Consider the following 469,994-nt stretch of genomic DNA (forward strand, 5'->3'; position numbering starts at 1 on the left):
AGTAAAAACACACACTGACGCTCATTGAGTTACTATTCACCGTATCCAAGTTTTAGAAACAGCTCAAATGTCCTACAATGAATGAGATCAAGAAAATGTGGTATGCTAAGGGCAAGTGGTTTAAACCTGTAATCCTAAACTACTCAGGAGGGTGAGATCTGAGGACTGACGTTTAAAGGCAGCCAGAAAGCCTGTAATCCTAAACTACTCAGGAGGGTGAGATCTGTGAGATCTGAGGACTGACGTTCAAAGGCAGCCAGAACTGATAAATGTGTGAGGCTTTAAATCTCCAATTACCCACCAAAAAAGCCAGAAGTGGAATTGTGGTTCAAGTAGAGGAGGGGGCATATGATAACAGATGCATTGAATGTTCCACCATCATGTTTTTTTTTTTTGTCTGTCATAGGGCCTGAACTCTGGGCCTGGGCGCTGTCCCTCAGCTCTTCAGCTCAAGGTGGGTGCTTTACCATTTGAGCCACAGCACCATTTCCGGCTTTTTCCGCTTATGTGGTGCTGAGGAATCGAACCCAGGGCCTTATGCATACAAGGTGAGCACTCTACCACTGAGCCACTTTCCCAGCTCCATCATGGTTATTTGACTCAAATTTGCTTTAGAAGAAATGGTATGTTTAATCATTCTTGCTGTTACTATCAGTTGGGTCCAGAGATATTGAGGTTGGTTGACTAATTAAATTTGGGTCATAGTAATACAAAAGTTTGAATATTTATTTATTTATTGTCATTTGGGGACTTGAATCCTGGCCTGAGTACTTCTGTCCCTGAGCTTTTACATTCAAATCACACTTGCACTTTGAGTCACAGCACTACCTACTTTGGGTTTTTCTGGTGGTTAATTGGAGATAAGAATATCAACAACTGGGGCTGTGAAGGTGGCCCAGTGGTAGAGCGCTTGCTTTGCATGCATGAGGCCCTGGGTTCGATTCCTCAGCACCACATAAGCAAAAAGCCAGAAGTGGCACTGTGGCTCAAGTGGTAGAGCGCTAGCCTTGAGGTGAAGAGCTGAGGGACAGCGCCCAGGCCCAGAGTTCAGGCCCCACGACCGGACCCAAAAAAAAAAAAAAAAAAAAAAAGAATATCAACAACTTTCCTGTCTGGATTGGCTTCCAACCACAGTCTTCAGATCTGTCTTGGGAGTAGCTAGGATTAAAGGCATGAGCCACCAGCATCCACTTGAGCATTCATTTAAACAAAGGAAAGGTTCTGCCAAATGCTGATGCTTTGATATACGCACACTTCCTTGAGATACACATTTTTAATTAAACACCTTTTGTACCCAGAGGGGTCTTTTCTCAAGTGCTTATTTCTAGGATTAAGTGTCTTTCTTTAAGATAACTTTGCTCAGTTCCTGGAGTCACTATTTGGGTAAATGGAAAGAACTGGAAGGAAAGAACTACTCCTTCCTCCCCCCCCCCCCCACCTTTTTAAAAACTAAATATTGAAATTTTAGTGCTATAAAGCTTAAGACTGTGGTTCCTATGTATTTGTAACCAAGGTACTGGTTAGTTACACCTTACCTCAATCCTTGGCTGCCAGATCTAACCTGCCTTATTCTGGTTACGGGAATGACCTCGGACAATATCCATTACTTCCTCGAGCTTTTGTTTTCTCACCTGAAAAATGTCTACTACAGTCAGCAAGAGGTGGTGATGGAGGTGACATTCCTATGGAGGTCACAAAGTAGAGGGCACAGGAGAAGAAGCAATTTTACAGGCTCTTGCATCTCTGCCCATAAAGGAGGAGAAGCAGGGCTTTTTCCTCAAGTGAAGGAGCAGGGAAAGTAGGACAAGACGAAGGCCAGAACTAAGTCAACAGTTAAGTGAGTCTGAGAACATTTTAATAGGTAAGTCCTGTTCCCTATTTTCCAGCTTTTTTTCTATTTTCCTCATACATGAAAAAAAAAAAGACATAACAAAAACCCCCCTTCATTTTGATTATATTATTTACATATAGTAAAAAATTAGGGCAAAAGAATGAAGATGTTGGGGCTGGGAAGTTGGCTCAGTGGTAGAGTGCTTGCCTTGCATGCCTAAGGCCCTGGGTTCGATTCCTCAGCACCACGTAAGCAAAAAGAATAAAAGCCGGAAGTGGTGCTGTGGCTCAAGTGGTAGAGCGCTAGCCTTGAGCTGAAGAGCTGAGGCACAGCGCCCAGGCCCAGAGTTCAGACCCCACAACCGGACCCAAAAAAAAAAAAAAGAATGAAGATGTTTGCCTCTCTCCCACATACATGGAAAAGGAACCACCTTTGATACTTTTTTTTTGTCGTCATGGGGCTTGAACTCTGGGCCTTGGTGCTGTCCCTCAGCTCTTCAGCTCAAGGTGAGTGGCTCTACCACCTGAGCCACAATGCTACTTCTGGTTTTCTGAGTGGTTTATTGGAGATAACAGTCTCTTGGACTTTCCTGCCTGGACTGGCTTTGAACTGCAATCCTCAGATCTCAGCCTCCTGAGTAGCTAAGATTACAGGCAAGAGCCACTGGCGCAGCTTCTTTTAAAATTTGGTTTCCCAGATACTTTGTACCAACCGATATTCTCTCTAGTGAAGAAGAGGGATGTCTGTGCCTCCGCTACCTCACCAACACTGGACATTATTATTTTTGACAGTAGTTGGGACTGGACTCAGGGCTTCCTGCTTGCTAAACTACGCTCTAGCCTTTTCTTATGTTGGTTATATTCAAGGAAGGGTCCAGTTTTTATACCCAAGGCCAGCCTGGGCTGCCATCCTCCTACTTATGCCTTTCTGGGATACTGGGGCCATCAAGCATGCACCCTTGTGTCCGTGTAAAGCCAGCAGGGATTGAAAATGGTTCAGCATTTTGAAAAGTAATGTGGTAGTCTACTGTAAAATTAACCAGACACTGCCATAAAATACAGGTACATATCCAAGAGAAATAAAAACAAAAGTCCATTGAAAAGCTTTGTAGCTGGCACTGGTGGCTCACATCTGTTATCCTGGCTACTTGGAGGCTGAAATCTGAGGATCACAATTCAAAGCCAGCCTGGGTGGGAAAGTCTGTGAGACTCTTGTCTCCAATAAAAAGTAGAACTGGAGCTGTGGCTCAAGTAGAAGGGCATTAGCATTGAGCAAAGCAGCTCAGAAACAGTGCCCAGGACTGGCACACACACACAAAGCTTTGTACATGAATATTCATATTGTTAACGAAAGTCATATTGTTAACGAAATGAGTGCCTTCCTATAGCTTAGTCCATTCCTTCCCTTCTCCATAGCTTAGCAAGCTCCCTTCCTAGGCAGCTCTAGGCCCATGTACTAAAGGCAGTAAATAATCAACTTCCAACTCCCTTTACCTTGGGATGGCACTTCTCTGGGACAGCTACCACCGTATAAGGCAACAAGAGCACCTTACAGTGACCTTCAGGTCTGGGCAGTTGCAAGATCCTTATCTACCATTTGATAGCAGCCATAAATTCTAGTCCAACATGATGAAACCCCTGGCCCGCATGTCCATACCAGGGTCTCCACTTCCTAGCCCCTTCTAGCCCCTCCTAAACCCCCTAGGTTATATAGGTCACCCCAGACAATAGCTGGTGCTTCTTCTCATTCCTCCATTGTGGGAAGGAGTCTTGCCGGCCCCTTTCTGGGCAATAAACCTTTCTTTGTTCTCTGTACCTGGTGGTTCTCTGGCAAAGTCTATTAAACTATTAATCTTAATTTTGCTAACACATATAAATTTTATATCACATGAATGCAAATTCTGATACAATAACAAAATGCAATCTTTTTATAGATACCACTCAAAACTTTGAAGATAATAAGACTTTATGATATATATGAAATTCCATAAAAGGTAAAAATATACAGTGTCAGAAAGCAGACCAGTGTTTCTCTAGGGCCTATGAAGTCATAAAGGAAAAATTTTCTCTATAGAAAAGTTCTCTAGGAGCTGGGCACTGGTAGCTCACAGCTGTAATACTAGCTACTCAGGAGGCTGAGATCTGAGGACTGAGATTCAAAGCCAGCCCAGGCAGGAAAGTCCATGAGACTCTTATCTCCAATAAACCACTAGAAAACTGGAAGTGGTGCTGTGGCTCAAGCAATAAAGCGTTCGTCTTGAGCACAGGGACAGCAGCGTTCAAGCCCCATGACTGATCAAAAAGGAAAAAAAAAAGTTCTCTAGGCTCATCTATCATGATAGTGCCCATTTTATGTTGTATAATTCGTATCTCTACAAGTATAAAGAACTTGCTTGGCCTATTCCCTACAGAGTCCCTGTGGACCCTTTCTCAACTGAGAAGTGAGAGATCTGTCCTCTCTTATGTCTTGTGTAACTGTAACAAAATGCTTGAAGCTTAGTATTTTTTTTTTTTTGTCAGTCGTGGGGCTTGAACTCTGGACCTGGACACTGTCCCTCAGCTCTTCAGCTCAAGGCTAGGGCTCTACCACTTGAGTCATAGCACCACTTCCAGTTTTCTAGTGGTTTATTGGAGATAAGTGTCTCATGGACTTTCCTGCTCAGGCTGGCTTTGAATGGGGATCCTCAGATCTCAGCCTCCTGATTAGTTAGGATTATAGGCATGAGCCACCAGTGCCCAGCTTGAAACTTAGTATTTTTGAAAGAGGTTTGGCTGGCAATCCTGATGCTGCCAATGGCTCAGCTCTGGTGAGGGTATCAGCACAATGGCTGTGAGACAGGAAACCATAGTCTAGGGAGGGGTCAGGGTTTGTTTTTTTTTTTGTGGGTCGTGAGGCTTGAACTCTGGGCTTAGGTACTGTTCCTCGGCTCTTCAGCTCAAGGGGAGTGTTTTACCACTTGAGCCACAGCACACTTTCTGTTTCCTAGTGCTTTATTGGAGATAAGAGTCTCCTGGACTTTCCTGCTCCGGCTGGTTTTGAACAGTGATTCTCAGATCTCAGCCTCCTGAGTAGCTAGGGTTACAGGCCCACTGGTACCGGGCTTCAGGCTTCTTTTATAACAACTGTCTTGTGAGACTAAAGAACTAACTCAGTTAACAACGTGACATTTGAGTCTTGGGTCTGAGAGTTGTTTTGCATTAAAGAAGAAAATCCTCAAAGGGATTTTTTTTTCCTCCCACACTGAAGCGGCTTGTTTGGTTGGTTGTACTTTTCTTTTGCTAAAAACAGAATGACTACATCCCTTACTTTGAGCCCAGTCCTGTCCAGCATCTACAGTAGGTAAGCACTGTAGTTCACAGAGTAACCAGAAGGTAGAGGTGGAGAAGCAGTCTCTATTCTGTTTTTAAAAAATTCTCTGGGGCTGGGGAGGTGGCTCAGTGGTAGAGTGCTTGCCTTGCATGCATGAGGCCCTGAGTTCAATTCCTCAGCACCACATAAGCAGAAAAACCTGGAAGTGGTGCTGTGGCTCAAGTGGTAGAGTGCTAGCCTTGAGCTGAAGAGCTGAGGGACAGGCCCAGGCCCAGAGTTCAGGCCCCACAACCGACCAAAAAAAAAAAAAATTCTCGGAAATCTCTTGTTGCAGGGATGGGGATACTGCAAAGCAGGAAAATATGCTCAGTCTAGTAACAGATAAACCAGTGCCCAGTTTCCTTGAAAGGAATCCATTTCCCACACCTCTTTCCTCTTGGATTTTAGGGGAGGATAGAACTTGCACATATGCAGTTTTTTTTTTATTTGGGATGTTTTCTTTGGGGGGAGGGAAGGGGAGGAACGGGATGGAAATTGGTCCTGGGGCTTAAACTCAGGGTCTGGGCCCTGTCCCTAAGCTTTTTCACTCAAGCCTAGTGCTCTCCAACTTTGCGCCACAGTGCCACTTCTGGTTTTTTTGGTGCTTACGTGGAGATAAAAAGTCTCATGGACTTTCCTGCCCAGGCTGGCTTTGAACCTTGATCCTCAGATCTCAGCCTCTTAAGTAGCTAGGATTACAGGTATGAGCCACCAGTGCCTTGCTCACATGGTTTTTGTCTTTTTCAACAGAATGCAGTTTCAGTTTTTTTTTGTTGATTGTGGGGCCTGAACTCTGGGCCTGGGCACTGTCTCTCATTTTTTCAGCTCAAGACTAGCACTCTACCACTTGAGCTATAGCACCACTTCTGGTTTTTTTTGCTTATGTGGTACTGAGTACTTGAACCCAGGGCCTCATGCATGCAAGGCAAGCATACTACCACTGAGCCACCTTCCCAGCCCCCAGTTTCAGTTTTAATAAGGAAGCAATTGACCAAACTACAAGGTTGTTACCTACTCCTGTGAAACCAATTTTGGTCAAAGTTCAAGCTGATTAGCTGTGAGTGGGTATATGTGGAGTCTGAGGGCAGCTTATATGCAGCCAACACAGCTGGATAGCCTCTCTCCAGTTTGTCCTCCCTGAAGTCTGTAGAAAGAAGCCTTGGGGGGCCAGGACAGTCTCGAGGATGGAAACCCAGCTCCAGAAGGGCTGGGACAGAGAGAAAAAGGAGGGGATTCATGGGAAGGAAGTGTTATCAACTATATAGAGTCTTGTGCTGTCTTCCTGAAGGATCTGACACAGGAACAAGTCACCTTGGCACAAGAACAAGTCCCTTCATTCTATTTGAGAGAGCTAGAAAGTAGGGAGAGAAATCCCAAGCTGTCTCTTTTAAAGTACAGGACAGAGGAATGTAGTTTTGTTTTTGCTGTTTGTTTTTTTGGTCTGTCATGGGGCTTGAACTCTGGGCCTGTGCACTGTCCCTCAGCTTTTCATCTCAAGGCTAGTGCTCTACCACTTGAGCCACAGCACCACTTTCAGTTTTCTGAGTGGTTTATTGGAAATAAGAGTCTCATGGACTTTTCCTGCCCAGGCTGGCTTTGAATGGCGATCCTCAGATCTCAGCCTCCTGAGTAGCTAAGATTACAGGCGTGAGCCACAGGTGCCCGCTCTGTATGGCTTCTATACAGTAGATGGGGATCCAACTCTTGATCTTTGTATCATCATATGTGTAGGTGGAGATTTTTTTTTTCTGTGCTAGTACTGGGGCTTGAACTAAGGGCTTTGTGTTCTTGTTTGGCTTTCACTCAAGGCTAGTACTCTACCATTTGAGCCATACTTCTACTTATGGCTTTTTGCTTGTTAAATGGAGATAAAACTCTCATAGATTTCTGCCCAGGCTAGCTTAAAAAGGTGATTCTCAGATCTCAACCTCCTGAGTAGCTAGGATTACAGTATGAGCCATAGGTGCCTGACTGCACTACTTTTCACCAGGCCATTTCATGATGGGTCTCACTACCATCTTAAATTTCCATCCCAGTGTTCTGTGAATTTCCTACAGATGTTAAAAAATAAAATAAAAAAGACTGCCTCCAAACTGAGAATGTACCAAAGGTCAAAGAATAGACAGGAACAAGTCCAATTTTATGAGTAAAAGAGTGTCTTGGAGAGTACTGGACAAACTATGGTTGGCTACATTCACCATTTCATACCCTATCCCATCTACCAAGTACCTATGTTACAGCACTCCAAGCTGATATGGCAGCTGGACCCAGAGAGGAATTCTGTGTTTGAGTGCATTCCATCTTTGTCCTTATTTGACATTTCAAAGGCCTCAGCGAACACTGTCAGATCATGGGAAAGACAGCTTTGTTTTGCTGTAGCTTGGCACACAGCCTGGGTTGTGTTGGTGTATAGAACAGCTAACTGGCCTGATGCAAAACAGCATTCATATGGATAGGACTCAGAGGACTATTTTTCCCAAACCCCTACCTCTTTTTCTGGCTTTCACATTCTTTCTGCTCCCTCTTCTGTGATGTTTCCAACTCTTAGACCAGGTATTATATAATTAACTCCCTTTTCCAAGTATTGGACACTGGGCTATAAAGCCACAGCATCAGAATAGACCACAGCAAGCTGGTACTGGTGGCTCATGCCTGTAATCCTACCTATTCAGGAGGCTGAGATCTGAGGATCTCAGTTCAAAGCCAGCCTGGGCAGGAAAATCTGTGAGACTTGTATCTCCAATTAACCACCAGAAAACTGGAAGTGGTGCTGTGGCTCAAGTGGTAGGGTGCTCACCTTGATTTGAAGAGCTCAAGGATAGTGCCCAGGCCCAGAGTTCAAGCCCTACAAACAAACAAAAATAGACCACAGCATTGTATGTCACTCTGGAATGATACAAACACCAGATAAAGGTACATGACACCAGCTGGAAGAATAGGCATAATAGACCAATATTACATAATTAAAGAATAGTTGTTAATTTATTTAAATGTAAAAATAATATTCTCTTTATATACAAAAAATAGCTTATTCTTAGGCACTGGCACCTAATACCTATAATACTAGCTACTCAGGAAGCTGAGATCTGGAGAATCACAGTTCAAAGCCAGCATAGGCAGAAAAACACTCAAGACTCCATCTTAAATTAGTGATCAATTAATAAATGTGGCTCAAGTGGTAATATATCAGCTGAATGAACAAGCTGAACAAGTGCAGGGCCTTTGAGTTCAAATCCTGGTACCAGAACAAATAAGAGTATGAGACTTCAATTACCAGGGACAGGAGCCAGCCAATGTGCACAAGCATCACAGACATCTTAATGATTTATATTATCCATATCTCATAAGCAGTTTAGAGCATCTGTTGAAAGGTGAATATAGTAATACATGCCTGTACTCCCAGCAATCCAGAGGCGAAGGCAGGAGGATTGTGAGTTTGAGGTCAGCTTGCTCTGATCCTATTTTACACAGTATGTGGTGGCCAGTGAGGGCACAGGTGTCTTTACGGGCAGCAGCAGCAGCTCATCAAGGGCCATTTAGCTTTGCAATAGTCTCTTCTTCCTTCATGCTATGTTCTATTAACAAGACTTCTCAGGTGTGATTTCATGCCTTGGTGGCAATGCAGGTGAGCCTTTATCTGAACTAACACATCCCTCAGCTGCGTGGTGCACAAGCAGACAGGTAAGGGGTTGAGGGGATCCTCCTACCATGCTAGACCAAAAGAAAATGAGCCTCAGTGCTGGGTAGACATGAGGTTACAGATAGATCTAGGCAAGAAGGCCACCTGAAGCCTTGTTTGTCTAGTTGTTATTGTTGTTTTGTTGTTGTTTTGCTGGTTTTGGGGCTTGAACTCAGGGCCTGGGTGCTGTCCCTGAGCCTCTTTGTACTCAAAGCTAGCACCCTACCACTTAAGCCACAACACCACTTCTTTCTTCCTCCTTCGTCCTTCATCCTCCTCCTCCTCCCCCACCCTCCTCCTCTTCCTCCGCCTCTTCTTCTTCTTTTTTGAGTATTTTATTGGAGATAAGAGTCTCATGGACTTTCCTGCCTGGACTGGCTTTGAATCATGATCCTAAGATCTCAGCCTCCTGAGTAGCTAAGATCACAGGTGTGAGCTACTGGTACCGAGCTTGCTGGTCCAGCTGTAAGGTAAGTACAGTCACAGTGATTTCTTTTTCTTTTTGTCTTTTCTTTGCCTTTTTTTTTGGGATTACAGGTGTGAACCACCAGCACCTGGCTAGCCACAGTGATTTCTGCATAACCACTTGTACCTACTGGAGGGGAGCATGTACCAAGTCTGGAGGAGGCATTTGTATCTTGTTCCCTTCTGCACCCTAGACCTATATGGTACTCACCCAGCACTCTGTGGTAACCATGCCATATGTTGATGAAGAGAGGAGTCATTGTTATTTTGTCTTGCAAGATGTAAGAGACTTCAGTACACACATGCCCATGCTCAGCCACCATGCAGGACATTCCATCTTATACTGTGGTGTGTATGGGTTGGGACTCACCCAGATGTGGATTCTCTCACTGCTGCCAAGGCCTTATCCTGGGACTGACACCACTAGAGTCCATCTTTACTTACTTCCAATTCCTTAAAGCAAGGACCTGTCTCAGCGCCAGGGTCTGAGCAAGTAGTTCTAAACTTGTGGTGGGGGTGTAGGAAGGGAAGCACATTCCAGGGCATACCTCTCTGACTAGATGGGGAAGTTCACATACTCAGCAGTAAGATTTGCTATGTTTGGAGTTGCCACTGTTACTACCCAGTGTAAACAGAGGTTCTCTTCAACTGTGGCTGACACAACCAGAAAGCTATGGGTAAACAACCAGGTGAGTATTCAGACCTATTTAAGGAAACAATGCTAGTGGCATCCCTGATCAGATCTATGACTTTCCAAACCATAAGTTTCCATCCTGGTTTGTAGTGCCTAATTTGGTACCCCCCAGGTCAGATCTGGTTAGAAAGGAATGAGCTGTACCCATATTAATTGCATCACTATGGCACCTGTGGCTGCATCCTGCTGTTATATCATACAAAGTTTGTGGAAGCAAAAACACCACTTGCTGGCTTATGTTAAGCAATGCCAAGTAGCCCAATACCAGTGCCTCATGCCTGTAACCTAGTGACTCGGGGCTGAGACCTGGAGGATCTCAGTTCAAAGTTGGTACAGACAGAGTCATCTAAGTGACTCCATCTCCAACTGACAATGTACAAATATAGAGATGAGGCTTATATGATAAGAGGCCCTCAATTTAAATCCCAGGAATGGCAAAAAAAATTGTAAAATCCAATTATTTTTCCTATTCAGTCCTATCTTATTCAGGCCCACATAAACCAGCAAGCACTTAAGAATTTTCAGATACACTCAAAGGTCTGCATGTAGGAAACCATAAAGTCCTGACACTTGCCCCTGTTTCCCTAAGTATTCTACATATCTTCCTTCAGCTGGGCTCCCACTCCCAGATCCCTCTTCCACAAGGCTTAACTCTCGTCTGCAGTCTCCAACCCTTACAGTTTCAACCTAGGCAAGTAGAGGTTCCTGAAAAAAGGGACCAAAGGACCAAAACTTGTTCTCCCTGCTCCTAAAAAGCAAGCTAGGTGTAGGCTCAAAGCTGTCCTTGTCCTCATCCCCACTATAGCCTGTTACCAACTACTCACCTGAAGCTCTGACTACTGTGCCAGGTAATCCTAGTTTATCCCCACCTGTGTGTAATGTAGGATGGATCTCAGTGAGTTGAGAAAAGAGGTAGAGATGAAGGGGAGGAATCCTGCTCTGGGCCACAGATATATATCACTCAACAACTTCTAGTCCCTGGTACTTGAGGCCTGTAAGTTATTATCTGTAAATTGAAGTGACATAGAATACTGCATTTCTGTTATATTTTTTTCAATAAAAAACGAAGGTGGCACTTTTACATCTTTCCTCAGCAAACCCAGTCCCTACTCACCCACTAGAAGGCCTGTTACCTCTCCATCCTGTTTTTCATGACAATCTCTTCATGTTTGCACTTTGGCTACATGATATGTTTGCCCAACACAGGTCACACTTTTCTTTTTAGTGGGTCTTTGTTGAGGTGCAGGACCTCTGGCATCTGCACTGCTACAGCTGAATCCTTAGAACCCCTGTCTCCTCACAAGTTCCACATTGTACCTGCACTTGCACTTGGCTCATTCCTGAGGGTGAATCCTATTTCTCCTCTGGATACTCTTGAAACCATCTGGGAGGACACTGCCTCTGGCTTCAGGGTCATGAGTGAGTCTGACAGCTTTCCATTTTGAGCTGCAAGTAGATGGATGAGAAAAAATTGGGGCAGGAAGTAAGAGGTAGTAATAATTAAAGTCGAGCAAAATGTGGCCTGGTTGCTCATTAGCTCGATTCTGGTTCTGTGAGGGGTTCTGGAGAAGATGCTATCACTGTTGTTACTAGAGGGGAACAATCTGTTTTTTTGTGAGATGACTCCTCCTGCTCCAGGTTGTTGCCACCCACTAGGTGTCACTGTACCCTGCTTATAACCCCACAATCCAGACAAGACCTTCTCCAAGCCTCAGGCCCCCCCCCCCCCGCCCCCCACCTCCAATTCCAAAGCTCTGCCAGCTTTACATTCTCCAGCCCTCTTATCTGTGGTCCATGTGAGCAACTAAACTTTTCCTTCCCTCTACTTTTACTATAAAAATAATGTACCCCTGCTGCATCTTCCTGTGGCTGCTTCCTGGAAGGTCACTGTGCCAGGCAGAGGGTCACTGTATGTCCCCACAAATGACTTGGAAAATGCCTCTGGAGACTCAACCTCTTGTTGCAGTGGGCACATGAACCTTCTGAGGACAATAGGCAGGATGAGGTGGCAACAGGGTTTGAGACGGCACGTCAACCTGTATGGGCTGGGTGAGGAAGAAACCAAACACCATGTTGGTCAGGCTCAAGTTGAGAGCAGGCAGGTATGCTGCCAAGGTGGGGGAGTCCCCAGGGTGTTCTTGGAGGAGGGAAATTTATGAGTGAAGGAATCCAGGATGTGCCAAGCCCTGTGGAGATGCCTCTCCTCTCCACTGGACAGTTTCCTGCCACTCCATCCCAATGCCCAGCAAGTAGACAGAAAAGACTCAAGGTGGTCAGCCCAATGTTTAGAGATTATGATGTCTCTGGGAGGGTCAGGGTAGAATCTATAACCATAGTGGTGTAGAGTAACTACACACATCTCTCTCAATTTAGCTGCCTTAGCTCCTCTTCCTGGTCCAATTCTTGTCATTATCAGAAAGCACACATGGCTCTCTTGGGATGGTCGGTTGAAACTGGCTACTCCTACCACTGTATACCTGGGTGGTAGGTTGGCCTTTTCATCTGTAAAATGAGTAGGTGAAGACTGGTATGAGGATCAAATAAAGAAATACATTATTACACTGATACAAACATTTCATTATAACAGGAATGGACCCACAGGGCAACTAAAATAACCAGTGAGCAAGCTGTGTATAGGCAACTTTTCTGTAAAAACCCAGATTGCACCTGGCCCTATGGAGTCTTAAGTTTTGGCCATGCATCAAATAAAAGCAAAACAAGTTACTTTTCATCTGAAACAAAATAAGAACATAAGGAACTGCAGTGACAACCACCGGCAGAGTAGGCTCACTGAGCTCTCACCTGGGTCAGGTGCTGCTCATGCTCATCTGCTTCATCAATTCTCCCCCAAATCTGTGAGATCTGAACCCTTTCCCTATTTGATTGCTATGAGAGGTTTAGAAACTTGGACAACACTATCCCATGGCTGTGCCTGGCTGCAATTTGCAGGCTCCCTTGCAAGCACTTCTCTAAAGGCTGCAGGTCTTAAACAAGTGCCTTGAAACATGAAAACGCTTCTAAAAGGAAAGCCAAGCTAAAAGCAGCTGGGAAGATAGGATTAAATTTAAGAGAGAAGTTCTTCATATTGATGAACAGCTTTTAGAAGAGGTTACAGAATTCCCAAGAACTGTGTAAAATTAAACCTCTGCATTGTTGAAATCTTTGTTCTCTGTCATTAGAAACAAGTTATATGTTATATAAATTGTACATCTAAAAATAGCTATTATTGCTGGGCACTAGTAGCTCATGTTTATAATCCTACTCAGGAGGCTGAGATCTGAGGATTGTAGTTTGAAGCCATGCTAGGCAGGAAAGTCCCTGAAATTCTTTTTTTTTTTTTTTTTTGGGTCCGGTCGTGGGGACTGAACTCTGAGCCTGGGCCTTGTTTCTCAGCTCTTCAGCTCAAGGCTAGTGCTCTACCACTTGAGCCACAGCGCCACTTCCGGCTTTTTTTCTTTTTGCTTATGTGGTGCTGAGGAATCGAACCCAGGGCCTCAGGCATGCAAGGCAAGCACTCTACCACTGAGCCACCTTCCCAGCCCAAGTCCATGAAATTCTTAGTTCCAATTCACCACCAAAATATTGGAAGTGGACCTGGAACTCAAATTGCAGAGTGCTTTGAGCCAAAAAGCTCAGGGATAGTTCCCAGGTTGAGTTCAAGCCCTAGTACTAGCATAATTTTTTTTTTTTTAAAAGAAATGATCACAATATTCTTTAGTTTATAAGGTTGTGAATTAATGGAAAATACTAAGTACATATCAGGATAACTACCACTAGAATTATGTATCAAACATATTTAAATTACTAAAATAATTAATTTAAAATGTTCTTACCATTAAGAATTTTTTTTTGTCGGTTGCGGGGCTTGAACTCTGGGTTTGGGCACTGTCCCTGTACTATTCAGCTCAAGGCGAGTGCTCTACGGCTTGAGCCACAGCGCCACTTCCGGTTTTCTAGAGGTTTATTGGAGATAAGAGTCTCATGGACTTTCCTGCCTGTGCTGGCTTTGAACCACAATCCTCAGATCGCAGCCTCCTGAGTAGCTAGGATTACAGGTGTGAGCCACAGGCGCCCGGCTATCATTAAGAAATGTTATGTGCTAGGATTACATGGTGGCTCATGTAATACTAACTACTCAGGAGGCTGACATCTGAAGATGGAGGTAAAAAGCCAGCCTGGACAGATAAATCTTTTGACAACAGTAAAAAGCTGGAAGTGGAGGTGTGGCTCAAGTAGTCGAGCTAGTCTTGGGCAAAAAAGCCAAGCATGAGCGCAAGGTTATAAGTACAAGCCTCAGTACTGGAAAAGGAAAAAGACATACACACACACACACGCACGCACGCACGCACGCACGCACACACACACACACACACACACACACACGAAGGGAGAAAAGAAAGAAGGGAAGGAGGGAGGGAGAGAAGAAGGGGGAGAGAAAGACCTCAATTTTGCTAGGCAAGTGTTCTACTGTTGAGTAATACCTCCAGCCCCCCCCCTTTTTTGTCGGTTGGGGGGCCTGAGCTCTGGGCCTGGGCGTTGTCCCTCAGCTCTTCAGCTCAAGGCTAGTGCTCTACTACTTGAGCCACAGGGCCACTTCCAGCTTTTTCTGTGTATGTGGTACTGAGGAATTGAACCCAGGGCTTCCTGCATGCTAGGCAAGCACCCTACCACTAAGCCACATTCCCAGCCCCCCTTTTATGATATTTTTGAGAGAGGCTTTCTTGGCACTTCATTACCTATTTATGCTAGCTTCCCACTAAGCTAGGATGACAGAAACTCACCACATATCCAGAAGGGATCTCAGAAACTTTTCTTGCCTGGGATGGCTTCAAATCACAATCCTGTCACCAGTGCAAATGCACCTGGTGTGATGCAGATCTGTGAAAGAGGTAACAAAGCTCTTCATGGCACATTGAAACTGGGCTAAGAGTGCACTGATGAATAGGAAAAACCTCCAGATCATTCCACCTATCCATCCTATCAGATAACCTCACTCAGGACTAGGATATGACTGGGGGGAACCAGGGCGGGGGGAGGTGGGCAATGCATCCTTAATAGTGTGGCTATATCTCTGTGCAGTATCTGCTGGGTCCTACAGGACCTCTTAGTTGTCCTGCCAAAGTATGATTGCTGAGAGGCGAAGCCTCTCACAAAAATGCAAAGATTTTTGGCTGGATTGTCAGTTTTCCTGCATGCAATGCTTTCCTAAAGGGATTGTTTCTAATACGGTTTCCTGGGTGAGGTGAGGAAAAAGCTGTTTTGGTTGTCCTCTCAAAGAATATTTTCACAAGAAGGGGATCATTTTCCTGTGTAACCAGAAGTAAATGATCTAAGGTCACCATGAAGTGGGCACAGGTGCTTCTATGATGTCCATATCAGGTATGATTAGACAAGTTCTCTGAGCAGTAGCTGCTCCCTGCCAAGTAATTCTATACTGACAAAGATTTTTTTCCCCCACAACAAACTCAAGACTGTACAGAAAGAAGAGGAGGCAAAATGGGCACAGGTGGCTCATGTCTATAATCCTAGCTACTCAGAAGTCTAAACTTTGTGGAGGATTGTGGTTCAAAACCTGGCCTGACAGAAAAGTCCTCTATCTTCAATTAACTAGCAAACAAAATACGCCTTCACCTACCACCTACCACCAAAACAACAAAAAAAACCCAACCTAAACAAAAAAACTGGTGTAGTTAAGTGGTACAGTGCCAGCTACATTAGAGCTAGCAGCCCTGGGTTCAAGCTCCAGTATTAGTACAAACAAACATACATACTTCTCTGCTATCACCTCAAGGAGTTTTTAGTGTCTTCAGTCTTCATACTTGTTGTCCAACTCAACTTTCACATTATCTTTGGAGACAGAGGGAGCAGGGTTCTAATAATGGCTCTCTCACATTCCTCTGCCTGCCTCTAGGAAAGGCACAGTAGTTCCTCTTGTGTAAACTAGGGGGTGTTTTACCATGGGAAATAAGTCATTTATCAGTCTTCATTGAATGGTTTCTCAACTAAAATGATCAAAGAGATGTCAGCATTTTTAAATACAACATTCCCAGATCAAGAGAGAAGCTACTACACATGGATAATTGAAAGGAGGAAGTCTTTACTCAACAAAGGGTGAGCTGGAGGGAGGGATGTCATCCTCACATCTGAAGCAGCTACACACACAGAACACCCTACCCTCGTGAAGATGGAGGTGTGAGGATTCAGATATGTCAGATGCATCAATCTGGGGAACTCATTCCATGCTCTCATCTCCTCTGTATTCAAGTCAAGTTCCTCATTACTACCTTTGGAGACTCAGGCACCGAGGCCTAACGATAGCCTCCCCCCAAACTCCCGCATCTGATTCCTGCTGGTTTGGTTATAAATTCCCCTCAGAAGAGCTACGAGAAATAACTATGTAGAGAATATACCCTTGAGTACAGTGCAGTAGATAGTTAAAGCAAGTCTTTACAGCAAGAAGAGCCAGTTAGCAAATTCACTGATAATCATTCCCTCTATTTGCATTTGTATGGTCAAAAACTTTCCAGGTTAGCCAGGCACCAGTGGCTCATACCTGTAATCCTAGCTATTTAGGAAGCTGAAGCCTGAGGACTGCAGTTCAAGGCCAGGTGGGGCAGAAAAGGCTGTGAGACTTTTATCTACAATTAACTACCAGAAAACCATATGTGGTACTGTGGCTCAAAGTGACAGAGTGCTAACTTGAGCAAAAAGAGCTCAGGGACAGCACATAGGCCCTGAGTTCAAGGCCCACAACAAAAATAAACAAATATTCCAGGTGTTGATTCATGAAATGAAATAAATACTTGACATGAATAAAGAAATACTCACAGAAACATAAAGCACTTGTTTATTATTGCTATAATCAAGGCAAAAATCTCTTAAAACCATTAGCCTTGATAATGGAAGTATAATCAGAACCCATGAATTTACAGTTTGTTCTCTGCTGCTGAGACTTCATTGTTGCACATGAACCACCTACCACAACACCTTTGTTACACGAGGAAGAAGAATGAATCTGGGATTACAAAAGTGGCTTTACCACTTGCCTAGTTCCTGACTTCAGATCAGTCATACTCTCTTTGAACTCATCTTGCTTAAAAAAAAAAAAAAAAAAAAGAGTGGGAGAGGAGAGGGCAGAATAAACCTACCTGCTTAGAGGAACAACTGAGATAACAAGAATGAAACCACACTGTAAACTCTAAAATATTACACAAAATACAATATTGTTAATGCAAAGAGGGGGAGAAATCATTACCCAACAGTCTAAGTTTGTGAGAGCCTGTTTGACAGTCACTGAGAGCCTTAAATCCCGGATCAGGGAAAAAGGTATTGACCAAGTCTTCAGTCTCACTCACTAAAAAAGTATCTGGCATGACAAGCCATTTAATATGGACCCAACTATAACCTAGAAACACTGTCAGTTTTATTTTACCTTAATATACATTTATACAGGCAATAATAAAAAGGCTATTATACAACGATTCAGTGAGTTTTACCTAGTTTCAAGAATAATGCATGCAGTTACAAATGAGAGGTAGAAACACTGTATTAAAGACCTAAAAATACAAACATCATATAAATAAATGTTCAAATTAACTGCTGAAATTTCATACAGATAAATAAGGTAAAAATTACATTACTTTGTCCAAATAAAGAAAACCATGTTGTTTGTCAGCACACTAAAATCAGAGTAATGCTGAAGAGCTTCTGTGCCACTGTCAAGAATATAGATTATTTTATATGAAAGGATTAAAATAAGACTAAAACTGGTGAATGGTTTATTCAAGTATTCAAGCAGGTAAGTAAAAGAAATCAAATAATATACAAGTAGGAACCATTCTTGGAGGGATGTTAACTGCCTGCATTCTCCATGACTAGCTATTTGGTGAATTGTCAGGATTAACATTAAAAATACATATTAGACTGGAGAAAGCTGCCTGTTTTCCTAAGAGGAAACAAACCTCATTTCTTACTAACTTCATGTAGAAGTTCCACATCACTATCCATCTTTTTATCACCACTTTGGCCCTATTAAAATTCTCAAGAGTATCTCTTGATTCATGATAGGTTTTTTTTTTTAATACTGCCCAAATAAATCTAGCCTTTAATAAACCTAAGGTCACAGGCATCAATGCACATTCTGCATGCACAACAAAAAATGCAAACAGAAAGCAACTCAAATATTACTGAGGAGATCTGTAAGTGTAGATAAACAGGTTAAAAAACACAAAGGTTTACATGAACACAAGTCATGACCATTTAAAAGTTCAATAGAGATTACATGTGAATTCTGGAAAAAAGTTTATGTATATAATCAAGTAAAATATTTTAAACAAGTCCATTGTGCCTCTGTTAGTTTAAATTGCAAAATCGAATACACATTTGTTTTAATAAATTAGTGCAATATGAAAGATTTTGTAAGATTAACAGGTCCATATTAGATCAAATTGAAGATTTCAAAATTTCTTCCAAGAATCACCTTCTGCTGCTTCTTAAACTACTTCTTCATGAGCTGTTTAAGATGCATGTTCAGATTCATACAAACTTATTCCAAATATCAAACCACCTGAATGAGGTGTTGACTCTAGCTTGTTTATACACCTTAGCAAACACACAGAATTTCATACATTGCTCTGTGAATTGAGTGAAATGCCATTCAGTCTGTTTTATGTTTAATTATCCATAAGAATAACTGTACTGATAATTCTAGTTCTAAGGTATATTTATTTACCAATTTCAACTGGGAGCCAAGTGGAATATTCTTGCTTCTATAAAGGAAAAAGGGAAAGGGGAGTGACTTCTCTGATAAGGCAGATTTTCTACAAACATGTAGTTTTTGGATTGTTTTTCCTTTTTAAATCACTGCTTGTTCTTTGGTAGTCACCAGTTAGGAAACTACAGTTTCCTTGGAATGGGAAGCTGTAATTCCAGTCACCTCACATTCCCATAGTGGTCTATAAACAAGCCTCCTGCTCACACAGTTGCAGTGCTACAGCACAGTGCCGACAGTCTTCTTTCAATACTAGATTTATCTAGAAAAAAAATTAAAAGTTAAATTCATAAACAAAACTATTTCTATTTTTTATTATTTATCCATTTTTTGGAAATATTAAGGTTTGAACTCTGGATTTCTTTGCTTGCTAAGGAGGAGGCACTCTACCATATGAGTCACATTTCTAGCCCCCAAAGTATTTGTAGTTTCAAAACCAAGGACAGAAGAACTAATGGGAAAAAAACCTTAACCAGCATCATCATTTCTATCTTCCCCCAGAGTTAACAGAAATGAATATATTTTCTTCTATGTAGTAATAGTTTAGAAACAATTTTGAGTTTAATGCTGCAAAATGCTGCAGTTCAGATAAACACATTACATAGAAAACATTTAGATACTAACAATTAGCTTGCTTCTAAGTACAAATAAATTTAGGACTACCATCCCCTTATCATTATTCAAAGTGTCATATGAACATATGCACTCCAAGGTGTCTACCACAACACCTAAAAAACTAGATTAGTGGGTATATAATGGTAAGTAGCAATATCATCCTGGTATTTACTGCTTTGTTATCTTCTACTAAATCTAAAGAATATAGTATCATTATAGGATTCTTCAGTCACTTAAAACAGCTGCATTTAGTAGCAAGATAATGTCCTCCTACATACTTAGCTACCCAAATAATGCACTACATAAATTTAAAGATTAATAACAAAAGTTATCTGTGCTTTTACATGCATTACCCCATATCCTCAGAATTCTGTGAAGTGGGCATTATTATTCCCATCTTATAGGAAAAGGTACTGAGTTAAGTGATATTCATGCTCAAGTTTAGAAATCCAACATTCAACTCATGCAGTATGATTTTAAACTCTCAGGTCTTTACATATCTATAGAGGATAATTAATCAGTAATACATTGGTCCTTCCTTACCCCAGAAGGATATGTCCCAATACTCTCAGTTGAAAGCACAGATAGTATAAAACTCTACCTACAAACACTGTAATATCAGAACACTAACTAGATCAGATAAATAAGACTGATACTAAGTAGCTAATGGATGGTTAAAATATACAGCATGAACATATTGGACAAAGGGTGGCAGAGAAAGATCACTCAAGATTTCATCATGCTACTCAGAAAAGTACAAAATTTAAAACTGATGGGTTGCTTATTTCTGGAGTTTTCCACTTAACAGTTTGACCTTTTTTTTTTTTTTTTTTTTTTTTTGCCAATTCTGGGGCTTGAACTCAGGGCCTGGGCACTAGCCCTGAGCTGCTTTTGCTCAAGGCTAGCTCTCTACCACTTGAGCCACAGTGCAACTTCTGTCTTTTTCTGTGTATGCCGTACTAAGGAATTGAACCCAGGGCTTTCTGCAAGCACTCTACCACTAAGCCACCTTCCCAGCCTGACCTTGTTTGACATTGAATAACTAAAACTATGGAAAGTGTTTTAACTGTGAAAAAGGGCAGATTATTGTGTAAATCAGCTTACATTTATGTACATTTTCAATATCTGCAGGGTCCTGCAGAATCTTAGTTAGGCCTTCCAAAAGAAGGGCTGCTTTATGGTAGCGATAAACAATATCTTCAGTCTGCTGAAACATTTCATCCAGGGCTGCAGACTGAACCTGGAACCAGTCAACAAAAACAGGAAGATTCTTAATGTCTTCAAGAAAATGCATATGTACTTTTGCAAAGCAATTATAAATAGTGGCTACCTAAAGTGATAATCTTTGAATAAATTAATAGTCTAGTAAACTAGAAGAAAGAATCTATTGAAGTTATGGGGCTATTATTATAAAAAAGGCAAGATTTATATGATTCCTTATGAAAGGACATTTTTCTTTTTTATTTTGTTTTGGTTGGTTGTGGGGCTTGAACTCTAGGCTTGGGCGCTCTCCCTGCGCTCTTCAGCTCAAGGCGAGCGCTCTACCGCTTGAGCCACAGTGCCACTTCCGGTTTTCTAGTGGTTTATTGGAGATAAGAGTCTCCTGGACTTTCCTGCCCGGGCTGGCTTTGAACCTTGATCTTCAGATCTCAGCCTCCTGAGTAACTAGGATTACAGGTGTGAGCCACTGGCGCCCAGTGGACATTTTTCCTAGCACAAAATTCTTCTGAACCTTTAATTCAGCATGGAGTAATACATTCTAAATTATTGTTTGTTGCAACATAATCTATATTATTCAGTTTATATTCCAAAGTCATTTTTATATGACTAATATTTTAGTGGATTTCAAAATAATGCCAACAGTATAAGAACAGTACAAGTAGACAAACGGAAGAGATCTATTATGTTAATATGGTTAAAACAAGATTAGTCAATAAATATATTTCCCCACTTCATCACTTCATTAGTAGTTCCTATATCTGTATATACTTCAGAGCAATAGGAAGAAAACCCAAATAACTTCTGATACTACAGAAAAAAATTGGAGAGCAGTTTTCATTTGATGCCTAAAAGTCAATAAAGGCAAAAAATGGAACCTGAGTACATGAACTATTGTGGATTGGTTAAGAATATATTTTTCTAACAGGTTTATCAAGTCGAATTTTTTTTCAATAGTAGAAAATGGAGAAATAGATCCAGCTACCGTATTTAGATGCAGTCTATAACAAATGAGATTATGGCTAATGCCAGTATACTTTAACAGGAGATTTAACAGTATTTTATCAATATAGTAACTAAATTTATAAATTCCAATGAGTTCATTAAATAAATTACATTAAGAATCACTTCAATTATTGGTTCCACTGTCCCTTTAGTAGGAGTTAACCACAATACTTAAGGCTAGAGTGTAGCATGTAAGACTCTTTTTCTCAAGGACAGATAATGTCAAGTAGGATGTTAAGTAGGTGTTCAGTTCCAAAGACACTCTTATCAGTACTGTAGTGCTAAACAATATTGAACAAAAAAAGGGTTACCATTTCCACAGCACAATTATAGATGAGTTTCTCTGCAGTTACACTGTTGATTTCATCAATAAATCGCTGTTTGTCAGAGAAGAAGCGATTTAGCTTTTCTGTAAGTTTCTTGCACATGGTGATACAGAATTTGTATCGCTCATTCAGACTTTTGACAACTGAAAAAGAATGGAGATGGGAAATAGTTTTAATTTCCCTGCAGAAATAACAAAAATGGGGAAGGTGGCTCAGTGGTAAAGCGCTTGCCTTACGTGCTTGAGGCCCTGGGTTCGATTCCTCAGTACCACATAAGCAGAAAAAAAAAGCCGGAAGTGGTGCTGTGGCTCAAGTGGTAGAGTGCTAGCCTTGAGCTGAAGAGCTGAGGGACAGCACCCAGGCTCAGAGTTCAGGCCCCACGACTGGACCCCCACCTCCCCCAAAAAAGAAATAACAAGAATGGACATACATTTTCACTTGATAGTTCATGATCACTTCAAGGAAGAATATGAAATAGAGTTCCAGGAATTTTTAGTATAAAAACAGAATGAAGTCCTTACGACTTCTTTTTGAGTTGTTGATGAAACCTCAAACTCTAGCAACTTTTCTTCTTGTTAAGAATACTGGGTATTTTGGTGAGATGGAAAGGGACACCCCCAGAGACCTTGGAGCTACATACTGCCACCTTCTCCATACCTTGTTTTACAGCTGTAGATGGGCTCAGTTTCCCAGACTTGATCTGGGCTTTGGCAAGATGCAGGGAAGCTGCAAGTAGCTGTGCTGCTTTCATGTATAACACCAACTGCTCTACTCGCCTGCATAGAAGACAGAAAGAGAACATTACTTGTTAACCAACCATTCAAATGTCCTTTCTAAAGGGATATCTTTCTTATTTATTTAGTTACTTAATTTTCAGATGGATCTTGTATTTCTTTTCCTCCCAAGCGCTTGAAATCAGGACCTGGGTACTATCCCTTAGCATTTCCACTCAAGGCTAGTATTCTATCACTTGAGCCACAGTACTACTTCTGGCTTTTTCTGAGTGGTTTATTGGAGATAAAGAATCTCATGGATTTTCTTTCCCAGGCTGGCTTTGAACCATGATCCTCAGCTCTCACTGTCCTGAGTAGTTAGCATTAGAGGAGTGAGCCACCAGCCCTAGGCTCCTTAATTCTTTTTCTCTTCTTTTATTGAAACCATGTCTCCCTACAAAGTCTAGACTGAACTCAAACTTAGTTCTTCCTTAATTTCTTCCAGCTTGGTATGGAGAAACAATGAAATATGAATTAAAAAACATTCATTTCCATACCATATCTTTATTATAGAGTATCTTCAATGTTATAATTCACAGGAAAAAGGTAATGCTAAGATTATATAACTCTTGGCTCATACAGCAACTTTAAGAGATTCTTTTGCAGATTTTACTAATGAGATACAACTTACAGCGATGAGACTAGATTGATTATGTCTTAGACATAGATTACAAGAAGCATAAAAAAAAGTCTGGAAATGTGTGGCAGTAGAAGTACCTACCCCCAGTCTTTGCTTAGCTGACTGATCTGGTCTACAACCACACTTTCCTGAATCTGGTACAAGGACACAGCAGATGTGCATAGTTCAGGGTTCCCTCCTCGCATGGCTGTCAGGTCTAGCACACACTCAGTGAACATCAGCATCACGTTCAGATGGCGTAAGGTGTCTGTGTGTTCTCGCTGAAGAAAAAATAATATATCTTAGAACATTTGAGATTTAGGATTTCTGTGCACATTTTCTATATAGTGTTATCCCACATTTAAGAATAACAGAATGAGCAGAGACAATTCACCTTAAGTTTCAGAGTGCTGTTGAAAAAACACAAATGAAATAAAAAAGGAGTGTATGTGTTTCTGTGTATATATAAGAGTACCTACACAAGCAACCCCAAAGAAAGTTCTGTTCTTTTTTTTTTTTTGGTCAGTCGTGGAGCCTGAACTTTGGGCCTGGGCACTGTCCCTCAGCTCTCTAGCTCAAGGCTAGCACTCTACCTTTTGAGCCACAGTGTCACTTCTGGCTTTTTCTGCTTATGTGATGCTGAGGAGTTGAACCTAGGGCCTCATACATGCAAGACCAACTGAGCTACCTTCCTAGCCCCAAAGTTCTGTGTTTTTACCAGAAAAAAACAAAAAATCAATATGGAAAGATTAACTCAATATACCTGAGACAAAAACATGACAAACAGACATGGAGACCATAAGGACTTTTTTTTTTTTTTTTTTTTTTTTGCAGTTGTGGGGCTTGAACTCTAGGCCTGAGCACTGTCCCTGAGCTCTTCAGTTCAAGGCAAGTGTTCTACCACTTAAGCCACAGCACTACTTCCGGTTTTCTGGTGATTAATTGGAGATAAGAGTCTCACAGACTTTCCTGCCTGGGCTGAGTAGCTAGGATTACAGCAAGAGTCACCAATGCCAGGCTCACAAGGACATTCTTTATAATAAACATACATTTTTCTCTTTTGAGATGGAGGGTCTCACAGTGGCACCAAGAATGGCCTCAAACCTGTGATCCTCCAGCTATACTGCCTCCCCAAGTGATGGAGATTGTAGGTATGTGCTACCACTTCTGAATCTTAAAACACACTTAATAGTTCAGTAAAGTCTACAAACTTGTAGTCATTTCCAAGATTCTTTAGTTTCTGATGGCTTCTAGTTCACACAGTGATTGCTAAGAACAAAGTTCTCATTTCCTGTAACTAACTTAGTTACTAAGGTAAGCATAGGAATCAAAACAGCATTTTCGAGGATGTCATTTTAAAATGTGTATTCTAAAATTAATTCTCTTTTTGAGATTTGTCTTTTATTATAGGAAAATTTGAAATTCAAACTAAGACAAAAAGAGTTTCTCTTCTTTAATGGTTAAAAGAGGAAAATCGGCTGGGTGTTGGTGGCTCATGCCTGTAGTCCTAGTTACCCAGGAGGTTGAGGTCTGAGGATCACAGTTTGAAGCCAGTCTGGGCAGTAAAGCCCATGAGACTCTTATCTTCAATTTACCATCAGAAAAATGGAAATGGAGCTGTGGCTCAAAGTTATAGAGCACTAGCCTGAGCAAAAAAGGTCAGGGACAATGTCCATGCCCTGAGTAAAAGTCCCACAACTGACAAAATCAGAGTGGAACCATTTTTCTAGAGGTGAGAGAATAAACCACTTAAGTTTTGAAAGTCTCTCTGCTCTGTTATAGAATATTGGACCACATGCTCCAATACAATGGAACACATGCCTGAATATGATTTATTTCATTTCAGGGACTAAGAACTCAGGATTACTGTTTCCAATTTTAGACTGAAGTAGATATATTTGAAAAATTACTGAAATTTCTGCAAAATCACTACTACAATTTACATGTAATATAACTTTTATAACTATGTAAAATATTTAATTTTTATTCATACAAAGTAGAATTTGTTTTTCATCTGGCCAAAGAATTATCAACCTCAGGCATCTGGAGGACTGAGGACACATTACCGTACTGAGTGTTTTGAGTTAGGAGTGAGAGCAATGTGATCCTAAAATGAACTACTGAGCTGAGCAAACTTCAGATAATATGCTTCTGTATCCTATAGAACTGGATCCATAGAAGGGAGGTTCTTATCTACAAATGTCAGCATCCAGTCTGATGGCAATTATATTCTGTATCAATCACTAATCTGGCTTGACTTATTACTAGTTTTTATGAGACATGGTCTCATAGCATTGTATTTTAAACTTATGTTTAAAATTGCAGCATAGTATCTTAAACCTAGTGTGTTATTTTATCTTGTAGAAAAAGCTTCAGGGTAAAACCTTTTTTGAAACAAAATTATGCTTTAAAAATCCCACAATTATGATAGATGTAATGGCTCATGTGTTGGTAATCCTAACTATTCAGGAGGCAGAGATCAGGAAGATTATAGTTCAAGGCCAGTCTATGCAAAAAATTAGCCAGATCTCATCTCAAAAACAAAATGGGTATGGTAATTCTTTCCTGTAATCGGCTACTCAAGAGGCAGAAGTAGGAGTATCTCAGTCCAATCTGTGCAAAAAGTTAACAAGATTCTATCTAAAAAACAAAATAAAGGCTAAGTGTGGAGATGTAACAAGTGCTAGAATGGTTGCTAAGCAAATGTGAGGGCTTATAATCAATCCTAAAGAAAAAAAAACCCTACAATTAGCTGGGTGTGGTAACACATATCTGTAATTCTAGTATTTGGAAAGTAGAGACAGGAGGATCATGAGTTTGAGGCCAGCCAGAGTTACAGAGTGAGAAGTTACTAAAAAAATCAAAAACAATAACAACAGAGTTCAGGCATAAGGGCTGTGCCTGTCATCTCAGCTAATGGGAAGCAGAGATAGAAGGATTGTGGTTCAGGGCCAGTCTGGGGAAACATGTTAATGAAACCCAATCTCCAACAATAAGCCAAATTATATCTGAAATATAACTAAACTAAAAGATCTGGAAAGGCTAGGCATGGTGGTTCACACCTGTCAGTCTAGCTACTTGGGAGGGAGAGATGGGGAGAATCATGGTTTGAGGTCGCCTGGGCAAAGTTAGCAAGATCTCATTTTAACCAATAATCTGGGTGTAGTGATATGTACTTTTCATTCCAGCTATGCAAGAGGTATAAATAGTAAATTCACAGTCAAGCCCAGACCAGGCAAAAACATAAGACCTTATTTGAAAAGTAATTTCTAAAATAAAAGGGCTACAGGTATGGTTCAAGTGGTAGAATGCCTGCCTCGCAAGCACAAGATTCTGAGGTGAAACCCCAGAACTGCCCGCACAACTGCCCTTCCCAACTCTACACAGCAGGGTATGAGTGATGCACATCTTCCCAATATTGGGAAAATGAAGCAAGAGGATCATGAGTTTGAGACTAATCTGAGATATATAGTGAGACATTCTAAAACAACTAAATAAGCCTACAAATAGTAAACTTTGAATAAAAAAGTTAAGAACACATAATCTACATGTGTCATTTCCTTTGAAACAAGGGTTGCTATGGACAGAGCATCATAGTCAACATTATTGTGCAAATATGCCAGCAATGTTTTGGCTTAAAATTTTATTTGGTAGTACTAAGGATTGAGCTCAGATCCTTTTACTTGCCAGGCAGGCATTTTCCGATTGAGCCCTTTTGCCTTAGTTATTTTCTGCTAGGGCTGGCCTAGGCTGTGATCCTCCTATTTTGCTTCTCCATGTCACTCAGGATGCACAGCACTTGTGCCTAGCCATTGTGCTTCAATAGCTGGGATAACAGACATGTGCTATTGTGTCAAGCAAATGGTTGAGATGAAGTCTTGCCAATTTTTATGACCAAACTGGCCTCAAACTAGAATCATCCATCTCTGCCTCCTGAAGTAGCCAGGATTTACAGGTGTGAGCTACTGCACCCAGGTTCCAGGAATGTTTTTCAAACAGAAAATTAAGAGTGAAAAGAACATAACCTCAGAATTATTTGATGTATTTTGCTCTTTGTCATTGCTAGAACATTCCCATCATATCATTACATTACATTAACATTCCATTGTAGTTTCTTTGCTACCTCCATCAGTGTTTCCTCTGGTAGTTCAGGAGCTTCAAAGGTGATGAGCCCCTCCAGGCTGGGTGGTGAAGCACCATAAGGCACATATCTTAGGCTGGGAGCTGCCTCTGCTCCTGGTGGAGAAGAGCCCAAGCCTGGCCCAGGTGGGGAGCCCATACACACTCGGCCACTCGCAGAGCACAGGGAGCCTCCTGAGCTGCTGGATCCAACTACAAGGAATACAGGACACACAGTATATTATTTGGAGTTTGTTCAGAAGGGCATTCACACCCACTCCTTGTATTTATTGAATAGGACTTCCTGAAGTAATAAAAGTTCAAAGAAAAATCCTCAAGCCTTTTTTTCCCCCTGGTTCTGAGGCATGAACTTAGGGCCTGGGCACTGTCCTTGAGCCTTTTTGCCTAAGGTTAGTGCTCTACCAGTTGAGCCACAGCTCCACTTCTGGCTTTTTTCTCAGTTTAGTGGAGATAAGTCTCATGGGCTTTCCTGCCTGGGCTGGCTTTAAACCATGATCCTTAGATCTCAGCCTCTTGAGTAGCTAGGATGACAGGTGTGAACTCTTGGTGCCCAGTTGAAGTTTCTATTTTTGCAAGTTTATTTTTATTTTGCCCATACATATATTTTATAGACATCATAATAGCTAATTTTATATCCTATTTTAAACAAATTTCTATCATAGATATTTCAAATTTCTATCATGGACATTTCTCCTTGTTCTATAGGCTTCATAATTATATATTTTTTTGTAGGTTGTGGGGCGTGAACTGGGCTTGGGCGCTGTCCCTCAGCTCTCCAGCTCAAAGCTAGTGCTCTACCACTTGAGCTACAGCACCACTTCCAGTTTTCTGAGTGGTTTATTGGAGATAAGAGTCTCATGGACTTTCCTACCAGGGCTGGCTTTGTACTGTGATCCTCAGATTTCAGCCTCCTGAATAGCTAGTATTATAGGTGTGAGCCATTGGCACCTGGCCATAATTATAAAATTCTATGCACAGTGATTCACTGACTTTAATATTATTTAGAATCATTCATTACTTTTGAATTTTTGTATTACCAATATCACTGCAATAAACTATAATGTTTCTTTGTGAATTATTTCTATGTGATAAATACTCCAAAGTAGTGTTATAAACAGGAATGGAATTATCAGAGTTCAAATATGACAGACATTTTTAGCGTTCTTCCTAAGAATTATCATGTACTTAATTTTTTTTTACCCGTCCTGGGGCTTGAACTCAGGGCCTGGGCATTGTTCCTGAGCTGTTTTTGCTCAAGGCTAGCACTCTACCACTTGAGCCACAGAGCCACTTCTGGCTTTTTCTGTGTTTGCAGTACTGAGAAATTGAACCCAGGGCTTTATGCATGCTAGGCAAGTACTCTACCACTCAGCAACATTCCCAGCCCTGCATGTATTTTTTAAAGCATCATTAAGCATAGACAGAACTAAACATCAATAATAATGGCCCTTGTACTTCTAAAAAATGTTGGCACATTAAATAGTTGTAAATTGTTATATTTTTGAAGTGGCTATTTTTTATTATTATTGTGAAAATACCATACAGAGGGGTTACAATTACATGGGCAAGATGGTAAGTATATTTCTTTTTTTTTTTTTTTTTTTTGTTGGTCGTGGGGCTTGAACTCTGGGCCTGGGCGCTGTCCCTCAGCTCTTCAGCTCAAGGCGAGTGTTCTACCACTTGAGCTACAGCGCCACTTCCGGTTTTTCTGGTGGTTTATTGGAGACAGGAGTCTCATGGTCTCTCCTGCCCGGGCTGGCTTTGAACCGCAATCCTCAGATCTCAGCCTCCTGAGTAGCTAGGATTACAGGCGTGAGCCATCAGCGCCCGGCATGTACATTTCTTATCAAGCATTGTTGCCTCCTCCTTTGTTTCCCCATAACATCCCTTCCCCTCTCCACCCCCCACCCCACCAAAGTTGTAAAGTTCGTTTTTCGAAATAATGTCTTGTACATCTCATTGTAGTAATGGGTCCACCTGTAACCCTATTTAAATAGCTTGTTTTTTTCCTTCCCCTCCACAAATTATATTAACATCAAATACAGTGAAAGCAGGGCTTATACCCTTGGGAAGGTACATACAAAGCAACAAAGAAATCATCTTATAAATATGTTGGAAACAATCGTAAGAAAGAAAAAAAAAACATTTCAACCTTTATCTTGGGGTTTATTTCACCTAACATCAACTTGTTTCACAGTTTCTGTTTGTCTCAGACATATACTAGTTATTGTAAATAAGGGAAACCATGGGACTTGTATTTCTTTGGGCCTGGCTTACTTCACTTAATATAATTTTTTCCAAGTCTTTCCATTTCCTAACAAGTGGGGAAATGTCATTCTTTCTGAGGGAGGCATAGAATTCCATTATGTATATATACCACACTTTCTTGATCCATCTACTGAGAGGCATCTGGGTTGGTTCCATGTCTTAGCTATGGTAAATAATGCTGCAATAAACATAGTTTTGCTGGTAGCTTTAGTATGGTCTTGTTTGTGATCATTTGGGTAAATGCCCAAAAGTGAGAGGTTATTTATTTTTTAATTAAGATTTAAACCTGGTGTCTATAATCCTAGCTACCTACTCAGGAGGCTGAGATCTGAAGATTGTGGTTCAAAGCTAGTTTATAGGAAAGTCTGTGAGACTCTTATTTTCAGTCTCTCCCTCCCCTCCCTCTCTCCCTCTCTTTCTCTCTCTCCCCTCTCTTTCACACACACACACACACACACACACACACACACACACACACACAGACACACACACAAAGTCAGAAGTGTAGCTCAAGTAGTAGAGTGTTATTCCTGAGCAAAACAGCTTAGGGAGAGCCCAGGCCCTGAGTTCAAGCCCCAGTACCAACACCAAAAGGAAACCCATTTTTTTTTTTAGTTTGGGGGGGGGGGTCGGTCGTGGGGCTTGAACTCTCTGTCTGGGCGCTGTCCCTCAGCTCTTCAGCTCAAGGCCAGTGCTCTATCACTTGAGCCAAAGTGCCACTTCTGGCTTTTTCTGCTTATGTGGTGCTGAGGAATCGAACCCAGGGACTCATGCATGTGAAGCAAGCACTCTACCACTGAGCCACCTTCCCAGGCCCAGGAAAACAGATTAAAAAAAATTTTAACCTAGGCTTTAGATGTACTTCCTATTAACTATTTCTAGACTTTGCTTACTAATCTATTGATATCCCAGTCAATATAATTTAAAATAAAAGGATTAAAGGACACAAGAAACAATACATATGATGATGACATCTACTGATTTTAAGTTCAGTCTGAACACTTTAATTTTTGAGAAAAAAATCTATTAGTCTTATTAACCAGTGTAGACATAAATTAAAACTTAAGTTTCTAAAAAGTAAAGCAAAAAGAATATCTCATTAAAAAAACTTATTGGATATACTAAAATAAACCATGAGTGTCAGAACTTAAGATAACTGTTCCTCACCTGAGGTGGTTCTTGCTCGCAGGACCATATGGGTACAAGTGGGGGCTGTGGCACTGTGTGGAGGAGAACCCACAGTGAAGAGGACAGCCCTGGAACTTGCTGCTGTTCCTGATGGCAGTGTCAGCATAACACCACAGGCTCCTGTAGGAGCTACAAGAAAGTTTGCCAAATCTTGTGTTACTTACTGGACAATGTTATTATTTGTGAGACTACAGGGATACTTTGACTTTTATATTAGTTTTTAAATCAGAAAATGCAATATAATATTAAATTAAATACAATATAATATTAAAGTATTTTAGAGCTGGATTTGGTGGTGAATACCTGAAACACACTTACAATCCTAACTACTCAGGAGCCTGAGATTTGAGAATTGTGATTCCAAGTCAACCCAGGCAGATACTCTTATCTCTAATTAATCAGCAAAAACCTGGAAGTGGAGATGTGGCTCAAGTGGTGGAGCACCAGCTATAAGTCAAAAGCTAAGAACAAAAGGCCCTGAATTCAAGTCCCAGTAGCAAAAAAAAGAATTACATTGAACTTTCCCCTAGAAACTATGCAACAAGCCAAGAATACAGTGAAATATTAACTAGTACAGCTTTTCTTTAGATTAGAAACCATTTCAATCAGTTATTTTGTTGTTCCAGATACTTCCTCCCTTGGGTGTTCAGAAGGAGAGTCAATTACAAAATGACAGTGAAAAAAAATGACAGTGAAAGCATGAAGAATAAGAAGAAAGACAGTCAACTCCCAATTTGAGTGCATATAATAATCACCAGGAGATTCCTAGAATTTATCCCCTGAAAATGTGATTAAACAAGACTGAATTAGGGTCTAAGCTTCCATTTTATTTCTGTGGGGTTTTTTTTGTACAAAAAACACACTTAGACTAATCTAGATACAAGTGGTCTATAAATTTAATGATTTCTGGAACAATTATGAAAGGCTCAGGAACTATGGATCTTTATATCTAGTTGTTATGTAAGAAATACTGTAGAGCTGGGAAGGTGGCTCAGTGGTAGAGCGCTTGCCTTGCATGCATGAGGCCCTGGGTTCGATTCCTCAGCACCATATAAGCAGAAAAAAAAAAAAAAGCTGGAAGTGGCACTGTGGCTCAAGTAGTAGAGCACTAGCCTTGAGCTGAAGAGCTGAGGGACAGCACCCAGGCCCAGAGTTCAGGCCCCACGACCAGACCAAAACAAACAAACAAACAAGAAACACTGTAGAGTACATATGTGTTTAGGCTAATATTGGGCAGTGTGATTCTATTGATAAAAAACAATTTTGGTTAGAAATCCTTCCAATTCATGGGCTTCTAATCTTCAAGATACTGAGCAAGCTTCTGATTTAACAAGTACTTAGAAGATGGGACAACAGAGATAACCTCCAGAACTGTAAGAAAATACATTAGTATTGTTTTAGCTGTTAAGATTTATTAAAATGTGGTAAGAAAGTATATATATGCTAACAAATTACCTGTACCCAAAGAAACTACATTTTTCTTACCTATATCCATTGGTCGTTCTGTGTTTAAACTATCTGTGTTGCCCATGTGTCCACCTAAAGGTGCTTTTAGTTGCTGATCTGATAACTTTCCAGTACTGACAGACCTAAAAAGAGCAGTGATGTTAATAATGGCAAAGCACAGACAGATTAATGAGAAGTCAAAGAACTAAAAAAACAGATGCCAGCAATTCTATAACGCAAATAAAAGAAACAGAAAAGCCACAAAGTTAGGAAGAACTCTGTATTTACACAATTTTAGGAAATATCCGGGGTTTTCAGACACTCTAAATCTAAAGCCTATATTATTACTCATATGGCATAAACCAGCAACTTACATAGTCTGGTGGCCTTTATAATTTCTATTATAAAATGAAATATGGTCATTTTGCTGTTACAGTTTCCATTTTAAGGTTAGAGAGCAATTGATCTTTTACCTGCCAAACATTGCCTTGCTCTGCTGCTCAGATCGATGCCTCTCACTTCCTTGTACTAATAGGCAATGGGAACATTCACGTGGGTCATTCCCATCTTTGAATTGCCCTTCAGCAGGCCCATGACGAGTAACCAAGGCTAATAGGTTGGAAGACGCTTGTGTTTTAGGGATTTTGAAAGGAGCTGTGGTCTAAAGAAATATAAGCTAGTTAATATGATGCAAGAAGGTTCAGAATAGGCAAGATTTATGTTTACTGGTCAGGCGTATACATTTTAGGATTCGAAGTGGGTTTAAATACTGGCTCTTCTATGGACAGCTTTTCTGTCATTGGGCAGTTCATTTATACTTTCTAAGCCTCAGACAGCTTTTCTTAAGATTAATGGGATCAATTAAATAAAACACCAACAAAATAAAGTATTGACATGATGTAAGGCACACAGTAAGTGCTCACTGAAATAACTTCTGTCTCTCATAAATGACTAAGGTCCTGTATATTTGAAAAATATTATGGCTATTTGCTTATCATAAATCTTTTCCCAAACCCATCTATGTTTTAAAAATATACCTTTAGAAAAGGGGAAGAGGGAAAGTGATGTAGGGAGTGAGTCTACTTAAGATATACTGCATGAATATGTGGACATGTCAGACTGCAACTCCCTTGTACAGCCAATTGATGCCAATAAAAATATAAAAAAGAAAAGAAAAAGAAACACACCTTAGTAGGAGAGCCAATAATTGTTGGTAAAGGAGTTTTAAAGAACCAATCAGAACTCCGTGGAGAGGATCCCATATGCTTGGTGGGAGAGGTTCCAAGGCTACCTGGCCGACTGGGCTGAGATGAGTAGCTGTACCCAGCTCCAGCATGGGATGGGCACACAGGGTCTGAGTGCTGTTTTCTGAGCTTCTGCTTGTTCTGATAGATATCAGTGAGGGTAGGGGCGCTCTGCAGTCTAGCACCCAATAAGAGGGACGGTGGTGACTGAGTCTGTGGCACTGGAGAACCTACCAAGAAAATGAATGCAATAGGAACCCACAGTGAAGAAGTGTAGTGTAAAAACAGAAAACAAGACAATTTTTATTTTTGATTTTTTTGCCAGTCCTGTGTCTTGAACTCAGGACCTGGGCACTGTCCCTGACTTCTTTTGCTCAAGGCTAGCACTCTATTACTTGAGCTACAGCCCCACTTCTGGCTTTTTCTGTGTATGGAGAACTGAAGAATCAAACCCAGGGCTTCATGCATGCTAAGCAAGCACTCTACCACTAAGCCACAATCCCAGCCCAAAGCAATTTTTAAAACATAGGAATTCTATTTTTTTAAAATTAATTAATTTTTTTTGTGGGTCATGGGTCTTGAACTCTGGGTCTGAGTGCTGTCCCTCAGCTCTTCAGCTCAAGGCTAGCTCTCTATCACTTGAGCCACAGGGCCATTTCTGAGGAATTCTAACAAATATCTTATTTTTATTTATTTATTTACTCAGTCAGTCATAGGGCTTGGACTGGGCACTGTCCTTGAGCTCTTTCATTTAAGGCTAGTATCCTACCACTTTGAACCATGGCTCTACTGGTTTTCTGGTAGGTAATTGGAGCTAAGAGTCTCACAGATTCCTGCCTAGGCTGGTTTCAAATCATGATCTTCAGCTCTCAGTCTCCTGAGTAGCTAGGATTACAGGCATTTGCTACCAGTGCCCAGCTGAATATTTTATTTTTCATGAGACATTCTAACAATTGTTAGCATGACAAGAGATAATTTTCTGTCATCCTTAAAAACAATGAGAAGAGCCAGGCGCTGGTGGCACATACCTGTAATCCTAGCTACTCAGTAAGCTGAGATCTGAGGATCATGGTTCAAAGACAGCCCGGGCAGTTAAGTCCATGAAACTCTTATCTCCAATAAACCTGAAGTGGCACTGTGGCTCAAGTGGTAGAGCACTCGCCTTGAGCTGAAGAGCTGAGGGCCAGTGCCCAGGCCCAGAGTTAAAGCCCCATGACTGACAAAAAAACAAAACAAAACAAAAAAACCCAACAATGAGAAGTACCTTATTGTTATTCTCAGGAGACAGAATTTAATAGATACATTAGCTGGTTTTGTCAGCAGCTAATAAGCTAGATTAATTCTGTATAAATAATGGTTAAAGTTAATGAAGGCAACAAAGTATTACACTACATAGGACAATTTCTATTTTTATAAGAATACATACTTGGGAAAAAAAGAATATATACTTGGGAACATCACTATAATTATTCTCTTCCATATAATGTTTCAAACTATCCTAGTTAAACCTGTTGTTGGAAAATAAAATCCCAAACTATAAAAGATGTAGGATAAAAGATCATAAACATAGTAGATCTTTCCTAGGTTTTATTTTTAGTTTAAAAAATAAAAGATGTATGGATAATTTATGGGCTGGGGGTATGGCTCAAGTAGTGTAGTGCATTTGCATAGTATGTGGAAGGCCCTAAATTCAATCTCCAATATCACAAAAGATAGAAAGGATCTTTTTTGTGTTCTGTCAGTTTCACTAATGACATATTTAAAACTTCAAGTATTTGCATACTCTACAAAGAAAACACTTGTCTATGGATTTTCTTCACTTTAAGGAGTTACCACATCAAGACCTTGAAATGTTGGGTATCCCTTTTTTCACATAAATCAAGTTGTTTCCCATTGAAAGTCCACCATCTTTGAGCTCCAGTTACATATTTTCTTTAGTTTCTTGTAAGTCAAACTATCATCAATAATAATAAGATCATACAATTATTTGTAGTGACCTAAAACTCTGAAGCTTGGAATGTTGGAATGTGCTAATAATCAGAGAGTTCAAGAGGCTGAGGAAAGAGGATTCTAAGTTCATTCAAGGCTACCCTGGCTACATAGTGAGACCTTAGTCTCAAAAACAAAACAAAACAAAACAAAACAACCACAACAGAAGGGCTGGGAAGGTGGCTCAGTGGTAGAGTGCTTGCCTTGCATGCATGAGGCACTGGGTTCGATTCCTCAGCACCACATAAGCAGCAAAAGTGCCAGAAGTAGCACTGTGGCTCAAGTGGTAGAGCGCTAGCCTTGAACTGAAAAGCTGAGGGACAGCACCTAGGCCCAGAGTTCAGGCTCCACAACCAGGGGAAAAAAAACCAGAAACAGACACTGACAAAAGTTTTATTAACCACTACAGGCTTGACCTCAATCCAAAGCTGACATTTACTTACAGAATAGTGTCCTACCCTTTACAGAAGTAATTTTAATAAATAAGCAAAAAACTGGGTGACGTGGTACATACTCATGATCTCAACAATTTGGGGGGGGTTAACATCAAGAATATGGTTTGAGGCCAGCCTAAGCAAAAAAGCTAGCAAGATTCTGAAGCAGTATGTAGTGGTATGCCTGTGATCCCAGCTATGTGGGAGGCCATAAGAAGAGGGATTGTCTGAGATCTGCTCCAGGCAAAAACACTGAGACTCTACTTGAAAAACAAGTAAATCAAAAGGGGTAGAAGAGTGGCTCAAATGGTAGAACATGTGCTTAATAAGTGCAATATCCTGTGTTCAAATCCTAGAGCCACTAAAAATTCAGATAGATAAAGTCAAATCAGGAAAAGTTATTTAAGCTTCACTTTTTTTTGGTGGGGGGGAAGGGTTCCTGGTGCTTGAACTCAGAGCCTGGGCTCTGTTCTTGAGCTTCTTTGTGCTTAAGGCTAGCGCTCAACCATTTGAGCCACAGCACCACTTCTGGCTTTTTCTGAGTGGTTTATTGGAAATAAGAGTCTCACAGATTTTCATGCCTGGGCTGGCTTTGAATTATGATCCTCAGATCTCAACCTCCTGAGTAGCTAGGATTATTGTACAGGCGAGAGCCACTGGCACCTGGCTTCAGCTTCACTTTTAAGAAAACACAAAATAGAAAAAACTAAATTTAGAAATTTGAGATTTTCAAAGTAATATGAAATTCCTCACATTCCCATACAATAAAATTTGAAATATTAAAGTATTTATAACTGGGCACTGATGGTTCATGCCTGTAATCTTAGCTACTCAGGAGGCTGAGAGCTGAGGATCCTGGTTCAAAACCAGCTTGGACAGTAAAGTCAGACTATCAAAAAAGCTGCAAGTGGCTGGGCACCTTCAGCTCATGCCAGTAATACTGGCTACTCAGGAGGCTGAGACATGAGAATCACAGTTCGAAGCAAGCCTGGGCCAGAAAGTCTGTGAGACTCTTATCTCCAATAAACTACTCAGAAAAGGCCAGAAGTGATGCTGTGGCTCAAGTGGTAGAGTGCTAGCCTTGAGCACAAAGAGGCTCAAGGACAGCATCCAAGCTCTGAGTTCAAGCTCCAGGACCATCATTTAAAAAAAGCTGGAAGTAGAGCTGAGGCTCAAGTGGTAGGGTACTAGCCTTGAGCAAAAGAAGCTCAGGGACAGCACCCAGGCCCTGAGTTCAAGCTCTAGGACTGAGCCCCTCCCACCCCACTCCACCTCCCCTACCCCCCCCCCCCCCCACACACACACACTAAAAAGAATTTACACATATGTGTCCAGGCATATATATTATACAACAAAGCAATAAATTTATGCTTTATTGTAATAATACAATAAAGCAATTCCTTTTTCTTTCTTTTTGTGCTGGTCCTGAGGCTTGAACCTTATCCCTGAGATTTTTTGCTCAAGGCTAGTTCTCTACCACTTGAGCCACAGCTCCACTTGTGGTTCTTTGCTGGTTAACTGGAGATAAGAGTCTCAAAGAATTTCCTGCCTGTGCTACCTGTGATTGAAATTCTCAGATCTCAGCCTCCTGAGTAGCTAGGATTATAGTGGTGAGCCACCAGTGCCAAGCTCAGCAATTTCTTTTTTATCCAGTGCTGACTGGTGGCTCTCACCAAGAAATAGGTTAATCAAGGTAACAAATTTCATTTTCTAAATTAATTTTCTTAATCTGTGTGGCAATGACTAAAACTTACCCAAATTATTTAATTCCTAAGACTTATTTCCATAAGGAAGTCTCATTCTGAAAAGGATACTAAGTAAAAGAATAAAACACATTAGGAGCCAGGTGTTGGTGGCTCATGCCTATAATCCTAGCTATTCAAGAGGCTGAGATGTGAGGATCATGGTTCAAAGCAAGCCTGGACAGGAAAAGTCAGTAGGACTCCTATCTCCAATTAATCACCAAAAACCTAGAAGTGGAGGAATGGCTCAAGTGGTAGAGTACTAGCCTTGAGTGAAAATGTTAAGGGACAATGCCCAGGTCCAGCGTTCAAGCTCTTGTACTAGAACAAAAAATAAATAAATAAAATTAAACACATTAGATCAAAACACTAAAAAGCAGGAGAGGAAATATTCTATATTAATTCTGTTGTTTTGGTAAAACTGGTAAAAAATCAGTATTACAAAATTCAAGTGATTAATATAGCAAATTATTTTTCCTACCTGAGGAGTTTCTACTCCTAGATTCATGGCCCTGAGGATGCCCACAGCAACATTGACTACACTGTTCTGGAATGGTACCAACTATGAAGTGAGATTGTAAAAGAAAAAAAAATTACTACAAACCAAGTAAGTCAACAGGCAATACATGCACAAATTGCTCACTGTACAATCGTTTACACAATTTTAACTGGCAAAGGTTTAGAGTAACTAATATTTATTGAGAAACCAATGTGCTAGACCCTGGGTACAATGAAATTAAAATAATGCAATATAATTAGATTTGAAACAACATAGGGAAGAAGGCCATGTAAACAAATAAATGCAAATAATAGGTATGTGTATAAAGCATTTTACTGGCTGGGTGCTTATGGCTAACATTTGTATTTCTAGCTACTCAGAAGGCTGAGATCTGAAGATTGATGTTTGAAGCCAAGACAAGAAAGTCCTTGGAACTCTCTATCTCCTATTACCCACCAAAATGCCAGAACTGGAGCTATGGCTCAAGTGTTACAGTACTAGCCTTGAGCAAAAACCCTTAGGGACAGTGCCCAGGCCCTGAATTCAAGCCTCAGTACAGGCACACACTCACAAAAAAGCTGAAGTACAAGAATTTGTACTGTGGGCTGGGAAGGTGGCTCAGTGTAGAGCGCTTGCCTTGCATGCATGAGGTCCTGGGTTCAATTCCTCAGCACCACATAAGCAAAAAGAAAAAAGCCGGAAGTGGCACTGTGGCTCAAGTGGTAGAGCGCTAGCCTTGAGCTGAATTGCTGAGGGACAGCGCCCAGGCCCAGAGTTCAGGCCCCACGACCAGACCCCCCCCCCCGCCCCCCCAAAAAAAAAAAAAGAATTTGTAGTACAAAGTGCTTGGCGCTATGGAGCTACAGGGCACAACTGTTGTCTATGTATTCATTTGCTCCCAGGGTCACTCCAAGACAATGACTAATTCAGCACTGTTGAAGTATGTACAAGAATTCCTTTGACAAGCTAGTACTTGGATAGTCTGTAGTCTGGATAAAACTTTCTGAAAACTACTATAGTCTGAGACTCTTCTTATCCAAATTCCCCTTTATGAATTTCTTTCCAAGGTTTCAGACCTGAACCTGGTCTGTAGGCCCTTCTTCTCAACCTTCCCCTTTGGCTTTTACAAATACTTCCTCCCATCAGTCTCTTGCATGATAAGGTCTTTGCAACCATCTCCCTGAGAAATCAAACTGAAACAAGAAGAAGGTTTCAAAGAATTTATACAGACAAGAGACAAGTGAATAACAAGAAAGGGCAAGAGGCAAAGTAGCAGTCTTCTCCTTGACTGCAAGGTTAGGATCTTGCATTTAGTGCCTCAGGTGTTGCTAAGGGAGTAATGAAAGGGCACCATTTTATTTGAAGATTTCTCAGGTAAAAATATCTAAGACCATTTCAATAGGTAATGAGGAAATTTCAATTTTGTAGGTATATTATTATAGGGTCTCCTGTGAGATTCTGACTACAGATAGGCTCCTCTGTTCTTCCCACCACTTTAGTGCCATTTTCATAGATGCTACAGATGCAGTAGCTTTGGCCTCCCTTAGATATACTCTGAATTTCAGCATTTTGTTCCTTTTGTTTCAGGTTCTCCTTATTCCGATGAAAGACTGTGTAGGTGAAGTGGGAAGATGTGTAACAAAGCTACTGCTATATTTCCATTGGAAGGCTTCTGGTAGATGTGACTCAGAGCTATTGTATTTTAATCCTCATACACATAAATGATAGCAGAGTTGGCATTTAATGCACTTTAGCCTAAGACTTCTAACTGATGTTTTGAACCTGTAGACTTAGTGAAGATACTTTTGACACATATGTTATTATATTCTCAAGTTTATACAGAGATTCTCAAGGGGGATTTGGGAGTGGAATACAGTGGGTGGGATAGGACACAAGCCTCCAGTAGGTTCACATGACTGCCATCATAAACCAATCTTTCTATGCAGAGTATGCCACATAAAATTGGTTGCAGTGAAAAAAGGTTGAAAATAACTGCTTTAAACTCTCCTTACCCAAAGGGGAAGGTGAATAAGGTCTGGAAGACCCAGTAGAGAGTCTTCGCCCAACTGTCTGTACTGTGTCTGCAGGTGCTGGGGAGCAGGACCCCAGCCGGAGGAAACCCATGGGGCTGGTGTTAGACCTTCGTACTACTGCAGATCTGAAAAGAAAAAGAGAATTAACTCTTTTTGGAAGAATCTAGATTTACTGCTGTCTGTCTAATTTATTTTCTGGAAACTTCTTCACAATGCGGGGGTTGAGATCTAAGGATTGTGATTCAAAGCCAGCCCGGGCAGAAAAGTCTGTTAGACTCTGATCTCCAATTAACTACCAAAAAGAAAAGAAAAGAAAAGAAAAAGCTAGAAGTGGAGCTGTGTCTCAAGAATAGAGTACTAGCCTTGATCAAAAGAATTCAAGGAGCCAGGCGCCGGTGGCTCACGCCTGTAATCCTAGCTACTTAGGAGGCTGAGATCTGAGGATCTTGGTTCAAAGCCAGCCCAGGCAGGAAATTCCATGAAACTCTTATCTCCAATAAACCACCAGAAAACCCAAAGTGGCACTGTAGCTAAAGTGGTAGAGTGTTAGTCTTGAGCTGAAGAGCTGAGGTACAGTGCTCAGATTGAGTTTAAGCCCCAGGACTGGCACAAAAACAAAAAAAAATTACTTAAGACTTAAGTTTTTGTTCATAAGCTTCATATTTATTACTATATTTGAAATTACACTGAGAAATTTTAAAAATTAATTCATTACAAGTATGTTTATTTAACATAAAATGATGAAATACACATATTTTTAAAACAAAATAAGTGAGGTGATAGAGGATTATGATCCATTCATTTGGTGTAGGCCATCTGGGCTGTTTCTATAATTTGGCTATTGAGAATAGTGCAGCAGTGAACATGGATGTTCAAGCGTCTTTACTGTATCCTTACTTGTAATATCTCGGTAGATGTCCAAGCGTATGGTTGGGTCATAAGTTTAGTTTGATGTTTAGTTTTTTGAAGAACTTCCAAACCTCCTTCCACAGTGGTTGTTGTAGTTTATATTCCCACCAATAGCGCAATAGGGTTCCTTTTTCCTATATCCCTTTCAGCATTTGTTCTTGTCTGAATTTTTGATGGTTGCCAGTCTAACTGGGCAAGATGAAACCTCAAAATTGTTTTAATTGGCATTTCCTTTATAGCCAGGGATGTTGAGCACTTCTTTATGTGTCTACCATTATTGCTTCTTCTGACAAGTGTCTTAAGCTCCTTTGCTCATTTATTGATTGCTTTATTACTTGGGGGGGAGGATGTTAACTTTTAGAGCTTCTTGCATATTTTGGATACACAGCTGGCATGAAGATTTTCTCCCAATTGTTGGCTGTCTTTCTAGTAACTATGTCCTTTGCAGCAAAGGAACTTTTTATTTTGATGTAATCCTATTTATCAATCTCTCTCCTATTTGCTGTGCTCCTGGGACTCAAAAAAATTCCTGGGGCTAGGGATGTGGCTTAGTGGTAGAGTGTTTGCCTAGTATGCATGAAGCTCTGGATTCGATTCCCAAGTACCACATAAACAGAAAAAGCCAGAATTGGCACTGTGGCTCAAGTAGTAGAGTGCTAGCCTTGAGCAAAAGCAGCTCAGGGACAATGCCTACGCCCTGAGTTCAAGCTTTCATTGGCCAAAAATAAAATAAAATAAAATAAAAAATCCTACCTATGCCTATCGGTTCTAACGTTTCTCCTACTCCATCATCTTGCAGTAGTTTCAAAATTTCCAGTCTAATGTTGAGGTCTTAAATCCACTTTGAGTTGATATTGGTGCATGGTGACAAACATGGATCCATTTTAGTTATATCCGTGTGTGTGTGTGTGTGTGTGTGTGTGTGTGTATGGATGTCCAGTTTTCCCAACACCAATTAATTATTCAAGAGGCTATCTTTTTTTTCTGCTACCATATATCTTTGGTTCCTTGTCAAATATCCAATAATTGTAGGTATATGGCTTTATTTTTGGGCCTTCTAGTCTCTTCTATTTATCTTTGGGGCTGTATCTGTGCCAGTTAACAAGCTATTTTTGTTATGATAACTGTTATGATACCACCAGCATTGCTTTTTTTTTTTTTTTTTTTTTTTTGCCTAGAATTGCTTTGGCTATTTGAGGTCTTTTGTTGTTCCATATGAATTTTTAGGTTGTTTTCTCTATCTCGGTGAAGAATGTCATCGGGATTTAGATAGGGATTACATTTGACAATTTTGATAGTAGATTGCCTTTGACACTATGGCCTGTCCATGAACATCCATTTCCTGATATCATCTTTCATTTCTTTCTTCAGATTTTTAGTTTTCACTGTAGAGGATTTTTGCTTCCTTGGTTATGTTTATTCTAACACATATATATATGTATATATATGTATCTTTTTGAGGCTTTGCAAATGGAATTGTTTTGCAGATTTTCCTCTGCTTATACATTGTTGGTATACAGAAAGGCTTCTGATTTTTGTGGCTGATTTTGTATCCTTTAACTTTGCCAAAGTTGTTAATCAGCTCTAGGAGCTTGGCGATGGAGTCCACAAATAGGGATAGTTTGACTTCTTTCCCTATGTGAATTCTTTTTATGTCTTTCTCTTGCCTTATTGCGCTATGTCCTTTGATTGGGGAATTAGCCCATTGATGTTTAACATTACTATGGAGAAATGTCATGTTTCCTGCCATTTTGTTGTCTTCCTATAGCTTCCTTCCTCTTTTTGTGTTTACTAACGTAATCTTGTAGTGATTTTTATTTGAAGTTATGTTTCCTTGACTGTGATTGTCTTCTTCAGATACTGTACTTTCCTTCAGTATTCTTCATAGTGCTGGATAAATGTTCATGAATTCCTTTAATTTTTGTTTTGTTGTAGAAGGTTGTAGTTTTTCCATCAATTATGAGTGATAGCTTTGCTGGGTACACTAATTTAAGTTGGTAAGTGTTGGTTAGAGCTTACATTATACCATTCCAGGCTTTCCTTGCATTCAGAGTTTGTGTAGAGAAATCTGTTCCTAATCTTCTTTTCATTCTTTGATTTTGCTGTATTTAAGTTTAATTCCTCCTTTTCCAAGTCCAGCATTTTTCACTATGATGTATCTAGAAGTATTTCTTCTTGGATCCTCTCTGTTAGGAATTCTGTATGCCTCTGTCAAGTGGGTGAGATTCTCTTTCTTGAAGTTGGGGAAGTTTTCTGTTATTATTTTGTTAAATAGGGTTTTAATGCCTTTAGTTTTGAATTCTTCTCCCTCATCTATCTTGCTTATGTGTAGATTTGATCTTTTGGCCAAATTTCCAGTATGTTCAGAGTGTTTTTATCCATTCCTTTTTTTTGGGGGGGGGGGGAGTGGGGGTCTGGTCATGGGGCCTGAACTGTGGGCCTGGGCGTTGTCCCTCAGCTCTTCAGCTCAAGGCTAGTGCTCTACCACTTGAGCCACAGCACCACTTCTGGCTTTTTTCTTTTTGCTTATGTGGTGCTGAGGAATTGAACCCAGGGTCTCATGCATGCAAGGCAAGCGCCACTTTCCCAGCCCCCATTGCTTTGATTTTCTTTTTGTTCCATTTCTTCTGCTTTATCCTCAACTCCTGATACCCTAGGGTTTTTTTGTTTTGTTTTGTTTTTTGACGGTCCTGGGCTTGAAATCAGGGCTTGGGCACTGTACCTGGGCTTCTTTTTTTGCTTAAGGCTAGCGCTCTACCACTTGAGCTACAGCACCACTTCTAGCTTTTGCTGTGTATGTGGTACTGAGGAATCGAACCCAGGGTTTCATTCATGCTAGATAAACACTTTATCACTAAACCATCTTCCTAGCCTGATACCTTGGTTTTCAGCTTTTTTAATTCTATTGCTTATGCTTTCAACTCTGCTTTGCAATAGGAAATAGAGCCTTTCGTGGTTCCAAGCTCTTTGTTGATGTCAATTCTTATGTGCTTTATTGACATTATGGTGAAATAGTTCTGCATCTGGATGTGGCAGTCTGGCATTCCAGTTCCTGCTTTTCCATTTTGGACCTTTAGTTCTAGAACTGTAGGTGTGTCACTGTCTGCACCAACCGCTGCTGAGGGTAGGGGTGGGATGAGGCACCTTACTGTGGTACCTCTCCAGTTTCTATCCTTGTATGCATGCAGTATAAATTCTTCTTTGTTGGTGTGTATCTCTGTTTATAGTTTTCTTGGTGTCACTCGAGGTGAAGTGCATTCTATGACCCTAGTTCGCTTTGATCGGAGAGAAATTACTCTGCCAATCTTCCTTTCCTTTCACCATCACTTTTAACAGAAATGTCAGAGAAGTCACTAAGAAGTTGTCAACATCATAATGAATATGAATTTTACAAATTTCGAACTTTTTTGAATGGAAAAATTGATATTTATTGTCCCTTGTTTTCAAAGTAGTAAAAAATTAGTTCATTTCTAACAAAAATTGTTGCTAGACTGTAGTTTGTCCATCATTCTTTAAAATAAAAAGGTAATTAATACATACACCCATGTGTGTGCACGAGCACGTGCATGCATGCACACGTACGTGTGCGCGCGTACACACACACACACACACACACACACATATATATACAGACTAGTTCAGCTTTCAACTTAAACAACTGTACAATATTTTTCCTAAGACGGCTGCTCTAACATGCCACAAAACTGCTTCATGGATTTGTGCTTTTCAACAAGAAATAACATTTGATGCCTTGTTAAGGACATGTTTTTGTACTGAAAAAAATATATTGGTGAAGAACACAGACTGTTCAGTTGATATTACCACTTTGATTCATACTAAAGTACCTGCTATTTTATTCATCTCTGCTTTCTGCACCATTATATATCAATGCAGTCAAGAGAGTAAACAACATTATAGATAATTATGAAAAGAATGACCTCACAGGCCCTAGGAAGAGATGCACAGACCATACATTGAGAATCACTGCTGGATATACCATTCATCATTCTACTTTTTTCATTTCATTTCTTTTTTTTTTTTGGTCGGTCATGGGGCTTGAACTCTGGGCTTGGGCGCTTCCCTCAGGTCTTCAGCTCAAGGTGAGCGCTCTACTGCTTGAGCCACAGCGCTGTTTCTGGTTTTCTAGTGCTTTATTGGCGATAAGAGTCTCACGGAGTTTCCTGCCTGGGCTGGCTTTGAACCGTGATCCTCAGATCTCAGCCTCCTGAGTAGCTAGGACTACAGGAGTGAGCCACTGGTGCCCAGCTACTTTTTTCATTTCATATTACACCTTAGAAACTTAACTGATTCTGTACTTAAGAGAGCTTCTTTATTCTTTTGGAATAAAAGCTGCATAGTATTCCATCGTTCTAGATGGAGTATATTAGTCCTTTACTGGTGGGCATTTTAATTTTATCTCATTCTTTACAATTTTTTAAATTGTTATTATAAAGATGCTGTAATAGATACAGTTACGTAAGTCAGGTAAAAAGAACATTTCTTTTTGGACAATGTCACCTCTTCCCTTTCTCATTCTTTTTTTTTTTTTTTTTTTTTTTTTGGTGGTTGTGAACTCTGGGCCTGGGCACTGTCCCTAAGCTCTTCAGCTCAAGGCTAGCATTCTACCACTTGAGTCACAGTGCCACTTTCAGTTTTCTAGTGGCTAATTGGAGATAAGAGTCTCACGGACATTGCTGCCCAGGCCAGCTTTGAACTGCGATCCTCAGATCTCAGCCTCCTGAGGAGGTAGGATTACTGGTGTGAGCCACTGGTGCCGGGCTACTCATTAAAAATTAGTAACTTTGTATACATGCAATCTCATACACAGACTATATAGAGACTGTGAATAGACCATATATATTTACATGTAAAACAAGTAACCAGATATTAAAGTGCTATTTTTTTTCCCTTCATTTTGCTTGGGTTCTCTTGAGACTTAAGCCTCTCTGGGGTTTCTGTGAAGAGCTACTAATTCTATTCTGCCATAATCCCTGATCACACACATACAGTTAACATTTGCCATGCTGAATCAAAAATCTTTCTTCCACTCTCTGTTTTCTAGAAATGAAATGTAATCACCACTGAATAACTAGTCTTATATTTTTACAAGTTAAGTTTTAGTGTTTAAATCTTTATTACCATCTTTTTTTTGGGGGGGGGTCTGGTGGTGGGGCACTCTACCACTTGACCACAGTGCCACTTCCGGCTTTTTTCTTTTTGCTTATGTGGTGCTGAGGAATCGAACCCAGGGCCTCATGCATGCAAGGCAAGCGCTCTACCACTGAGCCACCTTCCCAGCCCTATAACCATCTTTTTGTATGTGCTTATTCATGAACTGGGGTTTAAACTCAGGGCCCCAAGCTCTTGCTTGGCTTTTTCCACTAAAAGCTGATATTGTATCACTGGAGCCTTACCTCTAGTTCAGTATTTTGTTGGCTAACTCATAGGCACTCAGTTTGTTAATTCTTTTTTTTTTAATATATTTTTATTGTGAAAATACTGTACAGAGGGGTTACAATTACGTGGGTAAGATAATGAGCACATTTCTTATCAAGCATTGTAGCCTCCTGCTTTGTTTCCCCTTCCCGTCCCTTCGTATCCTCCCCCCACCCCCGTCTTCCCCCACCAAAGTTGTAAAGTTCATTTTTCGACATAACGACTTGTACATCTCATTGTTGCAATGGGTCCTCTTGTATCCCTGTTTTTACAATTTGTTTTTTCCCTTCCCCTCCATATATACCAACATCATATATAGTGAAAGCAGGGGTTGTACCATGGGGGAGGGACATACAAGGCAACAAAGACATAATCTTATAAATATGTTAGAAACAATCGCATGAAAGGTCTCTCTCTCTCTCTCTCTCTTTTTTTTTTTTGTCAGTCGTGGGGCTTGAGCTCTAGGCCTTGGAGCTGTCCCTGATGTTTGTTAATTCTTTATAGCGAGGTGCTAGTTGTTCATGCCTATAATCCTAGCTACTCAAGAGGCTGAGATCTGAGGAACATGGTTCAAAGCCAGCCTAGACAGGAAAGTCCATGAGACTCTTATCTCCATTTAACCACCAGAAAACCAGAAGTGGTGCTGTGGCTCAAAGTGGTAGAGTGCTAGCCTTTAGCAAAACTCAGGGACAGCACCAAGCCCTTAGAACCATGACCAAAAACAAAAATAATAATTATACTTTATATATAATATTATGTATAATAGCATATTATGTGTATATTACATATAATTATACATATGTGTACATTTTAAATAATATCATTAATAATAAAAATGTTAAGAAAATAAAAAGAATGAAGACATTAACTTACCTTGGAGAACCATGTGGATTTGTGCCAGAGCTGGAAGTAGATGAGAGATTCTGCTCAATGCGCTGATAATTCCTTATTTGAGTAGGAACTGGAATTGGGGCTGTTTCACTGTGAGGTGACACAGTAGGCTGACACTGCCTGTTATCGTTTATTGAAAAAGGAAAGAAATATCTGTAAGACATGAGGAAAAGCTCAACATTCCTGGCCATAAAGGAAATGCAAATGAAACAATTTTGAGATTCCATTTTACCCCAGTAAGATAGACCAGCATTGATAATTTGAATAGTAACAAATATTGGCAGGGATGTGGGGAAAAAAGAACCCTATTACACTGCTAATGGGAATGTAAACTATTACAACCACTATGGATGGTAGTTTGGAGATTGTTGTTGTTGTTGTTGCTGTCAGTTGTGGCGCTTGAACTCTGGGTCTAGGTGCTGTCCCTGAGTTCTTCAGCTCAAGGTGAGTGCTCTACCACTTGAGCCACAGAGCCACTTCCAGTTTTCTGGTGGTTAATTGGAGAGAAGAGTCTCATGGACTTTGCTCCCCGGGCTGGCATTGAACCACAATCCTCACATCTCAGCCTCCTGAGTAGCTAGGATTATAGGCATAAGTACCAGAGCCTGGCTAGTTTGGAGATTTTTAAAAAACTGAATATAGAACTACCCTATGATCCAGCAATACCACTCTTTGGCATCTATCCAGAGCATTCTAAATCAGGATATGGTAAAGACAATTACACTTCCATGTTTATTGCTGTGCTATTTACAATAGGCAAGTTATGGAGCCGGGTGCCGGTGGCTCATGCCCGTAATCCTAGCTACTCAAGAGGCTGAGATCTGAGGATCATGGTTCAAAGCCAGCTCAGGCAGGAAACTCTGTGAGACTCTTATCTCCAATAAACCACTAGAAAACCATTAGTAGCACTGTGGCTCAAGTGGTAGAGCACTCACCTTAAGCTGAAGAGCCGAGGGATAGCACCCAAGCAAAGAGTTCAAGCCCCATGATCCGAAAAAAAAAAAAAAGGCAAGTTATGGAAATGGCCCAAATGCCCTACAATAGATGAGTGAAAATGTGGCTAACACCATGCCTAGATAGTTTTAATCATTACCTGCCACACTACAAACAGTGCTCCAGCTGCAAAGCTTAGTGTTAGAGTAGCAAAAAGAGGTGTGTGAATAGAAGTTATTTGTTGTGTGCATAAATTGAGGACATTTTAAATGAGTATAAACAATACAACTAACCATAAGACTTAAGTCTCAATTTCTCACAGAGTTGCTCACTAGCCAGCCTAGAATGTCATTGAGTTGAGAATATTTGTCCCAAATTCAGTAAAAAAAAAGAAAGAAAGAAAATGTGGTATATATACACAATGGAATTTTATACATCTACTAGAAAGGATAATATGTCATTTGCAGGGAAATGGATGAACCTAGAACAAATCAGGTTAAGTGAAGCAAGCCAGGCTCAGAGAGACAAATGGCACATTTTTTTCTCATCTATGGAGGCTAGATCTAAAATATAACTAGGCACAATAATATATACAGCACTCAATGTATTTACACACAAACAAACTGACTAAAGGATGGTATTCTTAGAGGAAAAATCCTCTGAACAACTAAAATACTGTTTATCAAAACAAATACTAGGAAATGGAAACATGGACCTTTTTGTGGGAGGTCAAAAAGGGACACAGGAATGGAGGAAGGGTGAGCAAATGTAGTCATTGTATTAAATATACATTATGTAAAAATGAACTGCGTAACTTATGGGTAGGGATGAGAGGGAGAAAATGGGGGAGAACAAAGCAAGGGTGACATTGTCCAGGAAGCATTGTACTCACAATCTGACTTTATGGAATTTTAAACCTTTTATAACTACTTAATAATAACAATAAAAATATCAATGACTTTTTCTTTCATCTGAACTGTTAATGATATTTAGAGAAAATTCTAGAAAGAGACAAATGATCACTTCTGGATATAAACAAGAAATAGCCCTGTTGAAATATGTATAAAACAACAATACCAAAAAAATCACACCTGTATCTAAAGAACTACTCTGGAATTCCTCTGTACATTCAAGACTAAAAATTGTACCAATAACCCCCAAAACAGTCCCTCTACAACAACAGGAAAAATCCACAGGCTTGCAGAATTGTTAATCCCACATTCTGTTGTTCATTACTATATGATAGAAAAAAATATTTCTAGAAAAACATGCTGGGTAAAAGAACAAGAAGTTCAAGAGCAAAGATGACTGGAATGTTTACAAAAGTCATGAATGCAGCAAGCATTTCCAAGGAACTTTTCACTACACAAAGACGGAAAACACATTGCGCAATTCTCAAAGCATACAACTGATATGAAGTTCACATTCAAGTGTATTTGTTTTCCTTAACTTATTAGTGTTTTCTCCTTGATTTTAATAAATTCAGAAGTGGTATATATGTCTCTAGGTGACTTCCAGTTCATTTTACAACATATCCTAAAACAATATTGGAGATAATATTGTGCCTTAAGAAAGGTGACATTTCATTCTTGTATAGTTCTAACAATTCCACATTTTCCCTGGTTAAAAAGATAAAAAGAAATCACATATTGACTCATTCAGTAAATAAGAGAAGCTAACCCAGATAGAAAAGTTTGTAAGATTCTATTTCTAATACTAGCAAAATGCTGGGCTGGAAGTGTGGTTCAAGTGGTAGAATGCCAGCCAAGCAAATAAACAGGCCACGTAAGCATGAAGCCCTGAGTTCAAACCCCTGTACTACCAAAAAAGAAAGAAAAAAGGAAAAAGTCCCATTTGTAGAAGATATGTTGTTTTTCAGTAGTTATCCATCCATTATTTCTAATAGAATTAAAAATTTATTGATGGTAGTGATATGACCAGTTAAATTATGACATGTTCCAGATTCCCTTGTAATCGGTTAGCTATATGCCTTTTAGCCAATGAGAGGTAGTGGAAGTCTTCCATTCATTTTCCTTCTTCTTGCCCAGAATATAATTATACTTGTAGGAGCTTTAGCAACTACCCTGCAATTGTGAAGAAAAGGCCAAAAGAATCGGATATATTTAACTTCCTTGAGCTGTAGAAACTAAGGCAACAAGTATTTATTATCTTGGCTTTCCTCCCAACATGAGAAATCTTTTAGTGTTTAATCACCCTATCAGGATCCAGTAGTTGACAGCTAGATAGAGTTCTTAACTAGTCTATGGTTTAATGTGCTTCTATATACTCTCTAGTTTTCATTTAATTCAATCAAGCTTGATCTCAAGACTGGATGGTATAGCTCAAATGGCAGAGGGCCTGCCTACTTCTCTAGGTACTAGAGTTTGAACTCAAATAAGTAACTAAAGTTGAACTCAAAGAAGTAGACAATAGAATATTGGGGCTGGAGACATGGCTCAGGTCATAGAGTGCCTACTGAGGCAAGCAAAAGGTCCATGTAAATAAATAAGTATATAAACACACACACACACACATATATGTATTAGAACAGTGGTTACCACAGCCTGTGAAGAGTGGAGAGGATGATTAATGGGTGCAGGTGACAATAGGACAGGAAGGACATAGTAGAACAATTATAGTTGACAATTGAGTAGTTTTAAATCCCTACTTGGATTTTTGTTGGTGGTGGTGGTTGTGGGGCTTGAACTCAGGGTCTGGGCATTGTCCCTGAGCTTTTTTCACTCAAGGCCATGTCTGGTTTTTTGGTGTTTAATTGGAGAGAGTCTCATGGACTTTCCTGCCCAGGGTTGGCTTTGAACCACAATCTTTAGATATCAACCACCCGAGTAGCTAGGATTACAGGTGTAAGCCACCAATGTTTGTCTCATAGTTGGGTTTTTAAAGATCTTAGTATGAAGAAATGACATAGCTCTGAGGTGGCAGATATGTCAAATGCCCTGATCTGATCATTATACGTGTATGTAATGACATACTGGATCTTGCAAAGATGTAAAGTTACTATTTGTCTGTTTAAAAACCTGTATTTTTTAAAAAAGAAAATCTTCCCTACATCTCCAGCTAGAGTTTTTTCTAGCTTTATATGAACATCAATTTTTTAAATTTTATTTTTGTTATTATAAAGATGATGTACAGAGGGGTTACAGTTACATAAATCAGGTCATGAGTATATTTCTTTTTGGACAATGTCACTCCTTCCTTTGTTCTGTTTTTCCCTCTTTTCCCTCCCCACAAGTTGCATAGTTCATTTCCAATGTAGTGTGTCTAGTGAGTACCACTGCTGCATTGTTCACTCTTTGTCCCTCCATTTCTGGGCCCACCTGTACCCTCCTGAAGACAGATAAATGAACAAACAAGACAAAAAGAAAAGAGCAAAAACAACAACAAAGAAAAAAAACCTCTTGTTTCCTGGAGTTCATTTCAATAAATATTATTTTATATGATCAAAGGTGTAAAAATCTCACAAGTTATCATGAGGTAATACTGGGATATGAAGACATTTTAATATTGCATAGTTAATTTAACACTCTTTTTGTATTTGTTTCTACTTGCATTTAATATATTGTGGTAGAAAGTATTATTAATTTTTACACTAGGAGATCCCCAGTAGCCTATGTTTTAGGAAGGTTAACAAGTTCTCAGGACAGTGGCCACATAACTAGAAAGGACAGAAGAGGGCAGGATCTAGTCCCACAAGAGTTCTAGTGAAGCTTAATCTTCTAGGAGCTCAGTTTCACAGAGCTGTGGTAAGTGATAGAGAGTCGGCTAGAGATAAGATGCTTATTCCTCAAAGATCAAAACAATAGAGAAGGACAGAGCTGGGATATCCATCCATAGTTGTGGATCGACATGGAATGAAGGTGGAAGATCCAGCAAGAAAAAAGTTGTGTCTATGGAAGGAGGCTATCAAAATGGTATACCCTAACCCATCAAAGCCTGGTTCACAGTTGGCTTCTATCAACAATAGGCCACAAAAAGTCTAGGAATTCTAAAATACTTTATGGCTATGTTCATGTGTTGCCTGGAATATATATGTTTCTTACATTTTTTTGAAGATTATCATGTAGGCAATGAAAGAATGTTACTAAGAAGCATTTCTTTAAGTGAAAATGTTCTCACTGGTGAAAGAAAAAAGTATAAAGTATCATATAATGGGAAAACAAAGTGAACAAGAGTCAAAAATAACACAAGAACAAAAAGGGATGGCAATTAAAAATTGAAAATCGTAACTATTTAATTCTCATACTTGAATTTCCATATCCTCAAAGAAAGACAGGCAGCAAACAAATTTAAATTAGATTTGCTTACCTCCAGGGCTCCCAAATTGTGTACTAAGAGACTTCAAGGTGCCATTGCTACCTACACAAGGGATATCCTGGAGTATGTTACTTTTTTTTTTTTTGTCAGTCATGGGGCTTGAACTCTGGGCTTTGACGCTATCCCTGAGCTCTTCAGCTCAAGGAGAGCGCTCTACTGCTTGAGCCACAGAACCACTTCCGGTTTTCGGGTGGTTTACTGGAGATAAGAATCTCACGGGCTTTTCTGCCCGGGCTGGCCTTGAACCGAGTTCCTCAGATCTCAGCCTCCTGAGTAGCTAGGATTACAGGCGTGAGCCACCGGCGCCTGGCAGTATATTACAATTTTTAAGAAGACACACAGATACCTCAAAACTATTGTTTGGACAGAACTACTTAACAAATTGGACTTTTAGGTAGTCAGCCTAGAGGCATCACTAAAAAATTATTGAGACACTAAGGGATAAGGAAATATCTAGCATAACCAATTTTATAATAAACGAATACCCCATAGTTTCAGAATTCTTAGGTCCAATTTGGAGTTTTTTCATATTTTCTTTTCTTTTTCCTATACAAATATTTTGTCACAGTGCTAATTTGCATCAATACTATTTAGAAGCAGTTTAGTAAGATGTAATAACTACCTGTCAGCATTCATGAGCAATCTCAAAGGGTATGAATTATCCAGCTGCATTCAATGGGAAGGTGAGTACACTATTCAAAAATGCCAAGAAAAAGTACATTTCTATATACATTTGAAACAAAAGCCTCAAGACAGAGGAAGATACTAAATCAGGACATTTTACTACCAATATAGAGAAATAAATGAAATGAGGTACACAATTACCCTTCACACTACTAAATGCTTTCTTGAGATGGTAGACAAAATTTGTGCCTATTAACAGTAGAGCACTGTAGGTCAAAATATTTAGGTCTTAATACTCTCTTTAGGTCTTAAAACTTTCATTACATTTTATAAAACATATGTATATTTCCCTTAACATATGTTCCATTCCCTAAATGATGCTAGGAAGCAAAATTCTGTATCCTCAATCACATTTTGCTAACATAATATTGGAACACTGGGAAATTTTTTTCATATTTGTAAGGATTTTAATGAACAAAAGAAATTAAATACAAACTCTTATAAGGAAAATAGAATTCTGTGTAACTGGTAAACTCAGATCCAAATTCTAAGTCTTCTTCCAGATTGCAGTGGTGGCGGAGTGACAGGATAGTAATGAATACAAAACTTACTTTCAGCTTAATATATATTAAAAACAAAAACTTTGAGGAAATATAGCTTTAAGTTGAATAGCATCTTTTGAAATAACCAGCTCAGGATAGCTCTTACAATTCTGAGGTTTCTATTCAACTAGACTTGGGACAAAAATGAAGATTTTGGGCTACAGTAACTTTTGAGTCCAGTTTCAAAAGTGAGCCAGGTTTTTTTCCAGGAAAATTTCTGACTCCTAGACAAAAGTTATTCATTTCAATTGACCGAAGCATTTCAAAGTAATTTCAATGAAAGTGAGTTCTAGGGAAAGAATTTAACCATCATTTCTAAAATTTCAGGGGTTGTCATAGAGGTGATAGATATTGGGATGCAGAAATACAAAAATCTTAAAGCCTCACAAAAAAGTAGTATTTCACTTTACTTTATCATCTTATTCTCCCATACAGAATAACTTTTAACATTCCTGCTGTATTTTTTTTGTCAGTTGTGGAGCTTGAACTCTGGGCCTGGGCACTGCCCCTTAGCTCTTCAGCTCAACACTAACACTCTACCACCTAAGCCACAGCACCACTTCCAGTTTTCTGGTAGTTGGGTAAGAGTCTCATAGATTTTCCTGCCGGGACTGGCTTTGAACTGCAATCCTCAGATCTCAGCCTCCTGAGTAAGTAGGATTATAGGCATGAGCCACCAGTTCCTAGCTTAATCTTTTTTTTTTTGGGGGGTGGGGGGAGAAGGGTCCGGTCGTGGGGCCTGAACTCTGGGCCTGGGTGCTATCCCTCAGCTCTTCAGCTCAAGGCTAGTGCTCTACCACTTGAGCCACAGTGCCACTTCTGGCTTTTTTCTTTTTGCTTATGTGGTGCTGAGGAATCGAACCCAGGGCCTCTGGCATGCAAGGCAAGCGCTCTACCACTGAGCCACCTTCCCAGCCCTCTTTTTTTTTTTTTATAATAATATTTTCAAAGTATTCATAACCTCTCTCTGAACCCATTTCTACACTCTATGAGCATTTCTACACTCTATGAGACATTCCCTGTCTATAAGTCCTGGGAAGCAGGCTAAAGGAGAAGCTTTCAGGGTCATTATGGGGGCTGCTTTCACTCTTATTCTCCTTCTTGTGAGAAAACTATGTCCCAAATAGAAGCTGCTCTTCTATCCTGGAAGCTAGAAAGAAGATATATTAAGAATAACAACAGCTGATCTGTAGCCAATAGTTACAACAGTAAGAAAATAAATGCTTCTTGTAAGCATTGTAAATTTTAGGATTATTTGGGCAAAAGCTGAATAAAACCAGGTGTGGTACTCATATTTAAAGACAGCTACTCCTGGAAAGTGGATACAGTTAGTGCGACTATCTCAAAAACAAAACAAGTTGGGCACATTGCCCCAAGCCTATAATTCTATCTACTTGGGAGGGAGAGACTGTGGGGTTGTAGTTTAAGGGCAGTCTGGGTAGATTCCATCTCAACCAATGGCTGGGTGTAGTAGTGCTTGATCAGGAAGTACACATAGGAAGGATCACAACCCAGGCTGGCTTAGGTAAAAAAAGACACTTTCTTAAAAATAACAAATACAGCAGGGTGCTGGTGGCTCACACCTATAATCATAGCTACTCAGGAGGCTGAGATTTAAGAATCATACTCTGAAGCCAGCTCAGGCAGGAAAATCCATGATACTCTATCTCCAATTAACTACCAAAAAAGCCGGAATAGATCTGTGGTTCAAGTGGTAGAATGTTATTAGCCTTGAGCACAAAAGCTCAGGGACAGCACCAGGCCTTGAGTTCAAGCCTAGGAATGACACAATTTTTTTAAAAGTCAGGTGCAGGTGGCTCATGCTTGTAATCCCAGCTACTTGGGAGGTTGAGATCAGAGGATAGTGGTTTGAAGGCATCCTGGGTAGTAAAGACTCTTATCTCCAATGAATTATAGAAAAAGCCCAAAGTAGATCTGTGGCTCAAGTGGGAGCGTGCTAGCCCTGAGGGGGAAAAAATGCCCAAGATAATGCCCAGGCCCAGATTTCAAGCCTTAGGACTGGCACAAACACACTGTGAAACTCATCTCCAATTAATCACCAGAAAACTGGAAGTGGTGCTGTGGCTCAAGTGGTAGAGTCTTGAGCTGAAGAGCTGAGGGAAAGTGTCCAGACCCAGAGTTCAAGGCCCACAACTGACAAAAAAAAAAAAAAAAAGACAGAAAGATGTAGCTGTATTTTCCAATGCCCAATTTAAACATAAGAATGAGTCTTGCCAGGTGCTGGTGGCTCATGCCTCTAATCCTAGCTACTCAGGAGGCTGAGATCTGAGGATCACGGTTCAAAGCCAGCCCGGCAGGAAAGTCTGTGAGACTCTTATCTCCATCTCCAATAAACCACTCAAAAATCGGAAGTGGTGCTGTGGCTCAAGCAGTAGAGCGCTTGCCTTGAGCTGAAGAGCCCAGGGATAGCGCCAAGCCCAGAGTTCAAGCCCCACAACCGACAAAAAAAAAAAAAAAAAAAGAATGAGTCTTAAAAATAACCAGAAAAATATGATTTGGTAAAGAAACAAAGATCCAGAAACCAACTCTAAAAGAATACATTTATGAGTAAGCAACAAAAAATTTAAAGTAACTGTCATAAAGAACTAAAAGAGAGCATAGACAACTAGTAAAATCAGGAAAATGCTGCATGGAACAAAACAAGAAGATCAACAGAGATAAAAACCATGAAAGAAAAACAAATGAAAATTCTGGAGCTGACAAATGGAGAGACAGTGATCTGACAATGTGATTAGAAAGGTTCAACAACAGATTTGATCAGGCAGAAAAATTACAACAAACTTGAAGACTGACCATTTGAAAGCATGTCAAGGAAAGCAAAAAGAAAGCAGAATCAGGAATAAGAGTGCAATCTGTATGTAGCACAAGACAGAGATTCCCAGTTCAATCCTCAGCATAACCCCAAAAAAACAGAATGAAGAAAAATAAAGTGAGTTTAAGTGGTTTATGGGAAAAATCAAACTAATGTTTATATTATAAGGATATCAGAAGGAGAAGAAAGGAGACAGAATGTGAATTTGAGGAAATAATAGAAAACTCCAAATCTGGGAAAGAAATCGACATATTACCTGAAACTTCAAGCACATCTTTATCTTTAATCACATACAAAAATTACTATGGGTCTAATTACCCCCTTCCTACTTTATTATGCCATAAACTGCAGCTTTATATATATATATATATATATATATATATATATATATATATATATTACACATTCATTAACATTAGAATTATAAATATTTTGTGTGCTTTCATCTTTTATATGCAGCATAAAAAATAAGGTTGGATTTATGCCCCAAACTGCAGTAATACAGAATTGTCTATTTGTTCATATATAGTAGACACACTTTCCTTTGGGTGGAAGGAGCAGTAGCGGAGCTTGAACTCATGGTCTTGCACTTGCTAGGCAGGTGTTCAATGACTTGAGTTATGTTTGAGATTGAATCAGACCATAACTCTCCTACCTATGCTCCCAACATAGTTGGATAGGTATGTGTCATCATACTTAGTGTATTCGTTGAGATGGAGTCTTGCTAACTTTTTGCCTGTACAACTTTAAACCTTGATCATGCTGATTAATTGAGATTACAGATATAAACTACTGTGTCCAATTCTAAAAGTAGGATCTTGAAGGGGTATTTTATACATTCATTCTTATAGCATTATTTACAATAGCCAAGAGGTAGAGCTAACCTAAATATCTATCAATGGATGAATGTGACATGTAATTCAATAAAATATTATTCAGCCTTAAGAAGGGAAAAAAAATCTGTCACATATTTCAACATGAGTAAACCTTAAGGATATAAACAAGGATATAAGCCTCACAGACACACACACACACACACACACACACACACACACACACACACACACAACTACATGATTTCATTTATATGAGGTATTTAAAGTAGTCAAATTCATAAAAGCAGAAAAGTACAGTGGTGTTTAACAGGGGATAGGTAGGGAGATATTGTTATTACAAGTAGGGAATTTTGGTTTTGTAAGATGATAATGTTTTGAAGATGGATTGCACAACAATATGAACATATTTGACATTACCCAACTATAAATTTGAAAGCTGTCAAAGGGTAAACTATGTGCTTGGAATGCATTTTTTCTTATAAAAAGATAATTTTAAAATCATATAAAAAGTTCTCCACTCTCAAAAATAAAATACTAAGTTTTTAGTAAAATGCACATAAACATACCCTCCACACACCAAGAACTCATTTGAAGCACGTCTGCCAGCAGTTCCCATTGGCATATCATCTAAGGAGAAAGAGAAAAATGCAGTCCATATTGTTAACCACATGCTTTTGTTTCAGCATGATAGGAAACAATGAGTACAATATAATCTTACCATGTGTTTATGTTTTAATTTTAGCCACTAGAAATAGGGGAACACAGAAAATCCCACCCAGCTGAGAACCTTCATTGCTTACCCTAAGCAAACCTAGGGTCTTATTGAGGTAAAGTGCTACATTCACTGCCATGTTCACTATTTAGTATTAGTAAACACTATGCTGTTATTTTCTATCAAATTCCTATTTACAGGATACTGACAAATTTTTTTTCAGTGTCATATCCTTACACTATTTTGTCCATGATACTCTGTGATTTTTTTTCCTTTACTAGATTTATAGGGTATTATTTTTGTTCATTTTTTTGCCTATGTAGTCCTTGTTTTTTGTTGTCAAGATGAGGCCTAGCTATATTGTCCATGCAGGTCTCAAACTCAAGCAATTTTCATGCCTCAGGCTTCCCTTCCCTCAAGCAGCTAGGACCATCATGCCAGGCCTGCTCTGTGATTTTTATCTCAGTTTTGCAAAGAACACATATATCACATATCAGTACTGATCGTAAAGAAAGTCTAATGTACAAGTACCCCATTCTCACTCAAATTTTTCACCAGTTGATGAAACAGTAGCACATACCACAGACCATCTTCATCTACCTCTGCCTTTTGTACATGAGCGTAGCACAGCTCAGAACTCAAGAGACCCTCATTCTAACGTTGTTATATACCATATTGCTTTATGCCATTTATGTGATATGAAACAGCAATCTTGGCCAAATAATACCTTAAAACAAAATATGTTGTTCATCTATACTGAAAGGGGATGCAGGAGCCACAATTCCTCTGACTGACTTTATATGGGACATTTATTTGGCTCATCTCAGATCTCGGTTCATATAAAGCTTATGTTCTAGGAGTCAAAGAAACTAATAATGTCAGGTAACGGTAAGAAGCAAGACAAAAATAAACTAGGGTAAGGGAACAAAGAATTCCCTCAAAATAGTCAGGAAGCTATTCTGAAAACACAAAACAATTCCTGTAGCAGAATGGAAGAAATGGAAGAAGAGACAAGCATAGAACTAGGTTTCATCAAGTATACTTTGTTTTGTAGCTTTGAATTTGGAACAATATATAATTATAGAAGACAAAAGTAAATTAAGTCAGGTGCTGGTGGCTCATGTCCATTAATCCTAGCTACTCAGGAGGCTGAGATCTGAAGACTGCAGTTTGAAGTCAGTCTGGACAGCAAAGTCCGTGGACTTTTATATCCAATTAACCACCAAAAAGCCAGAAGTGTAACTGTGACTCAAGTGGTTGAGCTCTAGCCTTGAGCTAAAAATAAAAAAACTCAGGAATCGCATTCAAACCCTGAATTCAAACCCTAGGACCAGCACAAACAAAAAACAAAAACAAAGGGAAAAAATCCCTAGAAACTATAAAAAGAAACAAAAGAGCCTAATATCATTTATCAATTTGGTAGCTTAATTGCCAGAGGAAAAATACTTCAAGAGATTTTAAAACTCTGTAATTTACATTTCTATAACAGATTATCCTAACAACACAAAGATTACAAAAGGATTTTAAATAGCTTTTAATATTTTAAGTAATGTTCATATTATTATTTTGATACCACAGTTATTTTGGACAGTTAAATTATCCTGAAAGCAAAAGGAAAGAAAAGAGCTTAGGGCTGGGAAGGTGGCTCAGTGGTAGAGCGCTTGCCTTGCATGCCAGAGGCCCTGGGTTCGATTCCTCAGCACCGCATAAGCAAAAAGAAAAAAGCCAGAAGTGGCACTGTGGCTCAGATGGTAGAGTGCTAGTCTTGAGCTGAAGAGCTGAGGGACAGCACCCAGGCCCAGAGTTCAGGCCCCACGACTGGACCCCCCCCCCCCCCCCCGCCCAAAAAAAAAAAAAGAGCTTAAACTCAGATAAAAAAGAATATAAAAAGAAAGATAACAGGTGAGTAACTTTGTAATACATTGCAAGTATGTATGAAAACAGCATAAAGAACTTCAGTGAAAATAGTTGATCAATATGGGACTGGGGATCAAGGAAAGAGAAATAGGCTCTTCAGGAAGAAATAGGCTCTAGCAGGACTAATATGGAGGATGAAGGAGATTGAATATGGTCAAAATAGGGTTTTTTGCAACTATGAAAATAGAACAAAGAAATGCTGATATTGTTTTGGGAAGTGAAAAGGGGGAAGTATGATAGAGAGTGAGATGGATTGGAATATTTTGCAAGTGTGCAGAAATGTAACAATAAAATCCCTCCTCTTCCTATGTAACTAATATAAGCTAAAAAAAATAAAAAATAAAACAACCAGAAAAACTTATTGCCACAAAAATCTGGAAGCCAAGACGGATAACACATCTGTAATCCCAGCACTCAGAAGGCTGAGGCAGGATACTGATACTGAATTCCAGGCCAGCCTACAGTGAGATCCTTCCTCAAAAAAGATTAGGTTCTTTCACATCTTCTTAACCCAATAAGAGAATTTATAACCCAGAAGTAAACTAATTTTATGTTACAGAACTTTAAAAGGCTTTAAATAATTAGCAGTACAAGGTACCTTTCAAAGTAATCTTGAAAAGTAGGACTATTAGAAAGTCTATTCAGAAGTTGTAATTTAGTAAACAATAGTGTATTATATTCAGAAGTTTTGTTAAATGACAGGATAGCTACTCATGTCACAGGGAATAACAGGTAACAGTGAGAGGGTAGAAACGTCAATTTGTTGAATGAAGAGAAGAGGAGAGAATGCAGTAAAGAATTCACACATAAGCTAGGTGCCGACGGCTCACACCTTTAATCCTAGTTACTCAGGAGGCTGAGATCTGAGAATTGTGGTTCAAAGCCAGCTCAGGCAGAAAAGTCCATAAGACTCTTATCTCCAATAAACCACCAGAAAACTGGAAGTGGTGCTGTGGCTCAAGTGGTAGAGAGCTGAAGAGCTGAGGGACAGTGCCCAGGCCTAGAGTTCAAACCCCACGACCGACAAAAACAAACAAAAAAAGAATTCACACACAATGTCTATGTACAACTACTTAAGGATAATAATAAAAATTTTAAAAAGTAATGTTTGTTTCATTATAGTAACCATTGTACTAAGTAGGCCTCATATAATGTGTTGTATGTCTTAAATATTCACAACCTATATATATATATATATATATATATATATATATATATTTTTTTTTTTTTTTTTTTTTTTTTTTTTTTTTTTGGTCCGGTCATGGGGCCTGAACTCTGGGCCTGGGCACTGTCCCTCAGCTCTTCAGCTCAAGGCTAGCGCTCTACCACTTGAGCCACAGCGCCACTTCCGGGTTTTTTCTTTTTGCTTATGTGGTGCTGAGGAATCGAACCCAGGGCCTCAGGCATGCAAGGCAAGCGCTCTACCACTGAGCCAACTTCCCAGCCCCTTTCCCTGAATTTTTATGTTCATATCTGGCACTACACCAATACCACTTGATAAGTCACATCTTAACTTCTGACTTTTTTTCATAGACTTTTCTGTCAGGGCTAGCTTCAAACAGGATTCTCCTGAGTAGGTGTGAGCCACTAGTGCCTGACCCCAAACATCTTTTGAATCCTCACTTTTTCCCCTAGTATTAGAGTTTGAATTCAGTGCCTTATGATTGGCTTTGCTTGCTTGCTTAGTTGATGCTCTACCACTTGAGCAATCCTCCAGGCTGGCTTTTGGATGAATATTCTGGAGATGGGAGTCTCTCAGATTTTTTTGCCTAGGCTGGCTTCAAATCTTGATCCTCTGGATCTCAGCCTGTAGTTAGGATTACAGGTATGAGTGACCAACACGAGCCAAACTCTTTATTCTTAATTATGAGGGCACTACAAAACAGAATAGTGCAGATTGAAGAACAATTCAGAGGGGGGAAATGAACTTTTGAAAATTCTAAACATGGTAGCATAAATGAAAACTTCAATAGAAGAGGGTTAAAAATTATAGCCTAGCTGGGTGCCGGTGGCTCACACCTGTAATCCTAGCTACTCAGGAGGCTGAGATCTGAGGATCGTGGTTCAAAGCCAGCCCAGGCAGGAAAGTCTGTGAGACACTTATCTCCAATGAAATCACTCAGAAAACTGGAAGTTGTGCTGTGGCTCAAGTGGTAGAGTGCTATCCTTGAGCTGAAGAGCTAAGGGACAGTGCCCAGGCCCAGAGTTCAAACCCAATGACTGACAAAAAAATAAATAAATAAACAAAAATTTAAAAATTGCAGCCTGTTGGGATCCAGTGGCTCACACCTCTTATCTTAGTTATACAGTAAGCTGAGATATGAGGATCTCAGTTCAAAGCCAGCTCAGGTAGGAAACTCCATGAGACTCATATCCAATTAACTGCCAAAAAAGCTGGAAATAGAACTGTGGCTACAATGGTGAACCACTAGCCTTGACCAAAAAAGCTCACCGAGAGTGTCTACATCCTGAGTTCAAGCCCCAGGAGCAGTGGTACGTGCGGGCACGCACGCACGCATGCACGCACGCACGCGCGCACACACACACACACACAAATTATAGCCATTATTTTGACTAAACTCTTTTTTAGGACTCAACTAAAAATAAGTGGCTCATACTTAGTTCATTATCACCAACCTGAAACTAAGCTTTTTATGTGAAAATCCAAGAAATCAAGCTTAGGAGAGCTAACAGCCAAATTCTCAACCAGCTTAGTTTCAATAGACATGAAGTCCCTTAATATTTTTACAGAAAAGGTAACATGGTCCTTTGCCATTGCTCCATCTCACTTTTCAGAAGGAAAGTAACCTTAAAATGATGAGAAACTTGCTTTGCTTTCCTCTTCTCCTTCCTTTTCATTGGTATTAAGAGTTTGAATTCTGGAGCTGGGAAGGTGGCTCAGTGGTAGAGTGCTTGCCTTACATGCATGAGGCCCTGGGTTCGATTCCTCAGCAACATATAAGCAGAAAAATCTGGAAGTGGCACTGTAGCTCAAATGATAGTGTTCTAGCTTTGAGCTGAAGAGCTGAGGGATAGCGCCCAGGTCCAGAGTTCAGGCCCCATGACAAAAAAAAAAAAAAAAAAAAAGAGTTTGGATTCTGGGCTTCAAATTTGTAAGACAGGCATTTTACCATTGAACCATACCTCCAGCCCTTTTTCACACAGGTTATTTTTGAGGTAGTCTGGCTTTCTTGCCTGGGTCCCCATATAGCCTGTAATTCATCTATTTTAGGTTTCTCATCTTATCTACGATGACAGGGACCTGTCACCATGCCCAATTTCTTCTGTTGAGATAGTCTTGTGTACTTTTTCCCAGGACAACCTGAAACCACAATCTTCCCAATCTCAGCCTCGAACATGGCTGAGATGTCAGGTGTATGTCACCATGTCCGGCTATTAGTTGAGAAGGGATCTTGCGTTTGTTCAGAGTGGCCTAGTACTGCAACCCTCCCTTTCTCAGCCTCTCAAATAACTAAGATCACAGGTATGTGCCACTAGCATGCAGTCCTTTTACTGTCTTGAAACCAAACTCCTTTGTTCAATCCAAAGATATATAGAACAATGTATTACCTAATTCTAGAACAGAAAATGAAGGCAATTGAGACCTTTAAGTTGTAATTTTGTCCTTTGATAAGGGTTAGAAAAAAATCTGGTGTCCTGAATCTTGTATATGCATTTTTCTAATTTGGGAAGGGGAAGGGAAATAACAAAATGCTGAAATAAGGATACAGGATGACTCATTGTAACAAGGAGATATATAAGACACTATGTTGAAAATGAACTTTACAACTTTGGTGGGGGAAGGGAGGAGTTGGGGAGGTGAGGAAAAACAATACTGGATAGGAAATGGACTCATTACCTTGCTCATGTAACTGTAACCCCTCTGTACAGTATCTTTACAATAAAAAAAATACATACTAAAAATTTAAAAAATCATTAAGGAAATTTCCCTAAATGTAAAGCAATAAAAAGACAGAAAATCACCAGGCATCGGTGGCTCACGCTTGTAATCCTAGCTACTCAGGAGAGATCTGAGGATCACAGTTCAAAGCCAGCCTGGGCAGAAAAGTCTGTGAAACTCATCTCCATGAAACCACCAGAAAACTGGAAGTGGTACTGTGGCTCTAGTGGTAGAATGTTCACCTTGAGCTGAAGAGCTGAGGGACAGCGCCCAGGCCCAGAGTTCAAGTCCCACAACTGACAAAAAAAAAAAAAAAAGACAAAAATCAAAGAAGATATAAAGATCAGGAGGTTACTCAGGTTTTGTTGCATACTACCTTTAAACTAGTGTGTGTGTGTGTTGAGTGCTCTAACACTTATACTACAGCACCACTTCTGGGTTTTTTTTTTTTTTTTTGAGTAGTTTATTGGAGGTAAGAGTCTCACAAACTTTCCTGCCAGGGCTGGCTTTGAACCACCATCCTCAGACCTTAGCCTCCTGAGATAGTTACTGAGTAGTCAGGATTATAGGCATAGAGCCACCAGTGCCCAGCTTTTTTTTTTCTTTGCTAACCCTGGGGTTTGAATTCAGGACCTCAGCACTGTCTCTGAGTGTGCAAGGCTAGCATTCTAGCATTCCACTTGAGTCACAGCTCCGATTTCAGCTTTTTTTTTTTTTTTTGTAGTTAAGTGGAGAGTCTCACAGACTTTCTTGCATGGATTGGCTTCGAACCCCAATCCTGAGATCTCAACCTCCTGAGCAGCTAGGATTACAGGTGTGAGCCATCAATTCCCAGTCTGTTCAGATGTTTTAAACATCGCATGTGCATATTTCATAATAACAGATTTTTAATAATTGAAGAAGGATGATATGAAGGTGTGGCTAGAGCACTTGCTTATTAGCAAACATGAGGCCTTGAGTTTAAACCCCCAGAACCACCATGAGAGAAAAGAAAGGAAAAAGGAAAGAGAACAAGCATATAGCCAGGCTATGCAGGAGGTGAAAAATGTCGTTTGGAAGCCAGCATTTGACAAAAGAAAAAAAAAAAAAAGCCCCCATACTACTACAAAGAACATCTCCAAACTAAAAATCTAAAAGGGTTAGGGTGAAGGTATGGCTTAAATGGTAGAGTACCTACCTAGTAAGTGCAAGGACCTGAGTTAAAAGTCGAGTAGTACTAAAATAAAATCAAACAAGAAAACAAACAAAAGAGGTAGAGGCATAGTTCAAGTGACAGCATGGTTGCCTAGCATGAGCAAAGTCAAGGTACTTGGTTCAATCCCAAAAGAAAAAAAAAAAACCCTCAAAAAACGTCCAAGAAAAGTTAACTATGAAAAAAAATCTTAAGAAGTAAATATAAAACATTATATCATTGGGGACAATATGAAAAAGACTATTGGTACAACTCTCGGGCAGTGCTGGGGGTGTGTGAAACTCTGGGACTTACAGATGCATACCACTTCAGCTATGCACTTAACCCTTTTTGCAGTTTTCCCTTTCCCTTTCCCCCTCTTCCTCCCTTCCTTTTTCTCTTTCTCTCTCCTCTCTCTCTCTTCTTTCTCTCTTTTTCTTTCCTTTTCTCTCTCTCTCTCCTTCCCTTCCCCTTCCTTCCTTCCTTTTCTTTTCTTTCCTTGCGTGCCAGTACAAGGGCTTGAATTCAGGGCCTTGCCCTCTCATTCTGATTTTTGTACATGACTGGTGCTTAATCACTTGAGTCACTGTTTCTATTCAGTCTTTTTTGCTGATTGATTGGAGATAGAGGGCTTTTCTGCTCAGGCGGTCTTGAAACTACAATCCTGAAAGTCTCAGCCTCAAGGTAGCTAGGATTACAGACATGTGCCACCATTGCCTAGCTCCTTTTTGCACTGGTTTCCAAATAGGGTCTTGCAGTTGTGCCTTGGCCTGTCGGAACCATGATATTCCCATTTATGCTTCCCATGTAGCTGGAATAAAAGATATACTCCACCTGTCATGCTCAGCTTTTTTAATTTGTTGAGGTGGGATTTTTGAAGCTTTTGGCTGGGGCTGGCCTCGAACTTGACCCTCCCTATGATTATAGATGAGTGCCACTTGACTAGCTTTTTTTTTTTAATTAATTTTTTTTTTTTTGGGTCCGGTCGTGGGGCCTGAACTCTGGGCCTGGGCGCTGTCCCTCAGCTCTTCAGCTCAAGGCTAGCGCTCTACCACTGGAGCCACAGCGCCACTTCTGGCTTTTTTCTTTTTGCTTATGTGGTGCTGAGGAATCAAACCCAGGGCCTCAGGCATGCAAGGCAAGCGCTCTACTACTGAGCCACCTTCCCAGCCCTTGACTAGCTTTTATAGAGGTGAAGCCATACTTCTTTAAGGTATTCACTTAGAAGAGATTCTAATACACGTACACAAGGATGCCTGTTACAATATATTTTAACTGTGTTTAAAAGGCAGAAATAGCTGGGTGCTGGTAGCTATTGCCTGTAATCCTAGCTGCTTAAGAGGCTTAGTATATTTGGCAAAGTATATTTGGCAAACTCTAGATCTCCTGATGCAAAAACTGTCCTGTAGTCGGTACTTAATAGTACTCAATTACTACTAAAGTGATCCAGCTTCTCTGATCCCAATTCTACCATGTTCAAATCATAGTTTGTTTCTTCTGTTTTGTTTTGTTTTGTTTTTTGGTGCCAGTACTGGGGCTTAAACTCAGAGAGCTTTATAATCTTATTTTCTGACACTTTACCACTGAAGCCATACCTCCACTTCTGAGGATTATGGTTTGAAGCCAGTCTGGAGAAGAAAACCCATGAGATTCCTATCTCTAATTAAGTACCAAAAAGCTGGAAGTGGAGCCATGGCACAAGTTCAAGCACCAGGACTGGAATGTGCATGCGTGTGCACCCACATCCACACCTACACACACCAGAAAAAAAGGCAGTATAATCCAGTATAAATCAGTAAGAAGTGGCTCAAATGGTACAGCACCTAAGCCCCTGCCTAAGAAGCATAAGGTCTGGAGTTCAAATACCAGTACCACTAAAATAAATAGATAAGCAAACCCTGAAATTAGTAGGCAAATGGGAAAAACTGGACTTTAGTTTTTAATTACAAAATTGAAATGTTAAATTAACTAGTCGTATTACTAGATATGCAGCCAAATATATACAAAAGGTAACAAAAAGCAAAGAACCAGCTACAGAAATAAACATTCTACGTTACTATTTACTTACAACTGTGAAAAGATAAAAATGCTACGTTATGTATGAATATAGATACATGTTGGATAGATAAAAGAGCTAAGAAACCTCTGGCATTGTTATATCTTTAAAAAAGCTATTTAAACAAATATGGCGGGCTGGGATGTAGCTCAATGGTAGAGTGCTTGCCTAGCATGCATGAAGCCCTGAGTTCGATTCCTCAGTACCACATACACAGGAAAAGCTGGAAGTGGTGCTGTGGCTCAAGTGGTAGAGTGCTAACCTTTAGCAAAAGAAGGTCAGGGACAGTGCCCCAGGCCCTGAGTTCAAGCCCCAGGACTGGCAAAAAAAAAACCCAAAAAGTAAATATGGCTAAATGTTAACAAGTATAAAAACAACATAGAAAGGTGGTTACTCTTAGCATACTGTATTATTTTTGAATTAGTTAATAAGTTAAATGTTTGAATTTTGTTTTTAGTGCCAGGTCTGTGGCTTAAATTCAAGGCCTGAGATTTTTTGCTCAAGGCTAGTGCTCTACCACTTAAGCCACAGCTGCACTTTGAGCTTTTTTTTTTTTTTTTTTGTAGTTAATTGGAATAACGAGGCTCATTGTTGTTTGAGCTGGCTTTGAAGTGTGATCCTCAGACCTCAGCCTCCTGAGTAGCTAGGATTACAGGTATGAGCCCCTGGCACCCATATGAATTAATTTTTATGAAGAAAGAAAACCACTGTACTGGATGATTTTTGAAGGTAACTCCTAGTTTTGTTCAGGCTGGGGATTCTGGCCCTAACAAGTATAAGCATAGCACCTGGCAGAAGCACCAAAGTATATTTGGCAAACTATAGATCTCCTGATGCAAAAATTGTCCTGTAGTCAGTACTTAATAGTACTCAATTACTACCAAAGTGATCCAGCTTCTCTGATCCCAATTCTACCATGTTCAAATCATAGTTTGTTTCTTCTGGTTTTTTTTTTTTTTTTGTGCCAGTACTGGGGCTTAAACTCAGAGAGCTTTATAATCTTATTTTCTGACATTTACCACTGAAGCCATATCTCCACTTCTGGCTTTTTGCTGGTTAACTGGAGATGAGTGTTTGTTTGGGCTGGCTTTGAACTGCAATACTCAGATCTCAAGATGAGCCATAACACCCAGATAACAATTTTGTATCTCATCTATGGGTCTTCTGTTGCCCCTTACTATTCCAAAGAAACATATTTAATTAACCTGGATTCTAGTTTCTTTATAAAAATTTCTTTTTGGACTTGAAACTAACTGAGTTTACACTCAGGGTTCTATGCTTGCTAAATAGGTGCTCCACCATTTAAACCATGTCCGAAGCCCTTTTTACATTTACTATTTATCTGGGTCTTTCATTTTTGCCCATAATCAGACCTGAAATTCCCTCATTTATGTCTCCTATGTGGCTGGGACCACAGTTTGCCCATCATGTCTGGCTTTTTGATTGAGATGAGGTCTTACTAACTTTTTGCCTAGGCTGGCCTTAAATCCAGTCTTCCCAAATTCCATCTCCTAAGTAGCATGAACCACCCACCTAACCTACAAAAATTCTTCCTACATATTTATAGAGTTCATTCCTGAACTTTTTCCTGAATATATTTCCTAAATGAGAGCCAGACTGTTTTTAGGATTCCTCTGTTAATGGGTGTAATAGTCCATATCTGTAATCCCAGCACTAGAGAGGCAGAGGCAAGAAAATCATGGATTTAAGGCCAGACTGGAAGACACACACGTGTGTGTGTACATATACATATATATATATATACACACACACACACACACATATGTATAGTGTGTTCTAAAGGACACACAACAAAGACCCCTTTGACCCTCTGACTCTTAGGGTGTGTGTGTGTGCGCGCGCGTGCGCACTGGTCCTGAGGCTTGAACTCAGGCCTTGGGCACTGTCCCTAAGCTTCTGTGCTCAAGGCTTGTAGAACTCTACCACTTGAGCCACAGCTCCATTTCTTGCTTTTTTTTTTTGTAGTTAATTGGAGATAAGAGTCTTACAAAGTTTCCTTCACAGGCTAGCTCTGAACTGTGATTCTTAGATCTCAGCCTTCTGAGTAGCTAGGATTATAGGCATGAACCACTGATGCCCAGAAACTATTACTTTTTTTTTCCTTTTTTGGTCCTGGGGCTTGAACTCAGGGCCTGGGCACTGTCCCTAAGCTCTTTGTGCTTAAGGATAGCTCTCTACCACTTGAGCTATAGCACCACTTCTGGCTTTTTCTGATTAGTTTATTGGAGATAAGTTTCATGGACTCCCTGCCCCAACTAGCTTTGAACCACAATCCTCAGATCCCCGCCTCCTGAGTAGCTAGGATTACAGGTATAAGACATTGGTGCCTGGTTCCTCTTAGGTTTTTTGACACCAGTTCTTCCTTTACTGTGTTTTTTAAATTTTACTATGTCTGCTTGCTTCTCTGTATCTTCTATTCAAATGTAAATATAATTTGTGATAATTTCTTATAAAGTTTTTATGCATCTTGAGAATACAAAACTATTGTCTTATGGAAGATCACTGAGCAGAAAGCAAGCAATTCTGAGAATTCAAACAATTAAAATACTCATTTGAAAAAGTGCTCTATGCAGGTGTGATATAAAGGCTTTCAAAATGCTAATTTGGTAATTTAAGAAATATAATGTGTACAAGTAGAAAAAAATTCTCACATGAGTGGTCTGAAGAGATGTTGTGTGGAACCAAAACAAAGTCATCCGTGTCACAAGAAGAGTTCTTGCTACTAGTACTGGCAGAATCTTTGGATACTTGTAGATAGTTGGGAGGACCCAATGGTGGGGAGGATAAATTTTCTTCCTGAATATGTTGCATATCTGGAAGGGACTAAAATTGACAACAAAAAATTAAAACTGACCTCATAATCAAATGCAAGTCAGAATAGCCAACCACAAAGGAATTTTTTTCATAAAAGTGGGCATAAAGTTCAATCTAAGATTTCAAAAAGAAATCTCTTGGGAAAATTTTTCTTTTAGGAAAACAGTTTGCATAAAATGTTTGCATAAATGCTTCTAAATCATACCACTTATTACATCTAAGTGTATACCTCCCCTGAAGCTTTTGAGAAAGTGAGTTCTTATCATTAATATCCTTATTATCTTTTGTAGGTATATTTTTCTCTTCTCACCTACCTTTTTGTTGTTTGGACTTAGGGCTTTGTGCTTCCTAAGCAGGCACTCCACCACTTAAGCTACATGCTCTCATTTGCCTCTTAGAAAAAGTAAAAGATGCTAGGCACCTGGGCCTCACATCTGTAATCCTAATTACTCAGGAGGCTGAGATCTGAGGATCAAGATTTGAAACAAGTCCAGGCAGACAAATATGAGAGACTTTATCTCCAATTTACCAGCAAAAAGCTGGAAGTGGAGGTGTGACTCAAGTGGTATAGCACAAGCGTTGCATAAAAGAGCTAAGGAAGAACATCAGGCCCTGAGTTCAAGCCTAAGTACTGGAACAAAGATGGAGCCATCCTGAGTCCTCTAACTTCTCACCTGGTATATTTACTCTAGTGACTGCTCTCTACTCCACCTTCAACTATTAATTTATAGGAAGACATTATTCTCTCCTGCATAGATTTTCTCTGATGAGTCCTAGACACCAGAGTTCACTGACCTAGACAATACAACTCCATATGTATATTCCAAAGCATTGCTCCCATGTTCCTTTCTCCTTAAGTCCCAAATTTAAACAATCTTCAGTATCTTCAAACACTTTACACTGCTGGCTAGCCCCTTCCTCATCTCTTTTTCTACCATGCCTTAAGTTCAGGCCCTCATTCTCAAAATTATAATGATGATGATAATTATAAGAGCCCTCACAGTTTCATGTATAAAAGAAAGAGTACCTCGAGTAGAGACCTCTCACCTCTGTATCTTTTTTGAACCTACTCCTGTATCATGTTTTGGAAAATTCTAGCTAAACTTCTCCATTTAAAATTATTCAAATGATTCACTTCAGCTTTAAACTCCTTTGCCCACTATATAATTCTTGACAAGTTGCAGCTGCTCTCTCTGCCTTATTTTTCTCCTAACCACATTACCAATACATTTATACCCACAGACTGAACTTCTTGAAGTGGCCTTGTCCTTCCTGAATGATGGTCAAGCTATTTAAGATGGCAGCCACTATTTATGGCTACTGATCACTTGATATGTGGCTGGTATGTGATGAAGATTTCACAATGTTACCAGACTATTCTTGAACTCCTGGGATGTAGGTAGCTATAATCCTCCTGCCTCAGCCTGCTTAGTGCTGGCATTACAGTTACATTCCACCACACTGGTATGACTACTATAACTACTTCAGACTTCACTTTTCAAACAAAGTTGAATGCAACTGGCCACAGTCACACTTCTTTAACTTCAAGTGTGGAGATTCTTCTGTTTGCAATACTTTTGTTGTTGTTGTTGTTGTTGGTCGTGGGGCTTGAACTCTGGGCTTGGGTGCTGTCCCTTGGGTGCGCTCTTCAGCTTAAGGAGAGGGCTCTACCGCTTGAGCCACAGCACCACTTCTGGTTTTCTAGTGGTATATTGAAAAGTCTCACGGACTTTCCTGCCCCGGCTGACTTTGAACCGAGATCCTCAGATCTCAGCCTTCTGAGTAGCTAGGATTACAGGCGTGAGCCACCGGCACCTGGCTGCTTGCAATATTTTTTCTTTTTTTAAACTAATTCATTTGCTCTTTTTTCATAACTTGGCTCAAAGAATTCTTTCTTCTAAATAGCCATTTTAAGTATTTGGTGTGATTTTGATGTTGCTTGTCCATGATCCCATAGGCAATAAAAACAGACACATAGATACACACTTTTATTGGTGATTGACTTCCTACCTATTGACTACTTATTGCCCACACAACTAAATTAAAAGCCCCTTAATGTCAGAGATCTGGTAAACTACAACTTTATACAAGCAACCATTCAATAGATGTTATAAAATGAGCACACAGATAACCAAGAATTATCATTTAAATAGCACTAGCACTTAATCTACAGCCAGTATTATATCTAAAAGAGCAAGTTGGGTTTTTGTTGTTGTAATTGTTTTTTCCCTTTGAAAGATTTTCCTAAAACAAAGAAGTAGCTGGATATTTTCATGAGAATATAAATATGAGCATGTTATATTACAGGCTTATGTGTAGTTCCTGCTCTGTTCTAGCCCTTCAATAATCTCTGTTTAACCAAACTCCAACAGATTTTTAACTCTGAAAGTCAATTATTTTATTTATTTGTTTGTCAGATGTGAGGCTTGACCCTGGGCTGGGGTACTGTTCATGAGCTTTTTCACTCAAGGCAAGCACTCTACCACTTGAGCCACAGCTATGGTCTTCTGGCGGTTAAATGGCGGTAAGAGTCTCATGGACTTTCCTGCCTGGGCTAGCTTTGAACCATGTTCCTCAGATCTCAGGCTCCTGAGTAGCTAGGGTTATAGGTGTGAACCACCAGTGCCTAGTTTCAATCTCCTTTGAATGTTACTGTTGTTATAGTCTGTCTTTTTCTCATTCTTTGTTACTCTATCACTTCACAGACTGCTTTATTTTTGCTGTCCCACAATTAAGATTCTTCCAGTTGTTCTTTTTCTCTACTCTAAGCTTTGCTTTTTATATCATGTACCAGATTGGTGTCACAAGTCATTGAGCATTTTACTATGACTAGACCCTTTCCTATACATTCCTGGAAGCAAAGGTTACCAGACCTTTTTCCAGATGAGGACATTCTGGCTCAGCTAACTAACCCACCCCCAGTTACCAGAAATTAAGTCACAGAGTCAGTCTGCTGGCTCCAGATGAAGTTTATATAACTTTTCTATGTCAATCCACATCCTCTGCATTTCTCCTCAGTAAGCTCAAATCCAGTATGGTTAATTTTTTTTAAGTCATATATGAGGAAACAACCTGGGAAAGATGAAGGCATTCATCCCAGTTAATGTGGCAAGGAAAGGAGGTTAAGTTGCTTCAACTGGAGAATCACACACTGCCTCTTTCTTACGGCTCTACCACCTTTCTGCTAGCAGAATTCAAGAAATTCACATCTGCTGGGCTAATATAAAAATACAGAAGCCCTTGCACCTTCAGCTATGAAAAAGCCTCAAGGTTACAAGGCTCCAATAGTAATTTGGGGGAAGGGTTAACCTAATAAAACACAGAGGAGTGCTAGGTGAAACTCTGGGAGAGTAGAATAGGGGGACAAAAGTGATCAGAATAATCAATAGTCCTCGGGGCTGGACTAGAATCATTGCTCAAGTGGTAGAGTACCAGAGCACAAGGTCTTGAATTAATAAACAAAACAAAATAATAAAATAAAACAGAAAACAAGTCCTTAAGAGGAAAAAGTACTTAGGAAATACAACCGTGAAAGAAATAGCTTGGGAACTTCAGAAGACATAAGAAGTTTGAATGGAGCCGGGTGCCGGTGGCTCACACCTGTGATCCTAGCTACTCAGGAGGCTAAGATCTGAGGATCACAGTTCAAAGCCAACCTGGGCAGGAAAGTCTGTGAGACTCATCTCCTATAAACCTCTAGAAAACCGGAAGTGGTGCTGTGGCTATAGCAGTAGAGGGCTGAAGAGCACAGGGACAGCGACCAAGCCCAGAGTTCAAGCCCCACAACTGACCAAAAATAAATAAATAAATAAAATAAAAAATAAAGAAGTTTGAACAGAAATGACCAGGGCCAGTAATTATTTATTAAAAGAATCAAAGCTGGTAAAATCTGGATCCTCCACTACTAAAAATCCTACATAATCATGACACTCAGAGCATCCAGGTAAAATAATTACTTATTGTTTATCCACCTGTAATAGGAGTAGAGAGGTGAAATTTCTTGCTGTTACAAATTTAAGTAAGTGCAAAGGTCCAAAGACAAGCCCAATTTGTCCCAATTCGAATACTCTTTTCTCCTAAAGCTCAGCTGCATTAGTAAATGCTATATATAAAAATTATTCACAGCATATTTTCAAGCTTCATTTGTTTACTAGTGTATTATGCTAACTTTGAAATTACTTTTAATAACATTAGAACTTACTGGTGGAGAGGCAAAGCGACAAGATGGAGAGCTGCTACAGGAGTTTCCAGGGCCAGGGCCAGCATACATGGGCACTGGGACTGGGCAGGCTGGGAAAGAAACACAAAGAGCTACATCATTCTATAGTATACTATAAGACCTGCCAAATAGACAACTTGTCAAAACCACTACATCTTTGTGTTAACCAAAAATATTTGTATTCATCTACTTATTATAGCTTCCATATATGAAACTAAACAGGTGACAGTTGCCAGGAGCTTGTGGCTCACACCTATAATTTTAGCTACTCAGGAGGCTGAGATCTGAGAATCATAGTTCATAGCCAGCCCAGGCAGACAAATCTCTAATACCATTTCCAATTAACCAACTAAAAGCCAGAATGGGAAGCTCAAGTAGTAGTACTAGCAATAAAGGAAAAGCCAACTGAGTTTAAGCCCCAGTACTGGAACCAAACAAAAAAAGCAAGCAGCTTACTAAAACTTTTCAACATGGATATGGAAGGAAAAAAAATAGAACTCTTAGCCAGGCATGATGCTACACATCTATAATCCCAGCTACTGGGTCAGCCTAGGCAAAATTATTGAGATTCAATCTCAAAAACAAAATACAAACAAAATAAATAAAAAGGATGGGGTGTGTGGCTCAAGTCTCAAGTGGTAGAACACTTGCCTAGCATGTACAAGGCCCTGAGTTCAATTCTTATGGTTGGGAAAATCAGAACTGTTATTCAATAAACATAAGTATAGGTATCTACAGAAAGTTCAATGTTATTTTGAGAAACACAGCACTAAATCAATCTTGTGATATAAAATGTAATTTTGCATTTACCTTGCATTCATTCAAAGTAAAAAAGTGAAAAAAAAAGTTACTCACATTTTTTTACTGGAACTTGCTCAAGGAAAGGATGGTTAAAAAATGCTTCTGTAATGAAAACAAAAATGCAGTCTTTAAACATACATTTATCAATGAAACTACAAAGGAGGAAGGAAAGAATGGAATTGTATGGGAGCAACTCCCTCAAATCATGGAATAGAAATTTGAAAAAATGAAGAGAATCAAAATGGTAAATATATAGGTTAATATATGACTCTATAAATATATAGGTTAATATATGACTCTATAAAGACATTTTTATTTGCCCCTTAACTTGTTAAAAGAAATAATATTATATAAAGCAATAGTTTAACATAAATGTAATGTATATGACAACTGCAACATATATTACAGAGGGTTGAACCAGAAAACACAGTTTTTATATGAAGTAGTAAACTAGTATTTATATGAAGTGTACTCAGTAAGCTTCACACTGTAAACTCTGAAGTAACCATTAAAAAATAATTTAAAAAAATCAATAAAGGAGTTTGAACGGTATACCAGGATATAATCTGTTTAATAAATATCATCCACTGCTTACATCTCCCAAATTTATGCCCAGTCTAAACTTCATCTCTGAAATTCAAATGCTTTTGGACATCTGTAATTAGGTATCTAGTGGTTACCTTAAATGTAACATGTCCAGTTAGAATTATTCTTCTGGTCCCTGCAGTTTACTCTATCTAGTCTTTCTTTGTTTCTAAGTGATAACTCCAACCGTTCAGTTATTCAGGCCAAAAGACTTCAGTCATCCTTAAATCTTTGCCTTGTTTCATATACCACTGACAATCATTAGTAAATGCTGCTGTCTCCGTCTCCACAAAGACTGAGCATCTGAAAACTTATTACAATCTCCACTGCTATTACCCGACTCTAGGCTACATTCTCCTCTTGAGTGGATGCACAATAGGCTCTTAGTCTCTCAACTTCTGACTTTTCCTTCTCATACAGTCTACTCTTTAAAAGCAGCCACATCATTCAGACCAATATTCCTTTGCTCAAAATGCTCCAATGGCTCCTAATACACTGAGTGAAAAGCACTTTTATATGACCTCAAGCTTCTGTGCATGCTCCCATCTAAGTGTTATACTGGCTATTCATTCCACTTGAAAAGCTTAGGTAGAAAGATCTACATAGCTTATCCTCATTTTAAGTTAATCAAGTCTTTGTTCAAATGTCACTTTCTCAATAAAGTCTTTGCTAACTGCTTTAATGTTTCTATTCCTTATCTTTTTTTCTTTATATTTCCTACAGTACCTAGCACTAATAAAATATACTATTACAGTTACTAATTCCTTATTATGACCCTCTCCCACTAGAACTTATACTATATAAAGAAAGAAATTTTCTTTATTACTCTGTCTCCTATGCCCAGAATATAATAAGCACTCCACAGATTTTATAAAAATAGTGGAAGAAAATAGGAAGGTGAAACTGACTGAAAGTGGTGGCTTTATCTATAATCTTTTTATAGAGATGGAGAAATGAAGTTCAAGGCCAGCCAGGCAAAAAGTTCTCAAGACTCCCATCTCAACTAATAAAAAAGGTTTGGTGTAGTGATGTACTACTGATATCCCAGCTAAGGAGAAAGCTTAAATAAGAAGATCAAGATCCATACTAGATTTGCCATAAATGTAAGATCCTATATAAAAAATTAACTAAAAGCAAAAGGAAGTCAGGTGCTGGTGGCTCACTGAGCATCTGACAACGTATTATAACCTCCACTGCTATTGCCCTAGTCTGAGCATCCTAGCTATTCAGGAGGCTGGGATCTGAGGATCATGATTCAAAGCCAGCTAGGCAGAAAAAGTCTGGGAGAGACTCTCATCTCCAATAAATTACTCAGAAAATGCCAGAAGTGGCATGGTGGCTCAAGTGGTAGAGTGTTAGCCTTGAGCAAAAGAGGCTCAGGGTCAGTGGTCAGGCCCTGAGTTCAAGCCCGAGGACCAGCAAAAAAAGCAAAAGGACTGGGTGTGTGTTTCAAATAATAAAGTACTTGAGTTTAAACCCCAGTACTGACCTCCCTCCCAAAAAGGTGAAACTGACTTTAATTTTCCTCTGAAATACATACAAACATTTAAAAAATATTTTCAAAATGCATATGTTCTATGGAGGAAGCAATCAGAGGGAGGCACACAAATGGAGGGAGAAAGCTGAACAAATATAGGCATCATAGTTAATGTGCATCAAGTGAAAACTCAACCATGTAACTTGAGAGTAGGGATGGAATGGGATGACAATGATAAAGATACATTATCTCATAACATGACTTTGGGAATTGAAACCTGTTTGTACAACTACTTAATAAAAACAAATATTAAAAAAAATTAGAACACATGCAAAATTTAAAACTATCACTTACCAAAATCCATTCTATCTTTTTGATTTCTCTGCAGCAAACCCAAAAGTAGACTAGACAAATAAGGTGATGTTTCTCTGGGTATACTAGAAGAAAGGGGAAAAAAAACCAATGAATTGGTAGTTTATATACATTACTTTTTCTTTCATTATGGTAAATAATGTATATGTATCTTCACAAATATTATGTTCATAACAGGAGGACCATGATAAAGGCTCATACCTTCAAGTAAGAGAGAAAAAGCATTAAAAAAACCTTTGATAAGTACCACCAACTTGCGATTACTATATTTTTTATTTTTATTTTTTTGTCTGTCATGGGGCTTGAACTCTGAGCCTGGGCGCTGTCCCTCAGCTCTTCAGCTCAAGGCTAGCACTCTACCTCTTGAGCTACACACCACTTCCGGTTTTCTGGTGGTATATTGGAGATGAAAGTTGCACAGACATTCCTGCCCTGGCTGACTTTGACCTGTGATCCTCAGATCTCAGCCTCCAGAGTACCTAGGATTACAGGTGTGAGCCACTGGCGCCTACCCAAGATTACTGTATTGTTTACTACTATTATGTGTTTTAAGTATCTGCAAAAATAAAACACTTTAGGGGCTGGGAAGGTAGCTCAATGGTAGAGCGCTTGCCTTGCATGTATGAGGCCCTGGGTTCGATGCCTCAGCACCACATAAGCAAAAAAAAAAAGCTGGAAGTGGTGCTGTGGCTCAAGTGGTAGAGCGTTAGCCTTGAGCTGAAGAGCTGAGGGACAGTGCCCAGGCTCAGAGTTCAGGACCCACGACCAGACCCCCCCAAAAAAATAAAAAACACTTTAAATACACAGACATCTTGACTTTTAACACAACTTGTACTATTTAAGGGCTGGGAAGGTGGCTCACTGGTAGAGTGCTTGCCTTACATGCATGAGGCCCTGGGTTCGATTCTTCAGTACCACATAAGCAGAAAAAGCCAGAAGTGGTGCTGTGACTCGAGTGGTAGAGTGCTAGCCTTGAGCTAAAGAGCTGAGGGACAGAGCCAAGCCCAGAGTTCAGGTACCACAACACACACACACACACACACACACACACACACACACACACACACACACACACACAAAAACAAAAAAATAAAGTTCTATTTAAAAAAAAAAAAAAGCCATTTCCTCTGTGTGCTAGTGGCTTATACCTGTATTTCTAGCTATTCAGGAGACTAATATATGAGGATTGCAGTTTGAAACTAGCCCAGGCAGGAAACTTTGTGAGACTCTAATTTCCAATTAACCACCAAAAAAGCCAAAATGGACTGTGGCTCAAGTGGTACAGTGTTAGGTTTGAGCAAAAAAGTTCAAAGACAGTGCCCCAGCCCTGAGTTCAAGCCCCAAAACTGGCACATGCATACATATGCATACACATACACACACACACACACACACACACGCACACACACACACACACACGCGCACACACACACACACACACACACACACACACACACACACACACACACGAGCAGCCATCTCCAAAAAAAGAGCAAAGCTTAAACTAGAAATGTAATTTCTTAAATTTAATATGAAAATGACTAAGCAAGTAAAAAATGAGAAACATGAATATAGAAGTTATGGAATAAAAACTATCACAGAATATTTGACAAATAAAGAGCCTACTTCACAAGAATGCACATTAATAGCTAATTGGTCCTTTTCCATTTATGAGACATCAATCTGCTAAATATAACATTCTGCATTGGTAAAAGTGTGAGGAAAGCAGCATTCTTGTGAGCTACTCTATTTTTTTTGAACTACTCTATTAATTGGCATAGCCTATTTGGAAAAGCATACCTTTTAACATAACATTTTCTAGGAGTCTACTCTAAAGAAATATTCAAATATACATTTGAATATTTCTGCTCCTCTTTTCCACAAAGCCTATTTATAGTAACCAAAATATGAAAACATAAATAAAAGGTAGTACACCTAGCTAGTAGACTCTATGTAGCCAGTAAAAAAGAATGAAGTAGCTCTTTCTATACTATTGCTGAATGTCTTATATACATATACAGAGTACAAAATGAATATAAGTCAGGCATGGTGGTGTGCACCAGCACTTGCTAGGTTGAGGCAAAATGATCTCAAGATCAAAGCCAACCTGGGACATCTAGTGAGACTCTGTCTTTAAAAGAAGCAAAACCTTGGGGCTGGGAAGGTGGCTCAGTGGTAGAGTGCTTGCCTTGCATGCCAGAGGCCCTGGGTTCGATTCCTCAGCACCACATAAGCAAAAAAATAAAAATAAAAAAATAAAACATTAAAAAATAAAAAAAAAATTAAAAAAAGAAGCAAAACCTACCAGGTACTGGTGGTTCACATGCTTATAATCCTAGCTGAAATCTGAGGATTGTAGTTCAAAATCAGCCAGGGCAATAAAGTTCATGAGACAAACTCTTATATCCAATTAAATAGCAAAAGCCTGAAGTAGAGCTGTGGCTCAAGTGGTAGAGTGTTAGCCTTGAGCAAAAAGGAACTCAGGGACAAGACATAGGCCCTGAGTTCAAGCCCTAGGACTGGCACAGAAAAGAAAAAAAAAAAAAAAAGCAAACCCCAATGAAATCTAAACACATACCTAGGCATTAAACTCCTGTTTTTTTCATAAAATATCCTTAGGTCTTGAGGACTATTGGCCTGTTTAAAAAAAAAAGTTAAGGTTTAATATCTTAAGCAAAGGGGAACAGACTTCCAAATCATGATTCATACTCTTATTCTTGCTATAGAACATACAATCTGATTAGTCCTAAACCAAGATTCTAGGATCACTAAACTAACCCACACAGAAAGACCTTCTGTCACCACTTACACCCTCCCCCACCAGTTGTTAGCCCTGACCCTAGCTACTTTTCCTTAATCTGAAAAATATACACCAGCCTTAATACCCAGTCCAACCACCATGGGTAAACAGATTAAAGGGGAAAAACAAACAATATTCTGGCTCAACATGGCAGGTTTTGCCTATAGCAAAATTAAAGCTACAAAGGAGACAAAAACTTCAAAAGGATTCCTCATTTTATGAATCAAAGGCAACTGTACAATTAGAATTTCTCAAAACTGAGGGCACAAGAAAAAGTCAACCTACCTGAAAAGGAGGTTTTCCAACTAGACATTGATATATCACTGTTCCTATACTCCACAAATCTGCCTTTGCATCATAATGCTGAGACATAATAACCTCTGGAGCCTGAGTATAAAAATATTCAAGAGATATGTATTATGTTAGTTACATAGAATATTTACCTATCAACATATTGCAGTATTTCTCTAATCAAATAATATTGCAATGAATTTAGAACTACATTATATTGAAACTTACTGGTAAGCCTCAAAAATAATGTTGAATAAAAATAAAAAAACAAATGTTCCACATATTATGATAGATACAAAATACAGTCAGAGTATTGAAATAAATAATAATAAAGAAAAACACCAATTATAGGATAGAGAATCCCTTAGGTGAAGAGTGGGTAATGGGATCAAGGAAGGTATCAAAGGAACTTGGGCTATTTGAAACATTTACTTATTTAATTTAGTGCTAATCCTGGGGCTTGTTCTCTGGGCTTTGGTGCTGTTCCTGGGCTTTTTTGCTCAAGCCTAGCATTCTACCCTTATAAGAAACAGTTCCTCTTCTGGATTTTTTTTTTTCTAATTGGAGATAAGAGTCTCATGAACTTTCCTGCCCAGCAGACTTTGAATCACAATCCTCAGATCTCGCTCTCCTGAGTAGCTGGAATTACAGGTGTGAGCCACTGGCACCAAAAAAAGAAAAAAAAAAGCCTGGTGCCAGTGGCTTATACCTGTAAGCTTAGCTACTCAGGAGGCTGAGATCTGAGGACTACAGTTTAAAGCCAGCCTGGGCTGGAAAGTTCATGAGACTCTTATCTCCAAAACCAGTAAAAAGCTAGAAGTGTGGCTGTGGCTCAAGTGGTAGAGTGTGGCCTTGAGCACAAAAACTCAGGGATAGCACCCAGGTACTGAGTACAAGTCCCAAGACTGCAAGACTGGCACATCTGTACACACACACACACACACACACACACACACACACACACACACACACACACACACACACACACACACACACACACACACACACACACACACACACACACACACACACACACACACACACACACACACACACACACACACACACACACAGCAAAAATGTCCTGGTTAACAGCATCTGATTTACTTTGGGGGGAGCATTTTACATTATATACTTTTCATTTGCACTCTTGCTTGGCTTTGTACTTTATTAGACTGGTGCTCTACCATTTGAGCCACACTTCTTTTTCCAGCTTTTTGCTGATTAACTAGAGATAAAGAGTCTTTGAGATTTGTCTGCTGGTTTTGAATCTCCACAGATTTCAGTTTCTGAGTAGCTAGGATTACAGATATAAGTCACTGGTACCAGATTATAGTTTCATTTTTTATAAAAGTATAAATAACTCTTTTTCTCTGGAGAAAAGAAATGTATTTCTCAGCTGTACAGTAATGCTGAAGATTATTTTCCTGCTTCAAATACTGCTTTTTAAAAATACCATAGGGCCAGGCATCAGTGGCTCACACTTGTAATCCTAGCTGCTCAGGAGGCTGAGATCGGAGGATTGTGGTTCAAAGCCAGCCCAGGCAGGAAAGTCTATGAGACTCTCATCTCCAATAAACTACCAGAAAACTGGAAGTGGCTCTGTGGCTCAAATGGTAGAGCACTAGCCTTGAGCTGAAGAGCTAAGGGACAGTACACAGGCCCAGAGTTCAAGCCTTACAACCATCACCACCAACAAAAATTCCACAGATCAGGTGCCAGGTGCTGGTGGCTCACATCTATAATCCTAGCTACTCAGGGGGCTGAGATCTGAGGATCACAGTTAGAAGCTAGCCTGGGCAGAAAAGTCCCAGTGAGACTCTTATTACCAATACAGAACTCAAAAACAGGAAGTGGTGCTGTGGCTTGAATGGTAGAGGCTAGCCTTGAGCACAAAGAGGCTCAGGGACAGTGCCTAGCCTCAATTCAAGCCCCACAACTGACAAAAAAAGTATCTATTATACCATTATTGGTAAAAAAAATAATTAACATCAGTAATATACTAACAATTCAAACCATATATAAAAAGCACTTCTTGCAAAATAGGCATTATGCTGTGTTTCAAACACACAGGATTAAAAGTCTCAATTAAAAGTCTCACTCACCATGTACATTGGGGATCCACACAATGTTGCAGCCATCATGTTACTATGTAGGTAACGGGCAAAACCAAAATCCGCTATTTTACAAAATGAAAAGTAGAAAAATAAATTATATCTTTGCTCACACTTTATATCATATAATTCTTCAAGACACAAAGGAATTGTGAAAAACAGAAAGCTAATTGAATAGGTCTGTCCACCAAAATGAAAAAAGTATCTCAGTTTCAATTAGCTAATAATCGTAGTAATAATCAACCTTTAAGTCACTTCTAATTTTGTAATTAAGGAACATCAATCTGCAAGTGAAAATGCTTATAATATACCTCTCCTTAAATATCAATAACATGTAGAATTTAAACTGTCCTGACTAATAAGTTCTAAGTTTATATACAAAAGCACTAAAGACTGCACAAGATGATCTTTTGGATTTCTATGTCAAGATCTCATGAGCTAAACAATCAGGATTACTAATTTGCTGCCAGTATCCAAACTTAAATCACGTTTCTTTTCTAAAAAGAAAGAATTTGTTACTGAAAGCCATATTTTGAGCTTGGCCCTTGTAAGACTCAGCATAAACTATGAATAGGAAAAGGAGTCCCATGTCAAAACAGACCTGAAGTCCATAAAGGTTTTATTACAACAATAAAATTCATAATTCAAACAAAGCTGAACAAAAATAATCTGAAAGTACTGAGTCTCAAATCCCCTTCACTATGAAACAAGACATGGCTATTTACCTATTTTGATGCGAATACCACTGACACTTGACTTCCTGCGATTGGCATACGACAACAAAATGTTTTGTGGCTTGAGATCTCTGTGGATTATTCCTTTGCTATGTAGGATTCGCATGGCAGCTGCAATCTGATGAAGAAACACTCTGATAGTATCTTCGCTGAGAGTTCCTTTAGCTGGAAATAGTCACATGAATATTTAAGTACACAACAACAAATACGACCTGCATATTCCACCAAGAGAAGTGAGTTGGGGCTGGGATGGTGGCTCAGTGGTAGAGTGCTTGCCTTGCATGCCTGAGGCCCTGAGTTCGGTTCCTGAGCACCACATAAGCAAAAAGAAAAAAGCTGGAAGTGGCGCTGTGGCTCAAGTGGTAGAGCACTAGCCTTGAGCTGAAGAGCTGAAGGACAGCACCCAGGCCCAGAGTTCAGGGCCCACAACCGGACCCCTCACCCAAAAAAAGAGAAGTGAGTTGTGTGACAGGGCATGGGTGGAGTAAGAAACTGATAATCACTTTTATTCCTTTTTTTTTACATCAATAATTGAAGTCTGCGAAAAAGTATTAAACATCTCAAAACTTGGAACTAAGGCTGGGAAGATGGCTCAATGGTAGAGTGCTTGCCTCACATGCATGAGGCCCTGGGTTCAATTCCTCAGCACCATATACGCAGAAAAAGCTGGAAGTGGTGCTGTGGCTCAAGTAGTAGAGTGCTAGCGTTGAGCAGAAGAGCTGAGGGATAGCGCCCAGGCCCAGAGTTCAGGCCCCACGACTGACCCCTCCCCCCAAAAAAAAATTTAACTAAAGAGAATTGATTTGCATTTTTGTTTTCACTAGTTTTTTTTTTTCTTTTCCCTTTCCATCTTTACTGCTCAAAGTACCAACATGGGTCTGAACACAGAAGTGTTCTATGAATGTGAATCTCCTTTACAAGCCAGGAAATAAATTCCCCTTCATGTTAGTCAAATAGTTAATAATTTTACAAGCACAAATTAAAAATAGGATAAATTCTTATGTGAAAGCCTTGAATCCAAGCCACCCTAGGCAAAGTCCATGAGATTCCACCTCCATTTAACTAGCAAAAAGCTGGGCTGGAGGTATGGATCAAGTATTAGTACCAGCAGTGAGCAAGCAGATCTCTTTGAACACATCTCTGTCTTTACAATTTCCAAAATATGTTCTATATAATCTTTTATGTACATCTTAAAAAGTGAAAATAACATTAAAACCTGGAAGAAGTCAATTAAATAGTTCTAAAATCACTTAAATGACATTCCAAATGATACTTTATGATTTTAAAAATCATTTTACTGACAAGCTGACATATTCAAGTTTAGAAATTCCATGGTTTAAATCAGAATAAAGGGCAATAAAGTATTAGGGATAAAACCAAGGTGGACTGCCTGTCTAGAGCCCTTCCTTACTTGGCTTCTTGTCAGCAGCACACTCTTCTGCAGAAATAAACTTTGCGTTGCCTTCTCCCTCACAAAAAAAAATCCATGGTTTAAAATTACCAAATAATTTTCCTATGCGATTCATATTCTATACTCCCTTTTGTTATTCTTTGGGGTTCTTTTCCTGATGCTCACTGTAAAGGATAAAAAAAAATCAAAATACACTGAAACATACACAGTAAACTCTTCTCTATCATCCTGGGAGACTAACACTTAAAAATCGTGAGCACAATCTTTCAGATCTACTTTCTTATAGATACTAATTTGTATATGAGCGGGTAAGTAATCAATGCTTACAACTTTATTTTGTAATATTTATTTAAAATGATATCATAGCTGTGCACTCATGCCTGTAATCCTAGCTATGACAAGACTGAGATCTGAGGATTGGTGTTTGAAGCCAGCTTGGGCAGGAAAGTCTATGAGACTCTTATCACCACCAGAAAACTGGAAGTAGTGCTATGGTTCAAAAGTGGTAGAGCAGTAGCCTTGAGCAAAAGAGTTCATTCAGAGACAGCACTCAGGCCCCCCAGTTCAGGCCCCCATGACCAACAACAAAAAAATAAATAAAATTATACTGTAAATATATAAATATAATATGAAAATGTTAAATATTAATAAAATAATATATAAACAATAATAAAATAAATAATATAATATAAATAATAATAATAAAATAATATGTGTAAACAAAATTATTTTTAATAGTAAAAATGGATATATTTTCATTTCATTCAGTCTTATATTTTCATTTCAGAGTTTATAATAATTTTCCCACTTTACAATGACTGCAGTTGCTTATACCTTGTTCTTTATCCCATCATGTATTATTACATATACCAGAGATTTAAGTGTTTGTGTATGCACATGCATGCTAGTACCACAGCCTGACATCAGAGATCTTGAGCTCACTCAGCTTTCTTGCACAGAGCTAGCACTCTACCACACACTTTTTGCTGGTTAATTTCAGATGGGAGTCTTACGGGCATTACTGCACAGGCTGGTTTCAAACCCTGATTTTCTAAGTTTCAGCCTCTTAAGTAGCTAGGATACAGATGTGAACCACTGGAGCATGGCCTGAAATTCATTTAATTCAGTGTCTAAATTCTAACACTGTTCTTATGGGGAATAAGAACAACGACTTTGTTTAATCTATTTAAACATAAACTATAGTAAAAGTTCATATGTATCAATGAATATAGTATGTGTTCCTCTCAACCTAATCATAGAAACTAAAATTGGCACACCAAAAACTTAATATTTTAAAGACAATGCCAATATCAAAATTAATTTGAATATATTCCTGAGAAAATTAACATTGAGAGAGTGGGCTTGGATAAGGGCTAATTTAGAATTTTTTCATTGTAAACTTTCCACTAGTAACCTTTTTCTTTTAAAAATTATAAATTGCTGGTTGCTGGTGGGTCACACCTGTAATCTTAGCTACTCAGGAGGCTGAGATTTGAGGATCATGGTTCAAAGTCTCTAAGACTCTCATCTCAAATTAGCCACCAGAAAACTGGAAGTGGCCCTGTTGCTCCAAGTTGTAGAGTACTAGCCTTCAGCAAAAGAGTTCAGGGACAGCACCCAGGTGCCAAGTTCAAGCCCCACAACTGGCAAAAAAAAAAAAAAAAAAGGTATAAATTTTGTTTATCCAAACAAATAAAAGACTAAATGACCAAATTACAAAATGATGATAGTTGACCTTCTAGATATTCCAAACCTTGCAAATGAGTGCTCTCCAACAAAAATATGTGCCACACATGTAACTTTATATCTTTTGTGGATATACTTTTAAGGATGAAAATATTTAACTCAATACATCCAAAATATTATCATTTCAACTTATAATGAGATTTAATCATTCTTTCCTTCTGATGAAATGCTTAAAATTTAGATTACCTACAGTCAAAGACTCCATGTGGTGAGTAGCTACTGTTAGAGCAAATCTAGATAATAATTTAAAGACTGTAATTTTTTCTTCCTTTTTCTTTTTTTTTTTTTTTCCCGGTCCGGTCGTGGAGCCTGAGATCTGGGACTGGGCGCTGTCCCTCAGCTCTTCAGCTCAAGGCTAGCGTTCTACCACTTGAGCCACAGCGCCACTTCCGGCTTTTTTCTTTTTGCTTATGTGGTGCTGAGGAATCAAACCCAGGGCCTCATGCATGCAAGGCAAGCGCTCTACCACTGAGCCACCATCCCAGCCCCCCTTTTTCTCTTTTCTTGAGACAAGGTCTCACTCTCAAGTTTTGGGCTGTTCTAAAACTTGCTTGCTATGAAGTTCAGATTTGTCTTAAATTTGAAATCCTCCTGGGAAGGCACGTAATTTCTTCCATGCATCTTTTTCTATTTTTTTGCCAGTCCTGGGGCTTGAATTCAGGGCCTGGGTGCTGTCCCTGAGCTTTTGTGCTCACGACTAGCACTCTGCCACTTAAGCCACAGTACCACTTCCTCTTTCATCTATCTTTTTAACAGTACTGGGGATAGACCCTATAGACTGAGGCTTGCTAGGCTAGTGTACTACACCTGATCCATGCCACTAGCCCTTATTTATTGTGGTTATTTTTGAGAAAAGGTCTCATGAATTTTTCTATCTGGAATGGCCTCAAACTTTAATCCTTCCATTTTTAGCCTCCCAAGTAGCTACAGGAATGTGCCACTGGCACAAGCACTGACACCCAATTCTTTCATATTATCTTTTAAAAGTGTTTTTATTTAACTATAAGGAATTTTCTCAAGAACTATAATAGAGAATGTTAAAAACAAAAACAAACTAATGCTGAGTGCTGATAGTTCATATCTCTAATTCTAGCTACTCAGGAGGCTGAGATCTGAGGATTGTGGTTCAAAGCCAGCCTGGGCAGGAAAGACTGTGAGGCTCTTATCTCCAGTTAATCACCGGAAAACCAGAAGTGGCACTGTGGCTCAAAGTGTCAGAGGACAGACTTGAACAAAAGAGCTCAGGGTCAGGCCCTGAGTTCAAGTCCCATGACAAAATAACAACAAAAAACCCCATAAAAACAAAAAAATCAAAATCACACAGTAAGAGGCATAAATACTGGAACTAGAACTCTGCTTGTCTGGTTAACTCCAACTCAAGGTTCTTTACTATCTATTCCCTTGTTCTGACAATACTTCTCTTGAAACACCAAACACAGAATTTAACACCATAAATGAAAAATGTTGCTAAAATTAACTTAAAATCTGCTATAATAGGTAAAGTGCTACATGGAGAGTAATACTTGTTTATGAGGGAACCTGCTAGTCTAATGAGAGCTCTAGACTGGTAAATGATGCTGAGTCTGATCCTAGCAGGATACTTGCATTTAGAACACTAGATGTCAAAGAATGCAAGAGTCAGAAATAGAAAAGACAGAATATGGTGCTCCTTAGCTTTAAATCATTTCTTCTGGCCATGAATGAAAGTACCCATTTGGCTCATTGCTTCTGCTTACTCATGACATTTCTGTGTGTGCCAGTACTGGGGCATGAACTCAGGGCCTGGATGCTGTCCCTCTACTTTTCATGCAAAATAATTTAGCTGAGCACCAGTAGCTCATACCTGTAATCCTACTTACTCAGGAGACTGAGATCTGAGGATTATGGTTCAATGTCAACCCAGGCAGGGAAATCTATTAAACTCTTATCTCCAATTAACCAGCAAAAAGCCAGTAGAGCTGTGGTTCAAGTGGTTAAGTAAAAGCTCAGGGACAGTGGCCAGAGTTCAAGCCCCAGGACTGGCACAAAAAAAAAAAATTGATTTCAATGTTACATTTAATCCTTATAGCATTATTGGTGTTGAAAATTTGTAATTATAATAACCTTTTGTTACTATAATTATATTACAATATTATATAATTATATATTATAATATATTATAATAAATTTATAATAAATATAATAGATTTAATATTATATATTATAATTATATATTATAATGTTATTATATTATAAACAAACCTACATCCTTGAATATATTCTTCCATTATGACTTTATTTTGAAAGAAATGAAAGGACTAACATTTCAATGCAACCCAGTCAAGTTTTTTTTTTTGGGGGGGGGGGTGGGTGGCGTACTGAGATTTGAACTCAGGGCTTCTTAACTTGCTAACCAAGCATTCTAGCACTGAGCCACATCCGTAGCCCTTTAATGCACTACTCAGAGATAGAGTCTTGTTTTATGCCCAGACCAGCCTAGAATGAGATTCTTCCAATCTCAGCCTCCTATGAAGCTTGGATGACAAGTATATGCCACAGTATCCAGCAACTGGCTGAGAAGGTGTCTTAAATTTGCCCAGTCTTGCCTCAAATAAAGATACTCTGATCTCAGGCTCCTGATGAACTAGCTGAGAGGCACTAGTGACTGGATCAGTCAACCTTTTAAACAACAGAAATTCTATTTGATTTCTTCTCTCCCAGGGAGAAGGACCCCACCCACCCCAATGTTACAGAGAAACATGAAAAAGATAAGTACTTAACAAAAAATAGATGGTCAGCAAAGTGACTACAAATTAAACAAATAGGAAAGTATTTATTGAGTATTCCTACACAACTACAGGAAACAGAAGCATATTTCAGAAGCATTTCTCAAGATTAAACAGACTATAGTACTATCTTTATTGAACGTTTGACACATACAAACAAAGTTACCTTGCAAATAATCTGCCAGGTCTCCACCATTGCAATACTGATACATAAGAGAAAAAGTAATTAAAATAAGGGCAGTGATTTAAGACTAATTCAATCTATTCTTAGCAAATCTGAATTTCAAAAAAATTACTTGCACACAATATAAATTCTAATCGAAAAATATAACTATATAACCCAAATGTTTGAATTTTATATTCCTTAAAAGCTAAAATTATTAAATTGACTTTATTAATCCAAAAAAAATCTAATAATCTGTTGATTATTAGATAATCACACATAAATCAAAAGGAATTTGAAACAAATTAAATAGGAGCTGGTATAATACCTACCTCCATTACCAGAAAGACAGAGTTGGGTAATTCCTGCAAAGTAAACATAGGTTTCACTTAAAGAAAAACAAAACAAAAAAAAACACTAGGATTGGGAATGTGGCTTAGTGGTAGACTGATTGCCTAGCATGCATGAAGCTCTGGGTTCAACTCCTCAGTACCACATAAACAGAAAAAGCCAGAAATAGTGCTGCGGCTCAAGTGGTAGAGTGCTAGCCTTGAGCTAAAGAAGTTCAAGAGACAGTGCCCAGACTCTGAGTTCGAGCCCCAGGACTAGCGCACACACACACACACACACACCACTAAGTTTAACAATGATAGCGCGCGCACACACACACACACACACACACACACACACACACACACACACACACACACACACCACTAAGTTTAACAATGATAGTTAATAAGTCATCTCCTCTGAAAAGCCAAATCAAGTTTTCCTTTGTTTCTGATGAACACACACACACACACACACACACACACACACACCACTAAGTTTAACAATGATAGTTAATAAGTCATCTCTTCTGAAAAGCCAAATCAAGTTTTCCTTTGTTTCTGATGATTTATTTTGGCAGTAAAGAGGTTTGAACTCAGGGCCTCATGCTTGGTAGGCAGATGCTCTCTTGAGCCACACCTCCAGCCCTCAAATCAAGTGGGTTGTGTGGTTGGTTGGTATGTGTGTATGCGTGCACATGCGTGTGTGCTCACATGTACACGTGCCAGTACTGGGTCTCAAATTCAGGGCCTGGACACTGTTCCTGGGCTTTTTCACTCTGGGCTTGTGTTCTACTACTTGGGCCACAGCTCCATTTCCAACTTTCTGATAGTTAATAGGAGGTAAGAATCTCCGGTTTAGTAGCTAGGATTACAGTCATGAGCCACTAGTGTCTGAGTTCAAATCAAGTTTTGGTGACACTTAAGTAATAGTGACTAAGAAGTTTAATTCTGTTTAAAGGAAGAACTAATAATTCATCTTTTCATTAAAACTTGCCTAAAGCAATATTAAAGATTAAAAAGCATTGGGCTGGGAAGGTGGCTCAGTGGTAGAGCGCTTGCCTTGCATGCCTGAGGCCCTGAGTTCGATTCCTCAGCACCACATAAGCAAAAAGAAAAAAGCCAGAAGTGGCGCTGTGGCTCAAGTGGTAGAGCGCTAGCCTTGAAGAGCTGAGGGACAGCGCCCAGGCCCAGAGTTCAGGCCCCACAACCGGACCCAAAAAAAAAAAAAAAAAAAAGATTAAAAAGCATCATAAATATACTACTTGTGAAAAAAGGGAGGACCACTTGGTCTTTAAGAAAGCATTTCCACTTTGAAAAGTTGGGTAGTAAAATTACTTACAATTCATCCTGGAATACTAAATGCACACTCTAACTTCAAAACACATTATTATAGGATGAGTAGTTTTTTGCTTTTCTGGTTTTATTGTTTATTCAAGGCAATCATGTTATCAGGAAATTTTTTTAAAAGGGAAGATGTTTTATCACGTCATACAAAGATATGTTTAGAGATTTTTAGGAACTTATCGGAATAATTTTAGTCTTCAAAACTACATAGCTTGGATAAGTAACTCCAAGACCAATCATCTGGCTGGGCAATGACTACTTTTATAATATTAGCTAAGTTCTAAATTGTAGTTCCTATAGCTTAACTTAAGCTTAAATGTGATTCAAAAACAAGTGTTTCCAAATAGTACTGGGCTTCAACTCTGATCCTAAATTCAAAGATAAGCACTTTAAGGGAAAACAAGAGTATTAGGGCAAAATGGGGGCACAGTTTAGAACAGTTTTAGTCAGAGTCAGTTCAACTTCAAGGATCAGTGCTAGTCAAGGAGTTATTTCCGTAGGTCCACAATAAAAGATGTACAAACATTAACAGTAAAAATTTGAGAGTATTTAAAACAGTAGTAACTTTGGGCTGAGATTACTTGTTTTGCAGGTATGAGACCTTAGGTTCTAACCCTATTCCTAGTACCATAAAACAAAACAAAACAAAATCCACAAACCCTGGATATCTGTCAGATCTGTTTTATTTCATTTTGACATAAATCCAGTTTAAAAAAGTATCCATTCACCCAATCGGAAATAAAAACTATCCTTCCGGATAGTAAGTATAGTGCAGTGAGGAACACAAGGGGCTGCCATGGAGTTGTTTCACCAGCATCACCATTGCCTGAGGGTAAAATTATATCTGCAAGAAACTGAGGGACTTAGGATGATTTGTCTAACTTATTTCTCAAGAAGACTAAGTAAAAAATGTGAACACAACATACCAATTCTTTTTGGTTGGTCATGGGGCTTGAACTCTGGCCTGGGTGCTATCCCTCAGGCTCTTCAGATCAAGGCAAGCACTCTACCAGTTGAGCCATAGTGCCACTTCTGGTTTTCTGGTGGTTTATTGGAGATAAGAGTCTCTTGGGCTTTCTTGACCAGGCTGGACTTGAACCACAATCCTCAGATCAGTCTCCTGAGTAGCTAGGATTACAGGCATGAACCACCTGCACCCAGCTAACATACCCAATTCTTTAATCTTAGTATTATATGAAAGTTCCATATAAAAAGGTGCTACCTTTTATTCTTTGAAAAGGAAGGAGGAGCCAGCTCCTGCCATGGCAGGATCCCAACCAACACAGAGATGCTAAAACAGATGCCTGGCTTCACTAACAGCAGAGCTTCCCTGACAAATAAGGAAGCAGGTGGAGAACAGCTAGCACTCAGCAGGCTAGAAGAATGAGGCTGGAAGAAAAAAAGCTTCCTTACTGAGAACAGTGGTACAGCTCTGTAATCCCAGCAATTAGGAGGGTAAGGTAGCAAGATTGTGATTTCTAGGCCAATATGGGCTACACAAGAAGACACTATCTTAAAGAAGAAAGAAAAGGAAAGGAAAGGAAAAGAAAAGGAAAGGAAAGGAATGAGGGGCTGGGAAAGTGGTTCAGTGGTAGAGAGCTTGCCTTGCATGCATGAGGCTCTGGGTTCGATTCCTCAGCACTACATAAGCAGAAAAAGCCAGAACTGGTGCTGTGGCACAAGTGGTAGAGTGCTAGCCTTGAGCTGAAGAGCTGAGGGACAGTACCCAAGGCCAGAGTTCAGGCCTCACAACGGACCAAAGTGGAGAGGAGAGGAGGGGAGGGGAGGGGAGGGGAGGGGAGGGGAGGGGAGGGGAGGAGAGGAAAGGAGAGGAGAGGAGGAGAGGAGAGGAGGAGAGGAGAGGAGAAGAGAAGAGAAGAGAAGAGAAGAGGAGAGAAGAGAGGGAGGGAGGGAGGGAAGGAAGGAGAGAGGCAGGCAGGCAGGTTGGCTTGTTCAAGAAGGCTGGCTTGCTTTCTCTTATCAGAAATAAAACAAAAGAAAACAAATACATAGTGTATGTGGATGTGTGCATGTGAACAAAAGAAAAAGAGAGAAAGACAGAGACAGAGTAAAACTATCTCTATTGTGAACCACATAGTTTTTATTTATCACAAACCTGCTCAAATTCCAACTAAAATATCCTTTCTCTAAAATAATGACTCAATAAACCTCAATCTAGAGTAGGTTTTTTTTTCAAGTAAATCAGTATTGTTCAATCATACAACAGCACCACACTCTAAACTACTTTAAAAAAAAAAGTTAATGGGGTTTAAATTGACCTTGCACTTGCCAAACAGGCACTCTACTATCATTTTTCAAATTGGTTCTCTTTTTATGGTCTAGGCCAGCCTAGACTGTGAGCATTCTATTTACACTTTCCACATAGCTAGGATGAGAAGTATGTGCCATTGAGTTCAGCTATTGGTTGAGATGGAGGTCTCAAGAACTTTTTGTCTAGACTGGCTTGGAGCTATGCCTCTTGAAGCCTCAGTATCCTGAGTAGCTAGAATTAGAGGGGTGAGCCATTGTGTCCAGCTTTTCTTTTTACATTTTATATACTGTTAGAGCATTTGAATTATTTTATACTAAGGTACTAGGCCTCTGTAATTTGTCAAAATAATGGATTTTTTTTTAACTTGATAGCATTAGCAGGTAATTTTCTGAGCACACTTCAGGTAATTACAAGTAAAAGTGAAGAAAATGACAATATGATACAAAAGAAAAGCATTAAGTAATAAAGATAAAAAGAAAAATCCCTAATTCCTAACACTCAAATCCTATTTTTCTGCTACTCCCCCACTTACTAGGGGTTATGAATTCAGGACTTCACAATTGTTAGGCATGCATGCTTCCAGCCCTCTGCCCTTTTTTTGTGCTGGTACTCTGGGCCTGGGAGCTATCCCTGGGCTTTTCTGCTCAAGGCTAATGCTCTACCACTTGGACCACAGCTCCACTTCCAGGTTTTCTGGTGGCTAACTGGAGATAAGAGTCTCATGGACCTACCTACCCAGGCTGGCTTTAAACTGCAATCCTCAGTAGGTAGGATTACAAGAATAAACCACTGGCACCAGGCCCTCCAGCCTTTATATTCTGGGCTTTGGTTTTTGGATTTGTTTTTGTGCTGATATCAGGACTTGAATTCATTCTCATTGGGCTTTTTTTTTTTTTTTCTCATGGCTGGTGCTCTACCACTTGAGCTACACTTTCAGTCCAGTATTTTTGCTGATTTAACTACAGATAGCCTGGGCTAGCCTCACACTGCAATCCTTGATCTCAGCCTTCTGAGAAGTTAGGATTACAGGCATGAATCACTGATGTATAGCTTGTTCTGGCTATTTTTTTTTCCTGTGGTTGATTTTTTTTATTACAGTATCAAACTTCAGTCTACATCATGTTCTGTACGTCCTTTCTTCCTTTGTTGCTTTCTTTCTTTCTCTCTCTCATTCTGGCTATTTTTGTGATAGGGTCTTGCTTTTGCCTAGGCTGTCCTGGCTCTAAACATCTTACTTAAACTTCCTGTTCTCACTGATGCATAGCTTGTTCTGGCTATTTTTGAGGTAGGGTGTCACTTTTGCCTGGGCTATCCTGACTCTAAACATCTTAAACTTCCTGTTCTCAGCTGGGATGTCAGACATGCACCACTATAACCAACTACCATACCCAGTTTTTTTCTGTTGAGATTGGATCTAATTTTTCTGCCTAAACTGGCTTCGAACTGTGACTCAATCTCCTAAGTAGCTAATATGACAGGCATGAGCCACTAATGCCCAGCTCTGCTACATTTCTTTATTCTCCAATTATTCTATACTCACAGGGGAAAAATACCCATTCCTATGAACCTTAGATTTATTTCCCTTGAAGTACTGGACAGCCTTATATTATGAGTAAGTATGGTTAAAAGTTACTCTACACGTAAGCCACTCCATCAACTGCTTTATTCATTTATTTTCAAGATAAAAGTCTTGCTTTATGCCCAGACGGGCCTGGACTGTGATCCCATTTTCATTTATGTTCAAAATATAGTCCAATAAATCTCACCCCCTCTAACACTCTTGCTGTCCCCATCTCCAATCTTCCTATTTGTGTTTCCTTTTTTACTCTGGGATGACAGGTATGCACCACAGCACCCAGTCATTCATTGTGCTTCCCCCATAGCTTTGGATGACGGGGTGAACCACTGCACCCAGCCAGTGGTTGAGACGGAATCTCATGAACTTTTACACCCAGGCTGGATTTGAGCTGTGATTCCCCTAACTATGCTTCTTAAGTAACAAGGAATACAGTCTTGAGCCACTGTACCTAGCCGAGAATGTTCAGGATTAATGTTTGAAAAACACACCACTGCATTCTCCTGCTTTTGCACTATCCTTAGAATATCCTTTAGCACTATCTTTAGATCATATTTGGCTCCTGCTAACTTCTCCAACATCATTTGCTTTCTGTACCCTGGTCACACTGCCTTCTCTCAGATCCTCAAACTCAGTGACCTTTAATGTCTGTGTTCTTTACTGAAGGCTTCAATTCTTATGGAAACTGACTTGATCTTTTGCTACTATCCCCTAGCCTAGCCTTCTCCCCCACTTACCAAGTCTGTTGAAACATCATTTCTTCATGGAATCTCCTTAGACTCAATGTAAGAGTAAATATTTAACAATTATTGTACCAGGCTGTACCACTTGGTGCCATTTCTAGAGAATAAAACTACACAAATACATCTGAGAATGGACAGTCCAACTAGAGACTGTGAGATCAGTTTAGTTTTGACTTTAATGTATTTTTAATGCTGATTTGAAAATTTCAAATGAAGGGATCGATTTAAACAAGTAATAAATCACACTGCAGCATTCACATTTTCTGTGTAACAGAACTTAAATTTCAAAATTTTTGGAAAGCAGTCACTGTACAATCAAAAACCTAAAACCATGTATACTATTTGACCTTATCATTCCAAATCTAAAAACCAAAAGTATAAGCAGAAGGTATACATTATTGTTATAGAAAAAAGTTAAAACTATCTTATAACATGGATATAAATATTTTGTGGTATACAGTCACATAAAGAAGTATATTTAGGGAAAAAACAAAAATGTAGATTTAGAACAGTCTATTTTGTCTCACTGAACTAAAATTAAGCACACTGAGGGAAAGGACTTTTGTTTTATTCATTGTTTTCTTTCTAGCAATCAATGCCTGGCACATGATAAACAAAAATTTGAAAATGAAGTTAAATAAAGCAAATGAACACATAAAATATTTTAACCAGAAATGTAACAGAACCGCATAACATGTCCATTTACTTTATTGGAATTTAACTGCCCAGACAAAAGATAAGAAAAAAATGTAAATTGTGCATACTAGACTACCATGGAGAGTAGCAAGAAAACCTGAATCCTCTATTCCCTCACTTGTTTCAGTTCCCATGGCTCTCATATAGTCAAATATAATTCTGGTATATAAAAAAAGGATTTTTAAAAACATGAGTTCCTAAATAATGGCTAACTACTTCATCTGGTACTCTATCCAAACAACAGTAGTTTCCTCCAAAACTAGTCTATTAAAAAGATAAAGAAGCTGGGTGCCAGTGGCTCACTTCTACTCTCCTAGCTACTCAGAAAGCTGAGATTTGAGGATGGTAGTTCAAAGCCAGCCTGGGCAGGAAAGTCTGTGAGACTCATCTTCAATTAACCACCAAAAAGTCAGAAGTAGAACTGTGGTTCAAGTGGTAGAAGTCTAGCTTTGAGGCAAAATAAGTTCAGGGACAGTGTCCAGGGCTCCGAGGTCAAGCCCCAGGATTGGCACCAAAAAAAAGTGCTTCTTTTATCAGTTTATGGAATAGAATAGTTTTGTGTGAGTTTTCTCCTCCAGTCTAACGTGCTAACAAGCTTTTTCACAACAGTCTCTCATCTTTTGTCTTTCCGCATCTTTTCCCCAAAAGTCTCAACTTGAAAGACTTGCATAGTAATGTAATGATAAAGTGCTAGCCTTGAGCAAAAAAAAAAAAGCCCAGGAAAACACACAGGTCTTGAGTTCAAGTCCCAGTACTAATACTAAATAAACAAATATATAAATAAAAAGATAGTTATTCTAACTACAGAAAATTTTGCCTTAGAAGATGACTTTAGGGGCTAGGAAGGTAGTTCAGTGGTAGAGTGCTTTCCTTGCATGCATAAGGAGCTGGGTTTGATTCCTCAGCACCATATAAACAGAAAAAGCTGGAAGTAGCACTGTGGCTCAAGTGGTAGAGCACTAGCCTTGAGCTGAAGAGCCAAGGGACAGCACCCAGGCCTAGAGTTCAAGCCCCATGACCAAAAAAAAAAGATGACTTTAGAACTCAGTTTTCCCATCTCCAAAAGAAATGCAACTCTACTGAATGGCATGCTGATAACCACATACATATATGGGTGATGGATACATACAACATTCTTGCTTCATTTAATTTCCTTATTTATATTCCTCACAAATAATTAATAACATAATAGTAACTTAAAGTAATATTATTTACAAATAAAAATAGATTTTTCTATGAAGAAAAATCTCCATTTTATTAACTTTTAAATAGCCTACAATCATCTTCTCTACATTTATCACAGAAATATTAGATTTGGTGTCAGTATTCCTTTACATAATCTAAAAATACAACCCCTACAATATACCATCAATTGTCAATAAATTTACTCTCATGTAGCACATTAGTTTATTTTAACCTACTACTCTATGCTATTTTAAACAATTACTTAATGAAATTCCAACTGTCTTTTCAACAAGAACTGAAAATTTTCAGTTTCTATTAAGAAATTAATTTGCATTAGAAATTTTTTTGAGGTTCTTTTCAAAAATCCAAAATAAGGTACCTGAACATCATAGAGTGCTACAATATTTTCATGCTGAAGTTCCTGGTAAGGAAAGTAAAAAGTAAAAATATTAATATTTATTTTAGTAATTAAAATATATTTCAGCATGCAAATAATTAAGTACACACAAATATAAATATACTGTATCTACCATATTATACCTTTATTAATAGCCTAAAATTAAATCTATGAAAGAACAAAAAGAAATGTGCTTGATAAAATTTTACTTGAGCATATATAGAAGTTAGATCTAAATTACAAATATCTATAAAAACATATAAAAGATCATATGTGTACATACATACACACACACACATACACACAAACTGACTATAGAGTATAGGATAAGCCAGAGAGGATTCTAATGCTGTAACTTCTTCAAACAATTAATTTACAGTTTAACAAAATGAATACCAGGAAACTGAAACATGTTTTGTCAGGGGTGGAGCTCAGGAGGAAGGAGGCAGACAAATGGAGAGAGGAAGGGTGTGCAATTACAGTCATAATATTCAATGTACATATGTGAAAACTGAACCACGTAACTTCAGGGGACAAGTGGGGTTGGAAGTAATTGGGTAGGATGGAAGTGACATTGATCATGATGCATGGCACACATAAACTGACATGTTGAATTGCAATCCCTTTGTATAAAGATAACTATAAAATTTTCATAAAAACAAAAAAACTTTACTTGGGCCAGGCACTGGTGATTCATGTCTGTAATCCTAGCTACTCAGGAATCTGAGATCTGAGGAAAAAAGGCAGAAGTGGAACTGTGGCACAAGTGGGAGAGTGTCAGCCTTAATTTAAAAAAAAAGCTAAGGAACAGTATTCAGGCCCAAGTTCAAGTCTCAGTACTGGTACAAAAACAAAAAACAAAAAAACCAAACCAGTAACTTGACTTGGGGTCTACTCCCCACCCCCACCCGACCACATTTTTTAGTCTTTTAACCAAATGAAAGCTATGGGCAGTAAGACTACAGACTGTGTACTAGTTTTCAAAAATCAGTATAAATTTCTGATAGCAATAGAGAGATATAACATTCCCCCAAGTGCTTTAAAAAAATAGAATCTGCCTGGAAGAAGAGTAAAGTATAATTTGTAGCTCTCTAATTCATACCAAAGCACTTTTCCACAGGACAGTTCTGAGGGAAGCTGGGGAGTGTTGGCTGAGGGTTTCACGCTGATATCTAGTCTGGGAAACACAGGGTTTAGTCCACTGAAGTTTTCACTCTCTGTAGGGTGCCAAGTGTTTTGTGACTATCCAAATATCCAGTAAACAGGATTTTTCAAATTTATTTGATCATGGAACTTTTTTCCTCAAGGCCTCTAACATGAATAATAGTATAGGCTTTGAGTGTTCTAAAAAGACCACCTCCAAGAAAAAATAACTTACAATTTATAAGAAAAAAATACCTCAAGTACCTCTATGCCTCCTTCACAAAACTGACAACATAAAAGGGAGGCAATATAATAAACAAGGTATCAGATGCATTTGCCTGTTCTTCTCAAACAATAACACAGTAACTATGAGACAAGAAAATTATGAAAAGCTAAAATCAGTTTTCACAGAATTCCTCTAAGGCCCAAAGTCATAAATCTCTATTCTTAAAAGCAGCTTCAAAGTACTCAATGTTTCAAAAACCTGAGCATGCAAAAATGAACCTGGGCCCAACTACCAAAATTATAAAAGATGCCAGCACATAGTCATTTAATTAAGAATAAGTTTTATTAAAAAATTTTTTAACTTTCTATGCAATACTGTATAATGTAACATACCTTTAAGATTTTAATTTCCTTTCCAAGCAGTATTTGTGATTTTGACAAGTTCTTTTTATTAATACTTTTAATTGCTACCTCCCAATCAGTTTTCTGAAAAGGAAAAATATTTTTACTTTGGAAATTGTTAAACAAAAACAACTCAACAGGAAAAAAAAGTCTTTTAGGAACGAAGATGACCTAGCAAATAAAAATGAAGAACCTCAACCTCCTCCAAAAGGAAAATGATTTCATAAATGACAGTGTAACAAGCCCATGTCCTTCAACACAGCCCTAAAAAAAGGTGACTATGAAGACCCATATTCGTGAAAAAGATAGTTCACAACCCAAGAGTTACAGGAGGCCATACGGTTAACTTATCTGGATTATACCACCTTTTCACTTTTTCGGTTTTAAGTTATTGTCATAATAAATGAAAGATAAGCAACAAAGAAAGCCCACTTTTAACATGTCCCTTGTCAACAACCCAAAGCTCTTAGGATTATTTCCACTGCCTGTTCAAATTTAGATTCTAACACCTCCAATGACCCTAATCGTGAAATATGAGGGGTTTTAATTTTTTTGTGTTAAAAGTTTAACCCTCGTTCCTGTTTCTGGTTTTGTTGTTGGGCTTTTGTTGTTGTTGTTTTTGGATTAGCGTCTGAGCTGGCCTAAGCCGTGGGGAAGATGGTCCGGGGCTCATCCGGGTGTAGGGGAACCAATGCTGGGGAAATGATATCTCCCACTTTGAGAAAGGCTACAGCTAACGGGAAACCCGCCCATTTTCCGCTGGGGTTGCAATTATCAACCGCAAAGGTGACAAGCCTCAGCAACCTAGGACGCGGGTGTGTGGAATGGGGCGGGGGGTGGGGAAATGACCCAAAGGTGTATCCAATGCTGGAGCCTCAAAAGGTGCTAAGGACCGTGCAGATTTTGGGGGTCCTGGAGTAGCCTTGGGTAGAGTGCGGTGGTTACCAAGCACACTGACAAGAAGGGGACATCAGTGGCCTGACGCCCGTCGGTAGGTGGAGCGCTGCCTAGAGGCTCCGGCCTCAAAACAATCCTCCAACGACCAAAACAAACCCCGAGACATTGACAGCGCGCACAATGGGAGGCCCGGGGCTGGCAAGCCAACTTGGTGGCAAGCGTCGGCTTCCGAAGCCCGGCTAAGTTTGAAGATTTCCCCCCTCACACCCCACCCGGATTCAGGCTGCGGCCCTGGGGTTCCCGGCCTCGCCCTGGCCGGCTGGGCTCGGGGATGGGGGGCGCTCACCTGGCGGTGCCGCCCCCGGAAGACCACGGCGAAGGCCCCGTGTCCCACGAGGTCCCTCTTGCTGTATTCGAAGTCGCCCACCACCTCCATGGCCGCGCCCCCGGGGCATACAGCGGGCAGGCTGGCAGCGCAGCACGGTGAACCGGGATCAGCACCTCGGGCCACAAGGGCCCGAGCACGCCCGCGGGCGGCGGGACTGGGGCAGCCGCGGCCCCGGGCCCAGGTGGACGCTCATGCCGAGAGGCTGGAGCGGAAATGGAGAGGAGGCCGTCGCGCGAAGCCGGGGTCAGCGAGGCCTGGCCCGGTCCCGGCCGCTCCTCATGGCCCGGCCCGCCACGGGCTCTCTGGCAAAGCGGGCCAGGGGCGCCGTCACTGTCACTGTGCGCCCCAGGAGCTGTACGTGCGCCTCAGAGAGATGAGGGGCCCGGTCCTCCCCATCCCCTACCCCTTAGGCCGCTTCGGCCCTCTCCACCCAGGGCGCTACTGCTGTGGCGGCCGCCGCCCTAAAGACCGCACAGCCGCTCTCTCCCGAGCGCCCGCCCGCCCGCCTGTCTCGAGACGGCACCCAACGCACAGGCGCGCGCCGGCCGCTCCCGTGCCGACTGCCGGCCCTCCGCGACGTCAGCACGTCTTGTAGGACGCAGCGCGCAGCGAAGCACGCTCCCTCCACCGAGAAAAGGAGTGCGCGCCCTGTACTTCGGTGCTCGCTTGCCAAAGCGAGTAGACTAGCGCTCAGGAAGGGGAGGGTTCGGACACATGCGGCCACAGCTAGTTCCCTAGACACCATTTTGCCTGCCGGAGCAGATTCCATCCAGCCACGCCCGCTCTTGAACCCCAGCTGCAGGTGCGATGGGGGTTTCTCTTGAGCAGTGACGTCAAAGGAGCAACTCAGAGCTTGGCCTTTCTCATGTCCCTTCACAGCTGAGGACAGTGTGCAGATTTTCTCTGAGCCTCTCGGAATCTGACTATTCAGGGTCTCCAAAAATAGATAATAGGATATCTGGCAGTGATTCCGCGCCTTTTGGAGGCTCCCTTGACCTCTGTGAGAACGAACCCCCTTTTAAGAAATGCTTATGCACACTAACTCAAAGTTGCATGACTTTCCAAGGTCTCTCCTTGGCCAGCCCAGGCCTGCTGTCAGTTTGACTTCTTTTCTGATTATTAAGATTGTTCAAGTGACAAGGAACTTTGTCAATGTTCCAAGGAAGTTTCTTATGAAACCATTTTATAAACAATATGCTTGAAAATTTCCTAGAAAACTCAGGCCACATACTTCACCTGTATACCTTTTTAGGGATTTGCTTTCAGATTATTTATTATACATTGCTTATCTCTGCAAACAATCTCTGAAGGCCAGCATGGACTTTAAATACTTCTGGCCTTGAGACAGCCCAAAATTCTGGGAGAAACCTTAGTCTGTTGTTTCTAATGACACAATAGCACAAAGTCCATTTTCTATTGATAAATGAAAATTCCTGAGGTTGGATACTTTATAAAGAGGTTTATAAAGCCAAGTGTGGTAGTACACACTTGTAATCCCACCATGTGGGAGGTTTAGGCAGTAGGATCTTGAGTTTGAGGCCTGTCTGGGTGACAGTGACTTCAAATCCAAGCAAGGCTACATAGAGAGATCCTCTCTCAAAAACTCAAAGGGGTGGGAATGTAGCTCAGTGGTAAAGCACAAAGTATTGCTTATGAGAGAGAAGGGTGGGAGAAAAAGAAGAGGGAAAGGGAAAAATACAGGGCTTTGGATTTCTGCTGTCACTACTGTGGGCCCCTACAGAAAGAGGAGAGAGAGGAGGAAAGGACCAATATTCCTCTTTTACAACTCACTCTGGAGAGAATTAATCTAGAAGAACTATATCTCTTCAGAAACAAGTGCCCATCATGACCTCTTGCTTGACTTCACATCTTTCTTTTTTTCTTTTTTGATAGTATTGGGGCTTGAACCCAGTCAGTGCTAGGTACCACTTGGTACCTCATGGCTCCAGTTCTAGGCCCCATTTCTTTAAGTTTGCACTATCTTTATACCAGCACCCTGAGAACCAAGCTTCCCAGCATATGAACCCTCGGTGGAAACACTCAAATTCTGTCCAAACCATAGCAGTAAGTTATAAGGGTTTATTTTGTATCATAATTTTTGGTCCAAGATTGAGGGTATACATCTGGTGGTCACTGTCTTGTTGGCAGTCCTTAGGAAGCACAAGGCATCAAAAGATGAGAAACAATATAGGAGAGAACTAAAAAAGAATATACTGGCCTTTTAAAAAAAAACAAACAGTGCTGGAGAGCATACCTAGGGGTCTTACACATTCTAAGCAGGTACTATACTACTGAATTACATCACCAATCCCAAACATTTATACCAGACCCACTCTCAAGAAAGCTCATCAATCTATTCATATCATGAACGAATCATAAATCAGGAGTTTTAGATGAGATAAACCATAGTATTTGCCTTACTCCTACCCCCAAAATATAGGCCTTTGAGTTTCTGCTTCCAATATTGTAAGCCCTTACATAATTCTATCATTATTTCAAAATATGCCCCAGGTTATTGTGTTAGAAGACCATCAAAGTCTGATTAAAAAGTTGAGAGTTTATTTAGTATCTTTCACATACATACGAAGATTGATTTGGCAAGAATTTCTCGTCTCATTGAAATGATGAGTTTAAGTTTATTTAAATATAAGATGTCAGTCTGTGCACTAGTGGCTCACACCTGTAATCCTAGCTACTCAGGAAGTTGCGATTTGAGGATGGCGGTTCAAAGCCAACCTGGACAGAAAAGTCTGTGAGACTCTTGTCTCCAATTAACCACCAGAAACCTGGAAGTGGCACTGTGGCTCAAAGTGGTAGAGTGCTAGCCTTGAATAAAAAAACTCAGGGACAACCACCAAACCTAGAGTTCAAGACCCATGGTTGAAAAAAAAAAAGACTTCATATGTAAAATGCACTAAATAATAGCTCTTTAGGTATATGTATCTTATATAATATAGGACTCTGAATAAGTTATTTGACTTCCCATGCTTCAATTTTTTTTTTTTTGGTCGGCCGTGGGGCTTGAACTCTGGGCCTGGGCACTGTCCCTCAGCTCTTCAGCTCAAGGCGAGTGCTCTACCACTTGAGCTACAGCGCCACTTCCGGTTTTCTGGTGGTTTATTAGAGATAGGAGTCTCACGGTCTCTCCTGCCTGGGCTGGCTTTGAACCGCGATCCTCAGATCTCAGCCTCCTGAGTAGCTAGGATTACAGGGGTGAGCCACCAGCGCCCGGCCACCCATGCTTCAATTTTCTCATCTGTAAACTGAAGATAAAAACAGTCCCAGCGGTGACCTAATGACAGACCATGTGTTTCCAAAAGTGCGGCAGGGATGGATATGGACACCCCGAGTGGCACCAACAGCGGTGCAGGCAAGAAGTGCTTTGAAGTGACAAAGTGGAATGCAGTAGCCCTGTGGGCCTGAGATATTGTGGTTGATAACTGTGCCATCTGCAGGAACCATATTATGGATCTTTGCATGGAATGTCAGGCTAACCAGGCATCTGTGACTTCCAAAGAGTGTACAGTTGCGTGGGAAGTCTGTAATCAAGCCTTTTACTTCCAATTGCATCTCTCGCTGGCTTAAAACACGGCAGGTTGCCCTTTGGACAACAGAGAATGGGAATTCCAAAAGTATGGCCACTAGAAAAAAAATTCTTCCATCAAGCTTAACTGTTTTGTTATTCATTTAGTGACTAGTCCCTCTTTACTAATCATACATTAGCTAGAACAGTGTCTTTTCTCCTTTGTCTTTTCATTTTGCTGTTCCTGCAGTGATATTGCATTCTGTGTCAAATAAAGTCCAGTTGAATTCTAAAAAAACAAACAACAAACAAAAAATCAAAAAAGCAGTCCCTACCTCATTGGGTTGTTAAGAGGACTTAAATGAACTCTAATTAAATTAATAGGAAGCCTCTCTGGAATGTACAAAGCATGTACTATTTAAGTCTTGGTTAACAGTAGGTAAAGTGATAGCAAAGCTATTTTGATTAGGCAGCACTTTCCCAAACTGAGTCCAGTGCCCTCACAATTAACCCCCTATCTTCTGTCCATTTTAAGGTGAATAGAGCCATTTCCATTTTCTATGCCTATACCTGCCAAAGGTGGTTTATTTAACAGATACCTTGAAACTTTCACTGCTTCTAAACTCAATTGTATAGAATCAGTGAGTATAAAATTTTTGGACAGTAGGGAATCAGAGGAGAGGGGACAACACAGCTGGAGTGGAGCTGGCTGCTGATCCCACAGTGCTTGGCAGCAGCCAACATCACAGAGATCTCATGAAACTGCTCGCTTCAGAGTCTGTTTGCTGAGGTACTCACTCCGATGATGTTGGTACACTCACAGACAAACACCAAACCTGCCTGCTGGTCATCTTGCCCTTCAGATGAAGACAAGTGTAACTTGTTGACTGAGCCAACACCCATTGTGCATACATCTGTATCTCTATGTTTTGTCAGAGATATAATCCATTACCACTCTAAATCCTACTGAAGACCTCAAGACTCCGTGTAAGTGAGCCTGTCATTGCTGAGACACAATACCTGAGATAAACAAAGGAGACGAATTTAGCTTGGATTATGGATTCAGAGGTTATGGTCAGCTGGCTCCATTGTTTCTAGGGTTCCAAGGGAGCCAAGCTGCTCAACTCATGGTAGTCAGAAAGTGGAGAAAACAATGGAAAGGGACTAGGAACAAGATTATCCTTCAAAGGCAATCAAAGGGTGACCAGATTCCATCTCCTAATTTCTACCTCCCAAGGGAGCCATAAAATTTTGAATTCATCAGTGGATTCATTTATTGATTAGGTCAGATTCCTCATAATCTAATCATCTCTCAGTCAGATTACATTATCACTGAGAGGTGATTAGATCTATCAGTTGGGGACCAAGCCTTCCATATTTCCACATATTTTGAAGTATAGTATTTGTAATTAATGTCAAGGGCCAGGAACAATGGCTCAGGTCTATAATTCCAGTTATTCCAGAAGTGTAGATTGAGACGATCTTAGGTAGAAGCCAACCCCAGGATTCCAATAAGCTAAGCCTGAGTTTATATGCCTATGGTTCCAACTACATGGCAGGATGAAGGGAGGAGGATCACAGTCCAGGTCAATCCTGGGCAAAAACACCAGAGCCTATCTAAAAATAATAATCTAAGCAAAAAGAGCAGGAGAGGAGTAGCTCAAAGGAATGAGTACTTGCCTAGCAAGTATAAGGTCCTGAGCTCAACCCTTAGTACTACTTATTTAGATATAAATAATACCACTGAAGTTAGATTGTTTTGTTTTGCCAGTCCTGGGGCTTGAACTCAGGGCCTGGGCACTGTCCTTGAGCTTCTTTGGCTCAAGGCTAGCACTCTACAACTTGAGTCACAATGCCACTTCTGACTTTTTCTGTATATTGGTTCTGAGGAATTGAACCCAAGGCTTCATGCATGCTAGGCAAGCACTCTATCACTAAGCCACATTCCCAGCCCTTTCATCAATTATCATCATCATCATCATCATCATCATCATCATCTTTATTATTATTTGCCAGTCCTAGGGCTTGAACTCAGGGCTTGGCACTATCCCTGAGCTTCTTTTGCTCAAGGCTAGCACTCTACCACTTGAGCCATGGCACCACTTCTGGCCTTTTGTTTATGTGGTACTGAGGAATCATGCATGCTATGCAAGCACTCCACCACTAAACCACTTTCCCAGCTCTAAAATTAGATTCATGACTAGAAAGTTACAAAGGTGTTAAAAAACCACTCTGAACCCTTAATGTGGATATACATCTTATCTTATGCCTGGTATTCACAGTCCAAGAACCTGCAACTTGCAGTTAAGGACTTTTGACCTTGAGGTTCATTACGTCAAAGTAATGGTGGGGGTAGGTGAAGCTTTCCTAAGGGAATGTTTATTTAGGACTATGTGCATAGCAAATAACATCAAATAAGATCAAGTAAAAAGTAAATAATGGAGATAAGGTACAGGTGTGCTTCTCAGAGTTTCCACATAAGGAGTCCAAAGAAACTACCAATAGAACCAAGATCCAAAGAGGACTGCTTCCCATGTGTGTCTGCCTCATTGAAACTCTCTTGCCATGGATCTTCTTCATGGGTGAAATATAAACACTGATAACCAATAGTCTCAAAACTATAAATTCTTAAGGGACTATGATCAGCTCAACCCTGATAAGGTGTTGGGAATGAATACTCATCTACACCCGGGAAAGGCTGGAGGGAGGAGACAATATTGTAGAAAAAAGGACTGAACAGAAACCCTAGAAGTGTTTGACATTTGGCCCTTATTCTGGAGTAGACAAAAAGGAGGCAGTCTAGTCTGCCTCTGATATTGTGAACTACATTCATTTTCATTGTCCTTAGTTTGCTAACTTTATATTGTGTGTGTATAAATAGAAAACAGCCAACTGGTTACTGTAGTGTGAGATAAAAATTAACATTAATTCTAATGTAAACTCATGCATTGCTGAGCCTGATGTGGTAGATATCCTGATGGTAAAGGGCCTCCCGTGAAGTCAGTGTGAGAACTGTTCTGTTTGTCGGGGGAACATGCAGAGATTTAGGAGAATTGTCAGCTTATTATTATCTTCAAATCACATCACTGCTACTGCTACTTTGGTCCTTTTGTTTCTACTCTGTCACATCGCTGATGCTTTGAAATTCCTGGGATTACTTAGGATGCAGTGTTTTGATACCTATTATTGCAAAAATTGCAACAAAATATGAAAAATAAGCACATAAGGGTAAGGGATAACAAAGTTTAGGTTTCTTAAAATGTTTAAGAAATAGAAGCAAAATCCTTGTGAATCATAAAAATAAATCTGAAAAAAATAACAAATTTCAGCCAAGCAACTTCTGATACAATGCAAAACTGGGAACAGCAAGGAGCAGCTTTAATATTGTGCAAGAATCAGCCTAAATTTGTATTTTATAAAATGAACAAATGTTGGATGGTAGAGTGTGTGCTTAGCACGTGCAGGGCCTAGGGAGCAATTCTTAGCACCAAGAACCAAACTAAAATGAACAAAAATTTGGTAATTCTATCTCAAAATATGACTTTTGCTATTGCCCTAACTGTTAGCTCAAACAGTACATATCTTGCTGGATGTTGGTGGCTCATGCCTGTAATCTTATTTAGGAGGCTGAGATCTGAGGGTCATGGTTCGAAGCCAGCTGGAGCAGAAAAGTCTGTCAGACTCTTACCTCTAATTAATCAGCTTAAGACTGGAAGTGGAGTTATGCCTCAAAATGGCAGAGCACTAGTCTTGAGCAAAAAAGCTCAGGGACAGCACTCAGGCCGAGTTCAAGCCCCACAACTGACAAAAAAAAAAAAAAGTACATATTTCTTAAGAGTGGTAATAATGTTCTAACGTGTATTGTTGAAATAAAGAACAACTACAGCCAGGCACCGATGGCTCACATCTGTACTCCTAGCTATTCAGGAGGCTGAGATGATCTGAGGATCATGGCTCAAACCCAGCCCAAGCAAGAAAGTGGGTGAGACTCTTTTTTTTTTTTTTTGTCGGTGTGAGGCCTGAACTCTGGGCCTGGGTGCTGTCCTTCAGCTCTTCAGCTTAAGGCTAGAACTCTAACACTTGAGCCACAGCGCCACTTCCAGCTTTTTCTGCTTATGTGGTGCTGAGGAATCAAACCCAAGGCCTCATGCACACAAGGCAAGCACTCTACCAGTGAGCCACCTTCCCAGCCCATCTGTGAGACTCTTATCACCAATTAACTCCCATAAATCCGCAAATGGAGCTGTGGCTCAAAGTGGTAGAGTGCTAGCCTGAGCAAAAAAACTCAGGAACAAAGCTTAGGTCCTGAGTTTAAGCCCTACCACCAACTAAACAAACAAATAAATAAAATTCAGAATAACTAAATATTTCTGGGATATGTCTCAAAAGTGTTTCCCATAAAACATTTGAAATAACAAAATTCACAAAATATTTTATTCATATGACAATAAAGAAAATGAAAAAAAAATTAATGTTCAAAAAATTAAAGAGAGGGCTGGGAAAGTGGCTCAGTGGTAGAGCGCTTGCCTTGCATGCATGAGTCCCTGGGTTAGATTCCTCAGCACCACATAAGCAGGAAAAAAAAAAGCCGGAAGTGGCGCTGTGGCTCAAGTGGGAGAGTGCTAGCCTTTGAGCTGAAGAGCTTAGGGACAGCGCCCAGGCCCAGAGTTCAGGCCCACAACTGGACCCAAAAAAAAAAAAAAAAAAAAAAAAAAAAAATTAAAGAGAGCCGGGCACTGGTGGCTCACACCTATAATCCTAGCCACTCAGGAGACTGAGATCTGAGGATCACGGTTCAAAGCCAAGCCTGGGCAGGCAAGTCCGTGAGACTCTTATCTCCAATAAACCACTAGAAAACCTGAAGTGGTGCAGTGGCTCAAGTGGTAGAGCACTTGCCTTGAGCTGAAAAGCGTAAGGGCAGTGCCCAAGCCTAGAGTTCAAGCCTCACAACTGACAAAAAAAATTAAATAGAAATCTACTGTATTATTTTAATATAATACAACATACTTATGCATGATGCCTTTATTTGAACTTCAAACAAATAGTAAGACCGATCAATATATATATATCATCAAAATCTAGATTTGTGCTCCCTTTTATAAAGATCTTTTGAAATAGCCAAACAGTTCTCAAGGCTTAATTGTTTGGAAACAGAAAATGACCTGGGTTGGTGATAGGAGAAATGTTAACACTGGTGAAAGAAAGGAGATGGATGCAGGTTTGGATAGAGATAGAAGAATGTAATATATGATACAGGACCTGATATGGTAACCAAGTCTGAGCCTCCATGGCAGAAAGTTTTAGAGCAAAATATTAGAGTTAACCAACATTGAGCCCATGTGCCCTACCTCATTCCTTCTGTCAAGCATGAGGCTACTGTCTACTGTGGAGGTGCTGAAGGATCTGACAGCTTCCTCAACTGGAAAACTTGTAAGTCAGGCTGTAATTTTCCACTATTAACCAATATCTTGACTATTATTTTATATAAACGCTTTTTTTTTTGTCGGTAGTGGGCTTGAACTCTGGGCCTGAGTGCTGTCCCTCAGCTCTTCAGCTCAACGCTAGCGCTCTATCACTTGAGCTACAGCACCACTTCTGGTTTTCTGGTGATTTATTGGAGATAAGAGTTTCACAGACTTTCCTGCCTGGGCTGGCTTTGAACCATGATCCTTAGATCTCAGCCTCCTGAGTAGCTAGGATTACAGGCGTGAGCAACCGGCGCTTGGCTAAACTTTTAATAGCATACTGAAATGCAAATGTTTAGACTGAAGACTGTTTAGTAAGCCTTGTGAAGTATGTGGAACTAATCAGAACACTTGAGAGTATATATTAAAGTTGATTGTCATTACTCAAGAAAAATTGGTTCACTGAGAAACATGCAGGTAAAAAATGCATTGGGATGGGGCTGGGAAGGTGGCTCAGTGGTAAAGCGCTTGCCTTGCATGCCTGAGGCCCTGGGTTTGATTCCTCAGCACCACATAAGCAAAAAGAAAAAAGCTGGAAGTGGCGCTGTGGCTCAAGTGGTAGAGTGCTAGCCTTGAGCTGAAGAGCTGAGGGACAGCGCCCAGGTCCAGAGTTCAGGCCCCATGACCGGACCCAAAAAAAAAAAAATGCATTGGGAGCTAGGAACATAGCTCAGTAGTAGAACAAGCAAGGTCTTGGGGTTGATCCCAGTGCTGAAAGAGTAGATTTATACAGATGGTGCTAGTATGATGCTAGGGGGAAAGCCAAACATTTCAATCAAACATTTTGAGAATTTTTGGATGTTTTAATTTGGCATTTAGCTACTATATTCAACTATTATTGTATGGGGCAACAAAGGTGTAAATCAAGTACATGATTTAAAATATTCCCTTGACAAATTTTAGCACAACTCTGTAGTAAATGCCTGTAATCCCAGGTTCTTGGGAGGCTGATACCAGAGGATCTTGAGTTTGAGGCCAGCCTAAGATACATAGCAAGATCCTGTCTCAACAAACAAGAAAAGTAAAAAAGAGAAAGAAAAGATTCATCCTTGATAAACTTTATATTTACTGGTATATGTCAGATAAACTGAAAGGAAAATTAAATATCTGAGGGTAAGGATTGAAACAAAGACAGGAAACTTAGACCTTGAGGGGTAGTCTGTGGTCCTGGTTTAACAAACCAATTAAAAATACTATCCTGGCAAATGAGGAGAACTTGGTGACATGGTGAACACTTTTTTGTTTGCTTGTTTGTTATTATAAAGACAGCTGAATAATCTTATTTCCAAAACTTCTTTCCTAATGCAGACCCAGTGGCTTTTGTTATATTATTAGAGAAATCTGTAATCATGTGGCTTTATTTATAGTTGTGCAATTGCCAACACAGAGAAACAGATCCCCCCCCCCCCCCCCCCCCCCGCCCTTTTCTCCACCTACCCACTGTAGTTAAGAATTGCTGATCTGGTATCTTCAGCCAACTCAAGAGGAAACGAAGCGAATATTCTCTTGACCACAGGGCCTTCAGCCACCTCCCAAACCTTTAGGGGGATCTGGCCTGGATCCCTGCCTGAAGTCAGCCACAAAATGCACAACAAACATGATGCACTTCTCAGGGAGGAAGCTTGTGGTGTTGGAGGAACTTCCTCAAAATGAAGAAGCAAAAGCCACTGTTAACAAATCTTTTTCCTTTTTTGGGGGGGGGTCTGGTAATGGGGCCTGAACTCTGGGCCTGGGCGCTGTCCCTCAGCTCTTCAGCTCAAGGCTAGTGCTCAACCACTTGAGCCATAGCGCCACTTCCGGCTTTTTTCTTTTTGCTTATGTAGTGATCAGGAATTGAACCCATGCCTCAGCATGCAAGGCAAGCACTCTACCACTGAGCCACCTTCCCAGCCCTCAACAAATCTGAGTCATGTGTGAGGTCTCTGTAGAAATAAGTAGAAAGGGTTGTTCAGTGCGAGAATATATGCCTAGTCTGTATAAGGAACAGGACTCAAACACAGTAAAGAGATCAAACCAACTTGAAGCCTGCTGTGAGATCATCCACAACATGGGGAGATGGTGGCTGCAGAATGACTGGGAGAAGGCAGCAGCTTCACTGGACTAAGGATAACACCTAAGGAAGAGAACCTGCTGTAGAGAATCCACCAGTTTGGGCTTGACCTGTAGAGTTGTGCATAAATGGAATGTATATGCCTATAATCCTAGCACTCCACAAGCTGAACCTGAAGAATCATGAATTTGAGGCTATACTGGGCTACATAGAGAGTGAGATGTGTTTTAACCAACTTTCCTTTCCAAAACCTATTATTAATAGAAAGGCACAGAAAACAAAACAAAAAGGCATATTTAAGAATTTAAAAAAGGTATCAAGATGGATTTCAGTCAACAGAGAAATCACAGATTTGAAAAACAATCCTTGGGGGATGTTTCCTAAGGTTCCAGATAAGGTGGCTGTTTTGACCTAACACCAGCCCCTGGCTGTCTCTGGACCACAGTGCACAGCTTACAGCCTGCCAGGAAGAGGTTAAGACTGCACTGTCACACCCACTGAGTGGATAAAAAGATTGATCTTACCATGTGTGAATGGCAATATAGAACAACAAGAACGCACACACTCAGTGGGAGTGTAAATCAGCACAAACACTTTGGAAAATGCTTTACTAGTATCTATTCATGTTATCAGTATTGTCTATGACCCAGAGATGTACTCACACATTCACTATAGTTCATGTACCAGAGTTCTTAGGCACACTATTAGTAATACACATTAACATAGCACTACTTAAAACAGTTATCAACAGTGCAATGATAAATTATGGACTATGCATATTGCATGATACTGAATAGTCAGGAAAATGACAACTACAAGATGACTATCACATATGTAATGCTGAATGAAACTGCATGCAAACCATACCCAATTAAATGAAGAATTTAAGACAGACTCTTTGGGGGTAGTGACTGCATAGGGACATGAGGGGAAGCTGAGTCTAGCCATGAGTAGTAAATCCAAAAGAAGCTAGTGCTCCCCATCAGCCCTAGCAGTTCAAACCATGATTGGAGATCAGCATTAAGTGTTTTCGTGAGTCAGTGTTGAGTCCTCCAGTCACCCTTGAACCTCCACAGGCATGGACCTACATGGACTGTAAATACCTAAAGAAATTTTTTCTTTCAAGTGACCTAAATTTTACAATATAGCAAAATATTACTGAAGCAATTTTTATGCTTGAGGGGCTGAGGACAGGAACCAAATCTTTGAGATGTTAAAAATACTTAATATTTATTCTATTTTCTCTTAATAACTACAATACTATAAACCTCTTGCCAATACATGTATGACACAGCCCAGGTTATTTACTAATTCATCATTTGTGTTTTAAAGTTGTCAGGTGATTGGTATGGTTCTCACTCATTAAATGGGTGCTTTTTCTGCACAGTGATTTGGTAATAGTACAGTGGTAGAGTGTGTGGGTTTTTTTTTTTTTGGGTCTGGTCATGGGGCCTGAACTCTGGGCCTGGGCACTGTCCCTCAGTTCTTCAGCTCAAGGCTAGCGCTCTACCACTTGAGCCACAGAGTCACTTCCAGCGTTTTTCTTTTTGCTTATGTGGTGCTGAGGAATCGAACCCAGGGCCTCAGAGGCATGCAAGGCAAGCGCTCTACCACTGAGCCACCTTCCCAGCCCCTAGAGTGTGTTTAACATGAGGCTGTAGACTCAATCTCAAGCAACAATTCCTACAAAAATAGGGAACTACATCAAAACTTCTAAGGCTTTCTCCCTCTAATATATATATATATGCATATATATGTACACATATACATACATATTCTCTTAAACATAAATAATGTGCAGTTCTGGACCTTCTCTTAATCATTGTAATACTGTCATATTTCTAAAATACACTCAACATCTATTATTATAAAGTATATTATAGGGCTGGGAAGGTGGCTCAGTGGTAGAGCGCTTGCCTTGCATGCATGAGGCCCTGGGTTCGATTCCTCAGCACCACATAAGCAAAAAGAAAAAAAGCCGGGAAGTGGCGCTGTAGCTCAAGTGGTAGAGTGCTAGCCTTGAGCTGAAGAGCTGAGAGACAGCGCCCAGACCCAGAGTTCAGGCCCCATGACCGGACCCAAAAAAACAAAAAACAAACAAACAAAAAAAGTATATTATAAAGTATTGTAAGTGTAGGGCTGGGAAGGTGGCTCAGTGGTAGAGTGCTTGCCTTGCATGCATGAGACCCTGGGCTCAATTCCTCAGCGCCACATAAGCAAAAGTATGTATTATTGGAATATTTTAATTAGTTGGCATATTTTTTATAAATTTTTGATCATTTGCAATCCAAGGGGTTTCTGAAGTGTCATCTGGACAGAGTTCAGAATTTAATAAAAGGAAGGATTTAAAAGTTTACAATTTTCACTCTTGTCATAAATAACATTTTAATATAATTAGGTTACCTAAGATTCTTAGAATTGATACTTTTTTCTTGTTCTAATAGCTTATCATCTCTCCGTTTTCTTTCATAATTTCTTAGTTTCAATTATTTTTATCATTTGCTGAATCAGTCTTCAAACTTCTTATTTCAAACTTTCTCTCAAGACTTCTGACATGCTTACCATATTACAAAGTATGGAATTTAAAAATATTTTTTAAAAGATACTATAAGTCCACTGTAATTACGTAATATATTGTATAGCAATTTGTATACGAAAATGTGATTTAGTAAGAAAGTGGCATTAGTTTGTTTTTGCAAATTTCTAGCATCTGGCCAACTGGAAGACAGCAGTATTATTGTTTTTGCCTTAAATCTGTTATGAAGTGCTGTTTATGTATTTATGTGTTTGTGCCTAGCATTTTGCTTGTTAATTAGAGACTGAGTCACTTAGACTTTTCTGCCTGGGCTAGCTTTGAACTGACATCCTCCAGGTCTCAGCCTCCTGAGTAAGTAGAATTACATATGTGAGCCATTAGCACCTGACTTTTTTTGTGTGTGTCGGTTGTGAGGCTTAAACTCTGGGCCTGGATGCTGTCCCTGCACTCTTCAGCTCAAGGTGAGCGCTCTACTGCTTGAGCCACAGTGCCACTTGCAGTTTTCTAGTGTTTTATTGGAGTCTCACAGACTTTCCTGCCCTGGCTGGCTTTGAACCGTAATCCTCAATCTCAGTCTCCTAAGTAGCTAGGATTACAGGTGTGAGCCACCAGCGCCTGGCTAGCACCTGGCTTTGATGTGCTGTTTTGGTTGAAGAAAATCTGGTCTCATAAACATATGGTTGGAAAGGGATGAGTAACTGTACAGGACAGTCAGATATTATGGACTGTTTTTGATTGTACAGCAAAATTTGAAAGGTAGCTGCATCTCAATAGTTCCAATATATTGTACTGTATCAATGAACTTTTCATACTCTATCAGAATCTACTGGTGGACCTTGTACTTTGAGTAGGACTTTTACTTACATGTGTTTTTTTACATCATGCATTGGTCATTTGGGAAAGACTAGTTCACTGGGTTATGAAGATCTTCCAAATGTTGACAAATTTTAGTATACAACACTGAAAAATCCTATTTGTTAACCAGAACTCATCAGAACTCTCAGTGGTGAATATTGGTTCTCTAAAATCATAATTTTTGCTGGAAAGCTCAGATTCTGTAATGTCAGCATTGTTTCCCTCAATGTGACAAGCTTTTATTCATTTTCAAGAAAATACTTTTAAATACCAAGTCTGAATAGCTGGTTTGTCAGCTGTTCTTTTAAGTAGATACATTCTGTGAAAATGGTGAAGTCAGGGTGCAAGTGCTCTTCCGCACATGACATGCTTCAGCATGCTTTATGTGCCTTCCCACTGCCACACACTATTAAAAACCATGTACTCAAGGGCTGATTTCACAAAACTAGGCATTGTTACTGCTGCACCAAGGACTTTCTTATGGGAAGATTTTTTTCCCTGATGAACATGGTGAGAAGATGGTAGTTAGCTGCACTGTCTACATTCAGCAATTTCAATCAACTGTCACTTCTGCTTCACTACTGCATAAATTCATATCAGTTTTGGCCTTACAGACCTCTAGAAAGGGTCTCAGGGACAATTGAACAACTCACAAATCAGGTGACTAGCCCAACATAGGGACATCTTAATATTAGCTTCCTTTGAAGAGCAGAAAGAAGACTTGAGTAGTTTAGAACCAGGCAGGGAGCCCAGGAAGGCCATTAGCTGAGCTTTCTTCACTTAAATGATCTTTCCCCCACTAGCATATCCCAGGTTTAAGTTCCCTGAGGTCAAACTCATGTCTTTTCTGGGAAGAGCTTAATCTCATCTAGTAGATCATCTAGGCCCTGAACCAATTCACAATGATCCCAAACTGGACAGTAAGTGAGGACAACGAATGGTGACTTAGCCAAAATGAGCACAGGTAAAGGTTTGGGGAGAAGGAAGAGGAAGTAAAATTTCTTCATAGATGAGAACTTTAGACAGAGGTGTAAAAGGAAGGTCTTTTTTAGACAAATGTTTATGTAGCCTAGGTTGGCCTGAAACTCACCAATATTCTGCCTCAGCCTACTGAATACTAGTGTTACAGGGGTGTACCATAATACTTGGTGATAGGAAGACAGTTTAAATTGTGAACATTGTTTAAGCAAAGTCAGTGGCTCTGAAAACTAAAAACAAGATATGTAGTTCGAGGTCTGTTAGGATCTCTAATGCTAATTAAGAAATTTGGACTATTTAAGAGACAACAGGGAGTTCATTAGACATATGTGTAATCCCATATTTATGGCAAATTCTTATTTTCCAAACTAAAACAATTTTTTTTTGAGTGGTAATGCATGATTGTGGTTCCCACTATTTGGGAGGCTTAGGCTGGAGGAACATTTGAGCCAGGATACAAGGTCAGCTTGGGCAACACTGAGGCACTGTCTCAAAAGGCTAATTTTCACTCAAGAATGCCATGCTATAACTTGATCAACAGATCCACTTCTGGTTTTTTGGTGGTTAACTGGAGAAAAGAGTCTCATGGACTTTCTGCCCAAGCTAGCTTCAAATCATGTTCCTCAGATCTTAGCCTTCTAGGTGTGAGCCACTAGCACCCAACAAAAATAAATTTAAAGTTTCAATCTGAGAATTTAGACTTTCAAAATGTCCATCAAATAGTCAGATATCTACTTATAATATCTAATTTATTTAGTTATACATGCTCATTTTCAAATTACAGTATATATAGTACAGTAATACAAAATATTGCTTTTTCTCATTTCAAGTAACAATTTTATCCAAATTCTCTACAAGCATCTTGCATGTCAATGTCTTCATGATATTTAGTCACTTTCTTGAAATATTACCATCTTTGCTTGCATCTACTTATTACAAAAAAGGCCCCCAAAACAGCACTTCAAAATACATGTCTGACACTCACACAAAATTTGATCCAAGTTGGACTGTTCTCTATATACACTTCCACCCCAATAAAGCAAATGGGTGTATGTTTGTTGTCTTCACAGTAGAACCACATGCTTATTGCTTTTGAAATAGATCTTTGAAAAGCTGGTTTACAAAACCTAACTCTTGTAGTGAGGGAATATCTTCCTGAAATAATGACTAAGTCTTCTTCCCTTCTTTTAACCCATTCCAATAGTAGGAACCTGTAACTATACAAAGTTTGCCTTGTTTGAGTGTGGGCCAAGATGCACGGAGTAGCCAGAGGTAGAACAGCTGCAAGAAATGACAAGTTGGGCTGTGCACTGATGGCTCATGCCTATAATCCTTGCTATTCAGGAGGCTGAGATCTGAGGATCACAGTTTAAAACCAGCTCAGGCAGGAAAGTCTGTAACTCTTACCTCAGAAAACAGGAAATGAAGCTGAGGTTCAAAGTTATAGAGTGCTAACCTTGAGCAAGAGCTCAGGGAGACAGTGCCTAAACCCTGAGTTCAAGCGCTATTATGACCAATCAAAAAAAATTGACAAATTGGTTATGGGGGAGATAAAGGGAGCTCAGAGTTGGGTGCCAGTGGCTCAGGCCTTAATCCTAGCTACTCAGCAGGCTGAGAGCTGAAGATTTCAGCTTGAAGGCAGTCCAGGCAAGGAAAGTCCATGAGACTCTTTATCTCCAATAAATTACCAATAAAGCTGTGGCTCAAGTGGTAGAGCACTAGTCTTGAGCAAAAGCAGCTCAGGAACAATGCCCCTGGCCCTGAGTTCAAGCCTCAGGTCTGACAGACACATACACTGACACACACACACACACACACACACACACACACACACACACACACACACACACACACACACACACATACACACACACACACACACACACACACACACCCTAGGGTTGGAGGCAGAACAAAGCATGAAGAACTTGATGGAAGAGAGCCAGAGCTGAGTAGATTGAAGAAATACGGGACCTTTCCCCAGTGGTAAAGGTTTTTTGTTGTTGTTGTGGGTCCTGAACTCTGGGCCTAGGCACTGTCCCTGAGCAATTCAACTCAAAGCTACTGCTCTACCATTTAAGCCACAGTGCCACTTCCAGCTTTTTCTGCTTATGTGGTGCTGAGGAATTGAATCCAGGGCTTCATGCATGTAAGGTAAGCACTCTACCACTCAGCCACCTTCCCAGCCCCGATGGTGGTTTGAATGAGGTCAGGCAAGGCCGTAGAAGTGGCCCTAGCCAGGGACAGGTGCTCATGGGCAATAGTGATGTGAGTCTCAGTATAGTTAGGGGTTTGGGAGTGGCCACTATTACATATGCCAGGACTGTGAGGAAATTGTGTCTAGAGTTTGGAAAAAGTCCATATAGAATGGATAGGCCCTGGAGAGAGATTGAGACAGTTAGATTGTGAGTCACAAGAGAGGAGGGGAAATATAACTAAATCACTTCCAACAACTTTCCTTACTCAGCATTTATCATACTGAGTTGTCAGCCCTGAGCACCAGTATATTCCTAGCAACTAGGACAAGCATAGAACAGGTTCCTTTGAAATGTGTGCTACTATAAGAATCAGATAGACAAAGATGAAAAGAAGAAGAAAATGTGTGCTACTGTAAGAATCAGATAGACAAAGATGAAAAGAAGAAGAAAAGACTAAGGTACTGGTGTTCTCTGGGAGGGACTCGGAAAGATCAATAAGGAAAGACAGGTCAAGACCTTAGGGGGTAGCTGGCATCAAAGGAGGAAGGAAATAGACAGGATTTGTGCAAAAGATTCCATAGGACCCTGAGTATGGTTTTGACTCTATTGGGACCCAGTGTCTAGCAAGGGGATTGAAACTAGGAAACTGACAATTATAGACTTTGAACTAATCTTAGCTTCTTCTAAGTCTCACTCCAGAAACACTGACCCTCATGGTCTCAGACCTGCCTGGGCTCCCAAAGACAGAAATTTACCTAGTGTTTGGATTTTTTTCAGACCTAATAAACACCTAGTACTAACAAAGAAAGTCTCAAATTACCTTTTGTTGTTTTTTTATTTGTAGCCGGCATTTTCAATAAGTGGGAATGAAAATGTTCATTTCTCAAGTTGCAGGAAAGACTTTAAGGCAAAGTGTGGTCTTTCAAAGCTGCAATGTGTATAGAAATGTTAGGAACATAAATTGTTAGGTTCTATCTCAGACCTACAGAAACTGGAGGTTAGGCTCAGCAATGTGTGTGTGTGTAAACAAGTCTTCCAGTGGATTCAGACAAGGCCAAAGTTTAAGAACTATTTTTTTGTTTTGTTTTGAGACAGGGTTTTGCTATGTAGGATAGACTGGGCTTGAACTCATGATCTTCCTGCCTTAGCCTCCAAGTACTGGCTTTACAACAGGGATACATCACTCTGACTAGTTATGAACTTCTGCTTTAAGGTAATGGATTGAATATTTTCCATTTTAAAGCCACATAACCCAAAGTTTTCCTTAAGTTTTTGACACCTGCTATATTGATGGTAAGATGAAAGAACGAAGAGAAACAACTATTTGTGGCCTGGCATAGTAGTAAGAGTTAACACTCGATGTCTAGGTTTGAGTGATCCTGGGAAAATTCATTTATGACTAAAACCCCAGTCTCATTTATAAAAAGAAAAAAAAAAAAGCACTTGCCTTATACGATTGTCATAGGATGAGATGTGATCAATTATAGTAGCTATTATGCTTAAAGCAGAACTCACAAGAAGATCATCATTCACAGAATTAGCCTAATAACTAAGCTAGGTTTTCCAAGTTCATGATTTAATATCATACACATGCATTTCTACTTTCCAATCATTATTATGTCCCAAAGCTCTGCAGAGCCATGGAACTGAGATTGATCCTTGGAGCACTACTTAGCACTACCCTGTTCAGAGGGACTAGCCTTGATGGTCAGACATAAAGATTCTGACACCCTGCTCAATACCTAAGTGCCCAAACTCCCAGTTTTGGACAATACAGTGATCGGTTCTCATGCAAGAATTATGCCTCATTAGCCACATACCACCCCCCCCCCCCCTCCCCAAGCTGCAATTCTTGTGGTCTTAGTGGAAAGCTGATGATTTCTAGGACTTTGGGAGGGTAAATCATGTGCTCAAAAGGTAATCTTAGCCGGGCGCTGGTGGCTCACACCTGTAATCCTAGCTACTCAGGAGGCTGAGATCTGAGGATCACGGTTCAAAGCCAGCCCGGGCAGGAGAGACCGTGAGACTCCTATCTCCAATAAACCACCAGAAAACTGGAAGTGGCGCTGTAGCTCAAGTGGTAGAGCGTTCACCTTGAGCTGAAGAGCTGAGGGACAGCGCCCAGGCCCAGAGTTCAAGCCCCACGGCCGACAAAAAAAAAAAAAGTAATCTTAAAAAAAAATACCAGCATAAATTTATTTGCTGGTGCTGAGGACTGAATCCATTGCTCTACTACTGACCTATACCCCAGTCAACCCATTTTTAATTATTAGTTTTTGGACAGGATCTCACTATATAGCCCCATCTGGATGGATACTTATCATGATGATCTTACTATGATACTTACTGGATGGTCTCAAATTTATAACTCCCCTGCCTTAAGCCTCTGGAATGTTGGGATAATAGGCATATAGCATCATGCCCAGCTGCTATAGATTCTTTGACAAGTTATATGGCATGTGTGATACTATGACACGGGCAGAGGATAGATTACAATCAATTAGGGATGAGCCTGAAGGCACATCCAGAAATTAGAAATCTGAAGCTGAGGGAAGTGTCACACATATCACAATCCTGATCTCTCTCATTTGTTCCTCGAAAAATTATAGCCCTCTTAGAACTGAACTTTAGCTCACTCTTTTTTCTTTCTTTCTTTTTTGGTGTGGGAGGGTATCAGTTTTGGGCTTAAACTCAGGGCCTGGGCATTGTTCCTAAGCTTTTCACTCAAGGTTAGTGCTCTACCATTTTGAGCCACAGCTCCACTTCCAGTTTTCTGGTTGTTAGTGGGAGATAAGGACTCTCTTGCCTGGGCTGGCTTTGATCTGCAACCTTTAGATTTCAGCCTCCTGAGTAACTAGTATTATAGGTGTGAGACACCAGCACCTGACTGGCCCACTCCTTCTAGCACCTCTTTGGCCAATTACTACAGACTTGCTGACCCCAGAAAACCTTCCTGCCCTGTTACTCACAAATGCTATCTAGGGGAAACCTAAGGTATCTTACTAGAGCCAGTGGGTGGTGGATGCAAGAGGCTTAAATGACTGCAGGTAAGTTCTGGCATCTCAATGTGTGAGGGCAGGTAGTCTGAAAGCAACAAACTGATGAAATATTTGTTTGCATAAAATTACTAGAGCAAGGATATTTACTTTCCTCTGTGCCAGGTAAGCAGATGGGCAAAAGACCTTTTTGAACATGAATACCCTTGGGGCCTTTGCTTACAATGGTCCCCTCTGTGGCCACCCCTACCAGTCCAGAATCCTTAGTACCACTCACCCTATTCTGAGCCATTCCTAACACTCCCAAGCTGAGAGGCTTTCTCAGGGCTCACTTGGAAAGAACGTCAGAATATGATTACAAGCATGGACTTCCAAGCTATAACCACTTACTAACCTTTACTCCCTTTTTTTATGACTTTAGTCAAAGGCCAAAGACTAAGCACAATACATACACGCAGTCAGCTTCAGAGTTTGTTATCCCATTTTAAACTTTTATTAGTTACTCATTAGTCAAATTGCCTTCTATTTCTACGTTTGTTATATTGCTAAAAGTAGGAATCATGTTTACTCTTCAGCAGGGTATAGAAAAACATGAAGGGGTTCTGTTTTAAGACTGGATTCTAATATTGACCATCCCACAACAAGTGGATTGTGAGGGAGCTTTTTGAAGCCTAAATAATTCCTTACTATCTTTTAGTTCCATTAGGTTAGGACTTCACTTTGAGTGAGCACATAAGATGACCAATGAAAGGTTACTAAGAATTCCACTTCTGGGCTGGGAAGGTGGCTCAGTGGTAGAGCGCTTGCCTTGCATGCATGAGGCCCTGAGTTCAATTCCCCAGCACCACATAAGCAAAAAGAAACAAAGCTGGAAGTGGCACTGTGGCTCAAGTGATAGAGCGCTAGCTTTGAGCAAGAGCTGGGGACAGCGCCCAGGCCCAGAGTTCAGGCCCCATGACCGGACCCCCCCCCAAAAAAAAGAATTCCAGTCCACAATGCAGTAGTACTTTGTAGACATAGTGAACAAAGAAGCATTAGGGATTAGGACAGTCTGATAGTACTTTAGTCAAAGTTCTTTCAGTAACATTAGTAAAAATGCACTTCAGGCTGATTTGGAAGAAAAAAAAAAAATCAAGATTTATTTTAAGCATACCTGAGAACTGACTAGAGTCCAAGGCAAGAAGGAAGCAGAAACCAGAGGAGTCATCGGGGTTACCAAGGGCAGCTGCTCTCAGGCTTATCCATGTGGTGCCAGCTCCTGCCTTTTAAGTGCCCCATCTAAGCTACCATCCAAGCCACTGTCACAGAAGGTGACTGTTACCTCTTTTTAACATAAAGGATTTGGTGGATCAGTACTGCTATGTTGGGGGGAAAGGGAGAGAAAAAGTCATAGTGCACAAACATGGCTTTCACACCTGAGCAGTGGGGATTTAGTCAGGCAGGTTTCCAATTGTGTCATTAGAGATACCAGCTGTTGTTTCAGGTACCTAGCTCTCAGTATTTAAACACAACAGTTATAAAGTAGAAAGTTGTAGTATTCTACAACTCAGAATTCTACAATCCAGCACTAACACTCACTTACATTTCATAAAGCTCTACTGAATATTGGAATCCAAGTAGAAAAAAAAGTTACAAAAAATTTCTTATTTTATTGCTCTTCACTGGATTTGTTTGACATCTGATTTATACTTTTATCAAATTTGACAGAAGTGAAAACACATCAAGTTACAAATATTAGTTTTCTCACTAATATTTTTACTTTTTAAATAATACGTGTTGATGTCAATGACTATAAGGATACAGAATGTTCAACTAGTTACTTCAGCCTATAAAACCCTGCCAGGGTATCATATTTTGTGGACACACTGCATAGAGCCTGGAATACAGTAAGTGCTCAATGTTAGGGGAATACAATTCCAATTTTAATGTAAGTACAAGGATCTACTTTAGATCAAATATTAAAAATGGCTAATAATTTCAGGCCACACTGCTTCTATGACTCTTAGCAGGTGAGGCAAAAAGAAATAACTCAATTTCAAGTCTGCTATTTTTCCCCTTACTAGAAGTTTATAATTACTGGGATCTTTAGCTTAGAAACATAAAATGTACACAAAAGACATGACTAGAAATTACCTTAATCAAAAGCACTAGTTAACTCTAAAATCTTACAGAAACTGTTTTTCTAAAACATGCAGAGGCGCAAGAGTTACTCCAAACCACATTTTATTCTCTGACTTTTATATTGCTTTCTTTTTGAAGTGTGAAACAATGTAAAATGGATAGAAATATTTTGTTAAAACAACAAAATGAGCTAATCACAACATACATACCTAATAAAAACCTCAGTCCTATTCCTACATTCTGAACACAAGGCTAAATGGCTCATGTTCCGTGTTTTTGTAAAGCAAGTGTTATTATTAGGAAAGATCGATAAATTTCAACCAAAGAACCACAGATACCCTGAAAGCAAAAAGTTGACACCATCTTAAATAGAATTCATATTTATATATTTAAAATCAAACACAATTAAATAGAATATTGTTTAAGTACATGAATACTTCAACTTTAGAAGAATAACAGAGGTGGTACATAGTACCAAAAACTTATACACAGCCTTTTTGTTTCTTCTGTTGATAAAACGGTGTGCCTGTATACAATCAATATTGCAACGGAATAAATTCTCTATTCATTCAAGACTTTCTCAAGGACAGAAGTGATAATTATATACTTATATATATATATATATATTCATTTTTATTTTTGTAAAGTCTCAGTAAAAGCAGTAACACCTAAGAGAAGATTGGTGGACTGTGCTTGCCAACTAGAAGGCCCTGACCATGGCTGTGCAGTTCTGAAGCAAAGCCAACTAAGCAGAAGGAGAGAAAGTGTCCCACACTGTCATGAAGACAGAAAGGAAAATGACCAACTGCACACTTCCCATTCATAGCAAAGAAGAGGGAGGCCTCTCTCCCTATCTTATTTTTTTTTTGAAGTACAATCTGGAAATAACCATTTTGTTCAAGGAAAAACTGGAGTGATCATTGCATTTCCCGGCAACTGGAGTGCAGAATTCCAGAGGAACAAGTCCTAATGCTCAAACAAATTTTGCCCTTTTTGTTAGCAGGGGAGAGACTGTTTGTAAGGATACTGCATCTCAGAAGCAAGTATGTCAAAATTGCATACTGCCACCAAAGAGAAGGATAACGTCACTGAAGCTTGACTTGTGCCTTGTCAGTTTCCTTCTAAATATGTGCCTCTGTGCAGTACACTACATCAGAATCCTTACCTTTTTCTAAGCTGCTGGCCCCATACTGCCACTTGGAACTGGTTGGCTTTTTGTGGGTAGAACTGAAATGGTTATTTTAGGAGACAAAGCAAGCACCTCTGCCACGTATTTTCTGCTACTGCCAGGAAAGGATTCCTGCTACAAGAATGTGCATCAAATACCAGCTCGGTGGTTATCTACCTCTCACAAGATGTGGTCCCTGTCCCAGTGGGTAACTCTATCCTAAGTGGACTACTGGCCACTGGAAAACTATTAAATTTCTAATAATGTCAACAATACCACTTTGTATTTTTGTGACTCACTGTGTGAATATCATGTGCATCATTTGTATCTATATGTTACTCTGCATTATGGTGGAAATTTAGGATTGTCTCCTATTCTTTCATGGAACCAACAGTGATCTACCAGTGAACTCGAATACAGTGCTCTGTTTTCATTGGCTGTGTTGAAGATTCCAACCAAAGGAGAAAGTTCTCTTGTTTTTCAAAAGCAGATTTCCTTATGTGTTGTCTTGAGTCATAGCTGAAAAAAAAAAAAAAAAAAGAAAAAGGTAAGGTAAATTATCAGTACAGTACTCTTTACAAAGAGTAAAAAATCTCTGATCTGGTAGCTAGTAAGATCAAGCTAAGGACACTGAGTCTTTCTTTCCCTTTACTTAGCACCAGGGAACAAACATAGTATTTGTGAGATGGGACATGCTCCTTAAACAATCCAGTAATGATATTAGGTATCTATTCACACTGTAAGTTCAAGTACACTGTATGGGCGAATTAAATGCTGGAGGTTCAAAGCAGATATTAATATGGGCTAAAGAGATTGAATGATCTTGAATAAGTTTAAGACTGCTCATACTCACAAAATTACTGTATGAGAATTAGAAGGGTTTTTTTTTTTGGTTTTTATGTTCAGTCTCTCTATTTACTAATGAGAAAATAAGGCACTGAAGAAGAAAAGCCACTTGCAGAAAGTCACACATCTTACCTAAAAATGGACTCAAGGACTGGAGGTGTAACTTATCAGAAGAGAACCAGCTTACCATTCAGGAAGCCTTGGTTCAAATCTCAGCATCACTCACTCACTCACTCACTCACTCACTCACTCACTCACTCACTCACTCACTCACTCATTGTGATTCCTAAAGTATAGGCAGGACAGATGCCCTGATAAGCCAAACATAAGCCAAGCAAACTCAAAAAACAAAATATAACTTAAAAATGCAAAGTACCTGGTAAAGAAATCTGAACATACAAGTCAAAACAAAAAGCTTGAATTTTAAATATGTGTTTTCCAAAATGGTTTATAAAGAATATTTTCTTTCATTTTTCTTTTTTGCGGTGGTCTTGGGGCTTGAATCAGGGCCTAGGTGCTATCTCTATGCTTTTTTGCTCAAGGCTAGCATTCTACTACTTGGGTGGCAGCTCCACTTCCGACTTTTTGGTAATTGGAGATAAGAATCTCATGGACTTTTTTGTTCTGATCTTTGGTTCTTAACCTGAGTAGCTAGGATTACAGGCACGAGCCACAAGCACTTGGCTGAACATTTTATTGTCAAAATATTTAGTAATGAAATGAACATGAGGAATCACAAAAATAAATACTTCACACTTTTTTATACACCTTTAGTTTGTTCTTTACTATTTTAGGTTCAACTGAGCCAGAAGATAAATATAGACAAACACAATTACACTTATACAGAAAAGAGGATAGTTTGCAACAGTACACAGAGCTTTTGTATAAATAAGCTTAGTGAAAAATTCAGTTAATACAAAATCTGTAATGATAATTCTCCAAAAAAAGGTGAGACAGCTAGCAGGGAAAGGGTAATACTGGACGTAAGCAACTACAATCTACCCAAAGTTGTATATGGATGTCATCAAACATGGTCTTTGGGTCAAAGTTGAATGGATGTTATCAAACATAGTTTTTGGGTGAGGAGTATGGTTCACATAGCATGATTAGGGACTTGGTTTTGTGCTTCCACACCACAGTTTTTCTTAAAGGATTCATCCGACAAGGAATGTGGCTTAGTGGTAGAGTGTTTGCCTAGCATGCATAAGGCCCTGGGTTCGATTCCTTGGTACCATATAAACATAAAAAATAATTTTTATAAAGAGTCATTATGTAACTATAACTCCTCTGTACAACAACTTTATAATAACAATAAAAAAGTTAAAATAAGGCTAGGAAGGTGGCTCAGTGTAGAGGGCTTGCCTCACATGCATGAGGCCCACATAAGCAGAAAAAGATGGAAGCAGCGCTGTGGTTCAAGTGGTAGAGTGCTACCCTTGAGCAGAAGAGCTTAGGGACAGCACCCAGGCCCAGAGTTCAGGCCTCATGGCTGACAAAAAAAAAAAAGTTAAAATAAAGGATTCATAAGGACATATTTTTCCTGATTCAAACTTTTTGTGTAACGTAAATAACGCAGGAGTAGTTTAAGGATGTAAGCAGAAATTCTCCTATCACATTAAGTCTTTATGAATAAACTAAGAAGAAATAAAACTAGAAGGAACTAAGGACATTTGGCTTGAAGAAGGTGCTTTATGTGGCTCTCAAAGGTAAGATCAGAACTAGTTTGTGAAGCTACAGAGAAACAGAGTATTAGATTTCACAAGGTCAGAATTCCAGTAACAATGATAGATGTCTGACCTCCAAGAAAAGATGGTAGTTTGATCACACACAATTTGTTCCTTCTAAAACCAGTACTTTAAAAACCACCACTATCACCACAACTATCACCTCTATAAATACATGATTAAAAAAGAGGGAAGAAGCTAGGCACTGGTGGCTCACGCCTGTAATCCTAGCTACTCAGGAGACTGAGATCTGAGGATCTCAATTAAAAGCCAGCCTGGGCAGGAAAGTCCATAAGACTCTTGTCTCTAATTAACCACCAGAAAGCTGGAAGTGGCTCTGTGGCTCAAGTGGTAGAGCACTAGCCTTGAAGTGAACAGTACAGGGACAGTGCCCAGATCTAGAGTTCAAGCCCCACAACCACCGCCACCGCCACCACCACCACCACCACCACCACCACCACCACCAACAACAACAAAAAGAACATAAGAGAGAGAAGAGGAGGTAGCATTGATACCTCTGGTAAAGGGAAGGGAAGTAAAAAAGTGAAAACACCACTTGTTAAAAGCTCATTTTAGAAGCAGTTCTCAGTGACTGTTGTACATCTAATCAGCCAGTGACTATCTTTAAAGCTCAACTTCAATAGAAAAATCTGATTGCTTCTCTGAATAAAATAAAACGAAGTGTCTCTGGGCTAAAGAAAACTAGACATGCCTGAAGGCACAATATTGTACTGAAAAGAGGATTCAAGAAGGGGTTTAAAATAATGAAGAATCCCAAGTCCCTTCTAGCCTTGTCACACTGGCTCCTGGATAACTGGTGGCCTAGCTTTAATTTAAAAGACAAGAGACTGGAAAGAGGTTTCTCTGTGGAACATCACCAGCCCATGAAAAAAAGAACTTCAAAACATTTCTGAGCCACGTGCTGGTAGCTTACTCTTTTAATCCTGGCTACTTAGAGGAGGGTGAGACCTTAAAGAATGATGTTTTAAAGCCAGCCCAGGCAGAAAAGTCTGAGATTCTATTTCCAACTAACTGCCAAAATGCTGGACTAGAAGCATAACCCATGTGGGAGAGTGCCAATTGTGAGTAGGAAAGCTGAGAATATGAGGTCCCGAGTTGAAGTCTGGTACTAGCACAAACACAACTGTTTAACATTAAGAAATTGCCAAACTGTTTTATTTCAGTAGTACTGGGGTTCAAATTCAGTGTCTTGCACTTGCTAAAAAGGCATTCTACCACTTGAGCCAGAGTCTCAGCCCTGTTTTCATTATCTTTTGAATAGTCTTGCTTTTTATTGGGAGTGGCCAGGAACTTCTTACCGATACTTTCCAGCAGATGGGTTTTTATTGTTTTTTTTTGGTTGAGAAATGATCTCATGAATGTTTTCCCCTAGGTTGGTACAGAATGGGGATCCTTCTGATCTCTGTCTCCTAGGAGGCTAAGATTACTGGCATAGCACCTGGTCCTGCTAAATTGTTTTTGTTTTTTAAAGGTACTAGGGTTAAACTCAGGGCCTAATCCTTGCTAGACAAGTGGCTTACCGATGAGTCTTGCCTTAAGCTCCCAAAGTGTTTTTTCAAAGTGATATTACTATTTCCATTCCCATCAGTGATCAAATTGTTTCATGTCCTTGACAACACATGGTATTCAGTCTTTTTTTGCTGGTCTTGGGGCTTGAACTCAGGGCCTGGATGCTGTCCCTAAGCCTTTTTGTTCTAAAGGCTAGCACTCTACCACTTGAGCCACAGCCATTTCTGTTTTATTTTTCTGAATAGTTTAATGGATATAAAGAGTCTCACAGACTTTTCTGCCCAGGTTGGCGTCGAACTGAGATTCTCAGATCTTAGCCTCCTGAGTAGCTAAGGATTACAAGAGTGAGCCACTAGTGCCCAGCTTTGTATTCAGTCTTTTAAATTTTAGTGATTCTGGCTGGGAAGGTGGTTCAGTGGTAAGTGCTTGCTTGCATGCATGAGGCCTTGGGTTCCATCCCTCAGCACCACATAAGCAGAAAAAGCTGGAAATGGAGCTGTGACTCAAGTGATAGAGCACTAGCCTTGAACTGAAGAGCTGAAAGACAGCGCCCAGGCCCAGAATTCAGGCTCCAGGACTGACAAAACAAACAAACAAACAAACAAAAATAAAAATGATTCTTTTGAGTATGAAGTCAAATATCTTTGTGACTTTAATTAGCATTTCCTTAATGGCTAATGATGTTGGGGTTCTTGCACATCAGTACTGGCTATTCATTTATCTTCTTTGTGTAGTATTTATTCCTATCTTTTGGCCATTAAAAAAAAAAAATCAGGGGCTGGGAAGGTGGCTCAGTGGTAGAGTGCTTGCCTTGCATGCATGAGGCCCTGGGTTCAATTCCTCAGTACCACATAAGCTGGAAAAAAAAGCCCGAAGTAGAGCTGTGGCTCAAGTGGTAGAGCGCTAGCCTTGAGCTGAAGAGCTGAGGGGCGGTGCCCAGGCCCAGAGTTCAGGCCCCACGACAGCTACCCCCCTCCCCCCACCCCCCCCAAAAAAAAATCAGACTGGAAAGTGGTGCTGTGGCTCAAAGTGGTAGAGACCTAGCCTTATCATAAAAGTTTAGGGACAGGGCCCAAGCCCTAAGTTCAAGCCCCATGACCAACAAAAAACATCAGCCTATAAACTGAAACATGTCCCTCATCACAACCTTTTGAAATTCAGAAAAAAAATAATTTTTAATTAAAAAAAAAAAAGAGTCTTTAGAATTCAAGGCTTATTTACATGTTCTGGATACAACTCTTAGAAAGATGTTTTTCAGCTAGGTGCTGGTGGCTCAGGCCTGTAATCCTAGCTACTTAGGAGGCTGAGATCTGAGGATCACAGTTCAAAGCCAGCCTGGGCAGGAAAGTCCGTGAGACTTTTATCTCCAATAAACCACCAGGAAACCAGAAGTGGCTCTGTGGCTCAAGTGGTAGATGCCTTGAGCTGAAGAGCTGAGGGACAGTGCCAAAGCAAGAGTTCAAGCCCTACAACTGACAGGAAAAAAAAAAAAAAAGATGTTTTTTACTCAGTGTTGGTTACTCACACTTATAATCCTAGCTATTCAGTAGGATGAGATCTGAGGATCACAGCTCAGTCAGCACAGGTAGAAAAGTCTGTGAGACTCTTATCTCCAATAAACTATTCAGAAAAAGCCACAGGTGGTGCTGTGGCTCAAGTGATAGAGCATGCTAGCCTTGAGCACGAAGAGGCTCAGGCCCTGAGTTCAAACCCCAGGACTAGCAAAAAAAAAAAAGTATGTAGTTAAGCCTGATCTCTTATGACTGTCCAATGACAGTGCTTGGGTTTTAAGAATGCACTAACAAAACCCGGCACTGGTGGCTCACACCTGTAATCCTAGCTACTCAGGACCAGAAGGGGCACTGTGGCTCAAGTGGTAGAGTGCTAGCCTTGAGCTGAAGAGCTGAGGAACAGCACCCAGGCCCAGAGTTCAAGTCCCATGACGGAGAAGAAAAAAAAAAACCACTAACAAACCCATATATTACCACACATGGCTAATGCTCCTTGGGACTCAGGGCCATATGGGTTGCGCTTAATCACCTGAGTCAACTACTAGTTTTCATTAGGTGTTATCCTTTCTTTTCTTTTTTTTTGTTCCCCTGGTGGTATTGGAGCCTGAACAAGGGACTTGCAAGGCAGGTGCTCTACCAAACTGAGCCACAGCTCTGGCCCTGTTTTCAATTGCTTAATTTTGAGATAGTTTTGCTTCCTGCCCAGTGTGTGCCTAGACCACAAGTTGCTTTGTTAGTTTCCTGTTATTGCTAAGATGATAGGTATGTGCCACTGTGTCCAGTTTTCTTCTATTGAGATGGAATCTTGTCGAATTTTCTGCCTGAGCTAGTATGAAACTATGACCTTCACAAAGCTGGCTGTGGCTTAGAATTATATGCATGTACCACTGTACCAAGTTATAGTTTGAGAAGGGGCCTTGTGAACTTCTCTGCCTTGGTTTGCCCCAAATTATGATTCTCCCATTTTTAGTTTTCCAAGTAGTCAGGGTTATAGGCATGAATTGCCAATACCCAGATTATCTTTTCTTTGTATTATTGGATCAGTTTTCTCACATTTTGTCAAGGATTTTCCATGGATGTTCATAAGAGAAATTACAGTTTCTCTACTTATAATGTCTTTGATTTTCAGTGTTGGCTGCACAGGATGAGTTAGGAAATACTGTGCTCTCCTAATATTTTTGGAACTTTATATAGAAATGCTATTATTTTTCTTAAAATTATATCTGAGCATGAAGCTCTATGGAATAGTTTTTAACTAGAGATTCAATTTCTTTAATAAATGCAGTGTTTTTCAGGCGCCAGTGGCTCACACCTAGAATCCTTGCTAATCAGGAGGCTGAGATTTGAGAACTGCAGTTCAAAGCCAGTCCAGGCAGGAAACTGTGAGCCTCTTATCTCCAATTAACACCCCCCCAAAAAAAAAAGCCACAAGTGGAACTGTGACTCAAGTGGTAGAGTGCTAGTCTTGAGCAAAAAAGCTCAAGGACAGTGCCCAAGCTCAAAGTTCAAACAAAACAAGCAACCAACCAACTAGGATTATTCAAGTTTTCTATTTCTTTTTGAATGTGCTTTCATGCTTATTAGCATTAAGTTGTTCAAAATGTTTCTCTTTTTTTTTGGTCAGCCATGGGGCTTGTACTCAAGAGCCTAGGTGAACTTTCATGTTCAAGGCTAGCACTCTATCATTTTTTATTTTTTATTTTTTTGCTGGTCATGGGGCCTGAACTCAGGGCCTGAGCGCTGTACCTTAGCTCTTTAGCTCAAGGCTAGCCCTCTATCACTTGAGCCACGGCACCACTTCTGGTTTTTTCTGCTTATGTGGTGCTGAGGAATCGAACCCAGGGCCTCATGCATGCAAGGCAAATACTTTACCGCTGAGCCACCTTCCCAGACCCTAGCACTCTATCACTTGAGCTTGCTTTTTTAATGGTTAACTGGAGATAACAAGAGTCTCCTGGATTTTTCTACCTAAGTTGGCTTTGGACCACAAGCCTCAGTTCTAGACCTCCTAAGTAAGATTACAGGTATGAGCTACCATACCTGATGCCTCTTTCTTTCTCCTCTCTGTCTCTCTCTCCCCTCCTCTCTCTCTCCTTTCTCTTTTCTCTCCCCCTCCCTCTCTTCTCTCCATCCCTCTCTCTCTCCCTCCCTCCCTCCCTCTCCCCCCCCCCTCTCTCATTGCTGGTCTTGAACTCAGGGCCTAGGCCTTTTTGTGCTTAAGGCTAGCACTCTACCACTTGAGCCACAATGCCTCTTCTGGCTTTTTCTGAGTAGGATATTGGAGATAAGAGTCTCACAAACTTTTCTACCTGGGTTGACTTCAAACTGTGATCCTCAGATCTCAGCCTCCTGAGTAGATAGGATTACAGGCATGAGCCACCAGTGCCTTTAATGTAGTTATTTTAATATGATCGAGCTTACATCTGTCATCTTGTCTCACTGGTTCTTTTTCTTCCTTTATATCTTTTTTTTTTTTTTTTTTTTGGGTCCGGTCGTGGGGCCTGAACTCTGGGCCTGGGCGCTGTCCCTCAGCTCTTCAGCTCAAGGCTAGCGCTCTACCACTTGAGCCACAGCGCCACTTCCGGCTTTTTTTTCTTTTTGCTTATGTGGTGCTGAGGAATCGAACCCAGGGCCTTGAGCATGCAAGGCAAGCGCTCTACCACTGAGCCACCTTCCCAGCCCTTCCTTTATATCTTTTGGATTCAGTTTTTGTTGTTTAAATTTGGCAGTACTAGGTTTTGAACTCAGGGCTTTGTACTTACTGGGCAAGTGCTCTACCACTAGAGGTATGCCTCTAGGTCTACTCTTTTCTTTGTTTTAGTTATTTTTTGGATAGGGTCTTGTGTTTTGTCAGGGGCCAGAGTCAGACTATTATCCTCTTACCTATGCCTCCAAGTCGGTGGGGTATTACAGGTGCATGCCATCATACCCAGCTTGTTAGCTCAGATGAGGTTCGGCTAACTTTTTGCCTGAATTAGCCTCAAATCCAGATCCCTTTGATCTCTATATCACATGCCTTAACAAACAAGATTCACTATTATTTTAGGCACTAGTTTTTAATATCTCATTAGTGGTCTACTTACTAGCTTTATCACTTAATGTTTGCTTTTTTTTTTTTTTTTGCTGATCCTGGAGCTTGAACTCAGGGCACTGTCTCTAAACTTCTTTTGCTCAGGGCTAGCACTCTACCACTTGAACCACAGCTCTACTTCTGGCTTTTTCTGTTTATGTGGTACTGAGGAATTGAACTCAGGGCTTCATGCATGCTAGGCAAGCACTCTACCAATAGGCAATATTCCCAGCCCCCACTAGTATTTGCTCTTAAGGTTTATAATGTACACATCATAGTTGAGAGTACCCAGTGAATTTTATTTTAAAAAGAAGGTTGAACTTTGGTTTTTGGTATACATTTATTACTTACAGAGTAATAACTGATCCTTTTAAAACTTGTCTTTTTGTCACTAGGGTCTACCATTCAAACATCTTGTTCTCAAAACTTGCTTTAGGTGCTTTACACTAGTAGTAGTAAGCCATAGTTATTCAGTGCTTTCTGTATTACTCTGGCTAGAGGGAATATGAACTACTCCTAACCCTAGGTTCCAGGTATCATTCACACTAAATTCTGGGGGTTCTTTCCTTGGACATGTACTTTTTTTTTTTTTGGTTGGTCGTGGAGCCTGAACTCTGGGCCTTGGCACTGTCCCTCAGCTCTTCAGCTCAAGGCTCTACCACTTGAGCCACAGTGCCACTTCCAGCTTTTTCTGCTGGAAGTTCGATTCTGAGGAATTGAACCCAGAGCCTCATGCATGCAAGGCAAGCACTCTACCACTGAGCCACCTTCCCAGCCCCAGATATATACATTTTGACCCAACAGATACAGATTAGTACTTGGCCAAGGACTTGAGGGGACCTCTCCAAATATCTTTCCAACTCTTTCTAGGTAACAATCTCTTTTTTGATAACTTGTCCTGTAGCTTCTGGTTATGTTAGAATTTCCAAACTTTACTTTCTTTTTCTTTACTTTTTCTTTTACTTTAGTGTGTGTGTGTGTGTGTGTGTGTGTGTGTGTGTGTGTATGTGTGTGTGTGTGTGTGTGTGTGTGCATGCGCACATGCTTAAACTCAAGGCCTATGTTCTGGCCACTTGAGCCACATCTCTACTGCCAACTTTTTGGTGCTTATGTGTAGATAAAGAGTCTCATAGACTTTTCTGCCTAAGGTATCTTTGAATTACTATCCTCAGATCTCAGTCTCCTCCACAGCTAGTATTAGGTAGGCATAAGCCACCTAAGCCCAGCTAAGCTTTGCTTTCTGACTCCTCAATTCAGCAAATCTGCTGGATTCTATTTGGGTTCTTCCACTGACTTAGAAAATGCTTCTAAACAGTGAACTACATCACTTTAAAGAGAAGGCAATTGCTATATCTGTTAACCCTTCGAAGGCAAATATAGAGTACCTTGTGTTCCTTTTTTATGTTTCAATACCTAAAAGATAAAAGTCTTTTCAGCTTTACACAAGCTAGGTCAAAATATAGTGTTTCTTACCTTTGTAGACTTCTCTAATGGTTGATCATAGTGTGCCTGCTGCATAACATCACTGACTATCATTTTAGCAATCTTCCAAGCTAGCTCTTCTTGGGCCTAAAAGAAGTAATCCAAGCTGTTGATAATGGTTATTCATTAGAAGCATCAAGATACATGTAATTAGTGCTCTAAATACAAGTGTATATACACATCATTTGGGTAAAAAGTATCTTCCCATGTATGAAAGGATTTAGGCACCCCCCTGGCTTTTTTTTTTTTTTTTTGGCCAGTTCTGGGGCTCGAACTCAGGGCCTGGGCACTGTCCCTGAGCGTCTTTTGCTCAAGACTAGTACTTTACCACTTGAGCCACAATGTCACTTGCAGCCTTTTCTGTCTATGTGGTACTGAGGAATGGAACCCAGGGCTTTATGCATACTAGGCAAGCACTCTACCAATAAGCCACATTCCCAGCCCTCAGCTATGACTTATTAACATGTTATTTACTGTGCTACAGAGTCAGCTACTACACAGAAACATGACTCTTTGTTAGATGGTCAAATATAACTTTTTTCTACAACCATCTTTCAATGAACTTATTAAAAAAGCAAAAGTTTTACTTCTAAAAGTAAAACTGTTAGACAGAAAATAAACATTTTGGTTTCTGTTTCTGCACTAATGACAGATGCCTGCTGGTTGATGGAATTTTGAATGCAGGGGAGGAGGGAGAAAGGGAAAATGAGGGAGGGGGTAACAGGTTAGACAAGAAATGTAATCACTACCTTACTTACGTAACTCTAACCCCTCTGTACATCACCTTGACAATACAATTAAAATTAAAAAAAAATTTGACTGTGGGGATATTCTTCCGTGGTCTCTAGCCTGCAGACACCTTCACTGTCACCACAAGGCAAATGTTAGTTGCTAAGAAGGGCCCAGCCTTTTTTGTTACAACCTGAGTAAGAGAGCACTGATGTATCATGCTGCTTAAATGTAGGAACTCAAAATGAGAAAATGTGAAGCTGGACTTAGATAAGGGGAATACTTATAACTCACACTAAAAGTAGAATTTACCTCATCAGTATTTCCTTGTACCCACTTCTTCATAGCTTGTGAGAACATGGAGCCTAGTAAACAAAGCCAAAATTGAATAATGATTTCATGCATAATTTTACATTAAAAAATGCTCTTACTGAAAAGCTGTTACCATTAGCCATTTCTTTTTCTAGAGTGATCACATCAAAAACATTAAGGAACCACTAATAAAAACTGGTTGCATCTCTTCAACGACAGATATTTAATTTGCAAACATCAAGGTTGAAAATGCTTTTAAACAATGATTTCAGAGTTACAGATTTTCTTCCACTCTAACCTGATGAAAGAAACTATCCTATTATCCAATGCTGGATGAGCAGCAAACATTAAAAACAAAACTAAACCCTAAAGAGAATGTCAGTTTTGGGTAAGAATCTACCAACAATCAGGAGAAGTCAGTTCACTCATTATCTTTTCAAACTATCCAGAGAAGCTCCTATACAAAAGTGCTTGCTAATATTTTATGCTGTTATAAGCTAGATGTCTGGTCTATATAAATTATCTGCACAAGAGAAGAGTTTTAAATAGCCACGTTCTATCCCAGCCAAGGAGTACCTCAACTTTCTAACATGTACAAGGACACATTTTCTCAGGACACTAAAGAACTGCCAGACAATTGAGCTAGCCTTTAATCCCACAATATACACAACTTATATATTACAAAAGATCTGAATACACTGGGTGCTGGTAGCTTATGCCTATAATCCTAGCTACTCAGAAGAATGAGATCTGAGGACCGCAGTGTGAAGTCAGGCGAGGCAGGAAAGTCCAGGAGACTCCTATCTCTAATAAACCAGAAAAAAAAGCTGAAAGTGGAGGTGTGGCTGAAGTGATTAAGAGTACCAGCTTTTTTTTTTTTTTTGTCAGTCATGGGGCTTGAACTCTAGGCCTGAGTGCTGTCCCTGAGCTCTTCAGCTCAAGGCAAGTACTCTACCACTTGAGCCACAGCGCCACTTCCAGTTTTCTGGTGGTTTATTGGAGATAAGAGTTTCACAGATTTTCCTGCTGGGCTGGCTTTGAACCATGATTCTCAGACCTCAGCCTCCTGAGTGAGCCATCAGGGCCCGGCTAAGAGGATCAACTTTGAGTGGAAAAAAACAAGCCAAAACACAACACCCTGAGGTTAAGCCCTGGAACTGGCACACAAAAATAGATAAATAGATAGATAGATACACAGGCAGAATAGGCTCATTTCCTAGCTTTTCCTTAAACCAACTTAATGTTAGCAGATTATTTCTTAAGGCATGGTTCTGATTAACTCATTGAGATAATACTATGCATAACATTCATGAAAAAAAGATAACCGAAATCCTTTTCTTTCAGTAACTTTTACTGTAGACAGGGTTTGAATATTGGCTTGCTCTGCCAAACAGAGCTAATAAGGGCCATAATATTAAATGCTCTGCCTAAAATATCAGCTGACTCTTCAACTGCTACATGGCTCTCTGCAAGCTCATCTGCATCTGTAGTCATACTGCTAGCAGCCTTCTATTTGCTCGCATCTCTCCTCTTCTATCAGTCCAGCTAACTTCTAGTTTTCCAGTGGTTTACTAGAGATAAAGAGTCTCTCGGACTTTCCTGCCCATGCTGGCTTTGAACCGTGATCCTCAGATCTCAGCCTCCTGAGTAGCTAGGATTACAGGTGTGAGCCACCAGCACCTGGCTGGCTTGCAATTTTTTGACTTCAGCCTTGTTAGTGTCCTTAATTCCAACCTTCTAATTCCTTGTTACTACTAACTCCAAATCTCTTCTCATTACTATTAATGCTACTGCCTGATGGTTTCCCTAATATCAGTTTCTTCTCCTCTATAATTAATTCTCATTGTGCTGCCAGAAGAATATATCTGGTCAATAATCAGCTTAGAAATCCCTGATGCCTACAATAAGGAGGAGGCAAGTTCCTTAACAGAGAATGCAATGGTTCTTTCAACTAGAGTACTTCGTCTCTACCAGTCCATCCAGGCCCTGGGAGGGATTCCAATGTAGTGACACAAGCCTACATCTTTCATAATTCTTTTTATTAGGATTTTTCCTAAATGATTTTGATGTAGCCACTTATTTCACCTTGTCTTTCCTGAAATCAAAGTTATCATATTCTTAGGAACATCTGAGATTATACCCTATCTATTACTAGGGTTTTAAAACACAAGTTAAAGCTATAGGCTGGCAAACAACAAGCATTCTGTCCAGTTGAACTTAGCAAGGAAGGCAGAGGAAAGCAGTAGAACTGCAATAATTGTGAAAACAGCATTGTGAATTAGAGCCCTGTACCTGCTATCTTGCTATCAATCTGCTATACCACCCCTAACAATTCACAACATCCCTATTCCTATTTCTTCATTTGAGGCTGGGGAAGATAGTATACACAAAGCCATCATCCAAGAACCATATAAGCTTAAAAATACCAATATCCACCATTTTGGGTCTGAGAAGGAAGAATTTTTTTTTTTCTTTTGCCAGTCATGGGGCTTGAACTCTGGGCCTGGGTGCTGTCCCTGCGCTCTTCAGCTCAAGGCAAGCGCTCTACTGCTTAAGCCACAGCGCCACTTCCGGTTTTCTAGTGATTTATTGGAGATAAGAGTCTCACAGATGGGCTGGGAAGACGGCTCAGTGGTAGAGTGCTTGCCTTACATGCCTGAGGCCCTAGGTTCGATTCCTCAGCACCACATAAGCAAAAAGAAAAAAGCCGGAAGTGGCGCTGTGGCTCAAGTGGTAGAGCGCTAGCCTTGAGCTGAAGAGCTGAGGGACAGTGCCCAGGCCCAGAGTTCAGGCCCCACGACTGGACCCAAAAAAAAAAAAAAAAAGAATCTCACAGACTTTCCTGCCTGGGCTGGCTTTGAATGGTGAACCTCAGATCTCAGCCTCCTGAGTAGCTAGGATTACAGGTGTGAGCTACTAGCACCTGGCTAAGAATATTCTTAAGAGCAAGAGGAAAGTGGATTTCAAAAGAAAAAAAATGAAGTCATGTGTTTGTGTCTGATTCCTATAAAATATGAAAGATCAAGCTACTTTATATATATATATACATATATATATATATAAATATAAATAAAATAGTTTATGAGAGCTATCCCAACAAGAGTACCAGTCCAACCAAGTTTTAAAAAATTGGACTTTTAGGGTCTGGGAATGTGGCTTAATGGTAGAGTGCTTGCCTAGCATCCAGAAAGCCTTGGGTTTGACTCTTCAGTACCATATAAACAGAAAAAGCCAGAAGTAGTGCTGTGGCTCAAGTGGTAGAGTGCTAGCCTTGAGCAAAAGAAGCTCAGGGCCATTGTCCAGGCCCCTAGTTCAAGCCCCAGGACTAGCAAAAAACAAACAAACAAACAAAAAACGAAACATTGGACTTTAAAAAACTATTCAGTTAATCTTCCTGAAATTCTTCAGGATCAATTAATGCAAGCAATACATACTCAGTGCCTACCATGTGTGGTAGGTATAATTTTAGAATCACAGAATATACTACCAAGTACAATAAACAATCCCTGTTCTCAGAGATGTAGTATTCTAGCCATAAAAGAGAAACAGACCATAAACAAGTATTCAAATATGAGTAATAAAAGGAGAAGTGGCACTGTGGCTCAAAGTGGGAGAGTGTTAGTCTTGAATACAAGATCTTGCTCAGGAACAGCACCTAGACCCTGAGTTCAAGCCTCATGACCAAAAAAAAAAAAAAAGCTTTAGAAAGTAAGTGAGAGGGGCTGGGAAGGTGGCTCAGTGGTAGAGCGCTTGCCTTGCATGCATGAGGCCCTGGGTTCGATTCCTCAGCACCACATAAGCAAAAAGAAAAAAGCTGGAAGTGGCGCTGTGGCTCAAGTGGTAGAGTGCTAGCCTTGAGCTGAAGAGCTGAGGGACAGTGCCCAGGCCCAAAGTTCAGGCTCCATGAGTGGAACACCCTCCCCCCCCGCCCAAAAAAAAAGAAAATAAGTGAGAAAGTAAAGAAATATTCTTTTGGTGGCTACCTCTGTGAAGAGACAATAGTAAGAAGAAAAAGTCGGTCACTACATGAAAGCCACGGCAGGGGAAAAAGCAATGTTGGAAGGCCTGTAAAAGAAGAAACTGCAACATACAAGATAGTCCAAGCAGAGCTTTGTTTGTGAAAGGTAGTTTATAGATTCCAGAAGGGGACACTTAGTAAAGAATGGATTGGATGAAGCAGTGAAATAAATATACAGAATTTTACGAGTCTACATTTCATAAAGTAGAGGCAAAAGATATAAAGTAAAAGACCCACTCTCTAAAGTAACTACATTTTTGTTCTTATTTTTGTATGTCTTTTCAGGTAACATTTTAATTTATAACTCCAATATTATAGAGAATTTTCTTAAAAACACTATATCCAACAGAACCTATGATCTGTTTTAACAAAAAATGTGTAACTTCCAGTTTATAAAAAATGAAGGGGAAGCTGGGCACCGGTGGCTTACGCCTGCAATCCTAGCTACACAGGAGGCTGAGATCTAAGGATCACGGTTCAAAGCCAGCCAGGGCAAGGAAAGTCCATGAGACTCTTATCTCCAATAAACCACTAGAAAACAGGAAGTGGCGCTGTGGTTCAAGTGGTAGAGTGCTTACATTGAGCTGAAGAGCTGAGGGACAGCGCTCAAGCCCAGAGTTCAAGCCCCACGACCAACCAAAAAACAAAAAAAAAAAATGAAGGGGACAAAGAATACAGTAAACAACACAATAAGGAAAATCCAGAAGGTTGAGCATTCTGAAGATTAATTGAACTGTTATGTTTAACAGGTCAGAGTCTTAAAAAAGGAACCAACTGCTGGACGCAGGTGGCTTACACCTGTAATCCTAGCTACTAAGGAGGCTGAGATCTGAGGATCATGGTTAAAAGCCAGCCCAGGCAGGAAAGTCCGGGAGACTTTTATCTCCAATTAACCACCAGATAAAACCAGAAGTGGTGCTGTTGCTCAAGTGGTAGAGCACTAGCCTTGAGCTGAAGAGCTGAGGGACAGTGCCTAGACCAAGAGTTCAAGCAACATGACAAAAAAAAAAAAAAAAGGAACCAACTGAGAGTAAAACTGATTGGGACTATACCTCTTATTTATAACTCTGGCATCTAGCTTGGTACATGGAACACAAGAACCACTTAAACATCTTATGAGTAAGTGAATTCAATTTCTATGTTCCTACACTACCAAAATATACTTTGCTGAGACATCTGGACAACCAAAGAAAGTACCACCATATGCGGATGTATTTAACTAAACTGCTCAAATTCCTCTCATTATTTTATGTAGATGGGTCTTGGTTACATAAATAACTTGATGGACAGACTTTCTGGTAGAGATAAAATCCTGTTTCCTCAATTATCAAACATCACCCAAAATCTGACTGTTCCTCCACTACCAGCCTAATCTACTGATCCCTGACAAGAATGTTCTGCTTCTCCTTTTAAACTTTATAGTCTATTTCCAAATGACTGCCAGAACAATCCATGTAATGCATCTGTCATATCACATTGCTTCCTATTCCAACCTTCAAGGGTCCCTAATAATTTCCAGTCCTTGCCATGATCTCTCACTCACCTTCTACCATTCATTCCTCTGCTCACTCACTCTAGCTACATTGGTCTTATCTCCTGATATGCCAAGATTTCTAGCTCAATCCTCTATTCATATTTTCCCCCTACCAGTTACCGGGACTTGAACCCAGGGACTTCAGCTTGTTCAGCTTGCTTGCTCACAGCTGGTACTCTATCACTTAAAACATTCTTCTAATCTTGATTTTTTTAATTTTTAGTGTCCCAGTCCACAACAATCTTTTATATTTATTTATTTACTTCACTGTCCTAAGCTTCTTCTGCTCAAGGCCAGGACTCTACCACTTGAGCCACAGTGCCACTTCTGGCTTTTTCTGTTTGTGTGGTACTAATGAACCTACGGCTTCATGCATATGAGGTAAGCATTCTACCATTAAGCTACATTCCCAGCCCCCACCTGACACATTTCTGATAAAATAGCAACTAATATAAGTAAGGTCAATGAGGCCCTTCTTTGTTCTAAATTATTTCAACAACTGTTAGATTTTTTGCTTACTTTGTTAATATATATGTAACCCATAGATTATTTATCAATTTAAAGGGTAAAATTCATTAGCCAACTGATTTTGCATTAAGAAAATAAGTTAATCATAACAGAAATACAGTCCTATTAAATTTTGTAGGAAGATGAACAATGGATCAATCTTAAAGAATAGATCGACACTTTACAAAAATATCCTGTTAACCAAATACTTTGGAACCTAGACTTGGTTACAAAGAATGTACTGTCAGAAAAGATTTCAGTCTAATTCTTAGACTTGACCAAGCTGCTCCTCTGCTGACTGAAAAAAAAGGATATAAATTTAAACTTATTAATATTTTCTACACATACTGTAGCTATTTTAAGAAAATTTAACAAAATAAAGGGTCAAAAAACCCCGAAGGCCAATCCAGATTTGGTATCTTGCCATTAGGAACTGTAAAGATTATTTTATTTATTTATTATTTTTATTTATTTATTTTTGTCAGTCTTGGGGCCTGAACTCTGGGTCTGGGCACTGTCCCTCGGCTCTTCAGCTCAAGGCTAGCACTCTACCACTTGAGCCACATGCCACTTCCGTCTTTTTCTGCTTATGTGGTGCTGAGGAATCAAACCTAGGGCCCTCACGCATGCAAGGCAAGCACTCTACCATTGAGCCACTTTCCCATCCCCTATTTATTTTTGTCAGTCATGGGGCTTGAACTTGGGGCCTGGGTTCTGTCCCTAAGCAATTCTGTTCAAGGGTTTGAACCACTTTGAACCATAGTAATACTTCTCATTTTCTGGTGGTTAACTGGAGATAACAGTCTCACAGATTTTCCTGCCTGGGCTGGCTTCGAACAGTTATCATCAGATCTCAGCCTCCTGAGTAGCTAGAATTACAGGTATGAGCAACCAGTGTCCAGCTGAACAGTATTTTCTTGTGTTGCTGTGCCTTCTATAGTGGGAAAGCAAGTTTAGTAACTTTACATTCAGAGGAAGAGATTTTTTTTTTTTGCCAGTCATGGGGTTTGAACTTTGGGCCTGGGTGCTGTCCCTGAGTTCTTCAGCTCAAGGTGAGCGCTCTACCACTTGAGCCACAGCCCCACTTTCATTTTTCTGGTGGTTTTTTGGAGATAAGAGTCTCATGGACTTCTCCTGCCCAGGCTGGCTTTGAACCATGACCCTCAGATCTCAGCCTCCTGAGTAGCTAGGATTACAGGTATGCACCACTGGTGCCTAGCTGGAAGAAACTTTTATAAATTTGTGACTTATACAAAGCCTTTTCACTTACTGTGACCATAAGCATAAGAAAAGAGACTTGGTGGTATGACCAGCTTAACCTCTAATTGGCAACCAGTGAGTACATTTCAAGAAAAGGTTTAAGATGAAGCATAAAGTTATCATAACCTTTTGATTTCTTTACATCAGGTTCAGGCTCAGATTCTCGGATGAACTGCCCCAAGTCACTGACTCTTCCAAATGTCATCTTCCTATATAAGGATGAAAAGAAGAATATAACTGCTAACAATCAAAATCAACTTTAAGTATCTTATCCAAATCTAGGAAGCTAGAAACACAATTTATAGCTTTTCTGTTATTCTTTTTTTTTTTTTTTTGGTCATGGAGCTTGAACTCTGGGCCTGGGTGCTGCCCCTTAGGTATTCACCCAAGGCTAGTGCTCTACCACGAGCCACAGTGCCACTTCCAGTTTTCTGGTGGTTAATTGGAGATAGGAGTCTCACGGACTTTTCTGCCCAGGCTGGCTTTGAACCACGATCCTCAGATCTCAGCCTCCTGAGTATCTAGGATTACAGGTGTGAGCCAATGGCACATGGCTTGCTTTTCTGTTATTCTAAATGGGTATATTTAAAATAAAACTTTCCTCCACAGAGAGCAAAGTAATCTAATGTAATTGCATTAAAAAATCCTAAGGTTTGGTAAACTTGACAGACTAATAGATAATTCATTATTCTAAAGTGCACACACACACAAAAAGGCACAAGAACAGCCAAGACAACTTTGCAAAAGAAAAAGCCAAGTGTGGCGATACATGCTTGTAATCTAAGAACTAGGGAGGCTAAGGTGAGTAGTAGAGTGCCAGCTAAGCAAGAAAGCTGAGAAGAGCATGGCATTCTGAGTATAAGCCTTGGTACCAAAAAAAAAAAAAAAATTCAAAACAACAAATAGAAATACATTATGTTTGGTATTGAGGATATGGGAAAGTTTAGAGTACTTGGCAAATGTAAGACCCTGACTTCAAGCTCCAATACTAACCCTACAAAAAAGATTAAGTGTTACTTTTTTTTTTTTTTTGGGTCGGTCGGGGGGCTTGAACTCTGGGCCTGGGCGCTGTCCCTCAGCTCTTCAGCTCAAGGCTAGAGCTCTACCACTGGAGCCACAGGGCCACTTACAATTTTCTAGTGGTTTATTGGAGGTAAGAGTCTCATGGACTTTCTTGCCTGGGCTAGCTTTAAGCTGTGATTCTCAGATCTCAGCCTCCTGAGTAGCTAGGATTACAGGTGTGAGTCACCGGAGCCTAGCTAAATCTTACTTCTTTTGGACAGTCCTGGGGATTGAACTCAGGGGCTGGGCACTGTCCCTGAGCTTTTCTGCTCATGGCTAGTGCTTTATCACTTGAACATAGCTCTACTTCTGGCTTTTTGCTGGTTAACTGGAGGTGACAGTCTTATGGACTTCCCTGCCTGGGTTCTCAGCTTCCTGAGTAGCTAGGATTATAGGTGTCAGCCACTGGCACTCAACAACTTTTTGTCTTTATTAGTGTTACCATGTCTCATTGTGGTATTTCCATACACGCACATAATGTACTTTTCCTGAAAAGCTATTTTAACAGGTTTCATTATTCTGTTCTCATACCTACATATAAAATACTTCAGTCATAATTACTTTTTTTTTTCTCTTTTATAAGGGTCATTCTGTGTTGACCAGACTGGGTTGGATCTTACTGTGTAGTCAAGTGAGAGTTCAAGAATTGAACTCAGATCTTTGAGCTCTTGTTTAGCTTTTTCAGTCATGGCTAGTGTTCTACTACTTGGGTCATGTCTCCAGTTCTGCCTTTTGTGCAGGTTAATTACAGATAAGAATGTTTTAGATGTGTCTACAGGGTTGGCTTCAAACCATCATTTTCATATTTCAGCCTTCTGAGTAATTAGGAATATAGGCATGAGCCACCAGTATTTGGCTAAGATGTTAAATTCTTTATGAAAATTGAGACATGAGCTAAGCTTACCCTGCATATGTCCGTTGATATAAAGATTCTGGATCCAAACTTGCAGCATCCACAATTATTGCTTCATCAAAATTTTTCAGAATTTTAATACTGGCTTTTTTCACATTGGACTATAATAGAAATTGTAAAAAATTAGTATATTATTCAAAAATCAAACCAGTTTTGAGTTAGAAATACAGACAAAATTTTTTTCAGTGTTTCAACTATAATTTTTATTCAACTCCTTCACTACTAAGAAGTTTAATGGCAACAGAATGATTCTGATATGTATCCTCCGACTACACCTACAGGAGGAGAACTCACAAGACAAAAATGTGTAACAAGAATTTGTACATCAACTGGGGCTTCAACTCAGGGCCCTGGGTACTGTCCCTGAGCTTTTTTACTCAAGGCTAGTGCTCTATCACTCTGAAATACAGCACTATTCCCAGTTGGAGATAAGAGTCTTACAGACTTTCCTGCTCAGGCTAGCTTTGAACTATGATCCCCAGATCTCAGCCTGAATAGCTAGATTTTAGGCATGAGCCACTAGCACACAGCTACCAAATCTGTTTTCTTAATGACATGTACCCCAATAAATGTGCTATCCTCACAGGAATTATTCTGTTTGAAAAACTCATCCATCCAGGCAATTGTATCATGGCTAAGAAATGCAACACCCTCTTTTTTACAGAATAAATAAGAATGCTTTTGATTATTATGAGACTTGTGACAAATGAGAAATTAAACAATCCTTTCTATAGTGATTCAGTACAATAAGTTCCCCTTCTCCTACTCTTATCATTCCCACAAAAAAAACAAAAGCAAGTCAGAATTGGTATTTTCATGAAACAACTATGAGCTGACCCAAAAATTCCAGTTCTTGAAATACAATTTCAGACAGCCTTACATTTATGCACAACTTACATAGATTATTCATTACAGCATTGTTTAAAATAGCAAAAAGGGAATAACAGCTTAATGTTTATAACCTAAGGGATAGATTAATAAAACAAAATAATTAAATAGATATAAAGAGCATTCCAAAGCAGCACATAATTTAACAAATAGCTGGATACCAATCATGCCTGTAATCCTCACTACTCAGGAGGCTGAGATCTGAGGATCATGGTTCAAAGACAGCCCAGGCAGAAAAGTCCATGAGACTCTTATCTCCAGTAAACTTTTCAAAACAAGCCAGAAGTGGTGCTGAGGCTCAAGTGGTAGAGTGCTTGCCTTGAGCAAAAGAAGCTCAGAGAGCACTCAGGCCCTGAGTTCAAGCCCAGGACTAACCAAAAAAAACCCCAAAAAACAAAAAACCCCACAACAGAAACAAAAAACGAAAAGCACAAAACAAAACAAAAATAGAATAAAAGACTATTGCCCCATCAATTCAATGATATCACTATGTCTTGGGTATCAAAACCAGACATCACTAGAAAACTAAGACCTAGTACCTAAACATGTCTAATAAAAAAAGCTATTCTAGGGCTGGGAAGGTGGCTCAGTGGTAGAGCGCTTGCCTTGCATGCATGAGGCCCTGGGTTCGATTCCTCAGCACCACATAAGCAAAAAGAAAAAAGCCGGAAGTGGCGCTGTGGCTCAAGTGGTAGAGCGCTAGCCTTGAGCTGAAGAGCTGAGGGACAGCGCCCAGGCCCAGAGTTCAGGCCCCACCACTGGACCCAAAAAAAAAAAAAAAAAAAAGCCATTTTAGCTTTTATCAAAAGGCAAAATGGACAAGCTGGGTTATAGAAGTTCAAGCCTGGAATCCTAGCTACCTGGATGTAGTGATGGGAGAGTACAGTTCAAGACCAGCATAAAAATTCCATCTTGAAAAAAGGCTGGTGCAGTTGCATGCACTGGTCATCCCTCATGAAACAAAAACAGTAAGCCTAGGCAGGCTTAGGAAAAATTGAGACCCTACCTCAAAAATATTCAATGTAGCCAGGTTCTGGTGGCTTTACATCTGTAATCCTAACTACCCAGCAGGCTGAGATTGAGAGTTATGGTTCAAAGAAAGCTAGCCCAGAGAGAAAAGTGAGACTTTAATGTCCACCTAAGTAGCAAAGCCAGAAGAGGAAGTATGGTTCAAATGGTAGCACATTAGTCTTGATTGAAAAATCCAAACAAGAGCACAGGGTTCTAACTTCAAGCTCCAGTAACCATTAACCAGTAATAGCATGCACGCACGCGCACACACATGCACGCACACACACACATACGCACGCACACACACACACACACACACAATCTGCAAGCATGGCTCAAATAGTAGGGGAAGGCCCTGAGTCCAATTCTAGGACCAACAAACAAAACAACATAACAATTACACTTAGCTACCTGTCAAGTAACCCTTCTTAAGCCTCTTTTAATCATTAACCTTCCCTGTACCAAGGTAGCACTGTCCTGACTTGATAGCATAGATGAGCATTACTTTTTCTCGTTACTTTATAAATAAAAATTATAGGAGAGGAAAAGTACTCAGATAAGCCTCATTCATGGCAATAAGAACATACTGTATTAAAAAGGGTTTTAATTTGGGCTAGGAAGTTGGCTCAGTGGTAGAGCGCTTGCCTTGCATGCCTGAGGCCCTGGGTTTGATTCCTCAGCACCACATAAGCAAAAAGAAAAAAGCCAGAAGTGGCGCTGTGGCTCAAGTGGTAGAGCACTAGCCTTGAGCTGAAGAGCTGAGGGACAGCGCTCAGGCCCAGAGTTCAGGCCCCACGACTGGACCCAAAAAAAAAATATTTAAAAAAAAAGGGGGGTTTTAATTTATCTAAGGTCAAGAATCAAAAGATTCAAAATGTTGTCTATAAATAGTGACGTAAAAATTATTAATCTGTATTTTTAAGCCATGAGAAAGAACAATAGAGAATTATTTCTGGCTGTACCACTTACTATGTGATTTTAATAAAATCAGTTAACTTTATAATGTCTCCATTTGATTTCCTATCTTGGGAATAGCCCCTTCATTTGATTTAGGGGAGAATTTGATAAGGTGTGATATATGACAACACTCAACAAAAACCACAAAAAGAAATATACAATGAGTTTAAAATAAATACAATTAGTTCAAACTAAAGCTAAAAACTATTGAGTAAAATATAGTATTAAGAAACCAAACAATTACACAAAAGGCTCTTCAGATGCTATAAATATAATTTAATGTATTTAATTAGTAAGCATAAAAGCAACAATGGTAAACAGATTAATGACCTGAATTAAAAAACATGATACTTTACACTATACTATAATGGTTAATCACCACAAGTACTCTGATTAGAATTTATATTAAGTAGATTAATTTTATTTCTTGTAACTATAACAAAAAGTTATAAATAAACATGGTTTGCTACTGGTATGTGAAGGAAAAAAATTGTATGCTTTTCCTCATAATAGATGCAAACCAGATTAATACCTGAGAGGTGGAGCTATCGGAGCCTCCCGAGTGAGACTCATCTGGAAGACCTATAGAGCTATGAGCAGCCAGTGAAACATTCCCTCCAGGAAATTCGTCTCCTCGAACGGAATGGATGAGGTCATTTAAATACTTATAATAAAGATTGCTGGACAAAAAGCCAGGCAAAAAGACCTGAAATAGATGGAAAACATTATTTTAAAGTTGAAAATAAAATGCATCTCTTATATTAAACTTTACTTAAAATTCTACTACAAATATTTGTACTTTTTCCTTGCTATATTCTATTATCCCTTTGCATATACCTTTATGCCATAAAATGACAATGTATTTAATGTTGTTCCCCTGCCAAATATCTGTCATAGAAATTACACACTTCACATTTTAGAAAGCAGAATTAATTTCCATAGATTAGATATCATCTGAAACTAATTTTTTTCTTAGGGGTATGTATGTAATAAATATTTATTTATTTTTTGGGTCCAGTCGTGGGGCCTGAACTCTGGGCCTGGGCACTGTCCCTCAGCTCTTCAGCTCAAGGCTAGCGCTCTACCACTTGAGCCACAGCGCCACTTCCAGCTTTTTTCTTTTTGCTTATGTGGTGCTGAGGAATCGAACCCAGGGCCTCAGGCATGCAAGGCAAGCGCTCTACCACTGAGCCACCTTCCCAGCCCCATGTAATAAATATTTAATTTAAAGTCTTAGCCGCCAGGAGCTGGTAGCTCCTATAATCCTAACTACTCAGGAGGCTGAGATCTGAGGATTGAAGTTTGAAGACAGACTAGACAGGAAAGTCCATGAGACTCTTATCTCCAATTAACCAGCAAAAAGCCGGAAGTAGAAGTATGTTTCAAGTGGTACAGTGTACAGTGCCAATATAAGCAGAAAAGCCAAACTCAAGCGTTTGAGTTCAAGCTTGAGTGCCAACATGCACACAAAAAAAGTGTGCACATATGGATTTGTGCACCTGAACTCATTTTCCTAAGATAAATTATCAGGAGTGTAATTGCTGAGTTAAATTTTAGCTTTGAAATACTGGCCAATGTATCCTTTCAAAGAATGTTATCGATTTGCATCACCAGCAACATAGCAAAGTATCTGTGGATTAAAGATGTGACTCGTTTGCCTTTCAAAGTCAATCCCCCACACTGACAAAAAAAAGAAAGATAAAAGAAACAATAGGATTTGGCTCAGTTCTATATTCTATATTTTGGCTCAAACCTATAATTCTGCCGCCCCCAATCTTCCCCCCCTCTCCCCGCCTTAGCTACTCAGGAACTAAGATTCAGAGGACCTGGGTTCAAATCCAGTCCAGGCAGAAAGTCCATGAAATGCTGTCTCTGAAATAACCAGTAAAAAAAAACTGGGCTGGAGGTATGGCTCATGTGGTAGAGCACTAGCCAAGTGAACAAGCACAAGATACTGAATTCAAACCCTACTAGCAGCAAAAACAGCATCCCACACAGACTTTCCAATGCTTGGGCACTACTTCCCACCCAAAAAATGATTGTTAAATAAATGCCTAATGGTGCATATTGTCTTGTATTCAGTAATTGCTAGTGATGCTAAGTTTCCATGGTTATTAGTTGAACTGTTTAACAACAAAACTTCCAGTGCTTAGTATAACTGTAAATATGTATGTCTGTATTTAACATGTCTCTTTTACAGAATAGTGACTGGGAAGGGAAACATAAGTCACATTTCTTTTGTTTACCAGTATAAAAATACTATAAGCATTTCCCCCCAAGGATTTCTTTATTGAGAATAAGTAACTACATGAATTTCACATTACTGGCATAGTTATACTCAGCTAAAGTCACAAACATATTTTAACCTTCACAATGATAATCATCATCATTCTAATATACAAAGCTTACGAACTCTACGAACTGTAACAATAAAACTGTTTCTTCCAGATTGGGTGATGTGTACATTTCTTTCCTTTTGCTTAGTATCAGCTGTTCTCTTTTCTCTCTCATTTCCTCCCTCTCATCACCACCCTTGTGTTGCTTAGTTTACTTTCATGAAAGCAGTTAAATGAATTATATCCTTTTCCCATTCATATACCAAGGTTATGCTAAGTGTTCTTTAAATTATCATAGCCAGACACAGTCAGAGATACTCAGGAGGCAGAGATTGAGAGGATCATGATTTGAAGCCAGCCTGGGGAAAAACTGAGACCCTCATCTCAATAAATAAATCAGGCATGGTTAATATAAAGCCTGTAATCCCAAGTACCCACAAATCTGTAGATAGGGAGATTCATGGTTGAGGCTAGCTTGAGGAAAAGAGTGAGATTCTATCTTAAAAATAATGGGAGCAAAAAAGGGGTTGAGGTGTGTAATTCAAGGGTCAGAATACTTGCCTAGCATGAATGAGGCTCAGTTCCAAACACTAGCACAGGGGCAAAAAAATTAGAGGCAAGCCAGGTGCAGGTGGCTCACGCCTGTAATCCTAACTACTCAGGAGGCTGAGATCTGAGGATCGTGGTTCAAATCCAGCATAGGCAGGAAAGTCCATGAGATTCTTATCTCCAATTAACCTCCAGAAAACCAGATGTGGTGCTGTGGATCAAGTGGTAGAACGCTCCCACAACCAATACATAAATGAATAAATGAATAAATAAAGGCAAGTGCTGGTGCTCATGTCTGTAATCCTAGCAAATCAGGAAGCTGAGATCTAAACATCATAGTCTGAAGCTATCCCAGGCAGAAAAGTCTTTAAAAGTATTATTTTCAATTAACCAGCAAAAAGCTGGAAGAGATGCGGTTCAAGTGTAGAGCCCGAAGCTTTAGGACACAAGCCAAGCAACATCAAGAGGCTCTGACCTCAAGCCTCAGTACCAGCACACACAATCCCCCCCATAAAACAAACAACAACCCCCCCCAAAAAAAACATTTATGCAAGTTCCTAACCTAAAAACATGTAGTAAGAACCTTTTCTTTTCTTTTTTTTTTAGGTCTGGATCAGGGCTTGAATTTGGTTGGTACCTGATGCTTTTGTTCACTGGTTAAGTGTTCTATCAACTGAGCCATGCCTCCAATCCCACAAGACCATTTTTGCTCCTCCCTTCCCCCTATCATACTGGGAAGTTCTATACTTTATCTCCAGTCCGTTTTTATTTTTATTTTGAGACATGGTCTAAGTGCCCCAAACTGGCCTCACACTTGTAATTCTTCCATTTTCAGCCTTCAAGTAGCCAGGATTAAAGGCACATACAACATATACAAAGTGCTTAGCTGCATTTTGGTTTTCTCTGTATTTTAATTTTACCTCCCAGAAAGTTTACATTCTTTACATGCTATAGGTTATTCTCTGTATTTTTTTTTGTCTTTTCTTTTCTTTCTTTTTTTTTGGTACTGGGGATCGAACCCAAGACATTGCACTTGCTAGGCAAGCACTTTGCCACTGAGCTACATCCCAGCCCTAGGTTATTCTCTAAAACCAGAAAAGTTTTAATTTTAACAATGGAAAAATGATCATCTCTGGGTAATTACTGATACTGTATTATATTACTTCCAGAATTTTAATGATTTCATTTGCTATATATATATTTTAACTTTAGTCTTTTGTGTGCAGTATTATGTATCAGTGCTTAATTTTTTTCTACTTGGATACATATGGCATAAATTAGCAACATAATATGTTAATGGTAATTAACTTAATGATAACATTAACTTACCATGGACTCTGTGCAATTTGTTGCAAAATCTATTTATTTATTTATTTATTGGTATGGGTCCTGGGGTTGAACTCAGGGCCTGGGCACTGTTCTTGAGCTTCTTTGGCTCAAGGCTAGGCTCTACCACTTGAGCCACAGCTCCATTTCTGGACTTTTCTGAGTGGTTTATTGGAGATAAGAGTCTTATGGACTTTCCTGCCCAGGCTGACTTTGAACTGCAATCCTCAGATCTCAGCTTCCTAAATAGCAAGGATTACAGGTGTGAGGCACCAGTGCCCAGCTCGCAAAATTATTCTATTTTAAAAGACTAAGTGGGAGGGGGTGTAGGGGGAAGGATGGGAAGGGATGGGAAGGGGAAACAAAGGAGGGGCTACAATGCTTGATAAGAAATGTACTCATGGGGCTGGGAAGGTGGCTCAGTGGTAGAGCGCTTGCCTTGCATGCCTGAGGTCCTGGGTTCGATTCCTCAGCACCACATAAGCAAAAAGGAAAAAAGCCGGGAGTGGCGCTGTGGCTCAAGTGGTAGAGTGCTAGCCTTGAGCTGAAGAGCTGAGGGACAGCGCCCAGGCCCAGAGTTCAGGCCCCATAACCGGACCCCCCCCCCCCCGAAAAAAAATGTACTCATACAACTTTGGTGGTGGTGGGGAGGGGAAGGGAGGAGAGGGGGAGCGGGGAGGATTGGGGGGGGGGCAGGGGGTGATGGGAAGGGGAAACAAAGGAGGAGGCTACAATGCTTGATAAGAAATGTAGGGCTGGGAAGATGGCTCAGTGGTAGAACGCGTGCCTTGCATGCCTGAGGCCCTGGGTTCGATTCCTCAGCACCACATAAGCAAAAAGAAAAAAGCCGGAAGTGGCGCTGTGGCTCAAGTGGTAGAGCGCTAGCCTTGAGCTGAAGAGCTGAGGGACAGCGCCCAGGCCCAGAGTTCAGGCCCCATGACCGGACCCCCCCCCCCCCAAAAAAAAAAGAAATGTACTCATTATCTTGCCCATGTAATTGTAACCCTTTTGTACAATATTTTCACAATAAAAAAATAAAAGACTAAGTCATTTACAGGTTTTAACACTTCATTATGATCAACCTATTTGTGATACCTTGTAAGTGATCATGACATATAAAAACAGTATTTCACAAGTGACAGAACACAAGTCTAAGGGTAGAGAAATTGTTATAGTAAAGTTTTTGACAACATGGAAAACTACAAGAATTGTATCAAAGTTGGATACAAAAACACTAATTTGACATTTATAAGATGAATATTAATAAAGATACATGTACATAAAAGAAATTAATAGGTGAATGGATTACAGGTATGTAGGGCAATGGAAGAATATAAATGGGTGGGTCTAGGAATTTTCACTGTAAAATTATTTAACTTTGTTAAATGCTTGAAATTTTTCATAAAAACATTTTAGAAAAGTATAAGATATATATCTTTTTTTCTTTTTTGGTGCTGGTATTGGGGGACTTGAACTCAAGAGCCTTGAGCTCTTGCTTGGCCTTTTTAAACTCAAGGCTGGCATTCTAGTATTTGAGCCATACCTCCACTTCCAGCTTTTGCTGATTAATGGGAGATGAGAGTCTCATGAATTTTTCTGCCTGGGCTAGCTTCAAATCATGATCCTTAGATCTCACGATTACAGGCATGAGCCATCAGCACTTGACTTATATATAAAAGATTTACAAAATAAATATAATCTGAAAACAAAAAGTGTTTCAATTTTAATAGCAGAAATTGATAAAATATTTGTATCAATCCTAAGCTAACCTTGCTTATACATATATGTGACTAACAGTAACAATAACTTTTTAAAAATGCTTTTTAATTCTGGCATTTCTTTCTTTCATTATTAAGTAGTTGTATAAAGAAGCTTCAACTTCGTAAGTCAGGGTATGAGTACAATACATCTTGATCAATGTCACCCTTCCCATTGTTTCCCCCAACCTTCAAGTTCTATAGTTCAATTTTCATATAATGTACATTAACACCTTTCCTTTCTCCATTTTTCTTCCTAGCATTCACTTTGTTAAACAGCTCATTAGTTTTTCAGAGGAATTATACCTTTGGACTCCTTCCCTAATTATACCATGGACATTAATAAGCATTTTATACCTCATTTTCATCCTAAAATAACTGGTATTATTTCTTCTCTACAGATGAAAAAAATGGCATGAGTTACCCTATAAAGGTGAAGTTAATACATATCAAGACAGACTCAAAGCCTCTGCTCTTAATCACTAGGCTGTACTGTTTCCATTTTCTACTGTAGGTTATGTTTAGTTTTCCCCATATTTTTCTGGGTTCCACCAATAAAACTTTTAGTTTAATACTTTTTAATATCTTAGTTACCTTCTCCATGGTTGTCCAGGCCTGACGTAATGGTGTTGTGAAGCAGTTAGGGAGTGGCCCACCTTCCCTGCAGATATTGGATTCAATTTCTAATCGTACAACATCATCAAATCCAAGAGGATGTGTGGCTTGGAGGGAGAAGTACCTATGTCAGAAAGATACCCAGAGTAAAACCAAATTCCAAATCTTTAGGTACCTATACCTACCTACATGATTCAAATAGATTTGGGCGATGACAGCCTTGCTATAACCTTTATTTACCTATTCTCATTTTCTTAAAGATACCTCCCTATCTGCTTTTCAATCATCTTCAGTTTCTGACCAACCAACTTTGCTATCGTTTTAACATCTGTGAGAGATCACAAAAGAAGCAAATAAATCAATCAACCACATATATTTAATGGACCTATGTTCCTGTTCAGGGCTTAGTAGTCCAAATTAAGGTTTAAGAGAAAGACGTACTTCCCCTGAAAAGATAACAAAGAAGAACTGTGCACAAGATATAATGAAAATATAAGATCATAATACAAAGCATAAACAATAAATAGGAATAAAAAGGAAAAAGGTGAAATGAATGAATGTGAGATATTTGGAATGAATGCATAGGACTTGCTGATGATTTGTTAAGGAAATGAAATAATGGTAACTTAAAGATTTGTAATTTGATAGGACATAATGCAGCAGATATTTTGGTAAGTTGACTATAAAATGGACACCAAAAAGGCAGAAAAAAAATAAGACTTCCTCCAAGCACTCTAGTGGCTCTCTTTCTCATATAGGACAGAAATACAGCAGGGGCTTGATAATGCCCTTCTTGTATTTTATATATAAGAACAAACAAGTAGGTAGTTGTAAGTCAAATCTTGTACAAGAAACTTAGCAAAATGACGGTGCCAATGGTATGCCTATCATCTTCATTTAAAAATGGCTCCTCAAAAAAAAAAAAAAAAAGCTGGAAGTGGTGCTGTGGCTCAAGTGGTAGAGCGCTAGCCTTGAGCTGAAGAGCTGAGGGACAGTACCCAGGCCCAGAGTTCAGGCCCCACAACCGAACCCAAAAAATAAAAAAAATAAAAAATAAATAAAAATGGCTCCTCAAGTAAAAATGTGATCTAGTGAGAAAACCAGTCTTGCTCTAAACTCTAGCCTTACATCACTGTTCTGTTCCAGAAATTAAAATCAGCATTTTCATAACAAACACTATATCTCCCATGTTGTAAGAAATAAGCAAGTGAATGATTTTAAACTTTCAGGCACTTGAGACTAAATTTCTACATTCAAACTCTTGTCATTTCAGCAGGTATCAATGTTTCTTTTATCTTCCATAAATGTATTATGCTAGACAGAATGCTAAGAATTTCATTCTAGTCTAAGTCTTGCTGCAAACACGCTCTAAGACTTTGAGAGAATCATTTCCTCTTTGGGCTTTAATTTCCACATTTACAAAATGAGGGGGAAGGGCTGGGAATGTGGCTTAGTGGTAGAGTGCTTGCCTCGCATGCATGAGGCCCTGGGTTCGATTCCTCAGCACCACATAAGCAGAAAAAGACGGAAGTACAGTGCTAGCCTTGAGCTGAAGAGCTCAGGGACAGTGGCCAGGCCCAGAGTTCAGGCCTCATGACCGACCAAAAAAAAAAAAAAAAAAAAGAGGGGGAAAAAAAATCAGAGTAGATCTCCATTTTGACTATTTTCTAACACTAAAGATTCCCTGGGTCATCTCTCAAACCTGCTAAATCAGAATGTTTTAGAGAAGACTGGAAGCTTATTTTTAACAAGCTTTTGGTTTTTTTTTGTTTGTTTGTTTTTTGGTTGGTCGTGGGGCTTGAACTCTGGACTTGGGTGTTGTCCCTGTGTTCTTCAGCTCAAGGTGAGTGCTCTACCACTTGAGCTACAGCACCACTTCCGGTTTTCTGGTGGTTTATTGGAGGACTTTCCAGCCCAGGCTGGCTTTGAACCAAGATCCTCAGATGATAGCCTTCTGAGTAGTAGAGGCGTGAGCCACAGGTGCTCAGCTTTAACAAGCTCTTAATAGGCTCATGCCTATAATCCTAGCTACCTAGGAGCCTGAGGGTCTGAGGATAGCAATACAAAGCCAGCCCAGGAAGCAAAGGTCATGAGACCCTATCTCCAGTAAATCAGCAAAAAATAAGGATTAGAACTGTGGTTCAAGTGGTAGAGTATCAACCTTGAGTGAAAAAGCTCAGGGATAGCACTTAGGCCCAGAGTTCAAGCTGGCACAAAAAACAAACATCAAGCTCCCAGGTGACTTTTAGGCAGACAGCTTAATGTGAACCTGCAGTCTACTTGTCTATAAGTTCTTGATTCTCTTCCAACTCTAAAATCCCATGGAGTTCTATCTTCAAGTTACTTACTTAGTGCTTGCTTGTGGATACAAATAGCAAATTTCTTCACAAGTAAAAAAAAAAAAATTCAATGAGAAGGATTATGGAGCTGGCCAGTCTTATCAATTGTTTGAGCAGAGCTTTTCAATGCTAGTCACTGTAACATTTTTTCTAATGTCTCACTTTCAGTGAAAACTGGATGGGAATAACTCTGGGGTAATGAATGTTTACCATGTGTTAGGCCACGGAATTAATCCCTAGCACCAAAAACAAAACTAATTTGTTTAGTAATATGCCTCAGCAGATTTGTACAAGAAAATAAGCCTTCAAGCATACATACATAGCAAGGTCCTTTGCAACCTATTCCATTTTATTTCTTTTTCTTTTTTTGTCAGTCCTGGTGCTTGAACTCTGGGCCTAGATGCTGTCCCTCGGCTCTTCAGCTCAAGCTAGCCCTCTACCACTTGAGCCACAGAGTTACTTCTGGTTTTCTGGTGTTTAATTAGAGATAAGAGTCTCATGGACTTTCCTGCCTGGGCTGGCTTTGAACTATAATCCTCAGATCTCAGCCTTCTGAGTAGCTAGGATTATAGGCATGAGCCATCACTGCTGGGCCTCCATTTGATTTTATACACACACATATGCACATACATTTTCCCCTATAATCCCTTTGACTACCTAAACTCAAGTTTCTTTATTTCTTTTCAATTTTCTTCCTGTTTCTGGTGGTAGAGATTGTGGAATCTAGGCCCTTGGTCATGTTAAGAGCAATCACTAAGCTATCTTTGTCTACCTCTCACTAATCAATTATCTATCTATCTATCTATCTATACATATATATACACACACATACCTATATACACATAGTACACACGTATGAATAGATCAAATATATATATATTCTGTCCCCCAATTCAAGTTTCTTAAAAGTACCAAATTCCTCCAAATTTCAATTACTTTGCTTATGCCAATGCCTGGAATTTTCTTTCCTGCTTTCTCTGCTTGACAATATTCAATTATTCTTTTTCTTTTTTGCCAGTCTGGGGCTTGACTCAGGGGTTGGGCACTGTCCCTGAGCTTCTTTTGTTCAAGGCTAGCACTTTACCACTTGAGCCACAGAGCTACTTCCAGCCTTCTCTATTTATGTGGTACTGAGGAATCAAATCCAGGGCTTCTTGCGTGCTAGACAAGCACTCTACCACTAAGCCATATTCCCAGCCCTCTATTTATTTTTTGCTGGTCATGGGGCTTGAACTCTGGACCTGGGCACTGCCCTGAGCAACTCAGCTCAAGGTGAGCACTCTGTCACTTGAGCCACAGCACCACTTCCTCAATTTATTCTTAAGGATCCAAAGCAAGTCTCCCTAGGAAACCCTCCCAGAACACTTTTGTTGTTCTGTTACAATGTATTAACCCTCCCTTTCCCCAAGAGAAATATTCACTAGAATGTTTGTTGAAACACACACTATATGCAAATCAGCTTTTATGTTCTCTATTAGCTCCTGGACAGGAAAGAATGAGTTTATTCATCTTTATTTTCAATCTATAATGCTCAATAAGTATCTATTAAATGCATCTATTGATCAAACTCACTTGTCATATAAAATCATGGCATCATTCTGTGCCTCCTGTCCATCATACTGGCCCTTTTTGGCAGCAAGCTGAGATTGGAAGTTATCTGCTGCCAACCAGAACTGTAAGATATTCACTGCATCTTCTTTTTCCATATACTAGGAAGGAAAAATATAAAAAGTGTAAAACAAGACTAGAAACATTCCTTTCACCATCTGTAATCTATAAGCCTTAAGTATTAAAATATAGGTAGAAAGCAAGAAGCAAAATAATCTACTTCAATAAGATTTACTTCATTTTGTTTTTGTTTTTTTGTTTGTTTGTTTTGGTCAGTTGTGGGGCTTGAACTCAGGGCCTGGACATTGTTTCTGAGCCTTTTTGTGCTCAGGGCTAGCACTCTACCACGTGAGCCACAGCACCATTTCCAGTTTTTTGTTTTTTTGGTGGGGCTTGAACTCTGGGCCTGGGTGATGTTGCTCAGCTCTTCAGCTCAAGGCTAGCACTCTACCACTTGATCCACAGAACCACTTCTGGTTTCCTTTAGATAAGAGTCTTCCTGCTTTGGCTGGCTTTGAACAGTGATCCTCAGATCTCAGCCTCCTGAGTAGCTAGGATTACAGGAGCCACTGGCACTCAGCAAGATCTACTTCATTCTACTTCACCATTCAACATTGTACAGTAATTTGCGAAAGATGACCTGTAAAATACTTTAGAAGAATAAAAATTGTACTAAATTGGATTAGTAGTTCCACATGTGTAATCAGCTAATGAGAAAATCAAACCACATCATTTACACTTGTTTCCATCACTCCATGAGGACTTATTTACCTGAACAAGTGCTGAAAAAAAGCAAGTCAACTGAATAAATGTATTCTTGTCTAGGTGACTATTTTGAGAGACTAAGAATCCTCTTATTAGCCATTTGCTTTGTAACAAAAGAATTTCACTTTCTGAAGCCTTATATAAATTCTATGTCTCAAAGAAATTAGTATATTTATTGTTGCAAATGCTTCATTGGGCAATGCTATCAAATAGCTCAAGTAAAAATCAAAAGCATAGCAAAAATTTTACTATTCTCTGAAGTCTGATGTGCAATTAATGTGCAATGGAATTGAGTATCAAATTTTATGCTCTTGACAATTCCAAAACTAGCTAGTTGCTCATGCCTATAATCCTAGTTCAAGTGGTAGAGGTTAGCCTTGGGCTTTTTTAAAAAGCTCAGGAATAGCACTCAGGCTCTTCTGAGTTCAAGCTATAGGATCAGTGCGTACACATATACGTACACACGTACGTACATACGTACACACACACACACAAAATTAAAATCACATAATATCTTACAAGCAGTAGTTCGATAAGCTTTTTCAAAATGGAGTTATTTTACATTGAATTTTCATGTTTTCTTAAACCTGATGATATTACATCATCATTAAGTATTCTGGCCACTAGATATAACTTATGACAATAAATCTTTTGGGAATGATATGTATTTTATTTTATTGTTTTGTATAGACAGGACCCCAGAATTTACAGTTTAGAGGCTCTAGTTGAGTGTAAAAGGAAATGCAGAATTACCTCAGAGAAATAAAAGAGGGCTGACTCACAGAAGAGAATGTCAGCCAGGTAAACAGTTCCACTGGTCAGCACTTCAATCTGGTATTTACAGAAATGGTGACTTCGCAGAAACTCACTAAAGTGCCTGCATGTGGACAAAAAAGGAAAACTTGAGGGAATGACTAAGGAAAGAGCTAACTGGGAAAAAAACACTCTTTCCATGACTGTTTCCATTGAATCATAAAGGCCTAGTTCAAGGCCACCTCACTTCTGATGGTGTAATTCCTGATTCTTTTAGTTGTAAGCAATCTCTCCCATCTCTCAATTACTTTGTAACTCTCCTCTAAGTCAACAGAGGCTATGTCACATTACAGTAACCAAAAAACAATGTTTATTTTATTGGGTTATAACTTACTTCAAGTCAGATAGTATACATTTATTTGTGTTCTATACACAGCATTAATAAATGCTGAAAGAATGAAGGGCATCAACAATAATTAATAAATTGTTGGCAGTTTCAACAAAATGATGTGGATTTTGTTATATTCCATATATTGTTAAAAGCATGAGCTAATAAATTAGATACCCACTTAAAGATATGGATTAAGTAAAAAAATTAATTCTAATGGTGATATACTGAAATCTTAACCATCTCTAAATGATTTCAATACTAAAAACAAATTCTTTTAACCTAGGAAATAAGAAACTAGTACTGAAAATTGTCTTGTTTCAAATAGCGGTTACATAATTTATACTGAAAAGAAATTAACCAAGAGTATTAAAAGTCTTACATGACATTATAAATATCCAAGTAACACAAATCTTCTCAAATACTTTGTTTTTAGTTGAATAAAGTATATTCCTAATACTTGACCCAAATTCCAAAGAATACAAAATGTGAAAATATGAAACTAACTTACTCTTGTTCCATTGCACTAAAGACTATGGCCTGTGCCAGAACGAAACAGTTGGGATCTACCTGTCCATCTTCTCCACAAATCTTTGCTGTGAAAGAGACAAATAAATAATTAAATATCTATTAAATTCAATGCAGATCTATTTGTGAAGCAAACTGGAAAAGAAGAGGATATTGATGAGGTTTAAGTTAATTATATTAATTAATTTTTTGTTGTTGTTGTTGGTCATGGGCTTGAAGTATGGGTCTCAACTCTTCAGTTCAAGGCAAGTGCTCTACCGCTTGAGCCACAGCACCACTTCCAGTTTTCTGATGGCTGATTGGAGATAAGAATCTCAAGGACTTTCCTCCCCGGGCTAGCTTTGAACCTGGATCCTCAGATCTCAGCCTCTAGAGTAGCTGGGATTACAAGGCATTATCCACCGGCACCCAGCTCTCTTGAAGTTTTAAATAGAGCTATAAGAAAATATAGGTAATAGCTTAAGGTAGGAAAAGTCTTTTGAAGTACATATGTGAAAGCAGAAATTACAAGATTTAACATACAGTTAGCTTCTATACATTAAAATACTACAAAAACAGAATAAAAAAGTTAGAGGCAGGGCTGGGAAGATTTTAACCAAAAGAATTATAGATTTATGACAAGATTTACAGCTCAAAAAAATTTTTAAAATGTTATTGGCAAAATTTTAAACACAGACACAGAAAAAGGAAAGTACCTAAATAATGTCAGCTATTAAGTTAGCTATTAAAGATGGCTGGAAAAAAACCATACAACCATGATAGCTAGTTTTACTCTGAATCTATGAAACCCTATCAAACACTATAGCTTCCAGATCCATTCACTCACATTCTCCTAGAGAACAGCCATCTATGATAGCATTGTGCATATATATTGTGGTCTTCGTGTAGTTTCCTAGCATACAGCTCTTACAATTCTTCAAATCTTTGGAGTGAAGACTGTCTTTTGTATGCTAATGAGACTACTGGTAGGTGGAATCCCTAGAGAGCAACATCAGTATGAAAGCTGGCCAATATAAAAACCAAGGCACCTTATCCTCCCCATCTCCAGGGAGAAGAAGGTACCAAAGATTGAGTTGTTTACCAATAGCCAATTATTCAATCATACAGAAGGTGCCAATGATTGAGCTGTTTACCAATAGCCAATTATTCAATCATACCGACATAATGAAGCCTTCATTAAAAAACCTACAAGGATAAGCTTCAGGAGCTCCAATTGGAGCTGAACATGAAGAGGTTCCTGGAGGAGTGTTAAGACATAGACTGGATGATGTAATAAATTTTAAATGCTAGTAACTCTCACTTTAAAAACAAAATCAGGGGCTGGGAAGGTGGCTCAGTGGTAGAGCGCTTGCCTTGCATGCCTGAGGCCCTGGGTTCGATTCCTCAGCACCACATAAGCAAAAAGAAAAAAGCCGGAAGTGGCGCTGTGGCTCAAGTGGTAGAGCGCTAGCCTTGAGCTGAAGAGCTGAGGGACAGCGCCCAGGCCCAGAGTTCAGGCCCCACAGCTGGACCAAAAAATAAATAAATAAATAAATAAATAAAAAAAATAAAAACAAAATCAGCCTGGCACCGGTGGCTCATGCCTATAATCCTAGCTACTCAGGAGGCTGAGATCTGAGGATCATGGTTCAAAGCCAGCCCAGGCAGGAAAAGTCCATGAGACTCTTATCTCCAATAAACCACTAGAAAACCAGAAGTAGCGACAGAGCACTCACCTTGAGCTGAAGAGCTGAGGGATAGTGCCCAAGCCCAGAGTTTAAGCCCCAAACAGAAAAAAAAAAAAAAATCACACACTTTTCCCCTTTACTTTATATACCCTTCCACCTCATAACGCTTATAGAGTGCTTGCCTAGCGAGCATAAGGCCCCAAGTTCAAAGCTCTAGCTCCACCACCATAAACCAAAGAATGTCAATACTTGGTATCTCCATTCCTTCGCCTATTTTCTATTAAGATGTATCTAACTAAGTACTTGTCAGCAACAGCTCACTGTTAAGTGACCAGTGTGCATTGCTTCCAAAGCCATCAAATTCTTACTTTTCATCTTACTTTATCAGCATCATTTAACATCTTTGGTTTCTTCTTTACTAAAACAATTTTTTGGGGTGCTGGTACCATGGGTTCAACTGAGGGCCTGGATGTTGTCCCTTAGCTTTTTCACTCAAGGCTAATGCTCTAACACTTGAGCTCCACTTCCAACTTTTTGCTGCTGAATGATGGTAAGAGTCTAATGAACTTTCCTGCCTAACTGGTTTCACATTGCTATCCTCAGATATTAGCCTCCAGAGTAGCTAAGATTACATATGTGAGCCACTGGCACATGGCTGCTTGAAACTTGTTATTTTTTTCTAGTTTGGCTTCCAGAAAAACTACTCTGCATATCTAGTTGATGTAAAAGGGTAGCTTGTTAGTTCTAATTCTCTTCTGCTAGTTCTTTCTTACTGCAGACTTCTAAATGATAGGCATGTTCCGGGGCCTTGTACATGCTAGGCAAGTGATCTACTCCTGAGCCACATTCCCATCCTGTCCTTTTACTTAAATATACTCACTCTTACAATAATATTATCTAGTCTGGAGGGTCTAACTTTTTATTATACTGATGACTTCCAAACAGGCATCTCCAACCTGAACTGCTTACGATTAACTTCCAACATAAGTGTTTAACTGTCTACTTGACATTGACTACTTAGAAATCTAAAATCAAACTTTTCCCAAAAGCTATCCTCCCATGACCTTTCTTATCTTGGAATTGGCAATTTTATTATTCCAGGTATTCAGTGTTTTGTTTTGTTTTTCTTTTCTTTTTTTTTTTTTTGTTGATCGTGGGGCCTGAACTCTGGGCCTGGGCACTGTACCTCAGTTCTTCAGCTCAAGGTTAGTGCTCTACCACTAGAACCACAGCGCCACGTCTGGCTTTTTCTGCTTATGTGGTACTGAGGAATTGAACCCAGGGCCTCATGCATGTGAGGCAAGCACTCTACCACTGAGCCACCTTCCCAGACCCTTGTTTTGTTTTTCTAAAGAGTTATGCTTAACTCCTATTCTCTTACACAGCACTGATCTCCCAAACAGCAAATTCTATGAGCTGTCCTTTCAAAATTGGGTGCTAGTGGCTCATACCTGTAATCGTAGCTACTTAGGAGGCTAAGATCTGAGAATCAAGGTTTGAAGCCAGCTCAGGCAGGAAAGTGACACTCTTATCTCCAATTAACCACAAAAAAAGCTAGAAGTGGAGTTATGTATGACTCAAATGGTAAATTACTAGCCTTGAGAAAAAAAGCTCATGGATAACATCCAGGCCTGAGTTCAAGCTCCAGGACTGACACACACAAAAATTCTAGTACTTCAAAGATGTTAAAGATGGAAGAGAGTATAGAAATATAGTCTTTGGACCATTCTGAATTTGCACATTAAAACAAATTAGACCCCATCACCAAAACCCTATGGTTAACATTTATAACAAAACTAGGCAGGTTGGATAATTAATGTGAAGGATCCTTGAAACAAAATTCAATTGAAATACAGCTATATTAAAATATTTCAAGCCAGGTGCTGGTGGCTCTTGCCTGTAAATTGTAGCTACTCAGGAGGCTGAGGCCTGAGGATCATGGTTGAAAGCCAGACTGGGCAGAAAAGTCCTGTGAGACTCTTATCTCCAATAAACCACTAGAAAACTGGAAGTGGCAGGGTTGCTCAAGTGGTAGAGCGCTCACCTTGAGCTGAAGAGTGCAGGGACACACCCAGGCCTAGAGTCCAAGCCCCACGACTGACAAAAATAAATTAATATTTCGGTTTTAAGAGGAGACAAATAATTAGGGAAAAAAATTCAGAAGAATGAGATTCAACTAGGAAAAGTGACTTGTCTAGCTCCATTTAAGTAATTAACATTCTAAAATGCATAGAGGCATAGTAGACATGAGATAGAAATTTTTTCAGGTCCCTTGATTAGTAAATATGATCCTTAGAAGATTTTTTTCCCCTCAAGTAATTACATCATTAATTTGTTAAGTATTTAATCACTGATTAATTCATTAAGTTTAAGTAAATAAAAAACAGAAGTGCAGTAAAATTCATTTAAAAATGTTTCATTTGGTTTCAAACTTCTTCTTTTATTCTCTCAGTTTAGTTGCTAACAGATACAGACTATCAAAGGAATCAATAGCCAATCAATTCCTCAAATAGCCAAATTCTAATCAGGACAAGCTAGTTGTATTACCAGAAAAAGTTAGATGCCTGGGAGACAGCAGCAACAAATTCACAGCTAAAAAGAGAGTAATTAGAAAGAAAACCCAAAATCTCATGACAGAATTGTCAGTAAAACTGAATGAAACAGTGTCCCACAAACTCCAATAAAATAAAGAAAACACACAACCAGCCTCTAAACCTATATGTAATAGGTGTCTACACAGAAGAAAAAAAGGGACATAGGAGCAGAAGTTGATCAACATCAAAATGGACAACAAATGCTCCATGGGATGTGCGGTAGGCTAACTTCATAATAAGTAAAAGTACCCATAACCAGAACTGGAAGAATCTGTTTGGAGCAGAATATGTACTTTATTTTGTAAATCACAAATACTAAATTGTGTGTGTGTGTGTGTATACATGAGCTGGTACTGGAACTTGAATTCAGGGCCTGTGAACTGTACCTGAGTGTTTTTGTTCAACACTAGCACTTTGCTACTTGAGCCACAGCTCCACTTCCAGATTTTTCCTGGTTACCTGGAGGTAAGAGTCTCATGGACTTTGCTGTCTGGGCTGGCTTCAACCCCTGAACTTTACATTTTGGCCTCCTGAGCAGCTATAATTACAGGCATGAGCCAACCATCACCCAGCTAGAAATACTAAAATTTTAATGAATAAAAATATAAAACTTATACTAGAGCTTATACAATAAACCTTCCTCATTCATGGATTTATTCCATACAATTTTGGCCAGGCATGGTCCAAGTATTGAAGGTATAAACTTAGGGCCTTGCACTTGATAAGTAGGCCCTCCACACGTGTGATACATTCTAGCCTCTAAGTTGTGTTTCAATCATTGTGTGATCTGTTCTCTCCCTGTTATCAATTTTTTCTTTCTTTGTGTGTGTGTGTGTGTGTTTGGTTCATTGATACTAAGGCTTGAACTCAGGGCTAGGTGCTGTCCTTCAGCTTTTTTGCTCAAGGATGGCACTTTTATCACTTGAGTCTCAGCTCTACTTCTAAATTTTGGTGGTTAACTGGAGAGAAGAGTCTCATAAACTTTCCTTCCTGGATTGGCTTTGAACCATGATCCTCAGATCTCAGCCTCCTAAGTAACTAGGATTATAAGCATGAGCTACTGGTACATAAATCTCTGCCCTTAATTTTGTGAAAATATGCATCCCTAAAAGCAAGATAAAAGTCAATGTGTTTAAGTGATTAAGTAAAAATATTTCAAAGATGTATATCTTTACCAGTGTTATGAAAAAATGAATCAAGCATCTGCAATGTAGTACTAAACTCTATCCATCCTGAGCTGTATTTCTCCAATTGTGGTCTCCTTGGAACCACATACCTGGGGATACTAAGTCTACTGTAACAAATATTCATTGAAAGAAAAAATGAACTACTTTCATCTGGGAATATACTTTTCTCTAAGGTATACATGATAAAACACAGTGAAAGCGTTCAAATTTTTTGGGAGGGATAATAACTTACTTTTATTTTGTATAATTTGTCTCATTACTCATAAGGATCTATATGTGGCCCCATGAAAAGTTGCTTTTTTAGCTGTGATGTACAGAGATATATTTGTTGTCTAAGTATTATCTTCATGTACACATATGTATATATGATGGAAACAATTTCCTGAAGTGATACTACTTTGTAATACTACCCTTACTACTCTGTCAACACTTTGATGTTTTTATTCCAATGGGTTTTTTTGGTGTTGTTTTGGGGGACAAGAGTATGAGTGTATAACTATGGAAATTGATAGTATGGAAACACTGCTATGTCTGAGATGTTGATGTTCCTCTGCTTCAGTTTTCTCATTTATAAAATATTATCTGGGGCTGGGAAGGTGGCTCAATGGTAGAGTGCTTGCCTTGCATGCATGAGGCCCTGGGTTTGATTCCTCAGCACCACATAAGCAAAAAGAAAAAAGCCAGAAATGGTGCTGTGGTTCAAGTGGTAGAGCACTAGCCTTTAGCTGAAGAGCTGAGGGACAGCGTCCAGACCCAGAGAGTTCAGGCCCCACAATCGGACCCCCCCCAAAAATATATATTATCTATAATATCAATTATGAATTTATACATGGAAAATCCTTAGAATATTGTACAGAGTTAGTGTTCCATGAATGTTCATTATTCATATAGTTGCTATTATTTAGGTCAAAGTCCAGGAGTCTAGGTTCACAAATAAAACAAAAACTTTATGTGAGCTAAAAATCAGATGCAAAAAAATAGTATGAAAACAGAGTAGGAAGGAAAGTGTTATAGTCCATATTCACTTTTTAAAACATAGTAAATACCAAACACAGGTATTTTTATTTTTGCTATAGCTTCAAGTACTGCTTACCTATAATGTCATTTCTCATTGCTTCTGTAATTGGAATTGGTTTAGCAGCATCTGGAGATATATATTTGGTAAAAGTATTCACTGCATCTTGTTCTATACCTGCAAAGGAATAAGGGAAAATTTTCAAAATCAAACAGTATCTTGGATCACAGCAATGAACTATATTCACAAACAGGAGGACTTTGTTTAGAGAATAAGCTTCCATCAAAAAAGGTGTTTCTTAGACTGGTACTGGTGGCTCATGCCCATAATCATAGCTCTCAGGGGGCTGAGATCTGAGGATCATGATTGAAAGCTAACCCAGGCAGAAAAGTCCGTGAAACTCTTATCATTCACCACTAAAAAGCTGTGATTCAAGTAGCACAGCACTAGCCTTGAGTAAGAATAAAAGCTCAGCTCAGTATCTAAGCCCTGATTGGCACAACAAAACAAAAATGATGCTTCTAAGCTGGGTGCTGGTGGCTCACACCTGTAATCCCAGCTACTCTGGAGACAGAGATCTGAGATTCAGAGTTCAAAGCCAGCCCACACAGAAAAGTCCTCACAAGACTCAGATTGCCAATTATCTACTCAAAAAGTAGAAGTGGAACTCTGGTTCAAAGTGGTAGCTCACTAGCCTTGAGCAAAAGAGCTCAGGGACAGTGCTTAGGTCCTGAGTCCAAGCCCCACAACTAACAAAAAAAAAAAGTGCTTCTTCATTGGTTCATAGACTAGGAAAGTTACATGTAACTTTTTTTCCTTCCAGTCTAATGTGTTAACAAAGCTCCTTCATAACAATCTCATCTTTGCACATTCTCTTTCCATATTTTTTCTCCAAAGTCTCAACTTGAAAGACCTGCACAGTAATCTAATAGTAGGAGCTCAAAAATTTATTAATCTACATTTAAATTATTTTACCAAATTATCCCACAAACATGAATATATTCATTTAACCTTAAACATAGTAGGTTAAATAATGAATCTTATACCTAGTGTATGTGAGATTATATCTCCAGCACTGCAAAGAAACAAAAGCAAAAGCTGATGTCTCTTTTTGGCTACACAGAAGAGATCTGAGGATTGTGGTTTAACTCCAGCCCAGACAGACAAATCCAACAGATTCTTTTAGCAAAAATCTAAAAGTGAAAACATGGTTCAAGTGGTAGAGCAACAACTGTGAGTGTTGAAAATAGAAGCCAAGCTATACTATGAGGTCTGGAGTTCAAGCCCTATTTACAGCTTCATAGCTGGGGAAACAGCTCAAGTTATAAAGTTCCTGCCTAGCAAGTCCAAGGCACTGAGTTCAAAGCCCAATACTATCAAAAAAATCTCATCTATACAAATTAAGAAATTAAAAATAATTTATATATTCAGTTAAAATTAGTAATATTAAATCTTTAGGTGTCCAATATAAACATTTTTGTAAAAAAATAACTTTTTCAAAATGAAAAAAATTGGTGAGAAGGCACTGTTTTACATTCTTGAATCCGTTGGTATTGATAACAAACTATTAGATTTTGGTATTCTACCTTAGCCATGCTTTTTTTTTTTTTTTGGTCATATGGCTTTAACTCTGGGCATGGGTGTTACCCTGAGCTCTTCAGCTCAAGGTGAACACTCTACCACTTAAGCCACAGCACCACTTTTTCTGGAGGTTATTTGGAGATAAGAGTCTCATGGACTTTCCTTTCCTTGTCTAGGCTGGCTTAGATCCATGATCCTCAGATCTCAGCCTCTTGAGTAGCTAGGATTACAAGTGTGAGCCACCAGCGCCCAGCGGCTTTTTCTGAATAGTTTATTGGAGATAAGTCTCATGCACTTTCCTGTCTGGACTGGCTTCAAACCATAATCCTCATATCCAGCTTCCTGGGTAACTAGGATTACAGATATGAGCTACCAGCACTCGGCTTGTCATGCTGTTTTAAGTAGATATTAAGAAATATAGCTGGGAAAACCAGAATTTGAAAGCTTTTTGAGATAACTATAGATATATTCTATTTGATACTACTTCAATATTTGCCAAGTGGTAGTTTTTCTTGCTTGGGCTTTTTGCTCTTGACTGGTACTTTACCACTTGAGCCTGCCTAGGCTAACTTCGAACCTTGGTTCTCGGATCTTAGCCTTCTGAGTAGCTAGAATTATAGGAGTGAGCCACCAAAACCTTGACTGGAAGTTTGGCTTAAGGGCTAGAGCCTCAGCTATGAGCAGGAAAGCTGAGTGACATTAAGAGGCCCTGAAATCAATCACATATACTTGCACATTTAAAAAAAAAGAAATCCAAGAAACCTATAAAGTTAGTAGAAGTACTAATGAGGTTAGAAAAGTCAGACTATGATGTTTACTTCCTAAATTCAATCATATTCTATGTACCAGGCATAAAAAAATTTAAGCAAAATGTTATGCAATAATATTCACAAAAGCTTCAAAAACTGCAACAGGAATTCTAGTTTTCTGGTAGCTGTTCACAAGATTATGCCAAACTTTATATGGGAAAAAATCCTAGAACAGCCAATAAGTTTTGAAAGAAATAAACTTAGTGTTCCCTAAGCCTACTATGACCAAAGTAGAAAGGGAATTCAATGGATTAAGTGTATTTTTCAATAAATGGTGTTGGAAAAACTAGACATTCACTTGCAAAAATAAAAAAACAATACAAAACAAAATCCTTCACCTACCCATCACACACATACAATTTTATTTTATATTTATTTCTTTATTTCTTTATTTTTGGTCATGGGGCCTGAACTCTGGGCCTGGGTGCTGTCCCTCAGCTCTTCAGCTTAAGGATGGCACTCTACCACTTAAGCCACAGTGCCACTTCCAGCTTTTCTGCTTATGTGGTTTTGAAGAATTGAACCCAGGGCCTCATGCATGTAAGGCAAGCACTCAACCACTGAGCCACCTTCCAAACCCACACATACACAATTTTAACTCAGATCACATATCTAAATGTAAAGGGTAAAGTCACAATACTTGTAGGAAAAAAAATCTTCCTGAACTGACTAGACAAAGGGGTTACAGATATGATTCCAAATCTCAAAATATAAAAGGAAAAAGTTGATAAATGAAAAGTTTTTTGCTCTGTGAAAAACAGTTAAAAGTCAAAACTATAGCCTGTACAGTAACATTCTCAAATAATAGAAATAATACAACTCTTAATTAAAATAGAACCAGAACTCTTTTAAAATTCAACATTAACAGCTGGGCACTGGGCACTAGGCACTGGATACTGTAATCCTAGGTACTTAAAAAGGCTGAGATCTGAGAACTACCGTCTGAAACAAGCCTAGACAGAGAAGTCTGTGAGATTCTACATTCCAATAAACCACCAAAAAGCCAGAAGTAGAGGTATGGCTCAAGTGGTAGAGCATTACCATTGAGTGAAAAACAGAGCAAGAGGCCCAGAGCTCAAGCGTCAGTACCAGCACAAACAATCCCAACATTAATAAAACAGTTAAATATACTATGAGGAGGGCTGGGAAGGTGGCTCAGTGGTAGAGTGCTTGCCTTGCATGCATGAGGTCCTAGGTTCAATTTTTCAGACTACCTAAGCAAAAAAGCCAGAAGTAGAGCTGTGGCTCAAGTGGTAGAGTGCTAGCCTCCAGCTGAAGAGCTCAGTGATAGTGCCCAGGCCTAAGAGCTCAGAGACAGTGCCTAGGCCCAGAGTTCAAGCTCCATGACCAACAAAAATTTTATATGTATATATATATATATATATATATATATATATATATATATATATATATATATACACATATAAAATGAGAAAAGATTTGAACAATTCACAAAAGAACATACACAGATAAAAAAAATGAACACATTAAACAACAACAACAACTCTCAAACATCATTTGACCATGGCAAAGCAAACCATAATGAGATGCCATTACATATTTATCTGATGGCTAAAAATCCCCAAATTAGCAACACTAACAGCACCAACTGCTCACAGGAAATGAAACAACTAGAAGTCGAATATACTGTGGCTATGAAAGCAAAATTACACACTCTATATTGTCTTATAGATAACAGCAGCATCTTATATAACTATATACTTAACATGTAATACAGCAAACCCACTATTTACCCTAGAAGTGAAAATTATGTTCACATAATTGTTCTATATGTTCACATAGTTGTTCTAGTTGTAGTCACCAAAAAACAAGAACAATCTAAATAACCCCCAATAGTCAAATGCACAGTACATCCAGACAAGGAATACTATTTAGCAATAAAAATGAGTGAACTATTGATATAATCAACATGGATGGACTTCAAAGCTATCTAACTGAATGGAAAAAAAAAAAAAAAACCAAATCATTCTCAAAGGGTATATAGAGCATAAACCCACTAAACTACTGAATGAAAATAGATTACTGACTGTCAAATATTCAGACAGAGAAGAAACTGGCTATAAAGGTGACAGATCTATTCTTTACCCTGACTGTAGTGACAGTTACAGGAATCTATATATGTGTTAAAATTCATTCAAGTAAAATGAGAAGGGTGGCGGATGCCTATAACCTTCACTTGGAAACCTGAGGCAGGAGAATCAAGAGTTTAAGGCCAGCCCGGGCTTTTCAGCAAGACCCTGTCTCAAAAACAAGCAAGCACACACCTTATGAAAGTATGCGTTTTAAAAAGGTCAAATTTACTATGTATAAAATGAAAAAAGAAAATGAGAACTAGTATTCTCTTAGTAAGTCCATTCTTATATTGATTTTTTTCTTCTTTTTTTTTTTGTATGCTTATAATGAGGCTTGAGCTCAGGGCAATCCTCTTACTGTTGCTTAGCTTTTCACTCAAGTTTGGTGTCCCAATACCTACATAAAATAAATTTTTAAAATATAAAAATAAATTACCCAATGCAAGTTGTGTGACAGTGGCTCCTGCCAATAATTCTAACTACTGAGCTATGAAGATCTCACTTCAAAGCAAGCTTTGGCAGGCAAATCTGAGACTCTTATCTCCAATAAAATAGCAAAATGTTGTTTCAAAATGCATAGTTTAAGTGGTAGAAGCCAGTCATGATTGACAGCACTAGGGCCTGAGTTCAAGTACTGCTACCAGTACAAAAACTAACCAATGGGGCTGGGAAGGTGGCTCAGTGGTAGAGCGCTTGCCTTGCATGCATGAGGCCCTGGGTTCGATTCCTCAGCACCACATAAGGAAAAAGAAAACAGCTGGAAGGGGAGCTGTGGCTCAAGTGGCAGAGCGCTAGCCTTGAGCTGAAGAGCTGAGGGACAGTGCCCAGGCCCAGAGTTCAGGCCCCACACCAGACGAAAGAAAGAAAGACAGACAGACAGGAAGGAAGGAAGAAAGAAAGAAAGACAGGAAGGAAGAAAGGAAGGAAGGAAGAAAGAAAGAAAGACAGGAAGGAAGGAAGGAAGGAAGAAAGGGAGGAAGGGAAGAAGGGAGAGAGGGAGAGAAAGAGAGAGAGAGAAAGAAAAAGAGAGAAAGTAAGAGAGAGAAAGAAAGAAACTAACCAATGTAAAAAAAAAGGCAAATGGGGTAGAGTGACAGCCAATGCATCAGATACAGAGTTTAAGTCTCCATCTCAGACCTACAAAAAAGAAAAAAACAGCAAATAAAAGGGCTCAAGTGGTAGAATGTCTATTTGTTAACTGTGAGCCCATGAACTTATACCAAGAAGAATGAAAAGTTTAGTATGCAAAGTATGGTAACATAGTAATACAATTGACACAGAGAGGAAATAACTATGGGATAATGATTTGATTTCCAAATCTATAAAAGCATGACTCTGATTCAACTCACTTGTCAATTCTAATACACCTCCTACAGGATTAAGTCTCTTAAAAATATCTCTCCTGTTCTTTTTTCATATACTAGCCTGATTTGCCCCCAATCTGCAAGCTTTTAAAGGAGAAAAGATAATATTCCAATCCTTTTATTATTCCTCATCTTAGATGTGAATGAGAAAAGACAGAAAGTCACTTACTTTTCATTAGTTTTCCTGATAAATCTTTCAGTGGAGAAGAGGGAATATTTCTACTGGCTACTGTAAGTTTGGAAGAGGATTCTTGGGTATCCAGGGAAACTTGATGAGCGCCTGCTCTGGCCATTTCAAGGAGAGAATGGGCACTGTCACATTCCTGGGAAAGCAGTAAGTGATTCTGAGTGTTGCTAGTTCTATTATTCAGGTCAAGTCCGTCTGATTGAGTCATAAGCAATTGGGTAGAGTTAGAATCCTTCAACCTCTTATCAAGAGACTCAGTTATAAAAGATGCTGTAGTCTGGTGCTTTTTAGATGGAGAGACAGGCTCAGCCAGTGAACTCTGCTTCACTGTGTTTAGACTGTGTGCTCTTATTCGGGACCAAGTTGTAGAGTGAAAACTTTCAGCCTCTAGCCAAAATTTAACCAAATGCTCCATTCTCCGAAGTTCCATGAATTGAATGAAATATGGGAGGACAACAGTGTCATGTAAGACTTGTTCAAGGGTTTTTGAAAGACTTGATTTGGTCTCTTGAGTCTGATAGTCCAGACAAGATCTGCCTAAAAAATAGAAGCAAAGGAATCAGCAGTTTGGTAACAAATAATTTCTGATCTAAGTATTAGCCAATCACTTTTGGCAACAGTAGTAACCAGATATCTTGAATAAACTTTACTTCCAGCAATTAAAATAAGAATTAGAAGTACAATGGTTCTGGTTTCTAAATATGACAAAAAAGTCTAAAATTTAAATTATTAAAAAGTACTTTGTTACTCAATCCTCATACCTCTTTCAGTAATGAATCTGACTGTAGGCTGTTTTTTATTTTGGTGGCACTGACGATTGACCTCAGATCCTCATCACTTGAGCCACACTCCCAGCCCTTTTTGCTTTTAGTGTTTTTCAAATAGTGTTTTACTATTGCCCATGCTGGCTTCCATCTGCATCCAACTTTGTCTTCAAGTAGCTGAGACCATAGGCATGTGCCATCAAATAAGCTTGTTTTCTAACTTCTGCTTGGGCTAGCATCCACTGTGATCCTCCTATAAGATTATAGGCTTGCATCACTACACTGTAATCCTTAATCATGTAAAATCTTCAAGAAAAAGATGATGGAATACTGGGCACAAGTGGCTCATACCTGTAATCTATCTACTCAGGAGGCTGAGATCTGAGGATCAAGGTTCAAAGCCAGCTCAGGCTTAAAAGTCCCTGTGAGACCCTTATCTCCAATTAACTACCAGAAAACTGGAAGTGGTGCTGTGGCTTAAAGTGGTAGAGCACTAACTAGCCTTGAGCAAAAGAGCTCAGGGACAGCACTCAAGTCCTGAGTTCAAGCACAACTGACAAAAAATAAATTAAATAAAGTAATAATACAATCTAGTACACATGTACACACACACACACACACGCACACACACTTCAAGTCCCAGTACCAGTATTTTAAAATGCTATGCACAATGGAATCATCTGTAATGTGACTTTTGAGAGTAGTTTTTATCTCTCAGCACAATTCTCTTAAGAGTCATTCAAGTGACTATTATCAGTTGTTCTTTTTTATCCCCAAGTATTATTTCATGGTTTAAAAAAACAGTTCATTCACCTGATAAAAGACACTTTTTCACTATTAAGCTCACATGAACATTCATTTGCAGGTTTTTGTTAACAATGTTTTTCAGTTTTCTGAGATAAATGCCAAAGAGTACAATTAGTGGGTCATACGGTAATTACAAATTTTGCTTCCCAAGAAATTGCCAACATATTTTCCAGAGTATCTGTACTAATAAACATTCTCACCAGGAAAATGCATAGTTTTACTATCTGCAATATACTACTGAGTGTGTCCCACAAAAAAATCTTACATCCTTTCTTTGAATATGAAGTAGTTAAGCAGAGCTGTCAATGAGATAATCTTTTATTTTTTTGTTTCAATAGTGGGGCTTGAACTCAGGGCCTTGCACACTTGCTTAGCTGTTTTGCTCAAGGTTGGTGCTCTACCACTTGAGCCATACGTCCACTTTGAAGGGGACCTTATAGCAAGCTAATTCATTTATGAATTTTGCTTAATTTACAAGACCATGATGAAGTGCAGAAATTTGAGTGACTTAGAAAAAAGAATTTAACAAAGATGTGACTGTACATATGTTATGTGTACTGCTTTTTATCACTTTAATATATCTTTGACATTACAGTTTTTCATAAATAACTTTAAAGTGGCTACCTTGTATACCACAGTATAAGGAAACCACAATTTGACTATTTCTTTACAAACAAGTATTTTGTGTTCTTCCTGATTTTTGCTATCGTGAACAATACTATGTGAATTGCCTTATACATACTTATATATACATCTTTGTACATGTTTTAGCATACTTTATACCCAGGTCTTGTCTAAATGGCATGCATATATTACATATGTGTGAACAAATACATACACATACACACATACCTCTAGCATGTGACAGTTACTTACCCAGGTCCCCAAAATGAGCAGCCTCCATATGACTTGGCTGCTTCTTAAGTGTTGCTGTCCTGCTACTTGAAAAGGAGTCCATGTTGGCAGAAATGGCATTGATTGCGACATGACTTGGTCCTGCAGCCTCCAGCAAGGCATGATTTTTAGTGCTTTTTTGTGGGGAATGTACGGATATTGAAGCTACAATTTTTCAAAAAAAAATCATTAAAAGCTAAACACAAGTTGATAACTTAAAACTCTCATAAAAGTTAGATTTTCTAACATTTTACTTAAGCAATACACTCAACCAAAATAATTAAGATAAAAAAAATAATTCAAGTAGGAAAGCGAACAGTCTAAAGTAAGTATTATTTAAAACTTTCAAAATACTGTTATCAAAAATAGAACTTAAGCTGTGTGTCAGTGGCTCACACCTGTAATGCTAGCTACTCTGGAGGCTGAAGTATGAAGATAGAGGTTCAAAATCAGCTCAGACAGGAACGTCCATGAGATTCTTATCTCCAATTAATTTCCAAAAAGCCAAAAGTGGAGCTGTGGCTCAAATGGACAGCACTCAACCCTAGGACTGGCATTGGCACAAACAACTTGAAAGAGACATCTCTCAAACTAATCCTTTAACCTGAGTTCTGATCTTATGTGTCTATTTATTATTGGACATTCCCACTTTGACTCCGCCATAACCTGGGGGCTGGGAAGGTGGCTCAGTGGTAGAGTGCTTGACTTGCATGCATGAGGCCCTGGGTTCAATTCCTCAGCACCACATAAGCAGAAAAAGCCGCAAGTGGGGCTGACACTCAAGTGGTAGAGTGCTAGCCTTTAGCTGAAGAGCTGAGGGACAGCTCCCAGGCCAAGAATTCAAGCCCCACGACCAACCAAAAAAAAAAAAAGACCAACATAACCTAAACTAATTCTTCTAATTATCCTGTCTGTGCTCAGTCCACTAGTCTCTAAAGCCCCAAACTACAGGCCAATTCCTTTCCTGTAGACTGCTTAAATAAGCATTTACTTACCTGTAAATTTTATTTAGTCATTTATTTATTTACTTTATTTAGTATAAGTACTAGAGCTTAAACTGTTATGCTCTTACTTCGTGTTTGCAAGGCTGGTGTTTTTCCACTTGAACCATGTGTCCACTTCGGGCTTTTTGCTGGTTAATTGGAACTAAAAAGTCTTAAGACTTGTTTGCCCAATGGCTTTGAACTGGCATCCCCAGATCTCAGTCTCCCCAGTAGCTAAGATTATAGGTGTTAGCCACCAGCACCCAGCTTACTCGTTTATTTTTAATACCACACCTTAGTATAGATATTTGTGTTACAAAAGAACCTCTAGGGTCTCAGTCCTTTTATAAGTCTTTCAGACTAACATTTAATAAATACCACACAACACAAGTACCCTATTCAAAGGCCTACAGTGGCTCCCCGTCTTCTCTGGCTCAACTTTCTCTTTTTTGGTCTTCATGACTCTATAACCTCATCTCTCTTTCTGTAGTAACTTCCATTTACTTATCTGAAGGCCATTCCGCCCAATATATATTCAGCAAATAAAATAACAGCTAAGCTGGTCAGGAGAAAAGAAACAACTTGTTGTTTCATTCAAGCCCTTCTACTTCTTTAACTTTTTTTTTTTTTTTGCTGGTCCTGGAGCCTGAACTCTGGGCTTGAGTTCCTTTTCGCTCTAGGCTAGTGCTCTACTACTTGAGCCACTGTGCCACTTCAAGTTTTTTCTGGATTAACTAGAGATAAGAATCTCATACTTTCCTGCCCTGGCTGGCTTGAAACTATGATTCTCAGATCTCAGCCTCCTAAGTAGCCAGGAGCTAGGAGCCACTGGTGTCCACTTAATGCTTCAACTTTTATACATCCTTTCTGAACCTCAGAAATCCTTTGCTGATCTCAAATTTGCCTGAACTCCTTATGATACTTTACTTCATTAACTAATTTAACAACTGGGGCCTCCTGTGTTTACACTAGACAAGAATTGCTATCAACTGGGTACTTGCTACATACTAAGGCACTGTTAAGATACTATTGCAATTTTCTATTTACCTTTATTTAATTTTAATTTTTTTGTGTGCCAATCCTGCGGCTTGAACTCAGTGCCTGGGATCCATTCCTAAGCTTTTTTTTTTTTTTTTTTTTAACCACTTGAGCCACATCTCTACTTCTGGCTTTTTGTGTGTGTGTATCAGTCATGGGGCTTGAACTCTGGGCCTGAGCACTGTCCCTCAGCTCTTCAGCTCAAGGCTAGCGCTCCACCACTTGAGCTACAACGCCACTTCCGGTTTTCTGGTGGTTTTTATTGGAGATAAGAGTTTCACGGACTTTCCTGCCTGGGCTGGCTTTGAACCGCGATCCTCAGATCTCAGCCTCCTGAGTGGCTAGGATTTACAGGTGTGAGCCACCAGCGCCTGGCTACTCTGGCTTTTTAACTGGAGATAGGAGCATCATGGACTTTCCTGTCCTAAGGTGGCTTTGAACTGTTATCCTCAAATCTCAGCCTCCTGAATAGCTAGGAATAGCCACTGGTGCCAGGCAATTTTGCTTTTTGTCTCTCCTAATAATCCTCTAGGGATGGTATTTACCCTGTTTTGAAAGTGAAGTAAAATGTGTAAAAAAGTTAGTTTCCTTACATCTATGAACTACACACACACACACACAATAAGTGACTCAAAAGCACTTCCCACTCAACAGCATTCTAAGAGTGAACATATAATCTCCCAGCTTGGCAAGCCAGAGGTAACACCAACCTTAAGTCTCTTTCTCCTTCACTCTTAATGTTTAATCAGTAACCAAATTCTATTCACTTCTTAATTTTTTCTCTTTATTCCAATCACTACCAATCTAATTGCACAAGACACCTGCCAAATTATTTGATTAATGTTCCTTTCCCTTGTCAATGTGTAAATTCAATACAGTCTAGTCCCAAGTCTTTTTTTTTTTTTTTTTGGGTCCGGTTGTGGGGCCTGAACTCTGGGCCTGGGTGCTGTCCCTCAGCTCTTCAGCTCAAAGCTAGTGCTCTACCACTTGAACCATAGCGCCACTTCCAGCTTTTTTCTTTTTGCTTATGTGGTGCTGAGGAATCGAACCCAGGGCCTCATGCATGCAAGGCAAGGGCTCTACCACTGAGCCACCTTCCCAGCCCCGTCCCAAGTCTTTTATACTGTTATAACCACACGATTTGTCTAATGCCTAGAACAGAAAAAGTGTGCTATAAATGGTACTTTATTTGATTTTGTTCTGTGTCTGTTTGTCCTGTTCAAACTACAAACACCTTGAGAAGCTGTTTCCTGTACTGCTTTATTTTCCTAAGGTTAAGTCCATATTGCTTATGTCTTGATGTCATCAAGAGAACTGGAACATGGATTTTAAAAAGGTTTGCAAGTCCATTCAGAAAACAGGAGGTAGTCAATAGTGAATCTGAAGAAAGTTACATAAGTTACTAAGGTCAGATAGCTGGTAGCAGGTATTCTGACTGCTGACAATTCAGTTTCTTCCTTTACTACAATCAACTGCATTCTGCACAGGCTTCTACTTTCTAAATGCTTTCGGCCTTTACTACTGCCAGTCACATATGGCTTAAAGAAGGCAGTCTAAACTAATATGGAATCCAACCAGATTTAACTTATCAAAAGTAAGAAATCAGGAAATGGAAACAAGAGGCTTTTCTTCTTTGTTTTCCTTTCTTTTAACCTTGTTTGTTCCTATTTGTCTTTGGGCAGGTAAGGAGGAGCTCAGAAATGGAGGGGACAAAAAGAAATACAGCAGTGGTACTCACTAGACACTATGTTGAAAATGAACTGTTCAACTTGTAGGTGGGGATGGGAGGGAAAACTGAAAGAGAAGTGACATTGTTCAAAAAGAAATGTATTCTTTACCTGACTTGTATAACAGTAACTCCTCTGCATAGCACCTTCATAATAACAATAAAAACTAAAAAAAAAATTAAGCATACAACAAAGCTGTAAATTGAATATTTGGGGTGGGGGAGATTTACATTGATCAAGATGCCTTGTACCCATAATCTGATTTGTTGAGCTGAATCTTTGTACAACTATTTTAAAAAGCTACTTTTCTCTAATCTTGAAAAATAATCTCTCTGTGGCAAAGTGAAGATATAAATACTCAATACCGGCAACAAATAAACACTGGAAAGAAAAATTTAAGTAGTAGTCTACAGATTCTATGTAAGTTATATTTATAAAATTTATATAGTTAGTATGGAAACAATTGCCATTGTACTGTTCTCATTCTATTCCCAGTACACTAGACATAGTAAAAGGAATAAAAAACAGTAGAGGGCTGGGAAGGTGACTCAGTGGTAGAGTGCTTGCCTTGTATACATGAGGCCCTGGGTTCGATTCCTCAGCACCACATAAGCAGAAAGAAAAAAGGCCGGAAGTGGCGCTGTGGCTCAAGTGGTTGAGCACTCGCCTTGAGTTGAAGAGCTGAGGGACAGTGCCCAGGCCCAGAGTTCAGGCCCCATGACCAGACCCCCCAAAAAAACCAAAAATCAAAAACAAACAAACAAAAAAAGCAGTAGAACCTAAAATCTAAAGAAAGCACACAATAACTTATAAGTAAGGACGGTATATTAATGCCAACAAAGCATTACAAATAAATTCCAAATTTAGGACAATGAAAACTGAAAACTATAATTATCCACATTTCTGAATAAAGAGAAAACCAAGGCTTATATAGGTGAGGGTGCTTTTGCTGTTGTCAGACTGCTCTTTCTAATCACAGAGAACAAACAAATTTATGAAACAAGGGCTCTAGTTTACTGTAATCATGAGATAGCCAATAAAGGCTCGGTAAAAGCCTATAATAAGTTAGTTGTTAAAGCGTATGCAGGTTAAAGAGGGAAATGTCACAATCACAAATAATTATAAACTAAGGCAGAAATGATTAATGCCAAAAGAAGGTAGAAGTTTACAAGAGCTCCTAAATGCAAAACACATTACTTTTTAATACACTGTAATTCAACTGAACTCACCTTTAGAGGACGTGACATCTGAGGTCTTCTCTTGTTCTTTGCCTTTCACTAGAATACAAAAGGACATCATGACCATCATGACTCCTGCAGTCAGATATACATCCTACATAGTGTCAAAAAACAGAGAAGCTTTATTTGGACAGATGAGTATTCAAAGCTCAGAAACAATGGACTATGTGACTTAGAGGGGTAAAGGCAGAGCAGCTGTCAGGAAGATTTCTCTAAGGAAATCTCTGAATAGCATTCAGTCAGAAACTTTGGGAGGAACCAGGTGCCAGCTGGTTTCTAAAATGATCATATAATCTTTTCTCTATTACACAAAACAGTGAAAATTCTATGGCAGATAAGCTAACAATATGTTAGCCAAGAAAGGAAGGTGAATGGCAGCTAAAGATAGGGGTGAACTTTATTCAAGAATCTGAAAGACTTTTTTACTTTTCTTGTGTTTTTTCTAATATTAAACTTTCTTTAAATCCACATGTAAAGCTTCTCAAAATAAGAAATCTCAAAAATGTGACCATCTGTCTACATGAGGTCTGGATATTCAAAACTGAAAGGAAGGAAATAACTCGCTCTCAGAGTGTATTACTTAAGTCAACCTATTTAAGTCAATAACTACTTGGGAGTCTAGCAAGGCTAGTAAAAAGACTGACTCAGAAAAGGTAGTGATTCTGCCTTCAAGAACTCTACTTTCAGCTGGCACCAGTGGGTCACACCTATAATTCTACTCAGGAGGCTGAGATCTGAGTATTGAGGTTCAAAGTAGACAAATCTAAGCAGGACAAAGGTGGAGATGTGACTCAGTGGTAAAGCAAGAAATGTTATACCCTGAGTTCAAGCCTGGGTACCAAAACATACATATGCACAAAAGAAAGAAAGGTATGAAAGTAGGAAAGTAGGAAAGCAGGAAGGAAGGAAGGAAGGGAGGGAGGGGAAGGAAGGAAAAGAGGAGGAAGAGAAAGAAAAGGAAAAGAAACAAAACCTACTTTTGCTGGGCACTAGTGGCTCACACCTGTAATCCAAAGTCTGGGGAGAAAAGTCTGAAAGGCTCTATCTTCAACTAACCAGGAAAAAAACCCTCAGAAGATCAGACTGGAGGTGTGGCACAAGTGGTATGGTGCCATCCATGAGCGAGCAAGCAAGCCAAAGTCCAAGCCCTAAGTTAAAGCCCTAGTACTATCTTCCCCCCCCAAAAAAAATCTATTTCCAAGAAAATGAACACTAACATGAAAAAAAACCCAAAACAATGCCACCTCAATACGGATTGAAGATAAACTATGAAAATGTAGCAGTTTCTGTAGGTCTCTCAGCAGCCTCTACCAAACAACTGTACCTCTCATTTGAAACATTAGCTTATCTTGGCTTCCATGACATTCCATTCTATTTCCTAGATGCTCCTTCTCAGCTTATCCCCTTGCTGACCTCTCTGTCTTGGCCCACTGGAGTGTTCTGAGGAAAAGTAGATTGCTCTCTATTTTGTTCACTACATATATACATTATTTCCTGGCTGACCACTAGGGTTTTTTGGTGTGGTTTTTTTTTTTTTTCACATACAGGGGTTTGAACTCAAGGGTCTGAAGTGTTTTTCTAGGTATGCACTCCAGAACTTGAACCAAGTCACCAGCCCAACATATATATGTATAAATATATATACATAAGTATGCACATATTTTTCAAATATGAATACATTATGTACTTACATTTTGTATTGGGTAGTACTAGGGTTTGAACTCAGGGCCTTGTACTTGCCACAGATAGAGGACCCACTTTTTGCCTGGTTGGGTCGGGACTAAAATCTTCCTATTTATGCTTCCCACATAGTTGCGATGACAGATTTGTATCACTACGTTCAGCTTTTTATTGGCTGGAGTTAAGGTCTTGTTAACTTTTTGCTTGGGCTAACCTTAAAACACAATCTTCCAAATCTTAGTTTCTAAGTAGTAATATAAGCGCAAGCTACCATATGCAGTGTATATGTGTATGTTTATATACAGAAAAATACATACACATATATATATACCATTTAAATTAAGACACATAATCCTGCAACAGCGTAGTTGGCCCCATGTTGGGCTCAAGCAATCCTCCTACTTCAAGTGGCTGGGATAACAGACATGTGCCACAAAGGCTGGATTAGAAATTTTTGTAGTTAGAATATAGTAATTGTACATATTTAATGGAATATAATGTAATATTTCAATACATGTATATGTCATGATCAGATCAGGGTTTCCCGTTCTTAAGGTTTTGACTTAGAGCTGTGACTCCTAAATTTTTTTTTTTTTTGGCAGTATTGGGGTTTGAACTCAAGGCCTTGAGCTAACTCAGTTTACTTCACTGGTGCTCTACCACTTCAAGTCATACCTCCAGGCCTGCTTTTCACTAATTATTGTGGAGACAAACTCTCAGGGATGTTTCTGCCCAGGCTGGCTTTAAACTGTAATGCTACAGTACTAGCCTCCTGAGTAGATGAGGAATAAAGTACTGAATGTCAATTGAACCTGGCAGTCACTCCTAATTTTCTATCTTCATTCTAACTCTTCTTTCATTCTCACATTCATATAGCTAGCTATCTGGGAATGGACCATCTTTTCTCAAACATTAACAGTCTATCTTTTCTCATTAACTGACACTATCAGCCTCCAGATACTAAACCAAAACTCTGGGAATCATCCTTAACAGTGTTTGTCCCTTTTTTTCTACCTCTAAACCACTTCTAAGAACAACTGATTGTACACCAAAATAAATCACCATAGTTCTGCTTTTTTGAGGGCCAATATTGAGTGCCTCTTGCTCTTAATCTGTGCTTTTTTGCTATTGCTTAAGCCATTCCAACTTTTTTGCTAGTTTAACTGGACATAAGTGGTTTTGTCTGCCTGGGATGGTTCCAAACTGTGACTTTTAAATCTGTTTCCTGAGTACCAAGGATTCTAAGTGTAGGCTCCCAGCATCTGGCAATAATTCCACTTTTGCCATACTCAAAAACTTCTCCTATCAGATCTATGTAATACTTCAAACATAAAAGTTCACACACAATCTAGCAAACACTAGCAGTTTGCCTTATTTCCTAACTAAACCCTGATTTTCTTACAGTGTTTTTATTTATTTATTTTTTTTGCCAGTCCTGGGGCTTGAAATCAGGGCCTGAGCACTGTCCCTGAGCTTCTTTTGTTCAAAGCTAGCACTCTACTACCTGAGCCACAGCACTACCTCTGGCTTTTTCTGTTTATATGGTACTGAGGAATCGAACTCAGGGCTTCATGCATGCTAGGCAAGCACTCTACCACCAAGCCATATCCCCCTCACCCCCAGTGGTTCTTTAAGCTTGTTTTTTGAAATAGAGTCTTCCTATATAGCCCAGGCTAGCCTTAAACCAAGTCTTCTTGCCTCAGCTTTCCATTAGGATTACAGCTGTAATCATATTTAGCTACTGAGCTTCTGACCAACTCCACTGCTCTTACTTCCTTTTCAGAAATGAGCTTCTGACCAACTCCACTGCTCTTACTTCCTTTTCAGAAATGAATATTATCCTAAATGCTTTCCTGCTTCTGTGTTTTTAGACAATTGCTATATATAAGTACATTTAAATGGCAAGATTCTGTAGCTCTTTTAAAATGATACAATCAGTATTCTACACTTGACTTGTATTTATTGAATACATACATACCTACACACACATATTTTTTTTTTCGTCAGTTGTGAGGCTTTATCTCAGGGACTGGGCACTGTCCCTGACCTTTTTCACTCAAGTAATGCTTAACCACTTTGAGCCACAGCTCTATTTCCAGTTTTACGGTGGTGGTTGACTGGAGTTAAAGAGTCTCACGGACTTTCCTGCCCAGGCTGGCTTCGAATTGTGATTCTTAGATATTAGCCTCTTGAGTAGATAAGATTACAGATGTAAGCCACCAGTTCCTGGCTTCATTTAATATTTTAATGTCTATTTTGATACACCTATTTCATTTGTGGTTTATTCACTATAGCTAATTAATTCCTTTAAAATATATTTTTGCAACTGGGTATCAGTGGCTCACGTCTGTAATCCTAAATAACTACTCAGGAGGCTGAGATCTGAGGATTACGGTTGAAAGTCAGCCCAGGCAGGAAACTATGTGGGAAATCTTATCTCCAATTATCCACCAGAAAACTGGAAGTGGCACTGTGGCTCAAGAGCACTCCCCTTGAGCTAAAGAGCTCAGGGACAGTGCAGGGGCCAGAGTTCAAGCCCCACAACCACCACCACCAACAAATATATATATATATATATATATATATATATATGCATATGTATATATATATTTACTTATCCATATATCTATTTATTTTTACTTTCAAATGCTGATGCTTGGCAAACTATACATTATGTCTTCTTATCCAAATCTGCAAAAATTCCTCTACAATAAATCACTAGAAACAGAATTGCTAAAGTAACAAACTGAATTTTAAATGAAAGTGGCTGTACCAATTTGCATTCCTAAAGTCATGCTTCATATTCTCATGATTCACATTTTTACTTTTGCTGACTTACTAGTTTTGAAATGCTATTTGATAGGCACAATTATGTACCCAGGCACCAAGATGCTGTTGCCAAAGTACAAGCTATGGCCCAGGCACTTTGTCTGCTACCCTATCAACCCAGTTAAATGCAAAGTATCTCTGGAACCCCACAGTGGCAAGCAGCTGGCCACATGGTCCCTAGATTTTCACTGGACGTGTGCAAGGATAACAAATGTCTAACCCAATTTCAAACCTACTCCCAAGAATTCACTCTTAAGAGCTCTGTTTGGAATTAGGCCCCTCTTCTGTATTATGTTTTCAAAACTGATAGGGAGAGGAAAGAAAATTGGGATGAGTGTTTTAATATCTTACACAAGTATCCTTGCTTACATATATCTTATATTAACTACCAAAAGGTCAGAAGTGGAAGTATGGCCAAGTGGTAGAGTGCCAGCCTTGAAGGGGAAAAAAAAAAAGCTGCCGGGTGCCCAAGGCTCATGCCTGTAATCCTAGCTACTCAGGAGGCTGAGATCTGAGGATCACAGTTCAAAGCCAGCCCAGGCAGGAAAAGTCCATGAGACTCTTCTCCAATAAACCACCAGAAAACCAGAAATGGCACTGTGGCTCAAGTGGTAGATCACTCGCTTTGAGTTTAAGAGCTGAGGGACAGCGACAGCGCTCATAAGGGCCCACAGTTCAAGCCCGACGACCGACCAAAAAAAAAAAAAAAAAAAAAAGCTAAGCAAGAGTATGAGACCCTGAGTTTAAGCTCCAGGACATTCATTGTGAAAAAATATCATAGGAATAAAAAAGGGAAGACAAAAAAACAAATGCAAAGATGTAACATCTACATCTTCACAAAACCATTTCCCTTTTGATATTTAAGGTGAAATTTCAATGGCATCTCAAAGGATTTCCTTAACTCAATCTAATCCCAGACCAGAAATTGTCAGTATTTGGAAATGTTCTGGGATAGACTTAACAGATATGCTGATGGATAAGATGTACAGCAGGAGAAAAAAAAGAAGTTTAAGAATGTACTAAAGTTTTAGCCTGAGCTAAAAAATAAACTCCAAAAACCCGATGAACAGGTTTATGACTAAATCTGGAGCAAAATTTTACATATTGTATTTTAAGTAAACTAGTCAGAGAGATTAAAAAGTAGACCAACAGCTGGGTATACAAGTCTGGATTTAGGAATGAGGAGCCAAGCTCAGGACATACATGTGTGAGTATCATAAACATACAAGTTGTTACTTAAATGGACCTGACTCTGCTTCCTCACGGCACTAAGGTTTCAGCTCCCTTCACCATGTGTTCCTACCACCATGATTTCTGCATCACAAGTCCACTCTACAGGAACAAACAAACCACAGACTAAAACCTCTAAAACACACTAAGAAGATAAAGTGATGTGTGACAGAAGCAATCAATGTAACTGAAAACTGTACTCAAAAAGTCTGTGCTGGCATTGCCCCATTTGTTAGGAAATGGAAAGGCTTGGAAAAAATTATATTAAGTGAAGTAAGCCAGGCCCAAAGAAACACAGGTCCCATGGTTTCCCTTATTTGCAATAACTAGTATATGTCTGAGTCAAGCAGAAAAGGTCAGATAAGTTGATGTTAGGGAAATGAACCCTAAGATACGTATTCAAATGTTTTTTCCTTTCATGCGATTGTTTCTAACATGTTTATAAGATTATTTCTTTGTTGCTTTGTATGTCCCTCCCCCACGGTATAACCTCTGCTTTCACTGTATTTGATGTCAGTATAATTTGTGGAGGGGAAGGGAAAAACCAAATCGTTTAAATAGGGTTACAGATGGACCCATTGCAACAATGAGACGTATAAGTCGTTATGTCAAAAACGAACTTTACAACTTTGGTGGGGGGGGGGGAGGATTGGGTGGGGAGGCGGAGGCGGAGGGAGAATGGGAAGGGATGGGAAGGGGAAAAAAAGGAGGAGGCTACAATGCTTGATAAGAAATGTACTCATTATCTTGCCCATGTAATTGTAACCCCTCTGTACAGTATTTTCTTTTTCTTTTTTTTTTTGGGGGGGGGGTCCAGTCATGGGCCCTGAACTCTGGGCCTGGGCACTGTCCCTCAGCTCTTCAGCTCAAGGCTAGCGCTCTAACACTTGAGACACAGCGCCACTTCCGGCTTTTTTCTTTTTGCTTATGTGGTGCTGAGGAATTGAACCCAGAGCCTCAGGCATGCAAGGCAAGCGCTCTACCACTGAGCCACCTTCCCAGCCCATGTACAGTATTTTCACAATTAAAAAGAAAAGTCTGTGCTGGGCCAGGCACCAATACCTCATACTTGTAACGCCTACTTACTCAGGAGACTGAGAACCGAGGATGGCAGTTCATAGCCAGCCAGGGCAGGAAGTTCCTAACTCTTAATTAACCACCAAATGCTACTTCTAAGTACTACTGTGGCGCAAGTGGTAAAGCACTAGCCTAGAGAAAATAACAAACAAAAAAACACTCAGGGGCAACACTCAGGCCCTAGTTCAAGCCAGGACAGATTCCTCAGACTTTTCTAAAAGTGGGAATAAAAGAATCATGAGAAAGAGTCCCAAAGAGAAGAGATTTTTAAGAAGTCAAATGAGAATTCATCTTGCAGTATGATCTACTCAAAAGGCCAGAAGTGATGTGGTTCAAATGGCACAGTGCTAACCTTGAGTGGAAATAAAAAAGCATGGCTTCATAATTTCCTTTTTTTTTTTTTTTTTTTTCTGGCAGTTGTGGGCTTGAACTCTGGGCCTGGGCACTGTCCCTGAGATTTTTTTTGCTCAAGACTATTGTTCTACCACTTTGCACCACGGCACCACTTCCAGCTTTCTGGTGGTTACTTATAGATAAGAGTCTCATGGACTTTTCTGTCCAGGCTGGCTTTGAACCTAGATCCTCAGATCTCAGCCTCCTAAGTAGTTAAGATTACAGGCATGAACTACCAGTACCAGGTACAACATTTGCTTTGATGTCAGGTAGGACATGAAACTGCAGTTGAAGAAATTATAGTGTCTTTCAAAAGATTTAGTAGAGGAACAAAATCAAAATATAATAGAGACACTTAGAAGCAAAGAGAAAAATACTGTACTAAAAAGTACTAAGGTAACACTTTTTAAAAAAGTCATTTCTAGGGGCTGGGAAGGTGGCTCAGTGGTAGAGCGCTTGCCTTGCATGCATGAGGCCCTGGGTTTGATTCCTCAGCACCACATAAACAAAAAGAAAAAAGCCCGAAGTGGTGCTGTGGCTCAAGTGGTAGAGTGCTAGCCTTGAGCTGAAGAGCTGAGGGACAGCGCCCAGGCCCAGAGTTCAGGCCCCACGACCGGACCCAAAAAGAAAAAAAAAAAGTCATTTCTATATCTACTATTTTAAACATGTAGCATAATAAACCTTTCTTTGTCAAAAGAGAGGAAAAATAAAGGTATTTAAAATAAGACTGTCCTAATAAGGTATTTGTGCCACATCAATCGCCAAAAACCATCTAGGAATGGCTTTTGAAAAATAGATCACATCATTCCTCCTCAAAAAATTAAAAATACTATTCTGTCTGTATTTGGAATAAAACCTAGACATGACCTACAAAGCTATCATCGGCTGCCTGCCCAGCTCACATGGTGAACTGGGGGGGGGGGGGGGGGGGTAGGGATGGACACCTAACTCTAGTCTCTGTGCCTAGAGTGCTCTTCCCTGCTCTCTCTAGCTACCTCTTACTTACTGTTCCTTTAATTTTGTTTTAAAGTTACCTGCTGAATCTTTTCTCTCACATTCAAGGAAAGTATGTTTTTCCTCTTGTTACTCTTTCATTACTTTATTTAATTTGTAAGTAGGGTCACACACCTTATTCAGAGAATGTTTGCATATTTGTTGTCTGTCTATAGTAGCCCACAATAAACTCCATAGGTGCAGGGGGCTTGGTCTTATTGATCGTTCAATCATTTGGTCCTAAAACAATGCCTGGCAGATTGTAGATACTCAAAAAAGTACTTGTTGAATATAGAGAAATTGTGTTGCACCATATGCAATTAGCCTTTTCCTTACAACACTATTTTTCCCTTAAAATAAAAATTTTACCCACTTCATCCCTGTCAAACGAGGTATAGTTAGTAACTCTAGACCTATGAAGGTAACTAACCAATAAAGCCTCAGTTTCACTGATTCATCCTAGCACGTTACTAAGGCCCTGCACATAAATTCTTTTGTCAGATGGTGTTCAGGAATCACCTGATTCTCAGTTGAGGTAAGAGAAAAGTGGGTCAAATAGCTTACTCCAGGTTACACACTTAGTAAGAAAACTCATGTGAACCTAAAACCCTGATTTAGTTTGATGCTTTTTCCAAAACCCCTTTCAGTCCTTAAGTTTTTCCGAAGCAACAAGAACTAATACAACAAGCACTTTTAAGTCTAGATATGTATTTGTAATGAAATGCAATCATCTTCCCCAAGACAAAAATTATGCTGCCCCTACTGAAAAACAGGGTAGCCCCTAACAACTGAAAATCAGAAATACAAGCAATTTGTTTATAATGTTAAGGCTCCCGTAATTAACAGACTTGCTAAGTCATCAAAAGTAGTCTGCATCATGAGGGAACTTTAGCAGTAAGTAATTTTAAGAATAACAGTTGGCCCCCTTCCCATCTCCACTCCCTCAAAAAGAGGAAACTGGAAAATGACAATAATTGAACAAGTGTCTCCCACGTTGTTTCTTAAGACGGAAATTCCTTAATATTCCAAAAAGTAGGAGACTTCCATACGAAGGTTCAAAAGAAATTTCCTTGATCTTGAAACACATACACACACACACACAGATAAAAGCCTCTCCTGAACAAACAAGCCTCAAGTTCACTGAGCTGCAGTATAGTTTTGCACCAGAGCTACAATTCCCCTCCGACCTAGACCGAGGCGGCCATCCTCTTCCTCCCGGCTAGGTACCGTGCAGAGCGGGGGCATTTGGGGGAGGGGGGCGTCGGCGCCAAGGCTGAGACTCACTGAAGGCCTCGCCAACGCCCTCGAGGAAGCCCCTGCAGCCGCACCTGTCCTACCGCCGGCCAGGAGCCCCGGCCTGGTCCCCCGCAGTGCCCCCTCAGCTACCTTTCCGCCGGAAGAAGGACATGGCGGGGCCCCGATCGGGGCGGAGGGTGTGAGGGGACGGTCGCGGAGAAGGTCCGGCTCCCCTCATTCAGCAACTGGCCCGGACTTCCGGGTCCGCAGGCGCCAGGCACTAGTCGGAAAAGAGACCCTTCTTCCGGGAGTGGGCTCCACCGCCTCCTCGGGATGCCCAGGCAGCTCCTGCCGCCATATTATCAACAAGCCGCCCGTCCGGAGTTCCGGTCCTTCCCCGCGCGAAGCTTCACGGGAGGCCCGGCCGCCGGCCCCGCCTCCTCCCGCTCGCCGCCTCTTGTAGGTGCAAGGACGTGCACTCGCACCGCCCACGTCAACCCACGTGACCTACGTCACTGTCTCTCTCCTCCCCCCCTCCTCCGGTGGTAGGCGCCTGCGGCCGGCCAGCACGTCCACACCTCGGGTTCGGGCCGCTTGCCGGTCTTCCTCTCAGGCATTTTCCTCCCCCCCCTCCGCCCCCTCTACACACCGACATCGGACCTCGCCGCAGCGCTGGAGACAGAGAACCCTTCTGGAGCAGGAGTCCCCCAGAGCGGAGTTGACGCGACTTGGCAGGTGCGAGAGGCAGCCGGGTGAGGCACCTGGCGGAACGCGCCCGTCTCCAAAGCGTGCCATCTCCGCCACGCCCCCACGTCCTCAGCGTTCGCCGGGAGGCGCTGGCCGACTGGGGCGGCCTCCCTTGTTCACCTCAACGCCTGTTTTCTCGAGGACTCGGGCCGCTTGGCGTGGCCTGGCGCGGCTCCCCCGAGGTTCCTCGGTCCTCAAGACCTCCGGAATGACAGGGGAGAAATGGGTTTGTTTTCGACAAGCGACCCTTGCAAATGCGCAAATTCTAAAGGGACAAGCACGTAAAAGCCGCGCCAGTGAGTTATCTTTTCAAGGTTAAGCCATTTCCCGGAGCATCTTGCGACCACCCCGCTCCCACCCTTAAAGCCTCCACATCTTTAGTGTCTTTTACCACCCCAGAGAGTACTCAGCGCCCCGTGACTGAGTGGTAACGATTGGTGATTGTAGCTGCTGCTCCTGCTTAGGGAAAAAGCCAGGAAGGTACTCCTGTTCACTTTTTTTTTTTTTTTCAGTGAAGTGTGTCATTGTGTAGACAAGGAAACTAAGAAGAGGCAATTTGCCTAGTTGTTCAGTGTGGTCAGTATTAGGACTATAGCTAGATAGAACCTGGGGTCACAGTGTTAATAGAGCAGGTTAGTAAATTTGCCTGCGTTGTTTCAGGCATGTTTGCCAGCATATGAAAGGTCATTAAAGTAAAAACTTACAGGAACCTAAACTATGTGTAGATATAAACCTCCAGATTAGTAGCAGTCCTAAGCCTAAGGGCTTAGTCTTTGGTAGGGGAAAATTAAGCACAGCAAAACTCACCTACCCAAGGCTACAAGTTAACTAGAGGTGAATCCTAGCTTTCAAGGTCAAGTTTCTCCCTGATTCGGAAAGCACGTTCAGGAATAATGGGCAGGTGCTGGAAAGACTTGATTGAGGCTGTGGATGTGTCATAGCCCCACCACAAACCTGTCAAAAATATCTTTGGAAAACAGTCTGTCCTCCAAAGGGGATACCCAACTCCATTTGTGGTCAGACCACAGTTCAGCCTTTGAAGGGGTTGCAGCCCTGCTTTAAGCCATATGGATGGGTCAAGAAAAAAACAAATTTTTTTAGAGGCCAAATTGTGGGTATTTATTGGAGAACCAAAAGACTGCTCATGAACTTTTTTTTTTTTTTTGAGGGGGGGGGGGTCCGGTCGTGGAGCCTGAATTCTGGGCCTGGGCGCTGTCCCTCAGCTCTTCAGCTCAAGGCTAGCTCTCTACCACTTGAGCCACAGTGCCACTTCCAGCTTTTTTCTTTTTCCTTATGTGGTGCTGAGGAATTGAACCCAGGGCCTCATGCATGCAAGGCAAGCGCTCTACCACTGAGCCACCTTCCCAGCCCTGCTCATGGACTCTTGTCTCAAAGACCTGAAGCCCCAAGTGCAGCTAGCACAAAGCTTATATGGGCCAAAACCACACAAGGCATATGGAATCAAACCCAACAAAAGTGTTATACATGATCATAGCAAACCATATAAGGACACTTACACGTAATAAAGATATTAAATATAAGCAAAGCAAATCAGATGATACCATCAGAGGAAATCAAGGGCCAATTGTCTAAAGGCAGTAAGACTTTCTTAGAGCTTATCTACTCAGTACATATTTGTAACCCAAAGAATGTCCTTTATTACCTCTAGAGTTTTTCACAGCTGTGTGGAAAGCCCCCTCCACCCAGCAACGCACCAAGATGGCTGTAAGTACAAGGCATATTGCTTCAAGGCATATTACTTAGAATTAGTCTCCTTACTTCAGTTGCTACTATTATTAAATATATATTCTAGCTGAGTCAAAAAGTCTTAAGTGGTGCTGTGGCTCTTAAGTGGTAGAGTGCTAGCCTTGAGCACAAAAGTTCAGTGACAGCACCCAGGCCCTGAGTTCAAGCCCCATGACTAACAACAACAAAAATCAATTCCCCAATCTTAAATTAAGAAAATTCTGGCTGGTCTTGTGGCTCACAACTGTAATTATACTTAATGTTAATTATACTTAATGTTAACTATACTTTATATACTATTTTCTTTGTTCTGTTCAGTGCCTTGCACAGCAGACTTTCTACTTTACCTCTAAAAAAAACCTTTGAAAACATCCTTTAGCTGGGTGCTAGTGGTTCATGCCTGTATTCCTAGCTTCTCAGGAGGTTGAGATCTAAAGATCTTGGTTTGAAGCCAGTCCGGACAGATAAACCTGAGAAACTCTTTATCTCCTCTTAAGCAGCAAAAAGCCGGAAGTGGAGGTGTGGCTCAAGTGTTAGAGCACTAGTCTTGAGTAAAAGAGCCTAGCAAGAGTGCAAAGCCCTGAGTTTAGGCCCCAGTACCAGCACATACACACACAATTGCTAGTAATCAGGGTAACTGATTATTGCCAAATGAATAACAATTTAAAGAGCTATCTTTTTCAATAGTTGCAATAGGATTCAGAGGCTGAAATTCAATCTTCAATGTTCTGTAAAAATAATTAACAGCCAGGCTCCAGTGGCTCATACCTGTAATCCTAGCTACTCCGGAGGCTGAGATCTGAAGATCGCGGTTCAAAGCCAACCTGGCAGGAAAAGTCCATGAAACTCTTATCTCCAGTAAACCACCAGAATACCAGAAGTGACACTGTGGCTCAAGTAGTAGAGTGCTAGCCTTGAACTGAAGAGCTGAGGGACAGCGCCCAGGCTGTCCCAGAGTTCAAGCCCCACAACCTACCAAAAAAAAAAAAAGTAACAACCTGAAGTGCTATACAAATAAGAAATGTATTTCAAAGATGACACAAAACATTTACAGACCCCAAAAAAGTCACTAGAAAATCTCACTTTTTTTTTTTTTTGGTCCTAGAGCTTAACCCCAGCCTGGATTCTGCCCTGAGCTTTTTTGCTCAAGGCTAGCATGCTACTACCTGAGCCACACCTCCACTTCCAGCATTTTGGTAGTTAATTGGAGATAAGAAACTTTCCTGCCCAGGCAGGCTTCCAACCACAATCCTCAGATCTCAGCTTTCTTGAGTAGCTAAGATTACAGCCACGCACCACCGAGACCCAGATAAAGGATGTTTTAGAGGGTTTATTTAGGCAGAATTAAAGTGGAATGTCTGAGATGCAAGGCACTAAAAAGAACAAAGAAGTGGTTTGTGAATGAACATTAAATATAAATGGTAATGATAAAATTACAAAAGTTACAGAAGGATCACAGTTTGAAGTCAGCCTGGGGAAGGAAAATCTATCTCTAATTAATTGTAAGTGGAGCTGTGGCTCAAAGTGGTAGAGTGCTAGCCGTAAGCAAAAACAAACCTCAGGGACTGCACTCAGACCCTGCAAGCCCCATGATGAACAACAACAAAAATTACAAGTTAATCAACTACAAAGAACAATGCAAAAAAAAAATCTCTGACATTTACTAGATTCAGGTATTCCCCCATATTACCCTTACATTTGATCATTTGTTACAAAATTCACTCATAGTTATACTCACATGAGTTTGTAACAGCCAAAGGATATAGGGTGGAATCAGCCAAGGGAAGAAATACATGAGGTAATAAATACAGAACTTCAATGGACAACTTCTAGTTTTATTCTCCCCGGGGCTAGTTTTCTAGCCTGAAATATTGCCAACAGGAATGGCTTATTCAAGCTTTCTTTCTTTCTTTTTTTTTTTTTTGGTCAGGTCGTGGGGCCTGAACTCTGGGCCTGGGCGCTGTCCCTCAGCTCTTCAGCTCAAGGCTAGTGCTCTACCACTTGAGCCACAATGCCACTTCCAGCTTTTTTTTTTTCCTGCTTATGTGGTGCTGAGGAATCGAACCCAGGGCCTCATGCATGCAAGACAAGCGCTCTACCACTGAGCCACCTTCCCAGCCCTCAAGCCTTCTTATCTAAAACCTTTGGGAGTTCCATCATGTAAGTATGGTTGGCTGTCCATGCGGCTGATCCCAATCTCCAGTACTTTAGGAGGTCATGATGGTGCCATATGACTTATAGCCCTCAACTCAATACACATGGTTAGCTTGCTAAAGGCCCAGTCAAAACAAAAATCACTACTACTATAACTGATATTTCAACGGCCTACTAGCTGAAAGCTTAGGACAAACCTCTCATTGAGTAAGGTTAAATCCTTTTATATATAAACATCTAACAGGTTTTGAAATGTCAGTGCAGCCGGCTCCTGAATCTTTGTAGGGCATGTCCCACCTTCTGGCATGTATGTCTTGCCAACATGTCTAGAATACTTAATCATTTTCTTGCTCACTGGTTCCAATTAATATGATGTCATTAGTGTCCTGAGGAATTCTACAGACTATCCAGATGGTCAAGATTCTTCATATTTATTCTGTCCAATATGGTATCAGCAGTCATTTGTAGCTATTCAATACTCAAAATATGGTTAATCAAATTAAGATATACCATAAATGTAAAATACAAATTTTCTCTTTTGGTACACTAAGGACCACCTTGTACTGAAAAGGCCTGTGATATTTTGTTGCTAGTCTTTCTTTAGCACTTGTAATGCTCTTGCCTATGGATGGAGCAGGCTGGACTGCCAGAGACTTAACAATCACAGGTCAGATTTCAAAGACTTTGAATGAAACAAAGAACGTAAACATATTGCATTCATATTTTTATATTGATTACAATGTCTGTCCTATTCTTCCAGTTCCTGAGGAAATAACCACAGAGTAGATTGGTGGTTGGACTTTTGCCAGGACTCCATATGCTTTCATTGTACACTCAAGAGCACATGAAACAACAATAGAAATTGATTTCTCAAAATTTAGAGTCTAGGGGGGCTGGGAAGGTGGCTCAGTGGTAGAGCACTTGCCTTGCATGCATGAGGCCCTGGGTTCGATTCCTCAGCACCACATAAGCAAAAAGAAAAAAGCTGGAAGTGGTGCTGTGGCTGAAGTGGTAGAGCGCTAGCCTTGAGCTGAAGAGCTGAGGGACAGTGCCCAGGCCCAGAGTTCAAGCCCCACGACTGGACTCAAAAAAAAAAAAAATTTAGAGTCTAGGAAGTTTACTATAGGGTGCCAGGAGTATCTGGTGTGTCCATTTTCTAGTTCACAGATGGGATCTTCTTGCTGTGCCCTCACTGAACAACAGTGTCCATGGGGACTCATTTATAGTCCCATTCATGAGGCCCCATCTCCTACTACCATCACATTGGGGGTTAGAATTTCAATGTGAATTTGGGAGACCATAGTATCTCTCTGTACAGTGTAAGTGCCACAGCTACCACCTAACTCCAAATATTCTTTCAATTGCTCATAGCTGAAAGCCTGATTAATTTTTTTTCTAAAACCAGAGTTTTAAATCTTAATTCTAGGAATTCCACATGTCAGATCAGGCCACTCCAGTACACTAAACAAAGAGATATAGTGAAGGGCAAGTAAAAGCGGGCTTATGTTGCATAGGCAACCATGGAAAGATACTACCTCATTTCACTTTCAACTATCTTTGAGGGTACAGATGTGAGCTATATTGTCTAAATAGACAAATAACTGGGGACAGGAGAAGAGATACATAATTATTTACAGTCTGGGTCAAAGTGTGATCTAGTTGGCCATTATTTCAGCCTTTTTTTTGGGAGTTTCCAGAGAAATTGATATATACCATTGTTACCTGGCAGTACTGTGTCCTGAGGAAGCTCTACTGTTCCTTAGGGGTACTTTTGGTCTCTTGTTATGAAGATATTGGTCACTCTTGTGAGAGAATGGCTTGGAACAAAGAAAGATACAAAATGGGGGCAGAGATGCCAAGCTTTTCTACTGCTTTTAGTTTATAGCCCTAAATGAAGAGTCCATGCTTTTTGCAAAAGCAGCTTTAATCAAACACCTGCTTGCAAGAGGTTATTTGTTCCTTGCTATTATTAATTCCTTACTATTAGCAATAAGCTATTGTCATTCTGGTTGCTATGTTCTGAATGTTTGTGTCCTTCCAAAAGTCACGAATTCCTCATTGGTGGGATCAAGATATATAAAAGAGGCCCCAAGATAAAACTGAGTTTTTAGACCCTAATCCCAAAGTCGAGCAGTCCCATTAGCCAAATTAAGAGATATCTTGAAGGGCAGAGAAAGGAACCATGGGAAGAATGCACATCTTCAGAGGTATAGACATTGACTTCAGGTTAAATAGAATTGGGGGCATAATGTGATTAAGATATGCATTGTTAAAACAGTCCCAAGTCCAAGGTATGGCCTGGTTGACCATTAGCTCAGTCTTTGTCCCTGGAGGGATTCTGGTGAAGTTATCCCTTTATAACTAGAACATAACAGGAACAAGGTGATTTTCAAAATGTTTGGTTGTTTGTTTTAAGATGATAGGAAGATAGTCATGTTTGAGAGGCAGTTTGTCTTCCACACAAGATGGTTATCTGAATCTTTTTTCCTGCAAAGGGAAGGCAGCAGAGACTAGCTCAGATCAAAGGGCACAGATACAAAATTGGAGAACTTTGGTAATAGGACCTAGCAAAAGCATCTTTTAAATTGCCTCTTACATTACTACTTTGACTACAAGAGCACAAACTCCCATCTATAACACAGAAAACAGGCCTCCTACCAGAAACAATCTGCCAAGCTTCTTGAATTTGTACTTCACAACCTATGGAACTTTGAGGCATAAATTTCTGGTTTATAAACCACCGCGTCTTGGGTATTTGTTAAAGCAACAGGAATGGATGACTGGTGAGTAATCAGACACTAGAATCTCATGCCTCTTTAGATTACCCAGTACTCAAGTGCCTGCATCTCCCAGAAAAAAAAAAAGATGTTAGTGAGCACAGTCCCAGGGAGCTGGAAAGAGAGATTAGGGAAGTAACTCAGGGAAAGAGGGATCTTATCAAGACTTGGGTTTGTCATCACTAAGTGTGAAGGACTGCTAGGTCCATAGAATTGGTTCCCAAGTCTCTATATGAACAGAAAAGTGTTTATCCACCAACCCCTAGCTCCCATTGACCAATGTTCAGGGTTGCTCCTCAGTAGCCTGTGGCACTGTCAATATGGAAGCCCAGTGTTCAGAGGGTGTGTGTGTGTGTGTGTGTGTGTGTGTGTGTGTGTGTGTGTGTGTGTGTGTGTGTGTGTGTAGGGGGAGGAGGCAAGATGCTACCAGGTTACCACTGTGTGTGTGTGTGTGTGTGTGTGTGTGTGTGTGTATGTGTGTAGGGGGAGGAGGCAAGATGCTACCAGGTTACCACTGTGTGTGTGTGTGTGTGTGTGTGTGTAGGGGGAGGGTGTGTGTGTGTGTGTGTGTGTGTGTGTGTGTGTGTGTGTGTGTGTGTGTGTAGGGGGAGGAGGCAAGATGCTACCAGGTTACCACTGTGTGTGTGTGTGTGTGTGTGTGTGTGTGTGTGTGTATGTGTGTAGGGGGAGGAGGCAAGATGCTACCAGGTTACCACTGTGTGTGTGTGTGTGTGTGTGTGTGTGTGTGTGTGTGTGTGTGTGTGTGTGTGTGTGTAGGGGGAGGAGGCAAGATGCTACCAGGTTACCACTGCATGAAGCTGCCCAGGGTCCATGTTGAGCTGGAACTCAAGCCAGATGAGACCAAGAGAGGAGAGGGGATGAAAACAGTGGGCAGACATCCCCATTCCAGACTAGAGAGGTTAAAATAGTCAAGAATGAGCCTAAGAGAATGCTTATAAGAATGGAAATGTTGCATGGATTCCTGAAAGAATCTTTAGAGCCCAAAGGCTTGATTGGCTATATCTCCAATATACTACTGGGAGTGAGAGTTGTGAAGAAACCAAGTAAATGGAATATTGGAATAATCTGCCTTGATGGTTTCTATTTTGTATACATGAAAGGGGCATCTGAGTCCTGTGAAACCCCTCAGAAATCACTGAGCCTCCAGAGTTAAGATCATGATCTTTTCTCAGAATGTCTTAAATATGTTTCTCCAGAGAACTCTAGAATCGGTAGCTGTCAAAGCTAGAAGGGACCTTATCAATTCCCACTGTATAGATATGAAAACTGAACCCTCAAGTGAAATAATAACAACAGTAATGGCCACCAGAGTGATAATATCACCTATCACTTTGAGCATCTGCTTGACATGAAGGAAAGCACTGGTTGCTAGTCTAACTACTTTTTTATCCCTGTCTTCCACTTTTCATTTTTTTCTTTTTCTGAATCCCAGCCCCTACATTCACATTGGGATTCCAGAAAGGACAGGATTAGTGAAAAAAAAAAATTGTGATAAAAGCAGTCACCGAGTCTCTAAGAACAATGTATTTTCCTTATCATAACCAGAAGCCACCTGACCATCCAGGGATAATGATCAACTGGATTACAGCTTTGACCAGGACCACCTAATTACACACACTTCCTTCCCTACTTAAACAAAACATTTATGTCAGTCCCTGGAAGACCATCTGAGGTGTCACTGGAAGATGGATGAAGGCTTCCCTCTACTTCCCAGTTACTACAAAACAAAACAAAACACAGGCTGTTGAGATGTACATATACTGAAAGCATTTGTCTCAGGAAAAGAATTTTAGGGTGAAAATTTTAATTTAACAGAGTAAAGTAGGGAGAAACAGAAACAAGTTTCCCATGCAAGAAATGAAAGTTAAAGACTTAAAATAGCAGTTCCTATCCGATCTATCTATCTATCTATCTATCTATCTATCTATCTATCTATCTATCTATTTTCTGTTGGTCATATTGCTTAAACTCAGGACTTGGGCACTGTCCCTGAGCTTTTTTGCACAAGGTTAGCACTCTGCCACTTTGACTACAGCTCCACTTCCAGTTTTCTGGTGGTTAATTGGAGATAAGAGTCTCAAGGACTTACCTGCCTGGGCTGGCTTTGAATCACGATTCTCAGATCTCAGCTTCCAGAGTAGCTAGGATTACAGGTGTGAGCTACCAGCACCTAGTTTTTGTTTTTGTGGGGTTTTTTTGTTTGTTTGTTTTTTGGGGTTGGTCTTGGGGCTTGAACTCTGGGCCTGGACGCTATCCCTCAGCTCTTCAGCTCAAGGCAAGTGGCTCTACTTGAACCTTAGCATCACTTCTGGTTTTCTGAATGGTTTATTGGAGATAAGAGTCTCACAGTTTCCTGCCTGAGCTGTCTTTGAACTGCAGTCCTCAGATCTCAGCCGCCCGAGTAGCTAGAATTACAGGCATGAGCCCCTGACGCCTGGACCTATCTGTTTTGTTTTGTTTTGTTTTGTTTTTGTCAGTCATGGGGCTTGAACTCTGGGCCTGAGCGCTGTCCTTCAGCTCTTTAGCTCAGGTTAGCGCTCTACCACTTGAGCCACAGCGCCATTTCCAGTTTTCTGGTGGTTTATTGGAGATAAGCATTTCATGGACTTTCCTGCCTGGGCTGGCTTTGGACCGAGATCCTCAGATCTCAGCTTCCTGAGTAGCTAGGATTACAGGGGTGAGCCACTGACACCTGGCTCCTATCTGTATTTTTTTTGAGCAGAGAATACACAATAATATCAATCTAGTGGCTCTTAATCTTTGGATAATGGTTTGGGGTGGGTAAGATAAATGAGGGCCAACCCAATAACTTTTAGGATTTCCTATTGCCAGACTCATTTTTTTCTGTTGTTATTTTTGGTTGTTTGTTTTGTTTTGGGTTGTTTTTTTTTATTGCTGGTCGTGGGGCCTGAACTCTGGGCCTGGGCGCTGTTCCTCAGCTCTTTAGCTCAGGTTAGCGCTCTACCACTTGAGCCACAGCACCACTTCCAGTTTTTTCTACTTATGTGGTGCTGAGGAATCAAACCCAGGGCCTCATGCATGCAAGGCAAGCGCTCTACCACTGAGCCACCTTCCCAGTCTGCAGACTCATTTTTTCTGTCTCTACCCTTATTGGAAGAATTTCCAGATGTTTACCATTTCAAAGGATAAGACAGATTTAGATAGCCCCTCCAATATTCCCTGTTTCCTAAACTTCCCTGCCTCATTAAAGGTCACTGAATCCCTCTGTCAGTGACACAGCCATAGTGTGATTAAATTTCCTTTCTCTTGTTCTATAGTGCTTTTCTTTAACTGGCTGATTGGGACAGGTAGCCATGCCTAATGATATTGGGATTTGCTTGAAAACTTCTGTTTCAGACGTACTTAAAAAAATTTAGTCCACACAACAGCCCTGATTTTGCATATGAAAAATGGCTTTTAGACAGGCTCTGGTTTAATCAGTATAAGTATGTCTAAAGAGAAGAAAGTTAAAAATCAAGCCCTGTTTTGGTGGCTCACACCTGTAATCTTAGCTACTCAGGAGACTGAGACCTGAGGAGAAAGTCCACAAGACTCTTATCTCCAATTAACTTTTAGAAAACAGGAAGTGGAGCTGTGGCTCAAAGTGGTAGAGTTCTAGCCTTGAGCAAAAGAGCTCAGGGACAGCACTCAGGCACTGAGTTCAAGCCCCACGACCAACAAAAACAAAAAGGTTAAAAATGGTTTTCTGAGCCTCAGAGCTGGTTAGCTCAGTCTGTAATTCTGACTATTCAGAAGGCTGAGATCTATGGATCACAGGTTCAGATCCTGTCCAGGCAGACAAATATGAGAGACTCCTACCTCCGGTTCACTAGTGAAAGGCTAGAAGTGGAGCTGTGGCTCAAGTGGTAGAGCACCATCCTTGAGCAAAAAAGCCAAGTGAGAGTCTCTAAGTTCCAGCCCCAAAATGAACCTGAAGCTGGCAAACAAAATAAAACAAACAAAAAAACTCCTGGAGTTTAAGTTAAAATTACTTACTTTTTCTTTCTTTCTTTTTTTTTTGGTCGGTCATGGGGCCTGAACTATGGGCCTGTGTGCTGTCCCTAAGCTCTTCAGCTCAAGGCTAGTACTCTACCACTTAAGCCATAGTGCCAGTTCTGGCTTTTTCTGCTTGTGTGGTACTGAGGAATTGAACCCAGGACCCTCATGCATGCAAGGCAATCATTCTACCACCGAGCCACCTTCCCAGCTCCAAGTTTTTATTCCTTAAAAGGAGACTAGTGAGCCTGAAGCTGTGTAATCTTCATCCTTTTTTCCCTGTAATTCCTCCCTCTATGATCATTTTATTTTATTTTTTCCCCTGATCATTTTAAACCAACAGCAATTCAGCAACATTCCAGGCTCAGTTCTGAGATGCTAAGTACCTACTAATAGGATAGAAAGATAACCCTATCCTTGTCAAGTGTATACTATGTGCCAGATGTTGTCCCTAAGTCTTTTCATTTCATTAACTGTAATAGTGCATTTAATTCTCACAACCTCACTTCATTTTGCAGACAAGAAGATGAGTCTTCAGAGAGTTTGAGCAAATCATCTAAGATCTTGCAGCAAATAAAAGGCAGAGCCAAAGACTGGAACACAGTCTGTGTCTCCAAAGCTGCCGCCCCCACTCTTTTTTTAATGCCACACCATATAAAGATCTGGTTTGGTGAATCTGATGGTTAATGAACTTTTGCCCTAGAATAATGTATGACTCCTCCTTGAGGAAGAATCTCAGTAGAATGTTAAGATCACCTACTTCATAGGTGTTCCATTTGAAAAACTTGTATTGAAAACTGTTACAAAAAAAACCAGCTTTACAGTTCATAAACCAATTAACAGGAGCTGTTGGTGTGCTATTGTGATGGTTTTATTGCTTTTGTTGTTTATTTACACTGATGTTCTAAAGACTGTTCTAGGACCAAGGACATAGAAGACTAAACCTTGTTACTACCTTTAATAAAAGCAGACTAGTGGAGCAGACAGATAGATATGTGCAGATGGAACTGTGCTCAGAAAACCTGAGCAGAAAGGGATGCAAGTGAGCCACCACTTATATCACTAATAATAGAGATAAACAGAGGGTGCTCTTTCAGGTTCTCTGTCCAACTTCTATCCTTTCTTCAGGACCCAGCTTAAGATCCACCTTCTGGAGGAAATATAGCTGGCACAGTGGCTCATGCCTATAATTCTAGTTGCTGAGGAGGCTGAGATCTGAAGATCACAGTTTGAAGCCCGTTCAGTCAGGAAAGTTTATTAAACTCTTATCACCAATTAATCACCAAAAAGTTGAAATTGGAGGTGCAGTTCAAGTGGTAGAGTGCCAGCCTTGAGCAAAAGAACTAAAGGACAACATCCAAGCCTTGAGTTCAAGCCCTAGTATAGGCACAAAAGAGAGATGAATGAATAAAAGAAGGGAAGAAAGAAAGGAAGAAAGAAAAAAAGAAAGAGAGAGAAATAGAATTGAAAGAGAAAGAAAGAGGAAAGAAAGGAAGGAAGGGAGGGAAGAAAGGAGGAAAGGGAAGGAGGGAGGAAGAGAGAGAAAAAACAAGCAAACAAAAAGAGCTAATCGGGGCTGGGAAGGTGGCTCAGTGGTAGAGTGCTTGCCTTGCATACATGAGGCCCTAGGTTCGATTCGTCAGCACCACATAAGGAAAAAGAAAAAAGCCGGAAGTGGCGCTGTGGTTCAAGTGGTAGAGCACTAGCCTTGAGCTGAAGAGCTGAGGGATAGCACCCAGGCCCAGAGTTCAGGCCCAACGACTGGACCCCCAAAACAAAACAAAACAAAAAGAGCTAATTGGTACTTCTCTGGGGCTGCTTTATCAGTCAATATAGGCTAGGTTATGCCATAGTAACAATTTTAATTAATCTCAGTTATGTAATACAACAAGTGTTAATTCTCATTCATTTTATATTCTCCACAAAGGTCTCCACATGGGGACTCTGCTCACTATGTTATCCCAGAGAACACAAGTAGACAGTAGCTTTATTACCACATATGCTTTGATGCTGCTTCATCAATGAGAAATAGACACATCCAAGTGTTCACTAGGTCAGGACTTCTGCTCACATTCCACTTGCAAAAGCAAGGCTATGCTCAACTTGAAAGGTAACCTCAAAGATGAAGTTTAAATAAAGTAGAGGAAATGCCATTTTACCATGAGGCAAGAAAAAAAGCAAGTACATTTATGAACAACTATATCTGCCCATATATTCCCTTGGACAGCCATTCTCTGCCTTTTCTGAGGGTCAAGTTGTAATTGGGGAACCTCATCCCATTCAGAGCTACATTAAGCAATGCCAGAATTTCTGGTTTGTTCTCAGCTGCCCAACTTTAAAGTTTACTAAGTCTTCTTAGTTTTATTGGCACTGTATATTTCTTTTTTCTTTTTCTTTCTTCCTCTTTATCTTCCTCTTTTCTTTTCTCTGTGTTCTAGTTCTGCAACTTACACTCTTAGCCCAGATTTGCCAGACTTTCTCCTTATGGCTAGTTGTCTGTCATTTGAGCTATACCTCCATTTCCAACTTTTTGCAGTTTAATGGAGAGAAGGGTCTTTTAGATTTGTCTGCTTAGGATGATTTCAAACTGATTTTCAAGTCTTAGCTTTCTGAGTAGTTTGGATTCTAGGTATGAGCCAGCAGTGGCCAGCAAACATTTTAAAATTTTTGATTTTTAGTAGCAGTATTGAGGCTTGAACCTCCTTCTTTTCTTCTTTCCTCTTCCTTTTCTTTCTCCCTTTTCTGATTTCCTCATTTCTTTTTCTTTCTTTTTTTTTTTTTTTTGGGTCCGGTCGTGGGGCCTGACCTCTGGGCTTGAGCGCTGTCCCTCAGCTCTTCAGCTCAAAGCTAGCGCTCTACCACTTGAGCCACAGCGCCACTTCCGGCTTTTTTCTTTTTGCTTATGTGGTGCTGAGGAATCGAACCCAGGGCCTCAGGCATGCAAGGCAAGCGCTCTACCACTGAGCCACCTTCCCAGCCCCTTGATTTCCTCATTTCTTTGCTTCTCCTCTCTCCCTCCCCTCCCTCCCTCCCTTCCTTCCTTCCTTCCTTCCTTCCTTCCTTCTCTTTCTTCTTTCATCCTGGTAATCATTACAGCCTGTGTCACACAAGCCTATCCACTGCACAGCCTGTCCACTGTCACCCTGCCTATCATTCTGGACCTCTGAGGTTGCAGTGGACACCAAAGGACATGTGGCCTAATTGATGCCCTTTTCTGGGTCACATACTGTGTGTATCTGTGTGGACCAACATCTCACTGTGAAGTGAATTATATCTATAGAACATTCATGTTCTGTGAATAAAATTTGAGTCATCTTGTATTTGAATGTTTAAAATTGAATTTATGTTCTGAGGTTTTAGATCATTTCTATATAAAAGAGGTTCTTATTTGAAGACTAAATTTAAGTGTGGTTTTCAGTAGTCCCAATATGGCAATCTGTTGGATGTGCATCCTTTTTTCCCTTTATATCTGTCTATAGGACTTGAACTCAAGGCTTGAGAATTTGTTTGTTCACGGATGTTACTGTACTATTTGAGCTACACCTCTAGCCCAGCTTTATGCTGGTTAATTGGAGATGGATTTTTGAACCTTGATCTCCAGATATTAGCCTTCTGAGTAGCTAGGATTATAGTCAAGAGCTATTGGCATCTAACAGACGTGTGCATTTCTTAGAGTCTTCATCATTCAGTCACATATTAAAATGCATCTATGACCCCAAATAATATTAATTCATGCCAAGAAACATTTAAAAGTTCTTGATCAAAAATTCTCCTTTAGGGAAGTGGTGCTGTAGATCAAGTGGTAGAGCGATCGCCTTGAGCTGAAGAGCTGAGGGACAGCGCCCAGGCCCAGAGTTCAAGCCCCACGGCCAACAAAAAAAAAAAAAAAAAAAAATTCTCCTTTAGGGCTGGGAAGATGGCTCAGTGACAGAGTGTTTCCTTGCATGCATGAGGCCCTGGGTTCAATTCCTCAGCACCGCATAAGCAGAAAAAGCTGGAAGTGAAGCTATGGTTCAAGGTGGAAGAGCGTTAGCCTTGAGCTGAAGAACTTAGGAACAATGCACAGGCCCATAGTTCAGGCCCCACAACCGGGGGGAAAAAAAAAATTCTCCTTTAACTTGGAGAGAGCAAGGGAAAGGGTGATATTGTCCAAAAAGAATATACTCATTACCTAGTTTATGTAACTAACCCCTATGTGTATCATCTTTATATTAACAATTTTAAAAATCCACTTTTATTGTATTAAAAGCAGCGGTCTCCAGTATGGGGACACACAAGCCAGTACTAGATATGTCCTATAGGTGGTAGCAAAACACACAATATAAATCTGGTCCAGGCTGCTGGTCCTTATTGTTAATGATAGCAACAGGTGTGTACATTCTTTTTCTAGTTATGTTATTTTGTATTGTTATTTTTAAGGCATTGTACAATGGATTATAATTTTATGTCAGGTTATAAGTACAATATTTCTTTTTTTTTTGTCAGTCGTGGGGCTTGAACTCTGAGCCTGGGCGTTGTCCCTGCACTCTTCAGCTCAAGGTGAGTGCTCTACCACTTGAGCCACAGCACCACTTCCAGTTGTCTAGTGGTTTATTGGAGATAAGAGTCTCATGGACTTTCCTGCCTGGGCTGGCATTGAACCACGATCCTCAGATCTCAGCCTCCTGAGTAGCTAGGATTACAGGCATGAGCCACTGGTGCCAGGCATAAGTATAATATTTCTTGGGCAATGCCACCCCTTCCTTCTCTTTCCTTCATTTCCCCCCTCCCATCTCTACCCCCAGATTACACAGTTCAATTTTTACATAGTATAGATTGAATACAATGACAAAATAATTTCAATATGCATTTGTAAAAAATATTATTGTAAGATAGTTGGACAAAGAGGTTACAATTCCATAAGTCAGGTTATAATTATAATACATACTGATCAATATTACCCCTTCTATCATTCTCCCCTATTTTTCTCCCTCACATCCCTACCCTCAAGTTATAGAGTTCAATTTTTACACAAAGTACACTGAACATAATGACTGCATTTGCTCACATCTCTTCTCTCCATTCATGTGCCTCCCATTTCCTTCCCCACAAAACATGTGCATTTCTCAACATGTAGGCAAATAGATCCGTTTTATTTAAAGAGGCTCTGTGTGTGTGTGTGTGAGTGTGTGTGTGTGTGTGTGTGTGTGTGTGTGATGCTTGGGATCAAACTCAGGGCCAGGTGCATGAAGAGTACACATTCTACCGTAATCTACATCTCCAGCTCCATTTTTTTCTCTTTTTTCGCTTTGTGTGGTACTAGATTTTGACTCCTCATATTTGCTAAGCAAGCATTCCACCACTTGAGCCATGTGCCAAGCCCTTTCTTTAATTATTTTTAGGGGGGGTGATCTCATACTTTTTGTTTGGGGTTGACTTGGGACTGTGATCTTCCTAACTTTACCTTCCATATAGCTCATACTGTGGGCAAGTACAATAGTAGCTGGGCTGTATTTTTCAGTTTTTGTGAGTTTTTTTGTTGTTGGTGTTGTTTTGTTTTGCTAGTTCCCTGTTTGAATTCAGGGCCTCAAGCTCACTCAGCTTGCTTGCTCAGCTGGCACTTTACCACTTGAGCCATGCATCCAAACCAGCTTTTTGCTGGATATTTTTGGCAGTAGTCTTTTGGACTTCTCAGCATTGACTGGTTTTGAACTGTGGTCCTCTGGGTCTCAGCCTCTTTTTTTGTCAGTTATGGGGCTTGAACTCTGGGCCTGGGCACTCTCAGCTCTTCAGCTCAAGGCTAGTGCTCTACTACTTGAGCCATAGCACCACTTCCAGTTTTCTGGTGGTTAATTGGAGATAAGAGTCTCATAGACTTTCTTGCCCCGGCTGGCTTTGAACCACAATCCTCAGATCTCAGCCTCCTAAGTAGATAGGGTTACAGTTGTGAGCCACTAGTGCCCAGCTTCAGCCTCTTAAGTAGCTGGAATTACAGTTGTGATCTACCAATGCTGGTCTGTTTTTGAGATGACTTCTCAATAGTTAACATTACTCAGGTTGATTTCCGGAGCCCAAGCACTCCTACATCAGTCTCCTGAGTGATGGGATAGAGATGTGCACCATGTGTCAGGATCCATTTTTAATTTTTCTAATTAATTAGTTAATTCATGGCACCAGGGATTGGACTCAGAACCAAGGCAAGTACTTTGCCGCTTGAGCAATGTTACCAGTCTTTTTGTTTTTAGTTTGTTTTCAGATAGGTCTTACTCGTTTGCCTGGGTGAGCCTTTGATCAAATAAACCCTCTTTCTTCTGCTCTGGAATGGCTGGGTTACAGGCATGTCTGGCCAATTGGCACAAAAATAATTGTGTATACTAGCAGTGTACAATGTGACATTTCACTACATGTACACAATATGTGATGAACAAATCAGCGTAATTTGAATATCCATGGTCTCAGACATCTATCATTTCTTTGTACTGGGAACATTCAAAATATTCTCTACTAGCTATTTTGAAATGTATGCTTAATTGTTATTAACCATAGGGCTATAAAACATTAGAAATTATCTCTCTTATCCAACTATAACCTTGTACCTAGTTTTCTTGGTTTGGGTCTTGGGCTTGCCTAGGCATTATCCTTCAGCTTTTTTGCTCAAGGCTAGGGCTCTGCCATTTGAGCCATATCTCCAGTTCCAGCTTTTTGGTAGTTAACTAGAAATAAGAGTGTCATGAGGATGGTGGCTCACACCTGTAATCCTAGCAACTTGGGAGGCTGAGATTTGAGGATCATGGTTCAAAGCCCAGGCAGGAAAGTCTGTGAGATTCTCCAATTAACCTCCAAAACACCAGAAGTGGAGCTATGGCTCAAAGTAGTAGAGGGCTAACCTTGAGCAAAAATAGCTCAGGAGAGTACCCAGGGCCTGAGTTCAAGTCCTAAGACTGACCAAAAAAATATGGACTTTTCTTCTTGTGTTGGCTTTGAACCATGAACAATGACCCTCAGATCTCAGCCTCCTGAGTAGCTAGCTAGGTGTGAGCCAGTTTTCAGCTAGTCTTGGGGCTTGAAATCTGGGCTTAGATGCTGTCCCAGAGCTTTTTTTTTTTTTTGCTCAAGGATGGCATTCTACCACTCGAGTCACAGTTCCACTTCCAGCCTTTTGGTGATTAATTGGAAGTAAAAGTCTTTCAGACTTTCTGCCCAGGCTGCTTAGAACTGCAGTCCTCAGATCTCAAGCTCCCGAGTAGCTAGGTTTACAGATGTGAGCCATTGGTACTGGGCTATGTCCCTGTACATGTTAACCATCCTTTCCATCCATCCTTCCTTTTCCCCCATAGCCTAGTCCTTTTGCCTTTGAAAGTGTGTGTGTGTGTGTGTGTGTGTGTGTGTGTGTGTATCAGGAATGAATTCAGTAGAGCCTCAGTTTGTATAGTCACCTTCAAAGTACATATTTTCCCTCCACTAAACTAGAGACACATTGAACTTTTAGAATTTTTTTTTTTTTGGGTCCGGTCATGGGGCCTGAACTCTGGGCCTGGGCACTGTCCCTCAGCTCTTCAGCTCAAGGCTAGCGCTCTACCACTTGAGCCACAGCGCCACTTCCGGCTTTTTTCTTTTTGCTTATGTGGCACTGTGGAATTGAACCCAGGGCCTCAGGCATGCAAGGCAAGCACTCTACCACTGAGCCACCTTCCCAGCCCGAACTTTTAGAATTTTTGTAGTCTCATTTTCTTGAGCTGAGCTGGTTGAACAAGTGAATGAATAGATTACAGAGAACTACACAATGTTTGCCATTGCCTGGTTGGAGAAAGGCTTTAAATTGCTATTGTGAATGGAGGCACCAGGAACCAACCAAGTTTTTGGTTGCGAGCAATAGAAATTAACTCTGGCTCTCTTTATCATAAACTGAGTTTATGTGGACCAAGTAAGTACCAGTGGCTCATGCCTGTGATCCTAACTACTCAGGAGGCTGAGACCTGAGGACTGAAGTTCAAAGGCAGCCTGGAAGACAAATCTGAAAGACTCCAATCTCTTGTTAATCAGCAAAAAAGCTAGAAATGGAGGTATGGTTCAAGTGGTAGAGCATCAGCCTTGAGCAAAATAATCTAAGCAAGAATGTGAGGCCCTGAGCTGAAGCCCAGTACCATCATACACATACATACACACAATTTATTTATTTATTTATTTTTGGGTCCGGTCGTGGGGCCTGAACTCTGGGCCTGGGCGCTGTCCCTCAGCTCTTCAGCTCAAGGCTAGCGCTCTACCACTTGAGCCACAGTGCCACTTCCGGCTTTTTTCTTTTTGCTTATGTGGTGGTGAGGGCCTCAGGCATGCAAGGCAAGCACTCTATCACTGAGCCACCTTCCCAGCCCAAACACACACACACAATTTATTTCAATGATATGGGAGCTGAATAATGAGAAAGAGTTCGACAGTAGGCACAAGCAATGGAGCCAATTGATTATAGACTGAAACCTCTGAAATTGTGAGTCAAAATATCCTTTTTTTTCCCCTTCAGCAGTTGGTTATCTCAGGTTTTTGTTATAGTAAGACAAAGTTGAGGGCTGGGAAGGTGGCTCAGTGGTAGAGTGCTTGCCTTGCATGCAAGAAGCCCTGGGTTCAATTCCTCAGCACCACATAAGCAGATAAAAGCCAAAAGTGGTGCTGTGGCTCAAATGGTAGAGCTCTAGCCTTGAGCCTTGAGCTGAGGGACAGCGCCCAGGCCCAGAGTTCAGGCCCCACGACTGACCAAAAACAAAAACAAAACAGACAAAGTTGATTCACATGACCAAGCTCAGAAAATAGGCAGAAGCAATACACTGCCACAGGACAAGGAGTAACAACACCTACTGTTGAGTATGAGCCAGCTGTCTAGGGACCCACCACTGCCAGTGGACACTTTCACAATTACTACAAAATGAATTCTTTTTTTTTTTTTTGTCAGTCGTGGGCCTTGAACTTTGGGCCTGGGCACTGTCCCTCAGCTCTTCAGCTCAAGGATAGCGCTCTACCACTTGAACTACAGCACCACTCCCTACAAAATGAATTCTAATTCAACTCTTGTTTCACCTTTGCATTAGGCATTCCAGACTCATGGATGGAAGGACCCTTTGACAGAGCAGATGACACATTCCAGAGCTCCAAAACTATTAAGAGATGAAGAATCTCCATGCTGTGCTCCTGGGGAGGTATGATCCATCTGGGTCCCACCACAACACATGGAGTTAAATAATATTCTTCATCACTTGGGGGCGCTGCTAGCCACCTGCTCTGGGAAAATACTGCACAGTCCTTGCCACCAGCCTTAGGCATTGTTTTCATTGTTGTTCATTTCTTCTTGACATCTTAGATTAACTTTGAAGACTGCAGACAGTCTTGGGTTGGCTTTGGGAATGCTTGTAATGTTTCAACAAGGAGTGTTCTGTTTAATGCTTTCTGATAGCCAGAAATTTTCCTTGTATACTGAATTCATTAAGAGTTTTTAAGAACAAATTGGTGCTGGTTGGGTGTTGGTGATTTGTACCTGTTACCCTACCTACTCTAGCGGAGAGCTACAGGATTAGAGTTTGAAGCCAACCCAGGCAGAAAAGTCCTCAAGATACCATCCCCAGAAAAACCAGCTAAAAGCTGGGCTGGAAGCATGGTTCAGGTGATGGACCTCCAGTTTTGTGCAAGAAAGCTGAGTGAGTATAGTGCCAGGAGATCAAACCCTGATACAAGAAAAAAAAAAGTGAAAAAGCAAGCAAGCCAGAAATTCATATTAATTTTATCAGGTGATTTTGGAATACAAAGGTTTCCTCTTTACTATAACAGAGAATCAAAATTTCTCTAATGTTGTATTTGTGAGAAGAATTTGTTCAAGCATTCACTCAAGAAATCTCCCTAAGTTTAGAGCTTACCTGTTGTTTGGAGTAGCCCAGGTTGTGGAGGACTGACAATGATGCCATGTGAGGGAGGGGCAAGAGCTGCTGCAGAGCCATCTTTGAGAGGCCAGCAGAGGAGGATCCAGAGCTCTAGAGAAGGCCTGGCTTTGACCAGGACCTGGACCATCCATTGTGGTGAGAGAGGAGAAGGTTATGTTTAGACAGGGATGTGGGGAAGTAGGTGGTTATGGTGTGTGGTGTGGTGGTGGGTTATTCTCAGGTTCTTCTAGTTTCTCAGTGAAACCATTATGGTTGTCTTCCCAACCCCTACACTGTGAGAGAGAGACATTTTCTGGTCTTGATGCTGAGTCTTCTCTTCCTCCTTTTTCTTCTTCTCTTCTTCCTTCTTTAAACCTGTACTAGAGTTTAAGTTCAGGGCCTCATGCTTGCCAGGCAGGTGCTTATCACTTGAGCCACACTCCAGCCCTTTGTTGCTTTTGTTTTCAGATAGGGCATCACATTTTGCCAAGCCAGAGTCCAATCTGGACCATGGTCTGTCTAGCTGTCTGTCTGGATACTATAATACAAATATGGAAAGTGGGGAGGCTGTAACAAATATTTTTCTTAGAGTCCTAGAGGCTGGAAAGTTTAAGATTAAGGCAGACTTGATCTCTGGGGAGGGCTTATTTCATGATTCTTTGATGACACCTTATTGATGCCTGCTCACAAGGTAGAATGCCCTAAAGGCATCTTGGGATATTTTTCATAAGGACACCAATTCCATACATGGTGTCTCTATCTAGTTGTTTATTACCTCCCAACTGCCAAGATTGAGTTGCAAGAGATAAATTTTGGAGGAAATATCAATGTTTACCTTTCAATGAATACTTCCATTTTAAACACCTGGCCTGCTCAACATTGACTATCCTCATTTCCTACTAGACACTCCTCTCTGGTTTTAGTTTTCCAAGTTCTTCAGGAAGGAAAATAAGGCTGACTCCCATCAATACTGCCCAAGTGTTGAACCTACTAATTCCAATCCCTCAGTTCCTCTCCCTCCTTTTCTTCTTACACAGCTTTAGTCCCATGATTAAGAATGCCCTGCCTCTCCTGAAGTTCTCACTTTTCTCTCTTGACAGAGAAAACGTCTATGATGTCTCTCTACCAAACTGAACCTTTATCCTAACCGTTTGTTCTCTCCTCTATCTAGTTAGAGTTGCTCAACCTCAGTGCCATTGACCTTTGGGGGCAGGATCATTCCTTATGGTGGGGCCTGATTTGTGCATGGTAGAACATTTTTGTAGGATCCCAAGTGTTCATACCTATATGCCACTGGCATGGGTGACAGTTATAACAACCAAAATTGTATCTCCAGATGTTATCTTTTGTGGGTGGGATTGCGAACCACTAGCCTAGTCTCACCTTTCTAGTATTTCTGGGTCTCTACCTCCCTCCTCACACATATTACTCAACAGTATTAACTATCCTTTTTTCTCCTATACAGTAAAGTAAACAGCTCCCCATCAACTGGATTCTTTTCATAAATTTTTTATTTTATTTTTGTTGGTCGTAGGGCTTGAACTCTGGGCCTGAGCACTGTCCCTCAGCTCTTCAGCTCAAGGTGAGTGCTCTACCACTTGAGCTACAGTGCCACTTCCAGTTTTCTGAGTGTTTATTGGAGATACGAGTTTCACGGACTTTCCTGCCCGGGCTGGCTTTGAAGCACAGTCCTCAGATTTCAGCCTCCTGAATAGCTAGGATTACAGGCGTGAGCCACTGGCGCCCGGCTTCTTTTCATAAATTTTAAGTGCACTGGTTTCTCCATGATAAACAAACAAACAATACCCTCCTTGGACAGCACTCCTATCTCTAGCCTCCAGGCTTCTCTTCCTCCTTTACCACATCTGTTAAAAATGGGTCATTTGACTGAACCACTGGTGCTCATACCTGTAATCCTAGGTACTCAGGAGGCTGAGATCTGAGGATCGTAGTTCAAAGCCAGCCCTGTTAGAAAAGTCCAGGAGACTCTTGTGTCTGATGAACCACCAAAATGCTGGAAGTAAAGCTGTGGCTCTAGAAGTACAGCACCAGCCAAATAAGAGTGCAAGGTCCTGGTCCTGGGTTCAAGTTCCAGTACTGGCACACACACACACACACAAAGAAAGAGTGGGTTGTTTGATCCTTACTCCCTCAAACATGACCCAAGGCTCTTCCATCTCACCCTGCAGGTTTTAGTGATGTTTTCACTCCTCAATAAATATAGTCCATTCATCAGCTGCTGGACATAAGGCCCACTGGAAGAGAATCAGTTTGAGGAGAATGAAGCTCCTGAGCTTAGTCTTGACTTTGTGGAGTTTCAGATGCCTCAGCTAGCTCCTCGAGATGGTGGCTGGACATTGGGGAAAAAAGGTTAGAGTGAGTGGGGAAGTGTAGGTCAGACAGAAATGTCTGGGTTGCCTACACTGTAGATAGGAACACACAGGTGTGTGCGTGTGTGTGTGTGTATGTGTGTGTGTGTGTGTGTGTTCCTTTTGGAGGAGGAGGAGGAAAAGTCTACATAGGGCTGACTGTGTAACTCAGGTAGACTGCTCACCTAGCAAGTGGGAGGCCCTGGATTCCATTCACATCATTGCAAAAACAAAAACAAAAAAACAAAAAACCCAAAGCCAAATAAGCCCAGTGAGATGGAGACTCCGCACTTACATCAAGGTCGCAGAGGATGCAGAAACTGCTGGTTCAAGTGTCACACTTTAGGAACACTAGTCTGGATGTCTGGGAGGGATGTCAGGCCTCCTAGTGAGGACCCCACCCCCCCTCCCCCATCGGCAGCAGAGAGTGAGTGAGGCCTGGAAGAGGCAAAGGATGCAGGAGGCGGGAGAAGAAGGACCTTGGACTACAATTCCCAGTAATCCTTCCTCCGGTTCGCGTGCGCCTCCTGGAGGAAGCTGAAAGATGCTGAAGGGCGAAGATGCGGAAACCCCAGACTACATCTCCCAGTGATCTTCGCTTCGACTCACGCGCGCCCTCTGGAGGTTGCTGATGGATAGGCGCTGAGGGATCCCCGGACCTTTCCACCGGCACCGGTGAGCACCAGCTAGACAACAGCGGGGCTGCGGGCTGCGGGTTGCAGGTTGCAGCAGCACCTGGAGAATTGAGTGGGAGGCGAGCCGGACAGGTGAGGTGGAGCCGTACGCCCGCACTCTCTTCTGCGCCTCACATGCCTGATCATTCCCGGGCGGGCAAAGGAGTCCCTGAGTCCCAGCGCGGGGACGCAGGACTCCTCTGTGGAAAGACGCGCTGCGGAGATCGTTGCGGTGACCCCAGTTCCTCTCCTGTCCCCAGCCAGACAGGGGCGTTCTGCCTTGTCTTGTCCAGCCTGGAGTGGAGGGATCAGCGTTGCAGGTGGCAGAAGCAGGTGGCCACCCCTCTCCCTTCAGGGCCCAGGGGAGGAGGGTTGGCGCAGCAACCTGGGACAGAGGACCAGATGACCCCTACGACTGTGGCTCTGGGGATGCACCTGCAGTCCTCGCTGTGGTGGGACAGGTGCGTGGGTGCATCCAGCTGGAAACCCTGGGGCTCAGGGAGTCCACTGCACCCGGGCTGGTACTGCCCGAGGGCGCGGAGGGGGGCCGGGGAAAGGTGCTATATGATGGGAGGAGTTGATGAGCCCTCGGCCGTCCTCACAATCACGCAGCTCCGGCCCCCTTGTAGCCCCGAGGGACCAGGACAGAGCGCAGGCTGCGCGTCTCCGGGGCTAGCCGGCGGTGCCACTGAGCAGGGCGCCTGCTGAGCCGCCCCCTCTCCCCGCGACCCCGGCGTCGAGGGCAGGGAGCTTGGACAGGTCCTGGTGCTGCGGAGCCAGCCGCGAGTGCAACAGTAACAATTTTCTTGTCCAGAAGCCTCAGAGACAAAAATTACTTTTATGTGCTTCCCCCCCCCCTTTTTATTAAGCAAGTTTGACTCTGAATATCTGTCTTATTTGTATTTTACGGAAGCTCCATTTGCCAGCACGCAAAGTTTATATAATAAGCAGCATAGGTTTGAAAGAGAAAATATTCCCTTAGAGGGCTCTTCCTTGCCCTCTGTCGGATGCATTACGTGGGACTGACTGGCTGACACGCTTATCCCTCAGTAACTGCAGTAGCTGCAGGGGAGAGATAAAGTGTTTTTGAGCAGAGCCACACACAGCTCAACCCCTCAGAACGATTTTTGGTGTCGCAAGATTTGGTTATCCAGTTTTCAAACACTGTGTTATTGCCATGATTAAGATGGGAAGCAGAATGGGGTGGGGCCCAAGCTTGTCAATCCTAATACCTCAGTCTAGAAAATACTCACTTGGCATGATTAACTCTCAAAACAAGCAAGTTTAAACGGAAGCTGAGCCTCCATCTAAACTCTATGAATGTTCATTTTTAGTTGATTTGTTTAGCTGTTCCAGGTAAATAATTTGTCTATTAAGAAACTCTGTATCTCTTCTTAAGATTTGTGCTTCTTAATTCTTGCCTTCCATCAGCCATACTACAGTATTGACTTTTAAAGTCCAATAGGATGTCTTCCTCTTAGGTTTGGTTTTCGGGGAATGTTATGTCTATATATTTGGAAAGGCTCTTTACCATGTTAGGTGAGTTCCTATTTATTTCTAAATACTAAGATTTTAACAGTCAGGGGTGGGTGCCAATTGTTTTTTTCTCAGCTGCTTTTGTACAACATACATTGATATGATCATGTTGGCTTCCTTGATTGCTAATATAAGTGACAACATTGCTAAATTTTCTTTCTAAAATCCTAGCACATTTAAAAATGCATTTGGGGTTCTTTGATAGATTTTATTTAGGGTTTGATACCTTGATTTAAGGGTGACATTTGTATATAGCTTTAATAAATGAAATCAGTATATAGTTTTCCTCTTTAACCATGTGGTGGTCATAATTAACATTATGCTGTTGTAACTAAGTTGGGAATCTTCCCATCATTTTCTGTGCTCTGGAGTAGAATTTTCTGTTCCTTGAAGTTTAGCAGAATTTTACTACCAACTGCCTGGACTGCTGTTGGTGTTTTTAGGAAGTTGATATCAGTATTTAACTACTTTCACGTTTTTCCCTAACCATTAATATTTCTAGGATCATTATCAGTATTTCTCAGTTTATTATTTTCCTAGCTATATCAATAACGTTACTGATACTTAAAAGTATGTTAGCATAATGTTATATGTAGTATCCTACTGTAAGACAATAAATTTATGTACTTGTGAGATGCTATTTTGTTAATACTAATGTTTAAATGAGGCATTTTCTCTATTTTATTGTCAGATTTGTTGGATGATTGCTTTTTTAATTAATAATTTTTTTTACCAGTCCTGGGGCTTGAACTCAGGGTCTGGTAACTGTCCCTGAGCTTCTTTTGCTCAAGGCTAGTACTCTACCACTTGAGCCACAGTGCCACTTCTGGCTTTTTCTGTTTATGTTGTACTGAGGAATTGAACCCAGGACTTCATGCATGCAAGGCAAGCACTTTACCACTAAGCCACATACCCAGTCTTTTAATTAATACTTCTAAAGAATGCATTTTTGATTTATTGGCCAATCCTATCTATTATTATTTTTACTGTTGTTATTATTATTATTATTGGTTTTGGGGCCTGAACTCTGGGCCTGGATGCTGTCCCTCAACTCTTCAGCTCAAGGCCAGTGCTCTACCCACTAGAGCCACAGCACAACTTCTGCCTCTCTCTCCTGGCTCTCTCTCCCCTTTGTCCCCACCACAACTCAGGGCCTTGTGTTCTTGCCTGGCTTTTTCCACTTAAGGCTAAAACTACCACTCCACTCTGGCTTTTTGGTGATTAATTGGAGATAAGAGACTCACAGACTTTTCTGCCTGTGCTGGCTTCAAATCTCAGTGCTCAGATCTTAGCCTCCTGAGTAGCTGGGATTACAGACATGAACCACCAGTGCCCAGCCATTTCCTGACATAAAAACATGCCAAAGTATGTACAGTCCATGCTAAACACAATAGAGGGGCCTATCAATGGCAGGGTGTGGAGGAACCACTCCACAAAGATGATTTTACTCTTAATTGATCTCTAGTCACTTCAAATGGGCATCATAGAAATGGCGCTGTGGCTCAAGTGGTAGAGCACTAGCCTTGAGCTGAAGGGCTCAGGGACAGCGCTCAGGCCCAGAGTTCAAGCCCCATGACAGACAAGAAAAGTGGGGGGCATCACATCATGCAGTGAACAATATGTAGCTCCAGTATGCCTATCCTACATAACCATTCTAACTGACCCTCTCCCCCTCCACCCCGTTTCCCCCTTCACTCCCCCACCCCCAACTCTGGCCACAGCTGTGCTCATGAGACATATCACTTACTTCCCTTCTGTGGTTATATTGGGCAGTTTTTGTTGCTTATGTCATGCCTGTCTGAGTTTGATGTCCTACCAGATTGGAAATTCTGTGAGGATTAAGCAGAATGTCATACTTAGTTCTATACTTGAAGCCTTCTAGGAGGATGGCATGCTTAGATTTGGTGCCTGTTAATGCTCATTGAAAGAACAGCTAAAAAAAGACATAGGAAGCAATCCCTTCTTCATTCTACCCACTGCTTAATATGAAGCTGATCTTTGTTCTGTACTGGTAATGGTGAGGTAAAGCACCAACCTGGCATTAACTATTCACATTGTCTGTGTTCTACCTGTAGCAGATGACATAATTACATGTTTTCATTGGAAAGAGTTTCTGAGGTCATAGAACCTAAGTGTGGGTTCGGATTGTCAAATCATCTTTTTTTGGGGGAGGAGGTCCACTCATGGGGCTTGAACTCTGGCTGGGCACTGTCCCTCAGCTCTTCAGCTCAAGGCTAGTGCTCTACCACTTGAGCCACAGCGCCACTTCCGGCTTTTTTTCTTTTTGCTTATGTGGTGCTGGGGAATCGAACCCAGGGCCTCATGCATGCAAGGCAAGTGCTCTACCACTGAGCCACCTTCCCAGCCCCAAAATCATCTTTTATTAAAAAAATTAGTGTATATTGATTATACAGAGTAACAATTTTCATGCAGAAACATTTTCATGTATGTAACTTACCTGATCATATTCCGCCCATTACCCTCTATACCTCTTTTCTTCTCAATACCCTCTTTCTTCTATCAACCCACTCTCTAACATGCTGACTTTAATTCCTTCAAGTATATACTTAGGAATGGCTGTGTCATATGGTAATCTTATTTTAAATTATTTTGAGGAACCTCTATATTGATTCCCAAAGTGCTTATGCTAATTTATATTCTCACTATTAGTATGTAAGGGTCCTTTCCCCCAGATTCTTGCCAACATCTATTATTTTTGTTTTTCCAGTGATAGCCATTCTGACTGCAGAGTGGAATTTCATTGTAGTTTTTAAATTTTTAAAATATTTTAAATGTTGTTATACAAATGATATACAGAGAGGTTACAGTTATTTAAGTCAGGTAATGTGTACATTTCTTTTTGGACAATGTCACCCTTTCCCTTGCTCTCTACCAGTTTTTCCCTCTCAATGTAGTTTTGATTTACATTTTGCTACATACTTATTGGCCATTTATACTTCCTCTCTTGAAAAGTATCTTCAGGTCATTTGCCATTTAATTAATTAATTAATTAATTGTTGGTTGTGGGGCTTGAACTCATGGCGTAGGTGCAATCTTTGAGCCTTTTCTCTCAAGGCTAGCAATCTACCACTTTGAGCCACAGCTCCACTTCTGCTTTTCTGGTGGTTAATTGTAAATGAGAGTCTCATGTACTTTTCTACCTGGGCTGGCTTCAAACTGCTCTTGAGATCTCTCTGTCTGTCTGTCTGTCTGTCTGTCTCTCTTTCTCTCTCCAACTCCTACCCCCTGGGGCTTGAACTTAGCCTGGGCACTCTCCCTGAGCTCCTTTTTGTCCAGGCTAGGCCACTTACTGGACATGAGTCTCAGACTTTTCTGTCTGGGCTGGCTTTGAACTGTGATCCTCAGATCTCAGCCTCCTGACAGTAGCTAAGATTACATATGTGAGCCACCGGCACCTGGCTTTTTAAATTTCTTTGGCTGTATACCTTGAAGTAAAGTTATAGGGTCATCTGGTATTGCTTCTGTTTAATCATTTGAGGAACTGCCAGACTGTTTCCCAAAGAGGCTGTATCATTTTATATCCCCACTAGCAGCAAATGGAGGCTCTGATTTTTTTCATTTTTGTCAACATTTGTTATTATTTGATTTTTCTAGTCATTCTAGTGAGTGTGATAGTGTGTGTATGTGCATATGTATATGTGTTTGAGATGGATGTCTTGCTATGTCGCTCAGACTAGCTTCAAACACGTGATCCTCTTGCCTTAGGCTCCAGAGTAGTGAGGATTATATGTACATATCACTATATCTGACTTCATTGTGGCTTGATTTGTATTTCCCCAATGACAATGTACTCAGCATCTTTTTATGTCTTTATTGGCCATTTGTATATTCTTATATACAGAAAATTATATTTATATTCTTTATCTATTTTAGAATTTTTTGTCATAGAGTTATAGATGTTCTTTATATATTATGGATGTTAGCGATCTTAAACCTTATTAGATACACATTTTTTCCCACTGATGGTCCTGGAGATTGAATTCAGGATCATGAGTATGCTAGGCAGGCACTCTATCACTTTTTGTATTTTGAATTTTTTTTTTTTTTTGTCGATCATGGGGCCTGAACTCTGAGCCTGGGCGCTGTCCCTGTGCTCTTCAGCTCAAGGCAAGCGCTCTACCGCTTGAGCTACAGGCCACTTCCGGTTTTCTGGTGGTTTATTGGAGATAAGAGTTTCACAGACTTTCCTGCCTGGGCAGGTTTTGAACCTTGATCCTCAGATCTCAGCCTCCTGAGTAGGTAGTATTACAGGCATGAGCCACCGGCGCCCAGCTTGTATTGGTTATTTTATTTATTTATTTTTTTGGGTCCAGTCGTGGGGCCTGAACTCTGGGCCTGGGCACTGTCCTTCAGCTCTTCAGCTCAAGGCTAGCGTTCTACCACTTGAGCCACAGCGCCACTTCCGGCTTTTTTCTTTTTGCTTATGTGGTGCTGAGGAATCGAACCCAGGGCCTCATGCATGCAAAGCAAGCGCTCTACCACTGAGCCACCTTCCCAGCCCCTGTATTGGTTATTTTTGAGATAGGGTCTCATTTTATTTCTGGCCCATCCTGGACTGCCACCCTCCTATTTGAACTTTCTAGCATTGCTGGAAATGAAAGGCACATGCCACTGCACACAGTCATTGATCGAGATGAAATCTCCTAAACTTGTTTTTGTCCAAGCTGGCCTTGAACACTTATGCTTTGGTGTATTTTTCAGATAGAGTCTTGTATTTTGCCAGGGATGGCCTGCTACTAAAACCCTCCTAGCTACACCTCCTGTATAGCTGGGATTTTAGGCATGCATTACGTTGCCTGACTCAAGGGGAGAAATAATATAATATAATCTATATAATATTAATACTTAGATCTTCATTCAAAGCTTTGAGGTAGAGTTTCAGCATGATAGTAAGTTGTGTGCTTGTGTCTTTCCCATCACCCAGGATTCATGGGAGTCAGGACAATATCTTTTCCATTTTTGTATTCACAGTGGTTTAGCACTGTTTCTGGAACTGAATAAAGATTTTGAATTGTGTTAAATAGGCTTTTAAGTTAGTCATCAAATAATTAAAGCATCTGTTTTATCTTTTACTTCCATCTTTCTTTCTCTCTCTCTCTGTATATGGTTTCTTTTTCTTTCTTTGCCTCTTTCATTCTTTCTTATTTCTCTTCTCCTCCCTTCCTCCCTCCTTCCCTTCTTTCCTTCCTTCCTCTCGCTTTTCATTCTTCTTTTTTCTTCCAGTGCTGACGAATCAAATACAGCTCTGCACATACTAAGCACATGCTCTGCACTGAGCCACACCCCAGTCTAATTTGATTATTTTTGTAATGTTCTGAGTAGGGGATAGTAAACTTGCATAGAAATGTTCACAGGCTGTGTGCACATTATTAAATGTTTCAGAACTCGTTTCTCTTGTTGAACAGAAAGCATTTTATTGGCTTCAGCACCTTGAAAAAAGTTATTACAGGATCTCAGGCTGGTCTTAGCAGGTAGTGGTAAAATGGCGTGATGAATTTAGTCTGAATGCTTATTGAAGGGGACTTTCAAAGCTTTTAGTGGATGGTATGAAAGTTTTCAATCTTTATCTATCTTTTTTAAAAATATAATTTTATTGTTATTATTAAAGTGTTGTACAGAGGGATTTCCATTTTGTAAGTCAGGTCATGAGTACATTTCTTTTTTGGATAATGTCACCTCTTTTTCTGCTTTCCCCCAGTTTCCTACCCTCTGTCCCTACCCACAAGGTTTTTCTTTTTTGACTGACTCTCTTATTACATTTCTTTGGGACTTTGTGTGCATATGTGTGTATGTGCTGCTACTGGAGATTGAACTCAGGACGTGGATGCTGTCCCTTAATTTTTTGTACTCTATCACTTGATCCATGGCTCCACATACAGCTTTTTGCTGGTCAATTAGAGATATGAGTCTCATAGACGTTCCTACCCTGCTAGTTTCGAACCTTTGTCCTCAGATCTCAGTCTCCTGAGTAACTAGGATTATAAGCATGAGCTATCAGTGCCTGGCTGGATGTTTTGAGTCTTTTTTATTTTTTGTCAGTCATGGGGCCTCAACTCTGGGCCTGGGCACTTTCCCTCAGCTCTTCAGCTCCAGGCTAGCACTCTACCATTTGAGCATAGCTCCACTCCTGGCTTTTTCTGCTTATGTGGTGCTAAGGAATTGAACCCAGGGCCTCATGCATGCAAGGCAAGCACTCTACCACTGAGTCACCTTCCCAGCCCCACTTTGAAGCTTTTAAGAGAATCAGATTCCCAATCTCTTTATTACATTTTCATCTGGAAGAGTGTGACAGTAACCTATTCCATTCCAATCAAAATGTCATGATTTTAAACATCACAACATGTCATGTATCAGACATTACATGGTATTCCATTTACATATGCAATTTTATGTTTTTATGTGTGTTGAAACATATTTTAAAAAGATGAAATGAGAAAAATGTACAAAACTCTTTGCTCTTTACTAAATAAATGAAAGATGTTTTATAAGCACTGAACTTTAGTCATCTTAAGGAGACAAGGGAAGCCTCACATCAGAATCTGGAGGTTGTTTTTACTTGATGGAATTGTACTTTGGCACTTTAGTAAGAGTCTCAAATGAAAGGGTAGGTCCAGGCTGAGTCTAGCTTTGAAACTATAATGATAATGGCACTGTAAAGTTGTTTTTTTTCTTTTTAAGTTTACTCTGGGTGGATTTATTCAGAGAACCTAGGAAGAGTGGGTTTATAACTTGCATTTGGGTGAAGGAAGAGAACCTGAAAGATTAAAATATTAAGCACTAAATGTGTGTTTATATGTATGTGTGTGTGTATGTGTGTGTGTACAAGTTATCCATCACCACTAGTTTAAACATGAGGTTTAAAAAGTACTTTATTTTCTATTAAGTTTTTTCCCCAGCAGTAAATTCTTGATTGGGTGCTGGTAGCTTACACCTATAACCTTAACTACTCAGGAGATTGAAGTCTGAGGATCAAGGTTTGAAGCTAGTCTGGGCAGAAAAATCTGAGACACTTTTATCTCCAATTAACTACCAAAATGCTGGAAGTAAAGGTGTGGCTCAAATGGTAGAGCAACTACCATGGGTAAAATTGGTAAGTAAGAGTGTGAGGCCCTGAGTTTAAGACTCAGTACTGGCACACACACCTACCCACACCCACACTCACCCCCCCCCCATATCAAAAAGTTTTAGAAGATGATCTTTTTTGCATGTTGTTAATAAAGACTTATAATTTGGGGCTGGGAAGGTGGCTCAGTGGTAGAGCACTTGCCTTGCATGCATGAGGCCCTGGGTTCAATTCCTTAGCACCACATAAGCAAAAAGAAAAAAGCCGGAAGTGGCTCTGTATAGAGGGTTCACCTTGAGCTGAAGAGCTGAGGGACAGCACCCAGGCCCAGAGTTCAGGCCCCATGACCGGCCCCCCCCCCCCAAAAAAAGACATAATTCATACACATTGTAAAAAAATAAAAAAATGAGGTTGAACATATACATTGAAGAGCTGTTTTATTTTTTTAAATTGTTGTTACCTATTCGTATTTTTATTTCTGATTATTGGTATGCTGTTTTGCCCTTGGGTTGGTTCTTACTCTTTTTTTTTGCCACTCCTAGGGCTTGAACTCAGGGCCTGGGTACTGTCCCTGAGCCTCTTTGTGCTCAAGGCTAGTTGCTCTACCACTTGAGCTACAGTGCCACTTCTGCCTTTTCTGAGTAGTTATTGGAGATAAGAGTCTCATAGACTTTCCTGCACAGGCTAACTTCAAACCATGATCCTCAGATCTCAGCCTCCTGAGTACCTAGGATGTGAGCTATCAGTGCCTGGCCTTACTCTCTATATATAGAAAACTTAACTTTGAGTCTGGAATGAGTAGACAGTGTTTTTCCCCAGTTCATTCAATTATGTTTATTTAACTGTGTTTGTACTGTGTCATAGCTTTTGAGGTTTTATATTACAAATAGAGATTTTCCACTCTAAAGATTATCCTGCATGTCTATTAAGTATATCCTTCCTTCCTTCTTTCCTTCCTTCCTTCGTTCCTTCCTTCCTTCCTTTTCTTTCCTTCCTTCTTTCCTACCTCCCTTCCCTCTCTTTATCTCTCTCCCTTTCTTTCCCTCACTCGCTCCCTTCTTCCTTCCTTCTTTCCTTCCTTCCTCTCTTCTTTCCTTCCTTTCTCTCTCTTCTTTCTCTCTCTTTCTGTCTTTCTGTCTGTCTTTCTTTCGTGTGTTCCAGTAATGGGGCTTGAACCTGGCCACTGTACTTGAGCTTTTCCCACTTACGGCTAACACTCTACCATGTAAGCCACAGCTCTGTTTCCATCTTTTTGGCAGTTAATTGGAGAATCTCACTCACTTTCCTGCCCAGGCTGGCTTCAAACCTTGATCCTCAGCTCTCAGCTTTCTGAGTAGCTAGAATTACAGCCATGAACCACTTTGTACCTTTGTACTATGGCCATCATATACAATTCTCCAATGTGAAAGTCCTCACTCAATAGTAAATTGAGATGATTGGTTTCCTGCACATGCCATTGGCAGGGCCTCTCCCATGTAGCATGCTGTTGGTAGTTCCTCATGTTTGAGTGGTATTTGATAGTGGGTTTTGCTAATGTCTTGTTTTATCTCTAACCAAAACATTATTATTATCTTTGGAGCTCTTCCAAATACCATTCTACTACTGTGTGTTCTGTACCTGATTTTTGTCTCTGAGGAATGCAACTTTGAGTGGTACCTCTATACTATGGTCTTTTCCTTTCAGTAATGAAATGCATCAATTTGTAGGGAAAGACAATATTTTCCCCTGAGGAAAACCATGATTGCTTTGGAGATTCAATAGTTACATGTCACTTAACTACAAGAATACATTCTCAGAAAGAAAGATGTTGGTGTGTGTGTGTGTGTGTGTGTGTGTGTGTGTGTGTGTGTGTGTGTGTGTGTGTGTGTGTGTGTGTACAATTTCAGATCCCAGCCTCCTGAGTAACTAGGATTACAGGTTTGAGCCACCAATGTCATTTGTGCTGGCTAGTTTTGAGACAGGGTTTCACTTCCAGCTCAGGCACATGCCTAGGCTGAGACTTGTCTATTTTAAGTTTCCCATCATGTCGAGGATAACAGATGTGCACCACCTAGACATGGTGTACTTGAGCTGGACATGCTCTTGTTAAGAAGGTATTTCTGGAAAGTCAGCAAAGCTAATTAACCTCAGCCTTGTGTCCTAAGAGAGCAGAATCTAAGCAAGCCACAAAACATAATGAAAATATAAGTTTCTTGAAATTTAAGTGAAAATAAGATACACTGCAAGGAAGCAACCAGCTTGAGATCAATACCCCAAAGCCCTGATACTTTGTTTCACTGCCGTTTTATTTGGGTTAGGGTTAGCTGCAGACAGTTCTTTGTTTGGCATAAACTCTGATTGACAGGCAGAATTTATGTAACATATGTGTATTTGTACATGCTAGGGTTGCCAGGTCAGCCATGTACATGTTCATAATAGAGAACAGTCTCAAAACTAGGTCCTGTATACCGTAGGACCAAGAAATAATTGTAGAATCATTGTCTGTGTCCTTTATGTGTGTGCAGTACGTGGACTCTGCTTGCTGGATGAACCTTCTAGTTATCTGGACTTGATGCCAACTCATCTGACCCTAGGAATTTTATCAGTCCCTTTTGATTGGGCTTACTTGATGAACCATTTGGTGACTTTTTTGACCCTTGTGGTCAGATTGGTCTCACCAGTTATCCTACTACCCACAAATAGCTTCACCCAGGACCCTTATGTGTCTGTCTGCCTCAAATGGGCCTTTTGATCTTTTCTGCCCAATCTAGCCTGGAACCTTGATTCTCCCAAATCTCAGCTTTCCTAGGCTAAGATACCTAAGTACCTAGGATTATAAGTATGAGCCACTGGTGCCCGGCTGCTAATTTTGTTGTTGTACAAACATCATAGTGGACTTACATAATGATGTAACTATGTGTCAATACATGTCATCATTATTACTGGTGGATGAGGTATTACAAATGTTGCTCAGTTCTTAGGATGTGATGTCTAAGATTAGGGTACTTCCTAATCTTTTGCATAGCAAAATACCTGGAAGAGTAGCAAGGGGAAATTTTTTTGGCAGAGTGAAAGTATATCTTGAGGTATGAAGCAAGATAAGGACTGATTGCATTAAAATTGTCAGGGCTAGGAGTTTGACTATCTAAAAAGCTAGGGTTAGTAGGTCATGGTACTGAAGAACTCCCCTTCTGATCCTTCTCCAAATGGTTTGACCACTACAAAATGGTTGCCCTGGTGTGTTCCTGTGCTTTTAAGAAGATGAAAACAAGTACCTATACATTTGAACCTCTTTGTCCTTTCTTGTCTAGCTTCACCAGTAAAAGGTCATAAAGGTCATTATACTCGAGGTACTTATACAACCTTGATATGGGAAGTGGGCTTCATAGGAATATATAGCTGTTGTCATAATTGTTGGTCCCGGATGTAAGCCCTCTGGGGCTCACATGGGTGTCAGCCATCTGGAGTTTTAGGGAATGGAATCTTGTGGCCATAGGATATTTCTTTGTTTCTGCTCATATCTATCTGTCTCCTGGTGCTAACATAATGTTATAAGACCACTGTCATATGAAGTCAGTGATTGACAGAAATGTTATGCAACACATTACTGTACTTTTGAAAATGACAGAAGTGTGATGTGGTTTTCTGTTGTTGCTGTTTGAACATTTTCAAAAAAGCTAAAAGATACTCTGACCTTAAGAGGAAATAGTTCAATAGTTTAATAAATTTCAATTTTTCATTGGACTATAACAGAACACAATGGGTTGAAGCCAACCCAAGCAAGAAAATCTATGAAACTCTTATCTTCAATTAACTACCAAAAAATAAAAGCTGGAAGTGGAGGTGTGAGTGAAGAGATAGACCACTAGCCTTGAGCTAGAGCATAGAGGCAGTGTCTAGGCCCTGAGTTCAAGCTCCAGGACTAGCAGAAAAGAAAAGAGAAAAGAAAAGAGAAAGATTTATTACTTGCAGCAGATAAGGAGAAAATATGAGTTGTTTCCAAAGCAATGCTCTTCAAAGCATGGGGATCTTATTTGGGAGCCTATACATACTCATATAGGAAAGCACTTTAGGGGTAGACATAGTTAAGGAAAGAAAGATGGCAGACACATTTTGGGGCATGCTTAGCTTAACATCATGGTGTATATGTTGGAGACATTAAATACCAGATATAGAAAGGACACTTTGAATGTATGTTAACAGGAGTTTACCCCTAAAGTTACCTGCCTCAATGGCTGAACAATACCTTTAGAATATAACATGGCTCACAATGTATGTATTTCTCCAACACACATCTGAGTTCTGTTCAATGATGAACCCTTACTGGGAGCATGGCAGTGGTAGAATGTCTGCCTAATAAGTATGAGGCTCAGAGTTGAAACCCCAGTACCATCCAAAAGAAAATTGTGTTTATGTTTACATTCTTTAAAGGGCATTTGTTTGTGAAACATGAAAACAGGACTGAATACTTTATAGGCTAGTTCACATAATAAATAGACAATAATAACACCTTTTAATTTTGATGAAATAGGATTTGAACCAGGAGTCTTGTGTTTGCTAGGCAGTGAGTCCCTACCACTTAAGCCATGCCCCAGCCCATATTTTTAAAGCACAGTCAGGTATAATAATTAGATGGTTTAACAGATATGAGTAGATGAATTATATTTGTGGAGAAATAGCTCAAAAAGAAAATAAGAGCCAGGTGCTGGTGGCACATGCCTGTAATTTTAGCTAGTTAGGAGGCTGAGATCTAAGAATCATGATTTGAAGCCAGCTGGGACAGGAAAGTCCACGAGACATTTAATTCCAATTAACCACCAGAAAACTGGACGTGGCACTGTGGCTCAAAGTGGTATAGTGAAAAAGCTCAGGGACAGTGCCCAGGCCCTGAGTTCAAGCCATACAGCCAACAAACAATAACAACAACAACAAAAAAGAAATGAAAAGAAAAGAAGAGGTGGGCACTGGTAACTCATGCTTATAATCCTAGTTACTCAGGAGGCTGAGATCTGAGGATCACAGTTCAAAGCCAGCCTGAGCAAGTAAGTCTGTGAGACTCTTATTTCCAACAAAGCACTGAAAAGTCAGAGTGGAGCTGTGACTCAAATGGTAGAGCACTCACCTTGAGCAAAAAAGCTCAGGGACAGTGCCCAGACTTGAGTTCAGCCCCAGGATTGGTACACAGACAAAAAAAAAAACCAGCTTTAAAATTATAGTCATCTGAAATACAACCTAAGTCTTTGGATGAGATTCAACAAAGACAATGGGTCAGTACGTAAGACCCAAAACATTCTAATCCTTTCCCCAGAACTGAGCTTCCTAGCTACCTTATGTAGCCTCTCCCCAGCTCCCACTGGAGATACGGGTTTCTAAGTCTTTGGCTTCCAGGATTTTTTGGGCTGTGATTTCTAGGATTTTAGATGTGAGGGATTTTGATCTCTCAAGACTTCAACAGGATTTCAGCTTTCAAGTTCGTATGATTTGAGTTTAAGATCAACTTCTCAACCATCTGTGTGTTCTGGTTACATTGTGACTAGATGGTGGTGGAGGCCCCCTGACTGCTAGCTGTGAACTCAATAGACCTTTGAAGACACAACCTTTAGGAATCTCAATATTCAGTATCTATAAATCAATAACACCCTAGTTTATCTACAGTGATGCCTCAGGATGGTTGGCTGAACAATACCTGTAAGGAAGTGGACTTTTTCTTTTCACAGATTCTTTAAGTTATTACTATTCCTATTTAGATAATGCTTTCTCCTGTTTCCTGTAATTTATTGACTTTGGTCCCATTATTCCTTCATTTATTTAGTAAATGTTGACTAAGGCTTGCTGTGCCCTAAGCAATTTGAATATAAACTTTTCTCTTAGACTGGGGCCATTCTGTACTTTGCTACTTGTTTTCCTTCTTACTTAGCATGTTCCACATGCACAAACTATTTTAAGTATGTCCTTGTGTCAAATATCATCCTCCAGTCTACACATATCATAACAGTCTTAATGCTTTGTATATGGATTCCGAAGTTTGAGTAAAAAAATCCTATTATAACTTACAAAACATTTTCTCTGAGAGAGACAGAGAGAGAGAGAGAGAGAGAGAGAGAGAGAGAGAGAGAGAGAGAGTGCAGCTTGTCCTGGGACTTGAACTCTCAGGGCCTTGTATTCTTGTTTAGTTTTTTTTGCCCCAGGTTGGTGCTTTACCACTTGAACCACACCTTTTTTGCTGGTTAGTTGGATATTACAGGCTCATACCTGTAATCCTAGCTATTCAAGAGGCTGAGATCTGAGGATCTTGGTCTGAAGCTAGCTCTGGGCAGGAAAGTCCATGAGACTCTTATCTCCAATTAACTACCAAAAAGCTGAAAAGAACTAGCCTTGAGCATAAAAGTTTAGGAATAGCTCCTAGGCTCTAAGTTCAAGACCCAGTACTATCACCCCAATTTTTTTCCCTTGGATTTGTCTAGTTTAAACCTTGATCCTCAGATCTCTGCCTCCTGAGTAGCTAGAATCATAGTTATGAACCACTGGTGCCCAACCTCAAAATCAATTTCTAAAAAATTTAAATATGGAAATACAGTAAAATATGAACCATTTCCACTCCAATTGAATCATCCACAGAAGTATATAAAAGTGCCTACTTCCTACATCTTTGCTAACATTGTTATTTCTTTCAAGAATGTGAGTGCATATGAGGGGTTGTAAAATATATTGTTGCTTTAGCTCATGTTTGTTGGCAGCTAGGTAAGTAAAGCAGTGAAGCATCTTTCTGTATGTTTGATACTCATTCCTATTTTCCTTTTGATGAGTTGCCTTTTCATATCCTTTGCTATTTCTTTCTCTTTTTTGGACTGTTTGTTTCTTCTCCAGTTAATTTTGGTAATCTATGTTTTCCTAGAAAATTATCTGTTTTGTCTAGTTTACAAATCCATACATGTAATTATGGCCTGTCTTTTGTTTCTAATTTGGATATCTTTTTTTCTTTCATGGTTACATTTTCCAGAGGTACTTTCTTGTTAGTTCTTTTGATACACCAGCTTTTAGTTTTATTTAATCTTCAAGACCACTAAAAACTGCTGTTTCATTAATCGTTACTTTTAATTTTCTTTCTCCTTTTTGTGAGCTTAGAGAAAACCCATCCTGCACATAGAAACAGAAGGAACAAAGTTTCTGTGGTTTAAGTTTATAATTACAGCAACTCAGGAGGCTGAGATCTGAGAATCAATGTTTATAGCTAGCCTAGACAGCCAAATCAGCCAGACTCTTATGTCTATTTAAAGAGCATAAGTCAGAAGTGGAAGTGTGACTTAAATTGTGACAGTTATGAGTAGAAAAAGCCAGGTATGAATTTGAGGCCTGAAGTTCTAGCTTCAGTACCAGCACAAACAAAAACAAGAATAACAACAAACCACAGTTGTTATTAGGGATGGGAAGAAAATTAAAAGACATTTGTTGGTATTAGTCCCCATTCACTTTCACCTTTTCTCCAACCCAACAACCAAAGATACAAGCAATACATAAGAGATAACCATTAGGAGTAAGAAAGATTGAAACCAGAGTATCACCTTTATTAACAATTAGGTTGAATTAGGAATTAGTGATTTATCTGTGATAATAACCCTTCCCTCTGAATTAAAGTGAATAAAGAACATTTTATTTTATTTATTTATTTATTTATTTTTTTTATTTTTGGGTCCGGTCGTGGGGCCTGAACTCTGGGCCTGGGCCTGTCCCTCAGCTCTTCAGCGCAAGGCTAGCGCTCTACCACTTGAGCCACAGCGCCACTTCCGGCTTTTTCTGCTAATGTGGTGCTGAGGAATCAAACCCAGGGCTTCATGCATGCAAGGCAAGCACTCTACCACTGAGCCACCTTCCCAGCCCTAAAGAAAATTTTAGAACAAATGCCTTGGCAGTTTAATAAAAACCTGGTTAGAGATGTGGCAAGATGGCCACAGAGGAGGTCAAACTTTCATTTCCTTTTGAATGAAAGTGGAGTTCCTCTTGGCGGTTGATGAACCAGTGTCAGGTTGGTGGAAGGAGTTGATCTTATGGTTTAGGCTAGTCAGAACAGTCTGTGAGGCCAGTGGGGGAAGAAAGCTCAAGAATAGGGAAGGGGAGGTGTTTGGCCTTCATGGGAGCTTACTGAGGCTCAGAGGAGGATGGTAGTGGGATTTCTGAAAGAAGCAGCTGGAGGCCAGAGGAGTGCAGAGCACATCCTGGATCTTGATGGCAAGGGATTTGAGTGGATAGGCACATTTGGCAAGTGAGCTGGAACTTTCGGGGGGTCTGAGGCTGAGTCATTTTTTAGACTACCTTGAGCTCTTGTTCTTTTTCATTCCCCAAATTAGTTTAACATCTGTTTCAAAATCAAAAGAGTAGCTACTTTCCTATTCCTGGCTAATTAAACAAGTGCTAATCTATGCATCTTTGGAGGGAAGCATAGTGTGGGTGGCAGGTGTGTAGTACTGGAAGCAGAGGGTGGTCTGTGCTGGGGTAGAAGGACAACAGGAGGGTCTATTCCTGGTGCTCAACACACTTCATCCCCACATGACCTCCATGTATGAATTCAGCCAGCTCTGCAGTCGTGCTTTGGAAAAGGAAAACTCATCAGCACATTGTGGCTTGTAAGCTGACGAGTTCTTGTTCTTGTCAGGCATGTACAAAAAGCCTTGCATTTCTGTTTTCATTGAAAGGGCATGATGTACCTTGTCTCATGGCTCTTAAGAAGGCTGGTTCACTAACCAGCCCTTGCTGGGTATGCTGTGTTTCCTCTGTAATTAGTTCTGTCTATGTAATTTCTTACAGTGAAATTTATGCTTTAGAACAAAATTAAAGTAATCTAAAGAGATGGTTGGTTTATATAGAAGTCAAAGCTCCTCTTAGTAGAAACAACTCTTAGTAGTCAGACTTTATAGATACTATAAAGAAGAGCAGTATTGCTATAGTTTAGATCACATATGGCCACCAGGTTAAAGGATTGCACCCCAGAGTAATGCTATTAAGGGATGGGATCTAGTGGGAAATCTTCAGGTCATGGGCATGGGAATGTCTCTGAAGAGTCAGCCTCTTTTTCCACTTTTTTTGTCTCCTGGACATGAGGTGAGCAGTTTTGTTCTACCATATGTACTGCCTGGACATAGATCTAAAAGCAGTGGTGCCAACAAGACCATGGATTGAAACCTCTGAAACTGTGAGCCAAAATAAGCCTTTCCTCTTCATAAGTTGATGATCTCAGATATTTTATTAGGGTAACACAGAATTGACTAAAATAGATACATAGATACATAAAATACATGTTTTTGTCCATTTTCTATTTTTGTTTGCTATATTCATTATCACCTGCTAACCCATCAAATAAACAATTCGTAAATATATCTACTTTCAGTAATAAATATTGGATCTGTTATGGTCTAGATGAAACTCTGAAATCTATGAAGATTGTCCCTCTAGTTCCCCAGGACAGGAGGCCCTGTCATCCTGTCATTATGCTCTGATAGCTACCCCTCTTGCTATCATGTAGAAATCTCCAGGATTCTTATTCTGATAGTCTTCATTCTGCAGAAACTTAGCCCAACATCTGTTTGAAACTCATTCCAAGTCACTTTCATCTTTTGGCTTTGTCTTAGTTATTTTTAGGGTTGATAAATTTATTTTCCAAGAACAAAACAGAGCATTTTGAGCTTTGGTTTTGGCTTGGATTTAGGGAATTCTTGTTCTATGGAGAGCTGGCAGGTTTCCCACTGAGTGAGTTCCAAACTTAGCCCAAATAGAGGTTTCCTTCAGTTACAGAGCACTGGCCTGGGGTTTTGCCACGTTCACATTGTCCATTTTCCATGCAAGTAGACAACTCAGCATGTTCTGACAGTCATTTACCTTATTCTGTTCTTAGAGCATCTGAGGAAGCATTTCGGAGTCCTTGCAAAGGAAAACTTGCAAAGGGTTTAATTATTTCTAACAATGAAAAAGCCTTCTGTGGGCTGAAAGTGTGGCTCAAGCGATAGAGCACATGCCTAGCAGGTGCAGGGCTAGGAGTTCAAACCCCAATACCACCACCAAAAAAAAAGGAGTAAGAAAAACTTTCTCAGTCCACTTAAACTTACTTTCTTCAGTATAAGCCATGAAGTTACAAAGAACATCTGATGCTGAGGATGTATAATTATTGCTATGCTTAAGTAGAATTATTTGGGGGGGGGTCCAGTCATGGGGCCTGAACTCAGGGCCTGGGTGCTGTCCCTCAGCTCTTTAGCTCAAGGCTAGCCCTCTACCACTTGAGCCACAGTGCCACTTCCGGCTTTTTTCTTTTTGCTTATGTGGTGCTGAGGAATTGAACCCAGGGCCTCATGCATGCAAGGCAAGTGCTTTACTACTGAGCCACCTTCCCAGCCCTAAGTAGAATTTTTATATTTATGAAATTGTTACATGTTTATTTTAGATAGTGTAGAAAAATTTTAGAAGCACAAAAATTGAAATGTGTTACCAATCCCTCTACTCAAACATAATACAATATTTTTAATATAGAGATTTTTTTCAGTCTTTTATTCTATGCCTAAATATAGAGTGAGCTCATATTCCTATATACCATTTAACCCTGTATGTTACACCAAATCACCATTATTTTATATTACATATTTTATAATATCACTTAATGAACTGAGATATAAAGGCACATAGTATACACTTCATATTTTTTTGTACCAGTCCTGGGGCTCATACCTATGGTCCTAGCTACTCAGGAGGCTGAGATCTAAGGATTGTGATTTGAAGCCAGCCTAGGTAGGCAAGTCCAAGAAACTGTTATCTTCAATTAACCACAAAAAAAAAAGAAAAAAGAAAAAAGTAGAAGTCAGAAGTGGAGCTGTGACTCAAGTGGTACATCACTGGCTTTGAGCAAAAAAGCTAAGGGACAGCACACAGGCCCTGAGGTTAAACCCCAGGAACAGCAGATAGATAGATAGATAGATAGATAGATAGATCTCATGATACATGAAAATAGGATGTCCACTTCCTTTACTTCTTCTGATTTTTAAATGATGTTTTGTAGTACCAGGTTAAGATATGTCACTTATTTTACTAAATTTATTTCTAAGTATTTCAATCTTTTTTTTTTTTTTTTTTTTGGTTGGCTGTGGGGCTTGAACTCTGGGCCTGGGCGCTGTCCTTCAGCTCTTCAGCTCAAGGTGAGCGCTCTACCACTTGAGCTACAGTGCCACTTCCGGTTTTCTGGTGGTTTATTGGAGATAGGAGTCTCACAGTCTCTCCTTCCCGGGCTGGCTTTGAACCGCGATCCTCAGATCTCAGCCTCCTGAGTAGCTAGGATTACAGGCGTGAGCCACCAGCGCCCGGCTAGTATTTCAATCTTTTTGATGCTACTATAGAATTGTTTTCTTGTGTAATGGGATTGTTTATTGCAAGTGCATAGAAATACAAATGATTTTTTTTGGTATACTAATCCTGTTTCCTGGGCTTAAGAGAAAGCCCATTCTGTGGGCTTTCTATTGATCTTGCTAGCTACATCCTTTGCCATGCAGAAACTCTTCAGTTTGATGCAAACCCATTCATTCAGTCTTTCTTTGATTTGTTGTGATTCTGGATCTTAATTTAGGAAGTTTCGACTTGTGCCTAGGAGCCCTAGGAGCCTTAGAAGACCTAACCCTTCCTGTAATATTTTTGTAGTATCTGGCCTTACATTTAGATCTTTGATTAATTTGAAATTGATTCTGGTGCAGAGTAATATATACAGATCTAGCTTCAGTCTTTTGCATGTGCATAGTCAATTCTGTAGCACCATTTGTTGAAGAGGCTGTCTTTCTTCCATCCTGTGGTTTGGCTCCCTTATCAAGTATTAGGTGGCTATAGGTCTGTCTGTGGGTTCATTTCTGGATCTTCTATTCTATTCCATTGGTCCTCAGGCCTCCTATTCTTGTGCCAGTACCAAGCTGTTTTTACTACTATGGTTTGGTAATAAGAGTTTGAATTTGATAGTTATTCTTCTAACACTATTCTTCCTGATAAGGATTGTTTTTGCTATCTTTTATTATTTCATATGAATTTTTGAATTACTTTCTCTGGAAATACAAATCAAGACAACATCAAGATTCTACCTCACCCCAGTTAGAATGACCATTATCAACAAAACTAACAATAACAGATGTTGATGGGGATGTGGCCAAAGGCACCACTACTACACTGTTAGTGAGAATGTAAACTTGTCCAAACACTCTGGAAAGCAGTATGGATGTTCCTTAAAAGACTAAACATAGAGCTTCCTTATGATCTAGTAATTCCATTCCTGTATAATTATCAAATAGACCACAAACAAGGCCACACCAAAGCTACCAGCAAAATCACGTTCATTACAGCATTGTTTACCATAGCCAAGGTATGGAATCAGTCCAAATGCCCCTCAGTGGATGAATAGATCAAGAAAATGTGATGTATATACACAGTTGAATTCTATGCTTCCATCAGAATGATATTGCGCCATTTATAAAGAAATGGAAAGACTTAGAAAAAAATTACACTAAGTGAACTAAACCAGCCTCAGAGAAACGTAAGTTGCGTGGTTTCCCTCATTGGTTGTAACTAGTGCCTGTAAATCTACAAGTAAACACACTAGATGCTAAAAGACAAAAAATTACACTTGGACATGATAAATGAAACAGGATTCTAAATATTCACACAATGAGACCAAAGGAAGATATTCTTAGGAGAGGATCACAAAGGCTCCATAGCTATGTGCATATGATCATATAAAATGTTTATCAACATGAACTCCAAGAAATAGAAACAGGGTTTTTTTTGTTATTTTATTACTTGTTTTTGTTATTTCTCCTTTGTCTTTGTTTTTAATTTTGATACCTTTTGTATGTAAGTTTATCAATTATTGGGAGACGCACAGGAATAGTAGGATAAAGGGTGAACAAATGTAGCAGTAATACTAGACATTATGTTGAAAATGAACTACACAACTTGTGCAGGAGGGGGGTCAGAAGGGGAAAACTGGGAGAAAATGAGGGAAGAGGTGACACTGTTCAAAAATAAATATACTCATTGCTTGACTTATGTAACTGTAACCTTTCTGTACATCACCTTTACAATATAAATAAATAAAAAAGAGATTTGTTGTCATTGTAGATTCCTTGAAACTTTCTACAGATAAGACCATATCATCTTAGTAGCAGAAGCTTTACTTTCTTGCCAATCTGGATGCTTTTTCTTTCTTTCCTAATGTAATGGTTAAAGTCTCTAAAATAATGTTGATTAGAAGTGAGGAAAGAGAAATGTCCTTGTCTTATTTCTGGTCTTAGGAGAAAGTGTTCAGATTTTCACCATTTAAATATGATGTTGGTTGTAGTGTTTCATAGTTGTCCTCTATCAATTGAGGAAGTTTCCTTTATTTCTTAATTGTTAATTTTTAAATTTTTTTCTTTATCTTGAAAATGCTTCTTCTGTATCTATGGACATGATCACGGGTTTTTGTCCTTTGTAGAGGTAACTTTGCATTCCTGGGTGAAGTCTTTGGTCCTGACATATATCCTTCATGTATATTGTTATATTTTGTTTACTAGTAAGTTTTTAGGAATTTTTCCACCCATCTTGTTATGATCTAGATCTTAAGAGTCTCCCAAGAGTGGGTATATTAAAGGCTTGGACCACACTGCAGCAATCTGAAGACACAGGGCCTTTGGGATATGCTTGGATCCTGAGGACTCTGATCTCATGGAAGGATTAATTCACTGTGGATTTATAACTTAGTGAGCGGTGGCGAGAGCTATAGACGATGGGACCTAGGTGGAGAATTTAGGTCATTTGTGGGCATGATTTTGTCTTTGAAGTATAGGTTTTGTCCCCAGCCCTTCCTCTCACACTTTTTTCTTTCTTGGCTGTCATGAGGTGAGCAGCCTCCTCCACAATGGGCTTCACACCGTGATATTCTCTCTCCTCACAGGCCCAGAAACAATGGAAGCAAGTGTACTGAAACTTCTGAAATTGGAAACCAAAATAAACCCTTTCTCTTTTAAGTTGCTTTCTCAGGTATTTTGTCACAGAGATAGAAAACTATTAACACATATATCATAGATGATGTTGATAAAATATAATTTCATATGGCTGTCTAAGGTCAAATTATGTGGATCTATTCTAATATATTCAGTGAGAATTATTACATTTATTATTGTTATTATTATTATTAATTATTGTCAGTCATAGGGCTTGAACTCTGTGCTTGGGTACTGTCCCTGAGCTCTTCAGCTCAAGGTGAGCGCTCTACCACTTGAGCCAAAGCGCCACTTCCAGTTTTCTGGTGGTTAATTGGAGATAAGAGTCTCACAGACCTTTCTGCCCCATCTGGCTTTGAACCATGATCCTCAGATCTCAGCCTCCTGAGTAGTGAGGATTACAGGCATGAGCCACCAGTGCCAGCTCATTTATTGTTATAATCAAGAAAAGCTCATCAACTTACTCATTCTGCTTTGTATTCATTTTTGATCATTATTTTTTCTTTTTTGTATGCTAGTACTGAAGCTTGAACTCAGGGCCTTGTGCTCACTTGACTTTTTTGTTTAAGGCTGCTGCTGTATCACTTGAACTATACCTCCATTTTTGGCTTTTTGTTGATTAAATGGAAATACCATTCTAGTGGACTTTTCTGCCTGAGCTGGCTTTGAACTGTGATCCTCAGATCTTAGCCTCTTTAATAGCTGGGATTATAAGTGTGAGCTACTAACACCCAGCCATGGTAATTTTCATAGGCTACATTTCTACACAAGTTATTACTGAACCAAAGGTCATTCACAGACATTTACCTCATATTGTTATTGACATTTACATTTTATTTTTCTTAATTTTATTTTTCTTAATTTTTGGAGGTTTTAAAATTTCAAGTGGTCACATCTGTTTTTTCTTTACCTTCAAATTCAGGGAAGACTTTCCTACATTAATCCAATATATTATTTCCCATATTTTCTTCTAATCATTATCATACTACTTATTTTCTCTACTTAAAAATATTTATTCTATCAAAATTTACTTGGCCACATAACACAAATAGGAGATTATTTTTGATATATGATTAATCAGTTTATTAATATTATTTAAAAACAGTCCATTTATTTTTATTGTTATTATAAAGGTGATAGAGGGGTTACAGTTACATAAGTCAGGTTGTGAATACATTTCCTTTTGACAGCATCACCTCTTCCTTGACTTTCTCCCAGGTTTTTTTTTTTTTGCCAGTCCTGGGGCTTGAACTTAGGGACTGGGCACTGTCCCTGAGCTTCTTTTTGCTCAAGGATAGCACACCACTTGAGCCTTAGCACCACTTCTGGCTTTTTCTGTTTATGTGGTACTAAGGAATCGAACCCAGGGCTTCATGCATGATAGGCAAGCACTCTACCAGTAAGCCATATTCCCAGACCTGTCTTATCCAGTTTTTCTCTCCTGTGCCCACACATACATTGTATAGTTCATTTTCAGCATAGTGTCTTCTGCATTTGTTCACCCTATGTCCTTCTATTTCTGTGCTCCCCCTTGCCCTCCTAAAGACAGACAAATGAACAAGTAAAACAAAATGAAAACAAAAACAACCATAAAGAAAATACCTTTTGTTTCCATCATCTGGAGTTAAGAATCCATTCTTTAACCTTAAATTGGTAATTCTATCTTTGCCATAACCTAAACTCATGAATTTGTTGTGACCTAGTGCTCCTCATTCCTGAACTGTACTGTTGTGATGATAATATTTTTCTTTTTGTTTCACTGTCTGGTAGTACAATGTCCTCTTTGATTGTTTTAAGGAATTATTCTCTATAGAAAGAATAAATTATTCTATTTACTAGGTAAATTTCAGACTAATTGTATAAAGAACTTTGTTTACACTTCCGGTTCTGTTAGGATTTTTGTTAGAATTGCAACACATTTATGAAATTATTTGTAGAGAGTAAACATTTGGTTGGGAGAATATGATAAAAGTTCTTTTAGCTAATCTTTTTTTGTCACTCAGTAAAGCATGGTAGATTTTTTTGGGGAGGATGATTATAATGTTCTTATATTTATTCATAGATACTTTATTTATATTGTTCTCTTGAATAGGATCTTCTCAGCAGGTGTTTAATTGTTTCATTATACAACTTAACACACATTTATTTTTAGAAAATTTAGATAATAGAGGACATTTTATTTATTTTATTTAATTTTTGCTGGTACTAAGCCTTGAACTCAGGTCCTTGAGCTCTCACTGGACTTTTTCACTTGTGGCTGACTCTACCACTTTAGTCACACTTCCACTTCCTGATTTTTGCTGTTAATTGGAGATAAATCCTGAGGATTTGTCTGCGTGGGCTGGCTTTGACCAGAGATTCTCATATTTCAGCCTGCTGAGTAGCAAGGGTTATGCCCAGCTATATAAATGTATTGAAAAAAACATGACCCACCATCAGACTGATAGCCACTGTTAGTATTTTCTGTGTGTCCATCCTTCTGTTGATAGATTTAGAGTCTAACTAGGGAAGTAAGATATAATCTTACTTGATATTGCAAAGCACTGTTGGGTGACTAACTTATACTCTTTGTCTGGCCAGCATTTTCCTTTTTCCTTTTGGGAAGATGTGTAACCCTGGGAATCTTTTCTTGGAAGAATCTTTCTTCTAGGACCTGGAATGACTCTAATCCCAAGAGTCCTTGAATTTGAATATACTTATTTAGGACATGGTGATTTTTTTTTTTTTTTGGATGCTGGTTCTTGGGCTTGAAGTCAGGGCATGGGTACTGTCTCAAGCTTTTTATGCTCAAGACTAGCACTCTACCTCTTGAGCCACAGTATCAATTCTGGCTTTTTGGTAGTTAATTGGAGATCGTCTTACAGACTATCAAAGCCTGGTTGGCTTTAAACAGCAGTCCTCAGATCTCAACCTGCTGAGTAGCTACGATTACAGGTGTCATGCCTGTAATCCACTGATGCTTGCCATTAATACCTGGCAAGAGGAGCAGGGTGATTTAATGGATTCTAGCTGGGTGCCAGTGACTCAGGCCTGTAATCCTAGCTACTCCAGACACTGAGATCTGGAAAGTTTCAGTTCAAAGCCAGCTCGGGCAGAAAAGTCCACTAGACTCCCTCTCCAACAATAACAAGGATGAAGCAGGTTGAAGGAGTGGCTTGAGTGGTGGAACACCAGCTGAGAAAATAAACTGAGCAAGCTCAAGTTCAAACTCTGGTACCACCAAAACAAATAAAATTAATTCCTGGCTGGATATGTGGCTCAATGTAGAGAGCTTGCCTAGCTAGCCAGAACCTCTTAAGTTTAAACACTCTATCAAAAAGGATTCCTGATACCATTTGAACCTCCTGTTCTAGCTGACTTAAAGCCAGGTTAAATTCACTCATAGGTGTTTTAGTTACTCAGGCCAATAAATGCTATATTTTCCTTAAGTGAGGTTGACTCAGCTTTCTGTCACTTACAAAGTCTCAGCTCCCATGCCATGCACTGGGGTGGCCCTTGAATGAGTTAGTTCCCTACATGTGCTGGCTCCTAGAGGCAAGCAGATGTTCCACAGTGAGATCAGCTCCAAATGCACTTTGACTTTTATCTCCTTTGAGATTAAGAAGGATGACTCTTAGAGACAATGGCAGCAATGGGGTAGGGCATGCAGCCACCCTTGAGTTACAACCCAGCCTCCTGACCACAGCTACTTATATGGTGGGTCCATCAAAATGGCAGAGTCTGAGTGTAGGGAGGTAGGATTACAGTGAAGGTGGTAAAGCCACCTGCCTTGGAGACCCGCCTGCATCCATTATCCAGTTAAATAGCATGGGAAATGCAGCTTATGGTAATGAATAAGCCAGCCTAGGCTGGCTGACTAGAATACAGAGAGAGAAAGAGAGAGAGAGAGAGAGTGATATTATAATACTCTTGCTTATTTACCTTCACAAAATTACTTCCGTGTGTTTTCTGTGCAGCACCATTGCTTCCTGTTGCGGTAGATTGGTGGTCACTAGGGCTCGCTTAGGTCATCTGTAGCCGTAGGGGATGTGCATGCCAGGGCACCCATATAATTTGAGTGTTCTCTGAATTCAATATCAGGTTAGGCGTAAATATATTTATTTAGGATGAAAAAAAGAAATTGCAACAAATTACTGAAGGCTCCAGAGAGCCAGCTGTGAAATTCCTTTAGTTGGCTCACAAGATCCTCCTGCTTAGACATGTTCCCTGGCTGTAACTTGAGGCATTCACAGGACTTTGGCAAGTGGAACAGGGTGGGGGGCTGTGCCTTGAGATTTCAGGGTAAACCCACTTCTGGAGGGCAGACTAGCAATTTTTCCCCCTGTTTTCTGTTTGATATTTTAGGGACCAATCAGCAAGAAGCTGGCCAGCGTACATCATTAAATCCTTGGAAAGTTTAAATTAAGGTTCAGGATTCAATCAGAAAGAATATTATTTTGATGTGTGTGTGTGTGTGTGTGTGTGTGTGTGTGTGTGTGTGTGTGTGTGTGAGAGAGAGAGAGAGAGAGAGAGAGAAAGAGAGAGAGAGAGAGAGAGGGTTGGAGAAGAGGCAGAGGCGTGGGGAGCAGAGCCCGCCTGCTTCCTGAGTGCAGCCTTGCTCAAGTGCTCTCTGAATGTGGTTTTCCTCCTAGGCCAGCATCCAGCCCAGAATAGTGCAGCTGACTTATGATTGAAGTCTGCAGCTCTGGAGAAGCACGAGAAACCAAGGGCTTTACAGTAAGTACATAGTTGGTTGTTGTTTAAGCCTTGTAAGTCTCAGAAGACAGCTCTGTCTGGGGGATGAGGTCTTGCTGCATTAGGCACAATGTCTGATGTACTCTGTGGACCTGCCTATCACTAAGGCAGCATCATTATATTTTCTTGCAGTGCATGGCTTGGTTAATGCTATGTGTGTACTTTAGATGCTAAAAATGGATTTGAAACTTATTTCTGACATCTTTGAAAAAGTCTTTTCTCTCTATTTTTTGGCTTTTTAAATTTTGATCTTGCAAAGTCAGGATGATTCATGCTGACTTCAAGTTAGTGTATGAAGTTATTTGGAAGAGAAGCTTTCTCTCTGGGTACTAATTTCTAGTGGTGTGGAGATATGTTTTCATAAGCAAGGTGAATAAGGTTGGTCTGTGCATTCCTTTTGCCAAGTGTGAGAAGTCTAAAGTCCTGGGGGGGAAAACCACCCACTGGACTGGCTCTCTGCCCATTCCATGGCCTGAAAGCCCTGACAGAGACAAACATGTGGAGTGTATCCTGTTATCTGAGGGTCTGACACTAACCTAGTACTCAACATTTGAGCTATACATCTTCCTAGGATATGAAATTAGATGCCTAAGAAGCCCCCAGATGGCTGTATTTCAAAGAAATGGTATGAAGTTATGTGTCGTGTGTTGCTGTTTAGACAGAATCTTCTACTCCTCCAATGGCCCAAGACTCTTTGACATATCTTCCTAGCTACTTTAGATTTCTATTCTGTGTTCTAGAAATGAAGTTTTTGGTTTTGATTTCCTTTTCCCATAGACTTTTAATTTCTTATTGGAGGAATCTAATTCAGTAAAGCAGGAAGTTTATATTTTAATTTCACTTGGAAAGTGTAATTCCCCCCACCCTGCCCCCAGTACTTTTCTCAAAAGAAGGTAGAGACACATCTTTGTTGCTCCTACTGGATTTCTCATGAACATGGCTCCTTTGTTCCTTCACAACTCCATTCCAGACTCCATATTCTCACACAGTTCTTTTTCAGAGTAGTTGTGTTTCACTTCCTTTTATCTTTCTTTGCCAAGTGAGTTAATACATCCAGTGTTGTCCAAACAGAGAAGCCTTCGAACATGGGGGAAGAGAAAGCCATGTTAGACTTCCATTTGAAACCCTGGAATTTGAAATTAAACCATTATAACTTTTTTTAAAAACTCATTTCAATTTTATTTTAAAAATAGGTTAATTTTTTAAAGGATAAAAACAACATTTTTGAGGGCTCACCATGGACAGGCTCAGCAATGAAGCTCATTTGTATTATTTCACCAGATTCTTACACTAAGTCCATGAAAGTGGCTACCTTTATGGCCTTTATAAGTGAGGAAATGGATGCATGGAGAAGTTATGTGCATTGGCCCATAGGAGGGCAGAAAAGAGAGTAGTTAGGAGGAGAGTGGTGCAGGACATGAAGTCTGGTCTCTCTCAGTCCAGAGGTTGTGCTTTCATATGAAGTTGTTAGCCAAATTTCAAGTTAGAGAAACCAGTGCCCAACCCCTATCTGAAAAACCACAAGGTTTCTATACTTCTTTCTACCTGTAAAACTGGATATTCTAACATAAACATTTTTAAATGTTATCCTACTTTCATAATTACTTTAAATATTACTTTTAACTATCTGTTCTTAAAAAGTAGAGTACTTTCCTTTTCTCCCTTCCCTTATTTCCTCTCCCCTTCTTTAAAACCACGAGTCAAGATAAACATTTCTTTCCTTAAGTTGTTTATGTCAGGTATTTTTTCCTAGTCATGAAAAAGGTGGCTAAGAATTGTGCCATATTTTTTAGCAGTTATTTTTCCCAGTCTCTGTTGACTTTTTAAAAATGAGTTTTTAGGGCTAAGGATATAACCCAGTTGTAGGTATAGTGCTTGCCTAGTGTACACAAGGCTCTGTGTTCAATCACTCATACTATAAAAAAAACAAAGTGAGTTTTTTTGAAAATTATGTAGCCATTTGACGTATATGTGTGTGCATGCACGCACATGTGCCAGTTCTGGGACACTGTTCCTGAGCTTCTTTTTGTTCAAGGCTAGAGCTCTACCACTGGAGCCACATCTTCACTTCAACGATTTTACTGGTTAATTGGAGATAAAGAGTTTTATGGACTTTCTCAGGCTAGCTGTGAACTGTGATCCCCAGATCTCAGCCTCCTGAGTAGCTAGGATTACAGGAGTGAGCATGTTGGCCCATTTGACATTTTTCCTCGATTAAATCTGCCTGCCCTTTTTCTGACTTTTCTTAATTTAGAGATCTAAATTTTCTTCTTTTAAAGGATTTTTTTCTTTCTAGAATTTTCTTTGGTGAATGTAGAGAGTCGTTTTAAACTAGCTTTTAAAAAATAATGTTATTTTCCTGGCATCGTTTGTAAGCAGCCCTTGTATTATTTAATATTCAGCTGTAATCTATACACTCAACTCTCCTGTATGACTTTTCTGGATTACCTGTTTTATATGTAGAAACTGTGCCTTCTGTGCCACCATTACATTTCTGTGGTCTGGTTGTTTTTGTTGCTTTTGTAATATATTGGGAAGATGAATTATATGGAGGAATATTGAGCCAGAATAAGGCATTAGTAAAGATTGAGCATAGGAAGCAGATTGCTCAGCCATAATTAACTTCTCTGTTTCTTAGTCCTACTGTCTGTAAAATGGGGACAGTAATGGGGTGTCTTTTTTATGGTGTTTTCAGGTGAGGAAATAAAAACTAAATTATAATACATGCATACCCATACACCTACACACTCACACACACACACATATAGAAAAAGTATCATATTTATAGATGTATGTATAGTATTTGAAATACTATATTATGTATTTTATATATGAATGTACATTATATATAAAATATATAAATGCATGTGAACATATGTGCTATATATTATGTACTTAACTCAAATATGTTATTCTTTTCTTTCATGGCTTAAAGCCTGTTATTTATTTATTTTTATTTTGCAGCACTAAGTTTTGAACTTGGGGCCTTGTGCTTGTTAGGTAGGTGCTTTACCATACCCCAGGTCTCATGTAATCTTAGGAGATAGGGAAGATTGTCTTAGTCATAAAGGGAAAGAATGACACATTTGCCTTTGTGCACACTAAAACTTGATACACTCTAAAGATAGGCATGTGGCAGTTACAGAGAAATAAATACAGCACATGTACCACAAAGGTTGCTTTCTATCATAAATGAAGAATGCTCACAAGACAGAGAAATCACAAAATGGGCAAAGGTTATAAATGGGCTGTTCCTAGAAGAACTATAGATGGCTAGCTGGGCATTGGTGGCCCATGCCTGTAAATCCTGGCTACTTCTGAGGATCATGGTTCAAAGCCAGCCTGGGCAGGAAAGTCCGTGAGACTCTTATCTCAAATTAACTACCAGATAACTGGTGGTGTTGTGGCTCAAGTAGTAAGAGTGCTACCCTTGAGCTGAAGAGCTCAGGGACAGTGCCCTAGCACAGAGTTCAAGCCCCATGACTGACCAAAAAGAAAGAAAGACAGAAAGAAAGAAATATAGATGGCCAACAAATATATAATGTTTAATCTCAATAATAATGATGGAACTGCAAATTTAAGTAGTAACCAGAGTATCATTTCCCATGCAATAGATTGGCACGAAGTTGGTAACAGAAATAACACCCAGTATGAAGAGGACATGTGGGGGCGAGCATGAGCAATCCCAGTGATAGGGAACAAAAATTAGTAAAGGTTTTTGCATGACAAATTTATAAAATCTATCAAAATGGTATGACTTAGAAAATACTACATATATTTTGATATTTGTTTAAATTTTTAAAATTTATTTTAAGAAACCTTAACTATATATTTTATTTTTGACAGTTTTCTATGTAATAATAATATTGTCACATCGCAAGAAAAATCAACAATTCTTAAACCACATATTTTAATGTGTTATCAAGCTGTTTACTGGGTTCCTTCTGAAGAAGTTAGAGCCATGGCAAGGTTGCTTTTTTCTTTTGTTAGCTATACATCTGTGATAGTTTTAAAAAATCTGTATCTGTATATTTGTGTAACATAAATAAACAAACATTTGTCCAGACTCACAGGCAAAAAGATTCTTGGGAACAGGATCCTAGATGTAGAATCTCAGGATTGGGAAGTAGATGACAAATTTTAGGAAGAGTGAATATTTTGGAGGCAATGGTTTAAGATTACTAAAAGTTTTAATTGGGTTTTAACAAAAGGAGCCAAGGCCCACATCTCTAATCCTAGCAACTCAGGAGCCTGAGATCTGAGGATCACAGTTTAAAGCCAGCTCAGGCAGGAAAGCCCAAGTCTTATCTTCAATAAACTACCAAAAAAGCCAGAAGTAGAGCTGTCCATCAAATGTTGAACAAAACAGCTCAGGGACAGTTCCCAGGACCTGAGTTCAAGCCCCAGTACTAGAAATAAGGGAAGGAAAGAAGGAAAGAAATTAGGAAGGGAGGGAGGAAGGAAGGGAAGAAGGAAGGAAGGAAGGATGGAAGAAGAGAGAGAGAAGGGAGAGAGAAACAAAGAACTTGAGGAAACTCAGTCCAAAAGGCTACAGGAAAAGTTGTAGTGCCGTGGACTTGACTTTGCTAAGCTCTGCCCATTTGTGTGGTGACCCTATCTGCAGGACTCAGATACCCCTAGAGATCATGCTTCCCCCAGCCTTCTCATCCTATGTTGTTTTCATCTCTGTTGTGTTTGGTGGTTGTTTTTGTCTATGTGTGCCAGTCCTGAAGCTTGAACTCAGAGCCTGGTCACTGTCCCTGAACTTTTTTGCACAAGGCTAGCACTCTACCACTTGTTAAGTTCCATTTCCAGCTTTTTTTTTTTTTTTTTTTTTTTGGTAGTTGGATATAGAAGTCTCACAGGCTTTCCTGCCTGGGCTGACTTTGAACCATGTTCCTCAGATCTCAGCCTCCTGAACAGCTAGGATTACAGATGTGGGCCACCACTGTCAGCCTTATCTCTATTTTTAACAGGTGTCATCTGAGGTTTAATATAACCTTTCATGTAGCATCTTAGTCTGTTTTCTGCCATTGTAACAGAATGCCCAACTTCAGGTACTTTAACATTTTTTTGGTAAGAATCTTATTTAGCTGACAGTTCAGGAGACTGAATGTCCAAGACTGGGGAACCCCATATGTTTAATCCCTGGTGAGGCCCTTCCAGCTACATTACAACATAATAGATAGCACTGTAGTGGGAGTACATGTGAGGGGGAGAGAGCTCATGGGAGAAAAGAATTCCAAGAGATTCAGGGGTCAGTCTTGTTCTTTGTACAATTCATTCTTGCAAGAATTGATTCCCTGAAAATGACATTAATCTTTTTCTGGGGTGGTACTTCCAACCATCTAGCCATTTCCCACTAGGTCCCACCCCTTGAAGGCTCTACTACCTCAGCCACCACCACATTGGGAACCAAGGTTCTAATACATAAACCTTTAGCGGACACATTTAAACTGTGGTATCCAGTTATACACCCAGCAGATACTGAGTGCCTCATCTGAGCAAGGCTCTGGGGAGACACAAATGAATAAGAGAGAATGTGCTAGCCTGGAAATCTACACACTAGTGGAGAAAGGGACATTAGCTCTAATGAGTTAGGTCACTGGTTGGAGTAATGTCTATGAAGTGAACCGTGAGGAGGCTGTAGATAGAAAGTGGCATAGGAGAGCTCCTTTTAATGGAGGTCAAAAGGGACAATGAAGCTGTGGCTGTTCTGAAAGGCCTTTGTAGAGGTGTCACACCATCTTTGCTCCCTGCCTTGGCCAATATTCAATTATTTCTCACTTCATACTATTTTTTTTGTCAGTCGTGGAGCCTGAACCCTGGGCCTGGGCACTGTCCCTCAGCTCTTCAGCTCAGGGCTAGCACTCTACCACTTGAACCACAGCACTGCTTCCGGCTTTTTCTGCTTATGTGGTGCTGAGGAATCGAACCCAGCGCCTCATACATGCAAGGCAAACACTCTACCACTGAGCTACCTTCCCAGCCCTTCATACTAATCCTTATATACCATTTACATAATCCTTACATACCATGTAATCCTTACATACCATTCTCTCCTATCTGTCCCCTGTGAACCCTACTGCTATTTCTTCATTTCTTTCACTGGGACCATCATTCCCTAGAATTTGATTCTTCTTTGCACAGCTGTTGCCATATCCAATACCAAATACCATATCCAAAGTCACTAAAATCAATGTACATTACTTACTGATCTTAAAGGGAAACACTATGACTTGTTGCAAATAAGAAACAATGGAAATGAAATGATGCCAAATTTAACAACACTACCAATGTTCTATAGTGAAGGCAATGCTCTTCACCATAGTGAATAGAAAGTGGCTTTGATCACAAGGGGATGCTGTTTAGATAAGAGGAAGACATGTATTAAGTTTAAATACTTGGAAAGCAGAAAATGATCCTATTGGCAATCAAATCAGGAAGACCACGGTAAGAGAGAAATGAAAGGAAAGAGAAGAGACTACAAGACATTTATTTTGTACAATTACAAGAGTGAGTGAGGTAAGCTGGCAATGCCTCACAACTGGGGAGTTGGAGTGTCCCTCTGAGACAAGCTGTTTGGGAGCCACACCTGGTTGCTACAGTAACAGGTCTCCTTTTAATTATGATGAGAAGATTGACAAGAGGGTATGTAGCTTCCCAGACTTGTCTGGGGGAAGTTGGCAGATGAGTTGAAGAAGGGTTAAAGGAGGAAGTAAAGAATGAGTTCCTAGGGGATGGTCTTGAGGTATAAATAGGTCTCCTAAGAGCCAGATCTGCAAGTTGAGGACCTCTGCATCGGTTCCTACTGCCTCTAGGGGACTGGGGCAAGTCTCTCCTCTTTGATTTGGCATGAGCATCAATGACATCCTCCTGGTTTCATTTGCTCCATGGGAGCCCCAGATAGAGGTGGGTGGAGAAGCTATACCACAGTGTTGGAGAAGGGTTTGGGCTGCTGAGCAATCTGGATATCCCTGAGGAGTGCTGGGCTGACCTACCTGATAGGACTAGGGCAGATAAGGGATGCTCAGCAGCCCTCCCCACCCCCACCCAGGTCTCACTCCCAGTCCCAATCCAGCAGTTCAGGAAATGTCATACTATCACAATCTCTCCTTCCCTTGCTTTGCTGTCCCCTCTACCTGTGGATAATACCTGTTGTCCTGGGAATGTTATCTGAAGAGTCATGTTCCTTCTTGGAGAGGCACTTACATTTTCACAGTTGAAATCTTATTTTCATAACTACTTAGTAGTCCCCTATAGTGTGCCATGAATTGCAGGTGGAGGGCAATGGGGTATTTTGTTTTGCCTACCCTATTCCTGATGCCTACCACAGTGCTGAGATACAGGAGGTGGCCTTAAAGTATCTAGTGAGCAAACAAAAGACTGAAGCACAGTCTTCAGATGTTTGTGGAAAACCAGTGAATTCCCACCCTTCCTCTTGGGCTTGACTTCCTCTCCCAGTGCAGCAAAGTGCTGGGAATGATGGGGAGATAGAGCTCCAGAGGTGGGGTGCAGGCATGCATGGGAACCACGGCTGGGAACTTGGGTTTTACTTGAAGGAACTTGGGGAGAGTTTTGAGCAGAGGAGAGACAGGATCTGACCTGTTTTAGGAAGGATCACTATGGTTGCTGTGGGAAGATTAGGCAGGCAGAGGGAGAGGGGTGAGTGGAAGGATGGGGATAAATTAGAGTGATAAAACATCAGGAAGAAGAGAGGTCTGCTGTTGACTGCTTACTGAGCTGCCACTGACCACTGTCCAAGTCACTGACCGAGTCACTGTTACCTATAGGACAAAGACTAATCTGAACTCCCACAGTCACTGACAGCTCGTTTTTCAGGGCTGTTTTGCACTGTATCCCATAATGTTCACCCACAGCTGCCAAACAGGGTATACTGCAGTGCCCAAACCCTGGCACCCCTTCACCTGTCCCCCCATCCTTCTTTGAGTGGTACTGGTTTTTTTTGTTGTTATTTGTTTTCTTTTTTTGAGTGTGCTGATACTGGGGCTTGAACTCAGGGCCTTGAACTCTTAATTTTTTCACTCAAAGCTGACTCTACCACTTGAGACACAGCTCCACTTTCAGCTTTTGGTGGTTAATTGAGTTGTGTTCCTTAGATCTCGGCCTCTTGAGTAGCACGTGTCACTGGTGCCAGGCTTAGCATTGGTGTTTTGAACTCAGGACTTCACACTTGCTAGACAAGTACTCTACTACTTGAGATACCCTGGGCCTTTTTTGCTTTAGGTATTTTTCAGATAGGATATTGCGCTTTTTTCCTGGGCAAAAACTCTTTTAGCAATGCTTAGTTCTCATCATGAAAAAAAAAATCTATCTGCTGAGCTTACTGTTTTCTTGTGTCCCTTTATGAATTGCATAGCATAGACTATTAAATACTCCAAAACCTAACTGAAAGAATAGAGGATAAAGGAATTTTACATAGCCATTAGAAAGAATAATAATACTGTATGTCATTTGCCGAGAAATGGATGGACCTAGAACAAATCATGTTGAGTGAGGTAAGCCAAGCTCAGAGAAACAAATGGTACATCTTTTTTCTCATATGCAGAAGCTAGATCTAAAATACTGGGACATAATTATACAGGTCTGTAGGTATTCACACACAGTGAGAACAAAGGAGGATACCCTTAGAATAGGAACAGAAAGGCACAATGCCGATGTGCATATGATCATACAAAATAATATTTATCAAAATGAACTCCAGGAAATGAAAACAAGGGTTTTTAAATTTTTTTGCACTTTGTATTCTTTCCTTTTTGTTCTGTTTGTTTGTTATATATCCTTGATTTGTTATATATCCTTGTCATATATCCTTTGTTATATATCCTTGTAAGGGGAGGCACAGAAATGGAGGGACAAAGGGTAAACAAATGCAACAGTAGTACTCACTGAAAATTGGGAGCGAGCAAGAGAAGGGGGTCACATTGTCCAAAAAGAAATGTAGTTACCTGAATTATGTAACTGTAACCTCTCTGTACATCATTTTTATAATAATAATTTTTAAAATGATAGACAAAGCAGCAACCAATGGTTCTTCCTCCTCCTCCTCCTTCTTTTTCTTCTTCTTCTTCTTCCTTCTTTTTCTTCCTTCTTCCTTTTTCTTTCTCCTTCTTCTTCATCGTCGTCGTCATCATCATCATGGGGCTTAAACTCTGGGCCTGGACACTGTCCCTGCGCTTTTCAGTTCAGCGAGTGCTCTACCTCTTGAGCCACAGAGCTACTACCATTTTTCTTTTCTAAGACACTTTTCTAAGACTTTTTCTATGACATAGATGATCATTGGTCCTCTAAGTTTTACATCTTTTAGGGAAGAGTTAGCTGACTCCATCCTGATGTCTGTGTCTGTACGTGGAAGAGTTGATTTTTTTGGGGGGGGGGGAGGTGTCGGTCACGAGGCTTGAACTTTGGGCTTGGACGCTGTCCCTGCACTCTTCAGCTGAAAGTGAGTGCTCTTAACATTTGAGCCACAGCGCCACTTCCGGTTTTCCAGTGGTTTATTGGAGATAAGAGTCTCACAGACTTTCCTGCCCGCCTGGCTTTGAACCTTGATCCTCAGATCTCAGCCTCCTGAGTAGCTAGGGATTACAGGCGTGAGCCCCCGGTGCCCCGCTCCAGTTGAAATATTTTTAACGTTGCTTAGGCTGGCCTTAAACCCATGAACCCCTGCCTTAACCTCCCAAGTAGCTGAGATCACAGCATATACCACCATGCCCAGCTGCTTTGCATTTTCTTATTGACTAATGATGTTGAGCATCTTTTCATGTGTTCATTTTACATTTGGATGGTATCTTTGGTGAAGCATTTCTTTAAATCTTTGGCCACTTTTTATTGAGATGTGTATTTTGTTATTATTGTAAACTCTTCAAATTCAGGAATTGAATCCTTTCACAGTTTTATGCTCTGCCGAAACTTCCAGTATGTGATTATGTTTTCATTTTCTTGAAAATGTCTTTTGAAGACTAGTTTACATTTTGATGAATTTCAATATAGTGGTTTAAATATTTTTAATTTTATGGATCATGGTTTTGGTGCTGGATCAAAGAAACCTTTGCTTAACTAAAGGTTGTAGAGATTTTCTTCTGTTCAATGCTAGATATTTTCTAGTCTTAGGTTTCACAGTTAAGTCTATGATCCATCTTTAAGATTCACTGCATACCAAATACTGGCCCACAACTACAGAGCCAAAGAAGATTGAGTCAGAGTTCTTCTTGTTGGTCACCTAGGTAAATGAGTAAACAGAACTTTCTTGTGGCATAAGGAGACTAGTGTGCCAGGGTATACCACTCATCAGATCTGGACTGGTCTCCAGAGAAAGAGTCCATGAGCAAAGTTTACAGGACTCTGTAGGAATTAGGTAGGAAGTGGGACTCAGTAGAGGAAGCCTGTTGCTCTCTGATTGGAATGCTTGGAGCTTGATGACAACCCCAATGTATCCTGGCAGCCATTGGGCATTTACTGTGCCTGAGATCTGTGTGCAAGGAGGCTGGCAGGTGTGTGCAGAGGGGAATAGGGCCCATATGAGGACTACTTAGCATCGGTTACCCTGAAACAAAGAAGAGTGGGTGGCTTTATGTCTTGGCTCATGCCTGGCTTTTTTTTTCTTTGAAGGCTGAGAGGAAACTGTCTTTCTTCATTGTCAGTGACTGTGTTATAATGAGCCCATCCTTAGGGGGCAGCGGTGGTGCTGTTATATAACTGTTTCTGGCTCCTCCCTGGGCACAGATCTTGTAGCAGATCTTGATGTTCCTGTGGCATTATTCCCAAGGACTGTGCAAGGAACATACCACAAGGTTATTCCAGCATCTAAAATTATTCCTCACCTTTGTGGTTTTTAAATATATTTAAAACACAATGCTAGCAGTATTCAGTGCTGAGAGATTGGGCATATTGCAAAGCACTGAATAAATTAACCCTGCAAAGCACAGCAGTTGTTTTCATTAGCCAGCTGGCACTACAGGAAGATAGCTAAAGCCCGTGGTTTAGAAAAGAAAATTTCAGGAATGTGAGGACAAAAAAGAAATCAGCTGCATTCAGTGATTAGCTTAATCCAGCAACAATAAAGAAACCCAGAACTCACAGTGCTCTGAGCAATGGCAGACTCCCCCAGCCTGTGCAAAGGGACAGATTGGCCCTATTCAACTGGAGTGGCCCTGTGACTCTGTGTAGCCGTGGTGAATAAGTCCCAGGAAGAGTTCAAATGTTGTTCCTGGATCCTTCTCTTTTTTCCCTCTGGTGGTCCCCAGGAGGTGACACTAATTAACAAGCTCAGCCACCATGTAGCTTCTGAGGCCAGGACACTTCCTGCATCAAGCCTTCTGCTACCCTCAGTCCTGCAGACACCTTGCCACAGTTTCTGGCAACAAAGATGGGAGCCCTCCCCTGGAAGGCTGTAAACTGTACCACTCTGGGCACTGTTAAATCATCATGTTGCTTTGTAGCTTTGAGGTACCAGACAGCCATGTCTTCAGTAAGTTCCAAAAGGCACAGGGAGTATGGTGGGAGACATCAGAGTTTATTTTAGTGTGTGTGTGTGTGTGTATGTGTGTGTGTGTGTGTGTGTGTGTATGTATATATGTATGTATGCATGCATGCATATACACCAATACTATGGCTTGAGGTCAGTCTGACTGCTGTCTCTCAGCTTTTTGGTTTGTTTTTTGTGCAGGTCTTGGGGCTTGAACTACGAGCTGGGAACTATTCTTGAGTTGAGCTTTTTGCTCGAGGCTGGTACTCTACCACTTGAGCCATAGCTCCACTTCTGGCTTTTTTAGGTCGTTAATTGGAGCTAAGAGGTTTGTGGTATTTTCTGCCCAGGTTGGTTTTGAACTGTAATCCTCAAATCTTAGCCTCCTGTGTAGCTAGGATTACTGGCAACAGCACTGGAGACTGTCTTCTTCAGTTTCTTGAGGAAATAGCTTTCAGTGCTGTCTTGGTAGCTTTATTCCTGCCTGCCCTTCTCTTCCCCTAGACTGAGTTCAGTTCAGGAAGCTCTTCCTTACCAACCTTTCCCACCAACCATAGTACCCCCACACAGTTAGGATCTAGTTAGACCTTGTACTCTGCACTCTTCAAGCTTGCATGATTTAGGGCCAACTTTGTGAATATAGCTATGTCAAAACTCATTTCTGCCTCATGGAGTCCTTTGTGAATATGTCAGAGACCATAAGATTCTGAAGGTACCATATCAAATAAGACTGCTGTCTTGGAACAGGAAGTAAAAAGAGCCAAAATCCAGTCTTGATTTTTTTCTTCCTTATATTAAAGATCTAGCTTTTACTGTTATAAAATTTTACTTTATTAAATTGTCTCCTCCCCATAAACTGTCAGGAATTAGTCAAGATAGCCTGGACAAGTGCTAGATGGACTCCTTCCTTAGCATCCTAAGAATCCCCTACCTTTGATGTAAATGAGGATGAGTGATGAAAAGCTACTAGGGGTAAGTGCATACCTTTCAGAGGAAAGAGAAATTAAATAGTCTTGATTAAATGAACCATTTGAGGATGTCTCATCATAACTCTTGGAGCTTACTGTCTGGAAGACCTGTTTCCTCCAGGATGGTAGAAGAGTTGACACCAGCTCTCATGTCTGAATCAGAAGTGAGATGTATTTGGGTATCTGTAATCCCAGGATTTACAAGTCTGAGGCAGGAGGATCTTGAGTTTGAGATCTGGGCTTCAGAATCATCAGACCGTCTCCAACAGTAACAACAACAGAAGTGGAGGTGTGAGTGACAGGTTATCCCATCCTGCTTCCTTGGATTGTCAGGGCCCTTTCTCAGCAAGGGGCCTTGTCACTGAGGGGAGGGTCTATTATTGCATCTGTGCTAAGTAGTAGACTCTCTTTTGTCTTCGTAGTTCAAGTGCACAGAAGGCTCAAGGGTTTTGCTGAAGTGGGTGGGGCAGTGTGCCCTATATTGTTCCTAAGAGGAAATAGAATAAAATGCAGTCGCACTGCCTGTTGCCTTGGAAGCTGTGTCGTAACATCATTGGGCTTTGTCCCTGTGCCACCTGACACAGGGGTCTCAGGCATACAGAAACAGAAAAGGTTGGGTAAAAGAAAAAGAGATACTTAGACTTGATTCTTTAAATTACTGATTCCCTAAATCTGTAGTTACACCAGCTCCCATGATACAAAGCCTCTACTAACATAAATTCATTTATTGTATCTACATTATGATATATGGTTAAATCTTAATAAAAATGTAAAGTATCATTTACTATAGCTGGAATTAGGATGTATACTAAGGATTTAAAAGGCTATCATTCAGAAATAAGTCCAGGAAATTATATGTCTTTAGAAATTTGATATTGAATGATTTTAGGATTTATTTTTCAAGCATGACTGAGTTAATGAATTACATCTTATAATATAAATGATTATATATCAACATGAATATTATTTTCAAGGCAATAGTGCTGGAAGCTCTTCATCTTTATTGTGGGCTTCTCCTCCTGAAAGCAATTTGGGAATTTTTTCCTTTTTTCCCCTCAGTTGTTCAGAAAACTTTCATAAGTCTTACAGGAGCCAGTGCTAGAGCCTATGTGTCTTTTTTTTGGGGGGGGGGGTGTCCGGTCGTGGGCCTGAACTCTGGGCCTGGGCGCTGTCCCTCAGCTCTTCACCTCAAGGCTAGCGCTCTACCACTTGAACCATAGCACCACTTCTGGCTTTTTTTTTTCTGCTTTTGTGGTGCTGAGGAATCGAACCCAGGGCCTCATGCATGCAAGGCAAGTGCTCTACCACAGAGCCACCTTCCCAGCCCAGCCTATGTGTCTTTAAGGAGCTCCCTCTTCAGGGTGGAAGTGAGTATCTGGGAGATACCTATACACGTGTCCTCTGTGAAATTCAGGATCTGATGTTCAGCAACTGATATTTTCTGAGCACCACCTGTGTTCCAGGAATACTAATGGTGAACAAGGAAGGTGGGGCCCTGCTATTACTAACTATATTAGTCATCCTTCCAATACAGTATCTGAGATAATTGGAGAGAGAAGCTCATTTTGGCTCATAGTTTCAGTCCATAGTCCCTTAGCTTTGTTTTGGGGGCCTGTGGTAGCATACTACACAATAGCAGGAGGGTATGGGAGAGGAGTCTGCACATCTCACAGTGGCCAGGAAGCAAAGAGATAAAGGGATGTGCTGGGATCCCAGTGTCCCCTTCAAAGACATGCCTCCCAGTGACCTAACTTCCTCCCATTAGGCCCCATCTCTTAAAGGTCCCACTACCTTCCAGTTAGCACCATGGGCTAGAGACCAATGCAGGTACATTTCAGATCCAGACCATAGCAGCACCTATCGCTGATGGTGGAGAAAGGCAGATAATCAACTATGTATAATCAATGGTAGTAATAAGCTTGTTTGCTTGTTTGATCATGAAGGTTCTGAAAAAATAAAACTGGGGTCTATGTGGAGGGTGGGAGTGCTATTCTAGAGCGCGGGAAGGAAGTCTCTTAGAGGAAGTACTCTTAGGCAAAGATGGTCTGAGGAGAGAGGAACCCAGCATGTGAGGATTTGGGGGAACATTTGGGCAGAGGAAACAGTGAGCACAAAGCTCTTCATTGGGAACTGGCTGGGCATGCACAAGATAGCTTGGCAGCTTGTGTGACTGAAGTGTAGTGAGTGGAGGAGAGTGGTTGGAGCCATGGTAGGAAGGCGGGCATGGCCTGGGACCTTGGGGATCATGACACAGAGCTTGGTTTTTTATTCCGAATATAATGGAAAACCCTTGGAAAATTCCACATAGGAAGTGACATAATGTGATTTGGTGTGTGTGTGTGTGTGTGTGTGTGTGTGTGTGTGTGTGTGTGTGTGTGTGTGTGTGTGTGTGTGTGTGTGTGTGTGTGTGTGTGTGTGTGTTGTTTGTTTGGTCCTAGGGATTGAACCGAGGGTATTGTGTATGGATGCTAAATATACATTCTACCACTAAACAGCACCTTCAAACCCCTTGCACAGTGTGTCTGCTTTTTCAGGAGGAAAGGTTTGTTTTAGCTCATGTTTCAGGGGTTTCAATCAGTGGTCACCTGGACCCATTGTTTTTGGCCCACAGTGAGACAGAACATGATAGTTTTGAAAACATGTGTCAGAGAAGCCTGTTTATCACATGCTGGATTGGAAGCAAAGAAAGCAAAAGAGCACATGTCTGCATCCAGTAATTTCCTCCTCCTTCCACTGCCATCCAGATCTCAGCCTACTGAGTGGTACTGTTTATTTATTTATTTTTAAATTGTGAAAATGCTGTACAGAGGGTTACAATTACATGGGCAAGGTAATAAGTACATTTCTTATTAAGCATTGTTGCCTCCTCCTTTGTTTCCCCTTCCCATCCCTTCCCATCCCCCTTCCATTCCCCCCCATACCCCCCTCCAAAGTTGTAAAGTTCATTTTTCTACCGACCTAACAATTACATGGGCAAGGTAATAAGTACATTTCTTATTAAGCATTGTTGCCTCCTCCTTTGTTTCCCCTTCCCATCCCTTCCCATCCCCCTTCCATTCCCCCCCATACCCCCCTCCAAAGTTGTAAAGTTCATTTTTCTACCGACCTAACGTGTATCCCTATTTAAACAATTTGTTTTTTCCCTTTCCCTCCACAAATTATACCAACATCAAATACAGTGAAAACAGGGGTTATACTGTGGGGGAGGGATAAGTGGTGCTGTTTAAATTCAGGGCAGGTCTTCTCTCTCATTTGCTGCCCCACATTCCAGTCATCTCTGGAACTGTCTTCACAGACATACCTGAGGTGTGCTTTACTAATCTCTTAGGTGTTTCTCAATCCAATCAAGCTAACAAGCAAGATTAACCATCACATAAGGCTGTTAAAAAAATTAAAAATTAGCTGGACTCCAGTGGCTCACACTTGTAATCCTAGGTACACTGGAGGCTAAGATCTGAAGATATTAGTTTGAAGTAAGCCCAGGCAGGAAAGTCAATGAGACTCTTTTTTTTTTTTTTTGGGGGGGGGGGGGTCCGGTCGAGGGGCCTGAACTCTGGGCTTGGGTGCTGTCCCTTAGCTCTTCAGCTTAAGGGTAGTGATCTACCACTTGAGCAACAGTGCCACTTCTGGCTTTTTTCTTTTTGCATAGCCTGGGTACTGTCCCTAAGCTCTTTTGTTCTACCACTTTGAGCCACAGCTCCACTTCTGGTTTTTGAGTAGTTCATTGGAGATAAAGAGACTCATGGACTTTCCTTCCAAGATTGGCTTCGAACCATGATCTTTAGATCTCAGCCTCCTGAGTAGCTAGGATTACAGGTGTGAGCCACCAGCACCAGCCCCTGGCTAAAAATTAAAAACTTTTCATTCACCATACATAAAAGGATTTTCATTAATCTTAATTGAGATATGATTAATATACAGAAACTACACATATCTAATCTAATGTATACAAAATACACTGGGATATGATAAATTATATAGGATTCCAGACACTCATACACAGTAAGACCAAAAGAGAATACTCTTAGGAGAGAAACAGAAAGATGCAATCTATATGTCTCTCTTTATATGTATATAAAATTACACACACACACACACACACACAAACATTGAAGACCTCCAAGATATGGAAACAAGAGATCTCTCTTTTTCTTTTTAAATTTTTATTTTTTAATGATTCTGTCTTCTCTTATTTGTGTATGGTGCATCCATGTGCATATCTTCAGGTGAGTGGAGAGGAAGGTACAGAACTCAAGGGAAAAGAGGTAAAAATGTACAGCAGTGGAGCTCACTGGACACTGATGAAAGTGAACTATATGTCTTGTGGGTAGAAACAGGAGGGAGGGCCTAGGAGAGAGTGAGGGGACAGAAGATACTGTAGAAAAGGAAATTTACTCATTACCTGACTCATGTAATTGTAATTCCTCTGTATACTACTTTTATAATAACAATAAAGTAAATTTTAAAAATTTTCATGATTTTGAACATATACCTATAGCCATGAAAACATCACCAAATCCAAACTAATGAACATATCCCTCACTTCCAGAAGTTTAAGTATATGACATCATGTTGGTGACTACAGGCATTAATGTTATATAGCAACAATATATCAAACATCTTTTTTTAAATTTTTATTTTTTTATTGTGAAAATACTGTACAGAGGGGTTACAATTACATGGGCAAGATAATGAGTACATTTCTTATCAAGCATTATAGCCTCCTCCTTTGTTTCCCCTTCCCATCCCTTCCCATCCTCCCCCCCTCTACCAAATCCTCCCCCCCCCCCCCCACCAAAGTTGTAAAGTTCGTTTTTGACATAAGGACTTGTACTTCTCATTGTTGCAACAGGTCCACCTATATCCCTATTTAAACGACTTGTTTTCCCCCTTCCCCTCCACAAATTATACCGACATCAAATACAGTGAAAGCAGGGGTTATACTGTGGGGGAGGGACATACAAAGCAACAAAGAAATTACCTTATAAATGTGTTAGAAACAATCTCATGAAAGAAAAAAAAACATTTGAATACATATCTTAGGTTTCATTTCCCTAACATCACCTTATCTGACCTTTTCTGTTTGACTCAGACATATACTAGATATTGCAGATAAGGGAAACCATGGGACCTATGTTTCTTTGGGCTTGGCTTACTTCACTTAATATAATTTTTTCCAAGCCTTTCCATTTCCTAACAAATGGGGCAATGTCATTCTTTCTGATGGAGGAATAGAATTCCATTGTGTATATAAACCACATTTTCTTGATCCATTCATCTACTGAGGGGCTCAAACATCTTATATAACTATCATCTTATACCCCCTTGAACGGCCCCCTCCCCCACACTTGTCCCCCTTCCTGTCCCCTGATAACTACTGTGCTATATCTGCTTTTATAAATTTGATTGTTGAAAATAACATATACAGGAGAAATTATGAAGTATTTGTTTGTGAGTGATGTAGTTAACAAAACATCACACCAGATCCATTCCTGTTGAGACAAATGGTAGGATCTCTCTTTCTCTCCTTTTCTCTCTCCCCTCTCCCTCTTCCTCCTCTTCTCATTCTCCCTGCACCCTCCTTCCCCATTAGCACTGTGACTGAACCAGGCTTTTGTTCATATTAGACATCACCACTGATTATACTCCTTTCCTAGGATTTCCTTTTCTATGAAAGCTGAGTAAAATTCCATTGTTTAGCTACATCACCTTCTCTTTAGTTAGTCTCTGTTAGTCTTGTCCATGAACACTTTGGTCATTTCCACATCTTGGTTTTTGCATGTAATGTTGCCATGAACATGAGCGTGAAAAATTTCTTTGAAATCCCTATTTCATTGAATTGCTTTGAATCCATATCTGTTCATATATATATATATATATATATATACATATATATACATAAATTTTTTAAATTATTATTCTTTTTTTTTTTTTGGTGTTGGTCTTGGGGCTTGAACTCAGTCTAGCTATAGCCCCTGAGCCTTTTTGCTCAAAGGTAGTATTCTACCATTTGCGCTAGAGTTCAGCTTTTTTTAAAATAAGTTTTTTTATTGTGTAAATACCGTACAGAGGGGTTACAATTACATGAGCAAGGTAATGAGTATATTTCTTATCAAGCATTGTTGCCTCCTCCTCTGTTTTTCTCTTACCATGCCTGCCCTCCCATCTCCACAACTACACCCTCCCTGCCCCCAAGTTGTGAAGTTTGTTTTTCAATATTGTATCTTGTATATTTCATTGTGGCAATGGGTCTACCTGTATCCCTATTTAAACAATTTGTTTTTTCCCTTCCCCTCCCCAAATTATACCAACATCAAATACAGTGAAAACAGGTGTTATACCGTGGGGGAGGGACATACACAGCAACAAAAAAAATCACCTCATAAATAAGTAACAAACAATAGCAAGAAAGAAAAACCACTTAAGTCCTTATCTTGAGGTTCATTTCACATAACATCATCTTGGAGAAGGAGGGGTAGCTTATTGGAGACGTCTTATGGACTTTTCTGTCCAAGCTGGCTTTGAACCATAATCCTTAGGTCCCAGCCTCTTGAGTAGCTAGGATTACAGATGTGAACTACCAGCACCTGGTTAATTTTTAATATTTTGAGTAGCTGCCTTACTGTACTCTTTGCCGTAGTAGTCACACCAGTTTACTGGGAAAGGGCTTCCCTTTTCTCTTGCCCTGGCTAACACTTGAGATAAAGGCTTGGGCACTTGTTCAAGGATAGCGTTCTGCCACTTGAACCACACTCCCACTTCTGGCTTTTTGGTGGCTAGTGGGAGATAAAAACAAACAACTCACAGCATTTCCTGCCCAGGATGACTTTAAACCATGATCTCAGATCTCAGCCTGCTGAGTAGCTAGGATTACAAGCATTAGCATTTCTCTGAAGTTAAGTGATGTTGACTATTTTTTTATATGCCTATTAACGTTTCAATGCAATCTTTTTTAAAAATCAGGGCCATTTACTTATTTACCTATTTGCTATTGAATTATGGGAGTTCTTTATAACACTTTATGGAATCATCTCTTTTTTAGTTATACTGTTTGCAAATACATTTCCTGAGTGGCCTTTTCATTCCCTTTGCTGTCGGAATCTTTTTAGTTTGATGTTGTGTCACTGTTAATTTTTGTTTTGTTATCTGTGCTTTTGGTATCATATCTGTGAAATCTTTGCTGAGATCAATGTCATAAAGCTTTTTCCCTGTGTTTTCTTCGATGAATTTGACAGATTCAGCTCTTTTGTAGTTATTCTCTTTTGAGTTGATTTTGCTGTCTGGTGTAAAACTGGAGTTCAGTTTCATGGTTGCAGGTAGATACTCTGTTTTCCATCACTTTTTTTTTTTTTTGAAAAATTATCCTTTCCTTACTGAGTATCCTTGGTGCTTTGTCAGTTGGTTATAGTATATATGGTTTTATTTCTGGCCTTTGTATTCTGTTCCATTGATCTACCATTTTTAAATGGGTTGGTTATGATTTATATTTTTAGAAAACCCCTCTGGCTGCCAAGTGAGTATTAACTGTAGTGGGCAAGATGGGAGAAGAACAAAGGCAAAGAGGCTGGTGAGGGGATGTTGCAGCATTCAGGTGAGAGGAGCAGGTGATGGTCCTGGACCTAGATATTGCAGAAAAAGAGCTAGAGATTTTTCTGGAGGTTTAGAAGTAGAAAGATCAGAAAGTCTTTGTAATAAAATCTTGATCAGAAGGATTCTGGAAAGAAGGGATAGAACATTCCTATAGTGAAGGTCTTGGAAGCAAGAGTTTTTTAATGTACTGTTTGTGGTTCTTTATTTTTCTTTCCTTCTTTCCTTATTATCTTCTGGTGCTGTTTTTTTAATTTTCTATATCCTTTGTCTTGTTTATAAGTTTTTCTGATTTGAGGAGGGAAAGAGGAAGCACAGAAAAAGAGGGACAAAGGTGAACCAAGTCAGCAGTGAAACCTACTAGACACTACATTGGAAATGAACTATACAACTTGAGGGGAGGGGAAAAACTGGGAGAGAATGAGAAAGGAGGTAATACTGATCACAAGGAAATGTACTAAACATGACTTCTGTAACTGTAATACCTCTGTACATCACCTTTACAATAATTTTTTTGGGGTCAGTTCTGGGGCTTGAACTCTGGGCCTGGGCACTGTCCCTCAGCTCTTCAGCTCAAGGCTAGCGCTCTACCACTTGAGCCACAGTGCCACTTCTAGCATTTTCTGTATATGTGGTACTGAGGAATCAAACCCAGGGCTTCATGGATGCTAGGCAAACACTTTACCACTAAGCCACATTCCCAGCCCCTCCTTGGCATTCATTATTGTCCATCTGTAAGACATAGATGACAACCATTGCCTAGCAGTGTAGTCAGGAGCATGAGATGATATAAGGAAATGCTGAGCACCGTGGCTGACTCATAGTTGGTGTTGATAAATACATTTAAAATGAGAAAAAAGTGAAGAATTTTGGGTAGAGAGCTGCATCTTCACAAGCAGGAATTTGGGGAGGGATAAACTCCAGGAGGACTTTGGCACAGTCTGTACTGAGGACAAAGACAGGGCTCCCACTGGAAAGGCTAGCCATAAGGATTTGATCTGCCTGTGTGGGCAGCTGTGAATTTAAGAAATGGGAGCATGAAGACAGAGTTCAAAATGACTGTGAGGTTTGAGTCGGGAAAAGTTAGAGAAAGACTGTGCTTGTGATAGATATGGGCAAGTTGGGAGCAAGGTTGTTATTGAGGTTTATTCTGGGCCCTTTGCTGAAGCTGGTGGTAGGCAGGCAGGTACCTGAGTTCCCCTCCCTGTCCTTTCCTCCCCTCCCTCCAGGAGAGCTTTTAGGCTAGCTGGACAATAAATAAGTAGACAGACCAACTAGGAGCTCTCAGGAGACCCATCAGACTGGAGGAACTATTTTCTAGGGGGAGAGACTTGAGCTTACTTTGCAGGGCAATGTTGAAATGAGCCATGCTGGGGAGCTGGTGAGTGTCCTGGGCTTCTTTTTGCCTCCAACACCAGCTCTGGGATACTTCCCCTCCCACCCCAGCACTGGCTGGCACACTGGTGGGAAGAAAGAATCGGCTTTATTGAGGCATTTCCTTCCCCACTGCTCACACCATCTCTATACTTGGTTATGTTTTCTGCTGAAAGCTACGGCTTCTGAATCCTGGTTCTGCTCCCAGCTGCTTCCTCCTTCGTTCTTTGCAGACCTAGGAGTACTACAGATCCTAGCTCTGGGGTTCTGCCACCTCTTTGCTTCTCCAAACCCACACCTTTGGCAGTAGGTTCTCTCAGCTCACCTCAGTTTCCCAGTTGGCAATCCCAACAGACCAGGTATAAACATGGCTCAGGATGCTTTAGCCTAATGGAAGATAGAAGCCTCCAATTCCCTACTATACTATAGTTGTTATTTCTACTTTGTTACTATGCAATAGGTTCTTTAAAACATTTCTCAAAGAAAAGACTTTTGGAGAATTTTATTTCCATCTCCTGTTCCACTACTGTGTTTTCTTTTTTTTTTTTTTAATTTAATTTAATTTTATTTGTGAACATACTGTACAGAGGAGTTACAGTTACATGGGCAGGATAATGCGTACATTTCTTACCAAGCATTGCAGCCTCCTCCTTTGTTTACCCTTCACATCCCTTCCCAGCCTCCCCCCTCCCCCCCTAATCCCAATCCTTCTCCTTCCCCCCCCCCCCCCACTACTGTGTTTTCTAATGTTCAGGTCTCTGATGTGAAGCCACATGCTTGATAAGTAACTGCCCATTAGTGGTCATCCAGCTCAGTGGCATACTGATTTTTTAGTTTAGCTTTGGAAACAGAAGGACGTCACAGACTAGTAATTCTGAGCCCTTGGTCTCAATATAGCTGCCAGATTACAGTCTCTCTCTATGCTCTGCATTTCCTATTTGCTGTCTGCCTCTGATTCTTACCCATTTATTTCTCTGCCATATGTGAATCATAGTTTTGGCCAGTTCTTCTTCCACTACTGATGCTTGTTTTCAGGTTTGGGGAAGTGTAATTTATGATATACAAATGTCCCAGTATTTTTTCTTATTTCACTTTTGTTTGATCACTTCTTGGTTCTCCTTTTCTTCCATCAACATCCACAGATGGGAACAGTGAATTTGAGTTTACACCTTTCTTTCTTTCTTTCCTTTCCTTTTTTTCTTTCCTTCTTTCTTTCTTTTCTTTCTTTCTTTCTTTCTTTCTCTCTTTCTCTCTCCCTTCCTTCTGTCCTTGCTTCCTTCTCCTCTCCCTTCCTTCCTTCCCTCTCCCTCCCTCCCTTCCTCCTCCTCCTCCCTCCCTCTCTCTCTCTCTCTCCCTTCCTTCTTTCCTTCCTTCCTTCCTTCCTTCCTTCCTTCCTTCCTTCCTTTCTTTCTTTCTTTCTTTCTTTCTTTCTTTCTTTCTTTCTTTCTTTCTTTCTTTCTTTCTTTCTTTCTTTCTTTCTTTCTTTCTTTCATTCTTCTTTGTTGGTCGTGGGGCTGACCTCTGGGCCTGGGCACTGTCCCTCAGTTCTTCAGCTCAATGCTAGTGCCCTACCACTTGAGCCACAGCGCCACTTCCAGTTTTCTGGTGGTTTATTAGAGATAAGAGTCTTACAGACTTTCCTTCCCGGGCTGGCTTTGAACTGTGATCCTCAGATTTCAGCCTCCTTAGTAGCTAGGATTACAGGCATGAGCTACCAGTGCCCGGCTACACTTTTCTTTCTGATGCTACATGGAAATCTTAACTTTTTCTTATTTTTTAGGAAAGAATGGAATGATTTTTCATCTCGTGGCCACAGGAAAGTCATCTTTGAAGCATTTCCTGTGGCCATCTGCTTGAATCTGGGATTCCCTTGGCTGTCTAACCAGAAGTGTTTTGTTAGTATTTCCACAGTAGATGGGAACACCAGGTGTATAATGTTCCTAAGATCTAGCACCCCAGGACTCCCTTTTTCTCACTACAAGGTTGAGTGTCTCAATCTTGGCATTGCTGGCATGTTAGGCCACATGCTACTCTATTGTAGGACTGCCCTTTGGGTTATAGGATGCCTAGTAGCAGCTAGACTCTGGTTCTGCCCAGTAGTACCCCTGTGACTACTGTAAATGCCCCCTCATTTTGCTTTATGCCACCTGGGAGCAGAATTACCCTTAAGCTTGAAACCACTATTGTAGAAGAGGTCAGGAGCAAACTTAGCCCTGTTCTAACTACAGCCAGCTATTTTCAACATGTTGCTTGCTCACTTATGTTCCATTTCCTGCTGAGTCCCATGGTAATTGAGCTATGTGCACATTCTTATTTTCTTAGTTCTCAGACTTGAATGCTTCAGCTTTCCGCTTCCTAGTGCTTATTGTACTTGCAGCTGAGACCTGAATGCCCTCTCCCACTCTTAGAGATTCGTCATTATTTTCTGATCATCCAGAATGGTTTCCTAATTGCCTTCCAGTTTTCTTGCCTTAAAAGGGAAATAAAACCCCAAGATAACCCCCTAACACAGGCTGTGAAGGTGGTGGTTCTGAAGCACAACATATTTACAGGGAGCAGGAGGCTCCGTAAAAATGAGATCTGGCTTTCCTAGGCCCAAACACCTTATCCTAAAATAGCTGTCCCCTGTCTCTGCTTTCCTTCCTCCTCATCTTCCACTCTTTCTTTTCTACTGTATGCTGTGCAAACTACGAATTGCAACAAAATGTTTGAAAATTTTAAAGAAAATTCCCTTTAGAAAACCCTTTCTTTACTCTCTCTTCTCTACCTCCCGTTCTGTTATAGAAATGAGCTCCTTTTTACTTTTTATTTTTGTCCATCCTGGGGCTTAAACTCAGGGCCTGGAAACTCTCTCTGAGCCTTTAAAAAAATTTTTTTGCCAGTGCTGAGGCTTGTACTCAGGGCCTGAGTTTCTTTTGCTCCAGGTTAGTGCTCTACCACTTGAGCCACAGCACCATGTCTGGCTATTTCTGTTTATGTGGTACTGAGGAATCGAACCCAGGGCTTCATGCATGCTAGCACTCTACCACTAGGCCCTATTCTCAGCCCCCTCCAAGCTTTTTTGTTCAAGGCTAGTGCTCTACCACTTTGAGCCACAGCTCCACTTCTGGTTTTCTGGTAGTTAATTGGAGATAAGAATCTCATGAACTTTCCTGCCCAGGGTGGCTTTGTACCACAGTCTTCAAATTTCAGCCTCCTGAATAGCTAGGATTACAAGCGTGAGCCACCAGCACCTGGCTTGAGTTCTTAATTTTATCTATAGTTTCTTAATCAATTTGATCTTTATGATGTAGTTAGAGTTCCCCTATTTTACATTACTAATTCATTACTCAGCAAACATTCCCACCTGTGTTTATACTTCTGCAGCTCAGATTTGCTAAGACCAACGATAATGACTGCAAAGCATCTGCCCTCCCTGTTTCTTTCTGGCTCTACTTTTCCACTTTGAAAATTCTAAATGAAAACAAGCTGCTTTGTGCACAGAAGAACACTTTTCTCAGATGTGGTGGGTTTGCTTGCCTCCTGCCCTTTGTATCTAATTGCTCAATTGATGTGTGTTAATAAAGCAGAGCAGTCCTCTGTTTGACACAATTAACAGATGTAATTTTGTTTTCTTTTGTTTTTGGTGCCAATATTGGGACTTGAACTGAAGATCATATACTTTTGCTTGGCTTTTTCCACTTAAACCTGGTGCTCTACTACTTGAGCCATGCCCCCACTTCCAGCATTTTGCTGATTAATTGGAGATAAGAGTCGATTCTTAAAACATTTCTGCCCAGACTTGCTTCCTACTGTGAACCTCAGATCTCAGCCTCCTTAGTAGCTAGGTTATAGGCATGAGCCACTAGCACCCGGCAGTTTACTGTCTTTGCATGGAGGGCAGCTCTTTATTGATTGAGAGCTTTCTGTGTGCTTAGCACTGTAATGTATGTGATCTTCGGTCTTCATGGTTTGTGAAGTCACTGTTCATCACTCCATCTTCTTGGTGACGATATGGAAGGTCCTAGCATTTCTGAGCCCACATGTTGAGAGTGGGCATGGAGCTAGACCAGGTGCATTACAAACCCTCATGTTTCCCATGAGACATAGATTATTCAGAGAGGCTTATCTATCGCTAGTGTTCAAGTGCATAGGGTTTGGAGCCAGTTTCAACCAGCTTTGAATCTTGGCTACAGATAGACTCTACAATTTGGACAAGTTGCTTAACCTTCCTGAGCCACATAAAGTTCCCCAACTGATCAGTGGGAATGTTTTAGGTTATTGGGGCTGCTATAATAGAAATACTGTAAACAATGCAAATGTATTGCCCACAGTCCTAAAGGTTGGGAAATCTAAGATCAAAGCACCAACACATTCCCTCTCTGGTTAGGGCCCACTGTCTGGTCACAGATAGTGACTTCTCCCTTGATAGAGTGGCACACAAGTTCCCTCAGACCTCTTCTAAAGGCACTGATGCCATTCATGAGGGTTCTGTTCCCATAGCTTGATCACCTCTAACAATATCATACTGGGGATTTAGTTCCATCTGTGAATGGTGGGGGTGGGTCACAAATATTTAGACCATAGCAGGAGATACTTAACCTCCCAGGGTTAGGATGAGTATTTAACATCTACAGCACCTTGTAACTGCAGTGTTTATAGAATAACTGGCACCCTGTGTTGTAAGGAAAAGAAAACCAAGAAGCCACATTTTGAAGGATTGAATCTTGGCGTCTTTATTAAAAGGCCGGCAACTGCATGGTGGACTCCTGTCTCAAAGACCAGCAGCCAGCAAATACACTTAACACTGTTAGGAAACTGAGTCATGAAGGCCAGAGAGGAAAGAAAGAACAAAAACAATACCAACAAACCAATTCAGCTCCAGTGGAAAGCTGAACTGGGATGCCATGGTGACTGGAGAAGAGCCAGGAGCCAGGAGACAGGAACACTTGGCATGGCATAATGGTACCTGAGCTGGTGCTGGACTCAATAGGGTCAGGTCTGGGGGCAGGGTCATAGGAAACTACCAGTCCCAGGCTCTGGAGTACAGCTTTAGTAACCTATCAGCCAAGTGCCCACTTCTGCCTCAGGGATTCAGGCAAGCCATCACCTGTGGGTCAGGGCTTCACATTCCCCTACTATGAAGAAAGATGCCAGACCCTGGTATCCACCATGTGGCTGAGATGTCTCTGGCCAGACCTGATCTCCCTATTTCACCTGTATCAGAGAGCTGGGCTTACAGGGTCTGGGTGCTGAGGGAAGGTGGACTATGTGGAAGCCTACAGACAGCGAGGAACAGTTCTAGGGATGTACCTGCTCCCCTTCTAAGGAGGTGTTCCTGTAAGCCTACAGACGACAGGGCCAACATGGGCTATGTATTATAAGCATACAGCTCAGAAGACACACCTGTCTATAGATCTGTTCCAGAAGAGTCCCAAGCTGGGCATGAGGAAGAGAGTTCAGAGAACACTGTGGGTCAGGGAGGACAGGGAATGCTTAATAAGATCCTACAAGGGCTGAGCATGGTGGTGCACTTCTATAATCCCAGATACTCAAGAGACTGAGATCAAGAAGATGATGGCTCAAAGCCTGTTGGGGCATAAAGTTAATGAGGCCTATCTTCCTTCCTTCCTTCCTTTTTTCCTTCCTTCCTTCCTTCCTTTTTTTGCTTCCTTTCCTTCTTTCCTTTCCTTTCCTTCCTTCCTTCTTTCCTCCTTTCCTCCCCCTTTCCTTCTCTTCCTTTCTTTTTAGACTCTTAAACTGTCAGTGAAAGCAAGGAAAACATCCATCATTTTTTTGTTTTGTTTTGGGTCCGGTCGTGGGGCCTGAACTCTGGGCCTGGGCGCCGTCCCTCAGCTTTTTAGCTCAAGGCTAGCACTCTACCACTTGAGCCACAGCACCACTTCCAGCTTTTTTTTCTGTGTATGTGGTGCTGAGGAATCGAACCAAGGGCCTCATGCATGCAAGGCAAGCACTCTACTACTGAGCCACCTTCCCAGCCCACGTCCATCTTTTTTTGTTGTAGAAACATTTCAGGATCACCTTATGTTTCATAAAACAAGACCTGCAATTGTCATTTCTAACATAGAAGGGGATGTTGGCTGAGTGGACGATATGTTACTGAAATTATCGCCATAAAGCAGACTGATATGCTCCTGGTTGGCTCTGTAGTCATGGATAAAATGCATCAGTCCTCTTCCAGAAACACTGGAACTCGGTTAGTTCATTTTATGTTGGGAGGGAGTCCTAATGAAATTAGTCTGCACCTAGACTTTCTTTCACTGTTGCTGTGGAAACCAGCAATAGAAAATGGTGGGTTGAGAAAGAAAAATAATCAGTGCTAAACATCAGTAAAGTATAAGAGAAGTACGATGCTTTTTAAATACAGAATTGTAAATAAAAATCATGATACTTGGAACCAAGCAAGAGACGAAGAAGGTTCTGAATGCATCAAATAACTGAAAGTGTACATGGTTTCCCTAGGAAAGATGTGGAAAACAAATCAAATGATTTTTTTTTCAATAATGAATTCCGATTTATTTATCTATTTAGTTAGTTAGCCATTGGTTAGTTTTTATTAGTTAATATAGTGCTGGGGATAGAATCCAGGGCCTGGCAAATATTCTACCACTGAGCAATCCTTCTAGCCTCAAATTACAAAGAATATTTTCATCACTGCCGCATTCAGCAAAGTACCAGGTAGGCTCCCAGATAATCATTTTTTTTTTTCTATAAACAGGAAGAGGAACTGGTTGGCTTTGGAGAGAGAAGATGTTCCTAGTTGAAATGTTTTCCTTCCAGCTGGGGAAGAAGCAGGAGCATAGGTGGTGGCTGGCTGAGTGAGCTGCCTGTGTTTTTTTCTGGGTGGCTGTACTGGAGTAGGGTGAGAGAGAGAATGCTCAGGATACTTAGCCACCCCTTCTTTGGGGACTGTTTATGCCCTTGGGGAGTGGCCTCTGGAACTGCTTGTCAGCTGTGGGTGGGTTTTTATGTTTGTTTTCTTTTCTGTTTTCTTTTTGGCAGTACTGAGGTTTGAACTCTATACCACTTGAGCCACATCCTCAGCCCAGCCTGTTTTTTTTTTTTTTTTTTTTAAGTGCAGCTTTGATGTTCTGTGTTTTAGGTGCCTGTGTCACGCGCTTGGCCATCAGAACCCATGAGGACAGGCAGAGGCAGGGTCAGAGCTGGATGAGATGCATGAGGGCTTTTCATTTGGTCCTGATGATGTTGCTGACTAAGAAACAACAAGCTCAGAGAGGGAAGGGGAGGATAGTTGCCCCTCCCCTAGGAATGCCCATGCTGATGGGGTAATGGCAAGGCCTAGGCTACTCTGCCTGGCAGAGAAAAATGAATACAGAGCTATATCCTGCTACTGAGAATCATTTTTTCTTTCATAAATTACTTCAGATAGGGCAAGGATTCTATCGTCTTATGTCAGGTCTAACCAATTAAACATGCTTTATTAATTTTTAAAATGATACCCATTTTTATCCAAAAAAAGTAATTTTGTGCTTCTGTGAAATCTAACTTTCAAGTAATTCATTTGTATCTGTTCAAGAAAAATGGGATTGTTCTTTCACCAGCCCTTAAATTGCAAGGCTGTGGACATCTTATACCTTGACTCAAGCTGTCCCATTGTATATGTGTCTGTGTATCTGTGAGCACTTATGGTGTAACACCATGTTAGCTATCCATGACAGAGAATATGCTTTTAATTTGCTGAAAAGTAATGTCTCAAGGTCAATAATATTTCAAATCTGTTTCAATAATTTGGTTCAATCTGTTTTAGGGTTAAAGAATTAGACTAGCACAAAGGTATCCTCTCAGGAGTGGGATATTTCTGGCCAGATCCTAGGCTTATTTTGTGGTAGTACCTGCCAGTGTGGAGGATGGAGTTTGTGGGATGGGGGAGGGTAAAGCTTTAAGACCTCACTCACAGGTTCATGTTTTGGAAACATGCATTTTCCTTTTTGTTCTTCTCCAGAAAGACAAACATGCGAAGCGCAGCCAAGCCCTGGAATCCAGTTGTCAAAGCCAGTAGCCATGGCCCTGACCGTGCCCGGCCTCTCCCTACAACCTCTTCTGGCATGAAAAGTTCAAAATCTTCAACCTCGTTGGCTTTTGAGTCCCGACTGAGCAAGGTACAGACTTGGAGGGTGGGCTGTGTGCCAATCCTCAGTGGCCTGAGTGGGCAGGATTAAAGAGGGCTGTGGGTAAACTGGTGGCGCCTCAGGGCAAGAAAGAGGGTTCCCCAGCATGGGCTCCCTTAGAACTAGTATGCGGTGGTAGTAGGGGTGCATTAGGATTGAGGAAGAAATGAAATGCTTAGCACAGTAGTTAAGGATTATATAGCTGCTCTAGGCAGTGCTCCAGCACTACCCTAGATGGGGCCAAAGTCATCTCAATAGTAATAGTTCAAGCATCATTCTCCATCCTGCTCTTGCTGGGCCTGCCAGCACCTGGTCACACCTTCTATTAGGAAACCTGTTCTTCTCTCAAGCTCTCTCTTCCTCCTTGTTCCCCTCATCTCCAAGGTTAGGTGGGCTGAGTGTAGTCCACTCATCTCTCTTTCAACTCCATTCATTCTCTGTGTTGTACCCGACACTTCCCTTGCTGTCCTGAGATGAGATTCCTAGGAAATTCACCAATCTCTTTGAAACTTTTGAAAAATTAATATAGTATCCTGACTAGCATAAAAGGGAACTGTTAAATCATATTCTGCAATGGTTAAGCTTGATCATCAGAGGACTACTGACATTGATGGTACAGCCTGATTCAGGCTTGTTGCCTTGATAATTCAGATAACATGAAGGAGCCAAGGAGAGAGTGATGAGATCGTTGTGAATTGGTGGATAAACTCCATGGAGTTCTGAGCAGACTGAGCACAGCCTTCCTTTGTTTTGTTTTTGTTTTGTTTTATTTTGTTTTACCATGGTTGGATTCTTACAATGTTTCAGTGTAGCATAGAGCTGGACCATGGGTGCCTTGTCTTTTGGTGAAAATGAAAGATATCTCCATCTTAGGCCCAGATGACAATAAAAAGGTGTTCCACCCATGTGGATGTCTGAAGAACCTGTGAAAATTGGTTGTGTGATGGGAAGTTCTCTGCAAATGTGTCATGTGCATTGTAGGACATCTTGATTTCACTTTCTGCCCTAGTAAATATCAGTAGCAAGTCCAGTCATGGTGACATCTCAAGTTGTACTCTCCCATTTCCAAATCTACAAGAACTATTCCTACTGATAGTCATTTTCTTAGGTGACAGTGTCTGTTTTAATGCTATATGTGGATGACATCCAAATTCCTTCTTTATCCAGGACTGCCTGTGTGACAGCGCCCGGTGGATGTCTGAACACCACCTCCAGTATAAATGTCCAAAAGTGGATCTTGATTACTTCCCATCCATCTTGGTCACCTAAACCTGCTCCTCCTAAATCTCTTTTAGAGTAAATGGCACCTCTGTTTTTTTCAGTTGCTCAAGCCAGAGCCTCCAGCATCAATCTTGAGGCCTCTTTTGCTCATATCCCATGATGTATCAGTGAAATGGCATCACTTTTGCCTTAGGAATATGGGTCACCTTACTGTTTTGTAGAATGGGAACTTCTTTGTACAACTACTTAAAGATAATAAAAAAATTAAAAAGAATATGAGTCACCTACTGCCATTTCCAACCACCTCCCTTGTGACTGGCCAGGCTCCCCAAAGCATCTCTCTGCTTTATTCTTTATGCTCTACATGCTATTCTCACCAGAAGCAGAATAGTTCTTTGAACACACAAATCACAGCACTTTTCTGCTGAAATCTCTCCAGGGCTCTCTCCATTCACTCAAAGGGAAAAGCAAAGTCCTTCAAGTAGCCTGTGATGCCCTCAAGGTGCAACTCTATTCCCTTTCTGACAGTGTCACACTCCTCTGTTCCTGGGCTCCCAGAACATTGGCCATCTAGTCTCTGGTGACCATGATAGTAGCCCCTCACATATGCCAGGCACACTCCAGTGACAGCATGTTTGTCTTATCTTCTGCTTAGCAGCCTTTTATCAGAGATTTTGTTCCTGATCACTGTACAAAGCCATCCACCTTTCTCACCCTGCCATAGTGTCCCTCTCAGTACTTAAACTATCATATGTAAAACAATCTCCCCGAGGGTGGAATAGAAGCTCTAGGGTGGCAGTGTGGGAGGAAGGGGTTAAGAGTGGGAGTTATCTGCTTTACCATTGTTGACAGTTCTGACCCGAAAGCTTAGAAATTGCCTCCTGCCTGCTGACCAGTGGGCACTCCATTTTTATTGAAACCTTTGTCTCCTGTTCTCTGGGAATCTTGGCTCTGCCACTTGGTGGCATTTATAGAGTTGTGTCCAGGACTTGTGCTTCTTGGTCTGAGTAGCAAATAAGGTTTTATTTTCCATGAGTGTCTGACACATGACTTTATGACTTTATTGTTCTCTTACTCTGTATTCAACCATATTACTAGGGTTGATTTTTATTGTCTTTTATCTAATAGCACATTTAACTTAGATTTAAAATGGATAATATTATTCCACCAATAATATAGTGAACACATTCAAGGTATTTACCAATAATGTGTGAATTTTTTTTTTACAGGATCTCACTAGGCTGCCCTTAAACTTGAGATCTTACTTCCTCAGCCTCCAGAGTTCTGGGCTTATAGGTGTGCACCACTTGGCTTTCTAAAATATTTTTTAAGTAGTATTTAAGAAAAAGTTCAGCCAGGTGCCAATGGCTCAAGCCTGTAATCCTAGGTACTTGGGAGGCTGAAAATGGAAGAGTTGAAGTTTGAGGTGAGTCCAGGCAGAAAAGTTTGCAAGACCCTTCTTAACCCGGAGCACAGTAGTGTACAACTATCACCCTAACCTCTCTGAGAGGCTCAGGTTTGTAGGATGATGGTTCCAGACCAGCCTGGGCAGAAAACTCTACAAGATTCCATCTCAGCAGAAGAAAGCTGGATGTGGTGATATATCCCAGCAGTGATAGCCCAAAATAGTTGGGTCATAACCAAGCATGCACTTAGGCAAAAAACAAGATCTTGTCTTAATAATAACCAGTGAAAGCTGGGCACTGGCGGCTCACACCTGTAATTCTAGCTACTCAGGAGACTGAGATCTGAGAATCATGCTTCATAGCAGTCCGGGCAGGAAAGTCTGTGAGACTCTTATCTCCAATAAACCACTAGAAAACTGGAAGTGGCACTGTGGCTCAAGTGGTAGAGCGCTGGCCTTGAGCTGAAGAGCACAGGGACAGCGCCCAGGCCCAAAGTTCAAGCCCCACAACCAACAAATAAAATAAAATAACCAGTGAGAGACATGGATGGAGGCATGGCTTACTGGTAGAGGGCCTGCTTAGCAAGTGTCAGGCTTTGAGTTTTAACTCCCAGTAGGGTAAAGGAAGAAAAGAAAGAAAGAAAAGAGAGATGAAGGAAGGAAGGAAGGAAGGAAGAAAGGAAGGAAAGAAGGAAAAAAGATGGAAGGAAGGAAGGAAAAAAGATGGAAGGAAGGGAAAGAAAGGAAGAAAGATGGGAAGAAAAGGAAGAGGAAAAGAAAAAAGAGAAAGTTCTGAAGTGCAAGACTATTTCCTGGGGAGAAGTTGGTGTTTTGGTAACTCATTGCAAATACTTCTGTTTGAAATTTTCTGCTTTCCTTTCTGACTCTTGGCTTTCTTGGCTTGATTTTTTTTTAGAAAGAATGGCAGGGCTGAGGAAAAAGAGTAGCAGAAGGAACTGACTCATTCCTGTCCCCTTTGTTGCCCTTGTCCTGTTCCTCTATGCTTACAGTATCTTTCTACTGAGGTTGTAGGTAGAGGAAGAGGACTAAAAATCCAGAAGAGAAAAAGAGGAAATGTGGTTGTTAGAAAAAGCAAGTAGAGTTCCTTTCCCTAATAGTTTACTATGAGAAATTTCAAGCAGACAAGGAAGTTGAATTATGCACCTGGACTGTACCAGTCAACATCTTACTTGATCCACTTTAGAGTAAATGAATGTATTCTGTTTTAACGGGTTAAAAACAGGAAAGCTGAATCAAGTCCACCAAAAGTAGACTTCAATTTAATACCCAGTTTCACTGTACCTGCAGTGAAAGAATAAGGCAGAGAATACAGGGACCTAAATGGGAGTGGAGATGCTGATGAACCTCTTCCTCACAATATTGAGGTGCCAGAAGTACACAGGTTGTACAGGCCAGCCCATTCTGGCCATTTGGAGGTACATGTCACTGGGTGCCAGTGGCTAATGCATATAATTCTAGTTACTCAGGAGGCTGAGGATCAAGGTTTAAAGCCAGACCAGGCAGACAAATCTGAGAGTCTCTTATTTCCAATTAGCCAGCAAAAAGCCATAAGTAGAAGTGTGACTCAAGTGGTAGCGCACTATACTTGAATGAAAAAAGCCAAACAAGAGTGTAAGATCCTGAGTTCAAACCAATACACACACACACATAAACACAAACACACAAATCCATACCAGATTTGAAGAGTTAGTACAAAAAAATGCAGAGTACTTCATTAATAAACAGTCATTTTCCACATGATAACATTTTGGTCAATGATGAAGGCATATGCATAAGACTTTAATATTGTTGAAGAATTCTCACTGTCTTGATTATCAGAACAGAATTCTAATTCTTGAAATTGAGCAATGCCATTCCATTGACTTTGCTCTTTGTCTTTAATAAAAGTTAGTTGTTCAGGGTTCTTTGTGTCTGCACAAAAACTTTAGAATCACCTTGTGATTTGCTTATATATTGATAATGCATGCCTGTTTTTATTATATAAATTTTAAATGTTTTCTCCTAGCTTATCCCTTTGTTCTTTTTCAGAGAAATGCTTTCTTTTCACATGGAATTTAATTTACTGGTATTTTATTTTATGGACTATGCTTTTATTGTCATATCTAGACTTTTCTCCTGTCTTTTCTGAAACCTTCAAGAGCTTGCTAAAGTTTTAAAACTTGCACTTAGTCCCAAAGTTTACTAATATTTAATTTTACAAGTAATAAAGATTGTATCAAAGTTAAAAAAAAGAATTCCTATAGCCTAATGATGTCATAGTTACCACAATGTCATAGCACAAGGAACTATTGTTGTGTTTATGGTAACATGCTTGTATGATTGTGTTACCAGTTGTATAAAAGAATAGCCTATATCAGCACCAATGAAGCATACCTGTAATCCTAGCTACTCAGGAGGCTGGGATGAGAAGATTCCAGTTTGAAGCCAGCTTTGGCAGGGAAATCTGTGAGACTCTTATCTCCAAAAACCTGGAAGTGGAGCTGTGGCTCAGATGGTAGAGTACCAGTCTAGAGAAAGTGCCCAGACCCTGAGTTCAAGCCCCAGTACTGGAAAACACACACACACACATACACACACACACACACACACACACACACTAACAGCATGTAAATAAAATTTGGTAGGGATAATAAATGTGCTGTTAGTTTATTATATATTATGCTTTTAATCATGATTTTTGTTCTGTTTGTAAGGGAAAAAAAAGTATGGTGTAATATACCCATAATGCCAGACACTTAGGAAGAAGAAAGTAGTTCAAGAGTAGCCCAGGCAGAAGCACAAAACTCTATCTGAAAACAAACCAAAGGACATTGTACTTCTTTTTTTTTCTTTTTCTTTTTTTTTTTAGGTCCAAGACTGGACCTCAAACTCTGTACCTGCCACTTTCGCTCATTGGCTAGCACTCTACCAACTGAGCCATGTCTCCAACCCAAGAACACTGTACTTCTAAACTGATATGTTGAATTGAAACCCCGTTTTACAACTACTTAAAGATAATAAAAAATTAAATTTAAACATAATACATACAGATGCAAAAAAAGAGTTGGGGATGTGATTCAAGTGGAAGAGCACCTGCCTGATAAACATGAGTCCCTGAGTTCAATCCCCAGTACCACTGCCAGAAAAAGAAAGCATGCTATCAAACCAGTTGTGTGATATCTGATGTTACTGCATCTCCTTATTGCATCCTTTTCTTTTGTGCTTGCTTTTCTCTTGTGTTATGTTGCTTTGTTCATCAGAGCCTTAGGAGAAATAAACATATACATACATATATATATATATATTATATATACAGAGAGTATACATATATAGATATAGAGACTGTATAGTGTATAAATATGCACATACACATACATAGAGATTATATAATAAGTGTATATATGTAGATATGTATATGTGTATATATACATGTATGTATGTGTACATATGCATATACATAACACATATATATAATAGGCTACATCTGTGGAAGAACCTCTGTGATGTTCATAAAGCAACAAAATAGCCTAAAAATTAGTTTCACAGACCATAGCCTGTCAATGACAAATGTCTATATATTATATTGAGTGTATGTTGAAAATATTTTGGATACTTTTGCTTAAAGAAAAAATTTATTAATTTTTATTTATTTTATTTTACTTTCCTAAAAAGTGTTACTGGGGTTTGAACTTAAAAATTTTTTTTTGGTGATACTGGGCCTTACACTTGCTAGGCAGTTGTTTTATACCATCTCTTTTTTTCCCACTGGTTATTTTTAAATAGGATCTAACTTTCTGCCTCCTACCATGCTTGGACCTCCATTCTCCTATTTTTCACTTCCTAACATAGCTGGGAAGAGGGCTGCATACAACCATGCCCAATTTCTTCCATTGAGATTGAGTCTCATGTATTTTTCTGTTCAGGATTGCCTAGAATCATGCTCTTTCTGATCTCAGCCTTTCACATAGCTGGGGTGACAGATGTGCACCATCACACCCAGCTGTGGGTTGAGATGGAGGTCTCATGTATGCCTGGGCTGGCCTTGATCTGTGATCCTTTAATCTCAGCCTCACAAGTAGCTAGGATTACAGACATGAGCTACTGGGCACCTGGCATTTTGATTTATTTTTAAATATGTTCACTAGACAGTTTAAGAGCACATATGTAGTTCAAATTATATTCCCATGGACAGTGCTGCTCTAAACATGGTTCTCAAATGTGTTAGACCAGCAGGGTGCCGGTGCTCATGCCTGTAATCGTAGCTACATAGGAGGCTGAGATCTGAGGACCATAATTCAAAGCCATCCTGGGCTAAAAAGTCTGTGAGACTCTTATTTCTAATAAACTACTTAGAAAAATCCAGAAATAGCACTGTGGCTCAAGTGATCAGAGTGCTAGCCTTGAGCACAAAGAGGCTCAGGGACAGTGCTTAAGCCCTGAGTTCCAGCCCGAGGACTGGCAAAACAAAAAGTGTGGTAGACCAAGAAGATCGACATTGTTTTGGAACTTGTTAGAAGTTAAAATTCTCAGGCCCTTCCCCAGACCCAGGAAATCAGATACTGGAAAGCTGGTGATAGGTCAGGGGTAGGGGATCCAGGCAGTAGTCTGTTTCATTAAACACTTTTGATGGCTACTCATGTGTTGGGGATCACTGTGCCACTGTAGCATGATATTGACCCCTGGGTACCTAAATTCTTTTGTGGCTGATGATGTTGGAGCTTCCAGTTTTCTCTCATCTTTGTGAAATAGAGAGGAACTTCTTAGTTCCTTTAATCTTTGAGGTATTTAACCTTTTTCCTTTTGTGAGCATTCAAATGCAGGTGCTCAGGAGCTTAAATAACAGTGAAACTGCTCATGAAAACACTTAGGAAGTTTATCAAACAACATTGAAGCCCTCCCTGAGATCTTCTGTAATAAGCCAGAAACCTCTGGAGTGCTGAGGCTGTGTTCAGTGACCAGGAAACAATGCCAAAAATGCAGCCATGAGTAGAGAAAGAACACGAATTAGTAACTGAGACCTACTGCCTTTCCCTGTTTGGTATTACATTCAAAAACTAGTTTTCAAGGACAGCTACAACCAGTTTGTAGCCTTTATGATCTACATCTTGGGTAAGCTTCTCATGTGGTCAATCTTTTTCTTCCTTGTGCACAGGACTTCCAGGGTTCCCCTTAAAAACTCTGCTGGCTGTGAGGTTCAGCTCAGTGGTAGAGCATCATCTGCTTAGCATGCATGCAGCCCTGGATTCCATCCCTAGCACCAAAACAAAAACAATAACAAAAAGAAAAAGAAAAAGGAAACCTCTGCTTTGGCAGCTACTGAGGAGGTGAAGGTATTACTTAAATGAAGCCCATTAACTTTTCCTTTGGTGTTTGGGCATCATTTGATTTGGGAAAGGCATATTTTCACAAAATCCAGGACTAGGAAACATTCAACAGATCATACAATAACTTAAATACAACTAGTAATAGTTTTGGACTGGCAGTGCTCCATATCAACTGAGCTGTGTAATGTGCTCATGGTAATACATATTTTAGGGGCTGGGAAGGTGGCTTAGTGGTAGAGTGCTTGCCTTGCATGCATGAGGCCCTGAGTTGATTCCTCAGTACCACATAAGCAGAAAAAGCCAGAAGTGGCGCTGTGGCTCAAGTGGTAGAGCGCTACCCTTGAGCTGAAGATCTGAGGGATAGCACCCAGGCCGAGTTCAGGCCCCAGGACTGGCAAAAAAAAAAAAGTATGTTAATTTGTGCATGTGTGTGTACACATGTGCTTGTTTGCATGCACATGTGGGTATGTGTTTGTATATATGTATGTGTACTGGGGCTTGCAACTCAGGATTTTGTGCTATTACTCAGCTTTTCCTGCTTATGGCTGGTGCTCTATTACTTAAGCTATTCCTCTAGTACCAATTTTTTTGCTGGCTAATTGGAAATAAAAGTCTCTCAGATTTGGGGCTGGGAAGGTGGCTCAGTGGTAGAGCACTTGCCTTGCATGCCTGAAGCCCTGGGTTCGATTCCTCTGCACCACATAAGAAAAAAGCCGGAAGTGGCACTGTGGCTCAAGTGGTAGAGCGCTAGCCTTGAGCTGAAGAGCTGAGAGACAGCGCCCAGGCCCAGAGTTCAGGCCCCACAACCGGACCCCTCCCCCCCCCAAAAAAAGTCTCTCAGATTTGTCTGCCAAGGTTGGCTTCAAACCTTGATCCTCAGCAAGAATTATAGATATAAGCCACCAGCACCCAGCTTGAAATTTCTTTTATTTATTTGCTTCTTTTTTAAACTATGATGAATTATGCTTCGTCAAAATTACATGTGATAAATCCACAGATAAAGTTGGCTTACTGTACTTCATGCTCTAGTTTCTTTTTTTCTTTTTTTGTAAATATAAAATTGCTTCCATTGCTTGCAGTCTAGAGAATCATCTTTGGGAGAAAGACAACAAAGCTGGTGCTCTCTGGCTGAGTTCAACCAGACAACTATGATTGCAACTATGATGATAATGGTGGTAGTGATGCTGATGGTGATGATGAAAACAAATGAAAAAAACGATAATATCTACTAACATTCCCTATGTTCGTGTGTGTGCGCGCGCACGTGTGTGTGTGTGTGTGTGTGTGTGTGTGTGTGTGTGTGTGTGTGTGTGTGTCTGTTTGTATTTGATAGTACTGAGGCTTGAATTCAGGGTGCTGTCCCTTAGCTTTTTCATTCACAGCTGGTGGTCTTCCTCTTTAGCCACAGCTCCTCTTCAGGCTTTTTTTGTTGTTTCTTTTTGGTGTCTGTACCAGGGCTTGAACTCAAAGCCTAGGCACTGTCCCTGAGCTTCTTTTGCTCAAAGCTACCACTCTACCACCTGAGCGATAGTGCTCCTTCTGCTTTTTGTGTTTATGTGGCACTGAGGAATTGAACGGAGGACTTCAGGCTTTTTGATAGTTAATTGGAGATAAGAATTTCACAGCCTTTCCTGATGGGGCTGGCTTTGAACTGTGATCCTCAAATCTCAGCCTCCTGAGTAGCTAGGATTACAGGTATGAACCACTCCCCACCACCGCCATTACCCCCACTCCACTTCTCTATATTCTTAATGAATTTTGAGTTCTTAATTAAAGGCATAATCCTAGAGATAGATATGTTGTTGTTGTTGTTTTTCATTTTAGAGTCAAGGAAGCAGAGTGGTCAGAAGAGATGGATAGGATCTATCTCCTCTAGTTTCTCTAGAGCCTGGTGTATATCTTTTACCACCCCCTGGACTGCCTTCTACCTGAGTGATTTCTGGCAGATAGAAGACCTATGTCCTGGATTCTCTTTTGCATCCCTTTACCAAATAAAAATAAACTAAGCTACAGTATTTAATAATAGTTGCTATTAAGGTAGCTCTAGACATGTCTGTCTCTAGTCTTCAGGTGTGTGTGTGTGTGTGTGTGTGTGTGTGTGTGTGTGTGTGTGTGTGTGGCGTGCTGGTGTTTGACCTCAAGACCTTGTGCTTGCTAGGCAGTCACTCTGTCTCTGAACTATGCCTTCAGCCATTTTTTGCTTTAGTTATTTTGGAGGACAGATTCTCCCTTTCTGCCTAGGTGTGTGCCAGAACCATTATCTACCTATTTAGGCCTCCCATTGTAATCTGGTTAATAGTTACACATCACTGAGCCCAGTGATTGGCCTAGGCATTGGCCTAGACACACAATCCTCCTAATCTCAGTCTCCCAAGTGGCTGGAATTACAGGCATGAGCCACCAGTGCCTATTGCTTAGTAGTATTTTTTAAAGAAGACTTAGCAGTTGTTGAGAGAGTTTATTTGCAGTTTTGTCAATTAGTGCTAAAAGACTCTATCTGGAGTATAAGTATGAACTCATTTAGGAGTCCTTCTCAGACTTTGGTACCTTTCAGCAAATGTTTGTCTTACTGATTTTTGATAGGGAGCGGAGGTATTCTGTTTTCTTCCTGTCAGCCCATAGCAGTGTTTCTCCAGCTTCCATGGAAGTTTCTTTCTTACCTTTGGATACATTTTCTGTATGAAATAATGTAAAGTGCCTTGTATTGAGCACATGGTAGACATTCAGACTATTTCCCTTTCTCTGCTTCCTCCTGATACATATGACTAAGCCATATTTTCTTAGCCCTGAATTTTTGTGTGTTGGCTTTTCCTGCATTTTGTACTTACAACATTTTCCCCCAACCAGAAAAGCAGATTTTTTGTACCCCTTGTTACCATAGCACCCCTTAATAGTTTCACTTTCTGTAGTTTCAGTTTAGCCATGGTGCACAAATATTAAATGGGAAATTCCAGAAATAATTAATCCACAGGCTATAAATTACATGGCATTGTGAGTAGCATGATGAAATCTGCCAATCAGCTGAGCATGTAAATCATGGCTTTGTTGGCCATATCCATGCTGTATGTGCCACCCACCCGCTGGTTACTCAGTAGCCATCTCAGATATCGCATCAGCTGTCCTGGAATCTCAGTGCTTGGGCTCGAGGTTTGCATTATTTTACTTAATAATGGCTGGAAATTCAGGAGTAGCTCTATTAGCAATTTGAATGTGACACATACTGATTCCTTTCAGTAAAAAGGTGAAAGATCTTGACTTAGGTGGGAAAAACATGTATGCTGAGGTGGTCAAGAACTGCACTAGGAATGAAACAACACCTGTGTAGAATTTAGTACTGCCCAGGTTTCAGGCACCCACTGCACATAGGGGAGGCTACTGTATTTGAAGCATGAAGAAGTGGGTCTTACTCTACTCTTGGAAGCAGTTATGGAAGATCATCTCTTGGCATGTGAATAACTGAAGTAATAAGCTTTGCATTTTCTTACTTCACACAGTCAGAGTGCTCAGACTGCTCTCAGTATAGCCACATCCCTGGTCCTCTAGTTCTGTGCAAGTACATTTTGGTCTATGGTCTTCCCTACTGTAAATGGTCTCTTCATCTTCTTCCTTTCCTTCCATCCTCTCTCTAGCTCAAGAGGGCCAGTAGTGAGGACATGCTGGACAAGCCTGGTAGTACCACCTCATCAGGGACAGCACGACTGAAGAAGACTGTGACAGCAGGAGCGATTTCTGAGCTCACAGAGAGCCGCTTGAAGAGCAGCACAGGTATGGGGGAGCCAGAAGGATTGAAGGTCCCAAAAGGCTACTCATCTCAACCCTGAGAAAGAACATCTGTAGTTACACTTGCTGTCCTCATCATATGCTTACTGAGCACTTGGGCTGTGCCAGGCTCTGTTTCAGTATGGAAACAGAGGTCAGTGGTATCGTGGTCCCCAGTAATCCTCTTGTCAGCATATGTGTGTGTGACCCTTCTGGGATCCAGGCAAGGTGGTGTGTCCTGGGTCGTGTTAGATTATTGTTAAAGATGTGCTGTCCATCCCCTCACCATAGTGCAGTTCCCAATGCACTACTACGTTGTCTAACATGGGAAGTAACTGAAGATGCCATTACTGGTGAAGGATAAGGGTCAAAGAGAAGTGGACATAATGATGGTGTTCTCTCCTCACAAAAACATCTGTTCCAGACCACGATCACAAAGGGCTATTTTAATTCCTACAGTTTTCAAAAAGGTGAATCTGTAGAGATTACATATGGCTTTTGGACGTAAAGGGAACAGTCTGGTGTTTCTATATAATAGTTTTACTGTTTTAAGACTGATTTAAGGGCTGGAGGCATGGCTTAATTGGTAAAACACCTGCCTAGCAAGCATGGAGCTCTGAGCTCCAACCCTAATAATGACAAAAAATAAAAATAAAACACTTACTTCACACTGAGCAGACACACGTATACATATACATTTATTTTTTTTTTTTACCTTTAATTTTAAAAGCACAACAGATGAATTTATATCAAGTCAGCCTAACACTGATTCCAAAAGCTAACAGGGAGCTGGGAATGTGGCTTAGTGGTAGAGTGCTTGCCTAGCATGCATGATGCCCTGGGTTTGATTCTTCAGCACCACATAAACAGAAAAGGCTGGAAGTGGCGCTGTGGCTCAAGTAATAGAGAGTTAGCTTTGAGCAAAAGAAGCTCAGGGACAGTGCCCAGGCCCTGAGTTCAAGCCCCAAGACTGGCAACAACAACAACAAAAAAGTTAACAGGGCATCACTGAAATACATAGAGTAATCTCACTCTTAAATGTTTACACAAAGATATGAGATCAGAATATTAGCAAAAAGAGGGGCTGGGAAGGTGGCTCAGTGGTAGAGTGCTTGCCTTGCATGCCTGAAGCCCTGGGTTTGATTCCTCAGCACCACATAAGCAAAAAGAAAAAAAAAGCCGGAAGTGGCGCTGTGGCTCAAGTGGTAGAGCGCTAGCCTTGAGCTGAAGAGCTGAGGGACAGCGCCCAGGCCCAGAGTTCAGGCCCCACGACCGGACCCAAAAAAAAAAAAGAATATTAGCAAAAAGAATGAGATAATAAATGTAAAAAGGTAGTATACAGCATAACCAAGTAGATTTAGGTCATCCAGTAATGAAAGACTATCAGGAATTAGAATATAGCCCATCATGAAATTTTAACATACTCAAGAAAAACCATATGATCATCTTGATAGACATGAAAGATGTATTTGTCACAACTAGCAACCTTTCTGACTTAATAACAAACTCTTGGCAAGCTATAATGTATAGACTTTTACCAAAGAAGTATATATCTTTTCAGGTACCGTGATGAGCACCTATAGTCCCAGCTACTCAGAGGCTAAGCCCATGAGCTTGAAGCCAACTTGGCAACATAGAGACCTCATTCCAATGAGTGTATATATATATATATATATATATATATATATATATATATATATACATACATTCATACATAGCTTTCTTATCAGACACTAGTTAGAAAAGATGGTAATGTAAGAAACAATTCCATTTATGAAAGAAGGAAAATGATTTTTTTAAAAGGTGAGAAATACAGTTAATTGTACAAGAGGCTATCTGTTGTTGTTGAGGTTTTTTGTCAGTCGTGGGGCTTGAACTCGGCCTGGGCACTGTCCCTGAGCTCTTCAACTCAAGGCCAGCACTCTACCACTTGAGCCACAGCACCACTTCTGGTCTTCTGGTGGTTAATTGGAGATAAGTCTCACAGACTTTCCTGCCTGGGTTGGCTTTGAACTGTGATCCTCAGAGCTCAGCCTTCTGAGTAGGTAGGATTATAGGCGTGTCCAGCTGGCTATCTGTTGTTGTTGGTTTTTTTTTTAATTCTAAAATCCTTTTGAAGAACAAGTATATGAGTAGAAGATTATACATGTTTCTGGGCAGGAAGATTAGTAGAAAAGTTTAAGATTAATAGAGTATTAAATGTAATACGGATTTCTAAGTAGTCTATCAATGCATTTTCATCCTAATTAAAATACCAGTAGGAAAACAAGAATAGAACAGTGGTTTTTCATTGGGAGGGGCTCAAATCAGTTCCCACCCCACATTCCAGTGAGCTTTTGGCCTGTCCTAAAGACATTTTTTGGTTGTCACAACCAAGAGATGATACTGACCTCTAGTGGATAGATGTTGCTAAACATCTTACAAGGCATTGAACAGTCCCCAGCAATTATTCTGCCCAGCTGTCAGTGGTACTGCTGTTGAAAATACAACCATGATCTAGAAGAATAAATAACCTACAATAACCAGGAAAATTCTGAAGAATAACAATCAAAGGAATAACCATAAACACTAGTGGAACAACAAAGAAAATCCAGGATGAACTGGTGGATTTATTATAGGGTAAATATCAAGATGGAGAATTCCTTAAAAAAGCAGTGGCTTAGGGGCTTGGAGTGTAGTTCATTGCAGAACATACACATAGGAAGGGACTAAAAGAGAAGAGGAAAGGAGGAGAGGGGAGGTTGGGGAATAGGTGAGAGGGGGTTGGGAAATGGGAAGAGGAAGGGGAGGGGGTGTCAGAGCTTTAGGAAAAAAAAAATCTGGATCTCAATCTCATTTCTCTCATCAAAATAAATCCCAAACGGAGGAAAGCTTTAAATATAAAAAAATGAAAGTACAAAGAGACGAAACATCAAGAGAATTAATTAGTAATCTTAGCCTTGAGTGTTTCTAAGTAGGAACATACACAAAATTATACAGGAATACATGAAAAATGTAATCACACAAATATACAAAGTGCTTTGCTTTGTAAAAAAGAAAAGAGGAAATGTTTGCAATATATGTATCAAAGGGCTGGCTTAGAATAATTTATATAAATCTATAAGAAAAAGAACACAGTAGAAACTGGGTGCTGATAGCTCACACCTGTAATCCTAGCTACTCAGGAGCCAAAAGTGGCTCATGTGGTAGAATGCTAGCTTTGAGGGAAAAATCTCAGGGCCAGTGGCTAGACCCTAAGTTCAAGCCCTAGGACCAACACACACACATACACAAATTATATACTAGAAAAAATATATAGCTCACATAAAAAGAAACACAGATAGAGGGAAGATGCTCCACCTCATTTACGGTTAAAAAATACTAATCAAAACAACAATTATGCATTATTTTCTCTAACAGGTTATCAAAAATTGAAATAATTCATTATTGCTGGGATTCCTAAGGGTGCAAGGACAGCCGGCACTACACATGGTTGATGCACAAGGACAATGCATCAATGCTTTGGGTTTAGCCAAGGGTTTCTGCTGCTTGGCATTATAGTTATTATTTATTAATTCTGTTGCTGCCCTTGTGAATACCAAACATGTGTTCTACAACTGAGCTACACCTTTACCCCTCTACTATTTATTATTTAATATTATAAAATTAATTTGTATTTGAAAAAGGATGCCAGATTTATGAGCCTAATGTTAAGTGGTAAGGTATTGACTACAACATAAGCCTGTATCAGTACAGGCTGTTTTAGTTATGAGGTTTAGGGAAAGTTGAATAGTATGCAGCCATGAAAGTAGACATCGACTTGCCTTACTTGTCTTGATGGTCAAGATAAATTATTAAGTGAGGAAAATAACATAATGTTACATACCATGATCTGATTTGTTTTCATTTTTAAAAGTATATGTTAATGAAATTATGAACTTTTTCTGGAAAAATGTAAAAATAGTTATCTTTGATGAGTTACCAGAATTGAAAGTGGTGAGGGAAGATTACTTTAAGTTTTCCTATATTGTTTGAAAACAATTGAACTCTGGGGTCTGCACTCCTTAGGCAGATGCTCTATCACTTAAGCTATTCCCTGAGCCCTTTTGGTTTTTAGTGTTTCAGATAGAATCTCATACTTTTGCCATGGCTAGCATCAAGCTGTGATCCTCCTAAATCTGCCTCCCAAGTCATTGGGATTATAGGTATGTACAACCTGCCTGATTCTGAAAACATAACATAGGTTCTTATTTTTTTTAATCAATTAAGTAAGCTGGGAAGGTGGCTCAGCAGTAGAGTGTTTGCCTTGCATGCATGAGGCCCTGGGTTCAATTCCTCGGCAATATATAAGCAGAAAAAGCCAGAAGTGGTAGAGCACTAGCCTTGAGCTGAAGAGCTCAGGGACAGCGCCCAGGCCTAGAGTTCAAGCCCCACAACCAACCAAAAAAAAATTAAGTAAATATGAGTTATAACCTAACCTTTCCCCTCCTTCTTGAATTTTGTGGTATTTCTTAACCATTTGTTGCTGAGTTACTTGATAATTTGCTCGTAACATGTGTTTCTTTATTTAGGATTCTAGCTGAAGACCTTAGCTTAATTCTATTTCCTAATATGGACAAGTTCCCATATGCATGGGCACCAGCCTCCTTGTTTATCAAATGAAGTGACTACAGATCCACCACCTAGGATGTTCTTGGAGTGGTACTCATGACTACTGCTTAGACCATAATGAACTATTGAAATAAAAGAGACTGCTGTCCTCCTGGCTACTCAGATTCACTTTCTTAGTGTATCTATTTTACTGAAATTAATTGTTTTACTTCATAGGCTTGATTTAAATTTTGGTCTCTAGAGGTTTCAGTCAGTTAGTTTTGCAGGGCTAGTAATGGAGTCTTCAACTTCACATGTGCTAGGAAAGTGCTTTCCCACTGAGATTTACTACCAGCTTTGGAGGTTTCTTTGTTGGGTTTTTTGGAGGTTTTATTTTTAAATACGGTGTCCTCAACATTTGCATACCAGCATCTGGACAGTTGGCACTCTCATATGCTGTTGTGATATCCCCAAAGTACCTCCTTCCTGGTGAATTCCAATCTGTCAGGATCCACTGTTAGAAGCAGCAGCGGGCAATGCCTCTCTGTTGTGGACATGGCTACCCTTGTTATTGTTCAGTAGTGTTTGAGTATCATTTGAATATTTCATTGCATTTTTGTCTACATGTATCTGAATCTGTTTTTCATACCTAAATCCAAATACCTGAGATAATTACTTTAAAAGGAGAAGTGTATGTGTGTGTGTGTGTGTGTGTGTGTGTGTGTGTGTGTGTGTGTGTGTGTGTTATGCTGAGAACAGAGCCCAGGGCCTTACACATGTTAGGTGGGACCTCTACCACTAAGCTATATCCCCAGCACTATAAGGAATAATGGCTTGCTTTGGCTCACTGGTTGCTTTGAGCCTGTGGCAGGGCAGCATATCACGACTGAAGCATGGGGGTTAGGGGATAGGGAGGGGTGGAGGGAGCAAAACTGCTCACTATATAACCAAGAAGCAAGAGGGAGAGAAGGGGGCTGGGATCTCAAGTCTAAGACGCTGTTAGGCTCTATTTCTTTAAAGTTCTTCCACCTTCCAGTAGCACCACCTTGTGGACCAAACCAATAACACAGTTCCAGATCCAATTGGAATTATAGCAACATGAATGAAAAAGTAGTCAGGGCACAATTTAAAGTCTCAATATAGTTAAGACAGAGTTGGGAATTACTTTGCATGTTAGCCATGTTACCCCCTTTTAGATGCTTGCAGAACTAACAGCAGTTGTCCATAGTTTCAACGGTGAAGAAAAAGTATCAAAGGAAATTGGGAAAGTGCTGCCTATGTGTAGTTCATTTTCTCTAAAAGGAAAGAAATGAATTATTTAGACACTTAGGGAGCAGAAGCCTTTAGATGGCACTCAAATCTTATTTTTTGCCCTTTTGGCTTGTATTCTCAAATGTGTATGTTAGCTGTATTTTCTTTCAAGCGTTTTTTTCTTAATATACAATGTACATATTTATGGGATAGAGTATGATACAATTCAGGATAAGATGTGAATTCAGATTAGAGTCATTGGCATATCCACTCTCTCCAATATCTAATTTCTCTGACTATATTAATTTTGTAAAAGATTTCACCAGGAAAGCATAATACAGTACTGTAATATAATACAGTACTGAATATTTTAATGTATAATCAGCCAATATACTGTCCTTTCCTGGGAATTAATCTATCAATTCCCCAAGCCCCACAAAACATTCCATCTTTTGGTAATAATTGTCATGTTACCTCATACTTACATATAGGCCACTAATCCACCACCTAGGGAAGGTGGGATTGGAACTGCTTGAATTAACAGGAATGAACTTCCTGGAAGCTATATTTTAGTTTGTTTCTAAACTTGTTGCAGTTTTCAGTATTCAGGACTTACATTATCCCTCAGGGCTCTGCCAGAATCTTCAGCAAGAACAAAAACCTTGTGGCAGCAGAAGTCGCCCTTTGAAGCCTGGCTACCTTCTAGGCTAGTCTGTGACCAATTCTTCATTGTCATAACAACCTTAAGAAGAACATGCTATTTTATCCAGCTCAGGCAGTAATTTCCTGCCTGACCCATGGACTGCTTATCTCAGGTTAAACGAGATGCCTGGGAAACCTAGAAGGTTTCAATAAGAAAATCCAGCCAGCAGGTGGCAGTCTTGTCAAAAACACTGACTTGCCCTTCCATTCTGGCAACCGCTGACAATTAACTAATTTCAGAAATAACTCATCCTTTGTTTATTCTTTAATTCAATCATTTTTTTCTTATATAGGTCCCGGGGCTTGAACTCAGGGCCTGGGTACAGTTCCTGAGCTTTTCTGCTCAAGGCTAACACTCTACCACTTGAGCCACAGCTTCACTTCAGGCTTTTTTGGTAGTTAATTGGAGATAAGAGTCTCATGGACTTTCCTGCCTGGGCTGGCTTTGTACCTTGATCCTCAGATCTTAGCCTTCTAAGTAACTAGGACTATAGGCATGAGCCACTTGCACCTGGCTCAACAGATACTTTTGATTGCTTACTATATAGTTGGTGCTATTCTAGGCAAAATGGATACATCAGTAATTAGGATTTTAAAAAAAACTGCCTTAATGAAGTCACCCAAACATGACTTGGAGGAAGTAGAAGGAAAGTTAGCCAGATGGATGACTGGGAAGGTCCACTGTGGCAGAGATGATGCAAGAGTAAAAGCCTTGCCCTGCCAAGGTCCAACAGATCCAACGGGCAGAAAAAAGGCTTTACCTAAGGCTTTACCTGTGCGATGAGCAGCAGTGGGACAGTAATATAATATGGGTAAATTCTGATGGGATTGGCTCAGGATAGTTAGATGACCTCACTGCATCTTCTGTGTGTGTATGTGCACGTGTGTACATGCATGTGTGTTCACGTGTAACTAAACTCAGGCCCTGGGCACTGTCCCTGAGCTTTTTTGGCTTAAGGCTAGCATTTTTCCACTAAACCACAGCTTCACTTCTGGCTTTTTGGTAATTAATTGGAGATAGGAGTCTCATAGACTTTCTCACCCAGCGTGGCTTTGAACAGTGGTTCTCACAGCTCAGCCTCTTGAGTAGCTAGGATTACAGGTGTGAGCTACTTGCATCCTGGATTGATTGCATTTTAACAGCAATTCTTTGGCTGTTGGGAGTGAACAGATAAAGTGAAACCAGATTGGAGGCCATTATCCTATTCTAGGAAGGAAATGACAGTGACCTGGGCTGGGTTGTAACTGAAGAGCTAGGGAGCACTTGTCAGGTTCCCCATATACTTTGAACAGTAGAACCAGCCAGCTCTGACTGTCCTGACAAGATTTTCTTTTTTAATTGCCATCAAATCCACACACCATAAACTTTAGCCACTTAACCACTCTGTACAGTTCAGCACTATGAAGTACCTTTACATTGCTGTACACCATCACCACGCTCCTTCTTCAGAGTCCTTTCAATCTTGTGGAGTGGAAACTCTGTGCCCATTAATTACCAGTGCCCCATTACCCTTCTACAGCCCCTGGTAACCCTCACCCAACTTCCGTTCTCAATGAATTTGACCAAATTTGACCACTCTTAAGTATTTCCTAGGAACGTAATCATAGTGTTGGTCTTTCTGTGACAGGCATAATGTTGCCAAAGTTCATCATGTTGTCAGGATAGGCCTCCTTTTCAAGGCTAAATAGTATTCTGCTGATGTATTTACCACATTTTTAGCTGTCCAAATTCAGATGCTTTTACCTCTTGCTTACATGATGAGTGCTGTGGGGAGATGAATGTCCATGTATCTCTTTGAAGCTCCTCTTTTACTTCTTCAGATGGTTACAGAGAAGTGGGGTTGATGGATTCTTCTGGTAGCCTTAAAGTGGGTATAGGGTAAGGTTTTCTACTCATGATAGCAGTGGTGCTGCTGAGATGAGGGCTGATGGGCCTCGGGGATAAGGCATGTGCCTGGCCCTCTTCTGAGAATGGCAGCCAGGGCAGGTTTCTATAACCAGAGGAGGTTCCTATAATCACACAAGGAAGACTAGAAATCCAGGCTAAGTGCCACACTGCTCTGATGCTGTCAGAATCTGCACACCACAGTTGATCAGTGAGGATAAACAAGTGGCAATTTCAAGGTCAATTCCGATACCTTCTTCCAAGGAGATATTGGCCCCATGATCCAAGCCCTTACCCATTCTTCAGTTCCTTGCCTTGTGCCCAGGTCACACCTTGAGTTCCAACCTGCAATGCTGGTTGTTTCTGACAGGGAAAGGGATTGGTCAGGTTTTGTCTTCTCCAACCCAGCAGGTAAATATCCTCATCCCCACTTCTGTGTGAGGAAACACAGGCTCAGGTATTGGTCTCAGATTCAGACCCAGGCTCTGACTCCAGTTCTTTCTCCTGCTGCCCTGTTTGCTACAAGTGGTGGCCCTCATTTTCTCCCTGCCCTCTCCACCTGTTATGGAATTAGTCCTACCAACAACAATTTGCTCACCCTGTGCAAGTATTGTTGTCAGAACCTGAGAACACTATCACCATATGATACGACAGTATTATGATAATATGACAGCATCATTATCATCCCAGTTAATTCATCAGGAGGCTGCAGCAGAAGGAAATGAAGCCAACTGTGGGTACATTTTGGGACCAGGACTTGCAGAATATGGAAGAGAGGCTAAGACAAAATCTGGAGATGGGCAGATGTGAAAACAAAGGATACTGGAGATCTTGAGAGTGACAGGTGGAGGTGGGGTTCAGGATTCAGTCTCCCTGATACCTCATGTGCTAGGGATGTTGCAGAATTGAGAAGTCAGATTGAATCAATAGGGGACAACAAGGGAGTAGGAAGAGGAACCAGTTTTTACATAGAAGCCTCTGATATAGAGGTTGCCACTTTGCAGGAGGAAAAGGGAGGGTGAGTCAGAGGTAGAAGAGCCACCTGGGACCCTTTATGCCCTGGAAATGTGAAAAGAGGAACAAAGAAGCATGGGAATGCAGCAGTGGGGGGTCAGGGAGGCTCTGGAGTAAGGGGCATTTAGAGGTAAGCCCAGCTTTGGAACAGCAGAGTTCATCTATCCAGAGTCTTAATGACGCTGAGGAGGTGCTGAGGGTGAGGGGAGGCCATGGGTGGATGAGGAGTCTGGAATCACCGGGAGCACAGTGGCAGAGCACCAGGAAGGAGTTGACTGTTTAATCATCATTATTATAATTTTAGAAGGCCCATTTGTCAATGAGTATATTTTATGATTTAAAATAGCATTTCAAATTTAGTAGCTTCATTTTTCTTAGTTCATTTTCAAACAGTGGTAAGAACATTTGATGTCTAATTCTTAGTATTATGGGCTGTGGACACAGTGTTGTGCCACAGCTCCTTAGAACTGGCTCATCTTGCAGGATTGAAACTGTACTCATTGAATGACAGCTCCTACTTTCTTCTTCCTTGTATCTGGCACCTACTTTCCTATCTCCGTCCCTATAAGCTTGACTGCTTTATACTCTATGTGTAGCTGAGATCTCGCGATATATATCCTTCTGTGATTGGCTTATTTCATTAGCATGATGTCTTCAAGATTCATTCCTGTTGTAACACATGGCAGAATCTCCTTCCTACTTAAGGTGGATCACATTTAATCCAGTCCATCAATTCAGGAACAGGAATGGGTTTAAATTTCTGGCTACATCCAGGGTAAAACCAGGTGTGAACTCATTAGGAAACTTGGTTCCAGTGTTCAGGTCCTGTGTTCTTAGCTCCGTGACAACATGGGTGGTTTCGGTTTCCTGGCTCTGTGTTTCCCAACAGTGCACAGTTTAGTAAGGCTCTGGAAGTGAAGCCATAGGTTTTCCCCAGGATTTCCAGGTAGTTACAGGATGGAGTACTAGTTGGCGTCTCTCTAAATCCTCCTGAGAGTCTGTGATGTAGAGAGGTGGGAGCTCTCCCTGCAGCCCCTAACAACACTAATATCTTTGTCAAGACTCATTCCAGGAGCTTGACTGTCTCTCCTTTTCTGCAAGTCCTCTCTATATGTCCTTTCGTTCTTCCTTCCTTCCTTCCTTCTTTCCTTCCTTCCTTCTTTTCTTCCTTCCTTCTTTTCATCCTCCTTCCTTCCTTCCTTCACCCCCTTCTCTCACTTATAACTCTACTTTATGTGTCTACAACTACTGTGGGTGAGATCTTTAAATATCATCCTTACACAAGCAGAAGGCCAAGCTAATTTCTGTAGAACAGTTTAGTATCAATACTGCTAAAGCAAGCCTTCATTTGGTTTTTGTTTTTGAGGCATGGTCTCCATGTTGCTCAGTATGGCCTTAAACTCCTGGTTTCAAGTGATCCTTCTGCCTCCGCCTCCTGAGCAGCTGGGACTATAAGCACTATGCCTGGCTTTATTTTCTTTTTTATTAGACAAATTTTAGATGCTTAATTTGTATATCACTCTGGTTTAGCTCACTTGTTTACATGTCCTCCAAGTGGACATTTAGCCTCTTGTCTCCTCCAGTCTAGCCTCTGTTCCTTTTATTTCTGGTCTCTGATGTTATATATGTGTGACCAGGGTTGTAATAAAATTAGTGATATCCTTGCTTGTTCTCTCCTTACTGTGGGTGATTTTGCTGTTTTGCCATTAAGTAGCATGCAGGAAGTTGGCTTAAGATACATTTGTCCTCTTCCTAGTGTACTTTGGCAGCTGTTAGGGTTGATTAGTAGATTTTATGAAGTACCCAAAATGACTAGATTCTGTTGTTACTTTGGTTGATGCTTCTCTTTCACCCTGGACTCCTCTTCAGGAAGTTCAGATACATGCATAATTTGGTCTCCTATGTATATATTGCATGTCCAGATTTTTTTAATCCATTCAATCATTTTTGTGATTATTTTAAGGTTTTGATTATTTGTTTATTTATTTATTTATTTTTGCCGGTCATGGGCTTGAACTCTGGGCCTGAGTCCTATCCCTCAGCTCTTCAGCTCAAGGCTAGCACTGTACCATTTGAGCACTGTGCCACTTCCGGTTTTCTGGTGGTTTATTGGAGATAAAAGTTTCATGGAATTTCCTGTTCAGGCTGGCTTTGAACCTTGATCTTCAGATCTCAGCCTCCTGAGTAGCTAGGATTATAGGTGTGAGCCACTAACGCTTGGTGGTTTTGGATTTTTTAAAGTCTGTAATATGGTTTGGTTTGCTTTGTGTGCTTCTTGTTTGTTTTGTTTTTGCATTACTGAGGCTTGAACTCAGGGTTTAGACAGTGCTCCCTAGACAAACACCCTACCATTTGAATCATACCCTTAGCTGTATGTTTCTTTTTTTTTTTTTAATTTAATTTTATTTTGTTTGAGAACATACTGTACAGAGGGGTTACAATTACATGGGCAGGATAATGCATACATTTCTTACCAAGCATTGCAGCCTCCTCCTTTGTTTACCCTTCACCTCCCTTCCCAGCCTCCCCCCTCCCCCCCACCCAATCATACCCCCCCTCCCCCCCCACGACATTGTAAAGCTGGTTTTGACATGACATTTTGTACTTCTCATTGTTGCAACAGGTCCACCTGAATCCTTAAACGACTTGTTTGTCCCCATCTCCTCCACATGTTATACTGACATCAAATATAGTGAAAGCAGGGGTTACACTGTGGGGGAGGGACATACAAAGCAACAAAGAAATAATCTTATAAATGCGTTAGAAACACATGCATGAAAGAAACAAAAACATTAAAATACATATTTAAGGGTTAGGAAAGCTGTATGTTTCTTTACAAAAACTCTATGCTCTTTGCCTTTCTTTCTTTTCTTTTTTTTTCCTTTGTGTGTGTGTGTGTGTGTGTTGGTTCTGGGGCTTGAATTCAGGGCCTGGGCACTGAGATTTGTTTGCTTAAGGCTAGCATTCTATCACTATCATATAAGTCACAGCTGTACTTTCAGCTTTTTGATGGTTAATTGGCGATAAGAGTCTCACAACTTTCCTGCCTGCACTGGCATTGAATCATGGTTCTTAGATATCAGCCTCCTGAGTAGCTAGGATTACAGGCATGAGCCATCTGCATCTGGCTTGCTTTTTTAAAAAATCTTTTGTCTAATTGTCTGATTTCAAATTATTTCCTCTTGCTTTACTGGATTTCGATGAGAATACACAGAAGATATTTTCTTAAGTTTCTGATTTTTTCCAGTGACTTTGCTTCCTAAGTACATATGTACTTGGAGTCCCCAGAGGGGCCTCCTTTTATGAACTGCCAAAGCTTCCCATGTAGAGCTAGTGATTTCTCTATGATCATCTCTCTCCACAGAGGGAAGCTGTGTGTGTATCTAAAATTGGAAATTGAAAGGAATTCTGCTAAAGCGGGTGGTAGCAGGTCAAATCTTTTATGCCCAGTTGAAGGAAGAGAAAAAAAAAAGTCCTCATTAGCCCGAGTGAGAGTGAGGAGGACAACAGAACCTGGGTGTAGTTTGGGCATTTCTTTTCCATTCTTTCTTTCTTTTAGCTTTGTTGTCACTGTTGTCCTGGTGGCTGCCTGAAGGTGACCTTATCTTCCCTTCCCCTCCCCCCCACTACTCTTGTGTGCTGGCTCTTGCTATTCACTGGCCTTAAGCTTGTGTTGTGGTTGATGCTAGCTGGCCCTGGTTAGTTCTTGCAAAGCCTTCCTGGAAGTGCAGGCAAAGGGAAAGCCACCCTGGATCCAACATGTCTAAAGGACTCCTTAGGGAGCTCTCCACCTTGTGGTATTTCATGATGATTGTTTTATAAAACATCCTTTAACATCCTATAGTGAAATTTACCAGTCCTTAGGCATGACTGAAACAAACAAAAAATCACTACAATGCCCTACCTGCAATGTAGCAGAAAACAAAAAGAAAACTGGTTTCTAACAAAGTGCCCAATTTCAGTACATGGAAACCAGGAAACTTGCTCTAGAGGTAGTGAAAGAGAGGCTCCTGCATAGGTGGAGAGGGCTGTCAGTCAAAATTAGCTAAGGCTCACTCTGAGTATGGGAATCAAGTGCTGGGGGTGCTGACCTCAGTGACTTTCTCAAATTTTAGCTGTTCAGGGTTTCTTTGTTTTGTTTTTGCTTTACTGAGTCTTGAACTTGGGGCATAGACAGTGCTCCCTAGACAAACACCCTACCACTTGAATCACACCCCTAGTTGTATGTTTCTTTACAAAAACTCTATGCTTTTTGCCTTTCTTTCTTTTCTTTGTGTGTGTGTGTGTGTGTGTGTGTGTGTGTGTGTGTGTGTGTGTGTGTGTGTGTGTGTGTGTGTGTGTTGGTTCTGGGGCTTGAACTCCTGGGCACTGTCCCTTTGAAACAAACTACTGTCTTCCTTTGAAGATATGTGTTCTATGTTAGTTGCAGTCCTAGGAAATTCCCTGTCTAGTAATACTATGTAAAACTGTTTTGTGGGCTGGAGGCATGTCTCAAGCAAATTACCTGCCTACTAAGTATGAAGCTCTGAGTTCACAACCAGCCTAAATAAATAAATAAACCCCATATAAAACTACCAGGCAGCAGTGGCTCATACCTGTAAGCCTAGCTACTCAGGATGCTGAGATCTGAGGATCCTATTTCAAAATTAGTCTAGGCAGGAAAGTCTGTGAGTCTCTTATTTCCACTTAACCAGCTAAAAGCCAGAAATGGAGCTTGGCTCAAATGGTAGAGTGCTAGCCTTGAGCACAAATGCTATGGTACAGCACCCAAGCCCTGAGTTCAAGCTCTGGTAATGACACAAAAAACAAAACACAGTTTTTATGTTTCTATTTAAAACAGAATGTAGATGAAAATAATTATAAGCAGGTTTTCATTGCCAGTGGCTCACACCTGTAATCCTAGCTACTTTGGAGGCTGGGATCTGAGGATCAGGGTTTGAAGCCAGCCTAGACTGACAAGTCCAAGAGACTCTTACTTTCAGTTAACCAGCAAAAAAACGGAAGTGGAGGTGTGGCTAAAATGGTAGAACACCAGCCTTGAGTAAAAAAGCCAAGTGAGAACAAACCCCTCCCCTGAATTTAAGCCCCAGTATTAGCAGGCACAAAAAAAAGTTTTCAAAGTATGTAATTTTATTTTATTTTGCCAGCCCTGGAGCTTGAACTCAGGACCAGGGCACTGTTCCTGAGCTTCTTTTGCTCAAGGCTAACACTCTACTACTTGACCCACAGCACCACTTCTGAGTAGTTTATTAGAGATGAGAGTCTCATGAACTTTCCTGCCCAAGCTGGTTTTAAACCATGATCCTGAGATCTCAGCCTCCTGAGTAGCTGGGATTACAGGCATGAGCCACTGGTGCCCAGCCAAAGTATGTAATTTTAAAATAAAATGTGAAATGTAAATTAAAGTCAACATGAAGCTTTATATATTTAATGTATTTCATGGTTTTAAACTTAAATATATTTCATATATATTTATTTTTAAATACTTGTAGACTCACATGCAGTTGTCACAGGTAATATAGACAGATATGCAGTGCCCTTCCCCCTGTGGTAACATTTTTCAAAAGGATAGAATATTATCACCATCAGGACACTGACATTGATATAGTGAGGCTATAGAACAACTCTTTCTTTTCTTGTTTTTATGGCTGCGGGTAGGGTTGAACTCAGGGCCTCATGATACTTGATAGGCAGGCACTCTAACACTCATGACACATCTTCACCACTTTTTGGCTTGAGGGGATTTTTTTTTCAGATAGTGTCTTGCATTTTTATCTAGGACTTGCTTCAGATTGTGATCTTACCATGGTTTTTCACATAGCTGGGATGACAGGCATGAACCACCACACCCAGTTTGTCTGTTGAAATGGAGTTACTAAACTTTATGCCCCAACAGGCATCTTCTTGATCTCTGCCTCCCAAGTTGCTAGCATTACAAGTATGACTAAACCCAGCCTTGAGGTTATAGAACATTTCCATCACCACCTCATGTTTTGTTTTGTTTTTCCATCACCTCATTTTATTTTTTTATAACCACACCTACTTCCTTCACCCCACCCCTTTAACAATCAAGTGTCACTAATTTGTTTTTCACTTTTGTAATTGTGTTCTTAGGAAAATGTTAGATAAATGGAATCATACTGTATGTAAACCTCTGGAATTGGCTTTTGTTTTTACTCAGCATAATTCTCTGCTTGTTTCTTTATTTTTGAGATTGGTTCCAACTTTTTTGCCTAGTCTGGCTTCAAACTGCAGTCCTCTACTCTCTTAGCCTCTTGAGAACCTAAGATAAACAGGCATGAGCCATATAGCACCTGGCTAAAGGTATAGTTTTGGCAGGGTGTTGGTGTCACACACTTGTAATACTAGCTACTCAGGAAGCTGAGATCTGAGAATTTGCAGTTTAAAGCTAGCCAGTACAGCTAGGAGACTCTTACCTCCAATGAATCAGCAAAAAGCCAGAAATAGAGTTGTAGCTCAAGTGAGAGAGCACTAACTTTGAGCACAAAAGCTTAGGGACAGCCAGCATCTGGGCCCTGAGTTCAAGCCCCAGTACTAACACACACACACACACACACACACACACACACACACACACACACACACACACACACACACACACACACACACACACAGAGCAACACTGGGTATCCTGCTTTCCTTAATGAGAAAGCTACTCTTCATTGCTGGACATATTAAAGTATTGAAGGATTTACTCTGGGGGGACCTGCAGGCCTAGTAGGTTCTCTGCCTCTGCTGGGGTTTGTGCACCTATTCTGAGAGCCTCTGTAAGAAGAATGGGACCACAAACACTAAACTTGCAGTAAGTCAGATAGACTGACTTTAATCAAACATGAGTGATTGAGAACATTTTGTGAAATACTAGGCAAAGTGACGAGTGGACTGACATTTTTTTACATATGTCCTTTCTTGTATGAAAGTCTGAGAAAAGTTCTAGAGATACACATAAAAATTTAAAAAATAGCCGGGCACCGGTGGCTCACGCCTGTAATCCTAGCTACTCAGGAGGCTGAGATCTGAGAATCGCGGTTCAAAGCCAGCCCGGGCAGAAAAGACCGTGAGACTCCTATCTCCAATAAACCACTAGAAAACCGGAAGTGGCGCTGTAGCTCAAGTGGTAGAGCGCTCGCCTTGAGCTGAAGAGCTGAGGGACAGCACCCAGGCCCAGAGTTCAAGCCCCATGACTGACAAAAAAAAAAAAAAAAAAAAATTTAAAAAATACAGTGAGAGAGGAAGGTGGTGTAAAAAGGATAATCAAAAGTTTGACATGAAGCATGTACAGAGGGGTGTGTGCACAGTGCTGCGGCTTTGGCTCTGGGTTTCTTCACAGCCAGAGGAAAGAGGGAAACCTGATTCATGGTGACAGGATGAAAATAAGCCAGTTACTAATGAAACACACAAAGAAAGGTGTTGGAAATCTGAAGATGACAGAAGAATTCAGTATTACTGTCAGCAAAGTCATTACATGAAAGATATTATAACTAAATACCCCAACAGCCCTCAATAGGTTAATGTTTCTCCCTATATTACTCTTTTTTTTTAATTGTGACAATACTGTATAGAGGGTTTATAATTACATGGGCAAGATAATAAGTACATTTCTTTTCAAGCATTGTTGCCTCCTCCTTTGTTTCCCCTTCCCATCCTTTCCCATCTCCCCACCACCACCTCTCCCCCTCCCCCCCAGCCAAAGTTGTAAAGTTCGTTTTTTGACATAATGACTTGTACATCTCATTGTTGCAATGGGTCCACCCATATCCCTATTTAAACGATTTGTTTTTTCCCTTCCCCTCCACAAATTATACCAACATCAAATACAGTAAAAGCAGGGGTTATACCGTGGGGGAGGGACATACAAAGCAACAAAGAAATCATCTTATAAATATGTTAGAAATAATCGCATGAAAGAAAAAAACATTTGCATACTTACCTTGGGGTTCATTTCACCTAACATCAACTTATCTGACCTTTTCTGCTTGTCTCAGACATATACTAGATATTGCAAATAAGGGAAACCATGGGACCTATGTTTCTTTGGGCCTGGCTTACATCACTTAAGATAATTTTTTCCAAGTCTTTCCATTTCCTAACAAATGGGGCAATGTCACTCTTTCTGATGGAGGCATAGAATTCCACTGTGTATATATACCACATTTTCTTGATCCATTCATCTACTGAGGGGCATCTGGGTTGGTTCCCTATCTTAGCTATGGTAAATAATGCTGCAATAAACATAGTTGTGCTGGTAGCTTTAGTATGGTCTTGTGATCATTTGGGTAAATGCCCAAAAGTGGGATTGCTGGGTCATAGGGGAGCTCTATGTGAAGTCTTTTGAGGAACCTCCATACTACTTTTCAAAGTGGTTGAACAAGTTTACACTCCCACCAACAATGCAGTAAGGTTCCCTTCTGTCCACTTCCCCCCTATATTACTCTTAAAACAATCTATACATTTACTCTCCTACTATTGTACTCAATTTAAGAAAACAGCATTATTGTCACTTAAACCAAGAGATGCTTTTGGTAATAAAAAGGAATGTGTGTACTGGAAGAGTAATTAAGTAATTAAGGGATGGAAGTGTGCTGGTGTAATAACAGAGTGAGAAGGGCTGGAGCTATGCTGGAACAACAATGCAGTAAGGTTGAATGTCTTTTGGAATAACTCAATAAGGCTAGGGGTGCTGGAGTAGTAATACAAAGGCCTGGGGGATGTGCTGGAATAATAACACAGTAAAGTCTGGGAAGTGTGCTTTGATAATAAGGATGGGATAACATGTGTGTAGTACTATAATAATATAGCAGTAAACTTAAAGGATGGAGATGTGTTAGTGATGCATGTCTCTCAATAACCAAGTACTGTCAACTGGCTGAAATGTAGCGGCTACGTTGTGAAAATTACTATGCATTGTGAATAAATATGTTCATTATAAAACCCCAGGCTCTATATGATCATAGCAAGAAGATAGAGGACAATAGGACATTTTCTACCATAAATGTCCTTCCTGTAAGAACATAGTTCCTAGGGCTGGGTGTGTGGCTCAAGTGGTAGAGTGCTTGCTTTATATATGTGAGGCCCTGGATTCAATCTTCAGTACTAAAATACAAATGGGACTGAAGTCTTTGAAGAGGACCTGCTTCTTTTTCTAAATGTATGGATTCACTTATTAGTTTTTCAATGTGAATATTCCTAAATGTTGAACTCCTTCTTTGAGCTGACTCTTGTTCAGAACAACCTGGCCTGGTGCCAGTACCCCTGGTATTGTGCTGAAAAGGGAAAGAAACATAGGGCCCTACCATAGAACAGGTTTTCTATTCTAGAAGACGTTCTGCTTTTCTGGTACTGCATAATCATCACACTGGATAGAAGGGAAACTGGGATGTCTTTCCACTGAATTCATGGAATATTAAAGTTTCAGCCCTTGAACTTGGCCATGACCTTCTGAAATGTCCGTGTCTCTGGATGGAAAACATGATCAGATCTCTTACGCTGCTTTTCCTGGCTAGTGACACACAGTGGAGTCTCAGTGTTGGATTCTGTTTTCCTCAGTGTGCTTGGGTTACTGAACTTGCTGTTGAATTGTCTTTGTTTGCAGATTGATTTCCATTTCAAAAATCACTTTGATACCGTGGAAAGTACTTTTCCTAAGCAAATTACAGTACAATAGAAGTATATATTATTGATACCTCTCCCTTTCCCCTCTACAATGCAATCTTACTGAGATTTTCTTTTCTTTTCTTTTCTTTTTGGGTCCGGTCGTGGGGCCTGAACTCTGGGCCTGGGCACTGTCCTTCAGCTTTTCAGCTCAAGGCTAGCGCTCTACCACTTGAGCCACAGTGCCACTTTTGGCTTTTTTCTTTTTGCTTATGTGGTGCTGAGGAATCGAACCCAGGGCCTCATGCATGCAAGCGCTCTACCACTGAGCCACTTTCCCAACACCCTGAGATTTTCTTAATGCAGTTTGGATGGGCTCTTTCTCCAATCAGTTTTCAAAGACAAACCAGTAATGTTGGTTTTATAAGGTGGGAATGAGTTTTGGAACCAGGAGATGTATAATAAATTAAACTGGCTCAATTTAATTACTTACATTCAGGGTATTACATTAGGATCTGTGTGTGGGGTTGATGCCAGAGGAACAGAAAAGACAGTCAGTGGACACTACATGGAGACTACAGGAAAAGTAGGCTGTGAGGACAGCATGTCACAGCTTTGCTCACGTCTCAGCACATCCTGGCTGTGTGTCCTGGAACAGATTAATCTACTACCAACCTACTGTGTGCCTGAGATTAGCTAAGTCTGTGCCTTTCAAAATGAAAGCTATGGGAAGAGCCTTGGATTCGAGTCAGGCCTCTTGTACTGAAGCTTAAACTCTAGGCCTCACACTTGTGCTTGGCTTTTTCACTAAAAGCTTGTGCTTTACCACTTGAGCCACACCTCTACTTCCACCTTTTTCCTGGTTAATTGGAGATAAAAGTCTCTCTGATTTGTCTGTCTGGACTGGCCTTGAACTGCCATCCTCAGCATTCAGCTCCTGAGTAGCTAGGATTATAGGCATGAGATACTGGTACCCAGCAAGCTAGGCTTCTTCTTGGTGACTTTTCCTGGTCCTTCCACACTGTTTCCTGGTGATCACTAGGTCTCCTCACAAGCCATTCCTTTAAAAAAAATGTTCCCATCAGGTTTGTTATTTAGCTCTTCATCTTTTAGCAGGTAAACATTTTTTATTCATTGTTTGAATAAATAGCATAGTTCACAGTCTAAAGTTTAGTCCTCTACCTTTGGCAAGCTATCCAGGTCACTGATGATGTGCCATTTGCAGTCTTTCTAGAGATACTCTGTGGAGGAAGCAAACATGTCTCCCCCTTCCTTCCCATACAAAAGATGGCAAATAGGGACACACCTTTCTCTACTTGTACTTTTCTTTTTAAAGTGGGTTTTGGAAAGCCAAGCAAGATGACAAGTGGGCATCTGTAGCCCCAGAACTCAGGGAGGACAATTGAGCCCTGAAGTTCAAGGCAAGCCTAGGCTCTTCAGAGCTAGATCCCTTCTCAAAGCAAGCAAACAAACAAAACAGGATTGTGTTCTGGAAAAAACTCTGGTTTCTGTTTCTCCATACCTATTTCTTAAATTGTTGGTGATTAATCACAGCAGTTCATTATAACATACACAAGGCATGGAATTTCCCTAGGCCAGGAAAGTGAACCTCGCTGATGATTTTCCTGAACCTCAGTTTCCTGTATCACTAAGGTGTGATAATAGTCATATGCCTGAGAGAAAATAGAATTATAATCAATGCTGAGTAAACAGTGGGGAGGTGTTTGTCTTTTTTTAAGATTTCAGTTTGCTACATAGCTGACTGAAACACAGTGGCCTCAACCCTTCAGGCTCCCAACTAGCTAGGATTACAGATGTACACTACAGTGTCCAGCTCTGCCTTTACAATTTTAAAACACCTACCTCCTTCTGTGGCTTCCTGTACCATTAGCTTAGAGGTTTCTACCAACACCTCATTTTTATCACGGCCACTTGTCTATGTTCAGTTATTATCCAGATGTTTCTGTTTACTTGAGTACCCCAAGAACATCACACTGGATTCTCCAAGAATCTCCTCCTTCCATTTCCAGTCAGAATTGGCCACTGATTTAGAGTGAGAATCAACATGCTGAGGATTTTTTAACCTTCCTGGAAAAGTGTCATATGTGCCTTGGGACCAGCTGCTTAGCCTTCTGGGTCTCATGGACATTTGACTCTCTCTCTTACCATGTGTAATTGGGATCTTTCGGGGCCAATTAGTTGAAAATATTTGTTAACTTAGAGAATACTTTAAAAAAAAAAAAGAAAAAATTTTGCACCTAAGATATTCAGCTGTGCATCCATTCACTGATTAGTATTGCTTCACATCTTTACATACTGGTGATGAATATTCTTTGACTTTCTTGATCTGTGATTTCTAGCTTTGGTTGTTTAGTTTTGTAAAATATGAGCAAAAATATTGATACTTAAGAAGATTCCATACCTAATCTTCACCTAATACTAATCCTTACCTAATCTTTTATAGTGCCGTTGGCATTTTCAGTGGTTCAGTCCATTCAAATGTGGCTTTTGAAAAATATCCCTCCCGCACTCCCTCTTTCTCTCCCTCCCTCTTGCTCTACCTCATTTCTCTCAGTTCACTGGCTTATGTAATAATTAACTTATGCAGATAAAATACAAGCATAAACAGGTTTGGGGACACATGCACCTGACTCTCAATATACAGTCAGCCCAGTGCTGGGAGTAGGAGTGCCCCTGTGCCTTTGAGAGGAAGATAGTTCACTGGTCAAAGTTTTCATCTTGCCAAGGGTATCCGTCAGTATGTCAGATAACATGGGTGGTATCCTGGCTATTTTGGTGGGCTGGTTATGTGAGAAATGTTAAGTAGAAGGTGCAGAAGAGAAAATTGAGGAGCACTAGAGTGTCTTCCTGAGCCATAGCTTTAATCAGACCCTTCTCTGCTCCATAACTTTCAAGGCTCTTCACCAGGTAAGGCACCAAGGGCAACTGTGTGCCTTGACTCACATGCCTTATCTCTTGCCCTTGTTGTGACTTTTGTAGAGAATCAGCCTTTCAGTGAGGTGACAAGGCCTGATTTGCCTTGCTTGTTCAGGATGTGAATGCTCATGATGAGGACTCCCCACCCCCACCTGCAGACACCAACAGAAATGCTGTTCACTATGTTCCTGAGCAGCACCTTCTTCAAAAGGCCTTTCTGGAGCAACTCTCCACAGGATTTGCATTTTCCCTTTAAAATCTTCAGCAGTGCCACTTTCCTGTGTGTTAGGATGCTCTCCACATCCCATCCTGTCCTGCCTAATAACCCTTAGTTGCTTTGAGTTGAACCTGGTTCAGTAACCAGGCACCTCTCAGGTCAGGGGATCTTCCCCCTCCCCCATCTCTTCTTCCTCAAAGCCTGTATATTTCAGCCTTCATTCCCAGCAGGCAAAGCACCCAGGGCTTCAGTTATATTAATAGATTCGAAGTAAGAATGGGGTTCTTTTTAGTGTGGAAAGAATACAGCCTGGAAAGCTCTTGTAATCTCTCCCTTGATCTTAAAAATACACACACACACACACACACACACAAAACAACTTTATTGAAGAATAATTTTCATACCATAAAATTTATCCATTATAGATCCAGTGATATTTAATAAAGTGAATACATTATAGCTGTCATCACAAAAGGGTTTAAAAACATTTGTCCCTCTCCTTCCCCAGCTCTCTCCTTTTTAGTCCCTCTGTTTCTGTGATGAGCTCCAGGCAACCACTAATCCGCTTATCACCCTCATAGAACCTCTCAGATTTTCTTGCTACTTTTTCAGTTTGGAGTGTTTTCCAGATCAATCGCACACTATTTACCTAGAGAACTCAGAGTCTGATTCAGTTACATGGCTTTGTTACCTTTCCCTTTACTCTTTCTCTTCATGTAAGTTTCTCTTGGCTTGCTTTGTTGTGGGAACTCAGTTCTTGTTCAGCAAGTTGGCCTTTGGCTTCATAAGAAAGTTGAGCTGTTTTTCCTCCTTCAGAATATGGAAAACTTGAATAGTGTCATGTACAAAATAGGTACTGACCATTACTTACTGAATAAAGTAATTTAAGTTCTTCCAAGTCATGGAAATGTCTTGTTTTATTGAGCATAGTACACATAAAACCACCTTATTACTTTTAGTACCAAATACTATTTTTAGTTTTTGATATGAAAATGGCATTGTTTTTTATTTAAATGATTTATGCTTGATAGCTTAAAGAGTAAAGAACAAAGGAATGTCCTAAAAAGTAAAATTGAATGTGATTTAGCATTTTCATGTTGGGTATATACCCAAAAGGATTGGAAGCAGGGACTTTAATGAAAGAACTGTATATGTCTGTGTGCAGCAGCAGCAGCTAAAAGTTGGAAGAATCTCTGTGTCCATGAACAGATAGGTGGCTAAGCATAATATGATATGTTGTGCAGCTTAGAGAGCAGAAACAGCCAGGTACTGGTGGCTCACACCTGCAATCTTAGCTATTCAGGAGGCTGAGATATGAAGATCCCAGTTTGAAGCCATCCCTGGTAGGAAAGTCAATGATATTCTTATCTCCAATTAAGCACCGGAGAGCTAGAAATGGAACTGTAGCTCAAATGGTAGTATACTTGAGCAGAAAAAGCTAAGGGCAGCATCCAGGCCCTAGTACCAGTGTATGAGAGAGAGACAGACACAGATAGACAGACAGACAGAGAGGGAGATGGAGAAGGGGAGAGAAGGAGAGAGGGAGAGAGAGGGAGAGGCAATGGGAGGTCCCTTATGAAGTTGTACAGGGAATGGTGGCTGGATTGCTGGAGTTGAGCTTCTCAAGAGATCTGGGAAAAGAAAACCTAAAGAGCATGCACTGAATTCATTGAGAGTCCTAGCTTTGAAAACAGCGCTGCATTCCTGTGAGGCTCAGAAATAAATAAAACATTGTAGTGGGGACAAAGGTCAATTTGTAGTAGTGAATAACTAGAACCAGAAAAATACCATTGTGGACTGGTAACATGACCTCCTTTTATACCTCTAAACTTTTCCATTCTAGGGAAACATAGTTGCACAAAATGCACAGGTAGGAAGTCAGACTATAAAAGTGCTTAGGCTCCTGAGTAGGTAGGATTATAAGCATGAGCCACCAGCACCCAGAGGATCATAACTTAAAAAAAATTTAAAGATGATCTTTTAGAGAAATGAATGAAAACATAGAAAGTTCCCATAGATCTCCTCACCCAAATACTTGCATCTTGAATTAGTGTGGTACATTTCCAGTTAAGTCTATAGTTTACATTAGGGTTCATGTTTGGTGTTACACATTCTGTGGGTTTTTTTTTTTGTTTGTTTTTTTTTTTGGGTCCGGTAGTGGGACCTGAACTCTGGGCCTGGGCGCTGTCCCTCAGCTCTTCAGCTCAAGGCTAGCGCTCTACCACTTAAGCCACAGCGCCACTTCCGGCTTTTTTCTTTTTGCTTATGTGGTGCTGAGGAATCGAACCCAGGGCCTCATGCGTGCAAGGCAAGCGCTCTACCACTGAGCCACCTTCCCAGCCCATTCTGTGGGTTTTGTATAATGTACAACTGTATAATGGCATGTAGCTGACATTATTATTGTACAGAACAGTCTCACCACCCTCTTGTGTCACACCTTTTCATCCCTCCCTCCCAAACACCTGGCAGCCATGGATTTTCTCAGTAATTCTGCCTTTTCCAGAATGTCTCATAGTTGGAATGATACAGTGCATAGCCTTGAAGACTGGTTTTTTTTTTCACTTAGTAATAAGCATTTTAGGTACTTCATGTTCTTTCATGTCTTGAAAGTTCATTGTCTTTTTTAACTCTGACTAATATTTCATTGATGTTCCACAGTTTAAGACATTGTCACTGTTTTTTTTTTTAATTTTGGCAGTGAATATCTGTGTGCAGATTTTTTTTTAGAAGTAATTTTTCAACTCATTTGGGAAAATATCACAGCATGAAATTGCTGCATCACATAAGGACATACGTAGTTTGTAAGAAACTGCTACAATTCCAAAGTGGTTATACATTCTGTGATCACAACATGAATGTATGCAAGTTTTAACTGTATTTGGTATTACCATTACTGTGGATTTTCACCATTTGAATAGGTGGAAAGTGGTATAGTCCTAATTTAATAAAAACAAGCAACTTTCTGGGCAGTGGTTTCTCACACCTGTAATCCTAGCTACTCAAGAGGCTGAGATCTAAGGATCTTGGCGGGAAGTCAGCCCAGGCAGACAAATCCTAGAGACTCTTTTTTTTTTGGTCTGGTCGTGGGGCCTGAACTCTGGGCCTGGGCGCTGTCCCTCAGCTCTTCAGCTCAAGGCTAGTGCTCTACCACTTGAGCCACAGCGCCACTTCCGGCTTTTTTCTTTTTGCTTATGTGGTGCTGAGGAATTGAACCCAGGGTCTCATGCATGCAAGGCAAGTGCTCTACCACTGAGCCACCTTCCCAGCCCCTCCTAGAGACTCTTATCTCCAAGTTAACCAGCAAGAAGCTAGAACTGGAGGTTTGGCTCAGGTGATAGAACATCAGACAAGCAAACAAGCTGAGTAAGTGTGAGTTCTTGCATTCAAACCCCCTGTAGGCAAAAATTTCATAAAAGTCTTTATTTTTTGAAATGCTTGCTGAAATATTTACTAATGAATTAGGATGTTTGAGATTTGCTTTACAGTGATTGACAGGAAGAAGTCCATGGTGGTATACAAAACCAAATCGGCATGAGTTGATAATGGTTAAAGCTGAATTACCATGCACACAGAAGATCATTATTTCTCTCTGGTTCAGTCTTTCATTAAAAATTTAAAAATCGCAGGGCGCTGGTATCTCAGGCCTGTGGCTCATGTCTATAATCCTAGCTACTCAGGAGGCTGAGATATGAGGATCATGGTTCAAAGCCAGCCCAAGCAGAAAAGTCCACGAGACTCTTTTTGTTGTTGTTTTTTTGTTGTTGTTTTTGGTCTGGTCATGGGGCTTGAACTCTGGGCCTGGGTGCTGTCCCTCAGCTCTTCAGCTCAAGGCTAACGCTCTACTACTTGAGCTACAGCGCCACTTCTGGCTTTTTTTTTTTTTTTGCTTATGTTATGCTAGGGAATCGAACCCAGAGCCTCATGCATGCAAGGCAAGTGCTCTAGACCACTGAGCCACCTTCCCAGCCCTGACGAGACTCTTATCTCCAATAAACCACCAGAAAACTAGAAGTGGCGCTGTGGCTCAAGTGGTAGAGTGCTAGCCTTGAGCTGTAAAGCTCAGGGATAGCTCTCAGGCCCAGAGTTCAAGTCCCCAACTAACAACAACAAAATTTAAAAATCAAGTTTTATATTATGATATTAAGACAGTGGTACTTTGACGGTTATACTAAAGTTAGTAGCTATCTTCTAGACCCTTCTTCATTTTAAACTTAGTTCTTTTTTTTTTTTTTTCCTTGGTTGGTTGTGGGGCTTGAATTCTGAGCTTGGGTGCTGTCCCTGCACTCTTCAGCTCAAGGTGAGTGCTCTACTGCTTGAGCCACAGTGCCACTTCCAGTTTTCTAGTAGCTTATTGACGATAAGAGTCTCACGGACTTTCCTGCCTGGGCTGGCTTTGAACCTTGATCCTCAGATCTCAGCCTCCTGAGTAGCTAGGATTACAGGCATGAGCCTGGTGCCAGGCTTAAATTTAGTTCTTATTAGTATTATGAGGAAGAACCAAATATATGCTGAATAATTGTATATATACTAGGGTTAATTCGTATTCTTCTGAGAAAATGAAGGATCTTTGGTAATATAAGTGATTTTACTTGAATTTACTTTTAAGACTTTCTGTGACTTTTTAAATAAAAACTTTTTAACAAAAAGAAACAAAAATATATGTGCACTAAAGTAAACCTTGAAATATTGAGGAACTTATAGTAAGGATATTATCACCCTACCTACTATAAAAAAAATACCCTTCCACCCTTCGTGTGTGTGTGTGTGTGTGTGTGTGTGTGTGTGTGTGTGTGTGTGTGTTGGTACTGGGGTTTGAACTCAGAGTCTAAATCCTGGCCCTTAGCTTTTTCATTCAAGTCTAGCACTCTACCACTTGAGCCACAGCTTCACTTCCAGCTATTTGGTGATTACTTGGAGATAAAGAATTTCATAGACTTTCCTGCCTATGCTTTCTTTGAACTACAATCCTTAGATCTTAGCCTCCTGAGTAGCTAGGATTACAGGTGTGAGCCACCAGCACCGGGCTATAAAATTATACCTCAGTGTCTTGAGGTATAATTTTCCAAACCCTTTCTAGATTGTCTGGGTATCTGGGTCCATTTGGGGTTTTTGTTAAGATATGGTCAGTAAGATTCTATTCTTGGTATAATACTGTTCTGCTTTATAGCAGTATATGTAAGTACTGGTCTACTTTATAGCAGTATGTGTAAGTATTCTGCATTATAGCAATATGTCTGACTCACTGTTTTAGAGTGTGTAGGAAGCCATTCTATAGCTGTGTTGTAATTTTTTTACTTGTTTTGAATATGGAAGGGTTTTTGGCTCTTTTTTAACAGCTCTTTGATGTTATAAGCAAAAAAGGAAGCAACATGAGTTGTTAAGGGCACAAATGGGAGATACACAGGTTTTGTCCAGAAAAGCATGAATACGGCAGACTTGGGATGGCTGTCCTTAGAAAAATTGTTGCAAGTCTGGCTTGTCTAGAGTCAGGAAACTTGGATTTCCCATCATTCTAACATGTAAGAGTGTATGATAGCTTTCCACTACTATAACAAAATGCCTGAAGTAATCAATTTAAAAAGTAAAAGGATGGGTTTGGGAGGAATGGGGGAGAATAATGAAAGGGTAATATTAATCAAGATACATTGTATTCATACATTGCTTTTTAGATGCCAACTCCTCCTTTTACAACTACTTAAAAATAATAAAATGTATTAAAATTTTTATTTTAGCTTATAGTTCTGAAGGATTCAATTCATGGTAGGTTGGCTTTTGGGCTTGTGGCAAGGAAGCACATCATGATAGGAGTGAACTGCAAAACCACTCACCTCATGGCTGGAATTGGAAAGGAAGAAAGGAATCATTGTTTTACAATCCTCTTCTAGGGTAGGTTATGGATAACCTTCTATTAGGTCTAACTTTTTTAAAGTGGCAAGCTGGGGACCAAGTCTTTAACAAATGGGACTTTGCTACTCTATAGCAGAGTAGCTCCCTAGGGCAAAACTTGTGTGCAAATCCTGTGGTTTCTGCTGAACTCCTTTCCCCCTGGAGTCTGGATTATGAAATGTGCTTCACAGCAGAGGCCTGTGCAACCAACTCCCAGTTAAAATCCTAGGTGCTGAGTTTCAGTGAGATTTCCTGATAGACAACATTTCATAGGTTCCTCCTAGAGGAAATAATTCAAATAACTTCACTGGGAGAAAATCCTTGAAAGTGTAGGGCTGGTTTCCTTTAGACTTCGCCCCACAGGCTTTTCCCTTTCTTTGTATCCTTTGGCTGTAATAAATCATATCTGTGAGCACAACCAATGCTATGCTTCCTTCTGTAAGTCTTCCTAGTGAAGCATCAAGCCTTGGGGGTAGACTTGGGGATCTGAGACACAGGTTCAAATCCTGGTTCTGCCACTTTACAATGTAGTCACCTTAGGAAAGTTATTTGTGGTCATGTTTTAATCTTTAATCTGAGTTAAAAATAATTTTTGTTCCATTGGATGTTTTGGGAAAGGATTAAAATATGTAAAATAATTAAAATAGTGCTTAGCATGTCATTATTCCTCAGTAAATGTTAAGAATTATCTTGCAAACCAGATATTTTAAAAATATGTAATTATTTATTTTGCATAAATTCCTGGAAGAATTGCTGGGTTTAAGTATATGCACTTTTTGTGCATGTACTAGTTATAAAAACAAAATACTTATTGTTGAGGCAGTAAAGATACTTGTTACAGCTGGGCACTGGAGGCTCATGCCTGTAATCCTAGTTACTCATGAGGCTGAGATATGTGGAAAGGCCATGAGACTCGTACCCCACAGTTAACAACCAGAAAACCGGAAGTGGTGCTGTGGTCTCAAGTGGTAGAGTGCTAGCTTTGAGCTGAAGAGCTCAGGGACAGCACGCAGGCCCAGAGTTCAAGCCCCATGACCAACCAAAAAAAAAAAAAAAGTCAAGATACGTGCTATAGAAAATGAAACTCGGCCAGGCACTGGTGGCTCACACCTAAAATCCTAGCTACTCAGGAGGCTGAAATCTGAGGATCGAGGTTCAAAGCCAACCCTGGCAGGAAAGTCCCTGAGATTCTTATCTCCAATAAACCACTAGAAAACTGGAAGTGGCGCTGTGGCTCAAGCAGTAGAGTGCTCACCTTGAGCTGAAGAGCACAGGGACAGCGCCCAAGTCCAGAGTTCAAGCCCCACGACTGACCAAAAAAAAAAAAAAGAAAGAAAAAAGAAAATAAACTCATAGTAAGGCACTGGTAGTTCATACCTGTAATTCTACCTATTCAGAAGGCTGAGATCTAGAGGATCCCAGTGTGAAGCTAGCCTGGGGAGCAAAGTTCTCAGGACTCCATCTTCAATTAACCAACAAAGTGCTGGACTGGAGGTATGGCCCAAGTGGTAGAGTGCCAGATGGGAGCAAGCAAGCCTTAAGAGAGTGTGAGAGCCTAGCTTTGAGCCCCAGTAGCAACAAAAGAAATAAGAGAAGAAATATAATAATTTTATTTTTAAATACAGTTATTCTTAAGAATTTTCTATATACTTATCTACATTTGTTTCTTTGTATATTAACCTGGGCAGTATAATGTAGAATGTATATGTGTATGTGGTATTAAGGATTGAATTTAGGACCTTGTATGTGCTAAGCTCATACTTTACTACTGAGCTATACTTCAGCCCCGCTAATATAAAAACAAAATAGGAACATACATACATATATATATACACACATACATATAAAATTATATATGCCTTAATATAGGAGGATCCCCAAATATATTCAAAGATTGTTTTTATCTTCCTTTAGCATTGACAAAATAGATAAAATAGAAAACATGTAATTACAATATCAAACTTATAATTTAGTTGCAACTTTATATCTGAAATCACACATTATATAAAATACAGTGCTGCTTTGTTCTTTTTCTTCTTGGTTTTGTTTGTGCTGGTCCTTGGCCCTGAACTCTGGGCCTAAGTACTATTCCTAAGCTCCTTTTGTTCAAGGCTAGCCCTCTACCACATGAACTATATCACCACTTCCAACTTTTGGAGTTAAGAGTCTCACAGCATCACTTCCAACTTTTGGAGATAAGTCTCACAGACTTTCCTCCTTGGGCTGGGTTCTAATCACAATCCTCAGATCTCAGTCTCCTGAGTAGCTAGGATTACAGGCATGAGCCATCAGCACCCAGCTCTTCTTGGTGTTGTACTAAGGATCAAAACCAGGGCCTCACATGCTCTGTTACTGAGTCACTTTCCTGTCGCATTGCCTTCTGTTTTACAAGCATCACAAGCGCCTTTGACATTAGCATCATGGTCACAGTGAACCATTGTGAGGCCCTTTAACACTGGTCTGGAGTATTTGAGCTCCACTCCACCTGTGGCTGAGATGAGCATTCTTTTTTTTTTTTTTTTGTCTGTCATGGGGCCTGAATTCCAGGCCTGGGTGCTGTCCCTCAGCTCTTCAGCTCAAGGCTAACGCTCTACCATTTAAGCCAGAGTGCCACTTCTGGCTTTTTCTCCTTATGTGGTACTGAGGAATCAAACCCAGGGCCTCATGTATGCAAGGCAAGCACTCTACCACTGAGCCACCTTCCCAGCCTGAGATGAGCATTCTTGTTCCATATTCCTGTGACAGTTGGTTTCTCATTGGCCTACTATATGTGACTGACACAGCTTGACCAGTCACTGTGCTGCCTTTTTTTTTTTTTTTTTTTGGCAAGTGTGTTGGGCTTAAACTCATGCTCTAACTGACTTTTATCATTCAAAGTTGGTACTCTGCCACTTGAACCACACCTCCACTTCTGATTTTTTTTGCTAGTTAATTGGAAATAAGAATCTTGGATTGTTCTGTTCAGGATGGCTTCAAACTTCAATCCTTGGAACTCAGCTTCCTGAGTAGCTGGGATTACAGGGTAGCTGGGTAACAATTCTAGCTACTCAGGAGGCTCATATCCGAGGATCATGGTTTGAAGCCATCTTGGGCTTCAAATCCATGAAACTTGTTTCTAGTTAACTAGCAAAAACTCCAGAAATGGAGCTGTGGCTCAAGTGTAGAGTGCCAGCCTTTAGTGGAAAAAGTTGAGGGAGAACATGATGCTCTGAGTTCAAGCCCCAATACTGGCAAAAAAAAAAAAAAAAAGAAAAAATCTTTTACTCATATTGTAGGGCAAATAAATGTTCATCCTTATAAGGAATAATGGCTAAAAAATAGTGTAGTTATATGGAGAATAAACAGGTACAAGTGCTGGGAGGGAGATAGTACTGAATTCTGTCAAAATGATGCCATTTTGACAAGAATTTAAAAGATGATCTATTAGTGTACATGGGTAGCTATAAGTAACTACCACAATCGAGCAGCTTAAAGATCAGAAACTTATTTCTCACAATGCTAGAGGCTGGAAGTCATATCACTATGCTAGCATAGCTGGGTTCTGGTGAAGGCTGTGCTTTAACAAGTTCTCATTCTCATTGCATTCCTATATGATAGGGGTGTCCTTCTTTTAAAGCTACTAATCCTATTAGATTAGGGTCTCACCCTGATGACTTCATTTAACTTTAATTGCTTCTTAAAAACCCTATTTCCAAGTACCTCACACTGGAGGTCAGAGCTTCAACAGCCTTCTGGGTGGCAGGGGCAATTCAGGTCACAGCCAATGAATAGGCATTTGCTGGTCAGCCAACTTATAGAAGAGAATAGAGAAGATTTAAAATCACAGAGGCTTAAGGCATTAAATAGGTTGCATTATGGGAAGTCTAATTGCTCAAAGTTGCTGGCATATAAAATGGAAGGTGTGCTATGCTGTCAACAGATGAAGCTGGAACAGAAAGGGTAGAGCTGAGGCTCAAGACAATGAAGGACCTTATATACCAAGCTTAAGAGGTAAGGATCGCTTCTTAAAAGTAGACGGAAGCCACAGGGAACTTTTAAATGAATCAGATTTGCATTTTTGAAAAGCTGGGAGGAGTGATTTGATTAGAAACAAAAGTGGGCACAAGTGAGCAGAGGAAACTAATGGAAGTTGCTCTTGTAAGAGAAAAAGCCTGCATTAAGAGAAGACATAAAGCTGGAGGTGTGGCACAAGTGCAGTGCTTGCCTTCCAGAATGAGGCCTTGAATTCAAACCCTAGTACTGCTAAAAAAATAAGTAAATAAATAAAGCAAGCCGGGAGAGGCAAATCTGAACTATATTCAGAATTGACCGCATGAGATAATACAGGTTGAGTTGATATTTTACATGTCATTTGTTCATAAGGAGACAGTCAGCACTTGACATTTTTGTTTGTTTGTTTGTTTCTGTCTGTTGTGGAGCTTGAACTCAGGGCCTGGGTGCTGTGCCTGAGCTATCTGCTCAAGACTAACACTATACCATTTGAGCTACAGTGCCACTTCCAGTTTTTGAGTGGTTAATTGGAGGTAAGTGTCTCATTGGGACTTTTCTGCCTGGGCTGACGTTGAACCATGTTCCTCAGATCTCAGCCTCCTGAGTAGCTAGGAATACTGGCATGAGCCACTGAACCTGGTTACACTTGATATTTTACAGAATTAATTACTTACCAGTTCAACCTCAATGGATAGGTACATAAAGTGCTTGTCCACTGAAGTTATGCTACTGTTGCAATGTGCACAAGCTCTGAACAATAGTTCACAAACTATAACTCTGGAAACAGAGGAGTCATTTTTCACCTTTTAATAGAGTCACTGTTACAATAGCATAGTGTTTGCTTTCAAGTAACTTTTTTGTGTATGCTAGTATTGGTGCTTGAACTTGAGGCCTTATATTCTTCTTTAGCTTTTTGTTCAAAGTTGGCATTCTACTACTCGAGCCATACCTCTATAGTCTTTTTGCTGCTTAATTGAAGATGAAATCTTACAAACTTCTGCCCAATCTGGGCTCAATCTGAGATCCTCTAGGTCTCAGCCTTCTGAGTAGCTAGGATTACAGACATGAGCCCACCAGTGCCTGGTTTTCAAGTAACTTTTATTTCACTTAATAATGGCCCAGTGTACCAGAATAGTGATGTTTAGCAATGCAAGTATGTAGTTCTTGATAAGGAGAAAAAATGCTTTACAGTTGGTAAAATCTGTAGTAAGTTATCATTGGTCCTTTTTTTTTTTGGTCGGTCATGGGGCTTGAACTCTGGGCCTGAGTGCTGTCCCTCAGCTCTTTAGCTCAAGGATAGTGCTTTACCACTTGAGCTACAGCGCCACTTCCGGTTTTCTGGTGGTTTATTGGAGATAAGAGTTTCACGGACTTTCCTGCCCAGGCTGTCTGAACTGTGATCGTCAGATCTCAGCCTCCTGAGTAGCTAGGATTACAGGCATGAGCCACAAGCGCGCCGCTTCCCTGGTCTTTTACTGTGCTTAATTTAAAATTAAATTTTATCCTAAGTATGTATGTGAAGGAAAAACTTACATATATGTGTATATATATGTGTGTATATATATATATATATATATATATATACATATATATATATATATATATATATATGGTTCAGTGCTAGCATAAGTTTCAGGGGTCTGTCTACTCCAGATCTTCGAACATGTCCCTGATAGCTGAGGGGGGACTACTGTACTTAATGGCAATGTGTCACAGAACTCAGCAAAACACGGGAGTGTCTGTATTGAAGGTCTGCTTTTCTATGTAAGGTGGTGTGATGAGCAAAGCACCTCATAATAGGATGGCATTTGAGCAGATACCTACCTAGGAAGAGAGAGAAAGAGTGAGCCTTAACACCTCTACCAGGGGAAGAGTGTTGTGTTGTAGGGAGTACAAATGCCTGTAGGTGGGAGATTGTTTGGTTCATTTGAGGAATGGCGAGGAGACTGCTGAGATCAGGAAGGTGAGAGTGAAGGATTTTTCAGGGACTTGAAGGCCTTCGACTTTGACTTTTCCTGTGTGAGACAGAAAGATATCAGAGCATTGTTAAGTGGAGGTGCCATGAGGTGTGGCATGATTTGAGCTAGGTTTTAGAAGCATCACTCACTATTATGTGGAGAACAGACTATATAAGGAGGGGCAGAAGAGAGGCCTGTTGAGAGACAATTGTAGTTATTCTGGCCGGAGATGATAGTACAGGAAGTAAGAAGTCCTCAGATGTGGCAGCATTTATGAAATGTGCAGTCTATACTGACAGGATACACTGATGGGCTTGATGTGGCATGTGAGAAGAGTTGAGGTTGTTGGCCTGAGTCATGGAGGAATGCGGTTTCTATTTATGGACAAAGATAGAGGAGAAAGAAATTCAGTTTTGTTCTGGTTAAAATGGAATTGCTGGTTGGACTTCTAAATGCAGTTGTGAAGAGGAGGTGTTGAGAAGGCATGGTGACTTACACCTGTAACCCTTTACTTAGGCAGAGATCAGGAGGATAACAGTTTGAGGCCAGACTGGGAAAAAAGTTTTCAAGATCCCTATCTCACCCAATAGCTCGGCATGGTAGCATGCATCTGTTATTCCAGATTTATGAGAAGTGCAAACAGGTTGCTGTCCCAACTGGCTTGGGCATACATGCGAGTCCTTATTAAAACAAACACACCAACAAAAATAAAAAAAACAGCTGGGAGTGTGGCTCAAAGGGTAGAACATCTGCCTAGTAAGTGCAAGACTCGAGTTCAAACCCCAGTATTGCCCTACTGCCAGAAAAGGACACTTAGTTAAGTAAGTCTGGAGTTCAGAAGAGGGAACCAGGTTGGAGATACATATATGACATTTTGTTTTATTTTGTGTGCCAGTCTTAGGGCTTGAACTCAGGGCCTGGGTACAGTCCCTGAACTTTTTTTTTTTCTGGTTGTGGGGCTTGATCTCTGGGCCTGAGCGCTGTCCCTCAGCTCTTCAGCTTAAGGCGAGCGCTCTACCACTTGAGCGACAGCGCCACTTCCGGTTTTCTGGTGGTTTATTGGAGATAAGAGTTTCACGGACTTTCCTACCTGGGCTGGCTTTGAACCACGATCCTCAGATCTCAGCCTCCTGAGTAGCTAGGATTACAGGCGTGAGCCACGGCGCCTGGCCCCAGTCCCTGAACTTTTGTGCTCAAGACTTGTGCTCTATCACATGATCCCTAGCTTCTCTTTTGGCTTTTTGGTAGTTAGTTGGAAATAAGACTTTCCTAAGTCCGGGCTGGCTTCGAACCATGATCCTTAGATCTCAGCCTCTCGAGTAGCTAGGATTACAGTTGTGCCCCAGTGGCTGGTCATTTTGCTTTATTTTAATTTTTTGAGTTGACATATATTTGTAATATGAGAAGATTTCATTGCTATACATTCACACAGTGTTCCTTGAACAAACTTATCTCCTCCATTGTATTCCCACTCTTTTTCCTCCTTCCTTTTCAAAGCATTTGGTGGGTTTTATTATGTTGTTTTCATGATATATATGTATATAAGTATGGATGTGCATATATGTGTACATACACGCATATATTTGTAACATCTGATCTTTCTCATCACCCTTCTATCTTCTCCTTTCCCTTTCACCCTTCTCATAGATGGATGTTAAAAACACACACACACACACACACACACACACAAGTTGAGAGATTTTAAAAAAGGCTAAAAGTAGAGAGGTGCCTGGCTGAGTTTTAGGCTATTCCAGGGTCTAGGGGTCTGTGGAGACCCAACAAAGGTCACCAAGGAGGTGGACCACAAACTCGTAGAGTGTAGCATTCCGAAAAACCAAGGGAGTACAACTTTAAGACACAGTGATTTACATGCCTTAAGATGTTGATAAGAAGGAAATACAGACTAAAGAATCTGTGTTAAATAATCAAGAGACAGGAACCCTCATCCTCCTAATTATTTTACTAGTCCTAAGTATTACCACTGCAAGATTTAGTGTTGAGTGTTTTCACTGTCAAATGAAAATTGCTCAAGATGGTCTTTGTAAATTAGTCATTTCTGACAGCAGCAATACGATCTCGTGCTTGTAATGATTGGCATGCACTTTTATTATTGGCGACAGTATTCATCTTGGATCATGAGCAAGACTTTGTCAGCACTGTTTTTCTTGTCTTCGTTGTTTGTTCCATATTCATTCATTCATACATTCCCCCTACCCCAAATATTTATTAAGCCTCTGCCTTGTACCAGCCCTAGGTTTTTGTCCTGATAGATCTAATTTGACATGACAGCACAAGACCCTGCCTTTCCGGTGGCCTTTGGCTTCAGCCTTCCCGCAATGGGGTTTTTCCAGCCTACCTTGTCCAGCTGCAGTGTGGGCGGGTGCAGGCTTGAAGTCGGTCAGCTGGTGCAGCCCTCCCACAGTCAGGCTCGGCCCTTGGATACTTAAGATCCACATGCAGATGAGGTGGGTGGGCTGCATGCAGATGAGGTGGGCGGGCCCCCGCTCCTGGAGGACAGCATTGAGTAGGTCCCGGTCAATCGGGCGGGATGCAGATAAGGGGGGTGGGAGCGGGTCGAGTCAGGCGGGCTGAGTGGATTGGAGGGTGCTGGGAGTATGCAGATGAGGGGGCGTGTCCCTCCCTCGGGCGCGAGGAGCGGCTCCGCCGGCCACCGCCGGGAACTGGAAGGCGCCTGGCTCTTTCTTTGACTGGAGCGGACCCGCGGACGCAGCTACCTCCCTCGTCCGAGCCGGCGCTGTGCGCGCGCTGCGGCACAGTGGACACCGGGTCCGAGGCTCGTCAAAGTCGGCTACTAGCCGGATCTGTTGAGCATGGGCAACCACTCTGGGAGGCCAGAGGATCCCGACTCAGGTTTGTGCTGTTGGCAGGGGTCGCACCGCGCCCCTTCCTCGGCCGGGCGCCCTTCCCCCCACTCGCTTCCCGGCCCGCGGCTGCCCCGCTTCCCGCTGCGTCGCCGCGGAGTGGGGCGAGTGGAAAGGCGAAGTTCCCGGGATGTGATTCTGGCTTCTGGAATGCACTGAGAGGGTTGTGAAATTACCTGTGCTCGCTCCTCGACCAGGAAATGCCACTCGCTGCAGACACGCACCTGGAAGCCTCGGGTCCGCCCGGACGCCGTGGGGCGGGAAGGGGCGGGCCGGCCGGGCTGGAGGGGTGAGAGGTTTCTGGTTGGGGTCTCCTGTGCAGGCGTGGCTGTGCCTCCCCCTTCCCCGCCCGTCTTCTCTGCAGCAGACGGGGTCGCCTGTGCAGCCGAGGCAGTTCTCGAAGGCTCGCTGGCATTTGTGAGGAAAAGTGGGACTCTGCGGTGGCTTTCAGGCTCATTGTCCCTTTTTTGCAGCACATCATTTGCATAGCACAGACTTTCTGGAGTCCTGCGGAAGGTGGCGACCCGTCAGCTGATTTTGTTACTCATACTCAGACCAAGAGCGCTTGATTGTGACTGTTCCTTACTCAAAATAAGCCGTGCTTTTTCTGGGATGCCAGAAACTTCTCTGGGTATCAGATTCTTATTTCCTCGGAAATGGTGTGAGCTTGCTGGAGAGGCAGCTGGGCGCTAGTTTTCATCTGCGGGTCTATCTTTCTGGACTTGGCACCGATTTAGATGCTGATAACCACGGGGTGTGTTTGGAAACAAGACAACATTTCTGTAGTGTCATGAAAAGTGAATAGGGTTTGATTTAGCTTCACAAATGGCATCTTGGCGGATTGCAAAGAGATGGTTGGCCTGATGCTGGCAGGTGAGCAGTCAGAACTCGTGATATTTGTTTGTTTGTTTTTCCCCACAAGAGTCACTTTTCAGTTTTAATCAAAGTAGGAAGTTGAAGCTCCTGAGGTGATTTGTCTCAGTGACATCCCTGGCATTGGGAGCAGTGCTATAATGATAACCTTGGTTTGTCGTAGCCTCAGTCCATGGCTCTTCACTTACGTCCTAGTCCCTGAGCTGTTTGTCTTGCCCATACCCTTGGATCTGGATGGGCGAGGTGCCTCTCTGGCACTTAGGACCACTTGGACGTCTACAGCAACTAGGATGGAAAATGTTGAAATCTACACAAGGACACTGTGAAGAAAATTTTAGAGATGGGGCTACTAACCAAACTTCTTTGCACACAGTAAGAAAATAAGAATAATATATTGATTATTCTGCAATAATAAGTCCTGTTGATAAACTATTAGGTAAAGGATATGAAATATTTTAAAATACACCACTTGTTAGTGTTCAAGAATTGTGAAAATTCCTACTTATTATTTCCTCTGTCTTAAAATTGTGAAGCAGCTCACTATTAGTGCTTTTAAGAGTTCCTCTGGAGCTGGGCGCCCATGGCTCACGCTTATAATCCTAGCTACTCAGGAGGCTGAGATCTGAGGATTGAGGTTCAAAGCCAGCCCGGACAGGAAAGTCCGTGAGACTCTTGTTTCCAATGAACCACTAGAAAACTGGAAGTGGCGCTGTGACTCAAGTGGTAGAGCACTCTCCTTGGGACAGCGCCCAAGCTGAGTTCAAGCCCCACGACCGACCAAAAAAAAGAAGAGTTAATCTGGGTGCTTGCATTTCAATCTCGAAGTGATCTACCATTTAAAGTTAGGACTAGGAAATAAAAAGATATATTTATTTCAGTGACTTACTTTATTGCCCTTCTTTTTTTGGGGGGGGGGGTCCGGTCATGGGCCTGAACTCTGGGCCTGGGCGCTGTCCCTCAGCTCTTCAGCTCAAGGCTAGCGCTTTACCACTTGAGCCACATGCCACTTCTGGCTTTTTTTCTTTTTGCTTATGTGGTGCTGAGGAATTGAACCCAGGGCCTCATGCATACAAGGCAAGCGCTCTACCACTGAGCCACCTTCCCAGCTCCTTTATTGTGTTTTTGTGAGTTGTTTTGGAGGGGTGGTTTGCTTGTTGTTTGTGTTTTGCAGTGCTGAGAACAGAGCCCAGAGACCCCAGAATGTTAAGCATGTGCTGTATCTCAGAACTCACTCCCCAGCCCTTTATTATGGTTTTCAAAGAACACATATAATTTCAGGATGTGAACTCAGTCTGATTTGTTGTGTGTATAAATAGTTGATTGGAAAGGATATTTAATTCTGGACTGTTAGCTGAAAAGAGAGCTATAATTTCAACTAGTTTATCTTGTTGTTGTGATAAAACTCTAGGATTTAACAAGGAGATTATGGAAAGTAGAGTTTTGTTGCCATAGGGGCTGAGACAGAATGGGTAACACCACCACCACCATCTACCTCTGCTCCCACTGGTTGGTACATTAGGCCAGAATCTGAACAAGTGTGTCAAGCAAAGATGAGTGGAATGGTAGTGGGGAAGCAGGGAGGCTACATGAGGATAGCAGAACACAAGTTTGGATGTCACATGGTTCCTGTGCTATGCTAGTTGTGTTTGAGAGCTGATGCTTGGAATTAGGATTTCATGAGGTTTGTTAGAGAGTGAACCCCAAGAAAGATGAAAGGTAAAACAGAATGGGTAAGAAAAGCCCTCAGACCACAATGCAGATCCCACACTTTGAAGAGAGTAACAGCAGGTTTGTCGGGGGAGCTCTCACACAATAATGTAGACCTGGTGAAGCCTGGCCAAGTAAAATCCCTCTCTGAGATCCTCTCTGCAGGCTTCAGAGGGTTGGTCTGAACCATCACTTTCAGAGGTGTTTTCAGGAAGCAAGTGGTTCTTAGCAGCTGCTTTTCTAACACTGATGTTTGCTGCAGGAGCAGCAAGGTTTCTCCCTGGTGGCGTCTATGAACTTCTGGGTTGGGTCAGTCTGTACTGCAGGATGGTAAGTGAAATGGATGAAGTAAAAGACATTAAAAGGTCCATGTATAAAGGCCACTAAAGAAAGCAGGTCCTGGGGCTGGGAAGGTGGTTCAGTGGTAGAATGCTTACCTTGCATGCATGAGGCCCTGGGTTCGATTCCTTAGCACCACATAAGCAGAAAAAAGCTAGAAGTGGCCCTGTGGCTCAAGTGTTAGAGTGCTAGCCTTGAGCACAGAGAGGCTCAGGGATACAGAGTCCAGGCCTTGAGTTGAAGCCGCAGGACTGCCAAAAAGAAAAAGAAAAAAAGAATAAAGAATATAAATAATATGAAACAAAAACTTCTACCCATAGCCTCTCAGGTCACATTTTTTAATTGACTATAGTTTAGACTAACTGTGGTTTCTGTTGAATCTCTAAAATAATCACCTAAGACAGTGAAGGTTTATTCTCTCACATGTCACACTTTATTGTGAGTTGGAGAGTATTGGGGCAACTTTTAGAGTTAAGAATGTCAGGTGGTAGACGGTTCAGTATATGGCTCCCAGGTTGCTATGGATCTGCCTGCAATCAAGAGATGAGGGCATGTGGAGGATCAGGTTCTAGGGGTCAGGCCTGGAAGTAGCACATGCCATTCTACCCACATTCCACAGGCCAAACTCAGTCAAACAGCCCCAAAGGGACACTAAGGGCCTGGGAAGTGTCTCTGCAATTTCTTTGCTTAGCCAGGCTGCCTCTTCAGATGTGTTCGGCCACTTCCTCTCTTTGAGGCTTTGGGCAGTTATTTAAATTCTTGAAGGCCCAAGTTCTTCACCCAGAACAGGTAATGGCAGTATAACCTATTTTGTAGGATTGCTATGATTCATAGTTTAAACTGTACAAAGGGCTAGACCATTCAAAGAAAAGTACCCAGTAAACTTTAACTGCTTTGGAGCTTCTGACTTAATGTCTTTATTTGGCCTGGTGGTCCCTTCCTATACTTGTTGCTTTCTATATGATCCTATATTGCCAAAGATTTGTAATTTATAAACCTATATTTTTTTTCTCATGACATCAGGGTTTGATTTGCTATCCCATGAGCCATACTTCCAGCAAACGTTTACATATTGTAATACTTTCTTCTGTTTTTTTAATTGACTTAAATTTTCAACTGTATTGTCTATTTCAAAAATTTTCTTAGCTTTGAATTTCATTTTATTCATAAAGGGACTAAAGTAAGTGGAGGGAAGAGGAATTGGCTGGTGGGTATGAGCAGAAGTCAGTGACTTTTGTTGTCTTTAGTTTTCAGTTTTAAGAATTCATCAACTTTTTTGCAATATTCACTGAGAGGGGATTAAAGTATGAATTTTTCTAGAAACCTGTTTTGTCCTATAGAAACATTTCAGAGTATTTGAGAGAGACATACTTTGGAAAATGCACCTTTCTTGAATAAGTAGTATCTATCAAAGATAATTGATAACACATAGATAAAAGAATAGGTAATCAAATAACCTGTTACTGTATAGTAAATGTGATTGGGTTAAACTGTCCACCAAAAAAAAAATCCCTTTGGCAGATTTAATAGAAGAACAAATAAAGTGATTAATAAAAAAAACAACAACTAGTTTCTTGTTTCTAAGATCAACATAAACATTCTACTCATAAATCAAATATGATGTAATAATCACTTTTTAAAGGTCTTTAGTTAATAGTCTGCTCAGTGTATAAGTTTTGCTAATCAATTTTAAACATTTAAAATTGTATTTATTGATTTTAATGTGAAGGTTCCTGTCAAAGTCTTGCTGAAAAAATCTAGTTACTTAAGCCTTACGACTTTTATGAGTATTCTAATAAACATGGTGATTCTCAAGTAATCTTATATACTCTAGACATTCATACATTCTCCTCTTCACATATATCTGTAGATGCACACTTTTAAGTTAAAATTACAAATTGATACCCAATTGCATATTATCTGTAACTCTTTAATAGATCCAATTCTCTTAAACATTAAAAATACAATTCTAAAATGATACACAATTCTAATACGACATACTATTGTATGTCATTAATACTATTGTGTTGAATTCCTTTTTTATTTATTTATTTTTTTTGGGTCCGGTCGTGGGGCCTGAACTCTGGGCCTGGGCGCTGTCCCTCAGCTCTTCAGCTCAAGGCTAGCGCTCTACCACTTGAGCCACAGCGCCACTTCCGTCTTTTTTCTTTTTGCTCATGTGGTGCTGAGGAATCGAAGCCAGGGCCTCAGGCATGCAAGGCAAGCGCTCTACCACTGAGCCACCTTCCCAGCCCCAATTCCTTTTTTATTAACATACATTGGCTGTATAATGGCAGATTTTATTATGACATTTCCACTCATATACGCAATATATTCCAGTCTCTCTAACCCCCATTTCTAATATAATTTCAAGAGGCATCATTGTTCTGTTTTCATTATTCTGACCATTTATTTCAACAATAGCAATTCTCTTTAAGGCTTTTTATTTTTTATTTTTATTTATTTATTTTTTCTTTAAGGCTTTTTAAACCAGCACAATCTTGCTAGACCCTATCCTCTCCCAACAAAGCCTATTTAAAAATATTTGTCTACTTCTTTGTTATATTTATTAATATTATTTTTAAAATTAAAAAAAATTAAATTTTATTGTAAAGATGCTGTACAGAGGGGTTAATAATATTATTTTAAAACTTTTTTTTAACTACTTGGGTTTGAATTCAGGTCCTTCTATTTTATTACTGAGACATTCCTCTAGTCTTTTTTTTTGTTGGTTGTGGGGCTTGAACTCTGGGCCTCAGCACTGTCCCTGAACAATTTTTCTCAATGCTAGTGTTCCACTTCCAGTTTTCTGGTGGTTAATTGGAGATAAAGAGTCTCATGGGCTTTCCTGCCTGTGATCCTCAGATCTCAGCCTCCTGAGTAGCTAGGATTACAGGTGTGAGCCTTCAGCACCCAGTTCTAGCACTTTTTTGATGGGTTGTTTGTGAGATAGTGTCTCACTTCCTGCCTGGGTTTGTACCTGGATTTTGATCTGCCTATTTCAAGTTTCCCAGCATAGCTAGGGTGGCAAGCCTGTCACTCTGTCCAGCTACTGGTTAAGGAGTCTTCTTTTTTCCAGTTTATTTTTATTTTATCATTTTATTAGTTTTGGAGCAATTATATAAAGGAGTTGCCACTTAAGAAAGCAGTTTATGAATGCAGTGTGTCTTGATCAGTGTTACCCCTTTCAACATTCTTACCCATCACTCCCAAACCCACCTCCTTCCCTCACTTAATTTTGTAGGATATACATTTAACTGTGTGTGTGTGTGTGTGTGTGTGTGTGTGTGTGTGTGCGCGTGCGCTTGCGTGCACGCATATGCATGTATGTGAATTGTGGAGCTTGAACTCAGGGCCCAGTAGTGCCCCTGAGCATTTTCCTTCAAGGCTAGTGCTCTACCAATTTGAGCTACAGTGCCACTTCTGGTTTTCTGGTGGTTAATTGGAGAAAATAGTCTCATGGACTTTCATGTCCTGGCTGGCTTCAAACTGTGATCCTTAAATCTCAGCCTCTTGTATAGCTAGGATTACATACAGACTTGAGCCATCAGTGCCCAACTTCTACTGAATTCTTGGCTGCATTAAGAAGGAGTCTTATCAGGAATGGCAAACAGGTCCTGTCTTGGATGGCAATACTAGTAGGAATGGGGGAGTATGAGTGGAAAAGGTGAAGGAGGTGAATATGACCAGAATACCTTATGTACTTGTGTGAAAATGAAACAGTAAAGTTTGCTGAAAGAGGAGAAAAGATGAGGGCAAGTGATGGAGTGAGTCTGATTAAGTTATATTATATTCGTAGATGGACATGTCAAAGTGAAACCTACTTGTACAACTAATTGATGCTAATTAAAAACATGAAGAGGTCTCCTGAACTTTTCTGCCTGAGCTGGCCTTGAGTTGGGATCCTTCTTATTTCAGCCTCCCAAGTAATTAGGAATACAGAGGTGATGCCTGACTTCTACTTGTTCTTTCTATAATTAGATGTTTACAGTGTTTTATTCCAAATAATATGGGGATTTCTTCCCATATAATTTTGGGGATTCAATCCTTAGTTTGCTGATTTTTGTTGTTGTTTTGTCATTGTTACTATGCAGCCTTAAACTGGTCTTAAATTCATTATCCTATTGCATCAAACCTCACAAGTAGTAGGATTGCAATTTCCTCCCTCCCTCCCTCCCTCCCTCCCTCCCTCCCTCCCTTCCTTCCTTCCTTCCTTCCTTCCTTCCTTCCTTCCTCCCTCCCTCCCTCCCTTCCTTCCTTCCTTCCTTCCCTCCTTCCTTCCCTGGTACTGGAGTTTGAACTCAGGGCCGTGACATTTCTAGGCAGGTACTCTACCATTTGAGCCATGTCTCCAGCCCTTTCTGTTGTAGTTGCTTTTGAGATAGAGTCTTGGTTTTTGCCCAGGTCATTGACTAGGGAATCTTCCTAGTTATACTTTCTGCCTTAGTGGAGATAACAGCTGTGTGTCACCATGCCCAGCTTTTTCTGTTGAGATATGGGGGTCTTTTGAACTTTTTTGCTCAGGCTGGCAAAAAAGACAGTGGATCTACCATCTTCTCCATCTCAGCTTCCAGAGTAGGATGACAGGAGCACACCACTGCTCCCAGCTGTCTAGCTTTATTATTTTTTTTTAACTAACACAGATGTGGGTGAATTCTTATCCTAGGCTTTGGTTATTGGTGCAAGCCTCTTCTTTGGTTGAACAAACTTGGTTTGAGCATAAACAGGGAACATCTGTGCATGATAAAAATTTTCAACCTTTATCTAAGGATATCTGTATTTTTTTTTTGTATTTCAATGTTTTATTGATCTGGCAACTGCAAAATATACAAATTTCTCAAAGGCATCTCTTGTTTGAAAATGTAGATAGCTTCATCGCAGGTCATTAATTCAGGCAAATATATATACAGAAGTCAAAAAAAAATCACACACATAAGGCCCCCCTAAACCAATTAACAAATGAAACCCAATCTAGACAGCTTTCTATTGTTTAGGCTCCCTTATACATATTAAATAAATAAATAGCACATCTGCTATCAAAATAATAAAAAAATAAATTTCAAGTATTACAAATGAAAAGATCATTGGTGTGGCTCAAACAGTTTTTCTACTCTCCCAAAGTGAAGCGCTTTGCCCATGATCAATGGAGAGGGAGAAACTCACCCAAAAACATATGCAAAGTTAAAGACATTGGTCCCTGTTGTTTTGTTTGGGGAAGTTAGGGAGGAAACCAATAGAAGCAAAAAGTTCAATGACTTAACTACATCAGACTCCTCAAGCCCTCAAAATCAGGTCAAACTGGCTTTCAAATGAAGCAGCATATTACCTTCTCCAAGATCTGACCTTAGTTTTGTGCTTTCTCCTCTTCCAGACTCTTTTACCAAACTGAAGTCCTGTGTTAGGCAAATCTTTTTCTTTATTCATGTATTGATTTTAGGTCACCACAAATGCAAGGGAAATATCCACTGTTATCCAGCCCCTACCTGTCTTAGACTGGAGAGTTTATGTTCAAAGAGTTGGCTCCAAAGAAAACAAGGAAAGAAGAGGCCAGAAAGTGGCAACTAATAAATGTAAAGCTACAGTTGGACGATGGTGGCTTGGTGCCTGTAATCCTAATTACTCAGGAGACTGAGATCTGAGGATCTTGGTTTGAACCAGCCCAGGCAGCAAAGGCCATGAGACTCTTATCTCCAATTAGCCACTAGAAAGTCAGAAGTTGAGCTGTAGCTCAGGTGGCAGAGCATTAGCCTTGAGCCAAAGCTAAGGGCCAGTGCCCAGGCACTGAGCTCAAGCCTCAGTACCAACACACACACACACACACACACACACACACACACACACACACACACACACACACACACGATATCTGTATATCTATCCATTATTGATAGATTTCTATGTTCAAAATCTTTGTAATCTCTAGATAGCATGAACTTTAAAACTTGAACAAAAAGGGTATAGTATGACACACCTCTCAATCTGAGCTGCTGGAGAGATAGAGAGAGGGGAGACTCTCAGACTGAGACCACTGCAGGGCGGGGGGGGGGGGGGGGGGAGGAAGGTGAGAGGAAGAGGACCCTATCCAAATCTAAAGTAAAAAAGAACAAGAGCAAATGACTTAAGTGATAGAGCACTTGTCTAGCAACAATGAGGCTCTTGAGTTCAAACCATGGTCCTGTAAAGCTTGAATGTAAAAAGATGGTCATAATGCAGGTGTACTTTAGATTCAAGGTGCCTGAGGAATCCTACTCAAATGGAATTCCCTGCCCCCCCCCCCTTGGCCAAAACATTTTATTAAAATTTGCATTTAAAATATGCAAATAATTTCCCATCTAACTCCAAAGAAGTTTGATTTGATAAAACTGCAGCCTGTTTTTGGTTCTGTCTCTTAAGACTCCTCCTCCTCTTCTTCCTCTTCCTCCTCCTCCCCATCCCCCTTCTTCTTCTTTGCTAGTCCTGAGGCTTGAATTCTGGGGTCTGAGTGCTATCCTTGAGCTCCTTTTGCTCAAGGCCAGTGACCTACTACTTTAGCCACAGCACCACTTCCAGATTTTTCTGTGATTTAATTGGAGATAAGAATCTCATAGACTGTAATCTCCAATTACAGGCATTAACCACTGGTGCCTGACTAAGGCAGCTATCTTTCTTGATAGTAAAACCAGTGTGGTTTAATTTTGAGTATCTCTCCTGGCTTTGTGTAATTTACAAGGTCATTCTACAATCAGAGACATAACACACCAAATACCTCAGATGAGAGAGGACCTTGCACATTGATAAAGCATAATCCAAGAAGAAAAGGTAGCAGTTATAGAATTCATTACACTAAATGGCAGAGTAGTGGAAGAAAGCATAACATATTAGAAATGCACAAACAAAAGTAGAAATAATGCTGTTAGTAGTGCTTTTAATATCAAAGCTTGGCAAAGATAACTAAAATTTTTTTAAAGCATTCATATAGAATCCCACAGCACATTTTTGCTGAAGTAGCCAGAATAAACCAAATTTAATTGAGCTATATGTTTTGAAAAATATTTCACTGTTGGTTAAAACAAATGAACTGGCTCATTATCTTGTGAAAATTTAATCATAGTATATAAATAAGATTTGCAATATTAGTAAACTTAAAGAAACATCTTACCATACATCAGTAATACACTTAATAAAATTTAACATTTACCTCATAAAGATTTAATTGCTGTTGGAATGGAATAGATCACCTTTCTTAAGATAATAAATAAAATGGTCTGAAAGCAGCTTAACAGGAAACTAAAAACATTCCCATAAAGGTCAGGAACAAGACAGGGGTGGCTATGTAGGACCATATGACTTCATTTTCAAATATACCACCCATAGTAATAAGATCTGTAGAAAATAGGCTTTAACTGGGAGAGAGCAAGGGAAGGGGTGACATTATCCAAAAAGAAATGTATTCTCTAACTGACTTATGTAACTATAACCTCTTTGTAATGATCTTTATAATAACAATATTTTTTAAAAAAAGAAAACAGTGTTTAATAAGAATGTGGCAACATTAACATTGTTTGTGGCTACAATTATTCTCTTATTAGAACAACCATGAAGATCAACTGAAATGCTATTAGAGCTAATGAGAATTCAGTAAATCTGGAAGTGGTGCTGTGGCTAAAGTAGTAGGTCACTGGCCTTGACCAAAAGGAGCTCAAGGATAGCACTCAGACTCCAGAATTCAAGCCTCAGGACTAGTAAAGTAGAAGAAGGGGGATGGGGAGGAGGAGGAGGAAGAGGAAGAGGAGGAAGAGGAGTCTTAAGAGACAGAACTAAAAACCGGCTGCAGTTTTATGAAATCAAACTTCTTTGGAGTTAGATGGGAATGTTTGGGAATGAATATATACTCATATGTAGATGAATAGGCATATATATATGTGTATGTTATATATCAGCATTTCTTATGTTAGTCATAAAACAAATAATGACTTATTAAAAGTTTATTACATTCAGCCCCTGGAGGTGTAGGTCAATAGTACAGCACCTGTTTAACATTCAATCTCCAGCACCAGGAGGAAAATAAAATATCACATTCACTATAGAAGCAAAATGCATGAAACCTGGGGGAGAAATAAAAAATTAGTGAGGCCTCTGTGATCAGCTGCAAGCTGTCCTCAGAGACATAAGACATAGACAGATGAGATAGAGGGCCTCTGTTACGTGGGATATTATCCTTCATATATTATGCTTTTGTTCTGTGCTACTGGGGCTTGACCTCAGGGCCTTGTACTTGTTAGGTAGATGCTCTTACACTTGATGCATACCATGGTCCTTAGTATACTTTTTAAAATTAGAAATACGGGCTGAGGATATAGCTGAGTGGTAGAGTGCTGTGTTTTTTGTTTTTAGTTGTAATGTTTTGAGGATTTATGACTTTTAAGTCAACTTTTTGTAGATCTTCCTCTTGGAATTTTTGTTTAAAGTAAAATATTAACATGTTTTCATTTTATTGTTACCTGGTTGCCTTGCAATATAAAAAATAAGAGAGTATATACATGTTTAGCTCTCATAGTTACTTGCTAAGTTTAATATTCTGTGATTTTATGTTTTAAAACATTTAAACATTCTACTCAAAGAAGTCTTTGAATTTCACCTTTTTTTTTTCCTTTTTTACAATATTGGGATTTGAACTTAGCACTTCTCACTTTTAGGCTTCCTATTTCTTGAGCCACACTTCCAGCTCTTTGGCTTTTGTTTTTGATAGGGTCTTGCTTTTTGTCTGAGTTGGACTAGATCTTGATTCTCCTATTTAAACTTCTCATGTAGTTGGGATGACAAGCATGCATTACCACACCCAGCCTTTTCTCTTTAGAAGGGGTCTTGAAAACTCTTTGCCTGGATTGGCCTCCTAATTTCAGCCCACAAGTAACAAGTAACTAGGATTACATGCATGAGCTATTGATGCGTGGCCTGGATTTCACCTATCTAGTGTGTTGCCTGAATTTTTCTAGTCTGTTGAATTCTTTTACTTTTTAAAACACTTTCAGATCAGAGCAGCTCATGTAGTTTCACAGAAGCAGCATGAAACAGACCTTCAAGAGCTCAGTGTATCTTTATGAAGATATTGCCATTACTTGATTAAAGTATTCCTGAGACTGTCTTTTTTTTTTTTTTTTTTTTGGGTCCGGTCATGGAGCCTGAACTCTGGACCTGGGTGCTGTCCCTCAGCTCTTCAGCTCAAGGCTAGCACTCTACCACTTGAGCCACAGCACCACTTCCGGCTTTTTTCTTTTTTCCTATGTGGTGCTGAGGAATCGAATCCAGGGCCTCAGGCATGCAAGGCAAGCGCTCTACCACTGAGACACCTTCCCAGCCCTCTGAGACTGTCTTCTAACGAGCCTGCAGCTTCCTGCCCCCTTCTTTGTCCTGCCTACCAACTTCCTGTTCAGCCATTAAAACCCTTTAGCAAAGGTCTCTCATCTTTGGCATGCATTTCACATGGAATTGAATACTTGGCTCTGTCATCTGCAAAGCCCTTAACTCTTCAGACTTTTCAGTAAAAAGTAGAATTCTAATGAACTGATGGCAGCCGTCCTTATTTCCAGGAAAATTGTGAATTCTCATGGATTCAAAGTTGGCTTGATATTTCAAAATTAGTATGATTGGCCAAGTATTTTAACAATAGGTTAAAAAAAAATCCCCTTTTTCTATCACGAACTTCAGAAAAGTTTGTGTGTAGGAGGTTTTCCTCATTCTACTAGGAAGATAACTCTGTGAACCTTGACTCAGGGAACTCTCTAGGGGGTTGGCATCCTGACTCACCACCTGCTGGCTGTCTCCTTTCATCCTGGTCAGAGGATCCCTCTTCCCTGGTCTTTATAACTCATATCTATTCATAGATATTCTTTTACCAATATCCTTCTTCCTCCGCTCATTTTCTTTTTTAACCCTGCTATTTTAGAAAGAAAAATTTCTCCCTTGATCTTCCCTTCACATCCAACTACTTGTCCCAAAATAAACCCTGTTGTGGATGTGTGTTATGGTTAGGGCTTAGCATAAACCTGATAAATAAAGTCATAAATTTTGACCCGAAACTATACCCAAGACAGAACTTGTGCCAACAACCTCCAAAACTCTTGAAAATCCCCTTTGTTTTATCTGCCAAAGAATTCATCTCCTTTCTCTAATGGGCTCTGCTTTTCTCTCTAGCACCAGCAGCCAAATTTAAAAAAATATTGGAAGATCAAATTATCAGCAGTCTAACCTTCTGATCTATAAACAGATAAACAAAGACCCTATTCATAGTGGTCATGAAACTATAATGAAAATTCTCTGATTGTAGTTATATCCTGGTCTCTTTTTTTCCCTTCAATCTGAAAACATTACAGCATGCCAAAGCTACATAGAATTATATGTTTATGAACTGGACCAAAATGTGGTAAAACGATCTCCTTTACAGGTAAACAAACTCTGAAAGTGTGTGTGTGTGTGTGTGTTGTTTGTTTTAGGTTTTCTGTGTATGTGTTTCTTACAACTTTCCTGACTCCCTAATTTTCTGTGGCATTTTGCTCTTGTACTTTTTGCTTTGCTGGGAGTTTTGAATAAGTAATTATAAGAGAAGAAGTAGAGAGAATAGAAATTAAGCAGTAATGGTAATTGGAGCCATGATAAATCATAATCTAAATTCTATATTAATATGATTTCTTTGGGCTGGGGATGTGGCTCAAGTGGTAGATCACTTAGTAAGGGAGAGCCCATAAGTTCAAATCCCAATACCACCAAAAATAAAAAAAAATGTTTATTCAGACCTTAAGCTACTCATTTTGGATAGAAAAGAGTCCTTGAAGTATTACAAGCATCCCTTTTCTGTTTACTGTTTTCTAATACTCATTTTGTTACTGTCCTTGACTATATTGCTTTGTGCTTACTGATGGCTGGGGGGTCCTATGGTTGTCAGAGTCTGAACCTTCCAATCTTCTCATCCACTGCCACTGCTCCACTCCTAGTGCCTGGAAACCCTAGCTTAAGTGTTACAGAGCTGTATGTGGACCAGTTGCTGCTTCTCCTATTTGTAAAAGAGTATAGAACTTGGGCGTAGCTTAGTGGTAGAATACTTATCTAGCATATTACAAGGCCCCTGGGTTCTGCCTCTGGCATTGAAATTTTTTATAAAAAATATGAGGGTACATACCTTTAGGCCTCCCTGGAGATCTTTTTCTTTCCCCTGCTTGGTATTATCTCAGTAGAATGTCCTTCATTAGACAGTATTAGGGTACATGTTCCCCTGCCCCAGCACCCTCATAAGTGCTTGAGCATCCCCTTTATCCTGTGAACCACACCCCATGCCCTTCTCTTGGCCTCAGAGCTCTTGCATGTTTCCTCACAACACTTTATAGTGAATCTTTCCAGCAGATGCTATGAGTCCCACTGAACACCTCTTATGGGTTGGCTTCCTTCTATTCATTCTAAAAGTGTCCCAGTTTGGAAGGTAAATTACATTGTTTCAGGTCTCAGCTCTGTTGTCAGCCCCCAGGTAGGTCTTTCCCCTTCCTCTTAGGAGAAAGAGAGGAAGGACCATGGAGAGTGCTGTAGGCTGAGTGGTGTGTTGGATCACATTCCTGAAGGAATTTTGGTCTACTTACCCCTCAAGGGTATAAGAATCAGAGCTGAATGAAAAATGAGATGGAATGTGGAATAGTTTGAAGAGGATTATACAGGGAGACTTCTGTGATACAGGGAGACTTCTGGTCAGGCTCAATGACAAATGGATTACATTGAATAAACAAAGCCTGTTTCCTCTGGGTGACAGTTTGGTCTATTAGACAAAATCCTGGATTCAGAGTTGTTCTGAGCACATTACCTCCCCTTTCTTGATCTTGGTGGGTTTTCATGTTGGTAATTTGAGGACCTGAGCTACATTTACATCCATGAAGACTCTGCCCAACTTTTAGAAGATATGACTTTGTTTTATGCTTAGGGAGGCCTGACTATAAAGTATTTGAATTTCTACCGAGTAGAAATTGCAGGCCAGAAAAGGAAACTTCCAAATAAGGCTCCATGAGTCTGGAAAACAAAGGGAAACAATAACTGAAATACTAGTTTAGCCTTTGCCCTGGCATGAAAAGAATGCAGACTGTTGGTTGACTTAAAGGTTTCTGTTCTATTTCATATTTAGGTGAAATGGTCAGCTTTGACCATTATTCCCAGAGAAGTTTCTTACCAGATTTAAAAATATTTGTGTACTATTAAGATGGTTGTATTATCTCTGAGCAAGCCTTGGTGACTTTTTATTTATAAAACTTCCATGCTCACTGTGTATGTATCAGGAATAGTGCTTAGAAGTTGAATTTAGAGCTGGGCGCCGGTGGCTCGTGCCTGTAATCCTAGCTACTCTGGAGGCTGAGATCTGAGGATCGTGGTTCAAAGCCAGCCCAGGCAGGAAAGTCCATGAAACTCTTATCTCCAATAAACCACCAGAAAACCGGAAGTGGCGCTGTTGCTCAAGTGGTAGCGTGCTAGCCTTGAGCTGAAGAGCTGAGGGACGGCACTCAGGCCCAGAGTTCAAGCCCCATGACCGACCAAAAAAAAAAAAAAAGTTGAATTTAGAGAAATTAACCTAGGCTTAGAAATTATTATGGAACATATTCAATATACACACTTATCTAATACCACAAACACTGCTTACTCTTCTCCTAGCATTTGGACATCTAAATGTGAGAGAATAGTGAAGTAATTATGGTGTAAGGGAATAATGAAGTAATTATGATGATTTGCTTCATTGGATTATATGCACACTAACATTTTAAATTGTAATTATCAGGATTGCACCTGAACGTGGGGACACAACTTGTTGTGAAGGTAAATAAACAAGACTGAGTACAAAACTATATGTAGGCTGATTATAGCTTTGTAAGAGGATAGTTCTGAAGACACACATTAGCAAAGTTCATTTGTTGTACAGAGGGCTCTTATGTGTGTGTACATTTGTTCTTTCGGGGGGGCGGGTAATGTGTGGGGGTTGTGTCCTGGGGCTTGAACTCAGGGCTTGGGCACTATCTCTGAGCGTTTTTTGCTCAAGGCTAGCACTCTACGACTTGAGTTACACCTCCACTTCTTGTTCTTGTTAACTAGAGATAGGAGTCTCATGGAATTTCCTGCCTAGACTGGCTTTGAACCACAATACTCAGATCTTAGCCTCCTGAGTAGGTAGGATTACAGGTGTGAGCAACCATTGTCTGCTCTTAAGTTTTTTGAATAAGAATATTTGATTGTGTTTGAAGTCTCCATAACTAATTTTGTATGATTCTCTTCATTCTTTGCCTTTCTCAGACATTGGTATACTTTCTTGTTTCCTTAGGCTGTTGAATTTGTACTCCCTTGATTTTAAAAATTAAAATTAAGGCTGAGAGTATAGCTTATGCCTATTATATGTGAGGCTCTGGGTTTGATTTCCTCCACAGTTCAAAAAGTGAAGAACACTAATTCAGGAATTTCATTTTAATTAAAATAAAGATTATTTTTAAATAAAACAAAGTCAAATTAACTTAGTGTAAGTAGATAATGAAGTAATAACTGACTTCCCTGGTTGCTTCCTGGGTTAATAGATTTTGTGTCTGGATTTGTGTTTATGGGATACCTTCGGGAATAATACCTATGAGGGGGTGAAGGAAGCAGGTTGGGCTGAAAGTGGATACCATTGCCACAGCAGCCTCATCAGTCCCAAGGGGAGCTCTGGCCAGGTCAGTCCATCATCATGTCCCATATTGAGGCTAGAATGCTCTATTATACTTTGCTACATCTCCTTTCGGCTCATGGCAAGGGTTAAGGGGTTTGAGGGAGAATCTGCTTTTTCCAGAAGATCCGTGCCTTCATTTCCTTTATGAATTCCAGCCTGAAGGGAGCATTTTGATATCCTGAAGACAAATATTCACCCAGGATTTTCTTCCTTAGAAGTTCACTCTTGGGGAGTTGGCCTCATGGCAGACCTTGCTGACTCAACAGGTCAGGGCTTGGGCCTGACTCGTTTGTTCTCTTCTACTCTTTGCTTTTGGCCTCACCAGGACCTGGTTTCCTGGACCTCATCCAGTTGGGCCCTTGTCCAACCTCCTCTGTGCCTGTGCTGGGGTGAGAGTATAACTTGCCCTGCAGAGGTGAGAGTGGAGGTGAGAGGCCTCTTAAAAGCCTTGAACTGCCCCTGTGCCCCTTGGTTCAGCTGTGGCAGGAGAGTCCTGGCTAGTTGACAGGAAAGTGCTCTTTTGTCTCTGCTGTGACATGTTCCCTGTGGGCTTGACGCCTTTAGTTTATAGCCTATGGAAGTAGGAGGCCCCAGGCAGGATTCAGTCATTCCTAGGCTCCTGGTTTTGTACCATTGAACCCCTTACTTCCTTCACTCAGAAAACTTTTGCTCAGTGCTTAGAGTTTAATCATTTGGTTATATGTGTTGGTGTAAATACCACTTTGTTACTTTTTGCCTGGTAACTGGCAATTGCTTTTATGTCTCCATATACTTTCTTCAGGTTGTTATCCCATTATTTTTTCTTCTCCATATGCATCTTCTTGCCATCCGGCTTTCCTATTAAACTTGTATTTGATCTTTTCAGTTTTTTTCCTCTATCTCTTAAACGACTTTTTAAAAACTCTACATTCTTTAAAGTAGGTCTCTGAGTAAATGGTCTTTATTGGTTTTCCATCTGTCAAATAGACTTTCCATAGGATCCGGTGGTGGTGGTGATCATGGCTGGGATTTGGAGAGAAGAGATCAGAATTTTGAAGTCTCCCACTATACTCTTTCTCTTAAAGGTCTTTCCCAAACTGGGGACAAAAGCCTTTAACATACGGGTCTCTAAGGCACAGTCAGCATTCAAATGATAGCGCATGTAGAAACCTACTTTCCTGTGGATACATTGTCCCTTTCAAATCTTACTGAAAATAGGGAGGAGAGACATTGTAAAAGACTTTTTTACCATACAGCTGAGTATTTTGGTACTAGGACTATTTTGCTCCTAGGGATTCAGTGCTGCTGCTACCTATGTTCTGTCACCCACTTCCTCTCTCACCAGCAGTAATACCAGTCTCACCAGCAGTAATACCAGTGAATGCATGCTTTACAAATGCTGGGGCTTCTCTCACTGTGTCCAGCTCTAGGCCTCTGAAAGCCAAGTGTGTGGGATGAGTTGCATACATATGAATGAGAGGCCCCAGTGTATCAGCCTGAGGCTTTGAACTTCTCACTATGCCTCACACCACAACATTTGAATTTTACTACTCATGAAACGGAGCCTAGTTGAACATGGGACATTGAATTAAGAGCACTGATTTAATAAATTCAGATGGTTTAAAACTACTTTTAGTACCCTTAGCTCATGTAAATGGGAAATTCCTGCAAATCCTTCAGTGTATAAGAATTTTTGCTTTCTTCTTGTTAACAGCATGAGTTCTGGCACCAGAATTTTTAGGTTGTTGTCCTGGTTTTCCCTGTTAACTAGCTTTACTATTGCAGGCTAGTTACTTTCTTGCTTCATTTTCTTCTTCCTATAAGAAATAATAGTATCACCTTATAGGAGTAAATGAATAGAGTCTCAGTAAATGTTAAAGTTGCAATACATGTTAACACACTCCTTTTTCTTTCCCTGCCACCTTCCTGTGCCCTCCTCCATTTCCTACCTCCATCTCCCCCCCCCCCCTTTTTTTTTTTTGCTGGTCCTGATGCATGAACTCAGAGTCTGGGCACTATCATTGAGCCTTATTGCTTGAGGCTAGAGCTCTATCACTTGAGCCACAGCTCTGAAAACTTTAAGCTTTTTGCTGGTTAATTGAAGATGAGTGTCATAGACTTTCCTGCCCAGGCTGGCTTTGAAGTGGGATCCTTAGATCTCAGCCTCCTGAGTAGCTAGGATTATAGGCGTGAGTCACTGGCTCCCAGCTCCTACTTCTGTTTAGCCCTATTTCTTGATATGGACATTTATTTATCACCAAATGTTAATGTAGTGCTTCTTCCTGCTCCCATGTGTCTCTCCTTGCCCATCATTATAGTAGTAAAAAGTTTCCTATTACCACTACAACAAATTACCAGTTAGTAGCTTCAAACACAAATGTATTCTCTTTTAGTTCAATAGATAGAAGTTTAAAATCAAGGTGATGGCATCTACATTCCTTCTTGATGCATCAGGGAAAAATCCCCATTCTTGCCTTTTCTTGCTTCTAGAGGCCATGTCTATTCCTTGGCTTCTGGCATCTTCTGCCATCTCCACTGTATATCACTGCAATCCCTGGTTCTTGTTTCACATTTGCTTTTTCTATCTCTGAATTCTTCTGTTTTGCAGTGATAAAACCTTTGTTTGAGCCTATCAAATAATCTAGTATAGTCTCTCCATGAAAAAAATTAACCACATCTGCAAAACCCCTTTTCCAAACAAGATAAACAAGAGATTAGGAACGGACAGTCTCTATGAGTCGGCATTCAGACTACAGCAGGGAGGAAGATCTATAAACCTGATTATGGTAAAGTGCAGATGGGGCCACCACTGCAATGCCCTAAGCAAAGTGTTGTGAAGCTCAGGAGCAGCCCTTTCTACCTCAGGGCATTGGAAAAGGGGAAAAGTTGCAGAGGAGAAGGATCTGTGAACTGAGTCTTGAAATATGAAGTGATGTTTGTTAGGGCATGGAAGGAAACAGCAGTAGTCAAGAAAGGAAGTTGTCAAAGAATCCAACAAAGAGATTAAAACTGGAATGTACCATAATGGGTTATATTTTGTCTGATTATGTAAATAATGAATGAATACTTATTTTCTAGACAAGGAAGAAACTAAAGAAATACATCAAAGAATGAAATATATCAGGAAAACAAAATCCCTCCTATTCCTACCACTCAGAAATAATGACTGTTGCTGTTTCTGAGTATATTTTCATTCTCTCTATATATACCTGTACACAGACACGTTCTTTACACACTATACACACTATATTGTGTATTCAGATTCATCTTTTTCTCTTTTTCTTTCTTTTGCTGCTCTTATTAGAGCTTCAACTCAGGGCTGTCTTTTTGTTTTTTGCTCAATGGTGGTATTGTACCATTTGAGCCACTGTTCCACTTCTAGCTTTTACTAGTTAACTGGAGGTAAGAATCTCATAGACTTTCCTGTCTGGGCTGGCTTCAAACCTTGATCCTCAGATCTCAGCCTCCTGAGTAGCTGGAATTGTAGGTATGTAACTACTACCCAGACAGATTCATTTCTTGAATACATAACATTTCTTCATGTAATTAATTATTACCAAATATCTTGGGGTTCATTTCACTTAGCATCATCTTATATGGTCATATATACATGGCTTTTGAGCTTTTCAGCTTATCTGATAAGATTATCCTATATGTATACTAATTATTGCAAATAAGGGAAACAATGAGACCTAAATTTCTTTGGGGCTGGGTTACTTCACTTAAGATTATTTTTTCCAAGTCTTTCCACTTCCTAACAAATGTATTCCCAAATATTCTTAACATCTTCACACACATAATAGTTGATTATATGTATTACTATAAGTGTAATAACACATACATCTATCTATTTTAAGGTCTAATATTTTTTCCCATTTCAAGCAATACTAGTACAAGCTGGACTTGGTGGTACATGCTTGTAATCCTAGCTACTTGGGAGCCAGAGACAGGCAGAACTTCAGTTTGAGATTAGCCTCAGCAAAAGTTAGTAGGACCCTATCTCAAAAACAAAACAAAAAGGGTTATAAGGGTATAACCTAAGTGGTAAAGTGCTTTCCTGCCATGCATAAGGCTCTAGCTAGTTTCAATTTCCATCACCACAAATGATGATTATAGTGATGTACAGAAATGTGCTTAAGTTTTTTAATTTTTTTTAGGTAGAAGTGCTTCTCTATTTCTCCTGTTACTATTTGCAGAGATGTGGGATCAAACAGAAGTTCTCTCCCTGGGGGAGGAAAGCTCTAGGTGCTAGTTCATCCTCTCCAGGCCTCTAGAATGGAAACTTCCAATTCTTACTCTGTGTGGGGCTTTTTTTTTTTTTTTTGAGGCTTTTTTTTTATGCTGAGAATCAAATTCCTATTTAGCAAAGGAATAGGAAATAAGGAGGAAGATAGGTTAGTTTTGAGGAGAATTAGGATGGGAGGAGAAGTAGAAGTAGAATTCTCATCATCTCCATAGTGCAGAAACCTAGAATAGAGTCTGTAGGAATTAATAGCTATAATTCTTACATACTCAATCATATGCTGACCTTGGTTGATTTGAGAAGAAAATAACTTTTTCAAGGATATAGAGTGATTGTAGAATTGTTAGAAGGCTGGAGAGCTAGGCTGCGGAGGCTGTAAATCTTGTGGGTGCTGTGTATCTCGTGGTTCTGCCTGGCCCAGCAAGGCCACTGCTCTGTGTCCTTGAGTGAAGACAGTACAGCTTGCACCATCCCAGCTGGCAGTGACATCCTCAGTGAGTACCCTGACCATGGTTCACTAGGATCTTGTTGCAACCACCAGTGCTTTGCCACCTTTGGGAGAGGTATAAATGATAGCAAAGTGAAAGAGCCTCTTGGCTTCTTTAGTACCCAGTAAGCTGACATTGTCAGCTGGAAGGTGGCCCTATATTCAACTAAGACTAAGAAAGAGTAAGGGATCCCCAAACATAGAAAAGAACACTCAGAAACTAGATAGACTGTCAAATACCCTTGCAAAATATCATTCACTAAACTAGGATCTTTTTAGGTGTGAAAGTTATTTGAACAAATAATGAAAGATGAAATTACATGTTGGCAATTGGATGAGAATAGAAATGTGAAGGTGGAGGAAGATAACGATACATGAAGCAAGGGCTGGGCACTGGTGGTTCACACCTGTAATCTTAGCTGCTCAGGCGGCTGAGATCTGAGGATCCTGATTCAAAGTCAGCCCAGGCAGAAAAGTCTATGAGACTCTTTTCACTAATTAACCACCAGAAAACTGAAAGTGGAGCTGTGACTCAAAGTGGCAGAATGCTAGCCTTGAGCAGAAAAGCTCAGGGACAGCGCACAGGCCCTGAGTTCAAGCTCCATGACTAGGGGAGGGGGCAGGGAGAGAGACATGAAGGAATCAGTGGTGAACAGTGAGTCCTGCAGAGGCCTGGAATAAAGAGAAACAATACCAAATCAACAAAAGTGAGAAGAGGAAAAAAGATTGAGTTAACCCACAGTAAACAAAATGAAATGGTAGGACTAACGCCAAATAAACAATGCTACAATAAATAGTCTTAAACTAAATTCACCCATCATGAATCAAAATTAGTAATACTAACATCAAAGCCAAAAAGAACAGAAGATTGAACAAGCCAGTGGGGATTCTAGATACTATGTATGGATAAAACCCCTAAAAATATCTGCCATTAACCTTTGTGTAGCAAGATACATGGAACAAGAACTGGGACTAAGAGAATTTATTTTGAAAAAATGTATTTTACCAGGAGCTGTTAATTACATGTCTTTTCTAATTTGACAGGTTAGGTCAGCTAGATTGCAGACTTGGATGCCAATGGGTAGCATGAATATGTGAGTGGGGGAGCAGAAGGCAGCAGGGATGTGGGAGCCACATGCTGAACTGGATAATGCATGCCTTGCCTGAAGGCATTGAGATTCATACATTTTAAAACATTTTTCCAGCCAAATAAAACATATCTGTAGCTTGCAGGCTGCCAGTTTTCAACCTCTGAAACAAACAAAACAGTATAAACATAGATTTTTTTAAACAGTATTTTCAATAAATTTATGGAGTAAAGAATACATATTCTTTGTTAGGTCTAGAGAGATGGGTCATGCTACAGAAAACAAAAACAAATTATAAAACTTATGACTTTATATGTACTAATATGTCATCTTAACCCAGTGAAATTAGTGGTTTAAAAAAGATGATGAATAAACCTACTTTGGATTGAAAGCACCCTTATATTAAGCACCAAAAGACAGACAAACAGGAACTATCTAGCAATAAAAACACCACAGTTGTATAACAAAATCTGCTGAATATAAAATATATAATTTCAGGTGCTTTGATAAGTATAAGTAAAGAAATATATTAATATAGTGTTTAATTTATGAAATTAGGAAAAAACAAAAATAAATAAATTATTAATGGTAAAGCTGAAACGAATGAAACGGAAAGCATACAAACGTAGATGATAACATTTACAGGGTATGCATGTACACACAAACTAACTAAAGGATGGTATACTTAGGGGAGGTGTCCAGTGGTGTAACTTCTGAACAACTAATGAATTATTTAACGTAATGAACTAGGAAGCAGAAATGTTGAATGATAATGGGAGAGGCACACAAATGGATAAAGGAAGGGTGAGTAAATGAAATAATTACATTCAATGTTCATTATGTAAAAAAGTGAACTTGAGAATAAGGACAGTAGAGGAAAAGTGGGGAGATGATGGAAGAGGTAACATAGATCAAGATGTATTGTGTTTATAACCTGACTTATGGAATATAAACTTCATTATATAACTAATATATTCATAATAATTTTCAGAAAAGAACTAGAAAGCATAAAATGAAGCTAAATAGACAACAAATAAGAAAAAGATATTAAAAACAAATTTGGATTTATTGATATATAAGAAGAAATAAAAAATTAAATCCATAGAAATATATTTGAAAATACATTTGAAAAAAGTGGACTATTTTCTCTCAAAATATAAATATACAAAATTATTCTAAAGGAAAATATAAAACCTGAAGTATTACCACTATTATTTAATGTTGCTTTAGTATATAAAGCTTTTTGCTTAGAGTTTGAAAAAGAAAAAAACAAATTTTACTTAAGGATAAAAGATTTTTGTAAATGGTTATGTATAAGTTAAATATTAAAAGAATAATTGTTTTTTTAGACAGATTGGATAGCCCTTTCTGAAATGCTTGGAACCAGAATTGTTTCAGATTTCCGATCTGAGAACATACAAGTAGACTTTGACAGTTGAGCATCCTTAGTCCAAATACACTTCAGATTTTTGAACCAGGGAGGCTCTTCCTGTATTAGTAGTAAATGATAACACTGTAAAATGAGAAAAAAAAAGAATTCACAAGTACATAAGACAGGTAAGAATAAATTTAACTAGAAAATTATAGAATATAAGGTGAAAAGTATTTAATTACTTCTAGTTATTAAGACCTCAAATAATGAATAAATGATATAATGAAGTAAGTTTAATATAAAATGCCATCCCTTCCTAAATAGCCTGGATTTGAGCCTAATTTCCCCCAGAATTCTTTGGTTTGAATCCCAAGCTGAATAAACTTAGCAAGTTGTCTGGCCCAATTGTGCTTCAGTTTCTTCTTTGGTGAAATAGGTAAAAACAGTAACTACTATATAGGTTTTCTTTCTTTCTTTCTTTTTTTTTTTTACAGGGGAAAATAAACTAGATATATTATAGTGTTATGACTCCATAAAATAAATGTGCAAATGTATAATGGTATAAAATTGCAACAAATAGTTGAAATGGTAGTGGGAGTCTTATATTTTCTGTTCTTTTTTTTTTAATTGTGAAAATACCATACAGAGGGGTTACAATTACATAGGCAAGATAATGAGTACATTTCTTATCAAGCATTGTTGCCTCCTCCTTTGTTTCCCCAGATTTTCTTGTTTTTGTTGTTTGTTTTTTTGGTTGGTTGCTTGTTTTTTGTTTTTTTACACTGGAGGGAGGTAGTTCTCACTGTAGCCCAGACTGGTCTTGAACTCTTAGACTAAAGTGATCTTCCTGTCTCAGTCTTCCTGCAAGCATGTGCTTGTGCCAACTGCATAGGGTTTTAATTAATATTTGTGAGATATTTGCTGCAGTATGGATTTTACACAAGGAGTTTGTTTTGTTTTAAAATTTGAAGTTTCAATAAAGTAAGAAAAGTGTAGAGGATACATCATTTTATTCTTTTAATGGTAAAATACTACACATATTTCCATTAGTTTTAGAGCTTGATGATGAAGCAACAAAATATTTCTTAATCATGGTTTTGCCTCTTTTGAACTGGAGTAAAGAAATGGGACTAGCTAGCCCTACAGAGTGCAGACAGACGTACCGATTCCTCTGATTAGGAGGGCAGGGACTTAACAGCTGTCTTCATTGTTTAGTCTTACTCATTGCAATTGGCCGGTTCTTACTAGAATACACATTGGTTTCCATGCCTGGACAGTTAGTGATGTAGACATCACTTTAGGAAATAGAGGCATTCAATGAATGTCTTTGTGAGATAAAAATCTGCCTTGCCAGCCTCCTGAGATATGACAGATCACGTTTTCCAGAAATGGCTGTGATTCTTTCTCCCAGCCCTCTTCCTCTTCTCAGTGTGAACTCACTACTTCTGCTGAGGGTGTACATCTAGAATCTGGACAGGCCTATAACGGCCTCAACTGACCAAATGGGAAAGAAGTGACTCAGAGTGACTGCTGAGACAGGCTATGAAAGGCATGGCAGCTCCCCCTTGCCTGCAGGAGCACTTGTCCCTGCAGTCATGAGCCATTTTGTAACAAGTTCAGCTGCTGTGAGATTATTGTGCTGGAGTGGTCAGTGTGTTGTGCTCCATCTGAGCAAGCCAGCCATGATGTCTAGCCCAGTAACAACTCCAGCTGACTACACGCCCAGTGGACATCAGGCCACAACCACCTGAGAGCATTTAAGCGAGAACAACCTGGCCAAGCTTGCCCTAAATTCCTGACCTACAAAGTCATGAGAAAATAAAATGGTTCTGTGAAGCTGTAAAGTTATGGGGAAACTAGTTCTCAAGCAATGGTAACTGAATGAAGGTACAGATCTCTTCCACTCTTGTTGGAAGAGCCTGTACAGAGCCTTATCCACATTGCATTGCACCCAGAAATGCTGGCTGGGTGACAGTCACAATAGTCCTACAATTTGGTGTCCTGTCCCTCTCTTGACCCAGTAGCATTCCTTATAAGTGTTATGGATATTAAGTATATACTGAGCTGATCATGTACTTTTTCTTCTTAATTGGTCAATATTGCTTGCTAGGGTCTAAAGCCTATCACACACTACTCTCCTTTTTTTTTGGGGGGGGGGTCCAGTAGTGGGGCCTGAACTCTGGACCTGGGCGTTGTCCCTCAGCTCTTCAGCTCAAGGCTAGTGCTCTACCACTTGAGCCACAGAGCCACTGCCGGCTTTTTTCTTTTTGCTTATGTGGTGCTGAGGAATCGAACCCAGGGCCTCATGCATGCAAGGCAAGGCTCTACCATTGAGCCACCTTCCCAGCCCCACTACTCTCCTTTTATCTGTGGTTTTGCCTTCCATGGCTCCAATCACCCATACTCATCCATGATCCAAAAATGATTAATTGGAAAATTCCAGAAATCAACAGTTTGTAAGTTATAAATTTATCACCATGAAATCTCCTATTAGCTTACTCTGCCCACTTGGAATGTGAATTATTCATATTGTGTAAGCCACCCTCTTTTTAGTCACTTAGTTGGCATTGACTATAGAGGTATCAAAGTGCTTGAACACATGTTCAAGTAACCTTCAAATAACAACCTTACACTGTGTCACAGTGTCTGCACCATTCACCTTGTTTTTTTTTTTTGTTTTTTTTTTTGGGTCCGGTCGTGGGGCCTGAACTCTGGGCTTGGGCACTGTCCCTCAGCTCTTCAGCTCAAGGCTAGCACTCTACCACTTGGGCCATAGCGCCACTTCCGGCTTTTTCTTATGTGGTGCTGAGGAATCAAACCCAGGGCCTTGAGCATGCAAGGCAAGTGCTCTACCACTGAGCCACCTTCCCAGCCCCTCACCTTGTTTTATCTCAATATGTAGGTGTGGTATTATCTTACATCTTCACAAGAATGTGAATGTACAATAAGGGTTTGAAAGAGAGAAATTACATTTACAACTTCTATTACAGTATATTGTCATAATTGTTCTTTTTTACGTATTAATCATGGTGCATAATTCATTAATTAAACTATCTTAGGAATGTAAGTATGTATATGGGAACAACAGCATAAGTAGTATTCAGTATCTGTGGTTTCAAACATTCACTAACAGTCTTGGAACTGTGTCCCACAGGAAAGGGGGTACCAGTGCACCTTGTTTCTTCCATGTCCACATTTGCAGAGAGACTAAGCTTATGTAGCATATCATATTCAGCACAAGATAGAGGAAGATAGTGGGAAATTTCATGGTGAGCTTTTAAAAACTGATGAATTACTTATTTCTGGTATTTTCCTACTAATATTTGTGGACCATGGGGTGAGTATGGGTGCCTGGAACCATGGATAAAAGGGGTCTACTATATGGTGAGCCACTTGAAAACAAACAGCAAAATGGCTGCATGGTCATCTGCCATATTAGTATACTATGCTGGAGAACTGACACAGCATTGGTCAGGCCACATTAGAACACTGTGTTTGGCCTCCCAGCTTCTATTTGCCTCTTCTTCCAAGAATTCCCCTGGGATAACTCACTATTTTCCCACTTGGGGTGGATCAGTACTGAAACCTTGTCCTCAATAGGTCAAGGTTGGTCCAGACAGAGATGTTTGTTGGGGTGTCCAGGAGATGATTAACTTTTTCTCACCAGATTTGATGAGACTTTCATGAGTGTTAGAGCTGCTAGAGCAAGATGTTAATTAATGTGACCAGGGGAGGAAGACAGGACAAGAGCAAATTGACCCTGAAGATATCTTTCAGTTGAAACAGACCTCAAGTTGGCCTGATACTAGATAGATTTTGATTTGCAACCACCACAAACTTGTCTTTGTATTGTTACAAAGACTGATTTTTTTTCTGTTGCAAATCAAAGATTTCTAATTCACTGAGACCACATCTGAAACATTTTGAGATTCTGGGTAGTGTTTCAGAAAGACATTGGTAAATCAAAAGCTTGCTAGGCAGTTCATCCAGTGAATGGATCCCAGGTCCTGTGAGGCCTGGCAGAGAGAATTAGGAATGCTTTGAGTGAAGAGTAGAAGAACAACAAGAAACAAAGCTGCCTTCAGATACTTAGATGTCATGTGGACGAGACAATCAATTTGTTCTTTGTGGTTCCAGATTGTTTCAGAACTGGAACCAGTATGTGCCATGTTAAAGAAGACCAGAGTCCAGCTTCATAGAAAGAAGGATTGTCCAACTATGTGAGCTGCTTGACATTGGAAGTGTCCTAAGGCTGGGTTTCATCGCCGAAAATTTCCCATGGTGACTGAACATGAGTTTAGTAAATGGCAGCACAAGTTAGGTACTACTGCTAATACTTTGTATGAAAAGTTAGGCCACATTGATTTGTTTCTTTAGTTCTGAAATAATAATTTTTTTATACTTCCTTAGATATCAGAAGCCTGGCTTAAACTGTGTGATCCTTGGGAAAATCATGAGGCCTCTCAGACCTTCGGTTTCCTTTTCTGTACAATGATGGTGGTAATACTTTTGCCAAAAGCTTGGCATGCCTATAGTTACAGTAATTGGGAGACTAAAACAGAAGAAGCATTTGAACCCAGGAATTTAAGGCCAGCCTGGGCAACCTAACAAGACTTTGCCTCAAAAAAAATTGTTTTGCCAATTGATTTTTGTGAACCCTAAATGAATCTATGTGAAATGGTTTGGAAATTAAAGTTGGAGATTTAACTCAATGGTAGGGATGCTTACTTAGCATACACAAGATTCTAGGTTTGATTCCTTGTACCTCCCCAAACAAAAACCACCACCAAAGTACTACCTGGGTGGAAAACACAAATATAGAGTTCCTTTCCTACATGGTAAATATTCCAATGTAGGGAATATAAATGATTTCTTAAACTTCTTTGTATGTTTTTAACCTGTGGGTAGTTTAAAAAACAAACACTTTAAAAGCGATGTTAATAAAAATTAGTAGAACACAGTAGGCCCAGGCCTTGTAATTCTCAGAATTAATGTCTTTAGTGGTAGAACTCTGAAGTTTCTTAGAGATCTCTAGTAGATTAAGTTACAGATGAACCAAGGGTAAAATTGTCATGATACAGTTCCACTATCTAGACTGCATGATTATAGCTTGCATTGAGCCTCATAAACCTGAAGTTGAGCTTTTCCTCTATTTCAGGAAGCAAGGCAGCACTAGGAAAGGCGGATCTTTTTATTCACAAAAGCCCAACTACCCTCAGCAATATCTCATTCTTAGTGTTTGCTGCTTGGAGACAGGGGCTTTATCTTCCTCCAGCACTGGAAGATTTCTGTTTGGGGTGCTAAGAGCTTGAGTTAGGCAATGAGGATTTCACTTGGCCCACACAATGTGCAAGGAGGCTAATACTTTGCAAAGTGAATTCTGAGGCGATCTCTGGCCACTACGGTTTCAATGGAAACTTGTTGTCCCTGCCTGATTTGCACTCTTCAAACTTTTGCACATTAGCCACTGCCCTTCCAGAGCTGTTTTGCATTCTGGCTTCTAGTGATGACTAACTGCAGCCTGTTGTGTGGGCTGCCTGTGGGAAGCTATCCCACTAGACCATTCTCTCTTACAACCACTGTGGCTTTGTGTCTTCTGGTGGCTTGCCTGTCACCCAGCACAGAGCCGGCACTGTGTCTGCCTCAGCCTGGAGCCCCTTTCTGAGAATTAGGGGTCTTTTGTTCATAGCTTTATTATCCCCATTGTTCTGCAGTGTTGTTCATAGTGCACTGTTGCTCTTAGTGGCTGTGGCACAACATGGATATATGGGAAGAGCAGAACATAGAATTATAGCATTTTAAGTAGACTGTGAGCAAAATAAATTTTGCATTCTTAAAAAAAAAAGAAATACAAACATTTATCCTTTTACAAAAATGGTCTCTACAGGTTGACGTTATGGTTTTCTTCTAACAAAAGGAAGTAAAGTGTGCAAGACTGCAGGACCCTTTTGTGTTTTTGTATTGTTGTTGTTGTTGTTGTGTGTGTGTGTGTGTGTGTGTGTGTGTGTGTGTGTGTGTGTTTACTATGTTTGATTTGCCAGGAGAATTTATGAACTTTACTAGGTGATTGTAGGAGTCTCTAGAAAGCACTGCATTGAGATTTCCTGAAGACTGTTTCACAGTTCAGTTGTGGAAAAATTCCTTTCTTCATTGTCAAGGTGGGGCTCCAAGGTATGATAACAACTTAGTTCCTTATGGCAGAGCACCTGCTTTCTCAATTGCCTCAATCTTTATCTCATTTGTTCTAAGTCCAAAGGATCAGTGCTGCCTATAAATCCAACAGTCTGCTGACTGCCTGGTTCTACCCTGGATTCATAGACATTCACAGGGCTTTTTCTTAATTTTCATTATTATGGTAGTATATGCATAAGTCACAAAAATGAACCAGGGGCAGCTGGGTGTTGGTGGATCATGCCTGTAATTCTAGCTCCTTAGGAGGCTGAGATCTTAGGATAGAAATCCAAAGCTAGCTCAGGCAGGAAACTCAACTGCTAAAAGGCCAGAAATGGTGCTGTGGCTCAAAGTGATAGAGTATTAGTGATAGAGTATTAGCTTTGAGCACAAAAGCTCAGGGACAGTGTCCTGAGTTCACACCCCAAGGACTGGTACACATGCTTGCATGCATGCACCCCCTACCCACCACACTCAAAAAACCAGTGCAAGGAGCTTGTGAAAACCAAGACTACGGCTGTTCTATCCTTCCTCTGATGTTTATTGTTTTTTGTTGTTTTTAGTTTGGGAAAGGGAACAGGGGTTCTGGCTCTTGAGACAGAATCTTAATTCCATGCTACCCTAGAATTTGTTGCTATGTAGCAGCAAAATCATGATCCTCATGCCTCAGTTCTTGAGGGTTGGGATTATAGGCATACACCACATGTGTATGCTTTATATTTTTAGGTCAACAGCAAAAAATAGTGTTCCCTTGTTCTTACTACCCCTAAACACACACATCTCCTTATTATCAACAGTCTTCACCATTCTGGTGTATTTATTGTAGTCATGAACCCACATTGACGTTATTATCACCTAAATTCCATTGTATTGGTCAAATGAAGAATGATGTGCATCCTCCATTGTATATACAGAGTATGCTCTCTACCTAAAATTCCTCTGTTCTCTGCCTAGTCATCCTTCCCTCCCTCTGGGGTGGGGGTTTCCATCTCCAAAATGTCATTCTCCAAATGACTCCTTTCACTTGTTAACATGTACTTATAGGTTCTACCTTGCTCTCTTCCTTTCCCTTGATTTCTAGCCATGGGGGTAAATAGTTTTGCTCTACCATTGCTCCCTGCATGATATAAGCTACAGGATCAACCCTGTGTATGTTTGTGCCAGTCCTGGGGCATGAACTCAGCACCTGTGTGCTTTCCTTGAGCTTTTTTGCTCCAGGGTAGTGCTCTACTACTTGAGCCATAGCTCCACTTCTGGCTTTTTGGTGGTTGACTGGACATAAGAGTCTCACAGACTTTCCTGGCTTGGCTGGCTTTGAACCTCAATCCTCAGATCTCAACCGTTGTGTAGCTAGGATTTCAGCTATAAGCTATAAGCCAAGAGCTGGAGGCTTATAGTTTAATAACTGTGTCCTTTGCTGTGCAAAAACTTTTTAGTTTGATGTAATCCCATTTGTCAAAGCTCTCTCCTGTTTGATGTGCCCCTGAGACTATATTCAGAAAGTTCCTGCTTGTGCCACTAAGTTCTAATTTTTCTCCTATTCCATCTTGTAGTAGTTTCCAAGTTTCAGATCTTACATTGAGATCTTTGATCCATGTTGAGTTGATATTGATGCAATGTGACAAACAGATCCAATTTTAGTTTTCTGCATATGGACATCCAGTTTTCCCAACACCAATTATTGAAAAGGCTATCTTTTTCAAACGTGTTTTTGTTTCCCTTGTCAAATAGCAGATAACTATAAGTATAAGAGTTTATTTCTTGGCCTTCTAGTCTATTTCATTGTTCTTCAGGCCTATTTTTATGCCAGTAATAAGCTGTTTTTGTTTACAGCTCTGTAGTAAAGTTTTAAGGTCTGGAATTGTGATATCTCCAGAATAGCTTTTATTGCCTTAAATTTCTTCAACTATCTGGAATCTTTCTGATCCCATGTGAATTTTTGGATTATTTTCTCTATCTCGGTGAATAATGACATTGGGATTTGGATGGATATTGCATTGATAAATAGTGATACTTCATGTTTTTAATTGTCAATCCCCTAATAGCATGTGATATGGGACAGTTTTTTATATGCTTATCTGGCTATCTGTTCTCATGTTTTATTCATTTTTAATCATGCTGTTTGTTTTCTCATAGTTGAAGTTTTTATTTTTTTTCTTATTTTTAGTAGTACTGAGTTTAGGACTCAGGGCCTTGTGTTTGCTAGGCATGCACCCTAACCCTACCATTTGAGTCACGTCTTCATCTCCTCATTGTTGAGTTTTAAGAGTTCTTTGTATGTATTGGATAACAGTTCTATATTAGATATGTCATTTGCAAATATTCTTTTCCAGTCAGTGGCTTGTCTTCTCATTTTCTTACACTGCAATTGTTTACTTTTTTACTTTTGTTTCAGTATTTAATCTTAAACTTAGTGCCACATACTCTCCTTTAGTCTTTGCATGCAAGGCTGGTACTCTACCACTTGAAGCCACATCTCTATTCTTGAATTTTTGCTGGCTAATTGAAGATAAGAGTTTCATAGACTTTTCCTGCCTGGGCTAACTTCAAACCTTGATCCTTAGATCACAGCCTCCTAAGTAACTAAGATTACAGTGTGAGACACTGGGTACCCACTGTAACTTTTTGAATATATACATTTTGTTGACTCTTGTTGTGATTGAAGAGAATTTAACCCTTAACCTTATACCTTTACCCTGTGTCATAATATCACTGTTTTTAGTTTCCTTTTTGGTTAGCACTTTTATTTTAATAATATATGTCATCTATATATCATGGTATTTTTTTTGTTTTTGTTTTTATTGATCCTGAGGTTTGAACTTGGGCCTGGGTTCTGTTCCTGAGCTCTTTTGCTCAAGGCTAGTCCTCTACCACTTTGAGTACAGTGCCACTTCTGGTTTTCTTTGGTTAATTGAACATAAGACTCTCATGGACTTTCTTGCCCAGGCTGGCTTTGAACCACAATCCTTAGATTTCAGTCTCCTGAGGAGCTAGGATTACAGATGTGAGCCACCAGCACCCAGCTTGTATTTCTTGTTTTGATAACTATATGTATTATCTTTAGCTCTTAATTTGTAACATAAGGGTGGATATTATTGCTACTCTCTGCCAGTTCTCTCCTCCTTGTTTTCTGTCTTTCAGTTTTTCTCCTGTGCTTTTTAATTTTTCTTACCTTCAAGGATGATAATATTCAGTTGTTCTAGAAAATAGTTATGCATGCTCTATATATAGGCCAATTTCAGTAGTACTGATTTCACTGTGACTTCATATATGTTCTTACCTGCAGAGTAAAATCATGTTACAGTTTTGTTAGGTGTGTTATGTAGTTCCTTGAATTTATGAACTTTCTTGAGTTTTTGCTATTTTTATCATATCCTATTTTTTCATAGTTTTTACCCAGTCAGATATTCTGCCAAAGAAACTTCCCTTTTGTGGCATTTTGTCCTCCCAATCTAGGCATGTTTTCCATACCTCTTTCTGTGCTGATGCTGCTACTTCCTGGGTCTCTTGCCTTCTTCCTCATTGATTTACTTCCTTGTTTTCTGGAGCACATACCCTCAAACAACTTAGTTAGAAGAGGTACTAGCAGTTTAAGTTTAATTTTCTCAGCTTTGCCACTTTATAATGTATTTTTTAAAAATTCTGTGGTTGATTTTATAGTTCAGTTGAATTGAAGTTCCATGTTGAAAATCATTTATTTCCTCTAAACTTTGAAGGCATTTGATTTGTTGCCTCCTGGAATTTAGTGTTACTAAAGAATGATGACAGCCAATCTCATTTTCAGTTTGTACTTGTTCACCAAACTGTTAGACATTTTTGGTCTTCTGAAGCATAATAAACACAAATCTCCAAATGGATTTTTTTTCATTCATTTTACTTGACTTGAGTTCTAGAAACTTGTATTCTTCAACACAGAAAGATTTTTTTCCCCTCTTTTTCCTTCTGATGGTACTAGGGATTGAAGTAGGGGGCTTTTTGCTTGTAAAGCAGGGTTCCACCATTTGATCCATGTCTTCAGCTTTCTTTTCCTACTTTTAGGTGGTGCTGGGACTTAAACTCAGGGCCTGTGCTCTTGATGAGCTTTTTTGCTCACAGTTGGTACTCTACAACTTGAATCATGCCTCTAGGTCTTTTGGCTGGTTAATAATAGATAAGAGTCTCAGGAATTTGTCTATCCAGGCTGGCTTCAAACTGAGATTCTCAGATCTCAGCCTTCTCAGTACCTAGAATTATAGCCATGAGCCACTGGCACATGACCCTCTAGTCCCTTTTTACAATGGTTGTTTTGAGGTAGTATCATGCTTTTATGTCTGGCTCTTCCTCTAGTAGATACACTTCCTATTGTTCTGTTACAGAGTCCATGAAGTTCTGCCTAAATGCTATATCTTTGATTGTTACTGTTCTCATAATTAAATTTTTGTATTCAACACTTCTTCCAGTTTAGAATATTTTCTGGGGTTTTACATGCTTTCCTTCTTGAGGAGATATGCTCTTCCAGCTTTAAGTCTCTGACCCAAATTCTTATTCTTAAACTCTAAGAAAAGTTTCCAGTGTTAACTCATTTCTGGACACGTTTGAAGAGTCTTTCCCTCATTATATAGTACATTTTTAACTTTGTGGTCTCAACAGCATGGAGACAGAGCAGATTTTCTGTGAGATTTCCAAATAGTAAGCATCAAAAACTTGCCTGTCTTCCTGGCTATATACACTGGTCTCAGTATTGAGCCAGCTCCCCTCCACTGCTTCAGTCCCTTTAAAGTCCTGTTTTTTTATTTATTTGTTTGTTTGTTTATTTATTTTTCAGTGACCCATTTCTGACTGGTACATTCTATTTTGTAGTTTTGTGTATGTTTGGAGATAAGTAACAGGCACCTTCATCTTTACATACCATACCTTTTTAAAATCTGGTATCTAGAAATGTCCTTGATTCTTCCATTCATGGTACAATCCATAGCCTCCTGTCCTGTCTGCATTCCTTTGTTTTCCTTGCTGTTAGGTGGAATAACTCTTCAAGCTTGGCAGTTCTTGTTTTTGGAACTAGCTTTACTTCCTGTTATCTTTCCTTTTCTTCTTCTCTATGTAGCTAAGAGTATACATCTTTTTTAGTTGTAAGAGAAGGTTTGCCTTCCCTTTGGTATGGTTCCAATTTTAATTCAGTTCTTCTTGGAAGAGATATCTTTTTCCTAATACTCTTACCAGGCAATCACCTGCATCTGTCTTTAATTTTCACTAACATTATGATTTGTCGTGGAGAGGGGAAGAAGTGGGGAAGAAATAACTCAGATTCAGACCAAAACCAGGAATATGCTGACTACTTAAGCCATCATCAGTCTGATGTAAATAGACCAGGGACTGATGCCATCCATGATAGAGACCTAAATGGTGTCTGTCAGCCTCCCCCTGACAGCTGCAAACTCCTCTGGCAGACATGCACCAGACTTAAAAAAAATACAAAAAACTAGAGAAAATTAAGCATGTTTAAATGCCATTCAGAAGCATCCAGTGGAAAAGGAATTTCTCAGGTCACAGGCTGTTGGGGATGTTCAGGATACTGACTGTAATGAACAGCGTGTGTTAAGAGCCAAGGAAAGTAAAGATGCACAAAGTTAGACACATTGACTAGGACAAGATTACACACTGAACCTTCTTGGAAGCCATCAGAAGTCTGAGGTTGATACAGCCTAGGGGAAAAACCACAGATGATGAAGAAGCATGGATAAGGTGTTAAAGTGACCTTATTAAAGTGTGTTCCAAGGGTGGGAAAGGCTGGGTTCAGGAAGACCTGGGAGAAAGTGGGTTCATAAATTTATACAGAACATCCTGAGGACCTGGAATAGATTCAGACCAAAACAAAAGAATAATGAACAATACAGGAACATTTCCAAAGATGCTAATGAGGTTTACTGGCCAACTGGTTATTTGCAAAAGGAAAGAGAAAGGAGTTTTCAGTGTGATTTGAAGTTTCTTAGAATAGCAGGACCAGAATGATGGGCACCATTGTTTGGCAAGAAGAAAAGGAATGAAGAAAAGAATAAAGTCCAGAAACTTAGTGGCCACAGAAGAGCTGAGAAGGTTGAAGAAAAAGGGGGAAATTAGACTTGGCAATATAGAAATTATTGGAACTCTTTGAGAAAAGAGTTATAGTTAAATGAAATCCAAGTAGGTAAGGTTCTTGGGAACTAAATTAGTGAATTGTTTTTCTGTGGAGAAAGCAAAGCAGCCACTTTGTGGGTGTGAAGATTATGAACTTTCATTTATATCTCCCTCCTCCCTCCTATCTTTCACGCAGATCAGTTATTACATGAAATTATCATTGGCTAATTCAAGGAAAAATTATTAACTTATTTTAAAATGTCATCATTTCCCTCATCTGGTCACTTTATAGAGAAATACCAAGAACACCCCAATGGTATATTCTTTGATACATATGAGGGTTGAAAAACAAACCACTAAAATACTTTATTTCCAGGTCATGAGAATCATCACTTGTTATAGGACTTAGTTACCTGGTACATAGTTTAAATGATCTCCACATTGATTCCTTTCCTTTATCCTCATCTCTCCTCTGTCTGTTTCTCTTTTACAGTACTGGAGATCAAACTCAGGATCTCCCACGGGCTAAGCATATGCTATATAACTGAGCTGCATCCCCAACCCTGCAATTGCTATTTTAAATGTACTCTTTTATGTGTGTGTGTACCGGAGTTTGTACTCAGGGCTGCAGTAAGGTTTTGCTGTTTTTTTAAAGCATTTTTGCTCAAGGCTGGGGCTCTACAACTTGAGCCACAACTCTACTTCTGGGATTATTTTTTTTATTTCTTTCTTCCTTTTTTTTTTTTTGCTGGTTTATTGGATGGAGCTAAGAGTCTCTTGGACTTTCTTGCTCTAGTTGGTTTCAAACCATGATTTTCAGATCTCAGCCTTCAGGTGTGTGCCACCAGTGCCCAGCTTAAATACACTTTTTATTCTTTAAAGAATATATATATATATATATATATTTTTTCCATTTTCTTATCTCTCTGCATGTTGCTATGATAGGGTTTTTTCTTCTTGTTTTGAGTTTATTTTTTTCTTTCTTTATTTTTTGTCAGTTGTGGAGCTTGAACTCTGTCTTGGGTGCTATCCCTCAGCTCTTCAGCTCAAGGCGAGCATTCTACTGCTTGAGCCACAGTGCCACTTCTGGTTTTCTAGTGGTTTATTGGTGATATGAGTCTCACAGACTTTTCTACCCAGGCTAGCTTTGAACCGTGATCCTCAGATCTCAGCCTCCTGAGTAGCTAGGATTATAGGCATGAGGCACTGGTGCCCAGCTTATTTTTGTTTTTGTTGAGACATGATCTTACTATATAGCTCAGGCTGGCCTCAAACTCTTTTTTTTTTTTTTTTTTTTTGTCCAAACTCTTGATCCTCCTGCCTCAGCCTTCTGAGAGCTGTGATTGTAGATAAGAGCAACCAAGCTCAGCTTGTTTTCAATTTTTTAGATACTGGGTTTTGTTTGTGTGTGTGATACTAGGATTTTCAACTTGAGGACTTCTGCTAGGCAGATGCTCTACCACTTGAGCTGTAAACACCTCCCACCCAGCTCTTTTGCTTTAATTATTTTTCAAATACAGCCTTACATCTATGCCTGAGCCAGACTGGACTGCAGTCTTGCTATTTATGTTTCTGCATAGCTGGAATGACAGGCATGTATCATACATACACAGCTTTTTGTTGGTTGAAACAGGGTCTTATGTACTTTTTGCCCAGGTTGCCTGAGACTGCAATCCTTCTTCACCAGGATCCTGACAGCTATAGTTACAGGTGTAAACCCACTGTACCTACAGCAAGTTTATTTTAATTGTCCAATTAAAATTCTATATATTTATCATGTCTAATATGTTTGTAATGTGTTTTTACTTTGGAATGCTACATTGAGCTTTTTAACACACATACATTACTCCCTTTTTTGTGTGTTGTAAGAATACTTAGTCTAGAGGCTGGGAAGGTGGCTCAGTGGTAGAGCGCTTGCCTTGCATGCATGAGGCCCTGGGTTCAATTCCTCAGTACCACATAAGCAAAAAGAAAAAAGCCGGAAGTGGTGCTGTGGCTCAAGTGGTAGAGTGCTAGCCTTGAGCTGAAGAGCTGAGGGACAGCGCCTAGGCCCAGAGTTCAGGCCCCACACCTGGACCAAAAAAAAAAAAAAAAAGAAGAATACTTAGTCTACCCTTAATAATTAAAAAAATTTTTTTTTGGTGCTAGTTCTAGGGCTTGGACTTAGGGCCTGGGTCCATGAGCTTCTTTTTTTGGGTCCGGTCGTGGGGCCTGAACTCTGGGCCTGAGTGCTGTCCCTCAGCTCTTCAGCTCAAGGTTAGCGCTCTACCACTTGAGCCACAGCGCCACTTTCTTTTTGCTTATGTGGTGCTGAGGAATCAAACCCAGGGCCTCATGCATGCAAGGCAAGCATTCTACCACTGAGCCAACTTCTTAGCCCGTCCATGAGCTTCTTTTGCTCAAGGTTAGAGCTTTATCACTTGAGTCAGAGCTCCACTTTCATCTTTTGGGGGTAATTTATTGGGGAGTCTCATAGACTTTCCTGCCCAGGCTGGTTTCAAACCTTGATCCTCAGATCTCAGACTCCTAAGTAGCTAGGATTACAGGTGTGAGCCACTAGCACCTAGCTACTCTTAGTAATTTTGAAGAACTTCATACATTGCTGTTAACAATAGTCTTCATAATGTACAAAAGATCTCTTGATATTATTCCTAATATCTTACTGAAATTTTATATTTTATGTCTTTGACCCACATTTCTTTAACTTTCCCCCAGACTCAGCCCCTGATAACTACATTTTACTTTCTGCTTCCGTGACTTAAATTTTATTAGATTCCATATCCAAGTAACTACATGCAGTATTTGCCTGGCTTATTTCATTTAATAATGTCCTCCAGGTTTATCCATATTGTCACCAGTGACAGAATTTCATCTTTTTAAAGGTCAAATATTACTCCATTAGCTGGGCGCTGGTGGCTCACGCCTGTAATCCTAGTTACTCAGGAGGCTGAGATCTGAGGATTGCAGTTCAAAGCCAGCCCAGGCAGGAGATACCGTGAGACTCCTATCTCCAATAAACCACCAGAAAACCGGAAGTGGCGCTGAAGCTCAAGTGGTAGAGCGCTCGCCTTGAGCTGAAGAGCTGAGGGACAGCGCCCAGACCCAGAGTTCAAGCCCCATGACCGACCAAAAAAAAAAATACTCCATTATATGTGTGTGCACACAGGTACACTGTGTATGAACATATGTTTGTATACATGTATACACATACGTGCTAGGATAGACATGACATGTTGATTCCTTCTTTTGGCTGTTTGAATAGTGCTGCTGGAATGAAAATGGGAGTAGAGATGTTTCTTGAACATGCTCTCTTCATTTCCTTTATATGCATGCCCTAAGTGAGATTGGTGAGTTCATATGTTTTTCTTTTTCTTTTTTGAGAAACCTCCTTACTCTTCTTCATTACAATTTACATTCCTATCAAAAGTATACACATCCTTACCAGCACTTAACTTTTATTTTTATTTTTATTTATTTATTTTTTTTGGTCGGTTGTGGGGCCTGAACTCTGGGCCTGGGCACTGTCCCTCAGCTCTTCAGCTCAAGGCTAGCGCCCTACCACTTGAGCCACAGCGCCACTTCCGGCTTTTTTCTGCTTATGTGGTGCTGAGGAATTGAACCCAGGGCCTCATGCATGCAAGGCAAGCACTCTACCACTGAGCCAACTTCCCAGCCCCCCTTTTATTGTTTTTATGATGGCTATTCTGGCAAGTGTAAGTAAGATCTCATTGTGGTTTTGATTTGTACTTCCTTTATTAGTAGTATATTTTATGTCTTTAGGCACTTCCTGTTTTTAAATTTATTGCATAAGTGTAATTGTAAAAAAAAAAACCCAACACAACAGTAAAATTCCTACCACCAGCATTAATACTCAACTATTCTCAATACTATGTTTCTTTTTCAATTATATGTTCTTTTCTGAGGACTGGAAGAAGAGGGGGGGATGGTGGGGAGGGAGGGAGGGAGGGAAAGAGGGAAGAAGGGAGAGGGAGGGGGAGAGGGAGAGGGAGAAAGTGGAGTGAGGGAGAAAAGAGGGAGAAGGAGAGAGAGATAGATAATGTAGTTGATACGCTTTTCTATTTGAGTTCTCCCATCCCAATCTAATAAATGACTGGAGAGAGAGAGAGTGAAGAAGTACATGGAAAGGAAGAAGGAAGGAAGAGAATCCTTAATTTAGTGATAGACCCACAAGTTTTCCTGTTGGACCGTAGTTATGATGAAATTCTGTTATCTCCTAGGTTTTATTGTGGCCTTTGCCAAGATGACTTCATTCTAAAGAATTGGCATTAAGAAAATGTTTTATTGTTTAATGGTCTTCATCTTCATTTTGTAAGAATAATTACATCCTTTCTCCATTGAGTAATTTAATATGATGCAACTAAAGCATCTAAATGCCCAAATGTTGTAAACATCTATAGTATTCATTGTCTCTAGAGCTTAATTTGAAAAAGCAAATTTAATAACCACAGTTTCTACATGTTAATAATGACAGTTTAGTCCTTATTATGCCAAAATTTCCAAAGGACTGAGTGGTAGATGTGTAGCAGGGGGTATCTTTGCTCCTCCTCATAGCTCAGTGTCAGATTTTTGGATTAATAGCTGCTTCTGGCTCCCAACAGACTTTACAGTGGGTTTGGTGCAACTAAACCAGGCTAGGTTGTGAATCCTAGTGTTACCTTTTGGTGAATTAAGTATCAGAAAAAGATAATTAATCCTTAACTTCCTGGCTAGTACACAAAATGATGTTACTAGAAATTTAGGGCATCTAAGTTAACTTCAGTCCTTGCCTTTGGCAAGAGAATTCCAACAAGATGTGAACATAGTAAAGGTGATAAGAAAGTTTATTAGAGAAGAAATATGGCAGAGAAAGAGAGTATATAGCATAGACGTCTATGCCACAGGAAGACAGACCTTTCGCCCCACCTCAGCCAACTTGCACCATCTTCCTTGTTGCAGAGATTGGTCTTGGGTTAAATAGGGAGGATATAAATCCTTGAAGAAGGCTTTCTGATCTGTAGGTCTCCTTTCTATTTCCCTGTAAGTCCTTGACGCCAAAGATGTAAAGCCCCACTGGGTGCCAGTGGCTCCCACCCTAATCCTAGCTACTCAGGAAGCTTAGCTACTAATCCAGTGCCAGCCTGGGCAGGAAAGTCCACGAGACTCTTATCTCATTTAACCACCAGAAAACTGGAAGTAGCACTGTGGCTCAAAATGATAGAGTGATAGCCTTGAATGAAAAAGCTCAGGGACAGTGCCCAAGTCCTGAATTCAAGCCCCACGACTGACAAAAAAAAAAAAAAAAAGAAGAAAAGAAAAAAGAAAAGAAAAAAAGGGATAAAAGAGATTTAGAGCCTCATCTTTATTTCATCATTCTTTTGTCCTTCCTACTTTATCGTTCTTCTTTTCTTCTGCTGCTGCTGTTCATGGGGCCTGAACTCAGGGCTACTGTCCATGAACTTCTTTTGCTCAAGGCAGCGTTCTAACATTTGAGCCACTTCTGGCTTTTTCTGAGTAGTTTATTGGAGATAAGAATGTCATGAGGTCTGGGAAGGTGGCTCAGTGGTAGAGTGTTTCCCTTGCGTGCATGAGGCCCTGGGTTTGATTCCTCAATACATAAATAGTAAAAGCCGGAAGTAGCTTGATAGCTATAGCCTTGAACTGAAGAGCTCAGGGACAGCACCCAGGCCCAGAATTCAAGATCCAAAACTGACCAAGGGAAAAAAAAAAAGAATGTCATAAATTTTCATGTCCTGGCTAGCTTCGAATCAGCCTCCTTTTTTTTTTTTTTTTTTTCCATTTCAGCCTCCTTTAGTAGCTAGGATTACAGAGGTTAGCTACTGATGCCTGGCTTCTTCATTCTTTTGTAGCCCCCTGCCCCTGTTTTGTTGTCAGGCAGGTTTTAGTTTATAAGCTTATCCTGCCATCTGCAAGTTGTATAGGCACAGTTCCCCGATTGCCTGCCTTTCTACTGACTCCTGCCATTAGCACCAGGCTGCTTCAGTCTCAGTATCCATCCTCCTACACCCCTTTTCTATACTGTAGAGAGCTACAACTAGGTAACTACTTCTAGGATCCTTTATTATCAGAGAGTCCTCCCACCAACCCTATATTGCTGCAATCAGTCAGCCTTGACTCTTCCAGAGGTTTTTGTGTTTGTGAAATAAGTCCAGAGTTTTCCTTTTCCCATAATCTTCAGAGTGGGCTTCAGTGTTGGAACATAAGGGAGACGGGTGTCTGGTTTTTTTCCCCCTTACACCTTATATTTGCTGTTATAAGTAATCTAAATTCTGTTTCATTTCCTTGTCATTTAAATCATTATAACCTTTACAATTGATGCATAGTTATCTGTACTCATTCTTTTTTTCTCATAATACAAATGAATACATCATTTCTATCGATGTTAAAAGTGATACATCATTGGATCTGATCTGTTTCTCTTCAGTATGATTCTTGTCTTCTGATTTCTTGTTGTTGTTATTCTTGTGATGTTTGGGATCAAACTCAAGGCATTGCAAACAAACACTAGGCAAGCACTTTACCCAAAGCTACATCCTTAACCTTCCAATTTCATTTTGTGGCTGTTGTTGGTACTGGGATTTGAACTCAAGGCTTCATGCCTTCTTAGCAAGCATTCTACAGCTTGAACTCTATCCCTACCCACCCCACATATTCTTTTTGCTTTAGTTTCCTCTTGAGGTATTATGCTTTTGGTAGCCTCGGATTTCAATCCTCCAACTTCCACCTCCTGAGTAGATAGATGGTTGGTGTGTGACACCATACCCTCTTCTGCTTTCTCAAAGTTATATTCCTAGTCAAAACATATTAACAATGTTTTCTATAAGTTTTTATAGAGAAATGCATATTTCTCTATAAAACATATTTTGTCAAAAGGCTGTTCTTCAGTTGCCAACATTATCAGTGCAGATGCATTAAATTGTAAGTTCAGAAAACTCAGTTCAGGATGACTACAGAAAGTATATGTAAAAAAAAAAAAAAAGAAAGTATATGTATTGGCAACAGTCCATCCTCTAAATTGTTTTGCTTTCACAACTCAGTGATGTCATTAAGAATTTGGTTTTCTGGTGGGGGGGGGGGAGGATGGGAAGGGATGGGAAGGGGAAACAAAGGAGGAGGCTACAATGCTTGATAAGAAATGTACTCATTATCTTGCCCATGTAATTGTAACCCTCTGTACAGTATTTTTACAATAAAAAAAAATTTGGTTTTCTTGCCAGGCACCAGTGGCTCACACCTGTAATCCTAGCTACTCGGGAGGCTAAGATCTGAGGATCATGGTTCAAAGCCAGCCTGGGCAAGGAAAGTCTGTGAGACTCTGATCTCCAATAAACCACTAGAAAACCGAAGTGGTGCTGTGGCTCAAGAGGTAGAGCACTCATCTTGAGCTGAAGAGTGCAGAGACAGCGCCCAAGCCCAGAGTTCAAGCCCCACGACCGACCAAAAAAAAAAAAAGAATTTGGTTTTCTTTATACTCTTTTTGGGGGGTGGGGGACCGGTTGTGGGGCTTGAACTCTGGGCTTGGGCGCTGTCCCTCAGCTCTTCAGCTCAAGGCTAGTGCTCTACCACTTGAGCCACAGCGCCACTTCTGGCTTTTTTCCCAGGGCCTCATGCATGCAAGGCAAGCGCTCTACCACTGAGACACCTTCCCAGCCCCTCTTTATACTCTTCTGTCTTGAGTCTTACCTTTCTTTTATGAGGGAGAGGTGGATGCCCTTTTACTTTATTGATTGATTGATTGATTGTGGTACTGACATTTAAACTCAGGGCCCAAGTGAAGCATTCTACCACTTGAGTCTTACCTCCAACTAATGTCCATTGATCTTAATTGAGGTGTGTGCCTCTGCCTTGAACCAGCAGTTGTAGCTGAGATTTGTTCTTGGAAGCTCAGACTAGGAGTCAGCTTTTCCTCACCTGCAGGGCTGTGGGAGGAGGCACAAAAACCCGTGGGTACTGGGTTGGCTATCCAGAGGAGGAGGAAATGGATGAAGGGTGACAGCCCCTATCCTCATGCCATGTGTTTTGAAGTCATTTGGTTTTCATTATATAAGTGCTTGCTCTTTTTTTTTTCTTCATTTTTTTTTCTTTTTCTGTCTTTAGGGGCTGTTCCAACAACCAAACGGACAGGCATTCCAGCTCCACGGGACCTCTCAGTAGCTATCTCAAGAGAGAGATCTGTGCCACGTGGTTCCTCCAATCCTAAGAAATCAGGGTCCAGTCCAACTTCCTCCTGCACGCCCACTCCTACCAAGCACCTGAGGAACACTTCTGCAAAACCCAAGCAAGACCATGAAGGTGGAGAGAAGGCTGTGCTCGAGTCCCAGGTTCGGGAACTTCTGGCAGAAGCCAAAGCCAAAGACAGTGAAATCAACAGACTTCGAAGTGAACTAAAGAAATGCAAAGAGAGAAGGGCTTTGAGCACTGAGGGGACTGATGCTTCAGACCCAAGTGCAGATGGAACAATTGCTCCACCAGGTGACATAGAACCTTTGGTAAGAGCCCTTGAGGAGAAGAATAAGACCTTTCAAAAAGAGCTTGCTGACCTAGAGGAAGAAAACCGGGCCTTGAAGGAGAAACTGACTTACCTTGAGCAGTCACCAAATTCAGAAGGAACAGCAAGTCACATTGGTGACAGCAGCTGCCCAACATCCACAACTCAAGAGTCAAGCTTTGGAAGCCCAACTGGAAATGAGCTGTCAAGTGAGACTGATGAGTACAAAAGAAACACACATGGGAATGCATTGAAGACATCGGGTTCTTCAAGCAGTGATGTTACCAAAGCTTCATTGTCACCAGATGCCTCTGATTTTGAGCACATCACTGCGGATACCCCATCTCGGCCCCTGTCTTCCACTAGCAACCCTTTTAAGAACTCAAAGTGTTCCCCTGTGGGGAGCTCCCCAAACAACACAAGCGAGCTGTCCCTGGCTTCTCTTACAGAGAAAATACAAAAGATGGAAGAGAATCAGCACAGCACCACAGAAGAGCTGCAGGCTACTCTGCAAGAATTATCAGACCAGCAGCAAATGGTCCAGGAACTGACAGCTGAGAATGAGAAGCTGGTGGATGAGAAGACAATTTTAGAGACATCCTTCCACCAGCATCGAGAGAGGGCAGAACAGCTAAGTCAAGAAAATGAGAAACTCATCAATCTTTTACAAGAGCGAGTAAAGATTGAAGAGCCCAGCACCCAGGGAGGAAAAATCCTTGAACTAGAGCAGAAGTGCACAGATATTCTTGAGAATAGTCGCTTTGAAAGAGAGAAGCTGCTCAACATTCAGCAGCAGCTTACCTGTAGCTTACGGAAGGTTGAAGAAGAAAACCAAGGAGCTTTAGATAGGATTAAACACCTGAAGGAAGAAAATGACAAACTAAATGGGTTTCTGGAACGAGAAAGGTGTAACAATAGTGTGATGGCCAAAACTTTGGAAGAATGTAGAGTTACCTTGGAAGGCTTGAAGATGGAGAATGGGTCCTTGAAGGCTCATTTGGAGAGTGATAAGCGAAAGGCTACAGAAACCAGTAGTATCGAAGGCCAGACTACAGAGAACTGCGAAGTTCAGGAGATGTTGAAAGCAGCAAGAGCTGAGAAGGATCAACTAGAACTGTCTTGTACTGAGCTCAGACAAGAATTGCTAAAGGCAAATGGTGAAATTAAACATGTCTCAAGCCTGCTAGCCAAGGTAAGAAGAGAGATGTCTTTACAGGCATCTGTGAGTCCTTGTTAGCATTTCTCTTTGTTAGCATTATCTTTGTTATAAAACAAAGATAATCATTTGTTGAGTCAATTTTCCCCTTAAATCTTGCATTCTAGCTCAAAAAAGACCTATTGGATTTCAGAGAAGCATTGGGAATTCACAAGTGAAATATCCCAAATTTCTGACTACAGGCATTCAAGATTGAGTGGGAATGTAATAAACAGTATCAGTGATGTAGTAATAAAGAATATCCTATTCTAGAGAGTATGGCTAAGGCTAGCACATTTACCTAGCATGCATAAGGCCTTGGGTTTGATTTCCAACACCACAAAAACAATAAGATAAAATAAATTTAGAACCATCATGTCTGTACATATTATTAAATTTTTTGAGCCTATTCTTATCATCAAATACTCTTTTAAACATTGTTTTAAAGCCAGATACTTATTTTATATTCACCAGTTCCCTGTTGTTGAACATATGTGCATTACTAGATGTTTATGTTCTCTCTGGTCTTTCAATACTGTAAATACATTTTTGATATCTCTCTGATTATTTCTTTAGGAAAAATTCCTAGACGTTGACTTAGTGAGTCAAGGAGTATAAACATTTTTAAAGACTTTAACACATCCAGCCAGATTACCCTCCAAGAAAGATTATGCCAAGTTGTTCTCAACCAGCAGTTCATGAGAATACTTGTTTCCCTGAGCTCTTGCCAACTCTTGCTATTAAATTATGTCATCAAATCTGTTAATCATTTCCTTTAATTTTTTTTCTTTTTAGCTTGGAGCCCAAATAAATAATCACTTCTTTCATTTTTAATAACCCTTTGATTGGTCTGGAATTTTATTATTTGATGCAAGATTGGAAGTGATTATATGATATTTTGCCCACCTCACAGAGTAGTGCTGAGAAAGATTCAGAAGATGGATTCCTATTCTGTGTTCTCCATGTTCTGAGTTTGTGGTTTGGAGATAGGTTAAAAACCTCTTTCCCCTTTATTTTGGGGTCATCAGTATTTCAAAACATAGTTTTATATCATGAGCTTCCAAGGACAAAACTTTTCTCTACTGCTCCTTCTGTTTTAGGATTAGTCAGTTGTGCCCTGCATTTGGCTGATGGTCTTAGTAGTAGGTTATGTTAGGAACTTTTATTGTCTATGTTCTAAATTCAAAGATATTTTATTGAAGATAATTGAAGCAATTTTATTAGAGATTACTAGCCAGGAACTTGTTCAAATTGTAGATTGATAAATTAAACTTTTCATTTAGTAACTTTGCAAAAAAAGACTGCTTTTTTTTTCTTAAATAATACTCATTGTCATGTTACAAAGTGTTCAGTTTCCTAGGTGGACCTTCACAAAAGTCTCCTCTCAGTTCCTCATCTAGCTCTTTGGTACTGTGATTGGCATTATATTAAATACAGGTGTCAATATTTGGCCCATTAAAATAATTTGAGGCTGAAGATGGCTTAAGTGGTAGAGCACCTGCTTAGCAAGCTTGAAGCCCTGGTTCAGACCCTAATACTGTCAAGTTGTTTTTCACTGATCATAAAATTATGTATTTGTTACAAAAGAATTAGAAAATACAGGAAAGTATAGAAAAGAAAGAATTGCCAACATTTTGTGGTATATCCTTTCAGACTGTTTCTCAGTGTCTTACTTTTGGCGTGTGTATAAATCTGTATTGACAGGATTATGATGATCTTTTTGTTCATAAAAAAAGAGTATATTTATTTTTATTTAATGAATACAATGGACTAGTTAGATTAATTTATAAATTATTTTTCCTTTATTAGTTATTCTTGAAAGAATTTTTTTTGCCAGTCCTGGGGCTTTAACTCTGGGCCTTGGCTCTGTCCCTGAGCTTCTTTCTACTCAAGTAGTAGAGCTAGTGCTCTACCACTTAAGCCACAGCGCCATTTTGGTGTTTTCTGAGTAGTTTATTGGAGATAAGTCTCATGGACTTTCCTGCCTGGGCTGGCATTGAACCAGGATCCTCCTGAGTAGTTAGGATTACAAGTGTGAGCCACCAGCATCTGGTATGAACTTGCCCTTTTTATAGCTTTGCCTGAATCTAGAGTTTTGTTGTCTAAATTTAATCTGCTTGGAGGAAAATGAAAATATTTGCCTTGTCTTAAGAGTTCAAACTACCTATATACTTAAAGTCAAGCTATTAGAATTGGTACAAAATCAAGCTGTTATTCATATATTCCAAGTCTTATTTCCTGAATTATCAAATACTAAGTGGGATGTAACAATTTAGCCAGTGCTTAGGTGAGATGTGAGGCATAGTGCCATGTAGGGCTTCTTTTATATATATAATAACCCTGATCTGAGCTTGCTCTGCTTTGTGTGAACAGAAGTGTAGTCTTGTATTGCAGTCAATTTGTAACTTACACTAATCATCCTGCTCTTTTATATTAACATAGAAAAAAAAACCCAGACCTCCTAAACAGATGGTCTTGGCCTACTTTCTGTTAGTAATTTATAAAGAAAAAGGTTTAGTTTGGCTCTCAGTTCCAGAAGTCAGGAAGTATAAAACTAGGCATCCACATGTGGTGAGGGTGCACAGTGGAGGGAGAAGCTGTAGCATGTGACAAAGTATGTAGGTAAGAGTGAGGAAAGATGCCAAGTATGCTTTAAAACAATACCTTGAGGGATTCATTCAGCCAGAGCACCTGTGAGATACTCTTAATCCACACATGAGGACAGAGCCCTCTAGCCTCACCACCTCTAAAAGGCCCTGCCTCCCAAGACCACTCCATTGAGAGTGAGATTTCAGCATGAGTTTGCTTGTGGACAAACAATATACAAGCTATTGCTGAGACAGATAGTTTAGTGTATGCCCACGGCAGACTATCAGCTAAGCCACCAGCAGAAGATAGTACTAGAGGCATCTGTAGCCTAAAGGACATTAGGAACACTTTAGCATAGACCTATCATATAGGGTAAAATGTATATTACAAATCCTTATGTAATGCCAGATGACTAATCTCATTTCCTTGGACCTCTCTGCATGGCACAGTGTTGGATGAAATTGTGATGGTGGATAGTTTCAGCCTTGTACCAAATTCATCATTAAGTATGTTTGTGGTAGGCATTTGGTACATGCTGTTTATTATCTTATCCACATATTTTGCTGTTGAGTGTCTTGTTTTTAAATAAGAGAATTGAATTCTTTTCTTCTTCACTTCTTGGTCTTTGGTGAAAATCAAATGTGATTTTTTTTCCACATTTACTGACATGATGTTATTTTGTTATATCACGATATAGTTTTTCTCTTTCAATTTGTTATTGAGGTGAATTACAACAGATTTTCTAAGGCAAGCCAGTGTTAACTCATCCTGGCATTCCTGGTGTGAATCTTAATTCTTCAGTCATTTCATTTGACATTTTTAAACCCAGGACTGTCATACATAGTCATTGCAGGCATCAGTCAGAGTGACTTTTATTATCCCCAGTTTTCCTGTCTCAGGGTAAGTCTTCAGGGGTCCCTCTGCTGGTCCTTCCTGTAACTTTTAGTCTCAGCTCCAGGGACACTTTTTCAGAGATGCTTTGAGTCCTGTGGGGTCACTGTCTCACAGACCCAAGTTCTCTCAATAAATTACATCACCCTACATCAGTGAGGATCATTGTGAAAGCCCCCCTGGTTTCCTTGGCAGGTGGTAGTGAATCTGATAGGGAAAACTTTGTGCCTTTGGAAACATTTTTCCTGCCTGGAGGAGACTGGGCTACATGCCAGTTGGATAAGGTTATTTAAGCAAAGATTTGGAAATTTCAGTTATTTTCAACTCCCAAAATTTACCCATTTCTGGCTACAAAGTGTCCTCTCTCTGTTGAGACTGCCCTGGGAGGAAGGCATATGGAAACTTTCATAAGCAAACCTTGTTTACTGGCTTCCCTTGTACAAGGCAAGAGGAGGTAGAAGTCAACAGGAATCTTGGAGGTGGCAGTTTGGGAAAAGGCCTACCAATCCTTCTCTAGCCAGCCTGGGATGTTGTATTCATGGACTTGGGGGATCTGCCATAGCCCTAACAAGGCTGTGTATCAGAAGCTGATGCTCACTAAGATTAAACTACACTGCCAGAATGCCTTGTGCATTCAGGACCTGGGTGCTGTTGCTGAGCTTTTTTGCTCAAAGCTAGCACTCTACCACTTGAGCCACATCTCCTCTTCTGGCTTTTTTTTTTTTTTTTTTTTCTGGTGATTCATTGAAGAGTCATGACTTGCCTCGGCTGGCTTTGAACCACAATTCTCAAATCTCAGCTTCCTGCATAGCTAAGATTACAGATGGGAGCCATTGGTACCTGGTTTCGTGACACACATTTTTATTACAAAATGTAAAGTCACTTAAGCTATAATTCCAAGTTTATTTCCTCTTATGTAAAGTTTCAGCATTGTAGTTTCTTACACGCACCTGATAAATATTTATCAGATGAATAAATGAATGAGTGTAAATCAGAATTCTGCAACAGAATTAGGAGAGAGGCTATAATAATTTTTCTCAGTATATTAAAAGCATAGCTAACATTTTAGTCATTACGTGTCATAGGTACTGTTTAGATAGATTAAGGAAGATTCCACCTTCTCCAAGAGATTACTTAATTTTTTTATTCTGTAAGAGCATTAGCTAGGGGTTAAGTACTAGATGGAATAACATTCTTCTTCTGGAGAATGTTGATTTTTTTTAATTGGATCATGGTTATAAGCACTTCTTAATGTTTTTAATCATCCTTTTAAATGATTAAACCTGTTTCACGTTGGTGAGAGTAAGCACAATTGCTTGATTGACAATTTTCAAATCCTTTCCTCCTAGAGACTCCCTCAATCCCCACACCAGCCTCCTTCACAGTAATGACTGCCCTGGAACTGCCCCCCAGGTTGAGCAGAAACTAGGGCGAGACCAGGGACCATTATTGTTGGCCACCATGTCCAGCTGTGCTGCCTCTTCTCTTCTAAAGTCCCCTCACAGGCAGCAAGCAATTGCAGTCTTAGCTTCTTCTCTATGGAAACCAGAAGACCTGTCAAGCAGCCACTTTTTCAGAGATCTGGTGGACTGTATCATAATAACTAGGGCTGCTTTAAATATCTCAATGCGGTCTTTCATCATTCTCTGCCATTGTAGATTATTTGTATTGGTCCTCAACATGATTTTGTTGAATGGACAATATAATCACCAAGTTCACTAAAAATCCAGGCAAAGTGACAAAATTAGTGATGAAAAGCACTTTCCTAGCCTATGTGAAGCCTTGAGAGAATACCCAACACCACAAAGCAAAATATAAGTAAAGGATAAGTATCTTATATAAGAAACAATTAGAGAGTTTATTTTACAAACCAGATTTCTCCCTATTGGCAACATCACCTACCCACTTCCCTTGCTGTTTTGTATATATTTTTAATGATACTGGAATTTATTATAATGACCTATGTTTGCTGAGGTCTCTGTGGTATTGGTGTGTGACTATTTGGATGAAAATACGAACAAAGGTTTGTTATACTTAGCTAAAGAGAGCTGGATAGATGCACCTTACAGAGATATTCACTGTAGTCAAATAATCCAATGGTAAAACCATCATGGCCAAGAAGGTAGGTGTGTGTGTGTGTGTGTGTGTGTGTGTGTGTGTGTGTGTGTTTGTGTATGCACGCATGCACAAACGTGGCATCACAGTGCTCTGAAACACACTGTTCTGTAATAGCTGCTGAACGCACCCAACTAAAGTGTCTGTCTAGGATTCATTCTTGCCAAGAAGTCATGACATCCCATATCTACTCCATCAGGAAAATGAAGGCCCAGGTCTTCCCTTTATGAACAGGGTACCAGAGAGCATTCTCAGTTGGGAACTCCTGAGGCATTAGCTCTGTTCTTCATGTAAGAACCTCACAGTTTTGTCTCTCTCAGATTCTACTTCCTTGACTCTCCCACTATGAGGATTCCGAGAACACTTCTCATCAAATCTCCTGCACACATTTATTTCCAAGTCTTTCTTGTAGCACCTAGCCAGTGATAGTATTTTTCCCCAAGTTCAGTCAGTGTTTGATAAGCTGGATGAAAGTGGTGACACTTGCTTAGATTCTAGCTGGGTTTGATTGGCAGATCACAGAACAGCTTCTGTGGCCAGCTGCTTTTGGTAATTGCCTCAGTCAGGTGGGCTCTCATTGCCCGCTCTGGGATGCTCAGGTATCCTGGAATATTGGTTTGGATCTGTCTGTAATGCAGTTTCAATGGCTCCATTTGATTTTTAAAGATGTGTGATGCCTACAGTGATTTCTCTTTTCATGAGAGATATTGAAAACTATGTTGCTGGATGTCAGTGTTAATGTACAGAAAAGCTGAATTCAAAAGTTTGCCTTGGCTGCCAGTAGAGATGTTCATGACACAAAAAGGCAGCCTAGAACTCTATTAATGATAATGGAAGTATAGGGGTTTGGTCCCAGCTGTTTCTTTAAAAAATAGTTTTATTATCTTTAAGTAATTGTACAAAGGAGTTGCCATTCAGCAAAGCAGTTTATGAACACAGTGTGTCTTGATCTATGTCACCTCTTTCAATATTTTCACCCATCCCTCCCAACCCACCCCTTCCCTCACTTTTCCTCATTTTGTAGGATATATATTGAATTTTTTGCCATTTAACAAAGCAGCTTATGGATACTAACAAAGCAGTTTATGAATACAATGTATCTTGATTAGCTATTTCTTTTCAAGTGATTTAATCTGCCCCCCCAACCATTAGTCCCTCATTCTAGTCTGTAAATTTATTTTGAACCCACAGCAATCCCAAAAAGTCATATACACAGTACTGGACTCCAAGTGATATGCCTCTGGCTGAAGATTCCAGGACATGGAGTTAGCCAACCAGCTCTGCAGAAAGCCACATGTGGGACTCAAAGCCTTCTGTTGCTGCTTTGAGACACCAGCCTTCTAGTAACTAAAGTGCAGCAACTCTTGCTCCTTAAAATCATCATCTATTTCATGGAAAGTAGCTATTATTGGGATGTAGGACTTATGGCCTTTTCCACAAATTATGATTTTCTTGATCAAATAGACTTATTTATATTATTCTGTCTTATATACACATAAGACATAAGCCATTTTGGGAGAAAGAATGGCTTCTATTAAGGGCTTACTCTGTTCTAGGAACTGTGATAAACTCTGTAAGTAAAATTATTTTATTGAGTTGCCCTTATTGTTCAGATGAAGAAACTGAGATAGGGATATTAAAAGAATAGAAGGCTTGATTTGGTGGAATTGAGATTTAAACCCTTGCTTTTTGGCTCTAGAATTTGCAACCTGAGCCATTTTCATCATTCGGCACCTTTCAAACTGTTCTGATCACAGCCTACAGTGATTATTTTAGGATGCAATCCAGAGACACACACACACTTCTGTAGTTGAAATACTAGTTTCACACAGCAGTGCTAACCCTTAACACAGGCAGTGCTGCCGCTGTATCATATTTGTTCCCTTCTTCCCTCCTTATTTCCCTCTGTCCCTCCCATCCATCCCTCTTCCTTCCTCTCCCTCTACCGTTCCCTTTCCCTACCATCCATCCCAACTGCCTGAGTGAAAAAGACTTTAGTGATAGTTCATTCATCCATCTTTATTTAGTGCCTCCTCTGTGTCTGACACTGCAGGTGCAGAGAATACAGTAATGAATGAAGCAGACAAGGTCCCTTTTCCCATAGAGTTTATAGCCAGAAGGATTTGCACGTGAAATGCAATTGATCAAAACAAAAAACCCAACTGTATAGTATAGCACCACCACTAAAAAAAATCTAGCAAGAAATCTATTGTATATTAAGCTTTGATTTTCTAAGATACTTTAAATGCTGAGTATTAAAGGACAAGAACAATAATACTCACTGTATGATTTTTCATAATATATTCATACTTGAATACTAATATACAGCAATTACAGGAACAACCTCATGCAGTATTATCTACTGGATGCATCCCACCACAGTTAACAAGTTACGTGAGCATAATAAGCATTGTACAGTACAGGACAAAAGCATATTGTGTATTATGCTTTACAGTTTATTACAGTATTCTGGGAAGCCATAATACAATATGTCATTTGTGTAAAATTTTAAATATTCCAAACAGTACTGTGTTATCATGACCACACATCAATTTTAATATGTTTGTCACTCTCAGAAGAGGGATGGAAGATTGAAGTGTAACAAATCTTGTTGAATTAAGATTTAGCAGGCTGAGCCAGCGCCAGTGGCTCATACCTGTAATCCTAGCTACTGAGGAGGCTGAGATCTGTGGATCACGGTTCAAAGCCAGCCCGGGCATGAAAGTCCGTGAGACTCATATCTCCAAAAAAACCACTAGAAAACTGGAAGTGGTGCTGTGGCTCAGGTGGTAGAGTGCTCGCCTTGAACTGAAGAGCTAAGGGACAACGCCCAAGCCCAGAGTTCAAGCCCCACGACCGACAAAAAAAAAAAAAAGATTTAGCAGGCTGCGTGCCAGTGGCTCACACCTGTAATCCTAGATATTCAGGAGTCTGAGATCTGAGGATTGCAGTTTGAAGCCAGCCAGGGCAGAAAAGTCCTAGTGACTCATCTCCAATTAACAACTCAGAAACCAGAAGTACTGCTGTGGCTCAAGTGGTAGAGCGCTATCCTTGAGCACAAAGAGGATCAGGGACAGGCCCTGAGTTCAAGCCCCACAACTGGCCAAAAAAAAAAAAAGAGTTAGCAAATACAACAAAAGTTAACTATGGTTAAGTATGGGTAGGTACATGGTATGGGTAGGTACATGGTTTTCTTGTTACTTGGAGTGTGTGTGTCATTTACAAGTGTATAATTGAAGTGCAACATGGAAATAACTGTGTTATGCTACTTCTCTGTGTAGGATGCATGCGTATTTCCGTATAGTATGCTTTCTGACACACTTGTATTTTATTCATCCAAAGAAACACTAACCACAAAGGTCATCTTTGAGGAGATGGGATATGCATGTCAGCTTGGCTTCATAGACTGTATATTGCCAGCAGAGGGCGCTGCTCCACAATGAATTGAGCTACAGCTACCACAGGAGGTCACTCTCCTGTCAGTGTGATTCTAGAGCCTCCTAAGAAACTCTCTTCTGCTCCAGGATTTGGGAAGAAGGGTATTTAAATATAAGGGGCACAGAATCCATTCATTTGGACAATTGTGTTTCTCTGAACATTCCTACTTTGTGAGTGAGCCTTGTTGCTGATCTGTGAAGAAATTTTGTTGTTGTTAAACTGACCTGACAAGCCGGGTGCCAGTGGCTCACACCTGTAATCCTAGCTACTCAGGAGGCTAAGATCTGAGGATCAGGGTTCAAAGCCAGCCTGGGCAGGAAAGTCCATGAAACTCTTATCTCCAATAAACCACCAGAAAACCAGAAGTGGCACTGTAGCTCAAGTGGTAGAGTGCTAACCTTGAGCTGAAGAGCTGAGGGACAGCGCTCAGGCCCAGAGTTCAAGCCCCATGACCGACAAAAAAAAACAAAAACTGACCTGACAATGTTCCTTTTTTCCTAGATGGAAAAGGATTATTCTTACCTGAAGGAGATCTGTGATCATCAAGCGGAACAGTTGAGCAGAACCAGCCTGAAACTGCAAGAGAAAGCATCAGAGAGTGATGCAGAGATCAAAGACATGAAAGAAACCATATTTGAATTGGAAGATCAGGTGGAACAGCACCGGGCCGTGAAGCTACACAATAATCAACTCATTAGTGAGCTAGAAAGTAAGTGAAGTTACATGCAGGTGAAGTATGCAACTGGTGTTACTTCAATGATAAAGAAATGTAGAAATAAGTAACATGGAAAAGTTTGTAAGGATATGTGTTGGCTAGGATATATGATGTCACTCCTTTGAGTGTTCCCAAGAAGAATTAAACTTGTCAAGTGCTAGCAGTTCATATTCATAATCCTTCTACTCAGGAGACTCAGATCTGAAAATTGAGGTTCAAAGCCTAGGCAGGAAAGTGTGAGAATTCTATCTCCAATCAACCATCAAAAAGCCAAAGTGGGAGTGTGGCTTAAGTGGTAGAGTGCTAACCCTGGGGGTGGGGGGAAGTAAAAAAGGAGGGACTGGGAGAGAGTGAGGAAATAAAAAAAAAAAAAAAAAGCAAGAATGTGAGGCTCAGTGTTCAAACCTTAGTACCAGCACTTTAAAGAAAATTCAGTAATAAGCTGGGCGCTGGTGGCTCACGCCTATAATCCTAGCTACTCAGGAGGCTGAGATCTGTGGATCGAGGTTCTAAGGTAGCCCGGGCAGGAAAGTCTGTGAAACTCTTATCTCCAATAAACCACCAGAAAACCAGAAGTGACGTTGTGGTGTAGAGTGCTAGCCTTGAGCTGAAGAGGGACAGTGCCCAGGCCCAGAGCTCAAGCCCTATGACTGACAAAAATAAATAAAAATTGAAAAAAGAAAATTCAGTAATCCCTAGCTGGGATTGGTGGCTCATGACTATAATACTAGCTATTCAGGAGGCTGAAATTGGAAGGTCTGTGGTGTGAGGCCAGCCCAGACAAAAAATGGTGAGATCCTATATCAATCAATAAGAATCTGTTATCTTACCTGTGTGAGAAGCATAAATAGGAGGCTTGAGGTCCAGTTCAGGCCAGACAAAAAGGAAGACCCTATCTGACAAATAGCTAAAGCAAAAAAGGCTAAGGGCATGGTCCAAATAATGGAAAACCTGCCTAGCAAGTATGACTTGAACTCATTCAAGTCATAGTACCACTGAAAAAGAAAACAAAAGAATCAGTCATCTCTTAAAAAGGTCAAGGCATTAGTGACTGAAAAAGAGACAAAGCTGTATTTAGTTGTGTTGAGTTTACCTTGTGTGACAGAGCCACTCAACCGTCTCTATCCCAGTGACCAACTCCACTTTGTGTTCAGCTGTGACTTGAGCTTTCCTAAGGGTTTGAGGGGTTATTGTTTCCTGCAGTTGTGGAGTATTGACAGTGTGTTGTCTTGAATCTGATGGATTGAGGGTTGAGTGATAGATGTTCAGAGTGAAACAAACAGTATGGATCCATAATCTAAGGGAGCAAACAATCCAGCATGTGTCCTAGTAGTGGTAAGATATCAAATAACCTGAATGTGTTGGCCATTTTATTCCTGAAGAGGCATCAATATATGCTTAGGAGCTCATTTGCTTTGAATGGGGAAAGAATTTTGTTATTATTATTAAACATTGCCTGCACTTATCCTTATCAAATTATCACATCTAATGCTTTTGCAACTTATGATTAATACATGAAGATTTAAATAGTGATAACTAGTACTAAAAATAGTTTAATTACCTGAGAAGTTCTCTGACATGTACAGTTGATCTTCATTACTAATAATTCTGTATTCATGAATTTATCTACTCACTAAAATTTGTTACCTAGAAATCAGTACTGACAGTGTCTTCCTGGTTATTTTCAGACATGTACAGAAAGGTTGAAAAGTTAATCATCCATCACTTAATGTTCCCACACAGAACTAGGCCAAGAGAGCTCTGTGGTCTTGTCTCAGTTCTGATACAGTGTTCATGTGCCCTTTTGTGGCCCATTTGGTGCCATGACTCTGGCAGTTGTTTTTGCTTGTTTTTGAAATGGCCTCAAGCACAGTATTGAGTGCTGTCTATTGTCCCCAAGTCCAAGAAAGCCTGTGATATGCCATTGGAGAAATGCATGTGTTCAGTAAGCTTAGTTTAGGCCTGAGCGCTTGTGCTGTTGGGCATGACTTCAACAATTCAGAGCATCTAGATAGAGGAAGAGAAAATTTGCCAATCTGAGCACAAAGCTTCTCTGGAAAATGCTAATGTCTTTCATATATGGTGAGCTTGGAAAAGAGTGTTTGTGGATTCATGAGATGAAGACCAAAACAAAAACAAGTGTAGGGACAGCAGTTGTAGCAATGCCCCAACCAAAGAAATTCACACTCACTTTGCTTAGGGTAGGGAAACTGTTTTATCCATTAGCATTGCAAGCCCATAAGGCATGGAAGAGGAAACACTTAAGGCACAGAAAAGTTCTTCAGACCAGGATGCTACAGGAAAAAAATGTTTAAAAAACATACCTGTTCAAGCCAGGTGCTGATCGCTCACACCTGTACTCCTAGCTACTCGGAGGCTGAGGATTGCAGTTCAAAGCCAGTCCAGGTAGAAAAATTCATGAGACTCTTTTATCTTCAATTAACTACCCAAAAGGCTGAAGTAGAGCTGTAGCTCAAATGGTAGAGTGCTAGCCTTGAGCCCCAGGCCCTTAGTCAAGTCCTAGGACTGGCGCACACACACACACACACACACACACACACACACACACACACTCACACACACACACACACACACACACACACACACACACACACCCGTGCTCAATACTGCAATGAAAAGGGAGGAGTGGGCTTCTGACACTAATATGACTAGTTTGTTTTACAAAGGCATTAGCAAACAAACCTATATAACACAAATGACATTTCAGTTCATGAAAAATGTGACCAGAGGCTCTTTGGAACCTGACTCTGTATTTCTTCTGGGAGCCACAGCACAGTGTTTGCTAGCTGAGTGAGCTTGGGGATTTTAAGTAACTTCCATGAGTAGTGAGAAGTGACAGTGTACTGTGTCTGGATGAATCATGTAGTATCATGTCACATTCTTCATCAGACATAACAACATGCAGTGAAGCTGTGCTTAGAACCACCCAGACTCAGTAGTTGCGCCTGAGGACCTAATTCAGACCTTCCTCCTCTGTAATGCCAGACATAGCCCCACTTTTGAAAAGAATCAGGTCAGAGGAGAGTCCTGTCTGTTTTATTTGTGTTTTTGTGATATATTACTGTTGAGAATATGGTTGAATTGTCCCTAAATCCTTAGAAGTCAGCCCAGACACACACACCACTACCACCACCAACAACAATGAAAACCAACCCAGAACACATTTCAAGTCTACCTCCAGTGGTTATATTTATAATATAATCAAGATAGAAAATAACACAATCTTCTGAGAGGCCTTAAACTTCTCTTAGGAATATGAAGGTATTTTTTTTTTTTTTTGGGGGTCCGGTCGCGGGGCCTGAACTCTGGGCCTGGGCACTGTCCCTCAGCTCTTCAGCTCAAGGCTAGCACTCTACAACTTGAGCCACAGCGCCACTTCCGGCTTTTTTCTTTTTGCTTATGTGGTGCTGAGGAATTGAACCCAGGGCCTCATGCATGCAAGGCAAGCGCTCTACCACTGAGCTACCTTCCCAGCCCATGAAGGTATTATTAAGCTATATTTGTGTCAGGAGAACCAGGGACACTCAACTTCGGTTAGACTAGTCATTCTTTCCATGATTTCCTTCAGAGCAACAGAACAATAAAAAATGAAGGAAGGTTCTGCAATTCTCATCCCAAACACAACTTCTCTGCCCCACGTGCTGATTCACAAGTGCTAGAGTAGGATGTGACCAGAGGGATTCTTTTAAACCTTCTCTTGTGATTCTGACTCACATCCAAAATAGATAGCTACTGTTCTTGATCAGAGAATTGTAACCAAGCAGCTTATGTGAGGAGTTTTATGTTTAAATGGCTCTGGTAGTAATGTGGAGAGAATTGGAAGCAGAGGGAAGGACAGAGACAGCGGGAATTTTTCTTAATTAGAGAGACATAGTCAGGCCACCTGTGGAGCTGTCAGTAAACATAGGCTCACATTCTGGCTGCCCTTGGAGATTCTGAGCTAGTGGGTCTAGAGCTCGGGCCAGGCACATCTGTGCCTTTGAAATGTGCCACAAGATTCTGAGTTGCTTGTGAGTAGGAACTACAATCCTAGAGGCAGACTTTACAGTTGTAAGAGCTTAGACCCTCCTAGCAGTAAAAGCCACTCAGGATGCTTGTGTGTAAATAGCCAGGAACTCAGGGTAAATGTGAATGGCTATTAAGGTTTCCTCCATAGTGCTGCATGGTGGTACAACTTGTTTCCTGAGTATAGAACCTAAGTAAGCACCACTTAACTTCCCACATCTTCCTGTTCCCTGCTTAGACATATCTCACTTCCAGTTCCTCCTTTGCAGGTATTCAGAACGGAGTTTAGCATAGACGTTCAGCACAGGTTTGCAAGCCTGTGATGGCTTCCATTGCCACACAGCTTCCCATCTTTCAGGTATCTTGCAGTGTTCCAAATCCTGTCTGAATCATTTATTTCTAGGCAATGTGATCAAACTGGAGGAGCAGAAGTCAGACCTAGAACGGCAGCTCAAGACCCTGACAAAGCAGATAAAGGTGAGTGTGGATTACAGCCAGGGAGGGAGCCTCCTCTGTCAAGTCACTGAACATTACTCCTGTCATAGTGTGGAGGCACTGGGAAAGTACACCAGTACTCTGTCCAGCCACTTTCTGTAGCCTGGCTCTGAAATGCACATTCTTTCTAATGGCAGAAAGTAAAAGGAAAGCAATTCTAGTTTTAAGATGGAGAACTTTGTGATGTAAAACTGGAGTTCCCTTGCGTCTCTGTCTCCTCTGAGACACTATTAACGCAGGGCCTTATTGCTGGCTATTTTTTTCTTAGTGTCTGATGTGGGGGTTGGAGAGCCCCTGCCTAGCTGCCAGCTCTGCATACCTGTCCTGTGTCTGAAGCATCTGTGGACTCACATTTGCAGGAGGAGACGGAGGAGTGGAGGCGGTTCCAGGCAGACCTGCAGACTGCAGTAGTGGTGGCCAATGACATAAAGTGTGAAGCCCAGCAGGAGCTTCGCACGGTGAAAAGGAGGCTGCTAGAGGAAGAGGAGAAGAATGCCAGGCTGCAGAAGGAGCTGGGGGACATTCAGGGACACAGCAGGTGGGTCCCAGGCAGAACCATACCTCTGTGTGAGTTTGACATGCACTTGGACAGCGCTTAGCTTCTCACTTAATCTCTGTGCTTGGGGCTGTGTTGTGGAGAAATGGGATGCTTTCATTTATGTTGCTTTGTGCCAGGTTTATTATTTCTTTTACAGGTTCAGTTTACTACTACCCACTGTCCCTATACTGCTAGAATGTTCCATCCAGGGCTCAGTCACTGCCATGCTTTAGCTTCAGATGTTGAAAATATCTTTTCCTCGCTTGTATGTGAAGAAAAAGTTCCAGACAAACATAGAAAAGAATGGATGTGATGTCTGGGATATCCATTAGATTTTAGTATTTTATTAGTGTAGGGGTGCACATGTCATAAATACTCACTTGCGTAGGTTTGCTGGAGAGGGTGAAGCTGGAATCTCTCAAGGGAAACTGCCACCAGATTAAGGCCGAGGCGGACTTTTGCCTGACTGGCAATCCCTACAGGATATTTAAAAAGGCCTTGACATAATCTACTTTATTCAAAAGAATAAATATACAAAACAAGGGCACCCTCCATGCCTGACTTGCCTTTCTGGTCTTAGGATAGGATGGGTGGGAGACCACATAAATTATTAGCCCAAAGGTTATGTTGAGCAGCAATGTATAAGAGCAATGTGTCTAAGACAAAAATGTCCCAAAGAGCTCAACGTTACTTAAAATTCAAATGAGTTTTATAGACAAGATTGTAAACAGTATTTTAGGCTTTTATTTAGCACTGTTATTTCCCCTCACTCCCCTGGCCTCAGTCAATTGTCTTAATGTTGAGATTCTGGAAATATGAAATGAAGTCTTTTAAAATCAGATTCAACAGGATCTGAATGTTGTTCTGTATACTTCGTCCTAATCTTTCTGTTTTTCATAATCAGTGGGGTTGCTTACTCACTTGCTTCTGAGCCTTGGGGTCATGAATTTCATGCAATTAGGAAAGACCTCTCAGAATTCCATTTTGATTGTCCCATCAAACTTTCTTCAAGTAATCTCTCTTCCCATTGTTCATGATGCTTTGCATTAAATGGCCTCTGGAGAAAGACTGATGTTGCCAGGCCCACAATTTACTCTTGAAAAGCCAGTCATTATTTCAGGCACACACCTCTCCCCTGTGGCCACCAAAGGATGTGAATGAATTTTAAGCAAAAATAGGCAACTAGGAAAAGGAGATTTCCCTGCTGAGATAGCATCCTCCTCCTTCTAGTTTGTTTTTGTGTCTGCTTGTTTATTTGTCTTGCTTCTATATCATATGTCTTTGGAAGAGGAACCAAGTTTTAACCTTTAAAGTTAAGTAGTTGAAGGCAAGCCCTGAGTTTTGTGCTATCCATAAGAGATTTATTTATTTATTTATTATGAGATTTTGCATCTCTTATATAGATTTTAAGATACTGGCTTAAGTTCTAATGTAATAGGAAATCTCTCTGTGTATCATAACAGTTTAGGGCTCCATATGTTATATTCTACACCTTCAAATTTAAAGTCACTTTTCTCCCCTCAATACAGAATGTTCCTCTTATTTTCTGGCAATTAATAAACCTACTCCTAGCAGTTTAGTCCCTTCTCACAAAACCTTTCAAAACTTCACTGTTGGTACTAGTCAAAACATTAGGCATCAGGTTGTTTCTTGCCTGTCATTGTCCTTGACAGGATATCGGACCATTGCTGGTGATGGTTTCCTGTCTGATTTTGCCCTTCTTTCACAAGCTGCCCCCTCTAAATGTTGACTATATGAAAATTACTCATTGATGGCCCAGCTCGCTCCTGAACCTACATGAGCAAGAATGGAAACCAGCCTACCCCCTCAGACTCCTGCAGCAACCTAGTGCTTCCATCTTGGCTGAATGAGTTCTTGACTGACACTCTATTTGACTTTGACAGTCATCTCATAAGAACTCAAAGGTCATTCTTGGTTCAGCCTCAGCCAAAGAACTTGCAGAACATTCTCTGATGAGGTCCTACAAACACAACTAAGAGAAGGTAAGAGCACCCAAAAAGCACCTTGACCATAACATAGGGTTAACTGATTCGTGTTCTCATTATTGTGTAAGTGCATATATGACTTGTTACCCAGTCTGGCTATTGGCTGGAAAATGAAGAGCCTGGGCATGAACCTAAAGTAGTACCTGTTACTAAATTGAACTCAGTCTTTAAAACAAAGCCCCATATTATTTAACTTATTAATGATCTTCAGTCCCATAGCATTTTCAAAGATTTGATTAATTGATTGACTTTTGTATGTGTGTGTGCTGGTCCTGGGGCTTGAACTTCTTTTTTTTTTTTTTTGGGTCCGGTCGTGGGGCCTGAGCTCTGGGCCTGGGCGCTGTCCCTCAGCTCTTCAGCTCAAGGCTAGCGCTTTTTGAGCTGCTTTTTTTTTTGCCAGTCCTGGGGCTTGAACTCAGGGTGTGGGCACTGTCTCTGAGCCTCTTTGTGCTCAAGGCTAGTGCTCTACCACTTGAGTCACAGAACCACTTCCTGCTTTTTCTGAGTAGTTTATTGGCAGTAAGAGTCTTATAGACTTTCTTGTCTGGGTTGTCTTCAAACTGTGATCTTCAGATCTCAACCTCCTGAGTAGCTGGGATTACAGGCATGAGCCACCAGCACCCAGCTTTTCTGAGCTTTTTTTGCTCAAGGCTAGCATTCTCACACCTGAGCTACAGATCCACTTCTACCTTTTTGTGGTTAATTGCAGATAAGAGTCTGCCTAGGCAGGCTTTGAACCCCACTCAGATCTCAGCTTCCTGAGTAGCTAGAATTGTAGGCATGAGCCACCTGCACCCAACTGATTGACTTTTGAAATATGTCCTCACTCTGTTGCCCACACTGGTCTCAAACTCATGAACTCAAGTAGTCCTTTCACCTCAACCCCTTAAGTAGCTGTGACTATAGGCATGAACCACCACTCTTGGGTGGTATATTTATTTTAGTGTCAGAATAGCTGATATTAAGATGTGTGAGGAATTAATGCTGTGAACTCATTCGTGCCACCAACCAGCAATTTCGCTCCCCAAGCCTGATTCCATCTTGTGTTAAGTGAGGAGCTCTAAGTAGTTAGTGTTCCAAGGTTCTTTTAAGATCTACCATTCTGAGACTGGTTAGCCAGGTCTGCTTTGTCTAGTGTGATAGGTAGATACCCATGTGACTACTACTGCCATCTCTCCAGGAATGTTCTGGTAGACTCAAAGCTAGACACAGTATCTCCAATTCTTAGCTATGGCTCTTGAGTTTTGATATTTCTCTCCTGGAAATTTCAACAGGCTGAAAGTGATGTTTTACTGGACATGTAAATTAAATGGATGAAAGTATCTTGGATAACTTCTCACTCTGACTTCTTCCCATTTTGAACATTTAAAAGAAAGGTGTTAAAATGAATGCTTTCCTTGAAATTAAAACATCAGATCTAGGGCTGGAGATGTAGCTAGCTCAGTGATAGACTGTTTACATAGCATGTGCGAAAACCTGGGTCCAATGCCTATCACCTCAACAAGCAAATAAAAAATAAAATTAAAAAACAGATGCTGGTCACTCACATCTGTAATCGTAGCTACTCTGGAGTCTGAGACTTGGAGGATTGTGGTTCCAAGCAGGAAAATCCCAAGAGATTCTTATCTCCAATTAACCAGCAAAGAGCTAGACTGAAGTGGTAAAACACAATGAGCAAGAAATCTGAGCAAGAGTACCAGGCCTTAGCCAGGTGCTGGTGGCTCACGCCTGTAATCCTAGCTATTCAGGAAGCTGAGATCTGAGGATCACAGTTCAAAGCCAGCCTGCGCAGGAAAATCCGTGAAACTCTTATCTCCAATAAACCACTAGAAAATGGGAAGTGGTGCTGTGGCTCAAGTGGTAGAGCCCTCGCCTTGAGCTGAAGAGCACAGGTTCAGTGCCCAAGCCCAGAGTTCAAGCCCCATGACTGACAAAAAAAAAAAAAAAAAAGCAGAATACCAAGCCTTCAGTTCAAGCCTTGGCATTGAAACATTCTCTCTCTCTCTCTCTCTCTCTCTCTCTCTCTCTCTCCCCCCCCTCCCTCTCTTCCTCTCCCTCTCTCCCTCTCTCTCTCTCCCAAAAAAATCTACAACAAAAAAACCTCAGATCCTTTTCCTGCAAAATTGAGTCCTAGGAGCCTAATAGATACAGAGAACACAGGCAGCCCAACATCAGAATTTCATGGCCACAAACAACCCTATTGATTGAAAGATGAAGATATTGCCAAGCAGCATATGATACAGGCTTTGTGATCAGTGGCAGGGAATGACCTATGTGTTAGGTTCTCTTGTTCCAAACAGAAAACCTCTTACTTCTAGAGTGACTTGCCCTGCTCTTACTGTGTTTATCATATAATGCCAACAAGCATCCACAAAAACATTGTAAAAGGAACAACATCATTGAAGGCACTGAGTATTTGTTCCTAAGTAACAGCATTTGCTTCCAAGATAGAATGTTTCAGATTCACATTTGTTCAGCCTGTACCACTCCCCACCCCCACTGGCTCATTCAGGTACTGTCTCTGCTGCTGTGGTGAGCAGCATTGTGGTCTATCATGCACAGACTCTGCTGGAACTGTCTTTTAACTCACGTGTGCACATTTCACATTATGCGCTACCGTCCGTCATGTGTGTGCCACCCTCTGCCTCATATTTAGAGCTCTAACATCCCACAGCTGCTCAGCAAGTGTCTTGTAGCTGCTGCTGAAGGGGAAGTGTGCAAATTGGAAATAGAGATTCTTGGGTCACTATGGTATTCTTTTGATGCTGAAACCCTGGCACTTGGGAAGGAACCTGGGGATTTCCTGGAGATTCTTCAGTGGTTTCTTAGGCCTTTACCTTAGCTCCTATGTCTCTCAGGACTATTGATATTTCATTTGGTCCTAAATGGAGAATTGGTTATCTCCTATTTACTTCAGCAGGTATAATCCGTTCAATGACAAGGCTACTTATTTTTTCAATTTAAATATATGGTTATGACATTGTATAGTCTAATATATTCCATAATTCTACATTTTCCATGTTGGGGAGCTAATCTAGGGTCTTGAATGTGTTACTCTGATAGCCTTATTCTGTTAAATCTAAGGGCTATGTGTGTTTCCTTGCTATCTGACCCCCATCCTTACGGATGTGTTTTTGGAAAATGTGGATAAATGCTTCCCTTAGCCTTTAGGAGTTGGGAGCTATAATAATAAAAAGTACTTTTTAAGGCCTAGAATGGTAGCTCATGCCTATGAGTCCCAGCCACTCAGGAGACAGAGATCAGGAAGATTGGGATAAAGACCAGCTTGGTCAAAAAGTGCAAGACCCAATCTGAAAAATAAGTAAAGCAAAAAAATGGGGGAGGGCATGCTTAGCAAGTAAAGGCCCTGAGTTCAAACCTCAATGCTGATAAAAGAGAAGAACCTTTTGTTTCTGGCTTTAACAACTGAGGGAAACACAAACTGTATGTGTCAGGGGACCAACCTTCATTCTAGACATTTCTACTTTACCCACATAATTCTTTATTGGAGAAATGCTGGTAGAAGGCACCTAATAACATCTCTGACATATTCTCTTAACTGAAAACTTCTGACTTCATAACCAGTAGAAGTGAATGCATGTTACCATACTCTGTACATTAGCTTCTCCCTGTGGGACAGTGTAAGCTGTTGATGTTTAGTTGGAAATGAAGATCCCATTGCCTCATGTATCTCCTTTACCAGCCTTCCCTCCCCCCATTTCTATCTTCACAGCTCCATGGTCTCTGTCAGCTAGCAGAGCATTTGGTGGATGAAAGACAGCCCAGCCCTTGCCATGATTGGAAACTACAGCCATTTCTGTGTGAAAGGGGGAATTGTGTAGAGAAGGAACTAGCCTTTATAAAGAGCCAGTTGTCTTCTTGGCCATTTATGTTTTACACAGTCATTTACAGTTATTCCTTTTCCTTTTTTCTACATTTTGGACTCAACTTACTACATGATAAAAAATATTTTCCTTGGTTTTTTTTTTTTCCTCAGAAGATTCAGCATTCTCTTTTTTCTTTTTTTGGGGGGGAGACTGTAATGAAGTTCTGAAAAAAATACAAATCTTTTGGAAGAAATTCATATGTAACTAGAGTTTTGAAAGTGATTAGTGGCATAGCATACTCAAAATATTGGTGAATGCAGCCCATGCGTAAGTTCTTCTTTTTGATGTTTATTTTTAAGCTGCCTTCTGAATATAGTATCCAGTAATCTTGGAATTCACACTACACGTGGAATAAGAAACCTTCTGCATGATGCCATATTCCGGAGAAGTTAGATAGACATTCTGCCCCCTTAGGTTAAGGCTTCATTGAGCCTTCTTCAAGCTGGGTTTTACTTTATTACCTCATCTGAAACAAGAAACCACTAAACTGTGGTTTGATTTCCCGATTTCTTTTGTTGGATTAAACACTTTAGTTGATGATAAAGGATATAGTTAGCCAGATAGGGACAATGCACAGTGACAATGCTAATGGAAACTAAACTGAAAACTGATGAAGGACAACTTATAACGAAAGCCTCATGAGTAGAACTACTCTGGAAGCTTCGAAACTTTTAACGTAGAAGTGTGCAAATTACAGCAGTTAGAATTCAATGTATGATTTTAAACTTTTGGAAGTACATACACTTGTGAAGATCTATATCTGATTCAACAAGTTCCATCTGACAACCTACTGCATTTCCATGTGAGAGCTGTGAATGGAGGGTTTGTTGACTACACCATGCAAATGGCAATGCAAAAGTCAACTGTCTGATAAAAGGAAAATTAGGACCAAAAATGGTGTTCAAACTCAGGAAGACATTTTGGGGTATCAAATCAGAGAGCACACATTCACTAGAAAAATTTGAAGAAGAAGATGAAGAGACATTGATGTCTTCCTATAAAAGTACTTTACACACTTACAGAAATTGTCTTAATAGATTTGAATTTGTATCCTGGGAGATATTTAACATGGACTCAGACCTTAGCGTGACTTACAATTCACTCACTGGATGTTTTCAAATAAAACAATAAGAAAAATGCAAGCTCAACTTACAGTGCACAGCTGTGTTTGCACTCATTTTGATGTTTTTACAATGGGTACTGTCAAATGTTTTTTATAATTGTTCATGAAGTGCTAAATAAATACTATTTAGAAGAGTCTGTTGTTGGATTATTAATCACTGGCCATGTTTCTGCAGGAACTTTAATGTCGTCTTGTTCTAATTTTTTTCCCTGAATCTAATATCAGAAATTTCCTTCCCCTTCCTCCTTTTCTTTTGTCCTTTTTTCACTTTTTATTCAATTCAGCATTTTGCATATCCTACCATTCTGTCTATCCTTGTACTCCAGCATTAAGCTACATACTATGCTCTTGCAGTATTATATATGTTATCCTCTATTTGCATTTTCCTTTTCCTTTACTGCTTCTGGAATTTTTTTATTTGGGTTCAAATGGTATTTTAAATTTTATTCATTTATTTCACATACATATGAGCATATTCACACACGCCCAGGTATTTGAGTCACCTTTGTTTATTGAATATGGTGTGACAGGTGGTTCTTTCTCTTCCAGGTGGCTAGCCAGTCATTTAGTATCACTTCCTGCCCCAACCATTCCTAGTTCACTAGATGGAAGCCTCACCTTTTCATTGTTCAATTTATCCATGTTCAGATAGCCCTTCACAAATATACCCTCATTTCTTTCTCTTTTGAGCTAGAATGTTTTAGTGGGATTATTACCTTATTATTTTTAAAAGTCAGTCTTTCATTTTAAATTGTCATCTTTTATCTACTTTTTTCATATGTTACTGAATTTCAAGGTAAATGCAACCAAATGTCTGTTTCCTGTCATAAACTTACAAATGTGTTCTCTTGAACACAGTCTCCATATTTTATGTTCTGAAGTATTTTTATAGATCAAGACTTTTAACTGGGGGCTGGGAAGGTGGCTCAGTGGTAGAGCGCTTGCCTTGCATGCATGAGGCCCTGGGTTTGATTCCTCAGTACCACATAAGCAAAAAGAAAAAAAAAAGCCAGAAGTAATGCTGTGGCTCAAGTGGTAGAGCGCTAACTTTGAGCTGAAGAGCTGAGGGACAGTGCCCAGGCCCAGAGTTCAGGCCCCAAGACCAGACCCCCCCCCCAAAAAAAAAAAAAAAAAAAGACTTTTGACTCTTTGTATCAGGGCAGGTTTCTGCTTAAATAGATAAGCAACGGTCAGAACTTCCTAGCCTTTGTCCAAGATTGGTAGCTGTAGGTTCTGCTATTAGATAGCTAAAACTTCAAATCTACTATCTTAAAGTAGTAGGAAGGTAAACTGAAGCTCAGATAGAGTACAGAGGGGGTAAGTGCCTGATAGGTGCAATTGCTTTGTTTGCTGTCTCTTCTGTTTGGAGAAATAGGAATATGAGAATCAGCTTCCTAAGTCTTCTCTGTGTAGCCTGTCATCTATATTATTCCTACATTATTATTATTCCTGATCTGTCCTTTCTTGCTACTGCCCTTTATACTCAGGATAGTGTTCATGTGCCTGATTCTTTGTAAGGACCATACTGTGTGCTTTTGGTGCTTCATGTTCCTCTCCAGCCTTGGACTTGTAAAATAGGGTTTATTTGCAGGGTTTTCTCATATCTTCATTTTCTTTGGAAGGAAACTGGGGAAAAGCTGGTATTTTCTTTTCTTTTTTTCTCTTTTGTTGGTCATGGGGCTTGAACTCTGGACCTGGGCACTGTCCTTGAGTTCTTCAGCTCAAGACGAGTGCTCTACCACTTGAGCTACAGTGCTACTTCTGGTTTTCTGGTGTTTCATTAGAGATAAGAGTCTCACGGAATTTTCTGCCTGGGCTGGCTTTGAACTGCAATCCTCAGATCTCAGCCTCCTGAATAGCTAGGATTACAGACATGAGCCACCATTGCTGGGCCTAAGCTGGTATTTTCTTTTCACCCCATCCTCCTCACTTACTCTCTGTGTGGCAGAAATTCTTCAAAGTCTGAGTCGGAGGCATGGCACAAGTGGTAGAATACTAGTTATGAGTGAAAAAAACTAAGCAAGAGTGAGAGACCCTAAATTCAAGCCCTAGTACTGGTACAAACAAAAAGAAAGGAATTTGTAAGTCTAAACCATGTAGAGAGTACCCTTTCCTAGTTTCCACTGTTGATGTCAGACTTTTTTCATTGTTTCAATGATTCTTTTTGTTGAGATTTAGAAGTTAAGGTGTTTGTGTTCAAATTACCATCTTATCTGATTTGTTGTTCTTGTTCTATGTACTAGTGCTGAAGTTACAAGGTGAAATTTGTAATATATTGTTTGGCAGCAGGCATAGAATCCTTCATCATAATGATGAAGGATTTTTTTTTTTTTTTTGTCGTGGGGCTTGAACTCAGGGCCTGGGCACTGTCCCTGAGCTCTTTTATTCAAGGCTAGTATTCTCCCACTTTGAGCCACAGCTCCACTTGCTGTTTTTGAGTGGTTAATTGGAGATAAGAGTCTCATGGGGACTTTTGGGCTGGCTTAAAATTGCAATCCTCAGGTCTCAGCCTCCTGAGTAGCTAGGATTACAGGAGTGAGCCACCAGCACATAGCTTGATGCAGGATTAAGATCCCTGTCTACAGTAGAGCAACAAACTTCTGTTAAGATATTTGTTTTGTGTAAAACAAGATGGTGAGCAAAAGCAGATGGAAAAGGACCCAAGCAAGCTTCAATGCTGGGCTGAGAGGAGTCATAGGAAGCATGCCAGGATCTGGAGCTGGACTTTATTAAGTTGTTCAGAGCCTCACAGTTGTAAGCATGTAATCTGCCAGTTTTGAAGGAAGCAGTGCTATGCTGTGATAGTTCCCAAATGGAGTTAATGCCTGAATATTTTAAAAATCATCTACAAGCCAGGTAACAGTGGCTCATGCCTGTAATCCTAGGTACTCAGGAGGATCAGATCTGAAGATCAAGGTTTGAGGCCAGCCCAGGCAAACAAATACATGAGACTCTTATCTCCAGTTAACTAGCAAAAAAGCCAAAAATAAAGTTGTGGTTCAAGTGGAAGAGTCCGTCTTGAGTGAGAGTGTGAGGCTCAGAGGGCATCATGCACAGTGCTGGCACAAACATATACATATATCATCTACGAAGTGTTTGGTTCAAAGTAGATGACAGCATGAGTGGTATCCTGATGAAGTGAATGCAGCAGAAAAGCAATATCATTTGAAAGCCCTGCTGTATCACTAGATTAAAAAAATCTGAACTAGATTAAATGAAAATCTTAAAGAAAAAAAAGTAATTACAGACATACATATTGGAATTATGACATAAGATAGATTCAGTGAGTGGGTGACACACGTCTGACTGTGGTTAGTGGGAAGTACTGCCTCTTGCTAGTTATAGGCTTCTCCTATTGGTGTTCATGCCCCAGGGTACCTGGCCTCCTGTCTGATGTTCTTAGGTTACTAGTTGCTATCTCCTACAAGCATATTCTTGCATAAAAATAACAGCACTGAGATAAATATTGATAGTTTTTTCCCTATGTATACTTAAAATAAAATTTCAGGAGAAAACAGAACTTTTGGATGCTTCTCACAGTATCTTTGTGCATTATAGTTAATTTGGCAAAAGCATAGCCAAATAGAGGTAGATTGCCATCTCAGATTTACCATATATGAACTTTCTTATGGATTAAAGGATAAAAACATAGATTTGTGTAGAAAAGTAAGTTAGGTGTTTTTGTCTTCCCAGCATAAGGTATAAGCATATACATTTATTTTGCTGAAATTACTAGTTATTTCAGTTTATATGTATGTATAGGTAGAAAAACATATTTCATTACTATTTTAAACATGGCTCCTAAACATTTCATGGCTCCTAGGCCATTTCATCTAAGGAAAGAACAAACCATTAACTACTGTAGAGAAACAGATACATTAGACTCAGTGAGAGATGGCATGTTTGTACTTATTCATATTTACAAAATCACGCAAGCTGTGCTTTTGGGATTTGGAAGGCATTTATGACTACACAAATTATTTGTGTTTTCAAGTTGAACTTTAGAGCTTACCATCATGAGCCTTAAAAGATTGTAGTGAGCCTTGAATGATATTTAACCACTAGTGATAACTTGCCATTTTTCCTCTATTTAATGATTTTGCTAAGATATACCTGGCTGCGTCCTTAGATATTTCTTAATGCTCTTTATAGAATACAGTTCCTATCGATTCTGGGAACAGAAGAAATGTAGTAGTTCATTTAATGCTGGAACTATAACAATTCTAAGACAGTTTGGGATAAGGAATTTGAGCTTTAATATTCACAAACTAAAGTGTGAATTAAGTATCTCTTACCTGAAATGCTAGGAACAGAAGATTTTATTTACTATTTGCATGTACACAATTAGATTCTTGGAGGAGGGGACCCAGTCTTGTCCAGAATTTATTGATGTTTTATATATATTTTGTAGACATTGCCTGAAGGTAATTTAATTTTCAGTTCACATGTGTTTTACCTGCTACTTGTCACATAAGTCAAGTATGGAGTTTTTCACTTGTAGCAGCATATCTGTATTCAAAAACTTTCAGGCTTTGGATATTTTCTGATTAGGATGCTCAACCTGTACCAGTAGCATTCCTAATTGGTTTGTAATGTTTCTTCAATTCATCCTTGGTTTTGTGATTATAAACATCCATACACAAAGTTATATAATATGGTAGGTAGATATGGGTGTAGTATGTATTTATTTTGTGGTATTAGTGATTGAACAGAGGCTTTACACTTGCTAGGAAGGCATTGTAGTAGCTGAGCTATGCCCCCAGATATATGGTGGGTATTACTGGTTATTTCTTTTCTCTGCTTGAATAACTTCTTACTTTCTTCTTGCTGTCTTTTACTGTTCTAGCCAAGCAGAATGATTGATCAATTAAATATTATATATGAATAGCTGAAGGCAGGAGTTCTAGAAAATGCTTCTTATAGCCTTGCTGTTTTCTTCTGGTCTAATATTTAATATTTGATGCTTCACATCACAGAGAAACTTAGATAACTAAATGGAATGATTATAGGATATAGGATCCTGCATTCTAATACATTAACAAGTAATGAAATTTAAACTATTTTAAAATTATCTTCTTTGGAAACCCTTTGGTTCCAGATCGTTTAAATGGACTGGTAAGAAAGTGTTCCAGTTTGTTAAAGTCCTTCTTGAGAATAACTGGGACAGAATTGAAAGGAATTCCTTTCTACTCAGACCTAACCTGGTTTCTTCCTCTTTCTGTATATAGTTATCATCTTGCTTTTGTTTGTTTTGTTTTTGAGACAGTCTCATCATGTTGCCCAGCTGGCCTTGAACTCCTGGGCTCTCGTGATCTTCCTGCCTCAGCCTCCAGGTATTTGAGTTCACAGGTTTTGCCATCCGAATCACACTGTGTAACCAAAGGGGGAAATACAAAAACCAACTCTTTCCAGCAAACCTTTAAAGATTATTTTAACAAAAGAACACACAACCCTCTACAATTTCTGAAGTGCCTGATCGTTTCTTTCAAAGAGATTTTCAATGTGCTCATTCTTTCCCACTCAAACGATAGCTTTGGAGTCAAGAGTGTAGGGCAGAGAGACTTAAGTGTTTTAAATTTTGCTTCACAGAAATTTGTTCTGTTTGTGTTGACTACAGAACTTCAGAAGATAAGAAAATTAAGGACAAGTGCATTCAACTGCAGAAGCTTATGATTAATTTCAAAAAGATCAGGAAACAAATACTTTAAACTTCCACTGACCTTATTACAGTATACTGCCAGAAATATTCTGTTTGAGCTATTCTCATAAATTAGTCATCTGGAAAACCAGCTGTAGAAATAGGATATAATAAAAAGAGCAGTGATTTAGTAACCGGAAGACTGGGAGCTCTTGTTTTGGCTCATTCACAAGGAGATTAAATGACACACCAAAGTACCCTGCATGAGGAAGCCACACATGAGTAGATTAAATCAGACCATCTTCCTATGAATCTGTACTGGAATAAAAACCACACAAAGAACATACTAGAAAAATTGGGTGTGACTAGATGTTTTGCCTCATGCAGAATTACTGTTCTTACTCTCAGAGGGCAAACAACATATGAGGCCAATATCTACTGGATTGCATTTTAATTTGCTTAGGCAAAAAGGTATCCAATGGCCTGAAGAATTGTTGGGAGGGCTGAAAAAACAGACTCTCAGCTGAGCTTCCAGGAATAGCTTTCTAAAGTTACAACAACAAACTGGACCACTGGAGGACCTGCTGCCTCCACCATAACAAGAGGGTACAGACTCATTTGGATAGCTACGGTGCAGCTCCCAGCACCAGAGGCACTCTGTCCCTGCTACGGTCTATATACTACAGTCAATAATGAATGCCTCATGCCCTACTTCTTTTCCCCAACTCAGGTCCCACTCCAGTCTTTTTGATTGGTGGAACCCTAATCACATCTGAAACCTTAGATGTAGGATAATCCTGAGATTTCATTGTTCCAACCTCTGAGTCTGCTTCTTAGGGTTTGTAACACATGTGAACATACCTATACGTTGTGTTCTTTGACAGTAAGCTAAATATGTACAATAAATGACACTTTTTTTTTACATTTGCTGGTAAATTCACATACTTCTTTCTTTAGAGAGCTAAAATCAAATGATTATACTTATACTATTTCTGACCATTTCCTAAGAAAACATCTCAACAATGGAGCACTGTCCCTGCATTATTTCCTAAAGATGTAACGGACACAGAAAACAGGATTTTAAATTTAGAATTCTTCTACTTTTGTGTATTCTCTCCACATCAGTTCCACTTCCATTTGTGTCATTTATCCCCCTCTGGGGTCATCCTTCATCTTTTCAATTTGATGTGCTCTTTATGTACAGACCTGTGAATGAAGAGTCAGATTCATCGGAGGTAGATGCTGCTGGCCGGTGGCATGGTGTCTATGTCAATAGAACATCTCCAGCACCGTCGGAGTCTGCAACCACTGTAAAGTCACTGATCAAGTCATTTGACTTAGGACGCCCAGGTATTTAAATCATTGTTTTACATAAGCAAAGCTCCACATTCACATGCAGCCCTGGCATATCAAGCCTGTGGCAGAGTTCTGTCTAGATAATGCTTCAAAGCCTGGCTGAGTCTCCAACGAGGCCACAGTGGAGAATGTGGCACATAGAGAGACAAATAAAGACTCCAATCTCTCCCTACCTCTTCCCAACCCCAGTTCCTGCCTTTCTACCTTCCTTTTCTGCTGTGTGTAAGTGGGCCATTCAGTTCCCTACTGTTTGGCTTCTCCCTGTCTCCTGAAAATTTGCTGGGTCAGCCAGAGGCTTTGCTTGCTAAGAAATAAGGCACTACATCGGTGAATTTGGCCCTCTTGTAGGAATCCTGGTCACACTTACTATGCATTACACTGTGTGTTGCCAGCTTTTTCTGGAATGATCTGGCTGACTCATAATTTCCTTTTAGTTATACTTAGCTGAAATATCTGAGAAAAATGCATGTTCATGCTTTTACATGCCCACACAATGTAGTAAATAAGAGAAACACAATGTGTAACTCTTCATAATAGTAATATATTCTTTCCTTTGACTACTACAAGTGTGTTTCTAGTGGAGGACTGGAGCAATAGCTAGTCCTTAAATGTATTTAGTTGTCGCTTCTAAAACTGTTTGCAGTTAAATTTGAAATTAAGATTAGACTATACATGTGGAGAGACAGGAAAGCCCTGTGAGTCAGTTTGTGCACAAATCAACAGAAATGGCTTGTGAAAGGTCAATCTTGTTCTTTCCCCCCACCCCCCAGAGGAACTTCATTACATACACATTTCTTTTTTCTTAAGTGTCTTACATTCCAGACCAATCCTCACTCAGCTAACTCCTCCCTATAATGTCTTCAACCATAGTCCAGAGGAGAGAAGGATAATAAATGTTTTTTTTAACTGAATATTAAAGGATATTTAAGTCACCAGAAAATGTTCATAGCAAATCAAAACTATTGTTTGCACTTTTGAACTGGAATATGTTCCAACAATCGCTTTTCTTAGCAGGCGGGGCTGGGCAGAATATTTCTGTCCACAAGACCCCCAGAAGTCCCCTGAGTGGCATACCAGTGAGGACGGCTCCAGCAGCAGCAGTCTCTCCAATGCAGGTATTAGAAAGGCCCATAAGTGTATATGTGTACAAGATTATATCATCTAGAATTTTTATCTACATGTTTTCAAGTAAATACTAAGATAATGTTTTTTTTTAAACCAGGCATGTGAGCAGGTAATACCAAATGATCAAAAGCAAAGAGAAAAAATACACCCTAGATACTGATATTACTAGCAACAGATATTATAACAACAATTATTAACAAGGTTAACATGGTCAAAAATAAATGAACTGGACACCAGACTCTCCCTTCTGTAATCCTTGATACTTGGGAGGCTAGATCAGGAGGATTGTGCTTCCAGGCCAGCTTGAATATTCACATAAGGCCCCTTCTCAACCAACAGCTAGGGACCATGGCATACCTGTCATCTCAGCTTTGTGGGAGACTGAGATTGGGAGGATTAGAGTTCTTAAGACAGCTTAGGCAGGAAAGTCTAAAAGTATCTCTATGGAAGCAGTTTGGCATGGTGGTACCTATCTATTTTGACTATGGCAGGAAGCACAAAGTAGGCAGATGATGTTCCAGACATAAACTGTATATCAAAATAACCAGTGTTTCAGAGTATTAGGGGTTTACACCTATAATCCTAGTTACTCAGGAAGCTGAGAGCTGAGGACCAGTTTGAAGCCAGCCAGGGCAGCAAAATCTGTGAGACTCTTTATCTCTAATAGCCAAAAATCAGAAATGGAGGTGTGGCTAAAGTAGTAGAGGGCCAGCCTTGAGTATAAAAGCAAAGCAAGAGCATAACGCCCTGAGTTTGAGCCCTAGTACTGGTGCACAAAAAAGGTAAAATAAACAATACAAAAAAAGTGGGGGTAGGCACCAGTGACTCACATCTGTAATTTTAGCTATTGGGGAGGCTGAGATCTGAGGATCACAGTTGGAAGCCAGCCCAAGCAGGGAAGTCCACGAAACTCTTATCTTCAGTCAAGTACCAAAAAAACTGGAAGTAGAACTATGACTCAAGTGGCAGAATGCTACTCTTGAATAAAAAAGCTCAGGGAGTAGGTAGCACCCAGGCTCTAATTTGGTTGCTGTAGATGAGTTTTAACTTATTAAATTTTCCCAACATTTGGGAGTAGTAGATACTGTTGGGACCATTGCTGTGCTTTGCTAAAAAAGATAAAGTGTAGAAAATCGCATACCTCATATTCATGCAGCTGGTTGGTGGCAGTCTGTCTGCAGAGCTGTGTGCTTGCTTGCCTAGTCATGTGGCCTCTCTTTGGTTTTTGGTGTTTTTTGGGGGGTCAGTCATGGGGCTTGAACTCTGGGCCTGGGCACTGTCCCTATGCTCTTTAGCTCAAGACTAGCGCTCTACCACTTGAGCCACAGTGCCAGTTCTGGTTTTTTGGTGGTTCATTGGAGATGAGTCTCACAGAAATTCTTGCCTGGGTTGGTTTTGAACCGTGAGCCCCAGATCTCAGCCTCCTAAGTAGTTAGGATTACAGGTGTGAGCCACCGGCGCCCAGCTAAGGTGGCCTCTTGAATTGTCAAGCTAGTGGTTATAATCTAGCAAAGAGAACAGGGCAGCTATAGACCCAATGTAGCATTAATTTCAAGATATATAAGTAAACCAAACCAAATGATTAAAAATAGTGTAATGTTATAACATCTGGTTTTTTTAATAAGAACAGAGGATTTTTATGGTGATTAAAAAATTAGCAAAATCTTCAGGTGTGTGTGTGTATGTGTGTGTATGTGTGTGTGTGTGTGTGTGTGTGTGTGTGTGTGTTACTAAGGTTGAATACCTGGGGGCCTTGCATACTGGGATATTTGCTATCTTAACAGGCCTTCCATGTACAGTACAGTAATATTACCTGTAAGCATGATGTTAAATAGAAGCTCTCTAGAACTTGATGAATTTCGACTCTGTACCCATTGAACAACAGCGTGCTGTTTCCTCTAGCTAGACATTTAGGTTTTTTCCACCTCTTGCCTATTGTGAATAATGCTGAAATAAACACCGGTGGGCAAATAGCTCTTTCAGATCCTAATTTTGATTATTTTCAGTAAATACCCAAGAGTAGGATTGCTAGGTCCTGTGGAGGTTCTATTTAAAATATTAAAATTATTCTGTTTTTAAAGGAACTGTTCCATAGGGGTTTTGTCATTTTTCGTAGTACTGAGATTGAACCTAGGGCCTCAGGCATGCTAGGTAAAAGCTCTACCACTGAAGCTATGCCTCTGCCCTCTTTATTTGAAAGAGTATCACTACCTTATTGCTAGGGCTAATCAAAACTCCAGATCCTCCTACCTTCCTTTCCTGAGCAGCTGAGATTCCAAGTATGTATCACCAGAATCAGTGTTCCTTCTATTTTTAGTACTCTTTTATATTCTTATCAGCATGTCCAAGTTCTACTTCTCCATATCTTCACCAGGGCTGGTTATCTTCTGGGGTATCATGTAAGAACTTTTTGTGTGTGTGCCAGTCCTGGGGCTTAAACTCAGTGCCTGCACTGGGACTTTTCTGCCCAGGCTGGCTTTGAACCATGATCCTCAAATCTCAGCCTCCTGAGTAGCTAGGATTACAGGCATGAATCACTGGTTCCCAGCTGACTTCCATTTGTGTGTGTGTGTGTGTGTGTGTGTGTGTGTGATTAATTAAGTCTCATGGACTTCTCTGCCTAGCTAGCTTTAAACCGAGATCCTCAGATCTTAGCCTCCTGAGTTGCTAGGATTACAGGTGTGAGCCATCAGTGCCTGGTTATAAGGGGCTTTCTAATGAGAATGAAATGATTTCTCAATGTTTTTGATTTCTATTTCCCTGATTGGTGATGTCGAGCATATTTTTCATATACATATTGGCCACTAAAAACAAAAGAAAAACAGTGGGTTTTTTTTAAATACACACATGCTCAAACGTGTAAAATATTCCACAGAGGATAGTAATGAAGCCAATAATCAACATTGCTTGTGGGGGAAAGAAATGGATGATAAGGCTGGGCACTGGTGGCTCATGCCTGTAATCCTAGCTACTCAGGAGGCAGAGATCTGAGAATCGTGGTTCAAAGCCAGCCTGGGCAGGAAAATTCATGAGACTCTTATCTCCAATTAACCACTAGAAGACCAGAAGTGGCGCTGTGGCTCAAGTGGTAGAGTGCTGGCCTTGAGCTGAAGAGCTCAGGGACAGTGCCCCAGGCCCAGAGTTTAAGCCCCACGACTGACCAAAAAAAAGAAAAGGGCAATGAGAGTGAAAAGAAAACCATCTTTCTACAGTTTCCCCTTTGCGTTCCAGTAAGGATTGTGCCCCTTGCATCTTTTTTTGGGGGGGGGGGAGGGTCCGTTCGTGTGGCCTGAACTCTAGGCCTAGGCGCTGTCCCTCAGCTCTTCAGTTCAAGGCTAGTGCTCTATCACTTGAACTATAGCGCCACTTCTGGCTTTTTTCTGTTTTGCTTATGTGGTGCTGAGGAATCGAACCCAGGGCCTCAGGCATGTGAGGCAAGCGCTCTACCACTGAGCCACCTTCCCAGCCTCCTTGCATCTTTTACCTATTCAAATAAGTTATTTTAAAAGCTCTCTATGGTGATTCTGTTGTGCTTAGACCTATTGTATGTACACATGTATACACACACCTGTGTTGTGCTATTCTTGACATCACAAGTTTACCATGTACCTTTTGGTTTCCATAGAGACACTGTACATTCAGCAGCATACGGCCTACCACCAAAGGGATGACTCAACGCTTGGACCTTCCAGACCTTCCCCTCTCAGGTAAATCACTTGATATTTATTACCTAAATATTTTACTAATGTACTTGTAATGTGGTACAAAATTATTCACCCTCTATCTTTCTTTTTCCCTTCCCTTAAGCACTGTACTTTTCACTGTTTGTGTGTGTGTGTGGCACTGGCTTTTCTTATTTGTTCTGCCTAAAATTGAACTTGAAAAGTAACATGGGGCATTTATGCCAACTGATTTCAGCCCCTATGTGTGTACATTGTGGATGTCAGATCCAACTGTGCAGTGGATGAGAGGAAATCTCTCTCACTGGGTGTATTCTCAGTGTGGATGGAACAGGAGAGATGCCAAACTTGGTTGGCTTTTTTTTTTATGTACTGAATCTCAAGAGAATATTTTATAATGTTTTAAAAATAACTTTTAAGTAAATAACCTTATCCAATTTTATATTCACAATTCTTAAAATATGCCTCTCAGCATATCTGTGCCTTCTTTGAGCATAATTTTTTTCCTGTTGTTATACTGCATTCTTTTTTTTTGTGGCCTACCTATGAATCTCAGTAGCTGAAATTGCAGGCACATATCAACACACCTAACTTATTGATTGAGAAAGGCTCTCATTAACTTTTTGACTGGGCTGGCCACACTTTGTTAAGCAGCTAGGATTATGGGCATAAATGTTTTAGATTTGTTTTGTTTGAATTACTGAAAATTAAACTGAGGGCATGTGCTCTACCATTTGAGTCATGCCTCTAGCCCCCTGTTGTGTTGGTTGTTTTTTTGTTGTTGTTGGTTGTGGGACCTGAACTCTGGGCCTAGACGCTGTCCCTTAGCTCTTCAGCTCAAGGGTAGTGCTCTACCACTTGAGCCACAGTGCTACTTCTGGCTTTTTCTGTTTATGTGGTGCTGAGGAATCGAACCCAGGGCCTCATGCATGCAAGGCAAGCACTCTACCACTGAGCCACCTTCCCAGCCCTGTGCTGGCTGTTTTTAAGGGAGGGTCTCACTCTATGCCCAGGCCAACCTGGGCTGTGATCCTTCTCAAAATCACTCAGAATGACTCTTTCCAGCTGTTGGGCTTCTCCTGTAGCTGGGATAAGCTGTTGTTTAAGATGGTATTTTACAAATGTTTATTCCCAGACTGGTCTTATACCAACATCCCCATTCTGTCCTTCTAAGTAGCCAGGATTACAACATCTTCAATCTCCCGTAAGTAGCCAGGATTACGGTCTTGAGTGACCAGGCCTAGCAATGAATATTCTCAATAGTGTCAAGAATGGTGAATCCTTTCTAAGATTTCAACTTGCTTTTGCTTGAATCCCTCAGAGGAATCTCTGTCCATAGCAGCTATGGCCTTACAAAATGTATTGTTTAAGTAATACAGTTTGACATTCAGAATTATTCCTTGATCCAAGGACTGCAGAATGGCTGTTATATTAGCAGGCATGAAAACATTAATTTAGAAAAAAAGAACATGAATCTTATACTTTCCCACTAGAGTTCATAGATGACCAGATACACTGCTAATGGTTGGTAATATTTTGGAAGGAATATTTTTTTCTGAGCAATATCTCTCAATAGAGGCTTAACCTACGCAGTACATCATGTCATAAACAGATGTGTTGCCATCTAATCTTTGTTGTTCCATTTATAGAACACAAGCAGAGTAGATTTGGAATCATTCTTTTTTTCCATTTCCTGGAGTTCATTTAGATAAATATTATTTATAGTCAGTTATAGGGCTTGAACTCAGGACCTGGATACTGTCTCTGAGCTCTTTTGCTCAAGGCTAGCACTGTACCACTTTGAGCCACAGCACCACTTCTGAATTTCTGGTGGTTTATTGGAGATAAGAGTCTCACAGAGGGCTGGGAAGGTGGCTCAGTGGTAGAGCGCTTGCCTTGCATGCTCGAGGCCCTGGGTTCAATTCCTCAGCACCACATAAGCAAAAAGAAAAAAGTCGGAAGTGGCGCTGTGGCTCAAGTGGTAGAGCGCTAGCCTTGAGCTGAAGAGCTGAGGGACAGCACTCAGGCCCAGAGTTCAGGCCCCACGGCCGGACTCAAAAAAAAAAAAAAAGAGTCTCACAGACTTTCCTACCCAGGCTGGCTTCAAACCATGATCCTCAGATCTCAGCCTCCTGAGTAGCTAGGATTACAGACATGAGCCACCAGTGACCAGCAAGATAAATATTATCTTATATGATCAGAGGCACATAGGCATTTTGTCTTTGTGTTCCTTCCCTAAGAGAATAATTCTTAAAACCTCCAGAATTTTCTTTAGCCAAAACTTAAGTCATAGGCATCCAAATCTGTGTTCCATTTTAGAAATGGAGGGAAAAGGCTAAAACAGAAAGTTGAAACCTGTCCTTATTTAAGTTCTATGCTTAACTATATAACATAATAGCAAATACTCATTGTGTAGTATAAAATAGTGAATAACTTCATTTTATGTACAGTACTGGGTGATCTTTTCTCCCTATAAATTGTAGTAATAGCTACATAAAACAAAACTTGCCATCTAGATTAACCATTGTAAGTATCCTTAGTGGATGAGCTTTGTCTCAGAGTATTTGTGTCTTCTCTGTTACAATAGCTCCAGTTTCTTAGCTTTGATTGACAAGCTAAATAAATACTGAAATTGAGACCACAACTGTTGCTATGAAACAAATAGCTCGTTGACAGCCTTACTCTCCTCTTCCCATCAGGCACCTGTCTCTGGAGTTGACTCCATTTGCTAGAATAAAGAAAGAATTACACAGTAAAAATTGTTTCCAGCCATTCCCACCAACTTCTTATCAACATTGAGGTCATCAGAAATTACAGAACCAGGATTAATGTACTGCTGTTGTTGTTCTCTTCAATGATGTAAACATTATTTTTCTCTGCTATTTACAGCTAATTGGCCTCACTCCCAACTTCATTGCCCATAATTGGAGGCTATTAGGTGGAGAAGTATTGTTTTTGTTTATGGGTCAGGTGAGGGGGAGGGTGTCTCAGCCTGATCATTATTGGTCATGTAGCTTTGTGTTTCTTACCTAATTCTCTGAACTCCAGTTTCCTCTGTCCATCTGGAAGATTTTTTCCTGTTCTCTGCTCTTAAGATCTTTTAAGAAATATGAGACAGCCAGGCATCAGTGGTTCATACTTGTAATCCTAGCTACTCAAGAGGCTGAGATCTGAGGATCTTGGTTCGAAGCTAGTCTGGGGCAGGGAAATCAATGAGACTTAACTCCAGTTAACCACCAAAAAGCCAGAAGTAGAGCTGTGGTGTAAGTGGTACAGCACTAGTCTTGAGCAAAAATGTTCAGGGACAGCGCCCACACCCTGAGTTTAAGCCTTAGAACTGGCCTTAGAACACACACACACAATATCTGGAGGATTCAACTTTTAGTTGGAGACTAATATTACAGTTTTAAAATGGAGTTTTAACAAAGATTTGTGCTTACTTTTTAGTGAAGCAGACCCTATGATTTGAAATGCTTCTTCTCTTGTAAAATAGTTCTCATTCTTAAACCCAGTGCTAATGGCTCATGTCTGTAATCCTAGCTACTAAGGAGGCTAAGATCTGAGGATCACTGTTTGAAGCCAGCCTGGGTAGGAAAGTCTGTGAGACTCTTATCTCCAATAAACCACCAGAAATTCAGAAGTGGTGCTGTGGTTCAAAGTGGTAGAGTGCTAGACTTGAGCAAAAGAGCTCAAGGACAGCACCCATGCCCTGAGTTCAAGCTCCATAACTGACAAAAAAATAATTCTTATTCTTGGATCCCAGCTTTTTGCCTGCTGTTGCTACCTGTAATCTGACAGTCACGAGGCATTTTCCTACCCACTTGCCCTCTCTGATGTCCACATATTAAAACAAAGCATAAGACTCTGGGACAGTGCCAATGTTGTAGGACTCCAAACTGAGTAGCTGTATGAGATTCTTAGAAAGGTCTTTACTTGGCTTAATGTTCTGATAATGCTGTTTTGAATTTCATGATCATTTTTGAACAAGGGGTTGATTTGGCACTAGGTCTTATAGATTATGTAGGTGGTTCTGCCTGGAAAATTCTTTCTAGAAAACACTCTGTCTCTATTTGCCTTTTTTTCCAGTCCTGGGGCTTGGACTCAGGGCCTGGGCTCTGTCCCTGAGCCTCTCTGTGCTCAAGGCTAGCACTTTGCCACTTAAGCCACAGTGACACTTCCAGCTTTTTCTGTTTATGTGATAATGAAGAAGCGAACCCAGAGCTTCATGCATTCTAGGCAAGCACTCTATCACTAAGCCACATTCCCAGCCCCTCTATTTGCATTTTTATTATTTTTGTAGGAAAAAATGAGTATATATTTGTACTCAAGAATGAAAATGAAGCCAGGCGCTGGTGGCTCACACCTGTAATCCTAGCTACTCAGGAGGTTGAGATCTGAGGATCGCAGTTCAAAGCCAGCCCAGACAGGAAAGTCTGAGACTAATCTCCAAAAAACTATCAAAAAAACCGCAAGTGGCGCTATGGCTCAAGTGGTATAGCACTAGCCTTGAGCTGAAGAGCTGAGGGAAAGTGCCCAGGCCCAGAGTTCAAGCCCCACAACCAAAAAAAAAAGAATGAAAATGAGAATTGTATTGTTTTCGAGAATGCAGTATGATGACTAAATTTCCCTTCTTTAGGAATCAGTGATTTTATTGTTGCATACACAGATCTTCTGAAGGGAAGGGCCGAGGACTTGAAACCAGATCCTTACCTTCGAAAGAGTCCCTCTCTGGAGTCACTGAGCAGACCTCCCTCCCTGGGCTTTGGGAGCACCAGACTGCTGAGCACTTCCACTGGGGGACTGAAGCCACCTAGCAAACTCAGGTAGGTACCATTGAAAATATCTTGCTCTTCCTTCATCCCTCAGTCCTACAAAGATTTTCTGAATGAAATGATTAAGATACACTACTTGCCTTAAACAAGTCTAGATGGAGGACACTAAAACTATGGTGTTGGGCAAGATGAGCTGAAGGGCTGTTCGGGGGGGAAAAAAAATGCATAGTGCATTGGGAGTGTTAGTTGGTTTTGGGAGCTGAAGAGAACTGACATTTCTGCCAGAGGATATAAAGCTGCCACCAGGAGAAAGCTGTGGAACTACACCTGGGCCTCAATAGGGCATACTGTGCTCTATTGCAAAGAGTCATCATTGCCAAGAAAGAAGTTCATACTTATTTTGGTGAAGCAGTGGAGAACCACTAAGTCTGTGGGATTGTGTTTTTGTTTTTGAATAGCAGTTAAGATCAGACCTGCTCTTTAAGGAAGATTAATGAGAACACAGTGGCATAGAAGGAGGATTATCGAGGCATTTTCAAGATGAGCATTTAAAGGGACTTTCGCAAGAATGTGAAGGATACAGAAGAGGGAGAGGGCAAGGAGGTCCAGGTGGGTGGTCTTTGTTCCCACACCTCTGCCCACCTCCTCACTGTCAGTGCCCTCCACTAGCCAGGCCCCAGCCAATAACCATCAGCTGCTTCCCTACTTCATTGTTCTACATGTTGTTCATCTTCTAAAGCACTTAAGTCAGAAATCTCTCAAGGCTGTCATCTACCTTCCCCATCTTGGCCTGTGCCACAAATTGATCATCCCTCCCTTCTTAACAGAATGGCCCAGCTCTTCACTCCAAGTCTCTGTTTATGAAATTGTCACTTGACCAGCCTTTCTTTTTTCCATTCCTACTCTTAAATACTGCTTCTCCTTCAAGGTCAAGCCTTCCTTAAAGTGCTAATCATCTAGGCAGCATAGATATCCTTTTCCCATTGGAGAGTTTAAATCCTGAGCTTATCTGTAGTGTAGATAAATTGCACATTATCCACCTTTGTCCCTATTCAGACTGTCATTTAGTGATTAGTAAATATTTTTTATCTTACCTTTGGGTATTTTTCCCATATCCCTGCCTTGTCCTATATGTATGACTCAGTGACTACTTATAAATGAGTAGATAGATAAATACACAAAACTAATACTTCAGAGGGAAAAAAAAGCTTTATAATAAATACTTTAATGATCCATATGTGTGTTATAAAAGGATTTATTAAAGTCTGAATAAGTTCAACTCCTATCTGGGGGTGTATCATGTTTAGATCCAACTAGATGATGTCATGTTTCAAAAGTTTCATTTAAAACCCAGATTATTTATATATATATCATCCTGTTTATTTGTAGGAGATTTAAATAACAAAAACAGGTATTAGGGCCAGAATTTGTAGGTCTTGAATTAATCTGGGAATGAATACAAAAAGGCTACATGTATATTTATATACTATTTGTTTGTATTTTGTTTTTATTTTTGTTTGCCATTCCTGGGGCTTGAATTCAGGGCCTGGGCACTGTCTCTGAGCTTCTTTTGCTCAAGGCTAGCATTCTACCACTTGAGCCACAGCACCACTTCTGGCTTTTTCTGTTTATGTGGTACAGAGGAATCAAACCCAGGGCGTCATGCATGTGAGGCAAGCACTCTACTACTAAGCCACATTCCGACCCCATTATATATGCTATTTGTATTATACTTTTTTTAATCAGGAATCATTAGTTGTTAAAATTAATTTCTTATTTCTACTTTATATTCATATAACTAAGATTAACCCATGGCAGGATATACATGTTTTATATTAGAAGTTCTTGTTTGTTTTAAAATTTCTTGGAAGGAGCAATCATATTCAGTTGGGTTTTTTTTTAAGAAAAGTGTTTTGTAAATGCTTTAGTCTTGCATAACTCTTCTAAGCTTTCATTTCAGTTCTCTAATTTGTCTAGTATAGAAAGCCAGTTCTGAGAGATGATATAACCTCATGTGTGGCCACCAGGGTTTTTTAATCACCAGTAACTCTGACCAAAGAACCTCATAGGCTTGACTTTACAGATCCTCCTGACACTTGAAAATGCAGTTACCAGATTGTATACAAAAAAATTTACTTCATGTTTGAACCATTTCTTGTAACATCTCTCTACCTGGTTCATATTGCTCAGATGTAGACTTATACTATTCCTCTTTTAAACCTCACTTTAGGACTGGGAAGATGGCTTAGTGGTAGAGTGCTTGTCTAGCATGCATGAAGCCCTGAGTTCGATTCCTTAGTACCACATACAAAGAAAAGGCCAGAATTGGTGTTGTGGCTCAAGTGGTAGAGTACAAGCCTTGAGCAAAAGAAGCTCAAGGAAAAGTGCCCAGGCCCTGATTTCAAGCCCCAGAAGTGGCCAAAAAAAGCAACAACAATTAAAAAAACTTACTTTAAAATATTTTTTACTATCGGATGGATACTGTAGAGATGTTTAAACCTTCTCTCTTAAGATTTGATCATTTGTCTATAAAATAAACTGGCAGTAGCTTAACAAGAGAAGATATTCATTAACATTCAAAAATACACAAAGCTTGAGTTTCAAAGAAAAGATCTGTAGTCAAAGCATTTCCTGAGGAAAAAGGAAAGCAGAGGCAGTAGGGCATATTAGATTGGTGATTATTTTCTGAACAGATGAACGGGCTCGTGAAGAACAGACAATAGTCTGGAACAAAGTCCTCAATCTGTAGATGTGATATTAGCTTTTCAGTCTCTCCTCCTGTGATGTAAGTTTAGTCTTCTCTAGTAGTGAAATGTGAGTCAGAAGACTGAAGACTGTGTTCCTCTAAAAGAGGAACACAAATAGAAATGGGAACTTTGCAGAAATCCCATCCCTTTACTAGGAGGAGAAGAAGCAGGGGACACCCGAAGGAGCTTTCTGTTAGCTTTTCACAACTAGAGCAGATACCTCTCCCCAAGCCTCTTAAGTTAAGAAGTGCAATTTAAAACCCAGTAAAATTGTTAACCAAAGAAGGAGGTAGTAAAGAGGAGGTGGTTAAGAAAGTAATATAAATGGAATGGATTTGATTTAAGGACTTTATATGCATATATGTAAATATCACAATAAAACCACTCTACAACTAATTTAGGATAATAAAAAAGCAGCACAATTTAGTTCTTAGGTCCATGAAATAATAAAATGTATTATATTACTTTTGGCAGTACTGAGGATTGAACTCAGTGCTTTTTAAACCTGCTAGGCAAATGTTTTTCCACTTGAGCCACACATACAGCCCTTAACGTGTATTATTAATGTAATTCATTTGGTTGTTTCTTTATCTAGACTTTATCTAGATAAAGACTTTATCTAGACTTGCTTTTCCTAATGTAGCTATTAATTTCCTAAACATTTGAACTGGCATTTTCTCTTTATCTATATCATTATTTTTTTCTAACCAGTGTGGAAAGAAGAGACCCTCTGGCAGCCTTGGCCCAGGAATATGGTGGCTCCAAGCGCAATGCCCTACTGAAATGGTGCCAGAAGAAGACAGAAGGTTATGCGGTAAGGGATAATGCAGCCAGCTGGGTAGCTGTAGTCCTGTATCAGAACACGTTCCATGTATGAGCATGTGGTCATCTTTCTACTCTTCCAGGCCTTAAAGATCTGTTTATTTTGTGCAAAAATTTTGGTTTGCTAGGGTAGTATAGAGGTTTAAAGGTTTTTATTATAAAATACCATACACAAAGATTAAAGTACATGAAGTATAAAGTTTTATGAGTATTATTAAATGAAAATCTACACAGTTATAAATCCCACATAGGAACAGAGTATTGCCAATTCCCCCGCACCTTCATATGACCTTCCAACCCTAAATACTATATCGTGTTTAAGAATCATTGTTTATCCCATGGTCATGAAGATATTGTCCTATTTCTTCTGGAAGCTTTCTCAGTCTACAATTCGCATTATACAGTTGCCCTATTTTGTTTCCATCTCCTAATTTCCAACTCTACTCAGATTCAGCCTTCCCATATATATATATACACCTCATCATGCTAAAATATATAGCACCATAGCACATCCTTCCTAAACTCAAACTCTTGAAAGTGACAAGGAAAGAGAAAGAAGCTAGCAAGAAACTAGGACTCCTCTGTATATCACTTTTGTAATAACAATTTAATTTTTTTAAGTTTATTAAAAAAAAGAAATTAGGGCTTAGCTAAAGCTCAAAGCAGAACTAAAATTGTTCTATCATAGTAACCATCTAATATGTAAATCAGTCTAAGAATTTAAATCTCTTATATTTTGGTACCTTCAGTATTACCTTCTCAAAAAAGAGCTGGAAAGCAAAACTAAAATTGTTCCATCACAGTAACCATCTAATATCTAAATCAGCCTAAGAATTTAAGTCTCTTGTATTTTGGTACCTTCAGCATTACCTGCTCAAAAAAGAGAAACAAAAAGTTAGTCATGTTTATAACCAGTAACAGAGGCTCCCTGAAGACATATATGTTTCTGGCCTTTTCTCTTTCCTTTTAGTGACTCTGCATTCTCTAAAACAACCCCATATTAAGGATCAAACTGTCATCAAAACAGAAGTCACCACAATAGCATCATTCCTCAGCTTGTCAGCCAAACTAGTGAAGAAATAGAAAGCAAAAAAAAGAGAGAAAAAGCTGATTATAGGAGCTTTTAGCTTCAAGGAAACAGAAGTGGTAATGGAAAATTGAAGAAAACAGTTTCAAGAAGAGCAGTCTGTCAGCAACAAAGCTTTGACTGTGGTTGAGCTGTGAGATGATCACTGATGTTTAGATGCTGTCATTTCTTCCCTGAAGAAATGGGTCCATGGTGCACTGGGTAAAAAAGCAAGATACTGGGCTGGGAAGGTGGCTTAGTGGTAGAGTACTTGCCTTACATACATGAGGTCTTGGGTTCAATTCTTCAGCACCACATAAGCAAAAAAATGCCGGAAGTGGTGCTGTGGCTCAAGTGGTAGAGCACTAGCCTTGAGCTGAAGTGCTGAGGGACAGTGCCCAGGCCCAGACTTCAGGCCCCATGACTGACATGGGCAACATAGAATTCCATAGCTGCTCACGTAGGTTCAACTGTTTACTTATTGTAGATAATAGTCCAGTGATGGTCTTTTCTTCTTCAGGTTATCAGTGTTTCCATTGGGTTCTACTTCTTTTATAGCTAAAATGCAGAGCCTCTTTAGTGCCAAGAGCTGTTTGGATATTTATGATATCTTTTGAGAGCCATTATCAGTACAAATGTAGGCCATGAACAGCCAGTGAGAAGCATACAAGAAGCACTAAGTGTCTGTCACATCAACTACCAAATGATTTCACAGGCCTTATATGACCTAGGGACAGATGGTCCCTACCCCTGTTTCAGCCTACAGATTCTTGCAACTTGAGATACATACTGATTAAGGAGCTCTTAGGCTGAGGTTCTCTGTGCTGCTCACACATTAGTCCATTTGGAAGGCTATGACAAAACAGCACAGTAAGTGCTTTGCAAACTGCTGAAAATGATTGCTCACAGGTCTTGGAGCTGGAAAGTCCAAGGTTAAGGCAGATTGGTGACTAGGGAAGGCCCATTTCCTAGTTCATAGGTAATGCCTTTTGCTTGTGTCATTGCATGGTAGAAGGGGTAAGGCAGTTTGGGGGCCTCTTTTATAAGGAAACAAATCCCATCAGAGGACCCAACTATTTTCCAAAGGCTCACTTCCTCAAGTCATCACAATGGTGATTTTAAGTTTCAGCAAAATAATTCAGGGAGAAAGAAGATACAAAAACTCAAGACCATAGCAGTCTTTTTTTGTTTGTTTGTTTTTGTTTTTTTAATATTGATGCCAGGATCCCTCCCCATGAAATCTTGAATCTTTAGTTCTAGTGATAAAGCCTAGACATTGGTATTTTTAAAGAGTTTCACTGTTATTATTAAGTAGTTGTACAAAGGGGTTACTATTGACATTGGTATTTTTTTAAAGTTCTTAAAGCTCTCCACATGGTGCAGATGTGTAATTTGCATCGAGAACCATGCCTGGTGGGCATGCTGAAATACTCCCATGATTTCTATTCCCAGGTGTTAACCCCATTTTGATGTTGTTTTATATAATAAAACATTTTATTCATGCATTTTAGGTTACTAATTAATGGACTCTAGGGTAGAAAGGTAACATAGTTAGGCCTGACCAAGTCATATGAGGGGTTTAGAAGAATTTTTCTCTGGTGGTGGCAGAAGAAAAAATCAGAGACTACAATTAAGAACATGGAGGGCTGGGTTGAAGATGGAGGAAACCATGTGGACAGGACGCAAAAGCCATTTCCAAGAGCTGAGCTAGACCAATGGCCAAAAGCTAGCAAGTCAATGGGAACCTTGATCTTATGACCACAAGAATCTGTCAGTCACCTCAATGAGTAAAGGAACAGTTCCTACCAAGGGCTTCCAGGTGAGGAAGACACTCCCTTGACACCTAGTATCAGCCTTGTAAGCACTTGTTCAGTCCATTTTCTGTTGCTATAACATACTAAAGACTAATGATAAATAAAAGTTAATTTGGTTTACTATGCTTGAATCTGGGAAGCTCCAGTGTATGGTGCTGCATCTAGCGAGGGCCTTCTGCTACATCATAACATGGCAGAGCCTGTCATAGGGTTAACAGAGTGAATGTACTGGCTCAGATCCCTCTACTTCTTATAAATACACTACTGGCATCGTAGGGACCCCACCCTCATGGCCTCATTTAGCCCTAAATGCCTTTCCAAGGCCCACCTCCAAATGCCACTGACATGAATTCAAGGACTCCATTTGTAACACATGTTCAAGCCAGAGCATACCCTAAATGATACACACAATCTTTGACCTACCTTGAGATGATAGTTTTAAATTTGTAAGTTTGTGGCAATTGACTATACCACAGAACAAAACTGATGCAATGACTTAGCTGAAAGCACTTCAAATACTTGACTACAATATTACTTTTTGCAAAAGTTTTGATTAAACACATGAACCAAGGGTCTCTAAAACTTTAAATTTTTCTGAGTAACATGCTATAAACCAAACACATGGCTTTACAAGGCAAATACTGTACCACTGAGTTATACCTAGTCTCAGAATCTAGCTTTTGAGGTATAGGAGAGCCCTACACCTAGCAATGGGTTGGAGATTTCTATTGAGGCCATTAACCAACCAGAGTTCAGGACATCACACGATCTCACAAATGGAGCCATAGTCTTATCCATGCAGTAGGGCAGTTGTGTCTTGTACTTAGATGTAGAATGTTGAGGTCTTAGATTTAGAGTGAATTTTACAGAGTCATTAGAGGTTATTCCAGGTCAAAGTGCTTCAGCTAAGAAAAAGCAGAAGGCAAAGCAAGCTGACTGTCCTCTACTAGGGTCTGAAGACCACAGAACAGAGGACCCTGTAACACTAACCCTGCAGCTTTACATCCCACAAGAAAAGCGAGATGCCTTGGCATTCTGTAGATATTGGCAATATCTCAGCACTGATACAGAATGCTAGCCTGTTCCAGTCAGCCCACAGATAACCTATAAGGATGAAGTTCATAGCTGGGTCTAGATTTTTCAGAGGTATTTTTAGAGGTATATTTTCAGAGGTATAGCATGCTTCATGCTATAACTAAGCCTCAAGATCCTGAAGCTCTCTAATAAGTAAGAAAAACCTGGACCTGACATACGTTACATATAAATATAGCTGTGTGATAATGGGTTATTTATCTCAAAACTCATTCATTTGCCACTTAAGTATACATTCACCTTCTTACATTCTGTATATTAACATATAAATGCTATTTCCTATCACAAACCTGTCTTATAAGCTTTTTTATCACAATATGCTGCATCTTTAATACAGAGAGACTGAAACAAAAATTTTGGAAAATGGTTGAATAGCTCAAGGAGTGACTGACTACTTCCAGGAAGTTCTGAATAGAATTACTGAAATTTATGATGAGTAACCAGAACTCCACAAGTTTAAATCAAGTAAGACCTTTGCCTACTTGTGTTTTTCTTAAGTGCCTTTGTAGACACTGGTTTATAAATATCCTCTAACATTCTCTTCTATATCTTTAGTAAAATAATTTAAACAAAGTGATTTAATAAGAAAGTTTCGTTGTCAACAAGGTAATTTCTTCCCAAATCACATCATCACACATCAATGTAGTTCACATTTTATCGTTAATTTTGACTAAAACTGAAAGTTTCAAGGACTAGCAGTCTATTCATAGGCACTGAGATTGAGTGTCTCACTAGAGGGTCTGGTTAAGGGTGTGGGAAGAGCAACTAGAAGCTGGACTGTAGCTCAGTGGTAGAATGTGTGCTTATCACACACAGGTGTGTGGGATCAGTCCCCAACAGGGATGAGCTCTGGATTAGGAGGGCCATCTGAGGAAGTGACCAAAGTGAGAGGAAGAGCTAGCCTCATGGAGATGGTGTGGAAGGAATTCAAAGCTGAGGAGCCATGCAGAGAACTTGAGCAGAAAGTGGCTAGGAGCTTGACATGCTGAAGGGGTAGAACAAAGGCTAGGGGTGACGGGAGAGTGGTATGAATTGGGTCAAGTTGAACATTTATATTGTCATTTACTACTTTTGGTAGAAAAGGGGCTCAAGGCTTCTGGGTAGTTGAACTGTTCAATTTCCAAAATAGAAATGGTAACCTGGCCTTTGTCTTTTACTATATGGCAAGTGCTCTACCACTTGAGCCACAGCTCCATTTCTGGTTTCCTGGCAGTTAATTGGAGATAAGAGTCTCACAGACTTTCCTTCCCCGGGCTGGCTTTGAACTGCAATCCTCAGACCTCAGCCTCCTGAGTAGCTAGGATTACTTGTGTAAGCCACTGGCACCTGGCTAGTGCTTACTCTTAAAGTCATGAACTCCTAGGCTCACCTCCTATATCATTCTCATTTATCTCCAAGGGAGTGAAGCAGAAATCCTACCTTCCCAGAGTTCCAATATCTTTTCTGGAGTACAAGCTCACAACTATTTATGGCTGTATTTCCTTAAACTCAATATAGTGCTACCTCCAAATAAGTGACAATGTTTCTTTAAAATCATGAACAAGGCCTCCTTACCTCTAACCCCTAAACTATTGTCTGTTTAAAGTAAATAAGCCAGACATAAAAGGTCACTTAACTGTATGATTCCATTGGTATGACATGTCCAGATTAGGCAAATCTGTAGAGAAGAAGGGAAATAGTGGTTGCAGAGGGTGGAGGAAGGGAAACTGAGTGGCTGTTAATGGGGGCCAGGCTTCTGTTTCCTGAAGTAAATGTCCTAGTAGTAGTTAGTGATGGTGATTGCACAATTTTGTGACTGCACTAAAAACTACTGAGAAGTACATTTTAGAGGGATAGACTTCATGGGCTATGGACTGTATCTCAATAAAAGCTAGTTCATTTCAAACAATAATTGTTACAAAAACTTAATCAGGGGGCAAGAAGATGGTGGATGAAGGTGAGTAGGAGTGAGAATGGAACTTAAGTTGTATTTTTTTAACAACTTACAAAAATGTGCAAGTATTTGTATTTAAAAAAATAGAAGGGGAAACAGAGAAAGTAAAAGAAGGGGTGACATTGTCCAAAATAAAATACTGGTTACCTGACTTATGAAATGGTAGTCCCTCTGCACAATACCTTAATAATATAATTTTTTAAAATAGAGATGAACAATACAGACAAATAGAGGCAAGGTACTGGCAATCTAGTTTTTCTTTTGGGAGGTGGGATTCTCAAGGATTCATTTTATTATTGTGACTCATAACCCAGGTATATTCTTCATATTGAGTGTTAGATTGTGACATATAATTTGGGAGTGCAAAGTCTGAGGGAAAAGACCATAAAGATGTATTACAGTCAATAATTAAACCAGGTCTTTTTCAAAGTAGAAAAACAGTTCTTAAGGAAAGCCTCTTTTTCTGGAATTAGAGTACAAGTAGTAGGCAACAGGGTCCTGTCAGGTTGGGTTCTGTCCATTTCTCTGTTATCCTACTTCATTGCCATGTGACAGTTAACAAGCTGATGTTTCTTTTTAAACTACATCTCTTATAATTAAAATGTAAGCTCACAAGATTGATAAACATTGCACTGAGTTTTCCCATCAACTGCTATTGATAAGTGACACTTTTAAAAGACATTTAAAAATATCCTTATCCTAATTTGTACGAACTCCATGTAACAGAATATTCACATTGTGTCACACAAAGATAGTGAATGTGAACTTTTATATCATCAAAGCTGTTACTTTTGGGAATCATAATATGGGCCTGATACAGAATATTAGAATGATATTAGAATGAACTTTTGACTCAGATGGGACCAACCTTAACCTACCATATGTTTCTTTTCTTTTTTGGGGGGCGGGGAGGTCTGGTCATGGGGCCTGAACTCTGGGCCTGGGCAGTGTCCCTCAGCTCTTCAGCTCAAGGCTAGCACTCTACCACTTGAGCCACAGCGCCACTTGCGGCTTTTTTCTTTTTGCTTATGTGGTGCTGAGGAATCGAACCCAGGGCCTCAGGCATGCAAGGCAAGCGCTCTACCACTGAGCCACCTTCCCAGCCCCAACCATATGTTTCTATAAAGGAATTTTTATTGGAATATAGCCTCCCTCAGCCACCATGTACATACTGTTTATAGATATTTTGCTGCAATTACAGAGTCCAGTACAACAGAGACCTTTTGGCTAGATGAGCTACAGAACCAAAGTTACTTATATTCTGGCCGTGTATGAAATTTTGTTTACCTTTCCTTAGATAAAGGCATTGAAGGATCTCCTGTTTTTCAAATCCTGCTTGGTTCTTGCATTTCAGATAGCAAGAAACAAAGGTTCAGATATCCAGGGATTTCCTTGAAAATTGATCTGAACCGATCCTGTTTCTTACTTTGTATTGTTTAGAATTCAGATAGCAAGTGATACCTGCACTGTCATTAATAGACCAATAGACATCTTTAAATCAGACTTGTTAGTTAAGACCTTTATCTTCTCTTTTAGAGAAACAAAAAACAAAAAAAGCAAACAAAACTCAGCCATCATGTTGTCTAAACTGAACCTTATTTTAGATCTGAACAGGATACCCACATTGTCAGCAACTTCTGTTTTTCCATGTTGGAGTTCCCACAGACCAGCAGTGATCTATGCTTAACCAGTAGTAAGCAGCCAAGGAAATATCAGGCCATTTGGGGCTCTGTGTGTTGATTTCTTTTTTTTTTCAGGCAGGTCTCTTGAGGGCTACAATTCAAAGACTGTAAAATTGTTTGATTTATTTATTGTCTTCAGAGAAACTCTTTTCCTGACTTCATTATAAAGACAGATTCCCAATGGAAAATGAGTGTCATTATTGGCGTCTAAATAATGAAGACCACTTCTCACCCACCCTATCTGCCTCTGCCATAGTTTATGCCATAGTGATTTGTGAAGACATTTTAGATGGTGTAGGCCTTGTTGAACACCCTAGGGCAATGGTAGAATTTGCTGAAAAATAAAAATGACTTTTTATTTCCTAAGTTGTGTCTACGATAACTGGTGACCAGGTGACCCTCCCTCCAGTTGGTTTTTTTGGAATATGCTTTCTTACTCTTATCATGCATATTTGCATGGATACTTTGAGTCAGGAAGGTTAGAATAAAACTGAACAAGTACTCTAATACTATATCAGGCCTGGAAGCTGTTGACAGCCATGTTTTTGGCACAATGCATCGAAGAGTGAGCATAGCCGTCTTAGAAAGGCTGCTGGTAGGGCAGGCCCAAGACTGGCATCTAGATAGTTAGATTTCAGGAGGGTTCCTACTCCCCCCAATTGATGAGTCATTTACTGTGCCTAAACTGCATGCAAACATTAGTTTATATTGAACACCTGCTTCCTTTCTGTGGCATGTGCTGGGTAGAGGGTGCCCACGTGACTGGTCCTTGCTAGTGAGCTTCCTGATCGGTAACATTTCACACATGACAGGCCATTGCTGGAGGATAAATCTGTCCCGTGACTCCTCTGGAGAGGACTTTGGAAAGTCTGTGCCTGCTTTCCTCTGGGCATCACCCCAGGTCCTTCTCCCTTTGTTCATTTTGCTTTGTATTTCTTCACTGTCATAAACCTGTGAAGGCAATAACTGAGCAGCTGTGAGTCTGTCTGCTGAGTTCTGATCATTATAATCTGAACTTCTAGTATAGCCACCACAAGGAGCAAAGTTCAGACATGTGCCATAACATGAATATGCCTTTCCTTGAAGACATTCTGTTGGGTGAAAGAAGACAGATAGAAAAGACACATTCTGTATGACTCCATTTATAATGGAAGAACTCAAATAAGAAAATCCATAGAAACAGATGGCAGTCTAGTGGCTACCAGGGGCTGAGGGCAAAGGTGGAGAGACAGGGATGAATGTTTGAGAAGAATAAAGGTATCCCTTGTTAGAATGATGAAAATGCCCTGGGGTGGTGGTGATGGCTGCACAACATTGTAACTATTCTAAAAGCCAGTGATTTGTACATTTTAAACTTGTTTAAAATGGTAATTTTGTGTTACATAAATTTACCTTAATTTTTAAAAAGTGCAATGATGACGAGTATCATTTACCATGTCTTCTTTAGGCTTAGAAAATATTTGTGAACTAGTTCTAAGCTTTTGTAAAACCTTGTTCCTAAAAGAGAATTTACTTTATCAAAGAATATATTGAATTTGCATTTTGATACTTATCAAATTGTTCTCTGCTAAAGCTATAGCCTTAGCACATCTATACATCCTGTATAAGATTGTATGAGATAATACATTCACCAGTTCTGGATAGACATACTCATTTGATCTTCTTCAACCTGAGACAAAAGAATGACTTTTTTTTTTCAGAATTGGGGCTTGAACTTGGGACCTTGTGCTTGCTAAGCAGGTACTACCACTTGAGCCACTCCTCTAACCCTGTATTTGCTGGTTATTTTGCAAATGGAGTATAAGGAACTTTTCTGCCCTGGCCAACCTCTAGCTGCAACCCTCTGGATTTCTGTCTGCCAAGTGGTCAGGATTATAGGTATGAGCTACCAATGCCTAGCAAGAAAATAACATTTCTTTTCTTTTCTTTTTTTTGGGGGGGGTCCTGTCATGGGACCTGAACTCTGGGCCTGGGTGCTGTCCCTCAGCTCTTCAGCTCAAGGCTAGCACTCTACCACTTGAGCCACAGCACCACTTCCGGCTTTTTTCTTATGTGGTGCTGAGGAATCGAACCCAGGGCCTCAAGCATGCAAGGCAAGTCCTCTCCACTGAGCCACCTTCCCAGCCCCTTCTTTTCATTTTTTAAATTACTAATAGAAGTGGAATACCTTAATGTCAGAGAAACATAAGTAGAGTTTTATGTTTCCCTTTTTTCCTAAATGATGGCCATTTGTTTAATATATTTCTTTATTATTATTATTATTATTGTTTTTATTGTGAAAATACCATATAGACGCATTACAATTACATGAGCAAGGTAATGAGTACATTTCTTATCAAGCATTGTTGCCTCCTCCTTTGTTTCCCCTTACCATCCCTGCCTCCCATCTCTCCTCACCCCCAATATATTTCTTAATAATACTCCTATAACACTTGGTAGAACTAGCTGTGAATGAGAATGAGAATTTGGTGTATATCTGACTCTATGCTCTCTTCTGAAGATCTGTCAAACTGAATCTCTGCCACAGGTTTGTGACCATGCAGAAAATTGAGAAAATGACCATTAAGTACTTAATAGTGTGGGATTAACCCACAGCAAGGCATGTGTAACTGTTAGCCATCATTATTTGTGTTATTAAGATAATGTTGTGCCTTGATGATTTTTTTATTAATTTTGTAACTAAACTATTACAAATAATAAAAACTGGTTTTCTTTTCCATATTTATTAACCCTACCCCTGCCTTTTTTCTTTTCTTTCTTTTTTTTTGCTGGTCCTGGGGCTTGAACTCGAGGCCTGAGTGCTGCCCCTGAACTTCTTTTACTCAAGGATAGCACTCTACCACTTGAGCCACAGTGCCACTTCTGGCTTTTTCTGAGTAGTTTACTGGAGATAAGAGTCTATCAGACTTTCCTGCCCAAGCTGGCTTCGAACCGTGATCTTCACATCTTAGCCTCCTGTGTAGCTAGGATTACAGGCATAACCAGCTGCTCCTGGCTCCTTTTTCTGTCTTTGAAATAGGGTCTTATAAGGTAGCCTAGGTAGACCTCAAAACTCACTGTGTTGCCCAGGCTGGCCTTTGCTTCCCAGGTGTTAGGATTCTAAGCATGTACCATTTTATACCCATACTATACCTCTTATACTTTTTTTAAACTGAATTCATGAAAGTTCAGAACAATGGCATTGTTGGTTGAGTACTACTTAATAGTAGGTATTCTTCTCTTGTTTTTCATCAGTAGTAATTTATCTTTTAAATATAAGTTTTGTATTGCTTTCTGATAAATAATCAACTAAAGTAACCTTGCTTCTGTTCTGATTTACTGGAAGGGTTATTTTTTTTTCTTTAATCCAGAAATAAGATAAGAATTGGATCAGATTCATTTTTGGCATTTACTGAGTCTTCAGTGTTGGTTTTTTTCCTCTTTTAACCCATGTATATAATTAACAACATAAGTAGATTTTTCTACTGGGGAGAAATTCTCATAGTTCTGAAAGCAGAATTCCTTTGTGTTCATGATATGTTGCTGTGGCTAGGGGGAAACCCTCACTTGACTATGGCTAATTTTTCATATAAACCATATTTTTACACTGTTTTAGTAATAAAGGGATGTTTGGTTGTTGTTGGTTGGTTTGGGTATAATGAAAGTTTGTATTTTATAATAAAGATTTTTTTGTTATAATGTGAACAAGCACTAATACCTTATGTATGTAGTCAGAAGTGCAGCAGCTTTTTTTACAATCTCTAGTAAAATTGGTAGCAGAATTTGTTCTTTTTTTTCTCATATTTCTTAGTACCATCAAGCAGTTAAATAAAGGGATTCAGAATTAATTCCTAATAAAAGACAATGTTTACTCTCATAGGCATAAGACTTTTGACACATTAACCTGACCAATCTCCCCCTCTCAAATGCTAGCTACTTGGGAGACAAAAATTAGGAGGATTGTAGTTTGAGGCCAACCCAAGCGAAAAAATCCTGACTCTGTCTCAACCAATAGTTAGTGTAATGGTGCCTACTCATCATCCTAGCTAAGGTAGGATGCATAAATACAATTTGGTTTAGGCCAGTCCTGGGCAAAAAACTGAGACCTAATGAAGAAGATAAATGGTTAGAGTCTCAAGAGGTAGTAAGCATGAAGTCAAATTCCAGTACTGAAAAAAAACCTTTTTTTTTTTTCCTCTGAAAGGGAAAACAAATTTTCCTTGGAACTGAATGTTACTTTCTTCTGTGAAAGTTAATATGTAAAGGACTTCATCTCTTTCCTCTGTCCTCCCACATATATCCCACAGAGCCCCCTCCCAGGCTCTGAGTCTTACTCAGGAGTAGAAATGACCTTGTCCTGTGTAGTAGAATTGTTGATTCGGATAATATATGTTGAGGTCTCTTACTCGGATAGTGATTTTACTTTTCAAAATCTCTAACTTGAGCTTATAATTTTTTTTTTTTTTTGCTTTAGATATTTTCAACCACACTTAAAGTTTCCCAGTGTGAATAGCTTGTAGCTTCCTGGTAGATTTTACCTTTTATTTCAATTCCTACTAGTAATCTCGAAGTTAGTATCAATGGTGCTCATTTATGTTTAGCTTTTTGTTTGTGTGATTCTTGGTCCTTCCTTTAATTCACCCTTGCTAAAGTACTTGTTGGAGGTATATTTCTTGTCATCATTTTAGCTTTATGAGTAATCTGAAATTTTCTCTAGTGGGAAAATTTAGCCCCTTCACATCTTCCTCTGACCTTGGTATATATTCTTTCTATTCCTGATATCTTATTTTCACTCATTAATATACTTGTTGGTTTCTAGTCACCTAGGTTGAAAAGATGGAAAGACACAGGCAATCTTGACTGAGAACCTGAGGTGTCATTGTGAGGTTTAAAACCTAAGGTCAGTGCTGTCATATCTCAGTGTAATAAACTTTTCCAATGAAGCAGGTTTTGCTTTTGCTTAGTTTACATAGGGTCAGTTGCATTAATGAAAAATATTCAGCTGGCCTCATTTGCATAAGAGCTGAGGCCACTTGCTTTTGCCAGGGATACTTTCTAGGGAAAATGGAAGAAGTGCTCTATGAATTGCTCACATCATCAGATGCCTGTTACCAGTGTGTTAATTCATTTCCTGTTACTATAAATGAAATAGCAGGGGCTGGGTACTTTATAAAGAAAAAGATATTTACTAACTCAAAGTTCTGTGCACATGTACCAATACTGGGAGCCCAGGGTTGTAACGTTATCCCTTAGTTTTTTGTTCAAGGTTAGTGCTCTATCACTTGAGCCATAGCTCCACTTCCAGCTTTTTGGTAGTTAATTTAAGATAAGTGTCTTGTGAAGTTTCCTGCCTGGGCAGGTTACAAACAGTTATATTCAGATCTCAGCCATCTGAGTAGCTAGAATTGCAGACCAAAGCCACTGGTACCCATCAAGAAGAGAGGATTTTGAATGATAAATGTTTGAGGTGAGAAATATGCTTACTCTTATTTGAACATATTCAGTGAATACTTGTAGCCATATATCACATGTAGCAGATGAACATAATTTTTTAAGTTGTCAGTATATACATTGTTTCTATGTATATAAGAATGTTGACTATAATGCCAACTTTGGAGAGAAAAAAATCCTGGATCTTCCAAATAAAATGTAAGAATGTTTCCTCGTACTCAAGCCTGAGGTTGATGTAAAGTGCCATTGTCTTTTTCCTTCCCACAGTCTATTTGTCCTGGATTGAGGACCTTTACTCCCTGGATTAAGCATACTAAAATCTGGTATTGCAGTATTAAACACCAAAATCCATCCATTGCCATCCACGACAGACAGAGAGACAGAGAGAGCTGGGTGCCGGTGGCTCACACCTGTAATCCTAGCTACTCAGGAGGCTGATATCTGAGGATCACAGTTCAAAGCCAGCCTGGGCAGGAAAGTCCATGAGATGCTTATCTCCAATTAACCACCAGAAAACCGGAAGTAGTGCTGTGGCTCAAATGGTAAGAGCACTCGCTTTGAGCTGAAGAGCTGAGGGATAGCACCCAGGCCCATAGTTTAAGCCCCACAACTGACCCAAAAAAAAAAAAAAAAAAAAGCCTTGATGTCCTTCTCCATCCCAGGAGAACTTGCAAGTCTGTTTAGAGAATTACAACCCATAGGAAATCTGCAGTGGGCATTTTTTTTCATTTTCTTATTCATGAAGTATTCATTTGGGAAAAAAAAACTAGTCTAGCCACAGAGGCTTAGGATTTCAGTGGCTGGATTCAGTCCTTCTGAGAGTGAGAAGTTAAAATTGGGTTAAAAGTTATTTGCCTTTGATAAATTAAAATTGCTCTTGGAATAGGATCCCTTAGTATAAATTCTTTAATTATTATGCATTGTTTACTTAGTAAGGACATCCAAAAATATAGAAGGAAGGACTTCTCCCGTTAATTTTTCTTTTTTATTTACTAAAAGTGCTCAATTGGAAGTGCTTGTGTATCCTGATATAAACAATGTGGTGGATTATCTTACAGCTTGTTCCTTTCCACACAGGCTGGCAGCATTAGTTTAACTGAGTTAATGCCATAGTCCTTTCAGGTGTTTCAGGTGACCATGAAAGTACACCTCAGCCAGAGTTGTCTTCCTGGAGGGCTGCCTTGCTGTGAGCTCATCCTAAGGAAGATGGTGACTCTGAACCAGGATGTGGTGGGAGGGCGTGGACAGGAGAAAGTAGACTGATGCAAGAGTAGAGAGGATGACACTGCCGCATAGATGAGCCTTAGGACATACGTTAAGTGACATAAGCCAGCCACCAAAGGACATGTACTTTGTGGCACAAGAAATGGGCCTTCATATGCTGTTCATGAGGCAGGTTTCAAGGTAAGTGGAAGGATGAAGAACCTTTCTCAGGGCAATTTGGAAAAGCCCATCAAAATTAACGTCTCATAAGTGCAGAGATATGCATAGCAGGGTAATGGTTACAACAATATTGATAACAAATACAGGAAGTGGTGTAAGCAGCTGTCACATCCACACTTACAGTGGACCCGCATGTGCTACTGGGGAAGAATGAAGTAGGCAGTGGTGATGCTAAGTACCAAATACTTACCATATGATAGACCATTCTGTATGCTTTACACAATATTGGTATATTTGCTCTTGGCTTCAATCCTATGAGGTATGTGTTCCATATCTATTTGAAATATGTGGAAAGTAAGACATAAAGACCTTAAATGGTTGCTCAGAGTCAACTACTGATAAGTAACAGAGTCAGAATTTACTTGTGGCTTTGTGGCTTCAGGTTATAGTCTCATCTCTTCAATGTAACCGTTTCTGCATATGTAGTAAAAGGGCCTATCTCTACATCATTTTTGCATAAAAACAGGGGAAGTATATTTGTTTGCATATACACATACAGATTTGTGTAAGTACAGGGCAGTGATGTTCCTAAGACTTGTGGTCATGGAAATGTTCTAGATCTGCTATGTATAATTTGATAACACAGGCCCCCCCCTTAAAAAGTGACTAATAGGACTGGGAAATTAATTTTATGTTTTCCTAATTTTAATTAATTATCATGAATTTTACTGGCCAATGCAAAAAAAAAAGAGGCCAAAAAATAATTGAATCTTGTGGTTGTCAAACCCTGTTTTTATAAAAGCTTCTACAGAAATGTTAGCTGGAGGAAAAGGTTCCGTAACTAATCATTACAAAACCGCTGATATAATCCAGTCACTTCATTTGAGAGATGAGGAAACTAAAGGCCAGAAAAATTGAGTCATTTTCCTGTAGTTGTAGTCATACCGCTTCTTTCATGATAGAGAGAGGAGGAACTGCTCCTCCTCTTACTTTTTCCCTGGAGCAGTAAAAGAAAGAGTAAGTCAGACTTTTGTCTTCTAGGTTCCTAGAACATAGTGGCCAATCCTACCAGTGACTTCCTTATTCTTTGAGAAAAGAACCATAATGGCTCCTCTACATCCCAGACTCAAGTGGCTAGCCCTGCCTGCTGTGCTGAATTTGGTGCACCATAAGGGCTTTATTATGAACCATATGGGCTTTTGTTTGTCTACATCTCAGATGTAGAGGGACTCAATAAGTTTGCTGGCTGTAACTTAGAAGAGCTACGGCTTGATTCTACTCACTTAAAGTTTGGATATAAAATGTCCTCAAAGGCTCCTGTGTTGACATCTTGGTCACCAGCCAGTAGTGCTCTTAGAGATGATTGGATCATGAGAGTGCCAAGCTCACCAGTGGGCCCATAGCTAAATGAATTATTAGCAGGAAGGTGGACACTGGACAAGCCTTAGAAGAGTATGCCTTCTCTCCCAAGCCCTTCTTTCTTCCTGGCTTCCATCAGTGAGCAGCTTTCTGTTGCCACACCTTTTCATCATAGTCCTAACAGCAATGAAGACAGCCATGGACCTTTGAAGACATGAACTAGAATAAACTTTCTATTTTTGTTTTTCTTGGATATATTGTCACAGTGACTCTTAAGCTCAGTCCTAGTCTAGAGAGCTGAATCAATGAAGAAAGTTTTGTTTTTTTGTTTTTGTTTTTGTTTTTATCAGTCATGGGGCTTGAACTCAGGGCCTGGGCGCTGTCACTGCGCTCTTCAGCTCAAGGCTAGCATTCTACCACTTGAGCCACAGCACCACTTCAGTTTTCTGAGTGGTTTACTGGAGATAAGAGTCTCACGGATTTTGCTGCCTGGGCTAGCTTTGAACCGTGATCCTCAGATCTCAGCCTCCTGAGTTGCTAGGACTACAGACGTGAGCCACCAGTGCCCAGCTGAAGAAAGCTTTATAAAGAAGGTTTCTTTACTCTTAAGGGAAACTAGTGGATATAAATAAATGGTCAGCTAAGAAAAGAATTTAGGGTGCTAACAAATGACTGAGCCTGGAAGGTATTCAGGTAATTCTAGGATGAATGGAACCAACAGAACTGCTAATAAACTGTGAACTTTTCTTTAGAAAAAGTAAGCCAAGGAGACTGAAGGCATGAAAGGGCAAGGCTCAATTGGTAGATAATGGGCCTAGCAAGCATAAGGTACTGGGTTCCAACAGAAGACCAGAATTTGAAAGGAAGAATAATGAAGCTAATTAATCAATTTAACAGAAAAAGAGAAGAGGAAAAGAAAAAAGTAGTTTTGTGGAAAAAAATTCCAGAAAAAGCGTATTTAAAGGCCTAAACCATGTTATAGGCCTGGGGATTCTTAGCAGAAACATCACTTGAAACTCAAGCTGAAAGGAAAGATTACCTGCAACCTGTGATTGAGATGACAAAGTTGGGCTGAACCCTGACAATTCCTCCTTTGCCAGCATAGGCTATGCAGGGCTGGCTCTTATAGTTAATCTACTGACAGAGGTGGAAAGGGGTATGAACAGGTATTTAGATCCAGCCACATGGACCAGGATATGTTGAGCTGTAGGACCCAGAGCTTGTAGTGAAACTAGACTATGGTGAGGCTAAAGAACCTCAGAGGAAATGCCATGGGTGGCGACATATAAGCATTTAGTGAAAAAGGAAGAAACTAAGGTGGAAGCAATGAACAGAATACTGTCTTGCTTCCTTTGTGTTGTTATAACAGAATACCACACACTGGGTAATTTAAGCAGTAGTTTGTTTGCTTCACAGTTCTGGAAGTTAGGATGTTGAAGAACATAGTGCTAGCATTTCCTGAGGGCCTCCTTTTTGTTGTTGTTGTTGGTGATGGTGGTGGTGGTGGTGTGGTGGTGGTGGTGGTCGTGGGGCTTGGACTCTGGGCTTAGGTGCTGTCCCTGAGCTCTTCAGCTCAAGGCTAGTGTTCTACCACTTGAGCCACCCCACCACTTCTGATTTTCTGGTGGTTAATTGGAGATAAGCATCTAATGGACTTTCTTGCCCAGGCTGGCTTTGAACTGTGATCCTCATATCTCAGCCTTCTGAGTTGCTAGGAATACAATGTGTGAGCCACCAGCACCTGGCAACACTGAGGGGCCTTCTTCCTGCATCATCCCATGACAGAAGGCAGGAGAACATGTGACTCATCTGAGAGAAAGAAAGAGATGAAGTTATCCTTTCTTCTGGCCACCTCCATCTTTTATTCTATCCCAGTCTCCAGCCTAAGTATATGGCATCCACCCACAATGAGGAATGGGCCTTGTCCATTCACAGGGAAGTCTCCCCTGGAAACACCAGACACTGGAAGTCTCCCACTGGAAACACCCATTCTCTTGGCATTACTTCATCCAGAAGTTGATACCTAAAATTAACCCAGTCATTCTTCTAATGTGAATCACTTAATTCTTTCTCAGGAAGAGGCTATGCAGTATCTGCCTAAATAACTGTCTTCTGTCCTCCTGTCATTAGAAAGCTAACACTCTCAGAGTAGTGTTCCTTCTCTATTGTTCCTAGTAACTTATTCCTTTAGTTTTTATCATTTGGAAGCAAAAGACAGTCAGTCCTTCAGCTATAGGCCCTCCAGTGAGGCCTTGGTTTCTCCAGTGGAGAAAGAGTAGCAGGTATCATTTTAAGAGTTAAGTACTTCAGAATGAAACTCTAAACTTAATGTAGTTCTGATGAACATGTCAGTAGAATACCTTTGGGTCTTAAGTTTAACAAAATAATCTAATATCCACCTGGGAAAATACACAACAGCTAAGAATATTTTGAAAGAGAAAAATGATGAACATTACCTGATTGGAAATAGCCCATGAACTCTCACTGTTAGGTATTCTAGAAGAGATAATATAAAGCAGTGGAAACTCATAAATGTGGATCCTGGTAGCTTGTATTGAAAATTATTCATGGCATTTAATTGACTATATTGTGAAGGTCCACATTTGTTAAAGTCTTAAAAGATAAGGAAAAGTCAGACTGGATTTGGGAGACAGCACAGCATATAAAATCTTTAAGTTGATTAAATAAATGATTAAAGCCATACTATGAATAGACTCCAAAATGAAAAGGAACTCCATGAAAGCTCAAAGTTATTTGAGGAACAAAGGGCTGCTTTTCATGGTCACAGAGATAATATACTTCCCTTTGTAGCATATGTTAAAGAGAGTACAGTGAAAATATTCTGGGTTTTGGATACCAGTGTACCCCAAACTTAGTGGATTTCCATTATTAGTGTCAATTCCCCATAAATCTGAATTCAGCTGTGACTTCTCTCTGCCCCATAATATGTGGGGTCTCAAATGGCTAGTAGCTAGATCAGTAGGGCCTGGTCAGGCTCCATCCATGGAGTTCCACACACCTTAGGAGCCAGAGGAGAGGGCAGAGGGAATGTTCCCACAAGTCAAAGTTTCTTATGATCTGGCTTTGGAAGTCTCAAATGTCACTTTCTGCATATGCAAATTATTAAGGCCATCTTAATCCAGGGGGAGAATTAGACTCTACCTCTCAACTAAAGGATTCTATGCATTATAGCTACTACACAGGAAAGCTATAAGGTCTCTTGCAAGTCCTTAATTATATCTCTTTTCCCTCATCATCTACAACCAAATTTTTATAATTCTTTCTCAAATTTGTTTAAAAAGAGGTAAGCATTCCCCTACAACATATTTGACATAAAATCATGATTAATAGAGCTTTTATAAATTCATTACTTTGGAATCTACATTGTCTATATGTGGTATCATTAGTATTTGTAATAATGTATGTTTTCCTCATTGTAAAAGTAATATGTACTGATAGTGGAAAAATTGGAAATACACAAAAGATAAAGAAGAATCAAGGTAATGATTCCATTGTTCTTTCTTTAAAGTTCAAGTTTTGTTAAATTGTACCCACATTTCATAGTCTTGCTCTGGTGCTACAAGCTCGGCTCCTGATACAGAAGCCTTCTTCATCAGGTCATTTTCCTTTATCCAAGTATTTGAAGCATTGAATTGAATAATAATTGATTCTCATCAGTATTTTTCCAAATAGACCTTTTTCTTTTTTTATTTTAATTTTGCTAGTATTAGGGTTTGAACTCAAAGCCTCATGCTTGCTAGGTTAGTACTCTATTGCTGAGTCATACCTCCAACCCTTTTAATAAAACAAAAATGTTATTTTTAAGGAGCTGAGGAGCTACAATTTCATAAGCCAGCTTATGCGTATGATGCTTCTTGGGCATTTTTACTCCTTCCTATACTTTCTTCCACTTCCTTCCATCCTACCTACAAGTTACATCGTTTAGTTTTTCTTTTTTTAAATAAAATTTTTTGTTTATTATCAAGGTGTTGTACAGAGTACTATTTCATAAGTCAGGTAATAAGTACACTTCTTTTTGGATAATATCACTCCTTCCTTCACTTCCTCCCCAGTTTACCTCTCCTGTCCTGGCCCACAAGTTGCATAGTTCATTTTCCACATAATGTATACTGATGACTGCATTTATCCACCCTTCCTACCTATCCACCCTCATTTCTGTGATCCCTCCCTGCTTTGGCCCTAAACAGAATTTTTTAACCAACCAATCAACAATAACAACCCATGTTTCTATTTCCTGGAATTTGTTTCATTAGTAATGTTGTAAATGTTCAGAGGATTTATGACTTTGGGTTCCTCACCTAAAGGTAACCTTCTTTAGTCTGACTATTAGTATATGAATGCCTAGAGTCCTGTATCATGTCCAGTTATATTTTAGATCTATCTTCCACTATGAGAGAAGAAATGTGATATTTGTCTCTTTGAACTTGGCTTACTTCACTTAACATGATTTTTTCTAGGTCATTCCATTTCCCTGGAAATGACATAATATTCTTTCGAATGGATGAGTAAAATTCCATTGTGTTACATGCACCACTTTTTTTTATCCACTTATCTAGTAGGGAAATTTGAGCTGTTTCTTTAACTTGGCTATTAAGAAAAGTGTGGCAACAAACATAAATTTGCAATTATCTCTACTGTATCCTGACTTGTAGTACCAATAGTGGCATGGCTGGGTCATAAGGAAGTTCTATGTTGAGTGTTTTGAGGAACTTCTAGGACACCATACAGAGTAGTTGTGTTACTACTTTAACATCCCTGCTAGTATTTGTGAGTTGTTTAAATTCTCTAACTGGGGTGAAATGGAATCTCAAAGTTGTTCTGATTTGCATTTCTTTATGGCCAGAATGTTAAGCATTTCCTCATGTCTTTATTTGCCATTCTTCTTACCCTGAGAAATCTCTTTTTATCTCTTTTTCTTACTTATTTTTTTATTAGGATTTTGGGGGAAGGGTAATTTTTTGAGCCCCTTATATATTTTGGATATTAGGCCTTTGTCAGATATATTGCTGGTAAAGATCCTTTCTCAGTCTACAGGCCATCTTCCTAGTTTTAGTAATTATGTCCTTTGCTGGGCAGAAACTTGTATTTTATATGTCTCTTTCCTATTTATTTTGTCCCTGGCACTCTTCTCAAAAAGTTCCTGCTGCCAGGCACTGGTGGCTCATGTCTGTAATCCTAGCTACTCAGGAGGCTGAGATCTGAGGATCACTGTTCAAAGCCAGCCCGGGCAGGAAAGTCCATGAGAGTCTTATCTCCAATAAACCACCAGAAAACTGGAAGTGACTATGTGGCTCAAGTAATAGAGCGCTAGCTTTAGCTGAAGAGCTGAGGGAGAGCGCCCAAGCCCAGAGTTCAAGCCCCATGACCTACCAAAAAAAAAAGTCCCTGCCTTTGCCTATAAAGTAATGTTTCACCTACTCCATCTTACAGTAGTTTGAGAGTTTCTGGTCTGATGTTGAGATCTTTTATCCACTTTGAGTTGATATTGGTACATGGTGATGAACATTTGACCTAATTTTAGTTTCTATATCATCCAGTTTTTCCAACACCAGTTATTGAATAGGCTATCATTTTTCCAACTTACATTTTGGTTCCCTTATCTAATATCATAGAACTGTAAGCATATAGGTTTATTTCTGGGCCTTCTTGTCTGTTTTGTTGGTCTTCAGTCTGTTTTTGTACCAGTACCAAACTGTTTTTGTTACTCTAACTCTGTAGTAAAGTTTGAGGTCTAAAATTGTGATACTATAAGCAATGCTTTTTTTCCCCCTAAAATTGCTTTAACTACTCGAGGTCTTTTGTTGTTCCATATGAATTTTTGGATTGTTTTCTCTATCTTGGGGAAGAATATGAGTATTACATTTAATTTGAATATCATCTTTGATAGTATGGCATTTTTACAATATTAGTTCTACCTATGCATGAACCTGGGAAGTCTTTCCATTTCCTGATGTCATCTTCAATTTCTTTCTTCAGATTTTTATAGTTTTTCCTGTAGAAGTCTTTTACTTCCTTGGTTAGGTTATTCCTAATTTTCTGAAGCTATTGCAAATGGGATTGTTTTCCCTATTTCCCTCTCTGTCTATATATTGTTGATATACAAAAGCACTACTGTGGGTTGATTTTGTACCCTGAAACTTTGCCAAATTCATTGATCAGCTCTAGGAGCTTGGAGTCGGAGTCTCTTGGGTCCTTTAGATATAAGATAATATCATCTACAAATAGGGATCATTTGACTTCTTTCCCTATGTGGAATCCATTTTATGTCTTTTTCTTGCCATATTACTCTGGTTAGGAATTCCAGTATTATATTGAAAAAGAGCAGAGAGAATGGACATCCTTGCCTTTTTCCTGATTTTACATAAAATGGTTCTACTTTTATACCATTTAGTATGGTGTGTTCCATCTATTCCTAGGTCCTCCAGAGCTTTTTATCATAAATAGATGTTGGATTTTATCGAAAGTTTTTTTCTGCCATCTGTTGAGATAATCATGTGATTTTCATCTTTGGCTCAGTTAATGTATAGTGTATTACATTTATTGATTTATGTATGTTAAACTAGCTTTACATCTCTAGGATAAACCAACTTGATCATAATGCGTAATAGTTTTGACTAGTTGAGTTCTGTTAGAAAGTATATTAGTAAGGATTTTCCATCTGTTTTTATCATTAGATCCCTAACTAGTTTTGAGCTAGGTGTAATGCTGGCTTCATAGAATGAATTTGTAGTGATCCTTCCATTTCTATTTGGTGGAAGTCTGAGTAGTGTTGGTGTTAGTTCATCTTTAGAGGTCTTATGTATTCATCTGTGCATCCATCTGGACCTGGACTTTCCTTGTTGGGAGACTTGTTATTACTTCCTTGATCTCATTGCTTGTTATGGATCTATTTAAGTGGTTTATATATTCTTAGTTCAACTTAGGCAGCTGATATGTTTCTAGGAATTTCTCCATTTCTGCTACAATATTCCTTCTTATTTAGTGTAGGTTTTGAAAGTGGTCCCCACCTAATCTTCTGGATTTCTTAGAAATTTGTTGTGATGTTTCCTTTATCATTTCTTAATTTTGTTGATTTGAGACTCTTCTCTTTTTGTCAAATGTATTGATTTTTTTCCAAACAACCAGCTTTTTGTTTCATTGATTCTATGACTAATTTTTTAGTCTCTAATTCATTGATTTATGCTTCAATCTTTACTGTTTTTCTCTGTATGGTAGTTTGGGGTTTTTCTAGAAGCTTTGGTTGCATCATGAGGTTAGTTACTTGAGCTATGGACTTTCTTCTCCATACTGCTTTTGCTGTATTCAAAGGTTCTGGTATGATATGTTTTTATTTCATTGGATTGTAGTTTTTTTATTTCTTCCTTTATTTCTTCAGTGACCCACCTGTTATTCAGCAGTGTGTTGCTCAGTCTCCATGTGTTTTGTTTTCTGTAGGATCTTTTGCTAATGAGTTCTAGTTCTAGTTCTCTTGTTGTGATATATTATTTTTATTGATTTATGTATGTTAAACCAGTCTTGCATTTCTGGGGTGAAACTTGCTTGATCATAATGTATGGGTTTTTTTTATTACTTGCTGAATTCTGTTGGCTAATATTTTATTGAAGAGCTTTGTGTCTGTGTTCATCAGACAGATTGGTCTATAGTTCTCTTTTTTCATTGGATTCCTACCTGGTTTTGTGATGAGTGTGATGCTGGCTTCATAAAATTAGTTTAGAATTGATCCTTCTTTTTGTAGTTCATGTAAAAGTTTGGGGAGTATTGGCATTAGTTCAACTTTAAAAGTGTTATAGATTTCAGCTGTGAATCCATCAGGTCTTGGGATTTTCCTTGTTTTAAGACTGTTAATTACTTCCTCAATCTCCTTGAGGTGTAATGAGCCTGTATAAGTGGTTTATATCTTCTTAGTTCAACTTAAGCAGAGATACCAAAGTTCCCTCTTTATTTTGCTGCATTTTAAACTAATTCTTTGTTTTTTAGATCCAAAGTATTCATTACAATGTGTCTAGAGGTATTTCTTCTAAGATCCTGTCTGCTAGGAATTCTATATGCCTCCCTCAGATGAGATTCTCTTTGTTGAGAGTAGGGAAGTTTTCTGTTAAATCGGCTTTCAGTGCCTTTGGTTTTAAATTCTTATCCTTTATCTATCCCCATTATGGGTAGATTTGATCTTTTGGCCTAATGTGCCAATTCTTAAATGTCCCTTTGCTATGTTCTGAGTGTTTTTTCCATGCTTTTAATTTTTTTTGTTCCAGTTCCTCTGTTTTATCCCCAGTTCCCCTGTTTTCTACTTCACTTGTTCTATTGCATGTGCTTTCAACTGTGCTTTCCAGTTTGTAGATAGAGCCTTTTATGTTTCTTAGCTCTTTGCTGATGTCAGTTCTCAGGGTGTTAATTTTGTCTTTCAATGAGGTGTGTAGAATTTCTTCTCCATGCCTTCATGTATATACTGTATTGTCTTAGTCATTTCCTTCTTGAACTCTTCTGTTTTTGGATCTTCCCTTTTATTTCATTGGCTAATTCTATCATTGCTTTAATGATTCATTTGTTCTCCATCTCTTGTTTGCCCTCACTAGAGTCCTTCCCTGAGTTGTTGTTGGTTTTTGAGAGTGGCATGTTATCTTGGTTGCTCATGAATTTTGTGATCTTTTCCTGTGATTTTTGCACTTGGGTTCAGGATTTGTAGACATCTTGATTAAATATTAAGTTCAGTGATAATGGGCTATCAGTGATAATGCTTTCTTTCTTTCTTTTTCTTTCTTTTTTTTTTTTTTTGTTGGTCATGGGATCTGAATTCTGGACCTGGGTGCTGTCCCTCAGCTCTTCAGCTTAAGGCTAGCACTCTACCACTTGAGCCACAGCGCTACTAATGGCTTTTTTTCTGCTTATGTGGTGCTGAGTAATCAAACCCAGGGCCTTATGCATGCAAGGCAATTATTCTACCATTAAGCCACCTTCCCAGCCCTTAGGCTATGATTTCTTGTGGTCACTGTGAAATTGGTATTCCCTGGAGAGGCATAGCCAACCTTCTAAGTCCAACTGAGTGCTGTCTCCAGCATAGTGTGTCTGAAAGTGTCATAAATGGGAACATACAGATCTTTTGGTGTGCCTGGTTAGGCACAAACCCCAGCACTGTGGACTGTCATTGGGTCTCACGCTAGGATGTTTAGGCAGGCTTCTGGTTCTGGTGGGCATAGACCCTCACTCCCACCAGTGGGTATTTGGTGTTCATGTGCTGCTTCCTGGTTTTCACCTGTGAAGTCATTTCTCTGTTGTACTAAGGCTGCAGTCTTGCTGTGTGGACTGTTTCAAATGTGGAGGTATGAGTTGACTGAAGAAGATTGCTGCTGAGCAGTATGCTAGTCAGAGATCAGCACCAAGCCAAGGGCTGTTCCATACAGCAGACTTCCTAAAGTGGAGGTCTGCACCAAACGTGGTTTCATTCTGAGTAGTACTTTTCATTGAGACAGTGATATGGGCTGCGGCCTGGCAGATTGTGATGGGACCTGGTTATGCAGACTTGGTTTTTTGTTGATTTTTCTACTCTTTCTGATTCAAAAGTTTGATGTTTCTTGATTGGCCCTCAGCTTTGACTACTTGCCTTTCTCTGGCATCTACTCCCAAGCTGAATTTCCAGGTTAGAGCTTTGTATTTCAGAATGAGTAGATAGAGGTCTGGTATTGCTTTGTCTCTAATCCACTATCTTGGATCCCTCCTCCACAGATCTAACTTCCTTGTGTTTTAAGTACAAATTTTTCACAAAAATGTGTCTGGGAGTGTTTCTTCACTTTTCTTGTCTGCAGGAGTTCTGTATGCTTCTGTCAGATGGATGAGATTCTTTTTGTTGAGGTGGAAAACGTTTTCTGATATTTTGTTGATTAGGTTCTCAGTGCCTTGAGTTTTTAGTTCTTTTCCCTTGTCTATCCCAATTATGCATAGATTAGATCTTTTAGCTGAACCTGCTAATTCTTGAATATCCTGTTGGTATGTTCTGATCATTTTTTTTTCCATGTCTTCATGTTCTAATTCCTCTGCTGTATCTTCATCTCCTAAAATCCTGCTTCAGATTCTTTCCTTCTATTGTCTATGCTTTCAACTTTGTTTTTTAACAGGGAGATGGAGCTCTTCAAGCTTCTGGACTCTTTGTTACTATTTGGCATGTCTTGAATTTTTTTTTTCATTTTCTCTTGCTTTTTGGCTGCCTTCTCTTTGAATTCTTTTAGTTGTTTATACATCTGTTCTTTTTTTCTTTTCTTCTATTGGCCATTCTGTCATCATTGCTTTAATAATTCTTTAGTTTAGCCTCCCTTCCTCTTCATTCTCACTTAGATCTTCCCCCTGTGCTGTTAATTTTTGAGAGTAGCATGTTGTCTTGTTTGTTCATGAATTTTGTGATTTCTCATTGAGATTTACACATCTGGGTTCAGGATCTGTAAAGACCGTTCAGTGTATGTATGAAGTTCAGTCGTGATGGGGAACATTCATGTTAGAGCTTAACTATCAGTTTAAAAGATTAAGGTTCTAAGGCAAGGGAAAAGGTGGAAAGGAGTAATTTGCCAAAGAGACCCCCCGATGCCACCTCCCAGGGGCACAGTCTTCCAGATTGGAACTGGCCCTGATGTAGTAGCTGCCTTATGCTAGGGACTTCTGGACAGTAAGAGATAAGACACTGGTCTGCCTCAAGCTGGGGTACATCTGCTGTTGGCCACCAAGTTAATGATTATTTTATCTGTTTGGCTTGAATTTCTGCCCTGCCCTACCTCACCTTCTTTTTGGTAGTGCTGATAGTGAATATCTCATTTTGTGTTTCAGATTAATTTCATCCTTGGGCCATTGTTAATTCATCTTCTTCCATTTTTTACATGAGTTCTTTCTTTTCTTTCTCTTTTTTTTTTGGTGCCAGTCCTGGGGATTGAACTCTGGGCCTGGACACTGTCCCTGAACTCTTCAGCCCAAGGTGAGCACTCTACCACTTGAGCCACAGTGTCATTTTCCATTTCCAGATTTTTGTTGGGTAATTGGAGTTGGGTCATTCTTTTTTTTCCCCCTAAGCTGGCTTCAAACCAGGATTCATATATCTCAGCCTCTTGAGTAGCTGGAATTACAGGCATGATTCACCAGCATGTAGCTCTTTTTTTTTTTTAATTGTGAAAATACCATATAGAGGGGTTACAATTACATGGGCAAGATAGTGAGTACATTTCTTATCAAACATTGTTGCCTCCTCCTTTATTTCCCCTTCCCATGTCCCCCTCCCCCACGTAGCTCTTTATTATTGATTGTAGAAATAGATTCTGTTAGTCGTTGGCTATATTTTACTGCTGTTAATTTTTGTCATATATTGAAACTTAATAGTTCTTTCCTTTATACATTTTGAGTTTTATATTTTGTCAGTTTATTCTCCCTAAGATGATCCCTCTGCCTAGCCACACTTCCCACATTTCAGTATAGGGAGCAAGTACATAAAGAAGTACACCACAGTACAGGACACAGTGGCTGAGGAGGGAGCAGCCAGAGAAGGAAGCAGAAATAGCTAATTATATGGGATGGAATAGCAGAAATAAGGAAGGAAGCTTTTTCAGAAAGAGGGCCAAAAGACTGTGCAGGTCTCCATGTGCCCATGACCCAAGGGCTGTGCCATCCATCTAAAGTTCAGGTTCACTTGAGGTTGACTAGATAGCCTGAGATCAGAGGAGAGAAAGTAGAATTGTGTAGCTATATAATATTTGTCTGAGACAAGGAATGAACACTGAATACACATGCAGGGAGGAGATTGCAGGCAGCATTTGTTCTGAGTTCACATGATCCAAATTAGTTGTGCACTCTGTATTCTCTCTCACCAAATCCTCAAAGTTTTGTCCTCCCTGGACTCATATTCTATGTACTGAACCTTAGTGATAAGTTGTTACATTTCCAAAACAAACACAACAACTTGATCTGATTCCACAGCTGTGCCAATAAAGACATAGGAAGAAAAGGCCCAGAGAGCCCCCAGGGAGTGAGGATGTTTAGGTCATCATGAGCCTGAGACAGCCAATTCTTACAGAAGTGAACATACTGTGTTTTCTAGTCTTTCTCCTTCCCTTTCACCAGAATCTCAGCCCTTTTTAACTGTTTCTGAGCTTTGGCACTAAGTACATAGTCTGTCCATTCACAGAAAGCTTAGATGGCTCCTCTATGAGGAGGCAAAAATAGAGTGGTGGGAATGAGGTAAATCAGCATCCAGATCCAGCTGTAATCCTTGGTGTAGTTGAACATGTCAGTATGTGCTCTGCAGTTTCTCTCTTGTTGTTTCCACCAAATGTTGGTGTTTCCAGGCAACCAAAGTCAAATAAGATGACTTTTCTAGAAGCAAATGATCGGGGTTGTTGGTTTCTCCTGTGTTCTGTCTCTTGCACTCACCCTTCTAGAACAGTGGCCACACTCTCAATCATTCCAGAAGGCTAGATTTGGATATTCACTAAACAGGGTCTTAGTATTCATTTTTCTCAAATGACTTTTGCAGCATTGTGAAAGACAAATTTCTATGTTTCTTCTAAGTAATCTGTTTTGGACATACTTCAAATATTATATCTTTTATATCTGAGACGTCCTTTAGCCAAAAAGACCCAGCTAACCCCACAAAGCCTAGTTCTTTAGCTCTTTCTCCCTTCTGCTCAGTGGGATCTTAACTTCTTTGCATCCTTTGAACCTGGATGCAGTGTACTTCACAGCTCCACAGGGGATCTGCAGTGTGAGCCATATGCTCCTACAAAATGAGAGGGAAACATCTGACGAGGCACATGTTAACTCAGCTATTCTGTGATTCATCTTGCATCCATGTAAAGCAAATGAGCATGGTAAGATTGTGGCCTACCACATCAGCTAGCTCCTCATTCACAAGTGTATGTCTCATAGCTCACGGAAATAGTCCCCAGCAATTTGTGATGAAGATACTTCTGTGATAATTTCAGCAAAAGCAATCACTGAAATCTGCATAATGCTTTGCAGGTCAACAGTCATTCTCTTATTTAACAAGATACACAGGTTTCCAGCCAGCTATATTGAGTTTGCAATTATTGACACTGTTGGTGCTTAAATGAAATTAAGTGACCATTTGAAATGGCACTCAGGGAACAAGAATTGAAATTGTTCTACCCAGCAATTCCAAACAGTAAGGTTTTTCTTGACAGTGTAATGTTCTTGGAATGAGTATATTATAAATCATAACTGACTTCCCTCATCTTTACCAAGGTCCAAATAGCAAAATCTTTCAACATAAAGAATATAGTTTACATGTAAAAAAATAATATTTCCTGACGAAAAAGAGAGTGAGAGCTGCGCTGGCAGACTATTGGGTATATAGGGTAGAAATAAGGAAAAGAACAGTACAAATATAGCTCACTGGTTAACAACCTGCACTTAAGGGGTTACTTTTTTGTAAGGAAGAGAGCAGAGGGTAGTTCCTATTATGCTGACTCAGAACAACAGGAATCTCCTGTTTTCAGGAAAAACTATCCTGTGGGGGGATCTCCCTCCCTCCTTGTTGTTGGATAATGGGCATTTAGCCTGAGTGACTCCTGTTTGGTTTGTTCCAATTTTCCCGGTCATTTTTGTTTCACAGTCTTTTAAATGGTAGCACAAAATGTTCTTATGTTCGGAGGAAGGGAAAGATTTAGCAAGTTTTAAAAGCTTTAGCTATTAATTAAATTTGGGAAGAATGGAAGACAGAGACAGAATCTAGCCAGTTTTAGGCAGAGAAGTTCCTCGGCCCATTAACGTTGAACATCAAGGAGAGCAATGCTGTCTACCCCAGAGCCTGTGCCTCAGAGAACATGAGTCTAGTTTCTTTTTCTTTTCTTTTTTTTTTTATTGTCAAGGTAATGCACAAGGGATTACAGTTACATAAGTAAGGTAGTAAGTACATTTCTTGTCAAATTTGTTACCTCTTCCTTCATTTTTCTCCCTCTTTCCCTTCCCCTCCCCCGCCAAAGTTCTATAGATCATTTCCAACATATTGTCTTGTGTCTATCGCTGTTTCATTGGTTCTCCCCTTGAGTCTAGTTTTTTTAACTCACAAAATTAAGGAAACAAAGTGCTACCCTGATTCTCTCTAGAATGTGCTGTCTCCCAGCTCTGCTTTTTGTTTATGTTTGTTCTGAATATGTAGAGAAAAATGCACTGAGCTCATGCTTAGCTGTCCTGTCTCCTACTCTCCCTTCTCCACAGCAAACTGCATGTGTGCTTCAGAATTGTGCTGACTCCCAGCCTGACTCTGGCCCTAAAAATATGTCCTTTTGCTATAGCTCTCTTGTAGATAAAATAGGTATAGTATTACTTACTATGTTTGGCAGGGTTTTTTTTTTTTTTTAAGATACCACTTTATTTTTTATTACCTTTAAGTAGTTGTACAAAGGAGTTACCATTTAACAATATATCTTGATCAATGTCATCCCTTTCAACATTCTCACCCATCCCTCCCCTCTTCACTCTTTCCCTCACTCTTCTTAATTTTGTAGCATGTACATTAGATTCTTGACTGCATTTTCCCCCTCTTCTCTTCATTTGTGTATCCTTTCTCCTTGACCCCATCTGACCGAGTGGTGAGAAAGTAGAGCTTAGACTATAGGACTCACAATCGAGGGACTTTTATTTTTTGTGTGTGTCCTGGGGCTTGAACTCTGGGCCTGGGTGTGGCTCTGAGTTTTTTTGCTCAAGGCTAATGCTCTTCCACTTGAGCCGCAGCTCTCTTCCAGGGCGTGTGTGTGTGTGTGTGTGTGTGTGTGTGTGTGTGTGTGTGTGTGTGTGTGTGTGTGTGTGTGTGTGTGTGTGTGTGTGTGTGTGTGTGTGTGTGTGTGTGTGTGTGTGTGTGTGTGTTTGCGCGCAAGCACATGTGTTTGGTTAATTGGAGATACGAGTTTCTCAGACAGGAGACAGGGCTAGCTTCAAACTTCAAACTGCAATCTTCAGATCTCAGCCTCTTAGTAGCGAGGATTACAGGCATTAACCACAGGTGACTGGCCTCATGGAGCTTTTATCTTGATCATTCACCAGCCTATGTAAAATGAGATGGTAGACATCAACATTGCCTGGAGAAGGAAAATGCTCAATTGTGCTGTGTATTTGTTTCCATTTGCATAGCTGACTAAGGGCCATCATAAACCATAAAAACTGGTGACTTCTGGGAGAAAATCTGCTTTCCCTCCTCTAAGCCACAGACACTTGAGAGATAGATTTAAGGTAGAGTCTTATGCAGCCTGTTATATAAAATATTCTTGTGTTTTGGGAAGAGAAAGGCATAACAAGTTTTAAATGTATTACATATAAAGGGTCTGAGTAGCCCTAACAGTGCATACCAAAAGGAGGAAGGGAAGGAAATGGGTGGAAGGACGAAAAAAGGAAGGGAACTTAATTTTTGTAAGAGATATAATATTCTGCATCCCCCAAGGCTGGACTGAGCTTCCTTGTCCCTTCCCCAGGGTTTAAGTCCACAGTGTGTGGTTTCGCTGCTTATATAGGTCATGCCTTCCCCTCCTATTTCTTTTTTTTTTTTTTTTGGTCAGCTGTGGGGCTTGAAGTCTGGGCCTGGGCGCTGTCCCTCAGCTCTTCAGTTCAGGGCAAGCGCTCTACCACTTGAGCTACAGTGCCACTTCCAGTTTTCTGGTGGTTTATTGGAGATAGGAGTCTCACGGTCTCTCCTGCCCGGGCTGGCTTTGAACCGCGATCCTCAGATCTCAGCTCCTGAGTAGCTAGGATTACAGGCATGAGCCACCAGTGCCCGGCTTTCCCCTCTTATTTCTTTCCTCTGCTTTCCTTAATGCACTAAAAAATCCAAGTGTTTACTGCCTCTAATGTAGTGTCCAGCCCTCACTGGGTAGCGGCTGAACAAGTGGTCCTGGCTATTACACAAGTGACTTGAAAACAGAGGTGGGTTCCTTGCAACAAAGGCATTCTCAGACTTTTAGGAAACACTGGTGCTCAGCAACTGTTGCAAGTTGGTTGTGCTTGAGTCATGAAAAACAGAATGGAGAGGCTATGTTACTTTCAGCAAGATCTCCTTCTCTGGGACATGTCCAACCGCCTGTGCTTTGTACAGAGCCTCTAGCGTCCACCAGGCTCATCCTGAGCTCCAGTTTGATAGGAAAGTGGGAACTTGGATTTCTCATGTTTACACTGTTGAGATGAAGCACTTATGTCACACCACCTCTTCTAGCCTTCATTTCTTTATCTATCAAATGAGGCATTTGACCAGCTTCATTTTTAGGGCCTAGATAGCTGAAACTAACTGGAAATCTAAATAAAACACTAAAATGAGCTAGACACTATGGGTCATTACTATAATCCCAGCTATTTGGGCAGCAGAGATAAAGAGGATCATGATTTAAGGCCAACCTAAGCAAAAGGGTGGTGAGATCCTATCTCAAAGAACAAACCAAAAGTTGGGGAGCACATCTATAATCCCAGCTAGTCAGGAGGCATAGGCAGCAGGATCAGAGTCCAAGACCAGTCCCAGACAATAAGCAGAAGACTGTCTCTGAAAATTAAATGCAAAAAGATTGACTCAAGTGGTAAAGCACCTGCCTAGCAAGTGTGAGGTCCTGAGTTTAAACCCCAGTATTACAAAGAGAAAGGAAGGAAGGAAGGAAGGAAGTCCAAATAAGATCATAAGCCATTTGCTCCCAAAGTCCCTAAGGAAATTCTACAGGAATCATTATACTGTATTTTATTATATATTTCCACTTATGTTGTATTTTCCAAAATTTCTTTGCACATACTTTGAATAGAGTTTCTTAAAGTTTCCCTATTCATTCCCCAACTTATCTTTTTCCCTAACCTGTCCTTTTAAGTGGCAGATTGCCTCTGATGGAAACACTTACACCACCTTGCCCCTGTAGTTAGGGTAGACAAGTTATAGTGTTGCCTTGGCCATTTGTGCAGAGGGGGTAGGGGCTCCCAGGGTCTGCTCCATCAGAAGGAGCCAGCCACTGTCACCCCTCTTCCTCTTTGCAAGCTTTTTAGGCTCCCCTTTCTCCAGGATAGTGTCCTGAGGAGCAGGAAGGCTTTCTTGCCTCCCCCCAATCCCCAGTAATGGTGTGAGGATTGTATGAAGGAGCATTATACATATACTCAACTCCTCATGTGGCCCTTAAACTGTGCCCAGAACCAACTTAAAACTCAGATAGGCTCCAGCTGGTCCCCACTTCTGCAGATCTTTGCAGACCTCCTTCATAGTTCATTCAGTATATTTGAGCAGCCTAATATAATATAGAACTACCTAAGCATGCAAGTATTACCAGGCCTCAGGACCTGACAGGCTTTGTGAGCCCAGAGAAGGAAACCTATATAGGTCAGTAGGAAACATAGGAGAACTGAAGCAGAGGAGCTACCCTGGAGCTACTTTAGGCTCTTTAAAGGGGGATTTTAGCTCCCTTGTCATGGGTAGCAAGCAGTAGAGAAGTTCCATTTCACCACCACATAAAACCTCGTGATCCCTGCTTCTTTATTGAGCTAACAGGGAGGCTGTTGAGCCTGAAGAGCTCTCTCTTCCCTTGAGAGCCTCTCCACAGGAGAGAGGGAGGGCAGCTGCAGGAGCAAGCCAAGGCCCAGTCATGGCTTTACTTTCTTGTTGCATCTGTCTGCTTGTTGATTGGGTTATAGAGATGATGATGATGATGATGATGATGATGATGATGATGATGATGGCAATTCTTGTTTTTGGCAAAATAAGTGTGGGAAATGCTGGGATATGTAAAGTTAATCTGATGGATGTATCACAGGCTTTAATGCCTTTCCCAGGGGGAGGAGAGGAATTTCCTACTGTTTTGCTTGCTAAAGTCTTTTCTTTCCATACTAGCCTATGAGTGAATTTGGACTGCAATAGGCCATTTTGGGTACCTAAATTAATGTACTTCAGGAAATTCGGGTAATTCAGTCTTACATTGCCTTACCAAGACCAAAGATTTACCCATCGGAACACTCTCCCCGTATCCTGTAACATTGCACAATTTGGAGGTTAACATTGTTTTTCTCCTTCTACAGAATATTGACATCACCAATTTCAGCAGCAGCTGGAGTGATGGGCTGGCCTTCTGTGCTCTGCTCCACACCTACCTGCCTGCCCACATCCCATACCAGGAGCTCAACAGTCAGGAGAAAGTAAGTCATGGCCCAGCAACCCTGCTTCTTCTCCTGGAAATCAAGGGAACGCCTAACCATTGGTACATCCCATTGATAGAATTGTAGTAGACATTATCATTTCCATAACTGGCACAGATGACAACAGAGTATGGGACTGTACAGTGCAGTCCCAACCTCAGCACATATTTCTCAGCCTCATTCTCAGTGCACATCTGTTACCTAGAGAAACAACATAATGGCTTATTAACTACAGCTGCTAGAAGTTCCTGTCGTATCCAAGAGTGCTTGGTCAAAAAAGGCTCAACTCCTTGGGGTCACATGTCATGTCTGGCCATTTATCCCAGTACACCAAATAAGAAGGGGAGCCGTGGTAGGTGCCCTGTTACACAGCATGGACATATTGTGCAAAAAGGCAATCAGCACCTCAGCCCATCCTCATGAGCTTTAGGTTTGGAGGAAGAATTTGAGTAGGGGGCAAGAGTTAAATGTAAGCATGAAGCAGTCCCAGGAAAAGTGTGGCCTCAGTGATCCTTACTGAGGAGTTCCAGAGTTATCACTGTTATCAGTTGAGTAGACTAGTCTGAAAGTCACTGGGTAAGGGAGGAAGTTTTAACTCTTATCACAAGATGTTTATCCATCAGTCCTGCTGTTCCTACCATCCAAAGCAATTGCAGGGAAAGAGACTCAGAGTAAAGGAGACAACAGTGAAACAGATGCGGAGATGCCAAACTTTTCTTCTGTTTTCAGTTCCTCTTTTGGAGGTATGTGAGAAGCTCATACCTTTCAGCAAAAGCAGCTTGTAAGCACTCATAATATTATCACCCACTTTCCAGACAAAACTTTGATGGAATCTTACACCTTGTGGCTTTAAGACCTTGACCAGCATTTACCAAAGTCTGTTCCAGGGCTGGAGGTATAGCTCAGTGGCCGAGCAAATTGTCTAGCCCGTGGATAGGCCTGGGTTTGATGGCTTTGACCCCCAGTACAACAAAGTAAAGTTTATCCTAAAGAACCACCAAGCCCCACCAAAACGAGTTCCTTGCTCAAGTAAGAAAACTTGTATATTATATCACATATTTAGAGATCAGAGTACACATTATTACATTAAAGACATGGTAAATTAGGTGTGGTAGATACCTATAATCCCAGCAATCATAAGACTCATAAATACCAGGCTAACCTGGTTCATCCACATGTTGAGACCATGAAATGTATCTTGTATCTGTTATAATTAATTAATTTCAATTTCAATAGTCAAGTATCTTAAGTGGCTGCTGAATTAGACAGGTATATAGCTTTGGTATTTAAATCTGTGAGATTCAAGACTACCCAGACCCTAGATCTTAAGGGAAACTGTCTTCATCAGCTTTTATTGTTTTAATAAGATACCTGAGACTTTATAAAGAATAGATGTTGAAAGTCCAAGATTGAGATAGGTCCATGTATTGGAGCTCTGATGAGAGCATGGTGGTAGATGGCTTTATAATGGTGGATGACATCACAGTAGTGGGAGTATGTGCAGAAGATAGCACAGGGTGAAACAGGAAGCCAAATGTACTCTTTTTGTAACAATTGGTCATAACTAATCAGCTCTCAAGAGAACTACATTAATCTCTTCTGAGATTATTACCCAAAATAACCTAGTTAACTCTCACTGGCCCTCATGTCTCAGTGCCTCTACACTGGGGGTCAAGCTCCCAGAACATGAACCGTTTGGGGACATACTTATACTATATCTAAACCAGAGCAGAAACATAGAGAGGATTGAGGTCAAACTTTGAGGGCTCATGTTCGTGGTCTGGGTAGAGGAGGCTGACCTAGCAGAAGAACTAGGAGAGACAACCAGAGAGTAGAGTTGGGACCACAGCTATCACAGAGGCCAAGAGCCACACACATGAGACACAGGGAAAGCCAGAATCTGACCACAGCCAAGGCATCTGTACCCTCTCCACCTCTTGATATTTCAGTCTCTGTCTTTCTGGTATGACATCACAAAAATAATTCAATAGTAGGTGTAAAAACTTCAAAATAATAAGATTCTCCTAATGCTTGTACACATATACACCCTGAAACCTGTTTCTTCAGAGTGATGTGTTTGTTCTCCATGAATAGCCCTCAAATCACCACAGATCTGTTGGAAACCTGCAAGTGTTTGCTTTTACACTTGAAATCTGAGCATTGCTTCCTGATGACCAAAATGTCTTCGTCTTGCTCTGGATCCTGGAGTTCTCATCCTGTGATGTCCACCTGCCCCAGCTACCCACAAGTCTTCCGGTTTCCAGATATGGAAATATAGACATGCATGCCAGTGTCACAGTGCTGCCCTATTTTCCTTACAGGATCAGGGATCTATTTCCCATGCATCTGGTTGAACTTTTCTGGCTTTGGTGGTTCTAGGGTTTTAACCAGGGCCTCATACTTGTTAGACATGCACTTTACCACTTGAGCCAGATTCCAGCCTTTTTATTTTTATTTTTCTAATTAGGGTCTACTTTTGCCCAGGCAAAATGTAGAGCAGTCTACGCCTTTGTCCCTACCCATGTGGATAGACTTGCAACTGAAATGGAGCTCACAAAGCAAGCCCATGGAGCCCCTGAGCCCTCTGAAACACACTCCCTCAGCTGTTCCTGTCAGTACCACTACCTCCCACCATTAAGGTAGTGACACTTTTGTTACTGTGTCCTGCTGCCAACAAAATAAGAACCAAGTCAGCCCTCTTGGTTCCATGTTCCATGTTTTTCTGTGATCATTTTCGATGTAGACTATTTGCCCTTTGTTTATCTCTGCTTAGAAACATACTAGAGGATCTTGGGACAGCTCACAAAATTTTTTGGCTTAGAAATGCCTTCTCCTAAGCCAGGCACTAGTGGATCATACCTATAATCCTAGCTACTCAGGAGGCTGTGACCTAAAAATCATGGTTCACATCCAACCCGGCTGACAAATCCCTGAGACTCTTATGTCCAGTTAACCAGCAAAATATCCAAACTAGAAGTATGGCTTAAGTGGTAGAGCAGCATTCATGTGGGGAATGGAAGCCAAGCATTAATAATTCAAGGCCCTTAGGTTAAAACCCAGAACTGGAAAGAAAGAGAAGTGGGGGGGGAGGGGGGAGGGAGACCTCAACCTTCTCCTTAGACCTTACTAGTAATCCTGCAATATAAATTAAAACAATAAAGTCAAGTTGACAGAGACTTTTGGAAATTACAGTATTCTGTGCAGGTAAGGGTACAAGGAAAATAAACAGTTAAGTATACTATTTCTGAAACTGAAAACTGGTGTATCATTTTAGTAAACAAGCTGGCATTCAAGTTCAGTAGCCATAAAAATGTTTGTATCTTTGCATCCTAAGTAATAGAAACCTCAAAACTGGCCCTCCTTCATTCCTCTAACTAAAGGGACTTTAAAATTAGAGCAGAGCACAGCTAAATCTATCACAACCAAGCTAGAAAGACAACCAACTAATTGGGAAAAAATATTTACCAGCAATATATCAGACAAGGGGTTAACATCCTGTATATACAGGGAACTCAAGAAACTAATCCCTCCCAAACCTAACAAACCAATTACTAAATGGGAAAGGGAACTAAAGAGGGACTTCTCAAATGAAGAAATAAAAATGGCAAAGAAACACATGAGGAAATGTTCATCATCCCTGGTGGTGAAGGAAACACAAATAAAGACAACCCTGAGATATCACCCTACCCCAGTCAGAATGTCCCACATCCACAAATCAGCCAATGACAAATGCTGGAGGGGATGTGGAAAAAGAGGAACCCTATTACACTGCTGGTGGGAATGTACACTTATACAACCACTTTGGAAAGCAGTCTGGAGGGTCCTTAGAAAGCTAAAGATTGACCTCCCTTACGACCCAGTCATACCACTTCTAGGCATCTACGCTGAACAACAGGAACCAATATACAAGGACACGTGCACCTCCGTGTTTATTGCAGCACTGTTCACAATAGCTAGGATATGGAAACAACCCAGATGCCCTACCACAGATGAATGGATCAAAAAATTGTGGTATCTATACACAATGGAATATTATGCAGCCATTAGAAATGACAAAATAATGGCATTTACAGGGAAATGGATGGAGCTAGAAGGAATCATGTTGAGCAAGGTAAGCCAAGAGCAAAGAGACAAACGGTACATGGTCTCCCTGATAAGTGGATGCTAAATCCAAAATGTTAGGTGATACGACAAAACTAACAGGACTTAAGAAACAAAGAACTCCCACTCATCTGGTCAAACCACTACTAAATATCCCCATGCTGCTGATCACATGTATGGTGTATAACATGTGTACACCGTTATATGTTATGGACTGTGATAGACAATTTGCTCCAGGATAGGTAGAATGAGCCTGTGACTTTAAATGAGCACCATTATTCCACAATACTGTGAAATTCAGGAAATTATGTAATCACTTGATCACAATCAAAAAAAAAAAAGAACCTTGGGGAAGGTAGGAAGGGAAGGGATGGTAGGGGGAAAACAATGGAGGGGGTAACAATGCTCAATAGGAAGTGTACTCATTACCTTACTCATGTAACTGTAACCCTCTGTATAGTATCTTTACAAAAAAAAAAATTAGAGCAGAGGCCTCATTAGCACCATGTTAAGAGACTGCTCCCCTGGAAGGAAGGGGTACAGATTTCCAGCTCTCCACACACAGAGCAGAGCTGTGGAGACAGGCTTGAGGTTTCCATTCATCCCACCAATTTCCTTAATGTCAAGGAAAAAGGTTGGAGGCTTGGGCAGGATCACCACAGAGCAACAGCTTCTCAAGCCCTCAACCATAGGCTGGAAGAAAACATGAATCTCCATGTTTTTCTGTTTTGTTGTTGTTTTTCGTTTTTTTTCTCTGACCTGGTTTTCAGATCAGCCAGTTGGCTTAAGCATCAGGGAAACTCTTTAGTCTCAGGCCAGATGGTTAAGGCAAGGGCAGAATAAAATCCATGGGGAAAACAGCAAAGAGTATAAAATTGTGTCTAGGGCTGGGAAGGTGGCTCAGTGGTAGAGCACTTGCCTTGCATGCTTGAGGCCCTGGGTTCCATTCCTCAGCACCACATAAGCAAAAAGAAAAAAGCCGGAAGTGGCACTATGGCTCAAGTGGTAGAGCGCTAGCCTTGAGCTGAAGAGCTGAGGGACAGCGCCCAGGCCCAGAGTTCAGGCCCCATGACCAGACCCAAAAAAAAAAAATTGTGTCTAAAAGCCTCTTATTATCTTTTTAGTTTATTTTACCTTTACTTACTTATGGTGCTGGGGATTGAACCCAAGCTTATATACATGCTTGTACTTTTACCAGTGAGCCATGCTCTTGGCTCTGAAGTAATGCATTTTGAGAATTTAAAAGTTTCTAGATAATTTGATGTGTATAGATGAATGTGCTAGATTTCTTTTCATCTGGTTTCTCTCTTTTTTTTAAGAGACAGGATCTACTCCTGGGTTCAGCTTATGTATAAAATCCAAGTGTATTAAATTGCAATATTACACTGAAGAACATAAAACAAATATGTACAGGAACATTGGTCTTTCAATTATGCTTAATATAACTATTTAAATTTTAATAATCCTAATGGCATTGACGTGAATCATGGAGACATGCAGGCAGGATGGAAAGATGCTTGAGTCCATCAGGTCCAAAGAACTATTAGAGAATAGCTGAGATGAGCCTCAAGAAGAAGCTATAAACCATAGAGCTGAACTTCGGGGAAGGATGATATCAACATTTTAAGGAAAGAGTTTTTCAACCCACTGTAACTGACCAGCCAAACTGTAACTAAGTATGATACCAGAAAAGAAAACTGTTCATATGTTAAATTGAAAATGTTTCAGATATAAAATTGAAATGTTTCATTATAAAACTGAAAATGTTTCCCCCACCACATACACACACACACACACCTTTTCTTATAGGAAACTATGAGTATACTTTCATGAGAAGGGTGTAATCCAAAATTTGAGTCAAGTTAGAGACTTTCTTTGAGTGATAATGGTGGAGGATTTTAAAAAGGAGAAACTGAGATGCTACACAAGGAAACTATGATCCACTGAGGCAAGCTCTTAGTTTGGGGCCGCAAGGAAATATTAGGAGCTTTGAGCAATTGTTAGGATGAACAAGAAGCCAGACAGTAAAAAAATGTAAAGTGTTGCTCACTAAGAAAAAACTGAAAACAAGCAAAAACAATCATGGGGAAGAGGGAGAAAAGCTTGAAGAAAGCTCACTTCTAAATATGGAGGCACTGTAAAGTGTAATCTTAAAAGATGGGTAGAATAACCAAAAAGGGAAAGTCTTTTTGAAACCGTTTCCTGAGTGTCACAGGATCGTGATCTTGGCACACTAGACAAGAAGTCAGTCTTGGCTCTCATTTCTGAGTAAAGACTGATTGTTGTTTTCAGCTTCAGAATCATCCTGGGAGAAGAGACAGAGGACTTAATTGTGCCCCCAGAAAGAGAAGCAATGTTCTAAGTTTTAACAAGCTAGATGAGAAACTTGCTGAAGTAGAGCAAATACAAGAACTTCCTCCTACATGTGTAAAGTCAACAAACCTTGTCAGTGATCCGTTGGGAAAGAAGCTTAGGGATGTTGTTTAAGTTTGTACTCTCCCTAGTAAAGGGACCTAGAAGGAGCTAGAAGTCTATAGCAAAGGGGAGAAGAGGGGGGTATATGGAACCTCTGTCCTTTACCTTGGGGGAAGTCAGGTAGATAAAAACCTCTGTTTTTGAAATAAAGAAATTGTGGTGTAAGCACATTGCAGAGGTAGTTGAGATAACCTCACCAGAAGAAATAAGGAATTAAAAAGTGGTTCTTATAGACCAGGATTGTGTGTCTCTGTGTGTATATATATGAATGATATGTTTTATACAGTGCCAGCTTTGTTATGGGGTGGATGTCATACATCTTGTAAAGGCAAAAAATATCAAAGCAACAAAATTTAAGTGTCAACTAGTATTTTTTTCAGTGGCAGTAGTAACCTGTTAATCTTTTTTTTCCCCTGAAACTGAGACTATTGATTGTGTATTTGATTTACTATCATTGGTTTTATAGTAGTTTATAATCTATAGATAATCTATAACGAATGCCAGTTAATGTCCTTTACTAGCAAAAGTAGCTATTTTCAGTTGATGATTCCCATCTCTTGTCTTTTTAACCTAGAAAAGGAATCTCTTGCTGGCATTTGAAGCAGCTGGAAGTGTAGGCATCAAGCCCAGTCTGGTAAGTACCTGAGCTGGTATTCTTGTATCACTTTATTCTATTTGCATGGGAAAGGACTTGGTTATCTACTAAACAATGTGTTGTACAGCTCTGAAATCCATTTGCAGATCTGTTAATTATGATTTTTTTTGGGGGGGGGGAGTCTGTTCGTGGGGCCTGAACTCTGGGCCTGGGTGCTGTCCCTCAGCTCTTCAGCTCAAGGCTAGCGCTCTACAACTTGAGCCACAGCGCCACTTCCGGCTTTTTTCTTTTTTATGTGGTGCTGAGGAATCGAATCCAGGGCCTCAGGCATGCAAGGCAAGTGCTCTACCACTGAGCCACCTTCCCAGCCCTAATTATGATTTCTAATGTAACGTTATCTAGTTTGTTTGATCACATATGGTTGAGAGTTTTTAAATTAAGATTTTCATATGAATAAATTCCAGTTTGGAAGTACAATGGGCTGAATTATCATTAAAATTCATGTTCAAATCATTTAGAAATCTCCATGAAAGGTCATTTTTAAAAAAATTTCAGGACAAGGCTGAGTGCTCAAGAAAGAATATGAAATAAGCAGATGCTAGAAATTTGAGGAAGTGAAAACCAAATCTTCAGGTATTAGCTAACCATAGCCACCCCAAGGGTAGAAGTGGGTGGGGTAGATTGGGACATATAATCAATAGATACCTAATAGGCCTAAATGGCTGCAGGCTTTATTTAATGCCCACACAGAAACTAGGACCTAAGCTCCTACACAAAGCATTTGTATTGTGACCCCTGTATAAAACCAAAGATCATAGTATACTATTCTTCATAATGAAAGCAGAGCTTTAAAAAACTATACCTGCATTCAGAGAGATGAAAATGTACCTTGGATTATTTTGGGGGTGATGTTTTTAAGAAAATAAAAAAAATACTCTGTCTGACTTATGTAACTGTAGCCCCTCTGTACATCACCTTTATAATAATAATTTTAAAATTAAATAAAAAAAAAGAAAAGGGCCAGGTGAGATTTAGTGTGCTACACAAACCCTTATCTTCTATATGGGAGACTCCTACAGTTAATAGCTGATGGAACTATGTTCACAAGCCAGATTACATACCACTCAAAAAAAAAAGTACTGACTTGAGCTAGCCATCAGATACAAGCAAGGATTATTTACCAGAACTTCAGATAATAAATAATAAGAAACTTCACAATGACTACCGTTAACGTACGGAAGAGATAGGAGACTAGGTGTTGTAGTACACAGCTGTAATCCCAGCTGCTCTAGAGACAGGCTAGACGATTTTGAGTTTCAGCCCAGTCAAGGCAACATAATAAAGCCCTTTCAGGAGGGAGGGGGGAGAGAGAGAGAGAGACAGAGGAGGGAGAGGGAGAGAAGGGAAAAAGAAAAGAAAATAGATTAGAAATTGTAAGAAAAAAACCAGTAGTATTAAAAGGAGAGAGACTTTGGAAAAGGGATCAGATAAAGCTTCTAAACATCTAACTGTTAGAAAGCATTCTTCCTTCAGGCACTGTGTAATGAGTGTTGAGGGTGCTACAGCACAAGGTATACAGCTCCTTGTAGAAAGACTTGAGTAGAAGAATTACAGAGCAGCAAGAACATGTGTTCTCCAGGGCTGGCCTGTCCATGATTTGGAAAGGTACACTACTGCCCTGATCATTTATTTAGTCCACAGGACTTTGCTCATTGATAGCATCACACAGTCTTCCCATTGTCACACTCTTGGAGCAAGGTCATCATGACTCAGGATTTGGGAGTAGCAAACTGATCCTTAGGCATGACTGAGCTTACTTTGTGGTATAGTTTGTAATGTGCACTTCAGTACACACCACATTCGTTACACAAAACATTTGTCCTCTCTTTCCTGTGTGCCATGCTCCATTCTGAGCTTTTCCCATGTATCGGCCCTCTGGACCCTCACAGCCCTACAGGCTACGTGGAATGTGCAAGGGACATGGCCACCTGTGGTGAATAAAAGATCACCTGATTGATGAGAGCCAAGATGAGAGTCAGGCAGGTAATCTCCAGAGCCCAGGTTCACAACCACTAGGTAACCCTGCATCCATGACAGCTGTGTCCACCTTCACAGTGCAGTATCAATGCCTCATTATATAGTAATTCATCTGATTATATGACATATCTCACCCTCACCTCCGCCAGACTGTGAGCTTTCGAGAGCAAGAAGTCCAGGCTTTTTTTTAGTGGTCTTTTAAAATAAACATTTATGAATCATTTATTCATGAATCAATAAATATTGCAGTTATTTCTTCATGTTTCTCAGTTAAGATTTACCATCTTAATCATTTTAAGAGATAGTAACTAACATTCACATTATTGTGCAGCTAGCACCTCCTCCTTGACCTCCTTCATCTTGCAAAACCGAAACTCCTTCCCTGTTAAACATTAACTTCCCTCCCCACCTTCAGCCCCTGACAGCCACCTTTCCCCTTTCTGTCTCTACATATACTTACTTTTGGTGCCTCATATAGATGTTCTTTGTCATTCCCTATTTGTTCCCATGATTGGGTTGTTTAATGCATTGCAGTATCCTCAGGGTTCATCTGTGTTTAGGATATGTTAGAATTAGCCTCCTTTTTAAAGCCAAACCTTATGGCACTGTGCATATATTCCCATTCCCTTATCCTTCATTTATTATTGGACTCTAGGGTTGCTTCCACAGCTCACCTATTGTGAATCATGCTGCCATGAACATGGGGTGCAAGTGCATTAGTTTTTTATGACTAGAAGCTCTTAGAACATTGCTAAGTTGCAAACTGTTGTTTGGTAATATATGCATTCAAGGGATCTGTTGTATAGTGTATAAGTTCATCAACACTGGGGTACTGAGAAAATGCTTAGCCAGTGTTTTCCAAATCAAGTTCATTTTCATGTTGGCTAGAACTTTTTTTTTTTTTTTTTTTTGCCGGTTGTGAGGCATGAATTCTGGGCCTGGGCACTGTCCCTTTGCTTTTCAGCTCAAGGCTAGCGCTCTACCACTTGAACCACAGCGCCACTTCCGGCTCTTTCTGCTTATGTGATGCTGAGGAATCAAACCCAGGGTCTCATGCATGCAAGGCAAGCACTCTACCACTGAGCCACCTTCCCAAACTGGCTAGTTTTTTTATCTTCTGGTTTTTTTTTTTTCTGTTTTCAGTATCTCACACTTTTGTATTTATCCTGCTCAAATCCATGCTATGGCTACCCATCCTAAACCCTGGGATTAGGGATAGAGATGGGAGTGTGGGTTCTTTGCATCAGAATGTGCAGACAGGTTGCAAAGGTTGCTGTTACTCAGAATTGGCCATGAAGATCAGAATCAGCTTCATGTGGGTTGTAGAACTTGCTTCTCTTTGCCAGATGAATGATGCAAAAGCCCACAGCATGGCAGCTGTCAAGGTAGAGGGTGCAGGAAGGAGCCCCCAGAACTCAGTTCTCAGGAGACAGGATATAGAACAGCATTGAGGACAACCTGGGTATGCAAGATTCTGTCTCCAACGAAAAAAATGGGTAGAAGCAGTTGTAAATATCCAGAGAGATCCTGCAGTTTGTTTCCATTTTGGTTTGTTGCTTCATTCAGAAAAAAACAAAAATTGAGTCCTCCAAGACTATTTTTGGTTGGATTCAGGCCCCAACATTAGATCATGCACAAATAGAGACCTACGTTCAAACTCATTAGATGGCCAAATGAAAATAACTGTTTCAATAAAGCAACAAATATAAGGAAGGAAGGCCAAGTGATAGGATTACAATGGATTTTGTTTTTGTTTGATGTGCTGGTCTGGGGCTTGAACATAGGGCCTAGATGCTATCCTTGAGCTTTGCTTTTTTTGCTCAAGGCTAGCACTGTACCAGTTAAGCCACAGTTGCACTTCTGGCTTTTTGGTGGTAAGTTAGAACTAAGAGTCTCAGACTTTCCTGCCTAGGACAGCTTTCAACTGAGATCAGTGTTGTTTGAGTTGGTACTTCTCTATTAGCAAATTATATTAGGCTTTTTTTCAGATTCTTATTTACTACCTATCTTCTTTGATCTACTATCTATTGGTCTTTTGCTCATTTCTAAATAATATTCTTTTTTTCTTGTTGCATCAAATAAGTTGTATATACTGGATATACTCTTTATCATACATTTGATTTTTAAATAGTCTCTCCCAGTTGGTGGTTGTTCTTTTCAGTCTCCTTCTCAGAGAAGAAATTTTATTTTGCTTCATTTTTTGGTACTATGGTCTGAACTCAGTACATCATAGTGCTGCTTGGTTTGCTTGCTCACTCTGCTGGCACTATACCATTTAAACCACACTTCTATCCCTACTTTTTACTGGTTATTTTGGATATTTACTGTTATAGACTTCTGCCTAAGCTGGCATCAAACCTTGATCCTCTTGCTCTTAGCCTTCTGAGTAGTTAGGATTACAGATAGCAAAGTTGTTCATTTTGATAAAGCCAGTTTTATCTTTTTTTTTTTTTTTTTTTTGCCAGTCCTGGGCTTGAACTCGGGGCTTGGGCACTGCCTCTGAGCTTCTTTTGCTCAAGACTAGTGCTCTACCACTTGAACCACAGCACCACTTCTGGCTTTTTCTGTTTATGTGGTACTAAGGAATTGAGTCCAGAGTTTCATGCATGCTAGGCAAGCACTCTACCACTAAGCCACATTCCCAGCCCAATTTTTTTCTTTCTTAATCATATATTTGACATTGAATCTTAAAATCTAATTGCCCAACCCATATAGATTCTCTCCTGTATTTTTTTATAGAACTTTCAAATTTTTAAATTTTGGGTTCTTATCTACTTTGAATTAATTTGTGTGTAAGCAATAAAGTAGATGTTTAATCCCTTTTTGTGTGCTGACAATAAGGCTTGAACTCTCAAGACTGCACTCTTAACTTGTTTTTTTCATTCAAGGCTGAAGCTGTACTCTTTGTACCCTTCCTTTTTTTTTTTTTTTGCTGGTTGATTGGAGGTATGAGTCTCCCAGATTTATTTGCTTGTACTGGCTTTGAACTTTACTTGTCAAATCCTGCTTCCTAAGTAGATAGGATTACAGGAGCAAACCACCAGCGCCCCGCGCCCCCCCCCCCCCCCCCCCCCCCCCGGCAGCTTATAGTTTAGTCTCTCTTGTTCATTCATTTTCACATGTGGGCTTCCAATCCAGTGCCATTATTTAAATGCTATTCTTTCTCTACTGAATTTCCTTTGTAAAAATAAATAAATAAATTGACTATATTTCTGTGGCTCTCTTTCTAGGCTCCATTTTGTTCCATTGATCTACACATCTATCTTTTACCAATATCATACTGCCTTCATTAATATAACCTTATTTAAAAAATGAAAATTTAGTCCCTTTTGTTGATCATTTTAGAATTGTTTTGTAGTAATTTTGCTTTTATGGACTTTAGAGTCAGTTTGTCTACCAAAAAATAATTGTGATTGGCACTGTAGGTCTATAACAAAGTAAGAATAATTAACATATTTATAATGTTCTCTTTCAATCCATGAGCACAGAATATATTTTTACTTATTTAAATCTTTAATTTCTTTTATAAGTGTTTTGTGGTTTTCTAAATATAGATCCAGCATATTTTTTAAGTTTTTATTGTTATTATAAAGTTAATGTACAGAGGGATTAGAGTTACAAATCAAATAAAGAGTACATTTTTTTGTGGGATGGGAGGGAAAAACTAGGAAGAATGAAAGAAGGGGTGATATTGTCCAAAAAGAAATGTACTCCTGGAAGTGGTGTTGTGGCTCAAGTGGTAGAGTGCTTGCCTTGAGCTGAAGAGCTGAGGGATAGCGCCCAAGCCCAGAGTTCAAGCCCCACGACCGACAAAAAAAAAAAAAAAAAAAGAAATGTACTCTTTACCTGAGGTATGTTAAGTATAACTTCTCTATACATTACCTTTATATTAACAATTTAAATTTTTAATAAAATATTTCTGTAATTAAAAATAAAGAGTACATTTTTTAACAATGTCACCCCTTCCCTCATTCTCTCCCAGTTTTCCCTTCTGTCCCCACCCACAGGTTGTATTTTCAACATAGTGTGTAGTGACTACCACTGTTACATTTGTTATTCCTTTGTTCCTCCCAAAAACAGATAAACAAGCAAGACAAAAAGAAAAGAGAACAAAAACAGCAACAAAGAAAAAAACTTGTTTCTATTTCCTGGAGTTCATTTTAGTAAATATTATTTTGTATGATCAGATGCACATAGGTATTGCACATTTGTGGTCCTATCCTAAGAATATCCTCTATTGGTCTTGCTGTGTATGAATGATTAGAGTGCTGTATAATATATCATGTCCGTGTTGTTGTTATTATTGTTTTACCATCCAGTGTGTTTACTTGTAGGTTTATAGACACATTCTAGCTACCACAAATGAGGGAAATTGTGTAACCTGTGTTTCTCTGGATCTGGCTTATTTTGCTTCATATAATTTTTTCCAAGTCTTTCCATTTCCTTATGAATATCATTCTTTCTGATGGATGAGTAGAGTTCCATTGTGTATATATACCACATTTTCTTCATCTATTGGTCCATTGAGGGGCCTCTGGGTTGATTCATATCTTGGATATGGTAAATAATGCTGCAATGAACATGATTACAACACATATTTTTGTAAGACTTAGACTTTAAAACTTCTTTGAGGGTGCTATTAAAGATGTTTTTTTCTCATCATAAATTAAGTTGTTCATTTCTGGCAGAGGAAAGTGATAGAGTTTTGTATACTGACTGTATTCTGAAGCCTTGCTAAACCAGTTTGTAGACCTAATTTTCAGCTTAGAGCATCCTGTCAACTGCTACTAAAGCATCTTCAGTGCCTCTTTTGCAATCTGTATGGCCTTTTATTTTGTTTTCATGCCATATTACATTAGCTAGATCTCTCAAGACTGTAGTGAATATCAAGAGACAGCATCTTGTTCCCAATTTCATGGGGAAAAAAATTACCTTCACCATTATGTATAATGTCAGCTACTAGGTTTTGTATGTGTCCTTTATTAGGTCAAATAAATTTCCTTCTATTATTGGGTTTGTTTTCCTTCAAGTTTTTTTTTTATCATGAATGTTCTTTTTTGGATTTGTATAATCCTCTTTCTTCATCTGTTGCTTAGACCATTTGGCTTGTCTTATTTAGTCTGCTAATGTGATAAATTACATGACTTACAAATACTGAATTTTTTGCATTTCTGGGATGAGCCTCACTTGATCATGATATATTATACTTTTATAGATTAATGGATTCAGTTTGCTAATATTTGTTCACTTTGTTAATATTTGTTCACTTAGTTAATACTTGTGTTTCTCTGTTCCTCTTGGAAACTGATCTGTGGTTTTCTTACAGTGTCTTTGGCTTTGGAAAGGCAATGCTGGCCTCATACATTGAATTGGAAAGTGGTCCCTTCTTTTCCATTTTCTGAAAGTGATTGTGAAGACTCGCTATTGGTTTTTAAGTATTTCGAGAAATTCATCAGTGAAATTACATAGACCTGGTTTTTTTTTGGGGGGGGGGGGAATTAACTACTAATTCAAACAAATGTCTTGTATCCTAAGATTTTTACTTATGCAGCACTCTCTCTTCTGAAATGTACAAAAGGTGTTTTCAAATATAAAATTAGTAGTGTACCTTGGAATGTTGGGGAATGTGTGTGTCTGTCATAGAGCTTGAGGGCTTGAACACTGTACCTGAGTTTTTTATTCAAGGCTAGCTCTCTACCACTTGAACCACAGCTGCATTTCTGACTTTTTGATGGATAATTGGAGATAAGAGTCTCATAGACTGTCCTCCTCAGGCCTGGCTTCCAATCATGATCCTCAGATCTCAGCCTCCTGTTGAGTAGCTAGGAGTACAGAAGATTACAGTTCCTGGCAGCCATTGGTGCCTGTCCTCTCCCCCTTTTAACTTCAGTAATTGTTAGTGTGAGACTGAATAAAACCATGAATATTGGTTTCTGTCATGGTTCTTCATACTGCTCTTGTGACCATGGCCATCTCTGGGACCTCTTCTCCATTAGAGAAGAGAGTCTGCCATCTCTCTTGTGCTCATTCCTAGACTTCCATCCGCGCGCGCGCATGTGTGTGTGTGTGTGTGTGTGTGCGCGCGCGCATGTGTGTGTGTGTGTGTGTGCGCACGTGTATGTGTGTGCGCGCGCCAGTCTTGGGGCTTGAACTTAGGGTCAGGGTGCTCACTATCCCTGAGCTTTTTTGCTCAAAGCTAGTAGTACTCTACCACTTGAGCTACAGCTCCACTTATAGTTTTTTTGGTAATTAATTAGAGATACGAGACTCATGAACTTCCCTGCCTTGGCTGGCTTCAAACCCTGATCCTTAGGTCTCAGCCTCCCAAATAGCTAGGATTACAGGTGTGAAGCACTGACATTCAACTACTTCATCACTTCTTTCTCATGCAGGCAGCTTCCTTGTTGTACACGCTCCAGCTAGGCACATACCATTCTCTGTATGACCCTGAGCTCAGTGGTCTCAATGGAAGGAGACTTTCGATCCTATAATTCATGATCATTTTGTTTTTCAGCCACATCTGTGCAGGATGTTCCACTTGCTCCTTCCCCCACCACCCATACTGACCATTCTTAGCATTACAGGGAGCAAAGAAGGTACAGTGTGTTCAGATGACCTGGAAGCAAAGGACAGTTAGCTCCTGAATAGACTCATCTATTTTGGCGACAGCTAGGAATAGATGTGTTCAGTAGTTCCACCTTATTTTTCCACTGTCGCTCTGCTTCTGGTTTTATGCCAGGGTCCTTTCCTTCTGTTCCCTTATGACCACAAAAGAATCTAAATTCAATCCCAAAGTTAATTATTAAACATGTTCAGTGGCACAAATTTCCAAAATGCTTGACTGAGTGTTCTGTGAGATACCCAGCTCTCTTGCCTGTCACCTCTGGCACTAAGCTAGTGTGCTTCACCCAAAGCTGGAAATAATAGGCCTGTGCCACAGTGCTTAGTCATTGGTTGAGATGGAGTTTCATGAACTTTTGTGCCCCATTTAGCCTCAAATCATGATCCTCCTGATCTTAGCCTTCCCTCCAGTGACTAGGATTACAGGATTGAACCACCAAACCTACTGCAAATTTTTTTGTATCATGTTTAAAGAAAAAAGCAACTGGAAGTCATGCATATCTTTTTAATGGACTTATCCCCTAGATAAATAGAATGTCATTTTTTAACTTGGCACATTCAATACCATCAGGGTTTGCCCGTACTTTTATTTGTGTAGATGGAGGGTCTCTGGGAGAAAAGGTCCTGACTTGGATGTGAGTCTCTCAATCTCTGAGTCTCTTTGTCTCTGAATCTCTTAGGGATGGGGTCTGTGATGCTACCTGTGACTTATCTTTCCTTTTGCCCCACAGGAGCTCAGTGAGATGCTATATACCGACCGACCTGACTGGCAGAGCGTGATGCAATACGTGGCCCAGATCTACAAGTACTTTGAGACGTAAACCTGAGGGCCTAATAGCTGCTGCCACCATCACCGCAATTTGAACCTGGAAGCACCTGGTTGCTGTCCATTTTCCAGCCATCTGGATTTCTAAGGAAGGCTCAAACTAAGTGGATCAGTACTCAACTGAGTATCCAAGCTGGGCTCCACATCTGGAGCATAAGTTGGAGATCTGTGCTCTCCTACAAGAGGCATTTAAAGAAGATTGCACCCCCTCCTTCCAGACCAAGATCCCAAGCCCTGACTCCTTTCTGTGAGAACCCAGGGTGACCTTGCCAGACCATTTGGTGATGATTGTACTCTGAAAACATTCCTTACCTACAGCACTTCCAAATCAGTCTGTTTTTAGAACTAACCCCCCCCCCCGTCTTTGCCTTTATAAAGTGTTATCTTTGGCAAACTAAACCCCAAAAAACACAAAAACAGAACAACTTTTGCTTCAGAGCAACTTGGAATGCATTGTCCCTACCATTTGGGGAAATACGCTCACATGCTAGGTAACAGTTTTGCCATCTAGGATTTAGTTGCACTTTTTAGACCTCACAGTCCATTATTAAATTTCCTAATGTGCGAAGGAGCCCCTGGGGGCCTTACTGAAGGGTTTCTGGGAGGTGAGGTGTCCCACGGCAGGAAGTGTACACGGGTCGCGTGTCAGTGGCGCCTTTTGTCCTCCCATTTCTTCACACTCCCTTTCACATTCACACATGTCTGTCTGCACCAGAACTTGACAGGTTAGTTGTATGGGAAATAGCCTCTGTCTTTTGTTCACATCACAGATTTGCACAATTGAGCAGGCTGAGGGTATAGATATGGGAATTTAAGAACTATTTCAACTCCAGTGGACTCAGTCTTCAGTACTTCATTAGATCTTTTACATTTGCCTGGGGCAGGTATTGATGGCACCATTTGTAACCAAACAACAGCAGTACAGTTTTCCTAGTGTGCTCTTGGTTACCGTAAGTAGCACAGGATCAAGTGCTCAGACCAGATCCCTCCAGCAGCTTTCTAGTTCTTCTAGGGTAAATCAATGTACCCTCCATAGCAAAAGAGGTGCCACTCATACAGCCAGTGGAGGAAAACTTGTAAATACCTGTTACTTGCTGTTTTCAGTGCCAAGTAGCTCTGTGTTGGTGCCCCTGAAAAAAGGGTCATCCTCACAGCAAGTCCCTGAGACTTACAACAACTGCCATCATTACTTAGAGTGCATCTACTGTTCGTCTGAGCCACTCATGCTGAGCCATGTCCCAGAGGCTACAGATCGACTCCTTGTCCTGGTACTCTCTGGGGCTCTGTCCTTTCCTCCAGGCCAGCACTTTGCTTAAGTGGCACTGAGTCCCATCAGCCAGATAGTCCTGATTCTCAAGCTCCCATCCCTGTCTGGGTTTCATGCTTCTAGAAACCACACATGCCTGGCTTACTCAGATCAAGTGAATCAGAATATCTGGAATAAGAGTGGTCATGAAGTTTATATATATATTTCGAAGTTCTCCAAGACCCTGCTGCACAGCCGTGGGGAGAGAGCATCTTTTCTAGTCCCCCACCCCCATGCACACTTACACACACGCACACACACGCGCACACACACACACACACAGAGTGCAACAGGGAAGGACTCCAAAGCAGCCCTGTGTAGCTGTTCTGAAGCCAGCACCGACTATGTAACTGGTCTCTTCGCCAATGGAAGCTGGAAGCTGGGGCTCAGCTGGAACAAAGTTGCCCATTCCTGATGAATATGTTACGTGCATTGTCTCCTGCACCTGTCTGGTTGGAGTCACCATGCACATTATCTTCATTGTCTCCCAGCATCAGCCTTGCCTCCATTACAGTGGGGGAGGGCTAGCTAAGTTGCAGGATCGGGCTGTGTTTCAACTGGGATTACCACAGAGGTAATCTGAGGTAGTTTGTAGGGGAGCAGTTGAGTGGGATTCAAGAAGCATTTAGCCTGTTTGCAACTGTATTTCCAGAGATGACGTGTAAGGGATGTAGAAAGAGCTTTGCATTTTCTGTGCTAGACTGCAGAAATGTTGGAATTCCCCCTCCGTCCCCCACCCTCGGGCCCCTCCCCGCCTTTCTGGTGGGAGCCCACATTGTGAAAACGGCTCTCCTCTGTATACTGCTCCTTTCATCTTGAAAAGAAGGGGAAATAAGTGTCATATTGGAGCAAGGCCATGTGCATTTTGTTTTATGGCTAGTTATTCACTTTGCTAGAGTTACAGAAGTGGAATGGCATGCCTATTCACAGAAACCGGTGGTGTCAGACTAGGCACAACTGATGGTGGTTGGTACAGGACAGTCTCTCCAGCACCACCAGCCTCCTGAGGCCTGATGCCAGCAGTTGGGAGTGGAAGTACAAGGCAGGGAGAGCTCCAGAGCACAAAAGAGAAAGCAAGGTGGCCTCTTCTACCTTCCTTCTATTGAGCCAACTGCCTTTCCCAGGTCTCTGAACTGGGGCTTTCAGAGGCCTCAGTGGCCTGGCTAAGTTGCTTCTCATCTACCCTCAGCCAATACATAGTAAAAATTATTTAGTAGTTCAGATGTCTTTTTTTAAAAAGTTGTATGTATGACAGCTGCAAACTGCAAGACCTTAGGATGCTAAGATGTAGAGAGATCTGCATTCTCCATGGGTCCCTCTGACCCTGTCTTAGCTGACCCCTGGGCTCCAGTCGCTTTTCACATCACAGACAATACTTGTCTTTCCATTCTTCATTCAGTTGTTTTACAGCTTTTTTAGAGCCCACCCAAAGTAGACATCAGGGGTAAAAGACAAGAAAATGTGCCCCACCAACCATGGTGGTGAATGTCTATAGTTCCAGCTACTCCAGAGGTTAAGAGGTGAGGATTGCTTGAGTCTGAGTGTTGGAACACAACTTGGACAACATAGTAAGACCCTATCTCAATAAAAAAACAAAACTGGGGCACTGAGGGGTCACACCAGAAGCTGAGATTTGAGGACTGAAGTTTGAAGCCAGCCCAGGAAGACAAATCTATAAGACTCTTATTTCCAGTTAACCAGCAAAAAAATTAGAGGTATGGCTCAAGTGGTACAGCACCAGCTGTGAACATAAAAGCCAAGCAAGAGTGTGAAGCCCTGAGTTCAAGCCCCAGTACCAGTACACACAAAAATGTCCTAAGATACTAAAATAATGAGCTTTCTAGTAATGATGATATCTCCTATGTTCTCTCCTGATGCCCGCAAGTGCCAGCCAACCCTCTCAGTCTCTGCCCCTCCCTCTTTCCCTGGGATGTCACTGCCGGTGGAGAGAAGGCTGGGGTTGTTAGAGGCAGAACCACCTGCCAGTCCAGCAGTTAGTTCTTATTATTCCATAATTGGAGTGCCATTTTTGAGATGCCTAATCAGTGACAGCCTTTTTTCAAGAAATGTTTTTAATACCTTTGTTTGCCCAGGTTCCCTGGGTATCTGAGTTCAGTGATTCGGGTTGGAGTTTTGCTGAATCTAGAATACCTTGTGTAGCTCACTGACTTTAACTACATTAGCTGAATGCAGTTGATACATCTGTGGCCTCATTTCTATAGAGCACATTAGGTCCTACCAAGCACCATCAGGACATGACATGCTAATGTAGATGTATTTAACTATTAACATGGACGTGTAAGATGTATCACTGTGTAATATTTCTAATAAATATATTTTGTCTCTGTCTCATTTTGATTTATTTTCCCCAGGGATATATATTTTCTAAGTGCCAGACCAACATTATATCTGCTTTCAAAGCAGCTTCTCTACAAGCTCCTCATGCATCCCTTCCCTGCCTGCCCCCTCCCCCCCCCCCCCCCCCCCCGCAGCTTCTTTCAGTCGACAAACAGATAGAGCTTACCTGGGGGGACAAGGCCTGATGGCTCTTCTGCCACCTTGCGCCCAGTAGCCTTACTCTTATTTAGATCATACTCAGGGCCCTACCTGGATGCTGGCAAGCTATGTGAAAGTGTATAATTCAGGGTCAGGCATGTGACCAAGTACCCACTGAGAACCTGGAAGCTGAACGTGGGGGTATTAAACAAGAGGGCATTAATGCAAGATCGAGGAGACAAAGTTAATTTTAAAAATTCTAACTAACAGAGAATGCCTATTTTTTTTGGCACCAACACCGTGCCAATTCAGCAGATGATGAGTGGCTCTTTGGGCATCACCTGGAAGTGTAGCATCAGGCCACTTTCCCTAGAATCCTCACTTCTCCCTCATGCCAGAGAAGCTCCACCATCCTGACGTTTTCCTCCTGAAGGCCTGGACTGCTTCCAGACCAGCACATTTTCCGATGAGCAGTTTAGCACCCACCCCTCACTTTGGACTGTAAGGTGACAAGCAAAAGCTGTGTCCAGTAAATACTAAGTCTTGTTCACTGAAGATGTTATCATCTGTCCCATGTTCAGGCACCTCACACGAGTGTGTAAACCCACTAGCTCATGCACAAGGACAATGGGCATTTGTGGATGGCCAGTGTCTTTGAACTTGTGAACAATTTCTGTTTGCCATTGTTTGGGGCTCATCAGAGCAGTTCTTGTCCTGTGGGTCTGGTCCTGCATAAAGGAAGCCTCATCTGTGGGCACCTCAAGGCTGGGCTGTCTCAGCACATGCACTTTAAAGGTAGGGTAACGAGTTGGAAGTGACCATCTAGTAGCACTGAACCTAGGGTGTCCTTAGTGCCTCTGAAGCCTCATATGAAAATTGTCTCCATAAATTTCTGTTGTAATCACAAAATATCACAGACTAGGTAATTTGTGAAGAACAGAAATTTATTTAGCTCACTATCTGGAATCTAGAAGTCTAGAAGTAGGCATCTGGTGCGGGGCCTCAGGCTGCTTCATTGAATGGAGGAAGGCATTCTATTGTGAGAGAGAGCAGTTATGCAAGCTCAGGAGGTCACCAATGCCATCATGGGGTCCCCACTTTCATGACCTGGTTACCTCCCAGAGGCCCCACCCCCCAATGTCACTAGCATATGACTCTAATGACTAAGTTTCCAAATATGAACTTGAGGAGACATTGAAATCTTAGCATCAGTGGAGGAAAAACAGAAGTGGTGGTGGTTTTTTGTTTGCTTGCTTGCTTGCTTACTTTTGTCGTGGGCTCTGAACTCTGAGCCTGGGTGCTGTCCCTCAGCTCTTTAGCTCAAGACTAGCACTCTACCACTTGAGCCACAGTGCCACTTCTGGCTTTTTGTGTTTATGTGGTGTTGAGGAATCAAACCCAGGGCCTCATGCATGCAAGGCAAGCATTCTACTACTGAGCCACCTTCCCAGGCCAGGTAGTGATCTTAAGCAAGGCATAAGAGGCTCCCAACAGGGCCTGATGCATGGAGTACTGGCCATGGCACCTGCTGTTACATCATGGGCAGTTGCCTCTGGCAGGGTCATCCACTCTGTGCCTCTCGGGCTACAGATGGTTCTTTCTTTGCTGAGTGAGAAGGGCTGTGGTTTTTAGGGTGTGCTGTATTTAGCTGTACTTCCCTCAACTCCTTCAGGGTGGAATTGCATACTTCTTTGCTTACGATGCCTAAACCTAACTAATGAGCAACAGTTGCTATACAAAGAACATTTGATGAATTGGTAGAAACATCTAGCAGTTGTATACTCGCTCCTACTTGGAATCCGTTCTTGAACTGTGATTGGTGGGTCTTGTGAACAATTGTTTCCTGAATTTTCCAGCTTGATGGTCAATTGGAAAAGCTGGAGAGAAACTGGGAACTCAGATCCCTGCTCATTTTTTTCTTTCTTCTTTGCTGCAATCTCAAGAAGACTTTCAGAGCCTTCCAGACACATTCATTCTAACTTAGCTCATGGGCCAAAACTTCAATGGGATTTTTCTAGATTGTGAAAAATCCTCCATAACATGTCTTGGCCGGAACATTCACAAAGTTGGCCAGAGAACCAGTGGCCTCTCCCATGTGTCCCTCTGGGCTGCTATTTATAATTTTCTTTAAAGCATATCATTACCCTCATATCAGAAAAATGAAGCAAAATAGAAAGCAAGACATGGGAAAAGTTCACCACAGCTTGCTTTCCTTGCTACATGTGACCTCAAAGGCTGGGCCACAGTTTGAAAAGTCTGAAACTAGAAAACATATCTGCCTGAAGAAGAAACCTTGTCCTGAGAAATGCATGGCCAGAGCCCAGCAGCAGGTTGTGCAGCTTCTGGCAACAAGAAAGACAATCCAGCCCCAGACCCTGCTGCTACTTATAGTGGAGGCTGCCCTGTGCTCTTTTTCAGGGGGAAATATGGCTCCTTTAATAAACCTTGTAATATTCTTTTTTTTTAAAAAAAGAAAGACAATCCATATTTAGTCCTGGGGCAGAACTCATGATTGTAATTCCCACAATTTTAACTGTCTGTGTTTAGAGGGAAAAATCACCTGTTAATACAAGCTGCTCTGGAGGCAAAGACTGAGAAGATCAAGATTTGAGACCTAGTCAAAAAGCATGACACCCCCCATGTCTACAAACAAGCGGGGCAAGTTGAGGCATATCTATTGTAATCCAAGGAATACAGGAGGAATAAAAAAGAAGATTTCAGGCCAAAGATCAGTCCTGAGAAAACCATGAGACTACTTGAAAAATAAAGCAAAAGTGTTGGGGATGCAACTCAAGTGATAGTGCCTAGCCAAGTGCAAGGCCTTGAGTTCAAACCTCAGGACCACCAAATAAACAATACATTCAATGCCCACCTGCCTTTTCAGTTATGACTGTGTGTCCCAGAGTAAGCATGAGGCAAGATGCTTGGTTTCCTGTCTTAGTGCCTGTGGGCTGTTTAGTCTGAAGACACTCATAACACTGAGTACAGTTTTATTCTTTAAAGCTATGGGATTTTTGTGTTTAGGGTACAGTATGTCCCCTAACTGCAAGCAAAGCTTCCATTTATCCTGGAGAAGTTGTAGATGTTCATAGTGATACCTCCAGAGTGACTGTGATGAGGGAGTTTATTTCTTCTCTGACTTCAGATCCCAGCTCCTTAGAGATAACCTCCCTCAAGTTCATGTCTTTGAGGTCCCAAAGAAATCCTTTGTCCCTCAAAGGTCTATGTGTTAAATTTAGGCTTGGTTACCAATCTGTGGCACTTTTAAGAGGTAGTGGAACTTTGAGGACGTGGGACCTTGTGAGAGGATGTTAAATCATTAGAGGCCTGTCCTTCTAGTTTCTTTCTTTGTTTCCCAGCCACAATGAGGTAAACACTTCCCTTCTCCATGCGCTCCTGCCATGATGTGCTGAGCTGCCACAGGCCCAGAGTAACAGCTAAACAACCATGAATCCCTGAAACTGTGAGTCAAAGTAAACCTTTCATTTATTTGGAATATTTTATTACAGTGACAGAAATGTGACTAACACCGTAAGTTAAAATGAAGGTGTTGGTATTCCTTTCTTTCCAAGAATCTGTTTCCTCACGTTTTTCCAGTCTCCTATCCTCTTCTCCAACTTCAAAGCAAGATGTGGGTGATGGAGCTCATTGGCCAATCCTGAAAGATGTCCAGGCCATGTCTGTCTGTCTGTCTTTCTTTCCTTCTTCCTTCCTTTCCTTCTTTCCTTCTCTCTTTCTCTCTTTCTCTCTCTCTTTCTTTCTTTTGTCTGTCGCGGGGCCTGAACTCTGTGCCTGGGCACTGTCCTTCAGCTCTTCAGCTCAAGACTAGTGCTCTACTACTTGAGCCATAGGACCACTTCCAGCTTTTTCTGCTCATGTGGTGCTGAGGAATCAAACCCAGGGCCTTATGCATGCAAGGTATGCACTCTACCACTGAGCCACCTTCCCAGCCCCCAGGCCATGTCTTTTTATGGCACATTTGTCATAGTCTAGAAAAATCTCTCTGAAGAATCTCCCAATTTTCCAAATGGACACACATCCCTCCAGTTGCTCCAACTAGGAAAAGCTTTCTGATTTTAAGAATGCATGTGGTTAGACTAGACCCGTTTACATACTCCATGCAGTTCTTCCTCTCAAGACCCCTAGCCTTAATCATATCTGCAGGGTCTCTTTTGCCATGCAAGGCAATGTTTTTCCAGGATTTGGGTGTGGACACCTTTTTTTGGGGGGGAGCACTGTTGTCTACCACAGTGTTCTTTTCTCTTTTGCCTCCCACAAACAATTGGTAGAATCTTTCCATGTGTCCTGTTTATAAAGCTATGTTAGAGTTCTCCAGGAAAATTGAGCCAGACAGATGTGGAATGAGATTTATCATAAGGAACTGGCATGCCTCATTATAGCGGCTTAAGAAGTCCCATGCTAGAGATCCAGGAGGGCCAAACAGCCTGGTGCAGATTCTAGTCCATATCTGAATGTCTGAGACCCCAAAACAGCACAAGCAAGAGACAGACATCTCGGGCAAAGTTGTGAGGCAGAGAGCGAATTCAACCCCCCTCTGCCTAGAGCCCTCTCAGATTGAGTGCCTGCCCATACTAGAGAGACAACCTGCTTTTTGGTCAGTCCACCAGTTCAAAAGCTGAGCTCTTCGAGAAACATCCACACATATGTATAGAAATAATATTTCACTAGCTATCTGGGCATTCCTTGGCCCAGTCAAGTTGATTCATAAAGCTAACCATCACCCAAGGTAAACATTAGGCATCATGCCCTGTGTGAGCAGTTTTTCCATGACAGAGTATTTCCAAGTCAGTGACCAGCCAATGGTTGCCAGCTGCCCTAGGCTAGGTGCCTGTTTCTGATCAAGCAGCTGGGGTGGGCATGAACACAGACTTCCTGCTCAAAAAAATAAACCACACCAATTTCAAACTAAAGCTGTCTCCCTGCAAAGTCACTGGTGACCTGGCCGGGTTGGGAGTGAGCCTTATAAACAAGCCAACATCTGAATACTGGAGCCTTGTGCTACTATACATAGAAACCCAGTGCCATGAGATTGAGCAGGTTCCCCCACCTAAAGAATTTAGGACACCAGTGAGCAAGGTAGATATGGGCCATTTTATAGATCAGAAAACTGAGGTTAAATAATTTTCTTATAGTTACTTAGTGTGGAGGAAGTAAAACAAAGTTGGTTGGGAGGAGGGGTGTTTTTGTGTGTGTGCTGGTCCTTGAGGTCAAACACAGGGCCTGGGTGCTGTCTCTAAGCTTTGTTGCTCAAGGAAAAAAAAGCAACCTTCCACTAGAGCCACAGTTTCACTTCTGGCTTTTTTTTTCTTTCAGTTAATTGGAGATAAAAGTCTCACAAACTTTCTGCTGGGCGGGCTTCAACACTCAAGCCTCAGATCTCAGCCTCCTGAGTAGGTAGGATTACAGGTGTGAGCCACCTCTGCCCAGCAAGAGGCAGAGTGATTTTAGAAAACTGATTCCTATCACCTGTCTCAAAAACAAGTTTTAAACCTAAAAGTCTGACACCAAAGCCTGCACTCAAGCCACACCATGGGACCCTGCCCCTTATGAAGAATATAGTTTCTCCTTTCAGTAAAGCTGAGATGCATTTGCTCTCAAGCAAATTCTTATCTGAAAAACAACTAAATAAGGTGCACACCTATAATCCCAGCTTCTTGGGAGATAGATGTAAAAGGATGGCATTCTGAAGCCAGCCCTCAGAAAAGCATGAAACCCCATCTGATAAATAACCTAAAGCCAAGTACCAGTGTCTCATACTTGTAATCCTAGCTACTCAGGAAGTAGAGACGGGGAGACTTTTTGGTTGAAAGCCAGCCTTAGTACAAAGTTTGGGGGACCCCCATCTCAACAGAAAAAGCTGGTCTTGGTGTCACACACCGTGGAAATCATAAAGAGAGGGATTGCAGTAGAAAACTTTATTTTCTTCTCCACTCAGCATAGACTGATGCCAGCTAAGAACAAAACCACCTCACATTTTACAGTGCAGCTCTCCTAGCACCTGCTTCTGAGAAAGGAAAATGTAATGAGTCCTGCTATTTTCTGGATGGGGTGTGTCTTCCAAGAGCCCCTGTGTTGTTGGCTTGGTTCTCAGCCTGGTGATATTAAGAGATAATGGGACCTTTAAGGGCCTACTGGGAGAAGATAGATTAGCCAGCCCAGGAGTCTCTGTCCTTAGAAGAGATTAATGTGGATCATAGCAGCCTGAGGTAGTTCTCTAGAGAGCTGTTGTAAAACAATAAGCCTGAAGCCAGAATAAATTCTGACTTCCTGTCTTGCCTTGATCTCTCCCCCTTGCTTGTGTTCCTGCCAGGATATCATCCAACATGATGTGACCCAGTCAGAGGAGTCCTCACCACAGCCACCACAGTGCTGTTTGGGCTTCCAGCCTTTAGACCTGTGAGCCAGACAAAGCTTCCTTTTCTAATGAACCTAGCCTCAGGTATTTCATTATAGTAACAGAAAATGTTTCCCTGCCGTCTTCCCACTCAGTATCTCACTGGAGGTATCTTGCCTTTCAAGGCCATAGGATAAAGGCTTTGGGTTGTTTTACCCAAAATGTCCTTCCAAAACCCTTAAGAGGTTCTCACCAAGTTCCATGGCAGGGAGTAAAGTCGACTCTGCCTCTAAATACTCTACCTGATTGGTTCAACTCACTTTTGGGCTAGATAAGACTCTTAGGGAGTCCATCCCCCATCCCAACTGAATCACTCCCTTAAGGAATAACTTCTACAGAAGAAGTTGGCAGTATAGTAGCAACGTACAGAGGTCACTTTGAATGGATGTCTGTCCTGTCCCCAGAGGAATGACTGTTGTTTATGCCCACCGCTGTGTCCTGCCATCACTACTTATCATCAGAGAGTGGCCAGAGAAGGGGGCTCCTGGACCAGGCTCTGAAGTAGGTAGATGGACAGGATGGAAAAGATCTCCTTTCTCTGGCCACCTTTAATAGAAGTCTTTCTTCTTGAAGGTGTTGTATGGGTTTGTCCAGACAAGATCAGATGGGTAACAGCACCAAGACTATTTCCAACTATATTAAGCTTGAACTCCTTT

General features: G+C 40.3%; 3 protein-coding genes and 1 long non-coding RNA gene across 15 annotated transcripts; 1 reads left to right on the forward strand and 3 right to left on the reverse strand.

The window, feature by feature from the left end:
• Positions 1–16,838: 16,838 nt before the first annotated feature.
• Ulk2 (unc-51 like autophagy activating kinase 2) lies at positions 16,839–101,942 on the reverse strand. Of its 2 annotated transcripts, none has more exons than XM_042672431.1 (27): positions 101,357–101,942; positions 100,105–100,197; positions 98,326–98,367; positions 90,128–90,160; positions 89,799–89,835; positions 83,702–83,875; positions 82,968–83,041; positions 80,857–80,958; positions 80,350–80,408; positions 77,754–77,836; positions 75,392–75,439; positions 74,519–74,607; positions 70,155–70,326; positions 58,292–58,352; positions 47,545–47,682; positions 40,306–40,451; positions 38,276–38,356; positions 33,573–33,859; positions 32,859–33,046; positions 32,425–32,528; positions 30,919–31,068; positions 27,467–27,675; positions 23,446–23,624; positions 22,609–22,727; positions 21,937–22,094; positions 20,507–20,642; positions 16,839–19,049 (listed from the first exon to the last, which is right to left on the reverse strand). In XM_042672431.1, exons 1-27 carry the CDS (start codon positions 101,444–101,446, stop codon positions 18,991–18,993), a joined length of 3,111 nt encoding a protein of 1,036 aa, XP_042528365.1. In that variant the 5' UTR covers positions 101,447–101,942; the 3' UTR covers positions 16,839–18,990. The 2 variants fall into 2 exon arrangements, with proteins under 2 accessions (XP_042528365.1, XP_042528376.1); XM_042672442.1 differs by having other exon boundaries at positions 47,545–47,675; positions 58,291–58,352.
• A 22,542-nt stretch (positions 101,943–124,484) lies between these two features.
• On the reverse strand, positions 124,485–191,410 carry Akap10 (A-kinase anchoring protein 10). Of its 3 annotated transcripts, XM_042673670.1 has the most exons (15): positions 191,143–191,410; positions 181,546–181,593; positions 176,551–176,733; positions 174,086–174,640; positions 168,148–168,246; positions 161,590–161,674; positions 160,691–160,814; positions 159,137–159,273; positions 155,205–155,349; positions 149,175–149,348; positions 145,778–145,887; positions 143,938–144,020; positions 136,493–136,545; positions 135,443–135,538; positions 124,485–125,807 (listed from the first exon to the last, which is right to left on the reverse strand). In XM_042673670.1, exons 1-15 carry the CDS (start codon positions 191,228–191,230, stop codon positions 125,802–125,804), a joined length of 1,986 nt encoding a protein of 661 aa, XP_042529604.1. In that variant the 5' UTR covers positions 191,231–191,410; the 3' UTR covers positions 124,485–125,801. The 3 variants fall into 3 exon arrangements, with proteins under 3 accessions (XP_042529604.1, XP_042529603.1, XP_042529605.1); XM_042673669.1 differs by lacking the exon at positions 181,546–181,593 and having other exon boundaries at positions 191,143–191,385; XM_042673671.1 differs by lacking the exons at positions 176,551–176,733; positions 181,546–181,593; positions 191,143–191,410 and adding an exon at positions 175,681–175,755.
• Positions 191,411–215,383: 23,973 nt separating this feature from the next.
• Positions 215,384–462,059, forward strand: Specc1 (sperm antigen with calponin homology and coiled-coil domains 1). 9 transcript variants are annotated; one of them, XM_042673715.1, is made up of 16 exons: positions 215,384–215,450; positions 242,582–242,666; positions 272,062–272,218; positions 283,807–283,942; positions 365,006–366,588; positions 376,126–376,333; positions 380,769–380,842; positions 381,220–381,398; positions 395,257–395,402; positions 396,420–396,523; positions 400,159–400,240; positions 404,880–405,036; positions 408,444–408,546; positions 442,350–442,466; positions 449,617–449,676; positions 459,027–462,059. In XM_042673715.1, the coding sequence occupies exons 3-16, from the start codon at positions 272,072–272,074 to the stop codon at positions 459,114–459,116; spliced, it is 3,186 nt and encodes a 1,061-aa protein (XP_042529649.1). In that variant the 5' UTR covers positions 215,384–215,450; positions 242,582–242,666; positions 272,062–272,071; the 3' UTR covers positions 459,117–462,059. The 9 variants fall into 9 exon arrangements, with proteins under 9 accessions (XP_042529649.1, XP_042529652.1, XP_042529654.1 ...); XM_042673718.1 differs by having other exon boundaries at positions 396,423–396,523; XM_042673716.1 differs by lacking the exon at positions 215,384–215,450 and adding an exon at positions 216,675–216,713.
• Positions 459,173–468,792, reverse strand: LOC122103231. The gene is made up of 3 exons (XR_006146727.1): positions 468,782–468,792; positions 465,556–465,566; positions 459,173–459,259 (listed from the first exon to the last, which is right to left on the reverse strand). It is a non-coding gene; the product is annotated as an uncharacterized LOC122103231 (long non-coding RNA).
• Between the last annotated feature and the right edge of the window lie 1,202 nt (positions 468,793–469,994).

This window comes from Dipodomys spectabilis, unplaced genomic scaffold (genome assembly GCF_019054845.1).
Source record: "Dipodomys spectabilis isolate Male_0828 unplaced genomic scaffold, ASM1905484v1 ptg000018l, whole genome shotgun sequence".
In the NCBI taxonomy this organism is placed as follows: domain Eukaryota; kingdom Metazoa; phylum Chordata; class Mammalia; order Rodentia; family Heteromyidae; genus Dipodomys; species Dipodomys spectabilis.

Coding starts and splice junctions, on each gene's coding strand:
- Akap10 (XM_042673670.1), bottom strand. CDS start 191,230: ATGAGGGGAGCCGGACCTTCTCCGCGACCGTCCCCTCACACCCTCCGC. Junction 181,594..191,142: donor GTCCTTCTTCCGGCGGAAAG/GTAGCTGAGGGG, acceptor TTTGTATTCTAG/TGAAAGGCAAAGAACAAGAG. Junction 135,539..136,492: donor TACAAGGAAATACTGATGAG/GTAAATTCTACT, acceptor TACTTCTTTTAG/GCCCAAGAAGAGCTAGCTTG.
- Ulk2 (XM_042672431.1), bottom strand. CDS start 101,446: ATGGAGGTGGTGGGCGACTTCGAATACAGCAAGAGGGACCTCGTGGGA. Junction 83,042..83,701: donor TGGTATTCGCATCAAAATAG/GTAAATAGCCAT, acceptor TTTGTAAAATAG/CGGATTTTGGTTTTGCCCGT. Junction 40,452..47,544: donor AATCCACATGGTTCTCCAAG/GTAAGTTAATGT, acceptor TTTTCTTTTCAG/ATCTGCAGTAGTACGAAGGT.
- Specc1 (XM_042673715.1), top strand. CDS start 272,072: ATGCGAAGCGCAGCCAAGCCCTGGAATCCAGTTGTCAAAGCCAGTAGC. Junction 366,589..376,125: donor TCTCAAGCCTGCTAGCCAAG/GTAAGAAGAGAG, acceptor CTTTTTTCCTAG/ATGGAAAAGGATTATTCTTA. Junction 376,334..380,768: donor ACTCATTAGTGAGCTAGAAA/GTAAGTGAAGTT, acceptor ATTTATTTCTAG/GCAATGTGATCAAACTGGAG.